Genomic DNA, 576,716 nt, shown 5'->3' with positions numbered 1-576,716 from the left:
CTGCTGCACACACACATACACACACCCCCCCCACACACTGGGGATGTGCCCACAACCAAGGTACATGCCCTTGACAGGAATCGAACCTGGGACCTTTCAGTCTGCAGGCTGACGCTCTATCCACTGAGCCAAACCAGTTAGGGCCTGCTTCATTTTCTTAATTAATTAAAGAAACTTTAAGATATACAGTAATTACATTACTGAGTAACAATGATATAAGGCATACCTCCAAAAGGCTTTCTGGGACCAGGAAAGGACAACAAAGGCCACTGTGGCTCAGTGGTTGAGTTTTGACCCATGCACCAAGAGGTTGCCAGTTCAATTCCCCATCAAGGCACATGTCTGGGTTGCAAGCTCAATCCCAGGGCAGGGGATGAGTGTTAGGCAGCTAATAGATCTTTCTCTCTCTCCCTATCCCTTCCTTTCTCTTAACAAAATAAATAAATAAATAAACAAACAAACAAACAAACAAATAAAATCATTTAAAAAACAACAACAATCCCCACTCTGTGTCCCAAATTTCATCTCATTAAAAAAAAGGGGAGGGGGGCGCTAAATAACTAGCTTGTGATCTACACACAATAATGGCCTGCCTGAGAGAGGATCCTCTCAACGCATCTTTGAAAACTAGTTCCTATAATGACAAGAGAACAATGATCTCAAGGAGCCTTTAAAGCTGGGCTTTCTAGGGTCTCATAGGGCTGTAATTTGGGGACATGACATTCAAGTTCTACTGGTTTTAAAATATTTCATTTTATGCCTTCTTATTCAATAGGCTGGATTAATACACCCTTAAAACATGGGCTTATATTTAACATTTGCAGGCTTTATTTGTGTCTTTAAATCAATAGAAATTCTGAACTCCATAAATCCAACAGTATCTTATATAATAAAAGGCTAATATGCAAATCGACCGAAAGGGGGAAGAACCGTTCACTATGATGCACACTGATCACTAGGGGTCAGACGCTCAATGCAGGAGCTGCCACCTAGTGGTCAGTGCACTCCCACAGAGGGAAGGCTGCTCAGTCAGAAGCCTGAGCCAGGCTCATGGCTAGAAAGCACAGCCTCTCCCGCCTCCATGGCAGTGCTAAGGACGTCCAACTGGGAGCCTAAGCCATCAGTTGGACATCTGCTGAGGGCTCCCGAAATACAAGAGGGTGCAGGTGGACTGGGGGACCCCCTGAGTGAACGAATTTTGTACACCAGGCATCTAGTTACCTATAATGATGGTACTTCAATGAATGGGCCAACTGGTACTGAGTATCCATGTAGAGCACTATTGGTAATTGCCAATGAACAATATTGCTTGCTTCTTTCTTTTAAGAAGAAATATGAGTAGCCTCCTGGGTAGATGGTGATGATCAGCACCCTCACCATGTCTACAACAACTCCCATTTATTAAGTGCTTACTCTATGGCAGATCCCAAGTACAGGATTTAATCATTACAGTCTCACTTAAGTCACCTAATAAATCTGAGGGATGCTTACAAATGAGAACGTTTGCTCACTTCTTGTCATTCAAGAACTATATTCTATATATATAGTTCTTGAATGACAGGACTATATATAAGTTCTTCAGGCACATTTCCATGCTCTAGAAAGGCAAATCACAGAGGTTTTTGTAAAGTGCTGGAGGCTACCCTCAGCAAGAAGTTAACTCAGGATTTGAACCCACTATCTTCTCTACCATGCTTTTATTCTCTCACTGTTAATGACAGTTAATCTTCAAAGCTTTAATGATATCTCACTTTTAATTCACCTCTGAGTTGCAAAGTTGAGAGCTAAAGGGAGGAAAAGGGTCTGCAGTTGTTCCCATCACATTTCTAACAGCTAAGAAGAAGCACACCTACTGCACTGGCCTAATCGCCTGCTGCACTGAGCAGGTCCCATAAAAGTTTTCTGTTGTTTTACTTTAATTTGAAAAGGACTATTAAAGTGGCTAAATATTAAAAGTCAGATTAAGCCAAAACCAGTTTGGCTCAGTGGTAGAGTGTCCATCTGCGGACTGAACTGTCCTAGGTTCGATTCCAATCAAGGGCATGTACATTGGTTGTGGGCACATCCCCGGTAGGGGGTGTGCAAGAGGCAGCTGGTCGATGTTTCTCTCTCATCGACGTTTCTAGCTCTCTATCTCTCTCCCTTCCTCTCTGTAAAAAATCAATAAAATATATTTTTTTAAAAGTCATTTAAAAGTCATATTAAGAAGTTTATGTTCCATTCATCTCATTCAATGAACATTTATTGATATCCCGATGTTGTATCTCATCTGTGTTGCTTTCTTAGTTTCCTTTGTTCTATCCGTTGTTGGTCCCAAAATTGGCAAGTTAAATCAGCAAGAACTTCCAGTCTATGGGTGCAAGGATGACGTGCCAGGGTTAAAGTTAGTTGACTTCAACTTAAGATACCAGAAATGAACAAAAACAAAATCATGCTATCTGTCCATATTTACTCACCTAATGAAGGAAAAGATATTATCTGGATGATCCAGTAGAGTGTACTAGTGACTAATCTGATTTTTAGTTGCTATCATATGGATAGGTACAGAATCACATCCTTTCTCCTTTTCTTTATTTTTGCACAATGTTCAAATAAATCAGTTCTTTATTCATGGAAAACTTTTTCCACATCTCTGAAATTGAGGGGGGAAAATTTTCTAACCTCTATATCAGGGGCCACATGCAGCCCCCAGGGGAGTCTGATCCTGCCCGCCAGGTTTTTTGGGCAGTGAGCGCAGCCAAGGTGTTACAGTAGGAATTAGTAGTTCATATAGTCCGGCCCTCCAGCTCTCTGAGGTACCGTGATCTGGCCCCCACTTTAAAAAGTTTGAGTTCTTGGTTGCCATTTTAAATATACCTACACTTTTTCATTTGGAAATCATGTGGAATTCTGGACTGAAGCCTCTGAGGATATTTGGCCAATTATGCCAAACTCTCAAGACAAATGAGACCCCTCTGAGTCATCAAGTTTTGCACACAATGGAGAGAAAATAATTGATCATAAAATAGATCATTATCTAAGTCTTATTTTTAACAATAAGACTGTTGAGTTTTTTTCAACTGCATGAAAAATGTACTACTGTGACAGTCTGAAAATTACTTTTACAATTTCAAGTAGGGCAAGGTCACCTGAAAACTTCTTGTGATGATTCCCAGACTATCAGTTTAGCTAAGGTTAAAAGTAAACAATGCAGGTTATTTTTATGTCTATTCAAGTGCCGCCTTTTTTACGCTTGAATTGATACAATTTACTTCACTTTATTTACCTGTTTTAGTTTTTTTTAATTGTTTTTTATTTCAAATCCAGAAATGCTTTCCTCCCCATCCTCCTTTTCTTTGCTTATTTCCAGTTTTGGGGAAGCTTACAGGTGGTATGACACCGAAATGGATGCAATTGCTGCTGTTAACAACACTCATTGTCAATTGTGTGCATAAGTATCAGATTGCATTAGGTTAGTGGTCGGCAAACTGTGGCTCATGAGCCATATGCAGCTCTTTGGCCCCTTGAGTCTGGCTCTTCCACAAAATACCACATGCGGGCGTGCACATACAGTGTGATTGAAACTTCATGGCCCATGCGCAGAAGTCGGTTTTTGGCTCTTCAAAGAAATTTCAATTGTTGTACTGTTGATATTTGGCTCTATTGACTAATGAGTTTGCCAACCATTGCATTAGTTCCTGTGGAAAGTTCTAAGGAGATGGTTACTTTGCTCTTGTTCTTCATGAAGGTGTAATGGAAGTTCATATAACACACTTCTAGAAGCATAAGAGAGACTAGAAAATACATTACAAATACGTATTGTTCTTGGGGATTCCATTGCTAAGAACGGTGAGAAAAATAAAAAAAAGGGGGGGGGGGCAGAAAAAGAGCCAATCATCTAACGATAACTTGGTAGTTACATTTCACCAAATGCCTAAAAGTACCAAGCCCTAGAGAGCTTCACACACATTATTTCACTTAATCCTCAGGTCAACTCTGCCTACAGGGTTTATCCCCATTTTATACATGATGTAACTGAGGCTTAGAGAGGTCCTATAGCTCATAATGGCCGAGTTGTGATTGAACACAAATTATTCTAAACACAAAGTCCAAGCATTCCCCATTTCTTCACACGGCTTCTCAAGCTTCTTCATCTGCCCAATTCAGTTTTCTCAACCATTTCCCCCTGCTCTGTTGCCTATATCTAGGCTCTGACTTCAGTTATTATTATCTTCTCCCCTTTCCTTGCACCTTTCTCCCTGCACTGAACTGTGTGTTGTCAATGAACTGGATGACACCACCACTGCCACCAGATTCTCCGCAGCTTCCTGACTTCTGACGGGCCCCACTCTCTTCACCCATGCTGCAGTCCTCGGGGGCTGGCTGCCCAATCCTCAGGCCTCCCCTTCCTCAACTCCTTCCTCATCCTGTAAGCCGTAAAACCCTTGATGTTTCCAAAAACGCATTTTGAATCTGAGACTGATACACTCCCCAATCTACAAAGCTCCCATTTCCACCTTCATTCACATCATTGCAATCCATTTTTTAAGGGACAATTCTAGGGAAAAGGTACTAGCAATAATTGAGCAGCTTCTGTGCCTGACATACGATCTCTGCTGGGTCTTTTGCTTCTTATCTGGTTTTACTGCCAGTATGTCTTTACACCTAAGGTAATTGCTCACTCTCCTGAGCATCTGTGGTTCTTATTGACTCAATTCAACAAATGCCTACTAAGTGCTCATTACTTATCAGACACTACCTGGGGTGCTGATGAGAAAATGATAAGAGGACAAGACTCTAACCTCCAGAACCTTACAGCCTATGAAAAGAAAGTTAATAGACAAACATATCACTATGTGATAAAAAAAAAAGTCAGCTATGGATAGGGCCATATACACATATGGGAGGGCCACAACTCAGGATGGGAGTAGAAAGGGGGAAGTGAGAATGAAACTGTCCCTAAGGAGGGTTATGGAGGCAGTCTCTCAGTCTCTCAATTATGAATACAGGTAAGCAAAAAAGAAATTTATATATATATATATATATATATATATATATATATATATATATATATATATATATATCGGGACAGAACACACCAGGCACAAGGGCTCTCACTATCTTCAGAGTGTCTGTGTGTCGGGGACGCAGTATGGTAAATGCCAGATAGAGATGCGGCTGGATTCAGGAGGAGTGAAATCTTAAAGTGCTCTCTGTGTTATACTATGTTGTTTAGATTTTAATCGAATGGCAATATAAAGGCATCAAGGGTTTATTTTTTTAGATAAAGAGAGTCTAATTTTTTAAGGTTTGTTTTTTTGTTTGTTTGTTTTTGTTTTGCTTTTGTTTTTTTCATGTATCTGAGGTATGGAGACAAAAGATGGAAGGAGAGTTAAGCATTGCAGTATATCCAGGTGAAAGATGAGGAGGGTCTAGATTAGTGGTGGCATAAAGTATTTCAGCTTATAATAGATTGTAAAATTTTTAATGCAAGGAGTCTTTAAATGAAGAAAAAGAGGGGAACAGTGGAAAAGTGGGATCCAGGTTGATGCCCTGGTGTCTGTTGTGGAAGGTGGGACAAGTGGAAGAGCAGCCTTGGTGGAATGGAGGAGATGAGGGTGCATTTGATTATATGCATAGCAAACTTTCAAATGGGAATGCCCAGTACAAATGTCTATATGAATCAGTTGGGATGTACTGCATATTTTCCTTTATTAGTCTTTTACCTTTTTGTGTGTATTTTCCTTTCTTTCTCTTTCTTTCTTTCTTTCTTTCTTTCTTTCTTTCTTTCTTTCTTTCTTTCTTTCTTTCTTTCTTTCTCCTTTCTTTCTTTCTTTTTAATTTCTGTATTGATTAAGGTGTTACATATGTGTCCTTATTTCCCCATTACCCCTCCATCCCCCCAATCATGACCTCACCCTCTGCTGTCTGTGTCCATTGATTAGGCTTATATGCACTTATACAAGTTCTTTGATTGATCTCTTCCTCTTACCCCCACCCTATCCTACCTTCCCTCTGAGGTTTGATGGTCTGATTGATGTTTCTCTGTCTCTGGATCTATTTTTGTTTGACCAATTTTTTTTTTAAATTCCTGTGCAAAGATGGAGTATTGCATTATAATTCTTTGCATTGATCACAGGTCAAGCATATATATTGCATATAGTAGGAACTCAGTAAAGATTTATGTGACAAAAGAATTAATCCATTGTTATGGGCTGACTATAATACAAACTAAGTAAAATTGGATAACATTTTCCTTTGAAGACTTCATAAAGGTTTTATGTGTGAAGATTAGAAGACAAGAATCATAGGAGATTTCTGAAAATCTTCTGCCATAAGTATTTTTATATGTTCTATAAATACTTAGTATCCTAGAATACATACTATACAATATACTAATAAAAGGGTAATATAATAGACTGGACATCTTCCAGTCATCCTTCTGGACAAAGCCAAGGTGGCGGGGGCAGAGGTGATTAGGGACAATCAGGTTGGCAGGGGACAGCAGTTAGGGGCGATCAGGCAGGCAGGCAGACAGGTGAGCAGTTAGAAGCCAGCAGTTCCGGATTGCCAGAGGGATGTCCGACTGCCAGTTTAGGACCAAACTGGCATCAGACATCCCTCTAGGGGTCCCACATTGGAGAGCGTGCAGGCCGGGCTGAGGAACCCCCTCCCTTGCACGAATTTCTTGCCCTGGGTACGAAATTATATATATTATATATATATTTGAGAACAAAGATAGTCTTATTTTTCCCTCTATTTTATTCAAAGCTACTTTAATGGCACATAATAAGTATTCAACAAACATTTAAAAAAATAAATATATGAACCATAATCACAAGATCATAGTTTAAGTACCAAATTATGTTCTACAATTACTAGGTCACAGTTTATGGAAACAGTTATATGTACAGCTTATACACTACAATGACAAAATGTGAAAGCCCAATTTTAATAACGATCACACTAAATAATAGATGGGCTTTATGTAATTTTTACTGTCCAATAATCACATAGTATCTTTGGTTGCTATCTTTGTGATATATTTGTAGTTGAAGTCTGTTCCTTTACATCTGAGCAGTTCTGTCTCCATCTGCTAGTGATGCCAGATGGAGAAGAGGCAGGGAGACCAAGAGATTAATGAAGCAACTCATCAAGTTGTTCGAAAGGCAAAAATATATAAGAAAATCAAATCTGTTGAAATGCCCTTTCCAAAGAGTAATGGTTGCATATTTATATAAGTTTAAAGTTTCTGAGGGGGAAAGGGAAAAAAAAAAAAAAAAAGGGAAAACTTCTGGGAGATAAAGTTGCTAATGATTTGTAAATAAGTCCATCTTGGAAAAACACATAATATGGTCTTCTCCCTGGTCTCTATATTGCACCGTGGTAGCAGAGGGCATTAACTCTTTGTGACCACAAGGGTCGGAGTACAGAGTCCATTAGTGGAAATGGCTCCCCAAGGCTCTTCATTGGTGATGGACTCAGACACGATGAAATAAGGGTATAAGCTAGTCTTTTCAAAGAAAAGTCAGTACTTCAGAACAGGGATATTGCCTGTTATTTATAGGAGGTAGGGAAAAGCAAAATCGGGTGAACTCTGCTGGATCTTGCAATACTTTAGAAAGCAAGAGTGAATTGGAGGGGAAAACACACACATATCATATTTTCAGACAGAACCAGACTTCAGCCAGTGGGAGGTAAAATAAAATGTTCCTCAAACATTACTGTGAGCCGAGGCCAGTTTGGCTCAGTGGAAAAGCGTCGGTCTGTGGACTGGGGGGTCCCAGGTTCGATTCCAGTCAGGGGCATGTGCATTGGTTGCAGGCGCATCCCCAGTGGGGGGTGTGCAAGAGGCAGCTGGCCGATGTTTCTCTCTCATCGACGTTTCTAGCTTTCTCTCTCTCTCTTCCTTTCTGTTAAAAATCAATAAAATATATATTTTTTAAAAACATTACTGTGATGCAATCAGTTAGGTTGTACAACTCACCTTACAAAATATATTCTGATAGAAATAAATTAATTGTAAATGGTGGCAACGTAAAATTGTGTGACAAAAAAAAATGATATTGGTAATATTACAAAGAAAAAATAAGGAATGAGAAAATATGTTTAAATAGCAATCATAAGAAGTGAATAAATGTATGTACAATCCAAAAATAAATATTATTAATAAGGGAATCATGGAAACTTATTCATTAGAATTAGATTCCCCTCACTAAATAAAACTCCTATTTGCTCAAAGTTCCTTATCAGCTGCTTCTGAGGCAAGTGTCATGTGGATCTGTAGTTGACAGTAAAATTCTCCCTGGGCTTAACTTTACTTTTCTCTAAATTTAATTTCTCAAGGTCAATTTTTTGTTTGTTTGTTTAAAAAATATTGATCCAAGTAAAAAGTCTGAAATCAAATTTTTGCTAAGCTTGGAATACTTGACAAAACATACAGTTCTTAAAATGTCAATATTTTCATTTAGTAAAAGCAACAATCGGGACAGATCTAAAAAAAAAAAAAAAAGATACACATAATTTAAAAAACAGAGATAAGAAATAGTGTTAAGGTTTCTTGTTGTATAATTTAGCTTGCTTTTTGCTTCATACAGGAATTAGAATTGTTGTGAATGGTCTATATTTATTCATTAAGCCCTTCCCTCACTCATTCAGTAAACATTTATAAGGGTTCAATATATGCCAATCACTATTATAATTATTAAACATACTAGAGGCCCAGTGCATGAAATTCGTGCACAGGGGTGTGTGTCCCTCTGCCCAAACTGGTCCTCCCCAACTGCCCTTCCCTGCAGGCCTGGTCACCCCAACTTCCCTCCTCTGTCAGTCAATTGCATATAACTCTTTTATTAGATAGGATAGAAACCTGGTGCATGGGTGGGGGCCAGCTGGTTTGCCCTGAAGGGTGTCCCGGATCAGTGTGGGGGTTCCCTTGAGGCATGGGGTGGCCTGGTTGTGGAGCCTTTGGTAGTTTGCAGACTGGCCATGTCCTCCAACAACCCAAGCAGAGGGCCTGGTATCTGGAATTTATTTACCTTCTACAATTGAAACTTTGTAGCCTTGAGCAGAGGCCAAGGCAGACCAGGGCTGCGGAAGTTTGGCTTTCTCCATCGCAGGGGGGGGCAGCTCAAGCCTCCTGCTCTCTCCAGCTATGTGGCTGCTGCCATTTTTGTTGGGACTTATTTATCTTCTTTAATTGAAACTTTGTATCCTTGAATGGAGGCCTGGCTGGACAGGGTGTGTGGAAAGCTTAGCTTCCTCCATTGTCGGGGAAACCCAAGCCTCCTGCTCTCTCCGTGGCTGCAGCCATCTTGGTTGGGTTAATTTGCATACTTTTTCCTGATCGGCTGGTGGGTGTAGTTTGTGGGTATAACAGAGTGATGATTAATTTGCATATCACCCTTTTATTAGATAGAATACTAGAAGCCCAGTGCACAAAATTTGTACACAGGAGGAGGTATCCCTCAGCCCAACCTGCACCCTCTCCAATCTGGGACCCCCCCAGGGGACATCCAATTGCTGGTTTAGGCCCAATTCCTCAACCAGCAGTTGGACATCCCTCTCACAATCTGGGACTGCTAGTTCCTAACCAATTGCCTGCCTGGCTGTCTGATTGCCCCTTACCACTCTGTCTGCCAGCCTGATATCCCTGACTGCCTGATTGACACCTAACCACACCCTGCCAGTATGATTGACACCTAACTGCTTCCCTGCCGGCCTGGTTGCCCCCAACTGTCCTCCTCTGCAGGCCTGGTCCCTCCCAACTGCCCTACCCTGAAGGCGCAATCATCCCCAACTGCCTTCCCCTGTAGGTCTGATTGCTCCCAACTGCCTTCCCCTGCAGGCCTGATTTCTCCCAACTGCCTTCCCCTGAAAGCCTGGTTGCCCCCAACTGCCCTCCCCTGCCAGCATCTTGTGACAATGTGGTGGCCACCTTGTGATCACATGGGGGTGGTCATCTTCTGACAACATGGGATGGCCATCTTGTGACAATGTGGGGGTGGCCATCTTGTGATGTGAGGGCATGAGGGTGAATTTGAATATTACCTCTTTATTATACAGGATATGACATTGACCTTAAGTTTCCAAGCATATATAAAGATCAGAAATGTAGTTTCCTTGTGATGATTAGTTAAAGAGACTGCCCAGCCCAGCCAGTATGGCCAGTGGGTAAGTGTCCATCCATAAACCTCTTACCTGCCACTCAGCATTATCTTTTTGTTTTCTTTAGTTATTTAGCTCACTCTCTAAAAGTAAACTAGATAAAAACACCTCTCTCCCGGGCTTGGGAAATTATCATGTGTATTTTCCCTATTTAGGCAATTGAACCCAAGAGATGCTTCCTTTGGCTGAATGTCTTGAACCACTGCTTTTCATAGCTTCAGTAATTTCCAGTAGCTTTCATTTTCACATACACACTGTTACCTGTGTATTTATACATCCATGGAAACACATTCATATCCCCACAGACAATGGACACACCCAATATGTACATTTCATGATGTGTTATGAGTTTTTCCCCCATATAGTAAGATGAATAGAATAGACACCTTTACCACATGACAAAGTAAGATGTACAAGGTGATTGTCTACAGATTTCTGAAACACAAATCAGCCATATTGTTGAGATCCAACTCATCTCAGAGGCCATGTGTTGTATTCTGAAGCAAATTAGCTGAATAATTAAAAACGTGTGCTGATGGATTTTCTGGAGTTAGCATTCTTTGGCCCTTTAAATAGAAGAAAACTGATGTCTGCAGGATTAGCAGGTGGTTTTTCTCTTTTTCAAAGCACTGTATTTTGTACATCTTAGGGTTGTGGCATGATTGTGGCTGACATTTTTACAGGGAGCCTGACTGAAATCTTCATTCTAGCAGCAGAATGCCAGCAGGAGGGGCGAGGCCAGGCCAGGAAAAGTGCAGTTAACAATTATGCATGCAGGTAGTGTTAGAGACTCTTTCCAAATCTGTGATGAAGTACTGCATTCTTTATTTAAACTCTCATAATCACTCTTCTTCTTTATCTAAAGAACCACATTTTGAGAAGAAGCAAGATTCTTTAAAAAACATCATCTCTCAAGTTTGTTTGTTTCCCTTTAAATATGTGAGAGAAGGAAAAGTAGGAGGTTTTTGAAATTACTATAAAGGGGCCTTTAACCTAAAAGTTGATTTCTCAGCAGAACAGTTAAGATAGTTAATTCAAAATATAAGGCAGAAAAGAGTGTGGTTTTTTTTTTTCCTTAATATTTTTGTGCTACTGAATGCCTGTATCTAATTTTATCAGTCTATATAATATATTCATCAATCTACTGTCCCTACAAAGGTCACAGAAATGTAATAAAAACACATATCTTAAGGGGCAATCATTTGTTCCTGTAACATCCAAAAATTAAATAGAGAACATTTAAAAATATTCTTTTTATTTTTAACACTATAATACAAAAAAAAATAATATATAGAGAATCTACAGTCACATGAGTGGAGCAGTATGTAATCAATTTGTCATAATGCCATGAAACAAGTGTTATCATGGAACAGTTGGAAAAAACTCTTACAGAGCATGCCCCTTGATTCTGGAACAATCAGCAATTCTCCAAGTAAACAAGGAATTTGTATGGGTACTCAAAGCAAAAGAACTTGAGAATTATAAATAGTTCAACAGCTGGAATATTGGAATTGTGAGTTCTGCTGGCAGAAGAGAGCTAGAAAGGCAGGGCTGGCAAGATCATGAAGAAGGTTTTTTTCCTGCTAAGTAAAAATGGTTTTGACTTTATCCTATAGCAAAGAAGTCATTACCAAAGAGTAAATTTGTCTTTTAGATGGATATGCAAGACAGATTTGAGAAAAGAAATAGTAAAAACTAAACTAAACATTGCCATTGGAGATTCAGAGAAGAGTTGCAAATGCAGAGATAAAAAATGGCCAAGATCTGATTATATAAGTTGTGAAGTAAACAGGAATGTTAGGGATGACCCACAATCTGTACTAATAAAAGGGTAATATGCTAATTATACTGGATGTCCTTCTGGACAAAGCCATGGGAGCAGGGCCTGAGGCAGAGGTGGTTAGGGGGTGATCAGATTGGCAGCAGAAGAGCAGTTAGGGACAATCAGGCCATCAATGGGAGAGAGACCAGGCTAGCAGGGGAGCAATTAGGGGCATCAGGCAGGCAGAGATGGTTAGGGGTGATCAGGCTGGCAGGGGAGAGCAGTTAGGGGCATTAGGCAGGCAGGCAGAGTGGTTAGGAGCAATCAGGGAGGCAGACAGATGAACGGTTAGGAGCCAGCAGTTCTGGATTGTGAGAGGGATTTTGGATTGGAGAGGGTGCAGGCCTACCTGAAGGACCCCGTCCCATGCATGAATTTCATGCATCAAGCTTCTACAATAGTAGGTTATGAAAGGAAAAGTAGTGATTTTATTTTTCAGCATGTTGACTTGGGTGCTATCGGGAACACCCAAGTAAACATGTGCAGTGATGGTTAGAAATATATTTGGAGCACAGGAGGCACTGTTAGGATGTGTTAGAATATTGATGGTGTCATAAACTGTGGTCCTGTGTACTGTCAGCCAGAAAACATATGAATCAAATAAATATACATGGAAGTATGAATAACTCCAACATTTCTGGAAAAAGCAATACGAGTTCCACAGACGATCAGAGGGTAAGAAAGGATATGAAGAAGAGCAGCATGCAGTGTAATGAAAGATATGGTGGAAGAAGATATGTCAAAGAGGGGGAAAAATAGTAGCCAGTGCTTCCATATTCAAGGACAAAATTTGATTTAACCGATAGGAGATTATTAGTGATTTTACTAAAGGTGTTTTCACTGGAGTGTCATAGAAGGGAATGCATGTTGAGTTTATAGGATTGATATGTAAAAAATATGACAGGATATTTGTGCATTTAAATAAAACTTGAATTGCCTAAGATAAATATTTAGCATATAAGAATTCAATAAATGTGATAAATGGGACAGATAGAAAACTGCAACACAAAGGGAATAACGATTCAAGTATTTAGAAATACACATTTGTAATAAAATATATAAGCAGTTTTTATGTTATTTATTTATTTATTTTTTTGGATGTAAGCTTAAGAAAGGTATTTTAAGGCAGTTCCCCCAAGGGAAGACTTAACTAAATTACACCTGAGGAAAACATCAGTGAATGTCTACCGTGCCTTTGGAAATACAGGAAACATACTAAAATTAAAGATATAATCTAGAGATACTTACTTTTGATTCTTCAAAATAGAATTAGTAAGTGGCACTGAAGATCATGAGATTGACCTGTAACAGCACATAAATAAGAAAACAGAGCTAAAAAAAAAAAAAAGCACTGTGTGTAATATACAAAGTAATAGAAACACAGAGATGAGTAAAATAGTCTTTGGCTTCAAGAAGCTCATAGTTGTGCAGTAGGCATGGCTCAAATGACTGAGCATTGACCTATGAACCAGGAGGTCATGGTTCAATTCCCAGTAAGGGTACATGCCTAAGTTGTGGACTCTATCCCTACTGGGTGGCATTAGTATGTATTCAATAAATTATTATCTCTCTCATCATTGATCTTTCTCTTTCCTTTCCTCTCTGAAATCAATAAAAGGTCACACATATATATTTATTTATGAGGTATGGTGCATGAAAATATGTGCACTAGGCAGGGGGGGGGGGGATCCCTCAGTCCGGTCTGTGGCATCTTGAAGTCCAGGACTCCTCAGAGGATGTCTGCCTGCTGGCTTCAGATGTCCTTAGCACAGCCATCAACAGGTTTGTGGCTGAGCAGAGACCCCCCTGTAGAAGCACACTGACCACCAGGGGGCAGCTCCAGTGTTGTGTCTGCCCCTGGTAACCAGTGCATGTCATAGCGACCATTCATTCCCAGTCATTCCACCATTAGGGTCAATTTACATATTATTATTTTATTATATAGGATATATAGGCTCATAGTTGGATGGATATAATCAAGAAGGAAATTATTGATTACCTGCTGTGTGTAAAGACTATAAAAATTCCATATGGAATGGGAGCAAAAGAGAGATGAAGGGCAACAGTCAATAAATATATTGATTGAATGAATTAATTAATTCAGATCTATCAGACTAAAAGTTCTAGTATTCCTTGATGATGTCCCATAAAGCTTACATAGATAGTTGATAAATCCTCTGATAATTTCATAGAGAAGACTTCTGTCTCTACTTCTACACATGTACCTTTATTAAGTGCTTACTCTTTGGAAGGCACTGTATTACTTTATGTTTTCCTTATTTAAATTTTGTAATAATATTACATGATATGAATTATTATTTTCATTAAATTCCAAAAAGATATGTATTATTTCCAAATTCCAAAAAGAAAATTGGGAAAACAGAGAAATTATCTAATTTGTTATGGGAACCTACATTTGTCACACTTTTTACCACCTCACAGAATCTCCCTTTGTTCTTTTTAAGAATAATCTGAAATAACAAAATGGCCAAAACCGGTTTGGCTCAGTGGTAGACGTCAGTCTGCGGACTGAAAGGACCCGGGTTCGATTCTGGTCAAGGGCATGTACCTTGGTTGCGGGCACATCCCCAGTAGGGGGTGTGCAAGAGGCAGCTGATCATGATTCTCTCTCATTGATGTTTCTAACTCTCTATCTCTCTCCCTTCCTCTCTGTAAAAAATCAATAAAATATATTTTTTTAAAAAAATAACAAAATGGTTCATTAGTTATCTTCAAATTAACAGGAATGTGGAAGCAGGAACCCCCACTCTAAAGGGGGTGTGGCCAGCCTGAAAACAGCCCTCAGCACCTTACCCAACCTGGCCACACACCCCAGTGGGACCCTTAACCTAATCCAGGTCTCCCTTCAGGCCAGACCAGCCAGCCCCCACCTGTGCACCAGGCCGCTATCTATACTAACAAAAGGGTAATATGCTAATTAGACCATGGGACCTTCTGGGAGACCTTCTGGATGTCCTTCCAGACAAAGTCATGGTAGCAGAGCCGAGGCAGAAGTGGTTAGGGGCAATCAGGCCAGGATGGGAAGGCAGCTGGGAGTGATCAGGCCAGCAAGAACAGGCAGTTGGGGGCAATCAGCCTGGCAAGGGGGAGGGGCAATTGGGGTGAGCAGGACAGCAGGAAGAGTGGTTAGGAACAATAAGGCAGGCAGGCAGGTGAGTGGTTAGGAGTCAGCAGTTCCAGATTGTGAGAGGAATGTCCACCAAGGGGTCCCAGATTGGAGAAGGTTGTAGGCTAGGGTAAGGGACACCTTCACCCCCTGCATGAATTTCATTCACTGGGCCAGTAGTCCTACATAATAAAAGAGTAATATGCAAATTGACCATACCGCTGCTACACTCACAAGCCACACCCACCAGCCATGCCCACCAGCCAATCAGAGCGAGTATGCAAATAAACCCAACCAAGATGGCTACAGCCACAGAGAGCAGGAGGGAGGCTTGGGTTTCCGAGGCAATGGAGGAAGCCAAGCTTCCTGCTTGCCCTTACCAGCGTAGGCTGCCACTCCAGGCTACAAGTTTTAATTATAGAAGGTAAACAAATCCAAACTGAAATGGTGGCAGCCTCGGAGCCGGAAAGAGTGGGAGGCAAGGGTTACTCTTGGTAATGGAAGAAGCAAAGCTTTCTGCACACCCTGGCCGGCCAAGGTTAAGGCTACAAAGTTTCAATTATAGAAGATACATAAGTCCCAATAGAAATGGCTACCAGCCATGAAGTGCCCAGGAGGCTTGGCTCTGCTCCAGGCTACAAAGTTTCAATTGTAGAAGGTAAATAAATTCCAGATACCAGGGCCTCTGCTTGGGTCGTTGGGGAGGGAAGAGGAAGGAAGGGGCATGACTGGACTGCAAACCACCACAGGCCCCTCACTCAGGCAGCCTCACACCCAAAGGGAACCCCCACCCTGATCCGGGACATCCTTCAGAGCAAACCAGCTGGCCCCCACCCATGCACCAAGCTTCTATACTATCTAATAAGGGAGTAATTTGCAGATTGACCATCACTCCAACACATAATATGGCTGCCCCTATGTGGTCAAAGATCCTGCCCCTATATGGACACAAGATGGCCACCACAAGATGGCCAGCATGGGAGGGCAGTTGGAGGCACCAGGCCTGCAAGGGAGGGCAGTTGAGAGGGACCAGGCCTGCAAGGGAGGGCAGTTGAAGGTGATCAACCCTGCAGGGGAGGGCAGTTAGGGGTGACCAGGCCAGCAAAGGAGGAAAGTTGGGGGCAAACAGGCTGGCACGGGAGCAGTTAGACATCAATTAGGCTGGCATGGGAGTGGTTAAGGGGTGATCAGGCTGGCAGGCAGAAGTGGTTAGGTGCAATCAGAAAGGCAGGTAGGACCCAGCAGTCCTGGATTGTGAGAGGGATGTCAGACTGCCTGTTTAGGCCTGATCCCAACGAGCATTCGAACATCCCTCAAGGGTTCCTAGATTGGAGATTGTGTAGGCATGGCTGAGGGACACCCCCCTACCCCTGTGCACGAATTTCGTGCACCAGGCCTCTAGTCTATATAATAAAAGACTAAGTGACCATTACAGCAGGATGACCAGACATCCAATCACTATAATGTGCACTGACCACCAGGGGGCAGACATTCAATGCAGGAGCTGCCCCCTGGTAGTCATTACGCTCCCACAGGGGGAGCACCATTCAGTCAGAAGCTGGGCTCATGGCTGGCAAGCGCAGTGGCAGTGGCAAGAGCCTCTCCTGCCTCCAAGGCAATGCTAAAAAGCAGGGAGCCGAGCAGTAAGGAGCAGGGAGCAGGCAGGCAGTGAGGAGGGGGGTTCTGGACTGTGAAAGGGATGTCTGACTGCCAGCTTAGGCCCGCTCAATGGGAAGTGGGACTATGGTGACAGGCAGACATCCCATGAGGGCTCCTAGACTGTGAGAGGGCACAGGCTGGGCTAAGGGGAGCCCCCTGCCCCCCAGTGCACAAATTTTATGCACTGGGCCTCTAGTATAATTATATGTGTCCTCTCCCATTATATGTTTTCATCCCATATGTGCAAAGGAAAATATCTAAAAATACATATACAAAATCATATAATATCTGTGAAAGTTAATAGCAATGTTTTTCTCTTTTATATTTTTAATTTCCTGAATTTTCATAAAAAACATGAGTCACTGATACAGTGGTGAGAACTTTATTTAAATTCAGATATTGTTTTTATAAAATGAACAGAAAATATAATTAAATATATGAAAGCAGGGTAATGAAACTAATCAAAGTACACAGTGTCTTATTAAAAGTCAGCAGTTAGAATGGAAATAACCAGGGTAAGATTTTCAGAGAAACTGAAAATAGCTTTGTTATACTAGGATATGAAACAATATAAGCAACACCTTTTGCAATATTTCCTGCTATAAAAAAATCAGTTTTAATTGTTCCTTGGACATCTGGATATACAAGAAACATTTGAGGTGTCAGGTCAACTTAAGTTATGATCAAGTTAAATTATGATCAATAAGATAAACATTTTAATTACTCTTTATATTTTTAAGAAGATTTATATACAAATCCATCTTGTATTTCTTTTATAGTATTATTTTAAAGTCCTTTAATTGAAAATAATAGCTATAATTCAAAATGACCATTGGATATGCTCTGGTATTGGTTCATTTTGTCATTCCACTGGGAATTTTAATACTTTTTTTTCATACTTTCAATTCTTGCTCTAGCTTCTTGTAATCTTTCACAAGCTTTCTGAAAGACAATCATATCATAAACAAATTTTTCTTCAGAGTGTCTTTTATACCTTTCTTGAGCCCTAAAGAGAAAAGGAAAGATAATGGAGGTATTTTAAATTACTAAAATCACAATATTTAGTTTGATAGTTAATGATAATTAGATATATTAAAAATAGACATATACAAATAGGGAAAAAAAGACCAAACTTCACTTATTGCATATAATTTTATTGTAACATTTACTAATATTCATTTTAGGCTATTATTTTAATAGTTCTATTGTCTATAACAGAATCTATACAAACCATGGCTTAGATTCCTAAACAGGCATCTAAACCAGATTATGACATGATTTGCAGAACTTTTACTTAAGCCTCATTAAATCCAAACTTCTAGGAGTCCAGTTTTTTTTGTTTGTTTGTTTTTTCATTTTCTTTTTGCTTAATTCCTTCACTTATTTCATCCACCCCTGAAATCCTCTTCACTCTGATAGCTGTCAGCCTGATCTCTATGATTCTGATTCTATTTTATTTGTTAGTTCATTTTGTTCATTAGATTCCACATATAAGTAAAATCATATGGTACTTGTTTCTCTGACTGACTTATTTCACTTAGCATAATGCTTCTTTCGCAAAAGATAAGAGCTCCTTTTTTTTTACATCAGAATAGTATTCCTTGGTGTAAGACTGTTATTGGCTGAACTATGTCCCCTCCAAATATATATGTTTAAGTCCTAACTCCCAGTACCTTAGAATGCAGCTGTATTTGTAGAATAAGTCCTTTAAGAGGTAATTAAATTTAAATGAGATCATATGGGTGAGCCCTAATCCAATATGAGAAGATGAAGATACAACAAGGATGGGCACACACAGGATAAAGGCCATGTGAGGACACAGGAAGAGGCAGCCACCTACAAGCCAAGAAGAGAGGCCTGAGGAGTACCCAAACCTGTCAACACCTTGATCTTGGACACCCGGCCTCTAAAATTATGAAAAAATAAACTTATGTTTAAACCACACAGTCTGTACAATATTTTGTTTTGTAGCCCTAGCAGACCAATACAGACTCTCAATTAGAGAAAGATGAAGAAGGTTACACTGTCAAACCTGGAAATGTCATGGACCTTAGCTTAACTCATTCACTCCTCCTCATTCATTCAAGAGTTATGAATTATAATCTTTGTCATATTCCCTAGATTCTATAAATATAAAGATACATATAACATGATATGACTATGAAAAATGTATAAAAAGTAAAGAGAAATAAAGGTATTTAAATCTATACTAATAAAAGATAAATATGCAAATTGGCCATCACTTTGCAATACCCACCAGCCAATCAGAATTGAGTATGCAAATTAACCCAATAAAGATGGCGACAGCCCTGCCCCTCAGCTGTTCTGGGCCTCTGGACAGCACACATGCAGGCGTGGAGCAGCCAGGTGGGGTGGGACACCTGCTATGAGAGGAAGGGTGAGGGGCAGAGGAAGCTATAGGAGCAGCATTTTGATCGGAGCAAAGACTGAAGGCTCTGGCCACAATGAAGACTGAAGACTGGCTGGAGTGAAGATGGAAGGCAGCAATCAGAACAAAGGCCTGGGTCCCTGGTGCCAGAGGGATATCAGTGCTGGCAGCCAGGGGAATCTTTGTGCAACGGGCCTTTAGTATATAAATAAAATGCTGCAGTACCATAATGAAAGCACTATGCAAGGAGACTGAGTGAAACATGGTGAAAACAGGCAGAGGGAAGACAAGACAGATTTCTGTGCTAAAATAAAAGCACAGAGGGTAGCACAGCTTGGCATCCCTGAGAAGTGGCAGCACTCTATTTGTAAGGGTCAGACAGTTCTAGTAGGAACAGTAGAACAGATAAGCCCAGAAAAACAGACTTATATATATGATAGATCATCATGTTCTTTATATATGTTTAAGGGAACTCAAAATCTAGACTTGGGAAATAAAAAAGAAGCCTAAGTCTAAAAAGTCTAAAAATTAATTACCAAGTGACTTTGGACAAGTTCTTTGCATTTCCTCTACCTCATTTTCTTCATCTTCAAATGGGGAGAAGGGGGGGAAATAATCCAACTCAGAATTTGGTAAAGGACTAAATGAATTAACACATTTAAAATCCTTAGAGGAGTGCCTAAAATTTAATCATTCCTTCTACAGGGTAGAGAACAGTGGCATTCATCAGGACAGAAAATATAGGAAGAACAACTAGATAAGAAAAATATTAGGGTTCTGTTTTTGTAAAATTGCATTTAAAAAGCTTGGCTATCCATATGGCGATGAGAAGAGAGTTGAATAGAGAGAAGCAATGGCTTATGGTTAAGAGTACAGGAAGTGAAGCCATTCTGCTTGGGTTAGAATCCCAGATCTACAACTTATTGTTTGTGTGATTTTTGAGAAGTTATTTTAAGCTCTGTCTGAACCATTGTCTTCATCCTTAAGAAGGGACAATTCATCTCAATGGATTTAGTAAGGAGTAAATGACAATACATTGGAAATCTTTAGAGGAATTCCTAGACTTTAACAACCACACATTAAAAATCAGCAACAACTATTGTGTCTGGAACTCTGGATAATAGTCTTGTCTGATCATATAGCAAAGTAAAAGTCATGGCAAAAGGGACTTTGCACCTGTAATTAAGTCTAAAAAATGTACTGAAATAGCCGTTCTACAGATAATAATTATAAACTGTGCAAAAAATGTTTTTTAAAAAACCCAACTATTTAAAAAGAACTGAAGAGAAACACAATGACTAATTATAATTAATAATATGCCAGGATCAAATAATTGGAAAATAAAATTATGAAATTAATTCCATTTCACAATACCATAAAAATCCTATAAAATACTTGCATGCAAACTTAATAAAAATATGAAAAGCCTATCTTTGAAGAATATATGTGGTGAAAGTAAAGGAAAAGTTAAAAAAGATAAACGATCTTAGACATAAATAAGTATGACAGAGTTTCAAATTTAAGAAGTAAAGCAGTTCCAAATGAGAGGAGTTTTGTTATATCTTTGGAAATGAGTTTAAAGGTTTTTGGGGTACAGGTTAAACAATTGAGAGAGTTGTTCTTATGAATTTGGAAGTGAACTGTAATAACACAATCAAGGAAAATTTTATAAGTCAAGATAAGACCACAGTTAATGATGAAGGTAGTGGAGGAGGTCAATTGATTACCAAAATAAAAACAAGCGGAGATTATACAATTGGATAACTGCCTTCTGTGCCACAGCTTCCTGCTAGTTGATACTCAACTTCATAGTGGATACCCTACTATTCTGCCCTGAGTGATGTCAGCAGGTTTTCAAAGTATGGACAAGAATATTTTGGAAAACTTATGACCAGCTTTTACCTGATATGTAAGTGTTTTTAATTTTAAAAGTCTCTTTTTAATTTATTCTTAAGTGTCCCTGTGGGTATTTTATAAATTTTCTAAACTAGAGATTTATAGTTCACCTTTCTTCTTTCATGCTCCCTCACTCAATAGCAAAAACAGGGAGGTACTGTCTCAGTTATGACTTCACAGGTTATTGAGATTTATCAGAATGCTTTTAGGTCAAGTATCTGAACCAGAAAGAAAATGAACAAGAACGGAAAACTGAAGTCTTTAGACAGACACCTTTTTTTAAGTCACAACTCTTTTCTTCATGTTGATACTCCAGCTTTATTTGAAAATGTTTATAAATAAAATTCAATAAAACCTTTCGGGAGAATACTATATTGCCTTATTCTTGTGTGCTTTGGAAGATAATATCGTTGTAAGAATTTATAAGAGAAGATAATTCAGTTAAGATACATTAAGCTCTTAACTCTGTATTCTCTACAAATTAGTGATGGCCAGACATTCAATTTGCTGTGATAAAGTAAGTTGATTTCATCCTTCTAATACTGATTTGTATTTTGATATAACACAAAATCTGAAGATAGAGTTGTTTTATTGCCTCATCTTTGGTAATATATTTGTAATTTTTGGTTGTTTCTGTTTTCCAAAGTAGAATATATCATGTTGTAAAGTACTGTTTATTAGATCTCAACATTTAGTATGCAATATTTAAATGAAATTGACTTAAACACTTATATCAAAACTGTACCTACCTATATTCCTTAATGTATTTACATATATCCTTTTGAAGTTTTCCTGTTTCTCGTTTTTGCTGAACTATCAGATGTTTCTCTTTTAAGAGATCATTTTTCTTCTTCAATTGCTTCATTTTATTTATATTTTTGTCCCAAATAACGAGCTCATTATTTAAGTTTTGAATTAATAAACGGTCTGTAGTTTTTTTGTGTTTTTCTTCTAGAAACAAAGCTCTCCTCTGTCTAACTTTGTCAAGGTATTTGGATCTGACCTGCCAAAATTGGTGCAAACCATCCCGAATTGCCATGTTACCTTCTGCCATTTGTTTTTGTACAGCCCTTTTTTTCCTATGTAACATTTCTTGAACATTTAAGCTGACATTTTCTTGGGCAGTTTTTGCCATGGCTAAAGCCATTCCTCTTTTCTTCTGGCTTTCCTGATTCTTTTGTTCTAAGTGATATTCATCAATATCATAAAGTGTTTTGAGCTTTATACCGGTTCTGTGTATCATAAAAAACTCTCTTGCATTCTTCTCCAATAGCAGGTGTGGTTGTGTAATTACTGGTTTTTGATGAGTAGTAGAAAATGGCTGTGTATATGAAGGAAAAGAAGCTAGTTCTTTTTTTTTCAATACTGCATACTTCAATGAATCTGAAGAATGTATGGGTAGTTTGAATACTGATATTCTAAAACTGGCATGTAATTCTTCATCCTCAATTTCATCTTCAGACTTCCGACCTACATCAGAAAGCAGACAAATACAATGCATGATATAAGTGTTAACCACAGTTTATTTTCTGTCTCAATTGTCTTGAAAGATACATTAATAAAATTCACAAGAACCTATTATTTTTTTATATTAAGAAGCATTTTTCTAAACTAATGTTCCTTTTCAATTTGTGAATCAATAGTGATTTTAAAAAGAAAATCACTGTCAAACATTTTAACACAGAAATGCAATGATTCCTATATTATCTTTTTCAATTATTTAACTTGCACTGACTCAATAGCAGTATCTTACACTTAATCATACATATTATTTTTACATATAGCTATCTCCATTTGCAAAGAACTCTGTATCTGTTTTATCTTGTTTTTCTTAACTCTGGTGGAGACTAATAGCTGCCAACAATGTTGTTTCTCTTCATGGGACACACAAAGGAAATAAATATCTCAGCTTCCTTTGCTATTATTGTGACTATGAGACTAAGTGCTTTCCAATAGAGTGTGGCAGGAGTAATATATATCATTTCTGGTATTTAGAAACAGACGTGCCTCCTCCTTCTTTATTATTCTGATCCACCACACGCCTCGAAGATGGTAGTTACACAAGGTAGGAGGACCCTATCTCCCTGAATCTTTGCTTGAAAAACTACTCACTGATAAGAATTATCTAATTCACACTTTATGGAAATCAGAAATAAATGGCAAATCAATAAAAAATTTCTGAGTCTATTTGTATCATAGAAATCCTAACTGATGTAATATTTTCTGACAATCCTACTGATGAATTCAGTGGCAAATACTGGTTAAAAAGTTATACTGATTAACCACAGAAACAGATGTTTTCATGTTTGACTTTATTAAAATTACATCCTGCTAATTGTACTCTAATTATTTTATCTTTTCTAATATAAGATTCTTCTAAAGTCTTTATATATCATATCTGATGGTGGAGGTTTTATGAAAGTTAAGGTCTCCATAAAGAATGGCAGGACCTGTGGTCTGGGCAGGAAGTGGGAAAAAAGAGAACAGGTAAGATTTTCAATAGAGGCCACAGGAATGTCAGCATTAAAAAAGGAAGCAGTGTTTAGAGTTAGAGAACCAAGTCTTATCAAGTAAAAAAGGATATAAGGCTAAAGTATCCATAAATAAGTGTTAAGAGTTTGGGCCCAAGCCAGGCTGGTATGGCTCAGTGGTTGAGCATTGACTCATGAACCAAGAGGTCACCAGTTTGATTCCTGATCAAGGCACATGCTTGAGTTTCGGGCTCAATCCCTAATAGAGGGTGTGCAGGAGGCAGCCAAATGATGATCATTGATGTTTTTATCTCTCTCCCCCTCTCCCTTCTTCTCTCTCTAAAATCAATAAAAACACATTAAAAAGAGTTTGGACCCAAAGCAAATTACTAGAGACACAGAGGAACAAAGCCAGAGTTTCAGGTCTATAGTAAATAGGGTATGGGCTGGGGAAATTATATAGAAATAGCACTGTTTAGTGTAATTTGATTTTATATGTGAATTTCTGCATAGAAAAACTAAGAGGAAAAGATCAGGTATAGAAAATACAATTGAAATAAATTACTAAAGGTTCTGGTCACCAAATCCAATTTGTGTAGGGGTGGGAGGGTTTTCCCACACAACCATGCAGTGCACTGAAACCAGCTGGGTATATTATAATTCAACTCAATTCTGACACTATCTACTTGGAGATATGGTCAGACACTAGAGGTTAAAGGATTCAGTCCTACAAGACTGTGCACCCCTGCTTTAGGTATCAATTGCAAGTCCAGATCAATCAACTATAGATTGGCAGTTCTACTGACACCCTCCTTGGGTTCACTTAATTTGTTAGAGTGGCTCAGAAAATTCAAACATTTTACTTATCGATACTATAATATATATATATATATATATATATATATATACACACACACACACACACACACACACATCAGGAACATCACATAGAAAAGGCACATAGGGCATGGTATGAAGAAAGAGTGTGGAGCTTCCATGCTCTCTATAAGTATATTATTCTTCCTGAAATCTTCACATGTTCACCAACTTTGAAACTCTCTGAGCCCTTTGGGTTTTTATGGAGGTTTCATTACATAGTCATAATTGATTAAATCAATGAATATTGGCAAACTAAACTCAATCTCTAGCCCCTCTCTCCTCCTCAGGGGTCAGGGGTGAGACTAAAGTTCCAATCCTCTAATCATATCTTCAATCTCTTGGCAACTAGCCCCATTCTTAGGCATAGTCCAAAATTAATCTAGCAAAAAAAAGACATCTTTGTTGTTCTGCTCTTATCACTTAAAAAAATTCCAGGAGTTTTAGGAGCTCATCATGTTCTTTCAATAAACTTATGAGGTAAGTATAAATAACTGTTATCTCCGTTTTCAGATGAAGAAATTAAAACTTAAAGAAGTAGTCAATTTGCTGGATTAGATCCTAACATCTGGCTAACATTTTGCTGGATATATATATATATATATATATATATATATAACATATATATATATTACATATATATATATACATGAATGAACAAAAGTAAGTAAATTTTAATAGCCTGTTAAAACAGAAATATCAACATTCATAAAAGAATCCAGGGAATTGTAACACAACCTTGCAAAGCCACATATAAATCTGAAACATGCCATGTGAATAAAAATTATATCACTAAGGGTATCACTTCACATAAAATACAGAAGCCATATAACCATATAGGCCACTTAAGCTCTTTTCTTCCTGTATTTTATTTTAGTGTTACAATAGTAAGAAGATTTATATTATAATTCCTAGAGAAACTAAAGATAACTCAAATAGAGTCACCTAAAAATCCAACAAGTAAATTAAAATGGACTATAAAATAAAATAAAGTGGACTATAAAAAAATGTTTGAACAGTTCTAAAGACAAGAAAAAAAAACCAGAGGAACAAAAAAACTGAGGATGTAAAAATAAAGAAACCAACAAACAAAAAAATAGAAAAATAAATTGGTCCTGATCTAAGAGAATTAGTTTCCTTATACAAAGAAAAGAAACATAAGAGAGTTCACTTACTCAGTCTTTCCATGCACACATACTAAAAAAAAAAAAAAAAAAAAAAAAAAAAAAAAAAAAAAAAAGACCATGTGAGCCCACATCGAAATGTTATCATCTACAAGCCAGAAAGAGTGGCCTCAATAGAAATCATTCATGCTGGCACTCCGATCTCAGATTCCCAGTCTCCAGAACTGTGAGAAAATAAATCTGTTGTTTAAGCTACTCAATCTGTGTTATTTGAATATGGAAGCCTGAACAGACAAATACAAAAGGAGTACCTTGTCTTCTGAAGTTCTGAGTACATGTCCCCACCTGATATGCAGTACACACTAGTGTGCTGTTGAATAATGGGAGTGCCCAGAGACATTGGCTACCCTGATGGGGATGGAGTTGCTACAACCTCTGGGCTTCCTTTTGCCATAAATTTCATCTGGAGTCTTTGAGGATCAAGTGTGGTCTGACATACTATTCTACAACCATGGGAGTAGAGCGGGGCTCAGGAGGTAGTCTATTACTTAATTTTTAAAATATTTTTAATAAGTTTTTATTGTTCATATTATTACAAATGTTCCTTTCCCCCCCCCTCCCACCATTGCTCTCCTCCACCAGGTTCCCACCCCACCCTCTGCCCTTTCCCCACTCCCCATTGTCCTCATCCATAGGTGCACAGTTTATGTTCAGTCTCTTCCCACATCCCCTTCTCCCCTTTTCCCCAAGAATCGTCAGTTCACTCCCCTTCCATACCTCTGATTCTATTATATTCAACAGTTAATATTGTTCATCAGATTTTTTTAATTTCCTTGGTTTTTAGATTCACTTGTTGATAGTTACATATTTGTTGTTCATAATTTTTATCTTTATTTACTTTCTCTTCTGAAAGAACCCCCTTCAGCAATTCATATAATTCTGGTTTGGTGTTGATGGACTCCTTTAGCTTTTTTTTATTAGTGAAGCTCTTTATCTGACCTTCGATTCTGAGTGATAGCTTTGCTGGATAGATTATCTTTGGCTGTAGGTTCTTACTATTCATCACCTTGAATATTTCTTGCCATTCCCATCTGGCCTGCATGGTTTCTGTTGAGAAGTCAGCTGACAATCATATAGGTGCTCCTTTATAGGTAACTACCTTCTTTGCTCTTGCTTCTTTTAATATTCTCTCTTTGTATTTTGCTCTTGGAATTTTAATTATGATGTGTATTGGTGTGGTCCTCTTTGGATTCCTTTTGTTTGGAGTTCTGTGCGCTTCCTGGACTTGTAAGTCTAATTCTTTCACCAGGTGGGGGAAGTTTTCTGTCACTATTTTTTTCAGTATGTTTTCGATATCTTGCTCTCTCTCATCTTCTGAGACCCCCATAATTCTGATGTTGGTTCGCTTGAAGTTGTCCCAGAGGTTTCTTACATTATCTTCAATTTTCTGGATTCTCTTGCCTTCTAGCTTCTGTGGAGGAGTGTCTTCTGGTTCTTTATGTTCCAAATCTTTGACTTGATTCTTGCGATCTTCCATTGTGTTTTTAGGACTCTGTATAATATTTTTTATTTCAGACAATGTATTCTTTATTTCTTGTTGGTCCCTTATCATTTCTTGTTGATCCCTTATTTCTTGTTGACTCCTTATTAATTCTAGTTGATCTCTTTTCATATCCTCATAGGTCTTATTCATCTTTTCTAGGAAATTCTTGAAAAACCTTATAAGCGTAGATTTGAACTCTATATCCAGTCGCTTTTTGTCCTCCATTTGTTTCGTTTGTGATCTATTTCGTTGTCACATTTCGCAGTTACAGATGGGACAGGATTTCAGGGTGGAGCCTACAGCCTTGGCTTCCGTCAGCCCCGCCCTATGCAGCTCCTGTGTCTCAGGGTCCTTCAGTACTAGCTGCAAAGCGCCTCTGAGAGATAGGTGCCTTCGATTTTCGCCTGCTGCCAAACAGTCTATGCTCTCCCCCAATGAGCCCGGTATTGGGGTTCAGTTCAGTTGGAAGTGGAGTTGGAGGTGGCGTTCAGAGCCCCAGTCTCCTTCCGGCCAGGGCAATCCCACGGCACAGCCGACAGTCCCTTCTCTGTGCGCAATGTGCGTGCCACCGGGACCTCCTTTCGCCGCTTCCCCGGGGTTCCACTTTACAGCCCAGCTCCCTATGGATGAGCCTGGGTCCCTGGGGTCTGGCCTAGAACTGGGGTTCAGAGCAGTCAGAACTGGGGCCCAACACAGTCGGAGTTTTATCTCCTTCCCGCTAGGGAACGCCAGCCAGGCACTCGGCCTCCCTCCTCTCCGGCTCCGTCCTCTCCGCGCGCCACGTGTCTCCATACCTTGGGCTTTTACAGCTCCTCCACGATTCCTTCTGGTTTTCTCCTTGCTTCTTGTTGTAGAATTTCCAGTCAGTCGACTTTCCTGTAGTTCTGGGTAATGTCCATTTTATATTTTAGTTGTATTTTATTGAAATTGTTGTGTGCAGCTGCGGCTAGGTGTTTACCTGGGCGCAGCCATCTTGGATCCCTCAGGAGTCTTCGAGGTAGTCTATCACTTAACCATTAGTTATTGTATGTGGTACTGTTTACTACTAAAAAAGATTTGAGAAATAGATGTTTTAAAGTGAAGAGATTAAGGAAAAACATACACACAAAACAAAACTCATAGATACAGACAACAGAGGGAAAAGGGGATGGGGCAGTAGAAGAAGGTAACAGATGAATGGTGATGGAAAGACACTTGAGTTGAAGTGGGGGACAGACACTACAATATACAGATGATGTATATTTTAGAATTGTACACCTAAAACCTACATAATTATATTAACTAGTTACCCCAATAAATTCAATTAATAAACACACAAAACATGTCACATAGCCCATGGTGTAGCCAATCTTGGGTAGGGCTCCCTCAATTCAGACTATAAATATATCAGAAACTTCAATCGATTTTTGGGTTGATATACATTTTTAATAACATTCTGCCTAGCAGCAGTGTGGCTGCTCTTCTGTAAATTAGAGTTTCATTACATTGAAATATAGAATGATATAAAAATTCAATTAAATTTAAAGTCCATTCACATTTTCACATAAACACACACACACACACACACACACACACAGAGAAATGCACATTTTCACCTACACACACAAAGACTCAATGTTACATTTGTCAATAAAAGAAATGAATAAATATTGCATAGAGTATTTCAGTTATTTAAAATGTCTGAATTACTATAAAATTGTATTATATTTGTAACAGTTATTCAGATTTGTCACTGAACACTATGAAGATTATAAATGATTATTATTAAAAACTGGTATATTAGTTACATATTGCTACTTAACAAAACACAAAGGCTCTGAAATAAGGAAATAAATATTTATTATTTCACAGTTTCTTAGGGTTAAAAATTAAAGTATAACTTTGGAGGGTGGTTGTGACTCAGAGTTTCCCAATGATGTTACAGTCAAGATACCAACCAGAGTTGCAGTCATCCAAAGGCTTGACTGGTGTTGATTTATTCTATGACTGGACAATTTGGATATACTGTCTTATAGCAGTGAGATCAAATCAACTAATTCATTTATAGAGAATTAGCTTGTGCTACCACAGGAGCCAATTTCAACTCTTAGGGCAAATTTTGGAGAATAGAGAATATGATTTATATATTTTTGTATCCTCTACAAAGCTAGCATATATATATATATATATATATATATATATATATTTGTATCCTCTATTTTTTGGTATCCAATTTTAAAAACAACTATTAATTGGATATGGATATTTACACTCAAAACTATAATTTTTAAAATATAGGTTATACTTTTAAATATATTACTTTTTTTCAAAGGCTATATTTTATAAGAAAGTCAAGAGACCCACTATAAGACTGAGGTATAGCAGAAGAATGAACAATTGGAAATAACTGTTATGTACTTCTTTCCTCATCACATTAACTTATTCTTTTTCCCTTTCTCCTCTCTGGCATCTTTTATCTGCTTATTTTTCCTATAGACTTTTTGTTTCACCTGTCCTTTGCATCAAGAGTTCTTGTTAGCCCTGACCAGAGAGATCAGTTAGTTAGTATTGTCCCCAGATGCCAAGATTGTGGGGTTCAATCCCCATTCAGAGCACATCAGGAAGTAACTAAGGAATGCATAAATAAGTGGAAAAAGAAATCAATATTTCTCTCTCTCTTTTCCTCTTTTCTTTCCTTCCCACACCTGCCTCTCATCTATCTCCCTTCTTCTTGCTCTTTATTAAAAAAAAAATTAAAAGAGGGAAGTTCATAGGATTACAGTCCTATGGAGAAAATTTTTAAATGAAAAATCTAACCCTATACCTAAAAGAACATTAAAGAGAACAAGAAACAAAATCCAGAGTAAGTAGAAGGAAGGGAACAATAAAGATCAGTGTGAAAATATGATGTAGAGACTAATAAAGTAATACAAAATACTAATAAAACTGATAGCTGGTTCTCTGAAAAAATAAACAAGATTGATGAATCTCAACCAGACTCATCAAGAAAAAAAGAGAGAGGATTCAAATAAATAAAATAAGAAATGAAATAGGAGAAGTAACAACTGAATCCACAGAAATACAAAGGATTATAAGAAAATATCATGAACATACTGGACAACCTGGGTGAGGTGAACAAATTCCTAGAAACACAGTCTTCCAAAACTGACTCAGGAATAAACATAACACCTGAATCTATAATAATAAATGCATAATATGCTAATCAGACCTGACAGTTGAATGACCTTCTTTCTGGATGTCCTTCCGGATGACCTTCCAGACAAAGCCAGGACTGCTAGGGCTAAGGCAAGCTGCCACAGCTGGGAAGGCCAAGCCCCTTGCATGAATTTCATGCATCAGGCCTCTAGTAGATTAATAAGAACTAATGAAATATAAGCAGTAAACAAAAAATTCCCAGCAAACAAATGTCCTGGACCAAATAGCTTGACAGTCAAATTTTACCAAACATTCAAAGAAGAACTAACACCTATCTTCCTTAAACTATTTCCAAAAAAATTCAAGAGAAGCATAGACTTCCAAGATTTTTATGAGGCCAGCATTATCCTAACTCCAAAACCAGATAAAGACACTACAAAGAAAGTAAGTTATCCCGTGGTCGGCAAACTGTGGCTTGTGAGCCATATGTGGCTCTTTGGCCCCTTGAATGTGGCTCTCCCACAAAATACCACAGCCTGGATGAATCTATTTTGAAGAAGTGGCATTAGAAGAAGTTTAAATTAAAAAAATTTGGCTCTCAAAAGAAATTTCAATCATTGTATATTTTTCATATTTGGCTCTGTTGATTAATGAGTTTGCCAACCACTGTATATAGGCCAATATCCCTGATGAATATTGATGTTAAAATGCTCAATAAAATATTAGCAAACCAGATCAAGAATATATTAAAAAGATCATACACTACAGTTAACTGGGATTTATTCTAGCGAGGCAAGGTTGGTGCAATATTTACAAATCAATAAATGTGATAATCACATAAATAAAAATGAAAAATGAAAAATCACACGATCATATCAATAGATGCAAAAAAAAGTATATGATAAAATCCAGCACCCATTTATAATAAAAACTCTCAGCAAAGTGGGACTAGAAGGACCATACCTCACTTAACAAAGGCCACATATGAAAAATCTTCATCCAACACCATACTCAATGGGCAAAAACTAAAAGTGTTTCTCTTAAGGTCAAGGAACGAGACAGGGATGTCTGCTTTCACCACTCTTATTTAGCTGGAAATCCTAGCCAGAGTGGTCAGACAAGAAGACAAAATAAAAGGCTCCCAAATAGGAAAGGAGGAAGTAAAACTGTCATTATTCACACATTACATGTTAGAAAACCCTAAAGACGCCATAAAAAACTACTAGATCTAATAAATTAATTTTGCAAAGTAGAAGGATATGAAATTAATATTCAGAAATTGGTGGCATTTTTACACATCAATAATGTATAATCAAAAAAAGAAACTAAAAATCCCATTTATTATTATAATAACAACAACAAAAAAAGAGGTACCTAGGAATAAATTTAACCAAGGAGGAAAAAGAACTGTACTCAGAAAACTACAGGGACATTAAAGAAAGAAGTCGAGGAAGATACAAAATAAGTGGAAGCATATACTGTGTTCATAGGTTGGAAGAAGTAACATCACTAACAATGTCCAACTACACAAAGCAATATATAGATTCAATGCAATTCCTATTAAAATACCAATGGTATATTTCACAGATCTAGAACAAATATTCCAAAAACTTATATAGAACCAAAGAAGATCCCTTAGTAGCCTTATCAATCTTGAGAAAGAACAACAGTGTAAGATGCATCATAGTATCATATGTGAAACTATACTACAAGGCCATTGTAATCAAAACACCCTTGTACTGGCTGAGAGGCCAGAAATAAACCCACAATTATATGGTCAATTAATATTTGACAAAGGAAGCAAGAGCATACAATGGAGTCGCTTTGAAAAATGGCTCTGGGAAAACTGGACTGGGATCATGCCTATCAGAGTTCCTCATTTTGTGTTTCTATAAAAGTACCCTACACATAGCAAATGCTCAGTGTTAAATGCATATATTTCACATATATTATATTTAGCTGACTGCTGTGTTTAGCGAAGAAAACATTTTTCTATTAAAGAGAGATGCCAATACCCACAGAAACCAAATAATTCTCAGAAGCTTTTTGTTTTCTTTTTTCTGTTTCTTAAATAGAAGGCTGAAAAGAATATACTTAAACCCAAAATGATGCAATTCCATTGAATTTGGTAAATAATAAAGGGACATAAAATAACATTTTGATAGGTCTCTGTCTCAGTGCCTTAAAATGTCTAACCCAGAATGACTAAAGAAACTGTGATATATATATATATATATATATATATATATATATATATATATATATATATATACAAGGAAATATATTTAGCTTTTAAAAAGAAGTAATTCTGCAATATGCAACAAATTACATGAGCCTTCAGGACATTATGCTAAGCACAATAATTAAATCACAGAAAGGCAAATACTGCACAATTCCATTTATGTGAGATGTCTAAAGTATATATTTAGAATTTTTAATTGCTACTTGTAATCATATTAGAGTTCATTTTTCTGGTTTTCTCATTCCTAAATTATTAATCTCCATCTTATTTCAATTGTAATTCATCCTGATATGTTAATAATTCTTCTATTTTAATTTCTTTTTGGATAATATACCTAGTATGTCTAAGACTCTGTGAGCATTTATTGAATCTTAGACCTCAAATCTCAATTCCAGTGTTTTAGTAATGTAATAGACACCAATTTTCCCCAATGGCAGCTACTTAAAATTACATATGGTCTCAATGAGAAATTTTATAGCTTCTAGCTTCCTAGAGTCATTTTGATTTATCTATCTATTAATTCATCTATGTACCCATCTTTCCATCTATCCATTTATGTTTTAGTTGCTTGGAAATTCAACTGAAATTCAGTAATTACAACTATAAAATTTCTAATTCAAACTCCCTCCATTTCTTAATTTTTCCTCTAAATTTTTTGTTCAATTTTTAATTGTTTGAGAATTATGTTGTTTCTGTGGATATTAGCCATCTCTCTTTAGTAGAAAAATGTTTATTTTGCTAAACACAGCAATCAGATAAATATAATATATGTGAAAAATGTATATGTAACACTGAGCATTTGCTATGTGTAAGGTACTTTTATAGAAACAGAAGATGAGGCACTCTGATAGGCATGATCTCAGATCTCATGAAATTTCTAGTGACAGAAAGCAGATAACAAACTCCTAAACAAAAAAATATCATACAGGAATGAGGGTTCTGATGAGAATAAATAGGGTAATATTACAGTGAGTCTAGTAATTTTACTGGTACACAAGAAAGATTTTTAATAAGGAACTCAATTGAATCTCAAATATGAAACACAAGAAGGAATAAGCAATGGGAAAATTTGGGAGAAAGAATGTACCAAGAGAAATGAGAAGTTACTGTAAGGACACTAGGTAGGAGCACATTTGGCCTATTATGGATACAAAGAGAAAGCAATTTTTTGTTGGAAACCAGTGAATAAGATACATACAGGTGGTTTTGAGATGTAATGAGAGAGAGGTAAGATAGATTATCTGGAGTATTGTAGGCAACTGAAAAAAGTTGGGATTTTATTATGAGATTTCAAGATAGAGGAAGGAAGATTTGGGATTTTTTAAAAGGCAAAGCCAATAGGGCTGCTGATAAATTAAATCACAGAGGAGACCAAAACAAATAAACAAACAAACAAACAAAAACACAAAAACAACAACCCACAATCAAGAGTGAATGCTCCTAGCATTTTGTCTCAACAAACCTAGTTCATTAAGTTTTACTTCCCCCCAATGTTTCCTATCTCAACAAATGGTGATGCCATTTGTTAAATATTCTATGTATCACTATTTATGAAGTTCATAGTTTTCATATTCAGATACAAGCTACCATTTCATTAATATGTCATATTTAAATTCTTTATCTTTAAAAATATTACTTCCCACTTACATGATTACTAATAATGATATGGGAAAAATTGAGGAAAATAACACCTTTGTATATTTTTTCTTAATTATACCAGATTACTTTTGAGGTACATTCATTAATTTCATGAACTGCACAATTCAATGCAGGTTAACTATTTTTCAAATATAGTTTACCCTATGAAAAATAAATGTTTGCTAAAAAATTATCCTTATATTTTTACAGCATATAAAATTCCCTATTTAAGAGCAAAACACTGGACCACATTGTAATCAGTTTATTTTCAACTGCCTCAACAGATAGTTTTAACTGTCACATGAAACTTTCAGAACTCACAGGAACACAGAAGCCAGACCCATTTCTGGTCAACAGAACTTATTTGGTTCTTCTAAACGTATTACAGATTTATAAGCCATCTGTGAAGAAACAAATGATCTAAGACTATTTAAAATCAGTGCAGGAATGATCTGAATGTTCACAAATGGGTCTGAAGCAGTTGCTCTCTTCAGCAAAACTGCCTGACATCTTAGCACAAGCAGATGGCTTTGTGTGGTAAACAGGCTTTGAGGCAGCTTTGAGTTCAGGTGAAGCAAAGACAAATAGGAGGGAAAGAAGTAAATATAAACAAAACAATGTGACATCAACTTCTGCCATGCATAGAGTTTTCCCTGATTTGTTAGGCACATATAATAAATATCATTAAAATTATCCTGACACAATGGCTATTTTCTTCCTTTGAGGTTTTCTTAGTAACAATACAAAAGGGTCTGAGGTTTTACTCCACCCATTACTTACACACACACACACACACACACACACACACATATGTAATCCTATATAATAAAAGGCTAATATGCAAATAGACCGAACTACAGAACAACCAAACTGTCACTATAACATGCGCTGACCACCAGGGGGCGTGCGTGGAACATGACAGAAATCGGCTGTGGTGGGATGGTGGAGCAGGTGAGCAGGAGCACCAGACCAAGGTGGGGCGCCGGTGGCTGTCATCTGGTGGTTACTAGAAATTCTTTGCTCCTGCTGAAACCGGTTTGGCTCAGTGGTTAGAGCGTCGGTCTGCGAACCGAAAGGTTCCGGGTTCGATTCCGGTCAAGGGCATATACCTTGGTTGCGGGCACATCCCCGGTGGGGGGTGTGCAGGGGGCAGCTGGCCAATGTTTCTCTCTCATCGACGTTTCTAGCTCTCTCTCTCTCTCTCCCTTCCTCTCTGTAAAAAATCAATAAAAATATATTTTAAAAAAAATTCCTGCTGGGATCTTGCACCTGCTGCTGGCACCAGCTCCACTTGCACCCACTTCTGGTGCCAGAGGCACCACTGGCACCCACTGCTAGCACCTATGCTGGCCCCAATTACTATGCACCATCAGCAGATGTGAGCAGCGACTGTCAGCCTTAATCACCCCTCAGGACTTCTCCACCCCCCCTCCCTGCTCCTGAGGGGAGATCGAGGCAGCAGCTGCCGCTCACACCCACAGCTAGCGCTGGCCCCAGTGGCTTCACACCTTTAGTGGGTGTGAGCAGGGATGGTGCCATCAGCTTGTGGGAGCAGTGACAGAAGGAGCAGAGCTGTTGGCAGACAGGGGACCAGGGAGCCACAGCAGGAGGGGCTGGGCAGAGGCATGGAGGATGCACCAAGATCCACCCCTGTGCCTACAACAGCCTCCAGGCCCACAGTTCCTTTCAAGGTTCACGAATTCATGCACTGGGCCCCTAGTGTGGTATAAATAGCCTAAGATGTACCAATCCAAGATCATCATAATACACAAAGTTTATAAAAACTGTATATGTCACATGTAACAGAATTATATGGGGACTGATTGCAGTAGAGTAGAAAGTTAGAGATGTTTAGAAATTTTCCCTCTTAATACCATTATACATTTTTGAAAATTAGATATATTGTGTGAAAATGCTGTACAGAAGTCTACTTCTCTACAGTCTATAAGGGAAAAAAAGTGTAATGAATTCCATGCTAACCACAAAATCTTATACTTAAAAAAACACACACACACAAAAAAAAACCAAACAATAAAACAAAACAAACAAACAAAAAAAACATGGCAAACATGAAAGCAGTAAACATACTTATAAGATGTATATTAATATGTAAGATACTTAAAATATTATTATTTGAACATTAACAAATGAGGTTTCTTACAAATAATTATTTTAATTGCAAGGATATGGTTGCTGTTGGTGACAACATCTCAAATAAATATCCCCATTTTTGGACATCCAACATCCTTTACATATGATTTTTTTCAAGATCTTTATTGAGATATATTTAATACTAGAGGCCTGATGCATGAAATTCATGCAAGGGGCTTGACCTCATAGCCACAGCAGCTTGCCTTAGGCCTCACAGCCCTGGAGGATCTAAAAGCCGTCCAGAAGGATGTCCAGAAGGTTGTTCAGCTGTCTGGTCTAATTAGCATATTATACTTTTATTATTATCCTATCCAGTAAAAGAGAAACATGAAAATTGACAGTACCTCTGCTATGCGCACAAGCCACGCCCACCAGCCAATGAGGAATGAGTATGCAAATTAACCCAAACAAGATGTTGGTGGTCACAAAGCTGGAGTGAGCAGGAGGCTTGGGTTGCCCCCGGAGATAGAGAAGCCCAAGTTTCCTGCCTGCCCTGTCCAGCCCTGGCCTCTGCTGAAGGCTACAAAGTTTTAATTATAGAAGATAAATAAATCCCAGATACCTGCTTCCAAGCTGGCGCTGGCCTCTGCTTAAAGAGGCGCTGAAAAAATAAAAAGCAAAAAGGAGGGGCTGGGAGCTTGGGTCCTCAGAGCCCTGGCAAATAGCCGGGACCGGTTTGGCTCAGTGGATAGAGCGTTGGCCTGTGGACTGAAAGGTCCCGGGTTTGATTCTGGTCAAGGGCATGTACCTTGGTTGCGGGTACATCCCCAGTGGGGGGTGTGCAAGAGGCAGCTGGTCGATGTTTCTCTCTCATCGACGTTTCTAACTTTCTGTCCCTCTCAATTCCTCTCTGTGTAAAATCAATAAAATATATTTAAAAAAAAGAAAAGCAAACAAACCTATCTAATAAAAGAGTAATATGCAAATTAACCATTACTCCACAACACCCACCAACCATGCCCACAAGACACAGCCACCAGCCAATCAGAGAGAGTATACAAATTAACCCCAAACAAGATGGCTGTGGCCACAGAGAGCAGGAGGGAGGCTTGGGTTTCCCTGGCAATGGAGGAAGCCAAGCTTTCCACAAACCCTGGCTAGCCCAAGCCTCCACTCAAGGATACAAAGTTTCAATTATAGTAGGTAAATAAATTGCAACAGAAATGGCTGCCACCATGGAGCAAGCAGGAGGCTTGGCTTTGCTTCAGGCTACAAAGTTTCAATTTAGAAGATAAATAAATAAATTTCAGATACCAGGGCCTCCATTTGAGTCACAGAGGGGCATGGCCAGCCTTCAAACCACACCACACCCAGGCCACCCCATGCCCCAGGGGAACCGCCACCCTGATTTGGGACACCCTTCAGGCAAAACCAGCTGGCCCCTACCCATACACCAGGCCTCTATCCTATCTAATAAAAGAATAATATGAAGATTGACCAGAACTTCAACACACAAGATGGATGCCCCCATGTGGTCAAAGATCCTGCCCCCATGTGGACACAAGATGGCCACCACAAGATGGCCAGCAGGGGAGAGCAGTTGGGAGGGACTAGGCCTGCAAGAGAGGGCAGTTGTGGGTGATCAGGCAAGCAGGGGAGGGCAGTTAGGGGAACCAGGACAGCAGAGGAGGGAAGTTGGGGGCAAAACGGGCTGGCAAAGGAGCAATTAGACATCAATCAGGCTGTCATGGGTGTGGTTAGGAGGTGATCAGGCTGGCAGGCAGAAGCAGTTAGGGGAAATCAAAAAGGCAGGCAGGTGAGCAGTTGGGAGTAGCAGTCCTGGATTGTGAGAGGAATGTCCAGTGGGATCGGGCGTAAATGGGCAGTCGGACATCCCTCTAGGGGTCCCAGATTGGAGAGAGTGCAAGCTGAGCTGAGGGATATCTCCCACCACCCCCGTGCATGAATTTTGTGCACTGGGCCACTAGTCTATTTAATAAAATAGGCAAAAACAGACACCCCACAGGAGATTATATATGGATGGTAGATAAATATATGAAAAGATGCTCAAAAGCTATGTCAATAAGGAATTTCAAATTAAAGTAACAAAGACGTAACACTACACAGCTATTAGAATAGAGAAAAATCTAAAACACCGAGAGTAGCAACTGCTGGGGAGGGTGTGGAACAGCAGGAACTCATTCATTGCTGGTGTAAGTACACAATGTCACAGCTACAATGGAAGACAGTTCGGTGCTTTCTTATAAAGCTAAACATAATAGTACCAAAGGGTTTCAGAACAACCTCTTCAAGATATAGAATGTTGGTATATTCTTTATTTTGAGCTAAAAGCAAGTAAGATCCTGCAGGCTCAAGATAACTTCTGCCACAGAATCCTCAACTACCTAGAAAATTTTAAATTAGAGACCTGGCCCTTAGTAAGAGTTATTTCCAGAAATAACTTTTCATGACCTATCTATAGGGCAGAACAAACACCTCATTACTGAACACTTGTTTTTCGTATTGATTGAAGATTATCCTCCACCACTTTGAAGCTCCAGTCGTCTTACCATATTCCTTAGCTCAGGATGTCATACATACTTCATTTTACCTTCTGAACCCCTCATGTATGTAGGGTTCCCATACATACATGACTAATTAAACTTGGTTATTTTCTCATTCATCTGCCTCATGTTGATTTAATTATTAAATCAGGATAAAAATAAAATAAAATAAAATAAAAACAAAAATCAGGAGAAGGAACCTGGAAGTATAAAGGTTAATTTCTTCCTCCCCACAATGCTCCTCAGTATTTAACCCAATGAACTAAAAAGTATGCCCACATAAAAACCTACACATGGATGTTTAGAGCTGCTTTATTCATAATGGTCAAAACATGAAAGTAACTAATATGTTCCTCAGTAGATGAATGGAAAAATAAACTGGGTACATATATTCAATAAAATATTATTCAGCACTAGAAAAAAAAAGATTTAGCAAATGATCTACAAGGACATAGAAGGCCACCACATTATGAAACAATCAAATTTAACAGTCCATTCACAACAGCAGAATACATACTCTTCTCAAGTACCCACATTTCCCAGGATAGATCATATAGTAGGTTATGAAATAGTTTTTAATAAATTGAGAATGATTACATCATAAAAAGCATGACCTTTAACCATAAAGCAATTAAACTCAAAAGCAAAAATATAAATTTTTTGAAACTCACAAATATGTAGGAATTAAATAGTGTAGTCCTGAATGGGGATATGGGGTTCTCATACATACATGTGTATAAAATAAGATGAATGAAAACAAAAAGAAATTATGGAATTTAAGTACTGCAGTGCTCAGAAGGAAATTTATAACTATAAAACCCTATGTTCAAAATGAAGGAAGATCTTAGTATAACCTTCCAACCCTTAAGAAACTAGTAAAAAATTATAAACTAAACCCAATACAAACAGGAGAAAAATGATAAAGCAAATATAAGTACATGAGAAAATATAAGTTGGTTTTTGCAAAAGATCAACAAAATTGACAAATCTTTAGATAGATGTCCCCTTTTTAAATCGTTCAGCCAAGTTCAAAACCCCTGCCGTCCATTAAACATAGGCACATTTATTGGTCAAAATGTGTGTTTTATTCCCTTTAGCCAGTGAAGGTTTTCACATTTTACTTTTGGTGTGTGTGTGTGTGTGTGTGTGTGTGTGTGTGTGTGCTTAGAGGTTGCCATCACAGTTCAGATTTTATGTTTTTGCCTTATGTTAAGCCTGAAACTGGTAGAACAATGTTTGAGAGCATGCAGTCTTCTAGACTGCCAGAAATGTGTGTGATTTTATTCTTAAACCGGGCTTGTTAAGAGTTGACCTTGGGTCAAAATAGCTTGTTGTTCAGCCAGCGTTTGGTCAGAGGTTTTCCTTAGACCCTTTGTGCCAGTGAAGCTTGTGACTTATGTTAAAACATCTGTGTGGATGGAAAATACCTTTAAATCTATCCCATTTCCTCTTCTAATTGCTCCCAAGTGGGTAAAACCTAGCACATAGGCACAAACTTCTGGATCCTTAAGGTTGACTGTGATCCCTGGAGGGCTGTTTGCTGTTGCTCCCCCTGGTATCTCTGTTAAACTTCTGGTAGTTCCGTCATTTCACTTATTGCTACCAATACTAGGAAACTATGAGCACCCTCTTAACTGTTCTCCACCAAAACCTCCACTTTTTTTCAACAATGCCTTTAGGCATAGAATCTTCCTTCTGTTTCAGATAAACTCTAACACTTCAGTCAGAGCTGCAGAATTCTTCATCCTTAGTGTCTGTCTCTAATCCTGGGAAGAAATTCTGCTCTACTGCACAGGAGCAGGTGCGGGGTGGGGGGGAGGGGGGGAGAGGAAGGAAGGGGTCCACTCTTCTGCACAGGAACAGGAACAGGGATGGGGGAGTGTTCCACTCCATTGCCCAGGAATAGGGGTGAGGAGAGGGGTCTACACCTGGGTGACAATCCTGCTCTATGAGCAGGCACAGGTAAAGGGGAGTGGTAGCCACAGGTCTTATTTGCTTGCCCTTCCCAGTATGGAAGCTCTACTTTAAGAGCAGCTGGAGTGAGGGTAATCTAGCCCGAGTATTCTCACCCTACCATGCCTGAGATAGAGGCTGGGAGGGGGTATAGGGATCCTTAGGCTTCTGTCTGTGCCTTCTGCAACACAGGCTGGGTGAATGAAAAATGCCAGCAACCTGACCCTCCATGGTAAAACTGTAGTCTTATACTGGGCACAAGAGAAAAGAGAACCTGTCTTTTTGGCATGATAGGTTTAAAGTAGAGTGTTCTTGATAGAGCTTTTGTTTCTTCAACTTGGAACAAGTACGATGAGGACAAAGGAGCAGGTAATGGCTCAAATGTCACAGATTTTCACTCTTCTTACCAAAATTTAATATATTTTCTTAAATAAAGTGTTTCTCTATTTGTTATATGGCCTTAGGCTCATTTCTAGGAATTTTAAATAATTTATTTTTATAATTTTTACAAGCTAAATGGTGATTTTGCTGGGGAAAATATGTGCCAGGCTGCCCCCTCTACTATTCTGGAAGTCCTCTTCTCAATCTGATTTTGATTTTGATGAATTTACAATATGACTTTAGGCTTTGGCCACCTATCATTTGTTTGAAATATATTGAATTATGGGGTTATGAATATATTTTTTTCTTTTATGAATATGGCTGAAAAGGGTTATATTTATAGATAAACAAGGGGCCCAGTGCACGAATCTGTGCACTTTGAAAGGAACTGTGGGCCATGAGGCTGTGGTAGGCCCAGGGACGATTCTCAGACCCTCTTCTGCACCCCCACCCAGGCCCTCCACTGTGGCCCCTGGTCCCCTGTCCACTAGCAGCCCCGCTCACACTGCCACTGCTCTCAAGCACTGATGGCACCAGCCCCGCTTGCACCAGCCCTGCTCGCACCTGCTGATGGTGCGGAGCAATTGGGGCCAGTGTCAGCAGAGGGTGTGAGCAAGGTCAGTGCAGTCAGCAGTTTCAAACAGCAGCTGCCACCCTGATCACCCCTCAGGAACCAAGAGAGGTAGAGAAGCCCTCAGGGTGATCAGGGCCAGAAGCGCTGTTCACACTAGCTGATGGCGTTCAGTGATCAGGACCAGTGCCAGCAGCAGGTGTGAGTGCTAGGCAGGACTGCAGCATGGGGGAGCAAAGCATTTTCAGTAACCACCAGAGGCTTGCCCCAATGACAGCCACTGGTGCCTTGCCTTAGTCTGACACCCCCGCTCACCTGCTCCATCATCCTGCTGTGGGGCAATGCCTGCCATGTTCTGCACACACCTCTGGTGGTTAGCGCACATCATAGAGATTGGTTGTTCGGTTGTTCCACTGTTCAGTCTATTTGCATATTTAGCCTTTTATTATATAGGATATGGAGATTAGTACCACAGGTAAACCTGTTTTGATACTTAGGTTACTTTGGTTTAGAAGGCTCTTCCTGTTTATCCAATCTTACCATTCTTTACTCACTATATATTAGTTCATAAGACTTCATTTTGAGCCTCAAACCTGAAGCTTATTCCCAATTTATGGCTTTTGTTGTTGCCTTTGCTTGACATACTTTTTCCTACAATCTTTACTTGGATTATTTTTATATTCATTGCAGTATTATTCACAATAGCCAAGATATGGAAACAACTTATGTGTCCACAAATGAAAGGATAAAGAACATGTGAAATCCACACAACACAAATACTATTAAGTCATAAAAAAAAGTGAAATTTTGCCATTTGTAACAATATGAATGGATCACGAGGGTATTACGCTAAGTGAAACAGTCAAATACCATATAATCTCATTCTATGTGGAGCATGAAACAAAAACAAAATAAACAAAACCAAAATTAAACTCATGGAGGCAGACAAAATAGGTGAAGGGTGTTAATTATATAATGGCATATAGAAACTAAGCCTTTGGTGGTGAGTACAATGTGGTATATACAGACATCTAATGATAATGTTGCACACCTGAAACATGAAAGTTTATAAGCCAATATTATCTCAATTAAAAAAAAATTCTTTGGAGTCAGATGCAGTGCTTAGAACTGCTATTTCCCCCCTTACTTTCTTCCAATCTCTCTCACTCTAGCAATTTAATGGAAGCTACTATAAAGCTATCTGGGACAACAGGTGGGAATCCCACCTACTTACACTCTATCCTGAGTTATTATTTTCAACTAAGAGGTTTGGGTCTTTGTCCAAAAGTGTTATTAAACTTCATGTTTTATTATTCAGGGTTATCAAAGCAGATCGCTTTCCAAAGATGCAAGGACCTATATTTCAGAACTCTCCATTCTCTTTTATTTTGCCTTGAAAACCATCTAGTTTGGTGAGCACTTTTTCCTTTAGAGTAACTTACCAAACAGAGTGCAGTGCAATTAATACTCTCTTACTTTGATACTACAAAACTTAGATTGCCATTTTTCCAATCTCTGACATCAGTTTTCCCATGTGGTCACTAAGATGAGACCATATTTAAGGTTTTTGTTATGGAACCAAATTCTGTATTTATAGCATAATTAATCCTAACATCTATCTCATATAAACCCTGAAATTTCAATAGCTTAGCACAGTAAGGATTCATCTATCTGTCATCTAAGAACCAATGTGTATCAGTAGGACCTTGAGGATATGTTAATGGAACACATGGCCTCCAGGATCTACATTGCAGGGGAGAGAAGGGTGATCTTAATTGCTTTTACGCTCAAGTGATGTTTCACTTTTGCTCAAAGTCAGATGGACATAAATAGTAACATAATTCCTATATAACTACATGGGAAGCAGGTAATGCAATGTATGGCATTGTTATTTAGAATCAAAATTAAGTCCAAATGTATGAGATTCAAAAGTCTACTTTTTTTCCATCAAATTATATTTACTTTTATTTTAATATAATCTTAACCCTCTTTATTCTTGGTAAGAAGAATATTAAAAACATTTTTAAACTAATTTGAGCTATTATACTGATACAAAAGTATTTTTTTTGCTTTTAATTTTAAATGTAGCAACAAAGATTTCTAGTTTTATATGCATGTGTCTGCTCTAATTGTTTATGTGAAGTGATTTAGTTGATACTATTTTATATTCTGGGCTAAAATTCAGTTATTCCAGCAAACAATTTAGAAGAAAGGAAAAAAAACTGTTAAAATTGCCTAAAGCACAAGTGGAGTGAAATCAGCAAGATATGATAAACTGAATGAATTTGAAAAACAAATGTTGGAGGCAGAAAATGTAAACATAAAATCTCCTCTCAAGTCTTCATATCAGACTCCTAGGTGGATTTAGAGCAAGACAAAGTATGTAATGGGGGCAAAATGAAAGATTATATAAGTCTGACCAGGCACTTTGACATAAAGGCCCTCAAATAACAGACCCCTTGACTTTACATTTTGAATAAGAAAATAGCAGTTTTGTTCTCAGAAATGTGTTTCATAGCAGCAAATACTTTTTGTAAAGGATTTGAATTTACTTCCTCATAACTATATTTAAATATAAATGCTTTTCTGATATAGCTACAGAAGATGGGCTCATTTTTCAGCTAAACTTACTATAAAAGGATTAAAAAACACTAACATAATACACACTTGAAGAGTTACAATGTCTGTCTAGTAGGCCATATCCTTTTAGTAAAAATCAAGGTATTTATATATTTAATTTATTTTTTAAAATATATTTTTATTGATTTCACAGAGAGGAAGGAAGAGGGAGGATGAGAGAGAATCATCCATTGGCTGCCTCCTGCACAGCCCCTATTTGGGAAACCTGGGCATGTGCCCTCACAGGGAATGGAACTATGACCTTCTGATTCACTGGTTGATGCTTAACCATTGAGCAACACTGGCTGGGCTTAATTTCTTTTTTATTTTATTTATTTATTATTTTTTTATAATCCTCACACGAGGATATTTTCCCATTAATTTTTAGAGAGAGGGAAAGACAGAGAGAAATATTGATGTGAGAGAGAAATTGGTTGCCTCCTGCACACGCCTTGACCAGAGCCCTGGCCAGTGAGGAGCCTGCAACCAAGGTGCATGCCCTTGACCAGAATCAAACCTGGGACCCTTCAGTCTGCAAGCTGATGCTCTATCCACTGAGCCAAACTGGCTAAGGCTTAATTTCTTTTAAAAAACAATTTTTAATTGAATTTATTTATTGACATTGGTTATTATAAAATAGAAAAAGCATTCATGAAGTAACATGTCTCTTTAAAAACCAGAACTGCAGTGATATATCATTTTCATAAAGAAAAAAATATTTGATAAGGCAATATAAGATAAAAAGTAGAAGGAATTATAGGTGTAACTTAAATTAAAGAAGATAAACATATAAATTTATTACAAGCAAATAATTAGTAAAACTGGTATTTGGATAATGTTTACAACAAAAGCAATAAACTGTTTTTGCATAATTTGATAATATAAGACAATATAATACTTATCCTTATTCACAAGTTATAGACAGGGTCCCCACATAGCATAGAGACAAATACATTCTCTGAGATTACAGTTGAAGAAATGATAGCCTTTAACATTGCTTTAGTCAATAAGCAGTTTTGAAGAATTCAGCAAAATGAAAGGCTAAAGTAGAAATAACTTGAAGAAATATGTAATGCACTTGGAAACAGCAGTGGCATAAGATTTTCAAGCAAGTTAAATAAACTGTATAAGGAACCAAAATTAACCCTAATATATTATATAGCTCAGCTGTAATATTTATATAGTCATAAAATTAAAATATTAAATATTACTTAACCCCCAAATAGTGATAATATAATTCTATTGGGATAATATAGGAGGAGCACGTAAGCATGTGCATTAGGAATACATTTTTTTTGTAAAATGTTAAATGAGATATGAATATTTTATCTAGAGTGCTCAACTTAAATCTCGTCTTAATTAACATGTCCAATTTCTGAAAAATTTAATTACTCTTCATCAAAATCTATTCTTCAAATATAATTTTAAAATCCATATAACTAACCTTTTTGAATGAGATGTCTTGATTTTTTGCCAATATCTTTTGTCTTTAATTCAGATAAAAGAGAGGAAATATGTTTTCTCTGTTTACTAGAACTTATTAAATCAACAGAAGAAAGTATATGCTGTGGAAACAAAATAAAAGCAATGACACCAATGATAATCTCATATATATTTTAGAGTTATCAAAGACTTCTCACTTGTTAAACATCATCATTGATTTTCATTTTAAAACAACAACAAAACCTGTGAGATAAGCAAGAGTTAGGAAAGGTGAAAAGAATGCCATTGTGTGTTATTTGCATTAATTAGTTTTCTATTAAGAGTTAATGACAATGCTCTAAGAGATATTGAATAAAAGGGGGCATTTCAGGAAGATGGTATAATTAAAGGAACTAAGGGGGAGGAGAAATAAAGAAATAAACCGAGAAGTATTGAGTGTTTAGTGCCGCCCAGAAAGCCTAAAGGAAAATTCGGAGTAAGAAAGGAGATGAAAAATTGCTTCACAGAACACTAAAAGGTAGTAAAAAGAAAGAGAGAGAAATTGGACACGAATCATCACAAGTCAGACATGTGTGGAAGGAATAGATATTGAAAGGAGTTTCCCAGAGAATGGGCCACTTTCAGATATAAACTGGGCACTATCTGTAAAGTGGTTGGAAAGGTTTTAATAACTAATTCTAGTTATCCCTTTTCTCTTCACAGTCCATCCAGGAGTGATTCAGAGGATCCATGAGGTCAAGAACTCAGGCTCTTTAAAAATTTGTCATCTCTACCTTACTGTATCTAACTGGCTTCTACACCCAATGTTGACTCTGGAGTAAAACAGCTAGTTAAGCTCCAAACACAATATATGTATCTCAGTCAGCAATTTGGAGAAAGGGTGAAATGATAAAATACAGGCCATGTGTCTTAAGAAACTTTCCATCCACATGCTTTCAAATAACTTTAGTTTATTTCTCCAAATTGTAGTTTCTCCATAACTACAAAGGAGAGTACAAAAAATACAGCCTTTTGCTACGTAATTTGCTGCCTGACGTAAAATTGAGTATCTCTTATATATATAAAAAAAGACAAAGACATTTTATATGTTATGTTCTCTAATTTATTTGAATGTTCAATCAATAACAGACTGCCACATAAAAAAAAATAAGAATCTTGGGAGGGGATATACATTTGTATTTTGAAAACCCATCCTATTATACTTTCCTTGACTAGAACCACTCGTCTTAATTCTGAAGACTAAATATCTATCTTCAAATAAATCTCCTTTGGGAGATGTTTGCTTCTGTTTATTTGTGTCTGGAATACTTGTATTGTGCTTATCATTTGTCACTGTTTTAAAGCTCTGTATAAATATTAATTTATGTCATATTCATAATGATCATGAGCTATGTATGCTCTTTTACCTAGAAAATATCAGAGACATTTTACACACAAGAAAATTGAAGTCATAACTTTCCTCTAAACCTACTATACTTACTTCTAGTTTTGATGACCAGCACCACCTTCATCCATTGGGAGAAAATTCACATAAACTCTCTAATATGTGATAGCTGGCAGAATTTTAAAATAGGTAACTCATTACCATATCCACCTTGACCTGTCCACTTGTGCAAACATCTTTATTCTATAATTTAACAGAGACACTTGAATATGTGTCTTGGTCCCCTGTATTTACAATTTTCTGCCCAAATCCCTATATCATACAATAGATACATATTTAAATAAATATCCTTGGTTTTTTCTATATTTTTCTATATTTTAAATTTTATATGTTATGTTCTCTAATTTATTTATTGAAAATGATTTGTTTTGATGTGATGACTCACTGTGCAAGAATTTTTGAATGTTCATGACAGATATAAACTGGTCTTAGAATAAATCTCAATATTTGTTTTTCACTAAAAAAATTTTTGCTAATCAATTCTTACATTTACATGACAAGGATATATTTTTTTGATAGAAAAACAAATAAGTAGGTACTTTTGAGCTCCTGTATTCTTTTTATAGTTATATTTTCTTACAGTTGCCAAGAATAATTTTAATATAATACACAATGTCAACACTATCAAAATATAACTTTTAATAATGTTGCTTCTATTTTCATCTGGGTTCACATCTTTCTATTAAACAAAGTAGGACAAAAAATGTAGACAACTGTTTTGCAACCAAATCTGCAACAACCAATTGCAAATGCTTTTCAACCTCAAATTTACCCATTCTTAACTCTTCAACTTATGTGATCATTCTTGTATTTTCTTACTTCTAGACATTTTCCTCTATTTTAGTAATCTCTTTGTCTGTCCCTCCTAACAATATAATTCATCAAAAATCTTTGCCATGCTACCTTCTAAATGTATTTCAAATCTGTTCACTTCTATTTTCATTTCACTTCTAGTCTAAACTATAAGAACTGCCTCCAACCATAAATAGCCTCCTATAGGTCTCAGTCTTCATCTTGGCTTTCACAATACATTTATTAAAGTACAATACATTTATTAAAAGTACATCTGATTATGCTTCTCTTTAGCTTTTTTTCTTCTTCTTCTCCTTAGCTTTAAATACTCTGCTAGACTGCCTAAGGTGCTCAGTCTTTACCATAAGCTAGAAAACAAAACAAAACAACAGCAAATTATGGTCCTTGACCACACAGCCAAACTCATCTCATTGCTACTAGACTTTGTATATTATACTCCTATCACACTGGATTTCATTCAATCCTTGAACCCAACTCAAATTAAACAAGATATTGCATGCCTCAATTCCTTGTGCAAGCTCTTCTCTCTGCCTAGACCACTCCTTCCTATACTCTGTATGGCTAACTTCTTACTGTTCAGATCCTAACTTTAAATATTACCTCCTCAGAAAAACATTCTGTGACAATCTTGTAAAACGTAGGCTTCCTCCTACAGTTCTCTATCTCAATACCCTATTTATGTAGGTTATAATTTCAAATTGAGAGAATACAATGCTAGCTCAAGAATAATAATAACTGATACTAGCTAGATAAAGTAAAGGGCATGAGGAAGTTTCAGAGTGTACAGGTTTGTTTCTTTGAAAATCTCTCCAAAAATTTGTTCATTAATTATTACTTTTATGACAGTGCCATTCTACTCATAATACTCTTTCCTAATACATGTATTACCTTGTATACTAGTTAACAAATTATATGGTGATAATTGAGGATCATTCTGTATTGGATTACCTAAAGATCACTCTTTAAAAATAATATAATGAACACTACATAATAAATATTATTTTGTTCAGAACTGTCAAAGGGCTAGTGTATTCTACCTTATATCATAGTTAAGAACATTTCTCACTCCTAGAAGAAATTATACTGTAAGAGTACTGGGAGTATGTTTACTTATCTCAATATCCCTGCACCACTTTAAATTCTTCAACCTCTGTTGGAAGTACCAACTCACAAAAGCAGCAATAAAAATATTGATTAGTTTGAAAGTTTATTAGTTTATTCAACAAATATGTATTGAGTGCTAATTAGTATATCCATGACTAGGCTAGGCATTGGCACAAAGTTATTATTTTGTGAATATTTAAATTCTATACTTCTCAAAAATACTTCATAATTTAATGACATCCTCTATGTGGATGTGAAAAAGATGAGAAGCAAGAGATAGATATTGAAACTGAGAAAAACACAGTAAAAAGCACAGGCTGAATGCTACACACACTCATGATAAAATTATGTATTTTTATTAAACCACATCTATTAACTCAATTAGTTAAAATAATAGTTTTCAATGCTGCTCAAGTAGTCCCCAAAAGACACAAGTTCACATGATGGCGAAAAATTTAATGATGGGCAATTAAACAGTGATTTTTAAAGGAAAAAAACATACATTTTTGTTAAGAGTAAAATATATACCCCAAGAGTCTATATTTCTAGGCATATTTGAACACTGTCTGGTTTTTATGAACAGAGGAGAAAAGAGCAACAGATAGGGACAGCCAACAGATTACTAATGTTTAGGTTGATCTTTATATCCTAAACACCTTAAACATTCCCAGCATTTTAGAGACTTTATACATTTTAAATTTGGGTTTAGAATCTGAGGAGGGGCTATCTTTACCATAAGGAAAACATTTCAATAAGTTAACATAGAAGCCATATACATAATTATATTTTTAAAGTAAAACATCATAATTAATTTAAATATCCTTAGTAAACATATGTTGACAAACTATCAAATTGACTCAATGTTTTCTAAAATTGAAGTTATAGCCTCCTGCAACTCAGAATAATATACTCATTTTTGAACTTCAGAATATATGTAAGTGCTGCTTTGCATAAGCTTTTGTTGCAATTATAAGGATTAAAATTACTATTTCAAATTTATACAATTATTCTCCCCTCACCCAATGCTAGAGCAAAAGGTGGATTATTTAATGGGTGAGTTATATAATAGATGATGTGATACATAGACTATATACATGTATATATAGTATACATACACATACTCAGGAAATATTTACTAGAAGCCAGTGCACAAAATATGTGCAATGGCAGGGGGAGGGGTGTCCCTCAGCCTAGCCTGCACCCTCTCCAATCTGGGATCCCTTAAGGAATATCCAATTGCCCATTTAAACAGGCAGTCAAACATCCCTTTCACAATCCATGATTGCTGGCTCCCAACCGCTTGCCTGCCTGCCTGATTGCCCCTAATTGCTTCTGCCTGCCAGCCTGATCACCCCCAAACCACACCCCTGCCAGTCTGATTGATGCCTAACTGCTCCCCTGCAGGTCTGATTGCCCCCAACTGCCCTCCCTTGCCAGCCTGGTTACCCCTAACTCCCATCCCCTGCTGGCCCAGTAGCCCCTAACTGCCCTCCCCTGCTGGACATATTGTGACCACATGGGGGTGGCCATCTGTATGATGATGTGATGGTAAATTTACATATTACCTCTTTATTATATAGGATAGGTTTAGTAAAGTACTAGCACTGACCCTGTTAGCCAGCTCACAAATTACTCAGTGCAAATCTCAATTTGTGTGACTTCACTGTGTATTAGCACAGTTTCTTTCACAACCTCAGTTCTACTGTCTTATCGGAAATATTTCAGCCATAATACAAATGCTTATTATTCACATGAAGTCCAATATTTCTATGGCTGGATAAAATGACTCAAAACAGTAGTTTACCAGGACTTCCAAAGATACAAACAGCCTTATATTAGGTTCTTAAACTATTGAAAGAGGAATTGTCTGAATGCTTATATTTTATTAAACAAAGACTTACATATAAGGGCATGTCTGCAATTTACTATGAGTCTCTCTGAGCTTCCTAGGAGAATACCGTCAGCAAAAATCCATGCCTATTTGGAATATCTCTAAAAGCAGCAATGTTATTTTATATTTAATATTTTCTAAGACACAGTACCTAAATTTGTTTTGAGAAAATTCAGTCCTATCAATTTCTAAAACACAAACCTTGTCATTCAAAGCTTAGGCCAATATTGAAATACAATGAAATAGCCATAGCCACTCTCTTTTACCTGGAAGAAATAAAAATTCATTCTAAGTGGTAAAGAATGGTCATTTTATTGTTTTTGTTATCTTTGTTATTAGGGAGGAAAAAAGAGAGCTTAAAGGGTTTTGCATTAGCAGTCTTTGCAAAGCAAATTTTAGATGATACATTTCACTGGATTTAAAAATGGTAATATTAGCTCTCTTGTATGAGCAAGTTAATAATTTCATGATCATTGTTATACAAGTTTCAAATTGTTAAAATACGCTGGCATGGATGAACTAAGTGTATTTCTCTTGTCAACTTTACACTGATCTTGTGTGTACAGCTGATATCCCTAGTGTCCAATCTGAGTACAGGCTTTCATCCTGTTGTCCAGGGAATGATGGGCACAATTCCTTTTGACACTGATGAGAGGTGAATACATACATAAATCCAGCCCACTTCAGTGAAAATGGACCCATAATTTTTTTTACCCTGAATAAAAATACAGTAATCAAGTTTAAAGATGGAAAAAATACAGTCGAACTCTTGAGGTGTACCATTAGTTAATGATAGTCAGCAAACATTACATTTGCCTTGAGGACAGTAAGTTCCAGATTTGCATTTAGGTGCTCATGAATTCTAATGATCATGGATCTCTATATGATAGGAAGAAATCTAAAAACACGTATGATAGGTTTTTCACATTTCACTGAACTCAAAAGTTGAAACTAAAAAGGAAAGGTATGGGTTTTACATATTTTATTCTACCTCTATTCTCCACTAAGATCTTCCTTGCAAAATAAGAAAACGCATTTCCTATAAATATTTAGAAGTTGAGAATACACACTATTTCTAACATAAAGACTTTGCACCAATTTTTAAAAAGTGTGTATCTTTTATAAAACTTTAATGGTGTCTCTGAACTAGTATTTTCAAGACTACATCAGAATTTCTAAAATTGGTGGGGGAAATTACTTGGCATAGTGTGTAAGAACAATTACCTTATATGAGTATCCTACCGCTAATAGTAGCTAAAGAAACATGCTATGAAAAATTAAGGCTATGCAGCACAACATTTTTATTTTCTTAAATAACCCAGTAATTATTTATGATTAATTGACCCACATAATTCATTATTAGTCTGTTTATATCATTAGCCTCTAGAATTTCTGAGATAATAAATTTTATTATAATGGCCACAGTATCTATTAACCCCTTTACTTTCTCTAGTAACCTCTTTACCTTTTCTATTTTTGAGGGTGTTGTTCTGAGTTCTAGTAATACAATACCGGCAAGAAAATCCATTTTATTTACATAGTCATAATGTTTTAAGATCCTGTTACACTCTATGCTTTATTTTTTACTTGCATGTTATTTTTAACCTATGGTCTTTAGATTCTTCTCTTCCCACATATAAAAATCTCAATAATAAGAATTGTGTTAGCTATCTTTTCATAGAATCACAGTAGATTAATATTTTCAGGAAATAACTCCATGAGTTATGAGTAAAAATACAAAATAACCTTAGAGTTTGAACTATATTTATTATAAATGTGATAAATATTATTTTAAATTAATATTTTGTTGAGTGCCTCTTATGTGCATATCACTGTGCTGGGTAAAAGGTGTCAAAAACAAATAAAATACAACCTGCTGTAAAGCAGTATCCATTCCTACAGTAAAAATCATTCACATAAAATAGCCACCTTCAAAGGAAATAGGACACAAATAAATTTAAATAGAAACAGATACCAGAAAACTATTAGCAGCAATATTCTAATTAATTAGAGAAATTAATTTCACTGAATATTAAAAGAAAACAAGTCTTTGTTCCGAGTCTCATCAGCAACTTTATCCTTTTAGTTAATGCTGAAAATTGAAGCAGAGAGGAAAATAGATAATGAGGTATAATGCTGAAATAATCTCATTTATAAACAAAAGGAAGTAAAGATCGGATTCCAGGAAGGATATTTGGGGTTGGGCATTAGGAGAATGAACAAATTTTAGTGCTTACTTTGAGATGGATATTGTCTGATGGCATAATTGTTGAAAGAAGGTAATGTGCTGAAATGCAGGAGCATTGGAGGGAGGACCCATAGCAGGGCTTTTTTTTAATCTTATTATCCCTATCTATGAAAAAGATTCAATGCTCTCAAGTAATAGCTGACTGATTCATAGTAACCAAGATCAAATATAGTTATTTTTACCAAGCTTAATCATACTACTGGAATCTCTCACAATATGCAGGAAGAGCTATTTGTAATATAGAATGCTCTATTTCTGAAATTATCTTTTCCTTCCTCTGGAGCTACTAAATCTCCAACATAAAAACTCTACTCTCCTTCCAATTCTGAGGCCTAAAGTTGGAGACAATAAACCTTTCCAGATCAGTACTTACCCGAAGAGCTCCCTGTTAATTTCCTTTGCTCATAGCCTAACACTTAATCCTGGTAATAAGTTTTTTTTTTCAATCCTCACCCAAGGATATGTCATCATTTATTGATTTTAGAGAGAGAAAAGAAAGAGGAGAGACAGAGGGAGAGAAACACTGATGTGAGAGAGAAGAATTAATAGCTTGCCTTCCACATGTGCCTCAACTGTGGATCGAACCTGCAACCTTTTTGATGTATAGGATGATGTTCCAACCACCTGGGCCACCTGGGCAAGGAAATCCTGGTATTTAAGTTTTGATCTCATTCTTGATCATTCATCACTCTTTTGTGTTTTTGCAATGTTTCCCAGTTTTAACTGGACATCTTCCTTGAGCTATTTCCCAAGCCATCCAGTCTTTAGTATAAGTTTTGTTACTAAAACATAGCTCCTAGGTTTTGATACCCGATGGGAGACAACATTAATCCCAACTTTCAATCTCAACTTGACCAGATTTCAATGTTGGTATACTTTTCATATCCTCTTCCCTAAGTACATATGATTCTACAAATTGTACAAATGGTCAATTGGTGATAGCATATAGACAGAGGATAGAGCTTACAGTACTCCTTGAATTTGAAGGTACTTACCAGACTGGCCACCCTTTGCTAGCTCCTATCACTATAACCACTTAATTTCCAAATTCTTTCTTGTCTAATCAATTTTGCTTCAATTAATATACCATTTCCTATGAATTCCAAGATAAAATATATGTTAAAGTTCCAATTTGAGTGATATTTAAAAAAAACGGTAATGTTATCAGAAGGTTTAGCTCAATGGAAAGCATTTTGAATAAACAGGGCAGATGTAAAAAGGTATATAATACTTTATTTACATAAGAAAAACATGGGGCAAACAGATAATAATAAATAAAGAAATTAAAGAGAAATATAAAAATATTAAACAAGCTGAAGTGTATTATTTATAAAATAATAAGAAAAAAACATTGAAAAGGTAAACTGAAACAAAATTTTAAGAGGCCCATAAATTACTGAAATCTATAGCCTCTATTATTATCATTCATCTAGACTCTGGAAACCTTCCTACATTCTCTTATCAATTATAAAATTTCACTACCTAGAAAACTTTAGGCTTATGGTATAAGATTCCACCCTTTACTCTCTCCTTTATATTATAAATAAAACAATTAAATAATCATCCTAACATCTGGTTAACCACCATCCTTTACAAAACTTTGAATAAAAAAATGTATCTTAATTTTAAATAATGTAATATGCATAAATTCACTAAATTAAATGCATACTTTTTCATATCTATACTAATAAAAGGTCTGTGGCCATGATGCCATAACACTGTCATGACCAAATGAGCAATGGCTCTCATGGCAGGCAGGCAAGGTGCAAGCTACTAGCAGCAGAGGGCTATGAGCCACAGAGGACGGATTGGCCAGGTGAGGCAAGGGAAGCAAGCTACTTGTGCACGATTTCATGTGCACTGGGCCTCTAGTCAAATAATAATCTTAATCCCTCAAGCAAAAATTAGTATGTTCATTAACAGCCCTATCCAACTTCAGTTTCCATAATTCCTCTCACAAATCTCTTAGCATAGTTAGGATGATGTATTTTCCATTCATACATGTACCAAACTAATTCTCACCTTCATAGCTTTGGTCAAGAAGTTGTTTTGTTGTTGTTTGTTTGTGTGGTTTGTGTGTGTGTGTGTGTGTACGTGTGTGTGTGTGTTTTAAATTTTACTTTCGATATTTTATTTTTTAACATTCAATTATTTGTATGTTTGACCACACACATGGTGCTTAAATATAGAAGATATATTGATAATTATTATATTACCTCATCTAAACCAGAAATTCCTAAAGAATAAAAGATTCCACTCACTCTTGATTTGCTCATCGTATGCTGAAGTAAAAAGAGCACTGAAATTAGAGTATATGTATAAACATGTGTGAATATATATCTATTGCCTAAAAGTATACCGGTAAAGCTAATTTTGTGATTATAAAGGCCATGAAATTTACACAATAACACATGGTCTATCAGTGATATAAAACAGTGCTCAGGTTGGGAGCATGTGGGAGGCAGTCAATCAATGTGTCTCTCTCACATGTCTCTATCTCTCTCTCTCCTCCCTCCTGCTGCTTCCCTCCCTCCCTCCCACTTTCTCCAAAAAGAAAATGAAAAAATATCCTTGGGTAAGGATTAACCAAAAAAAGATATTGTGTTTGATTGAGTAGACTCAAGAAGAATATCATATAGAAAGATGTTAAAAAGATAGCAATATAATTAACATATAGCAAAATTTATATCCCCCTTGTAACTCCTAATTTTTATATCTGAGTTTAAGTAATTTAATTTTCCTTTATTCACCTCAATGAACAAAGTATTTGTGGAGTATTATTATGAGCAAATTACACTTCCTAATTCTTTATCTTTTCCAATGTGTTTTGCTATTATGTAAATCCCCTACTCAGTGTTCTTTTTCTAGTGATCTCTCATTTGACCTTGACAACCCCACAGTTTTGTATCTAAGATTATGTATTAATCTACATCTCCCTTCTGCTTTTCAAAACTAATTGTACAATTGCTTGGTTTCAAATCCATCCTAACCACATCTATGGAGCTAAGCAGAATAAATGGTGTCACAGGTTGTTTTTTCCAGAATGAAGATATCAAAACATAGTTAAGTGCACAAAAGGTTTACTGGGAAGTACACAGGTTATAGGAAAATGGAGGAATGAGAGCAAACCAACCACAAACCCTGGAGCAAAGTTTGTCTATCTGCAAGTCCCACACTGAGCAGAAATGGCCAGAGAAATTGCTCTGCCTTACTCAGGAATTGCTGGAGGGTGCCTAGAGAATAGTGTGACCTCAACTTGACACCAGAGGTGGACCCTAAAAGAAAACTAACAGTTGGAGTTGGCAGCTAACTGCATTCCTTGCATCTGAGCATCTATAAATGGTAACTAATACCATCCTTGTTTGCTTCAGTCCGAGTTTCATTCATCTAGCTCCAAGTCTTCTCCATTTAGCCTCAGTAAAATATTTTACTGAGGGGAAAAGACTCTATTTTATTTTTCCTGTCAATGAGGAGCATATGGCCTGAAACCTAAAAAGCACATAATAAATACCTGAAAAACATTATTAAATGGCTAAGTTTAGCTCTTCTTGCATTGCTGAGGTCATTAAGCAACAGCTGTAGTTCTAAGCCATCATTATTGCTTCTAAGGATCACTTTAAAAAGGATGAATTAAACATAAATTAAATTATTCTTAGCTTCTGGTAGCCCTAGTATCTGCCCTTATAAACACTTCTGATAAGTATCTCATACTTCTACCCCACATTAAAAGCCACTACTTCCCAAAAGGCTTAGTATTCAGGACAACTCCAATTTCTTTCATGAACCCCATTAGCGGCAGAAAACAGACTAATCTGAATTTGTATACTCCTCTCAATTCCACACTTTACATAATCAGTCCCTACCCAGTGAATGTTTCCTAGTATTTTCCCTTCCCCTACAAGTTCCCTTTCAGCATAGAACTTGCTTGACTTCAATTATTAAGGCCTTAGAGTTTTTAACAGTGCTAAGAATGGTCTACATATTTAAAACTATACCCATCTGAAATGAACTGCATTGGGGATGGGTCCCCAAAATGACTGTCAGAGAACAACAAATAGCAATTTTTAGAGAAGATATAAGCACACTGTTACAAAGCTTCCTGTTTAGAATTATAAGTTAAAACAAAATCCCAGAAGCTCATTGATAAGAAAGGTCTGTTTCCAGTATAAGGAAGAACTCTCACTTCACAAAACAATACAATTTTAAAAATTTAAAATGTTTACCCATAATTTTCTTTTTTAACACTTCACAATAAAATGAGGTGACTGACTCATTCTACATCTCCTGAGTGTGATATAAGATCAGCGTTCTCAATCAACCTTAGTATCATTTACTGTTAAAGAGGGCAAAAGTAGATTCAATATTTTGTGGTTTGCAAATGGAGCTGATTATACTTTCCTCTTCCTCCATATTTACCTGAACTTAAAGTAGGTACCAAAAAACCCTTCAAATATGATTAGGTACTTGGATTTAGAAAATCAGGGCCACCTGGTCCTCCTATGCAAGCTAAGCTCCACACAACTCCAGGGAATGACTTCCACATAGACTGTGATGTAAACGTACCCGTGCCCTGTGCAACGCAGGGGCCCTGAGGAAGGAGAATCTTTCTCTTTCCACTGCTACTCACATTCACAATGTGATACATCATCTCATTTTTCTATAATCAAAAGAAAACTAAACTTCACCAAAGAAGATACACATATAAAAATAAGCCATTGGGGAATTGCAAATTAAAGCATCAATAAGATACTATTGCACACCTATTAGACTCACCAAAATCCACAACACTAACAACAGCAAATGTCAGCGGGGATATGGAGGAATAGAAACTTTCATCCATTGCTGGGGGAATGCAAAACTATACAGCAACTTTATTTTTTTTTTTAAATATAGTTTATTGATTTTTTACAGAGAGGAAGGGAGAGGGATAGAGAACTAGAAACATCATAGGCCAGCTGCCTCCTGTACACCCCTTACCGGGGATGTGCCCACAACCAAGGTACATGCCCTTGACCGGAATCGAACCTGGGAACTTTCAGTCCACAGGCCTATGTTCTATCCACTGAGCCAAACTGGTTTCGGCGGTACAGCAACTTTAGAAGACATTTTGGCATTTAAACAAACAAACATGCTCTTACCATCTAATTCAGCATTCATGTTCCCTTGTCTTTCTTTGCTCATAATTGCCAAAACTTGGAAGTAACCAAGATATCCTACAATAGGTAGATGAATAAATAACCTGTAGTACTAAGAGGAGTTAGACAGGGTTAGGCAGACTGGGTAAGGGGGGGCGGGGGAGGGGAGAAGAAGAAGAAAGTGTAGACATAACTGCAGGGCTGAGAAAGGCCAAGCTCCAAACTGCAAGGATGTTTACCTTGCAGGAGCAAAATGTTATAGGATTACAGGGCAGGAGGAATAGGGAAACTGAGACAGAAAAGTTAAAACAAGGCCAAACAGTGTGGGCAATTTACAGCCAGCTTGTAATTAACAAAACCTATTATCTTCCTTAGTCAAGGACACAGAGCAAATGGTTAAAAAACCTCCCTAATGAGAGAAAGGAAAAAAAAAAAAATGTCGTTTTACTCCTTAAGCAGAGAATCCAACAATGCCAAGGATGCCAGGTGCTTTTCATGAATTCTGGGAAAGCCACAGCAAAGTAAAAAGGAACCTTGAGGATTAATCTGTACCAAAATAGTCAGCAGAGGAATTTTGAAGTCTATGGACAGGAGGGTGTATGATGCCTTTGACCCCACCCAACTCGCTCTTCAGATTAGCCAAGAACCTGTCCATGCTTCCTGAGCCATGGAAGTTTGCTTGCTTTGCTTTTGCTTTTTCAATAAAGGTGTATGTTTAATTGCTTTGATGAACTGGCTTTTCACAAGGCAGGAAGGGTCTCATCTAAATGCATTTATATGAGAAGACAAGGATAGAGGTTGGGGACAGCCCTCTCCCACTGACTCAGGGGCTGTTCTGTCTGGTAACAACTCTCTGGTGTCAGTGACAGGTGCCTGTAACAGTAGCAATGAAATACAATTTAGTGCTAAAAATATGAGCTATTAAGCCATAAAAGGGCATGGAGGAAATTTAGATACATATTACTAAGTGAAAGATGTCAATCTGAGAAGGATACAAACTAAATATATGATTCCAACTATATGACATTCTGGAAAAGGAAAATCTGTGGAAACAGTAAAAGAATTGTTGTTTGCTAAGAGATAGGGGGAGGGAGGGATGAATATGAAGAGCAACAGAGGACTTTTAAGGCAATAAACCTATTCTATATGATACTCTCTAATGGTAGATACATGTCATTATGTATTTGTCACAACTCATAGACTGTACAAGTCAGGAGTAGACCCTAATGTAAACTCTGGATTTTTGGGAGATAATGATGGATCATAAAGTATAGAAAATGCACCACTGCAGGAAAGGTTGTGCATGTGTGGGGACAGGGAATACTTGAGAACTCTGTACTTTCCACTAATTTTGCTATGAACCTGAAAGGGCTCTAAAAAATAATGTTTATCTATAACAGTAAAAGTGTAATATGCTAATTAGACCAGACATCCTTTTAGATGACCTGCTGGATGAAGCAGTGCAGCGGGAGCCAACCCCCTTGCAAGAATTTTGTGCATCAGGCCTCCAGTTAACTATAAAAAAGAGAACTGATTATGTGAACTATGATACAAAATAGAGGTTCCTGAAAGCAATATTTCCATATTTATATTATAAATAACTCAGGTATAATCTTTTTATCCACAATGAATTTTTTTTTTATGTAAGTAAATATGATTTCTGATAGTTTCTTTTTATCAGAAAAAAAAGGAATAATTACCTAACATTCTGACACTTAAATAGCACTATAAAAATCTTGACAATGCTCTCATGTATTTGCCATGCAAAAGTATTATAATTAAAGAAACTAGAAATACCCATCAGAAAGGATATATGCACCCCCATGTTCATAGCAGTACATTTTACCATAGCTAAGATTTGGAAACACCATAAGTGCCCATGAGCAGATAAGTGGATTAAAAAACTGTGGTAAGTTTACAAAATGGAATACTAAAAGGAAGAATTCTTACTATTTGCAACAGCATGGATAGAACTGGAAAGCATTATGCTAAGTGAAATAAGCCAGTCATACAAAAATAAATGTCACATGATCTCACTCATTTGTGGAATACAATGAACAACATAAACTGATTAACAAAAATAGATTCAGAGACAGAAAAGCATCGATTTGACAGTCAAACCTCATAGGAAAGGTAGTGGAGGGTGGGGGTAAGGAGGAGAGATCAACCAAAGGTCTTGTATGCATGCATATAAGCATAATCAATGGACACAGACAACAGAGGGGTGATGACATGCATGGGGGGAGGGGCAATGGGGGAATAAGTACACATATGTAATACCTTAATCAATAAAGAAAAAAAATTAAAAAGAAAAACATGAATGAATAGCTGATTGGTATATACAAAAAAAAAGCTAGGTTATATTTTTGAGCCTTTAATAAAAAAATTACTGTATATTATAGTGAAATACCAAAAGTTCATTGGGTTTAAAAAATAAATCTATAAACCTTCAGTAAAATATGTTTAGTAATAATTAATGGAAAGGATTCACAGAAGAATTATATTTGAGAAAATCTTATTTTGTTTTATAAAAACATGGCAAAATTTTAGTAATGAGAAAAATGAATCTTTGGAAGGAAAAAAATCAATAAAACATGCTAGAATTAAACCAAATCAACAGTTCTAAAGAAAGTCTTACCTTAGTATAGGCAACTGCCATATTAGATTATATCTGGTATTTCCAGGAACTATGCAATGCCATAAAGGAATACAAGATGTAAACACTCGCTGTTTAAGAAGTGGTGCCAAGTAAGAGATCCCTTCCTCAGAAATTGGACTGGATTGCTCTGTTGATCCCTTTCCTATTTTGCTGATGACTAGGAAGAACATATGCACTCTCTCCAGAAGTATCAAGACAAAGGGCGTAGTGGTTCCTGATCAACACTCCTTCTAACCTCTTTCATTCTTTCTGTTCCTTCCTAACAAAATATGACTAAACCAGCTTAAGTGTCAGATAAGAGAGTGTGGGTGGGTGGAAAGAGAACCACTAAGCTGCCTCAGAGATAAATATATGGCAAATTGCTTCCTCCCACACCCTTCTGAACTTCTTTCCTTTTGGCTCCAATGGGTGTGACTTTTTCTCATACAATATCCCTTCTAAAATTCATGGTTGCAATTTAGGAAATAAGTAAAAAGAGACTATCCAAGCTAACAAAGAACAGATAAAAAAGAAAATCTAAAAGTCTAGCCCAGTCTACTAAAAAATTAGAATGAAATTTTAGGTCAAAGTCCCAGTGAGTAACTGCTTTGTTTGCTATTACTCCTTGTACATATCTTCTCCTCGGTATCCTTTGAGGAAAAGTGTTGATTATGCCAAAGCAGATTTCAAATAATCTTGGATGTCAGCAAAATCAATAATAATCTAGATTTAGCTTCTATATTTCCCTGAAAGCCATTATAATAATACACAAGTTTCCTTAAAATATAGAATTATGGTGGTCATATTACCACCATAATTCTATATTTATGTCAGACTATTCTATAAGAGGTGCAACCATCATTTGACCAATAACTGTAAGTCATATATGAAAATAATATTTCTAGTGATTATTTCAGATCCTTAATTTTTTTTCCATTCTGAACAAGTTTTTCAGAGTCCTTCCTCTTAGCTCCTTCTTTTTGGTTCTATATCTCATTTAAAGTTTATTCTTGCATCATAAACTCTGGTGTTTCTATGAACTCTGGCTTTGATGCACAACATTTATTGAGTGAATGCAACTTGAACTCACTCCTCTGGCTCTTTCCATGAATATAAGAAGTTATAAACCCTTTATACAAAACCCTTCATCCCAAAATAGAAGCAGATTTAACCATTGAACACTTTTACTAAACATTAAAACTTGAATTCTGTTCTTGACTAATCCTTTTTCATTACTTTAATAATGTCATCTTTTTGTAAAATGAGCTCCTAATATTCAATGGCAATCTTTTCTCACCTCCTCCCTTTTACCTACTCCCTAACTCAAAGTTCTTGGATCCTAGGTTCTCTCTTAAGCATTGTAGGGTATCAATTATCTCAGTATAGTTTTTAATAAAGACTGGATATATGAGCAATAAAAACAGTTAAAGAATAAGTGAGCTGAAGAGGGGAGTACTAATAAAACTAGCAGAAGATGAATCAACAATTTTATACAAAGTATTTGGAGATAAATATTATAATTAAAATTCATTTCAATTACTTTAAGAAATTAAGCTGAAGATAACTTCTATAATGTTCTATTAATGATAGATATAAACAATGAAAAAGCATTTATTTATATTTTATAAATATTTATAAAATATAAATAAATAGTTGTTAATAAAAATGACAATAATAATGTTAGCATCAATAACACCAATGAACTTTAGAAATTTCTCAAAATAATTAATATATTTTACCAAAATATTCATAACATTCAAAACACTTCTAAATCCCAATATATAATGATATATTCTATATAACTGCATAGATATTATATAATATCCTATCTAATAAAGATGAAATATGCTAATTAACCCTCAAGCTGTCCAAAGATGGCACCACCCACAGCCAATAAGGAGGAAATATGCTAATTGTCCCGCCATCAAAGATGCTCCTAGCCTAGCCAGTAAAGAGGGAATATGCTAATTGACTGCCACACCCTCAAAGAAGGTGGTATCCACAGCCACAAAATGGCTGAGCCCAGTCCCCTCAGTCCTGCCAGGGCAGCAGGCACACGGCAAGGCCATTCTGTGACCTGCCTCCAGAGTCCCCCATTCCCGCAAGCCCTCCAGCCACCAAGGGCTGGCCTGAGGTGCAGGCAAGCCTTGAATGGTGGCTGCCCAGCTGCCCAGGGCTGCCTGAGGCTCAGGTAACCAGGGCTGGCCGAGGATTGTGCTGCCAGCAGTGGCAGCAGCAGAAGTGTGAATAGGTGTCGCCTTCCCCTGATCACCAATCACCTTCTGCCCCTGTGAGAGGAGGCAGGCCAGATTGAAGGATTCACCTCCAGTGCATAAATTTTTATGCAGCAAGCCTCTAGTAATCTTTATAATATGAATATTTTACTCCTGTTGATGCCCATAATAGTCACTTGCCATAACATAACCTACATTTATGTATATGGATATATGTAATATATGGATATGTGTGTATGTATATATACACATCTTTGTATATGAGTCTTTCTAAATTGGTTATCATCAATATCCAAATTGGTTATAATATTCAGTGAAAGACTCTTCTGTTTAAAGCATATAAAAAGCAAGTGTCATGCCTAAAATAAATAAGTTTATATTCTACATAGAGGGCCAAAAGACACTTCACATGAACTTTATAGTTTAATAAAGCATACTATCATCTGGGTCACATTAATGTAGTTAGCACTGAGTGCTCATGAGGGAAAAGTTTTGAGTAGGATGCATTCGCCTTTTAAAACTATGTTTTTATTAAATGAATAATTTGTGAGATTTAAGGGCTTGAGGATATCTCTCTGCTATATTTAGAACACATGTCCTCAATTACATTAAATCAGACTAATGACAGCCTGGACCTTTTGATAGACCCTCCCAATAATGTTAGTATAATAAAAATATTTGTAGCTCAGGCCATTTAGGAAAAGTTCACATCTAAACAAGTTTATCACACAGTTGCTTTACAAATTATGAAAAGTTCATTTTTGTTAATTATACTACAATATTGTCTTCATTTCTACTATTACCTAATGTCCAATTCAAAACCAAAAGCATAAACTCTGGTGTCAGGAGATCTGAAGATAAGTCCCAGCAATGTTATTTAATTGTGTAGCTTTGGTAAATTAACAAACTCCTCTTAGACTTAATTTTCCTGTTTATAAAAATGAGATAAAAAAATACCAACCTTACAGTATTGTGGAAAATAAATTACATATCACAGGAAATATATCTAGCGCGGTGCCTGGTACACAGCAAGCATTCAATAAATATGTTTCTATTTCCACTGTGTCCTCAAAGCAGTACATAATTTAGAATCAAATAGTGAATTAATATTATGCGGAATTATAAGCCTTTAATAAACTAAATATTTATATTTTAAACTACTAAGAAGTAATTTTATACTACTATTAACATCTACTTATAATTCACAAGAGAAATACATACACAAAGCATACATTATAAAATGGCTGTGTTAAGTATAATTAATATATCACAAAATTACTTTTGTACTACATTATTATATGACTTTTCTCTTATCAAGAAAATCACAAGAAGAATATTAACAATATGATACAATATATTTTCCTTAAAATGTTACAAAAATTATACTATCTTCAATAAAAATATTTAAAAGAAAAGTAATAAATTCATTCAACTTACATGTTTCCTTCGTGCAGGCTTTCTTGTTTTAATTGTTTCAGGCTTAATAAGATCCTTAAAAATCTTATCTTCATAGCTTTTGTGTTTGTCAGCCCATTTTTTTTTACATTCTCTAATAAATTTTTCTTTACGTTTTCTATACAAAGACACAAGGCTGAATAATAAAGGGGGAAAGTAATCATTTAATATTTTAACCAAAATAAAGAGAATGAAAATACATCTTAGAAAACATGGTGGTAAATTTAATGTAATGTTTATTTTAATAATACATTAAACTATTTAGGAACTAAGATTTTCCACCAACATTTATTATGAGATAAATGAGTGATGAGAAATCTGTAGTGATTTGAATCCATAAACAATTATATCCTACTCTGCATTTTATGATCTAACTAGAGGCCCAATACATGAAATTCATACAAGAGTACGCCCTCTCAGCTGCATCTGCCTAGGCCCTCACAGCCCCTAATGCCTTGCAGCCCCATCCCCCACCACTGATCTTTCCAGAAGGTCCTCTGGAAGGTCTTTCTGAAAGTTTGTTCTGCCATCTGATCTAATTAGCATATTAGCTCTTTATTATATAGGATGGCAGAAAGAACATGGCTAAATTATCCAGAAAAATATAAATTAACCTATCTTTATTTTTTCCAATGAAGAAGTTATTTTCATTTCCATTTAGGAGAATTACTGTAGAGTAATAGTATTCTATAGAATATAATGTAAGCCACAAAATAATTTTAAATTTTCTATAAGTCCCACTTTAAAAAGTTGAAAGAAATAAGTGAGGCTAACTTTAATCTTATGGTTTATGTAAATATTACCTGATAAATTGATTAAGCAAACTAATATCATAATAAGTAGTGAAGATTTTTAATGTGATAAACTTCCAGCCTTTTGCAAAAATGTTTTCTCTGATCCTAAAAGAGTTCTTCTTAGCTGTCTTTTCTCCTGGTTCTCTTTGGTCAACTTCAAGATAGTTTACAGTTCTCTTAACTATCCTATCTAATAAAGAGGAAATATGCTAATTGACCATCAAATCCTCACAAAGCTGGCAGGACCCACAGCCAATGAGGAGGGATTATGCTAATTGACTGTCAGACCCTCAAAGGTGGTGGTGCCCATAGCCACAAGATGGTGGCGCCCAGTCCTCTCAGCTCCACCAGGGACTGGGCACCAGGAACTGAGTCCCCTAATCCCCTCAGCTCCCCCAGCTGCCTAGGACCAGCCTGAGGCACAGGCAAGCCTCGGATAATGGCTGCCCAGGCACCCAGGGCCAGCCCGAAGCTCAGGTAACCAGGGCCGGCCAAGGCTTGCAATGCTGGCAGTGACAACAGCAGAGGTGTGATGGGGGCATTGCCTTTTCTGATGGCCAGTTTGCCCCCCACCCCTGAGGGCTCCTAGAGTGTGAGAGGGGGCAGGCCGGGCTGAGGGACCCCCACTCCACTACATGAATTTCCATGCACTGGGCCTCTAGTGTATAATATAATTATACTTGTTCTCTACTTGCTGAGAGCACTGGTGATCAGCACTCTACTATTTTCTACCTTTTGAACTTGGTGAGAGCTTCTACCCTACAAGTAAGGGCTGAGAAGAGGAGGAGAGCCCAAGACCTCTAAGCTACTCTTGCCTACATTAGATTTTCTAAGATATTTTTCAATTTACTTTTTTAAAGGATCGGATATAGAGAAATTTCTCAAAATATTTTTGAAAACCGTAGAGAAATCAGCTGGCAATTAGTGGAGGCTAATAACAGTTGTGATGTCAAAGGTTTCAAAGAGCTTAACAGAGAAATCAGAAAAAAAAAAATAGTCAAAGAGAGCACTGCTACAGCTACTATCACCCCACGGGTGGCTGCACCTGGCCAAGGGTGTGCACGCTAAGAAGCAGTATCACAGGCTGCTCAGTGTGGGGGGAAATAGACTTCACTAAAATAGTCCACCTAGTCATTAAATAAATTAACAAGCAAAAAACGAGTCCTGGGTGAAGAGATCAGTATCCAGAGTTGTTACAATATGCTATCTAAACTGTCCAGTTTTCAACAAAAAAAGATGACAGGCAAAGAAAAAGTGTAAACTAGACAGATAAAAAGAGCAGGCTTTTGGAACTGCTTTTGAAAGGGCACAGATGACAGACAAAACAGATAAAGGCTTCAAAGTAGATATTATAAATATAATTAAAGGAAATAAACCTTAAATAAGTAAAGAGAGGTATAATAATTATGTCTTCTCAAATACAGATTATCCAAGTACACAGAAATTACTAAATAAGAACCAAATGAAAATTCTGCGATTAAAAAGTATATTAACTAAAAATGTTTGAGTAAGTAATTCAACAGCAGATTTTAATTGGTAGAAAGAAATCAGAAATTTTGAAAAGGTTGATAAAAAGTATGCTGACAGAGAGAAAAATATTGAAGACAACTTATTAGACCCACAAGGAAATGTGAAGTATCATTAAGTCCACCAACACAGGAATAATGAAAGTAACAGATAAAATAAGAGAGAAGAAAATAAATATTTTAGAACTAATGTCTAAAACTGACTGAAATCTAAAGAAAACATTAATCTATAAATCTAAGGGCTCAACAAATTATAAAAAGTATAAGTGCAAAGATCCATATCCAGACCTCTCATAGTAAAAACTATTAAAATCCAAAAACAAAGAAAGGAAATTTTGAAAAGAGCAAGAGAAAAATGACTAGTTCTTAGTTATTCTATTAAATATGATAATCAGATCCAATTATTAAAGCTCCAGTTCAGGCATGATCTCCTAAAAGTACTCTCTGACATTTCATAAGTAATGTTAATTACATCTACATCCAGTCTACTCCAAGAAAATGATTCATTATATTGAGACTTTCTGATTTTGTTTAATAAACTGTCCTCTGAAGTAGGCAGTCAAAATTCATAGGTCACAGACACAAAGGTGGCTGTTAGAGTAGCTTAAATGCAAGTGCCACGTGTTGCATGTGATTTGTTTTGAACTATATATTTCAAGGAGACTTGTTTCTGGAATGGTAACAAAGGCTGAAGAGAGTCAGTACTGTCCTCATCTGAAAGAGAAGGCAGAAGGAGTGATCCTGCCATGAGAGCTTAAATCACCAGGGCATGGTCCCCAGGAAACAAGACTATTATTACATTTGCTGAATTCTGTTTATGGATGTTTGTGCTGCTCCTGCCCCAAGTGCAGGAAGAACCACACAAGGTTAGAATGAGTCTATTCACCTCTGTATGCCATTAGTTTGCTAATGAATCTAATGAAGACAAGAAGATGGCACTAAAGCTTGTTTGTGTATCTATGAAGCTCACTCATTTTAAACGAAAACAATCATACGAAATATTCTGCTTCAAAAATGAAAAACTAGTTTCTAAAAAGACTAAGGCATGTCTATTTTTTTTTAATTCTGAGTTTCAAAAAAATCAAAGCGTTCTGTAAAGTGTTAGTAAAATTAAAATTATTCTGTGTAAACTTAAAAAAAATAAATGATTCAGTCTAATTCTGACAAGTAGAGGCATTATTAAACTCAGAAAGGTATTATAAGACCAGATACAATTTATTTTATTTGTTAAATTATTAAATTGCTTACACAATCATAAAATATTTTCAGTCATTTAATAATATTTCAACAAAGATTATATTTTTGTTTAGCAAATAGTAGAGGAAAGCACATCTGTGTTCCAAAAGAGTATTAAACTTAATTTTAAAGCTGCAAATTTTAGATAACACTGGCTTGAATCTGCACCTTATCTTTACAGATTATGATTAACGACCCAAACCATATGCAAAGATAGATTTTATTTTAAATTATTTATATCTGGCAAATTCACCTTACTCAAATATTTTCATAGGAATGTTTATCTAAATATATCATTTAAAATAGATTTACTTTAGCCGAAACCGGTTTGGCTCAGTGGATAGAGCATCGGCCTGCGGTCTGAAAGGTCCCAGGTTCGAATCCGGTCTAGGGCATGTACCTTGGTTGCGGGCACATCCCCAGTACGGGGTGTGGAAGAGGCAACTGATCGATGATTCTCTCTCATCGATGTTTCTAACTCTCTATCCCTCTCTCTTCCTGTCTGTAAAAAAACAATAAAATATATATTTTTTAAAAAGTTTAAAATAGATTTACTTTGAAAGAAATGTGTGCTACTTCTATTTCGATATACTTAATTTCTTAGGTAGGAATTAACTTAATCTTTATTATATATAAATAATGTAGTCACTATTGAACAAGATCAGCATTCAAAATTACATAATTTACTATAAAAATAATAGATATTATAATATCCTTTTCATAATTCCAAAATAAGGACTCAAAATGTACACTGCATGTAACAGTCAATTACCATCCAAATAAAAGATGTATTACTGAAAAGTTGCCTCTAATGCTTTTATATTATAAAATCACATTGGGTACATTATAAAATTCTAATAAAGAAAATCTTTTATGTGAATAATTTGAAATGAGGCTAGTAATATCCTGCATCATATACATTTTGATATTCCTATGTTGAGTATTATTTGATAATTCATATCCATTTAAAAACTAGTAGAGATTTAATAGTATATATATAAAAAAGAATGCATTCATAGATGTTAATGTTCAAAGATTTTGTCTTAGAATCAACTATGACCTATGTATTCTTTACCCTTTCAGGGGACCTTCAAGTTAGTAAATCTTTTATTGATGTATGTATGTATGTATGTATCTTTATTGTTGTTTTTTTTTTAAATGTTGTAAACATCTTTTTTTTTTTTAATATATTTTATTGATTTTGTACAGAGAGGAAGGGAGAGAGATAGAGAGTTAGAAACATCGATGAGAGAGAGTCATTGATCAGCTGCCTCTTGCACACCCCATCTGGGGATATGCCTGCAACCAAGGTACATGCCCTTGACCGGAATCGAACCCGGGTCCCTTCAGTCCCCAAGCCGACGCTCTATCCATTGAGCCAAACCGGTTTCGGCTGTATCTTTATTGTTGAAAATAATACAGATGTACCTTTTGTTCCTCTTTGACATCTTCTAGCCTCCCCACCCTGCCCCAGGCCTTCACTATACTAGTCTATTGTCTGTGTCCATGGGTTATGCATATATGCATATAAGTTCTTTGATTAATCACTCCCCACCCAACTTCCCACCCCCACCTTCCCTCTGAGATTCATCAGTCTGTTCCATGTTTCTATGTATCTGGAACTATTTTGTTCATAAGTTTATTTTTTTTTCTTCAGGTTCCACATATGAGTAAGATCATATGATACTTGTCTTTCTCTTACTGACTTATTTTGCTTAGCACAATAATCTCCAGGTCATAAATCTTGTTTGTTCTCTTTTCCTCCTAGTAAGTTGCCCTTAAATTCGACGAACCAACTGGTAGCTCAGTTGCAACCTAGTCTAATTCCCTAGATTATAATCAACATCTTTTTCTTTCACAGGGAGACTTAGTTGCAAACATTTGTCATGATTCCAGGATATTCATATATCAAATAATTACGGGGCAATTAACAATATGTATAGATTTCAAAGTTAGTTATTATATCGTAAGTTACCTACAACAAATTTCTGTAGTTTTATTTATAATTATCCACTTTTATCCTTCATATAAATTTTATAGTTCAAGAAAATTGACATTTTTCTAGCAACCTAAAAATTAGGAGGAAAAGTTTTTCTTGCTTTCTTGAGCACTGCTCCAAGCAAAGTTTAAATTCTACTCAAAAACTAGTAACATACATAACAAAACCAGCAACAAAATTATCCATCACATCAAAATTCAATTAAAATAGAAATTTTATCCTTGTATTTTGCATAGTCTTCTATGTCACGATCTAAAACTTTTTCCATAAAGAGCCAGAGAGTAAATATTTTAGATTCTTGCAGTATATATTTGGTTGTGTTGCACACTCTTCTATATATTTAAAATTCTTAAAAAATATAAAAAAGCATTCTTCTTTTGTAACAAGCCATGTTGGATTGTGCCCACAAGCATCCTTGATCTATACCATATTCTGAAACATTCGTATGTGAATGACCGTGTGCGCGCACACGTACACACACACACACACACACACACACACAAACATTTTTTTCTCCCATGCTTCCTTATAGACATTTGGAGAAGAATAGAAAACAAGTGCATGTATACATATTTGGATATAGATTTATACATGTACAAACTTAATTGTGAATTAAATTTAAAATAAGAAATTTGTAACTTACAAAAATATTCTAGAGGTCCTAGAAAACATATTAGTCTTGCCTATTATAATTATACAAATGGCCTGCTGCATAGATTTGTGCACCAGAGGGATCCCTCAGTATAGCCTGTGGGGATGGGGCTATCGGCAATCCAAAGCCACCTGCTGCTCCTGCATGCCACTCCTGCTCATCCTGGCCCTGCTGTGACTGCCACTGCTGCTGCTTGGTAGGCTAGCTGCCCTCTGCTGTGGTCTCTGGGCTGCAGCGGCCAGCCATGATCCCTGCATCTGGTGCCTGTAGATCAGCTGAGTGGCACTCCAGCTGGAAGAACACAGTGACCACCAGGGGGCAGTTTCTGCATTGAGCGTCTGCCCCCTGGTGGACAGTGTGCATCACAGCGACTGGTCATTAGGTCACTTAGGCTTTTATATATAGATAGATGGCTATGCAAACCAAAATGAATTTAAAGTGCATTTAGTGAAGCTGCATAGTACCTGAAGACCCTGCCATTCTGCCTGCCTGTATTAATATATTGTTATCTCAAATATATGGCTGACTTAAGGGAACAGATACTTCCTTTTTCATTTCCCTAAGACATTGTCATATAACTTGGCATCAGCCTATTTAATGCTTTCTCCCTGAATTTACACTTTTTTTTTTTTTTTTTTTTAGAAATGACCCAAAAGCCCAAGGACAATTGCAGCAGAATGACAGGTGTCATAAGTTAGTAAATGGATGCTCCCTAAGCAAACTCTTTCTCTGTGGAGTAATGGTTCTGCATTGCCTCTCATTGCTACTTATTTCTCAAGTCCAATTATTGTGGCTTCCTGAATATTCTGTGTGCTTCCAGAATAAACTTCCAACAAACTACATTATTCCCTCAGTCATTTAGATTTAGCTTCTATTGTTTGCAGATAAGAACTCTAGATGCAACATAACCTATAATTTTCCAAATTATTACGCAGGAAAGATAAGAAAAGTACTTGCTTTAATTATTTTATGAAAGGAATTTTAACTAATGAGCTATTCATCAACATGCAACCAGAAAACTACAGCAAGCATATTATAATCTCTCTATCTGACACTGATGCTACCTATTAGGCCTACTATTAGATATATAAATACTAGAGGCACGGTGCACAAAATTTGTGCACGGGGGTGTGTGTGTGTCCCTCAGCCCTACCTGCACCCTCCCCAATCTGGGAATTATCCAGGGATGTTCCAACTGCCCTAAACAGGCAGTCAGACATTCCTCTCACAATCCAGGACTGCTGGCTCCCAACTGCTCGCCTACCTGCATTCCTGATTGCTCCTAACTGCTTCTACATGCCAGCCTGATCAGCCCCTAAACATTCCCCTGCCAGCCTGATTGATGCCTAACTGCTCCCCTACCAGCCTGTTTGCCCCTAACTGCCCTCCCCTACAGTCCTGGCCACCCCCAACTGCCCTCCCTTGCAGGCCTAGTCCCTCCCAACTACCCTCCCCTGCTCACCTGATTGCCCACAACTGTCCTCCCTTGAAGGCCTGCTCCCTCTCAACTGCCCTCCCCTGCTGGCCATCTTGTGGCTGACATCTTGGATCCACATGGGGGCAGCCATCTTATATGTTGGGGTGATGGTCAATCTGCATATTACTCTTTTATTAGATAGGATAGAGGCCTGGTGCATGGGTGGGGGCTAGCTGGTTTGTCCTGAAGGGTGTCCTGGATCAGGGTGGGAGTTCCCTTAAAGCCTGTGGTGGTTTGCAGGCCAGCCAAGCCCCCCAGCGACCCAAGCGGAGGCCCTGGTATCTGGGATTTATTTATCTTCTATAATTGAAACTTTGTAGTTTGAGTAGAGCCAAGCCTCCTGCTTGCTCCATGGCTGCAGCCATTTTTGTTGGGATTTATTTATCTGCTATAATTGAAACTTTGTAGTCTTGAGTGAAGACCTAGGCCAGCCAGGGTGTGTGGAAAGCTTGGCTTCCTCCTTCACCGAGGGCAACTCAAGCCTCCTGCTCTTTCCAGCTCTGTGGCTGCGGCCATTTTTGTTGAAATTTATTTATCTTTTGTAATTGAAACTTTGTGTCCTTGAGTGGAGGCCTAGACTGGCCAGGGTGTGCTGAAAGCTTGGCTTCCTCCATTACCAAGGAAACCTCAGCCTCTTGCTCACTTCATGGCCACAGCCATCTTGGTTGGGTTAATTTGTATACTCACTCCGGGTGTGGCTTGTGGGTGTAGTGGGGTGGTAGTTAATTTGCATATTACTCTTTTATTAGATGGGATAAAGAGTTTGGGGAGATATTCAACTACTAAAATAAATGCCTTAGTTTTCTTCATATTATATTTGTGTTAAATAAGTAAATGTAGTACTTTCTCTTTTTTTCATCTACCTTTTTTTTTATTATTAATCCTCAGTCTGTCTCTTATAGTACCTATGAAATAATTATATCTATCTCACATGAGGATTGAGTGAGCTAATTATATTTAACATTTTAAACATGAAAAAAGTATATTGCAATAAAAATGATTTAGTAACAGTAAAGACATATTATTTTTGTAAAGTCATATACAAAGCTACTGTACCATTATATAAAATGTTATATTATACTAGAGGCCCAGCGCACACAAAATCATGTGCTGGTAGGGTTCCTAGGCCTAGCCTGTGACTGGGCCCTCTTCCACCCTCTTGCCAGTCCCCAGTACTGCCCAACACCTGCAACCCACCCTGTTCGCCATGTGGTGATTGATCGGAGCCCACGGGCTGGGGGGAGGGATCAAGAGGTCTGCCTTCTGCCTGTTTGCCAGTCCCCAGTCCTGCCCCGCCACTACCCATATTGGTTCCCTGTGGTTCCCTGTTCACCATCCAGCAGTGATTGGGGCCTGTGGGCTGGGACGGGGGCAAGAGGCCATTCTGCCTGCTTGCCAGTCCCCAGTTCTGCCCCACCGTCACCCACCCGGGTTCCCTGTTCACTCTCCAGCAGTGAGAGCCTGTAGGCCAGAGGGAGGGACTGAGAGGTGGTCAATGCACCTCACAGTGACTGGTCGAGTGGTTGTTCTGGTCGTTATACCATTATGGTTACTGGGCTTTTATTATATAAGATACTATTATATATAGAAAATAGTAATTCCACTAGGGTGTTTCTGGTTGATAGTAGTTGATGTATAATGATTGTAAAACTACTTTAATCATTAGGATTAACATGTTAATTACCATGTCAATCACCAGTGACTGACACTATTCTTTCTGGAAAGGAAGACAAATCAGACTTGACGCTTAACTTGTTAAGATAATAAGTAAAATTATTTGCAATGTTGGCAATCAGAATTTACATGGTATAAGAAGGGAAATATAACATGGAAATAAGGGTAAGCAGTGAGGAACCCTTGGTGTTGGATTAGCATTGGAGGTATCAGTATGAATTCACAAGGAAGAAAATAATAATCCATTTTCTACTCAGTCTAGTGAAATGACCTATGAATCATGACACCCCATAAGCAAGGAACACATCTAGTTCCATGATTTTGGTTTCCAAATACCATTCCCTAGTATACAGCATAGGGATCTTTGGAAAATAACTGATTCCAGGGCTGTGGAAAAGAGAGAATACAATTTGGGATATGGCAAACCTGACATTTGCATTTTTAACATACACAGTTTCATCTCTTTATGTGTGACTACAAATGTCCTAAACATAAATAAATAGCTGTCTCATATTGGACAAATAACCTACATTCTCAACCAAGTTAAATTCTTAATATTTCATCAACAAAACAGAAAATATAGACAAACTTAAAAGTTCCAAGGTATTAAATAATGTAAAATGTACGAAAGTATCTAATATGGTACTTGGCATATACCACACATTCAATATTTGTTTCCTAAGTTTTTCCATTCTTTTGTATTTTTTATATCACATTGACCCAAACAATAATCCTCCCTATTACCTCAATAGCTGCCCTTACTTACGTTTATAAAGCTGCCAATCTAGCACAACACTTCATTCTAAAAGTAAGAGTACCTTCCTCAGACCCCCATATCAAAATACTATGACTTTAAAAATGATAACAGTAATCATAATAATTTTCTAAAGTCAGGCAGTATATAAAATTTAAAAGCTCTATATAAAATGTCAAGCAGTTTAAGTGAACAAATTTCAAGCAAGGTGCAAAACACTGGGGCATGAGAGACATTTCTCATAGCTAGAAATAGATAGATGAGAACACTGATTGATTGGACCTTTAGGAATCACAGGCACCTTTCAGGGTAGCTTTGTATTTTTCCAAGCTCTTTCTGGTTTTGCTTTCCCAAAGATGAATCCAAAAATGCTTTTCTGGTTCTAGCTTCCATAATCTCTCCAATTATTTATGTATCATCTATTAAGCAAATATTTTTGAGCACCTACCATGTATCAAGCATTATGGTATATGCTAGAGATATGGAGTGTGCAGTACATCTGGAGATGTAATTATACAGACATCTGCAACACAGTATGGTAAGTGCTTGTGATAATAAAAGCATGTGATGACCATTGCATGGGCAAATATCCTAGTCATTTGCCCCTAGCAAACTGGGAGTAATTGAAGGATTTCTAAGTTGATCAGTGCAATTACTCAGTGCATGTTATGGTAAATATAATTGGAAAAGAGAAAGAAATACAAAGAAATATTTTCCATGGATTCTAATAATGCAGAGAGCACAACAAGGCTTGGGGTAGGGTAGGGATTGGGAAGAGGGAGGTAAAGGGGGGCAGAAACTAGAGAACATCTGTAATATTATCAACAATAAAATAAAATATTTTAAAAGACTGAAGAGATCTTACTACTATTATCTTTACAATATCATATGAGGTAAAAAAACATAAATATAAGTATATAACATTAATATAAAAATAATAGCTAATAAGAATGAAATATCCCTATTTGCCAGGTGTTATGTGCTTTATATGCATCTCACTTCCCACAAGCAAACTGCTATTAGCCCCTGCTCTCTACCATTTAACATATCAGGAACTCATACTCTGAGTAGTTAACTAATATGCCTAATGGAACAGCATTTTAAAGTGAGAAATAATTCAAATTTGTCTGTCTTGAACCACTCTGATATATTTTTACTAGTGGCCCAGTGCACAGATTCATGCATGTTGAAAGCAAATTAATCAGACGAAATATTTTAATATCACTATTTATTCTTTCTTTATAATAGAAGTGTCAACCAAATTCAGGATCCACAATGACAGATCAAAACATGTGTGTGCAATTGGTGCCAGCAAGAACTTTATATGCATCACACATGTCAACTTAACCTTTTATAGATATAGAATAAACTTGCTTCATTAGACCTGCTTTCTGATGTAACTAAACTTTTTCAAGCCCAATGAAGCACCCTAACTTCTCTCACAGTGGTAAATATCAACACGAAGCAGATTATTATTGTAGATAATGCAGTTAGAACAAAGGGGAAATATTTAACTGCAGCAGTGTTTGACTATATTCTGTGCAGTGAGAAAAACTAAAGTCATTTTCAGGGTCCACCATTTCTTACTTCTTTTCAGTAGGGTCAAGTTTCTAAGCTTTCTAAATCTAATGAAAAGAAAATAGGATTCCACTGAGTCTCCTTTCTATCTACTCCAGGACTTATGTGAGGACCAAATGAGATGAGGCATGGGAAAAGGCTTCACAGACATTTGGTTAAAGTGTGAAATGTTTACACCTGGCTATAAAGCAAATCGTGTTCCTGGGCTGAAGATACTGCAATGAGGCTAGTCGTCACTAGGGTGAGGAAGCCAAATATTGCTACATGACATCATTACCCATTCCCATAGTGACGTTTCTGGCTGGGCTGGGCTGGGCTGTAGATCTCATTTTGCACTATGGGGACTTGGCAAGATCAGCTGAAATTTGGTAGGCTGTCACTCTGGGATGGTGGTGGGGCCTGTGTCCTACTTAAGGGAAGCCAAGTGTAGGTACTAGGTCCACAGTGCCAGTGCATGTCATGGCATCTCCTGTGTTGAGTGTCTGTCCCTGTTAGTCAGTGCATCATAGTGACCAGTCTAATGGTCAGACACTTAGCATATTAGCCTTTTATATATAGATTACAGATATCTCTCCCCATAAATCTTATTCAAATTCTATTCACGCATGCTGAATTTTAAGATACCATTTCTATGCACCAGGTTTTTCATCTCATATTACATGCATATATAGGAAATCTTGCTTCTAAAAGCAAAAAACTCAATTGTAGGGGCATAAGCTAAAGGTAAGTACCTTTAATTAGATATTTATTTCATAAACTCACACTAAATTTCAAGCAAGATGAGACAGAAAAAATATTTTAAATATATATGCACCTGTCAGCATCTGCCTGTTCCTCTTCCACATCTTTTATTCCATATAATTTTACTTATTTCTACTGTGATTCCAATTTCTCTCACACTTTGACCTTCCTTAGTTTGAAAAGTGTATAGAACCTCTTCTTCAGAAGTTGCAGGCACTGTATTATGGTCAGTTTGGCTCCTTGATCCTCACACTTTTCTCTCTCTAACAGGGCTACTGCTATCTATGATTTAGTCATGCATGCTACCATTCTCTCTGCCTACCACACAATACTGAATATCATCTCAATGAAACTAACTAATCTGGGTTTCTCAGAGACTGTCATTGCCCAATTCTGGATCTATTTTAATCCTACCTATATTTCAGGGGGAAATTTCATTTCTATCTTCTGTATTCTATCATTTAGCATCTGAAAATAAGCTAGACAAAAATATTCATTTACTTCATCATATTGGTGATGTTTGGCATGACTAATATATACATATATATATATATATATATATATATATATATATATAACTTGATTACACACACACACACACACACATATATATATATACATATATATATATATATATACATATATATATATATATATATATATATATATATATATATATAACTTGATTACAGAGTACCCTAGCTTGTCTCCCCAAGTTCAGTGTTCAGAGATTCTGCCAAGAAAGGTGTTTCTCTATTTGCAAATGTCAGCTAGTGGAAACAAATGCAAGGAACAAAGAGAAAGAAAAATACAATTAACCAAAAAGACAATGTAGATTGATATGGTAGCAGATATTTCACCAAAATTATCTTCACATTCAAACAAAATATGAAATCCTCATATATGTTTCATGGTTTATATTTCTATTGTACCTCATTATATAGAACATGGTTTATATTTATATTTCATCCCATTACATAAGGGAATTCAGTATATTTTAGATTGCTATTTTTTAATTTAAGAGAAACACTGTCAGAATTGCTCAATTATTAATTAATAAAAACTTTATCACTTATATACATAGTCATTTCTTTTAAAAAAGGAAAAGTATCAAATTTTTATTTTGCCAAATATTATAAGATATTACTATAGAGTCTGTGTTGTGTTCCTTAAAACTAATTCAAGTAATCAATAAAGTACCATTTTAATAGGAGTGAAAAAATGAGTATTATTGGAAAAATGCATTTTTATCATTGATTTTCTTCACATCTTAGTTTAATATTCAAATAGTAGAGAAAATAAGACATACCTCAATTGTTTTCTAATTAGGAAACCACGTATCCATTTTTGAATAATCAAAACTGGTGAATTGTGAGCCCTGATTACATTTATTCTTGAAATAACAAATTGGATGTTATCAATTTCATCCTCATATGTTGATCCCTGTATAAAGAAAATATGTTTAATAATTATATTTCATAAAATTATTTCCAAACAACACTTTAAACTCAGTACTCTCTTGGTAGAAACTACTAACAATTCACAGGTATCTTAAAGGCACAGCAGTTGAATAATATACATTTTCACATATATTTTATTAGATCAGTGAATCAAGAATTAGTAGCACTGAATAACTGCAATTCTCTAACAAAATGCAAGATCCATGATGATAACTTCCTCTATTCTCTGGATCCCTTCTCCCAATCTGATAGCATAGGTATCAAGTTTGACCAAAGTATATCAACCTCTAAAAAGTAGTTACATGAATAGGTATTCAGTGAAATTCTAAAACTATTCTGTGGATCCCCATCCAGAAAACTATCATTTTGGATTCATAAAATATTATACAGTAGTTCAAAATTTTGTTGCAGCTTCACTACGATGTAGGACACTTTTATTGGAACACAGCATCCCCCTGGGGAAAGATATATTCTCTCTTTCCTTTAAAGAAATTATCTCTAAGATCTCTCATCTGCAAATTGTTTACATTTGGAAATACAGACTCCCTATATCTTATTGATCATTTTACTGGTTAGTAATAAAGATAATTTTGTTATGTTATAAATGTAAGAATTCTGCTTTAAAAAACTAAAATTTGTATTGTTTGAAAATTACCAAACCCATCATGTTATGAGCACACACCTTTTCTGCCTATACCTTCAATCATCTATGTACTGCTAGAATAACAACAAAATCTTGCAGATTAGTGCTACTTTATGGCTCTCCATAACATGATTGTAGGAAATCAAGATATGCCAACCCAAAATATGCTCCTTTGGCATATTCATTATTTTGAGTGGGTGACACTTGAAAAACAGCAAAAACTTGGAGGGGATTTCTCTGAACTTCCCTTATATGCCTAAAGGAAGATCTTCCAAAATGCATTCATAATAAATCCTCTTGTAAATAGTTTCATCAACCAGGAAAGATGGTTTCTTATTGAGGGGAACAAAATGAGAAGATTACAAGGAAAGTTTAAGAGAGACCACCACACCCAGGTGTATTTTGTCACAAACTCCCATCTGTTCTTCTAAGGGTTATTCATCTTTCCTAAAAATCATTTACTTTCTCTCTCCCCATTCTTTAAGAATTAATTCTAAGCCACTTCAGGAGTTACTCATTTTACCCTGACTATCTCTGATGTATTCATGAGGTAGACAGTAACAAACTTCTGTTTGTTTTTCTCTTGTTAATCTATCTTTTATTACAGAAGTCTCAACCAAGAACTCAGAACAGTAGAGGGAAAATTATTTTTCCTCCCCTACAATAGCTTGGGGGCAGGGAATTTGAGAGCATAAGAAAGAAGTGAAAAAGAAGAATATAGTAGGGAAGTTAGGTGGCTAGTCTTAAGTGATCCTAGTCAGATGCTGCAGTTCTCACCAGCAGAGAACCATTAAAGTTCACACTGCAGTTAAAACAGAGTCTAGATTCTCACCAAGACATGAATAACTCCTTCTCTTTATAAACAGAACTAGAGGTCTGGTGCATGAAATTCATGAACTTGGGGTTGGGGGGAGTACCTCAGCCTGGCCTGCACCCTCTTGCAGTCTGGGAGCCCTCAGGGGCTGTCCTACTGATGGATTAGCCCTGCTCTCTGAAGGGAGAAGGCCTAATCTGGCAGTAGGACATCCTTAGTACTGCTGTAGAGGCAGATGAGGTTCCCACCACCTCTGCTGCACTCACCAGCTGTGAGCCCAGCTCAGGGTTCTGGCTGAGCAGCACTACCACTGTGGGAGCACACTGACCACCAGGAAACAAGCTCCGGTGTTGAGCATCTGCCCCCTGGTGGTCAGTGCGCATCATAGTGACTGGTTGTTCCACCGTTCAGTCGCTTTGTATATTAGCCTTTTATTATATAGGATACTCTTCACCTGTGGGCAGAGTTAGTGTCCCTGCCAGAGAATAAGTAACCTCTACACTCAGCTTTCTGATGTCTGAGACAATTATTTTGTAAAATGACAATAAAGCTGCAGTAAATTTGTACAAATGCCATCAACCATTTGAAATCTGAGAATAAATGGAAACATCCTCTTTCTAAAGGGTAAGTAATACATTTCCTTACTAGAGGAATATGGCCTGGATTTAAATTTCAGTTCTACAACTTGCTAGTAATGTGATTTAGGGTAAGTAATTTACCTGCTCCCAGTTCATCATCTGTAGAGATAACAATAGTACCACCTCATGTGTTGGTGTGAGGGAATATCTGTAAAGCACTAGAATAGGGCTAAAACATTTCTAGCATCCAAATAATATTATCTGTAGCAGTTTCATAATATTACTTAAAGGATACTTTTAGAGTTTACAAAGAACCAATATACCTTCATGTATTTGATACTCAAAAAACAATCTAAAGCAATTTATAAAACAATTTATCCAAAATACATAATGTAAAATTATGAAAAAAATTAACTCTAAGGATAAGTAGTACTAGTATCTTCAATTTAATAAAAAGAATTGAATTACTATAGTAAAAGTTTAACAAAGAACTATCAACATTCAACAAAATAGATGGTAGAATAATAAAATATCTATGGTCTACCACTTGCTATTATAACCCTGAAATGAAAATTGGGCTATTGTTAACCCTGGTATAAAACATGACGAGGCATTTCAAAAACATACGAAGGACTTTTGTAATATAACTCATATGAAAGAGAGTACTTTGTGTTCTAATAGGAAGAGTAGTTCTGCCTTACCAGTGTGGCTAAGTAATTGAGCATCGACTGATAAACCAAGAGATCACTGGTTCGAGTACTGGTTAGGGAACATTCTGGGGTTGTGGACTTAATCCTCAGTAGAGGTGTATAGGAAGCAGCTAATCATGATTCTCTCTCACCACTGATGTCCCTATCTCTCTCTCCCTCTCCTTTTCTCTCTCTCTAAAACATCAATCTACACTAATAAAAGGGTAAGAGGCTAATTAAACTGGGTCGACCGAACATCTTCCGGAGACCAGGCAAGCAGGGGCGGGGGGCATTTAGGGGGCAACCAGGCCAGCAGGGGGGGCAGTTAGGGAGCGATCAGGATAAGAGGGGGCAGTTAGGGGACAATCCAGCTGGCAGGGGGACAGTTAGGGGATGGCCAGGCCAACAGGGGGTGGCAGTTACAGAGTGGCCTGGCAGGCAGAAGACCAGTTAGGGCGTAATCAGGCCAGCAAGCAGAGGCAGTTGTAGTTAGGGGGGGATCAGGCAGGCAGACAGGTGAGCGGTTAGGAGCTAGCAGTCTCAGATTGTGAGAGGGATGTCTGACTGCTAATTTAGGCCCCATCCTACAGGAACAAGCCACCCTCCCCCAACTCCATGCACAAATTTCATGCACCAGGCCTCTAATAAAAACATATTTAAACAACAACAACAACAACAAAAAAAAAAAAAAACCACTTATATTCTATTCATATTCTATTTAATTACCCAGATTCCCTATCAATTTTATATTTATTTTTACTTGATTTTAGAAAGGGGAGGGTGGGGGAGAGAAACAACGATATGAGATATATTAATCCATTGTTAAAAGTGGGGTATGGAATTTCCTCTAAAATTACTTATGCTGTATACTTGTCCCTTAAAGTCTGTTAATATTTGATTTATATATTTTGATGCTCTATGTTGGGTGTGTGTGTATGTATATATATATATATATATATATATATATATATATATATATATATATATATATATACACACACACACACACACACAATTATATAGTGACCTTGTTTGTTTCTTATTAAAGTTTTTGGCTTAAAGTCTATATCATCTGATAAATGTATAAGCTATCATTGCTTTTATTTGTTTCCATTTACAAGGGATATTTGTTTCCATTTAAATGGAATATCTATTATTTTTCAGTCTATTTTCTTGCTCATATTGGGCAATTTCTTCTATTCTGTTTTTCCTTTCTCTCATTCTTTCACCTTTCCCTTTCAATATAATGTTAAATTCATTCACTAAGTGTTTTTGTTTGGTTGGTTGGTTATTGCCTTTCTGAGATCTCAAATCTCTATTTATTCTTTATATCTGATATTACTCTGCTAAGGTCTTCTATTTGTACATATTTCAAGCATGTTTATAGTTGCTCATTGAAGCTTTTTTTAAAATCATTGGTGCTTATAATCTTTAACCATTTTATCTTCTCAGTGTTAGCATCTATTAATTGTCTGTTTTTATTTAGTCTAAAATCCTCCAAATTCTTTTCATGTAAATCAATTTTTTATTAAAACCTAAATTTTATTATGTTGTAAAACTTTCAATTGTATTTTAATCTTCTGTTTTAGCTTTCTTTGGGATTGCTCCATCAGGGGAAATGTGTAATTATCTTGTGGCTTCAAGGTGTAGGGATAAGTTCAGGTTTCTCAACACTCAACCTCATATTAATACCCAATTGGTGAGAGGGCTCCTCATTTCTTCTGCGTGAGGATCGAAGTTTCAACTTGTATGTACTCTTCAATGACTCTGCTATGGGGGTGACCTTATTATATCCAGGCAATGGTGTTATTATATCTAGGCAATGGTGAAAATCCTTATCTCCTGTGGTTGCACTTTCATCCATGCCAGTCTAGACTTCCCACTCAATCTTTGCTGGCATGGGTAAAGTTGCAACCACAATTTCTGCTATGGTTTTGACTATAGTAGAGTGGTTATTATCTAAAAGTTATCTGTCTTACTAAACTGAAACTTTCTTGGTCATTTGGAAAGAGAGAGCCAGCTTCTGTCTGTATTATTGGGTATTTTGTTTATTGATTTGCACATTTTGGCTTTTCTGGGTTACTGTTTCTTAAGCTTCAATTTTAAGATATAAAAAAGAAAAGAAAGAAAGACAGGGAATTCACTTCACTACTGTATAATTTCTCAGGATATTTTGTCTTAACCAGACAGTCTCTACTCTTTCTCATTCATAGAAATTTTAGGTTTGTTTTATATATAATGCATTATAAAATAATGCATAATTATTATACAAATAAGTAATAACTATATTATATATTCTTCCAGGAAATTGAGTTGTATGCATTAAGAGGAATATATATTCTATCTTCTCAGTAGTGGAATCCTGTATGCATCCTTCTTAATAAAATGATTTATCGAGATAAAGACTTTATGTTCTCCACTACTGTAATATTTTCTATCCATTCAGTCTCATATTTCCAAATATATTTGTTATATGTTTTTGTATAATACCATTTTGTACAGTAATGCTCAAACAAAAATAAATTTTTTGTAGCAGTTATTTTTATATCACTTGAAAGAGATTCTATTAATGCCATTTGATGATATGTGTGCTCAATTCTACATTAAGACTAATGTTAAAATCCTTTGCTTTATACAACTTAATATTTACTTAGCATTTTACTTTAATTTTTATGATTTATTTTGGTTATTGACTTTATCATCCTAATAAATATGTTGCTTTTTGTTTTCACACCTATTTATAATATATTTACATTTATTTATAATTCAATAACATTCATAAATGTAACTATATAATAAATTTTTATAAATAAGTATTACTTTTAACATTTTATCTTATGTTTTTTATATTTCATATGGGTTACTGGCTTATTAAGCTTCAATTTTAAAATATAAAAAAGAAAAACAGGAAACTCACTTCACCACTGTATAATTTCTCAAGTTATATTGTCTTAGTCAGACAGTCTCTGCTGGGCTATCTTTATTTTTTGGAAAGCACTAATCTATATCACTCTATTTAGTCAAGCATACTTTTTTAAGAATGTATTTGTGATGCAATGTAGATTATAGGACTATGAAACCAAGACAAACTTGAAATCCCCACAACTAAAAAAGAATGTATTTGTTAATTATATTTGATACAGAAGCATTTTTCTCTTCACATTTTCATTGGAATGATAAACAAATGGATGCTAAATGTTTAAACTAAAAACTTCCCCTTGGAATAGCAATGTTGCACTGCATTTTAAATGTATTTTTTACTGTTTAACAGTAAGTATTAACTGCTTTTGAAAAATCTGTCTTCCTTTCTTCCTTATTAACAGAATGTTCTGAGAAGTTAACTGATTTCAACTTCCTTAAGGTCATGTATTTATGAAAGGGCAAGGAAGGGATCAGATCCATAGCTATATATATCTTCCTCCTGGAAGTAATTCAGAGACCCAAGACATATATTTGCAGGATGTCCCTTAAAAAAATGTATCCATAAATTTGTAGAAATTACTTTTTGAAAATGAAATGTATTTTAATAAATGTTGCATTTGTAATAAAAAAGCACATTTACCATTACAACCAAAAAAATTAAGATACCTCAGAATAAACTTAACCAAGGAGGTAAAAGTCCTATACTTGGAAAACTACAGGATGATGAAAAAAAGGGTAAAGATATAAACAAATGGAAGAAAATACTGTGTTCATGGATTGGTAGAATCAACATCATTAAAATGTCTTTACTACCCAAAGCAATCTATAGATTTAATTCAATCCCTATTAAAATGCCAAACGCGGGTAGGGAGATCTGGGGGAGATAAGAGATCAACCGAAGGACTTGTATACATGCATATAAGTACAACCAATGGACACAAAACTCTGGGGAGGGAAGGTATGTATGAGAGGGGGGGACAATGTTAAAATATGTACACAGATAATAATTTAATAAAAAATTAAATTAAATTAAAAATAAAAAAATAAAATGCCATACGCATATTTCTCAGATCTAGAACTCCAAAAAATTTATATGAGACCAAAAAAGACCCCAAATAGCCACAGAAATTTTGAGAAAGAAGAACAAAATTGGAGGAATCACAATACCAGATAACAAGTTATACTACAAAACCACTGGTACTGTCACAAGAACAGGTATATAGATCAATATAACAGAACAGAGACCCCAGAAACTGACCCAAGCTTCAATTAATATTTGACAAACGAGGCAAGATCATACTCCATAGAATGGAGTCTCTTTAATAAATGGTATTGGAAAAACTGGATAGCTACATGCAAAAACTGAAACTAGATCAGGAACTTACACCACGCACCAAAATAAACTCGAAATGGACAAAAGACCTTCTGGATTTTTTATTGTTATAAGGCACAAGTTTTAATCACACTACTAATTTGTTTCTTTTAGAATTTGTTTCTTTAATTTCTGCATCAGTGCCCTCCAGATAAAAGAACAATACTTATTGAAAGTATTGTATGAACTATTATAAGGTTCATAATTATTTTCCGTTTTCATTGTATTCTTATAGTTAATAACAAGTGCAAAAATAAATAAATTATTACCCTCATAGATTATAATTTGTTTCATTCTCAAATGTTAGTTTATATTGCTATAAACTAAATTAAAATACTAAAATATTCAGAAAATATTTTAAGCAGAATTCTATATAATAAAAGGCTAATATACAAATAGACTGAACAACAGAACACCCGAACAACTGGTTGCTATGACGTGTGCTCACCACCATGGAGTCAGCCATGGAGTCGATGGAGCAGGTGAGCAGGGCACCAGACCAAGGCGGAGTGCTGTTCATTGGGGCAAGCCTCTGGTGGTTACTCAAGATTCTTTGCTCCCGCATGCTGTGGTCCAGCCTGGCACTCACACCTGCTGCTGGCCCTGATCGCCCCTGAGGGCTTCTCCACCTCCCCCTGTTCCTGTGGCATGATTGGAGCAGGCAACCTGCTCACACCTACTGACCACACTGGTCCTGCTCAGACCCACTGCTGGTGCCAGCCCCAATAACTCTGCACCATAATCAGGTGGGAGCAGTGGCAGAGGGAGTGGGACTTCTGTCAGACAGGGCCCAGGGGCCACAGAAGGAGGGGCCAGGTGGAGGTGCAGAGGATGGGTCAAGATCCGCTTCTGTGCCCACAGCAGTTTTATAGCCCACAGTTCCTTTCAAGGTGCACAAATTCTTGCATTGGGTCCCCAGTATTGCTTATAAGCAGAAATAATGAATAGAAATGCTTAGAAAAACTGAAAACTCAAATAAATTTCGTTAACTCTCTAGATTCACAAAAATTCTGCTAGAATTTATAGATATAGAGTCAAAGGAACACGGGACAGATATTAGATTATGAGTTTTGGATTTCTATTTTTCCTATTAGAGAGTGAGAGAGCAGACTTTCCCCACTGGGGGGCCCTGCTCTCAGGTGGAGTTTGTATTTGCTTCTAATAAACTTCTACATTTTTATTAAAGGAGTCTTTAGTCCACGAGTTTATTCTTCAAACTTTGTTGACAAGGGCTCACGAGAAGAAATCTGCACCTCACACCCCACGTTTTACTTCCTTTACATTAAATGTTTAGAAAAGGAAATAGATCAGTGTTACCTAGGGCTGGGGGTTGAAGTAGGGATTACCTGCAAATGGGTAAGAAAATTTTGGAATGGTAAAAATTTTCCGACATTGAATTTTGGAGATGGTTATATAGCACTGTTAATTTACTAAAATCATTGAATCACATATGTAAAATAAGGGAATTTTACAGTATGTAAGCTATATATACTAAAAGCTATTAAAATATAATGGAGACATTATATTTGTTTCTCTACAATTTGGAACTTTCTGCTCAACCATTTTTATGCGGTAAACAGACAAGCTTTTTAATAAAGTCACATATAACACATTACTAATGTGTCACTAGTATATGATATTTTATATAAATGTTGCAAAATATTAGTTTTTTATAATTTAGATATGGAGCTTAGAAGCTAAAATTTCATTTTTATAAATTTAAGATAAACCATAAAGAAACTATTTACCTTTTTCAAAGCAGGGCAGAAATTAAAGAAAAGCCGATGGTTATATGTTTTAAATCTTTCAGGAAGATGAAAGTTCTGAAATATTTCTTCATCAGAAATTACATGATGATCCAATGCTTTGAGAGACCATATACTGTTGACAAGAACATTTCTATATCCTTTTTTAAGGCTTACGGGGCAATCAAACATAGTGAGGGCAATGAGGCTTGGACAGGCAGATAACATGCATACATTCTTTAACTTTGCAAACCCGTTGTCATGAAGATAGAGAAGTTTTAATTGTTTTAATCTACTCCAAAAATTGACATCTGGTAGACTCTTTACCTGAAATATTATTAATAATAGTGCTTTAAACACATATATAAAATTTATATCAATTGCTTGGAAAATGAAATATATTAAACATATTCTAAAAATCAATTATTTTCCCAAATTGAAACTTTATCATTAATAAATAAAAACAGAACTTCTAATTATCCAAATGAAGACTAGTTTAAAAACATAATATGCTGGATGTCTTAAGTAACTATCTTTATTAATATAATTGAATTAAGAAGCATACATACCTCATCCAGTAAAAATGCCTTTGTAATAGGCTGACACTTTAAACCTCTCTAAAAATACTTTCTTTACAAAAAGAATTGAAAAGTAAAATCAAACATGTGATAACATTACACTAATTAAAGATAAAAATTATATGATCCTTTCAATAGAGGCAGAAAAAAGCTTTTGACAACTTCTACGTCCACTGATGATACTGACAAACTCACAGGTAGATAGCATGTTGAGATATGTTTGGGGCTAGGGGATAAAGGGATTGAGAAAAAAAGAAGAAGAAACTCATAGAGAGGGACAATAGTGTGATTACTTGGAAGAGGGGAAAAGATGGAGGAGTATATACGGGAGGTAAATGGTGATGGAAAAGGACTTGATTTGCGGAAGTGAACACACAATACAATATACATATGAAGTCTGGTAGAACTGTGCACCTGAAACCTGTATAATTTTATTAAACAGTGTCAACCCAATAAATTCAATAAAAATAAAAAAATTCTGAATATTTGTTTTTTGTATTTTCATACACTAATAACAAACTATCTGAAAGAGGAATTCAGAAAGTTCCATTTGTAATTGCACCTAGGAATATTTTAACCAAGAAGGTCAAATACCTATGTACACTGAAAATTTCAAGACATTATAAACATATCAGAGGCCCAGTGAACAAAATTCATGCACGGGAGCGGGGGTGGGGTATGTCCCTTGGCCCAGTCTGCACCCTCTCCAATCTGGGACCCTTTGAGGGATGTCCGACTACCTGTTTAAGCCTGATCCTGCGATCCTGGTAGGATTGGGCCTAAAGGGGCAAACATCCCTCTCAAAATCCAGGACTGCTGGCTCTCAACTGGTCACCTGCCTGCCTTCCTGATTGCCCCTAACTGCTTCTGCCTGCCAGCCTGATTAACCCTAACCACTCCCCTGCCAGCCTAATTGATGTCTAACTGCTCCCCTGCCAGCCTGTTTGCCCCAACTTCCTTCCTCTGCCGGCCTGGTCACCCCAAACTGCCCTCCTTTGCAGGCCTGGTCTCTCCCAACTATCCTCCCCTGCTGGCCATCTTGTGGTGGCCATCTTGTGTCCACATGAGGGTATCCATCTTTGACCATATGGAGACAGCCATCTTGTGTGTTGGAGTGATGGTCAATCTGCACATTACTCTTTATTAGATAGGATAGAAGCCTGGTGCATGGGTGGGGGACAGCTGGTTTTCCCTGAAGGGTGTCCCACATCAGGGTGGGGGTTCCCTTGGGGCGTGGAGCAGCCTGGGTGAGGGGCCTGTGGTGGTTTACAGGCCAGCCACGCCCCCTGGAGACCCAAGCGAAGGCCTTGGTATCTGGGATTTATTTATCTTCTACAGTTGAAAATTTGTAGCATGTAGTAGAGCCAAGCCTTCTGCTTTCTCCGTGGCAGCAGCCATTTTTGTTGGGATTTATTTATGTTCTATAATTGAAACTTTGTAGCCTTAAGTCGATGCCTGAACTGGCGAGGGTGTGCGGAAAGCTTGGCTTCCTCCATCACTGAGAAAATCCAAGCCTCCCTCCTGCTCTCTCCCTGGATGTAGCCATCTTGGTTGGGTTAATTTGCATAGTCACTCCTGATTGGCTGATGGGCATGGCTTGTGGGTGTAGTTGAGTGATGGTTAATTTGCATATTACTCTTTTATTAAATAGGATTGAAGAAGACACACATAAGTAAAAATATATTTTATGTCCAAGGACTGAGAGAATATTATTAAGAATACCCAAAGTATTATACAGATGCCATGTAATCCCTTTCAAAAATTTCAGTGGCATTGTTCACAGAAATAAAACAAGCAATCCTAAAATCTGAATGGAGCCTGAATAGAGAAGAAGAACAAAGGGGGAGGCAATAGGTTCCCTGCTTTCAAACTACATAATAAAGGATTAGTAATGAAACAATATGCTACTAGTATAAAAACAGGCACACAGTTCAATGGCCTAGAATAAAGAGCTCACAAATAAATGCACACATATAGAGTCAACTGATTTGCAACAAAAATAGAAAAGAAAATACAATGGTCAGGAAAGGACAGTTCTTCAATAAATAATGTTGGAAAAAGTGGATAGACACATGGCAAATAATAAAACTGGATTGCCATTTTATACCATATACAAAAACCAACTGAAAATGTATTAAAGATTTGAAGGTAGACCCTCGAACCATTAAAATCGTAGCAGAAAACATAGACTATGAGCTCTTTAATGTCAGTCTTAGTCATGTTAGTGATACTTTTTTTTTTTAATCTGAAACCAAGACAAAGGCAACAAAAGCAAAAATAAACAAATGAGACTAAATAAAAATTAAAAACTTCTGCATTACAAAGGATACTATCACTGAAATGAAATGGCAATTAACCAAATGGAAGAAAATATTTGCAAATATGATTTGTAACCATGAGATGATGAACATTAAATAGAGTATTATAGTGATCATTTCACAATATGTACAAATTTTGAATCACTATTTTATACCCCTGAAATTAATATAATGTTACACATCAGTTAAATGTCATTTAAAAAAATAAGTAAGGTTCAAGAAGTATTCCCAATCCAGACTATGTTTTTAAGAAGTAAACTAAATCAGTTTATTTTATATGCTTTTAAATTAAAAATTTTGTTTATATTTAAGTTTTTACATTTCTACATTTCATATTTTTATTTATGTCTTATATAAAAGACTACCTGGGAAACATGGTGTGGGTTAATAATGCCTTTTAAATATAATTTCATGTATCTGAAAATAACTGGCTATTGCTTACCTGATTTCCATGGAGATCAAGTTTGACTAATTTTATACAATATTGAAGTGGACTAATATTGGTAATAAAATTGTTTGAGAAGATGCATACTGTAAGAGAGATACAATATTTCAAACCTTCTATAGATTTTAAATGAAGACCAGTGAACTTCACAAAGACAAAATCTTTCTGATCTTCTATTATGTTTTCATGATAGTGACTCCATTCTTCATGACTGATTAGCTCTTTTGAGAAAGTTGCATGAAACATCTAGAAAAAAAGATAAACTCTTTTAAAAATGTTTTTTCACTTTTAAAAAAATCCATTTATAATAATAAAAGAATAATATGCTAATTAGACTGGACATCCTTCCAGATGTCCTACCTTCCAGACAAAGCCACAGCCCAGTGGGCAAGGGCTGAGGCTAAGGTGGCAGAGGCCCCTTGCCGCAGCAGCAGGTGGGGGTCGGGGCCAAGGCCCTTGCATAAATTTCATGCATCGTGCCTCTAGTATGAAAATAAAAAACATTTACTAATAATTATAATAAAAATGGATAGAAACTAAGTTAATTTTTGTAAAAAAAAATCTGATTCCCATAAAATCTATCTTAAAGCATCTTAAATGTCTAACATTTATATAACTACAACTCAAAACTTTTTCCCTCATCAATAAATTAACCAGTGAGAGGAAGAGAAACTTTCTTATTCCTAAAATACTTAAGAGAAAATGAAATTCAGTAAAATAGTTGATATGAAAACATCAACTATTAGGAAGACAACTAAAACAAACAACGGAAACTATATCTTAGCAGACATTGTAGAATAGTTTTTGCTAAAAGGTATTTTAAATAAATAAATTATTTGAATTATGAACTCCTAGTTCAGGAAAGTGGTATTTTTTGTGGGAAGGGCTAAAAAATGAACTTAAGGTGCAATGCAGATTTTCAACTGTTATATTTATTTTCTAAAGAGATAATTAGCAATTACATTATACAGGGTGGAGCAAAAGTAGGCTACAATTGTTCATATGAAAAAGGCAATAAATAATAAATAATAACACAACAAACTCTGGACTTCATGTTCTCACAACTGTAAACCCACTTTTGCCCCACTCTGTATTTATGTTTAATTATATTAGTCAATTAAGATCTATAATTCTAATAGTTTCGAGTCTAAGTTTATCTAAAACTTCTGGATTAGAGCTTTCTTTAAAAAATATGTTTTTATTGACTTATTTTTAGGGAGAGAGAGATAAAACATCAATGTGAGAGAAACAACCATAGGCTACCTCCTGCATGTCCCCTACTGGGGATCAAACCAATATGGAGCATATGCTCTGACCAGGAATTGAACCAGCGACCTCTCGGTGGATAGGTTGATGCTCAAGCACTGAACCACACCACACCATTTGGGTTGGATCAGAGCTTTTTGTGCAATTTTATAAAGTATTTCTCACATATATGAAATTTCTCTTATTATGGGTAATTTCAGCTTTTATAAAAGGCAGGCACAAAGTGATAGCTTAAAAGAGAATATATAGGCTGAAGTGGTCCATATGAAAGTGTTTGGTTGAGAGTAACTCCCTTATTCACTGAAAGCATCTATTTCTACTATATGGAGGTAAACTGGATCAGCATAATTCAAATGAGAGTAAATATGAAAATCCAGACAAACCCTTGCAACTCTAAAAGACTGACTGCTTTTTATATCTTAGCCAAGGCCTAAAACCATAATCCTCAAATTCTAAATATCAATCACCTAAAAAATTAACAAAGAGGCAGATTCCCTGGGCCCCATATAATATCTACATTATCAGAATCTCTGGGCTCTGAGCCAAAACATTTATATTCCCTCATGCCCCACTACACAGTTTCTCCCCTGTTAACATACTGCATTAGTGTAGTACAACTGTTACAAGAAATCCAATTTTAATGCACTATTATTTTTAAAAAATTTAAGTTATTTTAGTTCATATACTCATAATAAAACCTTTGGATGACCAACACACACCAACCAGCATGAACTGAACAAGCCATGACATGTGCTCCATGCTCTGTAATCCTGGACCCTCTTCATCTGGCTTAAGTTTCTTTTTTTAAAAAAGTAAAAGTAAAATGTTAATGTGAAGAAGAAAAAATGTCTTAATGTGCTTCTCTACAACTTCCAAACAAATAGTTATGCAATGAGTAATAAAAACAACCTAACTTCCATTAACTGTAAATGGGCACAAAAAATCTTACTGCAATGACCAAAATGTCCTTAACCTAGATTGTGGTGACTGTTGCACAACTCAGTTAATTTACACACATACACAAACACACACACAGACACACACACACACATTACATTGTTCAATTATAATTGGTGAAGGAAGTTAATGGTATATAGAGTATACTTCAACAATTTGTTCACTATTTTTTTATGGTATTCCTCCCATAGGAAAAAAGCCCAAATGCCTCCCCAAAATATCATTTTTCAACTTACTATAGTTTATTTTGTCCAATGTCCCAATTAAAATGTAGAATATAAAATTAAATGCATAATTTCCATTATGTTTTACTGGTACAGAATAATGGATTTACTAAGCTGTACTGACTTACTTTTATCTAGTTCTTGTAGCTTATGGCTGTTTAAACAATCATATCACACTGTTTGATTATAATAAATATAAACTGAAATAAAAATCCCTAGACTTTTTCACACTCTACAATGAACTGCTGAGGAAATTTAATCCCACTAATGTAGTACACAATATTTTTTATATTTAATTTAAAAACTAATAAATAAAAAAAATTGAGAAAAACAGAAGAGAGGAAAATTCAAAACCATACCTGACAATGTGTATAATTATTTCCAGCACATTTTATTTAATGTAATTACCGTATTTTCTGGCGTATAAGACGACTTTTGAAACGAAAAAAAGCCTGCTCAGATTGGCCAGAGTCAGAGAGGTGATCTATTAAAAAAAAAACTGGTGTTGCCTCGGAAGTAGGGGGTAGTCTTATACAGCGAATATAGGCCTAAACCTATGTTTTAACTGTAAATTTAGGGGGGTCGTCTTATACACCGGAAAATACGGTATGCCAAGAAAAATTAAAATTCATTTTATGGCTATCCTTCCAAGATCTAAGAAATGTTGCATTTAATACTCTGTGACAGACTTCATTACATCACCCCCTTTTAGTTACCTCACAGTTCTTATCACTATCTGAAATTTTCTTTTTTGGTTAATTTTTCATTGTTTACCTCTATTACGTACAGTTCCTGAACATACAGTCTATTGATCTCTCTTCTCTTGAGATCTCATCTAATGCCACAGTTTAAAATTAATTCCATCTATATGCTGACAACTCCCAAAATTATATATCTAACCCAGACCTTTTTCATGAAGTCCATATCCTATGTATAATGCACAAACATACTACACACACACACACACACATTCACACATACACAATAGTTTCATTTGCAATACATCCATTTACATTTGTTTACTCTTTATGTCCAAAACTAAATTCTGGACTCTCCCTACCACCCTAAAACATTCTCCATACATAGGCATTCCCACCTCAATTGATGGCCATTCTATCATTCAGGCATCCTTGACTTCTCTCTCTCTTGCAATCTTCAGCTATTCCATTAGCAAATCATAATGATTTGCCTTCAAAATATAGCTAACCAATTTCTCATCATCCCCACTGTTATCATTCTGACCTAGATTCACCAAGTCTTACCTGTATTATTGCAGTAGCCAAAACAAACAAAAAACAAAAACAAGTCTACTTTCTATCCTTAACTCCACACTCCAATAGCTTATTTTCACATTATATTGGGTCGGCAGCTAAGTAATTGCGGGTTTCACACATATATGGCTTCAGTTGAATTTTTAGTTTGCAGACGTAGTACAAATGTAAAACACATTTTGTTATTTGATAGTTGGCTATTCAGCTGTTAATCAGTAAAAAAAGTTTTTTGATCTGTTTTGTAGTTTTCGTTTGGCGTTCGTTGAAAAATGGAAAATCAAAAGGAACATTTTCGTCATATTTTGCTTTTTTATTTCCGCAAAGGGAAAACGCATCACAAGCTCATAAAAAGTTATGTGCTGTTTATGGTGACGAAGCCTTAAAAGAACGGCAGTGTCAAAATTGGTTTGCCAAATTTCGTTCTGGTGATTTTTCACTCAAAGATGAAAAACGCTCTGGTCGTCCAGTTGAAGTTGATGACGCCCTAATCAAAGCAATAATCAATTCAGACTGTCACAGTACAACACGTGAGATTGCAGAGAAGCTTCATGTATCACATACATGCATTGAAAATCACTTAAAACAACTTAGCTATGTTCAAAAACTCGATACATGGGTTCCTCACGAACTGAAAGAATCACAGTTAACGCAACGCATTAGCAGCTGCGATTTGCTAAAGAAACGTAATGAAAATGATCCATTTTTAAAACGACTGATAACTGGCGATGAAAAATGGGTTGTTTACAACAATATCAAGTGGAAAAGATAGTGGAGCAGGCCAGGTGAACCAACTCAAACAACATCAAAAGCTGATATTCATCAAAAGAAGGTTTTGTTATCAGTTTGGTGGGATTACAAAGGAATTGTCTACTTTGAACTCTTACCACCCAACCGAACGATCAATTCTGATGTCTACATTGAACAACTAACGAAATTAAACAATGCAGTTGAAGAAAAGCGGCCCGAATTGACAAATCGAAAAGGTGTTGTATTCCATCATGACAATGCAAGGCCACACACATCTTTGGTCACTCGGCAAAAATTAATGGAGCTTGGTTGGGATGTTTTGCCACATCCACCATATAGTCCTGACCTTGCACCATCTGATTACTTTTTGTTTCGATCTTTACAAAACTCCTTGAATGGTAAAAATTTCAATAATGATGATGATGTCAAATCGTACCTGATTCAGTTTTTTGCTAATAAAAACCAGAAGTTTTTGAACGTGGGATTATGATGCTGCCTGAAAGATGGCAAAAGGTCATTGATCAAAATGGGCAATACATTACAGAATAAAGTTATTTAGTTCCATGAAAAAATTGTCTTTGATTTTCTTTAAAAAATCCGCAATTACTTAGCTGCCGACCCAATATTTAAATATAAGGCAAGTCACATCAAAACTCTGCAATGCCTTTTTCATTCGGTAAAAAAACAAATCATTCTTTGGGCTTCTGTTGCCCTCTGACCTCCTCTTTTGCTACTTTTCCCCTATTGCTTATTCTCACCTCACCCAAGTCCTCCGTATTTTCTAAATGTTCCTAATAAGAACATATTGTTTTTGATAACAAATAAACAAACAAAAAATCCTATTCATAAGCGATAAAAGTATAAAGGCGTAATCTCCCTTTTTAGTAAAACATTTTCTTTGTAAGAACAGAATTAATTAACAGGGTCAAGTCTTTAGAAGAAAAAACAAGTTCGCGGCAAGAGCTTGAAAGGCCTTAAATGCCTGTGGTCCTGATAAAGACATCAGTGAAGACAGGCCTCTGCAGTAAATCAAACTGCATGGTGTGGCGGAATGATGTCTGCATTCAGCATTGAAACACCTTGCTCAAGCCTCTCACTAACTGTGAGACCTTGACTAAGTCACCATTCTCTCGGATTCATAGCTCCCTGAAGCGTAAAGATGAAGAAATTAACCTACAAAACTCATTTATAGACCCAGCGCTTTGCCAGAGAAATCCTTACCACGTGAGCCCACCAAAAACACATCGAATAAGGTTGATTTGTTCCCAGGAATGCTACTGAAAGTTCTTGATCAATCTGCCTATACAAAAGGATGGCTGAGCATGAACCAAAACAGCACCCATGGTCGGGGCCTGGTGGCAGAATAAGTGACTTAACAACTTCTAAAAAACTATGAACTCTACACGGAGAGGGTGGATCCTGGACCTCGCGAAGGCAAGGAAGCCACACACCTGAAGGGAACACAGGTTGGGGCCGAAGGCTTCCTATGAAGCCCAGAGGGGGGGAATTAACTATCCAGAGGTTCTGGGGAAACTGCTCCCGAAGGAAACAAACCAGGAAAACACCTTTGCCTCCAGAGACACAGCTGGAAGCTTAGGGTGTCCTTTCCTCTTCTTAGCGTGTCGGTGGTGGCAGCAATCTGGCCGCCCAACCTGTCCCACTCACCGGGTCAGCCGGGCTGCGAGGCCCTTTTTATAAGTTTGGGAACTCGTGGCCAGACCCGCCCCAGACTGAGAAATCGCTAGGGGGCCATCAGCTCTGGAGACCGTCGCTAAGGAAACGGGGCCAGGTTCCGGGATCAGCCCGTCGTCCTTTTCCCCTGGGCCCAGCCCCAGACCTCCGGGGGCGTGGCTACGTGAGTGACGCACGGAAGGGGCGGGGCTAGCGAAGCGGGACCAGGCGCGGGTGACCGTCCAGGGCGCATGCGTGCTGTGTGAAGCCGCGGGCTACCTGGAAGGTGAAAGCCGGCGGCGGCCGAGGTGGGGCTATGGCCGGTGCCAGTGACCCTCCCGGCATATCGCTGCGAGAAGCCACCCAGCGAAAGTTGCGGAGGTTTTCGGAGCTGAGAGGTATCGGAGGAGGAAGCCCGGCCCTCCCGGGCAATAGAAAGAAAGCGGGGGGTCCTGGACGCGCTGTGAAACTTGCTGGACGGTCACTTCCGGGATGGTTCTCTCGCACCTGTGGGCCCAGGACGCTGGCCCGCGCATAGCTAATAACACCTTGAATGTTTTATTCTTTTCTTTCACTGTCCTCTCTTTACGTTATGCTTGTCACTTTCTTTAACTTCTAGTGTCTAGGTAGATAGGTAGATACAGATATAGCTAGTGAAGCTATAAATTCAAGTTATGCGTTTGGTTAGTTCACAAACACAAATTACTTACATAAATCTGAAATAGCTAAAACATAGTGCTTTGACCTTTACAAATGTGATTTTTAGCCCTCTCCCACCTCCCTACCCACTTCACCAATTTGTTCCGTGATGTGAACGCTTACTGAGATTATATTTTTTATATATATATATATATATATATATATATATAGGAATTATGGATTATTAAAACGAGTGAGGGTGAATCAAAATGTTTGTGGGTTTTTTTTTTAAAGGCTATGTCACTTGTCATTCCTTTTACAACTGTAATAAAATTCCTTTTTTTTTTTTTATGAAGTTACTGCTTTAAAAATACAGGAAATAATACTAGGATGACAATAAAACATTCAGAACTATTACATTCTAGGTTAGGGGTGTCGAACTCAATCAGAGAAGGGGCCAAAATCTAAAATCCAGCCTAAATCGCTGGCCGAATGGTTTACTGACAATGTCATAAACTGACAGCGGAGTGCAGTGATGACAGCGCGGTGCGGGCCACATTGCAAGGCCTGGCGGGCTGGATTTGGCCCGCGGGCCCTGTGTTTGACACATGTGTTCTAGGTGATAAGTCCTGTTTGTTAACTAATAAGAACAATTTTTATCTTTTTTTTTTTTCAATAAAAAGAAGCTTCCAGCTGTCTACCAAAAGTTCAGTCTGTCTTTTAAAGAGTTCATCTGGGAGTTGGGAACTTTCCTATTATCCAAAATTGTATGTCATACTCCATTAGCCCTTGTAAAATTGCATGGCTCTTTTTAAGGTAGTACAAAATAAAGTACCCACATTTGTAAACAGCCACATTGTAGTAATGGATATTTGGGTTGAATCTTTCTTAGCCAAGGAACACGAGTCCTAATAATATGAAAACTGATTCATTTATTTGTTCCTTTGTCTCGTTATTTAAGAATTGAGATAATCTTTAGAAAATCAGTAATACTCTTAATAGAATATCTAAATAAATGGGTCTGTAGATCATAAAAGAAGAAAGTAATCTAAAAGAGAAAAAACAATTTATGAACAATCCTCAGAATTATTTGAATCACACTACTACTTGCTTAATCTTCAAAAGCAAAAGATACATTTATGGAGATGATGATATTACCTCTTTGTTTTCCCCTCTTTCCAAATAAGTAAACCTGTTACAGAATTCTGATAATATTTATCATTTCCTTGTTGTTTGTTCACATAGGCAAACCTGTGGCTGCTGGCGAGTTCTGGGACATTGTTGCAATAACAGCAGCTGATGAAAAACAAGAACTTGCTTATAAGCAACAGCTGTCAGAAAAGCTGAAAAAAAAGGAGTTACCCCTCGGAGTTCAATATCATGTTTTTGTTGATCCCGCTGGAGCCAAAATTGGTAAGCTTTTATGGTCAGATTTATATCATAGAGTCTAGGTAGAATAATCATTGAAGAAAAGTTTTCCTGTGTCATGCAATTTATAAACTACATATCTTTCCACCATAGTCCTTACTAACTTTAGAGTTTTTATGTGAATTCACTAGTTTTTAAAAAATGATAAAAGTCATAGCAACTTTCGTGTGTGTGTGTGTGTGTGTGTGTGTGTGTGTGTATGTGGGTTGTTTTGTGTTCTTTTTTTTTGTTCGTTTTTTTTTTTTTTAATCAATTTCAGGGAGGAAGGAAGGGGGAGATAGAGATACAACAATTATGAGAGAGAATTATTGATTGGCTGCCTCCTGCTTGTCCCCTACTGGGGATGGAGCCTGCAACCCTGGGCATGTGCCCTAACCAGAAATGACGGGCATAGATTTACACTCAACTACTGAGCCATGCCTGCTGGGCAAAGCTTAGCAACTTTCTTATACATTGTGACTTACCATGAAAACTTCCCAAATGTTATATTATTGAAAAGACAATTGTATTAATTTTATTAAAATTTATACAGATGGTAAATAGTCTATTGGATCTTATCAGTCGGGTTCCTAAGATCCCTGCAAAATTTTCTTCGGAAATTTATGTAAGGAGATCAAAACAAGAAAAATATATACTACTTGAATTCTTGAGTCCACAATTGCAGAATGCAAAAGAGCATAGCCTAATGCAGTGGTTCTCAGCCTTTCTAATGCCTCGACCCTTTAATACAATTCCTCATGTTGTGGTGACTCCCAACCATAAAATTATTTTCTTTGCTACTTTATATCTGTAATTTTTCTTTTTCTTTTTTTTAAATATATTTTATTGATTTTTCACAGAGAGGAGGAGAGAGGGATAGAGAGTTAGAAACGTCGATGAGAGAGAATCATCGACCAGCTGCCTCTTGCACACCCCCCACTGGGAATGTGCCTGCAACCAAGGTACATGCCCTTGACCGGAATCGAACCCGGGACCTTTCAGTCCGCAGGCCGACGCTCTATCCACTGAGCCAAACCGGTGCCGGCTATCTGTAATTTTTCTACTGTTGGTCTTAGGCTCTACAGCAGCGGTTCTCATTGACCCACAGGTTGAGAACCGCTAACAGGGTCGCCTAAAACCATTGGAAAACACAGATATTTACATAACAGTAGCAAAATTACAGTTATGAAGTAGCAACAAAAATAATTTTATGGTTGGGGATCACCACAACATGAACTGTATTAAAGGGTCGCAGCATTAAAAAGGTTGAGAACCACTGGTCTAATGGCTTATGTATCAGAGGTATTTACTTTAAAAATCTAATTTCCATAAAGTTTGCCATTTATCCTTTCATTGCACGCTATTTTTGTGGGGGCAACTTTTCATGTAATGCTAAAACTGAAGCCCCTTGATACCAGAGATAGGGTATCTATATCTGACATAGGTATTGTTCTAATTAGCTGCGTTTTAATCCTCACAGCTAGCAGTCAGTACTATAGTATTCTCATTGTACAGATGAGATTTAGAGGCACAGAAAGTTAAGTAACTTGTCCAAGGTAACTAGTAAGGAAACCAAATTCTAAAAAAAACTTTTTAAAAAGCAAGTTTAATTTACATATTTGATTGTCATAAGGGAGAATTATTTAAATGGTTTTTGCAATTTGTCATTCCAAGTGAATTATATATATAATACTTACAGTATATGTGTGTGTGTTTATAGTTTTCTGTGTTGTGGATTACCTATTTTATAATATCTTTATTGTGTATTATTATTTTTAGGAGAAGATTAGCTCATCATTTATTACTGGGGCTGATCTCTGGTTTTCATTGCTAATTATTTATTTAATTGCTATAAAAGGTGTATTTAAATTGATTTTTTTTGCCAATATTTTTGTTCTCTGCCTAGTTAATTGTAGCCAACAAGCCGTTCTAATACCTAAAAGTTCTAATACCTAAATTTACCATACAAAATTTTAGTAACTTTATATGAAATAAAATGTACACTTTTAATTTTATTTTTAAGGTAATGGAGGATCAACATTTTGTGCTCTTCGATACTTGGAAAAGCTATATGGAGATAAATGGAATTCTTTTACCATCCTATTAATTCACTCTGGTAAAATTATACTTTACTGATTTACTGATTTTACCTTTGATATCTTAGAACAGTGGTTCCTAACCTTTTCTTGGCCATGCCCCACCTAAGCATCTCTAAAATTCTATTACCCCCCTCCTCCCCCCCCACCCCCACCCCCATACCACCCTGTGACATAGAATTCTTACTATTCAAAAAATGAACTCCTATTCAAGTGGAGGAAGCCTAAAAGGCCATTAACTTGGTCTAAACAGGCTTCCAAACAACATGGCATCCATGAAAGAGAAAAATAAAAGAACGAAAGGACAGTTAAAGTACTGAGAAGAAATCACTAAGAAATTGTTTAAAAAATAATAATAATATGAAAAAAAATAGCAAATATAATAGAGAACTGAAATGCATAAATATTTCACTATATATTTATATAAAAGGAGGCCCTTAGAACCATAAGAAATGCAAAAAATTCACTGTTTATAACTCATTCTCAAATTGCCCTCCTTAAAAATCAAATTGTGCCCCATGTTGGGAACCACTGTCTTAGAACTTTCCTTTTTTGTTTTTTTGTCCTTGAAGTTAGTCTGCTTTGAAAACAAATATTTTATGCTTTTTTTTTAATATATATTTTTAGTTTGTAAGTAATATTATGTTTTCCACAATATTTATCTTTAAAAGTGTGGATCACATACATTGACTATTTATGGGCATTATGTTTAATATGTATGTACAAAATTATTTTCCAGAGACAGCTCATCAAAATGTGAACATTTTTCAATAAGTCTTTAGAAGGGATTCTTGCCGTAGGGAAGAAGCTGGTTTAGCACTGTGATCCCCATACTATTGCCAGAAACCTTATATCTTGCTTTTTTTTTTAATATATTTTATTGATTTTTTACAGAGAGGAGGAGAGAGGGATAGAGAGCTAGAAACATCGATGAGAGAGAAACCTCGACCAGCTGCCTCTTGCACACCCCCTACCGGGGATGTGCCCGCAACCAATGTACATGCCCTTGACCGGAATCGAACCTGGGACTTTTCAGTTCGCAGACCGACGCTCTACCACTGAGCCAAACCGGTTTCGGCATATCTTGCATTTTTATTTGATTATTGGTAGACAAAGTCTACAATTCTTGAAGGAGTTACAAGAATAAAAAGGTGGTGACAAAACAAGAAGTCCATGAGAAAATACCTGAGGGAAAATTACATATAAAAGAGTTCATTGTAAAGCAGAAAAGTAGGAAAGAAATAATCTCAGAACAGAGGGTAGGTGTTTGTTTTAATTGGATAAGTTTAGTTGTATGAAAATATTTATTTTATAAAAACCTCTATTATTTCTCTCTATGAATTAGGTCTGATGAAAACTTTGTCATGGACTGGCACTGTGGCTTCCAACGCACTTTCTATTTCTTATGATTGTTATACAGAAAAGTGATTTTAAAATATATATATTTAAAATATATATTTCTTTATTGATTTCAGAGAAAAAGGAAGATGGAGAGATAGAAACATCAATGATGAGAAAGAACCATAGATCAGCTGCCTCTTGCACACCCCCTACTGAGGATCGAGCCTGCAATCTGGTCATGTGTGTCCTTGGCCGGAATCAAACCTGGGACCCTTCAGTCCCTTAGGCTGATGCTTTATCCACTGACCAAACGAGCAAGGGCTGTAATGATGATTTCAAATAAAGCATGCAAGTTATGATTTTATGGCTGGCTGTAAAACATTTTCAAATTTAGCCCAGCTGGCATGGCTTAGTGGTTGAGCAGCCACCTATGAACCGGGAGGTTACTATTTGATTCCTGGTCAGGACACATGCCTGGGTTGTGGGCTCAAACCCCAGTAGGGGGTGTGCAGGAAGCAGATGATTAATGATTCTTCCTTTCCCTTCCTCTCTGAAATCAATTAAAAAAAAAAAAAAAAAAAAAAAGATGTCAAGAACATGTAGCAAAAATTTTAAGTATTACTCAAATAAAACAATTAGTTTTCCTAAGTCATCAAAAAATTTTTCAAAGGGTAGTTTTACTCCAAAACAACTATTATTTAGTAAAAGTTAAATTCGATATCAGAAAATATGTCGTTAAAAATATCTAATTCTCATAATGCCAAGCTTTGATATTGGCTAATCTTTGGAACAGTGTACTACATGCCAAGTGCTTTACATGTATAATTGATCTCATAAAACATGACAAGGCAAGTATTATTCTACATTTGCTTATTTGGAGTATGTCCAAAGATAAAAAACTTAACAGGTGGTAAGCCTGAGTCTGAACCCAATTTTGTCTGACTCTCTCTACTATTGTAATACTGCCTCTCACTGTACTTACTAAACATAAAAATGATGTAAGCTATTTAACTTACTTACAAGAACACACTTCAAGCAATTAAGAAGTCATTAGGCTAATCTTAGTGGGAAAGCCTATTTAAATTAAAAGGAAGTATAAGTTTTAAAGTGCTTTTACATAAATGTACCTTTGCTTCCTTTAAGTCTATGTAATAATTTCAGGAAAGACACTGCATTTGGAAAGTACAATTTAGTAGATAGTGTTGGAATTTGTATGTTATTATTTTTGTGTGTGTGTGGCTTGCTTTTACAAAGTGGATTATTATTATAGGTATTTAAATATGGTGAAATTGTTTAAAAATGTAGATGTGCGGTCATGGTTTAGCCTGTGGTCCATTTTATTAGCTATACAGTGGGTTTAAAACAGTTCACATTCTCTAAAGCTGTGGTCAGCAAACTCATTAGTCAACAGAGCCAAATATCAACAGTACAACGATTGAAATTTCTTTTGAGAGCTAAATTTTTTTAACTTAAACTTCTTCTAATGCCCCTTCTTCAAAATAGACTCGCCCAGGCTGTGGTATTTTGTGGAAGAGGCCAAAAGGGGCCAAAGAGGCCAAACTCGCGAGCCGCAGTTTGCCAATCACAGCTCTAAAGTATATGGGAATTATTTTCTAATCTAGAGTCTTTAAAACTACAGTATTTCCAAAGAATAGGGGAGAATTTTTCTTTGAATTTGTATTCTGGAGTTTATTATTCTTTCCTGAGTTATAGTAATACATTATATATATTGAATATTTTTAGATACATTTTGAGTTACTCCCAGTGCCCCTGGGTTTTTACATTATTGGAAACATTCATATAAACATTTTATAAGAGTAATTTTATTTAATTTTATAGGTGGCTACAGTCAACGTCTTCCAAATGCAAGTGCCCTGGGGAAAATTTTCACTGCTTTACCTTTTGGTAACCCTATTTATCAGATGTTAGAATTAAAACTAGCCATGTACATTGATTTCCCCTCACATATGAATCCTGGGATTCTGGTTACCTGTGCAGATGATATTGAACTTTATAGTATCGGAGAGTCTGAGTTTATCAGATTTGACAAGCCTGGCTTTACTGCGTTAGCTCATCCTTCTAGCTTGACTGTAGGTACCACACATGGAGTATTTGTCTTAGAACCCTCCAATTGTTTAGAATACAGAGACCTCGAATATCGGTGTTGCCATCGTTTCCTTCATAAGCCCAGCGTAGAAAGCATGTGTCAGTGTAATGCTGTGTGTAGATCTGGAAATTTTTCTCAGCAGGACTTACCTGGGGGTGACACTGCCTCTTTTAAATTTGAATCTGAGTATGTCTACACAGACAGCCTATTTTACATGGATCATAAATCAGCAAAAAAGTTACTTGCTTTTTATGAAAAAATAGGCACACTGAACTGTGAAATAGATGCCTATGGAGACTTTCTGCAGGCTTTGGGACCTGGAGCAACCATGGAGTATACCAGAAACACATCAAATGTCACTAAAGAAGAGTCAGAGTTGGTAGACATGAGGCAGAGAATATTTCACCTTCTTAAAGGGACACCACTAAATGTTGTTGTTCTTAATAACTCCAAATTTTATCACATTGGCACAACTGAAGAATATTTGTGTCACTTTACTTCAGCTAGCAGTTTGAAGTCAGAGCTTGGCTTACAGTCCATAGCTTTTAGCATCTCACCAGCAATACCAGAATGCTTTGGTACCACATCCTGTATCATTCAAAGTATATTGGACTCAAGATGTTCTGTGTCACCTGGCTCAGTTGTGGAGTACTCCAGATTGGGGCCTGATGTTTCAGTTGGGGAAAACTGCATTATTAGTGGTTCTTCTATCATAACAACAGCTGTCCTGCCTGCATATTCTTTTGTGTGTTCCTTAAGCTTGAAGATGAATGGACACTTAAAGTATTCAACTATGGCATTTGGAGTGCAAGACAACTTGAAAAGGAATGTTAAAACATTGTCAGATATAAAGTCACTTCAATTCTTTGGTGTCTGTTTCCTGTCATGCTTAGATATTTGGAATCTGAAAGTTACAGAGGAGCTCTTCTCTGGAAACAAGACATGTTTGAGTTTGTGGAATGCTCGAATTTTCCCAGTCTGTACTTCTTTGAATGATTCAGTTACAACATCCATAAAGATGTTAAATGCTGTGCAAAGCAAGTCAGCATTCAGCCTGAATGACTATAAGCTGTTGTCCATTGAAGAAATGCTTGCCTACAAAGATGTACAAGACATGATAACCTATAGGGAGAAAATTTTTCTAGAAATTACTTTGAATAGAAAACTCTGATTTAGAGACATCTTAAATATTGCATACTTTGCCTTTCTTAATTGAGCTAGATTGCAAATATACAAGTTTTTTGTAGATGTTTTTCTTTGTTTTATTTAATGAAAATTATATTAACATAATTGCTGCAGCATAACATCAATAACACAAAAATACCATTTTTGATAAACCATTTTTAAAAAAATATATTTTATTGATTTTGTACAGAGAGGAAGGGAGAGAGATAGAGAGTTAGAAACATCGATGAGAGAGAAACATTGATCAGCTGCCTCTTGCACACCCCCTACTGGGGATGTGCCTGCAACCAAGGTACATGCCCTTGACCGGAATCGAACCTGGGACCCTTCAGTCCCCAAGCCCACGCTCTATCCATTGGGCCAAACCGGTCTCGGCTGATAAACCATATTTTGAAGAAAGAATATTTCAAGGCTGTAAGTTCAAGAAAGGGATTTTTAGATGTTTATTACTATTTTAATATTTTTATTAATATGTTTATTAATATTTTATATTTTTAAGAAGGATTTATGGAGAATTAGTTTGTTCTCATAATAATGTACTAGTTTTAAAGGTAATTTTCTAAACATACCTTTAGGTTTTCCCTTTTCTTTTGGGCTTCAGTTCCAAAAAATTTCTTAGTGCTTATTGGCAGTTCTCATCTCAGATGTAGTCATTCTACTGCTTAATAAAAATAGTATACTATCTGATCATCAGAGCACTGCAGGAATATTGTCAAAATAACATTTGCAGGGGCAGACTTATAACTGGCAAATTCAGATTAAATTAATGCTTAAAATATTGTGATAATCTTAATTAATAAGTAATGAACAACTCTGAAATTGATGCTAAAAATATCATTATTGATTTTACCAAAAGGAAACAAAAAAGGGTATATGTATTATTTTACCCATGTAAACTTGAAAATGTGTTTGTGTATCTTAAAAATGTTCCCTAAATTTTCATCCATAGGAAAGCATACTCAACCACAAAAGTCAAATATCTGTGTGGGGAAGATGGTAGGAATAATTGGGATTCACTGATGATAATAATATGTTTATTTTGAACATTACTTTTATCCTCATACTAATCTCTTTAATAGAACTGTTAAATTACCAGATGGACTAATTTTACTTTTCATTTCTTATTTTCTGCCTATGCATTGGTAATGATGTTGAGAAGTAATAACCAAAAGATAGATAGCAGAAAGGAGCCAAAAGAAAAGAAAGAGTAAAAAAAATGCACAAATGATAAACAGCTTCAAGAACTAAAAACTGGCTGGTATACCAAGTTATGTGTACTTATCTATCTATGTATATATTTAAAAGCCTGATATGCAAAGTGTCCCCTTGGGAGTTTGACCTGGAGTTCAATCACTTGCTATTTTGTGCACTGACCACCAGGGGGACCTTACCTGGGTACAGATTTCCTGCACAGAGCCTCTAGTTTTGATGTAAGTACATAAGTGAAATGTGCTCATACCAGAGTCTAATAAGAATTACAGAAAATACTTATAAGAGTTTTGCATTGTAACATGAGTAAATTGAAATAAGAACTGGTCTGTTTCATTTTTATTAATGTTGCCAATGACAAAATGAAAATAATTATTTGGTAAACCAGAAGTGACTTATCTGTAATTCTCAATTATGATATTTATGTCTTTTTTTCTTTTTTAAAGGTTCTTTCCAAGGACAAAATAAAGATATATAGTAGCTATTGTGTAGCATTTACTGATTTACTTGCACAGTTTACAGAGGATTTTATGTTATCATTTATTAAATGTTCAATATTGTATTTCACAGTATAAACTAAATCTATAATTTTGTACAATATAAAAGGCCATCAATTATTAAGAATCACCATTATTTTATGTTCCACAAAAAAGAGAAAACACTACCAATAAAATGTTACTCAATGCTTTCTTTGTTACTTGACATTTTTATATTTATTGATCGCTTTTAAATGCACTTACAGATTTTTATTATTTTACCTACTTACATATACATATAAAGGATCAAAATACAGTATTGAAATATAGTCAGTTATTTTCTAAAACTTCATATTCGGAGACATTTTCTTTTTCTAAAGCACTCTTCAATTGAATACTTATTGATGTCCTCACATTTCCACCTATGTAGTACCATCCTCTAAATTGTCAAATGCATTTCCTAAGTGCCTCCATTACATTACTGTCTGGGTTTTCCTTCAAGCAGTAGATTCCAGATACCTGTTTTTGCAAGTTTTTGATGCTATTTGACAAAATTAAGTTTCATTTTTGCCTCAATTTAATTATATATCTAGAAGAATGTGGCTTCTACTCAGTCAGTGGGTGGTTTCTTACAAATTGATGGTCACCATTTTAGGCATAATTCTGCACAATGTCTGGATTCCAACTGCTTTGAAATGTTATTTCCCAAGAAATTGTCAGTGCCTCTTGCCTTGAGATACGTTACTTGGTATGTAGTACCATCTACATATCACCAACAGTATTCCTAATTCAGTGAGGTGATAATCCTGAGCACATATAAGTAAGAAATTGGGCATTTTTTTAGATTTGTTATACGGCCCTTAAATCACACACTTTCTAGTTTTGTGAAGGATAGCTACAATGTGCAATTAAATATATTGTATAAACTTATTGATGAGTTAATAATTAATAGTGACCAAAAGGGGCATGAAAAGCAAAATCAATCTTTGGTATTGTCTTCTAACTTAAGCATTTATTTACCAAACTAAGCAAAAAGGATATCATGAATGTGTATCAATGTATATACTAGATTGAAATAAAAACTCAAAAATCTAAATGATATGTTTAGAATCACCAATTTTTAATGGCATTAATGCAGAATTTCAAGAACCTGTGGTGACCTATTCATCTTCTGAGGCTAAGCAATATTTCCTATGTTAGGTAAAGCTAACAAAATTGAGCATAGAGCCTAAATCCAACTTTGCCTGCTGCAAAATGTATGTATGGCTATTGCATACAGCTGGTAACTGATGTACTATGCAATACCAGGGATGCCATTTGCATACACCATGTCCTCTGGATTTGAGCAACTTGGAGACCCATAGTCTAAAAGAATTAAGAAGGAAAGAAAAACCAAAAAAATAAATTTGTTCAAAGTTATCTGAAAGATTTGTAGATGTTATTTTGGTTGTTATTTAGTTAATGAAACAGTTTCCATCTATGTTAAGAACTAAGGAATAGAGAACCAAGATGGCAGCATAAGTAAGCATGGTTCTCTTGCCTCCCACAACCACATCAAAATTACAACTAAAACACAGAGCAACCATATTCAAAACCACCTGAAAGCTGGCTAACTAGAAGTCCTCCAAGTAGAGAAGAAGAAAGTTAATCGAGACTGGTAGAAAGGGCAAGGGGGGGCAGAAGAGTGGAACCAGCTGGTCTGACATTCACATGTGGAATTTTTTTTCATTGGGAGGGATATCTCCACTGCAGAGGCCTCTTGTGAGAAGCAAGGAGTCTCAGCCCCACACTAGACTCCGGGGATAGTGTTCTAGAGCTGTGAAGAGAAGTCCCCATAATTTTGGGTTGCAAAAGCCAGCAGGGGTTATAGCAAAGTGACTGGAGGCTACTGGAGACCCAGGCAGTTCCTCTTAAAGGGCCAGCACATGAATTTACTTGGATTCACTTTCTCTGGGTTCCTGCACTAGGCAATAGCTTTGGAGAATCTCGGGAGATATGAGGAGGAACTGGATTATCAGGAACTCAGGGGCAGCTTCTTCCAGACAAGGGTGCTTGTGGGGGTCATCGTTCCTGTACTGGAGCATCCCTCATTGCAGAGATGACTGGCAGCCATATTTGGGTTTCCATCAGCCTGGTTCACACTGTTTGCTCCATTCGGATGATTCCCTGAGACCTTACTCCATTCAATTTGCAGCCCCATCTAATCTGTTTGCATCTGCTTTTCCATATGAATAGCCTATCCTGAATCAGGCTTCAGGCTTTACTAAGATCTCTTAAATAGGCATCAGCATGCCCATACCTATTAATAACAGGCCCAAGACCTGGCACTAGCACCAGCTTGCCTTGATTCACAGCTTGGCTTTGCCTGAGCACATCTAAGCTCAATACAAGTAGCAGCCATCTGCAGATCCTTCTGTAGCTCCTGGTAGGTGGCCCCAGGCAGTGGCTGACTGCACCTCCTGGGAGACACTGCGCCAGTGAACAGCTTCAGACCACACCAGATTACAACTTGACCACACCCATGAGTGATATGCTCAAGGGACAGAGTCAGCACCAAAGCCCCACTAAAGCAAGTCCTGCTCTGTAGATGCATCTACTGCACAGCATCTCTTCCACTGTAGTTGCAGTTGTTCCTCACAGCCAATTAGCCTGGAGGTCAGTATCTTCCTGTGATGCCAACAACAGTCAAGGCTCAACTACAACAAGACTGTGCACACAGCCCACATGGGTGCACCTAGAGTGTCCTGCTCACATGATTTGGGAGGCTGAGCCACTTGGTCCTACAGGGCACCTACTACACAAGGCCACTACCAATTCCAGGAGACATAGCTACTCTTCCTAATACCTAGAAACAAACACACACAGAGGAACAACCAAAATGAGGAGACAAGGAAACAGGTCACAAATGAAAGAAATGGAAGCAAACTACTGGATACAGAGTTCAAAACAATGGTTATAATGCCACTCAAGGATTCTAATGAGCTTCAAGGAACCTAATGAGAGCTTCATGGGACTTAGTGAAACTTTTAAGATAGTAATGAGAATTTCAAAGACATGAAAAAGGACCAGTCAGAAATTAAGCATACACTGACTGAATAATTTATAGGGACTCAACAATACAGTATTACAAGAATATGAGGAAGCAAAAAACACACAATCAGAAGAGCTAAAAGTAAAATAATAAAAAATATAAAGATAGTATAAGAAGTCTCTGGGACAGGAAATATAATGAACAAAATAAACTAATGAATAAAATAGAACCAAAGGCATGGAAACATGGAACAGATTCACAAATCTCAGAGAGTAGGGAGGAGGAGTGGTGGGAAGAGATTAACCAAAAATCTTATGTGCATATATGCATTACCTAGGGACAGGGACACAGACAATATGGTGCTTAAGGCCTGGTGTGGGGTAGAAACTGAGTAGAGGGAAGTAAGGGGGCGGGGGGGGGAGGAGTGAAGGAGACATCTGTAATACTCTTAACAATAGAGATTTTAAAAAATAAAAAGAACTAAGTTATTAAAGGAAAGACCTTTATAAATTCACATGCAAAATACATTTTAAAATCCACTTAGTGCACGTGAAATAATTGAAGCAACTATTAGTTGCTTGGTTTAATATTTTGTACCTCTAAAATTTTGTTTAGACAAAGCAAATTTCTATAGTGTTTGAGAAACAATTTTTATTGTTTATACTTGGTAGAAGTGTATTATTAATATTACTTCCATTGAACTTTGTCAAAGGTTTATGCACATTCTCATTCCTTTTAATACCAATGTTCTAAGCTCCACATAACATACTAATGTTCTTCATGCCTCTGTTTTTTATATTCACAGAAATTTCTATTTAGATTTTGTAATATAGTATAAGGGACAAATTTCAGCAGTCTCTGATGGGAAAGGACCAGTATCTGTCCCTGACATCTAGTTTCATAAGCCACAACCAAATTGCCACATATTCAAACTTGCCAGTTTTGCTATAGTCCAGTAGAACATATTTTGGTGTCAGGATAAAAACTGGAATAAAGCCCTGACTGGGCAGCTCAGTTGGTTAGAGTATCATTCTGAAACACCAAGGTTGAGGGTTCTCTTCCTGGTCAGGGGACATAAAGAATCAACCAATAAATGCATAAATAAGTGGTAAAACAATGAATGTCTCTCTCTCTCTCTCTCTCTCTCTCTCTCTCTCTCTCTCTCTCTCTCTTTTTCTCTCGCTCTCACTCTCTCTCTTTCTCTCACCTCACTTCTTGCTCTAACATCAATAAATAAAGTTTAAAATTGGAATAAAAGAATAAGAAGCTGTTAATTGCCTACTGCATTGATAATTGCAAGAGGTGAAGGTAGAGGATACCTGTGAATTAGTTACAATTATCATTCATCTGTAAGGCTGTTTGATTATTGACATTCGTGTCTAAAGATGTTCATCCCAAGGGCATTATTGCACATGCATGTAACTGATTGAAACTAACAGACTTAATTTTTCCTTCTGGGCTGGTTTGAGCAAATAGTCTATCTTTTGAAGCCTCTGGGTATAGGAGCCTAGGAGCCTTCCAAAGTATAAAATTCAACCATTCAAACAGAGCAATTTATCTCTGGTTGCTGCAGACTGGTGCAGTCCATCTACTGTCATTTCCCAGCTCTCTGCGCCAGAATTATATTCCCTCAATTGTGCTTCAGTGCATCACAGAAACCATCTAAACTCTGTCTGTATTCTTCGGGCACTGTTCTATGGTGTGTTTTACAGATCAGCATGTTCAATCTCCAGCCTCATTTAACGGCTCTTAAAATCTTTGCTACAACCAACTCTGTGGCCAAGTAATGTAAATGGATTTTTTTTTAATGTCTTTTCTTCACTAGTAACCATTCTTTTCTCTCTGCAGAACAATCAGATGGTTCAAGTTAGTTTTCATTTCAAGAGAGCATCCCACTGCTCAGAAAGGAATTAAAGCATTTACATCTTGAGGCAAGAAAAAAAAAAAGTGTTTTAAAACACAGCTCTGGAAATCAAGTATTCTTTTCGTTTGCAGGTTGAGAAATGTTGCACTACTAAATGAAGTTTTACATGATTGGTTTCTTTCCTATTATTTTTAGCCTTGGGGTTTGAGAAAATAAATTATATTCACCAATATACTGTTCTTCAGAGATGTTTTAAACATTTTTAATGAAATCTAGAACCAGAAAACTTTTAATACACAAAGAAATAGTTATGATTATAAAATCCAAGTGCAGATTTTAAATGTATAGGCACACTGATAAGGTCATAAATTAACTTATAAAATCCACTACTTATATATCACTGGGATCAATTTTTAATGAAATTTAGTAAGAAAGATCATAACTCATCATAATTGCTTAAAGTTGATAGAGTTTCTAATTAACTATTATCCTCTCAAAAGCTGTGGGTAAAATTTAGCCTATGAAAAGGGAGATAGAAAGCATGGAGTTTTAGAGAAATCTTTTTTTTTTACTTTTTAACAACTGCAGATGTTTAAATGCAAAAGAAATATTTGCCTTAAGTTCTCTAGAGAATGAGCAGTTTACAAAATTATCTATGCTTCTGGTATCTGCAATCTATCTTTCTCCATATCTCTAGACTACAAACATGCTGTAATTTCCCAAAAGGTAAAAATAAATAACAAGGAAAGCAAAACTTCTTTTAGCCATATTATATCATCAGGATTCAGTCTCTTTTATCTTGTATTTACAGTGGTTTTGAAGGTTCTTTACTAGTCATCATAATATATTCAACAATGAATTGTAGCTTTGTACATATACCTACCTGCTTCATACCTCTCTCTCAGAGAAAGAAATCCAATAAACATCTCTCTTGAGATAGCTCTCATCAATTCTAATGATCTTTTCATCTGGGTAAATATCCCAATCACCCACCAAATTATTCAAGGCAAGAACAGAACATAGAAGTCATTCATGATATCTCACATTCTTTCCCCTTATCCTTTTCATCCAGTTCTTCAAGTCAGTGCAATCTACACATTGAAACATAACCAAAATCTGCCCACTTCTCTCAACCCTATTCGAATTACCATTCACCACTATATATAACATCTTTTTTTATGTGCAATAATAATAAACTATCATCTAATTCTTATAGTTGTGTGTGAGAGAAAATTTGCAGAGAAACTGCAAAGGAAAGATATTTTAACAGATTGGTATTAAGTTGTATTGAGGGAAAAGGAATATTGTGGCCATCTCAACACAGCGTCACTTATTTGATCTCTATCTTATTTTGCTCCCCTGAAAACTGCCTTTTAGGAAGATGATTCATACTACTTTCTAAAGTGGTACACTTCTTTTTCTGTGAAGTTTTGCTTGGTGATAGTCTGCAGTTTCTTTACCACACACATTGTTGTTGTTTTGTTTGTTTGTTTACCTTTCTTTAATTTAATATATCTAATCAGATGTCAACTGGAATTTTGCTTCCCTTTTATATACTCTATATGCCTCCTTAGCTCAATCTCCATTCTAAACCCCATGAATATTCAAAATGTCTCCCAAGTATCTGAGTATTACTGAATAGCATATAGTGTCTACACTTTCATCTCCAATACCTTTTCTTCGCTTCTCTCTACAATTCAGTTCAATCAGGCTTTAGCCCTCATTCCCCAGTTGGGGGTGGGAGGTGGGAGGCAACCAATCAATGTGAGATACCTCCCTTCCATTCTCTCTAAGGATCAATGGAAAAAATAGAAGTGAAAATCTTTTAAAATGGTTAGACTGGTTAATTTTATGTTATTTATTAAAAATAAAAACATGGAGCCTGAACAGTGTGCCTCAGTGGTTGAGTGTTGACCTATGAACTAGCAGGTCATGGTTCAATTCCTGGTCAGGGCATGTGTCCAGCTTTCAGGCTTGGTCCCCAGGCTGGGACATGCAGGAGGCAGCCAATTAATGATTGTCTCTCATCATTGATGTTTCTATCCCCCTCCCTCCCCTGCTCCCCTGCTTCCTCTCTGAAATCAATAAAAATATTTAAAAATAAAGTAAAAAATAAAAACATGGGATGGAGCTGGGACTGGTTTGGCTCAGTGGATAGAGCGTTGGTCTGCAGACTGAAGGGTCCTGGGTTCGATTCCGGTCAAGGGCATGTACCTTGGTTGTGGGCACATCCCCAGTGTGGGGTGTGCAAGAGGCAGCTGGTCGATGTTTCTCTCTCATCGATGTTTCTATCACTCTGTCCCTCTCAATTCCTCTCTGTGTAAAATCAAAAATATATATTTAAACAAAACAACAACAACAAAAAAAACATGGGATGGAGATTCATATATGGCACCCACCTCAATGCCTCTGTCGGCACTTTTCTCAGAGGAAAGCTGCCCTTCCAGTTCTCTTCCTAAAGCCAGACAATTCTGTCCCTGGCACCTTTCAAGCTGCTGACCCAAGTCTTAAGAGCAAAAACTGAGATTTCCAATAGAAGAAAATGTTTTTCCTTAAGACTGCAGCATCAGATTTCAGATTTGCCCTACAGATTTCAGACTTGCTAGTTGCACAATCATGGTACTAGGTCACACTGAGGAACAGACAAGTAATTGGCTTTATTACTTTTCACAATCTACTTTTCACATTCTCCAGTGTGAAGCAGATCAAAAGACAATATTAAATCAGTCCAATATTCTTCTCTTATCAGTCCTTAATCTGCAAACAAACAAACAAAAAAAAACACTCAAATTTCAGCTGTTTACTTTTTCCAAATAACTTAATTTGAAGAAACTGGAACAGGTAAACAATAAAAAATGGAATATCCCAAATGTATGGCACAGAATCATTGAAGTGTTACACCCAGATATGGTAGGGTTACTGTAGTGGGCATCGTAGTGAGAAAGGTTAGCTTGACATAAGCATACAGGGCAGGGGTCCCGTGGAAAACAAAGGCAGGTGGACCATAGGCAGGGACAGACAAGGCAGTTTGAGCAGCCTCACCACAGGAACCAACCAAACAGAAACAATAAAGTGTTTCTGGACTCAAAGTGGGAGGCGTAGGAAAACAAGAGAGGACCCGCAACAATAAGGTGTACTGACACATAGAAACAAAGGAAGTTCAGCATAGAAACAGAGAAAGAACACATAGAAACAGGGAGAGTTCAGGTTCGATGCTGAGCAAGAACAATTGAGAGAATCAATCAGGTGATGACACGAATAGATATAAAAGCAGGCTTAGAGCAAATATATCAGCTTGGACTACAAGGCTTCACCAGGCAACCCATTGTTGGGCCCCCTTTCCATGTGGTGAGTCTGAACCTGCTTGTAATCAATTTTCCACACTTTTGCTTATTACATCTTCTGGTCTACAGAGCTCATTCTTGGGCATCTCGATACAACCCCAGGAAAAAACCTCAGCTCACTGTCCATTACCAGCAGGCTGGGAGATTCTTTGGACCTGGAACTAGACTTGTCTGCTGTGGTGGGATTGGGATTGGAGCTTCAGCCTCAGCTGCTGCTGATGGGAGGCAGGTGGAACATGGGTTCCAGCAAGTAGAGTATTATTAGGCAACTGGTGGGAGGCCAGGTAAGCAGGGGACCTCAGAGAAGTCCAGAGAGGTGGCAGATGGAGCACAGCTACAAGCTGCAATATTCAGAGATGCAGGCAGGCAGGCCATGTTAGCAGCATCTGTCAGTGGGTAACAGTAGCCTACTCAGATACTGGGTCTGGATCAGATTTAAGACTTCTTATCTTTGTAGAGTCCATGAGAGCAAAATTGCACCCCAGGCCTGAAATGACTGAGCAGAATGCCATCATGAAGTTCCATGTGAAAAAGGAAGGGTGGGGATAACTAAGAAATGATAAGATATCTTAGGTGGAGGGACTAGAAAAGGTCTTTACAATTAGCTACATTGTTGTTTTCTTGTCGGCTTCCTTAGCTCAATGTTAGCATTCAAGAATGAAAGCCAAGCAAAAGTTGCTCAGTGGTTGAGTGTCAACTCATGAACCATGAGGTCACTAGTCCTTGTCGGAGCACATGCCTGGGTTGTGGGCTCGATCCCCAATAGGGGGCATGAAGGAGGCAGCCGATTGATGATGTTTCTCTCATCAATGTTTTTCTCTCTCTATCCCTCTCCTTTCCTCTCTAAAATCAATAAAAACATATTCTTACAAAGCCAAGCAAAATTTTAGAATGAAGAGCATCTCTTTTTAATAGAATGTATTCCTGAGGCCAAGTAATTCAGCTTCCAGAGAGTCCTAATGAAGTACATTCACAGCAGGGTCAGAGGAAAGAGCCCTGATGAGGGGGACAAACGAGGGAAGTGGCCTCCTTGGATTTGGTGCTGAGCACAGGCTGGTATGTGCTTTGTGAGGGGGTTGTACGGCTGTAAAGCCACTGTAATCTGGACTGTGATGTGACCTCTTTGTATGCATAAGCTAGTGAGACCTGCAATGTTCAACACACACGCACACACACACACCCACACACACAAGTGCATGCGCAATTGCATACTTACATTTTTATTTCTGTCCTCTTGATGATACCATTCATGATGTGTGTATCCTGATTTATTTCCTTTTAGTTATGGTGTATGCATTTTTCTACCTATAAAATCACTTTTTCCATTTCTCAAGGCACTTTATTTTTTTCAAGTTTTATTCAGGAATAATTGACATACACCTCTGTATAAGTTTAAGGCAGACAGCATGATGGTTGGATTTGCATATATTGTGAAATGATTACCTCACTGTGTTCAGCTAATATCCATCTAAGATGTGACAAACAAAATTGAAATCTCTAATGGAGCAACTAGAGTTAATTTTCTCTTCAAAGTCAAAACCACAATTCTTACATTCTATTGTGCTTTTTATTTATTTATTTTTTTTTTAAGGTTTAAACTGTTTCTTAAGTTAGATATTAGATTTTGTGTTTGGATCAGATTTCACAGTTTACCCAGTTTTATACACTAGAATAACTCTGTTAATTTCCTAAAAGGAACTACTTTTTAAAAGTAGAAAGTCTACAATGCTTTAGGGTTCATTTAAAAATCAATTCTAAGAATTATGTATTAGGGTTCATTTAAAAATCAACTCTAAGAATTATGTATTTTTTAAAAATTACATGACTGGCAAATTAATTGTAGATTTCAGGTATCTAAATAGTGACATTTTTAATAAGGCTAAACTGTTCCTGAGTGAAACCTATATGTAGTGAGGGATAGGCTGACTTCCAAAACACATCTGTGAGAGTGGAGATTATTTTTCTTTTAATTTGAGGTCACTTTGTCTGGCTGGTCCTATCCCCACAGCCCAGTCATGGTTTCACTCACAGTGACCTAACGCATAGAGTAGGGATCTGGCAGAGGGGGAGCAGAGGCGGGCAAACCTCAGGGAGCTTAAGGCTTCCCTGAGCTGGTTAAATGTGCCATGCTCTCTAAATGCTACCTGCAGTGGAACCTGCCAGAAAGTCCTGCTCTTCACCCTGCAATTTCTCAGTTATTCTGAGCTCCTGGAGGAGGCAGAGAGTTCCCCAATTCTCTCTCTTATTCCTGCCCAGATGTGTGTGTGTGTGTGTGTGTGTGTGTGTGTGTGTGAGAGAGAGAGAGAGAGAGAGAGAGAGAGAGAGAGAGAGAGAGAGAGAAAGCATGTATGAAGATATGTATAAATAGGATATCACTGTGTGTGACTAAATGTTACTGTGTGTTTAAGCATGTGTTACAGTGAATGTGTAGGGGCATGTGAATGTCAACTTGTATGGTTGTTTGTAGATGTGTATGAATATGTGTGTGAATGTATGAATTATGTGACTAAATGTGTGAATATGTATGTAAGCATATATGAAGGGATGTGTGTGCATGTGTGTGAGGCTGTCTGAATGCGAATGTGTATGAATGATTGTGAATTGGTGTATATGAATGTGCGTGTGTGTGTCTGTACCCTGGGAAGGGAGTTCTTTCATTATAACCTCAAGGCCTCAAATGTAGACCTTTGGTCTCCTATTCAGATGAAGTTCAAGTCACAGCGAGACATGGACAGTCTTGAACCACAATACCATCCACTTCTAGCACATGTCCCATAGTGGACATCATTGAAGAAGCCCTGTGAGTCAGTACTTTAGAAAGTAAATTCTACAATTTTCTGTGGTGGCACAATATCAATTATTTGCAGTTAAAATATTTATTAATATAAACATTAAAAAGCCCCCCATTTGAAGCCCTGTTGGCACTTCTCAGCTCTCTCCTCCGAGGGCGTCTCGGTAGCACAGTGGGCAGGTGCCATTGCCATGGGGGGTCCATCGCCAGCTGCAGGCGGCTGTGCGTCAGGTAGGGCTGCTGGGCTCCCTCAGGTGTGAGCATCCCAGGGTTGGCCTGCTGTGTGCCTCTCTGACCTGCACACGATGGCAACACCACGCAGCTGCCCTGCTTCTCTTAACAGGCCTGTGGGGTAGACAGGAAGGAACCAAGGCTTGCCCAGGGTTTCTCAATGGACCTAACACCCCTGGCTCTTCTCATCACTGTGTGTCCAGAGGCCTCCTGGGAGCGGGGATTCAGGTGACCTGAGCACATCCCACCATAGTTCTGTTTTAAGGTCTGGCCTTTTCCTTTCTCTTTTTTGGATCGTTTTATCACAGTGAAATTTACCATTTTCACTGTTTTTCAGTGCTCAGTGCAGTGGCATTAAGCACATTCATGCTGTTATATGGCCCACACCACCATCATCTCCATGACTTTTCCCATCTTCTCCAACCAAAACTCTGCCCCAATAAACAACAACTCTGCATGCCCACCCTCACCCCACCCCCACCAGCACCACCACAGGTACCTTTATCTTTCTTTCCATCTCTGACTTCGATGGCGTTAGGGACCTTATGCGAGTAGAATCACATAGTAGTTGTCTTCTTTAGACTGGCTTTTGCACTGAACATGTCATCAAGGTCCATCCAAGTTATAGATTCTGTCACAATATTCTTCCTGTGTTTTTAATTCAGTCTATTGGGTTGACATTGGTTAATAAAGTCATGTGGACTTCAGGTGTACCATTCTATAACACATCATCTGCATGTTGTATTGTGTGCCGAATACCCCAGTCAAGTCTACTTCCATGACCATTTGTCCCCCTTTACCCTCTTCCACCTCCCCCACCCCCTTTCCCTCTGGTGATCACTATAGTGATGTCTTTGTCTCTGAGTTGTTGTTTTTCTTTGCTATTATAAATCCCTTCACCTTTTTCACCCAGTCCCACAGCCCCTTTCTCACCTGACAAACGTCAGTCTGTTTTCTTTCTATGAGTCTGTTTCTATTTTCTTTGTTGATTTATTTTGTTCATTAGATTCCACATATAAGTGAAATCATATGCCATTAGTCTTTCAATGTATTGCTTAATACAATTAAAATAAGGCTCCCCAGGTCCATCCACGTTGTCACAAATAGAAAGATTCCCCACCTTTTCACAGCCAAGCAGTATTCCATGGAGGTCAATGTTCCAAAGCATTTTTATACACTCATATACTGATGGGCACATGGGCTGCCTCCAGACCTTGGTATTGTAAACAACACTGCAATGAACATAGCAGTGCATATATTCTTTCTAATTAATGTTGCTGATTCCTTGGGATACATTCCCAGAAGTGAAATTGCTGTGCCATGTGGAAGTTCCATTTTTAATTTTTGAGGTAACCCTTTAATACTTTCCAGGGTGGCTGCACAAAATGCATTCCCCATAGAGATGTGTGCCTCTCTGCACATGATGGTGACCCCCACACAGCTTCCATGCTTTTCTTAATGGGCCTATGGGGTAGCCAGGGTGAACCAAGGCTTGCCCATGCTTCTGCAAGGGACCTCACACCCCAGGCTCTTCTCATCACTGTGTGTCCAGAGGACTCCATGGTTCTGTTTTTAGATCTGGACTTCATTTCCTTTCTCTTTTTTTTTGGAGAGTTTCATCACAGTGAAATATTCTATTCTCACTGTTTTTCAATCAACAGTGCACTTGCGTTAAGCACATTCATACTGTTGTGCGAACCACACCACCTTCATCTCCATCAAGTTTCCCATCTCCTCCAATGAAAACGTTGGCCCCATTAAAAAACAACTCTCGCCAAAAATGGTTTGGCTAAGTGGATAGGGAGCTGGCTGTGGACTTTAAGTTCCCAGATTTGATTCCAGTCCAGGGCATGTATCTTGGTTGCAGGCACATCCCTAGTAGGGGGAGTGCAAGAGGTATCTGATCCATGATTCTCTCATTAATGTTTCTAACTCTCTATCCCTCTCTCTTCCTCTCTGTAAAAAATCAATAACATATTTTAAAAATAATAACAATAATGATAAATAAATAAATAACAACCGTGCATCTCACCCTTTTACACCTATTCCCGCCCACCACCACCACCACCATCACCACCACCACCACCATCACCACTAGTACCGTAGTTTCCGGCGTATAAGACGACCCCCTAATTTTACAGTTAAAACATAGGTTTAGGCCTATATTCGCTGTATAAGACTACCCCCCACTTCACAGAAAAGACTTACTTTGCCTTCAAGTTCTGCAGTTAATTTTTGTGCAATTTTGGTCTTTTGCTCCCGATTTTCGGATGACTTTTTTTCATTTCAAAAGTCGTCTTATATGCCAGAAAATGCAGTACCTTCATCTTACCTTCCATCTCTGAATCAGATGCCACTAAGGATCTCATGTGAGTGAATCACACAGTAGTTGTCGTCTTCTGACTGGTTTTTGCAGTAAACATGTCAAGGTCCATCCACGTTATTTCACTTACCATAAGGCTCTGCAGGTCCATCCACAATGGGAGAAATAGTAAGATCCTCTTTCTTTTCCCAGCCAAGCAGTATTCCATGATCTCATTGTAGCAAAGCATTTTTACCCACTCATATACTGATGGGCACATGGGCTGCCTCCAGACCTTGGTATTGTAAACAACACTGCAATGAACATAGCAGTGCATATATTCTTTCTAATTAATGTTGCTGATTCCCTGGGATACATTCCCAGAAGTGGAATTGCTGTGCCATGTGGAAGTTCCATTTTTAATTTTTGAGGTAACCCTTTAATACTTTCCAGGGTGGCTGCACAAAATGCATTCCCCATAGAGATGTGTGGCTCTCTGCACATGATGGTGACCCTCACACTGCTTCCATGCTTTTCTTAATGGGTCTGTGTGGTAGCCAGGTTGAACCAAGGCTTGCCCATGGTTCTGCAAGGGACCTTACACCCCAGGCTCTTCTCATCACTGTGTGTCCAAATGCCTTCTGGGAGCGTGGATTCAGGTGTCCTGAGCAAGTCCGACCTCGGTTTTGTTTGAAGACCTTGTCTTCATTTCCTTTCTCTTTTTTTGGATCGTTGTATCACAGTGAAATTTACCATTTCCATTGTTTTTCAGTGCACAGTGTAGTGGCATTAAGGACATTCATACAGTTGTGCAGCCCACACTACCATCATCTCCATCACTTTTCCCATCTTTACAACCGAAATTCTGTCCCCAGTAAACAATCTGCATTCCACCTTCTCCCTACACCTTTTCTTTTTCACCCGGACTCACAGCCACTTTCCCCTCTGATAACTGTTAGTCTATTCTCTTTCTATAAGTCTGTTTCTATTTTCTATGTTAATCTATTTTGCTAATTAGATTCCACATACAAGTGAAATCATATGGCATTAGTCTTTCTCTGACTAGCTTATTTCACTTACCATAAGGCTCTCCACGCTGTCACAAATTGTAAGATTCCCTTCCTTTTCACAGCCAAGCAGTATTCCATGGTGTCAATATACCAATGCATATTTATCCACTCACCTACTGATGGGCACATGGGCTGCTTCCAGATCTTGGTATTGTAAACAACACTGCAATGAACATAGCAGTGCATATAAGCTTTCCAACCAATGTTGCTGATTCTTTGGGATAGATTCCCAGAAATGGAATTGCTGAGACATAAGGAAGTTCCATTTTTAATTTTTGAGGTAACTCCTTTTTGCTTTCCACAGTGGCTGCACAAAATGCATTCCCCACAGAGATGTGTGCCTCTCTGCACAATATGGTGACCCCCATACAGCTTACCTGCTTCTCTTAACAGGCCTGTGTGGTAGACAGGAGGGAACCAAGGCTTGCCCAGGGTTTCTCAAAGGACTTCACACCCTAGGCTCTTCTCATCACTGTGTGTCCAGAGCCCTGCTGGGAGCGGGGATTCAGGTGGCCTGAGCATGTCCGATCATGGTTCTATTTTAAAATCTGGCCTTCTTTTCCTTTCTCTTTTTTGGATCATTTTATCACAGTAAAATTTTCCATTTTCATTATTTTGTCAATGCACAGTGCGATTGTGTGGCCCACACCACAATCATCTCCATCACTTTTCCCATCTTCTCCAACCAATACTCTGTCCCCAGTAAACAACAACTCTGCATTCCACACCCATTTCCTCCACCCCCACCACCACTGGTACCTTCACTTTCCTTCCATCTCTGACTCTGATGGGGCTAAGGACCTCATGTGAGTGAAATCTCACAGTAGTTGTCTTCTTTTCACTGGCTTTTGCACTAACGTGTTGTCAAGGTCCATTCATGTTATAGCTTCTATTACAATATTCTTCCTGTGATTTAAATTGAATCTATTGGTTAATAACATCATGTGGGATATGCTACTTGTAAAGCTAACTGGATCCTGTTCTGATGTCATCTGAATCTGGCCACTGGGGCCTCCTGGGAGGGACTCTGGTGCCAGCCAATGTCAGATGCTTCCTGTGACTGGCCCTGGGCAACCTCTTTGGAGCTACAAAGCAATTTACAGTGTGTGGCTACCTCTTGCCAGGCCTGAATGAGCACAAGAAGGTCCAAACCAAGGCTGGCTTTTCTTAGCACTGGGCCTAGGGGCCATTCAACAAAGCTCCCAAGGCACCCCAAGATCTGCCTCCACCTGCTGGCTGCCTGTTATGCTCATTCACTGAAAGAGAATCTGCAGGTACTCAGATTTCATGAGGCAGGTTCTTAGTGAGTACTCAAGTAATTCCACTGTAAGAGTGGAATTTAAAAGTCACTACAGGTTGCTTCCCAGGAGCTAAGATGTCTGGGATCCTTGGTTTTGTTTGAAGACCTTGTCTTCATTTCCTTTCTCTTTTTTTGGATCGTTGTATCACAGTGAAATTTACCATTTCACTGAGTCTGAGATCAGCCGTATGAGCTTAAGGGCTTTGTAGAGTGTCAGTGAGTTCTCCGAGGCCAGAAAGCTGCTTGTCATGGTGGGCGATTCTTGGGTCCACTGGAATGTGGTTGGGGAAGGAAAACATGGCAGGGTCATGCGGCTGTGATCCTATTACTGTGTCATGAAAAGTATAGTCTCTACATGCGTGGCTGATACTAACAGATGCTTCCCTCCATTTCCTTCCTAAGGAAACTGCAGTTCTATTCAGATGTCCTCCCAGATGCATGTTCCCTAGCTTCCTGGCCAATACTGTGCCAGCCCTCTGTCCTCAAGATTGGGTGGGCCAGGCTGGCAGGAGTGCAGGGAAGATCAGGTAAAAGTCACTTGTCCTTTGGGAGGATTGAAAATGCTATTAGAACCATTAAGGCTTAAAAATATGTTTTCTCTGTGTCTGCTCCCACACCAGAACTATCTGCCAAAGTGATGCTTATCTTGCTCTCAAGGAAGCACAGTTCTGCCTTGCCCCAGTGCCAGCTGTGGTCGGAACACTGACAGAGGCGACTGGAGGAAGAAGACAGGGCATTCCTCTCCCAGCAGTGTAACACTGTCACAGACATGATTCTGTCTGCACAGCTGACTACTGCTGGAGCCTTTCAAACTTTTAGACATTATCTGATTTATATTTCTTAAAGATTATTTTCTGATTTTTCATTTTATGTTTATTATTTTTAAATTTCATTTTTAATAATTAATTTTTTTCCAATTAGAGTTGGCATTCAATATTTCAAGTTTATAGCATAGACATATATAGAACTTGCAAAGTGATCCCCTGGAATAGTCTAGTATGGGGTTTCTTTTAAAAGGGTATTAATCCTATTCATGAGAGCTCCACCCTCATGATCCAATCACCCTCAAAGGCCCCCACCTTTTGCCAAAACCGGTTTGGTTCAGTGGGTAGAGCATCAGCCTGTGAATTGAAGTGTCCTGGGTTCGATTCCGGTCAAGGACATATACCTTGGTTGCAGGCACATCCCCAGGATGGGGTGTGCAGAAGGCAGCTGATGGATAATTCTTTCTCATCCATGTTTCTAACTCTCTATTTCTTCCCCTTCCTCTCTCTGTAAAAAATCAATAAAGTATTTATTTTTTTTAAAAAGGCCCCTACCTATTTTTAATTGAATTTATTGGGCTGACATTAGTTAATAAAATTATATAGGTTTCAGGTATACATTTATGTAATGCATTATCTGTATACTAGAGCCCTGGTGCAAGAAATTCATGCATGGGGGGAGTGTCCCTCAGCCCAGCCTGCACACTCTCCAATCTGGGATCCCTCCAAGGATGTCCGATTGCCCTGGAATCGGGCCTTAAATGGCAGTCGGTCATCCCTCTCACAATCCAGGACTGCTGGCTCCCAACTGCTCGCCTGCCATCCTTCCTGATTGCCCCTAACCACTTCTGCCTGCCAGCCTGATCACTCCCTAACCACTCCCAGGCCAGCCTGATTGATGTCTAACTGCTCCCTGACAGCCTGTTTGCCCCCAACTTCCCTCCTCTGCTGGCCGGGTCACTCCTAACTGCCCTCCCCTGGAGACCTGGTCCCTCTCAACTTCCCTCCCTTGCAGGCCTGGTCCCTCCCAACTGCCCTCCCCTGCTGGCCATCTTGTGGTGGCCATCTTGTGTCCATATGGAGGCAGGATCTTTGACCACTTGGGGGTGGCCATCTTGTGTGTTGGAGTGACGGTCAATCTGCATATTACTCTTTTATTAGATAGGATAATAGGCCTGGTGCCTGGGTGGGACCAGCTGGTTTGCACTGAAGGGTGTCCCTGATCAGGGTGGGAATTCCTTAGGGTGTGGGTTGGCCTGGGAGATGGGCCTGTGGTGGTTTGCAGGCCAGCCACGCTCCCCGGTGACCCAAGCAGAGGCCCTGGTATCTGGAATTTATTTATCTTCTACAATTGAAACTTTGTAGCCTGGAATGAAGGCCTGAGCCAGCCAAGGTGGCAGAAGCTTGGCTTCCTCCATCACCCTAGCCTCCTGCTCTTTCAGCTCCGTGGCTGCTGCCATTTCTGTTGGAATTTATTTACCTTCTATAATTGAAACTTTGTACCCTTGAGTGGAGGCCTGGGCCCACCGGGAGTGTGTGGAAAGCTTGGCTTCCTCCATTGCCAGGGAAACCCAAGCCTCCCTCCTGTTCTCTGTGGCCGCATCCATCTTGGTTAGGGTTAATTTGTATACTCTCTCTGATTGGCTGGTGGGGGTGGCTGGTGGGTGTTGCAGAGGTTGTTAATTGCATATTACTCCTTTATTAGGTAGGATTACATTTTGTGTTCACCACCCCAAGTCAAGTCTCCTTCCATCACAATCTGTCCTCCCTTTGCCATCTCCTACTTTCCTTCACCCCCATCCCCTGTGGAGATCACTTTATGATTTGACATTTGAAATGACATTTGAGATGTGCCTTGAGAGCACAGGTAGGATTTAGATAGTTGAAGAGGGTGAGAATGTGCTTCAGGTACAGAAAGTGAGCACGTGGCCTGGAGGCAGGAGAGATGAACACCGGAAAGACCAGAGCACATGCCCCTCAGATGCTTGTCAGTGAGGGGACCTGAGAGGGAAACAGAAGACCCTCCATGGAGGGGGCAAGGCTGAGGAGAAAAGGAACCAACCATAGAGTGGTCAGAACAAGGGAGATAATGGGCCCTCCATTGGAAGGCAGGAAGAACAAGGGACCATGGGAAGGTGCAGGGCTGGGGGGAAAAGGAAACCTTCTTGGGGGGAAAGGGGACCCTCCTTGGAGGGGGCAGTGTCCCATGTCATCTCTCCCTCCCCTCCTATCTTCCCTGCTCTGACCCCTCCATGGAGTGTCCCTGTCACCCTGCCCAGTACCCTCCATGGAGGGTCCCTCCCCCCGTCCTATACCCTCACAATGGAGGGTCTTCTGTTTCCCTGCCCTGTCCCTCACTCACCGGCCTCTGAGAGGTGTGTGCTCAGGTCTCCAGTCTTCATCTCTCCTGACTCTGGGCCATTTTCCCACTCTCTGTACCTGAAGCACATCTCACCCTCTTCATCTGTATGGATTCTACCCCCTCAAATATAATTTTAAATGCCAAAAATCACAGAATGACTTTTAAAAAATATAAACCTGATCATGTCATTCCCCACACAAGGGCCCTTTACTCACCCGTTACTCACCCGTCCTCTCCTGCACCCAGCCAGCCTGGTTCTCCCTGCCCCGGGGGCACTGGCTGCCCCTTTGGTGGTGGCTTCCGCATTCTCCATGTGGCCAGCTCTGTCTCAACAGCCGAGTCTGAGTTTAAATATGACAAGATCTTGGGGAGCTCTTCCTGAGCCTGCAGAGGAGCCACCCTGCAGTTGCCCCAGCCCAGCCTTGTGAGGTATCATGTGGCAACAGGTCACAGAACTAAGACAGGTCACAATGGTAAGACAGGTTACAGAGGTAACCTGGCAACTGTCCTGGGTTAGGCAGGTGGTGAAGTTAACCAGGTGTTTCTTTGTTTTTAAATCAGCGATTGGACATTTATTGAGCACCAAATCCCAGACCCTGTACTGAACGTGCAGAAGTTGTGGCCCCACCCTAAGGTCCTGGCCCTCAGTAACCAGGTGTTCTTGAAAGTGGGAAATGGGCAGGAGGGTGGGTCAGGGATGCCATGGGAGGGACTCAAAACGCATTGCTGGCTTTGAGGCTAGAGAAAAGGATCACAGACCAAGGTTTTCTGGAGGCCCCTGGCAGCTGGCAGTGGCTTAGGCAGAGACATGGAACAGAATGGTCCCATAGGAGCAGATTCTTCTGGCACCCATGAGCAGGGGACAGGCTGGGTCTCCCAACCCCTCTCAGCACCTGAAAGGTAACCTGTGAAGGCCCGCCCCCAAGACCCAGGTCCAGGGAGGGCCACAGGAGGAGAACATGTGTTCAATGAGTTTGGGACTGAAGGGCTCTTTTCTGATTTCATAGAATCTGATCTATATACTAGAGGCCTGGGGCACAAAATTCATGCATAAGAGGGGGTGTCCCTCAGCTCAGCCTACACCCTCTCCAATCTGGGATCCTTTGAGAGATGTCCGACTACCTGGGATCAGGTCTAAACAGGCAGTCTGACATCCCTCTCACAATCCAGGACCGCTGTCTCCCAACTACTCACCTGCCTGCCTTCCTGATTGCCCCTAACTGCTTCTGCCTGCCAGCCTGATCACCCCGTAAACAATCCCCTATCCGCCTGATTGATGTCTAACTGCTCTCTGCCAGCCTGTTTGCCCCCAACTTCCCTCCTCTCCTGGCCTGGCCATCCCTAACTGCCCTCCCCTTCAGGCTTGATCACCCCCAACTTCCCTCCCCTGCAGGCCTGGTCCCTCCCAACTGCCCTCCCCTGCTGGTCATCTTGTAGTGGCCATCTTGTGTCCATATGGGGGAAGCCATCTTTGACCACATGGAGGCAGCCATCTTGTGTGTTGGAGTGATGGTCAATCTGTATATTACTCTTTTATTAGATAAGATAGAGGCCTGGTGCAGGGGTGGGGGCTGGCTGGTTTGCCCTGAAGGGTGTCCTGGATCAGGGTGGAGGTCCCCCCCCCCGCCCCGCCCCCCCGCCCTCCTCCCCAGGGAAACCAAGTGGAGGTCCTGGTCTGGGATTGTTTTCCTCTACAATTGAAACTTTGTATCCTGGAGTAGAGCCAGGCCTTCTGATCACTCTGTGGCTGCTGCCATGTCTGTTGGGATTTATGTAACTTCTGTAATTGAAACTTTGTAGCCTTAAGCAGAGGCCCGGGCTGGCCAGGGTATGTGGAAAGTTTGGCTTCCTCTATTGCTGGGGAAACCCATGTCTCCCTCCTGCTTCCTTCATGACCATAGCCATATTGGTTGGATTAATTTGCATAATCACTCCTGATTGGATGGTGGGTGTGGCATGTGGGTGTAGTGGAGTGATGGTTAATTTGCATATTACTCTTTGATTAGATAGGATACTACAGACCCAGCATGAAATCACACGGTCTCGCCCATAGGCATGTGCCTTGCCACGCCTGCCTCACCACACCCACCTCCTCATGACACACCCGCACATGCCCTGCCCACCTGCCCACTGCCCCACCAGGCTCACAGGCTTGCCCATCGTGCATGCTCCAGGTACCCACCCATTACACTTGCAGCCCTTCCCACCCATATGTGCCTCACCTGGCTGTGCTTACCCACCCACTGTACCACCCACCTGCCAGCTGCCAGCCTTGCTGTGATGGGAGCCTATGGGCCACTGGGGAGGGACTGAGAGGTGTTCCATGCCCTTCATGGTGACCAGTCATTTGGTCGGTTTGGTCATGACATTTCTGGCCTTTTATTATTATGACTAGAGGCCCAGTGCACAAAATTCGTGCGTGGGTAAGGTGCCTAGCAGCCTTGGCCTCCTTTCCCTGGCTGCTGGCTACCAGTTGAGGCCTTCCTTCATTCTGCACCAGCCCCTGGTGGTCAGTGCATGTCCTAAACACTAGGTCGAACTTCTAGTTCTGAAGGGACACTGTATACTAGGCTTTTATATATATAAGACTAGAGGCCTGGTGCACTATTGGATCCCTTTGCCTGGCCTATGGATATTGGGCCAAAATCAGCTCTCTGACATCCCCTGAGGGGTCCTAGACACTAGCAGCAAGATAACCTATGGGTTGGAGCATCTGGCCCCTGGTGGTCAGTGGGTGCCAAAGCTACTGGTTGAATGTTTGAATGGTCCAATGGTTGCTTAGGCTTTTATATATAAAGACTAGAGGCATGATGCCTAAAATTCATGCAAGAGTAGGCCTTTCCCCTGGCTTCCCTCCAGCACCCAGGACCTTGGCCTCCCTCTGGCTGTCAGCCCCTGGGACCCGGGCTTCCCTTGCAGAGGGAGGCCCTGCCTACCCACCACAGCCTACAGGTTGGTTGCCTCGGCCTCCCTCTTTGGGGCAATCGTGGAGCCCCATTATTGATTTCCCTGCCAGCCAGTGGCCTAGGCCTCCCTCTGAGCGGTGATTATAGGGTGACATCCAAGCCCTTGATCAATTGCATTGCACCCACATTGGTTGGCCTGGCACCAGTGAGTGACATAGCATGGTCCTGATGGTTGTCTGGATGGTTGTCCAGATGGTCATTCTGCTGTTTTGTCATTCCGCTGTTTGGCTGTTCAGTCGATTTGCATGTTACCCTTTTATTATATATATTGATTTCAGAGAGAAAGGGAGAGAGAGAAAAACATAGAAATATCAGTGATGAGAATGAATCACATTCCTACACAACACACCTCACTGGAGATCGAGCCCACAACCCAGGTATGTTTCATGACCGGATATTGAATCATGACCTCCTGGTTCATAGTTTGACACTCAACCACGGAGCCAAGATGGCTGGGCTAAACACTACCTTTGAAACCTCAATAGACTTAAAAGCAACATTTTTATGATTCTATTTATGAAATAATGCCTTGGTTTAAACCACTAACTTCCCTCAGTATGTTTTTGTCATACTGTACCATGAATTCATATGTAGTTTGCATATTCCTTTCACTGATAGAACACTGGCTTTTGTTACTTCCCAGCTGCTTCTCTTCTCCAATATGTATGTTTTTTGTTTGTTTTTCAGCTTTACTAAGCTATCTTGATTCAACTTTCATTTTTTCTTGTGAAACTCTTACTCCCTTTCCTATTCATATTTCTTCCATTGCATCCACTTAATGTAATTTTTCAGTCACTTAGCATTTATGACTTTGCTTAACTTAATCTCATCAATTATCAGTCTCAAGAAAAAAATTCAAGATGGAGTTTAAATTACTTTGGTCCCATCAGTTTTGTTTAATTTGTTTTACTGTGTAGAGCAATGATAGGGTTTTTAATGAACATCATCATCATAATTTGTCTGAATCCTCTGAAGTGATATAATGATTTAAAATTGTGTCCAAGCTCTCAGTTGATCATATGCTTGAGATTAAATAGTTATTTCTGTTCCCTTTAAGATTTTAAAAACTCCAGAAGTAATAAGACCTATTTCAAGCCTGGTATATTAAAAACTCCCCCTGTAGCCAGCCCAATGAAACACTTTACTCTTCTTAACTTACATAGTATGTGGTTTTTACACAACATTTTTGATTCATCAAAAGCTACTTTGTTGGGTAAGTTGTATTTTCCAATATCATATTAAGTTATAAATTCTTTGCTGGCTAGGATCCTGCCTTTCATTTATGGAAGAGCTATATCCAAATCACTTTTGAAATTTTATTTTGCTTTTTCCTTATTCAAAGTTCTAATCTAGCAGATTCTGATTTAGTTGATCATGAATGAGTCCTAGTAATGTATTTTTTTAAAAGCTCCCTGAAAGTCTGATTTGTAAATTATTGCTAGAGCATCACATCTACACTAGTAATAGCCTAGGTGGTCATCATGCCATAAGACTGCTGTCACAAGATGGCAATCACAAGATGGCCACACACACAGTGGAGATGGGGCTTGGCAGCCACTCTGCACAGTGAGGCCTCAGGGTCCCACAGCTCCATGTGGCATGGAGTAGGCCAGTCTAGGCGTCTCTGCCACCTTGTGCAGAGGAGGCAGGTCATGACAGGGGAAGGCAGTTGTGGGAGATCAGACTGGCAAAGGAGGGCAGTTGTGGGCAATCAGGCCAGCAGGGGAGGCAGTTGTGGGTGAAAAGGATGGCAGAGGAGGGCAGGTGGGGGCCATCAGGATGGCAGGAGAACAGTTAGGCATCAATCAGGCTGTCAGAGGAACAGTTAAGGGGTGATCAGGCTGAGGGACACCCCCCACTCCATGTACAAATTTCATGCACTGGGCCTCTAGTGCTTTTTATAAATGACTAATGCTAATAAAGGTAAGTAATGCAAAAAACTTTTATGATAAAGATAAATTTTTAAATCAAAGATGAGGAAAATAAAGAGATTAAAAATTCTTTAAATTATTCTTCCATGGAATTTCAAAATGTTCCCATGTTTCATCTGCAGAATTGGCAATGACTTCATCTATATTCACTTTACCTCTTTTTAAGACCTTAGCAATATTTTCCTTTCAGAAGGGATTGATTCTATTCAATTCAATTGGTTCAATTCAATTCAGTTTGTTTCAGTTTAGTTCAATTCAATTCAATCCAAAACAATTAAGTTTACACATACATCTGCCAAGTACTATGCTAGGCTTTTGGAAATGCAAATATAAATAAGACAATTTCTGCTCTTAAATTGATCACAGCCTATCAGGAGAGACAAAGACACTAATTCTATCTTTGTAACAGGTGCTTTCATAAAAGTAGGTGTTGCATTCATATAGACTTAACTTAGAGTAGGACTGGTGTGTTATCAGTTTGTTTTATTTTTCTTGCTGCTCTTGAAATCATAGCACTTCCTTTAATTTCTATTCAGGTTATTCAAGATTTTATGTACTTTGAAACTTCAGCTATGAAGAAAACCAGGCTATTCGCACAACTGAAGTATAAAATGGATAGAAAACTATACAATTGAGTCAATGTTGTTTTGATGGGTGGGATACTTAGCTGAACCACATGAACAGAAGGAAGATTATGAACCTTTGACCACTTTTCAAAGGCTGGTGCCATTTCTGACATTGATATGATGCAGGATGGCAGGAGGGGGGTATAAAAGTGTGTGGCATGATAACCATTATCACCATTGTTCCACTGTGATATAGGAGGAGATGTAATAAAAATAATGGTAGCTATGCTTCGACAGATTACCTGCTGAGATTGTTTCTGCTTAGAGGAACTAAGCAAAGAACTAGTAGCATGGAATTACTCAGCAGGCTCATAACAACCACATATTATATAGGCCTACTTTTGAACCTTTAAATAATTTGTCCTACCTACATCAAATCAGTTTTCTTTCCACTTTGAGGAACAGCTACAAGTGGGTAATTGGTAAGTAAAAATAAGACTAACTTAAAGTAAGTAGAACTATTTTTGTTTCCTCCACCTTTTTAATTTGTTTGTTTGCTTTTGTTTTATATAAGTGACACATTTCAGACATGGAAATGTTATTTTCCCAAAGGCAACAATTAGTTATTAACTGGACTATAATTACAACACAATGTTATTTCCTTAGCAAGGCAACTGACTTTTAGAGGGAAGAAGGAAGGATGGAGGATTGGAAGTGGCTCAAGTCATGAAATTTAGATTATTCTGAAGGTTTTAATGCCTCAAATAATTTCTTTGTCATTGGAATCCAGGCTTTATTAGATGCACCATCTCACTATCAATAATCTATATTGCTATTATAGGACAAATGCTTTATTGCAACTGCCTGTTTACTTGTCTATTCCTGGGCCACATAAGATTTTTGGAATGCTTGATATATACAATACATGCTCATTGACTAAATAAATTAATCAAGCCAATGAAAAGCTGAACTGACAATTGAAAGAAATCCTATTATTTTAGAAAAAGAAAGTCTTAGCCATTGACAGAGATATGACTCATCTCTGTTTAATTTAAGTTATTTAATAAAGTTCACTTCATACCCAGAAGCAAAGGAAGGCATAGCAAACATTAAGATTTTTGCATTTGTAATTCTAGTGTATATTGGAAATAAAAATAGCAAGATTGTTTTATTTCTTATTTAACTTAATATACTCTCACAGAGATACTGAGAATACCTATTTTAAATTACTGTGATATTGGTTTTTCATACTTACTTTCATTATTATACCTATATTCTCAAGTCCTATGCATTTTTTAAGATTAATATTGCCTTAACGTGTTGAGATTTATAATGGTGATTTATAGTTTCATTCATCATACTATACATTTAGGTATTTCAGTAAAAAAAGAAAGGAAACTTTTTTGACAAGTAAGAATCTTGCAAATTATGCTGATTAAAATGCACAAATATATTGTTTAAAAAGAAATCAAAGAATTTTAAAAATTGAATAGTAGTAGACATCTTGGCCAATGATCAGTTTTTCTTTTATGAAACTTGGTTTTAATATAAGTAATTTAATGTTTTAAAGAGAAGGATGTATACCAATTAGTAATTCTGGTTAGCTATTAATCATGTTTAAAGCAATGATTATCTTAATTGCTTGTCAACCAAATGCAACCCATCAAACATTCAAACTTCTCTAAAATTCAGAAACATATTAATAAGAACTCATTTACAATGGAAGAATGATCTAAGTTTTAAGTATAAATGTCTCAGGCTTCTAACTGTGATAAGAATTGTTCCAAGTACATCAGTCAGATTCATGGATATATGTCTTTATAATTCCTCTGTTGGAATCATAAAAGTAGAAGAAATATCTAGGTCAATTTTTATCTTTTTTCATCTTGAAAGCATCCTTTTAAATATTTATGAAGAATGTAGTATAAAATATAAATAGCAGATGCACAAGTGTAGACTGGGATAAATAAATCATATGAACCCAAAATAAAGGAATTCAGAAAGAATGTAAATAGGCTGATTGAAAGAGTATTAGCACATGTCTATGTATATGCTAAAGTAGTCTGATAAATCAGTTGAAAAGATGGAGGCATTAATGTTAGATTTAGGCAATTCAATGGAACATGAAGGTTGATCAAAAATGAATAGTTGAAGAAATAACTTATTTACTAAATCTATCCTGACATTCTGAATGAAAAAGAAAAATACCAAGCAAGTATGAAAGAACAAAAATGCTTACTATGAGTTAGCCTCCTTAGAGAAGGCTTTTTCTTATGTTCAATCCCTTGAAACACTCAAATTGTCCTATTAAGGAATTACTAATTTTTTAAATCATATTTATTTATTGTTTTAAAATTTTCCTTAATTTTTAAACATTCCAGGCTTTTCTGTTAAAACAGTTTTATATTTATAGAAAAATTGAGCATAAAGTACATATAGTAGCCATATACTGCTTCCTTCTCTCTCTTCACTTCCCTGTCACAATTTTACCTAATAGGAACATCTTTTATTGGTTTGGTGAACCAATGTTGATACATTATTGTTGACTAAAGTCTTCTTGTTTTACAGTTCTGTGAGGTTTTCCAAATGCATAATGTCATGTATCTTCCATTACAGTTCTTACAGAATAATTTCACTAGCTTAAAGATTTCCAGTGTTCCAACTCTTCATCCCTTCCTTCTCCCCTCCTGGCAACCACTGATCTTTTTACTGAGTCTATAGTTTTGCATTTTCCAAAACGTTATGTAGTTGGTATTATGTAATATGTAGTCTTATCTAACATTCTTCATTTAAGGTTCTTTCATGACTTTTCTTGGTTTGTTAGCTTGTTTTATTTACTTCTGAACAATATTCTACTGTATGGAAATAATACAATTTGTTTATTTATCCTTCCCTAAAAGGGAATGTTGGTTACCTTCATGTTTTTATAAATCACTTAAAATGTGAGACTGTACATGCACAGTCAAATCATATACTGCCCCCGTGATAACCCAGGATAGAACTCTGAAAATCTGAAACAATTATTTTTTCTCTTTACTCCAGTTCTCTTTTCTCTTAAATGGAATTCAAGTAGGCATCTCACTTTAATCAACCTTAAAAGAGTGCCTCGCAAAGTATGCCCCAAATATCATCTACATTAGAATCACTAGGAGCGCCTATTAAAATTAAAATTAAAATTAAAATTCCTGGGCCCAGAACTTTTGAGAATAGAGCTCAGGTTTATGTTTATTTACAAAGTATAATTAGGTGGATTCTATTTTCACTAAAGTTTGAGAAGATGAACACTTTTGTAATTAGGTTTTTTTCTTTCTTTTTTTTTTTTTTTTTTTTTTTTTTTGTGTGTGTGTGTGTGTGTGTGTGTGTGTGTGTGTTTTAATAATATACTAGAGGCTCGGTGCATGAAATTCCTGCACTGAGGGGGGTGTTCTCTTAGTCCAGCCTGTGCCCTCTCAGTACGGGAGCCCTGGCTCCTTACCACCCACCTGCTTGCTGCTCCTTACTGCTTGGCTCACTGCTCCTTAGCATTGCAGGAGAGGCTCCTGCTACTGCTGTTGCACTTGCCAGCTATTGAGAGGGTAGGGTGGAGTGAGGCCAACTCCTGACTCCATTTTGTACTGTGGGGCAGGGTGGAGCTAACCTCCATTTTGTGTAACTGGACCCTAGCCCTCACCCAACCAATCAAGGTCAGCCAAAGCAGTGACATCACCACCTCTATAAAACCCCTTTACCTGTCAAAGATTGGTCTCTCTTTCACCATGCAGTCATAGTGAGTGGGACAGAGCCCATGCTAGTATGGAATTCAGGCTTTCTGCAATTGCATCAGACTCCGCTCCATGGTGGTCCTTGGGGATCACGAAGTCTGGGCATAACACTATGAACCTGGCTTCTGGCTGAGCGGTGCTCCCCCTGTGGGAGCACACTGACCATCAGATGGCAGCTCCTGCATTGAGCATCTGTCCCCTGGTGGTCAGTGTACATCATAGAAACTTGTTGTTCTGGTCCTTCCACTGTAATGATCAGTTAGGCTTTTATTATACAGACTAGTGGCTTGCTGCACAAAATTTTTGCACATTAAAATAGGAATTAATTGGAGGAAATATTTTAATATTGCTATTTGCCCTTTCTCTATAATAGAAGTGTCAGAGATGAAAGAAAATTAATAAAATGTATATGAAAATATCCCTCCTGTTAGAGTCTGGGTCGTGCCATGGAACCCAGAGTCAAGTCCCCGTCCACCACAAGTGCCTTGAAATTGTGAAAAACCCAGACCTGGACAGCCCCACCCCTGTCAAGCCCCACAGGGTGGGGGGGTGCAGCATCTGGACCCCTGGCCCAGCACTGGGCAGGGGGTGCAACCTCAGGTTCCCTGTCAAGTCCCGCCAGGCAAGGGGAATGGCTTCATATCCCCCATCAAGCTCCACCGGGTGGGGTGGATGGCCTCAGGTCCACTGGCCTGGCCTTAGGTCTTTCTCCCAGGGCAGTGAATGGGTATGAGAGATGATGACTATTTGCATATTAGCTCTTTATTATATAAGATAATTTAACATGTCTTTCATACATCTGGAAGTCTGAGTAGATTTCCATTTACAGCATGTGGCCAACTAAGGTAGAGAAAAGTAATTTTTACAGAAATGGACTCAGTAATGGGAAAAATATTTCCTGCTTCCATGTGGATTATGTTCAGCATTCTTTATAAAGAAAAGCAGGAGTGTTATCCTGGATCATTGACTCATTTCAGCTCTTGGTTCATCTCACTAATGACACTCAGGAGGATTAATCCACATTCTTAAAATGGGCTTATACATGTTGTGCTTTTAGAACTAGAAAAGTGTTACATAGTTCAATAATGTTTAATATTTTAGTTATTAATATTATCATTTCCTGCTAGTCTCCCATTTTTTGAATAAAATGTATTGCCTCTGGTTATGGGAAAATTCAGTTGAGATGCTGATTGGATTTTCAAACTCTTAGCAGAAATAAGTAACTTTGAAAATTAAAGCTTTTATTTGTAAGAGCTAACCTTTTAAAGATTTTTTTAAAGTAAAAAGGAAAAATCTTAAAATTTTGTGGATCAACTCTCATGTAATATCCAAAAGAGGAAATTGGAAAAGACAATGCAAAATGTTATGAACTAACTTTTCTTCATCAATAAGAGTAGCACACACATACACACAGTACATGGGTAGAATGTATGAGATGGTGGAGAGAGGATATAAGAAAGGAAATCAGGAAAAACACACAAATGTAAATGTTGTACAGAAGGCCTACAGCCTTGCCTCTCATCCCTGTTCCTCTGGATTTATGATATGAAAACCATGGCTTTTAATTTAATTTTTAAATTTTATCTTTATTCAAAATATTACATATGTCCTCCTTTATCCCCCCTTTGATGCCCTCCATCCCACCCTCCTCCTAGGGCTAATGCACTATTATTGGTGTGAGACATAAGTTATTTATAAGGACATTTGAGAAAAAAGAGTATTTATAAATTACTTTCCAAGACATAGCCCTGGGTAATTGCAAACTTTGCAAAGAATACCATCTGGTAAGATCTTCAGAACAAGGAAGTACTGAAGAAGCCAGGTGCTGAATTCAGTGATCCTGAAGGCAGCATACCTGGGGAAAGCAAAGACTTTCTGACCTGAAAGAAAGCTGGTGCAATTAAGATGTCTGTCCTTCGAACAAAGAAAATTGAATGCATGGATCAAGTAAATTGAGGCCCCCGAAGCATAGCAGACATCAATAACCATGGCATATACTGATGAGGAAAGATAAGGAGAGTTATATCAAAGGGAGGACAGAGATGTCCGTGAAGTCAGATACCTATTTCTCCACTTATATCTGATCAGTATGGAAGCCCTACCTTGGGAACTTCACTCATTTATTCTGAGAAAAAGTTGTGCAGAAACAAATTTATCGAAGTATTTGATTTAAAAAAGAAACAGTTGTTTGAACATCCTATATAAATAAAATGTAGTATGCAAATTGTCCCATTGACCAGCAGTTCTTCTGGGAGTTCTATCAGGGGGTGGGACTGGCCAGGGGAAGGGAGGGAGGCCCTGACCAGTGGCAGGCAACCAGGGGAAGGGAGGAAGTACCCCGCTGGCCACCACCAGCTGCTTATGACCCTACCAGTGCATGAATTTTGTGTACTGGGCCTCTAGTTCAACTATCATAACTACAAAATCTACACCTGTGATATTCAAACTATAGTCTCTGGAGGGGAATCTCAACATTAAAATGTATACTTTATAGGTATAATATAAATTTATATAATTTTATAAATTATATAAAATAAGTATGTAGTTAAAAATCAAATATCTTTTTTTCAGAGTTTTCCATTCTATCTCATTGTACCCTGAGTTCATTTATGTTGATAGACTTATATGAAGATAAATGCCCTCATGAAGTTAGTGGAAAGTGAATGAAAGATAAATTATAGAATGTGTATCACTAATAATGTCTAGCTTGGACTTTAGAATCATAAAGATCAGAAATGATTCCAGACTCTACCACCTACTAGCAAATCTAGATTTTCTTAACCATAATATGGAAATAATATATACTGAATAGAATTGTATGAGTATCTGCTATACAACAGACATTCAGTCTTATTATCTTGTTAATGTAAAAAAACATTCCAACCTGTAAACAATTTTTGTGAGTTTTATTTGAACCAAACTGTCAACAGTTGTCGGAAAGCAGAATCTCAATGTATTGGGACAATTCTGTGGAGAATGGCAGTTTTTTACCTTGTTTTATACATTACAATTAAAGGAGTAGATATAAGAGGGATATACAAAATCCACTGGTGATAGATTAGGGAAGTAGGAGAAAGCAAAGAGGGGGGACCTCTGGAATTGGATAAAAAAGTAAAATGATAGACACATACTTATTTTACTTAGGTGGGTACAGGATTGTTAACAGTCAATAATTAACATGATAACAATGAAGGAGTTCCTGGTCTCAGTCCCCTCCAGCAGGCTCCTTTGGTGTGCCCTGAGGGGTCCAAAAAAAGGGAAGTTACAAGTTACCCAGACATTTCCTCAGGTATGTTATCTTAGATGCAAAAAGACAATAGACTTAGTAAAGTTGATCTTTTCTCAGGGAAGATCCTGGCCTAGGATAGAACAACCCACCATAAACTGCCTTTTAATGAAAGGTTTTTAATTTCAGACCATCCTTGTGGTCACTTCAAGTCTCCAGAGTTTTCAAGGCTGCCACTCAGGGCAGGCCCTCCTTGAGGTAGTCAGGTTACCATGTGGCTCCTTTTCATCCACAATCTGTACTTTTCTTATTGTTCTTGTCATTATTTTGTGAAATGTTATTTGTAAAACTCAGTGTCTTAGATTCTTATCTATGATTCTTAAGGTCAGCATGAAGAATAATTATTATAAATAAATCATGGTCTATGTTGAAAATTTCTTCTTATAAACATAATTTTGTAGCTTTAATATAGGAAAAACTTGCAATCATTTCTATTAGTAACATGACATAATATATGGGTTTTCATTATTTATATGTAGAGGTAAATTCTATTACAGTCACTCTTCTCCAACTGCCATGAGTTTGGCTCAGGAGAAAATGATTCTGAAAGAAACTCCGAGGTAGTTTTTATAGTTCTTTGTGGACCTCATATATAACTGAATCACTTTCTAAATATTGTTAACGGGGGGAAAAAAACCACATTGAAACCTGTAAAGAATTTTTTTGTGAGTTTTTTTGAGCCTTACTGTCGACATATGCCAGGAAGCAGAACCTCAAGGGATTGAGATAATGCTCCGAAAAATGGCAGGTTACATTTCTCTATTTATACACTGAAATCAAAGGAGGGACATAGGTGGGTTACATGAAATTCATTGGTGATGGACTAAGGAGGCGGGAGAAAGCAAAGTGGTGGGAGACTCCTGGGATTGGATAAAAAGTAAAATGATGGACGTGTACTCAGGTGAGTGCAGGAACAATTAAAATGATAACAAAGGAATTTGAGGCATCTGTCCTGGCACTCACTACATTTGGTTGTGCCCCAGGGGTTCTGGAAAAAGGGAAGTTACAAGTTATCCAGACATCTCATAGATATGTTATCTTAGAGGCAAAAAGGCAAATGGGCTCAGTAAAAAGATCAAAGTTGATCTTTGTCTGGGAAAATACCTGGGACATGACTACCTACTATAACCTGTTAGATATTTAATTTTCAAACCATCTTTTTTGGTTATCTTTGGTCTCTGGGTTTGCAAGACTGCCACGCAGGCCTTCCCTGAGCTTGTCAGGTTAGCATGTGGCTCTTTTCTTTCACAATATGCCTATTAAAGAACCGAGTCCCCATAAAAGTATATATCTCAGAGAAAAGGTGGAGGTGGATGGGTGGGTGGGTAGGAAGAGATCAACCAAAGAACTTGATTGCATATGCATAACCCATGGGCACAGACAGTAGAGTGGTGGAGGTCTGGGACTGGGAGCCAGAGCAGGCTATAACGGGTTAATGGGAGAACAAAGGGGACGTGTAATATTTTCAGCAATAAAGATTTAAAAATATGTTTTTAAAGTATACATGGGTAGGTAATCAATTGATGGAGGCAAATAATCCTATTGAAACATTTGCTATTTATTTTTGATACAGCACTTTTAAACAGGCTGATTAATTTCCTTTATGATTTTACCCTTGAAAGTACACACTATTTTGTTCTTTGTCACTATTGGGTGACATTCCATTTGGTAGTCTGCTTATTTTTAGCCAGACTATCAAAGTATTTTTCTACTGGACTGTTACAGCACTTGAACTTGGAATCTTGTAATGCGAGGAACTGCACTGGGGAAAAGAAGAAACATCTAACAAATGGGAAATTATAAATCTAGACCAACCCAAACTTGCACTGGTAAATATTTTATATCTTTAAATGTAATATGGTTCATTAATAGCTGTAGATAATTAACATTTCCTTGGAATGTTTGTTAATTTTTATACAGGTGATAAAATGATATATTATACAAAAGTGTTATGAATATTATCTGAATTCAAATTAATTTTTTGAAATAGAGAAAAACAAATTTATTACAAAAATGTATTATTAGTTCCTAAGTATAATATTATAGGAAAAAAATTGTAATACTGCTGAATATAGGGCTCTTAGAATTATGTCTTAACTACCTAGTATTTAGAACCAAAAAAACTCTTTTCTAGAAACTGGAGATTGCTATAATTAAAAAGCGATTAAATCCAATGAAATAAGTCAAATATATATTTTATGTAAATGTATTATCTAATATCAAATGGGTTCTTAATCACTCCAATTCAATATGATTGCCTTTTAAATATAAACATCTGCATTTCAAGCTCACAGTCAGTAATTTAAATTAAATATATAGAATTAAGAATAAAAAAGTTTTAATTACTTCTTTATTATGATCTGTGTTTACATTTTGCAAGACTATTTAAACTATAAGTTTATCCTTTTTTTTCTAGATGAATGGAAAAAAAAGGTCAGTGAATCTTATGTTATTATAACAGAAAGATTAAAAGATGACCTACAGATCAAAGAAAAAGAATTTACAGAATTAAGGCACATATTTGGGTAAGGTTATTATTTCTTTGTATAAGTGACTTCATAATTTATCTTGTTTAAAATATATCCCTATATACTTAAAAACAAAATCCTATCCAGTCATGTTCTCAGTCTTATAATGTAAAGTTATCCTTTCTTGACCATATAAACAGATTATATCCTTAAAATATGGCTTCTACACTCCCATTACTTTAGTTTAAAAGGGGAGGAACCTAATGTAGGGCTAGCCTTTGAATACTGTTGCTGATGCAAACAGTCTTCTCTGGAATTAGCTCTTTCTTGTAAGTCATGCCAACAAACAAGACATCTTTTCCCAATGATGGCAGAATATTGGCCACGTTGTTTTGTTTGCACGACTAGACTAAGTCTAATTTTAACAAACCCTCTGGTCTCTTGACATTGAAAGGATGTCTCTTAATGGAACCGAGTATTATTCTGCCCCTGAAAAATCATATAACAATGAGTTATATTGGCTTCAGGCTTCCAGTGGGTTTTATTCTAAGGTAATAATAGAAAAATGATCTGGCATAGTGCCACAACCTTGGAACACATAAAGCTTTCAGAAAAGGGGGTCAGACCCTTATACTAGTATATACAAGCATCCTTATGGAGAAATTGAATCTGGCCTTGATAAACTAGATACATTGGGGGTGGGGAGGGCATTAGTTTAAGTTAGCTGCCTGCCTGAGGCACAGTTCCATGCAGGCCAGTTAGCCATGTTCACTTGCAGCTGTGTTAGTCATATAGTACTCTCATGACAAAGAACTTCATATTACTTGGAAAACAAGTATAAAGCAATGACAAAATGACATTATATTTTTAAATTTCAGATATAGTAAACATACTAAACTCACATAGCTGGCAAAAAAAATTATCTAGTTATAATATAGTATATATGAAATTTGTTAGGGGTCCATAAGGCCTTCATAAGTGTTCAATTTATGGTTTGGGAAATATATTCTTCTGTTATTTATTTGGCACAAAATGATTAACTCAGCATTGACACACGTGATGAGATACCCTGGATTGAGTTGACTTTTACAAGTATTATTCCATGCTCAGATATGGGGAAAATTTTAAATTTCCTATAAAGATGTGACTGGTACTTTAATAGTATAATAGCTTTATACATATATATTTGTTTTGTTGAATAAGAAATATGAATATAGAACTTAATCATAAGCCCTCTAGCTTTTATTCACTAAGATAAATATACCTAAATGAAATGTGATTCGATTGAAGAGATTTTCCCCAATTTTATAAAGTCAAAACCTTACTTAGTTATTTTAGTTAAGGAAATATTTAATATTATACAAATATATCAAACCTGATTTAATATATATATATATATATATATATATATATATATATATATATATATTATTGATTTTGTACAGAGAGGAAGGGAGAGAGATAGAGAGTTAGAAACATCGATGAGAGAGTCATCGATCAGCTGCCTCTTGCACACCCCCTACTGGGGACATGCCCACAACCAAGGTATGTGCCCTTTACCGGAATCGAACCTGGGACCTTTCTGTCCCCAAGCCGAGGCTCTATCCATTGAGTCAAACCGGTTTCGGCTCACACCTGATTTAAAGAAACAACAACATCCTTTTAAGGATTAAGCAGTGGGCTTGAGATGTAAATTTTTCTTTCACACCGCATCAACACGCAGGTATTTTGAAAGCTCCCACTATAGCTGCCTTTTCCTGCATTGTCACTACATGAAATAAAAGTGACCGCCTTTTTCCTGATTAGTATTGGAGGTGAGAGGCAAGAATCAGCAGCAGGGAGATTATAGTAGAAAATGTATTATGCCAGCTATATTTAAGGTGCTATTCCAGACACATCCTAGCTAATAAAGAGGGAATATGCAAATTGACCATTACTCCCTCACAAAGATGGCTGCACCCACAGCTGAACCCAAGTTCCCATAAGAAGCCTTAAGGAGCAATAAGCAGGGACCTGAGGTTTGCCCTCCCTCACCCTGTAGGGCTTGACAGGGGACCTCAAGCTGCATCCCCCATCCAGCAGGGCTTGATAGGGGACCTCAGGCCATGCCCCCTGCCCAGTGGGGTTTGACAGGGGACCTCAAGGTGTACCCCTAACCCCCAACCTCATAACCAGGTGGGGGACCTCAGACCGCAACTGCCGCCCAGTGGGGTTTGACGGGGAACCCTCAGGCTGCGCCCCCTGCTCCAGCACTAGGCCAGGGGACCTGAGGCTGTGCCTCCCTGCCTGACTGGGTTTGACAGGGCACCTCAGACTGCACCCCTCACCAGTGGGGCTTGACAGGGGACCTCATGCTATGCTCTCAACCCAGCGGGGCTTGATGGGGGACCTAAGCTGCATCCCTCCTGATGTTGGGCAGGGGGACCTGAGGCTGTGCACTCCCCCCCACCCCCCCTCTGCCTGGTGAGGCTTGATGGGGGGACCTCAGGCCATACTCTTCCCCCAACGAGGCTTGACAAGGGATCTCAGGCCATGTTCCACACCTGGTGGGGCTTGATAGGGGACCTCAAGGCATACCCCCCACCCTGGTCTGGCTGAGGAACCTCAGGCCATACCCCCAGTCCTAGTGTCGGGCCAGGGGATGTCCTCTGCCCAGCAGGGCTTGACAAGGGTGGGACTGACCAGGTCTGGATCTAGCCCAGTGAGGGTAGGGGCCAGCTGGATCTGGGTCTCATGTGATTTTGAGGCACATGTGGGAAGGTGGAGACTTGACTCTAGTCCTGTGGTGCACCCAGACTCTGACAGAAGAAAGGTTTTCATATACATTTTACTAATTTTCTTTCATCTTTGACATTTCTATTATAGAGAAAGGGCAAATAGCAATATTTATTAAATTATTTCTTCAAATTAATCCCCTTTTAATGTGCATGAATTTCATCCATTGGGCCACTAGTCAAATATAAGACATTATTTATCCTCACCATGATCATGCATGGAAGATAATATTTCTGGTGGATAATAAATTAAATAACAGAGATGTCATGTTTGTTCAGATCATGTGCCGGCACTGTGATCTGTAGCAAGTTTGTCGTGACTCCATAGAGAGAGCTTTTCTTGTGTGTGTGTGTGTGTGTGTGTGTGTGTGTGTGTGTGTGTTTAATATGAATTTCTTTTTTAATTTAATTTTTTCATCACCTTTTAGCCCATCTATGCCCTCCACTCATCACCCTCCACCACCACCAATCACCACATGTCCATGTCCATTAGCCCACTCTTATTTTTTTTCTTTTTTGTTCAATCTATCCACCCTGCCTAGCATGGCCACTCCCACTCCCCACAACTATCTGTCTGCTCTCTATCTATACATCTGTCTCTATTTTGCTTGGTAGTTCAGTTTTGGTTTTTTTTGAAATTATTATTAAATTCCACATATGAGTGAGATCATATGGTACTTGTCTTTGACTGGTTTATTTCACTGAGCCTAAAGTTAGAGAAAACTTTTCTTACTATAATACCTGCTTCTTATTATAGGACTTGAAAATCTGGTTGAGAGTATAAATATATATATATATATATATATATATAATCACCCTAAGTCACCGGTTGACCCTTCAACCAGTCGACCATTTGACAGGTTGCTATGACACTCACTGATCACCAGGGAACAGATGCTCAATGTAGAAGCTGGCCCCTGGTGGTCAGTACACTCCCATAGCGGGAGCACCGCTCAGCTGACTGATGAGAGCCAGACACCGGACTCACCACTGGCGAGTGCAGTTGTGATGACAGGAGCCTCTCCTGCCTCTATGACAGCATTAGTGATCAGCTGCAGTGGCAGATGCAGAGGGGCCAGGATGAGCAGGAGTGGCATGGTGCCTGGCTCAGGCTCCTCCCCAGCCGCCTGTTGCTTCAGGCACTTCTACATACCTTGGGGGGATCTCAGACTGCCAGGCAGCCTGCAGGGGATCAGGCCAAAATTGTCAGTCTGACATCACTTGAGGGGTCCCAGATTATGAGAGAGCACAGGCCAGGCTGAGGGACCCAACTGGTGCATGAATCTGTGCACTGGGCCTCTAGTATATAAATAATTCATAGAAGCCTGTCTATGACAAGTGCCAAGTAGAAGAAAAATAAATATAAAATAAAGATATAGGGTCTTGATTGATTCATTGATTTTAAAAAGCATTCCAGATAAAAAGCATTCCAGCAAAGATATAAAGGCAAGAATAAATGTGAACCAAGAAAAACTAACATCTTGACCATTTTATGTAAGTTGAGTAAGAAAGCTTTGTTGGTAAGGTTAAGGGTTTTGCAGTCATACAAACAGTTTTAAATCTAGCTTCTTCTATTTACAAACTATCAATATATATCCTTAGATATTTTACTGAATCTCCTGAGCCTTATTTATATTTTTAAGTGAGGTTAATAACCTCACAGGCTATCTGCAAAATGATGTCAATTAAATGCCGAGTACAGGGCCTAATACACAGTAGGCATTGAGTAATTGAAGGTTTTTATTACAATGATTGATTGGACAAATAGGGCAGTTTGAAAGACTGAAGACTTTATTATCAAATGGGAGTAGCAAATGGTTTATTGAAAGTTAGAAGGTGAGAAAGTTAGAATAAAATATTTTTAACTGAAGAGGGTGTTTTCAAAAGTGAAAATGTAAAATGTTAGAGCACTTCAAGATTATGCAAAATTCCAAATACAAATTTTGAAAATTGTGGTCAGAAGAGATTTAATGAGTTTTTAGACACTCTGTTAAAAGGCTCATCAAACTGGATGTCAAATTCCCTGAAAATAATGGTAGGACATTTTGTAGAAAGGAAGACTTGGTAGCCTGGTGCTAAAGCCATTAAGGAAGCCACAGACACATCCAATTAGCCAGAAGTGATAATAATGAAGCCAAGGAGAGGATTACCAGAGCTCAGAATCATGTTTCTCCAAGGGCTAAGCACCTCCTACGTAGAGTAGCCAGCAGTGCTTGCTAAAATTTTAGATTCCATGATTCCACCTCAACTCAAATGAATCAGAATCTCTGGGGATGACTTCCAGAAACCTGAATTTTTAACAAGCTCCCCAGGTAATACTTTTGTAAAAAGGATACTTCTGCTAAAGTTTGAAAACTAGACTTGTAAGAAGATATCCGAGTTACGCTGAGAACTCTGCCTGAGGAGCTATCCATGAAGGAATGCAGAACATGAGAACAGAAAGCTGGCAACTAGTATGATCTCCAGAGAATTAATGGAGCAAGCAAACAAACAAACAGAAAAAAAAAAAAAAAAAAGGAGAACCCTGTTTTGTCTGATCCCATCAAGGCCAAGAGCATCGTCCAGGAACGAAAGTCAATCATGCGTAGGGCAAATTTCACAGAATTTTCTTTCCTCTAGAATAAAATAATGGATGACAAGGAAAGAAAAGAATGGAGTACTGAGAATAGAAATTGTCTCACTCGCTGGCTCACATACAAAAATCTTAAGGGTATTTGGGAAGATAAACTATAATATTGTACAAAATCACATTTAAATGAGTAGGACATTTTAGATGTCAAATATGTGTTAAAATATTTCTCTTTCTCATCTTTATTCATGTCTTATACAATGTGAGGAGTATTCCTGTGATGAGCAGTTGTATTATGCTGCCTGACATCAGGCTTTCTCTAAAATAAGATAGCAGAAAAACTGTAAAAGATACCCTCCCCTTCCCCCCCAAAAAAGTTTTTTTTTGTTTTTTTTTTAACACTAGAGTAACAAGTGGAGCATCATTGAAGTAAAAAGGTTCTTCTGGGGTTTTATTTTGGATTTTGTTGTTTTGTTTTCATTTGCTGACAAGTTCCTTTATAGCATTGACGGTAGATCTTCATTTTGTTCATTAAGAGACCTTTCTCACCATAGAGCACCAAGGCTTCTTCCTGTCAGCTCAAATACACAGTCTCTTGGTTATAGCTTTCACTCATAATATAGTACAGAACAACACAGCATTAAACTTTAAAAAGACAGAAAGACCTAAAACATTATCTTGTTTATGCCAATTTATGGCACCTTTGGAATGAGAACTTGCTATGAGTAAGAAAAGGAATGGAAATGGAATGTTCCTTCATCTTCCACCATAAAGTTGCATTCACTTATAACTTTTGACATTTGTTGACCTAATGGTTGGGTGGTGGGAAGAGATGAGGAAAAATAGAAGACAAAAGAAGGAAGACAGAAGTGTACAGTAGAGGACCATTGTCTGATTATTTCGTCTTCTATGTTCTCTTTGATCTTAGCATTACTCAGTATAATGGCACTTAGTTCATGGTGTTGTTATCCATTTACAGGTCTAACTACTAATATATGTGTTCACTACAGACAGCCTCTTTATCTTGTTTAACTACATTTGTATTTTTTATTGGTTTCTTATACCTATTTCTATAGCAATTGAAAGGAAAACAAACTAAAAATATAGTGTCTACTGTATGCTAGGCATGCTACATGGTATTTTAGTATGTATTAGCTTATATAATCCTAAATGCATACAGGGATGGGCAAAAGTAGATTAATAATAATAAACAACACTGTAATTAATAAATTATAATATTAGAATAAACTGTTTTGCATATTTAGAACTATGAACATACTTTTGCCAACTCCTGCATATATAAAGTGCTTTAGCACAGTGACTGGCACATGGTAAATACTAAAAAATGTTAAGAATTATTCATCATTGTTTATATTAACAACACTCTAAAGTAGATATTGCAATTTACATATTATTCCTAAAGAAATGAGTCTAATCAAATAAAGCTGGATTTAAATAGGTTGCACAATTGGTATGGTTGTGCTGGGATTGCATGCAACTCTACTTAATTCACAATTTTCATTATCTTGGTTTTCAACCTGGGCATGGCAAAGAGGTATAGATCAGAATTATCTTTGAAAACCTTTCATTTTTCCCCTGCTTCTCCATGATTTTGCTATAACCTATGTATCAAAATTATCCCTAGGTGTGGGAGTAGAATATAGAATATATTTATGCCCCCATTACCACTATCTGATGATACATTTACTATTCTAGGATCTTTGAAAAATACTTATGTGGTGGAGAGCCACATGCAATTTTTAAAAGATCCCTAATTAGATTATTTTGTTTCAACATGCTTTTAAGTCATTAGCAATTTTAGAACACCATTTTTCTAATTTCACTGTAAATCTTTTTTTTTCTGATTAATCTATATCATAAAATTTGGATCTCTATCACCGTACTCCAAAGAAGTTATAATTTTCCAAAGCCATGCTTGTCCACATAATCAAAAGAACCCTATTTGTTTATTTTCTTCTTAGTTTCCATTGCCCTAAGAGCTGTGTCTGTAAAGATATTGCTATGACATATGTCTGCTATTTTGCTGCCTATGGAGTCTTGTAGGATTTTTATGGTTTCCCATCTTTAAGTTCTTTAGCCATTTAGGTTTTAATTTTGTATATGGTGTAATTTGGTGATCTAGTTTAATTATTTTGCATGTATTTGACTAAATTTTCCAGCATCATTTATTGAAGAGACTCCATTGTATGCTCTTGCCTCCTTTGCCAAATATTAATTGAACATAATGGCCTGAGCGGATTTCTGGGTTCTCTGTTTGGTTCCATTGTTCTATATGTCTGTTCTTGTACCAGTACCAGGCAGTTTTGAGAACCATGGCTTGATAATATAGCTTGATATCTGGTATTGTGATCCCTCCAACTTTGTTCTTCTTTCTCAGGATTGCTGTGGCTATTCGGGGTCTTTTTTTTTTATTCCAGATAAATTTTTGGAGAGTTTATTCCAGATATTTGAGATATGCTGTTGGTATTTTAATGGGGATTGCATTGAATCTATAGATTGCTTTGGGTAGTATGGACATTTTAACAATGTTGATTCTTACGACTCCATGAACATGGTATGTTCTGCCGTTTGTTTATGTCTTCTTCTATCTCTTTTTTTAATGTCCTATAGTTTTCCAAGAATAGGTCTTTTTAACTCCTTAGTTATGTTTATCATAGGTATCTTATTTATTTATTTATTTTTGGTGCAATGGTAAATGGAATTTTTTTTTTTCATTTCTCTTTCTGTGAGTACATTATTGTTATATAAAAAGGCCATAGATTTTTGGGTGTTAATTTTTTATCCTGCTACATAAAATCAAAATCAAAATCTTCTTCACAGCAAAAGAAACCATCAACAAAACAACAAGAAAGCCCACTGCATGGGAGAACATATTTGCCAATGATATTTCAGAAAAGGGTTTAATCTCCAAAATTTACAGAGAGCTCATACAATTTAACAAAAAGAAGGTAAATGATCCAATAAAAAATGGGCAGGGTGAGGGGAAAGGAGAGAGATCAAAGGACTTGTAGGCATTCTTGCATATTAGCATAACCAATGGATACAGACACTAGGGCTCTGGGGGCAAGGTATTGGGGGAAAGGAAAGGAGAGGAGTGGTCACTTGAGGTAAAAGGATACCTATGTAAAACTTTTGGCAATAATAATTAAAAAGAAAAAAATAGAACACTATTTTTTCTCATTTTAATAAATATTGACATTGAGTAGCTATATTTTGGCCAATAATGACAATGTATCACTTTGAATTGATTAAGTTTAATAAATAAACAAAACTAGTCAGAAAATGCTGTTCTAAATGTTGCAAACATTTAGAGAAAGTTTTAAAACAGAAAAAAATTAAGACGTTTTCTGAGATGTACCTTACTTCTTATTTTCTCCCTGAAAAGTTCTTCTGGGCACCTACAGATCACGATACTTATCCTCCAAATAAGACATCTACTTTTTCAGAACTATAGCCAATTATGAAGTTTAGCTATTATAAAGTGAATAAGTATTGCAGATGGAGCTTATCTAAGAAGAGTAAAATGTCCCTATCAAGTTGCTAATAGAGTATTGAGGGGAGAATGTCATCTTTTGTAAAGTAAGCTAGAGTAACAGTATTATTTGGCTTGTTTGGTTAATACATTGTGCTAATTTGCCCATCAGCAGCAGAGTGGATTAAACTCAAAACAAACAAACAAAAAATAGCAGCACCAACAGAAAGACCTCAAATCAAAAAAAGTTAACTCACATTGCCCCAAGACTGCCTACCTTCCTACTTTATATTTTCTTCTTTGCCTAGTTAAAATTAGTTATGGCCCAGGCAGCGTTTCTCAGTGATTTAGCATGGATCTGTGAACCAGGAGGTCACAGTTCAATTCCCAGTCAGGGCACATACCTGGGCTGCAGGCTTGATCCCCAGTAGGGGATGTGCAGGAGGTGGCCAATCAGTGATTCTCTCTCATCACTGATGCTTCTATCTCTCTCCCTCTCATTTCCTCTCTGCTATCAATAAATCAGTTATGAATGAAATTTTAAAGGAATATTGTGTAAAAAATCTTATGAAGCAGCTTGATCTCCATCTCTTGCTCTCTATCTCCCACTCACCATCTGTCTCTTTCTCTCTCTGTGTTTCTCTAACTTGCCCTCTTTTATCTTTCCTCTATTTTTCTTTTCTAGCCCACATTACCTCCATGTTTTCTTTCTTTTTCCCTTTCCCCTTCTTAAATGCAAAGCAAAACAATAAAAAGAGATAAAATAATTAATATTAATGCTTCAGTAAAAATAATTATTATAGCAGCTAATATTTACAAAAGCCTTTTGAGGTCTTAACCACATAAACCTCAAGATCCTGAGGTAAGAATTATTGTTGTCCCAATGTTATCATCCTTAGCTATTCTTGCTCTGTCTTCCACCATATCTTAATAATTGTTTATTGTATGTATAAATGAATAAATGAATGAATAAATTTCATATTGTTAGTTTGCATATTTGATCTGGAAGATATCAGACAAACAAGATATATTCCTAGAGATATATCTTGGGAAAAGATCTTATTGATGATTGTTTTCTATTTCTGTTGTTTTTTGGGGAAAACAGCATCATCCACAGAGAACTACACAGGAACTTACAGCCAGCCATTTGAAACCTAAATTACCAATTTGGGAACTAGATGATCCATGACAAATTCTTACCTACTTCTACCCCCTTGGTCTTTCCTTAAATTTCAGACAATGAGTTAATTTTAAAAATGAGTCTACCTCTCTGAATATTTTGGACAGTAATGTATTATTTTTTGGCCAAATGTTGAAATGTTATATTTTTGAAAGTTTCCACTGGTGGTCATGTCAGATATTGTGTTGAAAGGATGAGTTCATGAGAAATAAGTTTAATTGGATCACAGGACTGCCTACTTTCCTGGAAAAAAGGTAAAGACGAAGAAAAGAGTTCATTATGCTACAAGAAAGAAAGTAACCTTTGGATATAGAACTACAATTTTTTAATGATTAAGGAGAGACTTAGAAGTGTATTCATAATAGTGATTTCATTTTAATTAGGAACTTCATTTATGCCCCAGCAAGCACTGTGAACTTATTAGGATATGTTAAGTTACAGTATGGCATGGTAGGTGATGAAAAATGTAAGGGGAAATTAAAAAATAAATTGAGTGGAGGATATTAGAATACATAAGTGATGCTCAGTTGGCAGTGAAGTTGACATACACAGTTGCTTTAGAAGAGGCAAAATAAAGTAAAATTAAATATCTCTCCTAGGAATGATTGCTTTAAAATCTTGAACATTTTAATTGCATGTATCAAAACAGAAACATTCAGCTAGAAGTTAATGGGAAGTGAAAATTAGGATTCAAACATAGTTTCAAAGTAACTCTTTTTAAAAATTATGTTCCAGTTATTAAAGTTAAGATAAAAATTGTGCTATTAAAATTGCATTTGACTACCAGATATTGTGAGAGTTTATTCTCTGTTGGTTCATTTTGTTGGCATTAATAGAAGTTGCACGAATTCAAGGAAGATAGAATTCAACAGCAGAACAAAGCAGCAGGCAACAGCTCAGTTTTGAGCGAGGAGCTCTTTAGAACTGTATTATACTGAGTCACTTAAGAATGGCCAAGTCTAGTTTAAGATTCAGTGAGCTGCCCTGGCAAGGTATTTTAGTTGGTTAGTGTGCACACACAGTATGCCAAGATTTTGGTTTTGACCCCCTGGTCAGGGCACATACAAGAAGTGACTAATGAATGCATAAATAAGACAAATAAATTGATGTTTCTCTCTCTCCTTTCCTAATCTCTCTCCCTCCTTCCCCTTCTCTGTAAACCAATCAATCAATTTTTTAAAAAGATTCAGTGAGATAAGGAGCCAATAAGTGATTGTTGAATAAAAACTCAAATATAATTCTTGCTTTCAATTTTATTTATGTAAACAGCAGGCATTCACTTGGTGTTATTTTTTTTTTTTTTAAATAAAGCAGTGGACTTTAGTATCATGTATTTTCAGTTTATTTAGTGTTTACTTTCTTTGCAAAGCTGATAGGAGCAGTAGAGATCAGAAATAATGCTCAGGTCAGTTCCAGGATTCTCTCTAACTTGTATGTTCCCAAGACAGATGCACTAAAAATTGTCCAGGAATTACTAAGTAGTTTATATCAAGTAGACTGTTGAAAACAATCTGAAGGGAGTATAAATGATCAAGGTGGGGCACACAGTTGGTATTCAGTAGGTATTATGCCAGACTGATCCAATGCATTGGCAAAGTTTAGATAATGGATTGAATGATAAAATGATTTTAAGTACAACCTATTTTTCCCCCATTTGGATTTATTGTTCTTTTAATATCTCCATTGTTGAAAATACAGAATGTCCCCAAAACTGTATGCACACTTTAACAGCTGATAATGCACTTAATTTTCACTCTCTTTCAGGTTTAACTGATTTGAAATAATTGGTGAAGCCAGACTAAGCTTTGAACCAAGAAATTTTTCTTAATATATTTTATTGATTTTTTACAGAGAGGAAGAGATAGGGATAGAGAGTTAGAAACATCGATGAGAGAGAATCATTGATCAGCTGCCTCTTGCACACCCCCTACTGGGGATGTGCCCACAACCAAGGTACATGCCCTTGACTGGAATCGAACCCGGGATCCTTCAGTCCGCAAGCCGACGCTCTATCCACTGAGCCAAACTGGTCTCAGCTGAACCAAGAAAATTTAACCTAAAGTACCATTAGACTTTTTGGTTGTTGTTCTTACTTAATTTTATTAGGCTATTATAACTCAATATCTAAACCAGATAAGGACTTTATGATAAATCATAATTAAATGAGATTTTTATATACCATGTTCATAACAGCATTATTTACAATAGCAAAAAGATATAGGCAACTCAAATGTTCATCAGTGGATGAATGGGTAAAAAATGTGATATATAAAAAAATGTGATATATAATGAAATATTTTTCTGCCTTAAAAAGGAAAGAAATTCTGACACATAACAAAATGGATAAACCTATGAACCTTGAGAACAGTATGCTAGATGAAATAAGACAGTCACAAAAGAACAAATAATCTTATATAAGGGATCTGGAAAAATATTCAAAATGCCACTAGACTTTTTTATGGGGATACATAAAAGCTAACATTTACAGAATCAGCAGCAGTAGACGAATTGAGGGTACACAAATACCAAACAAAATGATTCTTGATGTTTGTGATTCCATTGCTTCATGTTATCAGCAGTGCCTGGACCAGAATGGGTCATCAGTTTGAAAACAGACATTGACAAAAAAAAATTATTCATTTCTGTAAATTCTTTTATATTTTGAAAATTAACTGTATGTTAATAAACACTGTATAAATTTTTTGGACGCCCGCTAATTTCCCTATTTTATGATGTCTCTGGACTTCTGTTAGGAAACTGTGATTTAATTAAGGAAAGCTTTGCCTTTTTTGAACAAAGTCTGGTCCCAGAAGAGCCCTAGAGAGCCTTTGAAAAACAAAAGTAAAGCTAAAATTATTGACCTTGTGAGGTCCTTAGTATTCCCAGGATGGTTTTCAATAGGGATGATATCCTTGGTCTCACAGGTCAATTTCAAGGTGCCTCCTGCCTATTTAAATAAATCTCTTGAAGCTTCAGCCTCAATCATTGCCAATCAGCCTCATCAACTACTGGTCATAGGTTATTTCCCCTTTTTATTTAAGGACACTGATGTCCTACAAAGTTTAAGAGAAAAAAATCAATCCACCCAGCTTTAAAAGCAGAGTTCAGCTTTTCAGAAAACCTTTACTATTTGAAATCACATTCACAAAAAAGGCCTTTGTGGATGCATTTCCAAGCATGGGTTGCTGAGAGCTCTTTGATCTGTTACTACCTATTAGTTTAATTTCTCCAAGACATCTCTAATGCAGTTGACTTTGAGAGTTTAAAGGTCAGGCTCAGGAAAAGGCCACACATTTTATAATGTGTACTGCAAACATTATTTTGTAAAGGTACTGCACAAATAAAATAGCTTTATTGTTCATAATTAGGCTCATTTTAGATAGACATTTAAACTAGGGGTATTTTCATCAGAAGTCATTTTTCACCCCACAATGTTCATTGAGCTTGGGGAAAGTACAGACAGAAGTGAGTTCAGTTAAACTATATTTCATGAAATCCTGAGTTCCTTGCTATATTATATTGCCAACGTTAGTAAAATGACTCATTGAAGTTCATTTTATTTCTATAAATGGCAATCTAAAGCAAGTCGAGGTATGAGGTGTATTTGTCAACAGCGTGTCTGTGGACTGTGCTGCTGGAAAGTTGAACGTGGAAACGCAGAAAGTTTGGAGGGTGGAAACGTTCTGGAATATCCCCACATCTATGAAAACAACCACCGGACTTGCCATTGCTTATAAAGTGTTTCACTGAGATCCTCCAATGTACCCAGATTTAGAGACTCTTTTTAGCAGCACCCTGGAGAATAATACCTTTTCTTTTCCTATTTAAAAATTCCAATGGATTTTGAAGTTCTTAATAACATTCTGTATTTACAGTTATCTTTTAAGTGTGAGTACTTTACAAATGGAATGGAAGGCTCACTCAACAAAGACTATGCTATTTCACTGAAGCTTTAAGAGATTTAAATAGGCAGGAGGCACCTTGAAATTGACCTGGGAGGCCAAGGATATGATCCCATCATTTCTACTGAAAACCATCCTGGGAGTACCAAGGACCTCAGGAGGTCAATAATTTTAGCTTTGTATTTATATTTTTTCCCAAAGGCCACCTATAGCTCTCCAAGGCCATTGTGGGGCAATAGTCTTTGTTCAAACAAGGCAAGGCTTTCCTTAATTAAATCACTAACACTAATCCTTTCATCTGAGCCTGTACACTATCCTAGTTTAGTCCTTCTTTATCTGTGAAACTTGACCCAGTCAGAGTACAAGGCAACTTTGCTTCAGGCAGAATTTGTAATACATTGGGAGTGTATTATTTTCCCAGTCTCTTATCAGATGCTGACCTTTTTCTTCTCTTTTTTGGAGTGGATTTCTTGAAATTTTCCATAACTATGGTGTGAAATGTTGAGTGTGAAGGAAATATTTTATTTTCAAATGTCTATACTTTTTATATATACATAAATTTTAATTCATCAAGATGCCCTGAACCATTCAAATTTTGCACAGAACAGACTGTGTGCATGAATCTTTAATATGGTCTCTCAAACTTTCAATATTACTTTATCTTGATTTTACAGTTCTTTATAGAGAGATATATTAAAAATATATTTTCTAGGTACAAAAGAATCCTAGAAAAGATATACTTCTGAATTTATAGTAACACTCGAGGCCTAATGCATGCACTGGAGGGGGGTTCCCTCAGCTCCACCTATCCCCTTCTCACAATCGGGGAACCCTCAGGGGTGAGAGGTGACCTGGCAATCAGGGGAAGGCAATATCCATCAAACCTCTGTTGCTGCCACTGCCGGCAATGCAAGCTTCTGCTGGCCCTGGTTACCTGAGCCTTAGACTCCTCTGGGTGGCTGGGCAGTGCCATCTGAGGCTTGCCTGTGCTTTGGACCAACCCTGGATGTCTGGAGGGCTGAGGGAACGGGGGAACTCTGGAGGCCAGTGTGCATAGTGTCTAGACCTGCCTGGGGTTCGGCCCAGCTGTGCCGCATGCCTGCCGCCCCAGTGGGGCTGAAGGGACTGGGTGCCATCATCTTGTGGCTTTGGGTGCTGCCATCTTTGAGGGTGTGGCAGTCAATTAGCATATTCCCTTTTTACTGGCTATGGGCACCACCATCTTTGTGAGGGTGTGACAGTCAATTAGCATAGTCCTTTATTAGATAGGATGGTTCCCTTCTATAATTTTTCAAATGAAAAATAATAAACTAAAAGATGAAATTTATCATTTGTAAAATATTTTTTTCAGCTCTGATGATGCCTTCAATAAAGTTAATTTAAATTATCGCACAGAAAATGGACTGTCTCTGCTTCATTTATGTTGCATTTGTGGAGGTGAGTGCTTGAAGCTCAATACTTTATAAACTACTTGTAAATATACTAGTATATGGTCAGTGATTTGAGCTGCTTAACCATCTATAAAATAATTCTATTTATACTCAATTTATCTTTTGTTTTGCCCCTGCAACTCTGAAAACCTTCAGTTGAAGCAGTAAATACCAGGCAGATTTACCAATTGGTTTAGCTCTGAGTTTGTTTCATTGTGCTTCTACCCTGAACCAAGTCACTCAGCTAGTTTGCTTGGAAATCCAAAGAGCATTTTGCAGAATTGGGCATGCTAGTGAGGGATTAGGTTAAATTCAGAAGTACTCAAAAAATTATCAAGCAATTGCTTCACAATCTGCAGTAAGATATGTGGAAGGTAATAAATGCCAAGGATAAAATCTCAAAATTAAGACTGATCAAAGGGAAGATTGAGTTAATTGGCTTATATTTTGTTTTGTTCACTAATGCATGTATCACTAACACCTAGGATGGTAACTGGCATATAGTAGGTACTCAATAAATTTACTTAATTAATGAATTAATAATTAATATTCATTTTTGTTAATTAGAACTAGCATTCATTGAACTCAGCTTTTTAAATAGAATACTGATGTAAGTATTGACTTTCATCAGATCTCTTAACCATTTCTGTCAAATCGATTGATTAGACTGCTCTGATCCAAATAAGCTTGACTGCTAATAATGTTCTGAAGATTCCTGTATAACTAGATTTTTATCTAAGCTTTTCCACTAATAGTTTATTAAGATGATTTTTCATGTTTTTATGTTTTAAAACCATTTGATGATGGGAGCACTACTTAAAAAAATGTAACACAAATGCATTGGTACAAAGTTTTATAAGTGTTATAGAAATGTTCACTACTAAGTAAGGCTGCAGAATAACAATCTGACACTGTCATACATCAGTGTGACATTTATCATTAACTCAGAGCGATTTTAAAATCACTTAGTCTATCCCCCCCAACAGTTTAATCTTTTTAAAACTTTTCTCTTTAAGGCAATAAGTCTCACATTAGAACCCTTATGTTAAAAGGGCTCCGCCCATCTCGACTGACAAGAAATGGATTTACAGCCTTGCATTTGGCAGTTTACAAGGTACAGCATTTTTTTCCCAATAAATATTGTATGAGAACCAAGAGTGTGTTTATCTTTAGGCTCCTTTTTTTTTTTTTTTTTTTTTCCAAATTAGTAATAATGGAAAACATTAACAATGACCAGAATATTACAATACTGGATTGATTTCTTGCTCTTTATTGAGTAGGTTTCATCTAAATACCAGACACATACTCTTTTTAATGCTTTCTATAATTAACTCATTTAATTCTCACAAGAACTCCTTGAATGAATATTACCGTCTCCAAGGTTACATGGCTAGGCAGCGGTGAACCAGGAACGAAGACCTGGCAGTCTGGTTCCCTCACCAGAGCTCCTTACCAGGAGACCAAGCTGTCTCTGTGCAGATGGGGATGAGGTTGCATTTGAAAAATTCATGAAAGCCGAAACCGGTTTGGCTCAATGGATAGAGCGTTGGCCTGCAGACTGAAGGGTCCCAGGTTTGATTCCAGTCAAGGGCATGTACCTTGGTTATGGGCACATCACCAGTAGGGTGTGTGCAAGAGTCAGCTGATCGATGCTTCTTATCTATGTTTCTAATTCTCTATCCCTCTCTCTTCCTCTCTGTAAAAAAATCAATAATATATATTTAAAAATGAAAAATTCATGAAAGAAGCACATTGAAGTTGCATTCTTTTTTCTGCATGTTTTCCTTCATAAAAAAAAAAAAAAAAATCTCTCTGGGATTCCCTTTAGTTTCCTTTTTTAAAATTTTCTACTTTTGCTCCCGTTATTTATTTTTTTATATCAGTCCCATGTTCCAACCTAATTTCAGTACCTGATCAGAAAGTAAATGGAAAAATTGATTTGAAAAATTGGGGTACTCAGTGTTGAGATAGATCTTTCAGATTTTTATAAATACATACTTATGTAAGTTAAATATATATAACTTATGCCGAAACCGGTTGGATAGAGCGTCGGTCTGCGGACTGAAAGGTCCCGGGTTTGATTCCGGTCAAGGGCATGTACCTTGGTTGCAGGCATATCCCCAGTGGTGGGTGTGCAAGAGACAGCTGATCAATGATTCTCTCTCATCGATGTTTCTAACTCTCTATTCCTCTCTCTTCCTCTCTGCAAAAAATCAATAAAATATATTATATATATATATATATATATATATATATATATATATAATTTATTCATTCTTTAATTATAATAAGATTCTACTTGCTCTGCATTTATTATGAGCTAAATATCACAATAGGTTTATATACATTATTTCTTTAACCATTAAAATAATCTAGTGAGTTGCATATAGGTTTTATTTTATAGAAAAGGTTAAAGTTTGGTTTTCTAATAGATGCTAGGATAATGATTAAAATCAAGTACAGTGGGTCATACATACTTTCATATACTCCTTGTTATATTGCATATTTTGTTCTTTCTTAATTTCAGTTCTCTATGATATAATTTTATATCAGTTTTGTATGTGCAGGTGCGGGTAGGGGTAACTGTTTGCTTATGTCAAGATCATTTTGCATTCTACCCCTTCCCAGCCTTTAGAGAGTTTACCACTGTGGGGAAAGAGCCATAATCCCCCATGATTCACATTCACCTACTCCTGTGAGTTAGAGTGCAAATGCTCTTATGATCATCCCTTTTCATCCTTGTCAATGCCTAGTCAATTTTTCTGATTCTTTCTGGGAGAAAGCATCAGGTAAGTGCTAAATAGTTTTTAATACTTACTAGTAATTCTGAAAAACTGGAATGGAGCAAGAGTTCAGGGTGTAGGGAAAAGTGTCTGATTCTGATTTTCCTGCTAAATGACAAGAGGTAAAAGTAGGAGAGCTCTGATGACTAGGAAGATGCTGATGCATAGTCATGGCAATATGTGAAACCATGAATGAATTCTGAATCTGTCTGGAAGATTTTTTTCATATTACTTAATTTTCCTAAGATTTACCCTGATACAACCACACAAATGGGTTCTGAATGAGTTAGAGCTACAATCTTTATGAGAATACTAGAGGCTCGGTACACAAAATTCTTGCATGGGGAGTGGGATGTGTCCCTTAGCCCAACCTGCACCCTCTTCAATCTGGGACCCCTTAAGGAATGTCTGACCATCCCTTTAGGCCTGATCCTACCAGGCAGTTGGACATCCCTCTCACAATTCAGAACTGCTGGTTCCCAACCACTTGCCTGCCTGCCAGCCTGATCACCCCTTAACCACCCCCCTGCCAGCCTGATCAATGCTTAACTGCTCTCCAGACAACCTGATTGCCCCTAACTGTCCTCCCCTGCCTGCCTGGTCACTTCTAACTGCCCTCCCCTGCCAGTCTGGTTGCCCCTAACTGCCCTTCCACGCAGGCCTGGGTTCTACCAACTGTTCTCCACTGCATGCCATCTTGTGGTGGCCATCTTGTGTCTATTTATTTATTTTAAATCCTTACCGGAGGACATGCTTTCAGAAACAATTTTTATGCTACTTTCCACTGGATGCTAACTACTAAAAATTATTCATTTCAGATGTAATATTTTCCAGTTCTAGTGTTTTTACTTTGTGTTAAAATATCATTGTAATTTCTCTGCAATGATTACACATATTTTTCTTTATTTTTTCAGATTTTACTTTACATTTTTGCACCTAGCATTAATGGCTGCTTTAATTTTTTTTTTTTTTAACATTTGGATTGCCTCAGTGTTTGTTTTTATTAAATAATTTTTATCTTAAGTATATACTACATTTGTTGTTTCTTTACATAACTATTAATTGATATTTCATGTTAGGCATTATATGTTGCAAGAAATCTCTATCATGTCATCTTCCTTTAATGGGTTTTGAGTTTTTGTTTGTTTTGTTTTTGGTAGGCATTTTCCTATTCTTCCTACATTTGTAATATATATTTGGAATGTGATTACTTCACAGGATTATTTTAAGAATAGTCTATATTTGCCCAGCTGGAGTGGCTGAGTTGGTTGAGCATCTGTGCACCAAAAAGTTGCCAGTTCAATTTCCAGTCAGGGCACATATGGAAGGAAACTGATCAATGTTTCTTTCTCTCTATTTCCTCTCTCCTCCTTCTTCTCTGTAAGCATGTCCTCGGTAAGGATTTAAAATAAATAAATAAACAGGCATACATTAAAAATAATAATAATCTGCCATTTTAAGGGTCAACTCAATTAAAAGTAGATGGTAATATTTACAAACCCACTTATTTTGGCTCACATAATGCATCCTCTTGTACCAAATGCTGAAAAAAGAGTGAGAATCTCTTTCATTTGTAATTCTAAATATTTATTTATTACATATGAACTGACATATGAACTGAGACTACCAATACAAATATTCATGTTGAATATTAACAAAATTTTATTACCTTTTTACATAAAGTTAAGTCAAATTTGTATTTTTTTTGTATGCTAATAAACTCTTTTGCATGATTTCTGTCATATTTGCAACTTACTTTGGGGCATACTTATTTATTTATTATTATTATTTTTTAAATATACTTTTTATTGATTTCAGAAAGGAAGGGAGAGGGAGAGGGAGAGAGGGAGAGAGAGAGAGAGAGAGAGAGAGAGAGAGAGAGAGAGAGAGAGAGAGAGAAACATCGATGAAGAAAGAGAGTCATTGATCAGCTGTCTCCTGCATGCCCCCTACTGGGGATTGAGCCTGTAACCCAGGCATGTGCCCTGACCTGAAATCAAACCATGACCTCCTGGTTCATAGGTCAATGCTCAACTACTGAGCCACACTGGGTGGGCTAGAGCCCATTTCTTTAGATGGTATCTGAATTGTACAGTACTCTTAAAACGAAACACAAGACTTTGTAGGGAAAAATGAGATTTGTAATTTCAAGGATCTTAAGTAAGACTGTTAGTGAACAAAAGCATATTAGAACATCTCATTTGGCCTCACACATACTTCTACTTTAATACACAAACTACTTAATAAAATTGTTTAGTGAATGAACAGTAGCATTTTGATTAGCCAACTCTTTTTTTAACATTTCATATGATAAAAGCAAATGCTAAATGATTATTGATTCCACCCTACAGATAGCTAGCAAGATATTCCCATTTTTCAGAAGAAGTCATTTTCTATGTTATCACAAAGGTAAAAGACATGGAAGGGGAACATGTTTTTATTGATTTCAGAGGGGAGAGGGAGAGAGTGATAGAAACATCAATGATGAGAGAAAATCATTGACCGGTTACCTCCTGTATGCCCCAAACTGGGGACCATTCCCCAACTCAAGTATGTACCCCAATGTGGAATGGAACAATGACCTCCTGGTTCATAGATCAACAATCAGCCATTGAGTAATGCTGGCTGAGCAGAAGGGGGAAATTTTAAATTCAAACCTATGTCTATCTGACTCATATACCTAGAGCCTACTTAACCATGTCTATCAGAAAACTGTATTTTATTCATAGTGATTCATAGCCTGGAAATTGTTGAATTGTTGTATCTGTTTTTCCTAATATATATATATTAGGAAATCAAACCATGACCTCCTGGTTCATAGGTCAATGCTCAACTACTGAGCCACACTGGGTGGGCTAGAGCCCATTTCTTTAGATGGTATCTGAATTGTACAGTACTCTTAAAACGAAACACAAGACTTTGTAGGGAAATATATATATATATATATATATATATATATATATATATATATATATATGTGTGTGTGTGTATATATATATATATATATATATATATATATATATATATTCTTTCTTAGTACCTGTATTTGATTGCAAAGTTGAGATTTTTATTTCAACTATCCTAAAAATCTAGGACTCAAAAGTACATGTTTCATAGTTTCTGAATCCTCCATCTTTAGATCAAGATTTCTCTGTCTTGACATGACTGGCATTTTGGATTGGATAATTTTTTGTTGTGGAGGGCTGTCCTAAGATTGAAAGATGCTTATTAGCATTCATGCCTGGCCTCTCTTATCTAAAAGCCAGTAGCCATTTCTCCCATTTGACGACTTGTTAACACCAAAAGTATCTCCAGACATTGCTCCTGGTGGAGGGGAGGGAGGAGGGCTTACCAATCGAGAAAGACTAATTTAGAAGATAAAGCAAATTGATATTTTTTAAATTCAAGTTGTCTTTCTATTTGAACAGATAGTTTCTTGATTAAAGATTGCATTTCCCCCAAGTGGGAATTTGTTAAGATAATAATAAGAAAGTTCTCAAGGAAAAAAACAAAATTCTGAAGAATAAAAAAGGAATCTCAGTTTTTGCATACTTAACTAAATCTTAGAGTTGATTGCAACTTTAAAATACCATTTAATACCCCTAGCTGGTTTGGTTCAGTGGATATAGCATTGGCCTGCGGACTGAAGGGTCCCAGGTTTGATTCTTATCTAGGGCATGTGCCCGAGTTGTGGGCTCAGTCCGCAGTAGGGGGCATGCAGGAGGCATCTGATTACTGATTATCTCTCATAATTGATGTTTCTATCTCTCTCTCCCTCTCCTTCCCTCTCTAAAATCAATAAGAATATATTTAAATAAATAAGTAAATATCATTTAATACTTAATCATCACTTTAAGGAACTAGAGAACATTTATACCCACAAATTAGAGCATCATTAATATGGATTTCTTTATGCTCCCATTTCTTTTTAATAACTACATATTTCATAATATCTTTCTAAATTAACATGGTCTCAATAAACAGTTAATATGATAACTACAGATGTTAACTTATCCTTCAATTCTTATATTAGACATCACTGTTTCCTGAGGAACCTTCCCTGACCCAAGTCTTGGTTAGGTGCTCCTCCATTGTATTCTCTTTGCACCTGTACTTGCTTTAGAATACTGTGAATGAGTCTAAACTTTATTACCTAGTTACTCCTCTAAATCTTTTTCAAGGTTAGGGGTCACAATCATCTATACCTTCAGGAATGATGCAGGTAACATAAATGAATGCACATATTAGATAATATGTCAAATTTAAGTAGAAATTAACACTTGTACTCAATATTTTTGAGATGCAGGAAGTAGTGGAGACTATGCAAGTTATGTAATTTATACCTCATGTAAAGAAAGCAGTCAGTATTCAGGTCCAGCTAATCATTGCCATATAGGTATGTAAACCCAGTGTTTCCCAAAATTTTAGAGAATCAGAAATTATATTAAGTTCCCATTGTTTCCCAAATTTTCAGAGAATCAGAAATTATATTAAGTTATTTAAATGTTGGCTATTAATTCAAAATTTTAGTCATAAAATACTATGCAGGGCAGTATACATCTGTTCCCCAGTTTGTTATCTCTCATAGAAATTATGAACACTACTGAAGTCAGAGATTAAATCTAAATGCTTATCATTCTAAAAGTATAGTTAAAAAGAAGAAAGCATAAAATGGATCAACAATAAATTGAGTTAGGGAAATGGTGGCTATGAGTATTGATTTCTCTTCCAAAAGGCAAAAGATTGGTCATTATCTTTCTTTAAAATCTTTATTATTTTGAAAGTATTATAAATGTCCTCCGTCGCGCGCGCGGGCGCGCGCCCGTTACCTTCCCCCCCCCCCCCCCCCCATTAACCTCTTCCAGCCTGCTCCTGTCCTCCCCACCCCGCCTCCCAGGCCCTCACCACCCCATTGGATTAGTCATTATCTCCAGGAATGGCAGGGTCACAGAAAATGTGTTACAGCAGTGTTTTTCAGTCTTTTTGGTTTCACTTCTTTAGATAAATAAAATTAATAACATGTTAAAATAAAGAAACAAGAAGGGAAAACAAATAAAAAATATTATAGTATTCAATTTGCTTTTCAAGCAGCATGTGTTTGCGTTCTGCCAAACTCCCTGAGATTCTGATTTGGCCCCTCCGTGTTAAATCATCACTGTATTATTGAATGAGAGGACAAGTATATTCAAAGGCCACTTGGAAGCATCCTATCAGAAGGAAGTGACTACGGGAAACTGGAAAGTAGAAAGTGAAGGTTTAGTGGTGGTGATAAGAAGAAATAGGTCAAAAGCAAATTTAGAGGCTTTAGCCTGGAAAAAATGTCAGCACTTCTTCAAACTTTTAAGCAAAGTCAAGTATCTCCATCACACTAAAACCTTCAATAATTGATATCTTTTGTGAAGAAAAATGCAGAATTATTTAAACAAGAGGCATAGGTAAGTGTGAACTTCATGGACAGTTATTTTTGTACTGATTAATGGATCCTTTCATTGGAAATGTCTGTGACACATGAGGCAGGTCTAGACCATTAAAATTCAATGCCTGGGACTAAATACATTCCATACTGAAGCTCTGCATGCTCCCTTGTCCTAGAAGAGATCTTAATATCCTCTTGACTACAAAACTGCTTTTCTTACTTTTACTCTTACAAACACAAACAGGCTTTGACAATAACTGTAGTGGGTAAATTGGGTCAATGAAGAAAACGACTTAGAAAAGCACATTATTAAAACATTTCTTTGTATATCTCTATTTTTACATGTGGAAACTCAAACTTCTTTCCAAACTAAGTTCAACTCTGCCATGGAGCTTAATGTGACACTTCAGGGAACATCAGATTATTAGAGGTGGTTATAATATTACAGAAAACAATATAGCTCAACTCTGAGATATTATAGAATAAAAATTGAATTATTTTATGATTAAAGATCTTTGGGGACTGAGACATAAGATGAATATTTTAATAGAGGTATGTCAATCTTGGGGGTAATGCATTTACTATCCTAGTTAATAAAGAGGGAATATGCTAACTGACCATCATGTCCTTACAAAGATGGCAGTGCCCACAGACAATAAGGAGGGTATATGCTAATTGACTGCCACACCATAAAGATGGCAGTGCCCATAGCCATGCCCAGTCCCCTCAGCCACACCCTCCCCCACCCCAGCCACCCAGGGCCAGCCCAAGGGATAACCAATCAACTGAACAAGCAGGCTGGGTGAGGCGACCAGGCCAATTGGGGGTGGGAGTAGTTGAGGGTGACCAGGTCAGCAGCAGGGGGCAGTTAGGACCAACCAGGTTGGCAGGGGAGAGAGCAGTTAGGGACAATCAGGCAGGCACATAGAGGCAGTGAGAGGTGATCAGGCTGGCAAGGGGAGGTAGTTCGGGGCAACCAGGCAGGCAGGCAGGTGAGAAGTTAGAAGCCAGCGGTCAGAATTATAAGAGGGATGTCCAACTGCCAGTCTAGACCCATAGTCAGACATCCTCCAAGGGGTCCCAGATTGGAGAGGATGCAGGCTGGGCTGAGGGGGACTAACCCTCTGCCCCCCATGCATGAATTTTGTGCACCTGGCCTCTAGTAAATATATAAACCTATACTCATAAGGGTCTTGAATTTACAACATTTTCACATAAATAATGCCATTTGACCCTTCTCATAGTTCTATACAGCAGGTATTAGATCGCACATTTAAGGTGAACAAAGAGGGCTTTCACATGAAAGGCAATGTATCGGGAGCAGAGGAGTCATTGGGAGTTGAGGCTAACATGTCATTCTGAGAAAAGCATAGGATCCCAAGTCAAAAGGCCTAAGTTTAAATCCAACTTCAATTTCAATTTCAGTGTACATTAAAGAAAAATATTTTATGCTGTGCTATGCTATGCCAGTTGAGTTCTTGTAAGTTCTTAAAGGTACTTGGGAGTTCAAGAGATTTATGTGGAAAAATCCGCTAAAGCACTGAGGAAAGTAAAAAAATGAAGCATGGACTTTGAAGTCAAACAGACCTGACTTTGTATCTAGCTCCAACACTTACAAAATATTTAGGTTTCTACAAGTAATTTAAATTCTTTGATCCAAACTATCAATAGCTATAACATAGACATCATAAGTTGGACCTTATATAACATGAGGTTAGGGGTAGCAAGACAGTTGAAAGTTTGCATATTACTTTTACACACCAAAAACTTTACTGCAGTTGGCTCATTTCATCCACAAACCCGAGCAAGTACAGATTGAAAACAGCATTTTTGATTGAGGATCTCTCTTGTGAAACCATGGTTTGGAATACAAAAAATACTGCTTTCTCGGTTAATCTGAGGATGTGGAACTCTGTGAATCTGAAGGGCCAACTGCATTTGTTTAAGAAAAAAAACATCCACATTAAGTGAACTCATGCAGTTCAAACCATGTTGTTCAAGAGTCAACTGTAATAATTATTTTATGGGTAAGTTTTGTAGTTTGAAAAATGTGATGTGGATAAAGCATTTTACATCTTAATAAGCAATTTGAAAGTAGCAATGATTATTTTGTTATATTCTCTTTAGCATGGCTTGGTAAGACAAAAGTTTTATTTTTATAGTATTTAGTAAACTATTGTTTAGATCAATCAGAGGTCAACCTGAGAAATCCAACCAAGATATGAAAGCATAATTTAGTACCTCTAATTCTTGACCTCACCATTTGACCATGCTAAAGGAATTTTAATTCTTCAGATTTTGGCTAAATAAGGAGAAAATACAAAGATAGTGAAATAAAAGATGAATATGTGTTTACTAGAGTCTGTCTGATAGATAAATATGTCATATGCTTCATGATTTACATATAATTTATTTTAATTTAGTTTAGCACAGTGCTTACCATATGGTATACATTCATTAATAAATATTTGTTGAATTAAAGAGTATCTATCTTTCTACTGATTTATAAGAGTTCTTCATACATTAAATATACAAACAATTTGTCTGTTTTATGTAATGTGACTATTTCTCTAATTTGTCATTTATCTTGTGTGTTTTTAATACTTTTATTTGCTCAAACTTATCACATTTTCCTCTATTTAAAAAACCCCACACACAATTCTTGCTTAAAAAGACCTTCTTCACTTCCCTGAATTTAAATGCCTGCTCATCTGCAGTAAAAAAATGTCTTAAGGTAATGCCTCTCCCATTTATCTCAGAGACTGCTCATGTATTTAGCCCTCACCATTCAGAATTAAAGGTTATTACTGAGGTTAGAGTTAACTCCTATGAATTTTTTTCTGGAGGAAGGAGAACTAGTCAACATTTTCTAATTTCCAGTACTGTTTCAGAGTTTTCCTCTGTTTTATTCATTCAGTGATTTCGGTGGATAACTAAGTAAAGGAAATGAAGTAATGGAGGGGCAGGGGGCGTAAAAAGAAAGGAGAGAGAAGAGCTAAATGGTGGAGTCAAATCACTAACTTGGAACTTTTTAAGTCCCAGACTTCTATGTCCAATGGTAATGAATTTCACTGAATATTGTTTGGCAGGTATCTTTTAAGTGCTTTATCTGTATTGTCACATCAGTTGTGGATACACAACTTTATATGTGTATTACATTAGGTTGAAACAGTTGTTGTTCCCTTTCTTATAACCAAAGATATTAGTGTAAAGGGGTTCTATAACTCACCCCAGTTTGCATAGTCATTAGCAAACTGGGGTGAGTTCTATAACTAGGGAGACTTATTCTAGTATGTACAAACTTAAGCCTGCATCATAATTATCTCAAACTTATTAAAAACAACCCACATTTATATCTACCTAAAAAACTACTATTTTTTAGTCTTCTCTAACTCAATATCATGTCATTCCCCAGCTATCTATTGCAGTTGGAAAAAATCTGAACACCTAATACCATGGCCAGTGAGACCGTATAAGAGCAGAGATTATAAGTCTTTGATTTATATTTGATCTTAGCCAAAAGGCAGAGAAATTATAAATGTCTTTGATTTAATCTTGAATATTACTCTTCTCCCCTCCCGCCTTTTAATATTCTACTGAACACTGGCTTTCAAATTCACTAAGCTTATCTCCATTATAGGATTTTTACACTACTCCCTTCCTTGAATGGCCATCGCTGAAATTGTGGCTTGGATTTCTTCCTTTTGGTATTTAATATTCATCTCAAAGATCACCTCTTAAGTGAAGCTTTTCCTGACTACTCAAATTAAAGTAGCCTATTTTTATCCCTTCTGTTTTATCTCATAGCCCTTGGTACATCACTTACACACAGTAAAAATATAAGCTCCATGAAAGTAGAGATTTAACTGTTGTACTCACTGCAGTGTTTCCACTACTCAGAGCAATGTTTCACACACCACATGGTCTCCATAAATATTTGTTGAGGATCTAAAAAGTTTATTGAAAAGGAAAATGATGAAATCAAAGCTGTGTGTAAGAAAACTTATCTGGTAGCCATGTAGAGGAAGGACAATAATGAGAAAAGGCTTACTCAAGGAGACTAGTTAGAGGACTATATAAAATGGAGTGTGATAATAGAAATAAGGAGAAGAAATGTGATAAGTATTATTGAGTTAAAACCAGCAATAACTAAAATAGATTAAGTTGAAGGGGCTCAGGATCATTTAGAATAAGAAAGTGCTATCAATATAAATAAGAAATGCAAAGAGATTACAGATCACCCTGAGAAAGTTATGAATGGGATTCACAAAAACAGTTTTGAATTTCTAATTTGAGATGCCATTGGTAGGCAGGATACATGAGATTTGAACTTATTAAAGCCTAGTGGCCCAGTGCACAAAATTCATGCACATTAAATGGGAATGAATTAAAGGAAATATTTTAAAATTGCTATCTGCCCTTTCTCTATAATAGAAGTGTCAGAGATGAAAAAAAATTAGTAAAATGTATATGAAAATCTACCTCCTGTCAAAGTCTGGGGTGTGTTGTGAGACCTAGAGTCAAGTCCCTGCCCACCAACTGCATGTGCTTTGAAAATGCAGGTGACCTAGACCCGGATGGCCCCACCCACATTGGATGAGACACAGACCCAGCTGGTCCCACCCTGTCCAGCCCTTCTGGGAGGGGGGTGCAGCCTCAGGTCTCTTGGTCTGGCACCGGGTGGGGGGCGCAGTCTTAGGTCCCCTACTAAGCCCTGCCAGGCGGGGGATGCAACCTGAGGTTCCCCAGCCCAGCTCCGGGGCAGGGGGCATGGCCTGTGGTCCTCTGTCAAGCTCCGTAGGGCAGGTGGTACAGCCTGAGGTCCCTCGCCCCGGCCAGGCACCATGCAGCCTCAGATCCCTCCTGTTTGGTCATGATGTTACAGCATCCTGGATAATTTGCATATTCCTCTATTATTATATAGATGAAGTTATCAGATTTTTGTAAGAATTACCAAAGATGGAATATAGAATGAGAAAGGACTAACTTCCTAAATCACTAACTTTTTGGAGACAGTGACAATGAAGAGGTAAAGAGAAGGAACTCAGAAATATATGGCTTTATGAAACCAAAATAAAGGGATTTTAAGAAGATGATCTAACTACAGAATTGAGGGAGATTATTGACATTTCAATTGGTAATCCAAAAGTTATCTCTTAAAGCTGAGGAGATGGGTTCATAACAGTGATGAGGTCTTGTTGCAAGTGGGAGAAACAGAAATGGTTATTTCTCTTGATTATAGAGGGCAAGAGAAGGGAGTAGTCTGAGAAAAAGCAAAATGCAATGAGTAAGGAGTATGGTGAACTCAGTTGGGATTTATGCAAGATTTGGGTCTATGTAGCTAGGGATTACTAAAGAAATGAGATCAGTGTTGTCAGTAGTGAAGATTTGGAAACTTTTCCCAGAAAACAAAGGAAAGGATAGATATAAAATTACCTTGGCTTCAGTTAAATAAAATAAAATAAAATAAAATAAATAAATAAATAAATGTTTTTTTAATAGAGAAAATAAATGTCTATAGACTGAGCAAAAGGAGCTGATGAAATAATAAAAGAAGATAAAATCTGTATTTAATTTTCTTGGTAGAGTAGATGTGCAGAGTGGAAGATTTGGAAATTGGCAAACCTCATTTCACTGTGCTTTGCTTCTATATTGGTTTGCATATTCTGGGTTTTTTTTGTTGTTTTTTTTTTTGTTTTGTTTTTTTACAAATTGGAGGTTTGTGACAACCCTTCATCTAACACATCTATGGGCACCATTTTCCCAGTAGGGTTTGCTCACTTCCTGACTCTGTGTCACATTTTGGTAATTATAAAATATTTCAAACTTTTTCATTTTTATTATATTTGTTATGATGATTTGTAATCAGTGATCTTTGATATTATTATGGCCATTGCTTTGGGGAATGAACTGTGCCTATTTGTGTAAGACAGTGAACTTAATCGCTAAAAGTTGTGTGTGTTCTGGCTGCTCTACCAACTGGCTGCTCACTACTTTCTCCCTCTCCTCATGTCTTCCTATTCCCTGAGACAAAAACAATATTGAAATTAGGCCAAGTCATAACTCTCAAATGGCTTCTAAGTGAAGCAAGCATTGCAAGTTTTTCACTTTTAATAAAAAAATGGATATGATTAAATTTAGTGAAGGGTGCATATTGAAAGTTAAGATAGGGCAAAAGTTAGGCCTCTTGTGCCAGCAGTTAGCCAAGTTGTGAGTGAAAAGGAAAAGTTCTTGAAGGAAATTAAAAGTGCTAACACACAAATGATAAGAAATTAAAAGAGCCTCATTGTGGATATGGTGAAAGTTTTAGTGGAATATCAGGCCTGGGCAAATAGTGATGGAGACTTGGATATGGCACTCACCTGCAGGCTCTGCAGGGGGAGGGCTCAACAAAGAAACAATGGTCTCTGCCAGCACTCTGTCTGAGAGAAAGCTGCCCCTCCTTCTATTGCCCAATGCCAGGCAACTCAGCTCCTCCCCACCTGCTCCTGGTGCCTCTAGCATTGTATATCAGAGGGACTGAATCTGAGTAAGTCCCTGTGTGGGCCTTTTGAGAGGAATGCCTAGGAGTCCAGCTGCCCTTCTACTCAGCCACAGTTCCTACTGTTTATTACAGATAAAAGTAATAGGGTCTTCTCTTCCCTACACCAGCCCACCCAACATCAGTTGGGTGGGCTGGTGTAGGGCTGGAACCCCTTGCTCCTCAGGAAGGATCTCTGCAGCTGAGATATCCTTCCAGATTTTTTAATCTATCAGATGTGGTGTGGGACCAGTCCATTCAGCATCTCCATCCTCCTGCAAGTTTTTTAAAAAAATATATATTTTATTGATTTTTCACAGAGAGAAAGAGGGAAGGATAGAGAGTTAGAAACATCAATGAGAGAGAATCATCGATCAGCTGCCTCTTGCACACTCCCCACTGGGGATGTGCCCGCAACCAAGGTACATGCCCTTGCCCGGAATCGAACCTGGGACCTTTATTCTGCAGTCCGACGCTCTATCCACTGAGCCAAACCGGTCCCGGCCCTCCTGCAAGTTTTAATGTGGCTTCTTCTTTATATTCTCAATTGTAGGACTTCTGTTAAGCTAGATTCAGGCTGTTCTGAATGAAGGTTTTTTGGTAGGTTAGTTGTAATTTTGATGTGATTGTGGGAGGATTCCAGTACCGCATTTACCTATGTCACCATCTTGACTGGAACCCTACACTTTGTTTTATAATGGAAGAGTTTTCTTAACCAGCAGTGTTTGAAATTATATGTATATGCATAAATGCAGTGTCCAATCCTGTGCCAACTTGACAGTCTCACCACTGAGTATCTTTGAGATAGAAACACAGTGCAAATAATAGTATAAATAATGTAAAAATTACTTTGTCATTTGAATAATTTATTCTCACAAGCACCAATGATACTCCCAACATTTTCACTATTATAATGAGTCAGGTTAAGAAAGACGCTATTGATTAATTATATATAGAGCACAAGACACATACACATTAGAGAAGAAGCAATTACTAAACTACCATGAAATAGTCCACAGCAGTCAGTTCAATACTGCACTCACTAGAGAAAGGACATTTATTGGAATGACCTACATGTAAGTTGGAATTAAATTTGCAAGAGTCTCACTATAGGTAAATGTCCTTTCTGTTTTTCATGGTCAGGTGGTATAGGATTGTAATGGAATGGCCTGTCATTTGTTCCTACATTTTAACCATCTGAGAGCTGCTCCTGCTATGACAGAAATCACTTAGATTTTCTTTGGGTACCTAAACTTTCTGACAGTCATAGAACCAATACATCCTGTTATACAGCATCAGACCTGCTATTAGTCTAAAGTAGGGGTGTCGAACTCAATCAGAGAAGGGGCCAAAATCTAAAATCCAGCCTAAATCGCGGGCCGAATGGTTTACTGAACAGTCATAAACTGACAATGTCATAAACTGACAGCGGAGTGCAGTGATGACAGCGCGGTGCGGGCCACATTGCAAGGCCTGGCGGGCTGGATTTGGCCCGCGGGCCTTGTGTTTGACATATGTGGTCTAAAGGTAACACTGAGGATGTGTTTCCTTGCAGGATAGTGCAGAATTGATCACTTCCCTGCTTCACAGTGGAGCTGACATACAGCAGGTTGGATATGGCGGTCTCACTGCCCTGCATATTGCTACAATAGCTGGTCACCTGGAGGTAAGTTACCCCTTATTAATTACTGGTTAACATAAACCTGCCTCTTTGTATTCTTGTTCATTACTCTTTTCAAATGCCAGCTTCCTGGAAGTTGTCTATTTTTTAGATATTAAACCCACTCATTTATTTTTTGGATCAAATTAAGCTATAACTGTTCTTTTGATAGTCAATTCGATCTACTTTGTAATAGTGTAATAAAACATCAATTAATATAACAATGGCTTGATACACAGAGACTTTACAGAAATAAGTAAGAGCCTCGATTTAGGAGTCAAACAGTTCAGTTCCATCACTTACTATGTTTACCTCAAACAAGTTACTGTACCAGTACATCAAGACATCTATCTATGTTTTCTTCATTTATAAAATAGAAATAGTAAACAACCTATTGTAATGATTAAATTAGATAACCCATATAAAGCACTTTGCTGATTGTTTCATACAGAATAAGGACTCAATGAAATATTACTCATTGTGCACTAGATACTGATCTAGTTGTTGAAGTGACATAACAAGAAAGTCAGGTAAATATTCATTATCTTAGAGTTTAATTATTGGGAATGAGACAGGCTATAAAGAAAGTAAATTATTCAATGTTAGTAGTGAGTACTAGGAAATAATAAAATGATGTAAAATGAAAACAGAGTGATGAAGAAGTAGGCACCATTTTATAAGCTATACTAGAGGCCTGGTGTATGAAATTCATGCACAAGTAGGGTCCTTAGGCCTGGCCGGCAATCAGGGCTGATTGGGGCCTTCCAGCTGCTGGCTGGGGCCTTCCTTTGTTCTGTGCCTCCCCCTGGTTGTCAGTGGACATCAAAACGAATAATAGAACTCCCAGTCTCCCAGTCGAACACTTGAGGGAATTTTGCATATTAGCCTTATAGATAGATAGATAGATAGATAGATAGATAGATAGATAGATAGATAATGATGCTATGTATGATATATATAATAGCACATACAAAAACCCTGAGATAGGAAAGTGCTAGGTGTGTTTGAGGGACATGAGTGAGACAAAGTTATTACTGTAGTATGAGATGGAGATGGAGTGATGGAGATGAGGTTAGGTGTCACACTGAAAGGCTCTTACTTTCAGTAAGTATTAGCATATTAATAGCAAAGTAGTTTTCTTCATGTTGACATTTTCACTCCTTACTATGTCATCTTATTCCCCACAAAATAAATCTTTTTAGTGACATTCAGTGTAAGTATCAGTGAATTTGTGTTAATTAAGAGAGGGGAAATCCATATAGAGTCACTTAAATATAATCTTTTATCAAAAAATAAACCAATTGAGGCCAGTGATAAAGTAAATGAAAGGTAAATATCAAGAAGCCTGAGTGGAATAATTTTTGATGTAGACCTTGAGTGCTAATGAAACACCTTCAAGCTCTGAATGCCAGGAAAATGACAGAAAATTTTTTGTAAAGCAAAATCCTTTTTGCCTGGTGCTAAATTAATTAGATATGCAAGTGCTAGATCTAAAACAGGGTCAAAAGCAAGGTGATTAAGAGCTGTGTTTTTTCATCTTCTACTCAAATAGCTGTTTTCTTGCTTTGCAATCATAGTTCGGAAGGAACAATCATATTGATTCTACAAGCCTTAGGGAAAATTCTACTAATATAATCCCCAATAGTTCTCTACTCTTGTTTTGCAATTCTCCATGGGTTCTCTATCTTCCTTTATGAGCTGTTGTAACATTTAATGACGTTTAATGTCACTCATTGATGGTACATAAAATAGTTGTACATTTATCAGATTTCATTCTCTTCTTGTCTAATGGACTAAATAAGTTATAGACCAGATAATAAAGAATAATGGTATCCAAAAACCTCATATCAAATAATTCAGAATTTTTTCTTTGACTTATTTCAAAATGATTAATTGTAATAAATACTCACTTTCAATATGTTTTAGTTGCCCTCATAGTCATTCATTGATTTAACAGATATTTTTGAGCCCCTACTTTTTTCATAGCATAGTGCTAGAATATGGGAATGATACAAGAAAATATGACATCATATTTCCCCCTAAGCACTGCATAATGTAGTTGGACACACAAAATGAATACCCAGGAAAAATTACATAAGCACTTTAAAAGTAAAATAACAATCTATATATATATAAAAAGGCAGCAAACGGAATGCTGTAATGACCAGAATAACCGATTGCCATGATGCCCACTGTGGCCAGCAAACCGACCCGATTGGGGGGTGGGGCTGGCTGGCCAACCTCCCCATGGCCCCTCCCCCTAGCCAGCCCCTCCCCTTATTGGCCTTTCCCACGCATGTTGAGGGTGAGGCAGATAGCCAACGCCCCTGAGGCCTTTCCCCCTCTGCTGCCCCCATCCCCCAATGCACTCCCACCACCTCGATTGGCCTGTGGCTCCTTCCTTTAGCCAGCTTTGCCCTCAATTGCCACCTCCCCACCCCCACGATCAGGGGCAGGACTGGCTGGCCAACCACTCATGGCCCCTCCTTCAGGCTGCTGGCCTCTGATAAGCCCCCTCAACCCATTTGGGGGCAAGACTGGCCAGCCCACCACCCACAGCTGGCCCCACCCCCAATTACCCCTCACCTCCCAGATTGGCCTGCAGCCCCTCAGCCTAGCCATTTCCACCCCCTATTGGCCTCTCCACACCAATTGGGATTGGGGCTGGCTGGCCAATCTCCCATGGCCTGTCCCCCAACCATTGACCCCTGTTCAGTCCCCCATTTCAATCAGGGTTGGGGTCCACTGGCCAATTGCCTGCAGCCCTTCTCCCCGCTGGCCTGACCCTGATTGGTTCCTGATCAGGGTGGGCTGGCCAGCCAACCTCCCACCATCTTCTCCTCCCAATAGGACTGCCACCAATCTGCCCTGATTGGGGCTGGGCTGGCTGGACCCCAACTGTGCACAAATTCGTTCACTGGTCCTCTAGTATAGTCATAATAAAGGAGGAGGAAAGAGTCAAAGACCAGAGTCAATTTGATAATTAGGAATAATTAGAAAAATGAATGTCAAAGAACACAAAACTAGAAGCTATCAATATGAACTAAAAGATTTAGGAAAGGACTTATGAGAGGGATTTGAAATTGGGCTGAGCTTTGAAGAGTGGTGAGAACTGAACAAAGGAAAAAAGATGAATTATGTCCAAAAAATGGGAAGGAAGAATGATCTGAGCATATTTAGGTGAAAGTGAATAGAACAATAGCATGAAACATATTATGCAGAGTCCCTGTAGGTAAATTTGGATGTTGTAAATGGACCAGACTAAGGAAACTGAGAATGGAAGTCTAAGGAGTATAATTCAATAAGAAATTATTATGGCTTACAATGTATAATACACAAGACTAGATGGTGTGGTAGGTTAATAAAACACAGAAGCTCTCACTCTTTAAAGACACTTATAATCAATAGGATGTTTCCACTAGAAATCAGGGAACCATTGAAACATTTTGAGCAAGAGAATTATTAGAGACTTAATAAATAATATGCTGAAGAAGATTTCATTGACCACATTTTTTTGTATAGATACCAGAGTGACAATATAATGTTTAAGTAGACAGAGAAAAGGGATTGGGCAAAGGATTCAATTTAGAGCAATAGTCAATTTAGTTCCAGACATGTAAATTTACTAATTAAATGTTCATTAACAATTTAGAAATATACAACTGGCATTCAGTGAAGAATTGAGACTATTGAGGTTATATATGGAACCATAACAATAATGAAAGGTATAAATTGGGTCTAATAAATGACCAAGGATCGAGACTAAGAGAATATCCACAGATACCTGAAGAATTAGTGAATAGGCATTGAGGAAACAAAGCAGGATGGGTAAGAGTGGTATGAGGAAAACAAGGATATTGCAGTATCACAATAATTCAGTGTATAGAGAATTTTAATAGATAAAGGATCTTGTGTATCAAATGGTACAGAGAGCTGAGTAATTAAATACTACATATATATATATATATATATATATATATATATATATATGTAGTATTTAATTACTGAATTACTGTACCAAAAATTTAGATGCTTTTTCCACTCCCATTTTTTACTTTATTTAGGAGGGATGGTGACAGTGGAACAGTGGGAGTTTCTTTTCATTAGTAGGCACTTTCTTTTATTGCCTACCTTTCTCTGTGAAGCAATAGCTGATGCCAAGTCTGATAGGCTTCTTTGTCTGCACATATCAAATTCAGACCCTCTATTAGTGTCTCAAGTGTGTTTGTCCTCCCATATCCATGAATTCTATTAAACAATTTTACAATAAAATTTACATTGACTAGGCAGCTGTCTCCTTCAATAATAGAAGAGAAGGTGCTGTGGTTTCCTAGACATGCTGACTGTAATTGCAATTGGAGACGCAGATTTAGATTTACTGTGCTTTGAAAAGCAAGCAAATATTGGTTGTACTGGCTCTCAATACTTCTCCCTGACTGATTTATCCATCATCAATACATATGCATTTGCTGCTTTATGCAAAGACCAACATCCTGTTGGCAAGCCATAAACATGTGTTAAACCCTCTTCTCCCCTTTGAGTTCAGGGGGCATGTGCATTATGTACTGTCTCAATCGTGAAGATTAAAAATATTAGCTGACCCTAGCTGGTTTTGCTCAGTGGATAGAGCTTTGGCCTGCAGACTGAGGGCCCCAAGTTTGATTTAAGCCAAGGGCACATGCATGGGTTGCAGGCTTGATTCCCAGTACAGGGTGTGCAGGAGGCAGCCAATCAATGATTCTCTCTCATCGTTGATGTTTCTATCTTTCTATCCCTCTCCTTTCCTCTCTGAAATCAACAGAAATATATTTTAAAAACTATAAAAATAAAAATATTAGTTGACATTTGGTAGTGTTTTATTATTCACATGCACTTGTGATTTGGTTATCTTGTGGGACAACTACCATTAGACTCAGTTTCTCAGTAAAGAAACTGAGAACTAGAGAAGTTAAATGACTTCCACAAGGCCATTCAGACAATAGATACATGAGATGGATAGGATTCAATCATGGTTATCTGACTTCAAATGTGTATTCTTGTAAATAAAAGAACAGTTCCTCCCTGTGATCTTGTATGTATTGCTAAAACAGAGCTTACATCTGTAGGACACAAAAATATTCAGAAAACAAAACATAAAATCTCTATAATACTATCTAAAGCCAGACATAGCTATAATACATATACAACAACAATATTAATTAATTCAAGAATAACTTAATATGGCACATGTAAATATAATGCATGTTGATGAACATATCACAAACACACCTACACACACATACACATATATACACACACCTTAAGTGTAAACACTTTATACATAGTCAAATAACTCCTTAAAAAGTTGTTATAGTTGAGTGTTTTGTGATATAGTTTTTGCAGTTATCAGAAGACAAATCAATTAGCAAATAGAAAAAGCATGTCAGAAATAATGCAATATATATGCATAGGTGTTGTGGAGTATTTTATTTTTCACAGAAAGGCATAGTTTCATATATACTTTGTGGAGGTCAAAGTATTATTTTAATAGTTGAATTGATTCTATCCTGCCTTATCCCATTTTCAGATTGTAAACACTTATCCAAGCACTGCTTTAGAAATGCTTCCCAGTTATTATATAATTTATTTCTGATTTCAAGAAAATGCAATTGATGTTGTTCCAGTTCATTATTAACTATATAATGTAAATGTTTTAGGAGAGAATTTTCTTTACCAAGAAGCTTCTAACTCTAAGTTATTTCTTTTATGATGGCTTTAGGTTTTCCCCCAAAGGCACAAACAAGCAGATGCTTGGAATTATAAAATGTGGTTTCTCTCTCTCTCTCTCAGGGGTAACTTACTTATGAGTTTTACAATTAAAATGTATCATATCTGTCTCCAATCCTATGAATAAGCAAAAGTCCCTTGTGAACTTCATTTGGAATCAGAATAGTAAAACACACACATGCACACACACACCAGTTATATTTAATAGCTTTGAAATGATAATGGAGTACCAAACATATCAATTGACTTAATCCTCACTTGGAATTTTATCTGCATTTTCCATATGAGAAATCAGAGGCACAGAGCAGTTAAGTAACTTGTGCAAGGTGACAGCTAATAATTTGTAGAGCAGGTGTTCACACGCTGTCAAGTGTCAGAGCCAACTCTTACTCACAGTGATGTGCTGCCCTTCTAACCTAAGTATTTTATCTTTTTATTGCTAACATAAATGACATTGTATTTTCTAACTTTTATAGTTTGTTTATAGAAAATGTATTGGTTATTATTTTTTTAATTTTATAACCATTGAACTATAGATTCATTATTTCTATAGATTTTTAGGTGAGTCTTTTGGATATTTCTGTTTTATATTTAAATTTCTTTTAATTAAGTGCAGTAATAATTTTTACTTCTTTTCCAATAATTAAACATCTTATTTCTCTCTTTACTAATTGCCTTGGCTGATACTTCCAGCACAATTATCATTCTGCAGTTGAATCATCTTGTACTCCCACAATGACACAATAGGTCATGGCACATTATTCTCCTAGCCTGCTATTGAACTTGCTTTGCTAATATTCACAAGCGAGGTTGGTCTATGATTTACTCTTTTGGATCATTATATTGGTTTACTAGGACTTTCAGAACAAAACACCATCAACTGAATGGCTTAAATTGTTTATTTTCTCACAGTTTGGAAGCTAAAAATCTGATATAAAGGGGTAGGCAGGTTGATTTCTTCTGAAGTTCTTTCCTGATCTTGCAGATGACTGCCTTCTTGCTATGTGTTCACATGGTTGCATCTGTGCACATACATGCCTGGTATTCCTCAGTGTCTTAATCTCCTCTTCTTATAAGGACATCAATCATATTTTATTAGGGACCACCCTAATTTTCTCTCTTTCTTTCTTCCCTCCCCCTCTTTCTCTCTCAGATTCAGGAGTGTAACTCTATGTCATTTCACAATATGCACTGCACTGTTAACCTTATATCTGATAAGTCTCCCCAAATTTTGCATACAGTGAAACAAATCCTATATGACCATTGTGGGCTGCCATAATTCAGGTGCAAAACGTATAGCAAGGGCAAAATATACCAACCAATGGACACCATTGTAAATTTTGTTAATGTCACTTCAGTGAATGCCATTAATGATTGATAGGTATCCTAACACTAGTCACTGGCATTAACTTGTTTTAAACTTGTTATGAATAGCCACTTGCAGACCCATGATATTACACTTTGATATACCTTTATGTCAAATGGTTAAGTCCAAAACAAAACCTTTAATGCACATATAGTCTTAAATAACCAATACCTAATTTAAGAATACAACATCTTCTGTGGCATTCAAAAGTGGTTCTCTCAGAATTTGAAACTAGAAACTCTATGCCCTAATTACAGAATGTGTCCTGTCTTGCAGAATACTGTTTATTAAGGCAAGGAGCAGGCTCCTACTGTTTAGCCTTTTGGTCTGGAGATTGAGAGATCATAGATCATGCATTGTAATCAGTAATTTTATGACCTCAGAGCAATGCTTTAGGCATGTATCAATCATAAGAGTGGTGTAAGACGACACTAGCTTGAGTGTCACTTTTATGTTTGGCACTTGCGTCTTTGCTAGAGAATCTATTAACTACTCTTAAACATTAAGTATTGCTCTCAGGGTGAGGTAAAAGAGCACAAGCAGGAAAAGCTTTATAGGCTAATAAAAATGTAAATGCGAGGTTCATCAGCTTGTTATCCTGGAAAATGATGAAATAAACATTACCTGGGAAATTAGAATCAAAGATTATTGCTAATCAAATCAACTTGATGAGAAATTTCTTTGTAACCATTCTGTGTTGTACGTGAATTTTCCTCTTTATGCCAACTCTTCTATGCCCTGAATTTGATTCCAGCATTCTAAGTTCTCTATATATTAAAAAAGAGATGATAGGAATATATATATATATATATATATATATATATATATATATATATATATAATTTATATATTAATCATGTTATATAATTCATCATCTAGGCAGAAAAGTTATGTTAGATATTTGTGGCAAAAAAGAGACAGCTATATATTTTAATGCTATTCTCTCTGCCAGGAATTTGAAGGCTTTGTTTTGAATCAAAGTGTCTGTTGCTTGCTCAAGCCATATCCCCAGAGTTTTAGAGCCTCCAAGCTCCCTATGTCTCAGAAGGGCAGGAAATTATTACTCTTTTCCCCCCTCAATTAGAAATACGTCAAAATATCAACATTTTATACCTGACCTTCTAATATAGTAGTAAAGTACACAGTGAGCACTACTTACTTTTTTCAGGGATGTTTCATTCTGGACTGGTATTTAGGGAGTAGAGGCTCTTAAGTATTTTATCTTCTCTGAACTTTGTGTGAGTTATTCTCCTTGATGGCTCCCTTTGGTGGATCTCCAAAGAACCTTTAAAAACTTGCTGAGGTTGGGGTGGTAGGAGTGAGAGGCTAGAGCCCCCAGGACTGGCTCTCAGCAGCATCCCTTTCTCACAGCATCTCTCTTATGGGGTGTCCTTCAAAGGCACTTAGCACCTCTGCCTCTCATCACTCATTCTTGCACAACTGAATATCAGATCAATTTAACAATTATAAAGCATGGAACCAGTAAGGAAGGCACACAAAGCCTACTAGAGTCACTCTTAGAAGCAATTCAAGTGTAACCCCTTGAAGCATCTTTAACCTTGCTGCCCTCTTACTTTGTTCTGTGCCCTGAAGCAGGCTACTAACCAACTCCCTTAGCTATGCGCTGAGCTGTCTCCTAATTACTGCAGATCTCCACACCTGGGAAGGTCCTGCCAGGACTTGAAGAATCATTCTCAGAATTCTTTCCTGAAGATATATACATTGAGCTAATCAGGAGACTTGGGGAAATTTTCAAATTAAGACAAAGCACAATGGCTGCATATCTTTTCTCTAGAACTGTCAAGGATATTCCGGTTGGTTGCCAATATGTTGCTTCAGTTTTCTTTACATTCATATTGCGCTTACTCTCCTGGACTTAAGGCAGTAGTATTCTGACTTATAAGAACTGTCTCCCAATCTGTTATAGTTCACTTCATTCTAAACATTCCTAAATATTTATCAGCTTCTCTGAAGCATAGTAAAGTCACCCTTCTGACCAAGAAACTTGCTGACCCTACAATATACCCAGCAGGGGATTAAGTCATAATGATCTAGCTCACCTATTTTTTCAACCATGGGTTCTCATGCTCTTCATCTTTCAATCAATGATCTAGATTAAATGAACTGTTCCCAATGTTTATGTCCCTTTCAATATACATTTTTTTTATCACATTATAGTTTCCTTATAGTTTGCCTCCCCCACACATCCTCAAACTTCAGCTGAAAGGACACCTTCGTGAAACAGCTGGATCCCACTAGCCTGAAGTGTTTCCAAGTTCTCAAAAACCAGAGCCCTTTATCTATACATTTTTCATGGCATCAACTCTGCTTGTTTTATAAACATGGTTCTATGTGATTTTTTAGGCATTCTTTTTAGTATTATGTTTTTTCATACAGTAGGTTTTTAATAAATGTTTGCTGAGTGAATAGATTAATGATTATTCAAGAGTTGTTTCAGACAACAATAACTCTTGAATAGAAATTATACACAATGAAGAAAATTATTTCTCCTCTCAATAAAAGCCAAAGAAGAGTTTATAATAATACCAATTATTAGGAAAGTAGCTTACAAAATCACAAGTAATTTTCATGAATAGCTTCATACAAATTATTCTTATAAAATCTATAAAATAATAATCAAGTTTTGTCTTGAAAATTTTCTTTCTGCCTATTCAGTATCTGTTTTGACCTATATAAAAGAGGAATTTGGATATAATCCAATAATGAAGTTTAACCCTTAGCAAAAGAGTTACAGGGCTTAAATGTATTCCACCCCGCAAATAAGAAGTCCAACATGCACAAAAGAGAGCATCATTAGTCTTTTAGACTCATATGCCTCTATCTATGACTTGGCTGCACTGTCCTAATCATTCTGATCAATAATGTTGTCTTTAATCTAACATGAGAATTTTCTCTCTGGCATAAAATCAAGTTACTGACTCAGAGACCTGTGCTATCACTCCGTCTCAACATTGATGGTTTGTGACCCATTTATGAACTGTCAAGATAAATAAGAATCTTCAGATTACTTCTACCTGCTTCCCCGCTCCCTTCTACTAGCCTCACACTTAGAGAAATACTATATGTCTATTCCCTCTCTAATTGATTTTACATATTTTGTCACAATAGGTTGCCAAATTGAATATACAACTTCATACTGATTATACTTAGAAGGATTGAAAATGTGTTGTTTCAATAAAGGATGGTCATTTGGTTTAGATGCTGACAATCTCATGAGCAAATGTGATAACATAAAATTTTGAAAATCTAGTCAACAAGCTCTGTAATTATAATATTTTGTAGTAAAAGCCTTTGAACTTTTTAGCTTGATGTCTTATTGTTTCCATAAGATAGTTGCTCCTAACTTTTCTGGCCATCTCTAGGAAAGAAGAAATCTCCTATGAATCAGGCAAACCTAATTAAGTTCAATTAAGCAAGCACTCTTTGAGCCCCTCCCACATATGATAATACACCACATATGGAGTTACATGAGGTACATTCTTTGCTTAAGATATTGTGCCATTCTACATTCCTTTTCTTTCTGCAAGAGATCAAGTCTGAGCCCTCACTGGGGGCTCAGAATTTTTGAGATTTTGTCTAATTTAGTTAATTAAACATTTTAAATCTCTCCGAACTTATATAACATTTAATTTTGTAATTAAACAAAACCCAGAACCAATATATGAATATTACATTTGCATTTGAGGTCTTCTGTCAAAATTATGATGAAATATTTCTGCATTTCTGGCCTTAAAATTTTGCATGTGACCTAGAAAATCTACTTCTAGGAATTTATTTCTTTTAAATAATAAGAGATTGAATTGCAGAGCTGCCCATGTAAACATCTAAATGTCCAGCCATAAATATTATTTAAATCAAAATGGTGCATGGGTACAATGGGATACCATGAAGTCATTAAACATGTTTTTACAATACTATATGTTGCCATGGGAAAAGGCTCACAAGGACTTTGTTAAACACATATAATTTTATTTAAGCTTTATTACTATATTTATTTCTTTCTTATTACTAGAATAGATATATTTCCTTAAAAATTTAAGTTTTCGCAAATGGCTACAGAGTTAATAGCTACATACCTCTCCTCACTCATTGCTACCTAAAGATGACCACTGTGACATTTCCTTTCAGATATATATGTATTTTTAAGTGGGACCACACTAAATACTTTTATAATATTTTTAATCTATAAATTTTTATTTTTTTAAATTTTGATTCACTTCCTTTTAAAAAATATCTTTATTGATTAAGGTATCACATATTTGTCTTCATCCCCTATTCCCATCCCCAATCCCTTTCCATGCATGCACTCTCTCCCCTGTTGTCCATGATCATTGGTTAGGCTCATAATCATGCACACAAGTCCTTTGGTTGATCTCTCCCACTTATCCCAACCCTCTCCTATCTTCCCTCTGAAGTCCGACAGTCTGATCTATGCTTCCTCGACTCAGGTCTGTTCTTGTTCAGCAGTCTATGTTGTTCATCATTTTCCCTAGATGAGTGAGATCATGTGCTACAAGAAATACACTTATAAGAACCAAAACTGAGACAAGCCATAATGGTTATGCTGAGAGGCAAATGAATCAGTCTGTAGTGAGTTTCTTTCTGGGCCAACAGTTCTTTTGAGTCCTAATTTCAATGTCAAACAATTCCTTATGTGTACATGTCAGCAATGATATTTCAGTTCTGGATGGTGGACAGATGGTGGTATTGCAGGTCCGACCCTCTCTGGTTTGGTCCTGGGCAATCTGCAGTGACTCACAGCTGCTGACTGCTGGTATGGCAAGGCGTCGTCAGCATTTTCTATCTCTGGACTGTTTCTCTTCTGTCTTCATGGCTGGAGTAGTTAGTCCTGTCAATTCCTCTCTGTTGCAGGAATCCACATGATCTTGGAGTTGTTTTCTGAAAATATACAAACATATCCTCTACCAAAAGTTAATAAAGGAATATTTTTTGAGTCTTTATAAATATTATGTGTTAGCATTATCTCTTATAAATAGCACATAATTGGTTATTTTATCTTACTCAGATATTTTTTTAAAATTTTTATTGATTGATTGATTTTAGAGAGAGAAAGGAAGGGAGAAAGAAAAACATTATTTGTTGTTCCAATTATTTATGCTTTCATTGGTTGCTTCTTATGTGTGCCCTGACCAACTAAGCTACCTGGCCAGGACCAGATGTTCATTATTTCACCCTAAAGATTAATCTCTTTGCACTATGTGTTATTTCTTATATGTTTATAGTTAAATCCATCTACATATTTTGTACTTTCATTTTTTTTATCATGTTTTATGTCAACAATTGTCTGTATGTGTAATGGTCTATTTCTGGATTCTTTATTCTGTCCTTGTATTCTATTTTTTTGCATGTCAAAACTACACTGTCTTCATTGCTGAAGTTTTATAATGAGTTTTGGTATCAAGTATAAATGTGCTTTTCTTGTTCTTAAGATTTTCTTTTGCTATTTTGGTCTTTTATTAAATTCCATTATAAATTTTAAAAGCAGATAGTCAATTTTTGTGATGTCTTTTGATACAACTCTGTTTTTAAATATACCTTACTCTCATATTAAAAATACACTCATTCCTTCCAACATCCCTTCAAAGCAACATCCCATAACTACTTTATGCTGAGATTCCAGGATCTCATCAAATAAATCAGGTCTAAGTGTGGATGGAAGCCCTTGAATTCAGTTTCTCTACTATGGTTTATCTCGGTCTGAATGCCTATGAACTAGAGACAAGTGCCCTGCCTCTCACTCACCCATCATACATTGGCAAAATAGACATAGACAATCATGATAGACACACCTGTTTAAAAGTAGAAAATGGAGGCATGTAGGAGACAATCTGATATTGGTGTCACAAAAGCTCAAATACCACAATATGGTCAGGTAGTGCAAATAGTAATGAATGGTTGTAATGATTTGTGAAGGCTTTTGGTTGTTTGTACAATTTGGAGGTGAGCATTTTAAAGTAACCAATTGCTGTGTGTGTAGGTTGCACTTAAATATAACTGCATAACTACAAATTATCAGAATTTTTATAATGCTATATGTTATGTTAAATTTTCTGAGCATTCAACTTTGCAAATTAAATCATCTAAAATTTTAGAAGTATCATAAATCTGGACTAGATCAGGTCCTAGGAATTTAGCTAAATCATCTTCTACTCTAGCTTTCTTACCATTTAAATCTTTAAATCAAATCATAATTTTATACTTAACAAGCAGAGGCCATAAAAACTAAGGCTCTTCTCCCATGTACAATATAGAACATTCTTCCCTTCACTTATGTGGGAGACATGTGAGGGAATAATACCTAGAATAATACCTAAAATCACCTAAATAGTAGACATATCACAGATGATAAAATTCCGTAAAATATTTTAGTTGTTTTCATTTTAATGCTGAAGGAATCAGGAAGTATCCATTTTGGCTTATAAAAGAACATCAGTATTTCTTCTAACACTGTCATAAATAAGACATCAATTGATAGATTTATTGTTGATCTGTGTTTAATATAAACTTGTTTTTAGAATATTGGAAAAGTGGTGAAAGGAAGCTTGACAGCTTTGTAGAGATATATGGTCTGAAACTCTGTAGTATATCACACATTTTAAATTAAGACTTGATATTCTTTCTGAATTATATCAGAGGTGGAAAGAGACAGAGTGGGGTCCTGTTCATCAGAAAAGGAAGAAACAAAAGAAGACTCTCTTGAATCATTGATTTTTGTGAAACATGTTAAATTATTTGCCACCATAAATGTAGCCACCTTTATCTTGATGTATATTGATATGTGGTAACCTCATGTGTTTGGATGCTTATGGTTCCTGTATTTTGCACCTTTATGACAGAACATTGATATTTATTTTTTATTTATATAATTTATCAATGCATTAGTTTGTAATCTGTCTATCTTGATATTTTATGTGAACCCAATATTTTGCAAAGATGAATTAAATAAGTGGACTTTAACAATCTTGAAATACTTTTTTTGATACTTTAGATTTTCATAGTAGCAGTATATCATTGGCTAAAATATTGGGAAGTAATAAAGCCACCTATCTATAAATGTTTTATTGGGTGTTTTCAATAGTTCGGTTATTTTCTAAATACTAAATTGATTACTTTATTGTTTTTCTTCACATTTAAAAATGTTTTCCAAACTTCATAGCAAATTTTGTAACTTAGAGTTATATATATTTGTTCCATTTAAAATTTATTTTTTTGGCTATAGAACTATCTTCTTTGCCTCACCCATTTTGTAGGCAGGATTAAATGGAATCTGTCATAATTTTCAGAAAGCAGAAATGTAATCAACCCATTGGACATCTAGGGACATGGTAAGAAAGAGAAACATTTCTGAGAAGATGAATCAAATCCAAGTTGTGAATCACAAGACTTGTTTTTGTGTGATAAATTAAATATTACCTTTTGCTACAGCATGTGTGGACCTAGAGATTATTATCCTAAGTGAAATAAGCTATTGTAGATAGAGAAACATAAATATCTTATGATTTCACTTATTATGTGGAATCTAATGAATAAAATGAACTGATGAACAAAATACCAATAGAAAAAGAGGCATTGATACATGGAACAGACTGACAGTTATCAGAGGGATGGGGGTTGGGGGTCTAGATGAAAGAAGATGAAGGGGTTTAGCAAAATAAAGCATCCTACCTAATAAAATAGTAATATACAAATTAACCACCACTCAGCTACACTCACAAGCCATGCCCACCAGCTGCACCCACCAGCCAATCAGAGCAAGTATGCAAATAAACCCAACCAAGATGGTTACAGCCACAGAGAGAGGAAGGAGGCTTGGGTTTCCCAGGCAACAGAGGAAACCAAGTTTTTCACCTGCCCTTGCCAGCCTAGGCTCCACTCAAGGCTACAAAGTTTCAATTATAGAAAGTAAACAAATCTAAATAGAAATGGCTTCCAGCCATGGAGCTAGCAGGAGGCTTGGCTCTGCTCCAGGCTGTAAAGTTTCAATTGTAAAAGGTAAATAAATTTCAGATACCAGGGCCTCTGCTTGGGTTGGCCTGCAAACCACCACAGGCTCCTCACTCAGGCTGCCCCACACCCCAAAAGAATCCTCACCCTGATCCGGGACACCCTTCAGGGCAAACCAGCTAGCCCCAACCCATGCACCAGGCCTCTATCCTATCTAATATTATAAAATAGGTTGACCATCACTCCAACACACAATAGCTGCCCCCATGTGGTCAAAGATCCTGCCCCCATGTGGACACAAGATGGCCACCACAGGATGGCCAGCAGGGGAGGGCAGTGGGAGGAGCCAGGCTTGCAAGGGAGGGCAGTTGAGAGGACCAGTGCTTCAAGGAAGGGCAGTTGAAGGAGATCAGCCCTGCAGGGGAGGGCAGTTAGGGGTGACAAGGCCTGCAGAGGAGGGAAGTTGGGGGCAAACAGGCTGGCAGGGAGCAGTTAGACATCAATCAGGCTGGCATGGGAGTGGTTAGGGGGTGATCAGGCTGGCAGGCAAAAGCAGTTAGGTGCAATCAGGAAGACAGGCAGGTGAGTCGTTTGGAGACAGCAGTCCTGGATTGTGAGAGGGATGTAACACTGCCCATTTAGACCCGATCCTAATGGCAGTTGAACATCCATCAGGGGTTCCCAGATTGGAGAGGGTTCAGGTTGGGCTGAGGGACACTCCCCCTGACCCCATGCACAAATTTCGTGCACTGGGCCTCTAGTATGTATATAAAACATAGACATAGACAACAGTGTGGTGAAAGTCAGAGGGAAAGAGCTGTGGGAGAGGGGGAGGTGGGCAAAGAGGGGAATACATTGTGACAAAAAAAGACTTTGCTTTGGGTGACACAATGCAGTGTGCTATTGCTGTTTTGTTGAGTTGTACACTTGAAACCTGTATGGTTTGTGAACCAATGTCATCCCCCCCCAAATTTTATTACAATAATTAAAATAAAATAAATAATGATAACAAAAAATCCTAGCACATTTACAAAGTCATGTATTTCACAATACATTTAAATAGATATATCAGAATCTCAGCTGTCTGTTTTCTTTGAACACAACTTATACCTGACCTCCAGCCAATATTAGTTACTGTACCTGACAGAAATTCCTTGAGTGGAATTACAGGATTAACACTTTAGTATTAGACCTGAAGTTATGAACCACTATGTGCTAAAAATTGAAGCACATATTTGGTAGATTTCTGTAGGGAAAAGTGAAAGTCAGGAGAGTGCCTGGAGAAGAACATAGAGATATAAAATCTGAAAGCCAAAGCTTTGGTGCCCTAACTCTAATAAAGAACATTCTTCCATTAAGATATTGAAATAGAATTGAGCATGTTTATTCATAATTCCTATCTCAGTTTTTAATAGACACCAGTCATGTGTCAGTATATCTATTAATTAAAAGTATAGGGTTGCTCTGGAGGCAAATTTAGATTTAAATATCAGTTTTGCTATTTATACCTTGTTAGCCTTAGCTGTAACCTTAATTTTTTTCCTAATATAAAGATAATATTGCTTTAGCTGTAACCTTAATTTTTTTTCTAACATAAAGATAATAACAGGATTTATTTTGTATGTTTTGTGAGGAATGATTGTGACTAAAGAGGATTATACCATGACTACTATTGATATATGAGCGTTCTGTTTTCTTTATTTAGCATAAATTTGCAAGTGTGATTATGAATTTCTATGGAAATGTATACAGGAGTATTGTTAAAAATATGACTATAAAATTCATGCACATTTACTTTGCTTTTTTGTGTTAAGAACACTTAACATCAGATTGATCCTCTTAATAAATTTTGAGGTGCACACTGTCATATTGTTATCCATAGACACTATAATGTATAACACTTTTGTAGACCTTATTTAGCATAACTGAAACTTTATACCCACTGAACAACTCTCCATTCATCCTACCCAATAGCTTCTGGCAACCACTATACTATTCTGTGCTTATAAAAATTTGACTCCTTTAGCCAAAACCGGTTTGGCTCAGTGGATAGAGCGTCGGCCTGCCGACTGAAAGGTCCTGGGTTCGATTCTGGTCAAGGGCACGTACCTTGGTTGCGGGCACATCTCCAGTGGGGGATGTGCAGGAGGCAGCTGGTCGATGTTTCTCTCTCATCGACGTTTCTAACTCTCTATCCCTCTCAATTCCTCTCTGTGTAAAATCAATAAAATATATATATTTTTTAAAAAAATGACTAGTTTAGATACATCAAAGAAAAGGAATTATATAGTACTTGAACTTCTGTGACTGCCTTATATCACTTAACATATGTCTTCCAGGTTTATTCAAAGTTGTTGCAAATGGCAGGATTTTGGTATTTTCTTAAGGCTGACTGCTATATTCCATTCTACAATATATAACATTCTATTATACTCTAATTAGACACCCTGTGCATGGATTCATGCATGGGTGGGGTCTCTTGGGGTGGCCTCCGGGGATCAGGTGGAAACCCACAGTCCAATACCACTTGCTGTTCCCACTCATCCTGGCCCCACTGGGCCTGCAGTGGGCTCTGCCCAGTCAGTTGTGATTGGGATGTTATCAGCCCACTGGGCAGGCAGTGGGATGCCCTTGCTGGCCCGGGATCTGGATCTGTCCTGCTGATGTTCACACTGGTTGTTGGGAGCCACCTGGAACACCTGGAAGCCACTTTTATATTGTTTCATCCTTGTGGAGTGTCTAGGTAGGGGAGGCAGCCACATGCCCAAAGCCAACTTCCAAGAGGCCATTGGCAATGTTGGGATCATGCCTATGGTACAGGTCTGTCAGTGCCTGGCCCTTTCCCCAGAGTTTGGATCTGCAGGACTACAGAGGGAGTGAGTGGCTGCTGCTCAGTTGGTGGGTCACATGGATAGGTCGGTCAGCTGAGCAGTGCTCCCACTGTGGGGGCACACTGACCACCAGTAGGCATCTCCTGCTTTAAACGTCTGCCCCCTGGTCATTCAGTTGTTCGGTTGCTTAGGGTTTTATATACATAGATATGTAATAATACATCATATTATAATACAATATGGTATTCATTATGAATTATTTATAATTAATATACATACATATTATACTATGTAATAATATAAATATGATATTAAAATATGTATTTCTCTACCTTTCTTTATTCAGTCATCTGTCAGTGGGTATCAGGGTTGTTTCCATATTTTGGCTACTGTGAATAATTGTGCAGTGCAGGTGGGAGCACCGGTAACAATTTGAAATATTGACTTTATTTCCTTTGGATATACCCTGAGGTGAGATTGCTGGATCATATAGTAGTTTTACTTTTAATTTTTTAAGGAACATCTAGACTGTTTGCCATAATTGTTGTACCAATTCACATTTCCACAAACAATGTACAAGGGTTATCTTTTCTTCACACGATTACTATCACCTGTCTTTTGACTTTTGATCATAGCCATACTGTGAGGCATGAGGTAATATAGCACTGTGATTTTGATTTGTGTTTCCATGTTATTAGTGATGTTGAATATCTTTCATATATCTGTTGTCATTTGTGAGCCTTTTTGGAAAAATGTCTATTCACACTCCTTGCCCGTTTTGAATTAATTTATTCTTTTTGCTATTGAGTTGTGTTAGTTCCTTATATATTTTAGATATAAGCCCCCTATCAGATATATAGTTTGTAAATATTATCTCCCATTTGGTAGCTTTTTTTTTTTTTTTTACTTTTGTTGCTTCCATTGCCTCTGCCTTCCTAGTTCATCTCATTGGGCCTGCTAAGCTCTTCTGAGAAGACTCAGGGTTTGTTTTTTTTAGGACCAATCCAAACCCAAAAAGACAGTATTCAACAGCTTCATCCACATTTTACCTGATCCCTTACTATGCAATTGAGAATATTTCAGTGTCCTGGACTCTAGAGCCTGGTATTCCTCTAGTATTTGTATGTTTGGAACGTCTTTCACCTTTACTTTGGATAGCTTCTATGCAATCTTCCAAGCACAATTTAACCCAAGCATTTCTCTTTGGGGAAATTGTCCCCTCACCCCCACCACCCATATAGTACCTCATCCTTGCCCCATAATGCCAGGTTTATCTCTAGCATATCTCTTTTAATATGTTGATACTAGAGGCTTGATGCACAAATTTGTGCAACAGTGGGATCCCTCAACCTAGCCTGCAGGATCAGGCTGAAATTGGCTCTCGGACATCCTCTGAAGGGTCCCGGATTGTTAGAGGGTGCAGGCCAGACCGAGGGACCCCACTGCTGCATGATCGGGGCCCCGGAGGGATGCAGGAGGTTGGCCAGGGACTGTGGGAGGGCTCCAGGGCCTGTGTTGCTCAGACCTGATTGGCTGGACACCAGCAGCAAGCCAACCTACCCATTGGAGCATCTGCTTCCTTGTGGTCAGTACACATCATAGCAAGCTGTTGAGTGGCCCTAGCATACATTACCATATTACACTTTGATTGGTTGAACAGTTGACTGGACAACTGGACATTTAGCATATTAGGCTTTTATTATATAGGATTATATATTAATTTGTCTTTCACTCTGGAAAATAAACTCATTAAACACAGGACCAGGAATCTTTCTTTATTTCCTATGCTTGACACGATTTTCAACCTTTCCCATCTCATGGCACACATAAATTAATTAATAATATTCTGCAGCACACCAAAATATATATTATGTTTCTTGCCAATCTGACAAAAAAAAAAAAAAAAAAGAAAAAGAAAAAAAAGAAAAAGAAAAAGAAAAAAAAAAAAGAGAGAAAAAAAGAAGTATTATTTTGACTCATTCACACTGGATGGTTATTTTTGTATTGGCTGTTTTCATTTTTTTTATTTGACAGTCGGAATAAAGGTCAGTGTTCCTGACTAAATAGTCAGGTATTATATGTTTTAAAAATTCTTGCACTCTGCAGTTGAATATTGCACCATTAGACACTTACAAATGAATGAATGGAAGACTCAATTTGGAGTTATCTGGAGGCACAATTTCCTCACAGCAATTCCCAGGCCTGGCTTTCTGTTTAAACGTTTCCATTCCTATCTTCATCTTGTCAAACTTCTCCCTCAACCCGGAGTCCTGGCTTCTAGAGCTTCATAAGCTTAACTGATTTCTCAGAGGATAGTCATCTGCCTACTGGATTCAAAAAGCAGTGCACTCAAGACTTCAACTACTGTGCTTCCCCAATGGATTCAGACCTTAGGATTGCCCCCTCCACACTAGACTTGCCTTGCTATCAGACATGGGAACAGGCATGATTTGGATCCCTTGTCATCTCTGTACTTGCTCTCTCCTTGTAGGAGTCTTTCTCTCTTTTTATAGGGTAATGTTCTAACCCAAAAGCTGAGGAAATGAACATTTATGAAGGATTTTCTTTGGTCAGCTCTTTTGCTTATTATCATACTATCTCATTTAATCCTCACATAAATGTATTGATAAAGAAATTGAGTCTCTCCCTAACCATTTGGATCAGTGGATAGAGCATCAGGCTGTGGACTGAAAGTTCCTAGGTTTGATTCTTGTCAAGGGAATGTACCTTGGTTGCGGGCACATCCCCAGTAGGGGGTGTGCAGGAGGCAGCGGATCAATATTTCTCTTTCATTGATGTTTCTAACTCTCTATCCCTCTCCCTTCTTCTCTTTAAAAAAAATCAATAAAATATACTTAAAAAATTGAGTCTCATTTAATCATTGTATAAAGTATATTAATGAAGAAATGGAGGAACAAAGAGACTAACTTTTAAGTATCAAATTCTAAACCAGGCTATCTGACCCAAAAGATTGTGGGTGTAAGGGGAGGGAGCCTGCCACCTGGGCATGTGTCCTGACTGGGAATCAAACTGTGACCTTCTGGTTCGTAGTTTGATGTTAAACCACTGAGCACCTTTGGAATGATTACCTCAGTGAAGTTAACAGGAAAAAGCCCATTGCTTATGTTTATTTCCACTTTTAAATTTGGCTTTTTTGTTTTCAAAAAATTACTCCTAAGATTCCTCATGGATAAGATAAATCTCTTGAAAATTATACTTCCTGTTATCTTTTATTTTTCATTTGTCTTTGGTGAAAGGCTAGAATATTAACGGTATATTTCAAAGGAATTTAAAAAGCAATAAAAACTGTTTTCAAAACTGTTCAAAATAAATGTTTTCTTTATTGATTCTGATTAGGACCTCATTTTCTTTGGCACTGAAAATATTATATTTAACTAAGTAACAGAAAATTTTGTTAAAATTTTGCAATAGTCACTTTTTTTGTCATATGTTTCTATCCTATTTGTTGCTATATCATTTGCTTCCACTCCTGTTTTCAAACCTAATCGATTATAGTTCCACCCATTACTTTCTTCTTTGTTCAGAACTTTATTATTATTGGTCTGCTCAATTTACTTTGTACCTGAACTGGCTACATAATTTGCAGATCTCAATGAAAAAAAAAAAATGGAGCTCCTTAATAAAAAAAACCAAAAAACAAAAAACAAAAAAACCAGGGATAATTTCAAGAAAGTAATAGTAGAGCATTAAAACAAACATGGGGCTATTCTTAATATGGGGTACTGTGTGAATGTATATGCTGCACACTGTGATGTTGATTCTACTTCCTATATAATTTCTTAAATATTGTTGAAAATGTTCTTAGCAAGAAAATAATTGAAATAAAAATTAAGTGAAAGATTAAGAATGGAAAATTTATATATATTTATATAATTGTCTGTTTTTCTTAATTTGATTATAATGGAGGTATATCTTTAGTTAAATAATAAGGATGATACTACACAGAGTCTTAAGCTGAATGTTATATTTCGCTGGCTCTTAAGAAAATTATTTGGGTCACTCATAGTTTGTACTTGAGAAATAGAGCAGAGGAAGAGAAAGCAATTTGAAATTTGTGTTTTAAGTCTCTACCTCTTTGCTTATTCACAATCACATTTCCTTTTACTAAACCTCCACTAATTGTGATCAAAACACAAGAATATTAAAGGATATTTCTGAAAAGGAGATACAATTCATTGGAATCTTTATACTATATTAATGCTGCATCTGCTCCATTATTTACATACAAATTATTCATGGAAATAAATTAGGTTTTGTTTTGATTTAGTAATGGGAATGTGGCTCCTAGTGAAAGAGGGCTCATATTGGCAATTTTACAAGTAAAGGTAACTTTAGAGAAGAAAAAGTAATCGGAAACATTGAAGATTCCATTATTGTTCTAGTTTAATTAAATACTTTTCTAAGCCTAATGTTTAAAAACATACATTTTCAGACCAGCAAACATTTAAAAGTTATTTTAAAAATATGATGTAAATAAATAATGTATCTTTGTGTATTTAAAATGTATCAAGTATTTCCAAGCTGAAAAATGTATTATTGTTTCTGGTCAAGGGTATGTACCTTGGTTGTGGGCACATCCCCAGTTGGGGGTGTGCAGGAGGCACATTTTTATATTACACTATTAGTAAACTGGACTGAGACTTGATTTTGTCAATTCTATAGCTTTGGCTCTGTCAATGTATATTTGATAAATATGACTGAGTTTTAGCTTTAAAAAAAAATTAAGTCCAAAAGAAAACAAGATTGCTTGCCCCATTATTATTGTTTTCCTGAGGCAATTTTGCAGCTATGATTATAAATAAACTTCTATTATCAAGTATTATTTCCCAAAAGACAAGGAACAGAAAATTCATCATTGGTTCTCCCTTGTGTGTTTCATAGTTTCTGGCAATATGTAAACTTTAAGAGATCATGTACCCTCTTTAGGTTTAGACTTTTTGAAGCTTATCTTGACTGTCTAGTAGTTTCTACATATTTTTTCTTCAGGGAAATTTAGAGTATAGAAGATGTAAAAAAGTGACTAAGGAAGAGCAAATTAAGTTAATAAATGTTTATTGAGCACATATACAAAAGAACATAGGCTAGCTATGGTAGACATTGAAAATATAAAATATAGCTTTGAATGCCATCTATCAATAGGAGTTTGCAATTTATTTTCAAAAATTATAATATAACAATATACATTCATGTTTTCTTTCATTCAACATTCTGCAAATGAGGAATTAATGGGTTTCCAAGATCTGTGTTCAACAATTGTAGTTTAATGGTGAGTAATATTATATACAATTCCTAGCCTAGTGGAGCTTATGATCTGGTGGTAAAGATAGACAAAAAAATTCCCAAACAAGCAAACCTAAAATTGCCACTGTGATAAAAGCTATGAAGGCCAACATGGTGCTATGTCTAAAAGAGAGTAATTTGTTCTCCATTCTTCTGCCCTTTTCCCTCAGCCTATTCTGACAGGACAGCCAGTGTGAGTCTTTTAAAATAAGTATCAGATCATGCCACTCCTCTGCTTCAAAGGCTTCCTGTATCCTTCAGAGAGAAAAAGTGCTTACTTCCTCTCCAAATGTACTTCTCACTCTTCTTATTCACCCTTTAACCTTAAGTTCCCCAAACATACCAGCCATGCTCCTGCCTCAGGGCCTTAAGACTACTCTTCTATTTAGACAGTTCTTCCTTAATAACTGAATATCTTAGTTCCCTACCTTTCTTGAAGTCCTTGTTCAAATGTAGTTTTCTCAATAAGGTCGTTCCAGATCATCTCAATTAAATTAAAACATCTAATATCTGGAACTCTCTAATCTCTTCCTCCCTTTGTATTTCTCTGGTATTGATCACTGTATAACACAGTTTATCATTTATTTACTTTGTTGTCTACATCCTGAGCTAAGTTATAAGCTCAATAAAACACAGACTTTATTGTTGCTGTTTTCTCTAAATTATCCTGTTTCTAGCAGAGAACCTGCCTGGCATATAGTAGAAATTAAGACTTATTAAATAAATAATCCATATTCATGAATAATCCAGGAGGATCTCTCTAAAATTTGGCTTATAATTCAAGGACCTACCTATGTGTTAATCAGCTAAATGCACCCTGACCAGGTGCATAATGGTTGAAGAAATAATAATGATAGTAGCAATGGTAGTAAGAATTACATTTAGTACTATTACTAAGCCACTTACATATATTAAGTCTTGATCCTTGGCTTTTCCAGACTTGTCCCTGTTACTCCATCGTGGATGCAAGAGGAAGTTGACAAGGAACTTTTTAAAAATACATATTTGTAGTTTCTAGAGATTTGATTCAGTCATTCTAGGGAGGATATCTATAATACATTCTTTTTATAAGCCTCAATGTGACTCTAAAGGATATTAAACCACTTGTTTTAATAATTAGTTCAATGAGCCTAGAGGTCTAAAAAGATTTCATTAGACAAAGTAGTTTTTAAAAAGAGGTAGAACTGCCCTCGCTGGTTTTGCTCAGCAGTTAGGGGCACATACCTTGGTTGTAAACTCAATCCCTGGCCCTGATCAGGGGCATTCAAGAGGCAGGCAATAGATGTGTCTCTCTCACATTCATGTTTCTCTCTCTGTCTCTCCCCTCCCTTCCACTTTCTTTAAAAGTCAATGGAAAAATATCCTCGGGTGAGGATTAACAACAAAAACAGTGGTAGAACTTGGCAAGTATATGTTCTATGCTAGGTACTGTTGGATGATCAAATATATTTGAGGGATCAATGAACTGATTGATCTTTCCTTTCTTCCTACTTCAAATACCAAGTTTATATCCCCCTTATAGTTTTCTGAATCTTCTCCAAACAGAATTTATAATTTATACCTTTTTTATTTCGTTAGCCCTTATGGTATCTCCATTAAATCCATATTTACCTTATATCATAGTTATTTTGTTTTGTTTATTCCATTTCATGTTTCAATGCCTTTTAGCAATTAATGCTTTTGACCCCCAGAACCTAGTACAGTGTTTAGAATGCGTAGGTACTCAAAAATACTTGCTGATGTTGTCTTCTTTTAATATCACAAGAGGGAAGTAGTTAACTATTTTAATGCAGATGTCAGTTCTACATTAGTAGTGAATTGAGAGGTACAATAGTATATTAGCTAACTATTGCTGCATAACAAAAATTTACCCTAGGACACTGTGGCTTAAAACAGTAAACATTTATTGTCTTGCAGTATCATTAAGTCAGGAATGTCAGGGTGTCTTAGCTGGATCCCCTGGCATAAGGTCTCTTATAAAGTGTCATTGAGTAGGGCCAGAGTAATCTCAAGGACCAAGGGAAAGCATCCACTGAGTTCATTCAATAAGTTTGAAAACAAAATACAACGCAAACTACTTGAAATGATTGAAAGCATGGATCTTAGAGCAATGGTTTTGGGCTATAACAGTATATATAGTATGCTTAGTGGTTAGGCATGTGGGTTCTGGAATCTGCTTGCCAGAGATTTTTTTGTATTCAGGTTATACCACTTGCTAGCCAGATGATGGGATTCAGAACTTGAGTCCCATCCAAAATTGTTCCTTGGCTCTTTATTTTTTCTGAAGCCAAAACTGCTTGGGCAAAATTGATGCTGTACTTCTTTTTATTTTTATTGCAGACTTCTACTTTTAGCCACCATAAATATATCTTTGTTTATCACAACCAATGGGATGGTTAGTGCATTTACCACCATTATGTCCACTGTTTTCTGTCCTGATAATAGGTCTCTGATTAGATAATGTGTGTTCTTCATTTTAATAAATGCCTTCTCTAGAAACTGCCAAATGCATAGTGTTTTATAATCAGTTAAAACATTTTTACAACTGTGGATTTACTAATGTATTATGTTACTTATGTTAAGTTCTTGCAGGCCAGCATTTTCAATTACATTTTTAAATAAAGAGCTTATGGGATACAGTTGATTACTCATATTTTTATATTAAAAAATAAATTAAGGTAGTATTTTGCAGTTTACCAAATAGTAAGTTTTCTGGCTTATTTAATGAGGAAGCTCAAAAAAAGGGGATACTACAATATATATTTCATAAATGTGCTTGTAACAGAACTAACCCTTGACCTGAGACTTAACTGCTGATGTATTTTTTGTTTTTAAATTCCAGCTGCTGAAAATTAATTGATCATTGATATAGTTTTTAGGAGAATTATTATTAGTCTCATCTATTGTAAGAGACAAAAATCTATATGTGTTTTTTCTTATGTTCTATAAGTTGACTACAACTCACCTTCAAAGTATTATTTAGAAGTTGATTTTTCATGTGGAGGCAACTCACTTGTTTTCAAAATGCTTTGGCAGAAGGGTTTCTTTGGGAAAATGGAAGTAGTTCAGCAGTGGGAAGTAGTTAACAGGTGACTTGAGTTGGTGAACAGAAGTCCTGAGAAAGCTGTTTGTCAGGTGATAATTGTTCTTCTCCTTGATGATGATATCCAGTTTGGGGAGGAATATCAGTGAGAGGAAGCCTAACTTGTACTCCAATTTTCCAACCTCTACAATCACAATAAAGTGAAAAATGTTAGGGCTCTGGAAAACTATATAAATAAACCTCATAAGAAAAAATGTGACTTTTCAAATGCATAGAACATGATGTTTTCATAACATGGTGAACATTTGAAGCCTGTTTTCTCAGCCAGGGATTTAAAAATAAGACCCTTGCATAAGGAAATGCTGGGAGGGGGGACGGATATATAAAGAAGAAAATAACTCTTCAAGATGATGATTAGCTGGAAGGCTCATAAAATTTCGGCCGTCTTCTCTTAAAAAAATATGTCTTCCGTGGCCTTCCTTAACAGGCATTTCTTAGTTCTCATTTTTCTTCTTAGATGACTCTTCTCTTTCCTTGTTGGCTCCTTTGTTTACCACTTTCTAGCCATAAATATCCCACAAGTAACTTCTCTTACCTTCCAGAAGTAATGCTATCTCCTATCTTCAATTATTATCTCTATAAAATAATACCACATGTATTTCCAGCCTTCTCATCACTATTCTTTATCCATTGGCTTCTACTTATGTTCTCATTATTTCCTAAAAATTGATAAATGTATTTAATTGATGGAAATCTTTTATTATATGTATATGAGTGGCCTGGTGCACAACATTCATGCACATTAAAGGGGGATTAATTAGAGGAACTATTTTAATATTGCTATTTTCTTTTTCTCTATAATAGAAGTGTCAGAGATGAAAGAAAATTAGTAAAATGTGTATGAAAATCTTCCTCCTGTTAGTCTGAGGCGCGCCTCAGGACCCAGAGTCAAGTCCCCACTCACTCCAGGTGCCTCAAAATCATGAGAGACCCAGACCCAGCTGGCCCTACCCCTATTGGGTAAGATCCAGACCTGGCCGGCTCCACCCTTGTCAAGCCCTGTCCCGTGGGAAGGGGGGGAGGGGGAGGCAGCCTTAAGAATGTGAAACTTCCCTTTAATTTCTTTGATAATATTATCTTGTGGAATCTTTTTTCTGAGTAATTTTAAGCCAAATTTAATTTTAACCTGAAATAAAATGAAAAAGATCACAGATGAGAACCTAATTTCTGTGACAGCCTGAAGAAACTATTTTCCAATAGGTTTTTGTATTCAAATATTTAATTAGAGCTATGTCAGATTTTTTTAAAAAGTCATTACAAAAATATTCAACTAATGTTATAAGTGAAAAACTCTGTAACTACAAGGCAGAGTGTTCTCACTTAACATTTGTAATGTGTATCAAGAAGTGAATACATATACATTTAAAAATGGAAAATTCTACTGAAATTAGAGCATAATGTTAGAAGAAGTACTTATTAAATCTAAAAATGCTACCATCTGAAATTCTTTCCAAGTAATATAAACCTTTGATACAAATGGATAAGCAATTATTGGTATCTTTAATTGGCACAGCTTTTGATAGTCATTTAGAAACTTGAAAATTATTTTCACATCTTGATTAAGGGAGTGGCCCCAACTGAAACAGCTTGTGGTGTCTGATAAGAACACGATGAATGGCTAAGGGGAATTGGAAGAAGCTTGCTCTTGCAAGTAATTAATTTGAGAAACAGAAACTTTAGATGATGTTCTTACTTCCTAAATGTATAAAGGAGAGAAAGTTTTATCTTCACACTCATCTCCCTTTATAGGCTTCCTCTTCTATGGTCATCATCTGTTGATAACTTCTCATTTACCCTCCATCATCAGCTCTCCCATATGCTGAGTCACATGATTCTACCATCTTAATAACTCTAAAATCCATTCTCTCTGATCTCCAGGCCACTACCACTATCTTAGCTCATTTTACCTTTATCTTGCTTTTCTTAATTTATTGCAGAACCTGTTACATGATTAGCCTGCTTCCAGTCTTGCTCCCTCCACAACCCATTTGCTATGTTATTACTAGTGGATATTTTCAATATGCAAATCAGAACATACTTTACTCCTACTTAAAATCTCTCTGTGAGTTCCTATAAACTAAAATTTTAGAAAGAATGCTAAATTTTTATAGTATATAAGACTCTTTGAGATCTGTAATGTGCAACTTTTACTTAGAATAAGTTTTAACTTCCTTTTTTTTTTTTTCTTTTCTTCAGTCAACTGGGAACAATTACATAGTCAGGATCATGCTTACTGGTAATGTTGCCTGTGTGGTCATTTTTGAAAATTCTTGAAAAGTAATATTAACCAAGAGCTATATCCTCTATGGGACTATTTGAGATGGTAAGGCAAGGAATTGCTAGTTGGCCTCAAATAATAACACAAGAAGAAAAATAGCATGGAGTAAAATGGTTCTTTGGACTTCCATAGACTTGAGGATAAACTTTAGAATAAAGTTTCAGCTGGGGCCATGCCCTTAATCAAGATGTGAAAATAATTTTCAAGTTTCTAAATGACTATCAAAAGCTGTGCCAATTAAAGATACCAATAATTGCTTATCCATTTGTATCAAAGGTTTATATTACTTGGAAAGAATTTCAGATGGTAGCATTTTTAGATTTAATAAGTACTTCTTTTGACATTATGCTCTAATTTTAGTATATATATATTGGTATCAAGGAATATATATATATATATATATATATATATATATATATATATATATATATATATATTCCTTGATACCAATTACAAATGTTAGGTGAGGATGCTCTATCTTGTAGTTATAGAGTTTTTCACGTAAAACATTAGCTGAATATTTTTAATGACTTTTAAAAAAATCTGACATAGCTCTAATTAAATATCTGAATACAAAGTTTCATAACTTTACAGGCTGAATAATTTGGAACTTTATTGTCCTTATTTTCAAAATTGGGTTATTGATAACAATTCCATAAGATGATTGTGAGTATTAAATGAGATAGATGTGCTTATATAGATACTAGAGGCCTGGTACACAAAATTTGTGCATTGGGGAGGGTGTCCCTCAGCCCAGCCTGAACCTTCTCCAATCTGGGACCCCTCAGGACATCTCTGACTGCGGTTTAGGCCCAATCCCACAGTTGGACATCCCTCTCACAATCTAGGACTGCTGGCTTCTAACTGCTTGCCTGCCTGCCAGCCTGTCTGCCTGATTGCTCCTAACCATTTCTGCCTGCCAGCCTGATCACCCTCTAACCGCTCCCCTGCTGGCCTGATTGGTGCCTAACTGCTCCCTTGACAGCCTTATTGTCCCAACTGCCTTCCCCTGCTGGCCCGATTGCCCCCAACTGCCCTTGCCTGCTGGCCTGATCTCACCCCCAACTGCCCTCCCCTGCTGGTCCGATGTCACCCCAACTGCCCTCCCCTGATCTTGTGAAGACATGGGCATGGCCATCTTGTGATGATGTGAGAAAGAGATGCTACCTAGTAGGCTTTTATTAGTATAGATTATCATAGTACACATTCAAGAAATATTTGTTCCTTTCTAATATCTTATTCATATTTATAGGAATAAAAAGGGCAAGTAATAAAGATGAGATTTATTCAGGGGACTGTAGGGTAGAGGTGGTTGGGAAATAGAGTGAAAATACATAAGAAGATTATTGGTTGCCAAAGAAAGTAGGCCTTGTTTTGGAGGAAATCTGGGAAAACACATGCAACTGGAGAGGCAAATGTGTGCATGTGTATGTGTGTGCACGCATGTGTGTTATCAAAATAGTAATAGCAGTAATAGTCCGATAATGTATAGATCAACATATCTCAGAGCTTCCATTTACTGAAAACTTACTATTATGTACCAAGCACTGTGCTAAGTGCTTTGCAAGAAGTAACTTAAATACAAGGGGATTTGAGCAAACAATAGAGATCAAAAGGAAACACAAGTATCAATGTGGAAAGTGCAACATAAACACTTAAAAGATAAATAGAGAAAGAGGCACCCCATGTGTTGTATTGTAAGTAAGTGAATGAGATACAAGACGCCTTAATAAGCCAGTTAATTAGGAGTCTTTTATTGCATGGCCCAGAGGGAGGTGTCTCTCCCAAACCTCTGAGCAACACATATAGGTAGTTTCCCATACTTATACTTTTTTGGGCTTCTTTGTTTGCAGATATTACAAAGAGCTCTGTTTGAGTTATTGTTACAGACAGTATAACCTTGAATACATAATGAATTAGTACTTGGCATAAGAATATGGGAATTATTATCAGTATTAGTCTACATTAGTCTAATACTTTGGATGACTAGCTTGGAAGGTCAGACAGTTAAGTTTATCTTTTTCTATTATTTGCATAAAAACAAAGTCATTTTATAAAATAAGAGACTGTCTTAAAGTGACAGAGCTTATAATGACAGAATTTATAGGACTAGGGACTATCTTAAAATAGCAGAGAGTTTCAAACAGCAGTGGTTTTTTTTTTGGTTTTTTTTTTGTTTGTTTTTATACAAGATGGAGGTTGCTATGCTTCCTATGGAGGTAGAGAGTAAACTCAAAGAACATGATGTCAATCTAAAAAAAACCCCAAAAAACAAAAAATACAAACCACAGAATATTAAGGAACAGACAAATAGGAACAAAGGCTGGAGAAATACTAAAATAAGGAAAAGACTCAGAAGTGTCCACTGGAATGGGCTATTAGGAGGATTTTGATGTCATTTTTCAGAGACATTTCCCTGAAGTGGTAAGTCTGAAGCCAGGTTGAGATGAGCTGGAGAGGGAATAGTTGGTGAGGAAAAAGGGACAGAAAGTATAGATTACTCTTAAAAGAAAATGGTAAAAATTAAGTGAGACAGCAACAGTTTGAGGGAACATAATGAAAACTGGTTATTGAATGTTAGAACTGGAAATAACTGGAAAATATAAAATCTAAAGCAAGTTGCATATTAATGTCTTTGGGATCATTTTGGATTCATGAGGCATACATTTAAAAAAAACATTTTCCTCTAAAGCTTGGGTAACACAGATTTTCCACTAAAGAAAACAAGGGCATAAGCACAAATATGAGGAAGGACTCCAAAGAAGTCATAGGGCTTGAGATAGTCCTGAAAGCAAAGAAAAATTTAATTTCAAAGTATATATACTTATTTAAGTTAACTAGGCATAAGACACTGTATTTAATTTTAGCAATTTTTACTAAGATTGATTGCCATTTTACTTTATTGATAATTTACTTTATTTTATTTTCTCTGTCTTGGGACATTTAGTTTCTCTTGATATGGTCATTTGTTATCCTTCTTCATCACTTACAATGACTTTCATAAAAAGAAGTATAGAGGGGAAGCTAAATGGGACCAAATAAAAAGAGCTAAAGTCATACTGGAGAAAAAAAAACAAAAACATTCAGCAAAAAGAATAGCGGGTGTCTTTATTCTTATAAGCATTACTTTTTGAAACTCTGAAATTTTAAAATAATAACTTCCAGCTATTTCAGTTAAAAGGATTAAATTTCAGTGCCTCTGATAAAAAAAAATCATTTAATCTGAAGTCAAAACCTCTTATATTTCATTGGGACAATTTTAGAATATGAAAAGAAAAAGGTTTAAATTGTATACAATAGTGATTTACCCACAGTGGAAATTAATGGAATAAATAAGGTGTAAAGATAAGTAATATAAGCATTCAGACAAAGAAATACTCAATATGGTAAAGTATTTGCAGACGGTTCTTATGGAGAACATGGGAACTGAGTGTGGCCTTCAGACTGGGTGAGAAAGAGAAGGGAGGCTTTCCAGGAAGAGGAGCAGGATGTACAATAAGTGTTGAAATTAGAACCTGGAACTCAAAAGGACTCCACTTGGACCTTTTGGGGAGTCAAGTAGTAAATAAAATATCTATAAAGGGTAATTTATATAGTAATTCCCCTATTATCAAAATAAAGAGCTCTGATCCATTTTCTGTGTTCATAAAACAATCACTTCATGGGATATATTTTATGGTGCTTATCTTTCCATCAGTAAAAGGTGCCAAGTTACTAACTTATATTTGAATATTGACTCTTAATTATAATAATATTGATATATGTGTTAGTTATACAAATATAACCATTATACAGTTCATTTCCTTTAAGAGTTTAAACATTATTAAGATAGCCTTTCTGACCCTGCAGGTATTGTTCAGTGGTTCAGCATCGACCAGTAGATCATTGTTTGATTCCTGGTCAGGGCACATACCTAGGTTGTGAGCTCAATCTTTAGTGCAGGGTGTGCATAAGGAAGCTGATCAAGGATTCTCTCTCATCATTGACATTTCTATCTCCGTTCCTCTTCCTTCCTCTCTGAAATATATATATCCTTTCTGTGATAACAATTGTTTCTAGATTACAATTTTTAAAAAAAATAAATTTTATTGATTATTACAGAGGAGAAGGGAGAGAGATAAACAGAAACATTGATGAGAGAGAGTCATCGATCAGCTGCCTCTTGCACACCCCCCATTGGGGATGTGCCTGCAACCAAGGTACATGCCCTTGACCGGAATCAAACCGGGGACCTTTCAGTCCGCAGGCCCACGCTCTATCCACTGAGCCAAACTGGTTCCGGCATAGATTACAATTTTGCTAGTAGTTTTGCTATCAGTGAGGTTCCTTGGTGTCCCCACCTGTTACTGGTGGAAGTGGAGCTCTTGGAGTGCCATGGGAATATGAGAAATTGTGGAAAGCTATATTGATGATGAAACGTTAAGGGAGTTTCCCTCCAAAGTTCCATCTCCCTCCATCTGGCCATGGAAAACGTCCCATTTTGTCTTCACGAGGGCTAAGATCAAGGCCACTATCCAGAGTTTTCACCCCATGTTAAAGTCCAGTCCAGTTCAGCATCTGGCTAGGTTAGCTTGTGATACCAGCTGTAATCTATTGCCTGTGGGGTCCACATGGCCATGGGCTTTGCTACTTCTAGAACTATATGGCAGGTTAGTGTGGATACTGAGCAAGTAAGAAACAAGAGCCTAAACATCAAGAAAAAGACACTACCTTTCATATTGTAATTGGGAGTTTTGCTAATGAATACTTTAGAATTTTATATGTTTGCCTTGTTTCCACCCCTCCAGCCAATCCACGCTTCCCCAGGTTAGACTGACAGTCAAGTAAACATCTTCCTATGTCACCCTGAATTTACTGCACATACATCCATTCCCTTTCCCCAGTGATTTTCAGGGAATGGACTGGTGGTTCCCTGTGGAGCATGAAGGTGCAGCTTCTTGGTGAATCTCCCAGATGACTATGTTTATAATGTCTGGCCTCCCCTTTGCTTTCTTCCTATTAGTAATATTAATAACTAGCTATTTATGATGGTAACAATCTTGTTTTTGAGGAACAAAAATAAAACACTATGTACTTTCTTAAAAATTGTAAGGCAACAGGAATTTTATGCCCTACAGAAATCTTAATGAGACCTTTTATTTTAAGATTCCAATTACAGTTCCTGCCAGTTGGGGTTTGCTAAAGATTAGTGTACAGTAAATGATCAATACGAATTGTTGAATGTATTATTTAAGATTTCTACCAAATAATTAGTTCCTAATTGTTAATGATTAAATTCCATTATGACTAATGGTAGATATATATTCCATTTTTTACTAGAAATGCAGTCCAACTCAATAGTTATTTGAATGTCTATTATATACTTAGCATAATGGCAAAGTAGATTCAGTAACTTCATATGGTTTCATATAGTAGACAGTGAAATTTATTTACCAACTTTTTAAGGTTCTGAAACTTTTTAAGGTAAAGGAAGCATGAATAAAATGATCATATATATATTTTTTCCAACCTAAGTGTTAATATGTATGAATGAATTTATCTTAATAGCATGTTAGGCATATTTGTTCATCACATTATATTATATTCCCATAAGATTTATAGAAGATGCTTTCCCCATAATGATTCCAAAAATTATAAAAATCAATAAATGCATTCTACTCATAAGTAACATGAAATTATTCAAATAACTCCAATATGCATTACTCTCAATGGTTAAACATTTCCTTACATTTTAAAACAAACTCAATAAAGCATACAATAATGACTGTATGGTTTCATTAAAACTTACATTTGACAGTTTCTCAGAAAGCCAGCACTTCATAATTAATAAACACTCAGATAAAGATTAACTTTCTGAATGACTGGATAAGTACAAATTTAGAAAGAAAAAAAAATGCTTTGGACTATTTATTGAAGCCTAAGAGCTGTTATCCATTAGAATGAAAGTTAGTTCTGGAAGCCTGCCTAAGAAATTGGCTCTATAATGTTAACATTAGAGATTCTTTTTTGCAATAAAAAATCATGCTGTCTATTTTATGCTATATTTAAAATAAGAGAAATTATAAAAAGCTTCATTTGCTTTGATCGTTAGTGACCTCTTTTAAAGGTTCCTGAGATTGAATTTACAGACATGTGAAGTCTAAGATACAAGCGCTTGGTACAAAAGGCTCTAGCATTTATTTTCGAGCTGAATCTATAGTGCTTCTAACTGACAGAATGCTTCCTCCTGAGTCAGTTAATTCATTTACTTAAAGGTTAGTGTTAATGAGATCAAGGTCACAGGTGGGGCTTGATGAAAAGGAACTTTGAAGTCAAATAGACGTAGATTTGAATTCCAGTTCTGGCCTTTACTGGCTGTAGAACCTCATAAGTTACCTGGCCTTCCCAAGGCTCAATTTCTTCACTTTAAAATGAAACAGCAGCACCTGTCTTTCTGTGCTTGCAGTAGAACGGTTAAAGGATACTCCAGTTACTATTTATGTACTTAGTTCAGGGTCTGACACATAATATGTCCTCAATAAATGTTAATTGTGGTCTTAATTTTGTAATAGAAAAATAATTCACTTTACACATTGTGTATTCTACTAATCACTAGTCACCAATATCCGAATACCAGCAAAAACATTACCCTGAAAATGTATAGAAGTGTTTACTACACCTGCTTATATTTTGGGACCCACCAGAAATTTTAGATGATCCAACAAGAATTCCTTATCCCTTCTTTGGCAATAGTAATTAGTTCTAATACTATCTCAGGGATTGAATAATCTATGAGGATAATTGTGTGTGGGGAAAAAAACAATTTCAGCTCAATAAATTTTGTTTGATACAGAAATAAGTATATAATTAATGATTGAGCTATTTTTAAAAAAATATATATTTTTTACTAGTTTCAGAGAGGAAGGGAGAGGGAGAGTGATACAAACATCAATGATGAGAGAGAACCATTGATCAGCTGCCCTTGCACTCCCCCCACCAGGGATTGAGCCAACAACCTGGGCATGTGCCCTGGACCAGAGTCAAACCTGGGACCCTATGGTCTGCAGGCCAACCCTCTATCCCTACTTAGCCAAACCAGCTAAAGCATGAATGAGCTATTTAAAACTGTTGAACACTCAGAAACAAAACTTGAGGCAAGTGACTGAAGATTGACTTCCTATTGGCAGTGACTTGCTCTATGACTTGGAGAAATTTCCTAATTCCTTGGGCACTCAATTTCTTCTTCATTAAAACATAGGGGTTTGACATATAATGTCCATGGTCTCTCTCCAGTTCTGTGGGGCTGTGATTCTAACAGGCAAGGAAACTTGACTTAGGAGGCAGTTTGTTTATAGGATCAGAAAACTTGTTAGAGGGTAAGTCCATTGAGTTCTTAGATCCCATCTTCCTGATTTGTCTTTTTAGTCTAGGAGACTTTTAAAATTTCCCAAATGTATATTATTGGGCCAACTGAAGAATAAACAGTGCATTAGGAAAATCCACAATTAAAATGAACACATCTTAAGGAAATTATTCCAGTTATTTTTCCAGAGAAAAGATAGTTATAGTTAGAAATGGGTCTTGGGAATAGAAGAAACCTGAAGGTTTGTTGGTGACCTATGGCTTTTAATAAAGACACCTTGGCAACAGATACTGGTAGTGCTTTTCTCTTGCTCATTCATTCATTCATTCATTTAACAAATGCTTAGTGAATGATTAATATGGCCACATGCTAGGGTAGGATTATAAAGATGAATCTGATATATGCATTACCCCTAAAGCACTTTCTCTTCAGTAAGGGTGATAAGGCATTATATAAATTCTTTAAATTTCCTAAATAGCATGAAAAAAGTTATATGAGATGTGAGAGAAAGGAAGACAACACAGTTGGGAGGAAGCAAGGGCAATCAAAGAAATTTTAGAGGAGATGGTATTTAGCTTGAGTGTAAACATCTGTAGATTGGACAGAAGACAATTCCTCACTGAGGAAGTAATATGAACAAAGACTCGGAAGGGGCAGAAAACAAATGCAATTTGATTATACAATTGGCTTTATGACAGTGAGGAAAATAACTAAATAAGACGCCATCAGATTGAGAGGACCTTGAGTGCCATATAAAGGCTTTGGTCTTTATCATCTAGGCAAAAACAAGCCTTTGGAGGTTTTGGAGAAGGGAGTTAGAAGAAAAATGTGTGTCAAGATCCCTGAAGAAGAATGTATGGTGGTCGTAAAATGAACTTTCATGGGCAGATTCCCCAAATAAAGCATCTGAGGGTCTCTTTCTTTTCCAGGCTGTCGATGTGCTGCTGCAGCATGGAGCTAATGTCAATGTTCAGGATGCTGTTTTTTTCACCCCACTGCACATTGCAGCATACTATGGGCATGAACAGGTAAGTATTTCCATAGGCTGGGGGATCAGCTAAGCCCTTTAGGTTTTTGTTGAACTTTCCTAGCTTCAAAAAATATGTTCAAGCTATCCTTTGAATTATTTTTTCATATTCTTATGAGCTCCATCCTTGAGGAAATTATAGATCATTAGAAGCATTGCAGTTGCTGAGTTATTAATTTTTACTGATTATTTTAGTAAACAGGGGAGGCTGAAGAGAACACTAGAAGGTGTGCAGCCACATTCAGTATGAGTGTTATAAATTTCTAACTTTAATGCCATGTGATCTTCAGTTTCTTCATCTAGAATGGGGAAAATATTAACAGAATCTACATCAGAGGGAGGGTTGCTGTTATGATGAGCTATTAAAGTGTTGCAAATGCTTAATAAATGTCACCGTGTTGATGCCAATGATGATATCAGTAAAACAAATCACAAAATCCTTTCCAGTAGTTATCTGAAAAAAATATTATTCAGAAATTGTGTTTCCTTTTTTCTATTGTCATGGGATATGTTCTAGTTTCTAGAACTTGTGAATATAACCTTCAGAGGCACTTTGCAGGTGTAATCAAGATAAGGACCTTGAGATGAGAGATTATCCTGGACTATATGGATGGTCCTGATATTATATAATCACAAAGTAGGAAGTCAGAGTGACTAATAGGTGATGTGACAATGGAAACAAGAGGTTAAAGTAATGTAGGATGGGAAATCCAAGCAGCCTGCAGAAGCTGAAATGGCAAGGAAATGAAAGCCTCCAAAGAGAATACAACCTTCATTTTAGACAGCTGACCTCTAGAACTATGAGAGAATAAACCTGGGTTGTTTTAATACCGTAAGTGTGGTAATTTGCTATAATGACAATGGGAAATTGACACTGGAATAACCTAGATAAACTGAAAAGCAATCACTAAAGGTGCTTTAAATATATAATTTTCTTTAAACACAATTATATGACAAGCACTTTTGTATAACATTTGATATCATACCTAGTAAAGAGTAATATGCTAATTACCAGTATACTGGACAGCCGAACAACCTTCTGGACGACCTTCTGGATGACCTTCTGGACAACCTTCTGGACAAAGCTGGGACTGCAAGGGCTGAGCCCCTTGCACAAATTTCGTGCATCGGGCTTCTACTTCTATAATAAAGTAATATGTATAGAATAACTTAAAGTTTACAATGTACATTCACTTAATACATAATTTCATTTGACCTTCAGGTCAACCTTATGAACTTAAGTTGTAAGTGAGCTCATACTATAGGACAGCCACTGTGTTGAGACCTTTATGTGGATTTTTTTTTTTTTTTTTAACAATTTAGCCACAACCCTGAACTTTGCTGTCATTTTCCCCTTCTTATGGATGCTACATATGGAGCCTACTCGGGTCAGGGAGCATGCCAGAATTATGCAGCTAATAATAGAAAACCTGGAATATGTATTCAGGCCTGTCTTATCCCAAAGTTTATATTCATTCTAGTGTACCAAAGAGCCTCTTGTTATTCCTCTTATACCAATGTACCAGATCATGAAGTCCAGGCAGTTTGTCTAATGTTAAAGCTAGAATTCAAGGACAAGTGCTCTATGACCAAAGTCCATTGATCTTCAACCTTAGCATATTGAAAATGTGGTGAAGGCCTGGGGAGGAGACTGGGTGCAGACTAAAAGGGATAAGTGTGTGTGTGGGGGAGGTGGTAAGGGGGACATCTATAATACTTTCAACAATAAAGATTTTTTAAAACACAAAAATTTTACACACTGCTTTCAAACACCACCCTTTAGCCATACTCAAAGAACTAAATAGAATCAATAAAATAGAAATACAAGCATCACTGGGAAATCAAAACTTACGTGATCTTTTGACATCCCACTTTCACTCTTCCTCATATTCTAGATCACTAATCTGACTCCATTTTTGAGTAGGGTGATACTTTTTTTTTATCATTGTAAGGGTCATTTCCACTGTACTGCCTGAGGATCCCAAGTTGAAAATCAAACTTGCTTCTGTCCCTGTGCTGTTCTAGTCATTTTGCCTTTATTTCCTATTCTAGCCGGCATATGCTTGGAAACTCTCAGGCCTGTGAAGTGTGACTTATAGCTAGGGAAGACTGCTCAGTTCATTGATGTGCTGCACAAAGTGCACGGAGTGCACTCGAGGGCTGGGCACTGAAAATGCTTTTGAAAGTACAGAGTCCCAAAGCCCAGGTGATGAAAAAAGCCAATACTTTTCTGACTTCAGGCACAGGCAGCACATACACAACACATGTTATCTGTAGAGTAATTCTCTTTGGATATTAACCTCATCACCCAGCAGAACTCTAAAGAGCTTCTATGCATGTTTGGTGTAGAGCTAAATTTGTTTACTTCCCCTGAATATACAGTCACAGACTTATACAATTATGCTAAAATGAGGATGGTCCTTTTACGATAAAGGACTCGCTTTCTGTATGCAACGGCAGCACATAAGTAATTTATGGGTGCTACTGTCATTTGCTAAAATATGCTGACGAGAGAATGGCCCATTTAATATATAAATGTGTCTGATGTGCCATGTTCCTTGCCATTTGTTTATTTACTTATTTTTAAGTAGAAGAGTAGATGTTTTGTACCAAGAGCAATATTTCCTAGGTATATAATAATACTGCTTAATAGACAATCGATTTTGAAGATAGTTTAAATCTGTCTATTATAAAGCCACATAATCAGAATTTATGGAGTCTGTGTAAGTGGAAATATCTGCTTAGGAGTGCAAGGTTCTTGAGATTAAACTTCTACTGCTCTCATTTCTCCTGAATTAAATATTGGTCTATCCAGCAGCCAACAAAGGGACAAAGTATACATGTTTCATACTGGTATTCTCACTTCTGCCAACATTTATTAATAAACACTTTTCTAAGTGCTTTATAAGTAATAAGTCATTTAATTTTCACAAAAAATCTATGAGGTAGAACTATTATTATTCTTATCTTAGCAATGAATAAACTGGTTTCAAAAATTGAATAATTTATTTAAAGTGACATAGCTAATACAAAAAGTCTAAATTTTGCTAGTAGAACCTTTGTTGCTTACCCACTACACTAATAAGAAGTTCCACCACACTCAGTTCGGCTAATATTTTTGCATGGACTTTCTATCAAATATGTATCATATTCCTGAGAGGTTTCTACCCAAGACATATTTATTTGATGCCATATAGAAAATTGAAATAGTTTTAGAACTTAAATTCAATTATACCTCAGTGGTCAGGACAAGTGAGGGGTCCTCCCATAACTGTCATCCTACCTAATAAAAGAGTAATATGTAAATTAACCATCACTCCTCTATACTCACAAGCCATGCCCATAAGCCACGCCCACCTTCCAATCAGAGTGAGTATGCAAATTAACCCCAATCAAGATGTCTGCTACCACAGAGAGCAGGAGAGAGGCTTGGGTTTCTCTGGCAATAGAGGAAGCCAAGCTTCTGCAGCCCTGGACAGCCTAGACCTCCACTCCAGGCTACAAAGTTTCAATTATAGAAGGTAAACAAATCCAAACAGAAATGGTGGCAGCCACAAGCAAGGAGAGGGCTTGGCTCCACTCCAGGCTACAAAGTTTCAATTGTAGAAGGTAAATAAATTCTAGATACCAGGGCCTCCACTTGGGTCGCCAGGGGGCATGGCTGGCCTGAAAACCACCACAGGACCCTTGCCCAGACCACCCCATGCCCCAAGGGAATCCCCACCCTGATCTAAGACATTCTTCAGGGCAAACCTGATGGCCCCCTCCCATGCACCAGGCCTCTATTCTATCTAATAAAAGAGTAATATGTAGATTGACCATCACTCCAACACACAATGGCTGTCCCCATGTGGTCAAAGTTCCTGCCCCCACGTGGACACAAGATGGACATCACAATATGGCCAGCAGGGAAAAGCAGTTGGAAGGGACCAGGCTTGCAAGGGAGGGTAGTTGTGGGTGATCAGGCAAGCAGGGGAGGGCAATTGAGAGGCACCAGGCCTACAAGGGAGGGCAGTTAGGGGTGACCAGGTTGGTAGAGGAGGGAAGTTGGGGACAAACAGGCAGGCAGGGGAGCAGTTAGACATGAATTAGGCTGGCATGGGAGTGGTTAGGGGGTGATCAGGCTGGCAGGCAGAAGCAGTTAGGGGCAATCAGGAAGACAGGCAGGTGAGTAGTTGGGAGCCAGCAGTCCTGGATTGTGAGAGGGATGTCTGACTGTCCATTTAGACCCAGTCCTGGTGGGATCAGGTCTAAACGGGCAATTGAACTTCTCTCGAGGAGTCCCAGATTGGAGAAGGTGTAGGCTGGGCTGAGGGACACCTCCCCATCCCGTGCATGAATTTTATGCACCAGGCCTCTAGTATTAAATAACTTACTTCAGGGGGTCACTGTGATGACTTCTAAAATTCTCAGGGAAGGAGGCAACATCAGGTTTAGAGAAATTATTTGGAAGATTCCTAAGTGAAAATGTAAATAATTAGAATGAATCCAAATTACCTGAAACAACCTCTGGCCGACTCCTAAATTGTTAAATACTTTGTCTCTCTCCATCCCTTTGGATGTGATCTCAGCTTACTGGGGAAGATTCCCAGGGCTAGGGCAGCTATCTCCCATTTACAAAAAAAAAAAAAAAAAAAAAAAAAAAAATTCAGAAAAGGACACAGAAATCCATTAGCAAGATGACTATGAGTGACCTATGAATGGAGGTACTGTGAAAATAAAGAATCAAGGGAACACTGCTAGCTCTAGTCAGAAGGAGACTCCAAAAATTTTTTCAGTAAATTATGGGTGAATTCAGAGAGGATTATTTATATACAATGAAGACCCCACCCTAAACATCTTCTTAGATGATACAATAATAAATTCTTTATTTTTTAGGTCAGCTGAGTTAGAATTTCCTGGTTTTTTTTCAGGTAAAAATAACTTAAGAGAAGGCATTAATAATATGTCTTCTTCCATATTGCCAAAAGTTTTGCATAATTTTTTGACTTTTGATACTAATTTCAAATGAACGGATCTTTAGGTAACCCACCTTCTTTTGAAATTTGGTGCTGATGTAAATGTAAGTGGTGAAGTTGGAGATCGGCCCCTGCATCTAGCAGCTGCAAAAGGATTCTTTAATATTGCAAAGCTCTTAATGGAAGAAGGCAGCAAAACAGATGGTAAGATTATATATTTAGAAGACTTTTGCCCTCTTTTCTTATTTACTAGAAAATAATCATAATGAATATTAATTCTGTCCTTATGTAATAATTTGTTCTATAAGTCATAATTTATTATACTCAATATATTCACTAGATTTATGTGTTCATTCTTCTTTATATATTTTAGCTCAATTCTTAGTATATTAGTGCTACAGTTAACAGTAAAGGGGTTGTCCTAGGTAAATGATTCCTATATGTGGTTATTCATTAATGTTTTTTCTTAAATTGGGATCAAGTTTATATAAAGAAAAAAAATTAAATCTTAAGTGAATATTGACTTAACTGAATATTTACTTATGCATACACCAATGTGAAAACAAGTCATGTCAAGTTATAGAATATTTTCATCTGGAAGGTTGAACTCTGGAAATTTCCCTTGTGCCTCCTTCTTAGTAAATAGCTTTTACCACCATAGGCAATCAATATTTTGACTTCTGTTGCCATAGGTTAGTTATTTTTCTGTTCTGGCAGTTAATAATTTTGTTACCATCTTCCTTTAACCAACACTATGATTTTGACTTTTATCTATATTGTTGCATGAATTATAGTTTGGAATTTTAAAATATTTATTTTTCAATTATAGTTGACATACAATATTATATTAGTTTCAACATGTATACAATATTAAATTAATGTACACACATATATATTTATAAGTGAAATTACTAAATCAGAAGGTATGCACATGTTTAACATTTGAAGAAATTTCAGAGAGTTTTCCAAAGTGTCAGTACCCCTTTTCACTCTCATATCAATATATGAGAGTTTCCCATATCTCCCCTAACATTTGATATTATTATTATTATTTTAATTGGAAATGAAGTTAGAGTATGATAAATTTTTTGGGAAATAGCTTTAGAAAACGACCTAAAGATTTTAGATGTAATTAATAGAATAGAATTTCCTGAAACTTTATATTTTTTAAATTATAAAATGAGTTTTTGGAAAATTGATTGAAAGTAGAGCATGAAAAAAATCTTCCTTTCTCTTCCTTTTTCTCTTTCTCATAAACTTTACTTTGACACAGATTCCCTCAGAGTTACATCTTGTCATTAAATTCTCTCAGGCAAATCCAACATTCTTTCATTGACCCTCAAGAGACCTAATTAAAAGCCCAGCTGTAAGAGCTGCTGGCCTTTGCAGCAGAAACGATGCACATTTATAAAAGGACAAGGTTGTCAAAGCTCTAGAACTTCCAGTTCCTTGGTCCAAAATTGAGACTGATATTCAGTTAATAAAGCTAATCGAAGCTTTCATTTACTTGTAAGGAAAAAACAAAGGTTTCCAGAGGCAACTATGAGGAGAGGCTAAGGCAGTTTCCATTTTCCATGTTGGAAATAGAGCCATTTTATCTTGTAAAATTTAAGAAACCTAGTTTGTGTCATTTTTTATGGGCCATTGTGCAATAACTTAGGCATCTTTATACCATTAGCATAAACAACCTGTGCTGTCAGGATGCAGGGAAGGCTGTCCCTGAACCTTGTTAAGTAGTCCCTGGAATTCTGTCAGCTTAGAAGAGGCAGAGGAACACTTCTGTGAACTGCTGAACACATAATTGTGTTTTTGAAACCACCTCACTCTTCCAAGGAGCCAGGAACTGCTCGCTTTTTCCCTTTTATTGTCAATGCCAAACTGCTTTTTACTCATCTTTGTAACTCCAAAGCTGGGTGGTGTCAAAATGAGTGTCATTTATGATCAGCATGTCTCCAGGATCAAAGGACTCTTCTACAAAAGGTATTGAAATGTGTACTGCACCTGAATTCCCCTTACGCCCCAGCCTCATGTGATATAATTATAAGCATTTTCTTTCTGATTGACACAAGCTCTACATGCCTCCCACTCAATCATTTAAAAACTTGAGAGACAGCATGACTCAGATTTTTTAAGTATATTTTTAGATGATCTTTTAGCACACACTTAATATTTAAGTCCCTTTTGCACTTCAGCCAATTTCAAAGAATAAACCAGAAGATCTGTAATGGTGATGGACATTACACATTTATTATTAGCTAGTTCACTGATTCCAAAATGTAGCTAAGCCTCCAGGTGATCTACTTACTTATATAGGATCTTGCCTATCAAAATGGACCTAGGAGGAAGAATAAATGAATGACCCCAAAAAGAAGCACAATTTGAAATCTGATATTTTCAGTATGTTTCCTTGGTAACAGAATGTGACAAATGAAAATAAATTCAGGTTACAAAATTAGCCAAAATGCAATTCTGAAAGTACCCTCTTCAGTTCAACATGTCTGGGAGACTGACCTACTCAGTCATGTATCTTTTAAGTCTCCATCTTTTCTCTTATATCTCTCAGGGCAATGAAAAGGGATAAATGAAATGCTTATTGAATGAGATTGATAAGGTCAAAATATTGTTGAACTCTTTAAGAAGAAAATGGTGATACATTTGTCACAATCTTTAAAATTCAGGATGTTTAAATTTGTTATCCTCTGACTGTTAAAATCTATAGTTATTTTAACATGAAATTGAATATTGTAGAAAGTCATAAAATTTCTAGGACATGGTCAATAAGAGGAAGTATTTATTTTTTAAAGTATACCTTGTCAGAAATATTACACAAATGTATTATTAAAAATCTGAGACACACTTGGGAATTGCTTTAGAGAGCTAATGATATGTACTGACATTGATGTCAATATGAAATTTTTTGTTTTATCTTTAAGATCAATAAACAGACATAAGCAAGTAATAACATCCATTCACCCACCCCTTTATCTAATCTTTCTTTCAAAAGACATTACGAAATACATACTCTCTTCAAAGTAGAGGAATAGGCACTGAATATTTTTCAAATACCAATGATTCACAAATGTGGCTTTTTTTTGAAATTTTACTTTATTTAAATATTTCAATAAGATGTTAAGTTAGAGAAAACAGAATATCATTCACACATCTAATTTCCTCAGAGAAGCTAAAATAACTAATACTTTTCTTATCCTTGCAAATTGGTCCAAGAGAAAACTAAGCAAATCAAAATGACTGGAGCATAAATATAAGTGTATACACCTAAGCTCTGTACCTGATCCAAATTTCTCCTGACTTGTCCCTTTGGTTGGCATTTACTAATTGAAGGGAAAAATATCTAGGCCATTACAGGTAATTCACCAAGTGAATAATCTTCGTTGAAGTTTCTTGATTCATCTATCTACACTAGGGGTGTCGAACTCAATCAGAGAAGGGGCCAAAATCGAAAATCCAGCCTAAATCGTGGGCCGAATGGTTTACTGAACAGTCATAAACTGACAATGTCATAAACTGACAGTGGAGTGCAGTGATGACAGCGCGGTGCGGGCCACATTGCAAGGCCTGGCGGGCTGGATTTGGCCCACGGGCCTTGTGTTTGACACATGTGATCTACACTAATAAAAGAGACATATGCAAATTGACCATACCTTCACAATGCCCATCAACCAATCAGGAGTGAATATGCAAATTAACCCAACAAAGATGGCCGATTAATTTGCATGCACAGGCATGGATCAGCCAGGCAAAGCAGGGCGCCTGCTATGAGGCAGAATGTGGGGGGTGTAGGGAGCTACGGAAGCGGTGCTCCAGTCATAGTGGAGAAGACTGAAGGCTCTGTCCAGAGTGAAAGCAGAAGGCAGCAGCCAGAACAAAGGACTGGGTCCTGGGTGCTGGAGGAAAACTAGTGCTGGCAGCCAGGGGAAGGAGGCCTATTGCATGAATCTTCATGCAATGGGCCTTTAGTAGAAGAATAATGTTGGATGGGGCCAGGGATGGCCAAAGACAAATTATGAATAAATAGAAGATTGTGCTTCATTCTGCTTTATAATGTCCCCTTTGGACCTCAAGAACTCTTATGTGACCTCCAGATGCTCTGGACTCCCTACTGTCCTCAGGCATCGACTCACAGTATTGACTTTCCCTTGCTTCTAATAGGATGTAAACAAAGGAAAAGTATCATAAAAAGGAAGATAATCAAAACAACTAGAAACACTCTTTTGAAGGAAGGGTGCCCTTCTGAGTCACTCATTAATAGGAAAGAATCAAAGATTTATTTTTCAGTAACAGCTTTGGGAGGAGTTCAGTGATTTTGCTGAAGAATTTACCTGTGGCTTAAGATCTTGCAGGAAAATGAAATGAGAATAATTATCTAAAAATATAGCAACTACAAGGCCTAAATTCATGTTCATTACATATCAAATGATGGTTATAACAACAGTACAGTAGTAATGAATTAGTACTTGCACATTTTTAAATGAACTATTTTCTTCCCCTTTTTTCCCTGTCATTCATCATTAAATTTTTTCCCCTTTGATTCTTTTGGTTCTATGAACAATTTGAAAATATACGTGGATTAATTGGGTTTGTTAAGGATTATTATTTTCTATCTTGAATAAAGCACTCTGTACAGATGGGATAATAAGATATTTTTTAAATGGCTATAGACCAGTTGATTTAGTTATTTTAGTTTTTAAAATTATGCTAAAGCTAATCCAGAATTGGTGTTCAGTTATTATTACTTTAGTCCTGTAATTCTTGACTATCCAACTAGCTTTTAAGTTACATGAAGGTATCGACTCTATGCATTTACAGCTTATTGGTCTTAGCACTTAGCAAATGTCTAGGAGGGAAATTAGTAGAAAGGGAGTCAAGACATTTTTATTAAGTGCCTGATATGTGATAGGCATCTTTCTAGAAGCTTTCCAATTATGCTCTCCTTGAATCCTCTCAGCATCCCTGCAACAATTATGTTATTACATCTATTGCTACTGAGAAGAAATCAATACATTCTCACCTGGCACAGTGCTGGTGCCTAGTGATCATTTCATACTTGTTGAGGAATGAATAGGTACCAGTCAGGTCTTCTCATTTGTAAGCACTGGAAACTAACTTTTGCTAAATTTTAAAAGGAATATGGTAAAGATAGCAAGCAATGTGCAGAACCTTCCCCAAGGCTTGGAAAATCAGTCCTGGAATCCTCATAGTGAAGAACGATATCCAAAATCACACTCCACAACTAGTCCTATGAAGATACAAGGCCACCCTGCTTGGCACACACAGCACCACTTGCAATCTTGGCGCCAGCAATGCAGGGCACTGAGTCTGGGGCTGGATCACTCCTTCTGGAAACTGGCTGGTGCTACTCTGCCAGTGCTGCATTGCCCAGATAGATTAGGCTCTGCTTTTTTCCTGTCATCAGCCCCAATGTCAGGATCTCATATAATGTGTTGGTGGGAAGAGCCTATAGATAAGTGTCCAAGAGCACTATTGAGAGTGAAACGGTCACTATGAGACATTATGCTAGACTAACAGGCCTAAACCAGATGGTCACCCTCTGCCAGTCCTATTTCCTCTCTGCAAAGGAAACTTGGAAATATTTTCAGCTTCTATGATAGAACATGGTTTTCGCCTCTTTTAATACAGGGAATTCACCAAATGTTGGAATAGGTTATAAGGCCAGGTGGGCTGAAGAGAAGGACAAATGCCCACTACTGAGTGAGCAATTGAATGTTCAATACCTGTCTACAGTAATGGGATTAATGAGTTGTCTGTCTCACTCTAAAGCTCATTGGTCTTTATTGTACCTACTCTGTATACCATAATGTGATAATACTCAGTTAAGGTGCATCGGAACCTCCCAAACAGTGTTGTAAACATACAGAGAGCTAGGCCCCTCCCTAACTTGTTAAACCTAAATCTCGGAAATGGTGCTCTGGCCAGGAGCAGTAATTTTTAACATCCTCTAGAGGAGGAGAAAATCAATTTGAAAGGAGATACTTGTGGAATTAAAGCCATGAGCACCTTTTAGGTGCATATTAGTTTCCTGAACTATTCCATTGTGCAAGGTAGATTTGATTAGATGCATTCCATAGAATTTATGGGAACTAGAAGAAAGCCCGCTTAATGTGGTATTAGGCAATAGAATATAATTATAATTTTTTAAATTGGTTGCACTTAATTTTCTTTATTATTATCATTAATTGGCAATTTCTAGGAGTCTCTCAGGCACTTGGGAAAAATCCCTGACACTCCCCATGAGAAGGCTAAGGAACAAGGGCTTCCAGGTGACATACCTTTTTCTTTCTCGCTGATGACAGTGAACGCTCAGGACAATGAAGACCATGTCCCACTTCATTTCTGCTCTCGCTTTGGACACCATGATATAGTGAAGTTCCTGCTTCAGAGTGATTCAGAAGTCCAGCCTCATGTTGTTAATATCTATGGAGACACCCCTTTGCACCTGTGAGTATTATGTATAATTCCAAAGGTCCTCCAAGTATTTGGCATGTACCTATTTACTGTAATCAAAACATGTTCTTTAACTCTAGGGCATGCTACAATGGCAAATTTGAAGTCGCCAAGGAAATCATCCAAACATCAGGAACAGAAAGTCTGACTAAGGAAAACATCTTCAGTGAGACAGCTTTTCACAGGTAAATGAATATTTAAATACAATAGCCACTACACTTAGCGGACACTCTATGGCACCTGCAGTTGTGTACATACAGCAAGAACAAATAGTGGCAGATGTTGTAATCAGAGAGCGAGAGCGGAGAGTGGGCAGGAGACAAGGATCTCAAGCTACAAGCACAGGAGATAAGGTAGAGGCAGATGCTGCTGTTAGTACAACAGATGGGGCCTGTGCCAGATGCTGCATTCCTGGCAGCAGCCCCAAAGACTGGGACTGATGTTGCCAAGGCAACAGGCATATCAACATCTGTAAGCATATTGTTTCCTTTCCACTTCACTCCACAGAAAGCTGCCAAAAGGGGCAGTGCCCATAGTCCTCCTCCTACAAGAATCTCATTACTGGAATTCATTAGCATTAAATGTGACACTTTTTTCCTAAGCACATAAACCTTATGTGCAAATGTATCTACCTATCTAAGACATCCATCTGTCAGCCTATAAAAGCTTAGTCAGGGTGGCCAGTGAGAGACCTAGGAAAGCATTAGCTCCTTTCTAACCATCTATGAGAACTCTTTACAATATGCTTTCTGCTCTAGAAAAGCATTCTGAAGGAGCAGCTGGATTTCGAAAAGTTGCAACAAAGAAGGAAAGGAGGGAGAGGAGGAGAGAGGACAGGGAAAGGTAGCTAATATCTCAGAGCTATAACTTTCTAAATTGTCCCTAAGGGACAGATTTAAAACCTTCATTTTTAACAGGTGACTATCCTACATAACAAAAGTGTAGTATGCAAATTGTCCCCTCAATCAGGAGTTGTCTGGGAATTTGACCAGGGGGAGGGGGAAGGGAGGGAGGCCCTGGCCAGCAGCCACCAGCCACTAGGGACCCTACCAGTGCATGAATTTCATGCACTGGGCCTCTAGTTTGGCTATAAAAATAAAAAGATTAATTTTAATTCAGTAAAACTTGAATATAAGATAATTTAGCTGCACATTTCAGATGTCTTGGCCAGTTTGTAACCTCTAAAAAATAAACGAAATAAGCCTGGGACTCTGTATTTACATAGTGTTCCTAATACAGTGATAAATAATTAAATGAAGAGACCCTTTTTCATGCAGCACTAAAGTTAAGCTTGCACTTCTGCATTAGGTATCAACCTGTCAAATTCCACTTGGATTTCCAGATTTTTCTTAACAACCAAGAGGTCAGCAAAAAGGGAGGCAAAGAAAACTACCACTTATGGAGTGATTATATGCCAGATTACTTGTGTCTATTATCTTATTTAAACCTCATAACCTTTTTACAAAGTTGCATTTATTACCCCTCTTTTACAGATGAGAAAAATTGAGGATTAGAGAAAATAAGTAACTTGCCAGAAATTCTTATGGCTAGAAAACCATGTAATGAATGCCTGTCTAATTCCTACTCTTGTGCTTTTTAAATATGTCTTCTAGTACCAAATATTTTGCCTGCTTTCTATACACTCTATAACAGAACATATTCAAGAACTTTTCAGATCCCACCTTCAGTTGAAATTTATCAGTGGGATCTGTCACTGAAGGGGACAATTAGCAGAACTGACATGTACAGGTTGCTGGTGTTCTCTTTTCCCATAGGTCATGCTTGTTAAGGCTGATACCTCAGGCTAGTTTTCAAATCATTTTGCTATTCAGTGCACATAAATTGGAACCAACTCTAATCAGAAGATGATTGTCACTTCCAGAGGATTGCTTATATGACAAGATTAGTGAAGTTGTGTTAAAAAGCACGTTCAGTTGTTTTATTTTTGTGCTAGCCTGTGGCAATTAGAAATAACATGATGTTTTTATTCTAGTCATTTTAAGTATAAAGTAAACTTCTCTTTTACATGAGAAATTTACTCAATTATTAATTATGTTATGTACTAATCACAGTGCTTTGTATATAGCAAGCACTCAATATATTTACCTGTGTTATTGTTTTCATATGTATATGTATACACAGATATGTCCTATATAATAAAAGCCTAATATGCTAAATGTCCGGTCTACCATTCAACCAACCAATGTGTAATATGCTAATGATATGCTCAGGCTGCTCACCTGCTCACTATGACATGCACTGACCACTAAGGGGCAGACAGTTGACCAGTTGCTATGAAGTGTACTAACTACCAGGAGTAGATGCTCCAACTGGTTGGTTAGCATGCTTCTGGGGTCCGGCCAATTGGGACTGAGTGAGATGGACTGGACACGCCATGGAGCCCTCCCACAGTCCCTCCCTGGCTGGCCAACCTTCCACATTCCTCTCCGGCCCCAATCGTGCACCAGTGGGGTCCCTCATCCTGGCCTGCACCCTCTCACAATCCAGGACCCCTCAGGGGATGTAAGAGAGTGGGTTTCAGCCTGATCCAGCAGGCCAGGCCAAGGGACCCCACTGATGCATGAATTGTGCACTGGGCCTCTAGTGTATATATATATACATATATTTTTTTTTCCAGAGCTCATTATTTTCTATTAATAGTTGCTTTGAAAGAAACAGTCGGGCCATTCAACAATGGAACATTAAAAGTGTAGTATTATGGGGACTATTTATTATGCAACTAATCAATGCCGGTAAAGTCTGTTGCAGTGAGATGGTAGCTTTTTATTCACTCAATGAATTATTCAAGAAAGTTTAATTAAGAACCAGCCTTGTGTTGGTGCAGTAGGAACATTAAAATGACAAGATTCCTTCTCGTCTTAAAAGAATTCTGTTGTAACATATCAAGGTAAGCAGAGTCACTCCTATAAACACCCCATCATCTAGAGTACCCTGGGTAAATCAGGGCTGTATTTATTTTCTAGGGCGGCCATAACAAAATGTCACAGACTCTGTTGCTTGAAAACGAGATGTTTATTTTCTCACAGTTCTAGAAGCTGGAAGTCCAGATCAAGGCATCAGAGGATCTGGAATCTTCTGAAGTCTCTCTCCTTGCCTTGCAGATGGCCACTTTTCTGCTGTACCATCACATGGTTGTCTTCTGTTTCTATAACTGTGTATGAATCTTCTCTTCCTATTCGAATACCAGTCATATTAGGTTAGGACCCACTCTAATGGTTCAATTTTTAATTTAATTACCTATTTAAATTGTATCTCTTTAGATATGGTCACATTTTGAAGTTTTTTTTATGTTGGGGTGTCAGCATATTAACTTGAGGAGCATGCAATTCAGCCTATAACAAGGGCCTTCTATTTTCTTTATGGTATATTTTTTTGCAGTGCTTGTACCTATGGCAAGAACATTGACCTGGTAAAATTTCTTCTTGATCAAAATGTTGTAAGCATCAACCACCAAGGAAGAGATGGGCACACGGGTAAGGCTGTGGTGAGATCATCACGAGTTTATGAGGCATATCCAAAACTGTCAAGAAAAGCAGTATGCTCAAGAAGAAAGAGGGCAGTGGGAGTGGTCCACAACAGGGAGAGGGGTATTTTATCAATTACATCATTTAGAATTGATGGTACATGGTGATAGCAATAAGCAACTGACTTTGAGGTAGTTTCACTGTTGTGCTAAAGTATCTCTAGTCAATGAATTCCTTGTGCCCTGCACCAAGAATAGACTAACAATACTGCCCTCCCTTGGTTGGCTGATCAAGAAGAATCCTTGATTGGGTCTTTGTTCTTTGATATGTACAAAGATGGAACTTTTTTCTTGGTAATTACAGTAGGTATAGAAATACTAGGAATTGTGCTAAACAAAAAGGCAATCTATATAGATCAACTAGAATAGTATACTTCTTTTGCCTAAAGTATATCTTGTTTGCTCGATAATGGAATTAATTCATTATCAAAGAAGTAAATCCTTTCTTTGTATCTCTGGCAACAAATCTACTACATGGTGATGACTGTCTTTTTAAAATTGGGATTGTTTTTCTCTTTTTTCCTTTTGCACTTTTATTCTATTCTATTATAGGATTGCACTCTGCTTGCTACCATGGTCACATTCGCCTGGTTCAGTTCTTACTGGATAATGGAGCTGATATGAATCTAGTAGCCTGTGATCCCAGCAGGTCTAGTGGTGAAAAAGATGAGCAGACGTGTTTGATGTGGGCTTATGAAAAAGGTATATTTGTCATCATTGCATCTCTCTAGTAATACATGGAATAGTGTGCATAGATTATGGCATCAATAATTTTTTTTTCTTGAATGATTTATATACTCTAATTTCTCTGTAAATTACATTTGAGTCACTGGAGACTTGCACCAAAGAGTCCAGTAGACCATCAGTAGGGAAGGCAACCCCTGAGCTGCAGATGAACTGAAGGAATGCTTGGTATTGGCACTTGTAAAGAGAATGAGCTCACATTCCTAGATACTAGAGAAACAAAATTGTGATGGATAATGACGGTTACTTTCTTAGAGTAGACATAAAGCGAGTCTTTATCTCTTATATGGTGGAAATTTTTATATGAATTCAACTTTTTAAAAAGGAAATAAATACAAAGAAAGAAAGGGAATGTTTGTCAGATCTGCTGACAATGCCTCTACTTTAAAAAGTAAGGGAGCTAATGATTAGTGTTTAAGTATAAACTTACTGGTGCAAGCTTGGGCTAGGATGGGAGAATACTTGGGTTTAAATCAAGACATGTTCATTTATCTTAGGCAAGTTATTTATTATTGATGAACTTCAGTTTCTTCATCTGGAAAATGAGGACAACTCCTCTTTTACAAGATTGTAAAGAGTAAATGAGATAGTATGTACAAATTGCTTACAACTGTGTCTGGTATAAATAAGTACCTAATAATTGTATTTTAGTAATGATAACATTGGAAATAGCAATAGTATAGAAATAAAGATGATTAATAACAAAATTTTTATTTTAAGGGAAAGGAAACTAGAGACAATTAGAAGGTGAACTAGCATCTTTGTCATTGTTATTAAGATATATTGTGTCTTAGAAGCAAGCTGTACACAAGCGAGCTTTATATGCATGAGGCCCTATGGAGTTTAAATTTCTAGAGGACATGGAACAATAGACATTGTAATTGAAATCAGGGAGCTACAACTAAATGCTGTAAAATATGTCAGACTTTGATGTCTGCATTACTTTATTAGGAAGTTTAAAATATGTAAAGAAGTGTCTTCATCTTTTTAAATGCTAGAATCTTAGCAGTCCATACTAAAGGAGAACAATTACTAAACTGGAAGATTTATCAGGCTACCTGAAGTAAAACATGAAAGTCCATTATTGAATGGAGAAATGGAGTTTGATGGATAGAAATAGGCAGCTATTATAGAACATAGACAACAAGAAAAAAAAACATACAGGTTTGAAGATTTCTAGTAAAAAAGAAGACATCGTAGTTACTTTAATAGAAACAAGTGAACAAATGTGGAATAGTAGGGAATTTGTAGATATACTAGTAGGCCTGCTATTTTTATTTGTTTTGTATAAATACACACACACACAACACACACGCATCTGTTTACACATTGTAGTTCAATGAATTTTCACAAACTGAACCCACTCTAGCATACAGATGAAGAAATGGGTCATGGCTAGTACTCCAAATCCCTACTTACATTCTCTTCCAGTCAATCTTCAAAAAGGTTACCTCTGACTTCATGGGGCATATATTAACTTTTCCACTTTATGTATTTTATATAAATGGAATGGCATGCTATATATGTCTTTGATTTGACCCACAATTTGTAAGATTCATCTATATCGTTGCAGATAGTTGTAGATCATTCATTCTCATTGTATAGTATAATGATTTGCAACTATATCACAATGAACTGATTCATTCTATAGTTTAGGGGCATTTAAATAATTTTCAATTATGAATTATAAAAAATGCTGTTGCTGTGAACACTCATGTACATGTCTTTTGATAAGTATCTGTAAACATTTCTATTAGGTGTAATAACCTGTTGCTTTGTATAAAAGAAATTTCAGATAGTTTTATATTTTATATTTTAGTATCAGTTGGAAAATCTTACATATCCTGAGACTTCCAAAGGCCTTACTAATTTCTAGTTACTCAATATGTGGCCTTTATTTAGATGATTATCAGTGCCTCTTAATAAATTTTAGTTTCAGAGAAAAGATTATTTACAAAGCACCAGTCTTCTGGAAGACAGCTCAGAAATAGCTGCTGCAGCTAGCTCTTCACAGGCACTGGTTTTGTTTGTGTTTAGTTGATTGAGAATGATAGTTGAAAACTGGTTTTATTTCATGTTTTTGTGTATCCTCACACTTTATAAAACAATAAATCATGGTATAAGCTCCTAAGAGTTCCTAATAAATGACAACAAAATTCCTTTAGCTTAGAGGATTTAGCCACTGGTCTCTGCAACATATGCCATGCTTGTCACTCTTATTTGTTCAACTAATGTGCCAGGCACCAGTGTTGCATTTCATTATTATCATGAATTTTAACAAATTGAATGTTAGTACTCAGGAGACAGATGGATGGGTTGGGTATGTTCTTAGGATAGAAGAAATCAAACCAACAAAATAAAATTTTTGCTTTTTTTTTTTTTCTGGAGAAATGTTGCATCATTTTCATTTGTTCAAGAAGGATTGAAATGGCCTTCTTAAAATATTGTCAACAGTACATTGTCCCTGTTTTATTTAGATGAAGAAATGCTTTTCTCACTGATTTGGCTCAGTGGACAGAGGCATCGGCCTGAGGATTGAGGGGTCCCAAGTTGAATTTCTATTGGGAGCACATGCCTGGGTTGTGGGTTCGATCTCCACTGGGGAGTAGGGTGTATGCAAGAGGCAACCAGTTGATGATTCTTTCATCATTGTTATTTCTATCTCTCTTTCCCTCTCCCCGCCTCTCTGAAATAAATTTTAAAAAAAGAAAAAGAAATGCTTTCCTTTCTTGTTCAGAGAGGGACTCAATAAATTAATGGATGTGGCATACTAAGGACTTCCCTGGGCAAGTTTGAGATGGAGAAGAAGAAGCACTAAAGCTTCACTTGGAGTTTCTTCTTTATGCAAAATAAATTATGTATAAATGGCCCCATCCAGGACAGATGAACCTGAACTGATAAGCCAGAAGGGACCTCATAACCAAGGTCTATCTATTGAAGAGGTGTAATTTTGGATGGGTCCAATATGAATAGCTCATCCTACTTTAACCTCTCAATAGAAATTTGAGAATGTTTTTTTTAAAAACATTAACCTCTGTATGGATTATTCTAAGACAAATTTTCACCTGACCCAAACCAAACTTTCAGTTGATATCTCTGATAGTCTGATATAGCAGTGGTCAACAAACTGTGGCTCTCAAGCCACATGTGGCTCTCAAGCCACAGTTTGCCACTCTGTTGATTAATGACTTTGCCAACTACTGTGATATAGCATGTTGAGGGGTGCTTTGAACAGTTGGAAGAGTTATCTTTTTTTTTAGGTACTTTCAGAAAAGACCTGAAAGTAGGATCAGATATGAAAAATACTTGCTATTTACATATCCCTTGTATTTTTATTTAATTATAGTTGGCATACTATATTGTATTAGTTATATTAGTTTCAGGTCTACAGTTTAGTGATTTGACATTTTTACACCCAATTTGATCACCCCACTAATTCTAATAATCATCTGTCACCTTGCAACATTATCAACATATTATTCACTCTATTCCTCTTCAGCTTTTTCACAGATTCTTTCACCCCCTCTGGTAACCATCCCTTTGGTTTCTGTTTCATATGAATCTGTTTTTGTTTTGATGTTTCTTTATTTACATAGCCCTTTTAACCTAAAGATATGAAAATAAATCCTGGAAATAATTTTTCTTGTGACCTTGATTCTACACAGAAGCCTACTGGTTAAGTTTCAGTATTTCTCTACCATTCTGCTCAGAGCTCCAATTTTACAATATTTAGAGTGTTTCCCATCCTTAAGTCTGCCTCCCCCCCGCGCCCCCCCCCCCCCCCCCCCCCCCGCCAACCTTTTTTTTCTACACCATCTGAAAGTAGCGATAGCTGTCTCACTCACTTGGATTTGTTCTGCCCTTTCCCTGAGGTACAAAAGACTTGTATGAATCAATTTAAATTGGCCAGAAGAAATAGCCAGAAGCCTGCTTATGTTCAAATCCTCTGCCCTAATCACCAGTATGGAAAAACCATTGAAAAGACCTACACATAATCTTATATCCATTGCATTAAAGATGAAACTGCCAAATTGAAAAGATCTCAGCCAATTAGAATTGAACACATAGCTCAATAGTGTGTCTGGCAGTTAGATTTGAAAAGGCTGCCTTTGACAAAGAAAAGCACTCCTTTATGGAAGGCTGTTTAGGGCCAGAAAATCACCCAAACTAGAAATAGAACTGAAACTCTGTTTTGCTAAAACATCTTATTTGCTTCAGCACTGACACCAGTTAAAATAATTTGCAGAGGGTCCTATCCCAATATCTAATTGCCCAGAATACAATATTTGTATACAGCAGTCCCACTCTAATTCACAGTGACAGGGAGCTACAATTGGAGAATCAGCGAGTAAGGGAGCAAAAACAATAAAAATCAAGGCTCCTATTGCATGATGTATACTTCATTCATTTGTTTTGACAAGTGTAGTATGGTGTGAATTATTTATAGTAAACATACTATAGTGTATTCTCAAAAAGTAATAGTCTTACTTTCAGTGGTGAATTTCTATAGTTTTCAACCAGTTAAAAATAACTAAGAGATAAGAGTGTCAGAGGAGTAGAAGGAAGATGTGGTGGATTCATTAAATGTTTTGATAAATTTTCATCAGTGAAATTATAAATATTCAAGTTTCTTCTATATTAAATTCTATATTTAGAGTTTAGTGAACCTACTTAATTTTGTGAATCTAGTTTAGTGTGCTTGCATGGACTAGGCTAAGGTAGAGGAAGGAATATACAAAGGATTCAAGTGGTATTTAAAAATCTATGTGTGATTTTGTGTATACTGGTTACCTTTCTACATGTTTAGTTACTCTCTTCTTTAAAAATAAATAAAACAATACAAATTCTCATTAGAAGGGGAAAAACTGCCATTCTTTTAGGGAGTTACTATGAAAATACTTTTGAAACATAATATGTAAGAAACAACATATATTCAAATGGATAATGGAAGAGAAAGTACATTCATTAAGCACCTATTATATATGCATTTATCAAAGTAATCCTTTAAATTGGTAGTTTCTTTCTATTGGATAGCTTGAGACTTAGAGCCGGTAAGTCACACTTGCCCAAACCATACAGCTCTTAAGTGGAGAGCTGGTACCGAACAGAGGTCTATCTTATTACAGAAGTCAGTCTCTTTCCATCTGACTCTAGAATCAGATAGATCCAAGTCCCAATTTTATCCTTAATAGTTAATTATCTTGGAAAAGTTATTTAACCTCTCTAAGCTTTAATCTTTAAACTTAAAATGAGCAAATTAATAACAACTATAGAATTCTGCTGAAGATTAGGGATAAGATGTAAATATCTGGAATATAAATTCTCAATAAAAATGGTGGTGTCTGTTACTAAGTGTGTAGCAGAGGTTCAGTCAAGTTCCACATAACTCCCAAACCTCGTGGTCTTTCCTAATTTACAACATGCTTTAGTGTCTAGAAAGAAATATGACATAATGATGCATTTGGATGAGGGGCATCCGCTACAAACCTGCTCCTGAAGTGTTTATATCCCTGTCAAACACCGCTGACAAATGGGATATATGAAAACATGTATTGTTTTGGTTTATTGATATCTCTTATTTATGACTCAAGTAATAATATTCATTTTAAAATGGACCTCAGGACCAAAGCAAATTCAAGGAGATTTTGAAAATCACTAATCAAAATATTACGAAAGAAATTTAAAACAATTATTCTAATATGCATACTAGCATGCAAAAAATAAAACACAAATTTGCAGATCTCTTTACTACAACAGTCAAGGAAAAGTGTCAAAAAAACAAAAACAAGAAACGTGCAGCCATGTTTTAAAACCATACCAACTGACATACCCGATCCCTTTATTTGGGGATCTGAGGAGCATGTGTAATTCAATATGCCTACAATTGAACTTAACACTTTAAAAAAATATTTTATTGTTTAAAAATAGTAATACATATATCTCTTTTTTTCCCCCATTGACCTTCCCCCAGCCTCCTCTACCCCCTGTCCCATACCTTCACCCTCCCCCCCCCCCACAGTGTCTTGTGTCCACGGGTTGCACTTATATGCACGCATGCAAGTCCTTTGGTTGATCTCTTTCCCCTCTCCCCAACACTCACCAGCCTTCCCTCTGTAATTTGACAGTCTATTTGATGCTTTACTGCCTCTGTATCTTTTTGTTTATCGGGTTATAATGTTCTTTATTTTCCATAAATGAGTGATAACATGTGGTATTTTTCTTTCATTGCCTGGCTCATTTCACTTAGCATAATGCTCTCCAATTCCATCCATGCTGCTGCAAATGGTAAGAATTCCTTCTTTTTTATAGCAGCATAGTGTTTCATTGTGCAGACGTACTGTATTTTTCTAATTTACTTATCTGCTGATGGGCATTTAGGCTGTTTACAAATCTTAGCTATGGTGAAGTGTGCTGCTATGAACATAGGGGTGCATGTATTCTTTCTAATCGATGTTTCTAGTTTCTTGGGATATATTGCTAGATGTGGGATCACTGGGTCAAATAGGAGTTCCATTTTTAGTTTTTTGAGGAAACTCCAACTGTTCTTCACAGTGACTGCACCAGTCTTCACTCCCATCAGCAGTGCATGAGGGTTCCTTTTTCTCTGCATCCTTGCCAGCACTTGTCATTTGTTGATTTGTTGATTATAGCAATTCTGAGAGGTGTGAGATGGTACCTCATTGTCATTTGGGCTTGCATCTCTCAGATGATTAGTGACTTTGAGCATGTTTTCATATGTCTCTTGGCCTTTCTTCTGTGTTCTTTTGCGAAGTATCTATTTAGGTCCTTTGCCCATTTTGGGGGGGGGGATCATTTATCTTCCTTTTATAAAGTTGTGTGAGTTCCTTGTAAATGTTGGAGATTAAACCTTTATTGGTGATAACATTGGCAAATATGTCCTCCCATACAGTGGGCTTTCTTGTTGTTTTGTTGATGGTTTCTTTTGCTGTGCAAAAGTGTTTTATTTTGATGTAGTCGCATTTATTTATTTTCTCTTTAGTTTCCATTGCCCTAGGAGCAATATTGGTGAATAAATTGCTTTGTCATATGTTTGATATTTTGCTGCCTATGGATTCCTCTAGTATTTTTATGGTTTCCAGTCTTATGTTTAAGTCCTTTATCCATTTTGATTTTATTTTTGTGTATGATATAAGTTGATAATCTAGTTTCATTTTTTTTGCATGTATCTGTCCAATTTTTCCAACACCATTTATTGAAGAGACTGTCTTGACTCCATTGCATGTCCATGCCTCCTTTGTCAAATATTAATTGAGCATAGTGGTTTGGGTCAATTTCTGGAATCTCTATTCTATGCCATTGGTCTGTATGTCTGTTCTTGTGCCAGTACTAGTTTTGAGAACAGTGGCTTTGTAATACAGCTTGAAATCTGGTATTGAGATCACAACTACTTTGTTCTTTTTTCTCAGGAATGCTGTAGCTATTTGTGGTCTTTTTTTATTCCATATGAATTTTTGGAGAGTTCTTTCTAGGTATGTGAAATGTGCCATTGGTATTTTAATGGGAGTACATTGAATCAAGATTGCTTTGGGTAGTTGATCTTACCAAACCATGAACATGGTATGTTCTTCCATCTGTTTATGTCTTCCTCTATCTATGTTTTCAGTGTCCTGCAGTTTTGCACATATAAGTCTTTTACCTCCTCAGTTAAGTTTATTCCTAGGTATCTTAATTTTTTTGGTGCGATGGTAAATGGGATTGAATTTTTAGTCTCTGTTTCTGTAAGTTCACTATTGGTGTATAGAAATGCCATAGATTTTTTGGCATTAGTTTTGTATCCTGCTACATTAACAAATTTATTTATTAAGTCTATTAGTTTTTTTATGGAGTCTTTAGGGTTTTTTATGTACAATATCATGTCATCTGTGAATAAGGACAGTTTTACTTCTTCTTTTCCAATTTGAATGCCTTTTATTTCTTCTTGTCTAATTGCAATGGTTAATACTTCCAGTACTATGCCAAACAGGAGTAGTGAGAGTGGGCATCCCTCTCTTGTTCCTGTTCTTAGGTGAAATGGTTTTAGTTTTTGCCCATTGAGTCTGATGTTGGCTGTGAGTTTGTCATATATGGCTTTTATTATGCTGAAGTATGGTCCTTCTATTCCCACCTTGCTGAGAGTTTTTGTCAAGAAAGGATGTTGGATTTTGTTAAATGCTTTTTCTGCATCAATTGATATAACTGTGTGTTGTTTTTTTTCTCTCAATTTGTTTATGTGATGTATTACATTTATTGATTTGCAGATATTATACTATCCTTGCAGTCTGGGATAAATCCTACTTGGTCATGGTGCATGATCTTTCTGATGTACTGCTGGATCTGATTTGCAAGAATTTTTTGAGAATTTTGGCATCTATGTTCATGAGGAATATTGTCCTATAATTCTTTTTCATTGTGTTGTCTTTATCTGGTTTGGTTATTGGGTGATGCTGGCTTCATAGAAGGAGCTTGGAAGTGTTCCTTCCTCTTGAATTTTTTGGAATAGTTTAAGGAGGATAGGTTTTAGTTCTTCCTTGAATGTTTGGTTAAACTCCCTTGTGAAGCCATATAGCCCTGGGCTTTTTTTTTTCTTTCTTTCTTTTTTCTGGAAGCTTTTTGATGACTGCTTCAAATTTTTTCCATAGTTATTGGCCTACTGAGATTTTTAGATTCTTCCTAATTGAGTTTTGGAAGGTCGTTGGAAGAATATGTCCAACAAGGTATTTGGAAGGTATTTGGAAGGATGTGTCCATTTCCTCCAGGTTGTCAAGTTTGTTGGAATAAAGTTGTTCATAGTATTTTTTAACAACCCTTTGTATTTTGTTGGGTCTGTTGTTATTTCACCTCTTTCATTTCTGATTTTGTTTATTTGGGTACTTTCTCTTTGCTTCTTGGTGAGGCTGGCTAGAGGTTCATCAATCTTGTTTATCCTTTCAAAGAACCAGCTCTTGGTTTCATTGATCTTTTGGTTTTTTTCCTGTTTTTTGTTTTTGTTTTTGGTCTCTATGTTATTTATCTCCACTCTGATCTTTATTATTTTCTTCTTTCTGCTTAAACTGGACTTTTCTTATTGCTCTCTTTCTAAGTCTTTGAGTTGTAGGGTTAGGTAATTTAATACCATTGTTTCTTATTTTTTTTTTGCAGTAGGCTTGTAAAGCTATGAACTTCCCTCTCAAGACTGCTTTTGTTATGTCCCATAGATTTTGGATTGTGGTGTTTTCATTGTTGTTTGTTGCCATGATGTATTTATTTATTTATTTATTTATTTATTTATTTATTTATTCTTTGATCACTCTTGTAACCCAGTCATTGTTTAATAGCATGTTATTTAGTCTCCATGTGTTTTATTTTTTTTGGATTGTTTTTTATTGTAGTTGATTTCCTGTTTTATGCCATTGTGATCTGAGAAGATGCTTGATATGATTTCTATCTTCTTGAATTTGAAGAGACTTTTTCTGTGACCCAATATATAGTCCATCTTTGAAAATGACACATGTGCATTTGAGAAGAATGTATATTCTGTGGCTTTGGGGTGAAATGTTCTAAAGATGTCAATTATTCCATCTGGTCTAGTGAGTCATTTAGGATTGATGTTTCTTTGCTGATTTTTTGTTTAGATGATCTGTCCAATGTGATAGGGGGGTATTAAAGTCCCCTACTATGATTGTTTTGCTGTCGATATCTCCCTTGATATCCTCCAGGAATTTTTTTAATGTATTTGGGTGCTCCTGTATTGGGTGCGTAGATGTTTACCAGAGTTATTTCTTCTTGTTGGATTGGTGCCTTTAGTATTATGAAGTGGCCTTCCTTATCTCTTTTTATGCCCTTCACTTTGAGATTTAATTTGTCAGATATAACTATTCCTACCCAAGCTTTTTTTTTTTTTTTTTTTTTTTTTCCATTCACCAGAAAAACCTTTTTCATCCCTTTACCATTACTCTGTGTACATCTTTTTTTCTGAGGTGGGTTCCCTGTGTACAGAAGATATATGAGTCATGTTTTCTTATCCACTCAGTTACTCTAAGTCTTTTGATGGGGGCATTTCATCCATTTACATTTAAAGTTATTATTGATAGGTATTTGTTTGTCACCATTTTTATTCTTTTCCCCTATGTTCCTTCTTCACTTCCTATTTCTTTTTTTACAGCAGACCCTTTAGCATTTCTTGCATTGTTGGTTTGGTGGTAATAAACTCCCTTAGCCCTTTTTTGTCTCTGAAGCTCCTGATTTCACCCTCAATTTTGATTGATAGCCTTGCTGAGTACAGTATTCTTGGATTCAGACCCTTCATTTGCATGACTTTGTATATTTCATTCCATTCCCTTCTGGCCTGATGGGTTTCTGTTGAGAAATCAGCTGAGAAATCTGTCGCTAGTCTGATGGGGGATCCTTTGTAGGTAACTTCCTGTCTCTCTCTGGCCACTTTTAAGATTCTTACTTTGGTGTTTGCCAATTTAATTATAATGTGGCTTGGCATAGTTCTTTTGGGGTTCATTTTGCTTGGGACTCTGTGAGCTTCTTGGCTTTGTGTGAGTTTTTTCTGTCATTATTTCTTCAAACAGGTTTACTATTCCTTGTTTAGTTTCCTCTCCTTCTGGCATCCCTTTTATGAGGATATTGTTTTGTTTTGTGTTGTCCCAAAATTCCTTTAGACTCTCCTCCTACTTTTCAATTTTTTTTTTCTTCCTAGAATCTGCTCTGCTTGGGTATTTTTTCCTACCTTGTCTTCTAGCTCACTGATGCAGTCCTCTGCTTCTTCTAGTCTACTGTTAACACTTTCTATTGAGTTCTTCAGTGATGTCATTTTTCATTTCTCCTTGGTTCTTCATTTCATCTCTGTTCTTACACATATTGTTGAATTTGTCTTCCATTCTTTTCATCCACCTTATCACCATTTCTCTGACAGTTTGCTTGCCTCCAATTCATTTACTTCCTTTTCTGGTGATGCCATCTTTTCTTTCATATGCAGGCTGTTTCTTTGTCTCTGCATGATCTCTCTTCTCCGATGTCTGGTTATGTAGTTCTCTCTCTCCTTCGTGGTGTTGGGACCTTAGTCTGAGACATTCAGAGGGACTCACAAGTCCTAAACCAGAGATGGGCAGAAGGGAGAGGTGGGTGCTGGGAAGACATCCCTCTGCTAGAAGTGAACTTAACACTTTTTTTAAAGTATATTTCTTACTGATTTCCAAGAGGAAGGGAGACAGAGAGAGATGGAAACATCAATGATGAGAGAGAATCACTGATTGGCTGCCTCCTGCATGCCCCCTACTGGGATTCAGCCCACAACCCAGGCATGTGCCCTTACTGTTAGGGCTGATCAAGCAATTTAATTGATATCCTGTCCCCCAGCAACTGACTTTTCAGGCTATTCACTATGGATATTCCCTTGCTGATACCACATTTCACTTGCTGTGACCACATTCCATTATCTCCCCTTCGGGTATGCATAAAAAAAATCCGCCTAGGAAAAAGCCCTGCAAAACTTCTTTAAAAGCCACTGACTCCCGTCACTGGGTTCTGGAGCCATACAGGCTCTGCCACCTGGTATACAGATGATCAAATAAATTTGTAATCACTCACCATTCTGGCCTCGTGTGTTCCTCCTTTGGTGACCTAACATTGACCAGGAATTGAACCTTGATCTGGTTCATAGGTCAACACTCAAACACGGAGCCATGCCAGGTGGGTGAACTTAACACTTTTTTGTCTTCATCAATCAGTTTCTCCTACAGTGTCCCTTATTCACTCTGTCATTTTAAAGCAGTGTCACCCACTTAGTCACCTAAGTCAGAAATCTGGATTATACTTGACTACTTTTTCTTCTTCAGTGCCCACTACCCCATAATCATTCAATGAAGAAGTCTTATTCATTTTACTTCATAAATATATTTGAATCCATTCTTTATTTTTGCTACCATGATTTTAGTCCATACCATGATCCATTTTATAGCCTCATTAGTAGACTTTTAAAAAATATCTTCAGCATCTTTTGAATCCATTTCCTAACTATAGTCAGAGATATATTCAAGGTACAAATAGGACCACATTGTTTCCCAGTTTACAATCCTTCACTGACCCACAGTCACCTATAGGCTGTTGTTCTTTGTGTCCTAATATTTCCTCTGATTGGTCACTATAGTAGCATCAAGACTCAAACCCCAAGTGGAGACTTCCTCTTTTTTTCACTACTCTCTGTGACTTTCCACTTTATTCTGTGAATGAATGACTTTCTTTCCCTTTATTTTGTGAATAAGTGGCTTCCTTCTCCTCTATTCAGTGAATGAGTGGCTTCCTCTTTCTTTATTAAGTAAATGTATACCTTTTGGCAGCTTCCAGCCTCCTTATTCTGTGAATGTATCCCTTTTGGCAGCTCCCAGTCTCCCAGATTTGCAGCCCTGCAGTTATTTCCCATGGACCCCCTAATTCCTAAAATTCCCTTAACCTGCCTAATTTACCCCTAAAAATTCCTTTCAACTGTATCTATTCACATGATGGCAATACAAAAGTATTGGTTGTCCCTACACATATTACGTTATTCTATGTTTCCAAGCCTTTTATCATGTTTTTCTACACCCTTCCATTCTCTTCACCCGACTTCACTCTTCACATCTGATTTCTACTTAGCCTTCAAGATTCAGTTTATGGATTTCCTCTTCCAGAAAGTCTTCTCTGACAGTCTAGCCTGTACACGTCTTTTCTTTATGTTTTATTGTACCATATGCACATCTCAATCTCTGTACTTATCATTTCAGATTAAAATATTCTCTCTCTTGCTAAATTATAAACATCTTGTGAGCAAGCATCTGAGCTATTAAATTTTGCTTTTCAAAAACTTAATTCAATGGCTGATTCCCAATAGATGCTCAATACATGTTTGTTGAGGTGAAATTAAGTATGAGCACATATTTCAGTTATAACATTCTATTCCCTGTGTCACTAGATGACATCTGGTCAGTTGTAGTTGTAATGCCCAAGTATCATAAACCTCAAAGACTACCAGGGAGCCGAATCCGATGCAATTGCAGAAAGCCTGTATTTATTTCGGACTAGTCCAAGCTCAGTCCCACTTACACCAGCAAGGGCATGGTGAGAAAGAGCAAGAACTTAACATATCAATGGGTTTTATAGGGAGGGTGGTGCCACTACGTTGGCTGACTTGATTGGTTGGGTTAGGGCTAGGATCCAGTTACCAGGAGCTGGCCCCGCCCCACACTGCCCTCTCACCCCGCCCTGCCCCCTCACCCCGCCCTGCCCTCTCAGTAGTATAGTTAATGTTCTCAAGAATACTAATTACCATTATTCCATTGTCTCTGTTGATATTTCTTTAAATATAACAGGTTTCTAATCAACTGCACTATCCTCATACTCAAATTAATAGGAAGAAATATTTAAAAAATGCCCCAAATAAAGTGTTGCAGAATTTACCAGGTGACTGGAAAATACAAAATGACTATTAGAAATTCAGGAAAAACCTTTTATTTAAAGCAGTGCTGCTGGCTCAGGGGATTCAAAGATCCAAAGCCTGAACAACCAATACAATGATAATACCCCCTTTATATATTTCTAAATTCTTTGTTTCTTTACTTCCTGGCTTTTGTGGCAGGCTTTCACAGCCCCTCCTAAGTCAGTTAGAATATGGGAGTTAGATTATATCTGAATGCCTGGCCTGGGTGGCACCAGTGACACCCCCTCACCTCTGGACAAGCTGCTAAATTCCCAACCTGTGGCCCCTGCAAACTAGAAATACCCAGGGAAACAGACTATTGCCTAAGAAAGGGGCAGTGACTTAATTATAGGCAAACAAGAATGTGCACTAGGACACTGGTCACTGGCACACATTCAGATTGCTACCCCTTCCCCCAGGTTGCTCCCTATATTCCTCCTCAAAAGCTCTTCTTTCTGTGCATTGGAACTACAAACATTTTCCCTCTTGCTGGGATGCTTTTCCCCACTCTTTTTGCTTAATCAACTCACACTGATCTCTCAAGTCAATTCAGAAAACAATTTCTCAAGAAGCTCTTCCATAACCCCTTAGCCTATTGTAAAATAAGCACATGCACAGCAAACTTCACCTTTCCTTCCTAGAGCTTGGCTAAATAAAATCTGAATGAACATTTACATAATTAGTTTTTCTTTTCTAATAGAATTCTTTACAAGAGTCAAGAGCATTTCAACATTATCTTGTACCAATCAATCATTTAAACAAAAACTGTATTACACACCTACTGTATGATAGTAATTGTTCTGGGAACTGAAGTAAAACAGTGAGTTAGAGAGAAATATCTCCCTGCTATTAGGAAGTCTGCTTTTCTAGCGGGAAGATGTAGGCTGCAAGCAAGAAAACAAATAGAAACTGTCAGATAATGATAAGTTCTATGACTAAAATACGAAATGCAACGGTGAGTAAAAAGTTCAAGGACACAATTTAAAATTGAGAAGCCATGGAGGGCTTCCTTGGGAAGATGTCATTTGAGTGGCTTCCTAATGGGCGCTCAATAAATATGTGTGGAAGGAAAGGAAAGGTGAAGGAATGGCCAATGGAAAGCAGAGGATAAAAATGAAAAAGGAAAACTAAAGTGACTTAATTTGAATATAATGTTCTTTTATAAAAGCATTCATGCTCATGCATTCTTATCTCAAGGTGAAGGGCTGGTGGCATTCTTCTTTGGGCCTGGTGACTAAGGGACAAAGACAATGGAGGGAAAGGGATGCGGGCTTTCTCTCTGTGATAATATTAACCACTTTACAGATTCAAGTCATGAGAATATGTAGCAAGTTTGGAATTTTCGTTGCCTCTGATTTAATTGACAGTGTGTGGGACCAGGACTGACAGGAGGAAGGTGAGTCATAAGGGCAACCATCAGGAGACATGGCACCCTCTGATCCAACCTTTCAACACTTCTGGAAAGTTAGTTTTTAAAATGATGAGAAGATAGTGGAAAATGGAGCAAAATCTTATCCAATCATTGCTGTGAACATTTTATTCTTTGAGGCAGAATGCTCCTTTGATGACCCAGACATGTGGGATCTATGAGGTCAAATAGAAATTCCTTGGTTTCTCTAATCAAGACCAAGTCTCCAAGTTCTCTGCTAAACCTTGGACCTAACAGGCCTCAGAGTTACAAAATTAGGCAGAAGGTTTTCAATACTGGTATCATTTACCATTAATATTCAGGTTTGGTTCTTAAAAATAATTTTTATAACTAAGGTTTCTTCTATGTTCTTAACATAATTTCTCATAGCAATAAATTACATTCATTGTTTCTAAGATGAAATAGTGGGACAGAGAAGCAACCTTACAGGGAAATAATACAATTTATACATTTTCTTCTTGAATAATGTATGAATCCTCTGTTGAGTACATGACCATGAGGTAGATACTAAATTGTTTTTGTAATAGCCCTTTGGGTGGACTTGTAGCTTTAAACAACAAAGTAGGTTTTAAAATAAAGAGCTATTCAGAAAGTTGAAAGCAAAGAGCCTTGAAAGAGATGGGGGAGATTTCTCCAGGTAAAAGGAGTAAAGAGATAAAAGAAGAAAACAAATGAAAGGAAAAGCATAAAATGTGGGGAATACAGACAGGACTAGAAGAGTGGGGAGCAAGCAACAAAAGAGACTTCAAGCTAGCAGTAGAGTCTCATTTGCCAAAAACCCTCAGGGGCGTCAATAAATAATACTCTGAAAGTTCAAATAATTATTGTAACTGCATTAGGCTAATAGCCTAGCAATTTCCTATTTGGGTAAAATGCTTGGATGTAGATAGTAAATTCTGAGATATAGGAAAACATTTTATTTAATTAGTGGAAGTTTGATTATCTCTGGATGTGTTCCATTAGTGTACCTTGGTTATCAGGGTGAATCCATTATCAGGAGTTTGGCTTAACATGTCTATTTAGTGAGTTCCATCAGAGCATTTTTTTTTTTTCTACTTAACTGTTTGTGGCCACATTTCAGGGATCTAGGCGCTAGGAGTCTTCAGGTTTCCTTGCATGCTAGTACACATCAGTAGTTTGTCAGAGCAGAGAGAGCTGTGGAGAATTTCCCATACATGTATGCCTTTGCCCACTGTTAACAGGCGGTGGGAAATCAGGCAGAGATGCCTTCCAGAACTGAGAGGGCCTCTTGGCATTTCTCTGGCAGCCTCATGCTTATCATCAGCCAGAACTCAGGCATTCATTAGGCTCTTGATGAAAAGCATCCCAAAGAAAATGCCAGCAAATCGTGCCACTGTGCTGGCAGGAAATTAAAACGGCTCAGAGCAAGTGGCGCCAAGAGAGCTGTTGAAATGAAAGGTAACGTCGAGGGTGTGATCACCGACTTACGCGGGCGTTCAGGATTCAAGATGTGGATTTCTGCTTCGCTAGGGAGAGCGGGCGTCCTCTCTTGGCTTGTCAGCTGCAGTCAGTCCAACAGAGGAGCTGAGACAGGCAGGGCGAGGAGTGGGCTCAGTGAATTAAGCTCTGTTGTGCTTGAGTAAATGCTTGGGATTTGGGTTGTTTTCTTTCCCCAAAGATGCCTCTCCTAGGAAAAACAGAAATAAGAAAAACATTTTTGAGTGTGTTTTGTTTTCATTCCTGGTCCCAAATCCTTGAAGACCAAATTAAGTAGAAGAACACCTCCAAAAGCACCACAGGTCCTATTGAAGTGGGGGAAGAAGGTATGGAAAAGAGCAGAAAAGAATTTCAGAATCTAGGAATCCAGCAACGGGATAAATGAGGGGGTATTTTAATCCCAGATTTTTTAATTTTTAATTTATTTATTTTTTATGGTATTACTTTTGTCCTGAGGCTAAATAGCTTTCAAAGATGGGGAAGAAAGGGAGATGGTCAACAGGAGGCAGCATCAACACACAAAGGGCACTAAAATTGTCATCCCATTGGGTGTGGTAAGCAGAGCAATGGGCCCCATAGATGCCCAGATCCTAATACCTGGAACCTGTGACTATGCTGCCTTACAAGGCAAAGGGGATTTAAGGCTGCAGGTGGAATTAAGGCTGCTAATTATCTGATGAGAGAGAGAGAGAGAGAGAGAGAGAGAGAGAGAGAGAGAGAGAGAGAGAGAGAGAGAGAGAGAGAGATTACCCTGAATCATCCCAGTGGGCCCAATGTAAGAAGAGGGGTCCTCAAGTGTGAAAGAGGGAGGCATAAGCAAGGTCAGAGTGACATGCTGTGAGGAGGACTCAGACATTGAGCACTTTGAAGAAAGATGTAGAAAGAGGGCCCAGAGCCAAGGAATGTTGGTGCCTCTGACAGTTGGAGAAGGCAAGGAAACCATTTCCCCCTAGACCTCTAGAAAGGAAAGCAGCCCTGCCAATGCTTTGATTTTAACCCACTGAGAACTGTGTTTGACTTCTGACCACCAGAACTATAACAGGATAAAACTGTCTTGTTTAAGCCACTAAGTTTGTGGTAATTAACAGGAGCGGTAATAGAAATTAAATATATTGGTATTTATAAAATGTATCTGAAGTTCCATAAAGGAGTTACCAAGTTCCTTTACAATGCTTAAGGCAAAGTAGTAAGACGTGAAAAGATCCAAAGGGCATATTTATGTGTTAGAACTATTAGGCATATTACAAATATTATCTTACCTAATCTTTACAACAGCCTAATGAAGATGCATCATCAGTTCTAATCTGTGAATGGGAAGTTTTAAATATATATTTTTATTGATTTCAGAGAGGAAGAGAGAGAGAGAGTTACATAGAAACATCAGTGATGAGAAAGAATCATTGATTAGCTGCCTCCTGCACACCCCACACCAGGGATCAAGTCACAACCTGGGCATGTGTCCTGACCGGGAATCAAACCGTGACCTCCTGGTTCATAGGTCAATGCTCAACCATTGAGTGATGTCATATGGGAGAGTGGGAATTTTTTTTTTAAAGAAAAATAATTAAAATTAAACCAATTAAACTTAAACTAATCAAAATCGTTAGTGGCTTTCCATTTCCTTTACATTGAAATCCAAACTCCTTATCCTATCTAATATATCTCCACATCAATAGTATAAAGGTTAAACACCTGATCAACATAGCTGGGACTTTGCTAGAAAAGTAATACTGGGGACAGACCTTGTAAATCAGAATGTCTATAGGAGTTGCACTCAAAAATCTCCAGGTGATTTTTATATACACTAAGACACTGACGAGGCACTGTTCCACATGATGTGTGCTTACCTACTTCTCCAAGCAAGTCCGGGACCACTCTCATCCTTGCTTGCAGGATACCAGACACACTGGCCTTCCTTCATTTCCTGAACATGATGTGTCTGTTTACATTTTGGGACCTTCACAGTATCTGTTCCTTCTGCCTCGTAGGCTCTTTCTTTATAGGTTTGCCTGTTGGGTAATGGCATTTGGGTCTTGTAGTCTCACTAATTGTGAGCACAGGAGAGTTCAGAGAAAGAGTGTTAATAAGACTGGCTCCCCATTATTTCATTACTAGGTGCCTGGTGCACAAAATGTTCAATCACAGCAAATGCATCTCTCCTTTCTGATTACCATATGTGCAATTCACCAGTATAATGGTCCCCTTAATATATACTCCTGTAGTTCTTGATTTATCCCCAGTTAGAAATTCTCATTATTATTATTATTTGTTCAACTCCAGTAGGCCTCTTAAGGGTAGAACCATAGTTGCCTTGTTCATTGTGTCCCCAGTAGTAAACATAGTGCCTTATCTAGTAGAATCTTAATGAGTAATTTTGAATGAATGAATGAATGAATGAATGAGTGAACAAAATTTCTATTGCAATATATTGTCTCTTAAAATACATCCTATGTTTCAAGCTACCTTTGGTCATTTTTGTATTGGTTGGTAAGCTGAATAAATAAAGCAAAAATTAAGACTCTGTCCCTTTTCTCTTTTCATGAAGGACATGATGCAATTGTCACACTACTGAAGCATTATAAGAGACCACAGGATGAACTGCCCTGTAATGAATATTCTCAGCCTGGAGGAGGTACCCTGTCCTTATTCAGTTTTTGTTGTTAGTGCAATATTGTCCTGAAGGTAAAACCATGTTTCTATTACTATCATTCTGGGATGAGGGAGGAGAGCATGTCAGATTAGCTTTATTTTAAGAAAATTTATGGCTGGGTGAGGCTGAAAATAAATAAGCCCTCTACTTTCTAACTCACCAATCTATAATTCCTTCAAGTTTAACATTCCCTGGATAGGATGTTTACGAGGCTTGTTCATGACTAGGAAGGCCTGGGAAGGCTGAGAGCAGTCATTTTCCCTGTCAGTTACCTATTAAGGCATCGGGGAATGCTCATATCCAGACACAAGTTAAATCTGCTGGAATCTGCTAGACCTTGGATTTCTAATATTTCAATGTGCTTTCTAAATAAATATTTGCTGTATAGTTTTAGTTCCAGTCTACAGTTTAAGCTATAGTCTGACTTGGTTTTCCTAGCAAATATGTCACCTACTTTTTTTATAATGTTTAACTTCCACGTAGAAAAGAACAAACACCTGATTGCTACTTTCAACACTGCAATGTAATTTGATTTCTAGATGGCTCCTATGTGTCTGTTCCATCTCCCTTGGGGAAGATCAAAAGCATGACAAAAGGTATTTTAATATGGTACAATTGCTGTATTTTATTACTAAGGATAACTATTGCCTCAATTATGATAACTTTCTATTTTGCTTTACATAGTATAAATGATGACTATTTTGTAAGTATAAACAATACTATCAATATACCATTCTTTCTGTAACATCACTTGCTGTTCTATTTTGTGTATGACTCTGTTCATTAGGGTATAACAGTGAAAATTTTAATTCAATGTAAAAAAATAGAGTTCCAACTTAGTTAAACAGTTAAATTACCTAGAATTTGAAGTCTTTAAAATTTTTTTTTGGTTTTGTATGTTTCCTCTGAATGATTCATGTGCTTATTTCTTATTTCCTGATATCTAATTGGTATGTATCCCTTGGAGGTTCAGTCTATGGATCTTTGGCTAAGCTTATTGTGATGGGTTTCAGGGCTTGACCAGATAAGACTCTTTATCATGATGTGGTACAGACTGTGCTCCAGGATTGCCATGGTACGCAGACAAGCTAGTTGTTGATCAGATCAGGAATAAACTCTTGGTCCTGATAACAAAGGTTAGGTAACACAGAGAAAACTAACATCCTTTTAATTCAGAGATCATTTGTAATCAGGTTTTCATATCTCCTAGTAGTCAATGATAGCTGAAAAAGTAAATGTTACTAAGGAGTGATAATTTTGGTTCTGTAATTTGTATTTCTACATGCACTTGTGCACATCCACATGTGTGCTTTCTATCTTAAAAAATGCAACAATTTGTTTGCAGAGAAGGCAGATGTTCTCCTCCTAAGGGCTGGATTACCTTCACATTTCCATCTTCAACTCTCAGAAATTGAGTTCCATGAGATTATCGGCTCAGGTAACCCAAGAAATTCCTAGTCGGCTTTAGTGTAATGAGCTCAGGATAATGTCTTTATTTATTTCTCTTAAACAATTTTAGGTTCTTTTGGGAAAGTATATAAAGGACGATGCAGAAATAAAATAGTGGCAATAAAGCGGTAAGCAAACAAATGAGAAAATGAAACATCCGAGTGGAACTGTCAACTCTGAGAAGCGTGTGAATGGTGAGCCCCTTGTTTTGATTCATCTGTTTTCTGAGGATTTCCTGTCGCTACCGTCTCCAGGTATCGTGCCAACACCTACTGCTCCAAGTCAGACGTGGATATGTTTTGCCGAGAGGTGTCCATTCTCTGTCGGCTCAACCATCCCTGTGTCATTCAGTTTGTGGGAGCTTGTTTGAATGATCCAAGCCAGTTTGCCATCGTCACTCAGTACATATCAGGGGGTTCTCTATTCTCCCTCCTTCATGAACAGAAGAGGTATGGGGCTCTTGTTCTGAGCTATTATTTTACATATTATTGGAATTAAATACCCCGCCAACAAATACCCCAGAGGCTTTCTGCTGGGGGTAAGACTTTGCCTTCTGAAATCTCTGAGTGCTAGGAAATGTGGCATTTTAAAGATGGCCAATAATTTATACCCAATAATTAGAGAATATAAATACTTCAGCACTTTCTTAAATGGAATTCAGTTGGAGATAACAAATTCAAGGAGTTTAAATTGGTAACTGAAGATTGTAATCTTTAGATTAAATTTGACATGCCAATAAAGTAGATATATGTAAACGCAGATAAAATAATTGCCAGGGGTCATTATTTTCAGTTGTTTATTTTTTTTTAAAAAGTTTTAAAAAAGAATGGTCTTGCACAAGTCTAATTTGAATTCACTTTCTCTATCTATGCATATAATAATTGGAATGTGGTTTCCACTCAGTGATTATAGTAGATTTAATTTTTATAATACTAGAAAGAAATTTAGTATAATATTATAAAATCAAGTAGAATATTTTAAGTAAAAGAGTGTGGTATTTGGATTGATTTGTAATTGAACAGTATCTGATGTAGAAAAGCTGGTTTTTAAAAATTTGTTGAATTTTTAGCTTATTCTGTAATAGAGCAAAACAGGCTGAAATTATACAGAAGAACAAACCATATATACCATTGATTTATTTTAAAAATATATGGCATTGGCTTTGACCATTTTATCCTCATTAAATATTATTTTTAAATTCTAGGATTCTTGATTTGCAGTCTAAATTAGTTATTGCAGTAGATGTTGCCAAAGGTATGGAATACCTTCACAACCTGACACAGCCAATTATCCATCGTGACTTGAACAGGTATTTCCCCCCGCCCTGAATAATGAATTTAGAATTGTGTAACTGACTAGAAGTCCAAAATGTATTTCAGTGAAGATACATTTTAGATTTATTACAGATCAGGGGTTTCTGCTCTGCAGGTAAGGGGACAGACTACTGTAAGCCTGGGCAATATAGTTGTGTCATTGTGTTTTACAGAAATAGAAAGCTATATAACAACCTCTCAGGGATCTTCTGAATACATTAAAAATTTCCAGCAAGGAAGTGATATCTGTGAGATTCACCAGATAACTAGTTCTTATGTCAGTAAATTCAGATTAAGGTTTGAAATCAATCACTGTTATATGGTAGAATGTCATGCCTTGAACAAAGTTAGGTATTATATATAGGAGAAACTGGTATAAAATGATCTGAAACACTACTTTTGTGCTACTCTTTTGGTATTTCTTTAACTGTAAATTCAACTAAATAACAGCAGCTCATTTTCCTGGTTTTTATATGAACATGTTTTCATATGAAATAGAAACTTGAAATAAATATAGAATCAAAGGGTTCCAGAGGTGGAATGTCAAGGGATTTCAAAAATAATTTTTTTAAACAGTGAAAGTTTTCTCTAAAATGTACTTTAGAAGAAGGGCTGTATTCAACATGGATCTGTTTTAGTTGAAGGCAGAGTTCAGGGTAGATATTTGTTTACTTACCTTTTTCTCTCCCAAGGAGAGAAATTCCTGGGCTGCTTCTGTGGAACTCCAAAGATTCTGTGGAGAACAGCTGGATAACCACTCATATAGTTATGGAACTTATCAGAATATCAAAACCAATGGCTTTCATTTCATGATTATCAGTAGGTTCATATAGATCCCACTTGTAGACTTTTGTAAAACTACTAAATATTAACTAATTAAATTAAGTACTCCACTTTGTCATTTCTTCCTCAAGTATTTGGTAACTGCTATGTTTGGAGCCTTTATTTACACTTGGCACGGTAGAATTTGCAAAGTGAAACTGCCATAGACTCTATTCTCAAGGAACTTTCATACTTTGGCAGAGGAGAAAGATATTTGCGTAAATATATTTTTAGTTATAAAATAACAAGTTCTGTAAAAGAGATAGTGAAAAATTTCTATACACTTTCAGAAAGAAAAATATTCAGTACTTCTGAGAACTTAGAAACCACTGCATGGAAGAAATGCCATCCCTGGAGGGTGGATAGGATTTGGAGGAGTGTTTTAGGCTTAGGGAAGACATAAAGGAAATAGAGATTAGAAGATTAAAGGCATATAAAGGAACAATATATAGTTTCATTTTAGTGGATGAAGTGTATAAATATATACAGTGTATGTAATGTATGAGGCAGACTATGGGGGAAATTTTCAGAAAAATAAATTGGAACAAGAGCACAGAAATTAGAAGTTGCTAGCCTGTGGTAAATTTGACTTTGTTTTGTAAGCAAGAAGAAGGCACTGAGAATATCTGAGCTAGGAATCATAAATCTGGAACTGTATGTTGGAAAGATCAATTGAGCATCTTTGTAAAACATCAACTTGAAGGGGAAGTCAAGAAAATAGTAAAGCCATAGTAACAATAGCTAGATGAGAAGTAATGCAAAGCAAAATTTCACATGTGACAGTAGAAATGAAAGGAAGAGACAAATCTGAAAGATAGAAGAAATAAAATAAATTAGATATGAGCGTGGTGGAATCTTAGTTCTTGGAAGTAAACATATGGGGACTCTATTTATAGTTATTTACTAGTTTTCAAATAAAATTAATTTCCTTACTATTAGACATTATTTCTTTCCTTTATTTATCTTTTAAAAACATTAATGTTCATAAACATAATTTTCTTTTCATTTCAGTAACAATACTTAGGAAACAGATAATAAAATAGCATAATGCAAACTGGTAACCTGTGAGTTTTAGGAGTATTACCTTGTAATCCCAACCATTTTTGCATGTGGTTTTAAAATAAATGAGTAACCATAGAAATATTTTTTTTTCTAGCTATAACTCTTCATTTGTGGGGCAATTGAATGTGTGTTCTGTTGCCCTGTTAGTAAGTACAAGTTGTTACCACCAGGTTATAAAGCAGGACCAAAAGTAATGTTGATTAAAAGTGAAAATAAAACATTATTAAATGACAGGTAAAGGTTTATATTTGCCTTTTTTTCTGTCTCTAATCTAACCCAAAGTCTTAAATTATATCAAAAAGTCTTCAAATTTTATGAAACATTGTTTTATATGTGTCTTCAATATAAGAAAGCCCCAAATTATTGCATTTACTATTTGTGGATTATTATTTTTTTATTAATCTCTAATCTGGCAACACTAAAACAGTTGTTTAGATTAATTCAGATGAAGTATTGCCCAGAAGAGTATAAGTTCTTTGCCTCAGAGGGCTTACTACAGTCTGGTTGGGTGCGTAAAACATATGCCCAGGAAGCAATTTAATTGCTATTTAAGGTAGCAAAATGCTAAAGGACCAAAATGATTAAACAGCAATTTTCAAAGGATTTCAAGTAAGTCAAAGATCAAAGTAGAGTGGAAAGCTTCTTGGAGGATGTAGAGCTAAAACTAGACTTTGGAGAATAGGCATGTACATGTCCTGAGTCTTTTTACAGCATACTAATCTTTGCATTTCTAAAATGCTTAGAAAGCATGACTGAAAGAGGAGGAGGGAAAGGTGCCCATCAAAGCTTGAGGAACTCAGACACATGTTTGTATTTGTAGTGAAATGACCTATTTACATTTTTCTCTCTGCTCACCATCTGGGGATGTCAGGATTCCCAAGGAAGAAATCCAGTGCTCCTAATCTCATCAATGCATTTTTAACAGAACCAAATTCTTCGAGAGTTTCTATGAATATCATTTTAGGAAGTGCTGGCCTACTTAGTGCTAGAGAGAGCCGGATTAACTTGTCCAATGCCTTGCATAGTTCTAAAGGAAAGGGGCTATTCAAGTTAATTGACCATCCTGCTGAAGGATGCCCAGGACCAAACCAGAGACAGGCAGACCTGCATTACCACCATTTGTCCACCAACCAGATCTGAAATATCATAGCTGGCATGTGCACATAAGGAACTATCTGGCATTGAAATTGGGACGCAAAAGAACTGTTGGCCCAGAAAGGAACTCACTACAGACTGATTCATTTACCTCTCAGCATAACCATTATGGCTTGTTGCAGTTTAGGTTCTTATAAGGGTATTTCTTGGATCACATGATCTCACACATCTAGAGGAAATAATGAACAACACAAATAGATCCAGAGAAAGAGAACCAGCAATCAGACTCTCAAACCTCAGAGGGAAAGTAAGGGGGGATGGGGGTAAGGGGAAGAGATCAACCAAAGGACTTGTGTGCATACATATGGGCCTAGCCAGTGGCCATGAACAACGTCGCGAGGGGCATATCTAGGGAGGGGTTTGGGATGGGAATGGGGGGATAAGGACAATTACATGAGACCATAATCAATAATATATATATATATATATATATATATATATATATATATATATATATATATATATATATTTTTTTTTTTTTTTTTTTAAATGTTAATTCACCAGCCCAGAGACAGAGGATACTTTTATCTTTGATTTTGTGGTTGGTGATATGTTTGATGAAAGGAAAGAACTCTGCCTTTCTTCTGGCAAGCATCTTACAATTAACTTACATACAGGTCTAAAAGTTAATTGTCATCTTTAGTATATTCTAAGAAGTTGTTCAAGGAATGAGTAAGAAAATGTGTTTTTTTTCCAATGATAGTGAGAATGAGGATAATACCTACCATTTATTTAGCACTTAAATTGTGAAAGGACCTCTGCTAATCCCTTCTCATGTTCGTTCTCTCATTTAGTCTTGCAACAAGCTATAATATAGTTATTATCTTCGTTTTACTAGTAAGGAAACTGACTAAAAAGTGCAGGGTCACATCACTATAGCATTCTTAACATTGTGTTATGCTGGCCCAACAATGACAGCAAAACCAAGTCAGAATGGGAAGATCGAAGGAGGAAGGTGCTATTGAAGGAGCATCAGCCATGTTTATCAACCTTGCACTTTGTAGTTCAGTCCTTAACAAGTTTAACTCCTACAATCCAAGCCATATTTTCTATCCTCTCCTTGTGCTTGTGTTCCTACTTTGTTTCCTTTTCTACACCTCATGTTCTGTTAGTATGGAGCAGAGGCTGCTTATGAGTAACACTAGTATGTTTTCTTTGGTCATCATGTTTAAATATTTTTAAATGCATACAGCTGTATGCAGAAACATATGTTCCAATTTGTTGTAGGCCCCACTGCCTATCAACTTACCCACTGACACCTGGCCCAATTTATTCATTCATTTTGTGGCATTGGAGCTCACAAAGCAAAGCATGGTTTATAGCTAAAGGCTTTAAAGATTTTTACTTACTACTAGCAACTATGTGTTTTCTTGCAAAAGTGCATTTCGCAAATTGTTTGACCTTAAATCAAACCATCATTGCAAATACATATGGATTAAATGAATGATCTTTTTTCCTGTATAAAGTCTATAGTACAGCATCCCTGTCAAAAATGGAATAGAAACACTTCCATCACAATGACCAGGACACTCCCATGGGATGTGCATATGAAAGCATTTTGTAAACTATAAAGCACCATAAAATGCCATTTGTTATTGCTATTAATGCCTCACTTGTTCTCTGATATGCTAAGAATGGAAAAACACTCTACAATATTCTCATACATACAGATATTTTTTATATAACACAACTAATTAATTGGAGGTCTAGGTCTAGATCTGAGAAAGACTCACTGTTGGCTTTTGAGTGTCAGCTCATTTGGGTGACTATAAAGGAAAATAATTAATGATAGTTTAAAAATAGCCAACTTACTGATGACAAATGACAGCTAATTTAAAATGACAAAGATGTAGGGCTAAAAGAATTTTAATTTTGAAGATGACATTTAACTAAATTAGTGAAGATTTCAGAAAATATCAAAGAAAAAAACTATTGGTAAAAAGTTTAATAATTATTTTTAAGTTGAAATGTGCACTTGCCTTTAAACGGAATACAAAATATAAGTCCTGCATTTCAGAAAACAATCAAGTACAACTAAATGAATGATTAATTGTCTTTCTAATTAACTCTTAATACAGTTGTTTCCCTCAATTATCATAGAGTCCACTCTCACCTATTCTTCTTACTTGTGACTTTTCTTGTAAGCAGTTATACAGAAAGCATTTAGCATTCACTGGCAAATATCATCTAGCAGAGAATTCTGAAGAGCAAATCCAGGCCACTCAATTTATTACATTACAATGCTTACTAGAGGCCCAGTGCACAAAATTAGTGCACAGGGGCAGGGGTGTGTGTCTCTCAGCCCAGCTTGCAACCTATCCAATCTGAGTCCTCTCAAAGGATGTCCAACTACCCATTTAGGCCCAATCGCCCTGGGCCTAAACGGGTAGTTGGACATCCCTCTTCCATTTCAAGACTGCTGGCTCCCAACTACTCACCTGCCTGATTGCCCCTAACTGCTTCTGCCTGACAGCCTGATCACCCCCTAACCACTCTGCTGCCAGCCTGATTGATGCCTAACTGCTCCCCTGAAGGCCTGGTTGCCCCAATTGCTCTTCCCTGCAGGCCTGGGTTCCCCCCAGCTGTCCTCCCCTGCAGTCCTGTTCCCTCCCCCCCAACTTCCCTCCCCTGCCGGCCATCTGGTGGAGGCAATCTTGTGTCCACATGGGGGTGGCCATATTTGACCACCACATGGGGTGGGCAATCTTGTGTTGGAGTGATGGTCAATTTGCATATTACCTCTTTATTATATAGGATAGTAAGTCTTGAAAGAGAAGCCCATCAAAGTTTGTGAAAAACTTTACAACTCTACTTCTGTAATTCTCTAATACAAAATCGATCACAGGCATTTTAAATTTTGTCAATTTTTAAAATTTATTTCCACTTTAAAAATAAATTAATTAAGTTATTAATTAATTAAAATATCGGAATACTTGATATGAACCAAGGTCTATGCTATGCCTGGTAATATAGCTGAGAATGACAGACTAGCACTTTTTCCATCTTAGAGCCCAATGAAGTCTTTCTCAAAATTTTCCAATTATGAGAACCATCTGGAGGCCCTAATTTAAAAGAAAAATTCAAAGACTCTTCACTTGAAAGCACAGATTGAGAATGTCCTGAACTGGGTCTGATAACTTATACTTTTAAACAAAATGCCAGCTAATTCTTCTGATCAAACAAGTGGAAGAAATACTGTTTCAGTGCAGTGGTTCTCAACTTTGGCCACATGGTGGAATCTGTGGGAGAACTTTAAGAAAATTCTTTTGCTACTTAATTTAGAATCTCCAGGAGTGGAGCCCAAGTATCATATTTTTAGAGAGACATCCAGGTGATTCCAGTATGCAGGCAGTATTGATAATTGCATTTTAGTCTAAGGCTGATTACATCTCTTCACCATTTGCCATACAACCTCATGTGCTGCTGGAATGGAATGGGAATATTGTGGAATCAAGTCACAATGTAATCTCAAATGCTTTGAGAATTATTGCCTTAGTACAGTATAATAATTTATTCACTCAGTCATTCATTAAGTTAATAACAAATGTAAAAGACAGAAATCCACATGCCCAGGGTACCTATGGCATAAAGTGGAACCAAGATCCAATCATTTACCGGGGAGTTGTGCTATGCATAAGGCATTCTGGAGCTATTTTATAGCACATGGTTGATACTAGAATGTTTCCAGCAGTATGGAATCTTCATAGGCAGCCAAAATAAGAATAGAAGTTTTAATATTGGACAATTATAGAACACACAGTTCATATAGATATTCAAGGCTGAAAATTTTTGGAAAATTACAAAATGATCTATACTAATAATAGGGAAATGTGAAAATTGGTCAGGATGCCCTCACACATAATGACCAATCAGCAGGCTGCGTGTGCTGCAGGTGAGGGTGGGCGGGGACTTGCATCGTCAGGAACTTGCACCACTCTGTCATAATCCATCACCAGGAGGGCCTCTGTATGGCCTGGCCCGAGGGCAGCCCCCAGAGGAGGCACGTGGAAGCCTGCCCAACGCTAATATGACGCTGCCTGCATGTGTCCCTAGACAGGGACGTGACACTGCCTGCGGGTGTCCCCAGCCTGGGATACGGTGGGAGGGCAGTTGGGGGCGAGCAGGACAGCAGTGTGGTTAGGGGTGATCAAGCAGACAGGCAGGTGAGCGGTTAGGAGCCAGCAGTCCCAGATTGTGAGAGGGATGTCTGACTGCTGGCTTATGGGATTGGGCCTAAATTGGCAGTCAAACATCTCCCAAGGGGCCCCAGATTGGAGAGGGTGCAGGCCAGGCTGAGAGACACCCCCTTTACATGAATTTCATGCACCAGGCCTCTAGTATATTCTATATAATAAAAGGCTAATATGCAAATTGTCCCCTCACCAGGAATTGCACCAGGGGCGGGCTAGCCTGCCAACCTCCTGCATCCCCTCCCCCCTGCCAGCCCAGCTTGATGGGGCCCAATCAGGTGGGCTGGCTGGACCCCACATATGCCCGAATTCTTGCACTGGGCCTCTAGTATATAATAAATTAATATATATTATATTTAAAGGCATATATAAATGTTTGTATGATTATAATAAACCAATGGACTTATAAGCATCACATTTCCATGTTGTTGTAATGCTTCCAGCCATTCTGAACTGGAGTTCTGAAGGAATTAAGCTCTATGAAAAATGATGTGAAGGACAGTTTTATCAATTCTCTCAGGGATGAGACATAGCTATTACCATTTGGAATGAGTAGAAATTAATTTGTTATATGCAATGTGTGTTTCAATAAACCTGGCCTGATTATATACAGGCAATAAGAATAGCAATTGATTATGTAAGCTTTTTAAAATCTGCTTTGCTAGAAGTTTTTATAAGGAATCTCCAGATTGAACTTTTAATAATATTCCAAATCTAAGAAGCCAAGAAAGCCGAGACCGGTTTGGCTTAATGGATAGAGCGTCAGCTTGGGGACTGAAGGGTCCCGGGTTTGATTCCGGTCAAGGGCATGTACCTTGGTTGCGGGCATATCCCCAGTAGAGGGTGTGCAGGAGGCAGCTGATCAATGACTCTCTCTCATCGATGTTTCTAACTCTCTATCTCTCTCCTTTCCTCTCTGTACAAAATCAATAAAAAATATATTTTAAAAAAAAGAAACCAAGAAAAATATTTGTCATCAGACTTCATTTGTTAACACCTTTAGATTAAGGTTCCAAAAATATCCTGAACTTCTTGTATCTGCCAGGGAGTGGCCTTCTTTACCCCCCGGTAAAGTTGCTGGGAACACTGTAAGCAAAGTACCAGGTTGCTGGGAACACTGTAAGCAAAGTACCAGGTTTCCAAGGCCTTTATTCTATTCTATAAAGTCAATCTTAGTCCCTTAGAGCTGTCTGTCTGGCCACATCTGATTTTTGTAGATCTCTCACAAACATGATATTCTAATCAAAGCCTTGGTAAAAATAACCAAGTTTCTAATTGAGTTCTGTTACAAGCAGAACAGATTCTTAATGAGCTTATGTGAATAACTATATTGCCATGAAAATAAGAGTGCTTGCTCACTGAGAGTCTTTGAATTTTGGAGGGATCATACTGTGAGATAAAAGTTTCAGTTCTGTTTACAAAGGCATAATTTAACAAATTTCTGTAAGCCATTGGTAGTTTAAGAGAAAGATTAAAGTACCAGTAATATTTCAAATAAAAAATTATAGAAATTAAAGTCACACTCAATTAATGCAACCCCAAGAATTCATTTATGTTACTCTCTATCTTTTGTTAGCAGTTTTATGAATTCCATTTTGTTTCTTTAGTATTCTGTAAATGCTTATCTAGTTCAATGGTATAACCTGAAAATCACCAGAAGCCCATGTTCAAGCATACTTTGAACCTCTTTGGAGAAGAAGCATGTTTGTAATCAGAGTAAAATAATTGTCTGTAAATATCACAGGACTTAAAATGGCATAGTTAAATATCTGATTACAATGCAGTTGACAAAAAAAAATTGTTTTTTTCTATAACACACATTTTAAGATAGTGACTAGAACTAGAATTAAGATAGTGATAACATTATATAAAGATGTTTCAGGTTTTTAGGAATTTCATATAATTTTTAGAACACTCATATTAATAACTTTCACCCATCCAATGTAAGTTAAGAAAGTTTATCACTCTTTATTTGACTACACTCCCAATGTAATTTAACATACTAAGCAAGTATAATTAGTTTTATATCTTACTTTTTATAAAAAGAGAACAAATTATTTAAAATGTTCCAGGGACATTGCAAAAAAATATTTCATATAGATGAGGTCAGAAAGACTTCATTTAGAATCTTATTAGGATAAGTTTTTTAAAAATAATGAAAGATTTTTAAATAGTCCAATAGGATCATAGGTCACTGTGAAACACCACTTAGTTACCCATTTAATCATGGTGACAATTAAAGACTTCTCAGGCAAATACAAAGAGTTAAGTAGTTGTAAGCAAAATTGAGCTCTTTCACTATTAAGACCTAATCAACACAGTGTGAAGCACAGTTGCTAAGACAAAAATCTTTGCTTTCTGAGAGGACTACTTTAACAGGTCAAGAAAAACCTTTTAGTATCCATATCAAAAGTGGAGCATAGTCCAAGAAAGCTTTGTCCTCTAAGCAGATTAAAGAAAATTACATTTTAGTTTTGCATAAGTAGGCCATTGGTATTGAAGCTTATTTTTAAAGCGCTTATAATAAATTCATTTACTCATATCCAGTTTGATCACATATAAAAGTTCCCTTCTCAAGATTCTTTTTTCACAAAACTTGTACAGATTTTTCTATTTCCATTTTAGTTTGTCCCTTGTTCTCTACCCATTAAGAAATGCCAGCTTCATTTTAGGACAAAATTACTTTTTATAATTTCCTCAAAAATGCATCTCCATACCTTAGACCTTCTTCTATAAAAATGTATATTATTTTCCTTCCCCATAGAGTTGTTTCTTTATCATTTGTAGTAGTCTTAATTATTTATGTTAATTATAATTTTTAATCCTTAGAAAACTTTAATTTCTAGTGAAAACTAATGAGTAAGCCATTGTTAACTGTCTTTTATGTTAGCATTCTATGGACTGACAGACTTGATACTTTTTATAATTTCTAGAAATGTGAGATTTATCATGGAAAGTTTCTCAGTGTGGCATAAAGCAAGTTTACTATTAGATCCAAACTAATGTTTTAGTTTCTCTATAATTAGAAGCCAAAAATAGACAAAACCTATTATTAATATTGATGTTCAATATTTTGCCTTATTTGGAAATGATCTAGATACTTAATGAATTCTTATCATTGAATTAATTTAATAAAACTCTAAAGTTTCAAACTACAGAAAACATTTGGGAAGCAACCTTTAAGTATTCTTATTATAAGCATAATTATTATACCTAAAAACTCTTATCTCATTTAAATTGATTTGATTTATTTATTTTCAACAATTATGTTTTGGTAATTTATGAAAATTTTATTAAACCAAGTTACCTTTTTTTCCTGACAATCTTTGTACTAGAGATATCATAAACATATTTGACTTTTAGTAAACCTAGGTATAATATAAGCATTATATTATTTGTGCATAACTCTAAAGACATGCCTATTTTAAGGAAGCCAATAAACCCAAACCAGCCATAGATTGAAGACTTTCCCAGATCATGTGAGCCTGACATTTATTTGAGTTAGTTTTTATAGGTCTCTACTTATATACGTGCTTAATTCTTAAGATAATAAATAGAGCTCTTTTTAAAAATATATTTTTATTGATTTTTTATAGAGAGGAAGGTAGCAGGGGTCTTCAAACTACGGCCCACGGGCCACATGCGGCCCGCAGAGGAGTCTGATCCGGCCCACCAGGTTTTTTGGGCAGTGAGCGCAGCCGAGGTGTTACAGTAGGAATTAGTAGTTCATATAGTCCGGCCCTCCAGCTCTCTGAGGGACCGTGATCTGGCCCCCACTTTAAAAAGTTTGAGGACCCCTGGTAGAGAGTTAGAAACATCGTTGAGAGAGAGACATCGATCAGCAGCCTCCTGCACAGCCCCTACTGGGGATGTGCCTGCAACCAAGGTACATGCCCTTTACCGGAATCAAACCTGGGACCTTTCAGTCCACAGGCTGACACTCTATCCACTGAGCCAAACCAGTTTCAGCAAATAGAGCTCTTTACAGATTAATTTTGATAATACCATGCAGAGTAGAAAACTATCATATATCTATACCATACAAACAGGCTTATAGTTGTTTGTATGGCAATAATACAATAATTATTAATAATAAAATGAACTGTGTTTTGTGTACTCACAACTTTAAACCTACTTTTGCCCCACCATGTATGTAGGCACACAAAGACGCAGAGATTTTATAGTTACTAATAGTATTTTTGGAGGAGATTTTTTATTTTTAAATTTCTCCTTTTTAAAATGTTCTTAATTGTGGGGCAGTTATACTTCCAATGTCTTGATTTTTCTTATTACAATATCATCAGATGTCTGAAGGCAAATAGGAAGGGGTTTGAATGGACTCTGATTTTTGTTCTAATTTTGGTCTTTTCATTTTATTAAGGGAATCACAATGGCTAGCTGTCATGTCAATTTGAGAGCTCTCTAAAGTCTTTGTTGAATTTAGAAGTTTTTCCAACTCAATAGATCCATCTGGCCAATGATGAGTAGCATCTGTTAATCTTACTAGCGACTCTAATCTTTTTATGTTCAAGAGGCATTTCCTAAGGTAGTGCAAAAAGCAAAAAGCAAAAACCAGTCTTCACAAGTTCCAGATAATTCATTTCCAGACTTAACCTAAGAAAAAAATCCCGTGGAGCCCTGTCTCCAAATAGCCATTCTAAAAGGTGAATCAGTCCTATTTCCTCCCTTTGAACAGAGTAGGGTTTTTGATTCTCTAAACTGGACCCACTGCCCATTTGACTACCAGCCAGGTGTGTATGCATCCTCTGGCTGGTGGGACCAGAGCGAAGAGTCTTATTGGTCATTAAGAAAAGGAAAAAAAAGAAAAAAAGAAGAAGGAGAAGAAAAAAGATCATTTCTGGAGGAATGGAATCAACAGAAAGCAAGAGGACTCATCCCAAGTTTTTACCAAAGTCACTTAAGCTTAAGCAACTAGCTCTGCAAACATTTTCGGCTGCTAATCTAAATTTAGAGAACGCAAAGGGACTCTCACCATTATTCCTTTCCACTGGGCCTTGCAGACAGAGACTGTGGAGGCTGACATGGTAAGAAATCTTACATTTTGCTGACACTTGTCAGATCTCTTTCTGTGTGGTAGTTCTGGGGAGAAAAGCAGTTTTCCAGCCAGTGAAGTCTCCTGACTGGTTCACTAAAACTGTTGCAGGGAGAAATCACCCCATTTACCTCTCTCAGTACTTTGGACTGTACTAACAATAACGTTGACACAGACCAGATTTACAGAGGAAAACCCATTTTAATGCATGCACATGGGAGATTATAAATGTCTAGTGGCCCGGTGTGCAAAATTCGTCAACATTAAAAGGAGATTAATTAGAGGAAATATTTTAATATTGCTATTTGCCCTTTCTCTATAATAGAAGTGTCAGAGATGAAAGAAAATTAGTAAAATGTATGTGAAAATCTTCCTCCTGTCAGAGTCTGGAGAGCACCATGGAACCCAGAGTTAAGTTCCTGCCCACCCACACATGCGAGACCCAGACCTGGCTGGCCCCACCCCTGTTAAGCCCTGCTGGGTGATGGTTGCAGCCTCAGGTCCCCCAGCACACCCTCGGGTGCCCTGGTCCAGTGCTCGGGCATGGGGCGCAGCGTCAGGTCCTCCATCAAGCCCCGCTGTGTGGGGGTGAACCCTCAGGTCTCCCAGTGCACCCTCAGGTTCCCAGGCCCGGCGCTGGAGTGGGAGCATGGCCTGAGTTCCTCTGTCAAGCTGCGCTGGGTGGGGTGTGCAGCCTGAGATTTCCCTGTCAAACCCCAGTGGGAAGAGGCACAGTCTGAGGTCTCCTGCCCAGCCCTGCCAGGCGGGGGCTGCAGCCTGATTCTTCCCAGCTCAGGCCAGGGCAGGGGGCATGACTTGAGGTTCCTTTTCAAGCCCCATCAGGCAGGGGGCACAACCTGAGGTCCCCTGTCAGGCCCTGCCGGGCAGGGGGTGCAGCCTCAGGTGCCCCACCCCAACCCGGTGCCACGCAGCAGCCTCAGGTCCCTGCTGATCACTCGTTCTGGGAACCCCACCTCTGCTGTGGGCACAGCCATCTTGTGATGGCATGAGGGTTATTTTGCATATTACCTCTTTATTATATAGGATGCTCAGAATGATGACTGAAGCAGGCAGCTTTTCATACTCTTTAGACAAAGAAACAGTAAATGGGTGAGGATTTGACAGGTCAAAGATAGTTAGGTTTGGATGCTCATTTAGTAAGGACTCTAAACAGAAAGAGGGGTTAGGGTAATAACTAGTGAAGAAGTAAAAAGGGTTGTTTATATACACCCTTTGGCCCTGAATTGCTTAACTCTGGTGTGGAGGGTGTCTATCTTAGCCCCCTCAAACCTCCCCCCTGAGCAAGGAGGGCACTTTTCACAGGAGAGATCTATTTCTTAGATTTTCAGGAGGCAAAGGAGGGTCAAGTACCCTTCTTGCATTGGCTGCTTTTCAAGTAACTTTCATTCAAAATAATCAAGGTGACATTGTGGGGTATTTGGAGCTGCTTACCTTGGGTTCCAACAGCTCCTGGAATCTCCAAACAAGCAGAGTTCCTTTTAACTTTCAAGCTCCTACTTATTATTTATTTACTATTTTAAAAATATATATTTTTATTGATTTCAGAGAAGAAGGTCTAGGAGAAAGAGAGAAACATCAATGATGAGAAGGAATCACTGATCAGCTGCCTCCTGTACGCCCCACACTGGGGATCAAGTCTGCAACCCGGGCGGGCACATGCCCTGACTGGGAACCAAACGGTGAGCTCCTGGTTCATAGGTTGACATTCAACCACTGAGCAACACCATTATTTAAATAGAACTTTGCCATCTAACTCATGATCATCTTCTCTCTTAATGTAGATTTACTCCTGTCCTCTTACCTGATTCTCATGGTTCAGAGGGAATCTGCAAACATTTTCAACACATTTTATTTAGGTTTTCATCCTAAACCAAAATAGTAGGTCCCTTCCCCTCTGTTCCAATACTAGAGTGTCCTTTAGTCCTCATCGTCCTCTCTGTGTCCAATGGAAATAGCTAAAGTTTATTCCCAGGCCCAGGTATGTGTTCTTAATGTTCTTCCTCTTTCAGCTGCCTCCTGAAAAATCTCATTTAATTTTGGCTACATCCACTAATTCTAAAAATAGTGCTCTTACTTAACACCTCATTAAGTTAAATTCCCTTAGGCACATACTCCCTTTAAACTAAAACAGGTATATTTAAATCAGAGGAAAACTCATTTATTCTGCCCACACTATTATATTGCTCACATAAACCTGGTCAAACCTGCCATCTCTCACTGTAACTTCCACTAGAATCTGCTTCTCCATCTATGAGTCTGTCTGCATTTTGCTTGTTAGTTCACATATGAGTGAAATGATGTGGTACTTGTCTTTCTCTAAGTAGGGTGACAGTTGTATGGGCTAGGGTGGGCTGGACTGGGGGGTGAAGGGATTAAGGAAAAAGAGAAAGAGAGAGAGAGAGAGAGAGAGAGAGAGAGAGAGAGAGAGAGAGAGAGAGAGAGAGAGAGAGAAAGGGAATTCATGGACAGATACAAGATTGGGAGGGAGGTGGAGAAGGTGAAAGAGTATAGGAGAGATAAATGCTGATGGAAAAAATTAAATTAAGAATTTTTTTAAAAGAGTAGTTGGGGTAGGGGGGATAATGGCGGGATAAGGACACATATGTAATACCTTAATCAATAAAAAAGGAGTATTTGCTTCAGTCATCCCAGTCAGACAAACTCCTTAATCTCACATTTTAGGGGTGGGTTCTAAGCCATCATAGCTATTTGAACAATACACAGGTTTATATGTGTGTGTGCAAAACAAATACACGTGTGAGTATATTAAAACATAGGAAGTCAGGGTTTGGTAGTGAAAAATGGGAATTCTGTCATGTCCAAATCCACTTTTGATTTTACATAAAAATTTTACTGCTTCATCCTGGAACCTGGTCTCAGGATTTCCTATCCCAGTGCTTATTGTGGTGATGTGGTTCACTCTGCTATCTCCTTCCTTCATAGGACACAGCCACACCCTGAGAGTCCCAAAAACCGGGGGGCAGGAGTGTTTTTCCTGTGACACTGTCACCCTCTCCCACCCAAGGGCTGAGCAGACGCTTGTAGAAGTGATGCTCTTCTTGAGCCTTTGAAACCTTTCAAATGCTTCCTTGTGACAGGTGGTGTGAACTTACTGGCCTGCAATGTTCTAGTGTTACTGCTTCCCTGCATTGCCATTTTCCATTCTTTGGGGAATGGCCTATTTAAAGTCAGCTTTTGAAAATGTCAACAAAAGCTTTTCTCTGTTTGGCCTCATTTCTCCTCTGCTCTCATTTCTTGGGAGATACCATGAGTGCCCCTCTTGGTACCTTGCCAATTTCCTGAGTGGCTAACCTTTCAATAATGGTATTAACGCTGCCTCGTGGCTATCTCTGCATTTCTCAGTTCATCATTTTCAGCCCTTGCTTGCTGCGATTCATTTATGTTGTGTTCTGAAGGTCCTGGAGTTTAATTGACTGCAACCTGACTAGGAACCCAAGGCCAGAATTTCTAGCTAATAAATGAGGAACATTCTTAATAGGCTGATATTTCTTTGCCCATTGATTGAATTTCAAATAGCTATACCTTGAATTTGGCCTAGAAAAAGAGATCCATATAATTGTAAACTTTCTTGGCTTGCTTAATATTTTTTAGTGCAAATTTCTTCCTAACAGCCTTGAGAGGAAGCAGCTTTTTAAATACTGTTAGTCTTCTCTTGAGATTGTAGAATGGACCGCTCTAGACATCTGTGTGGTGCGTGCGGGCTACCACTCTACTGGAGGGCCACAGGATGAACCGACTGAGAGCGGGAATTATGGAGCCAGACCATGGAGGTTCCAATAGTTCCAATACCAGCTCCTGTGACCTTGAAAAATTTATTTAAGAAACAGTTTGTTAATTTCTATGGCGCCAATAATAATACCTATCTTACTGAATGTAAATGGGAAAATACATTATCTCTTAGTGTCATTGTTTTTCATATTTATTCTTCTAAAAGAATGAATGAGCAAGTTTCCTACTGAATTAAATGTATCTAGGGCCTTGTCTCTCCTTGGATTGTATTACCACACACTTTGCTTGTAATATCTCAGGTAGCTGATTTCTTCCTGTCATGAATATCCAGTAGGAAACTGGAATGTTTATAAAGAGAGACCAGGGAATTCTCTTCCTATATGGAGACCTCTCTATTCCTTCATAGTTCAAAGTTGCATCAAGGATTCAGCCTTGACCCTCCCATTAATTAAACAGATGCAGATCTGGAACAGAATTTGTATTAAAAAACACATGTGAGGGTTCACAGGGTTATTTCATTATTCAAGATCCCTTTTCTCCGGCATTCTTTTTCCTAGGACTCATTAGCAAAACTTAAGCGTACAATTTAAACACCAGCCATTCAATTACTCAACAGTCATCTGTTGGTGAATATAATGGCACAGAAGGGAAGCCTCTTCAGAAGCACAACTCACAGGTCATGCCAGGCAAAAAAGGCCAAGTAGCAGAAGCCCTGGTTTTGCAGCGAGTGTACGGAGCCCCGAGTGGGGAGGCAGCTTTCCTTCCCTGTGCCCAATTAGCACCCCCAGGGATTCCACTCAGCAATTGTCCTTGTCCTTCTCTCTATAAAGAACAGAGGATGATGTTTTCATAGTTAACATGGAGAAGGTTGTCCCCTGCCCTTTTTTCTCCAATAGTCAAAGAAAAGGAAGACTTCATCCCATGACATCTTCTCAATTCCTAAGAGAAAAATCATTTTTCTCATTACTATTCCTGTACTTCCTGTGTCATTGTGGTTATGTCACTTGACTTCTTTCTGCCTCAGGTTCCTCATTTGTCGATGAGATGATATCTAAGTCCACCTGTCCATGGACATCCTTGCAACTAGTGGGAGTGTCAGGATGGTGCATGGGCACTTTAGAGGGAAGATTTGACCAGAGATGTCAGCATATCACTTATATGAGCTGCGTGGAAACTGATTTGCCAAAAAGTCTCCAAACAGATGTATTTTCTATCCAGCTGCTAGATCTGGACTCTTTGTTGAGTAGTCTGGATTGTTTTCCTCCCACTGGCGGTGAAAGGAGTTGTGGTTACTAAATGGTGTGGGAAACAGCATGATCCTTTTCCAAAAGGCTTAATGTCACCGTGAGCAGTGTGGAGAAAAGGGCAGGCGAGCCTCAGAAAATGATTAGAACTCTTTAATCCCAGAGGGATGGTCTTTGTATCAATTACATTTTAAGCCTCGTATGTGGAGAACTGTATTCTCGGTCACTAAACCCTCATTTAATGGTTTTCAAAACCTACAGAACATTGGTGCAAAGCATGCCTGCTGCCACAGATGAAACAGTATTAGAGCGCTGATGATGTCGGGCTTCTTTTCTTTGGGGAGGGAAATCTCTTCTAAACTCTTAAAATAGCAGTTGGTTTTCATTAAATCTATTTGGAGTTAAGGGTCTAAGGATCTCGAGTGACCCCTTTCCTTGGGAACAGAGCACATTTTAATGGGCTTTTTCCTGTATGTGGTCCCCGAAAGGTTTAGCTGCTGGCAGACCTCCTGAATGGCTGGGATTTGTAAAGGAAAGAATTGATTACATGCTTCTCCTAATTCTTTCTCTTTCTTTAATTTATTTTTCCCATTTCATACAAAGAATGAGAAAGATACTTTGAGTCTCCTTCTGTTGAGATATGGTTGGCCTCAGGGCACACATTTTAGCATTGAACTTTTATTAACCTCTTCTGGGTTTGACGAAGTTTCTCCTTTTTTGCTTCCTAAATATGAGGCTAAAGAGTTGTTATTTGCCAAGCTTTTTCCTCAGCACCATAAGCAACAGAGAGAAAAAAAGATTTTTTCTTTTGTTTTGTTTGGCTTTTCAGTTGAATTCCATTTGCAGTCTCTATCTAAAAAGGTAAATTATAGGTCTTAACACATGCTATTCACACTGATGGAACATTCCACCCCTGCACTACCTCCCCATCTCATTCCCCTCAGTGCCCCTCTGCACCATTTTTCTCCTGGCCAATCCCTGTCGCTTCCTCCAGGGAGCCCTCCTATGTGTTCCCACCATGCACTTGCTTATCTCAGGATAGCAGTCTATTAACCTTATTCATGTCTTTGAGTCTATTTCCTTTAACACAGTAAGCTTAATCAGGACAGAGGCTGTGGATTTTGTTCCATGTTATTCCTAAATGCTTAACACAGTGACTGGGTCCTAGTAAAAATTCAATTAATATTTGTCAAATGGATGAATGAATTATTAATGTTTCAAGGACTATCAGAGTATTATATATCAAACTTCCTTTGCACCACCTATTCCTCTTAGTGTTTCACAGGCATTAGCTTTCTGAATACTCATAATTCTGAAAATGGCTTTTTTCAAACAAGTAAAGACAGAAAGGCTTAAGTAAATTAAACAAATTACAGCTGGTAAGTTAAAGTCATCTAGTCCAAAACATAGAGATATATAGTCAATTAAGTCATTTAGTCCCACAAACCAGGAGCAGCTCTGACTGAATAGCAAAGCAATAATTGCCAGATTGCTTTACCAAGGAAGGCATAGTTTATAGAATTCCTAGCATAAACGAGAAGGTAGTTTTCATTTAATATTGAACAATTCAGTGACATTTAATAGCATGAAAGTTATTATTTTTTCTCAGTAAAGACTGCAATTCCACAAGTGACTTGCATGGCTGTTTTGTGCTGCAGATAATTATCCGCATGCTGGTCTCTAAAGCCTGTCCATAAAAACAGTGAAGACATTGAGAAGAGGAAGTTTAATCAGTTGTTTGACTGCTAATTTACTCAGGTGCAAAGTTTGCCAAATAAACTGCATTTGCAATAACAGACATCGCCCAAGACTATCTGATTATTTTTAAGAAAAACACAATCCCCTGAGATTCTAGTGATTTCTAGTCACTACTGACCATGTAGATTTGAACCAATGCCTGCTTCTTCTGAACCAATTGATTTTCTTTCTCACAGGCAACATTTTAATTTTTTTAACCTGCAGCCTTTCTGTGCCTGACTGGAATATTTTTGCATTTGATTAATATTTTCATTTGACTTTCAATGAGGTCTCAAAACAGTTTGGCTTGTCACAGTCACATTATCTAAATATCCTCTGAAAAGAGTATGTAGAAACTAAAATCAGATTCATGTGAACCTGAAAAACCAGTGGTGACATTTCCTGAACTTGTTATATTTTTATGTCTGAATTAATCATTTCACAATTTTGTTTTATACTGATCCTCAGCTTCTTAAATACAGTGATTATTAGATACCTTAATGGAAAAGTTTTAATTTTAACTGACCTAAAAGTTATTCTCTAGCAAGAATTTGTGTTCCTTTTTTTAAAAAAAATATTTCTTATGGTTTCAACAGAAAAATACTATATTATGATTTCTATTTGTATTAAAAATATTTTGGTTCTTTATTATTATTATTACTAGAGGCCCGGTGCACGAAATTCATGCATGGGGGTGAGTCCCTAAGCATGGCCTGCAATGACACCAGTGTCCTGTAGCCTGGCTGGCCTCTAGCCAGAGGTCCCCCACCCACCCTCGGCTGCTATGGGCACCACCATTTTTGTGATGTAGTGATGGTTAATTTATATATTACCTTCTTATTAGGTAGGATTATATTAGAGAGGGAGGTAAGGGGAGAGAGAGCAAGAAATGTTGGTTGCCTCCCATACTCTGGGGATAGGACGCAACCCATGATGTTCTAATGCTCCAAACCAACTGAGACTTAAAAGTCAGGGCCCCAAATATAGAGTCATTATTTTCATTTCTCAGGTACTCTTCACTCCTAATTGGTCAGTATTATCCTAACTACAGATTTAACTATATTCAGCTTTCTGTCTACATTCAACTTTGTGAAGGAAAACACACTAAACAGTACATACCATATGGTTTCATTTATATTTGATTTTAGAGAATGCAAACTAATTTCTAGGTTCAGAAAACAGATCAGCGGTTCCCAGGGCTGCACTAAAAGAGGGGTACACTGCAGGGGGAGCAAGGAATTCTGTTAGGGCAACAGAATGTTCTGTATCTTGATTAAGGCAGTAGTTTCACAGAAGTATGTCTGTTTAAACTCATTGAATTACAGTCTTCAAAAGGATGGATTCTTCCTTGTCATGGGGACACAAGTAAATTGTCTAATATAAGTGGCAAATATAAAAAGTAAAATTCTTTAAAAGAGATATGCACAGTACTACAAGTTTGCATCTTTAAAATCATGAACAAAAGATATTTCATCCTTTTTAAAACCTTTAAAAAAGAGAAATGATCACACTGAGGATTTCAGAACCAATTCTAGCTAAAGGGGAAGAATTAACATAACTGAATTGGAGGAAAAAAGGTTTACTCAGATGCCATCACTGAGTACAAATCTGTATCGCACTAAGGTTGAGTTAGCTGTCTGCAAATGTTAGCATTCTGTCAAAGGACCACAGACATTGACAGGAAGGGAGATGAGAGGGCGTCTTTGAAAATACGCACTTACCCTCCATTCACTCTTGCTGGTTCTGGGCTGACGCAAAAGATTTTTCAGTGCAAGAATATAATCCTCAGCCAAATGTGAAAGTGCATATATTGAATGACTAAGGAAAAGGAGAGAGAGAGAGAGAGAGAGAGAGAGAGAGAGAGAGAGAGAGAGAGAGAGAGAGGAGAGAGGAGAGAGAGAGGGAGAGGGAGAGAGGGAAGGAGAGAGAGGAAGGAAGGAGAGAGAGGAAGGAAGGAAGGAAGGAAGGAAGGAAGGAAGGAAGGAAGGAAGGAAGGAAGGAAGGAAGGAAGGAAGGAGCCCAGAGTGTTTATATATAATTTAAAAACTGGTGGGTTGAGGACATTAGACCTCAAAAATTGCAAAGTGGGCAATATAACGTCTGTAAAGGAAAACAAAGCCCAATACTGCCCTCATACCCTAAGTTGGCTAAAAGCCATATGCTTCTTCCTAGATGTGCAGCATGAAACAATGGATTATGGGGATGCAGACAGAATCTCTTTTTTCATTTTCAAAATATCACTTAAAAGAGAAGACATCTATGGGATCTAATGAAAACTGATGCTGTGACTCATAGACAAATACAATACATTAATTTACAATAAAAATCATGGAAGTGAGATTGCATAAACAATAATACTCATGGGCAAGAAATATAAAATCAGACTTCCTCTTCAAAATTAGAACTGGAGAGCATTTCTACCTCAGTCTCAAGAAGTGAAAAAGTGTGTCACATTACTGGTCTGTGAAAATGTTCTCATGTGCACTCTAATCTAAGATAAATTTAGCCCAAACTCAGAGAATTGGATTGGATAATTGAAAGTTAGTTGGGAAAAGAAAATGAGCAATGTGAATGTTCATGCTTCAACAATATACACAATGAAGGTATTTGTGATACACTAAATCTTCTCTTGATGAGTATGAATGACTTAAAAGGAAAAGAGCTCAGATAGTTCTTATTTAAGCAGTGGTTTATTTCACTAAAGTTAGCTGGGTACTAAGCACCTATTCACATTGTCAGAGCAAGACAGGTTAGCCATTGCAGAGAGTCATTTTACTTATAAATGTTAAAATGTCTATAGATAAGCTACACAGTATGAATCATCAATATTTATACTTCAAATTTAGCAAATACACTTAATGAAGAATGTTTGCTACAAAAACCACAGCACTAAAAGAAACTGAAATTGCCTAGCTTCAAAATGCTACCTTCTTTGCTCAAATGTCTCAATAATAAGAGACTACACAGACTTAATTATATATATATTTTTCTATATTGCTCTATATTTTTAGACTATTTTAAGGAAAAGTATGGTGCTTTTGGTAAATAAAACTTACATTAGTGATAATTAAGGAGAATATAATCTAGGAGAAAGAATAAAAAAAGCAATAAGTAAATTAAGGAACTTAAAAATTTTTATTTTGAACATATCAATAAAATGATGTTAAAAATCATAGGTTGGCCAAAACCGGTTTGGCTCAGTGGATAGAGCATTGGCCTGCGGACTGAAAGGTCCCAGGTTCGATTCTGGTCAAAGGCATGTACCTTGGTTGCGGGCACATCCCCAGAAGGGATTGTGCAAGAGACAGCTAATCGATGTTCCTCTCTCATCGATGTTTCTAACTCTCTATCCCTCTCTCTCCCTCTCTGTAAAAAATCAATAAAATATATTTTAAAAATAAAAAAATAAAAATAATAGATTGGTCAAATGCTTATATAACCAGGAGGTTACACAACTTTACACACAGGAAGTTTTTGCCCTGGAGGCTAATGCCCATGTGTTACAAAGAGTGATGTCTTACAGAAGGGATTTATTACAAAAAAAGAACTTTGAAACTTCTCAAATTGAAGCTCTTCTTCCAAAAGTTGGGCTTGACTTGCCTACAGTAGCTTTCAGTATTATTTCTTACAAAAGAAGTTCTGTAGGTTTTGGCCAACTATGCAGAGAAGGAAGTCTGAGATGTCAGTGTTAGGATCAGTGGGAGCATCAAAGAGAACCTGTAGCCCAGGTGTGGCCGAAAGATTGTGTGCTTCCAAGTCAGAAATATCCAGACTTTAGCCAAATTCTGCCACTTCCCAGTGCTGCAGTGGTTGACAAATTATTTGTAAACATCAGCTTCTTCACTGATGAATAGGGGAAGTATCTACTTTGTAACAGTGTAGACTATCTCTAGAGAAAAATACTTAATTATTTCTCTTTCTTCCCATCCTCCCACTTAAAAAAGAGAGAATAGGATGAGGAAGAAAAGGAAGAGGAGAGGAGGATGAAGAAGAGGGGGAAGGAGGAGAAAGCATGCAATGTCAGTGTACAGGAAGTAATAGTTCAAAGGTCATTATTAAAATTACTAGAGGCCTGATGCATTAAATTCATGCACGGGTGGAATCCCTAGGCCTGACTAGCAATCAGGGTCAATTGGGGCCTTCTGGCTGCCAACTGGGGCCTTTCTTTGTTCCGCACCACCCCCTGGTGGTCAGCGCACATCATAGCGAGCCATTGAACTCCCTGTCTCCCAGTTGAACTCCTGAGGGGACACTTTGCATATTAGCTATATATATATATATATATATATATATATATATATATATATATATATATATATATATATATATATATATATATATTTCTAACAGTCAAACCATAAATAATCAGTCTCCCTCTCTTTCCCTCTCCTGCAATGTCAGACCTTATCTTAAGAAGAAAATATTAGCTCACCATAAATAATTCATAGATGGATAATTAAGAATTGACACTATTCTGCTTTTTAAAATATATTTCTAAAGCATAGCTTAGATATTCTGACTTACTTGAAAACACACACACACACACACACACACGGAAATAGTTCTCCAATTTGGACATTTTGAGGGTATTTTATTAATTAATTTTATTAATTTGACTCTTGGAGAATCTACCTGCAAATTATAGAGACAGAGCCTCTCCTAAACTTCCACACTGCCCTGAATAGCATCTCTTGGGGAAGTCTCCTCACTTTCAGCCTTTCAAATTGAGCAACAGCTGCAAAGGCCAGGGCATTGCAGGAGCTACCATTCTTGCTAAGTATTCTGTTCCCCATTACGACATTTGCACCTAATGCAAAACTTTTATCATCGTCAAAGCACTCATGTCACTGTGACTTCATTGTTGGGTCATACCCTAACTCATTGTTAGCTAATAGACAAGGGTATGCACAACAGATCCAGGACATCATAAGATAAATTTCAAAAAAAAAAAACACAAAAAACTCTGGAAATATTATGAAGAGTGCTTAGTACAGGAACACTTGCCATAGGTTAGGAAAAAATTAAAATAACCCAGAAGCAATAAGGGTCTGGATTAAGATACTAACAATGAGAAAGCAAAATAATATAAGAATTATTGATCTATGGTAGAGGTGAAATTGACTGGACATGGTAATTTGAAGTGAAAGTGATGAGAAAAAAGGATTGAAAGATAAGATTTCAGTCTAGGTGGTTAGATAGATGGTTATCACACATTAAGTTGCAAAATTATTAAAACTGACTTTGGCCCTAGTCATTTTGGCTCAGTGGATAGAGAGTTGGTCTGTGGACTGAAGGGTCCCCATGTTCAATTCCAGTCAAGGACACAACCTCAGTTGCAGCCCCTCTCCCCCCTGGTCAGGAGTGTGCCAGAGGAATGAATCAGTGTGTCTCTCTCACATCAGTGTTTCTCTCTGTCCCTCTCTCTTCCACTTTCTCTTAAAATATCAATAAAAAAAATTTCCTTGGGTGAGGATTAAAAAACAAAATTGATTTCAGCCATGTAAGATTGAAATTCTAGTAAAATAATCATATGTACTTTATGGAAAATTGTGATAAATATGATAAAAAGCATTTGGGAATTGCTTGGATTTTATTTCCCTTTTGAGGCCTATTCTGATCTACCTGTCCTCCTAGATCATGTTAGCTGCTTCCATTCTGTACTCTAATGATACTTGATTCTTTCCCTATTTTAATACTTACTTCCCTTTATTGAAATTGCCTTTTTCACTCTGTCACCTCAATTAATCTGTAGGCTTTGTGAGGGCAGGGACCATGGCCATTTTTCTTATCTGAGTGCCATTATACCATGTGAAGAGAATAATAAATAATTGATGCTCAAAGCTGTTTGTGAGTGATTAGTGGTGCCTTAGAACCTTTGGAATTTGTAAAGGGCTAATTGTACATTTCAAAGAGGTTGTAGCTATAGCTATGGGGTTAATTGACTTTAGGTAGATAATCCTATATAATAAAAGGTTAATATGCAAATTGTCCCCTCGACCAGGAGTTCAACCCGGAGTTTGACCAGGGGCGGGGCTGACAGGCCAACCTCCCACATCACCTCCCCCTGGCTGACCCGGCCCAATAGGCCTTGATCAGGGCCTGCTGGCCAGACTCCACCAGTGCATGAATTTGGGCACGGGGCTTCTAGTCCAAATATAATAGCAGTGGGGGTAAGAGGTAACGCAGGATGAGGAGCAATATATTAGAGAAGAGAGAAGGAAACAGTCAGAGGAACAAGGGGTAAAGGAAAGGGGAGGTATTTTAGCAAAAAAAAGATGTCAGAAATATTAGGTACCTCAAAAAAATCCATCAGGGTGTCTAGGGAGAGGACGATGATACTGGAGACCTGTGAAAGGTAGAGGACAAAGGGGAGCACCGGCAGAGCAAAAACACAGGATGTACATTATTACTTCAAAACTAAAAATAACACATTTAAGAAGAATGTAGAAGGCACCAGAATGATCTCTACAACCACTGGGTACTTTAGTTCAGTGTTTGAATTCTAGCCAAGTGCAATATGCCACGGAAAAACACACCTCTTTGATAAAAGAAGTTTGGGTAAGGTTGAATATTCCCTCTCACTTTTAGATATGCAGAAAATACATGAGAAGTTCTGTAGCAATTATTCAATTTCAACAAAGCATTTCACCAACTTCTTGGACAATTTACAACTTATCAACATTCCAAAGGAAGTCATATTCCCTGGAATGAGGTTTGAGATATTCTGCTTTGATTGCATGACTGCCAACAGGCTTGTGTTCTCTCATTTTAAAAGGTATTATAGTGGATACTGTCAGTGTTCAAGTCATAAATCTTACTGGTTCGGATGACTCTCTGAATATGATGAAGTCTTTGCATTCCATTGAAGTGCACTTTGTAGTAGTGATAACATTGTCCCTTAACATTCTTTTATTCAATCGACATTTACAGGATGCCTACTATGTACCAGGCACTGTGCTCAATGTTGAAGATACAGGATTAAACAAGATGGCAAACCCTGTTTTCATGAAACATACAGATTAGAGATGGGCCAGGGGATGGGTGGGTGTAAGGAGAAAAACAAAAAGAAAAATAAGCAAGATAAGTTTCAGATAATGGTATGTGCTATAAAATGCATAGAAGAGATAGAAACTTTGGGGGAGGGGCAGGGGGACAGAGGGACTGATTTTAATTGTTGTTCATGGAAGACCTTTATGAGAAGGTTACATTGAGCTGAGATCTGAATAATACAAAGGAGCCAGCATGGTAAATATATGAGTGGAATATGACTCCAGAGAAACAACAAGTATACAGTGTAGGAGTAGGAGCTACCAAATGAGACCAAGAATGCCTGCCCAAGAGTTAAAGGAAAGCTGTAGTGTCATGGAGTCCAAGAGAATGGTATATTATAAATAGTTAATAAAGAGTTACCAGCCGTGTTAAATGCAACTGAGAATTTAGGTAAGAGGGGGAAAATTAGTGATCACTGGGCTTGTCAGGATTGGAGTTGCCTGACACCACGACTAACAGTTTTAATTGAGTCGTGGGGACCTATAAGAATAAATGTTCCTGATTACTCAGTGTTTACTATGTATCAGGTTCCATCTAAAGGCGTTTACATGTTTTGCACTTACTAATAACCACTATGAGTTAGACACAATTTTTATTCCATTTTACTTTCAAGGAAACTGAGGCAGAGAGACATCAAATAACTTATCTCATAGTTACTAAGTGACAGTGCTGGGATTTGAACCTAGAGAGGCTGGCTCCAGCATCTGAGTCTTCACTATTTCACTGTACTACTTCTCTAAAACCGGGTGATAATGGAAGGCAGGGCTGTGTAGATAACAAACACATCTTGCAAGAAGTTTTGAAGTGGGAAACTGAGAAATTGGTTTATAACTGGAGGGGTCTCTGGGACAGGGAGGGCTTTTAAAAATGAGAGCTACTAGAGCATGTGTGTATGCTGATGGAATAATCTGGAAAGAGGAGAATTTGATGTTGAGGGATAGAAGCATTTCATTGTGTGAACCAAGACCTCGAACTTAGCTGGAAGCCTAACAGAAGTAGGGGCTCGTAGGAGTCTGCTGAATTCCAATAAGTTACTTAACCCTGCCAAGTAATGGAACTTGGGTTTATCCCCAATCTGGATGCCTGGTTCAGTTCTCAAGCCACTAGACCATGCTGTCTCATAGCCCTTAGTCTAGTCTACTTCTCATCTAAAAAGTCATTTTCTGCTGGTTCTGTCAATAGCCCTCACCCCCACCCACCCCCCTTTTCTTAGATGCAGAAGCTCTGATTCAATTTCCTGCTGGAATGGATTCTCTACAAATAAGGATAATCCTCCATTTCATGTTTACTCACTTGGTTGACTTTCTGTATTCCACACTCTTCCCACAACAGGCTTTGCAGTTTTTGTATTTTGAGACATTTAAATAATGTGAGTTGGCATTGTGACCAACTACCTCCTAAAATGCATAATTTCCCTCCTTTATCATTTTTTTTAAGCAAGTGGATGAGTTGCAAAAAAAGCTACATTAATGAGATGTTTAATCTGAAGTTTTAATTTTGCGAATGTTGGGAAGCATAATTAAGGTTCAGGCAGTACATAAGTGTCTTCAGGAATATAAAAACTATATTTTGCATCTAGAATTTTGGGAACACCTTCTGATTAAACACAAACCTCTTACACCTGTGTTCTTTTTTTCTCAAACTCCCTGGACATTGCGAGAAATCAGAACCTATAATCCTAACAGAGGTGCCCAATAAATAACCAACATAGCTGTTATTGTGACAATTAGCAGAAAACAATGTACTGGAAGCGGTGGGCTGGAGGTGAAAGGGAATGGACACTGGTTTTATATTTCTTTAGTCTCTAAATTGTAGGGTTGTTTTCTTCCATTTTGTTCTAGATGATATCTCAGATCATTAAAAGAGTGGAGAGAGAAAGAAATAATGAATTAGAGGGATACAGATATGATGGTAAAGGCTTCTAAAGGCTTTTGGGGGAAAAGGTGAGCACAAAAGGACTTCAAAGCTTAAGAAAAAAATAATTTATGAAGCATATTTCTGGGTCAGTGTACCACATAATTATAAAATAAATTCTTACACAAATGTGGTGTATCCAACAAGATGGATGAGGAAAAGAAAGCAAGCTTACTTCACTTTAGATGATGAAGAACTACTGGTGTTCAAGCATCTGAAATGGCTATTTCTGACCTAGATATGAAAATGGAAATTAATCTCCCAGGCAATTTCTCTTTCTTAGGCTGTATCTACACACACAAGTCAGTTTGAACAACAACAACAACAACAACAACAAAAAGGCAAGTCAAGTAACAAATATTAAAATTGATATTTCTATCCTTTTTTAGCTGTAGGATAAAAACAGTAAAATGTATTGATTTATTCATTGGTTTATGCATTCATACAATAAATACTTATTGGGCTTATGTTAAGTTAAACCATATGAAATTGTTCTCTCTTGGTCAAAATGGTTGCAAATCAATAATAGCTAGTGGAGAAAATTTCTCTAATGATTGAAGTCAATCAATACATATTTGCTGAACATAGATTATAGATACAGGATATCCCAGATGTTTCAAATCAGCGGTAACAATGTTTTAAGTATGATAATTTTTTAAGCAGTTCTTAAGGGAAGCTATTGAACCTTTAGGATAAATCAAGTGAGAGGATGAATAACCAAACTACAATAGAACAAAGTCAATGACACTTACAATTTTCTGTATTTTATTTATCACAGTAGTGTTGCATATATTAAAAAATAATATCATGCACACACACATTTGTATGTATGTTTACATTTATAGTTGATTTCTTGACTTGCAAGACAGAAAATTATTTTCATTTACATAACATGCTTAGAGCTAGGGTTTTAAATGATATTATCAAAACTTGTTCTTTTCCCCTATATAGGCCTTAGTTACTATTGGTTTTATTATTATTGGTTTTATTCTTAATCTCCCCTGGGGTCCTTTCTTGCAATGTAAAGAGAGCTTCTAGATCCATATTACTAATATACATTGAATACCCAGATTATTGTGATCTCAGAACACTTAATAATCTGGCCACTCAGTGTATATCCTATATAATAAAAGGTTAATATGAAAATTGTCCCCTCGTCCAAGAGTTCAACAGGCAGGCAGTCCGGCCAACTACCCATGTCCCCTCCCCCTGGCCAGAGTGGCCAGACCCCACCCATGCACAAATTCATGCACCGGGCCTCTAATATATATATAATAGATAGATATAGATATAGATATAGATATAGATATAGATGTAGATATAGATATAGATATAGATATAGATATAGATACCTGATATATATACCTATATCTATATCTATACCTACATCTATATCGTATATATGTCTGTGTGCATATATATGCACACACACACACACACACACATACACACACACACACACACACAGATTATTATACATTTAGAGATCATAATAATCTGGCCACTCAGTGTATGTCCTAAAACTGTATATCATTGGCTCTAACTGGTCTTGCTTTGGCCTCATACTTATCCCTGAGCCAATCACTGTACATTTAAAGATGTGATGTTCTTATTGGCCACATTATTCATATACTGCTCCTAGAATCCTAGAGCAACAAGGACCTCATGACCTAAATGTGAGGAAAGGGACTCCCCTAGAAAAATAAAGAAGTGTGAATACATGCTGATCAAGCAAAAATAGCAGTTTGCCTCTGTGTCACCCCACTGAAATAATTCCATTGCCACCCTAGGGACCATGGCACATGGTTGGACATCACTGCTGTATAAGACTATACAGTGAAAGATCTGTATCCTTGCCTTGTTCTCATATGTAATTGGCTTGTTCATTTAATCAGCAAGAATTGAGAGTCTACTGTATATTATGTTTTATGTTAGGAGATTCAGATTTGGTCAGGACATCATTTTTATCCTCAAGGAACTCTAGACATAGTAGTAGAAAGACAGTATTCTCGAGTAATAAACCAAGTGTTGTGAGAGTGCAGAAAAAAAATGTAACCAACTCTGTGCAAAGAATGTGAAAGGGCTCACAGTGATGCTTGAGCAGGAATAGGAATTTTCAGTTAGAACAAAAGTAATAAAGTGAAATAAGCCAGGGTAATTTGGAGACCCAGGCTATCATGGTTGTATGAATTGAGAGAGCAAGGGAGGGTCATGAGGAAGAACTGTGTGTTCACACATACTGGGGTGAGGAGAGTTGGGAGCAGCTTAAATCATTATGGGGATTTAGAGAAAAGTCCTATAACACTTCAGACCTCTTAGATAGTGCAACTTTCCTCCAGAGCTATGGAGCGAGAGAAGCCAACTAACAAGGGAAAAAAGCATCCACCAATCCCTTTTGGTGCGAGAAAGAGGAATGGGGAGCAATGCATATTATTGAAGTGATATCTTTTGGAGCAGGGTACTGAACCATTTCAATCGTTTGACTTATAAGGAAGAGAAAAGTTTTATGTGATTTTTACAATTTAAAAGAGAGCCAACCTTGGTAGCACTTAGAAATAGAATGTCAAAAATATTGAAAAGTTTTAAAGCTTAAAATTCAAGAGTCACTTTCTTACTTTTCTGAAAATGAGCCTCATACTAAAAGGAATTTTTAAAGTGCTTATTCTGTACTGGCAAAGGGATTGAGCGAGCAGAGACTCTATGGGATTTTTTCTTCAGTGTAGATATAACTTTGATAGAGACATATTTATTTCTATAACTCATTCAAATTCATATACATACATACATAGTACACATTGAATGCTATATTTGGTTGATTTACCAGGTCAGAGCAATTCTGTTACTTTATACATTGCTTTGTGATGAGCTAACGAAAATATTTTTAATGCATTCACACCAGGCTGAAATACTTAAAGTTTTTTTCTTCATTTATTGGTTTTTATACTTAACTATATAATTTAGTCCTTTGTTATTCACAAATGTTGTTGAATCTTTAATATCACTATCAATGAGAAGACATGTACCTGTCTGCATTTGATAACAAAAAGGAAAATATATAAATAGCTTGCCATTGTTTGGTAAATTCCACTGCTCAATTATGGGAAAGCTAAATAATCTATACTCCATATGAACAAGGTAGAAAAGAACATTTAATGGGCTATAGAGGGAAGTATTTCCAGAGTACTACACTCATTTTCATAAATGTTGCTGGAGAGGCAATTGCTCAAATATAATTGTCCCATTAGGAGGTTAAGAGAGATAATAACAGCTTAACACAGAAGGAAATGACAAAAGAAATAAGATGTCAAATATGATCAGATCTGTCTTTGGCTTATAAATTCAAACAATAAAATTGCTAAGTAATAATTTAAAAACTCAGTTTATTTTATTTTTCAATCTTAAATTCTTCAAGCAATAGTCTGCTAGTACATCTGGGCTTTGGATCACCCGTAGTAGTATTTGCATCTGGAGGGGAGTTTGTTATTTTTACATTAAAGAATGCAATTTTGGATCAATGCTTTTGACAGTCATTCTAAATAATATTCATGGAAATGATACAAAGTTTAAATTGGTATATATTGAACATTGAGTGATAAACTCAATGTGGAATAAACCATGTCATTCATCCTTTATATTTTTTAGTTTCTTTGTTTTTTTTAGTAGCTAACTTTTGTTTCATCATAAAGACTTATTCAAGTGTAGATAAATGAAAATAGCACTGGGTCAAAAGACCTGACTTCTTATATCAGCTCTGACAGTTGTTTTGTGGATCTTGGAAGTGAAAGAATAGGGTAGTGTTAAGATGGTATGTCAGCAGGCAACCCTAAGGCCTGCTTTGATGGTGATTGGTGATTGTTCTGCTCTTCTTTTAGAAATCCTTAAGGAAAATTTATGTACAGAGAACAATGACAAAGCAGGGGATAGTAAGGGATTAATAGCTCAGAATTTGGCCCTTAAACCTACAAAAAAACACACACTTATTTCTGATCTGAATAATATGGAAAATTAATATTTCCCCTACTCTAGAGATAGAGTTGAACCATGACGGGTCAAATCTAAACTCCAATCTTTAATCATTACCCTTTTCCCTCTTCTGACAGAGATTAGTTTGCATGCTTTTTTCAGCTTTATTTAAATACATTTATAGATAATTTTTTTTTTACTTCTGGCTTCTTTTCTAACATTATTTTTGTGAATTCTTCCATTTAAAACACTCTTTAGTATTCCATTATACAAATATACTTTTCTCTTCTAGTGTTGATGGATAGCTGGGCTACTTCATAATAAGAATGTGTTACCCTTGCCAAAACCGGTTTGGCTCAGTGGTAGAGCATCAGTCTGCGGACTGAAAGGTTCCAGGTTCTATTCCGGTCAAGGGCAGGTACATTGGTTGTGGGCACATCCCCGGTAGGGGGTGTGCAAGAGGCAGCTGGTTGATGTTTCTCCCTCATCGACGTTTCTAGCTCTCTATCTCTCTCCCTTCCTCTCTGTAAAATATCAATAAAATATATATTACCAAAAAAAAGAATGTGTTACTCTGAACATTCTTTACATGTCTTTCAGTGGTCAGATGCAGGTGCTACTGTTGGAATTTATATAGGAATGGAAGAGGACGATTCCCAAAAGGGAAAATTGACTCCCCCACTTTTGCATTTACATCTCTGTTTCCTTCTCCAGATTTTAGATGCATAATTTTGCATTTTTAGCTGTTTTGCGTTTTTAAATAGATTTTTTTGAAAAGTATTTTGTATAGCTCCTCTCAGAATGATGCTTAATCTGCTATTACCTGAAGTGGAACTCTTATGTTCCACTTTTAACTGATTTTAACTTGTCAACATTAAGCTTCAGGTTCAATTCCATATAGCAAATCAGATTATATTTTGTTCTGAATTTTCTTTAACTTTTGTATCACTGCCAAACTTTGGGTATCTCATTGCTAATTTAATTGGGCATTGCTGAACTTACAGTAGGATTAAATAGACATTTGATCAATAGATTCAGAAAAATAGCAAGTTAACAGAAGGAAAAGAGAACATTGGACTGCCTGTAAATACTAAAACACCTACATGAACAGTGAAAATAAATCAGTGGTGTTGTTTATACAATGATAAATACTTAGAATTGGAGAAATTCTTAAATAATCTACTAATTAATGAATGCGTTGTTGTTGTTTTTTTTATGAATCTTTGGCAACATGTATACAACCACATGAAAATTGTGTTTTTTGTTAGAATTCTTTTACACAGGTCATGAGGAATATAGTTGAAAGACTTGGCTGAAATCCACACCAATTACATTACCATGGATAATGAAACATAAACTGAGTATTTGTTTATTAAAGTTTTACTTTCTGTGCTTCATTTTGCCTACATTATTGTTATCATTGCCATCCTGGGAATAAGGAACTGAAGCTTCTTAGCAATGTCATCTACGTAGAATGGGTGTCAGCTAAGAACCTGATTCCTACTCCAATAATTAACTATTTGAGCTAGATTGGCTGTATCCTACCTATGCTTAAACCTCGTTTTTGTCTCTAAGTCAGGGTAGTTGGATAGGGATTCTAAAAAATAAGCATCTCACCAAGGAACAAGAGGTAATACATATCTGAATCACTTGAAAAGACTTCATTAAATATGACTTTGTACCCCATCTCTTTTATCACAACCAAGAATGTATCAGAATCCACACCTCTCGTTACTCCCTAGCCTTTTGAGACCTACCACCTTAGGAAATACTGGATCAATATTACAGTCTTATTTGCTTTTGTTTCTCTATAACTAGTGCTCTATCACTCTGTTCTTGTTTAATTCCCGTGAGGATTGTTGTTAGCTTAACTTTTTATATCCAGTGTCTTTTAACTTTGTCCCTTCTTCAGGTAAGTCCCTTAGATATTTGACACTGCTTGCTGAAATCTAAGTCCCCATCTAATTCTCTTGGCGTATGCCTGTGGTTCTAAGACTACCATATGGAGGACTTATTAAAGCACTGGTTTCTAGACTCTATTCTTAGAGTTTACAGTAGTTTTGGGTCAGGTATAAAACTTGGCATCTCAAAACAGTTCCCAGGCGAGACTGATCCTGCTGGTTTGGGAACCACACTTTGAGAACAACTAAACTATGCTGATTGCCCCAGACTTTGGACTCATTTTTCCTAAATTCTGTTCCCTGTGGTTCATCTCTTACATGAATCTCCTATGTTTTGGACTCTAATTCTTATCTGTATTTATAGTATATGATTCCCTACTAACTAACCTCCTGGATCTTACATTCCCAGGACCTGAAGAGCAACTAGAGCTATTAGCTGATTTGATTGATTGATTATTGGTTCATTTATTCATTTAATCATTCAACACATATTATTTAATGCTTATTATATGACAGTCATTGTCTATACAAAAGTAAGGAAAATATATTTTTTTATTATTAAGAAGTTTATACTTTAAAAAGGAGGATCATTGAGTACCCTGATATTGTGACTAAGATACAGGTCTTATAATATTGGTTAAGCATTGGGTTCTACAAAAAGACAGAGGTGAAAGATCTAACCCTAACTACAGAGGAGCAGAGAAGACTTCTAGGAAGAGAGGGGTGCCTAGATTGACCTCTGATGGACCATTTGGAGTTGTCCAGTTGATGAATAAAACAAGGCACCCAGAGAGGGTGGGGCATATATAAATAGCTGTAAAGAAGTTAACAATCTCAGTGTGGTGGATCAAAGGGTAATATATATGACTCTAAAAAGAACATGAGGATGAAAAATTAAGCAAGGGCCAAAATATACTGGGTGGTTTAGGCCAAACAAATGAGTATGGAGCTGTGCAGAGTCATTGAAGGAGTTTAAGCAGGTAAATGATCTCATCCTCTTTACATTTTTAGAATTAGAAAATGTGAATACTACTGCTCAAAGGGAAACATTCCGTGCCATAAGTGAATGATACTTTAAAAAAGTGATATGCAGCTAACTAAAGAGGTATTTAAAGCCTATTTATGATATAGCATTATACAACTTCATGACATAGAAAAGTGCCAAGGAATATTTCACTATCTTGTAGCAGAACCAATTGGCACACCAGGGTGAAAAACTGCAGAGGCTAAACCAAAGAAGGAGGTGTTAAAGAAGAAATTTTCTAGGAATGGAGAGAAAAAAACATTTCTTGTGAGCTACTGAGTTCCCTGTAAACATCCTTGAGTAAGGTTAAAATGTGCCAACTGAGGTAGTATTATTTCCTCATGATTTTCAAAAAGTCATTTGAGTGCTAAACTAAAATTTTTACATCTAAACATTGATTTTTTTGCTTTTATGTGCATCCTCACATTTAGTTATACCTTGTATTGGTTTCTGCTAATTACTTGCTGGCTTCTATACCAGTAACCACAAATTTAACCATTAAAAACAATATAAATTTATTTTCTTACAGTTCTATAGGTAAAATCTGGGTTGGCAGTTGAGATATCCACCAACCAGGCTCTTACTGGAAGGCTCTGGGAAAAACCTACTTCCATAGTCCTTCAGGTGATTGGTGGATCCAGTTCCTGTGGTTGTGGGTCTGAAGTTCCTGTTTACTTGCTGGCTATTAGTTGCAAGCGTCCCTTCGTCCCTAGAGACAGACTTCTCTCCAAGCCTCGCATGTTGAGCATCTCAGAGCCTGAAAGCCATGTTGAATCCTTCTCATGCTTGGCCTCTCTCTCTGACTTCTGCCACATCTCTGTGCCTCTAGGCCAAGAAAGTGCTGTGCTTTTTAAGGGCCCAAGGGATTAAACAGAGCCCTCCTAGATAATTTAGTATAATCTCCCTATTTTAAGTGTCTGTAGCCTCAAGTACATCTGCAAAGTTCTTTTTGTTACATATACTAACATATTCACAGTTTTCAGGGATTAATATGTAGACTTCAAGGGTGACCATTCTACCTACCATAATTCATATTAGGGCTTTCCATTTACTAAGATAAACAGAAATTATAGCCCAGTGTGAAAGGCCTGTGTTATTTACTGTTGTCATGGAAGTGTTTTTTTGCTTCTCCCCTAGTTACCACAAAGAACCTCCATAAATAGCCCTCATTAGGCTAACTTCTTAAAGATTTGCTCTTTGCTTCTTCTTTTTAAAAAATATATCTTTGTTGATTACAACGGAGAATGGAGAGAGATATAGAAACATCAATAATGAGAGAGAATCATTGATCAGCTGCCTCCTCGACCCCCCTACGGGGGATCAAGGCCACAACCCCAGGCATGTGTTCTTAACAGGAATTAAACCCTGACCATTGGGCAACACCGGCTGGACGCTCTTTGCTTCTTTTCTCTTTAGTTACTCCATTTGTCAAAGATGGAGTATCCATGAAAATGTATTTGTGTCAAAGCTGTCCAGAATAAATCAGTTGTTGATTTGAGCTCTTCTTAAGCTAATGAACACACAGGTTTAGCATATATAGTTGAAATCACAGTGTTCAGTAAAAGGTGAAGTTAATGGGAGAAGAGTGAAGATTATTTTGCTCACATTTTTGCCATCCCCTCCCCACCTAAAGTCAATATAGAATGAAAACTAATTCATCTAGTGATGATGTGGTTAATATACACTAGAAAGTCTATCAAGGGCTTCCAACTCAGAATTCCTCAGGAGATGTAATTGAATAATATTATTTATTGCAATTATTATGCTGCTTTGCCTTCCAGCAGGGATTTCTGCCATATCAGATACGTACATGGAAATGTGATTCTGATACATAATGTGAAAAGGAAATATGATAGCAGGTATCAATAGGAAATTAAATTAGTATTAAGTTTAATAACAATTTTTTAAGGGAACCATTTTATTTTTTTTAATTATTTTTTTAGGTCTTATGATTACAGATTTTTGCATTTGGAACAATCATAAGTTTTATTTTCTTTATCTAAAAATACACGTTGGAGTAGAACTTAGCTTGGATCCTTATGTCTTCTCCCGACTTGCACACTTTCTTAATTTTGAAATACTTGGACTGTCATGTGTTATCTTTTAGTTATTCTTTTAGTGTTATAGAAAAAAATAGGAACACAAACCACAATTCTTGATTAGCAAATGTCTATAAGAATATTTTTCCTGCCTTTGTTGGCCTTTTTCTTCTTTCTTTTATTTTTTAATTTTAATTTCTAGAGAAAAAAGAAGAAATCATTCTTTATAAACCTAAATCCTGTGGTGTCTGAGCCTGAGAGGAAAATTTAAGTTTTTGGATTTTTGGTGTCTCTATATTTGCTATACGCTAATGTAAGGAGACACCACTTATGATGCCTAAATAAGAATAAAGGTATAATTGTAGTATTATAATGGTTGTCTACTTTTTTGGAAACCATGTAGGCATGTGCCCATGATTATCACCAAGCATTTCTCAGTTCTATAATGTCACTCATTCTCCTAGATCTCACTTATGAATGTGAAATACTTTAGTCTCTGCTTTAGTCACTCCTGGTAGCAGCAGTACTACCCCATGGCCAATAATAACCATCCTTCTCCAAGAAATCTCCAGATTTTTAGAAAACTCTCCCTCATCATTTGAAGAACAAGATGTTTTCTCTCAACCTTATCACAATGCAATTGCTAGGTCTAAGCGATTTATACCTCAAAATAATCAGTCAACCTTCCTTCCTACCACAAAATTCTATAGGTATGTGGGTGGAGCTTTGGATACTAAGCTGATGACAACTTTCAAGTATGGCTAGTCCTTCTTATGAAGTACTAGAGGCCTGGTGCGTGAAATTTGTACACAGGGAAGCAGGGAGATGTCTCTCAGCCCAGCCTGCACTTTCTCCAATCTGGGACCCCTCAAGGGATGTCTGACTGCCCGTTTAGGCCCAATCTTAGGATCGGGCAGTCGGGCAACCCTCTCATGATCTAGGACTGCTGGCTCCCAAATGCTCACCAGCCTGCCTTCCAAATTGCCCCTAACTGCTTCTGCCTGCAGCCTGATCACCTTCTAACCACACCCCTGCCAGCCTGATTGATGCCTAACTGCTCCTTGGCCAGCCTGATTGCCCCTAACTGTCCTCCCCTGCAGTCCTGGTCACCCCCAACTGCTCTTCCCTGCAGGCCTGGTCATCCCCAATTGTTCTCCTTTGCAGGCCTGGTACCTCCCAACAGCCCTTCCCTGCTGGCCATCTTGTGGTGGCCATCTTGTATCCACATGGGAACAGCCATCTTTGACCACATGGGGGCATCCATCTAGTGTGTTGGAGTGGTGGTCAACTTATATATTACTCTTTTATTAGATTGAGTATGGGTGGAGGCTGACTGGTTTGACCTGAAGGGTGTCCCGAATCAGGGTTGCGTTTTCCTTGGGGCATGGAGCAGTCCGGGCAAAGGGTCTGTGGTGGTTTGCAGGCTGGCCACACACCCTAGCAACCTAAGCGGAGGCCCTGGTATCTGGGATTTATTTATCTTCTACAATTGAAAGTTTGTAGCCTTGAGTGGAGGCCTTGGCCAGCCAGGGTGTGCGGAAAGCTTGCTTCCTACATTTCTGGGGAAATCCAAGCCTCCTGTTTGCTATATATCTGCTGCCATATTGGTTGGGTTAATTTGCATACTCACTCCTGAGTGGCTGGTAGGTGTAGTGGGGTGATTGTTAATTTACATATTACTCTTTTATTAAATAGGATTTGCTTTAGAAAAGAGATTAGATTACTGAAATTCCTTTACCTCTGTTAATAAGTAGCTTATGGACTTGATCAAGTATTACCATTTTATTCATGCTCACTTTCTTCTATAAAGAATGAAGTTAATATTGCCATCTGGACAAAACCATTTTGGCTCAGTGGATAGAGCGTCAGCCTGCGGACTGAAAGGTCCCAGGTTTGATTCCGGTCAAGGGCATGTACCTTGCTTGCGGGCACATCCCCAGTAGCGAGTGTGCAAGAGGCAGCTAACTGATGTTTCTTTCTCACTGATGTTTCTAACTCTCTATCCCTCTCTCTTTCTCTCTGTAAAAGAATCAATTATATATATATAAGATTGGCATTCTTTAGAAAAAATATTGCCATCTGTACAGTGTTCCTATGGAGAATAAATGAAGATATGTTTATAAATATCTTCCACACTGCCAGGTATGCAGCAGATATGTAAAAAAGTATTAGTTTCCTTCCTCAGTTTTAATTTGCTTATTTTTGTCAGATTTCCCTTCCTATTTTCCCAGTCATTCTCTCTAGGCAATCTACACTCATGTGATACATTTTATCCTCCCACGAATCAAGTTCAGAAAAGATAGATACCCTAATTTTGTGTTCCTTATTAATCAAGTTAACTCAAGTTAGTCACAAGTCATGGGCCTAGAATGTTAAGTCCTTCTTCATTTAATGTGTCTTGATAGACAAATCAAAAGTTCCTTCTTTAAATCCAAATACAACATGATGTTATATTTTTTAAGTTCATCAGGCTAAGGTTATATTTTGACATATAACTTGACAGTTTCATAACCGAGATCTGTTTAAGACATTTTGTAGTATGGTGCTTTATGTAGAAATCTATTTCAACTGATTATACATACCCTTTAATTAGGAAAATATCCTCATTATATATAAATGTAGAAGACTTAACGAAAGATAACACTCAAAGAGTGTCTCCATGTAGCAGGAGAACAAAGGGTCTTCTTAGTACCCATATTTGCTACTATTCCATCAATTAAGATTACACTGGCATTGCAATTTATAAGTACTTTTCCAACTATTGCTCATGTGATCTTCTCAATAGTCTGTAAGATAGTCAAGAAAGACACATTTATCAACGATTTGTATAAGAAAATGGAGGCTAAGAGGGGTTCTGTTGCTTGTCCAAGGTCATATACCTAATAAGTCCAGGAACAGTATTCAAACCCAAGTTTGCCTGAGGATAGAATCTAAGGTCCTAACCATTGTGATAAGGAGACATCCAAATCTCTTACTCAAATTGAAGTGTTGTTTGCTTTATTCCATGTTGACACTTTTTAAAATCATTATTTTAATGATTTAATATTTATTCATAGTATGACAATGACATCTTTACCATTTTCAAGGGAAGTGTGGGGTTTCTGTACATTTCAATTCTTTAAAAGTGGTTATTCTAAGTAGACCTCTGAAATAGGCTGAATCATAGATATTATGAAGATAGTTATATTCATTAATGGTACTTCTGTATATTGTTTCTAAGTGTAATTCTTTTTTTTTTTATACACTAAACATCTAGGTCATATTTTAGAAAAAACAACATTTTGATGAGATTATTCTAAGAATCGAGAAATTGAAAGCTGGGGTAATATCATTGGATTGCCTGTTTTTAAGATTCTTTAGGGGACCAGGTCCATGTGGCTCAGTGGTTCAGCATGGACCCATGCACCAAGGGGTTGCCAGTTCAATTCCCCACAGGGAGCATGGCCGGGTTGTAAGCTTATTAACCCCAGTACAGGGTATCCAGGAGGCAACCAATTGATATTTCTATCTCTCCCTCTCATCTCCACATTCTAAAATCAATAAAAACATGTTTTCATACCACTGGCATGGTTCAGTGGTTGAGGGCTGACCCATGAACCAGGAGGTCACAGTTAGATTCTGGGTCAGAGGTTATGCCTGGTTGTGGGATTAATTCTGAGTGTGGGGCTTGCAGAGGCAGCCAATCAATGATTCTCTTTTATCATTGATGTTTCTCTCTCAATTCTCCTTCTCCCTTTCTCTCTGAAATAACTAAAAAAAAAAATTTTAAATCCTATATAATAAAAGCCTAATGTGCAAATTGACTGAACGGCAAAACAGCTGGTGGAATAACTGGTCACTATGATGTGCACTGACCACCAGGGGGAAGACCCTCAATTCAGGAGCTGCCCCCAACCTGCAAGCCCCAGGCCAGCCAAGGTGGGTGCCAGTGGACTCTCCCATATGCCCCAGTGGTTGCCCAACAGATTGGTCCTGATTGTTGGCCATGCCTAGGGACCCACCCAGGCATGAATTTTGTGCACTGGTCCTCTAGTAAATATATAAAAATATTTTTTTTTTAAATACTCACTTAAGAGACATTGCTTTCTTATGTCAATGTGCCTCACCTGAGTCATCCTATTATAAAATCATTATTTTTAAATATAAGAAAGAGTTCATTTTTTAGAGCTTTGGTGTTTGTGTGAGGTTCCATGCATATACTTTAAACTCTGTATTCTGTTATATGTAAACTATTTTATTTAATACTTCAGATTACATCTTTATATATATTAAGTTTGAATGTAAAATTTTATGTAGATATTTTTTAAATAAGGTTTTTCTCTTTCTTTTATAATCAGTGCTTAGATAGCCTTTTATTGGGAAAGCCAGTGAGTGAAGTTGTACCAACATTCTGACTGATTCAGTAATTATCCTATATAATAAAAGGGTAATATGCAAATTGACCCTAAAACCCTAACAGTGGAACAACCAGGAATGACCGGTCGCTATGACACACACTGACCACCAGGGGGCAGATGCTTAACGCAGGAGCTCCCCCTTGTGGTCAGTGTGCTCTTACAGGGGGAGCTCCACTCAGCTACAAGCTGGTTGATGACTGTGAGCACAGCACTAGTGGCAGAAGCCTGCCTTCTTGGCAGTGCTAAGGATGTCTGACTGCAACTTAGGCCTGCTCCCCAGAAGGAGTGGGCCTAAGCTGGCAGGTGAGCATCCTTCAAGGGTTCCCAGGCTGCCAGAGGGATGTTTGACTGCCAGCTTATGCCCGATACCTTGAGTAGGTCTAAATTGGCAGGTGGACATCCCCCAAGGGATCCTGTGAGAGGGTGCAGGCTGAGCTGAGGGACCCCCCTGAGTGCATGAAGTTTTGTGCAGCAGGCCTCTAGTTTCTAGATAATCTAAGAAACAGGTTCTATGGAAATGCCTCAACCCTTGACTTCTGCTAAAGATGCTGAGGCAAAAAATTAGTTGACTAGGAGTGATTTAAACCACAAATGAAAGAGCAATTTTGTTTTAAAATAACTCTTGATTGCTGAATATAGTAATGGGTTTCTACGTGATGAATTACTGCTGATAAAATGTATTAGAGGACCCAGGCTCTAATCACATCAATAAAGGCAGTTTCTACTTTTTAATTGTATATTTCTACTTACAGAATTTCACCTCAGAATATAAAATTAAGGTAACTATTAACTCCCAATTTCTTATCTTAAAACTACAGAATTTAAGGCTTCCCAGAAAGATTATATTAACTTCCCCCAAAGTCATACAGCTAGTTAATGGTAAACACAGGTTAGAACTCATGTGACTGATGATTCTTAATCTAGTTATCATTCCACTTCTCCAGGATCCCTCAATATATTAATCTCCAAAATTCCATGTGAAAATAAATTTTGTAGCTCTTAAGCAATAGAAAAGTATATTTAATTTCTAACAAAATAGGAAATTTATATTTTTATCTGCATTTCACACTTTACCTCAAGTTATACTACAGTTTTCTCATCACCCTGATTTCAAACCTTGTCCTGTATTTCTTTGAAAAGTTCACAAGCTACAAAACTAAGCCATGAAAGATCAGAAATAAACTTGACATCTAAGATGGAAATGGAAAATAAAAACTACCATTCTTCTAAGACACAGTAGCATAATAGCCATGATGATGAGATAACTGTCAGAAGCCAATAGGGATCTTGAATTGAGATTTATTCTTTGAAGGCTTAACTATGCTCTTATAGTGCTCTCAAAATCAGTAGTGTCTTATGACTGATCACAGCCTGAGACTGGCTTTGAACGATCTCACCAAGAGTTTCAAACGGACTGATTTCTTTCAGTGCTCACTCATACCCTGTGGGGATTAAGAAATTGTTGAAAAGAAAGGTTTCTCTCCTTGACAAATGGTGGGTTATTGTAGAAGGCATTTTTTTTTTTTTTGTCTTTATGTAGTTGTACCTTGGAGCATACATTGCATGCTAAGTTTCAGGGCTAGAAAGTACTAACAGTCTTCCACATTTTGATTTTATAGTAAAATTGAACTTGCTAGTGAAATGCATAGCATCACTAACTCTATAGGCTTCTAGGCTTTTATGACATCTACATACTATAGGTTTTTATATTGGAAGATTTCTCAATAAAGGACATTAGTGTGACTGTTCTATTAAATAATAAGCATGGCTGTAAGGCCCCTGACAGGTAAGGTTCTATTTAAATGCTAATTATCATCTTTATAATGCATTTGGGATGCAACTAAGTGTGGCTACCCTGAGATAAAATCTTTTTATCTAAAAGAGAAGATAATAACCATGGGTAAAACTTTCTGACTCTTGTAGGTATCAACCAGAGACAATCCTCAATTAGAATTTTTCTTAGTACAAAAGTGACAAAAAGGGGTCTATTGAGTATGTCAGATAGGTGAAAAACCATATAGTGTGGCCCTGGCTAGTTTCTCAGTGGTTAGAGCTTCAGCCCACAGACCAGAGGGTCCAGGTTTGATTCACAGTCAAGGGCACATGGGCACATACCTTGGTACCTTGGTTGCAGGTTTGATCCCCAGCTCTGATTGCCCTGTGTGCATCTTTCACCCCCCCCTTCTCTTTTCCCTCCCCCATTTTCACTCTTTCTAAAAAGTTGATGAAACAAATATCCTTGGGTGATATTTTTAAAAAAACACACCCAAACTATATATTGTGCATTGAAGAAGGAGCTCCGCTAGCGCACACACACACACACACGCGCACGTGCGTGTACACACAACACACACCTCTTGTCCAGAAATGATGGCCTTAGAAAAATCTGAGGCTGAAATTCACTAAAACTTTCTTGATTGCCTATTATGTATTTTGCATTGAGGAGATTAAAAAACAATTAAGAAGCCATCACTGCTTTCTAGAGGAAAGGGTCAGTAAAGAAAGGACATTCGAAAGAAACAAGGGAAAACCATATGGGATATAGGTAAAGTGGAGAGATATTTACATCTAATCCTAGGGAGGAGTAGACCTGAAGGAAGAAGAAATAGAGAAGGTGTATTTGAATATGCTCTTGAAGGATAGACAGAATTTAGACACAGAAAAACATGAAGAATGGGCACTACAGATATTAAGATATAAGGTAAATTAGAGAGTTGTTTCCTATTAACATCCAAATACCTATTGAATGTACTCCATCAGTTGATAGCAAGTAACTGAAATTAATTTACTAGATTCAACAATAAGATGACTAGATGAGTCCAAGGGGCCTATAACTGCAACGTGTTTCTCACTTCAAATTTCTACCTATGAATATTTTAATGTTTAATTATTTATTGTCTTTAGAAAATTAATAAACAAAAGAAAAATAAGTTCACTGATTCCATGTTTTCTTGCAGATATTGCAATAGATCTATCCCCATCATAGGCAAACTTCTGGCAAAAATTGGAGACATTGAAATATCTCTATTTCTGCTCCCATTCAAATGCTATATTTACTAATCTGAATTTCTAATGATTACCCCTTTGCAATGTTGTTTTCAAGGTGACTTCATGGCTTTAATGATGATCTTTAATTTTTATATTTGGCTTCAGACCTCTCTCTCTGCTCTAGATCTAAATATCCAACTACCTATTTGGCATTCTCACTTGGATAACTAAAAGGAGTCCCTGGCTAGAAATATCCAGCATTGGATTATAGCATTGTTTTTATCCAATGTTTCTTATCTCAGGAATAGTACCACCCTTTATCCAGGTGCACATACAAGAAATTTTAGTCATCTTGTGTACCACCTCTCTTTCACATCTGTGTTTAATCATACCAAGGCCTTTTATTTTAACTCATAAATAACTTTCAAATTCATCCACCACCCTCTCTACCTATTGCCAGTCTCTTAGTTCAAGCTACTACAGACATCTCTACCTTGGTGAATGAAATAGGCTCTGAACCAGCCTCTTCAGATTTTCACTTACTGGCATTTTCTACTTTGTATCTGGGGCAACTGTTGTAGTAAATGTAATCCATTGTGTTACTCTTTGGTATTTTTTTATATCAACCCCCAACCCCAATGAATCATTTTCTCTAGGATTTATATCCCCATTGGACTGCCCTTACTCAACTCAAGGCTTGAACAAGTGACTACATTTGGCCAAAAGGAAATAAACAAACACGATACAAACAGAGGTTTGCTAAGTACTTGTTCATGGAGACTTGTTGTATGGAACTTTGCCATTACCACATGAAAAAGTTTAAGCTAAGAGCAGGGAGGAGGTGGTAGATGCAGCCAGGGTATGTGGTTGCTAAATATTTTGGATATTCTATACACTAAATATGTTCTCACCTTGGCTCAATAGCAGCAGACCACATAATTTTGTACTTTTTCTTGGTATGCTCCATCTCAATCCCTATTTCTTAAATATAGGTAATGAGTTCTGAGTGACCCAGATATAGAAAATGTAGATAATTCAGAAACAAAAAGTCATTATGGCTAAAAAGTCAATTCAATACAAATGTATGACAGTGATATAAGATTGACAATGCCAACTTGATTAATTAATTAGTTGGTTAATTCATTCATCTATTCATCTATTTGTTTTTTCATTTCTATAGTAACCACTTATTTAACCACTTATTAAATGTTTATGATGTGTCAAACATTGTCAGAGCAGAAAAAAGAAATAAGACAGGCTCTTCTACAAAGCATATACATAACAAGTGTGTAAATATATTGATTACATTCACAATTTGTTGAATACATGGGAAAGTCCTACATTCCTACATTTTAGTGCAAATCACTAGAAGATGAGATTTATTTAACTTCTCTAGCCTCTTCTCAATATAGTCATACAATACATTTCAGTATATAAAATATATTTAATACCTAATCCTAAATAATTCCAAGCTATATAAAGGAAACTATAGTTTCTAAAATAATGTTAATCAATTACAAAAAGATGGTCTCAGGAAAGCCCATATTCTTTTTTTTTTAATTATTTTAAAATATATTTTTATTATCAATAGTATTAACGATATTTCCCATTTTACCTCTACCTTGCTCCTCCCAGGTCCTACCCACCCACTGAGGTCTTCACTACCCTATTTCCCTTGTCCATGGGCTATGTGTATCTATATATATATAACAGCCTAAGCAGCATTATGACCGAATGACTGGAACAACAGGAGCCACTGGTTGACCAGTCACTATGATGCACACTGACCACGAGGGGGCAGATGCTCAACACAGGAGCTGCCCCTTGGTGGTCAGTGCACTCCCACAGCCAACCTCCCACAGCCTGTCAGCAGCATTAGCATTTGGCTTCCATTACTTTGGAGTGTGGCCCAACAACCATCACCTCCTCTCCTGACCCCTCCAGGGCATTTTGCCCTGGAGTTTGGACGGGGAACCAGGGGTGAGTGATGGTAGATATGGCCCCTTTCCCAAGGGGGCCAAGGACTGGCTCCCTCCTTGAGGCCAGCGTCCAACCTCCTATGCCCTGTTCCTCCCCTCAGTTGGCAAACCCTAATCAGCCTGACCCCGATCGACCCTGATGGCTGGTGACACCTAAGGACCCTACCAACCAGTGCATGAATTCATGCACCAGTCTTCTAATAAGTATATAAGTTCTTTAGTTTATCTCTTCTCATTCTCCCAATCCCACATAATCTTAAATTTCAAGAGTATTATAAAGTTCAATTTGTTAATATTTAAGAAATTAACTGATGTCCTCTGATGAAATGTCTTTAATGCAAACCATGTATTTTGTTACATTTAATATAACCAAAAAAATAAAAAAATAAAAAAATAAATTCAATTTTCATGAAAGTTAACTGGAGGCTCTTTAAATTCTATATGAAGAATGTTAAGAGTTCTGTCTAATTTGAATGCAAGCAAGTGCCAAGAAAATGTATGTTTATAGCGGGGTACTACATTACACTTGGTGTTTTAGTGTGCATCCAATGATGTTACTTTTTAGTGTTATTACTAAAAATGCTCAAGATATCTTGCAAAGGGAATGGAAAAGACTATATAAAATTAGAGCAACATATAGATATGAGTAAAACCAGTTGTAATCAGCTCTTTCAGCTGCATGATGGCAGGAGACTTAAGATGGGTACATTTTATTTTGCATTTAGAATGCTTTCCAATGAATATCACATATTGAATTTCATAGCAAGGAGCACATTCTTTTAGATGGCTATTTGTTATTTGTAATAGTGTAGGAGCATTCTACAGTTTTAACCTCATAAAAACATACTGTAACATTTTTGAATTAGTGAATCATTGATTTCATTGAGATGAACAATTTTATAGGTGAGTCATTGTGCTTACTATTATTGTACTGGAAGCATCTGAATTAAAAGTCCTTTGAAGATTTTACTTGAAATGTTCTAACCATATATAACAATCTGTCCTGGATATTTTACAACAACTTTGATTATATAGTACCAAATGTATTGTACCTTTTCTCTAGTATTTATATTTTGACATTACGATGTAAGAGTCTAATAGCATTTTATTTTAAAGAATAATATATATGCATGGAGTTTTGTATGAAAAAATTATAGCAATGAAAGAAACATACTCCCATTTGGTCTAGCATACTAATCTTAGCCTTTCTTCCAGCTATACTTTAGATTACTATTCTGCTCATGAACTTAATGGACCGATAATTTTTAAACAATGTTGAATGATTTACATTGTTCTGCTTCTATTACTATTCCACAATGCCCATTTTTAAAGATATGTATGTAGAAATTAAACTTAGCTGAAGAATGTATGCTATGGAGAAAATGTTGTTAGTACAAGGGATCTAAACTCAGTAATACACTTTTCCTGTCATCAAGGAATTTAGAGTCTTATAAGGAAAACAAGCAAGCAAATTAGTAGTTTCAATGGCATCTGACCAATCATGAAAGACTGTCAACTCTCTTTTGAAAATAGGTCCAGAATTGGACCATTTCTCACTACCATCCTCATCCAAACCTCTGTTATCTCTCAGCTGGATTATCACAGTAAATCTTTAATTCTCTTTTCCCTCAATTTTGCTCCCCTCAATTCTTTATTCTATTTTCAACAAACAACAAAAGTCATTTTTTAAAAGCTATCTCATGTCATTCATGTGCTCAAAATGTTCCAGTAGCTCCCCAGACCACTTGCAATAAAAGTCAAAATCCAATCACCTAAAAGGTCCTCCGTCATCTGGTCCCTCCTTACGCTCTGACATGAACTCTTATTACTCTCCTCGTGGTTTTCCAATCACACGGGCCTTCTTGCTATTCCCCAATCACTCCCAATGTGCTCAGTTGCAGACTTTTGCACTGGCTGCTTCACCTGTAATAACATTCTTTCCTCCATCTTTCTACATGGCTATCCTCCTCACTTCCTTCCACACTCAAATATCACTCACCAGTGAGGCCTTCCCTGACCATCACAGGTCAGTTAGCAACTCCCATCCTGCAGCTTCTTCTGCTTTCCTTACTCTCAATTTTTTCCACCCAGCCCTCTCACTTTCTGACAAACCATTTATTATTTTGTTAAATGGTGGGTGTGTCGTGTTTGTTTTTTTTAAGTAAGCAATTAGCATCTTTAATTTTTGTGTTGTTTTTAATAAGTTTTTATTGCTTTCAGAGAAAGAAAGGGAGAGGGAGAGAGGAAATATAGATGAGAGAGAAACATTGGTTGTCTGCCTCCTGCATGTCCCCTACTGGGGATCGAGCCTGCAAACCAGGCATGTGCCCTGAATGAGAATCCTGACCTAGAAAAGAAACAGCGACCTCTTGGTGCATAGGATGATACTCAATCAACTGAGTCACAGAGGCCAGGTACATTTGTTAAGTGTTAGTTGTCTTGTCCCACTGAATCTAAATTTGTGAGTGCAGGTTCTTATCTGTTTTGTTCACTGGAAGTTATTGCCTAAAGCAGTGTCTATTTTTAACTTCACCATTCCTTCTTTCATTGTTTTGCTTGTTATGTTTATCTGTTAAACCTTTCCTTACTTAAAAAAAACTTCCTGTACAAATTTTTATCTTATAATACTGATCTAAAACACAGTTACATTTTTCATCATAATTATTATTCTGTTTTACTACTTTCTAGTTGCTATACTTTTTCTACTTTGCTGATTTTTTTTTTATATTCCCTTGCTGTTTCCTTATATCTTTTGGGTATAGAGTAAGCTTTTTAAATTTTTTCCTCCAGAGATTTGGACGATATGCAATCTCTTCTTAGTTCTGTGGTCATCTTATATTTTTATAAGCCATTATTAAACCTTTTATATCTGCTTATTATGAAGGTGGAATCCTAGATTTTGGCCAAGCTGTGACTACTCCTGATGTACAGCTATGTCCAGTGTTACTTTCAGGAGAAACTATGCTTTAGATGGTTGGCATGAGGAGTTCACTGGACAGAAGGAGCATGAAGGATTACTAGTGTGGAAAGAGGAAACTTCCAACATAGCCCAGACTCATTCCGGTCCCAGACTCTTTCTCAACGTCTCAGTTCTGAAACTTTTGGCAGAGTATCAGTTCCTCTTTTCAGAGCAGCATGCCTGGTGTTCAAGTGTCCAAATATGGCACATGATTGGGGAGAGGGAACTTTTTCTGCTTTGATATGAAGCATATGACACAGTATTGAAATTCAAAGGCCAATTCGTGGTTGTGCAGTGACCTCCGGTGAGAATCACCTTGTATGTCATGGTGGGTGCTAGCAGAAGAGACCGGTGCAGAGACTAATGATAGAGACTAATGCACAGAGCTGATGCAGGGTCTATGAAACGGACCTAGAGCCACTGAAAGGAGATGTTTGTTGGCAATGTGACATAACTCTGAGCATCCTAGAGATTGTTTGAGTAGACTTTCCCAGGAGTTAGAGGTTTAAATTAGTAGGTGCAGTTGTGGAAAGATACCTTATATAGTTAAATCCAAGAACCATATTATAGCTTTGGACTTCCCTCATTGAAAGCAAATACTTTAATATACTTTTATTTCCCACTCCATAATATTTTCTGCTCTCTCTCTTATTCCTTAATATTTCTAATGTGATCTGAAATTAGATTCATGGATTTTTATTAATACATTTTTATTCTTATTCAATATCTTTCCTTTGCAATTTTATTTTGTTATATTCATCATTCTCATTTGAAAAAAAACACAAAAAACTATTTTGCTGGTAATAATGTTCTCTGTTACTACATTTTTTCCCATTTTTGTCTTTTTATTTTTTTATTCATTTATTCTAGAGTGAGAACCATAATCTATAATAATAAAAGTGTAATATGCTAATTAGACCAGACGACCTTTCGGATGAAGTCAGGGCTGCAAGGGAAGCCCGGGTCCCGGGTATCAGATGGAAGCCAGTGCTATCAGCTGGGGGAAGAAAGGCTTACTCTTGCATGAATTTAATGCATCGGACCTCTAGTGTGTGTATAACGTGAGCTTTTGAATATGTGATAATTTCCTACCATTATTTTTAGATATTAATAAAAGTTTAACTATGTTGTCTCTACCTTTTTACTCTGCACTAAACTCCAGAAGCTTAAAGGAAGCCTTCTGGTTATCTCCTCTTGAATGTTCAAAATATATCTCAGAATATATTGGATAATATAATTGTGTCAGCATGAAATTTCAGGGCAGAATAATGGCATTGTAGTTATGTAGGTGAATATTCCTGTTCTCAGATGATACATAATAAAGTATTAGATGTTGTAGCAACTATGAAAGTGTGTCACTTAGATCTCCTATTTGTGGAGAGCATGATTGACTGCTCCAGGAGCTGCTCTCCATGCCATTTCTTGTTCCATGTATCTCAAAGGTTTTATCTCTCCTCTCTCTCTCCCTCTCTCTCTCTCTCTCTCTCTCTCTCTCTCTCTCTCTCTCTCTCATCTCTATCTCTTTCTCTATCTCTATCTCTATTTCTATCTCTATCTCTATCTATCATCTATATCTGGAGAGAGGGAGAGAGTAGGAGAGGATAGGGAAAACAAAGCTGCCAACATATTAACAACTAAAAAGTCTTAAGAGAATCATATGTGGGCATTCATTGTGCTATTCTTTTGAAGATTTGAAATTTCCTCTAAGCAAAAATTTGGTAAAAATGTAAAAAAAAAAAAAAAAAAACTACCAAGAAATATATCTTAAGTTCAGCATGTCTATTAAAGAGACAACTCTTTGTCTATTTTAATATTACCTTTTTCTATTCTTTTCAGTAACAGATCCTTGATTTTATTTGGGATGTAATACATCCAGCTCAAATTTTTATTTCAATTAAAGCATTATATAATCTCTAAGTACTAGCCATTGAAATACAGGCACATATGTTATGTAGGACTTGTCGGGCATCTTCCTAAAAGGGATGATGAACGCCCTCTTTTTCCTCCTCCTTCAGGGCTTCTTGACCTATGAATATGATGACTAGAACTCAAGAAGTGATCTTAGACCATGAGACAACACATCAGAGAGAACAAAGCAGCAAAAAGGAGTTTGAATTTCTTATGCCTGGAGTTAGCACCAGAGTTCTATATTTTATCTCTCCAGAATTCTTTAACATGAGAGAGAAACAAACTCCTGTCTGGTTAACGACATTGTTATTTGTTATTGAATTTATTTCAACAGCTAATATAATCTTAAACTAATATAGCATCTGAACTAACGACTCAATTTCCATTCCTACTCCCAAGACAACTTTCTCACCAAATCATTCTTCTAGATGCTTACAAGCAAAACCTTACAAAATTCAGTTTTCATTTTCTTTTGTTGCCATACCAAATGACCACAAACTTAGCACCCTAAAATAACACCCATTGATTATGTCAACAGTTCTCTGGGCATTCTAGGCATGATTTAATTGGGTCTTCTGCTGAGACTTTAAAAGCTAAGACTCTCAAGTCTGAAATCAAGGTCAACAGAGCAATATTACCTACTGGAGACTCTAGGGCACAGTCCACGTCCAGGTTCATTCAGGTTGTGGACCAAATACAGATGCTTGCAGTTGTAGGACTGAGGTCCTGTTTCCCTGATGGCTGTCTGCCAACAGAAGGTCTTTGCCTCTATAGACCGCCCATATTTCTTCTCATTCAGTCCATGTGGCCCACCAGCAAGGATGAGTCAGGCCCTATAAAGATTTGAATTACTCACCAATTTCCTCTTTTTCTTTTAAATTCAGGTGATGGAATTGGAAGTTTCTGTTGTCAAATATCATAACATAACCATGGGAGTAACACCAGGGATTGGAACATAAGGGAATAAATTCTGCTCACCATACATCCTTGACTCCTCTCTTTCTCTCACATCCCACATCCAGTCCATCAACAAATCCTATCAGATCTAATGTCAAATGTATCCATCATCTGACCACATTGAATTCCCTGTACTTCTTTCACCATAGCCTATCCATCATCTCTAACGTGGATTATTGCAGTAGGCTACTAGATATTCTCCATGCTTCTGCCTTTGTTCTGATTATTTACTTGCTAGAATGGTCCTTTAAAAATATGGGTGAGGTCACGGCACTTGTAATTCAAAAATCTCCAATGTTCCCCGTTTCACTAATAGTAAAATCTCAACTTTTTACAATGAATTAAAATATCTTGCAAGCTCTACCCATCACTTCTTCTTAACTTCAACTTATACCATGCTCCCCTTAGCTCAGTGCCCTCCAGCTGGCCTCTGGGCAGCTGCTTAAAGTGCTCAAGCATGCTTCTTCCTCAGAGCCCTGTAACTGGCACGCCTTCTGTCTGGAACACGGCATCAGCTATCATTCTGCCTCACTCCTTGACTTTCTTCAAACCTCTACTCAAGATCGCCTTTTCAGAGAGGGCCTCCTGAGCCACCTATAAAAACCAAAACCTCCATTTCCATATGTCCTTTGGGCCTTATTCTGTTTTGTTTCTTTTCATGATGCTTAACACTGTATAAATTATATAAGTATTTGTTTGTTTGCTGTCTATCTTTTCTTCCTTGCACTTAAGTCTCATGAAAGGAACGTTTTTATTTGTTTTCATTTGCTTACTGCTGCATCCTCAGCGACTCTAACAGTGCTTAGCATATAGTAGCCTCTCAATAATAATTGTTTAATAAAAGAGTGGGAATTGAATGTTTTAGTTAAAATCCTATTCACCCAAACTGCTATTTTTTTGTCATTCAGCATGCAAAGTTGCCTCGATAAAACCTAAAGTAAACATAATTTGTATCCCTTTTGTTTAACTTAGTTTCTTTCTTAGATGGTTATGGAATATCTCCAACCATTGACATGTTTTTATAATTTACCAGGATAGTAGATGTGACTAAACTGTCTCACATAATAAGTGATAATCATAAAGGGGAATTGGGATACCTTCTTCTAGTTCCTTATTTGCTTCTGGTGCTATTCAGCTTCAAAGTTTTATATTAAATTAGCAGTGAAATATTTTTTTCTATATTAGTTTCTTATGCCTGTCATAGAAAATTATCACAAACTTGTTGATTGCACATAACAGAAATTTATTCCCTCGGTGCTAGAGGCTAGACATCCAATATCAAAATGTCAGCAGGGTTTCATTCTCTCCATAGGCTCCTGGGGACACTGTGCCTGGTGCCTTGGCTTCTGATATTCTCAGCCACACCATCCCAACTTCAGCCTCCGTCTTCATATAACCTTCTCCTTTTTGTGTCTGTTTCTCCTCTTCTTTCTCTTATAAAGACATTGTCATTGTTTTAGAGCCCAGCCAGATCATTCAGAATGATATATTGAGATCATTAACTTAATTACATCTGCAAACACCCTATTTCCAAATAAGATAAAATTCACAGGATCTGGGGATTAAAGGATAGACCTATCTTTTTGAGGCCACCTTTCAATCCGCTACACTATCCCTGCTACAATTAAGGGTGTTCCCTTAAGCAGATTAGCAGATCACTGATTTGTGCTATTGTATATTATGTATATTATTTGTATACCACAGCGCTATTGTGAATGTGTGTGTGTGTGTGTATAAGTAAATAAATATATAGATAGATATAAATATATAGATATAGATATATAGATAGATATAGATATATAGATAGATAGAGATATGGATATGGATATGGATATGGATATGGATATGGATATAGATATAGATATAGATATAGATATAGATATAGATATAGATATAGATATAGATATAGATATAGATATAGATATATAATAAAATAAAAGCATAATATTCTAATTAGACTGGACATCCTTCCAGACAACCTTCTGGATGAAGTCAGGGCTGTGAGGGAAGCCCAGGTCACGGGTGTCAGAAGGAAGCTGGTGCTGAGGGAAGGAAGGCCTAATCTTGCACAAATTTTGTGCATGGGCCTCTAGTAAGCTAATATGCTAAGTGTCCCTCCAACTGTCCAATTGGTTGCTATGATGTGCACTGACCACCAGGGGGCAGACATTCAATGCAGGAGATGCTGTGATGCTCAAAGGCCATTTAACAACAAACAGCACTATGGACCTGGCAACTCACAAAGCAACACTCAGCTTCTCCCATTGGGACACAAGCCCCATCGCCCTCCTGGAGTGACACCTCACCAAATTGTAGCCAACACTGCCAAAATCCCATGGTGAAAAATGCGGCCTACAGACCAGACCAGCCTGGAAATAGTTGCTGTGGGTGCCAGGTAATGATATCATATAGCACTAGGAAGAGGAAGCCCAGCTTCCTCTCCCTAGTGACTAGCTTCTTAGAGTTTCTTCAGCTCAGGAACATGACTTGCTTTATAGCCAGGTGCAAATATTTTACACTTTAACCAAATGTCTGTGAAGCATTTTCCCATGCTTCATCTCATTTGATCCTCAGAGAAGTCCTGGAGTAGGTAAATAGGAGACTCAGGAGACTCGGTAGAATGCTATTTTCTTTTTATTTGCCGGGAAATGAAGATTTAGAAAGTTTAGAAACTTGACCAGACTGAAAAGAAGTAAGAAATGGTGGAACTTGAAAATGACTTCAGGTTTTTTCACTGTGCAGAATATAGTCAAACACTGCTATAGTTAAATATTTCACCCTTTGTTTCTCCCTGCATGATCTACAATAATAATCTGATATTTATTGCTGTGTTGCTGACAATTACCTGAAATTAATTTATTTTTTAAATTATCTTTATTGTTGAAAGTATTACAGATGTCTCCTTTGTTTGTTTGTGTATTTTTTCTTCATTGATCCCCTCCACTCCTTACCACCCATCCCAGGCTTTCACCACTGTATTGCCTGTGTTTGTTGGTTATTCATCTAGGCATATAAGTTCCCTGTTAATCACTCCTCTCCTACCCTCCCACCCCACCTTTCCCTCTGAGATTCAACAGTCTATTCTAGGCTTCTATGTCTCTGAATCTATTTTGTTCATCAGTTTATTTTGTTCATAAGAGTTAAATCATGTGATTCTTTTCTTTCTCTGACTGGCTTATTTTGCTTAGCATAATATTCTCCATGCTGTTGCAAATGGTAAGAGTTTTTTATTTTTTTATTTTTTCCAGCTGTTTAGTATTCCATTGTAAATACACATTTATTAAATGACTGATATATGTCAGGCACCATGTTAAGTATAGAAGTCATTAAGACATATGCTGGGGTTCTTGTCCCAGTGTTACAAAGGATTCAGCAATCTTGAGAAAGGGGCTGATGCCTAGATGATTATGAAGGAGTCCAAGGACAAAAGATAATTTTGAAAGGCATTGGGGGTCAGAGGTTCTTCAGCTAAAGGAGCTAGAAGACTACCCCTTGTCTAAAGACCCTGTGCTATTTATTAACACAATTTGTCCTAAAGCAAGGTGGAGATATACACTTTAAAGGGTAAGGTATCAAAAAGTAGAGTTTACAGAAGCATTGTCAGTTTGGGGAATGTACTACAGCTATTCAGATGTTTGGCCAACAGGAGGCAATAAAATGCCCTGAACTGTCTGGCAATCCTATTCAGGTTTGGGGGAAGTGCCTTTTAGCCTTTCCAACAGGTAATTACATTTGACTCAATACTTGTTGAGCTCCCAAGTTTTACCAACCTTTTGATGAAACTCTTGTAATTATATGACATGTTGGAATTGATTCCAGGCAGACATATATATTATACTAAAAGATGTTATAATATCTTAGAAGGGTATGACATAATATAAATGACTGTACACCAAATAGAAAATAATAAGTATCCTAGAAAAGAATGAAATTAAATAGCATGGGAGCCAGAAAAAGAGACAAAAGACAAAAATTTTAGAAGAGGAAAAAAATTAATAGACCACCTTTTAAAGTAGTTTTAGGTTCATAAAAGTTTTGAAAATTTGAGAAGATACATGCGTAGACCCCAACATTGTCAACATTCCAGATCAATGTAGCATACTTATTATACTTGGTGAATATGGCTATATTGTACATTATTACCACCCAGAATCCATAGTTGATATTATAGTTCACTCTTAGTGTTGTATATTTTATAGATTTGAGCAATGTGTTATAGTATCAAGCAGAGTTATTTCCAATACCCAGAAAACTGTCTGGGCTCTCATCCTGCTCTCCCCGTTACCCTGACAACAAATGACCTTTTTACTGTCTCCATAGTTTTTCTTATTAATATGCATTTACGTTTCCATCATGTCTTTTTATAGATTGATAGCTCTTTTTTTAGTACTGAAATTATTCCATTGTCTGCATGCAGCACAGTCTGTTACCCATGAATCTATTGAAGGGCACCTTGGTTGCTTCTAAATTTTGGAAATTGTGAATAAAGATTTATAAACTTCCAGGTTATTGTGTGGACATAAGTTTTCAGTTCCTTTTGGTGAATACTAAGGAGTTTGATTGCTGGATCTTTAGGTAAGGTTATATTTCATTTTGTCAGAAACTGTCAAATCATCCTCCAAAGTGGCTATATCATTTTGCATTTCCAACAGTAGTGAATGAGAATTTCTGTTGCTCCACCTTCTCACCAGTATTTGGTGTTCAAGTTTGCATTTTGATCCTTTATCACATATGTATTAAGTGCTTAAATAAATACATTTGCATGAATTTTATGCAAGTATAACTATCAGAGAAGTAGGAATCTGTGTAAGTGCAAGCCACAAATTATGTGGAAGAAATCCTAACATATTTGGAAAAATAAAGCTGCAAATGAACATTTGCTAGACATTTTCTATGTTTAAATATATCCATGTAAAAACTGCCATTTGAAAATAAACATCTGGAATTTCCCAAGATCCATGCTATGTACCTAATTGTTCAAACAAAAGGAGGAAAAGAACAATGAAGGATTCAGGCAAGCCCGCCAGAGGCAGGAGCTGGGATTTGCTTCCATGGAGTGTTTTCCTTACTTTGCCTTTGGAGAGAGGCACAGGGCTTGAGAAGTGCTTCAAAGAGATTTTTTGGACAGCTGCTTTTGCCAAGCCATTTTAGCTTTCTCAACGTTTTCAAAATTATCAAATAATAGCATGCATGTCCCCACTCTTAACGTTATCTGGAAAAAAACACTGCAAACAGTACCACAACTTTCAGAATTCTTAATCATGTCATAAAGCAGCTGCAGTCAAACTGTACATTCAAGCTACAACAGGCAATGTTGGCATTAAGATGTAATGTTTCACAGATGTCATTCTATCAAGAGCAGTAATAAGTGTCAGAGGAAACATTATCACACTAGAGGCTGGGTGCATGAAATTCATGCATGGGGGTGGGAGGGTGTCCATCAGCCCAGCCTGCACCCTCTCCAATCTGGGACCCCTCCAGGGATGCTAGCTCCCAATTGCTCGCCTGCCTGCCTTCCTGATTGTCCCTAATTGCTTCTGCCTGCCAGCCTGATCACTCCCTAACCACTCTCTGCCTGCCTGATTGATGTCTAACTGCTCCCCTGCCAGCCTGATTGCCCCTAGCTGCCCTCCCCTGCAGACCTGCTCATCCCTAACTGTCTTCCCCTGCAGGCCTGTTTCCTCCCAACTACCCTCCCCTGCAGACCTTGTCCCTCCAACTTCTCTCCCCTGCAGGCCTGGGGCCCCCCCAACTGCCCTTCCCTGCTGGCTCAGTCACCCCCAACTTCCCTCCTCTGCTGACCTGGTCACCCCTAACTGCCCTCCCCTGTAGACTTGATTGCCCACAACTGCCCTTCCTTGCAGGCCTGGTCTCTCCCAACTGCCCTCCACTGCTGGCCATCTTGTGGTGGCCATCTTGTGTCCATATGGGGGTAGCAAGCTTTGACCACATGTTGGAAGCCATCTTGGGTGTTGGAGTGACAGTCAATTTGCATATTACTCTTTTATTAGATAGGACCGTAGCTCTTTCAAGTTGAAAATGGGACTTTCACCAATCTTTGAAAGTAATAGTTTGGCTTCAGATTTACATGCCACCTTAAAAGGGGAAAAATGGTTTGTTCTTAACTTGTACTGTTCATAATTTGTATTATTTTTTCTCATATTGAATATATTTTATCTCCACTCATAATCATCATCAGTTACTTAATTTTTTAAAAGACATTTAGCAGAGTTCAACTATAATCTAAGTCCTGTTTTCCAAAATCCAATTTCCTTTCTACTACACTATACTCATAAGAATTTAAACTAGAAAAAAAGAAGTGATGGTAAAATGAGAAAATTGATAGAAACTTCATGAGGAGAAGTGACTGATTACTAAGGAAAAGAGTACTGACATCACCTAAAAAGATGGCAGGAGTATATAAACATGCATGCATACACACACACAGACACTTCTCCAAAGAGGACATTCAGATGTCCAATAGACATATGAAAAGATGCTCAACATCAATAATCATCTGAGAACTTTATGTCATTAAAACTACAATGACATATCACCTCACACTTATAAGAATGGCTAACATGAATAAATCAACAAACATCTGCTGTGAAGAAAAGGGAACCCTGTTGCAGCAGTTTGGAAAGCAGTATGGAGTTACCTCAAAAAATTAAAAATGGAACTGCCTTTGTCCCAGCAATTCCAATTCGGGAAATTTATCTCAGGAAACCCAAAACACTAATTTGAAAGAATTATGCACTGCTATGCTTCTAAATCAATAGCCAAGATTTAGAAGCAGCCAAAGTGCCCATCAGTAGGTAAGTGGATAAAACAGTTGTAGTACATTTACATAATAGAATACTACTATTTGGCCATAAAAGGAAGACAATTTTACTTTTTGCCACAGCATTGATAGACCTGGAAAACATTATTCTCAGTGAAATAAGCCAGTCAGAGAAGGACAAGAACCATATGATTTCACTAATATGTGGAATCTAATGAATAAACTGAATTAACAAGCAAAATAGAGACAAAACTCATAGGTAGAGAGCAGGCAGACAGCTCTGGTAAGGGGTTGGGGAGGCTGAGCAAAAAAGAAAAACTGCAAAAGAACTTGTGGACACATGAGCGTGGTGATTGTGGGGGTGGGGATAGCAGGAGATAGAAGAGGGTTTGGGGGAATAAATGGTGATGAAAAAAATAATTTTAAACAGAAGCTGACAGGAGTAAATATAAGTCATGTCATAGAGGTTGGCCTTGACTGGGCCTTGTCAGACCCGCTGTGTGGATTACCACCCTAAGCCCTCTTCCACTGAATGTCCTCCTCATCACCAAACTCTATTGAGCAATTTTCCAAAAGCCTCTTTCCCAGCGCAACAAAGTCAGAAAGACCAAGAGGAACATGCAAGTCAGGGAAGAAACAAGAGCTCTAGGTTTCTTTGCTTTTTTATTTATTCAGTTAAACCACTTCTTAAGAACCTGCTCCTCCTAAGAAAGGACTTTTTTTAAATTTGGGACTAACTAAAGCCTTTTGAGATGTGATCACTAATAATCTTTGGAACCATAAAACATTAGCATATCTTCTAGAAGACCTAAGGTAATTTCTACCTCTTTACTTGTCTTTTTGCTCTATTTAAGATTGTTCACACATCTTTATTTACATGTCATAAAGTGAAAATATATGTGTGTTTTGTTATTATTATGTAAGGAATATATCATTTTTTTGAATCCTCACTTATTTGGTGTTATAAGAAATTAACTAATTAATTATCTGATGCTAACATTTCATTTTCTTTATTTCTTTATTGAGGAAACACTATTTGTCAGGCTTATACTCATAAACGTTTTCACATGTATTATTTTATTTTATCTTTGTTTTTTAAAAGCCCTCAAAATGCAAAAGAGAAATTTGAAGCTCAATAATTAACCACCCCCAAGATAATTTAGCTGGTTAAGTGGCAGAGCTGATATTTTAAAAAAAAACACTTTGATTCCCCACCCCTTGCTTGTTCCACTGTTTACAATGCTCTCCAGCAGCCTACAAGGGCCTGAATTTGGGGTCACTCTGAGACATCATCTGGAAGCCAGACACTCAAACTTGCATGTGTTTCCTTGACTATATAAGGTGTGTGGGTAACCTATATAAGACTTGTTAACTCCATCATCATTGAGTTAAATAAAAGCTGTACACAAATCAAAAACAAAACTACCAAAACTTTTAGTACTAAAATGTTCTGCAGTGCTGGGTAAGTGCAGAATATAAAGTGTCTACAGCATACTAGATAGTTTGTAGATGTCATTAGCATACTGAGCATTTGTCACTTCCATGCTGAATGCAAAGTCTTGGTAGCTGTTGGTAAACCTGAGTAAAATCACTGGGTATCTTTTGTTTTGTTTCAACTGGTAGATTCATGGATAACTCAATCACATATAGCCAACATCTTGAAATATGCATGTTGTTGAACTATTGAATCAGATATCACAAATTCTATTAACACGTTCTCATTAGATTCTCTGAATGCTAGCAGGGCAGTTCATCCTTTCATGCTTCAGCTTAGCTCCTCCTTCAGATCCCATAGGTCCCCTCCAAGACCATTACACTTACCCCCAATTCCCTTCTTCCCACACCTTACTTCTCTCCATCATTTGGTCCCTTTTCTTTTCTTTTCTTTTCTTTTCTTTTCTTTTCTTTTCTTTTCTTTTCTTTTTCTTTCCTTTTTAGAATTTATGTTTTTTTTTTCCTTTTAATATATTTTATTGATCTTTTACAGAGAGGAAGGGAGAGATAGCAAGCCAGAAACATCGATGAGAGAGAAACATCCATTAACTGCCTTCTCCACACTCCCTACTGGTGATGTGGCCGCAACCAAGGTATATGCCCTTGACCAGAATCGAACCTGGGGCCCTTTAGTCCACATCCTGACACTCTACCCACTGAGCCAAACCAGTTAGGGCATGGTCTCTTTCCTGCTCTGTTTTTGTCTAGCCTTTATTCCTTAAACATTATTTTTGTCCTTTGTTGAACTTACTTTTTTTAACTTATAGACTTCACTATTTTAATACTCATTCTCTTTGCTTCCATTAAAAACAATATTCAAAATCAATGTTTCTAAACTATTGTGGCCGATTATAAATTTTAGGCCATAATTTTTAATTTCATTTTTCTTAACCATTCTGTGTGACCTGCTAAACCATCTGTGGAGGAAAGTAAATGAATTCAAAGCCAACTAGATGTGGATTCTAATCTTAATTCTGACACTTTTAACAAATGTCTTAGGAAAATCATTTTAAGCTTCTCAGCCTCAATTCCTCAGCTGTAAGATGAAATATTAATACCACCATGTAAGGCCACTGCAGAGACTAAGTGAGAGGAGGGATTCAAAATACATAACTGCATAATCTTTGGAAGTTATTTAACTTCAATTTATTCATGTTTAAAATGATATAGTAATTACATCTAGCTCATTGGGTTGTGTAACTATTAAAATGGTTAACATATATCTCTTAGAACTATGCTTATCACATTGTGATATATGTGTTACTATTATTATTTTGTATCATTTTGTATATTTCATTCCCTTCCCTTCTGGCTTGATGTGTTTCTGCTGTGAAATCATTTGATGATCTAATGGGAGATCCCTTATAGGTAACTTTCTGTCTCTCTCTCTTGCAGCTCTCAAGATTCTTTTTTTATCATTAACTAGAGGGAAGTTGTGGGCAATCAGGCCAGCCTACATGAAATTCATGCAGGGGGGGAGGGATGTCCCTCAGTCCAGCCTGCACCCTCTCCAATCTGGGACCCCTCGAGGGATGTCCAGTTGCCCATTTAAGCCTGACCCCAGTAGAATCAGGCCTAAAAGGGCAGTTGGACATCCATCCCACAATCCAGGACTGCTGGCTCCCAACTGCTCACCTGCCTGCCAGCCTGATCACCCTCTAACAACTCCCCCACCAGCCTGATTGATGCCTAACTGCTCCCCTGCCAGCCTGTTTGCCCCTAAATGCCCTCCTCTAGAGGCCTGGTCACCACTAACTGCCCTCCCCTGCAGGCCTGGTCACCCCTAACTGCCCTCCTCTGCAGGTCTAATCCCCCCAACTGCCCTCCCTTGCAGGCCTGGTCCCTTCCAATTGCCCTCCCCTGCTGGCCATCTTATGGTGGGCATCTTGCGTCCACATGGGGGCAGCCATCTTGTGTGTTGGAGTGATGGTCAATTTGTATATTACTCTTTTATTAGATAGGATGTTTGCCATTGTAATTACCAGGCCTAGCATTGAAAGGAGATCTCCTATAAGTAGTTCTTTTCTACAAATGATATACAATAAATAAATTCTTAGTTTATTGACTTGCCTAAAAGGAATAAATGCTCAATTTGCAGAAAGCACAACTGGGCAGAGGTAGACATATTAGAAAAGCTGACCAATTGGACATGGTGACTGATTTTATTAGGGAGTTGAAGAACAGGAAGGAATAAAGAATGATTCTCTGGTTTAGATTTGGGTAACTTGATTCATGGTGATATCTTACACTAAGAGAAGAGAATCAAGCTTTGGTCAAGAAAAAATAAAAAAGGAGGAGGATTCACAATATTAAATGGTACAAAGGCTGCAGGTAACAATATAGAAAGTCACATTAGAAAGGTTTATTGAAGTGGTAGAGAGAAAATGAGACCAGTGGATTGAAGAAGGGGTGGTCAATAAAGAAGTAGAAATAGTAAAAGTAAGAAAGCCGTTCAAATATATCGACTATAAACAGTAGTAGAGACATGGAATGTTGTCCAGAGGGCCTCTTTGAAAACTGCCAGATGTTGTATCAGTAACTATATTGATTATTCACTACCAAAATGTCTCTTGAGCTGCTATAATTTTCCATGTCCTATATGACAAATGATAAAAAGTGGTTTAAGATTGACTTTAATCTACCTGAGAAAATAGATACATAGGAACAAGAAAAAGGAGCATATACAAAGTACTGAATGTATGAAGCTGAAAAGAGTGTTATGAGCAGTCAGTCTCATGGTCATTGGTATGGGCTAGAATATCTGGGTAAGGTTTCAGAAAGGTGGCAAGACTTAAGCTTATTTTTTAAAACAATTTTGTTTTCTGAAAATATACAAACATATTCTAGACCAAAAGTTAATAAAGGGATATTTTCTATAAATTTGACTTGGTATCCTTTTTCTTTTTTTTTTCTTTCTTCCCCCCTCCCCCCAAATGATTTTCCTCTGGCTTGTTTTGACACAATGTGTGTATTTTCACAATTTTGTTTATTGATTTCACAGAGGAAGGGAGAGATAGAAGCATCAATAATGATACACACCCCTTGGTAGGGATTGAGGCAGCAACCAGGGCATGTGCCTTGACCAGGAATCAAACCGTGATTATCTGGTTCATAGGTTCACTGAGCCACACTGGCCAGGAAACTTAAGCTTGTTCTTGAGGCAGAGCTAGGGTTTCCTCAGAGGTGTGTGTAAATGGGTGAGTGGAGCTCCAGGCAGAGGCTTATTGGTGTCAGTCAGGGATTAGCGGGGTAGAGTGAGGAGTGTTTGTTCAGCTCAGTTCCTTATCTTTACTGGAAAGTTGGTTTTGTTCTAAAGCTTTCTCTGTGTCCTGCACAATAGCCAGGAGTGCAAGTAAATATTAACCAAATATATGCTGGTAAAGTGTTTGGTTATATAGGAAGCTGGCATAAAAGCATTTGCTGGGAATAAGACTAGAAAGGGAAAATTAAGATCTTCAGACTCAGAGAGTTTATTATGAGTTGAAAATTTGGATCTATATAAAAAATGTGAAATAACAATCAAGTCTGAGTAAATACAGAATTCAATTCTATGGAATTTAGGAAAAGTTGCCACTAGAGATAAGCACCCTATAAAATCCCCTCATCATTCCCATTCTTTCTTGCCCTTTACTCCTTTGGTATCAAGAAGTTTTGTGGGGTTTTTATTTGTTTTGTTTTGTTTTGTTTTTTTCTTTATTGATTAAGAAATTACAAATGTGTCCTATCTCCTCATTGCCCTCCAGCACCTCCCCACTCATGCCCTCAATCCCTGGTGTATGTGTCCATTGGTTAGGCTTATAGCATGCATACAAGTCCTTTGGTTGATCACTTTCTCTTATCCCCACCCTCCCCTACCTTCCCTATGAGATTATCTGATTGATGCTTCTCTGTCTCTGGATCTGTTTTTGTTCATCAATTTATGTTGTTCATTATATTCCACAAATGAGTGAGATCATGTGATATTTGCCTTTCTCTGACTGGCTTAATTCTCTTAGCATAATGCTCTCCAGTTCCATTCATGCTGTTGAAAATGGTAAGAATTCCTTCTTTTTTATAGTAGCATAGTATTCCATTGTGTAGATGTATCACAATTTTTTAATCCATTCACCTGTTGATGGGTACTTAGGCTGTTTTCAAATATTAGCTATTGTAAATTGTGCTGTTATGAACATAGAGGTGCATATAACCTTTCTGATTGGTGTTTCTAGTTTCTTGGGATATATTCCTAGAAGTGAGTCAAATGGGAGTCCCATTTTTAGTTTTTTTAGCAAACTCCATACTGTTCTCCACAGTGGCTGCACCAGTCTGCATTCCCACCAGCAAAAAAGAATTTTTTAAAATAAATCTTTATTGTTCAGATTATTATAGTTGCTCCTCCCCCCCCCCTCCTCATAGCTATCCTCCACCCAGTTTCCAACCCACCCTATGCCCTCACCCCCCTGCATTGTCCTTGACTATAGGTGTAAATTTTTGTCCAATCTCTTCCCGAACCTTTCACACCCCCTAACACCCAAGAATTGTCAGTCCACTCCCTTTCTATGCCCCTGATTCTATTATATTTACCAGTTTATTATGTTCTTCAGATGTTTTATTCACTTGATTTTTAGATTCACCTGTTGATAGATATGTATTTGTTGTCACTTTATTGTTCATAATTTTTATCTTTACCTTTTCCTTCCTCTTTTTAGAGAATACCCTTCAGCATTTCATATAATACTGGCTTGGGGGTGATGAAATCCTTCAGCTTTTTCTTATCTGTGAAGTTCTTTATCTGACCTTCAATTCTCTATGATAGCTTTGCTGGTTAGAGTAATCTTGATTGTAGGTTCTTGCTATTCATCACTTTGTATATATCTTGCCACTCCCTTCTGGCCTGCATAGTTTCTGTTGACAAATCAGCTGACAGTCAGATGGATACTCCCTCGTAGGTAACTGTTTTTCTCTTGCTGCTTTTAAGATTTTTTTTTTTCTTTATCTTTTGCCCTTGGCATTTTAATTATGGTGTGTCTTGGTGTGGTCCTGTTTAGATTCCTCTTGTTTAGTGTTCTCTGCACTTCCTGGACTTGTAAGTCTATTTCTTTCACCAGGTAGGGGAAGTTTTCTGTCATTATTTCTTCAAATAGTTTTTCAGCAACTTGCTCTCTCTCTTCTTCTGGCACCCCCATAATTTGGATGTTGGTATGCTTGAAGTAGTCCCAGAGGCTCCTTACACATTCTTTATATTTTTGGATTCTTTTTTTTTTCTTTTTGCTTTTTCTGTTGGGTATTTTTTGCTTCTTCATATTTCAAAGCTTTGACTTGATTCTTAGGACCCTCTAGTCTCTGTATTTCACTTGGCATATGCTTGATTTCTGATTGATCCTTTTTCATCTTCCTGAGGGTCTCACTAAATTTCTCGGAGGTTTCTAGAAGATTCTTGAGTAACCTTATAACCGTGGTTTTGAACACTATATCCAGTATTTTGTTTTCATCCATTTCTTTCTTTTATTACTTGTTTCTTTGTCTCAAATGAAAGAAATGGATGCTTTCTTTTATTTTGGCTGTTTCCCTGTGTTTGTTTCTATATACATGGTAGCTGCTAAGTCTCTTTGAGTTGACAGAGTGGTTTTGTGTAGTTTGTGTCCTATAGGGCCCAGTGGCTCAGTCTCCCCAGTCACCTGAGGTGGACACTCTAGGTGCACCCCTTTGTGGGCTGTTTTCACAGTCTTGTTGTAGTTAACCCTTAATTGCTGTTGGTATCACTGGGAGGAATTGACCTCCTGGTATCACAGTGATGACCAGCTGTGTCTATACTAGAAGATCTGTTGCATAGGAGACACCCTTATGAGACAGGACTTACTTCAGTATGGCTTTGGTGCTCACTCAGTCTGCCCCTTGAGTGTGTCTCTTATGGTTGCAAATAGTTGTAATCGGCTATGGTCTCATTCTAACCACTGGGTAAACTGGTTCTTGGATCTCCAATGAGATGCAAGGTCAGCCATAGGAACTACAGAGATATCTCTAGAGTCCTCCTCTTTGTATGGGGTTTGGAAATGCCCAGATAAGACCCATCTGTGAAGCAAGGCCACTGCTGCTGCCAGGCAGTGGGGCTAGTTTTGGAATCTCTGGGGCTCTCTGACCCAGCTGCAGCTTCTTTTAGGGGAAACCACAGTCTATTCATATGCAAAAGCCAATGTACACAGCTTGGGTGGGACTGTAAATTGGGACAGGCACAGTATATGGGAATCACCAGGGCAGAGCAAACAGCGATGGCTGCGCTAAACCAGAGAAGTCCCAGGTTCTCCACATCCCACACCCCTTGAAGGAACAATGATCACTGTGAGCACCTCTAAAAGCAAGCCACCTTCGCATATCTGTCCTGATGCCAGACAGTCCAGGTTCTCCCCATATGTGCCTGGGTCCCCCAGCATCTCGCCTGGAACTGGAGTTCAGAGCAATCTGAAGCTTGTATCTCCCTCCCAGTTTAAAGAGGAGCACATCCGGGTGCCAGCACTTTCTGTGGCTCTGCACCTCCTACCAGTCTCAATGCACTTTCTTCACCTCTCTAGTTGTGGAATTTCCACTTAGCCAGCTTTCCCACGGTTCTGGGTGGTAGTTCTGAAATTTAATTGTAGTTTTGATGTGGTTGTGAGAGGTAGTAAGTATAAGTGATTACCTATGCCACCATCTTGGTTTCTGAAGAAGTTTTAATTCAGTAAAAGTTTCAATAATGTACCTAGCTCCCAGGTCTTGCTCCTGTGGAGTTTTATAATCTCATTAGAGAGCAGCACTGTGAAAACCAGGATAAGAAGAACTCACTGGATGGCAGGTGAAAAATGGGAATATTTATTCAGAGGAAACAAAGTGAATTCAAACTTGGAGGAGACCACATGAACCAAGGGAAAAGAGAGGGAGGAAGGGACCAGGGGGGTATTGTGGGGACAGTCACAGAGCATGGACAAAGGATTGGAACTAAAATAGCCCTAACCCATCATAGCTGGTACCTTACATTTCTGTGACTAATACTTCTATCTCACAGGGATAGACTCTCTAGTGTCTTGAAAAAAACCAACAGCTCCTCTTCTTAGCAACTGAAGAAATGCTGACTAGTTCGGCGAGTTTTTAAAAAAATAGACTCCTCATCTATCAAGTGTCCTTGATGAAAGGCATGTGGGGCTAAGTACATTTTTAACCTGTCCTTTTGCAGAGACATGGGGCTGTTTAGTCCCTCTGTGTCCATTGAGAGGTGTATGTGTGTGAGGAGAGGGGTAGGGCAGGGGGTGTGATGGAGAAACCACGGTGAAAGCTGCAGCCTCATAGTTCAGCAGGGGAGCAAGTTCCTTTCCCAAGTTACCTACAAATCCCTGCTTCCCAAAGGACTGCACACAGATTCCCCTAGAGCCCTGCTTTTTTAAACACTCATTCCTGAGAGGTTCAAAGGGGACAGCACTCAGAGATGGAGCTCTGCAGCAGCGCAGCCTCTGCTTGTCAGAGATAGAGCCGCCTCGCTGGCTTGCCTGGAGTCACGCAAGTCTGAGGCTGCTCGACTTCATGCGGAAAACCTTCGTTTTGATAAAGCTCTTCTCTCCACTGTTATTTTTAAGCTCAGCTCTCCTCTATGTGATGCACATCCATCTACTTCTGGGTCTTCTCAGAGGAAGCTTGGCACATGATGTATCAATGGTGTCTGTTATGCTGAACCCACACAATTTCTTAACTTGTTTTTTGTAGGTATATGTCTATTCTCCCCTCTTTCTGTCCCTGTTCCTGTATTCCCTGTCAGTGTCTAGAATTTAATACAATTATGCAGAGATGGGAGGTTATCACAGACCTTTTGTGTCCCACTGTTAAATAGACGCTCAGAAGGACCATAGCACATTGCCAGAGAGTGAGTGTTGGAAATGAGAAGTGCCCAAGGACACTTTTTGGTACAAGTGATTGACACCTTTAGCATCTATATCTCCATACTTAACAGGGCTGGAGGCAGGCTTGGGACCACAGAAATCAGAGAAAAGCAAGTACGTGATGCAGGAAGGAAAGGACTGCTATTTGTCAGGAGATCCATAAGGTGACCTTGACAAAAAACAGAGCTCTTAAAACTCTTCATAAAAAAAGATCATTTAATGACTTCTAATATCCCTTGGAATTCTAAAATATGACTTGCTATATCTCATGTTTGTCTTGGTCCCCATGTTTCTGCTTCATGGACATTCATGTTATTTTCCTTTCGGTGTTTGATTTTAGAAGACTTGTGTTCTTTTGTCAAATGTAAATGTCCAATAAATTTCAGGGTTTATGTACAGCATGGGATTTGCATAGTTTTCTTATTTGTAAACATCAGGGTTCAGAAGCATCACTAGAAAGCAGTATTTTGGTGATTGCTGAGCAATAAAAGCTGTATGTGTCTTTGATGCTTTGAGTTTTGTGACTTTTTTAGTAATCAGACTAGTTAATTATTCTTTTCCACACATTGGTAACAGATTTTTTTTCATTTTCTTCATTTCTCAAAGTTTTGAGCATGTGCTTTGTGGGAGAAAATTTCCTCACGCTGTCATCCTGTGATTCACCCAAATAGAGGTGTCACAGCCAATAGTGTGAAGAGAAAACCCTCTGCTCACCCATGGTCCCAACATTTTATGAAAATGTTAGACTCTGTGAAGAAAATATAGTCAACATGATGTTTTTCAATATCCTCCCTTTTTCAATTTCAAATTAATATAAAACAAATGATGTACCATGAATCGTAGCTGTGTATCCTGTGACATTCTTTTTTTCTTCTTCTTTTTTTTTTTTTTTTTTTTTTTTTTTACTATATTTTCATTTATTTCAGAGAGGAATGGAGAGGGAGAGAGAGAGAGATAGAAACATAAATGATGAGAATCATTGGTCAGCTGCCTCATGCATGCCCCCTACTGGGGATCAAGCCCACAACCCAGGCATGTGTCCTTGACCAAAATCAAACTCAGGACCTTTCAGTCTGAAAGTTGATATTCTATCCACTGAGTCAACCTGGCTAGGGCTCCTGTGATATTCTTGATCATCTCTTCACACTCAAAAATGTTCCATTTTGAAGTTTGCATACCTAAGAAGAATAAGCAATAACTGTAGCCATACTTAGAAAGGACAATTATACTTGCATGTTGATTCTAGGGCATTAACTCCTGGAAAACTCACAATCAATAGTGTGTGTGTGTGGTTCAGTCATTTTCACTCTTCAGGTTGCATTTCATGGTGCTGAGCAAGTAGTATGTGGAGAGGAATTTTTTTTTTCACATTACCTTCAATAAATGAGTTTAACTGCAATACAAATCTTATAATCCACCTCTTCAATCCCACTGGCAGTGGGACAAATCCTGTAGCTTTAGAGGTAAGCCTTCAAATATACTTCAACTGACAGACTGAAGTTTGTTTTAGGAAAAGTCAAGGTTCTGCAATCCTTTGCATTTATTGGAGTTTTCTGTTTCCGTGGCTTCCAAGACTTGACTCAAATTAGGCTTTCAATGTTAAGAGGTTCATGATGTGGAGCTTTTGTCAATTCCTTCTCTCTTACCTAAATTATGTTCAAAATCTGTATACTACTGTTCTAGAATGAATCCGGGGACTACTGCATGGTTTGCATGGCTGTGCCCTTGAATGCCTTTTTTAAAGAGATAGGGCTGTTGTCACAAGTCAGTCTGCATGCAGCCAAAACCAGAGCTGCTTTCTGGAAGCATGCAGAATGAAAACTACAGATCTTAGTGTTGGTGAAGAACTGCTTTCAAAGGGATTCAAAGGGAAAACTAGGCTCGGGCTCCGCTGGCTTCTGCCCTTCACATAATGCATTCCTCTCCCATGGACCCTCTTTATTCCCTAAATCTGCCTTGTTTTGTCTCTAAAACTCCTTTCATCATGATAGATAAGAAGGAGAGATAGAAAGATACCAAAAAAGAGAGACTACAAAACTATATCTGTGTGAACAAGTTGCTGATCTAGATAACTTGAAAGCATTTTTTTTTTTTTTTTAGGAAATAGGCACTAATCTCTAAGGCAAGTAAATGTGAGTTGCACTGCTTTTCAAGGGTCTGGTTACATTCCACTTGAAAAAAAAATTGGAAGCAGTGCAAGGAATGGGGCGTCCCATACTCAGAAGTAAAGAGACCCCAATGAGTGTGGCAGTGGCAGGTGTTAGGAGGGGCTCAAGGGTAGCTCAAGAGGAGAGAGCAGTGTGGTTGCCATGCTGAAGGTCAAGAAGGCGGTACTCCCAAGAGAAGCCTGAAGCAGGAGTGGAGTTCTGGATCATCTCGCAGCAACATGGGCAAAGCTGTGGCAGCAGGCAGATCCGGGACTCCTCAGCATTAGGTCAAAATGATTGCTTGTCAGGCAGATGTGTTTGTAAACTAATGACTTTCACAGTGTGATGAGATTGAAAATGAAGCCTAATTGCTTCCACTGACTTAACCCTTGGAATGCTTCCAGGCATGCCGACAGCCATGTGTCTTTAATCATGTAAGTTAATCACCTTCAGGCACATATCAGAAAACAGTGGCTTGTGGGAAATCTGGGAAGCACCAGTGTTCTGTTAATCGGTTGCACTTCTAGCACCGTCTATCCATTCAAATAAGAAAACTGAGAAGTTGGCCACAGTGCCCTGGAACCAGTGTTTGTTAGTAGCAACTGACACAGGCAGTTACATGGCTCTATAATTCAGAAAAGAAATGAATTAATATTATGCAGGGTTTTTTAAATATATATTTTATTGATTTTTACAGAGAGGAAGGGAGAGGGATAGAGAGTTAGAAACATCAATGAGAGAGAAACATCATTCAGCACCTCCTAGAGTACACCTCCTACTGGGGATGTGCCCTCAACCAAGGTGCATGCCCTTGACCTAAATCGAACCTGGGACCCTTCAGTCCGCAGGTGGACTTTCTATCCACTGAGCCAAACCGGTTAGGGCTGCAGGTGTTTTTTTTTGTTTGTTTGTTTGTTTTTAAGTGACTTTAACAACAACAACAACAACAACCTCTTAGTGGTATCAGAGTGACAGGAGCAAGTCACCTTGATCCTCCTAAGGCCACAGTGAACCTCAGTCCAGCTCTGGGAGAACATCAGAATTGGAAAATGGTCTAATAATCAGGCCAACCTGATTAATGGTGACAATTAGTATTGGACTATAGTGCATAACCAACTGATTATGAATCATTTGAGCACTTTAGGTAAATTTTCAATACAGGCAATTAAAATGAAAAGACTCATGATGCTTACATAATGACTTCATTAAATTAATTCAGTTCTGAAGTTGGAGAAAATTTTCTTTTGTTGCAAGGAACCAACAGAATCTAACTTCCATTCCCTTTTGTTTAAAAGAGAACTGGAGAAAACACTGAAAACACACACACACACACACACACACACACACACACACTGAAAATGGCTTATTCTTTTCTGAAAGTGAACTGTGTTGCTGTGGGAGAAAGAACTGAAGGTCAGAGCATGGACTGAGTCCCCTTCCTTATTTGGATAAAGTTAATCTTGTTCTCAGTTATATTTTGTACTCTGCTAAGTGCATGCATTGTTAAGGTTTAAAAAAAAATGTATTGTGGAGTGATCTGGAAGGGGCAGACACTTCAGAGAGATAAATACTCTATTCTGTTACATAAACAATTGACTCAAATCACGTGCTTCATGATAAAAGACAAAGCTGGAGCCAAGTCCAAATGCTGCGTATCAGTGCAGTCAGGGGAACAAAGATTCCTTCAGGTGAAATGTGGTCATTCAGTCAAAGCTGTAATGGTTTTGTGAAGGGAAAGGAAGAAGCTCTGTAGGTCTAAGCACGAGCTTTATAATTTACACAGTGCACTTGCCTTTAAATCATTCAAAACACTCTGTAAAGTAGATCCCATATGTATTAATAATAACCAATGCCTACTTAGCAGGTCACCATTTACAAAGCTCCAAGCATTATCTCTTCATTCCTCTGATAATTTTTAAAGACTCAGAAAGTTAAAGTATTATAATTTGTCCAAATCGCAGGACTAGTAACAGCAAAAACAAACAAATAAACAAAAAACCCACACAGGTATTTTAATTCTAATTTTTTTGTCCTACACACTATCTCCTGTCTCTCCTATTTCTTAAGACCCTTTATTTTACTTCATCAAGTACCTTTTTCAGGGCTAGCTCTTCTAGTCATTGTGTTCTTTTCTAGGTCCCTCACAGTGAAAACCACTTTAAATTCCAGCTTATGTGTGGTGATGATGTCCCTTCCTTTCCCTTTGTAGTTCATTCCCAATGAGACTGTGGTTTCTTGGAAGGCACACACTGCCGTTTCTAGCACAGGATTGGGCTTTCACAGCAGGAAGGATAAGCCGGTGCATATCCCCACATAAGTGAACATCGTCCTAGCACATCTCCTAAAAGGCAGGATGGCCAGAGGCAGCACTAAAGCCCTTGGAGCTGCTGTTGCTGCGAGGTTGACTTGGCACATTCTGCTCAGCCACTTGCTTCTGAGTTCAAGCCTCACTTGATACAACAAAACTACAAATTACCGAATAGCATGGACATTCAAAATTCTAGGCATGTAGAGGAAATCAAATGTTAAATTCAGAAACGATGAAAATTGCTGTAAGAATTAAGGACTCGTTGACCTTTACTACTTCACTTTCTATAATGCTTTTACCACTACTTCCTGCTATTTGGAGAGCTTTCATTGGTGGCATTCACCCTTTACAATGTCCCCTGAGAGTTGAGAAAGCAGGCTTGTGTGCCTATGTGTATGGCTATAGCTTATGTGTACACATTTGTATATTGCAGTATCTGTTCACCAGTGTTCTCCTTTCCTCCGTGTAACCTAGCTCCTCTCATCTCCTGCCCCTTACCTCTCCTGGAGTCTTTCCTCTCAGGTGGTAAGACTTGGGCTAAGGAGCTAACTCAATTGATCAGTGACAGGTTTGCTAATCTATCGAATTCTAATCCAAAAGGTCTCATAGGACTGTTTCCCACCAAATGTTATAAGCCTGAAGATATTCTGTAACATTCTCTTTCCATAGTTTTATACAAAAGCAAACATAAAAATGGTCTGCTCAGGGAGAAAAAGTCTTAGAATACCTACCACCTTTCTTTTATTTCTCTCTTCTGTTCCTAATGATAGTCTCCATGGCCCTGACCCTCTTCATGTGTCTGGTGTCCTTCCCAGGTTAGTTAGCAAGTTCTCTGTTCCTAGTGACTATGCCTGATTCACCTAGAAACGGCATACCAGCCATGCTCTGTAAGGGTGGAAGCGTAGTCCTGATGTGCTGTGTCTTGGTGGGCTAGAGGTATTAGATTTATTTCCATGCAGCTTATCAGCTTCTTTCTCATGACCTTACAGTTGTACTTTGAACACAGGTGTTTGGGGCACTTGCCAGTAGGCCTCTTTTCACTCAAGAGGAATTTCTGGAATTTCTCTCTCTATATCTAGTTGCAACAGACCTCAGGGACCAAAGTCTCCTAAAAAGAGCAGACTTTGGAGAATGGAATTTGAATGCTGCCTTCGCCTCTCACCAGCTGTGATACTAGCCATCTGATGTAACCACTCTTATCCATCCGTAGACTAGATATACTAATACCAACCACAGAGTGAGCTCATGAGGAATGGAAAAGTATCAAAAGTACTGGTACCTGCCCACAGGAAGCTATCATGAGATATTTATTCCCTTCTGTCTTCACGGCCACTCTCTCTGTTACTGCCCCACCACTCCCACAATTATTCTCACTCTTCTCAAAAAACTTGTAGTTTTCATAGCTCCTGAGTACCATCAACCCTGATGCCAACAACCCAATGATGTCGCTGATTGGTATGATAAAAAAGAATAGTTAGCGGAAACTGGTTTGGCTCAGTGGATAGAGCTTTGGCCTGTGGACTGAAGGGTCCCGAGTTTGATTCCGGTCAAGGGCATGTACCTTGGTTGCAGGCACCTCCCCAGTGGGGGGTGTGCAAGAGGCAGCTGACCAATGATTCTCTCTCATCGATGTTTCTAACTCTCTATCCCTCTCTCTTCCTCTCTGTAAAAAATCAATTATATATATATATATTTTTTTTTTTAAAGAATATTTATCTGGTGAAGCCAATCTTGACAAGCACAACATTGACGTTAATCAAACACCTCAGCCTCCCTAGGTAGCCACTGTCCTTTTCATAAAAACTCACAGGATTCTTGGCATGACAACCTTTTCTAATTGGATATTTATTGCTTCGGGCTTAAGAATTCTAAACCAGAGACCTTGAAGGCAATCCTTGTTTTTTGTTCTCTTTCTCCTCCACCCCCCATTAAATCTAAGGTGCCCCAAGATTTAGACACTTCTTTCAGATGTCTTCATGAATTCACCCTATTGTTTTTATGTTTGTTTGTTTTTCACTGTACCTTCTTACTTTCAAGCATGGGAAGCATGCTCCTAGATTTATTGAATGTTGAGTCCCACCTGCAACTGCCTTGGCAGGACCAGACCAAATGATACTACCTAAGGTCCAGACATTCTCCCCTTGCTTTCCTCCTTTGGTACCTAGAACCCAAAGTAGTCTCTACTCTCAAAGCATTACACCCTCTGTCTAAAAACTTGCAATCTCCTTGTATCAAGTCAGGAATTCCTTCCCTGGCTTTCAAATTCCCTTGTAATCCAAAACCTCATCTATTCAATTTACCCCCATTATTCTCTAGCATGTCCTCTCCAATTTAGTAAGAGTATTCTTATTATTCTGATTACAGACTATACACATTCCCATCCCTTGGCCTTTACCAAGAGAGTCCCCTAATCTGCATTTCTTTTCCCCCTTGTCTCTGCCTCATTTCTTATCCAATACAACATACTACTGATAGTAAGCTCACAAGCTCTTTGCCTGTTCACAACAATATCTCAGTATAAAGAAAATTTTCTGGCACATGATCAACTCTCAGCCAGCATTTGTGACTGTCCCTCAAGGCTCACTTCAAAGCCAGTTCGTTTTTACATCTACAATGTTTTATTAAATTCTTGTACTACCCTCATTCATCTTCATTTTCATTCGCTGATTATATGCTCTTAAAGATGGAATCTATGACTTGCATCATTTGCTTCTCACAGAGTGTCTTGATAATGTGAGAAAGTAAATATGCTTTGGGAAAAGGTCTGTAATGACACAAGGATGATTCATAAAACTAATTGATCACTTATTATTTCCCAGGCACTATTCTAAGGTCTGAGACAGTGGCCTAGATGAGCTGGGCTCTGTATCTTTGCTGCTACTGGCTACTTATATGATCTCGCATAGACAAATTCTCTGAGCTTTGGACAACTCCTTTGTAAACTAAAAGGGTTTAACTAGGTTAGTTGTGATGTCTCTTCCAATTGTAAGATTATCTGATTTTTAAATATGTATTTATAGATTCCTGAGTGGTGGTCCATAAATACTTTGCTGACTAATGCACACTATAACCTTTACCCTTCCAAACTCATGATTGTGTATTTTCAGTTTCTTTTCATCTATTTGTTCTTATTGAATGTCTTTCTTCAATAGAGCAGAGGGAATATAATCAATTCACTAGTTTGTGGGACAAATGGGCTCTCTTTGGATTGTCCCAGCCTTTGTTTCATTCTTCAAAAGGATACTCTTTATTTAGCTTGAATTCTGGGTTGCAAAGGAGAACATGATGACCTTTAAACACTTTTCTTCCATAAGACCTTCAAAAGCAACTTAGCTAGTTTTATCTCACAGTCCTTAAAAACACTCCTTTGTCTTGAGATTGTAGCAAAAACGTGTTGGCCAAGACATTGTTCATAGAGTTCTTCTCATGGCAGGCCTTGCCTTGAGCTGTCCTTGTGCTTAGGGTGCCTGCAAGCTGGCTCCCCGGCTCTGACCGCAGTATGCTCACAAATGCCTTTACTCTTTGCCTACAATCAGATTATATTACCAAATGAGCTTTAAAGAGCTAATAATCTGATTTTATTCTAATTAGTCTTTTGGACAACTTTAGAAAGTTTATCTAAAGTAGGACATTTTGTATACTTTCAAAATCAGATATAAGACAATCGCAAATTTTAAAATATTCCTTTTGAATTAGAAAACTAAAAAAAGTCAGAGCCACTGAGATCTCTGTTAGCTTCTGGGGCTTGTTTAGATTCTGGGATAAACAAATGATCACTGTTGTCTTCTTGCTTGAGGAGCCAATCAGATTAGGAAATAAAGTTTTCTCAAAGTCTGTTGTGTGTGTGTTTTTTTTACAGTCACAATATTCTTCTCTATGAAGATGGGCATGCTGTGGTGGCAGATTTTGGAGGTAAGATTTTCATGTATAATTCCTCAAATGATACCAGTTTGTTTCTTCCTTGCATTGATTGTGCCTCGTATTGTGTGACAGACATTAGATTCCACCCTGACAACTGCACTTCTCTAAGTCATTCCAAGTTCAATGACCCTACTTTTTGTTAAGTATATAATTTATTTTCCCCCCTGGATATCCTCAGCTAAAATAAAGGAACTGAGAAATTAAAGAAGATAGAGGTTTCTTAGGGTTTCAACATGTTAGCTATAATCTTTGACCCTGGTTTTAAGGTATGTCCTTTGACCTGGATTTGTTTTGTTTCCTTCAGAATCAAGATTTCTACAGTCTCTGGATGAAGACAACTTGACAAAACAACCTGGGGTTTGCTACTGCTTGTGTTCCCTAAAATTGTGAAACAATTAAAATGTGTGCACTCAGCATGAGAGGAAGTGAGATGAGAGCAGCTTTAAGTGGAAGAAATGCCATTGTCCCAGGGGCAGGATAATGTTTTGTGCTTTTATTTTCAGTAAGCCCTCAAAAAACCCACTTCAAGGCAGCCCCAGAGGAAAATAGATTATATATATTTTATATATATACAATATATATATAGGAAATATGAATAAGATAATACAGAATTTATTTCAAATGTAACTGAAAAGTACATGGCAGGCATGCATAATTGGCTTTCATATTCAGATCTTCTTTTTAAGTAATATAGTTAAAACTTAATAGATAATTCACTATAAATTTTGTAGCTCATCAGCGTCTATGGACAACTTGTATTCCACTGTAACATTATAAGGAAATAGGTGGCATAGCCAAGGATTAATGTTTAAGTAAAATAGTATAAACTTTAATATCTGAAGCAAGCATCATGGTACTCAAACATGTCTGCAATTAAATTCATCACCTGCCCCCTCCATACCTCTACACCCCAAAAAATGTACACTTCTTTTTTTTGGATTATCTGTGTTATTTAATTACCCAAAGTGGGGTTAATTTTTCATTCCTTCCTTTTCCTGCTTCCATTGACACATTACTCAATAATTTTTCTGATTGTTTCTTTTCTTTTTTTAAGTTCATCCCAGTTTCTCATTTTCCACTGCCTCGGTTTAGGCCTTCAGCCCCTCTTTCTTGAATTATGGCAATAGGCTTCTAACTCAGTCCTCTCTTTCAGCTCATTCTTTGCAAAATCAGCCAAGTTTTGCATTTTGACAGTTTACCTCCTCCTGTAAAAACCATCAACAATGCCCACTTCCCACAGACCAACATCCCAATTCATCAACTGCCCCCTCCATACCTCTATACCCTTCCTGGAAGGCTCCTGCCCTTCCCAATCTGGCCCCAGACCTCTCTGTGACCTCCTGTCCCATGACAAGGTCTCTCAAATTCCCTGTGCTCCAGCACACACCGCATTTGACCATCTTGCAGACATACCATTCACTTTCACGTCCCTGTGACTCTGAAGTGCTCCAGGCACCCGTCCTGGAGGAAGTCTTTTCTTGCCAGGCCCAGGAAGTCACATTCATTTTAAGTACCTTTTCTTCCATAACATGCCCACCTTTCCACCTCCTCCCAGTACACTTTTCTCTCTGTGCCTTTGTGACAATTTGCAATGCTGCTTTGTACTCTTATTCAACAAACACTTATTGAGGGCCTACCAGGTGTCAGGAATTGGGCAAAGGACCAAGAATGCAAAATGTGGACAAAAGCCTAATCCTTAATCTCAAGAAGCTCACTTTCTAGTGAGGAGAATGGGAATTTAAAGCAATGTGGAGGTTCAGTGATATCAATGATATGGTGTAACATGGTGTTGGGAGCTCAGATGGGATAGGTAGATATAAATCAGATGTGTAAGAAACAGAAGGGGGCCCTAACTGGCTTGGCTCAGTGGACAGAGCATCAGCCTGTAGACTGAAGGGTCCCAGGTTCCATTCCTGTCAAGGGCATGTACCTTGGTTGCAGGCACATCCCAAATAGTGGGTGTGCAGGAGGCAGTTGATTGATGTTTCTGACTCTCTATCCCTCTCTCTTCCTCTCTGTAAAAAATTCAATAATATATATATATATATATATATATATATATATATATATATATATATATAATTTTTAATAAATATATATATTAAAAGAAACAGATGTCAGGCAGAATCAACACTGTGTGAGCAAATACATAAGGGAGGATGAGAAATACCAGACTTCCTGGGAGAACTTCATAAGCTTTGCATTGTTGGCATGTACTGTGTGAGGAAGAAAAAATGAGAGATGTGTTAGAGAGGAGGGCAGGAAAAACATCATGGACCATGTTGTATCCAAGTAGGATTATACATGTTGGTTTCCCCAGTTAGGTTTCATTCATCCATTCAGTAAATATTTATGAAGCACCTTCTAGGTGCCAGACATTCTATTTGGAACTGGGGATATTAGAGCAGACAAAATAAAGTACTTGTTCCTACTAGAAAAAGATAGATATCTGAACAAGTTAACAAAATATAAAGCAAAGCAGATGTATGAATGGAAAGTGATGGGGGTGCCATTTAGATAGGATGAGAAGGAAAGACAACATTCCATAAGAAACCTGACGTGCGAGTTATCCATGTAAGGGAAAGAGAAGTGTAGACAGGGGAAACAGTAAGTGCAAAGGCCCTGAGGCAGGAGAGTTCTTTGTGTTCAAGGCCAGAGTGACTGGAGTGAAGTAACCAAGGAAAAGGGTAGGATATCAGGGTGGTGTGAAAAGTGTGACCTCTTTTGATAGGACACAGAGACCTCATCTGGTACCTGGAACATAGAGATAGCTAAACCGTGGCTCTCAACCCAGGTTGCACATTTATTGTAAATCACTTTGGAAACTTTTTTAAAGCATACTATTTAAACTCAATTCCCAGAAATTCTGATTTTATTGGCCTAGTGTTGAGTTTGTGTACCTGTATCATTTGAAAATTCCCTCAGGTGAGTCTAAAATGAGGCCAGTTTAGATTTTCCGACTAAACAAACTTTTATTGAATGGAACTGAATTGCATTTCACCAACAGTGAGTTACATCCTTTTATCATGGCAGCAGCGTGTAGTCTTTAAGCACAGCACTACTCTAAGTTTATTCTGAAGACTATTTTGTTTCTTACCAGTTATATGGCCTTATGTAAATTTGCTAATTACTCTATTACCCGCCTGCGAAAAATCGGGCATACTGTATGCCTACTCCCACTTATGCAATGTTGTGACACAACACATAAACTCCTGTATGAATGGAGGCTATTTTGAATGTGAAAGCTCATGTGGAGGAATAGCATGCGAGCACCATAATCAGAATAAAGATGTTCTTGGAAAGCTATAATTATGCATGATTTCAAAATAAGGTAGACACTTCAAAAGAATTACCAGCAGCCAGCACTATACACAGAATTTCAGTAAAAATGCTGGTTTCCTTCCATGGAAATACAAAGAAAGAGGGTGTTTGGCAAAGTTCATTGCTATGATTGTGGAGCCAAGGAGTTTTAGAGCTGAAGGGCTTTCCTCCTATTATGCCCCTGAGGAATCTTAAATTCCAGAAAGCAGGAGAGAATTGCCCAGAGCTCCCCAAATAGTGGCAGAGCCAGATCTTGAAGTTGGATCTTCTGACTCAAAGCCTAGAGCTGTCGCCTAAACCACAAATAAACCAAATTTATGGATTTGCATTTCAGAATGGAAAGATACCTACAAGTTAAAAATACATAATTGCAAGAGAAAAGAGTATAAATGATGCCATCCAACCATGAGGAAAGAACTCTGCGCAGAGAAACTGACCTGTACCATTTCATGGGCTTTCTTTCCAGGCTACTGCACAAGCAGCATTCAGCAATAACATGTCTGGGCAAACAAAGGAGATAAGGCAGACCCGATCCTGCCGTGAGAAACCTACTTCATAGTGTACTCTGGGCACTCCCCAGAGGCCCTTCTCTCCTCAGTCATCGGGGTACTACCTCTGGGCCTCATTTAGTGATTTCCTAAATTGTAACCTGCATATCTAAAAGAGGGAAGGTGCCTCCCAGAGTGTGTAGATTCACTCTGAGGGAAATATAGATTTCCTAGGTGAATATCAAGGCTAGCCACTCAGAAACTTAACGGCTTCTTGGGGAAAGATGATCAAAGATAAACAAAAACAACAAAAGCTCTTCTGTTGTGATCATCACTTAATAAGAGAAAGGGGAACTCGATGATTAATACCGTTGCAATATTTTTGGAACAATTATGGATTTTATAATCTTCCGATAATTAAAAAAAAAAAGTTTTTTGAAAAACTGAACAACAGTAAACACATTATTTATTGGCCAAGTTGAGTGTGGCAGAGTGTCAATGTTATTTTACATTTTTGTCTCTTGAGAATATTGGGAAAATACTTAACAAGTAAGTCCTCATTAAGAAGAACACTGCTCTGCAGAGGAAGAACTGAACGCATGGTGGATACCTGACCTGTGGCTGTTTCTCCACACACAGAACCTCCGCTGGATGGCTCCTGAGGTCTTCACGCAGTGCACACGCTACACCATCAAAGCGGATGTCTTTAGCTACGCTCTGTGTCTGTGGGAACTTCTCACTGGCGAAATTCCATTTGCTCATCTCAAGCCAGGTGAGCCAGACTGCAATTAAAGTTTCTCTTGTTTTATTTAGTTCCGTACACTTTTACAACTTCAGGAAACACTTCCCCCGCACCCCCCCCCCAAAAAAAAATGAGTATTTTTTATGGGTTGGCAAGGTGAGAGGTAAATAAACAATCTCAATTTGTTTTAAGATGTATGCCAAATCCAAGAAAACATAATGACCTAATTCTGTGATTTTAGACATAGGCACAGAAAAGTGTAGGTATATTTTATTAAAGTTCAGTGCTTCGATTTGCCTGTTGTTAATAAAACAAGCAAATGACTATTACCATGTGAAATGTAGGTACAAATAAGTGGACAGTGCAATACTTATCTTTTGTATTAGATTTCAAAAGTGCCGCTTTAGAGTGTAAAGAGGGGTGAGCTGAAAGTAGCAACACATAAAAATAACCTGTCAAGAAGAGAATAACTTTTCCTAACAATTTTGTATTACATATATGGATACATTCCAAAAATGGAGTTTTGTAGGTGAGCCTAATATTGTTGATAATATACTATGTTCATGTAAATGGTGGAGTAGGAAATTTAATTACAGGGATTTGAGGTTTAAAGTAAATTTTATTTGCATCTGTCTCATCACTATGTCTGGATACCTTTTATGCCTTATCACAGTGTTTACTTACTTGTGTCCACTATTAGGCTGGAAAGTACCTAAGGACTTTGCATCCCCCAAACCAAGCATGTATGAAAAGTTGTTTTCAAATTGAATCATAAATACATTTTAAATAAATTAAATTGTAAGCACCTAGTGGCCAGCCTATCACCATATACCAGAAGAATAAAGTCAAAAGTGTTCTTAGGGAAAGACAAATCTTACAAACATGTATATTCATAATGTAAAGCCTTAACCAGAATCACAGTAATATTTTATATTGTCTTTTCAAGGTATCATTCCCCTTAGTACCATATGTTCTTTCATTACATTCTGCATAGTGTCTAATGGAGAGCTTTTCACAAATTATGTGGTCTGTCCATAGTTATTGAGGACAATAATTATTTGTCATTTCTCTCTATATATTTTTACATGCTTCCCAATGAAGATATTTACCATTATATAGTGTGTAGAGCTCTATTTTGAATTAAACCAACATTGCCATTTGTAATGTCTTGCTCTGACCCTCTGCTATCTCTTTACCCCTTAAAATTTTCATTCTGATCAAGATCAGTGACTCTAGTAAAAAATGTACTTATTCTAAAGAATCCAGAAATGCTAGACATACTGTAGCATTTTTCATAAGAAAGAGATACATCTTTCCTCTCTCTCATCTTTTCATCTTCTTTGGCATTTCATTCATATATTCATATTGATTTTATATCCTAATTACATCTGAATTTATCCACCCATCCACCACCATCTTAGCTCAAGCCACCATCTTTATCATTTATACTGTGATAATCATTTTAAAAATAAAGTTTATTAAAATATAATTTATATACAGTAAGCATCATTTTAAGATGACAGTTAAATGAATTTTAATAAATATATACAGTTGTATATCCACAAATGTGATCACAAGATTGTGCATTTCTATCACTTCTAATAGTACCCTGATGCCTCCTTGCCTCTTAATCCACTTTTCCCACTTCCAGCCCCTGGCAGCCACTAAACTCATTGCTGTGCCTATAGGTTTACATTTTTCAGAATTCATAAATAGAATTATGTGGTTGCATTTGTCAGTAATTAATTCTTTTTTTTATTCCGGTGTGATATTCTATTGTGCTTATGCATTGACAAATTGATGATCATTTGAGTTATTCTCTCTTTGGGGCTATCCCATCTAATAAAGAGGGAATATGCTGATTGACCCTCATGCCCTTGCAAAGATGGTGGCACCCGCAGCCAATAAGGAGGGAATATGCTAATTGACTGTCCTACCCTCAAAGATGGTGCACCCACAGACACAAAATGGCAAAACCCAGTCCCCTCATCCCCGCCTGCCTCTAGAGTCCCCCAGTCTCCTCAATCCCCCAGCCACCCAGAGCCAGCCCCAAGATGCAGGTAAGTCTCAGATGTCAGTTGCCCAGCTTCCCAGGGTTGCCCAAAGTTCAGATGAGCAGGGCTAGCCAAGACTTGTGCTGCTGGCAGTGGCAGCAGCAGAGGTGTGATGGAGCATCACCTTCTCCTGATTGCTGGGTCGCCTCCTGCTCCTGAGGGTTCCTGGGGCCTGGTGCATGAAAATTCATGCACTGGAGTGGGGGGTCCCTCAGCCCAGCCTGCCCCCTCTCACAGTCCAGGAACTCTTGGGGGATGGTCCGACTGCTGCAGAGGCAGGAGAGGCTCCCATCACCGCCATTGCATTCACCAGCCTTGAGCCCAGCTTCTGACTGAGTAGCACTACCCCTGTGGAAGCACACTGACCAATAGGGGGAAGCTCCTGCATTGAGTGTCTACCCCTAATGTTGAGTGCGTGTCATAGCGACTGGTAATTCCACTGTTTAGTGTATTTGCATATTAGCCTTTTATTATATAAAATTGCTAATACTACTCAAGTCTTTGTATGGATGTTTCATTACTCTTAGGTAAATATATGAGATGGAATACTAGATCTTATGGTAAGAGTTTTTCCAAGGTATTTATGCCATTATGGTTTCCCACCAGCAGTATATGAGAATTTCAGCTGCTCCATATACTTGCTAGCACTTTTTAATTATTTATTTAAGATAAAATATTTGTCACTAGAGTAAGTGTATAATACTATTGGGTCGGCAGCTAAGTAATTGCGGGTTTCACACATATATGGCTTCAGTTGAATTTTTAGGTTTGCAGACGTAGTACAAATGTAAAACACATTTTGTTATTTGATAGTTGGCTATTCAGCTGTTAATCAGTAAAAAAAGTTTTTTGATCTGTTTTGTAGTTTTCGTTTGGCGTTCGTTGAAAAATGGAAAATCAAAAGGAACATTTTTGTCATATTTTGTTTTTTTATTTCTGCAAAGGGAAAAACGCATCGCAAGCTCATAAAAAGTTATGTGCTGTTTATGGTGACGAAGCCTTAAAAGAATGGCAGTGTCAAAATTGGTTTGCCAAATTTCGTTCTGGTGATTTTTCACTCAAAGATGAAAAACGCTCTGGTCGTCCAGTTGAAGATGATGACGCCCTAATCAAAGCAATAATCAATTCGGACTGTCACAGTACAACACATGAGATTGCAGAGAAGCTTCATGTATCACATACATGCATTGAAAATCACTTAAAACAACTTGGCTATGTTCAAAAACTCGATACATGGGTTCCTCACGAACTGAAAGAATCACAGTTAACGCAACGCATTAGCAGCTGCGATTTGCTAAAGAAACGTAATGAAAATGATCCATTTTTAAAACGACTGATAACTGGCGATGAAAAATGGGTTGTTTACAACAATATCAAGCGGAAAAGATCGTGGAGCAGGCCAGGTGAACCAACTCAAACAACATCAAAAGCTGATATTCATCAAAAGAAGGTTTTGTTATCAGTTTGGTGGGATTACAAAGGAATTGTCTACTTTGAACTCTTACCACCCAACCGAACGATCAATTCTGATGTCTACATTGAACAACTAACGAAATTAAACAATGCAGTTGAAGAAAAGCGGCCCGAATTGACAAATCGAAAAGGTGTTGTATTCCATCATGACAATGCAAGGCCACACACATCTTTGGTCACTCGGCAAAAATTAATGGAGCTTGGTTGGGATGTTTTGCGACATCCACCATATAGTCCTGACCTTGCACCATCTGATTACTTTTTGTTTCGATCTTTACAAAACTCCTTGAATGGTAAAAATTTCAATAATGATGATGATGTCAAATCGTACCTGATTCAGTTTTTTGCTAATAAAAACCAGAAGTTTTTTGAACGTGGGATTATGATGCTGCCTGAAAGATGGCAAAAGGTCATTGATCAAAATGGGCAATACATTACAGAATAAAGTTATTTAGTTCCATGAAAAAATTGTCTTTGATTTTCTTTAAAAAATCCGCAATTACTTAGTTGCCGACCCAATATATCATTGTGTTATTGTTTTATATTTCTCTAATAACTCATGATGTTGATAATATTTTCATGTGTTTATTTGCTGTTCACATCTCTTTATTCAGGAAAGAGTTTCTTCAATTTGTCTTATTATTTAGCTGTAAGGGTTCTTAGGTTCTAGGTAGAAGTCTTTCATCTGCTGTTTTGTTTTTTTTTGTTTTTTTTCCTGCAAGTATTTTTCATTAGTCTATGGCTTACCTTCCCATTTTCTTAGCAATATCTTTTAAATAGCGTAAGTTTTTAATTTCAATAAAATCTACTTAACCAACAATTAAGTCAACTTTTTTTGTGTATCCTAAGTAAAATATTCCTGTCTTACCCCTGGGTACAAAGTTTTCTTCTTATGTTTTGTTATAGAAAACTTATAAGTTTAAGTTTCATATTTGTAAGATTGAGTTCCTTTTTAAAAATTTGTACAAGGTATTGGCTGAATTTATTATTCTTTTTTAAAAATATTTTTATTGATTTTTTTTTACAGAGAGGAAGGAAGAGGCATAGAGAGCCAGAAACATCAATGAGAGAGAAACATCGGCCAGCTGCCTCTTGCATACCCCCTACTGGGGATGTGCCCACATCTAGGCTACATGCCCTGGACTAGAATTGAACTTTGGACCCTTCAATCCACAGGCCAATGCTCTATCCACTGAGCCAAACCGGTTATGGCTGTTAATCTTTTGTTAATTTACTGGTTTGTTTTTTATATACATTTCCAATTTTTCAGCATGATTAGTTGAAAAAAATGTCTCCATCCATTGAGTATGTTTGGTACCTTTTTTGAAAATCAATTGACCAGATCTATGTGTATCTACTTCTGGACTCCATTGATATGTTTACCTTTATACCACTACCAGACCTTTGATATATTATAATAAGTCTTAAAATTCAATATGAACCCTCCAACTTTGTTCTTCTTTGTTAAAATTGCTTTGGGTAAGTCTAGGTTTTCTGTTTATTTATGTAAATGTTAGAATCAACTTTCTATTTCTACCAAACCACACACACACACACACACACACACACACATAACCATGCTGGAATTTTAATTGTATTGCATTGAATTTATAGGTCAATGTGGGTAAAATTGACAACTTAAACATATCGACTCTTCCAAATGATAAACATAGTCTATCTCTCCATTCATTAGGTCTCAATTTCTGTCATCAGTGTGATTTAGTTTTTATCATACAGACCTTGCACATATTTTAGACCTATTTCTAAGTATTTTGTTTCTAGATTATGTCACTATTTTTTAAAGTTATCCTATTATTAGGATTAAATTTCAAAATTCTTAATATGGTCTGCAAGAGCCTAACCTTGCTTGTATCATTTAACTTCCCCAGCTCCAGTGACTCTTGCCTTCTCTTGTTGCCTTCAATACATTGCCCTTTTGCAGTTTCCTTAATAATTCAGTTAATGATGACACCACAAAGATTGCTCTGAGGATTAAATGAGATGATGTTTGTGACTGAACTCTGTCAATTGAATACTCTGCAAATGTAAGAAGAAAGATAAGGGCAAAGGGTTATGCAGGGCTAAGGCTGCCTAGGATTCTATACTTGACTGGAACTCATTCTCCAAGAAGCCCATATAGACACTAAAAGTCATTTTGGCTCTTCCCTTATTTTTTTCCTTCCCTCCTCTCTCCCTCTCTTCTTTCCTTTCTTCATTTGCCCCCCACTTTGCTTATTTTTAGTCTCACTTTCTAAATATTTCAAGTCTATACACTTACCGCCCTTTTTACTGCTACTTTCTATTTCATATGCAGAATTCTGCATAGTATATGATACATGGTATCCTTGTCTCCAGTTTTGCTCAGCATTTTTTCCCCCACCAACTGCCATTTTATAACTAGATTTAGCTTTCTAAAAACTCAAATTTGATCATCTGACTTCCCTTCTTAAAATTTCTAATGTTTTTTTTCTTTGCTCTTAAGATAAAAACAAAACTCCTAAAAAACAATCCACATAATTAAGCCCCTGCTTTCCTTCCCCCATCTCCCTGCTGCCACTTGCAGCCTCTCTGGCCACATTTCTATTTCATTTCCCCAACATGGCCCATTTCCGCTGACGTCCATGTCATTTGTCAGAGATACTCTTCCCATTTTTTTATCATCCAATTTACTTTAGGTCTTCAATATTACTTCTTCCAAAGACATCTTTCTTCATTCTTCAATATTGACTTAAGCTCAGTCTCCTCCCTGCCCTAAGTCATCATTTATCATAGTATTTACATTTCACTCATATGGTTTTGTTGTTTTCTCTACTCTTTATTATACTTTGCAAATTTTAAAAAAAGGAATATTTCAAAGAGATGGAGATTTCCTCTCTCATGTACCCACAGAAACATTTATTGTTTTTGGAGGAGAATATTACATAATGGAACAGTTAAAAGTCTTGCCTAAGAATAACCAGATTCCAATATCCCAGATATTAGAATTTATAGTACGTTATTAGAAAGAGAGTGCGCCTATGATAGATGCTGCATTTTTAAAAGTGGGACAGTGGCCATGCATCAAGAAACGAGACTGTTAATATCATTGCAGTGGTTAGGCAATCTAGCATATGTTTAGCAATAAATCATGTGAAGCATCACATTCAGTATAAGCTGCATATTAGCCATTTACCATGAGGAACAAATCCATGACTACAATGTGGGACAGCATTATCAATTACAGTAATAGCAACATTACACATGGCTCACCCTCCTGGATATGGCAGAATCCTATCTCCTGGGAGAAATATAAAAGCGGGGCACAAATATTAGCATTGACTCTTCTGCAAGTAACGGATATGCATTCAGAAAGCCTTCTATTAGGAGTCTCTTTTACATAGTGTATCTTTAATGTAACCTTATAATTCCAGGTTTAGAAAGAACTATGCCTACAGGGCCAGCAGAAGCAGGCAAATGTTCTACACAGCACAGTGTGATGAACAGGAAATCACATGCTCTCACACAGTGGGGCAGGGGCTCACAGCTCCAGCCAAATAGCACCATGAAGGAACATAGAGTGCCTGCTCACTGTTGCCATATCAACTAATTTCTGTGTATTTGTTTAAAAATTTAAAGATGTTAGAATGTTGGTGATTAACTCAATTCTTAAGGAAGCATTCTCTAGGTTAGCAGTGTATAGGCTCAAGAACATTTGCATAATGTGTAAGAGTATGCATCTTGTGACTTCATGTAGGCTACTTACACAAGCTGCAGTTCAGTACTTCAGTTTCTTTATAAAGTGGTGATAATAATGGGATCTACCTCAAAGGGTTTGAATGGTGGCTAGCACTAGTAAACACTCTATAAATAAGTATTAGCTAGTATTATTATTATTGTTGTTGTTGTTGTTGTTGTCTTTAGGTGATCATTAAGTACTCCTCTAGCCAAGAACAGTGCTAGAATAAAAAAGAAACAAAAAGGAATAGGGTATTGCCAGGCCTTCATAGTACAGAGAAAGCCCAACTATATTGAAGCACAGTGTGCTTACAATGCTCCCTGGAGGGTCTTCTGCCCAGACTCGTGGTGGCAAAAGGATATCAGGGAAGGATTCTGAAAGCAGCTGATATCTGAACTCCATCTTTAAAAGATGAGTACTAATTCAACAAGTAAATAGTGGGGAGATAGAGAAAATGTCCCAGTAGAAAACAGCATGGGTGAGGTGCACAGGTAGGGGAGAGTCTCAAATACAGTCAAACCTCGGTTCTCCAATGTCTCTCATCTTGAACAATTCAGTTCTTGAGTCAGTTGTTCACAGGAAAAAATGTCTTGGTTGTGGAACAAAATGTAGGTTCTCTTTCTGACAACCCTTTCATGCTGATACATCAGCTTGACAAAAAGCACCCCTCAGGCAACAAAGGACAGAATGTGAGTCATTTTACCACTAAACCTCCTGTTTTTAATATCACAGGAAATGGTGCTGTGAATATTTTTGTGAGTTTGTTTGTTTTGGTGTTTTTGTTGTTGTTGTTGTGCTTTAGTTGCTGGTGAAATGGATGAGTAGCACAATTTTAAAACATAAAGAGGCCAGCAAGAGTGCTACTGTTGCTAAGGTTGTGAAAGAAACAATGATCACAAGCAATTAGAGTTTTGTTTTTTGTTGTTTTTTTTAAAAAAAACAAACACAAAACTGTTGTTGCTTTGGAAAAGGAAAAGCAATTAGCTGGTGATAGCATTCCTGAGACAGTGATATGTGAACAAGCCGGGTGCTGCACACTGACCTCCTGAAAGACACTCCTCAACCCATGCTGAAAGTGATTCCTTTAAGGATAATAGGGGGTAGTTCAGAAATTTAAGAAAAGAAGTACTTGCTTACAGATTAAATAGTACAGTAAACATCTACTCTATACAAGAAAGTGAAAACATGGAATCATTAGGGATTCTAGAACATTCATTCCATTTACAGTATCTCTAATGGGGGGGAAATAATTTGGTTTTTTAGTAAATCGCTTCTCGAATGGCCTTCCAGAATGAATTCAGTTTGAGAAAAAAGGTTCCACTGTAATACAACAGGGATGAATCAGAGAATAAAAGGGAATCAGTAGCAAGACATGCTATAAATGTAAAATGAGAGCCAGATGGTGGAAGGGCTTTGTGTGTCAAGATGAAAGACACTGTAGGACTTTAGGTAGGGTAATAGTACGATTATGGTATTATTTTTTAAAATGCTGCAAAGTAAAAGCTGGATTGGAGAGATGCAAAGCATAGGCAAGGAAGTCAAGTAATAAAGAAGAGGATGTATAAAGCCTTAACTAGAGTAGTGGCTTTGGAAGAGAAAGGAGAGGTTGACCTCAGGAGGTGGGAGCTGATGGATTGAGGTAGGAGCACCTTGGGGGAGGGGAGGTGGAAGAAGTGGAAGATGACTTACAGACTTCTGGCTTAGCCAGCAGCAGCATGACAAATACAGAAGAGAGCAAATTTGTGAGAGAAATGATTGGATTAGAAGGAGAAGAAGCCAACATCTGAAGCCAAGCAGACATGAAGAACCAGGCAAAATAAAAAAAAGAACTAGTATGACTTGGCAAACAAGAGCTATCCTGGATACTCATCGGAGAAAGAAACCAACAGCTGCCTCTCCAATTTGATTTCTCTCCTGGGCCTGTCACTCCTGATATGTCATGAAAAACTAAAGAAGAAATCTGGGATGAATTAATCCATCAATGTAAATTTTATCCAATCCATTTTCTTCTAACCAGGTAACCAATTTTGCAGATCATTTTCAGATTAGAGCTTGGGGCCAAAGAAGAGAGCCTCTGTTTTCCTTTTGTTTTCCTGTGTGGTGCCAGCTGGTTCACAAGGAGACTCAACTCTGTGCCCTGGGACTCCTTAATGCCAGGCTCTAAGTCTGCGATGTGACAGCAAATTAAGAACATCTGCCAATTTATTCTAGCCAGATTTGGGTGAGACTTCATATTGAGACTTTACCTCAGATTTTCAAACTGTAGTCCGGGAACCAAATATGGCTTGCAAATGTTTTTATGTCTCACATATGGCTTTTAAAAATATGAATTGAAGTACATTTAGAGATGCAGTTATGTCATAGGTCTCATATTTATAGCCATTTGCTACCTCTGCTCAAATATTTGATGATTATGTTCTTCTCCGTATGTGATTAGAATCCTAAAATACCCTACATATAATCACCTCAAAAGGCATAAGCACACTGATGATGTGGACTGTGTGCTGTCAAGTTATAGGAAAAGAGGAGTGAGCTAAAGTTCTGAAATCTTATGTTTGCTACGCTAACCCTTATCAGTTTTTCACTGAGAAGAGTGGAGCCAGCCAATAACTGCGCAGATCAAATCGGTCCAATGGATGGTGATATTTCTGTGAATATAGCTGATATTAACATCCCAATACTTCATTACACTGACAAAGATTGCAATGAGAACAGACAATGGTGCAAATTAATCTATTCTTCTGACAGCCTGTAATGAGAATGGGATGTGGTTTAAAAAATTAAGCCATTCTTAGTACAATCTCAAGATTGCAATCTCATGGTCTCTCTCAGATGCTCTACGCTCTGGTGATACATCATTGAAAAGTGTCAGTTTAACAAAGAATGTCTTTGCTCTTGCTGAGACAGTAGAATGCATGTGCTTTGTTTCACCACACCCTGCCCATTAAAAACAATGAAGTTGAATCAATTGTGTTTTTTTATAACACACGTACCCACAATCCAAATTGGAAAAAACAACATTTCTGGCAATTTTATCTTAGTCAAAACTTGGAAACAAAACATGGTACTTTATTGCTCTCCTTTTTAAAATGTAAATGCCTAGATTTCCTTTTATATAACATATGAGAATAAGAGATCGATTACTTGCCCTAACCGGTTTGGCTCAGTGGACAGAGCATCGGCCTGCGGACTCAAGCGTCCCAGGTTCGATTCCAGTCAAGGGCATGTACCTTGGTTGCGGGCACATCCCCAGTAGGAGGTGAGCAGGAGGCAGCTAATTGATGTTTCTCTCATCAATGTGTTTAACTCTCTATTCCTTTCCCTTCCTCTCTGTAAAAAATCAATAAAATTTATATTTTATAAAGGAAATCAATTACTTTAGGAATTCAAAATCTAGTACCAATTTATCCATAAGCAACATATAGCTAATTAAGTTCATCATGAACTGCATAGTCATCCTCCCCACAATGGCTGTCTTTGTAGCCTTGTAACTCACAGTAACACAATGCAATGTTTTACTTGGTGTTCAGGCCTCAAGAAAGCCCCAAAAGGAACTAAGATTTCTGGTCTAGACAGGACAGAAAACATACAACAGTTCTCTAGGCTCAGGATAAAAAGAATCAGAAAGACCCTTAGAGATGTAGGTAATAATTATAGCAACAACAACAGCTAACACTTTTTGGGAACCAACAAAGTGTCAGATGCTTTATGTACTCTGTCTCTTCTAATTCTAAGGGTACCCTGTGGTTTGGATCCTATATGCTCGGTGTCACATGCTAGTAAGAGGTACAGCCAAGACTTAAGTGCATGGCTCCCTGTCCCCAAAGCCCATGCTTGTCACCATTACATTATGCCCTTTCATCTTTAAATATCTAGAAATTAATACTCACATAGGTAAATTAGTTTAATTAGATCTCCCAGAAAGTTAAAAGTAATGCCAGACTGGAAATTAGGCCTCCACATTTTCTTGTTAAAGGCATTTCTTAATAGTCATACTGCTTCAGTTTATGGAAGCCCCTCCTCCCCAAAGGCTTTAAACTAAAGATTATGTATTAAATATGCTGCCAAATCTCAACAACTGACCTGATTATATTGTAAGTTGATATTAAACTAAACATTATATTCATTCTGCAATGTTTCTTGGTGAATAGGAATTATTCTCGGTCCTAAAAACATAATAATGAGCAAGATATTAATTGGCATCGATCCTTCATCTTCACTTGTTTGTACAAATTCTGCTTCCTGACTTCTATTTACCATGATCTATATTATTTCCAGTGAGCCCTTATGTTGAACTATCTCATTTATTGATTCATTCGGTGCATATCTATTGAATGTCTTCTAATTGCCTGTCACTGTGCTGATCATAGGAGATACAATGGTGAAAACCCACCATCACTCACCTCAAGAAACTTGTGATTTGCAGAGGCAAACAAGTGAAGAGGTAATGAAGAGTAAAGCATTATGTGCCACTGTGGCACAGGATGCGGTGGCAGAACATAGGCAGGGTACCCAGGAGAGATCATCTAAACTATGACCTAAGTGACAGTAGATGTAATGCAAGGAAAGAGGGAAAGGAAGAGGACTCCAGGGAAAAGAAATTACATTTCACAAGCGAACCATGAAAGGCAGAGGAAAAATCCAGCAACTCGTTTCTTCATTAATTAAGCATCTATTCACCATATTTTATTGAAAAGTGTAACACTTTGTTTATTTTTCTTAGCCTACTGTCCTTCAGATAGAATGTTCAATACACTTTGTCACATGAATAAATGAATGAAGGTTATCACATGTTATGCCTAATGCCTGGTCTCTTCTTCACTGGCCTCTTTTGAGAGAGAACACTGGCAATCTCTATTCATAGCTTTGATTTTCTTGATAACATTTTGATACAAAAACAAAACAAAACAAAACAAACAAATAAAATAAAATAAAATAAAATAAAATAAAATAAAATAAAATAAAAAACACTGAAGCACTGGAATCCACAGATTGACAGCAGTGCTGTGTAAACCCTTGAGGCTGACTCACAAAATTGTGTTTTAATTCAACCTCTTTGGGGATAATGGGAGTGGGAAACAATGATGCTCTAGAATTGTGCTGTCTGATATGGACGTCATCAGACACACATGGCTATTTAAATTCATATTAATCAAAATTAAATTAAAATGTCAGCTTCTCAGTTACATTTAGCCATATTTTTATGTGCCTAGTAGCCACATTCTACCATCATAAATGGCACAGAATAGCATTTTCATCATTGCAAAACATTCTATCCAACAACCCTACTATAGAAGCTAGATTGTACTTTACTAAGCCATTGATAATTATTTCAGGGTAGTGCTGATGAAAGAATAGCTGCTCAATACAAAGTTATTGATATTTTTAATGTGGCTTTATTCCCTTTTAATAGCAAAGTTTTCTTTGTGAAAGTAGAAACCAACATTTACATAAATCATGTAACATATTTCATGTAGCAATCAAGATATGATTAATGGCCTTACAGTAACTTTTCTTAATCTGGAATACCAGAAAATTTCCCAGCTGTTAGTGTAGCATGGCCACTTAGGCAAGACTGACAGAGCAATCTCAAAGGTGACAAATTTCAATCCCATGACCCCTCATGTAGCGTTGCCCGCTTTATGGCAGAGGGGCTAATGAGTAGCACCACTGCCAAGAGTGTGTAAAGCAAAAGGGAGAAGGAGATGGCAAGGCGTTGCAGAATCTACTTTGAATAATGAAGAATTAAATATCATTCATCTTAAACCGATTTTCCAGACGCACTGCCAAGAAGCAAACAAGTAACTTTATATACTTGATATCAGAGACTAAAAGAGTTTCAGAGGAGACGTTTGGCACCTGCATCTGAGTTTAACACACTTTATGAATAGTCCCTCCCCACCCATTAGGATGTGTATAATTAGTTTAAATATGCGCACTACACTGGTTTATGTGCTTATAGCTGCTCCAGCTCAACAATATCCAAATGGTCATCAGTTTGTTTGCTTATTTATTTACCACATTCCAAAAATAATGAGAAATAGTCGAGTAGCCGATGGAAGAAGCCTCACATGCCTAGTTTTTTGTAACACAAAAGACACATTTTATGTCATATTAAGTTTGCTACATATGATCTGATTGGCCTTTCTTTTTCCCATCAGTGTTAGCAACCATAACACTATCTGATAGTGCTAGAAATCGTGGGCAAATGTGACAGTGCAACTATTCTACCAAGGAATTGGGGGAAAAAGAGAAAATGAAATTTTTGACTGCCCTCTATCTGAAACCATTGTATGATTAGAACAGCTGTTGCAATGAAATATTAAAATGGTAGGCAGGTAAAGGGCATGAACTAAGATTTCAAAGACAAAAAATAAATGTTTGGAAACATATTAAGCCTTATATTTATCAAAGAATAAAATTTAAACAACAGCAAATGAGCTGACATATTTACCTCTCATGTTAGCAGAATCTATCATAAAGTGAGGAAACCTAATTCTGGTGCACGTATAATAAAAACCTTCTTATACACTTGGTATTGAATTTATAAAGTAGCACAATTATTCAGGAAAATAATTTAACAGGATATATTTAAAGTCTTTAGTTATCCTCTCAGGTATATCAATTTCACCTCTCAAAATATCATAAGTAATCTCTGAAATCAAGAACGTCATATTGAAAAGACACTCTTTGAAGTGTTTGCAGCCAAATTTAAGCAACCTAAAATTGAGGAATGATTAAGCAAATCACACTAAATGTAGAGTCATTAAAAATATGTTAACATGGAGTTTTAATAACATTGGAAATGCTTATATTTAATTTAAGGGGAAAAGTATTACATAATTGTATATAAGACATAAACTCAATTACATAAATATTATATAAGATGTATTCAAAATATTTTAGCACTTGTTTCCTCTGAATAAAATTTTATCCTTTCTAATTCTCTTAATTATCTAAAATTCTACAAAAAAATAAGTATAAATTTTACATTTGGCAAAATTAGATACCAATTCTTACTGACCCATAAATAGTAAGTTACATTGCATATAATTTCACTAGATCAAATCTGTAAGCAAAATTTAATTGGAGAAAACTGAGGTGGAGAAGTAGTGGGTGAGGTCAGACCTCAAGATACTAAGATATAGACAGATGCTTATAACATCACAATCTAGAAGACAGGAAGCAGCAATGCCCTGGATCTTGAGCCTCTCACTGGTGCAGAGCAGTTTTTCTAGGGAATAAAGAGAGCTTCATGTGTTGTTCACAGTGTTTTCAATGTGAACTAAAGAGAGCATGGAATCTGGAACTATGGGCTACAGCAACTACTAGTTATATTTAATTTTTTTCTAAATTAAAAACTTATTACATACACATACACACCATACATAACAGTAACACACACCCTACCTTGCACAGTTTTTAGGGGGATTGGAAGAGTTTATGTCTATAAATACCATGATGCCTGATACAAAATGTATTTAATAAAAGTAGCTATAAGCTTGGTTTCCAAGGGAGTAGAGAAATCACCGGTTGCAGAACAGAAAAATAATTAGCAATCAGTAATCTGCAGCAAAGTCCCAAGAATCATAACACAGTAATGGGGACTTCGAGATGAGCAATATTCAGAAATACAAACAGGCAGGCAGCACTAGGGACTTCAATCAATGAGTGGTATTAGCTAAAAAAAAATGAATCTGAAGTCTCTGATATTTTTAATATCTATAAATATTAAAAAAATAAAACCCTAACATTCTTGTAACCAGTTATGGGATTTGAGCTTAAAAAAATAACCTATACTGCCCAAGTAATTCAAAGGGCAAAGTTCAGTGGCACTTCATATTTTGCTATATAGAGAGTAAGCTTGTTAGCCTGAGATTTATGGCATTGTACAGTCTGGTCTAATCTGCCTTTCAGTCGTTATTTCCTATAACATCATGTATGTACCCTATCCTTCAGACACACACACTCAATCACTTTCTATCTACATGTTCCTTTGTATGCTCCTTTGCTCCTGTTCATATTCCCTCTGCCTACTATTTGTTGACTAAACAGCTAAATGAATGAATTTATAAAGATACACTGTTAGTATCAAATTACCCAATGTTTTGTTTACCCTTTTAAAAAACTATAGAATTCTTTTTTATTCTCTCCTGACGATGTACAGATTGATCCTTGATCGTTGTTGCCTGTTCATGTTTCTTGAAATGAATAAGTGAGCTTCAAAACTGACGTGATCCTTTGGTTCGCAGCGGCGGCGGCGGCAGACATGGCTTACCACCACATCAGACCTCCCATTGGCTATTCGATTCCCAAGCCCATCTCATCTCTGCTGATGCGAGGGTGGAATGCATGTCCTGAAGTGATTCATTTCTATTTCCTCCTAGAAAAATGTGTTATGGTCAAAATCTGTCACAAATAGTGTAACACCAAAGTCTTCTTTCAGGGTGTATTTTAAGGCTGTCGAGGCAGGAAGACTGATCTGCCTTCTGCTCTTTCATCACTAATTGCCTCAAGAAGTCTGAGTAGCTCATTTTTTTTACCGCTGCTCTCTGATTTTGAAATGTTTCTCACAACTGATTAGTAAAAGAAAAGCCAGGGGATGACAGATGACTCACACTCTCATCTCAGCTGCAATTTTATTAACTATACTTCAGCCACAGTTAGTCATTTTCTGAAAAAAACAAGTTTAGCCCGAGACACAGGCCTTGGGACGGAGGCCCCGGGGACAAGAGGGCCTTACAGCATTGGGTCCAGGAGGAGGCAGCAGACTGGCCCTAGTCCTTCTCTAACTGAGTGGCTGTGATAAAGTGGTTGGCTGTGATAAAGTGGTTAAGAGCACAGATTTAGAGTTCAAATGAAAGGATTTATATTATGGAAGGAATAAGTAAAATATGGTATGTAACCATTTTAAAATATGATCATTGATCTAAGAAAAGAAGGAAATAGTCACATAACCCCAGAATGAATTCGCAGACCATCTGTCTGAAGGAAAGGATTCTTATTTGTACCAGGCAGACTGATGTCTACTTTGTCCTCAGAGACTGACAAAGGAGGAGATCCCACAACTCCTCTCCTGAGAGCAGTTTAGTACAGTGTCTAAGAGTCCCCCTGACAGTCGGTTTTGTTGTCGATTGAAATCCTTGTGTCTAGACGTCAGTCCACATTGATTCTTCTGAGTGGAGAGAATTAGTTCACATTCTTCACACTGGAGCTCCTTATACAGAAAGGCCTAGCAGCTCTTATGCATCCTGCTCCAACCACCCTAGTTATCACTCTTTTTTTGTAGGTCTTTGTTTCTGATCCTTTCCAGGCATTTTATCTCTCTTTGGCAACGAAAGAAGTAGAAAAAGAGAGGGAGACTATTGTTATCTCAGAAAACATCTCACTGTAGGAGAAATAGAAGAAGCCCTAGTCCAGATGTTAGGAAGGAAAAAGCAACTTCCCTGTTCATTTTCAAAAGGCAAAACCCAGACCAAGTCCACACTCAATCCCACAAGTACACAGAGAGCTCTTATGAAGAAAAATGAGGATTATTATGGGACATGAATTGAGTATCTCAGAAGAAATAACTTCTACTCCTGACCACTCAATCTGACAGATTACATACTTATTTGTGTAGAATCTTTTCTCACTACCAGAATGTTAGTTTCATAAAATCATGGTCTTGTTTTGTTTGTTCATTTTGTTTTGTTTGCTGTTATAATCTCAGCTCCCAGAACCATACCTAGTAGATGCTCAAAAACATTTGTTGAGTAAATGAATGAACATTACTACTGGTTATCAGTGCCTCCAATCATCTCACCTGGACTTTGATGTCCAGAAAAACATGTCTTAAAAATTGCAAGACTTAAGATAATTTGGGATAAGCTTTCATTGTCTCTCCATATGAACTTTAGGTATATTTTCTTGAAATAAATATGCCAAGTACCTAATCCAGAATTTTCTTCTCTATGTGGGATGTGAGCTCTTCCAAGGTATACCATAAAATAATAGTCCAGATGATCCCTTTTGCTTTATGAATTGACTTTTTTCATGATTACAGGTAAGGGGCATGTGGAAGTTTTAATTTGGAGATAAAAGCCAGTCATTAGAGGCTTCTAAAAGTATTTTGGGGGATAGAATGAATGCCTAAGATTGGGGAATGATAAAGAGAATCAGAATGGGGCCAAAAGAGGGAATATACTACAGTGGCGCCTCACACAACGAACTTAATTCGTTCCAGGAGCAAGTTTGTTATGCGAAAAGTTCGTTATGTGAAACGCGTTTTCCCATAACAATACATGTTAAAAAAAATAATTCGTTCTGTAGCATAAAATATGCTAAGATGACTTTTTAAACCTCAATCTATTAAGTCCTGCTTTTTTTAGAAGCCATGATATAAAAAAAATATTGAGTTTAACTTAAAAGGACGACTGCCGTGATACATGCGTGATTTAATTCATAATGAAGAACGATTGCCGCGATACGTGCTTAAGTTAAGCGCAGTGACTAACGACTGCCTGCAGTGCCTGCGCGGAAGGATGCAATACATCGGCAGCGATCGTGGAAGCTCTGGCGAAGCAGTCGTGGAAGCTCAGGCAAAGCGGTCGTGGAAGCTCGGGCGACTTCGTTCTGTAAAACGAAGTTCGTTGTATGAATCATGAAATAAAGTTCGTTGTGTGCAGCGTTCGCTGTGCGAGGCGTTCTTTATGCGAGGCACCACTGTATATTATATGCACTAACACACACACACATTCACACTAAGAGACCAAAAATCAAGTACTTAGTGGAAATGTTTTATTGATCAGCAGTGAAGACTTTTAAGCATACGTCTGGGCTCTGGGAATGAGGTTCAGGGAAGGAATAAGGAGAAAGCAGAGTAGGCAAAGTCACTGATTGGCAACATCTGGGCTTGTCACTCAGGTGGACTCTGGCTTGGTTGTGGTATCCACCTCAGCATTATGCAATTGACCGTCTTCTGTATGTGACGTGCCTGAGTCATCATTACATGGCCCAGTATGGTCTTCACCATGTCAGTGGGCAGATAGTGAGGAACAATGGGCTAGTTTTCATTCTTTCCTCCAACAATTATTTATTGAATCTCTGTTGTACGCAGCCCCAGGAATAGGTGCTAGGGTTCCATGCAGATGTGCTCTCAATGGAGTTCAAGGCTTAGTGGTCAAAAGGACATTAACCAGATAAGCATATTAACATTTTTTAAAGTACAAGCTAAGATAGAGGAAAAAAAGATTAGAAGAGAATATACACTAAGGAATACTAAGTAGGGAGCACAGAGCTAGTGCAGGTCAGATAAGGCCCCCTGGAAGAAACACATTTGAGCTGAGATCATAAACATAAATAGGAGTTTGCTCAATAAAGTAGTTGGTGAAAGATAAAAAAAACAAAAAAACAACAACAAACAAACAAAAAAAACAGTCCCCAAAAAGAGAACAGTGCAAATTTGTTGTGAGAATACACAGGGGACACTCAGTTATTGAAACATTGTAGCCACTGAGGGGTTAGGTCTTATACCAGGCACCATATGAAACCATTCATCTTTAGATCTAAGACACTAACATCATGCTGTCCTGGTCATTATTTTTTAGATCACCAACTTCACCACTCATTTTTTTCTCATATGTCCACTTTTGCTTCAATTCTTGAATTCGAAGCACCTTATTGTTTTCATACGTGTGTCTTCTTAAGTGAAGACCCAGAAAGATAAAACATAATCAAGGTCCATAAAGTTAAAAGAAAATGAGAATGCCAGCTACTGGAGATGGGAAATGCTTATTGAAAAACAGTGAGAGGTGGGAGAAAGTCCTCATAGTAAAATGGGATCAGATTTTAGAAAGCCTTGGAAACCCGAATAGGAAATATGGACATGGAATTATCGGCACGTATATTTTTGTCTCGAAAGCAGTGAAGAAATAGGATTTTAAAAAAGTCTTTTTTTTTAAAAAAAAAAATTGAGTTTGGTGTGAAAGATTTATTCATTTGAAGAAGTGTATGTAGTTCCATAGCGGGGCAGGCACTGCATTACCTGCTAGTGTGCTTTGGAAGAGCTAAGCATTGTTTCTTCCCGTGTGGGTTGCATATTACCTGCTCCAGAGTACCCTGGCATGTTTGTTAAAATGAAGATTCTGGGGCCCTATTCTAAATCTACTGAATCAAAACCTCTGCCATGGAGTGGGAGCTCGCGTTTTAACAAGCACCCCAGGTAATTTGTGCCACATAAAGACAAAGAATGAGTGGGCTGAACGGAAGCAAAAGAAGTCAGAGCATCCAGCAGGCTGCTAGTGCAGTAATCCAGTTGATTACAACACAAAGACTACAATGGTTACCATGGGGATTCAGAAGCAGGGGGAAACCTGAGAACTGCTTCAAAGGAGACATAACATCATAAGGAGGTGAAAGACTGGACTTAGGAAATGGGAGAGAGAAAAGAGTTCCAAGCACTGTGAGTCCGGGACTTCTGAGAGGCTGCCAGGGACCAGAGCACTCATTAGGCCCATCCATACCAGGGATATTGTCAGCAGAGAGAGGAGAACAAAACCAAGGGCTCTGCATTAAGGTGAAGGTGCTTAAAACCAAGCAAAGGAAAAAGAAAAGATAGCTAACAAGGAAGAAAATAACCTGTTCTGCACAACCGAGGGAGCTGCCAATTAGAATAAAGTTATCGGGCAAGAAGTCAGCAGAGACGCTCCTCTCACCTTCAAGGTGGTTAACAAAATGAGGTGGGAACAGGGGAGGCAGACAGATGGCCCAGGGTGGAAGCTCCAGCAGAGAGTCGGAACAAAAATAGAGGGGAGAGGAGTTGGAAGCTAAAACCAAGAAAATTTTGGATCCCGGGAGAAAAGAGAAAGAAGAGAGAGCATAAGGTTAGGGGCTTTCAAAATAAGAAAATTGTCATTTGCTGGCAGTTTTGAATAGGAAAGAAAATAGAAGAAAAACGGGACATGTAAACATTATTTCCATTGTTCTAATGATCTTGTAAGCTTTTTAATATTGCCAACTGTTAGACATAGAGACCTAGACAGATGTAGAGGTGAAAAGGAAGTTAGTTGCCTTTGCAACCTTCTCTCCCCCCACCCCATATGAAATGGAAAATAGTCTATGCCTTGATATGCTTTCAACAGTTTACTGGGATATTTGAGTACCCCTCTATCTTTTAAATAAATGTGGCATTGAATGAGAAATGCTTATTCTGCCATTACTTTTAAATCTAATATTTAAAAGCACATTTAATTTCTGTGCATAAGAAGGAGTACTCACACCAAACAATAGTGGCATGAGAAATTAAAGAAATCAAACCTTGAAAGCTTATATATTAATGGGTTATTTAGTTTTCAAACCCTTAATAACAATTGACAATAAAGCCCCTTAAAATTCCTTTTGTTCAGGCCCCATTGTGTTGGTCTTGAAGCTCCATTTGTTCTTCTAAAACGATTGAAGCCAAGATCTCCACCTAGTGGATTTATAGGATTTTACAGAAATCCTTAAGGTTTTTTGTTTTTTGTTGTTTTTTTTGTTTGTTTGTTTGTTTTTAGAGAATTAACAAGTTTTAAAGACTTCTACTTAAGACCTACCATAATTGTCAACAGAACAGTCACCAATAGCTGAAATATACCAATATGCATATCAATGAGACTACAGTTAATAAGCAAAGCTCAATTTTTATTTTCATACCACAATTAGGAAAGCAGATCAGGCACAAATATGAATATATAATCATCTCTGTAGAAAGCAATATTGTAATACCACTAATTGAGATGTGTATAGTAATTTCCATAAAATAAACATCAAGGGTAAATCTGCTTGAGTACTTTAATCTTTCATTTGCTTAAGCTTTTTTTTTTTTTTTTTTTTTTTTTTTTATCTCTTTTCCAGGACTAGGCTATACTTTTCCTTCCCATTTTTTCCATTCCTTAGAGAAGAAAACTCAATTAATTGTGTCAAACACATCTTCTGGCTCCATCTTTGATTTTAGCATTCTATTCAACCATTTACTTTTATTTCATTGATAACAGAGTCACTGAGGATTTTTTTTTCCTCCAAAATAATGTATTTGAAATGCATGCAAAGGCTGGGGATGTTTGCGTGTCCTTTTGAAGAAAGCTAAGGTAGAACATGATTATTATTTGAGTTATTTTGTTCACTTTGTTCTGCCTCCAAAGGTGATGCAGTCGCATATTCTGCAGATGGTGGATTCAGTGTGTGTTTTGGAGCAGAGTTTTCAGCTTCATTTCTTCTTCTAGGAATTAGAGGCACCTCATTTTCTGCCTCAAAACTAAATGTCTTTTCACTGTGGTAAGAGGAACGTGCTCCACGTGTCTCCCCTGTCACTGCGCCTTCTCTGGGTGCACTGTTATCTTTATCTGGATGAATTTTCTGAGCCTGTGTCAAACCGTGCATGTTACTATTTATTTGAAGATCTGTTTCACTAGGAGGTAGTCTATTTTTGGTTTCATGGGAACTCGTGATCCTCAAATCCTCAGCTATAATTGTCATCCCAACAGAACTTGAACCATGTAATGTAAGAGTTTGACTTTTTCCATTTTCCCAAGTTTGCTACTTTTCTTTTGTGGTGCTTTTTAAGGTATTCTGTCTGGTCTGAATTAACAAACTAGAATTCGCCTTGCTTTTATCATGCATTTCCCCCTCCTCTTTCCCTCCTATTTTTATCTCTGGCGCTTCGGTGCCATCATCTCTGGGCAATGCATGAGTGCAGTCAGTGTCTTTTTTGCCACTACTGGGTAGATGCCAAATGCCTTGAGTCCTAAGAGACGTGCCGACATCCTTGGGGAGTTCTAGTCTATTTTGGTACCACACTGAATTTGTCTTCATAAATGTTAGGTTGTCCTTGGATTGCATTTGGGGAATGAGAGCAGAATCATACGTTCCTGTTTTAGGAAGTACTTTTTCTATATCAGTCCCCTCATCCATAACATAACTCTCCATCATCTGATGTGATGTTTGGGGGTTAGTCGGTAACGTTTTTTCTTCGTTTCCCAGTTGTTCATTACTCGAGCGTTGCACAGCATGTTGTAACATTTGATTTTCATCAGAAGTATGTTCCGTGTAAGTGTCAGTCTTGTGGACACAGACAAGTTGTGCTTGATGCTCTGAGGACAAAGAAATCTGGTTTAACTCCCTGGTCACAGATGTGTCCTGCTCTGTGTGCTCCAAGGGCTCTGCTGCCCCTTGTTGGGCAGCCCCCCTAGGATGGCCAGATGCTAAAAGATCACTTCCTGTGTTTTCCAGAGGAGCTGGTAAATAACCAGAAGCTACCGATGTGAGGTGAGTGGCACCCTCCATTTGCTTAGATGAGGATGGAGAGTGTGCGTGCCTACGTTCAGCTGCTTGGGGTGTGAGCCCAGGCACTGTTACAGGGCTTCCTTCAGGAATGGGACCAGGAGGCTGACAGTCACCATCCATGGAGCTCTGGGGGACTGCAGAGAAGCTGTTAGCGTAAAGCAGAGGAGCCTTTTTGGTGTGTTTATTGTAACAGGGGGTCTGATCCGGGGCCTGTTGGAGAGGCAGCCTCTTTGAGTTGACTGCAACATAATTACTCTGGTGGGGGAAATCTGCAGAGGACAGAAGGCTTATTTTGGCTCCTTTCTCAGAAGCTTTGGATAGTGTATTAGGAGGTGATAGTACTTGATTGCATTTCTTTGGGAGTTCCAGCAAGGACTTTTCTGGATGGACTCTGACTTTTCTAAAAGGGTGTAAATTTAATTTGATCCTTAAATTTTGCTTTTTAATTTTCCCTCTAGGTACGGATTGATCCCTTCTCTTTTTTTTCAGAATCTGGGCATCAGTAAAGCCTCCACTTCCTCCCATTCTCTCTCTGGGACTGCTAGATTTTTTGAGATTCAAGTTGGTTAGGTGGTTACTTTGAATTTCCTTCTGTTTCGAATGGGTTGGTGCTTCGGTTGACGTAACCAACCTATCTTTTTCAACTAAATCAGGATCTTGGGAGCTAACATTCTTAGGGGAATACATTTTCTTGGTATTTGTCCATAACCCTGATAACTCCATGTTATCTTCACTCCTAAGGAATTTTTCTATGGCTCTATAAATTTGGATTTTCTCTTTCTCAGACTTGGAATGTTCTCGATGATTTGGCTTCCTTTCTTTTGCATAATCATTAAATTGGTCATAGGGCACATATTTGCAGATAAGAGAATTGTTTGGCTGAAAATGCTTAGGCCTGCTCCGTTTTAACAGTTCATAAGGACCATCGTATGTTGACCTATGTTTTTGAAAGATCTTCTGTGCATAGTGTCCCTCGGGCTCACAAGGCTTGGATGATGAGCTTGTAATAAAACGTCGCTGCCTATGAGGTTTTACACCATTGTCTCCTGTTTCCATTGGTGGCTGCCATGACTCATTTGTTAAATGCTTTTCAAGACTTCCTCTTGCCAAGGCTGAAGCGGATGTTGCATATCTTCTACTAAATATGTCACGGCTGATATCTGCGGAACAATAAATACAGTAATATAACACCGAGCAGAGTTTTATGAACCAACTAAACAGATGCTTAGAAACCTTATCTGAGGTGTGAAAAGTATTCCTCTGATTATGGCAATTCTTGAATATGTTCTAATCTTTAACCAAACCCACAAAGGACATATGGCAATTTGGTGTGTTTGCAATGGCATTCTCTGTGGCCACATTTTAATCAGTTGGGGTGCTGACTTAAAAGCTGTGGAATTAGAAATAAAAATGTTCATAGTTGTATATCTTTTCATTAGTTGTTAAGTTAGTTTTAAATATGAATACTGAAATCTTAAATCCTTTTCAAATAGCCATAGTAAGGTTTTTTTCTGCATTCATTTCTCAGTTGGAACAAAATATTAGAAAGAATGTAATAGAATATTGAGTAGTGTTGAAGTTTTAAGTTTCAACAACAAAAGAAAAATACTTGTGATACTCTTGGACTTATCAAAAACTGATTAATATTCCAACACTTAATGCAGTATTCACTAAATATTTGTTACGGGAATAATAATTTGAGAATGTGGCCTGATCTGTGTTACAGAAATCCCTGCCTGGGACTTCTATATGGTGCAGGTTAATGACACATGTTAAATAATATTAATGACAAAAACATTACTAAGAGTCAGGCATTGTGCTAAATATTGGACATTCATTATCTCATGTCATAATCAAGAGAATCTTAATCCATTGGACAAATTCTATTAACCTATCACTTTTACAAATGAAGAAAAAAGAAAAGCTAAGGGAGGTTGAATGTTTTCTGCCAGTCACATGTCAACTTAATGATATGGGCACAACTGGACTACAATCTGTCTGACACTAAGCCCTATCCTCTTAATCACAGGGCATATTAAGTTTAAAATTACATCTTAGCAGTATACTTTTTCAATTTTGTGAAGTTGTTTGCTTTACACAAAGGAAAAAAGAAGTATTTGTTCACTGATAGAAAGAGGAGGTACACTAGACCTCAGACTAGCACCTAATATTATCAAAGGTCTGCCTTCCGCCTCCTGGGTGACCTTGGAAAAGCCACTTACTGTCTGGATATCAGAAGAGGAGATGAGATGGGAACTTTATGTGAATATAACTTTACGCAGTGTAAAATTTATGTGGGTATAAAATTATTCCGGAGAAAGAGTTTGTAGCCTTTATCAGATTCTAACAAGAGTTCAACGACTCAGAGATAAATATGAAGAACTATCTAACTAGATCCTCTCTAAAGGCTCCTCTACCCCTGAGGTATTATCATTCTCTGCTTCCAGATGAGAAGGCACCATCAGAGTGATGCTGCCTCTTCCTGAGGTCTGCTCTGGGGCAGGGATGGCCTTGGTTGTTTTCTCCTCAAATAGCCGACCTCTCCAGCTTTTGTTCAAGGCCTGGCATTGTAACAGGATTTCAAATCTTTCTGAAAAGTAATCATATTGGTTTGCCCAACCATTGTTCTCTGTGTGAAACAGGGGACTGGGTGTTAAATGGTTAAGGGACCATATTCCCTTTGAGATGTGATTTTTCCCACAGAGAAGTTAAGGCCTTGGGCAAAGCTAAAATGAAACATATGGCTAAGGTATGATTCTATCAAAAGGCTAAGAGCTTATTTTCTTTATAAAATAAACCAATCTGATCTGATTTTTATGGCAGATGTTTTCTTTCCTCAGCCATTCCTCTTTTGACTCAAATCATCAGTCCCCAGAAACTAGTAAAAACTAGATTCTGGGAATGCGATGGAATAAATTCACACCCTGCCTTATGCTGCACGTGAAATAACATCCAGTTTTATTTCCTTTCCCATTGTCCCCAAACCCATCCTGAGGCCCAGATCCCCGTGGCAGGAATTTCTTGGTACACTGAGTACCTTGTCATTCAGATTCTGAGAGAAAGCTCTGCTTGTTGTAAACCAATTCAGATAAATGATAGGAGCCTCTTTACAGAGCAGCTGTCAAAGTTTTCACTGCTGAGCCTGAAAGCATCGCCTTACTATTTGGGAAGAAAAAGGAAGACATTTAATTCATTGCCTCCACCTAAATATTGACATCGCCCATGTACAGTGGGGAGATGTCACGGCCAGATTCACTTGGCTCCCAACATGGGACAATGAATTAAGTCCTGACTTTGCCTGGACTGGGAAGTTATCATCGCTGACAGCTCAGCAAGCAAAGTATGTGTCTTGACATCATTCCTGAAATGAATCACTAGCATGAGAAAGCCCATTCTTCTAACATGTCATGCTCTGGGAAGGTTGCTTACTGCAGAATTGGCATTACAGCTCGAAGGATGTTGGAATGGAAGCCAATATTCAGCCTCCCATAAATCTTAACAGCACTATTGCTATTTAAAAGGGTTCTTTTATTTTTTTTTTCAACATCATTAAGTGTTGGATCAAAAAGTTCTCTTTACAACAGGCACAGGAAGTACTCTCAGCTGCTGAGAGGGTGGAGAGTTTTCTGACCCCAAACACACACACACACACACACACACACACACACACACATGCACAAACCCATGCACATGCAGGCACACACACATGCACATATGCATGCACAAACACATACATGCATGCACCCATGTACAGACATGCAGTTTTTTTTTAGAAAAGGAATAGATTGGCACTACATTGGCTTTTATTATCCTGTTACGGAAATTCAAAGAGCCTACCTGCTTCAGAGGAATTTAAATGGAGTGAGATTTTCTCAAACAAGACAACTCACCTATTGTTCTTGTTACGTGCCGTGGGAGAGTTTGAGCTTGGACTTCCCCAGGCTCCAGGTCCCTTAGATGTTCAGCTCTCTCTGGACAATATCTTGTAAGCAAGCCTCCTTCATTAAAAACCGCGGTGCTCCCAGGAGGCCCTGAACATCCTGACCGCAGCAATCTGCCACTGAGGCCAACGACAGTGCTGTTGGCCTCCTGGTCCTTCCCTTTCAGGTTTCTAAATGGTTCATCAAGGGCTGTGGACTCAGAGGTCAGTGATGCTTGGTGGCTGCTTCCCTGTAAAGGTGGCATTTCCCTTCTGGACCCCACAATGGACATGACCTTTATCTTGCTTTCCTGAGTTAAGTGGCAGTTACAGTATCCCTTAGCGTGGTAATTTCTTGCCTCGTGAGCACACAGGGATTCACCAAAGGTTCTGCAGTAAAGCTTTTCTGAAGTGGATTCATTTGCTTTGCCTTGTTGGAGTTTCCAGTTAAATACAACTAAGCCTAGGCAAGTGAGACCAACAGCCCCTGCGACAAATAGAAAGACCATTAAAAGATAACATCATAGGAAGAAGCACAGAAATCACCAAATGTGAAATCCACAGATTTCAAGGTCGATGGCCTAAAGGGCATCTGAGTGGATGGGAGATCTATCACCATGTAGAAAAATGTCAATTCAGACAAAGGTGATCCTACCTAATAAAAGAGTAATATGCAAATTAACCATCACTCCACTACACCCACAAGCCATACCCACCAGCCAATCAGAGTGAGTATGCAAATAAACCCAACCAAGATAGCTACAGCTATAGAGAACCGGAGGGACGCTTGGGTTTCCCCAGCAACAGAGAAAGCCAAGCTTTCCGCCTGCCCTTGCTGGCCTAGGCCGCCACTCAAGGCTACAAAGTTTCAATTATAGAAGGTAAACAAATCCAAAAAGAAATAGCTCCATGGAGCTAGCAGGAGGCTTGACTCCTCTCCAGGCTACAAAGTTTCAATTGTAGAAGGTAAATTAATTCCAGATACCAGGGCCTCCGCTTGGGTTGCCATGGGGCATGGCTGACCTGCAAACCACCACAGGCCCCTTGTCCAGGCTGCCCCACACCCCAAGGGAACCCCCACCCTGATCTGGGACAACCTTCAGGGAAAACCAGCTGGTCCCCACCCATGCACCAGGCCTCTATCCTATCTAATAAAAGAGTAATATGCAGATTGACCATCACTCCAACACACAATAGCTTCCCCCATGTGGTCAAATATCCTGCCCCCATGTGGATACAAGATGGCCACTACAAGATGGCCAGCAGGGGAGGGCAGTTGGGAGGCACCAGGCCTGCAAGGGAGGGCAGTTGAGAGGGACCAGGCCTGCAAGGAAGAGCAGTTGGAGCCAATCAACCCTGCAGGGAGGGGGCAGTTATGAGTGACCAGGCTGGCAAAGGAGGGAAGTTGGGGGCAAACAGGCTGGCAGGGGAGCAGTTAGACATGAATCAGGCTGGCATGGGAGTGGTTAGGGGGTGATCAAGCTGGCAGGCAGAAGCAGTTAGGGGCAATCAGGAAGGCAGGCAAGTGAGCAGTTGGGAGCCAGCAGTCCTGGATATGGGAGGGATGTCCAACTGCCGGTTTAAATGGGCAGTCAGACATCCCTCCAGGGGTCCCAGATTGGAGAAGGTGCAGGCTGGGCTGAGGGACACACCCCTGCAACGAATTTTGTGCACCTGGTTTCTAGTATTATTGATAAGTTCTCTTTTCTCATTTGGATCTTTACTTTGTCTCTATTTAAAATGATAAAAAAAAAAAAAAAAAAAAAAAAAAAAAAAAAAAAAAAAAAAAAAAAACAATACCATCTGGAATGCCTTTGGTAGAACAAAAGGCTTTTTAAAATATAAATATTTTTTATTGATTTCAAAGAGGAAAGGAGAGAGAGGGAGAGAGAGAATCGTTGATCAACTGCCTCCTGCATGGCCCACACTGGGGAATCAAGCTCACAACCCAGGCATGTGCCCTGACCTGGAATTAAACTGTGACCTCCTGGTTCATAGTTTGATGTTCAACCACTGAGCAATGTCAGCAGGGCAAAAAAATAAAAAGTCTTTTTACATGGACTGAAATAAACTTGATTTAAATAATTCCTGCATTATAATTATTTTCCTGCCTGTGGCAACCAGTTTAATTCCAAATTTCCCATTTCTCAATCCCTCAGCCAATCTCTAAAGTAATCCACATTAAGGATATACCCTGAAGTGATTATATACCATGATCTCCTCCTCAAAAAGAAAACTTGAGTCCACGTGGTATTATTGTATTTTGAGCATCCCTAAAGACTCACCCCTAGTTCAGAATACCTTCATTGGCTTCCAATTACAAAAGGCCAGACTCCTTATATTCAAGGCTTGGTGCAACAGGCTATGGCCTCCCTTCCTAGCCTTGTGTCTCATTATTTTTCACATTCAAACTCTTCTATTTATTATTTTTCAAACTCTTCAGTTTATTAATCTTAAAATGTACTTCTAAGCCTTTGTGTATGCTCTTGGTGATGCTTGTGATACTTTCTCCTACCTCTGTTTATTTGAATTTTAGTTACCCTTTAGAATCTAAATCAATACCTCCAAATGTATTGATATATTTTCTACTTTTTAATCTTGCAAAAATCCCTCCCTCCTATGAATGTCCACAACAAAATGATTAACATCTGAGTTAGAAACCCTGGAATTGTCGTTTCTTGACTTATGTAGATATAGTTTATCCTCTGAATAAAATTTTAAAGTTGATGTTTTAACATCATTAGGTGTTGGATCACAAACCTAATCCCAAGTGTGGAGTCTAACCTGCTTCTCCCTTACCGTTTCCCGTCTCAGCAAATGGCATCATCAACCACCTAGATGCTCAAACCAAAGCCTATGAGTTATACCTCAGCTCCCTCTGTATCACAATGATTTCTTTTAATCTTAGCATTATGAAAAAATGTATCATAAAATTACTCTGCTCACTTATTTTCTTGTTCACTGTCTGTCTTTCCCTGCTAGAATTAAGCACTATGAGAAGATAAACATTTTATTTTATTCAACATTGTATCTCCAGTGTTCATAACTCTGGCACAGTTGAGGTACTCTGGAAACGTTTATTGAATATTCTTAAATAAACAGAGGAATTCTGTTTATGAATTCTAATAATGAAAAGTGCTGAGTGCTCTAATCTTACAAATCCCCAAAATGGTGATCAGGAGGACATGGTGTCAGTATTGATTGATTTAGGAGCAACATATCCTAAATCTAGCTCTGATTATAACTTGCTGTGTGACCTTGGGCAAGTCGGTTTCCCCAGAGGATCCCATTTTCTGTAAATGACATTTCCAGATGAATGGATGATAAGAGATGTGAATGAGATGATAACATTCTAGGCTCAGAGAGTTCTAGTTCTCTTCCATGGAAGATAACTTTAATAAAGAGATGATGATATTTTCTGAACTGAAAAGGGAATGTGTCAGACATGTTTGTTTTTTGGGTTTTTTTTTTCCTTTTTTTCTCTGTTAAAGGTAAAGATTAGCCAAAAAGAATGGCAATTTCTGGTAAAACTCTCCAAACTTTGTGTAGTTTATTAGACCTTGAGGTCTTATAAGACGCATTTTAATTTATTTGACAACAATACACTCTCAGAGAGTGCTATAACATATTGAAATAATTTAATTTCTATTAAAGACACAAATTTTTGGAAAGTAGTAGCAGAAGTTATATCAGAATAATTTTATTGCCAAGTCCTGGAGTTTGATTTATTCCAAAGGCGGGCTTTGGTTTTCAGATGTTAAAAATGCATGAAAATAATATAATTTCTGTTACACTGTCCCTCTCACATGGAGTAAGAAAACTCAGGATTCAAAGCTTTGTTCTGACACTTTTCTTGGGCAACTTTTCTTACCGCTCCGAGCCTTATTTTCCATCTCTGCCAAATAGGGATAACTAATACCATCCAGAGATTAAATGACAAAACATATGTGACATGTTTCTTCCAGTGTTTTAATATAGTAAAGTTCAATGACTAGTCTCTTTGGTTTATGCTTATGATTGCTGCTCTGTTATTTGAGTTTTGTATTATCCTACATGTCCTACAACAGTCAGCTGTTAGGTAAAAGCATTCCAAAAAACAAATCATAAAGAGAGTATGACTGATGCAGGTATGAAACCAAACAACAAAGAAAATAAATACCTAAATTGTCTTAAATATAGACATCAGACATTGAAATGGAACAGCCATAATCTGATTATAGGGTAAAATTTCCCCTCTAATTGTGTCTGATTGGCAAAGGAAACACTGCTAATGTTAGAGCTACGTCTGTGCTGCATCACTGGACCAATATGGTTATTTTCAGTTTGTGCAGAGAGCAAGAGCAACCAATGGAGCTTGTAGGCAGACTGAACATGATATTAAGAAGACGGTTGATTTTTCATTGCCATGGGCATTGTTGCTATTTTTAAAAAGTGTTCTGACAGTCTTTCTGAGTTGGAAAAATGAAACAAAATAAGAAGCAAAATTAATGTTAAGTTCTTACTGAAGTATTAAAACCACCCTACAGCTTCATGAAAACTTTCTCTGTTTATTCATCAGGAAATAGAATAAGAAGTATCCAGATGTCAGAGTTTGGTGCCAAATAATCATCTATTAGTTTTAAATTAACTAATCTTATTATTTATATTATTATTAATTAATAGAGGCCTGGTGCAGGAAATTCATGCACAGGGATGGGAGTGTCCTTCAGCCCAGCCTGCACTCTCTCCAACCTGGGACCCCTCGAGTGATGTTTGACTGCCATCTCACAATCCAGGCTCCCAACTGCTCATGTGCCTGCCTGCCTGATTGCCCCTAACCCCTTCTGCTTGCCAGCCTGATCACTCCTTAACTACTCCCCTGCCAGACTGATTGACATCTAACTGGTCCCCTACCTGCCTGGTTATCCCTAAGTCCTCCCCCCTGCTGGCCCGGTCCCCCCTAACTCCCCTCCCTTGCCAGTCTGGTTGCCCCCAACTTCCCACCCCTGCAGACTTGGTTGCCCCTAACTGCCCTCCCCTGTAGGCATGGTCCCCCACAACTGCCTCCCCTGCAAGACTGGTCCCCCAAACTGCTCTCCCCTGCATACCTGGTCCCCCACAAACTGCCCTCCCCTGAAGGCCTGGTCCCCCCAACTGTCCTCTACTGCAGCCTTTTCCCGCCCAACTGCTCTCCCCTACTAGCCTGGTCTCCCCCCAACCCCTCCTGCAAGAGACCTGGTCCCCACCCCTACTGCTCTCCTCTGCTGGCCATATTGTGTCCACATGGGACAGCCATCTTTGATCACATGGGGGTGGCCATCTTGTGTGTTGGAGTGATGGTCAATTTGCATATAACTCTTTTAATAGATAGGTTGATGATTTATCTATAACTGAGGAAGAAAATGGAATCAGAGGCCAAATTAGCATTCTAAGTCTTTTTTGCCACAATCTAGAGGCATAGATATGTGATCATCCTTTTTACCTCAGAAGGACTATGATCTTAATGGAATAAACTGATATCAAAAGTCAATTTTGGCCAAAACCAGTTTGGTTCAGTGGATAGAGTGTCAGCCTGCGGACTGAAAGGTCCCAAGTTCGATTCCGGTCAAGGGCATGTACTTTGGTTGCTGGCACATCCCCAATAGGGGGTGTGCAGAAGGCAGCTGATCAATGATTCTCTCTCATCGACGTTTCTAACTCTCTATCCCTCTCTCTTCCTCTCTGTAAAAAATCAATAAAATATATATATTTTTTAAAGTCAATTTTGTAATAGAAGAGTCTCTTTTCAATACAGTATCTTTAACAATTACTCAATGGAAAATACATTATTATAATTTCACACTAAAACACAAGATGCATGTAGCTATGTTTATAATTTATCAGAATTTATTCATGCAAATTAAGCTTCCTATCATTTTGACAAAATCTTGGAATCCTTAGAATCTGTATCTTTCTCTACACTTCTACAGAGTTGTTAACTTTTAGCAAAATCCTCTCTGAAAACAGATACTCCAAAGATATTTAAAATTACCCTTGTTATAATATTTCCAAAACGATGTCTTATAAAACATAATTCAGTGAAATCCTCTGTGACAAAAAGTGTTTATGGTCAATAAGTTTGAGCAATGCTCTGCATTACATCTTCCTGTTAGATTCCTGGTGCTGGTTTGCAGAGGAAAGCCCATGGGAAACACTGCAGAAAAGAAGCCCATTGCACTGTGCTTAATCTGTTGTTGCCCAAACCTATTTAAACCCACAACATATGTGCTCATCTGTGCATCTGAGTTTGTTTTTATTGCAATATCTATTAATTATCTTCTAGAAATGGTATTCTAAGAAGCACATTTAAGGAAAAACTATCCACTGTCCTATTGTTCAATCTTTTATAGTAAATTATTTCTTAGCACACATAATTACTGACGTGGCTGCATCTTTTTTAAAACAATTTATCTTTCTTAGAGAATTTAAATTGACTTCTGAGTGAGTTTGATTGTGGCTTAGTGGTACTTCCTCTGTCTAGATCTGATGCTGGTCTCCATCTTTCCTGATTATAAGTGTAACTTAGAAGTTAAAAACCTGATGTTCAATTAATTTGCTGGAAATCTGCTATGGAATGATTATTTAAAGTTCATATTCAAAATACATCATTCCAGCCCTGGATGCAAGTCCCTAGTATTCCAGATTTGGAGAGCCTTCCTCTCCTCCTCCCAACACGCATGCACACACACACACACACACACACACTTCTCATCACCATAGTTACCACAGGTGCAGAGGATTTTACCATGCACTGGGAAAATAGGGGGAGACCGCACAATGAGAGAGATAACTCCAGAAATCTCACGCAGATTTGGTCTTTCACTAATGACACCAAGAATCACTTAATATCCTTCATTCAGTGAGATGTAATGACAGCTGATACATGATTTAATTTTTTTAAAAATTACTATAAAAACTTAAAGGGTTGAATATTTTCCTCTCCATCCGTCTGTGAAGGTATGGGCCAAGTTTTAGAAAGAGACAAACAGAAATCTTGTATTTTAAAACCACAAACATGAGAAATCCAAGGTACAGAGAGGTCAATGACTTGCCCAAAACTACACAGCAGGTTAGGGTTAGGGTTAGGGTTAGGGTTAGGGTTAGTAAGAGCAAAGCCAGGAGTCAAACCTGGGCAATCCAACTGCAGAGCTCATGTGCTTCATCGCTGTGCTGTATGACCCCTGAAGAGGAGGGTGCAATGATTGCCATAAGAGCTTCTCCTCATGCACTTGGTAAGGCCCACTGACTCTTACCACAACAAGAGGGGCACACATATGTGAGTGCCTTGAAGAAACTATCTATGTCTCATAATTTTACTAATTCCTCTTTTCCAGCCTCTTCATGGATACACCAGTCTTCTTTGGCATATGGACTATGGATAAACTCTAGATACTATTCCCTCATTACAAACAAAAATACTGACGTCTACAAAGCAAGTTAACTTAGGATCACAGTGCTAGTTATACCGGGACTAGAGCTCTTGAATTCTGGGGCAAGGTTGTTTCCTTTATGGTAGAGAGTTTTTCTGCAACAGGGCATTCTTATAACCTGTGCCAAATCAGCTAGCTTCCTCCTACGTCTGTTGATACACTCGCCCTTCAAAAGCCCTGCTTTTCCTGATTGCCTGAGCGAGGCATCATTTAGTGTTCATTAAGAATATGAACATATGAACAAGAGAGCCCTGATTGGTTTAGCTCAGTGGATAGAGCGTCAGCCTGTGAACTGGAAGGTCCCGGGTTCAATACTGGTCAAGGGCATGTACCTTGGTTCCGGGCACATCCCCAGTGAGGGGTGTGCAAGAGGCAGCTGATAGATGATTCTCTCTCATCTATGTTTCTAATTCTCTACCCCTCTCCCTTCCTCTCTGTAAAAAATCAATAAAATATATTTTAACAAGAATATGGACAAGAGGAGGGAGAAGAACGGGTATACTTCTTCCTGGTCTACCTGCAAAGACAAGGACAGTCAGCAGGGCCACATCCTGCCCCGGGAGGAGGGGGCTCCTGTCCTTCAGAACCACAGTGAGGTTGGAAGCCTTGGCATCACAGTTGGTGTCAGACAGCCTCAGCACACTGTTGGCACCGGCCACAGCGGCGGGTGATGGCTGGCAGTTGAGGTCCTTGGCATTCCTAAGCTTTCGAGAAGAAGACTTCATGTAGCTTCTTAAAAACCGGGCCAGGGGGTAGAGATCACAAGTACAGCTCCACTGGTTCTTATCTAAGCTCAGGAGGATTAAGTGCTTCAGTGGAGTGAACACATCGGGCATCTGAGCCAACCTGTTTCGGGAAAGGTCCACTTCCCGCAGCTGGGGCAGGGGTCGGAAGGCCTCCCTCCCGACGTAGGAAATGAAATTGTTAGATAAATCCAGATGCCTGAGCCTGCGGAGATTTGTGCCTGCAAAAGCACTGTCTGTCAGATTAGTGATCTGATTGCCATCCAGCTGGAGCCGCGTCAGGTCCCGGGTGTTTCGGAACCAGGCCCCGCGCAGGGTGCGCAGGACATTGCTGCTCAGCGCCAGCACCTGCAGGCTGCGCAGCTCGCTGAAGGCCTGGTCCGGCAGGGAGGCGCTGGATATCTGGTTGTGCTCCAGCAGCAGCGTCCGCAGCATCGAAAGGCCTTGCAAGGCATCCTCCTGAACGTCCTGGATGCCGTTTCTGCTCAGGGAGAGCAGGGCCAGATTGAACAGGAAGGACAGATTGGTGCTCCCTACAGAGGAGAGGGACCCATCCGTGCTGATCAAAACTCTGGTGGTCACAGGGGCTGCTGTGGGGGAAGAAAAATCACAGGTTAAAGAGGCAAGATACACCCAAGTGGGAGGGGAGGACAGTGGAGAGCGAAGATCATCAATACACCCTGTGCACAAGCTTATCACCTGGGTAGGAACAATACACAACACGGAAAGGATGCCCTGATTTCTCAGTTAAAGGGGAAGCTGGGCTCTTTATCAGAATGATGGATTTTTTTATATTCTTTGTTACGGCGACATGTTTATTTGAGAAACAGAAACCCATCTGTTCCTTTACATGTCAAAGTTAATTCATTGTCTGGGATTATCATCGTTGATGGTTTTTTTTGAAGGTGGCTTTTCAGGCTTCCTCCCTGTGAGTACTGACCGCTGCAGCCGGCTGGCCCAAGACCGATTCACCCATAGCCCAGGCCATGTCTGAGCTTGCTGGCCAGTTTCCCCGGAGGAAAGCATGTCTATGTGTGCTGTGAAGTCAGTCTCTTTTCTGTCAAACACAAAGGTGTGCTTTGGGGGTGGGGGCGGGGGTGGGGAGTGAGAAGGAGCCCTGGTGTCTGCTTTTTTAGCTCCAGGCTAAACGTTGGCAACTCGGTAGAGGATCTATATTCTCTCCACACAAACCCGAGGGTGTGTCAGTGGGGTTCTCATTATAGTCTGGGCCATCTTGGCCTCCTGTCTAATATCTGTTCCCTCCAATAAAGTCCGTCATGTGATGACAGGTGGTACTCAGGGCTTCCAACTGTTAAATCCCTTCACCATAATCACCTCTGAGCCATCACAGCTCTGTCATTAGAAATCAAAGCTTTTTAACTCAATAAAGATATATTATAATCAGGAGTTATTGTAACACATCTTTATCATGCTAAAATTGTTTTGACTGCAACTGACAGTGTCAGAAGGAAGGAAGGGCCCATTGTCCCTGGGAGGTCTACAGGTGATATTAGAACAATCAACCACAAGGGAAGCAAGTCACAATTCCCCGAGGAAATTCAGACTGTATCCCTGACACAAAGAGATTAAAAATGTAAAAGACAAAGGATTTTCACAGTGCCTCCTTTGTAAGAATTTCTCCCATCTTTGCAGCACAAACAACCTTAAGTCATGGTATTTTATTTTTAGCATGTATTACTGGTTATTTGAATTCTAATTAATTCTGGCCAGTGTGACATTTTGTTTCATCATTGTTTTTGATACGGTTTGAAGGAGTTTAGTTTCTATGGATCCTCAGTCCTCTAGAGATTTGTGGACTCTGAGGGAACAGACTATGGCTTCTGTCAATTACTTCTTTTCTAGGACTAGCTGGATGCTCCACTCACAAGTCATCCATTTACTTCTCTGTTTATGAAATTTTACTTCACAGTGCTGGCATTCTGTAAATGAAAAGGATGATACCGAGGTGCAGTAATGTAAATGAGCACTATTTGTTTCTTATAGACAGCAGCTATCTCTGGTTAATATATTATATATATATATATATATATATATATATATATATATATATACACACACACACACACAAATGTAGTGAAGTCAGGAAATATAATTGAGAGGGCAGGAATGCATTCAATACTGATTGAAAACAGTGTCCAACCAACTAGCCTTGAAACTGTCTCTCTCCTGTCAGGAATGGCAATAACAGCTACTGCTTAATTTCCATTTTAGAAATGAAAGAAATCATTTTCTTCCACTCCATCTTAACTCAGACTTATTCCTGAAAATTTTACGTTGGCGGAATTTATAACTTGTTTATCTCTTCTTGGATATCAGGATGTAAATCACATTCTCCTCAAATTTGTTAATAAGGTGTCTTATTAAATTGTTGACTTAAGCAAGCAATATATAATGAATACAGGCAGCACATCTTGTTAGCATTTCTACAGCTCATTTACCACCAATAAAAAAAGACCAGACTTTCAAAATTAGATGCACTTTGATAATAATCTATTTTGCTGGTATATCACTTAATCTCACTAATGCTGAACAATTGCACTTCAGGTTTCTGATTTATTGATATTTCTTTCAGCTAGTGGTAGAGTTCAAATCTGTACAAAGTGTGGACAAAAATATAATTAAAGTGATCTATTTTTTTTTTCTTTTAGAAAAAAAAAGTGTAGCTATATGAAATGGTGGTATATATATATATATATATATATATATATATATATATATATATATATTTAGAACTTATTTGCCATAAGTTCAGCCAACCTCCTGTGGTCCCTCCCCCATCCACCCAACTGCTGGCAGGCCCTGGTCGTCTCAGCCTCAATCTGCCTAGCCCCAATCAGCCCTGATGGCCAGCTAGGCCTAGGACCCTATGGGTGCATGAATTTTGTGCACCAGGCCTCTAGTTCTCATATGATAGCAAAATATCTCAATTACCTCTGGAAGCCTTTAGCTTGGTTGAGACCACCAGGAACAGGAAAACAAAATAATGTTATCAGTCTTTAGTCACTGTGAATGGCTTCTCTTTAAAAGTTTATCTCTTTAAGCTGAGCCAAGAAAGCAGTCAGTACATTGAAAAGCATAGCAATGAATTTGCCAGGTGCTCTGACCACTGCTTTTTAGTCATTGGTGTAATTACCTACTATATAGGTAAGCTGGTGACAGAGGGTTACGTCTTTGGTGCACACTGAACATGATGCAGGGCAAGCCGCCACCAACCGCAGCATGATGGCAAAGAGTATGAACCATCCACCTGAAAGCAAAGGATAATGTACATCATAATGTTGGCATTTATTATCCATCATTTCAATATATTTAGCTCATGAAGCATTTTTAAAATTTTTTGAAGCTTTGTTTCATTTATTTTTCCCTTTCAAAGAGCATCTTGGGTTTTCACAAGATACCAGATAAGTGGCTAGAATCCCTAATTTATATAGAATTTAAACCAAACTAGTAAAGCATTTGACCATAATTTGAGCTCATATCCAGGATACACTCAGTAGTATAGATTATTATAAGATTGTTACTTTGTAAAATACTTTACAGTTTTGAGAAGCTTCAGACATATTTAATTCTTTTTATGCCACAACTCAATATGAGGCTTAGAAAACTGAAACTCAGAATGGTTAATAACTATCCAAAGTCACATAGTATTAGATATTTAACCTCAAGTCTTTCAACTCTCAAAACAGTGTTCCTTCTAGTATGCAGAAGCTAATCTCAGGCACTGAATCTTATGTAATCACAACTGAATTATCTCTGATGGATTTGGATGCCACATTTAGAAAGGGTGTATGCTGGTCACAAGCTCTCCTAAGGTTTGAATCTAACTCTGCTATTTACTGCCTAGACTACCTTAGATAAACAATTTATTTTTCTTATTTTCTGCCTTTTTGTGTTTAAAATGGAAGTAATATATGCCTACATTACAAAATATTATAACAGAAAAATGAAATGCTCTAAATATTTAGTAAATGTTAAATCTCTCCATTATTTTGATGCCCTTTTAATCCTCTAATGAAATATTAACACATTGTAATTTGATGTTTAAAAAAAGGCTATTCACATATAACTCTGTCACTGATTACTTAAAAAAAAAAAAACTTGAAGCAGATTATAATAAAAATCCTCTACCCATATGATAAGATGGTTTGAAATAAAATATAAATAAAACACAAAATCATTCATTTTTTGTCATTCATTCAATAAGTATTTATTGGAAAACTTCTGTAGAACAGGGAGTGATCAAGGCACTGGAGACAGAGCAGTGGAATATAATAAATCCCTGCCCTTATGGGGTCAACATTCTATGAGGGGATATAAACAATAAACAATGTGAAAATATGTATTAAGTCACTAGTGATAAGTTATATGGAATAAAGCAAAAAAGAGAATAGACAGAATTGGCTTGGGGACTCTAAATATGGTGGACAAGGTGAAGGTGAACACGCTGGTCAATCCATGTGGAGAGAATGTCAAGTGTCAAGTCCCTGAGGGGATGGTGTGCTGGGCCTGAGGAAGTTAGCTGGTCAAGTACAGAAGGGGAGAGAAGGTCAGGGAATCTGCATGCCTTAGAGATAAATACAAGAGCTTTGTTTTTTTCCCCTAGTTAAGATGAGAATAATTGGAGGCTTCTGTGAGCATTACTTGATATGTAGTACATTTAAAAATGATATTTTGGCTCCTGTGTTGTTTACTATAGCTTCATAATATACAGTGTGTTCCCCCAAAATGTAACAGCTCATGGCTCAATTTTAAAAATGAAATTCATTTTAATAAACACTGCCTCTATAATTATTCCAATTAATTTGGGGGTTACCCTAGACTTTGAAATCAGAAAGTGTGGTGCCTCTAGCTTTGTTCTTTTTCAACATTGCTTTGGCTATTTGGAGTCTTTTGTTATTTTATACACATTTTAGAATTATTTGTCCTATTTCTATAAAAAATACCATTGGAATTTTGATAGAGAATGCATTGAATCCATAGACTGATTTGAGCAATAGGGACATTTTAATAGTTTTAGTTCCATGAGCATGAAATATCTTTCCACTTGTTTGTGTCTTCTTCAATTTCCTTTTTTGATGTCTTATAGTTTTTAGGGTACAGATGTTTAAACTTCTTGTTTAAAATTATTCCTAGGTATTTTATTCTTTTTAATGCAATCGTAAATGGGCTTGTCTTTTAAATTTCTCTTTCTGATAGCTTATTATTAGTATATAGAAACACAATGTATTTTTCTATATTGGTTTTGTATTCTGAAACTTTACTGAATTTCTTTATTAGTTATAACAGTTTGGGGTGGCATTTTTATGGTTTTCTATATATAATATCATGTCACTCACAAATAGTGATAGTTTTACTTCTTCCTTTCCAATTTGGATACATTTAATTTATTTTTCTTGTCTAGTTGTTATGCCTAGGACTTCCAATATCATCTTGAATAAAAGTGTAAAAAATTGGCATCCTTATCTTTTCCTGATTTTAGAAGAAAAGCTTTCTTTCAGCTTTTTATCATTGAGTGTAATGTTAGCTGTGGGTTGGGAGCAAATTTAATAGGCAAAGAACAGAAGCAGCAAAATTTGTCATTCAATTATAATATAAGCAAGAGATTCTGGTGGTTTAGACAAGGGGTAGTCAGATTCTGGATAATTTTTTTTATCATGATGCAATTTGGAAAACAAATTTGAGCTCTACTAAGCTTATATAGGTATGCTGGAGTAAATTAACCATGGCTTACTCTCAAAACACTTTCTAGCTGGTGATATAGATGTGTAAATATTTAGTTATACAAGGATGAATAAAGTAAATCCATATATAGGGGGAAATTATTTTATGGAATCACGTGGACATTTTAAGAAGGATATGTCTTATGAATTGGGCCTGAAGAGAGCAGAGATTTCCCACAGGCAGAGAATAAAAATTAGATAATTCTAGTATGAAAAAAATAGCAAGAAAAATACTTTGTATTGGACAAGGGATCTAATATCAGTTCATGTCTTTTAGCCTCTGTGGGCTGCTTAGAGCCTGCCCCATGTCAATGTAGTTCAGAGATTTAGGCGGAGTTTTTATGCAGATCCTAGAACTAGCATTTCCAGGCTCTCTTCTTCCAGGATCTCTGTTCACTGCTTTGGATGACCCCAAAATTCCTGTCCCCTGGTATGCATGCCAAGGATAGTTCCCCCCCATCCTGGATAAGAGCAGAACATGTGAACATGATGAGGTATTACTCCCATAATCATGCTTCCTCATATTGGCAGATTATCCTGGGCAGACCTATCGAATGAGCCTAGAAAAGCAGAGCAGTTTTCTCCAGTTGGTCACAGAGGAGGAAGCTAGAGAAGCTTGCTGGACAGGAAAAGGCAAATGGCTATATTATGAACTGCTTATTGGGGCCAGTGGCAAGGAAAACAATGAACATCCTCTAAAAGCTTGAGAGTCATCCCTGAGCAATAGTAAGAAAACAGAAACATGAGTCATCAATCCACAAGGAAATGAATTCTAATAACCATTGAGCATGAAAGAGGCCCCTGAGCCTCAGAGAATCACAATGCTAGATGACACCTGAATTTTAGTCTGATGAGACCCTGAGCAAAGGACCCCATAGATCTATAATGGACTTCTGACTCATGGAAGCTGTGAGACAATAAGTGGGTATTGTTTTAAACCATTACAGTTGTGATCATTTGTTATAAAACCATAGCTAGTACACTCTGCTTGCCCTGAATCCTGTCTCCTGGTTCTTTAAGAAAGCAAACCTGTTGCAGATGTTTCATCAGAATTCTAGTCTCTCCCTAAGATGCAGATGGGTGTGCTCCCAGGGTAAATGTTGCAAGAATAATAGTAATAAAAATAATATTAATGTGGAAACTTATTTCATGCCCTTCCTTTCTTCCAACTGATATTCTTCCAGATTCTACCTGTGTGTGTTCACTCTACTGACTTCAGGTAGCTATCTTTTGAATTTTGTCCAGAGTTTATACTTGTATGGAACAAGGTTGATTCAATATATATATACTACTTGTCTACTCAAATTCTGCATACAATTGCTGGTAGATTAGAGGCAAAAGTATAACATAGAGAATTCAGAGATTATCTTATGGTTTGGAGCCTCTGTAAGTGAAAGGATGGATTTGCCATTTGCTGAAGAAGGGAAGACTGTGAATACAAGAAAATCACATGTATATGTTTAGAGTTGAAGGGAGAATACTGGGCTAGATATAAAGATTTGGGAGTTGTTTCATAAAGCTAACAGACTGAATTAAATCTTCAACAAATTAACTCTAAATAGAGGGAGGAAAAATAGACCTCTAAACTGAGTCCTGGTACAATCCAAAATTTAACGATAAAGGGAAGTGAAACCAAAAGAGAAGACTGAGAAATAGCAAGTGAGAGAGGAGAAATATGATAAGAAAGTAATGATCTCAAAATCAAATGAAGATATTTCAGGGACAAATGAATGAGTGATTTGTATTTACTGCTGTTTCAAGTAAGATGAGCATTGAGACTTAACCATTAAATTTAGTGATAAGGAGGTAGGTCTTTGAGTCTTTGACAAGAGCAGTTTCAGCAGTGTGTAATAGAAGAAAGGCTGATTGGGGTAGAGAACAAATAGGAGGAGGTGAATAGGCAACTAAATTTAGGCAAGACTTTAGAGCAATTTTGGTAAACAGAAAAATGGAGTAATAGCTTGAGGAAGAAATGGAGTCAAGAGTTTTATTATTGTTTATTTGTTTTTAACTGGGGTGAGTTTATAGTATGTCTGTGTGTTGGATGGGATTAAATAATAGAAAGGGAACATCAATGATGCAAAAAAATAAAAGGGAGAATTATTGTTAGAGCAATTTCCTTAGTAGAGATAAAAACCAGTACACAGTAAAGGAGTTGGAGAGAAGTAGACAAAGTACATTAATTGAAATAGAAGTGGAAGTACATTATGTGGGTTTAGACATTGGTGGGTGGTCAATATAGGAGTGGGAACTAAAGGTTTGAGGAAAGAGGGGAAGGAACAAAATAGCCATGTGGAGCATAAGAGAATAAACTAGAAATATGTAGAAGGCTCTCTAGGCTGTACATATGATGGTCCACGAGGGTTGTGATTTTGAAGTAAGACCAATCAAGATGTATTTAATTAACATGGAGATTTTTCCAATAGTGTACAAAATAAATGATAAGGCAAGGGAGTTGAGGCTGTGTGGAAGAGACTGATTATGATTGCAAAGTAAGGGAGAAAATGAGGTGAGTGACAAGATAGCAGAATGAACAACAACATCAAAACAGGAAATATAGATTAGACCACAGATAGCTAGATGGAACAATATTAACAGAAACATAGTTTTTAAGTTTGAATAACATATATATATGGGGGGTGGGGTATTGTACTCTTCTTTTCTACTTTAGGGTATATTTGAAAATTGACATAATAAAAAGTTGTGTTTGTTGTTGTTTTTTTAACTGATAAAATGGTTTGTGTGGTCAAAGATTTTTGGCACCGTTGTTCCAGAAGAAGTGAGTTAGAAAGAAAGGACATAGAGTCCAGAGAGTGATCTGAGGGAGCTTGAGAGGGCAGAGTTCAAGGAGGGGAATCCGGCATTGTTACATAGTAACAGGGCCCAGGGGTATTACCAGGGGAACTAAGGGACTAAGAGAAGGTGGAAGATCATATCATTGCCAAAGAAGAGACCAAGGAACCCAGAAGTCAGGCCATTGTAATAATTATCTACCTGGATAATAAAACACTAAGAGCATGCTGGTGAGCAGTGACATTAAAACCTTCAAAGAATGCGGGAGAGTGACTCAACAGTATAACTGAAAAAGCTGGTATTTTTTAGAGGAGAAAGCACTTGAAAGTGAGTAAGACAGAGACCCAACCACATTGGCCCCATCACGACCCCCCACCAACCTAGAGGTACAAGGAATATGCAAGAGAAAAGGGCTCCCACTTGTGAGGGTTATGGAGAAGCAGTATCCTCAGGGGAGAGTTAGATATTAAGGGAGAAATTGTTCTACTAAAAATCTAAATTAGTTGGTTATTGCACCTGAATGTTAAATTGGGCTATCTACCTCCCAGCAGTGAAAGTTTCATAAAAGGAGAAATGATAGGTTATGTAGTCCTTAGGATCTGACAAAGGAGGTATATAATTTCTTCAGAAGAGACCAACATTTTCAAAAATTCCCCTAGCAACTAGAACAAAGTATGAAATACAATCAGATTATGATAAATGTTTGTTTAACCAAACTCATCAGACATGGAGGTTCATAGTGGACAATGCCCTTAATGGCACTTTTTTGAAGATAAAAAGTTTATCTTAAACCCATAAAATAGGACGTGGTCATGAGTTTTCTATTGATCTTAGCTTTGAACCTGAGATGGTATTTTCAAAAGTGAAGCTAATTATAAAATTAGCTTTAGCAATTCCTTTCCCACAGAGACTTGGACAGTATAAGGCACAGAAATAGTTAATAGTTTTTAGTATTCACTTTATTCTTTCCTTTTGAAAAGGAAAACCTGCCATTTAAAAACATGCAAAGCTAATTAAAGCTTTCCCACTATTTTATTATCTGAATGTAGTTGCAAATTCTGACTTAAAGCTCTTTATCAGGAGACTCAACATCCCTCCCTGAACAGCAAAGGAACATTCAATTAACACTTCAATACAAGTGTATTTTAAATAAAAATATACATTTTTGTTTATCTCATTCTTTACAAATGCAAATACCCTATTTTAAAATCCAAGCAGCATTACCTCTCTTTTATTCTTTGGGGAGACAAGTCCTGTCTTTATTTTACAGGGAAGACCTGAATTTTCTGAAGTTGTTACCAAGTTAGAAGAGTGCCTCTGCAACATTGAGGTAAGAAATTTAGCTTCTGAAATGTGTTCATTAAAAAAGCCCTGACTGTCCAAGGATGTTGGGGAATGTAGGTAAGATGTTGCTTATGGAAAAGAGTGTGAGGGTCCATAACTCTGTTCTCTTTCACCCTATTAATTAGGATCCTAGGGTGGAGCAGAACTGACTGCATCTAGGGGTCAAAGCAAATCCAAGGTGAATTGGGGGCCATTTCAACAACAATCAGGCAGGCAAGTGGACACAGGCATACCCAGGTTAAAAAAAAAATTGAAATGTAGAAATTTGAAAATAATAAAAAATATGTTAGAAGGTAATTATTTAAACTAATTTTTCTGTATACATGTTCCTAAATATAGTGATACTTAAGCTAAAATATTAAGCCATTGTTCATTTATGTTCAATGAGAAAAGGAAAAATTATCACTATAATTAGTGCATACATTAATTGGGAGGCATTGCTTTTATGCTACACATATATTGCAGCAAGTGAAATATGTTGGTAATCAGGTTAATGGAATTTTCTTCCCTTAATATCAAGGAGCTGCTTGGTTTAATTTTCTCTATAATTGCCTCAATTTTCTATACACCTGGTAAGGAGATAGCATTTGAAAATAGGCAAGGAAGTAAAACATGAGCATTAATTCAAAAATAATATATTCCCAAATGCAAATGAGAGTTATAGAAGAGGGGAATGAGCATCACATATACAGGCCTGCATATAGATGCACATATGGAGAGAAGGGGCATGAGGTGGGAGGAAACAGCATCAACCTGAGATTGCGCAACTAAATCTCAAATGGAACTAGTCAAAGACTGTTTTCTTCCCCTTCACCCCCCCCCAAAATAATCTCAACATAGTCACGGGAATCTCCTCTTGTGGAAAAGGCTTTCTGGTCTACAATTGCTGCCTGCTGTGACATGCAGTGATGACTCTTGCTCATGACTCTTTCCTGGATTCTCTAAAGAGGATGTAGAAGGAAACTTCAGTCTTTGGCCATAAAACAACGTCCTTTCCCTTCTCCTCAGTCCTGAAACATAGCATGTGGGAAGAAGTCATATATTTGGTGGGGCTGCAGATGCCCCACCAACAAAAGCGTCAGCCAGAAGCCTTGGCTGCTGAGAGACGCCTTTAAGACTTGATTTCCAAGTAGTCTCTCACTTTTAACCTTTATGTTTGAAATATGGTTGCTTCAAGCCTGGGAATATATCCAATTAGATCATAGGGTAGATTCCAGAAACAGGGACAATACTAGATCTGCTAAATTAGCTTGTCTTGTTATATTGACCAAGCCTCTTAGCACAATCTCCTCTGGTAGAGAAGATGAATAATTATGGACAATATGCAAAGAGAATTGGCTGGCCTGGGTTACACTAACTAATGGACCATAATCAGCATTAAGGGGATTGACGTATAGAAGTTTCATCGGGTTTTATCCTCTCTACTCTTCAACATTCTGGTCAGTGGTTTAGACCAAGGGCAGGAAGACACTGCTCATCAGCTCTTCACTTAAAATAAAGTTGAGAGAGACATCTCTGTTTTGAAATGGCCAAAGGAAAAAGACCCAGTTATGTCCTTTTAAAAGGATAATTAGCCAAAACCGGTTTGGCTCAGTGGATAAAGCGTCGGTCTGTGGACTGAAAGGTCTCTGGTTCGATTCTGGTCAAGGGCAGGTACCTTGGTTGCGGGCACATCCCCAGTGGCAGGTGTGCAAGAGGCAGCTGATCTATGATTCTCTCTCATTCATGTTTCTAACTCTCTATCTTCTCTCTCTTCCTCTCTGTAAAAAAAATCAATAAAAAATATATATTTTAAAAGGATAATTAAAACTGGGACAAAAACTTTAGAAAAGAGAGATCAAAGTGGTGAACAGATTGAAAATCATGTATTTGAGAACCAATTAAAGGAACCAGGGATGCTTGTCCCAGAGTAGAAAGAATTAGGATGAGCCCAACAGCTGTCTTTAAATATCCGAAGAACTATCATATGGAAAAGGGATTGGCCTTGTTTTCCTTGGGCCAAATATGGATATGAAGTGCAAAAGTAGACTTGGTTTATTTTGAGAAAGAGCTTTCTTAATGGTCAGAGCTGTCCTAAGATAAATAAAGAAATCTGAAGGCAGTGAGTTACTCATCACTGGAGGTTCCCATCAGCCTACCAAGCTGACTTCAAAATGATACACAGAAGAAATTTGATCACTGAAGTGTTTGAAGGTTTGTTTCAACACCGACATCACATGATTCTCAGAGCTATATTTAGAAATGTCTTGGCTACTATGAAGAACCCTAGAATTTATATATGTTTTTTTTAAACCAAAGTCAACCATCTACATGTCTTATGAAATTATTATGTCAATAGTACTAATGTTCTCAGCTGGGTTAGGTATAATGAAAAAACAGCAAGGTTGTAAAAAACTCAAGAAAACTACTATTTTTCCTCTTATCTTTTTCTTTCCTCATACTTTTCTATTTTCTAATTATGCTTAACTATTTGTAACTATTTTTATAAAGTCTTTCACAACTCTACTTAGTCCTCATACTTACCAGACATTATTCTTTGTTTTATAAAATGGACACATTCTTGGAAAAGTATAAATCCATTTTATGCAAAGGGGATAATTTTATGTGAAAGTAATAATTTTAAGGACTCTGCCATGAGTCTTATCACCATTGAAAAAAATGTAGAACATCTTTTAACCATTAAATAATAACTTCTTAAATATCTATTTCATAAATCTGATTTGAGCCTACTCTGTTTTCTGAAAAAATGAGCATACATTTAATGGGCCAGCTCTCAATATAGAACTAGGTCACAAAAGTAAAGTAAGCTAGCCAGATGTTGCCATCAGAGGCCGAAAGGAAAAGCCAGAAGCAAGCTGAGAGGAATATAAATTAAAATATGAGAAATCCTAGAATAGAAGGTTAAAATAAAGTCATACGGTATTCTATCCTATGCCTTTAAGCCTGTTGGATTTATTAAATAATTGAAACTGCTTCTCCTTCACTCAGCTAATGTCTCCTGCATCAAGTAACAGCAGTGGATCTCTCTCACCTTCCTCTTCTTCTGATTGCCTGGTGAGCAAAGGAGGACCTGGCCGGAGCCATGTGGCAGCTTTAAGGAGTCGTTTTGAATTGGAATATGCACTAAATGCAAGGTCTTATGCTGCCTGGTCCCAAAGGTAAGGGGTAACCTAAGCAACAGTCTGAGAGGCAAGTCGGATTCTGGGGTTTCATCAGGGTAGTCACCCAATTTGGTTAGTATCACGGGGGATTCATCACCCTTGTGGCAAACTTTGAAAGAGAAATATTTGAGCCCATTTCTTTAATAATATTATGGCCACAAAAAAATTACCAGTTTAGGTTCTTTAAGTTTAAAGTAACAGCAATTAACTCTAGCTTAAGCAAGAATTGTCTAGCTATAGCAACAAAGGAAAATTACTGAAAATATTCTAGGGTTATTTTACAGAATCCAATAAGGAATTCTTTATGCAGGAACTAAGAAACAGTTTTTGCAGATCTGAGCACTGAAAGGTCAGCATTCTAGAATTGCCTCATGGCCCAGCAATTCCACTCCTAGGTATATACCCATTAGAAATGAAGACAAATGCTTGTATTCAAATGTTTATAGCAGCACTAGACCCAATAGCCAAAAGATGTAAACAACACATCCATCCATCACTAGAGGGATAAATAAACAAAATGTGGTATCCATACTATAGAATTTTATTCAGCCAAAACTCAAGGATATAGAACCATAGCATTTATTTCTTGCTCATGTGTCTGTGGGCTGGTTTTAGATGGGCTTGACTATGAGCTAGAGGTTGAATTCAGGTCTGCTCCTCTACCTCTCCTCCTCTTTGGACCAGCTCATACCTGAGGCATGTTCTTTACATGGCCACACACTAGGAACTCAAGGGGACCCAAATTCACATACACATTTAAAGCCTTTGTTCAGTTTGCATCCTATGACTTTTCATTGACAAGTCACATGACTGAGTCCAGCATCAACAGGGAGATAAAATATACTCAACCTCTAGTCAAACTAGAGTCTAGTGGTTAGAACTGCAAAGGCATGTGGCCAAAGGGCATAGATACAAAAAGCAAAATAAATTGGGAACAAATGCAGTCTGCCATAAGAGAGAATGTGATTGGCCATTTTTGGATATAATGGCCACCTCTGGTCTAAGCAAATGTGGTTGAAGTGGAGGTATGGTCATATTTCACGAATATAAACATGGTGGCCAGGGACCCTTGTTCTGAATGGGGAGCAGAAGAGGCAATCACTGTGAGCCCAACAAATACCCTAGAAAGTGTGCACTACAACCTGTGGAAAATCAGAAAAGACTGGCTTAAAATCTCTGTTCTTTCACATGAACTCCAGAGCATTTACACATGATCTGTTACCTATATGCACTCACACACACCATCAAGAGTACAAATAGTTATCATTAAGGTGGAGAAAGACCAGCAAGGACCTGACACCATCTACAAAGAGCTACTGTTGCCTTTTTAACCGCAGTTGTTATATTCCTGGTCTAACGAAAGGGTTGTAGCTGCAGCTTTGAAGAGATGAGAATCTGAATCATGAAGCTTTAATCTAGGAATGTCATGAGATTAAGTATCAGCAAGTTTGATTGAAAACTGGGCAAACTGAGCACAAGGCTTTATTGGATTCCAGTCTCTCACATAATTTCATAAGGGGCTCACAGGCCAAGATTAGATTAGTTTCAGTCACAATATCATCTTCTAGTTCCATCTGATCTTCTTATTCTTTGCTTGCGGTTTTAAAATTAATCCTCTGAACAGTCAGATTTTGATATTTCCAAAGCACAGTCAGCTGAGGTCTGTCTAGTTAAGAGGATGGGCAGTGGAATCAGACACATCCGAAGTTCAGGCTTAACCTTACCATTTACCAGCTCAGTGACCTTGGCCAAAGTTACCTACCAGCTCTTAGGATTGTTATTGGGAGAGGCAGTGCTGTCACAGGAGTCAGTGATTGATGGAAAGATACCAGAAGATGTAAGCAAAGGATACAAGTTCCTATAATACAAGCAAGTCAAACAACTTATAGTTCATAGACAGCTATACAGCATGGGAGACACAGTAACACTCCCAATTGGGTGAGTTTGGGATGGAGGGAACACAGCTTCTCTGACCGGCAAGAACCCAGAGAGGTCTACCACTCCTTATAAAACTGCTTGAATGGGGTGGGGAAAACCCATTACATTTTTTAAAAATATATATTTTATTGATTTTTTACAGAGGGGGATAGAGAGTTAGAAACATCGATGAGAGAGAATCATCGATCAGCTGCTTCTTGCACATCCCCCACTGGGGATATGCCTGCAACCAAGGTACATGCTTTTGACTGGAATCGAACCTGGGACCTTTCAGTCCGCAGGCCGAAGTTCTATCCACTGAGTCAAACCGGTTTTGGCCCATTACATTTTTTAAGTTGCAGCTTTTGATAGTCTCATAGGTATTTTATACCCTTCTTCATGACTTATGGAACTCAAAGTGTTTGTCTGTCTACTTGATTCAAATTTCTCTTAACAACCTGGTATACTCTAAGCATTTGCTATGAGTGTGCATGGAAGATCAGTTTGCTAGTTGTACCTACCCTATAGCTTGCTCTGTCTTCAGACTGTTTGCAATTAACTCCAGAATAGGTAAAGCATTTACTAATAGCTAAGATGTAAGATTCACCAGGATAAGAATATCTATTTTATTCATAACTACATCCTCCGCACCTTGCAGTGTGATTGGCATAAAGCCAATATGTAATAAATGTTGAATTTTATTAAAAAAATGGAGAAATTGTCTCCATAAATCATAATTATTACTAATTTGGGGTATAATCAGTGAACAAGCTTTAATTGTTTTCTCTATTGTTTCATTTAAGTGGGTGTCACTATTGAGCATCTACTGCATGCTAAGTACTATTTTAAGGTAAACACTTTGAATAATCATCTAAGTGAGCCCTAGGGAATAAAGTATCCCCATTTTTATAGATGAGGAAGTTGAGGCTTAGAAAGGGTAAGCAACTTTCCTAAGGTTATGGAGGCAGAGTGGGAATTCTCACCCAGGACTCTCCTATGCTTTCAGCATTTCTCTGGAACAGGAAGTGGCACTTTGCAGATACTTGATATATTTTACCAGTACTTATATCTGCTAGACTTCTTCCAGTTTCTTCTGGAAATGGGTCAGAGAAAGAATTCAGCTACTCCTCCCACGCCTGCCTTTTCAGCTTGTGTATATGAAAGACAGAGCAAGTGAGACAAAAGATAGGTTCTTAAATAGGTTCTTAAAGTCAAAGAGCCTGAGGATGCACAAACTGATGAACTAACTCCAGCAGAGCCGGGAGTTTAACAGCCTGGAAGACAGTGGCTCTCAGCTTTGACTTTCCATTAGAATCCCTGGGGAGCTTTTACAGGCGCCAATGCCCATGACCAATTAAACCAGAACCCACGGGGGTGACACCCAGGCACCAGAATCTTTTAAATTTCCCAGGTGATTCCAATATACATCTGAGTATGAGACGCATGGGAGGAGGGAATGCTGCTACACTGCTAGCCTGCCAGTCACTCAGTGGGAAGGGGATGCAACTGATGGAATAAATGGAAGAGGAAAGTGGGAGCCCAGGTGAAACAGCAGCTGGGACCAAAGGAGAACATTGTGAAGGCTGATTACCTGGTGGTCTCTCCCAAGAGTCCTTGCAATGCACTAGTAACCTCTGATCTAAGAGGCATTCTAACTATTCATTAAAATCACACAAAGCGTAATTTTTAGCCTGGCATCATGCTTTTAAAAAAATGAGGACAAGATATGGCCTGGAGTTCTCACTAATGTATGTTCCCAGTTTCGGGTCTCAGAGCCTTCAACACTTATCTTTAAAATGGTACATTTATGTGTTACAAGTTTGGTTATGAAGTTTGCAGCCTGTAATTTTATAATTCTTTATTGGATGGGGGTTTTGGTTGTTTGCATATTTGTTTTTAGTGATGATTATTTTCCTTTATAAATTAAATGTCAAGATGGGAAATGTATCAGATATTTGCTCCACAGGTAACAGGAATTCAGTAATTCTGCTCTAGCAAGTCTGGCTCAGTAGATAGAGCATCAGCCTGTGGACTGAGGGTCCCAGGTTTGATTCCACTCAAGGGCATTTACCTCAGTTGCAGGTTCCTGGCCCTGGCCAGAGGCATGCAAGAGGCAACCAATCCATGTGTCTCTCACATCAGTGTTTCTCTCTGTCTTTTCCTCTCCCTTCCACTCTCTCTAACAATCTATGGAAAAAATATCCTCAGGTGAGGGGGGGAAAAAAAAAAGAGGAATTCAGTCATTCTTACTGAAATGACAAATTGGTGAAATCTGAGATTGAGGAAGGCATGTCTGAAGTTCTGCCTCTTTTAAAATATTTTGTGTCTCTAGATATATTTGGAAAACTAAGCATGTGGCACTTGCTCCTCCCAAAGGGTCTGAAATCTCTCATCTTGTAGATGGATTATATCATGTAAATTTAGAAATGGCAAAGTGATGCACAACCTTTCAGATGCGAAAACCAATTAGTGTTTGTGTGGGGCTGGGGCTCTGAGAATAGAATGCTATGACCTAGTTAGCTGTCCAGGAGAAGAAAACCAGAGATGCGGAGTCGGGAACTGTAAAACACATACATTTGGAATTAATTTCTTACATTACAAAGGGGCCCATCAAAGGGTTCCTTTAAATAGAAACCTTGCATAGTGCACTTAAAATCCAATTCAACTTACAAAAGTTGAATATAAGTTATAAAATCTTAATGTACACACAGTGTTTCTGGAACACAGCAAATGAGTAAGATGATAGCATCATGAAACTGATGTTCCTAGAAGGAATGATAAAAAGAAAAAAAAAAAAACAGTCATGAGAGGATCGGGCCCATTTGCTGTTGTGGAGCAGATATTTATCAAATAAAAACCAGTAGTGTCTCCTCCTTATCGCTGAAGGTCAGATACTCCTCTTTTTAATGCCGCCTCTCCTATGTGCTATGTTGTACTGAAACTTTTCTCTGCCTCCTTAAATGTTCTCTTTTCTTCCAACCTCTCCTTCACCTCTAATTTATTTCTCTTGCCAGCTCATCACAGTCAAGTTTCAGCACAATGTTCATGATCTCTGTAAACTCTTCCCATCTTGTTTCTCTCTTCTTGAGTTTTCTTGTGATTTCATGGCTTCAACACTGTTCTATTTTTCTGTCACTCTCTCCCACCTCCCTCCCTCTAACACACATGCACACACACACACACACACACACACACACACACACTATACCCCACCCATGCACACACAGTTGACTCCCAGATATGTCCAACCGTGACTGATCTGCTTCCTTTGTAAAGTCTCTAATTCCTCTCCCCTTCCAACTACCCCATGTTCTAATCTACTTACCCCTCTACTGCCACCATATTCTTACTTCTATAGAACTAAAGTATGCCATTGCCCTACTTTAAAACCATCAATAATTCTCCATTGCCTCTAAAACTTAAGTGCCAGTGTCTCTTCCTGGAAGCCAAAAGGGTCAATGATACACATTTCCATTTTAACTCCCACGGACAATCATATATTCCACTGGTGCTAGACAGAGAAGGGTACTGCCACTCCTCAAATGCATTCTAAGGTTTGGGAACCATGTGAGACATTTTTGGTAGTCCCAATGACTAGGAAGGTGCTAGTGATGTTTAGTGACCCTGGAGACAGTGTTGAACTTCTACAGTGTTTTGGACAATTCTACAAAATAAAGAATTTCCTGCACAAAATAACAATAGAATCCCTGATAACATACATTTTAGGCAAACTAAAAGTTCTACCATTTTTCATTCAGGCCCAATGTTTTACCTACTGTCAGCCTATTCCTTTATTCTAATTTTAAATCTCAATCCCCACTCTACCTTGCCAAAAGTAAATTATTAATCAGCCTTCAGTATTAGCTCAATCAGCTTAATGAGGGAGCTTTTTCTGGGGCTACCTAATCCACAGCCAGGCCTTTCCAAGGACCACGGCGCTTTGTGCCACTTTATGCACTTACATTATTTGTTTTATATTGTAATTATTTTTAATTTCTCATTAACTCAAATAATTTAAGGACAGAAATTTTCTTCTTTTCTGTTTTATTCAGTTGCCTACAATATCTACTTTATAATTTAACTGTATTTAGAAATTTTACATTTTAATTTATAATAAACTAGGAGAATCATTAGTTGGGCTATGAAAGTATTTGACCCCTATAGTATTGTCAATTTCAAATCTCTTTTTGTCCAAAAATAATGAACCACCAGCTAACTAAACCTTCTTTCCATGCCACTTCCTCATCATTAGGGCATATTGTCCACCTATTTCTTTTTAATAAAGAACAGTATAGAATGTGTGAGAAGGGAAGTGACTGACATTCATTCCCAGTGGAGTTACACAAGGAGAGGTTGCTTTGAGTTGAGATAGTTAAAAAGAGGCAGATAATGGTGATGTAGTTCAAATCTAAAGAGAACAGGATGAAGAACAAACATGAAGTAATGACTATGAATATTTTTTTTCCTTTCTTCTTAAAAAGAATAGGCATTCCTTTCCCAACTGATCTGTAGTAGTAGTTCTTTCCTATATCAAGGGTCCACATTTCGGTACGTCCGTTTTCAGTTTTCTATTCTATTGCATTGGGATATTTATTTACCCCTGTGCCAATAGTGCACAATTTAAATTGCAAGTCCTATATCTGGTAGAATAGGTCTCATCCTGACTATTCTTGACCATTCTTGGTGTGTTTCTTTTTTAATCTTCCATGTAAATTTTGTAATTAGCTTGCATTTTACACACACACACACACACACACACACACACACACATACACACACGGTTTTGATTAGATATTTTAAAATTATAGATCAATACAGGAAGATTTGACATTTTTATTTTATTGAATTTCCCTTTTCATGAACACAGCATATTTAGACATTTATTTAGAAGTTCATTAACATATTTTAGTTAGATTTTATAATCTCTGTGAGGTTCTTATACACCTTTTGTCATATTGATTGTTATATTCATTGTGATTGCTGAAATAATTTGAATTCATTGTTACCATATTATTATATTCTCTGTATTTTCTTCTCTCCTTGTCTTTTTTTGTTTGTATTCTTTTTGGTTACTTGAATATGCACTTCATTTTTCTATTCTTTAATGGGTACCCTAGAAACTTTAACACATTATTTAACACATTATTCTATATTCAGTATATTGGTTCTACTCCCAAACAAAAATGATACCTTAGAACATTTTAGTTGCACATCATGCCCTCCTGAATTTTATATTTCTGTCCTTACTTTAATCATGATTTTTAAAAATTCCACATCACAGATATTTACTTATATTATACAGTTATGGCTTATTTAGACTGACCCATATTTACTATGTAATTAATAATTATGCTTACACTTCACACCTTCCTCCTAGATAATTTTCATTTTCTTCAAATGTATCTTTTAAAATGTATTTAACACAACTCTGTTAGAAGTAAACATCGGAGCCCTGGCACGGTGGCTCAGTTGGTTGGAGCATCGTCCATCCCATACACCAAAAAGGTTAGGAATTCGATTCATGATCAGGGCACATACCTAGGTTGCAGGTTCTATGCCTGTGTGGGGTATGTACAGGAGGCAACCAATGAATCAATGGATATTTTTCTCTCACATTGATGTTTCTCTCTCCCTCTCTCTCTCTCTCTCTCTCTCTCTCTCTCTCTCTCTCTCTCTTTCTCTTCCCTCTTTAAAAAAAATACGTAAAAACATACCCTCTGTGAGGAGGATTTAAAAAAGTAAACATATTTTTCCTCCTGTCATGAAATATATTTTAGTTGATATAGGATTTGAGGTGTTTAATTACTTCTGACTTGCACCTTCAAGATACATTCCACATGTTTCTGAATTGTTCTTATTAATATTTTACTTGTGATTCTATTTGTTTTCAATCTGCCCTTTCTAACTGCTTTTTAGAACTTCTTATTGTTTTTGATATCCTACAGTTTAACTATATTGTGAATAATTATAGATTTAATTTACTTTTCTTGCTTTGAATTTGTTGGGTGCATAGAATCAGACAATTGGCATCTTTCATACATCCTGAATAATATTCAGCCACTATCTCTTCTATTTATTTACCCCATGTTCTCTCTTCTATATTTCTAGAAATCTCGAAGTATTTTTGGTTTTCTTACTCTATTTTTCAAATTTATCAATTTCTTTTCTTTTACATTTATTTTCTACCCTGTACTTTCTGTATGCTGTTGCTGGTAATTTCTTCAAATCTATCTTTCAGTTCACATATACTCTCTGTAGCTATATGAAATTTAATATGATTTCAAATTTCTATTTTTGGTAGAAGTTTAATTTTTTTTACAACCTTACTGGACAGTTTTGAAAATGTCTTATTCTTTCCATGTGCTTTTAATTGTCTTTTTATTCACATATATTTTATAGTCTATATTTGAATATCTGATATTTCTAACCACTGCAGTCTTTATAAATTTAATTATTTAGTTTGTTGCTTCTGCTCATTCTTGCTCCTCATTTCATAATGTATTTAGATATTTTTGTTTGTATTTTGAGTTCATGTCCCTTCAAACTTTATTTCTGGCAACCCTTCCTCCCCATGCTTATTTGGTGTACCCCATTTCACAAATAATTTTTCTTTGCTGATTATCTAGGGAAACTATCCCCTCAGAAACACTTTAAAACTTCAACATGGAGTCTTTTATGAAACATGTGTAGCAATGTTTTTGTTCTAAAACTTGTATCGGTGTGGGCTTATGGATGAAACTTCTTAGGATAAATATATTATTTCTAATTCTCTCACCTTTTCTGGATCCAAAGATGAAGTAGATCACTTATCCTTTGCATCTCTGTGTTTAGAGTGGATTTAATTTGTCCTGGTTCACCCTGGGATTGTGCTTTGAGAACTTTTGCTTTTTACTGGTATTTCTTATCTGACCTCCCAGTTTATTTGGGCCCACGCTATGTTTCCCCATGTGGTCCAATAAAATTCATGCCTTAGACCAACAAGACTCAGTAGGAGAGCAACTTCAGAGCACTTACACCCATCTGGAATTATCGTTTTAGCCAACCATTTTATTGGTATCTACTCTGAACTATAAACATCAGGAAGGCATGAACTTCTCTCCTTTTTGATGCTGTATCTCCAATACTAAGAACACTGTTTGGCACATGATAGGTGCTAAATACCTATTTGAAAGAAATGAATGATCATGATAAATCTTTACAGACATGATGGCCACTCAATTTTCACAACTATCTTATTAAGTAAGCATTATGGTTTTCATCTTTCAGGTTAAAAAAAACTAAAACTCAAATAATTTAAGTCATTTGTATAAAATCATACAGTGGAAAATGGTAGTTAATAGTTGCTTCAGGGCCTTCCAGGTAGTGTTTTAATTATACCATACTGTTTCTGGAGAATAAGCTTGACCAACACGTTTGAAGCATCTATATAAGAAGCGGAATTTATAGCCTCTGGTTTTGGCTTTGAGGAGAATTGGCTGGGAACTATCCAGAGTGCTGAAGAACCTCACTCTAAAGCTGGGCCCCAACTAATGGAACACAATGTACTCTCAGTCTATGCAGGGAGTATTTCCCCTCTAACTCTGATACTAGCCACTTTACCTCAGCTTATGCCTGTCCGTAACAGCTACGGTATTTATAATCAGCTGCCAGCACTGACATAGACCTGAGCACAACAAACCACATCAGCTGCCTCATTCACCAGCATGCCATGGCCTAACCTTGCCCTCTCTATCTTCTTTAATCATGTCTCTGGAAGCTGGCCTGAATCCCTGACCATATTTCCAAAACAGCAAAAAAAAAAAAAAAAAAAAAAAAAAAAAAAAAAAAAAATTAGAATATATAAAAGGACAAACTCTTTCCCTCTAGACACTTGGGAACCAGTTTTAAGGCTAACTCTATTTCAGTATGATTTCTTTATGAAGCACATAGTAAAACTAGACTATTTTCCATTTGCTCATAAATATATTCTCTATTACAGTAGTCAATTGCATTCACTGTGTTTTTAAAAAATCTTTTAGCTTATGTTTTGGGCAATAAATAGTCTAATAATGAGGATGTCATGTGTTTTTTTTTTAATCCTAGAAATAAAGAAAAATATCTCAATTTTTAACTTGTAAATAGAAGGAAAGCTCAGAATCTTTCAGCTGATTCTGCAAATGAATAATTTTAATATTTCTAAATTTAAGGAAACAAAAAAAAACATAACATCTTTGGCTTTTAAAACTGTCTCTCTCTTTTAAAAAAAAATATATATTTTTTTAATTGATTTTCCACAGAGAGGAAAGAGAGAGGAAGAGAGAGTTAAAAAAATCAAATAGAGAGAAACATCGATCAGCTGCCTCCTGCACACCACCTACTGGAGATGTGCCCACAACTAAGGTACATGCCCTTGACCAGAATCGAGCCTGGGACCTTTCAGTCCACAGGCTGACATTCTATCCACTGAGCCAAATCGGTTTTGGCTTAAACTGTCTCTTTGCTTATTAAATACTTATTAAAAATATGACATCTGTAAGATTTTGTTAAAGACCCTAGTGTGTACCAACGCATCACATTAGTATCAAACTCTTACTTCAACAATGTCTTCTGAGCCAGTAGAACATGTTGCCTTACTAACTCACTTAAGTTATATAGGCTTTACTCAAGTTGTTTATATAATGAGAAGGGCTTAGACATAGCTGCCTAATCTAGGAACAAGTCAACTCTTTTCCTGGGATAGTTATCACCTCTGGAATGTAAAATGTTTTTGCGAGACTCACTTGCTGAAGGTCAGATATCAAACTCATTAAGGGTCTACTCTGGAAAAATATAAAAGCAAAAGGGAAGCAGTGAGAATCTAAGTTAAGTGCCATAATGCCTGCCAGTTGCTTTTTATCTCTTTCTTTCTTAAGCTCAAATTTTCTTGAGGTGTTTATATTTTTTTTCTAATGAACAAAAGCAGAAAAATTCTCAATGCCAGAGGTATGGGGTTGAGACAGAAAATAGCTATTCATGTTGACGAGGGTGTGGAAGAACTTCATACACCTTCTCATTATGTCCCTTAAGGTCATCTAATAAAGACGATAAATTAAGGAAAGTGGAAAGAGATCTTGTAGGAAGTTAAAACTATTTGCATGGAGGTCCAAAAAATAAGCATAGTTATCTATTTACATTTACATAAAATCTCTTCATCACAGACCCGGATGCACTACAGTGAAATAAGCAAAAAATTCCTGTATGCACACACAAAAATAATAATAAAAAGAAGGCTATAAATTGATAGTGCCCTCTGATTTTCCTGCTGCTAATATCCCAAACATCGTCAGAATTATAAATAATGTGTGCTGAATTGCTGCAGGGCGCTATGTAAGAACTCCCTTTCAGTTGATGTAGTCCTAAGGCAATATCCTGGCTATTTTCTGGTTGCTTTGCTCTCTAGCGCCACCTAGCAATCAGTTGACAAACCTCGTGTGGGCCCTCCAGCCATTCTGACTGCTCTAGAAAGGAGAAAGGTTTGGAGATTTCACACGGAACAAAGGCTTTCAACCTTAAAGTTAGGAGCATGTGGAAAATGTCAGTCCTTTCTTTCAGTTCCTTGACTTTTAAAACCACCCTTAGTTTGAAACAGATTTCCTCCATGAAAAAAAAAAAAGAAGCAAAAAAATAGAAGAACATCAAATAAACTTCTGTTCAGAAGAGAAAGTGATGAAAAGTGGGAAATTAATAAAAGTGAAGATATGAGAAGAGCCCTCTGTGTGTAAAAGTGGCACTTTTTTATAAGCTTTTAAGGGCCTGCATTTATTGTAGCATAAAGCTTTGCATGCAAAGAGTGTGTGAATGACACATCTAGGTTACAACATATGCACTTGAGAGAGAATGAGATGCAGCTCTTGCCACAGCTATTCAGATGCTATAATTTCCTGTTCCTTTCTATCCTTCAGTAGTGCTTGTTAGCAACCTGAAATGGGCTCGCCCATAACCCAAAGGGCCAGCCCGAGTATTCTTCCCTCTTCAAGAATTTTGTAATACTAATTAACGAATTCCCAGCCACAAGAACGAAACCTGCAAAGATTCGCCAGAGGCAAACGACTAAATCAATGGTGACAGTTCTCAGTTTCCAATTAGATGAAATGACATTGGGACAGCGAGTAGCCTGACTGTCTAATGATGAGAGTTTTATGAGTTTTTCATTCCCGGAAATGAAGAGAGACCCTGTCCCTTTCTCCATTCACAACCCAAACGAGGGCCTACACCCACTCTTAGGTACATCAAAGCACACAGATCCCGCCTTTGGCAGTGAGTTACTGTGTAGACTGAAAGTAACATTTGGTCCGAAAGCACTGCTTTTGAGACTGCTTCTCTTTTACTGAAATGTCTGACAGGACCCAACATGGGGACCAAGAGAACAGCCGGCCTAATTAAATCTGTGCAGACAGCAGCACCAGCGCTGTTCCACAGCCTGACTCCAGCTCGCCCAGCCCAGCTCCCTCCTCACTCCAGTGTTTGTGCTGTGAATCTCTCGCCAGCATGGCAACTGTTGCTATGTTTGCAGTAATAAGAAGTAGGTGATGCTGTGTCTCTGTAATGATTCAGATACAAAAGCAATGATTTCTAAATAGATTTCTGAAGCAGCTCTTACAATGGCGCTGCACAGTTTAACGGGTTTAATTCCTCGTTGATTTTTTTTCTTTTCTTTTCTTTTCTCCTTTGGTAGCTCCCACGTGGACTCAGTCCAATCCTCGTATAATGCAAAAAATGGCAGCATCCTTCCTTTTGCTTGCTAGCGTTTGAAACAGGAAGCTTCCTGTTAGAGAAGACATTCCACAAGTCATAGTTTCTTATTCTTTCCTTGGAAACTAACAGAGGGAAGCATTTTTTGTTTGTTTGTTTGACATTTAGGTAAGAAGCTAATACAGCCTGGAAAAAAAAAATGTAGGCCCAAGAAAAAAACATAATTCCTGTATTAGCCAAAGTGGAATGTAAACCATCCACCATTAATATGCATGATATTAGCTGAGCATTTTCTATTAATGAGCAGATGTTTAAAAGGCCTCAGTTGCAAAGAAGTAGGAATTCACTAGTGAAGATATGTTTACCTTCCTGCATCCTCTTCCAAAAAGATATTGAAAAAAGAGAAACTATTTTTTTTTTTTTTTGCCTTAGTTGGGCACCTATGTTCACTGCCCCATACATATCCCCGAATGCCAACACAGGCTAGCCCTAGAGGAGACATGATTGCAGTAAGACCTGCACTAATGCAATATTAACCTCACCGAAAAGAAAACCTATGACATGTTAAGATGCTACTCTACATTTCTTGTATGCAGTTTTATTATTGACTTACCATGTCTTCTACAAGGTAAGATTTATTTATCAGCATTCCACAAATGAGGAAACTGGAGCACAAAAAGGATTTGCAACTAGCAAGCAGCAAGGCCACGGCTGAGCCTGGATCAGCCTGACTCCAAAGCCCACCATCTTTTCGCTGCTTTCTGAGCTGCTGTAGCGTGAGAGAGCTGCTCTCATGCTAATCAGCCATGTGGCATGGGCCCGGCCCTTCCTGCCTTGGGTTTCAGATTCTCATCTGCCGTGAAGCATGTGAGCCAGATCCTTGGTGCTCAAGCTGCAGCTCATGGGCCAGCAGCTTCGGCTTCACCCAGGACCTTGTTAAAAACTCTGACTCTCGGGCCCCACAGGCACCTACTGAATCACAGCCCACATTTTAACTGATGTGAATGTACATTAAAATTTAAGAAGCACAGGACTGGCCAGTCTTTACGGACCCTACCCCTCCAGCTCAAATATGTTTAGAATGTTGTCCCTCTTATTTCTATATTTCTAGATTCAGCCTCTCCTCCAATGTCGCATCACTGCTCCCCATAAGCATTCCTAATCTCATCCTCCCACCTGATAAAATATTTTTTCTCTCTTCTAAGAAAAGTTTTACTCATTTTAATTGACTTACCACTTTTGACTTAGTATTATGTCTATGTTGCATATGTTCCTTGAGGGGGAGACCCATCCATGTAAAATAATTTTATACCTCTACACCAGCTGGCATAGTACATTATACTAAAGAAAATCTGTTGAAGGAAATGTTGAACAAGACATTATCTTAATAACTGCAGATGTCATCTAGGGCTCTGATTGCAAGGTCCCCTATCACCCATTATGAACTTTTCAAAGCAAGCACTCTCCAGGAATTCTTTAAATGTGAATCCAAAGAAACTTACAGAAGCACATATGACAAGAGTGGTTTTCAGACTTTTTCACCACCCCCATCTTTTTAATACACAAATACATGAAAGATTCAATAAAGACCAAACTCAACTTCAAAATCTCCTCCTCTAGGAAGCCTTCCTAGATATCCACACCTGGTTATACACCCATCATGCTTTTGTTGTTGTTTTGTTTGTTTGTTTGTTTGTTTGTTTTTGCTGTCTTATCCTGTGCACATCACATCAGGGCATAGAAACTGTTATGATCATTAAAATTATGTCACCTGCCCCCTTACACACATACACACATGCTTTAGATTGCTTGAAGTCTTCTGTCTTTCATCTTTGCAGTCTTAATATTTATCACAATGCGTGGCACACAGTAAGTTGGTAGATATATGTATATTGAATGAATGAATGGCTTAATCAATGCAAACTTTATAAATGTAAAGTCTTATGTTGCTGTTGTTTTTGTTTTTTGTGTGTGTGTGTGTTTTTTCTCCATGTTAGGTTGCATTGACACCAAGGACATGGAGAAACACAGTTCTATGGTGAAATTTAAGAAATACTTGTTTAGCTATGTTGGCATTCCCTACCAATATGGTACTTTAATTTAGTGTCACATGAGCTAGATATCTAGGCACATGGACTCTGAGACTTAGAAACTCGAGTGCCTTTGGGATGCCCAAGGTGGTAAAATTGAAACAGTGTTTGCTTTTTTCCTCTCTCACTAAGTCAGACAACCATTCATTCAACAAATATCTACAGTGCCAGGAGTTCACTAGAGACTGGAGGTGTCAAGTAAAATACATAGTATAACCTTTCCTCTTTTTAAGTCATCTAGAATGAATGACAGACCCCAACTGTGTTTATAACACAATTTGATACATACAATAATTGGCATGTGACTCTTAGGTCATGTAAACACAGAAAGAGGCCTTACTGATTATGGCCAGATAGTCCATTGGCCCACTGTCTGTGGATGTAGGTCCAGAAGTCACCCATTTGTCCTTATCTGGAAAGAACAGTAAAATTAGGGAGGAAGAAGAAGACTGGCTATGGACTGCCTGGCAATGAATCCATTCAGAAGAGAAAAGACACTGGCAACAGAATGAATGATAAGGAAAGCTAGTTGGGCATGGACTCATTAACAGCACATGGTGTAAATTTAACAGGGTTTGTGGGAGAAAGTTATAAACAGGGAATTATCCAATTGCACATAATTTTCTGAGCTCCTGTTATCCCTCTGAATGATCTACTCTATAGAAGAAGTCTATTATTTTATTCTCTATATAGTTAAAAGGAAAATGGAACATCTAGGAAACTATTTTATGATAAAACTCCCTAATTGGATTGTTAGGAAGGAAAAGACTCTTAAGTTGACTTTTCGGTATCTTGAACCCTGGGAGCCAGCCCTTTCCTATCCTTCTGAAAGGGGAAGGAGAAATGCTTTCAGGGCCATCAGATTTGTCAAGATAAGGAATAGGAACTGGGAAGGGGAGAGCTCATATTCTTCCTTGCCTACTCAATACATTATTAGTTATCTAATACTTAATCAGCTTTCAGCTAACACTAATGTATCCTATAGGAAAGTTTCCAGCAGAAAGTAACAGAAAACTCAATGAATAGTTTTTAATAAAACAGTGGCTTGTTTTTCACACATAATAAGAACTTTGGAAGGAGATAGTCAAGGGCAAGTGTTCTGCTGCTTGTCAGACATTAGAAGACAGGCTCATTTTCTTCCCTTCACCATCTTCAGCACTTGGGTCTGTTTCTGTCATGTTTGAAGCTACATGGTTACAAAATGACTGCTCAGTGGTTGAGTATTGACCTATGAACCAGGAGGTCACAGTTCAATCCCCAGTCAGGACAAATGCCTGATTTGCAGGCTTCATCCCCAGTCTGGGGCATGCAGGAGGCAGTCAATCAATGTTTTCTCTCATCATTGAAGTTTCTCTCTCTTCCTCTCCTTTCCTCTCTGAAATCAATTATCCTACCTAATAAAAAAGTAATATGCAAATTGACTATCACTCCAACACACAAGATGGCTGCCCTCATGTGGTCAAAGATGGCCACCAGAAGATGGCCAGCAGGAGAGGGCAGTTGAGAGAGATCAGGCTAGCAGGGGAGTGCAGACGAGAGGGACCAGGCCTGCAAGGGAGAGCAATTGGAGCTGAACAAGCCTGCAGGAGAGGGAAGTTAGGGATGACCAGGCTGGCAGGGAAGGGCAGTTGGGGGCAAATAGGCTGGTAGGGTAGCAGTTAGGCATCAATCAGGCTGGCAGGGAAGTGGTTAGGGGTGATCAGGCTGGCAAGCAGAAGTGGTTAGGGGCAATCAGGAAAGCAGACAGGTGAGCAATTAGAAACCAGCAGTCCTGGATTGTGAGAGGGATGTCTGACGGCTTGTTTAGGCCCAATCCTAGTAGGATCCTAGTAGGATCAGGCCTAAATGGGCAGTTGGACATTCCTTGAAGGGTCACAGATTGGAGAGGGTGCAGGCTGGCCTAAGGGGCACTCCCCTCATGCACAAATTTCATGCACGGGGCCTCTAATACATATATTGTATATAAAGATGACTGCAACAGCTCAGTCATCATATCTCCATTTAAAGAAGGCAAAGGGGGCTAGTTTATACCAACATGTTTTTCTGTCTTATATCTTTTTAGCAGGAAATCAAAAGCCTTCTGACAGTGACTTAATTTGTCAGAACCTGAATCAGGGAAAGCATCCCTTAGAAGAGAGGCTGAGAAGGAACAGGATGATTTTTCTGGTCACAGAAGAGAGAATTGGTGAGCTACACTGGACAGGGATATGTACCTTGAAGCCAGAGATATTTGTGTTCAAATCCCAGTTCTGCCTCCTAGGAACAGTGTGAACTTGGGCCTGTCTGACCTTACTAAAAGAGGTATCATAATATTACCTGATAGGTTTTTGCAAGGATTGGAGAAAATACATATAAAAGACTTAATATCATCCTGTGAAAGTTTATGTTGTCCTGTTTTAAACTGGAGATAGTCCACTATTTCATAGTTCCACCTAGAGAGAGATAAATACTTTCCTGAGGCTGAGAAGAGAAAGCCTATGCCTGCCTGGATTTCAGGATCCTAATTCAGGCACTCTCTTTTCCTTTTTATCACGTACTCTCTTTGAGATACAAACACTCCTTCTTTTCTTAAATAACTGCCTTACCCAGGTGTTTCTTGTAGTTTTTCCTCACCTATCTACACAACTTGTTTGGAAAATTTAACAATGTTGACCATTCCCCTGAAAGCTACCATTTGAATTAGAGAAATGGTTGCTGCATGTTTTCTACCAAGAAGCTATTTACATGAAAATGACAGAAATCAGGAGAAATGACTTTCGAGGATTCAATTTTTCTCCCTTTATAATCCTTGAAAAGCAAACTATAATTAATTGTGAATGTGCCTACTAAAAGCTAGCATACTACATGAGAATAAAAAGGGTTGAAATTGCCTGAGAAACAACTAATTTAAATACATTTTTTCTAAATAATAATAATAGTAGTACATTGGTTTTACCCAAGTGAACATTTTTTCATGTATATTTTTTTTTAAAAAACAACAACAACCCTTTATTGCTCAGGCAAGATTAATCTTTTACGCTTTTCTTCAATACTATTTTTATCAGATCAACATAGAGTAAAAACTATTGAATCATAAAAGTAATATAATTGATAACAAAACATCATGTTAAGATGTTGGTTGTTGTTTTCCACATATGGTATCTGTGAAGAAATACAAAGAAGAGGAGCGCCAGGGGCAAAGGCAGAGAGATGGAAACCTGTGTGGCACATCTAGAGAATAGCGAAGAGTTTGGAGTAACTAGAACAGAAATTTAATATGCATAGCAATCTAAAGTAGGAAGAAGTAGAAATAAGAGAAGAACGAAGACAAGTGAGTTCAATATCCAAGGGGAGTTGGAAGGAAGCGAACAGCCTTCCTTTATGCAGCTTTCTTTCCAAGTCACTAAAACCTCAGACTCTTCACCCAGGTGGTAAGCATGCAAGGCTCTGGTGGAAATAGATATAGCAACCAGTCATCTTTGTTGAAAGTGCGCTGGGCATGACTAAATCTTGATGAGCCATAAATGAGCATGATTTCTGCAGCTGTGTTTAGAATGGGTCACTGGAAAGACTCAAGTGGGTGGACAAACTGTGGTGATACAGATGAGACCTGAATGGCACACAGTAAAGCTCTGCCTTGAATCCAAGATTGGGCAGCATTGAAATGTGGCTCTTGTACAGCTAACGCAGTACAACTAATACTGTATTGATGACACCGCTCACATGGTCATCTGTTTATGGGGCTGTCTCTTCCAATAGTGAGGAAAGGGAAGTAAACATATAAAGAAGCTGACCTCATGATTTAAAAAGAAGGATTTAACTTACCCAAAGTTTTCACAGCTTCTAGTCTAATCTCCACATTGAAAGGTGGGTGATGTACCCAAGACCTACTGAGCTAACTGCCCAGTGTCTCAGCCATATGCCTTATTCATATATATAAAATTGATTTTTTACAGAGAGGAAGGGAGAGAGATAAAGAGTTAAAAACATCGATGAGAGAGAAACATTGATCAGCTGCCTCCTGCACCCCCCCCACTGGTGTGCCCTTGACCAGAATCGAACCTGGGACCTTTCGGTCCGCATGTCAATGCCCTATCCACTGAGCCAAACCGGTTTTGGCCTTATTCCTCTTTATATGCATCTCCACTCCCATCTGCCTTCATTCTTTCATGCCTGGAATACATTTGGCACATGATAGTTCCTCATCAACAGTTCATTGAGAGAAAAAACCAACACCTACCATTGACAGAATGCTATTTATTCTGTTCTATCTTCCCTGCTGGGTGTTTCATACTGTGTTCTTCAAAATGGGCATTTCACTGCAGCATGCCTCCCTCCATATGAAAAACTTCTCTCATGACAAGCCTTATGACTGGGCAGACTGGGGGAGCACCTGCAGTTGGCCTTTGCTGCCTCTCATCCAGAGAAATGGCTCAACGTGGAAAACCACAGATGACTTTTGCCATCTCAGGAGCATTACCCATGACAAGATATTTGAAGGGGAAAACAGATTATTGGCTCCTTTAGGTTGATGCTAGTTTTTGATTGTTAACAAAGGCCTTATCTGAATAATTTGTTGTTAGATCCATTGAGTATGCAGTTAGTGCTGCTTGCCTGGCCCAAGACAATAGCAGAGATGCCTGGGGTAAGGGACTGGTAGTAGAGAAAGAGCTGGCATGACCTAGCAGGCCACTAGTGCTTTTCTAGTTCATTCACTCAGATTAAGTTTTTTTGAGCACTCATAGTGAGATTTGGGCATGTGCTTGACTAAAGCCCCATCCTTTCCCTTAAAGAACAAGTAATTATAATCCGGTCCATATAATCCGGTAAGTGCTCTTAGCAAAGTGAATCTATGAGTAGGTGGAGAAATGCAGGCACTGCTAGGGGTTGACAACCTGATGGTGACTCTTGTAATATCCCCTCAGGAGAAAATGTTTGTTTAGCAGGCACATATCTGCAAGAGTAGTTTCTTTTCCTTCTTTCTTCTTTTTTTTCTCCTCCTCCCTTTTTCTCTAAACCAAACCTAAGCAAGTCTGCATTACCCAGAGGCAGCTGGTGCTCCAATGTGGGCGTATTAAATGTTTAACATCTTGTCACTTGCAAAACTGATGGAGTCATCCTTTTTGTTTCAGAGTTTCATGTTTAGGGGCTGAACAGCTAGACTGATGAGCATTGCCAGAGAGAAATATTTTTTGAGAAGTAAGTGAAGCTGATGACACGTTACTTTACAGTTTAGTGAAATTCAGCAAATTTAATTCTATTATGCTGTCAAAATTTCACAAAAGGGAGACCGGGAGCATATTTAAGATGAATCTTTCAAGATTTCAGGAGCCACACCACATCTGCAAAAATCCGACGCACCTGGTCCTGACAGTCCTTTGTTTTTTATACATGAAGGGGAATAAATAACCTTCCAAGAACTAATTAAGTTTAAATAAAGTTATCTTGGTGATGTGGTGCCTGCCTCTTCTCCCTTGAAAAGATTGTCAATCAGTAAACCATAACCATGTTTTTGGTTTTGTTTTTTTAATCAAAAGCTTTTCAAAGTTTCCATAGCCAGATTTACCCAGGCACACCAAAATAGAAGCTTTCTTTACAAATCATAGAATAAAGAACTAAAAGACAGATTTTATAGAGAATTCAAATCCAGATCATTTAAGCCTTTGTTTATTTTCACAATCACCTAGGAGATATGGTCTAATAAATTCATTCTTACCAAAAAGTTGGGAGCAATTGTTTTAAAGCATTAACCTACAATTTTATATTTTTGTTTGAGATTCACAAGCTGACAAACTGAAAGGGCTTTCTGATGCTTTACAATTGGTGGGGCTAAAATGTTTATTATTAACTCCAAGAGAAATATTGATGTTTATTTCCATAGAATTTTTTCTCTGTTTAATAATCATGCACTGAAGAATCAAATTCTCACCAGAATGTGTTAAAAACTTAACATTTACTGTACATTAATTTAATATTCTTAACTGGTAGAAATTGAATATTCCTGCAAGGTAGATATTCTCTCCATTTTAAAGGTAGCAAAACTGGTCAAAACAATTAGGAAATGTGCCCTGAGATAGTATGTAGGGGTGCTTGGGTTAACGCCAGTCTTACTGACCCAAAAGCCCACATATACTCTTTCCAGAAAGCCTAAAAGATTCCATTTGGAACTCATGATGAAAACAAAGGCAAGGCTATGATGAAAATGTAAGGGGATTTTATGGACTGAATTGTGTCCCTAAAAAAATCTGTTGAAGTTCTACCCACCCCCCTCCACTACATCAGACTATGACCTTATTTGGATATAGGTTTGTTGCAGCTGCTAAGATGAGGTCATACTGAAGAAGGGTGGGCCCTTAATTCCATATGACTTGTGTTTTAATAAGAAGAGGGGTGAGACATCCTGGAGAAAGCCATTTGAAGACTATGAGACAGAGATAATGCATATACAAGCCAGACTGTGCGGAAGCCAGAGATAGGCACAGAACAGATTCTGCCTCAGATCCCTCAGAAGGCACCAACCCTGCCAACACTTGGACTTTGGACTTTTAGCCTCAAGAACTGTGCGAAAATAAATCTCTGATGTTTTAAGCTTCTCTGTTACAGCAGCCCTAGAAAGAACACTAACATAGGGAAAAAAGCAGGGCTTCCTAGAGCCCAGGAAGGAAACAAGCCCAAGACTTTATTTGAGTCCAGTGCCATGCATGAGGAGCCAGAGTCACTTGTTATTTTTCTTTCTTCATCATTTGTGGTTATTCAGAAAACCCACACTTACCCCAATATGAGATTTGAAGGACATATTATTGGTACCTTCTCAAAAAAATATATACCGGTATGTATGATTAACCAAAGTTAGAGTTGTAAATTCTAACACTTTATAATGCCCATGTGTGTCACAAGGACACTGGGAGAGGATGTTTTAGTTGAGGTTTCATTGGGGTCTCTCTGATGGTTGCTGTTGGCAACCAGTCCTATAACAGAAGCAGCGAAGGCCTAAATGAGGTCGGGAGTCAGGAAGAGATTGCAGGTAATGGAGGTCAAACACAACTGATGTCAGGCAGGTGACTGACATCTGATGCAGTCAAACTAAGGGGATCAAGGTTAGAGTCATACAGAGACCACAGGTGAAGGCTGGAGACAGAACACTGATGGAAATAATTAAAAGCTGCATTTGACAAGGACATTTGAACAAGGTCAAAAAAATATGGCAAAATCCAAGGCGAATCTGAGGTTTTCATCTTCAGAAACTTAGTCTTCTTCAATTAGCTCTTTCTTTAGAGTGGAGATCTTCAAGTTGCGAAAAGGACTATACTTACCCTTGCCATCCTAATACTCTGTGGAGCCAGTTGACCTCCCTTATTCCTCGAGATGCTGATATCTGTCTCAGCTGAGAAAGAGGAGCTTTCTTTTAACAGGATGTGAATGGGGAGCAGCACTGATGTCTTTAGGAGCCTCAGAGGGAGGGGTGGAGAAATGGTCCCACTTACTGACTGATGAAGTCATCATCTGGGGATCTTGGAGTTAGAACTAGGATGAGGATGTGAATCTGAAACTGCAAATCATTCTTATCTTTTATTGATGATAGCCTTGGTATTTCAAAATTTTAAAAATCTTGTTGTTCTGAAATTTTCCACTAGCCAGAAAAAATTAGCTAATGCTGAGACTAGTCAGTGAATGCTGATAGCCAATCCATTCGTTTGTTTGTTTGTTTTTATCAATTATTATTTACTAGACTAGGGAGAGGGCCCAAATTTACAGGTATTTTGCTGAACGATAAAAATAAAGACAAAAATAAAATATGATACTTGATTTAAGAGGGTAGCAATCTAGTCAGGAAGGACTTATCAAATCCCTACAGTTCAGTGCATTCAGTGCCTATAAGTGAGAGAGCAGGTCTTTCTACATTGAGGCTTGATAGGTGAGGGAAACTGTAAGGAAGTTCGTTGGGAGTGGAGCCTATATATAGAGGAGATTGGAGGTGTAGACCTAGAGCTGATGCTAGGGGTCTTGGCCATTGGATTTCAGCAGTAGGAGGCATGGTCTCCTTGTTTTATAAGAAATCAATTCTACCGCTTTGCTGTGGCCTAGAAAGGAAAGGAGGATTCCCAGTGGAAGAAGAAATCAGTTATAATATTGTCAGAACCAGGCTTTAGTTAATCTTGCTAGGTTTAAAAGAGGAATGACAAGTCATGGGGAGTATCACAGGTGACAAATGATAACATGGTACCTGCTTCATATATAAAGGTGGTACTACATATTTCCCAACACTAATTCAAAACATTTCTGCAGGTATTTTTATAATATTTTCTACTATAAATATTATCCTATCTAATAAAAGAGTGATATGCAAATTGACCAGATCTCTGCTACACCCACAGGCCATGCCCACCAACCAATCAGGAGTAAATATGCAAATTAACCCAATCAAGATGGCTGGGGCCACCGAGCAAGCAGGAGGCTTGGGTTTCTCTGGCAATGGAGGAAGCCAAGATTTCCACACACCCTGGCTGGCCCTGGACTCCACTCAAGGCTTCAAAATTTCAATTATAGAAGACAAATAAATCCCAACAAAACTGGCAGCAGTCTCAGAGCTGGAGAGAGCAGGAGGCTTGAGCTACACACACACACACACACACACACACACACACACCGCCCCTGGTCTGCCTTGGCCTCTGTTCAAGGCTACAAAGTTTCAATTATAGAAGACAAATAAATCCTAGATACCAGGGCCTCCACTTGCGTTACCATGGGGCGTGGCCAGCCTGCAAACCACCACAGGCCTCTCACCCAGGCTGCCCCACGCCCCAAGGGAACACCCACCCTTATCCAGGACACTCTTCAGGGCAAACCAGCTGGCCCCACCCATGCACCAGTCCTCTATCCCATCTAATAAAAGAGTAATATGCAAATTGACTCCAACACACAAGATGGCTGCCTCCATGTGTTCAAAGATGGCTGCCACCATCTGGACACAAGATGGCCACCACAAGATGGTCATCAGGGGAGGGCAGTTGGGAAGGACCAGACCTGCAAAGGAGGTCAGTTAATGGCAATCAAGCCTGCAGAGAAGGGCAGTTAGGGGTGACCAGACTTGCAGGGGAGGGCAGTTAAGGGTGACTAGGCATGCAGGGGAGGGCAGTGAGAGGAAACAGGCTGCCAGAGGAGCAGTTAGGCATCAATCAGGCTGGCAGGGTGGTTAGGGGGTGATCAGGCTGGCAGGCAGAAGCGGTTAGGGGCAATCAGGAAGGCAGGCAGGCAAGCAGTTGGGAATCAGCAGTCCTGGATTGTGAGAGGGGTTCCAGATTGGAAAGGGTGCACCAGGCTTCTAATTAAAATATATTTATTACTATAAATATTGTATATCAGACTATAATCTACAAATATAGTAATAATCTTTATTATCACTCTAATGGGCATGCCCTCATACACCCTCACTCTTTCCCCAACTTCTATTATAAAAGGATAAGGCAGCTTATTGTTGGGATTTTTCAATCTTAGAATAGTCTGTAGATGACATGTCCTTATAGACAGTTCTTACAAATGATCTCAGTAATTGTTAACCACATGATAGAAAATATTTTCCCTAGCAACCTCTACCCAAATATGACAGAAGTCTACAAGAAATATTTACAGTGTATGTTCCCATGAGCAGAATTATGAGTGAACACTGATAATAATTTTAAACAAAACAGAAACATCATTGTCCCCAGCTTGGTTGATGTTGATTATTCAAAGCTTGTCCCATTTTTGCAGATGTGTCTCATTATTATGTATCTCAGGAGTTATTCTCAACACCTGTGGGCACTTTCCATGTGCAAAGAATCTGTGGGAGTAATTCTTTTAAAGGAGGTTAATAATATTAATCCCATTTCACAGATGGGAATACAATCAACTGGCTTATCCTATTTTCTGAAGTCAGATAGTAAATCAGCGCCTCATTAACATTCATTAAAAATGTTATTCCATTCAATTTCAAACTAAGCTCCTTCCCTAAGGCATGTAATTAGTATCAAGAATTTCATGGCGTTCACTGCTCACTGATTCATAAGTCAGTTGAGCCCAAATATTGTACCACTATGTTAGTGGTACAAGAATGAAGAGTGGGTCATCTGAGGCAGCATGTTGAAAGTAGTTCAGAAAGTGTAGGACTAGCCTTTAATAATCATAGTTAACAATAGTGATATTTATGAAGGGCTCCACATGGATACATCCCTGTAGTTCATATGATCTGCTGTTTATAACTCATAGTGGCAACCTCAACTGGAGCTGATTTTTTAAATGAGGAAGCTAAGGATTAGAGAGTGACTTGTAAGAAAGGCAGCCAGTAAGCCGAAAGAGGATTTGGGACTAAACCATCTGAAGCCAGGAGTTCATGGTCTCAATCACTAAGCCAGTGGTTCTCAAAATTTAGTGTGCATCAGAATCATCTGCAAAACTTCTTAAAGCACAGCTGGCTGGGCCCACTCCCAGATTTGCTAATTGGGTAGGTGTTTGATGAGGAATCAAACATCTGCATTTTTAACCTGTTCCCAGGGGATGCTGAGGCTGATAGTCCAGCTACCACATATTGAGGACCGCTGCTCTAAGTGATGCTTCATGTAATCATCTTTGACTGTGTTCAACACACGGTAGGAAGCCCTTCAAAGTTTTTGAGCCAGTGGTGACCTGGCCAGAGTTCTGCTTTTGAAAGATTAATCTGGCAGCTTTGTAAAGGGTACTAGAGGACAGATGGCAGTGCAGGAGGTTCCCAGCTAAGACAAGTAGAAACAGAGACAGGAATAGATGTTGAGAAATATTGGCTCAGTGGAGTGGAGTGAGAGGATTTGCTGATCGATTGAGGAGAAAGGGGTCATTGCAGGTGACTGTCTACTTTTTGGTCCAGGTGACTAGAAGAATTGTTAAGCCATTAATAGAAATTGAGAGGACAGGAGGGAGATCTACCTTCTTATGTATTGCATCTCCGATTTCCACATAACTTCCTACCATTTGCTCCCTTTATTTATTGCTTTTATTTGTGAGAGTTTTACAGCATTTTCCTTCTTCTTCTTTACCTATGGGACTGAGGCATCCAAAAGGCAACCACAGACTTTTGTTTTCTGCTGAGAAGCTGTCCTTATCCTAGAGCAATGGTTCTCTACTTTTTTTAATGCCACAACCCTTTAATACAACTCCAGCAGCGATCCACAGGTTGAGAACCGCTAGCAGGGTGGCCTAAGACCATTGGAAAACACAGATATTTGCATTACAATTCAAAACAGTAGCAAAATTACAGTTATGAAGTAGCAAAAAATAATTTTATGGTTGGGGGTCAACACAACATGAGGAACTGTATTAAAGAGTTGCAGCATTAAAAAGGTTGAGAACCGAGCCGAGGCCAGTTTAGCTCAATGGATAGAGCGTCGGCTTGGGGACTGAAAGGTCCCGGGTTCGATTCCGATCAAGGGCATGTACCTTGGTTGTGGGCATATTCCCAGTAGGGGGTGTGCAAGAGGCAGCTGATCGATGACTCTCTCTCATCGATGTTTCTAACTCTCTATCTCTCTCCCTTCCTCTCTGTACAAAATCAATCAAAAATATATATTAAAAAAAAATTTATTTGCCGAAACCGGTTTGGCTCAGTGGTAGAGCATCGGTCTGCAGACTGAAAGGTCCCAGGTTCGATTCCGGTCAGGGGCATGTACGTTGGTTGCGGGCACATCCCTGATAGGGGGTGTGTAAGAGGCAGCTGGTCGATGTTTCTCTCTCATCGATGTTTCTAGCTCTCTATCTCTCTCCCTTCCTCTCTGTGGAAAATCAATAAAATATATATTTTTAAAAAATGAAAAAATAAAAATAAAAATAAAAAGGTTGAGAACCACTGCTCTAGAGGATAAGTCTTCAGCATTCCCCATCAACTACTCCTTTTGAGTATGGCAAGTGGAGTTCAGTCTCTGCTCAAGGATCTTAGTGGACTCTACTAATCACGACTAAGTTTATGGTTTCTGAAACGTATCTGGGGAGTATAGTGTTGGAAGCCTCATAATCCATCATCAACAGTGTTCAAAATAATATATTTTTTTAAGTTTAAAATTATTGTATTTTTTAATCTTATGTTTAGCTTTTGTGAAATTTCATTTTCATAAGTAAAGTATGGATTTCAAAACACCATTTACCAATATGCATCTTTGAAGAAATATGTAGTCTTCAATCTAAAACAAATTACTTTACCTTACCAGTACAATATTTAAAAGTCCTTAAATTGATTTTTCTAAACTAAAATAATAGGGAAGAAAACTTCTGAAAATATTTTTGTAAAACAAATGGTTCTACAAAACAATACTGCAGAATGTATCTTTAAAAGAAAATTTGATGTAATACATGAATTTTTTCCTTAATAAAGGCAGAGATCGAGAAAGGGGATATATTATGGCTGGAAATAAGCCAAAGACTAACATTTATAATGTTCAGCATTCTATTGTGAAATGTTTGTTAACTCTACCTGGATTATGAATGACAATTTGTTTTGTCCCCAAAATATACTGAACTAGGATCTCTAGTGTGAAAATATAACAGCATGACATTTAAATATACTTACAGAATTCACTTGCCTCATACTTTGCTGAAAAACTTGAGACCACCTCCCATGTTTGCCACCGTCTTTCTAGGTCCCTTTGAACCCCCTAAAACTTCATGAATCCTCTTCTCTTTGGCTTCAAGTAGAGAAATAGCACCTCTCTTTTCTGAGGCTGCCCCCTCCCTTTCTTCCAGATCATGCTCTACCCATCCAGGTCACAGTCATCACCTCCTCTGATTCTTGTTTTGTTCTCTCTCAGACTCTGCTTGTCTCCTACCTCCTCTCTCCCTTTTGTCTTCTGACACAAAATTTGTCTCACAATTTTAAGAAAGCAACAAGCTCATTGTTTTGCCTCCATTTTTAATATACTAATAGCAAAGGAGAGCAAGGAAGGGAAGGGAGCCTTGAAACATAAAAGGTGTTTAAGTCTTGGTCCACTTAGTAGAGAAGAATGCTAAGGTCCTCTTCCCTAGAAACTGTGTTCAAGACAAGTCGGACCTGCATGTCATGTCAAGAGGCCACACCTCTGATCAACCATAGCCTTGGCCTCAGCTACTGCCCACTTTTGTCCTTTCAGTCACCATGAACAATTTCTGAAGAACCACATTAAATCACTGACTTCAAGACTTAAACTTTCCAAATGTTCTCTATTTGTTATTTGTTATTTGTTATTCTCTTTAAAAAATACAAAGGAACCCTCCTCTTTCTGGCGCTGGTGCTGCAGTTGATGCTGGAACTATGGACTGGAGAGAGTGCAGGTTCAGTCCCCTCCAAGGTGGAACATGTCTACGCAGTGGAGTGAGGACTTGAAGCCAGGCTAACGACAGGCAGGGAAGCCCCTCACTAAACTTAGACCTGAAGTTTCATGTGGCACTGAATCTTCTTGAGATGTTTGAGGTTTTAATTTGCTCAGTTATGAAGGGTAGTGACATGGGAGCAGAGGGAAAGAAAGACCTTGAATAGTCTCCAGTGGTCCCCTTGGTATCAGGATCTTGCATATCAGAGCACAGATCTAGTTTCTCTTTGTTCTCGGTTCCCTGGATTGACAGTGTTCTTGTAGGCATTTTTCCTTTAGGTGACAGCTCAACCCCAAGCTTCAACTTCAGAACATTTTAATAAAATGTCCTTTCTCCCTCAGCACAGGGATGTGCAAAGGCTGAAATTATGATAGACAGGGAGGCTGTGCATAGGACTGGTGAGGAGTATACTCTCCCAGGTGGATTTGCTGAGTTCATATTCTGGACCTGCCATGTCTTACGTGTGATGTTAGCCAAGCTAATTAACCTCTTTGTATTTGCTTCCTCATTTGTAAAATGGGGAAATAATAGTACTGATTTTAGGATTATTGTGAGGATTAAATGAATTAAACTATGTAAAAAAAACCCTATGTAATCACTTAAAAGAAAATTTGGCCCAGAGTTATACTGCTCAATGAAATACGTGTTTTACTACAGCAATTTTCAATCTTTTTCATCTCATGGCACACATACACTAATTACCAAAATTCTGCAGTACACCAAAAATTACATATTTTTGCAATCTGACAAAAATGTATAATTTTGATTTATTCACACCAGATGGCCATTGTTGTGTTGGCTGTTGTTATTTTTTTTATTTGACAATCTAAGGGAAAAAGAGGTGCCCCTTAATAAATAGTAAGGTACTACGAGTTTTAAAAATTCTTGTGGCACACTGGTTGAAAATCACTGTTCTAATATAATAAATTTCTACATTATTATACCCACAAGCAAATACATATAGAGCTAGATATTCTGCAGAGATATAGATACAGATAATATTAAATGCTAGTTCCATAAAGCCTTTTTCTTTTTCTTTTTCTTTTTCTTTTTCTTTTTCTTTATCTTTTTCTTTTTTTCTTCCTTCTTTGGATTAGCAAATTTCTTGATAAGGACTCTCACTGTATTTCAGCCTGGGGGGGGGGGGGGGGGCAGGATATAGTGATCAGATGGACCCACAGAGTTGGTAAATAGGCCATTTCAGCAAAACATGATACATTTTGTATGAGGGGCACAAGATCAAATAATAAATGAGTGAATGAATGAATACAGAAGTGAGTGAAGGGTTCTATGCATTTCTATTTAAATATCAAGTGTTTAGATCCTTGAGGGTAAGTAAAAGTTTCTTTCAAAACCTGTGCTCCTCCATACATAATGCCATTTCTGCTATGAATCATAACTACTCCAAAGTCCAGAGTGAGTATAAGTCTGCATCCACCTGTTGTTAATCTTCCAAACGGGTACCTGGGTTCCAGACAGAGCCAAGCATCCAGGTGAGGGAGATACATCAAGATCCTTCCAAACATAGGCGGCAGAAAGTAATTACCATCTGCCTCAGCTCCTACCCTTCTCCCTCCCTGACTCTCCTGCTGAGAGTTACTGGCCAGGGGTTGTTCTTTTTTTTATTCTTTCTTCTTCTTTTTTTAATCTAGTGTAGCTGTATTGGAAACTTAGAGCAGGTGAAGCATTCAGGTCCAGGATGAATCGAGGCCAGACACAAATAGAAGGCTGTAGACTCAAGGGCTTCAAAGAGAGACATTTAGGGCAGTTCTGTGCTTGGAGCTGCTGCTTGCACTTGCTAACAGCCAGAATCCAAAGGAGGCAGCTGCTGCAAAAGCACATAAATAGAAGAAACGTGCTCCCAGCGTTCCTATGGGAACCCACGGCAGCTCTGATTCCCCGTTCCCCAGACACGGCTTCCTTTCAGCTGGGTGTCTTATATTAAAAGGGAGGCCAAGGGGTACACTTCCAGAGTGTGCTGGGGGATATTTGTAGTTGAGGTTGCATGACTAATTCTCACAACACAGTATGGAAGGATTTCTCCTGAGGATATTATATATTTTAAGAGTAGCATGAAAACGAGGGAAATCTGTCTTTCTGTCTTTTTCCTTCATGTTCCAAAAATGTAAGTGGTTTATTCTTTTTTGTCCCTAAAGTAGGTGTGTGTGTGTGTATGTGTGTGTGTGTGTGTGTGTGTGTGTGTGTTAGAGAGACAGACAGAGTCAGAGAGAGAAATGTCTAAGGAGGCAATCCAAGAATAACATATTTATTTTATTCAAATACAGTATTCAAATAATATTGGAATCTCAATCGTGTGGTTCAAATCTCGATTTAAACTGGTGTTTTTACAGGTTCAAAATGTGTTGTCTTCTTACCTTAGTTCCTGAACTCAGTGGAAACTTTGCCTGTAAAGGGAATTCAAGATTAGACTGGGAACAGATAAAACTCAGCACTGCATGATACAAAGCTTCAAGAGGTTCATGACCAGCAGCACGAATTTCTAACATCAAGTCCAGTTGTCCACTGGAGATTGAAAAATACAAATTCCCAAAGAGAGGGAAGAGCCCCATGTGTCTCCATCACTCCAGCGGATCACAGGGCTTTCTTTAGCACAGGGACACTGCAGAGCAAGAAACAATGTGCCCCTGTGGGCTCCAGTCCTTCTCCTCCCTCAGGCAAATCACCTGATCTTTGTGCCCTTGGATTTCTTCATAATAACAATAATGCATGGTCATAATAATACCCATTTCACATGCTGGGAAGATTAAATGTTAAATGTATATGTGAAATAGATATTCCAACACCTATTATTTTAAAAAATACTTTTATGGACATTATCCTAACTGATACTGCTGTGAAGCATATGGCTTTGTAAAGACAAGTATTACAGAATTGTGATAAAAACAAGCCATACTTATGGCTTGCTATATTCTTTGGGTTATGTATCTAAGAGGACAAGGCATTTCTCTCAAGTCATGGCTCCAAAGGCATGGGTGAATTTGGAATTCTTGCTTCCACTAGAGAAGGGTTTTTGCAGAAGTTTGACATATGGCAAGAGCCCACTGTGGCCAAGCCACAATTACAATCAAGTAATTTTTGCTGCAGTGTCCACAGAAGCTCCAGTGGATTCTTCTCTTTAAAACATCTTTAAAACACACAGTAACTATGTAGAAATTGTCCCTGGATAGTACTTGGAAGCACTAGGAAGAGCCTGTTGGGTATGTTAACAGCCTGATCTCTGCCCCTTCAGCTGGTTATGGGAACCTGCAGAGGGGATGTCCCTGTGGACCTTCCTCTCATTCAATTATTGAATAGGTATTATATTTAACATGGGCTGTGGGGTGAGCACTGCAGGAGACAGCAAGTAAACAAAGCGATGATCAACAATTTCTGGCTCTTCCTACAGGAGGGGCAAAGCCTCTACCCCTGGCACTGTGTGGACGCCAGGGCTGCTGCCCGGTTCCACCGGCTGTGGCCAGACCTGTGGTCGGACTAACTGATGACTCACTGAGGGGCCTCCACAAAGCCATTCCTATTCAAAAATTGTACAAGGCAATCCATTATCAAAAAGCCACAATCTCTCTAGAAAGAAGCTCATAAAAGATTTCCCATTTTGATTAAGGTATCACATATTTGTCCTCATCCTCCCATTCCAATCTCCCACCCCACCCCCACTCATGCCTCCACCCCCCTATTGTCCTTGACCTCTATCTGAAGGCTATGGGCATTCTTTAATTTAATAAATTCATTTGTTTAGCAAATGCTTATCCAGATCTTACACTTCAAGGCTCTGTCATTCAGCAGCAAATGCACAAATAATCTCTCCCCTCACAGAGCTATTGTTCTAGTGGAGGAGAAGCATGATACGACTTTTTTAAAGTAAATTATGCAGCATATTAAAGCAAGGGTGTGGGGTACAGGAGCGCAGAAAGAGATGTGATTTGCAATTTTAAACAACATGGTCAGAAAAGGCCTCTCCCAGAAGTAACATTTAAGCAAAGATGTAAACACAGTGAAGGAGAAAACCACAGGCCCCTGGGGGAGAACAGTCCAGTTTGTGGGAACAGTGAGCACAGATTTCCCGAGGCGAGATGGAGTCTGTGAACTCAGGGGAAAATCCAGGGAGACCAGAAGGAACACAGTGACCATCGGGGAGGGGAATAGGAGGTAAAGAAGAGAAGCCATGGGCGTGAGGCAGATCATGAAGGAGCTGCAGGCCATGGGGAGGACCTGGGCATTTACTGAGGCCCAGATGCTGCCCCTGTGGGAACTGAGCAAGTAGTGACAGGATTAGGCTGCTTTTATGGCACTGAGAGGAATGCTCTTTAACCTACTTTCCTCTCACTCAATTATTTAATAATTATTTTATTTAGGATGGGCTGTGGGCTGAGCACTGGGGAGAGACAGTAAGAAAACAAAGCAGTGATCAACAATGCAATCAAGAACACACTAAACAGGGCAGCTAACCAAGTGTTGGGAAGAAGGAAGCCTACAAAATGCATAAATTATTCAATGGAAAAAGAAAAAGGAAGAATGCTTTAGGCAGAAATGGTAATGAGAATGAGAGCAATATGTCTTGGGATTCTTTCACATCATTTTCATGTACATCATTGCATACTCCACCCAAAAATCCTACATATGTGATAGGTACTATTACTATTCCCCACTGTACAGAAAGGGAAAATGAGGCACAGGAAAGTTAAGTAACTTGGTCAAAAGCTACAAGTAGGCTGTGCAGGTGCCAGTACTGGAAACCTGACTCTGTCTGACTCAGACCTTGTGCTCCTAACCACTTGGCAAAACTGCCCAGGGACCGGGGCTGAGAGAGGAAGCTGGAGAAATGACCAGGACTTCAGTTCTACCAAATTCGTTATTTAAATCTATGGAGAATGTATCCTGTGCCAGGCCTCAAATGCCAGGGCTACAGAGATCAATAACAAAGCATAGCTCCCATTCTGAAGGAATGTGCAGTCTGGTGTGCCACATATAAAAGCTTAATAAATACCAAAGCAAAACTGACCACAGCGGTGGGGAGGTTCAGAGCACTTCTTACAGAACCCAGTCATGTTCCTGCCAACAGAGAAGCAGGAGCACTGGCCTGCTCAGCAGGAAATGCCCACCCCTGGCTGGCCCCAAGATTCAAAGAAGCACACAGCACCTCACAACTGAGTGGGGTGGAATGTATCCCCCAGCCCTTCATTGGCAGGAGAAGAGTTTCTCCATGAGAACAAGGCACCTTAGCAACATAATACCATTTTGCTATTCAGGGTCTGACAGCAAAGAATACACAGAGGAGGAGGGGAAAGCTTTGGTGGTGTGTGATGAGGCAAAAGGTCCCAGAGGTTTGGCATACATGCACTTGTAACAGTACAACAAACATCGCTTGTAATTTGTAACCTCCTTAGGGCTTTTCAAATGGTTTGTGAAGATCAATGTTCTGCATGTTCAAAGAGTTTAGGGAGTTTTCAACCTTCCCATCCGGACTGGCCTGTCATAAAGAACAAAGGAACATGGAATTTCTTGCAGGGATCTGAATTCACACAATGGAGCCTAGAGATGTAACATCATCAAAGATGGACTTTGAACTTTCATCAAATCGAAAGGAGAAACGAATATGTACTCCTTTATAGGTGCCTATCTAGTTGCTGCTTTTATTTTTAATCAATAAAATTGGACTTTTAATTTTCATTTATGTACCCACACAGTGGCCATTATTATAAAGTAGTGGTTAAAAGCTTGGGGCTCAGATAGATCTGAGTTCTAATTCAGTTCTACCATGGATAAGCCATGTTACCTTGGGCAAGTGAGTTGGGCTCTCCAAGCTTCAAATATCTCATCTATAGGATGAAAATGAGAATATATAGTGTTGCAGTAAGGATTAAGTAAGAATACAATTTGTGCATGTCTGATATATAGTAAACATTAAATAAATGTAAAGTATGTATTTTTTTTCCTTTGCTATTAGCACATTCATTTTGGTCTTTATTATTCAACTTTTAGGGAAAACTAATTGAAAGGTGAGTGGCGACTCTACTTCTATTAAGCTAGAATTGTTTGTCCCCAACGTGGAAGGCCCCTTAGGGGAGAACCCCATATTGGGTTTACCTGTTGCTCTACAGGAAAGGTTGATAAACTATGGCCCATGGGCCAAGTCCAACTCCCACCCTGCTTTCTATTTTTTATTTTATTTTAGTGGAACACAGCTTCACTCGTTTGTCTGCACATTGTCTATGTCTGCTTTTGTGCTACAACAGCAGAGATGAATACTTACAACAGAGACCATATGATCTGCAAAGCCTAAAATATTCACTGTCTGACCCTTTACTGGAAAATTGTTCTGACCCCTGCTCTAGAAGCATAAAACATCCATTCTTTCCAAATCACATAGCTCTAAAACTGCACTTTGGAAACTCATCTCCCCATGGAAAAATATAAAGGCTACCTTCCAGGAGTCAACACATTTATCTGACTAGTCAGTGCCAGAGGCTGTGTGAGGTCCCAGAGGACACAAGGACTGATAAGGATCCCTCCCCATGAACAATCCAGAGCCCAGTTGTGGATCAGATGAATATACATCATGAGACAAGTTCGGTGCCAATGATGAGAGCAGTTGTTAGGTCAGCACTGAGAGCACTGTAGTTGCTTCTCCTTTTTTATAGGGCCATCACTCTGTCACAAGAGAGGTGAAGTTTGAATAGAGACTTTCTCCCCAGTGCTGGGTTTCACTTTCATATCCGTAAGACTGCACGGAGAACCACTGGATGGATGCTGAAGGCTATCACAGAGAATCATTCTCAGATTTCCCTGGCAATGATGTGGAAGGTGATATGGGCTGGACAGGGAATAGGAACTGGGAGACTTCTGCAGAGATCACTGTCTAATGCATTCCATAGTCAGGGGAATACAGTTTGTCCCTGAGAGTGGCTAAAGAAATGGAAAGAGGTTGCTCTAGCCGGTTGTTCAGTGGTTAGAGCATCGGTCCACACACCAAAGGGTCTCAGGTTTGATTCTTGATCAAGCGCATATACCTGGTTGCAGGCTCTATCCCTGGCGGTTGGGGTGCATGCAGAAGGCAACCAATCAATGTGTCTCCTTCACATTGATGTTTCTCTCTCTCCTCCTCCCTTTCTTCTCCTTTCTATTCTCTCTAAAAAATAAATGGGAAAAAAGTCCTTGTGTGAAGATTACAAAAACAGACAAAACAAAAGAAATGGAAGGAGTTTGACCAATAAATTACATGTAAATAAACAAAGATAAACATGAAGAAAGTTTCATCATTCATTTATTCAATAGTTTATTTAATACAATAATTTATTTAAGGCACTAGGAATCAAGGCACATTGATAAACAAGATAGACAAATTCCAGCTCTTATGCAACTGACATTCTAGTCAGGAGAGGAAGGTCATCTTAATTGGAGTTCCTCCAAAAATACCATGACACAAGGATTTGAGCGTAAATTGCTTTTTTGGAACATGAGTTCAAGAAGCACAGGGAAGGAAAAAGAAGGAAGAAAAGTAAATAAGGGGTATGTTAATAAATAAGCTACTGCTATGGGTAATCCAGGCTTAATCTCATTTTGCAAATTTAGAAGAACATGCCTTCGAATTGTCAAAGGAACACTAACTCCCTCTGCCCTCCTTTAAGAATAAAGACACAGGAAACAATGAGGGTGTATAGAAACCTCTGCAGGTGACTTTCCAAGTAGGTCAAGTCTATAAACAATACTGTATCTGCCTACACAGGTGACAAATGATGAATAAATATATAAGAAAACTGAGATGGTGATAAATGCTATCAGACAAGGCAAACAGCTTGGTGGGATAAACAGTGACTGAAAGGTAAGCTTAGGTGAGGTGGGTAGAATAACAAAAACAAAGAAGATCATGGTAAAAAAGCATTCAGGAGAACTAAAAAAAAAATGTAGAGTTCACATGGCAGGAACAAAGAGAAGAAATAGAGGAGAAGAAATAGAAGGTGAACAGAGAGTAGGAGGTAGGGGCAAAGTGATACAGAATAAAGTCCCAGGTAGACAAGTAAGAGCCAGACCACAATTACATTACCAACCCAGACAAAGCATTGGGATATTGTTCTATACATGTTGACTGGTCACAGGGATTGTGAGCAGGGACATAACATGTTGTGATTAACATTTTTGTTGTTGTTGTTAATACGCATCTGATGATATTTTTTTCCCATTGATTCTTAGAGAGAGTGGAAGAGATAGGGAGAGACAGAGAGAAACATCCATGTGAGAGAATCACATCAATTGGTTGCTTCCCTGCAGGAGCCCTGATCAGGGCCCGGACCAGAGAGGCACCTGCAACCAAGGTACGTGCCTTGTCCCGAATCGAACCCAGGACCCTTTAGTCTACAGGCAGACATTCTATCCACTGAGCCAAACCGGATAGGACTGATTAACATTTTTAAAAGTTCATCCTTATTGCTCTTCTCTCTTTCCTTCTCTTCCATTCCTAAACAGTTTAGTTCACAAGCCATTAGACAGGACTGGGCAAAGACAGCTTCCCCACGGGGGACAGAGCAGGATATCTGACTCTGAGGCAGGTGCAGAGACTATCCAGGAGGATGGTGAGGACGGTGGGTGGCAGCTACATGGCATGACATGTTGGAGCCAGAACTGGAGGAGGAAAGGGTGTCCACATGGGCTTGGGGTTGCCCATCCAAGGTTTTAGAATCCAGGCACAGCACAGAACCTGAGTAGAATGAGAAACATCACTCAGTGCTGAGTTCTGGAGCCCAAAAGAAATGAGGAGGGCAGGCAAGTGAGGAATAGACCAAAGAAGAGTGTTAGAACACAAAGGGGCAAGGAGGGCATCCACATATTGGAAACAATGGGTATGGGATGTTGGAGCCCAGCTGGGATAAAGGAGATATCCGTGTGTGTGTGTGTTGAGGGATGGGGTTGTGACAGCAATGGGAGATTTGTACATTCAGAGACATTGATTAAATAAGTAAATGTATTAAGGAGTGTGGGAACCAGGTTTTTCACCATCAGAGAAGAGCAGTATAAATATGAAAAGGGAGAAAACTGAAATGGACCCTGTGATGTTGATTGGAATTGGAGTTATGGGTATGGATTTATAATTTGAGAGCAGCCAGAGATCTAAAAATGTTTACACATGGGTGTATATCCATGCTACTTGATTTCCTAGGTCTTTATACATACCTCTATGTTTGCCCCTGTCCCCAGGAACCCTTTTCCCTGGGGACTCTTGCTTGTCCTTTTCCTATGTGTGGAAAGGTCCCTCTTAGAGAAGGTATCATGTTCCCAGGCATTGAAATCGATCTGTACATGTTTACATCACTATCTACCCTAGAGAGTGGAATCCATGCCCATATATCCATGCATGTTGTCCAGCTTTGCCTACTTGATGAGAAGGCCTGGGAACAGTAACATTTCAAATGGCAAAGAGCACACCAAGCACCTAGATTATGATTTCTAAATTCTCCACCCAAAGGAAACAGTGTTTTGAAGAAATGGCAGATTCCAAGGTTGGGATAAGGAATGTACAAAACAAGCCAGGAACATCTTATGTGGGAAAATAAAGAGGTACTCAGAGAAAGATGGTTGTATTTTAACTGGAGAGCTACTCTATTTCCTAAGTCTTTACACATACCTCTATGCCTACCCTTGTTCCCAGGAACTCTTTTCCCTGGGGACTCTTGTTTGTCCTTTTCCTATGTGTGGGAAGGTCCCTCTTAGAGCAGGTATCATGTTCCCAGGCATTGAAATCGATCTGTACATGTTTACATCACTATATACCGCAGAGAGTGGAATCCATGCCCATCACGCTCATATCTGTACCCTTAGCACTTAGCATAGCACCTGGCATTGTGCTTGATAAACATTGGAGAGAGAAAGACAGATGATGTTATAGATGTAAATTTAGAAATCATTTATAGAGTCAACAGAGGTAAGTGGGGAAAGCAGGAGATTTGGATGCTGCTTGGCCTAAGTTTGAATTACAGCTGCGTGACCCTGGATAGGACATAAACTCTCTGACTCTGGTTTCCTTCACATGTAAAATGGGTTGTCAGGGGAGCCAATGTAATAAAGTTTGTAAGGCACTTAGCAGATACACAGCAGATTCTTGTTTCTTTTCTCCCCTTACAAATAAGAATAAAAGCCCTCAAAGAAGACTAGAAGTTCAGGACGCTAAGTTATACTCCTGACTTCACTTTAACCTTGATATATGAACCCGGATAAGTGATTTCACTTCACAAGGCTTCTTGGTAAAGTGAGATGTCAAAAAATGAGGGAGTGAGGAGTGGACTTTATGACATCCTGCTACCAAGATCTCAGAGCTCTAAAATTGTAAATGCTTTCCCTTTTTTGGATGATGAGTACAAAAGGTAAAGGTTAAGAAAGATCTTGCTATACTTAAAGCATGTTCCTCAGTTTTAGCAGTTAAGGCATGAGAAGTGCATCTTATGCTGGATCCTAGAATTGATTCATTTATACCTGCTTAAAGTATAGGTAACTTGAGAAGCGTGGCGGTGTCACGCTACTGTTGAGCATATTAATAATTTATGAGCCATCAAGGAATTAACACACATTTTCAATTCTCACTGCATTTTTTCTTATTCATAATTCTTTGCCTAATTGCTTTTTCCTTTAAAAATGGGGGAGCTGAGACCTTGGATGTTTGCCTAATGGCTCAAACACAGCCATGACCCATTGCCAAGTCTTTTAGTCCTTTTATAGCCTGGGGACATTTGCCATTGAACGAAAGCTGATGGGTTTGATTTTCCTGAAAGAGATATTTTGTACTGAACTCTGACCCCATTAAATACTTTGGCCATTGCCCATTCACTGTAATGAGAGCAATAAATTTGTTTTAATTTAGGACATTATCAAGTAGGGAATATTGACAAAAACAAAATGTTTTGAAAACAGCCAGAATGAAATCATGAATAAATAAACATATTGAGCTTAGCTGATAAATTAACAAATGCTTATTCATCGGAGTCTGACTGGACTATTTCAAAGTTAGGCCAAAGGTGATCCCATTTCTAATGGAGTCTCTTTAGGCCAGAGAAAAGGTGTGCTGCACAGAAAAACATTGCAAAGCCTCAGAAGACATTTATCCCTCTGACAGATCTGTTTTAAATAGATCTATTTATTTTCAGCTGAATGCCAAAGGGAACAGTCAGATGACTCTAGTAGCCTTTTCTATGACAAGGCATTTATTTTCCTTGTGTAAACACCTTTATTAGGGATCTCAGAGGGCTGTTTCCTCCACCTTTCTTTGTATTAGTCGTGTAGATATTAGTGTCAAAAGAACTGAAATTCTGGTTAGATGTTACTTGTATATGTTTCCTTTTGAGTGAGAGAAATGACTCCTAACTTAGATATATTCCTTGTGAGGAGGGGGGAGGAAGGAGATAGGGAGCATTGATCCTCTTGTTAATATTCTCATGTAGGTAACATCATTATGACAGATGGCCAAAGGAAACAACAAACCACCCAGCACATTTACAAGGCTGTGAGGCCTTGGATATGTTGCCTTATACAAAGTCCAAATGGCTAAATCTTCCAGGTTACAGGTAGCCTGGGGCATTTTCAGCTGCATACAAACTACCGGTAATTGTACCAACTTGAGTGAAGGAAGAATTTGCCTGAAGTCTTTAATCATATGGTAACCTAATGGTTTTCTGTTCAACATAGCCCAGGGCCGTGTTTAGGAGGAGGGATCCATGCAAGATCAGCTTAGGAAAGCTTACCCAAGATCAAACACACACACACACACACTGAACTTTCTAAAGGGCAGTATCTCATGTTTTGGCACCACTGCCTGGGGAACAGGCAAGCTGATGTTGGGCAGGGGAAAAGTAACATCCTAATATAAAAAAGCCAGGTGCCATTATGACCAAAACCGACAGATAACCAAACAGCAGACTAGGGAGCTGAGGGAGCGGGGAGCTGTGGGCCCTAGCCACCAGAGACATGGTGGCAGGAGGAGGGAGCTGAGGGCCAAAAGACCAAAGGACTGTCTAGTCCAGCTCTCACAGCATGGTGGGGCGGGGCCATGGAGGCTGAGGAGCCTCATGGGGCTGGGGGCTGTGAGCATGGAGCTTCCCTGGGTGGCTGAGGCAGAAGAGCATTGCGAAGTGGGCGTGGCGATCGTGGTGCATGGCAGGGCAGGGGCTGTGAGTGTGGAGCTTCGTGGGATGGCTAAGGTGTTGGAGCATCGCAAGGTGGGGACTATTAGCATGGAGCTTCGTAGGGTGGCTGAGGCGGAGGAGCATCGTGGGGCATGGGCGGCTGAGTCCGAAGAGCCTTGCAGAGCGGGAGACTGTGAGCGAGGAACTTCGTGGGTCAGGGACCACGGAGGTGGAGAAGCAGGTGGCAGACATGGTCCTGATTGCAGCTGGGCCTAGGGACCCTAACTGTGCATGATTTAATTGTGTGCTGAGCCTCTAGTGTTTTATAAGATCTAGCAAAACACACACAAAAAAAGCTGATCTGCTTTCTGATATGATGAGGAATATTTCTCAATGAGAAATTGAATGTTCATCTTTATATGCAAAAGGCCCAAAACTCTAACTTGTCACTAAGTCAGTGAGCTTCCCTTATGGTAACAGACCAGTAGTTTGACATATATATATATGCTATGATTAAATGTAGTGTGTTTCAACAAAATAAACTGATGAACAAAAAAGATCCAGAGACATAAAAGCATGGAACAGACCGTCCAATCTCAAGGGAAGGCAGGGGTGGGTGGGTGAGTGGGAAGAGATTAAGCAAAGACCTTGTACCCATCTATGCTTAACCCATGGACACAGACAGTGTGGGGAAGGCCTGTGGCGGGAGGTGAGGGCAGGCTAGAAAGGGTTAATTGTGGGTAAAAGGAAAACATATGTAATACTTAAAGATAAAGATTTCTTTTTTAAATGTAATGTGTTTTAGAAGAAAGAGAATGGACTAGAAATTTAAAGATCATTTGTTCACATTCTTGTTCTGCCTCTGTTATGCACATTATTCAAACTTTCTGAGCCTAACTTTCCACCTGTATAGAATGGAGGTAAAATTAATGCCTTCCCAGACACCTCCTTTTTACCTCATAAAGTGAAAATGTTTTAAGCTAATCAATAGAAAAGTATGTGCAAGCTATAAAGCCCTCTGCAAATCTAAGGAATTATTATTATTATATCATTATGATAGAAGTTAATGCTCCAGGTCTTTACTTTTTATGTGGTTGTTGTAATTTCCCTCTTGCTTTCAAGTCACGTGGATTGTACTTATATATTCACTGCAATTCACCAAATCTAAGTCCCTAGCTTGGACAAATGTGATAAAAACCACACTTGGACAAATGTGATAAAAATGGACTGTATGCCCATCTAAAGTCTTCCCTGTAATGCAATTCAGTCAGAGGCCATCATGGCACTAGCAAATATTCTGAGATTTCATGAAATCCCACAGCCAACATCGTGATTCATTGTTCCAATGCCAAAAGCATTTGGCAGGCTATATTTGGAAGACACAATACTGGCCACTTTTGAGGTTTGAAATGGGTCCATGAGGACTCACGGTGGTACTGCCTGCTTCCACCTTCTGGAGAGATGGCACCAGAAGTCCTCCGAGTCTCTTCCGACAGAATTTTCCTTCTTCCTCTTGGGCCTTGGTTAACAACATACCTTTCTGGATTAATAGATATCATCGTGTTTTAGGGTTTTTTTCCCCACCCCTCGGGCATTGCAACATATATATTCTACATGTATCTTATATAAAACACTTTGTGAAGCAGTTGGATTTTCTGAAACCTAGGATGCCATTTAAACCTCTAATGATGGGTTTAAGTGAAAGTGACTTCCTCACACTTTTCTTTTGCTTCATCTTCGACGCTGGTGTGGTTCTTCCTTTGAAACTGAGCATTAAAGGAGATCGTTCTTTCAAGCAAATAGCACAGTTCAGTTACAGTGTTTTCCCTCCTTTTTTTAGTTTTTGTGATTTCAATCTGATTTGCAGGAGGAAGTTAAGGACAGAATGATCACCTATGATCACTCTACATTTCCTGTAAGTCAAATGGAATACATATACACAAAAAGCTACAAACACTACGTGAGCTGCAATGGTAATGTGTGGCCAGGTGTGCTGTGGCATGTGAGTGGGAATCAGGCATTCAGACCTGGCCAAATGTCAGACACTTCAAGATAAGGAAGATAAAAATCTTCTGCCTCAGACGGAACTGTGAAATCTCACTCTGCCTTTCCAAAGCATCAAAGCCGGTTTCACAAGTCTACAGGGTTCATGGAAACCTTTAAAGAACCACGGAATGTAAGAGATAGAGGGACCTGGGGTGTCAGGTCATCCAGGTGACTGCGTACATCCTTCTTACAGCACCCAGGGTCATCAGATGCTCAAACACGGTTTGAACTCTTCCAGGGATGGGAAGTACGCCCTTCTAGAACAGCTCAATCTATGTCTGGACAATTCTATTTTTAGAAAATGAGCTATTTTGTTTTAACTGTACCCAGTGTCTAAGGCTCAGCTTAACCCTGTGGGTAATGTCACCTACCTGGAGTGTGTACCAGTCCTGCATGTCAGCCCGTGAGTCCAGTCTAACCATTTGTTGGCCTGGCACAACTCCCCCCTTCTTAGTTACAAAGTAATCAGTGGAAACTCTGTCCAGGGTCTGTGAAATCCAGGTGCAAGTTGTAGCCTATGGATTTCCCCCTTTAAATGTATCCCCACCCAAAGGAAATAAAGCAAATCTAGCATGACATCTTTATTCTTACTAAACCCATGATAGCATCTAATAATCAGTCATTTGTTTAAGTGTACAGAAAAACTCTGTTTTAATATTTAATTTTTTTCTGGAGTTTTGTCTGCAATGTATATTAACCCACTAATTTAGATTATAGACTCTGCCTTACTCCTGCTTTGAAGAATTTAAAAGAATTTGGGGTATATTCTATCTTCTAGCATTTTTTCCATACTTCATAGCTCTTCTGGAATTTGCATTTACTTCTCTTTGGATGCTTTTTGCCTAATGTGCTTGCCATGAGCATCATTTTCTCTGCATTCATTTCAGCCAAAATAGCCTCACAATTTTGTTTTGAACACCCTCCTTGTCTTTGGTTAGGGTGCAAAGTTTATTCACAGACCATGGGACTATTTGCAAACATGCTAGTTTGTGCTGACAAGCCATGGCCTAAATGGCATGCACACACAAAAGTACAAATCACATATGTGAATTTGCATGAGAACTATCCTAAGTAACAGACAGCCTGCTGTATAGTCTACACCTATAAAGCATGGATTGAGAAGCAAGAAATATGTTTTCAATTTAGGTTCTGTTCTTCACTCTAGATAAATTATTCATTTCCTAGTGCAACTTTGCAGGAGACAATGGCTGATGATTATGCTGATCTTTACAAATACATCACAGAGCTTATATGAACTGGTTAGCCTAAAATGATTGAAACATTTTTAGCACTAAAATAAGATATATCAATATGATGCCAAAGTATGCAAAAGGTAACCTAAAGACCATATTATTCTCTTTGAGAGAGAAAATTTCATTTCATTCTCACAAAAAGTATACATGAAATGACCCATATAATATTATATATTATTCACATATATGTCTCTATATGATATACAGTATCCTTTTAGCATAACGAAGCCTACCTAGTTGAATAGTAATATTGAAACACTGCAAAATTGAGTGCCTTTCTTACCTGCCATTACTTCACATTTACTTTCATTGAATTCATGGTGCAGCTGCATATCTGGAAATGCTTATTTTCACTGACCACAACTTCAGCAAAGAGAGGGCCCTCCGTTTCTGTTTAAACTCTGGGTTTCTGTGAAACTTCTGCTGAGGTCGGGATGCACATGGGTTGAGGACAACCAGTTTCATTGATCAGAGTCTGGTTTCTCCTGCTTTGTTTGACTTGGGCATGCTTAGCTTCCATCTGTCTGTCATCCTGTAACAGCATCCAGAGCCAGAGTATGTGGTATCTCTTGGGCAGGAAAGTTAAGTCCCCTGGCACAAATTGCATTCAGCAACTGAATAAATAAGGCAGCTTGAAGATGGGCTTTTTATTCATAGGAAACCAGATAGCCTTTTTGATGATAAAATATTTATTCTCTATTATCTTGTTGTTGCTGAGACTACTGTGCATAGCACATTTCTTAAAAGGAACGAGGGTGCTCAAGAGGTTATGGGTATTAGTAGAATATATTTTATTTTGAAAAATATCCTGAATGACATTCTATTGCCCAGAACTGAGCGTGGTTTGCCATTTAATGTGGACTGAGATCACAACATGTCCCACTTTAAGTTAATACTTTTTCTTCTTCCTTTTAATCATTGCTTTCCTCTAAGAAACAGCATCTTTCCTTTATAGCTTAAGAAAGTGAGGCCAGCCCAGCCAGTGTGGCTTAGCAGTTGAGTGTCAACCCAGGAACCAAAAGGTCACCAGTCAGGGCACATGCTTGGATTATAGGCTCAATCCTCAGTAGGGGTGCATGAAAGAGACAGCTGATTTATGATGTCCCTCTCTCATTGGTATTTGTATCTCTCCATCTATCTCCCTTCCTTTTTCTCTAAAGATTAATAAAAACATATTTTAAAAAATTTTAAAAAAGTTAGGCCAACCCTGGCTGGTGTGGCTCAGTTGTCCCGTGCACTGAGAGGTTGCTGGTTCAACTCCCAGTCAGGGCACATGCCCAGGTTTCAGGCTCAATCCTCAGTAGGGTGTGTGCAGGAGATAGGAGACATGAGGAAATAGACAACTGATGTTTCGATGTTCTACTCTTACATCAATGTTTCTCTCCCTCCTCCCTTCCTCTCTCTCTAAATATCAATTTTAAAAATCTTTAAAAAAAAGAAAAAAAAAAAGTGAGGCCAAACATGGAGTTATTTGTATGCAAATTAATTAATTGTGGAAATTCAGAGAACTCTAACTTCTCCAAGTGAACGTTTGTCAATAATGCTATTGAATATACTTGTATTATTTTAACTATTTAAAAGAACCAGCTAAGTCCTGTGGGAGATCCAAAGATCCTAGCTAGGACCTCTGCCCCTCAAGAGTATCTGTTTAGTGGGGTTCACTAGCACACCCATGCAGATCATTCTTCACCACGGCCGGCTCTGATAAGCACTGTGAAAGGAATGTGAAGTGCCAGGATATGGGGTTCAGACTGGGAGCTTCCAAGAGGACGTGGAGGACATGTTGTCTTTGAGTTAGACCTTGATGAATAATTAAAGCAGATAACATTAATTGAGTGCTTACTAAATGCCAGCACTGTTCAAAGGACTTCAATCTTATTAACTCTTTTCATTCTCATGATTAACCTTATAAGTCTTGTATTCCCATCTTAGAGTGGCTTACACAGAGGTATAGAGCAGTTAAATGAATTTGTCAAAGGTAGTAGAGCTAGTAAGTGATGGAGTCAAAATTCAAATTCAAGGAGTCTGGCACCAGAATGCTCATTCCTCACCACAACACCACGCTGCTCCCTGTTGGGGATAAAAAAGACATCAGCAGGAAGAGTCAAGTATGGGAGCAGCTCAGCTATCGCCATGGAGGAGGGAAAATTCAGGAGTGTTTGCAAAGTCCATTAGTGTGGCTTGAACTTGGGGAAAGGCAGGGGGTGGGTGTGCGGGGTGGGGGGAGAAGGTGCTGTATAATGCAAGATACACACAAAATACAAGGAGGATTCGATTTCATAGGAATTTGAACATCAGCCTGAAGAACTAGAGTGGGGGAAGGTGTGTGCATGGTAAGATTTTTATCACAGGAAGACTTTATGAAGGGGAGGATTGAGTGAATGGAGAGAAGGACATCATTTAGGGATCTATTAGTTTAATGGAATCATTCAAAAACTAATTTTTTTTCTTTTAGTGTCTTCTATGTTCCAGTCACTGTTCAGAGTGTTTAGTATGCACCAGGAAATAGACAAGATAGAGAAAGCTTCCAGCCTCATTTTGTAAAAGAATATGGACAATATGTAAATAAATGGATAAATAAGCAAGATAATTTTATGGAATTCTGAAAGAAAGAAATAAGTTGATTTGATGTGATGGACATTGACCATAGGCAGAGGATGACCACTTTGGAATGGTGGCCAGAGAAGACCTCTCTGAGGAGGTGACATTCCAACTGAGGCCTGAATGGCAGAGGACCCAGGCATGGGTGAAAGCAGGACAAGGGTCCAGCCAAACTGGATTTGGGTTCATCTAGCATTCCAAGCAGAGTCAATGCAAAAGCTCTGGATTGGGAAGGAGTTTGGAGAGTTGATGGGACAGAAAGAATGCCCCAAAGAAGTGCTTAGCACAAGCTGGGGAGTGGATGAGGACTTGTGGATGAGGGCAAAGCATTTGCATTGTATTCTAAATGAACTGGGAAGTCAATGGAAGTTTTTCAGTAGGTGAATAGCTTAATCTGTTGTATATTTTACAAAGGTCACTCTGGATAATGCACAGAGATGGATTTTTAGGGGACAGGAGTTAAAGCAAGAAGATCAATTAGGAGTCAAATTGCAGAGGTCCAGACAAGAGAGAGATTACTAGTATATGGCCTAGACCTTGAGGGAAGAGAGAGATGGATAGATTAAGATTACATTTTGGAGACAGAGCTAAAAAGTTTTAAATTAGGTGAGAGATGTGAGAAAAAGAAAGGTACCAAGGATGATTCCAAAAATGTCGACTTAAGTAACTGAAGGATGCAGTGGCAGGAATTGAGATGGAGAGGAGTGGCTTAGGAAGAGGCTATTAAGACATTTGCCATGGACATTGTAAGGGTAGTCCTGGAGATAACTGTGCAACTTATTTGAGGATGCTAAAATGTGGATAAGACAGACGGATACAAGACAGATATCTAAGTAACTGACCGATGTGATGAAATATTAGTGTGAGGGTTTTGATAACTTTAGGTTTTGGGTCTAAAGAAGTAGGAAGGTGGCAATGCCATGAATCAAAATGATAAAAGAGTAGGAGGAGTGTGGGGAAAAGAAGGATTAATGAGGACCAGGAATCTGGAAGAAATTTCCTTTTGAATAGTGGATCAGCACACATGCTTTGGAATATAAAATCTTGGGTTTGAATTCTATATGAGCCATTTATTAAACCTGTGTTTCTCAATTGCTCCATCCTCAGTTTTCTAACCTATAAAAGGAGAGAAATTATTTGATAATGATAAAATAATAATAAAAATTAAATGAGAGTATGAATGTAAATGATTAATACATAGGAAGCATGTGACATACATTATTGTCACTCTCTTTTAATTGCCACCATAACAATAATAATACCTTCTGGGATGTATTTGACTTATATAGGTTATTAGTAAGATAATAATGTTGTGGTTATTAGTTCCTTTAAGTAAGGCTTGAGAGCATATTAACCCAAATTTTAGATTCAGTGCTCCTTTTTGTTATATTTAATTATTAAAACAACCTCAAAATTATTTAGGTACTTGTCCCATCTAAATAAACTGAGGGTTAGAAAGGGTGACATGCCCAAGGTTACAGCTGGGAATTCTAGCCTACCTGAAGGAGCCAGGACTCACACTAAATCTGATTTACTCCACATACAGCAGCCTCCTCCCCTCTTATCCACAGGAGATACATTCCAAGATCCTCAATGGATGCCAGAAATCATAGATAGTACCAAACCCTACATATACTAAGTGTTTCTACTATGTATACATACTTATGATAACGTTTACACTACTCTTACACTTTGGGGATATTTAAGTAAAACAAATACTGAGATACTGTGATAGTAGATCTAATAATCAAGATGGCTACTAAGTGCCTAAGGAGAGGGTAGCAAATATTATATTATTGAAGAATTCTACTTCAAGTTTTATTTCTTGGATAAGTAGTTATGCTGGACAAATGGGTGATTCAATTTAAAATTCATGGATTGTTTATTTCTGGAATTTTCCATTTAATATTTTTATACTGTATTTGACCATGGGTAACTGCAACCATGGGAAGCAAAATCTTGTACAGTATATGGGGGGATCACTGTAACTCTGAATCTTTCCCTGAATTGGTAAAAAAAAAAAAAAAAAAAATTGTTTCAGTTTGCCAGTTCTCTGGGATCTAGGCTGAGTGAAAAAATCTGTTTTATAAAAATGTTCTTAGCACACCACCAGCGTGGTTTTCACAGTGTGAAATGGTGCATCTCCTTGAATTTTCCAGTGCTGGACAACGTTCCCCTCGGGGCCTGTCTTTGGAGGAGATGAAGAGAAACCTCCAGTTCTCACCCGTTGACAAATTTGGTAAGTGTACACATTCTTCACACTAATTAAGGAAACTGCCCAGGAAGGTGATATCTTTTGGATAATGAGGTGGGAAACTTCTATTTTGTAATAACTAGAAATGAAGGTCGCTTTTAAAATATTACAGAAGTGCAAAGTTTGATCTTGAAGTTGTATAATTCTACTTTTACCTTTGAGTTTAATAATATGTGAGTGTGTGTGTGTGTGTGTGTGTGTGTGTGTGTACATACATGTGAAAGTGTGTGTGCTAGTATATGGGAGTATGAGTGCACATGGGAAAATGTACAACCCTTCTTAGGAAAATCATCTCCTGCATCCCGTGCCATTTCAAACACACCGTGTTGCCGCTTTACTGAGCCCATGCCTCTAAGCCCCACATCACAGGGATGTAGGGAGGGAAGGAAAATGCAAGAGATGAGTTTCTATCATATGCTGGGGGAGTGCTTCCCCTTTCACAAGCACCCAAGGGTAAAAGGTACACCCAGCCATTTCCTCAAAAAGGTGGAGAGGAAGTAAGGGCCTCACTGATGAGATCCATTTTGCACAGGACTGCTTTAAAAGGAATTAATAAAGTTCTTTGAAATCGTTAACACAGTTCTGTGCAGGCCCCTGATGCAAGAGGGTGGACAATTGCCCTTATCATCAGCTGCCATATGAATGTCCTGGGCCTGTGACATCTTTTTCCCAACCTCTAAGCCTGAGAAGCTCTACATTATTTGGAATGTTAGCACAACGGGTTCATTTATTCATGGGAACTTCCTCTGACAACATGGAGGACTGGGGAGGTGGGGGAGAGAAAGTATGTCAGTTAAGAGATCAGATCTATTCCAAGCACTGGGTCTGGGGAAGAATAAGTTGGATGATGTGTTCCCAGTGCTGTGATTTAGATGGCAATCGAGCCGGGAAGCCCTCAGCTTTGGGGTTCTCAACAACGCACCTCACTTGCAGAGCATCTCTACCTCAGGCATTGGGAAGCTTTAAGACACAAAGGGGAGAATTATTCTGGGTAGATGCAGACAAACCACGTGGGAACACACCCAAGGAAGGAAACGCTGTGCTTCTGCTCCCAACACATGCACAGAATGACACTGAGTGATTTTTGTCATCCATTTTACTACACAATTGGCCAGTGCAGTAAAGGGAGATGTTCTCTGAGTGTTACATGTTTGATAGATATAATATCATTTTCTCAAACCTTTACAGATGGGATTGCACAACCACAAAATATAGGGCACCCTAGAAATGGGCGCTTTAATCAGAAATCTTACCTTTCATGATAGAGTTTCAAGATGAAGCATTTCTTTGATTCAACAATCTGTTTCTTAAAGGAATAAGACTTGGAGTAGGATTCCTCAAGATGGAGAAATAAGACAAAGGGATGCAATAACACGAAAGTTGCATTTTTCTACGCCTATCTGTGCCAAGGGCAAAAGAAAACGGCATTTGGAGCCCCAGTAGATAAAGAAGATATATTTACTGCCCTCCCCTATAACCATCAAATTGTGCAGGGAAGAACCCTTTAATTGTCCTCCATTTCCACTTCATAAACCCATGGTGGTTTAACAGCAACTTTATGAACTGTTTCTTCTCCCCAACCCCACACCTCAAATAGCAGGGCTAGAGTTCACTCTAAAGTAACAACAGAGCATGTGAAGACATGGTTCAGTCTTTTCCCTAAAGCCTGTGGTCAGATTTCACTTGGGTGCCCCTTACACTGAGTGGCTACCCAAGAGCAACATATTTGTCCTTCAACTCTGGCAATGACAGCTTCAGTAATAAACTGAGACATCCGTGCCCTGCTGGTTTCGCTACCCCTCCCTGAAGGACAGCCTGCCCACGCTGGAGGGATGTGCGCTCACAATCAGATTTCCATTGGAGTGATGTGGGGAGAGAGGCATGGAGCATTGCAAGGCAGTAAAATCCCTTGTGGTACATCAGCAGGTTGATTACAGTAATAAAAGGATTACGACCTTACTAAAGCATCTATCCGTGCCTGAATGAAGTCACCGTTTCAGGCTGGACAAAAGGAATATTTTTGCTCTAGGGTGTCGATTTTATTTGAGTCCACCCAGAATAAGGACCCAGGAGCGTGTGTCCTGCTTCCCTTCATCTCAGCCGGGGCCAGCCCCGCTGAAGGCCGGTCTGCAGCAGCAGCAGCAGCAGCAGCAGCTACACAGGAGAGTTTATGTGCTGCCTAAGAGATTCTGACAGAAATCTTTCTTATGAAAATAAATACGGCTATTCAGCTGCAAATTGCTAGAAGTCTTGATGCAAATGTAGATGGCTGAGTCCTGAAAACTCTGCTATCAAAGGGGAGCGAAAGCAGCAATGGGTATTGACAAATGTGCCCATTTTCCCCAAAAGCAATGAATAGCTTCCTCTCTAGGAATGCAAAGGAAACTGCTTTCCTGCCTTGCCCTGAGTTCTCTAACATAGAGGCCAGATCCTGAGCCACTGGCTCATGTTCTGGATGCACCCAGGTATATTGCTTCCAACAGCATCAAATGCCAATGGATTAGACCTAAGCATTAACATGCACTAAAAAATTGGGCTCTTAGCCCTGCTGGTTTAGCTCGTGGTGGAGCATCAACTATGAACCAGGAGGTCATGGTTTGATTCTGGTCTGGTCAGGGCACATGCCTGGGTTACAGGCTCCATCCCCAGTAGGGGGCATGCAGAAGGCAAGCAATCAATTATTCTCTCTCATCATTGATATTTTTATCTTTCTCTCTCTCTTCCTCTTTCAAATCAATAAAAACATATATATTTTTAAAAATTAAAAAAAATGGGCTCTTAGTTAGGAAAAAACAAAGCAGAGCCAACCTACTCCAGAGAATGGCTCTTTACTTTATCCCTACTGCCATCTCCACCTTCTCTTTTTAGCCATAGTTGTTTGTTTGTTTGTTTGTTTGTTTGTTTTGTGTTTTTAATATATGTTTACTGATATCAGAGAGAAAGGGAGAGGGGGAGAGAGATAGAAACATCAATGATAAGAGAGAATCATTGATCAGCTGCCTCCTGCACAACCCCCACTGGGAATCAAGCCCACAACCTGGGCATGTGCCCTCTACTGGAATTGAACATGGGACCCTTCAGGCTGACGCTCCATCCACTAAGCCAAACCAGCTTTAGCCATAGTTTTTTAGTGCTCACTCTCTGTCAGACCCTGTACTGATTGACTTAAATGCCTTACCAACCTTATGAGTAAGTACTACTGTTTCTCCCATTTACAGACAAAGACATGGAGACTTAAGACAGGTTAAGTTGGCAAACATCCCAGAACCAGTAAGTAGGGAAGCCATTGTTTAAACCCAGACTTGCCTGCCATGGAAACCCATGTTTTTAGCCACCATCTTTCTGAACTGTACCCTTCTTTATTCCAAACTCAGCATGCCACCTTGCCAGCTGGGATCCAAAGCAGACAGCTAGCCTGTATGTTCCTCTGTTTTTACTTTAAAATTTGCTTTTGTTTTACAACTGCTTTACAACTGTTTGCCAGCGACCCTTGTCTGGACTCCGTTTCCACGAACCAGGAGAAGATGCCTGGCAGCTGTGCATGGCACTGGGTGAGGCTGGTGGAGAATAATGGGGAGATAGACTTAAAGGCCAAGTAACAGCTTAACTTCTTTTCTCTCGCAGGCTATGTGTCCGATCCCATGAGCCCGATGCATTTGTATTCTTGCCAGAATAGTGGCAGCTTTGAGGACAGCAGCTGACAACATTCTGCACAGACCTAAGGCGAGTGTTCCCCCCGACAGACACAGCAGTTTCAACCATTGCAGACTTGCTTCCAAATAGAATAGTTTACCCTCTTAAAATCTCCTTAAATTTGCTTGTTTACACCAGTCCTATTTAATTCCCTACCACAAGTTGGGCTTTGGATCCATAGCCAAGGAATGAAATGCAAAAGAACCAAGACAGAATGTATTTGAAGAATTGGTTTTAATCTTGCAAGTGAAAAAACAAATTTATGTTGTTACTTGGAGATAGGGCCTACATCTGTGGTGGGCACAATTATGTTTTCCTAGACTGAGTATGTACACTTGTGCTTGAGAGGCATGGGTTTGCTTTCTTAGACTACTGTTTATTTTCTTATCTTGTGATGTTACTTTTAGTGTCCAGCTTAGTGATTAAAGATTTTTTGGTGGCATATAAAATTGATTCAAAAGTGTGTTTCATTCCAACAAGACTGCTGCTAAGTATACCTTCTTTTAGACATATTGGTAGGAAAAAAAGCCCTGGCCTTCAGATCAAGAAACTTGCATAAATATAACACTTAATAATTTAGCCTTCTTTTCTACACCTCCCCAAGTTCTCTGTGCTCTGCATGGTCAATATGCTGCCTTCAGGAGCAAGGTGTCATAAATGCAATTGGTACAATTATGAAACTGGCCCACAAATGCAAACCTGCCATTCACACCAGAGTCTGACATAGTGCATGGGGAGGGTATCCAAAGTACCTGTTGCCTTCAGAAAATGACAACTCTGCACTCCAGGAAGACAGAACTTCTTCCACCGAACAAAATTGTTTTGCCATTGCAATTCCCACTTGGAAAAATAACAGGCAGGAAACCTTAAAAATTCAGTGTGTTGAGTACTGCTTTTAATATACATTTGCCAATGTCACATCTAATAAGATTAGTGAAGGAAGACTGGGTGTCCCCTAAACCAAGGTTTCTAGATCTCCGCATGAGTGACATTGTGGAGGGGATCCTTCTTTGTGGGGTTCTTCTATGCACTGTGGGATGTCTAATAGTTTTCTGGCCTCTACCCCACTGGGGAGCAGGTCCCAATAGCCGCTCCCTTAAATTGCAGCAATCAAAACTGTCTCCGGATGATTCTAAATGTGCCCTGTGGGACAAAATTGTCCCAGGTTGGGAACACCTGCTAGAAATCCCAAGAGGACAACTAGGGGCCCGAAAAGCAAAAGGGAGCCTGACTCTGACTGGCTGCACCTAGGCAAATCTGCCTTTTCCTCCTCCTGACTAATGTAGATTCATTTACAAATGGAACTGAATAGCAGTGCTTATGATCTCCTTCCTGGTGTGTGGCAAGCTCCTTCATCCTCCTCTCCACCAATTAGAAAACCAGCTGGTGTGGTTCAGTGGTTGAGTGTTGACCTATGAACCAGGTGGTCATGGTTTTATTCCTGATCAAGGCACCTGCCCAGGTTGTGGGCTCAATCCCCAGTAGGGGGCGTGCAAGAAGCAGCTGACCAATGATTCCCTTTCATCACTGATGCTTCTCTCTCCTTTCTAGTCTGAAATGAATAAAAATATATTTTTAAAAAATAAAATAGGTTTTTTGAGGGCCATTTCTATCAGAATAGTAACTCTGCCTCATCTCTTATGACCTCTGGATGTGAAGTCAAAAGTCTGCAAATGATCTAGATGGTTTCTGGATAGCCCAATGTGAGTCCAGAGGTAAAGGTTAAAACCATGGGACTTCTAGTTAGATGTATCCATTGGTAGCCCCCAGTCTTTTTATTTCCCTACCCAATTATTATAGTCACAGGTACTCAATCTGCCATGCATTTGCCAAGGGGCTTTAAAATAAGCAGAAATGAGGACCCTGAAGTGGCCAAGCAGGCATAAAGCCTCTGGCAATGACAAAAAAGAGGATGGGCGGGTGGGAGTGTAGTGATAAAGAGCACAGCTTCCCCTCTATTCCTCCACATTCACAGCAACGGAAACAAACAAAAAGTAAACAAAAGGGACTACATCAAACTGGTTTTTGCACAGCAAAGGAAACCATCAACAAAATGAAAAGATAACCTACTGGATGAGAAAATATATTTGCCAATGATATATCTGATAAGGAGTTAATATCCAAAATTTATAATGAACTTATAAAACTCAACACACACACACACACACACACACACACACACACACACACACAAATACCACAATTCAGCTGATACTGGTTTGGCTCAGTGGATAGAGCATTGGCCTGTGGAATGAAGAGTCCCAGGTTCAATTCCGGTCAAGGGCTTATACCTTGGTTGTGGGCACATCCCCTTGTGGGGAGTGTTCAGGAGGCAGCTGATCAATGATTTTCTCTCATCATTGACATTTCTATCTCTCTCTCCCTTTCCCTTACTCTATGTAATCAATAAAAATATATTTTTAAAAAATACCACAATTCAATTAAAATATGAGCAGAGGACCTGAATAGACACATCTTCAAAGAGGACATAAAGATGGCCAATAGACATATAAAAAAATCCTCAATGTCACTAATCATCAGAAAAATGCAAATTAAAATCTCCACCTGTCCGAATGGCTATCATTAATAAATTCACAAGCAACAAGTGTGGACAAGGATGCGGAGTAAAGGGAACCCTTGTGCACTGATGATGGGAATACAAACGGGTGCAGCCACTGTGGAAACCAGTATGGAGTTACCTCAAAAAAGTTAAATATTGAGCTGCCTTATGACCCAGCAATTCCAATTCTGGGAATTTATCTGAAAAAGTTGTAAACACTAATTTGAAAGAATACCTGAACCCCTATGTTCATTGCAGCATTGTTTACAATATAATGCCAAGATTTGGAAGCAGCCCAAGTGTCCATCAGCCTATGAGTATTTGGGGGGAGGGGGGGCAAGGCGGGGAGAAACTATGATACATTTTCCCAATGCAATATTATTCTTCCTAAATTTTACCCTTTGCAACAGCATGAATGGACCTTATTTCATGCTAAGTGAAATAAGCCAGTCAGAGAAAGACAAATACTATATAATTTCATTCATATGTGGAATCTAATGAACAAAGTGAACTATCAAGCAAAATAGAGCACACTCAGAGAATAGGCAGACAGTTTCTGGTGGGGTGAATGTTACTGGAGGTGGAGGGGTGGAACAAAAGAAAAAAAAGGAGAAAACTCGTGGATATGAATAACAGTATGATAACTTCAGGGGAAGGGGGTGGATGGAGGTGGAAGAGGGCATAGAGGTGGTAAATGGTGACAGAAACGATAAAAATATTAAATAATAAATAAGTAAATAAATAAACACTTTTCTGTATACAAAAAAAAATAACCTTTATTCATACTACTTTAACTAAGAGACTTACTGCATGTGGAATGCTGAATGTGTGTATAATCAGGCCAGTGCTGGGGTAAACCAGGTGTCCTCCCGGGGTCTCACTGGATGGAGGTCATATCAGTGGAAGGACTGTTGGCTTCTGAAATACCCCTCTGATGAGGAGAATTTTCTAGAGAAATTTTGTTAGGCTCTATTTCTTTGTTTTCTTTAATTAGCCACCTCCTCTCTCCACACTGTATTTCCTTATGTTGCTGCTTTCCTCTGGCTCTTGTCTTGTCAGGTATCTGCAAATAATGAGACTAATGTGTCCTGATTACTGAGAAACTTTTCACAGACACCAACCAGTAGCTCATAAACCCTTTCATTACTGCCCTGTTAACGGGGCCCAGGGATCATCTTGGAGCTTGTCTCAGAACTATGGGGGAGTTTTTTTGGTGTGTTTTTTCTCCTTGCTGAAAAGTGTCTCACTAATTGCTTTCTTTTTCTGCTGGTAGAATGAACTTCTATGATCATGTTTTTGCATGCTTAGCACATTAAATTTTTTTCCATGTGCATGCAGCACTGAGCTCACTTAGATGTTCAATTAGCTATAATTGTAAGCCAAATTACAGCAGCACCAGGAAAGAGTTATTCCAACAGAGTGATTATTTGGGTTAAATTATTTCCAAAGCAGACATTTCCCTGGGAAAGGCAGAAGAAGCAGGAGAGGGGGAGAAGAATACTAGTGGTATGAAGAAAGGTAAGTACTAGACAATCCATCTCAAAGGAAAGACCTGATATTCTCTTTCTCTCTCTCTCTCTCTCTCTCTCTCTCTCACACACACACACACACACACACACACACACACACATCTGTCTCTCTCTTGCTGTCTTTCTTTCCTTCATTTCCTCCCAACTTCCCTCCCTCTCTCTGTCCTTTTCTCTTCCTCTCTCTCTCCCTCTTCTGCTCCTTCCCTCTCTCTCTCCCTCCTCCCCCCCCCCCCTTTCCTCCTTCCTTCCTCCTCTATCTTGAAAAATAAACATTGGCTTTGGAGTCACCCAGACCTTCTACAATAGTTGTGTGACTTTGGGCACATTCCTTAACCTATCTAAGCTCATTTTTTTATCTGTAATATGGTGATAATGAAATGTAGTTTATAGAGTTGCTGTAAGGATTATAAATACTATAAACTGCTTTGTACAATTTCTGGCATATCAGCAGATATCGTTGCAAATGCTGGTATCATTCATTATTACTATTAAATCATCTCGCAGTCAAAGAGCTGGACATTTTATTTCTCATGAGCAAATAACCATTAACGTGCTTTAAAAAATCCCACATTTGCAAATAACAAGCTGCCAAGCTTATACATCTGAGGCCATTTGAGCCAAGATCCAGCAGCCTTAGGTAGCAATGTCTTATTGACACCTGATACAAAACTAGAACAGACATCTAATCCAGAAAGAATTCCCCAAACAAGGGAGGTGTTTGAGTAAAAATAGAAAGAAAAGATTTATTGAGCACCTACTGTGCGGCAGGAACTGTTTTAGATGATTTCAGGTGAATGATTTCACTTAGTTCTCTGAATATCTCTGGAATGGGAGGATTTTACTTTTCAAGTGAGTGAAGTAATGGATCTGAGTATACAATGGAGTCAGGTTTCAAAACGAGTTTGCCTTCCTCAGCATCCATGGCTCGCTCACCACAAAGGACTGCCTCCATTGTGAAGGAGGAAAGAGAATAAAAATAGCCCTTGTTCACAATCCAGAATTGGGGTAAAAGCAGACAGCCCTGCAGGCCTGAAGAGAATGCGGGAGTTACCTTAGGAGAAGTTTCAGAGACCCAGAAAAACAAACCTTTTCTGATTGCGATGGCTCCTTATTGCCAAGCAAAACCAAGCAAGTAATCATCATCACTTCCTCTGTTTTAATTATGGAAAAGAAGGGGCTGGAATAATCTCAAGGCTCAGAAAACACACATTGTTATTTCCCAGGCAGAAAGAGCCAGAAATGATTGACAGAAGCAAGACTCTCTCCGTGATAAGCAGAAACAAAATAAGCTATGAGGGCAAAGCACAGCAATTAGGGAAGCCAAGGAGCTCCACATTTTCTCTCCTCATTAGCACACTGGGCAGGGAAAACAGGGGAGATGGGGTAGCCATTACCAGTAGCATTTGAATGCCTTATTCCTGCCTCCTTTGTGTTGCTTGCAGTTACTCAAGCTTGGAGCCTGAAGAACTCCCCCTAATCAATTTCCTTCCATATTTCAAGAGTCACAAGGGCAAAGATGAGGCCTTTGACATGTGCAATTCCTTCACTGGGTATACGCTGAAGGCTCAGCTGCGGCAATGACAGACGGTGGCCCAAGACTGTCAGCTCAATTAGCGCCGTATGCAAAACATGATGGAGAAGCCACGTTCCTCTCCCTCCTTGGCCATCCCACCTTCTATGAGGCTAACTAGAAATAAAAAGAGCAGGGGTTGCACATTTCTCCTCAGGCCAGAGATCCCAGGCAGCACAGTGGCTGACCCAGTGGTGGGCACTAATTAAATTTGGCTTCCTGAATTAAAACCCTGCCACGGGTGGGAGACCCTGCTGAGGAGGACATGTCTCCAAAGCACTCCAAGTTTAGCTTATGTTTAATTAGTGAGATGAAAAGAATATCATCTCAAGTATCTGTCTTTTAAGCAATGGGCTCATCAGCGGAAGAAAGATATCTTCAACCATCTTTAAAGAAGGTTCCGAAGCTCAGTAATTTTACTAATCTCCATCTCTTCTTTTATCTCAAATAATCAGGAAAGGGTAAGATTCCAGCAAGACCATAAAACGCAATTAAAATAATCTGAACGTTAGTCTGCTCTTTTGTTTTTTTTTTACCCATAATAATGTATGGTCTGCTTAACGCTGCTTCAAAAATTAATCCAGAGTGAAGAGTATCATCTTCTTAATTCAGGGTTTGTTTGTTTTTCTTTCCCCAAACTCAAATTAGTCTAAGGAAAAAGAATCAATGTCAAGATTGAAGATCATTTGAGGTGAGCAGAATAAAAATGAAGGGGACCCTAGCGGATGTTTGCTTTTCCTATTCCAGGTATGACACTGAAAGGGGCAGAATGGCATAGAGCAATTCTTCAACTCTAGTGTGTGCCTGAGTCCTTAAAGGGTTTATTGAAATGCAGATTGCTGGGCCTTTGCAACTCACCCCAGCAGTTAGCACTTGTAGACCTAAAGAGTTAACCTTTGACCAATGGGAAACCAGAGCCTGGGGGAAAGCTTTCCAAGTAGGGACCCACGAATTTTTATTTCCAACATGTTCCCAGGAGATGCTGATGTTGCCTGTTCTGGGGCCACACTTTGAGCACTGGGATAGTGATTACGAGGGTGAGCTTTAGCATCACGCTTGGGGAAGGTCTGATTCTCTCCTCTTTCCCCCTCATTGTGTGACCTTCCATCAGCAAGTTACAGAGTCACTCTGATTCTCAAATTCCCCGTCTATAAAGTGAGATAATGAATGGTTCTTACCTAACAGAGAGGACTAAGTAAAATAATGCATGAACGTCACACATCACAGTGCCAGGCACATGATAAATGTTTTGTAGCAACTGGCCATTCTTTATATAACAGGACTGAGAGAGGAGTCAACCATGAACGAAGGGCTAATCATTCATCTTCCAGGTCCTAATGAAATGGTTTTGGCTTGAAAAAATGTAAGTGTTATAAGACAAGCCCTAAATTAAGATCCTGTTGAAATAGGAATTTGTAGGGGTGAAATAGGCAGCTTTAGGGAATTTTTAAAATTAAGGGTTCTGTGGAAAAAACACACGGAGCGACAGAGTTGCAAAAGGGTACATTTTCATAAAACAAGGGAGCAGGAAGCCAGCAAAAGTTACATTTCATAAGACAAGGAAGTTGGGAGAGGCAGCAGTTACATTTCCATAAAATAAGGAAACTGGGAGTAGCAAAAGGTCTATATTTACAAAATAAAAAAGGAAGAAAGCCCAAAGGAAAAAGGAGAATAATAAGGGAGGAGGGGAGAAGGGCCTCACTTGTCTCCAGTGAGGTTTGACCTTTGAGGTCAAGAGTTGCTATACTGACCAAATCAGAAGGGGATAGTGATAGTGACCAATCAGAGGGGATATCAGGACATAGCGACTTGCAGCCTTTATAAACCTTGGTAGGCGGAATTCAGTGCGACTCTATCCCCCTCTCCATGTGGGAGTCTGTACTTGTTCTTCAATGAATTTCCACCTTTGCTATACCATCATCTGTCCATGATTTCATTCTTCTACTCCTACTGACAAAGAATCCGGGAAGCCATCTTGCCCAGGGGAATACAGTGTGTTCCAGTCCAAAAATCTCACATCCCTGTGTTTGAGGCTATATAACAAGTATATAGTATATAAGGATAACACAACAAACACAACATGGATAAAGTTGAAATGAGATTTGAAATGCAGTTAAATTAAATATAAACAGTTAATTACTAATATCTCCAAGAAGCATGTATTAGACACTTCATAGGTGTCATCTCAGAGCATCTTGGCCTCACCTATGTCATTGGCCATCACGTCCCTGACCATCACCATAACGAACTTCCTATGGACATAATCTGACCATAGCCTGCCGCTTGTCAGGACAGCACCCTATTGTCCTGAACCTCCCAGATCACTACCATAGAGCTCTTCTGTGGCCTTAGGAGAAATATAGATACCCCAGGATACCCAAGATTCTCTAAGCCTTTGCAACTCAACCCAGCAGTTAACACTGGTAGACCTAAGGAGTAAACCTTTGATCAATGGGAGACCAGAGTCAGGGGGGAAAAAAATTTCTTCCTTCTCTACAACAACCCCAATGGTCCTGAGGCACAGTTCTTAGAGCTTCAGAAGACAATTGATGAGACTGACAATCTGACACCAAACAGCATCCAGCTCAATACCACACTCCAGGGTTGGGTCTCCTATTTCTTCACTGGGACTTTGCTCATTCCTGCTTCTGGGGGATTGCCCTCACTAAAGAAGTAATGGCATATGAGTTTTTGCTCGGACTCTACCTTCTGGTGAGACCTAGTTTGGTCTTTGGATTTTGACCACTAGTTCTGTTAGTATAGGTAGCTAGATATTAATAAAGAAAGGGAATAAGACATTAAGAAACCTAACCTACTAGGAAACTACAGCTTTACATACTCTCCAGGAAATCACAGTTTTTCCCCACAAAAGGGTTTAATACCCCTCCCTCCCCCATATAGGGAGGAAGGACTGGCTTTTCAGTCTCTCCAGGGTACAACTGGTCCATTCATCAGACTACAGGGGAGGTGAGCACATGCCCAGTAGAAGCCAAGATGGCACATAGGGAGGTGTTTCTACTAGGAGGTATGTGCAGTGGGAACCAAGATGGTGACCATAGAGGTCTGTCTATCTGGCCTGGGAAATGGATGGGATTGGATAAGGGACACAGAACTCTAGAAGATTAAGGAAATGGATCGATTTGGGGGAAGATCCAACACAAGCCCAAAAGGATTAGAAAATTGATTGTTAGTTTGAAAAAGCACCTAATCCTTTCCAAGCCCAAGATAATATAACTCAGGCCTCACAAAGTGCTCTCTCTCTTTCACTCTCTCTCTCTCTCACCTATGTTCACCGTGTTTGTTCACATATTCTCTTTCTATAGTAGCTATGTGTCCCTAACAGCCCTGTGGCCTGGGCACAGTGCCAGCCGAAATGCAGCTGGGAACAGACTATGCTAGCTGACTGGGGACAGAATGAACTAAACTGGACTAAGCTTTGAGATTTTGTATTGGATTGATGAAGACAAGACTGAACTTTTTCCATGGCAAGATGGACACAGCTGAGGCACCAGAGCTGAATCCAGGACAATCTTTGGTGTTTGCTCCAGCTTCAATTAACCTTAGCACTATGCCACAATCTCCTATACATGGGTCCCTGGAACATTTTCCTTGTAAGGAGTTCATTTTCACCGGCAACAGTTCTTTTTAGTAAACATTGGTTTGAAGAATAAAGGAATAAGTGATTGCAAATTTAAATGAGAGTATGAGTGATTTAATAAATGAATAAAGGGGTACAATAAGCTGCTAGGCTAAACCTTGTTTCCTTCAGTTCTTGTATAGCTTTGTTTCTTTCAGCTCCTTTTAAGTCTCCTATTGTCTTTGTTAAAAGACAACCTGAGGCATATTAAATATTTTAAGAGTTTTGTTTTGTTTTGTTTTGTTTTGTTTTGTTTTAACAAAAGTCTGTTCTAATCAGGCAGTGATTAGAAGCACACTACTAACAGGAACTAGAGGTGAGATTTTTATAGAGAAAACACAGAAGGAAAGCAAACAAATCATTTGATTGGCTATAGCTTAAGGAGTTACCTTATTTGGGAGATACTGGTTAACTGTTTGTAATTGGTTGAATTTAGGTTTTGATTTCTTCACCTTGAGGCATTGAAAGGCTTAGGTTTCAGTTCGCTTATTGAAGTTACTGAGGTATTAGAACTGCCTCAGTCTAATGGCCTCCTTTGTGTAATTTAACTTTGTTTTAGTCTGATATGTGTGGGATGTCGCACTCAGTACTCTATGCTTGATCATGTTCTTTGTAAATCCCCCTATTCCAAGCAAAATGAATACTGTTACTAGGGCTTTGTTACATTTGCTCTAAATTTCTATAAACTGAGATTTTTCTCTCCCTTTTTGATTATTATTTTTTTTATCCTACTAATCTGCTTACTCATTTTCCTGCTTTATTATTACCCAAGAGGCTCAGTGCATGAAATTCCTGCACTGATAGGGTGCCAAGCAGCTGCTGGCTGCCAGCCGGGTACCTTCTCTTCCTGCCTCTGACCTCCCAGCCGCCTGCCACTGCCACCACTGGCTGGGGCCTCCTGCCACCACTGCTGGCCAGGGCCTTCCTCCCTTCCCTCAGCTAGCCCTGCCCCTTGGTCGAACTCCCAAAGGGACTCCTGGTCTAGGGGACAATTTGCATACTATATAGGATTAGAGGCCCAGTGCTCAATTACATCATGCATGTGTAGGGTCCCATAGGCCTAGCCTGCCATCAGGGCCATGTTCGGCTGCCCCGAGAAGCCTCGAACGGCTCCATGGACGCTGCTGACACCCCACAAAGCTCCCAGCTCCTGCCCTTAACCTTGCACACTGCCTCTCCCCACTGCTGTCCAGGTGCACCCCTGCCCCTCCCCTCCCAAGGCAGAAGCACCTCTGCTCACCCCGCTGTGCTCCCTGCCCTGCCTGCCAGGCACCCATCCCTCTCACCCTCTTCACTATGCGGCCCTGCCCACCCACCACACACTTCCCGCCTTGCTGTGCCCTCTTTGCCTCAACCTCCCCTCCACCCCCCCACCCCCCCCGCCCTTCCCACACACACCCACACTACTCGCCAGCCCTGCCTGAGCCCTGCGCATGAGTTCAGACCCTGGAGAGGTGCTCCATGCACCACAGGCCTTTGATGACATAGATTCCTATTTAGCCTTCTCATCATTACTGGTATTCTATTCCTTCCTAGGTCCAGGTTCACTGTCTCTCTGCAAGTTGGAAATGACTTTTTCTATGTCCTTCAGGAAGTCCTGTCATTTGCATAAAAGTAACTGAATTCCTGGCATGGGCAGGAGGGTAGTAACTCTTAAAGCAAACACTGTCTCTATGGTAGTTCTTGTTCTTTCAGTTTAAGCATCCCTCACACCGTTGGAGGTCTAATGAACAAAACGTGCTTTGATTGCTTTTGCTTTTAGCTCCTCAATGTTCATTAAATATGAGCTGCACGTATTTGTTAGAACCAGTCCCAAAAGAATAAGGAAGCAATCACACAAGTTTTGTTATAAGCAGAGAGGAGCCCCACCTACCACGTCATAGCCCCTCCTAAGGTATAGGTTAATTGGCTGCCCATCCTTCCCCACAGTTCTTCACAAAAAGAACAAGGAAACTGCATGAAAAAAAAAAATCAACAAAGCGCTGCTAGATTGGAAAGGCACCAAGTACAGGTAAAGAAAGATGAGGATGAAATCAATGGAGTAATGGCACAGGGTTGGAATTTTGTTTATTGCTCTGCAGAACCTCAAATGTCTAAAAAGATGTTTTAGTATCCCCATATTCATCAAAAGCATTCCATCTCCTGGAACAGTCAATGCATTTTGAAGGCAAGTTCAACTGTTCAAATCTATGCAAAGCAAGCACATTTTAAAAAATTCTAGTAATTAAAATAATTGGCTAGCTAAGAAAAGACCATCTCAGTTAATTGGTCTCCACTGAAGAAACATTAGGCTTTAGGGAAAATGTGTGTTTAATATAAGTAATAAGTTATTAATACAGATGGAAATTCTGCAAAATGTAAAATAGTGGAAACTTTAAGTTGCTTGCTGAAGCATAATTAGTTTGTTCCTTTTCTCCACCCTATCCATTAAGCTATTAATCGATTTAAAATATTAATGCAGCTCAAGAATCAGACACCACCTTATTTGCTTTTATTTCCATCAAATGCCTTAACTACTATATCAAAAATGATTATTCATAATATAAGCATACATTGCAATTAATCAAAGCCATACTCTTATCAGGAGTGTTTTATAGATGTTTATAAATATTCTTAGTGTTCTTGGCCTGCTTAAAGAAAAAACAAATCTACTTTTATCCCCGTATAATTTTAAGTAATCTACCTTAAAAGTCACATTTCTCCTATTTTTTTATAGACTACAAGTTCATTTTTCCTGTGGTGTTAGTTTATGGTGTTTATTTGTAAATGTGGCAGTAATAACTAACAACTTAACACCGCGCACTTAAAGGGAACTTTTAGTTTTGTCTCCAAAGAGAAGAGGACTGACTGGTTTTCTGCACTTTCAGGCAGCTGCCCATCACCCTGCTGAGTCACTCAGGGATCTCTTCACAGAGTACACCGCAGGCAAATGAATCTTTGTTATCCCTGGCCAGGGAGTTGGCCCACAATCTCTTGCAGAAGTAGGATAAACCACTACTGTGCCTCAGAGTCCTTCTGTCCCACTCTCATAAAGGCCTGCTCAGAGACAGGTACAGCATTCTCCTTCATACCCCTTGCCTAGACCTTATCCTACTTTCCACTCTACTATGTTTTTTTTTTAAGCTTTTTATTTAAATAATAATAATTAATTCATAGGCATTTCCAAGATTGTATACAGAGAGGTCCTGTGTATTTGTTGCCAGAGAAATCAGTGGGTCCAGTTTCCCTTACATTAGTGGGAGTTGTGTGGCTGTTGTGATGTCTTTAGAAAGTGAGTTTTCTAGGACTCTAATGGGAGAATGAATGGGTTTTTCCTGGCATGGAATTACATTTCCCAAGTTTCAAATTTCTAGCCCCTTAACCCAGTCTTGGAAAAGGTGTAGCCTGGGGGCAGTAGAGCTAAAAGTGTCCAAAGTGTCTGCTCCATGGTGGAGCTGGGTCTGATGTAGCATCAGACTAATTAAAGTTATTAGTCCATGGTGTGGGTCCCACAGGGCTGTGGGCCACGTGAGCAAATGCAGGGGAGTGCACACCCTGCAACAGGAGAGCAAGGAGCACAGCAAATGAGAGAGAGAGAGAGAGAGAGAGAGAGAGAGAGAGAGAGAGAGAGAGAGAGAGAGAGAGAGAGAGAGAGAGAGAGAGAGAGAGAGAGAGAGAGAGAGAGAGAGAGAGAGAGAGAGAGAGAGAGAGAGAGAGAGAGAGAGAGAGAGAGAGAGAGAGAGAGAGAGAGAGAGAGAGAGAGAGACTCCTTTGTTCAGGAGCTTAAGTATTAAATTTTCCCTGCTTGTACTGGCCACTGATTTGTTCCCAAGTGTGACTGACAAGAAAGCATCTCCCCACATCACCCAGACCTTATTGGGCATGCATCTATTGTCCAGTCCCTTTCCTCAATGATCTGCAGAGCACAGACTTGGAGAATGCTAACTGTAGCTTCCTGCCAAAGCTGTGCAAACGGTATGCCTATATTACTGGGCTTCCCTTTACTTCTTTCCTGTTAAATAAGATTGTTATAACAGCATCCAGTTTCTCCCAAAGGAACATCTTGCATGACTAACTACAGAGCAATATGGAAACCCAGATATTGGCATTAGTCCATTCCCCATTTTAAAGGGGCCTGTTACTCACCCCTATGCGCTCACCTTATTTTACCAACATCAGTGGACAAGTTACAAGAGAGCGAAATAAGTGAAAAATTAGATACTTGGAAAATCGAATCCTTAAATTCTTTGCTCTGCTACTCTAAAGTTTCATACAACCTAGTTGTTTCCTTGACCCATATGTGAACTCTTCCTTGAAGATGAAATAAGGCAAGAAATATCACTAACCAGAGCATTACAATGTTAAGTGCCACTAAAAAGAGCATTACAGCGTTATGTGCCAATAACAACTACATTGCGATTTTAAAATCTCTTCACAACCATTTTAAGACAGTTGTGTTAAACACCGTCATTTAGGAAGCTGTAGTTGTGGAAAATTTTAGTTTCATTGCTAGTATCTATAGTCAAGACAAACCTTATTCTGGAAACTTGAACTTATGAATATTTGAAAAAAGATATTCTCTTATTTTACTCTTAAATGATATAATTACTTTGAATATTGTGTCAAAAGTCTGCCTTTTTTTCATATTGGGACTTGATACATTGACAGCCTTCTTACTAAAATATGAGTTGGTTGTGCACAAAACTTAACATTTTATTTTATTGCTGAACTTTCAGGGAATAAAGAAAGGTGTTTGTTGTTATTGTTATTTTTGAAGTGGGCTACAGCCATCAATGATCTGGGTAAGCACAAGGGAAAAGCAAGGTTGCCCTGAAGGCAATGGGCTGTTAGTACTACAATTAGAGACTAAGCCGTGAGCCAATACCGATGGATTTATTAAAGATTAGCACATTAACTGGACCCTGAAAAAAATTATTCAGAAATTAAGATTAACTCAGTACTCACAAACATAACCACTGTGAATGAAAGTCAGCAGAAATAACAAACTACAGAGTCAGACCACCAAGGACACCAGCGATGAGAAAAATCAGCTTCAGAATAGGAAACAACTTCATGTAAAATACTTCAATTTAAGGAATGAAATGATACAAAGTAGGAAAAAAAAATTAGAAAGCAGCATGTGGCCATAAAAAACAAAAAACAAAAAACAGGTTTAAATTACAGACTAAATACAACTTTAAGAAATGAAAAATAAAATTGTTGAAAACAAGCTCCATGGATTCATTAAACAGAAGATTAGACTTAGGTCTGAGAAATACACAGAATGCAACATTTAGGAACAAAAACTTGGAAAAATCTCAAAAATCTTTTGTTCTTTTATAAAATAAGAATTTAAATACTTGTCTATCTTCTGTTTGCTACGAGATTCTACTTCATGAGAGCAAGGTATGTATGGTAACCTATTCCAATCAGGTGAAATTCATATTAGTTCTGTCCCTTTCCATCTCTTTCCCTCGGGCTACCCTTATTATTTTTCTCTTCACTGGTTTTCTTCCAACATGTTTGTTTATTGTACCCTGACTTTCCCTGGACATATTTGTTGGGAGGTGAGGTGAATATACACTGATTTGTCCCTTTCCCCATCTCTGAGGACCAGCTGAGGTGTTATCTAGGTGTGGCTTGGATGAGTGTGGAGCTATTTAGCATACTTGTGTTAGAGGAGACCCCTTGACTTGAGGGGCTCAGTGTGCATAACCATTTTACATTAAGCCTTAGGACACACACTGGCGAGAAAGAGCCATGAGCACAGGCTCTCCTACTGAGAAATACACAGTCTGAGTATAGGTCTGAGAAATACACAGAATGCAACAATGCACAGTCTGGTCCAGCACTGAACACGCAGTGGCTGTCCGTAAGCTAAATCCGTCACAAATCTACAAACACTCAGCTGGACAGATCTTATAGTTTGCAAATTGGAGATTAAGATCAAACTCACCTATGGGAAATAATGAAAAACATAAACTGATGAACAAAAACAGATCCAGAGACAGGGAAGCATCGATCAGACTGTCAAATCTCAGAGGGAAGGTAGGGGAGGGGAGGGGTAAGGGGGAGAGATCCACCAAAGTACTTGTATGTATGCATATAAGCCTAACCAGTGGCCACAGACAACAGGGTGTGTGTGTGTGGGGGGGGAGGTAATGGGGGGATGGGGACAGATATGTAATACTTTAATCAATAAGGAAATTTTAAAAAAAGAAAAATATAAAAAAAATACTTGAAAATAGAATATTGAGTGAGAAGCATTGCCTTCTAAAAGAGACCTCAGTGGCGAAGGGAAGGACTTGTATAAGCATCTTATAGGCCAATAGGGTAGGTCTCTAATACTGTCTCTCAGGTGACAACAACGGTCCCAGCATTAATTCTATGATTGGAGAAGTAGCCTGTGCCGGAAGCCCTCATCTCCACAGGAAGGGCAGGGTACACTGTTTCGGAAGCAGGAAGGGGTTCTCTACCCGAGCTGTACAGGAGCTTTAATAAGAAATACTGGCACCTGGTCCTACTCCCTGGAGATTCTAATCGTGTGGGATGCAGCTGGGCATCAGGATTCTTTAAAGCTCTCTCGTGGATGCTAATGTGCAGCCCAGGCTGAGAACATTTGAGAACAGTGGCTCTTACACTTCAGTGTGCATCAGGATCACCTGGTGGGCTTTTAAAAACACAATTTGAACTCTAAGTTCTCAAAGTCTGGTCCAGCAACATCAGTGTCATGGGGGACTTGTTAGAAATACAAATCTCCAGGCATCTCATGGCCCTAATGGATGGGGAAATCTAGGAATGGAGCCCAGCAAATTCCATTTAATATCCCTCCAGGTGATTCTAATGCAAGCTGAACTTTGAGAACTCCTTCTCTGGATGGAGCCAGTTTTTCTGGGTTAAATCCCAGCTGTGATACTTCCAAACTCTGTGACTTAAACATGTCACTTGATCCTTTTGTGTCTTAGTTTCATCATCTATAAAATGAGGCTACCTTCCTCATAGCACTGTGAGGCTTAGTAAGAGAGTAAAATAATAAAACAAGTGAAATACATAGTAAAAGCATAATACCTTAAGCCAGTGGTCCACAAAGTCATTAGTTAACAGAGCCAAATATCAACAGTACAACGATTGAAATTTCTTTTGAGAGCCAATTTTTTAAAACTTAAACTTCTTCTAACGCCACTTCTTCAAAATAGACTCTCCCAGGACATGATATTTTGTGGAAGACCCGCACTCAAGGGGACAAAGAGCCGCATGTGGCTCGCAAGCCACAGTTTGCCAACAACAGCCTTAAGCTATATTTCGCTAGTTTAAATTAGGCTTCTGAAGTCACATTTTCGCCTACCTTTTAAAGTCAGTAGTTATTCAGACTTGAGATCTGTAGTGCAAAACCTCAGCTACATATATTAATAGAATGCACAATTTTTTTTTTAAGTTCCGATGCCCAACACTCACCCCCAGAGATTTAAAATGTTAATGTGCAACCAAAGTTGAGAGTCAGAGATTTAGATTTGAGTTTGTTAAGCCTGTTTGTATATGCTCAGATAGGTTTGTAATTTGTTGAGTACAACTGGAGAGTTCTGTGCTAAGCAGGGAGCTACCAGCATTATGATTAGTTCAGTGGGGAGAGTTTCTGTTCATTCTCAGAGATTTTCTTTTCTCTAAATGACAGGTGTGTGTGCATGTGTGTGTGTGTGTGTGTGTGTGTGTGTGTGTGTGTGTGCTCGCACATGCATAAAATAACTTGACTGTGGGATTTCTGCTGTCTCTAACTATAAGCCTCTGCAGTCGCAGTGGGGATTCCAAACAGGCAATGACAAACCTTGGGGATGTCTATAATCCAGACAGCCAAAAATGTTCCACTCAAGCTGCATTTGAAATCTGGTAGTTCAGTTTTTCTAAAGCAAGAATTGAATTAGCTGTTTGTGGGTTGTTGTTTTTTTTTTTAATCAAGCTTTAGAGAATGAGTTTGATTAGAAATTAGGATTCTATGTCTCTTAAAAGAAAATCTGACTGTGAAGCACCACTGCGAAGAAAAATAAACTCTAAAGATTTTTAGTCTTGTTTTGTCCCTAACCACTGTGTAACCCATTCCTCAGACCCTCTAGGGCTCTTCTCTCTCAGTCTGATATCCAAAAAGGAACTAGTAGAATCTTTGATCTCTAGTGTCCCTATCAACTCTGATATTTTATGGAAACATTTTCTCTTCAATCAACAAATGCATATACTCCCTGCATTCTATTAACATCAATCATAATTAGGCTTAAAAAATTTTAGAGTATCTTACTTCAATCTGCATTGCAGTTCATTTAGTCACTCATTTACCAGACATTGAGCACGTGCCATGTGTCAGACACTGTTCTTGGCACAGGGAATAATAGGACATGGGCCAGAAGAGACCAAGTCTCTTCTTTGTGGAGCTGACACGCTATAGAGCAAGTCAGCCTGTGATACATGAAACGTGATCGACAGCTCCTTTTCCTATTCACAACATCTCACATTGGCATTTTGACAGATGTACCAGAGAGATGGGGAAGGAGGGATTATAAACCTAGCTAAGATTTAATAATAGCCTTAAAAAGAGAGGAAGATTTTAATAATTCCTTGTGCTAGTTGTTTCCAAATTTATCTGTTTAAAGCATTATTTTTGAAAACTAAAATTGCTGTGGCATATTGCAGAGGGTGGGGGCAGTGAGAATTCGTTTACATAGCTACAGACTATTATTATTTTTTCACAGTCTGTAGTCTTGAGGAACTTATGTTTTTATTCATTAATTTCTTTTAAATCTTTATTGTTGAAAATATTATTACATATGTCCCCATTTCCCCCCATTGACCTCTTCTAGTCTGCCCCCATGTCCCCCCCTTGGCCCCAGATCTTCCCCACCGTATTGTCTGTGCATATGTGCATATAAGTTTTAAGTTTGATCTTTTCCCACTCACCCACCTCCCCTGCCTTCCCTCTGAGGTTCCAAATTCTGTTCCATGCTTATATGTCTCTATATTTATTTTGTTCATCAGTTTATTTTGTTCATTAGATTCCACAGATGAGTGTGATCATGGGATAAGCCTCTCTCGGCCTACAGGGGTCCTCAAACTTTTTAAAGTGGGGGCCAGATCACGGTCCCTCAGAGAGCTGGAGGGCCGGACTATATGAACTACTAATTCCTACTGTAACACCTCGGCTGCACTCACTGCCCAAAAAACCTGGCGGGCCGGATCAGACTCCTCTGCGGGCCGCATGTGGCCCGCGGGCCGTAGTTTGAAGACCCCTGGATACTCTCCAGGTCCATCATGCTATAGAACTATTATTTACTTGAATGCTTGTTAGCACAGGTTGGCAAACTATACTCCTTAAGCCAAATCTGGCATTCCACTATTTTTTTTCTTAAATGAAGTAGTATTGGAACACAACCACACTCATCTGTTCAAGTATTGTCTGTGGCTACTTTCACCCTAAAATGGACAAATTGAGTAGTTACAATATGTCCCACAAAACCTAAACTACATACTATATGGTTCTTTTACAGCAAGGCTTTGCTGACCTTGCTCTTTAGCACTTATTTGTTTCTGATTGAATAAAACTGTGGAGTGCCCTGCCTGTGTACTCACACACACTCAAGGGGCATGCTTCCTTCCCTAGAATTAGCCAGCCATTGTACCAGAGCTCTGCCTTCTTCCTTGTAGCAACACCAAGCCGCATGGCCCTCTGATTTACTCTTCTGAGCCACATCACTTTAATACTGTGTAGCCAACACAAACTACACATTAATCAGAATTTCAACATCCACTTGTGGTAGCTGCCATGCCCTGTAGCTTGACAAATGCAGCTCTGTGCTCTTCACCATGTCCATTTCAACATGGCTCTTCAAATATTTCTGCTCACAGTCTGTAGCCTTAAGGAACTTATGTTTTTATTCATTTATTTCTTTTAAATCTTTATTATTGAAATATTAAGTATGTCCCCATTTTCCCCCAATTGACCTCTTCTAATCTGCCCCCATGTTCCCCCCTTGGCCTCAGACCTTCCCCACCCTATTGTCTGTGCATATGTGCATGTAAGTTCTAAGTTTGATCTTTTCCCACTCACCCACCCCTGCCTTCCCTCTAAGATTCCAAATTCTGTTCCATGCTCTCACTGAGAAAGCTTTGAAAAACTGTCAGTACCCCCTCACACAATTTTTACCTTTAGTTGACATCTACAAATGTTCATATAAGTTTAGTCATTACAGGTATGATTTCTAGCATGTTATAAAATGGAATGTTCTAAGATAAAGGTTACATCTCTTCCCTAAATGTGCCCAAAGATGTGCCATCACAATTTGATATCACTTTTATTCATGTGTTGGATGTGGTTGGGTGCCATCCAGACAACTCCTTCATAGTCAGTACCTTCCTTCTTCAGCTGCCCACAGTGAGGTCGGCTGCTGGCTCATGTCCGAGTCTCTCCACAGGAAGTGCTTTGGACTGAAAGGAGCTACCTGGTTAAAGGCTATGTTCCCTTCTGGGGAAGCAGCCAACATCGGTGACTGGTCTATTGTGGGGACACAGAGACCTAGCCCTCTACCTCATTCTGTCATCTGAGCTCCAAAGCTCCCACAGGATGCACTGCAGCCTCTGGGGTAGCTACACCACAGCCCATCTTTCTCTCAACTCAGTTCCAAGTCCTTCACTCCTGACAGTGTTATTGCCAAGAGAAGTCCCCAACAAACCTGCACACAAACCTCTGTTCCAGACTATTTCCCAGGGAACTTGACATAAGACAGTTGTTTTCAAAAATACATGACTAAGTTCTTCTTTTTTAAAAATATATTTTATTGATTTTTTACAGAGAGGAAGGGAGAGGGATAGAGAGTTAGAAACATTAATCAGCTGCTTCCTGCACATGCCCTACTGGGGATGTGCCCACAACCAAGGTACATGCCCTTCACTAGAATCGAACCTGAGACCCTTAAGTCTGCAGGCCAATACTTTATCTACTGAGCCAAACCAGCCAGGGCTAAGCTCTTCTTTTGCATTAGGAAAAATCTCACATTGTTTTTTTCCTAATTAAAACTTACATTTTTATTCCAGTTTTTTCCCCTATTTGTATCCTATTATATTTTGATGGTTGAAAGTCTTTTCTTGATCACCGCTTGTCATACTTTTCTGTAACTATATTATATAAATTAAAATTTAAAATTTAATTCAATTATGAACATAGGGTTTTATGTGTTAAATTCTTCAAGGCTGGGCTATCATTGCACTAATTCTTAACATGCATTTAATCAAAACAACATATTCATGTATTATAAATTTTGATAAACTCATTAAACAGAAATAATAAAAGTAGAAATGCATCTGTTAAGGTAGATATTTCTATTTTTAATTAGTTTTTGCATCTGTGTACAAATATAATTTACTGCTAAAAGAGAGTGTTCAACATCAGTTGTATTCCATTTTATTTGTGGAAATGCACTAATACAGTATTTGCATGTCACATAAGTAACAGATGGGCATGGAAGTGATTTCATTGTGTTGTGCTGCAGTACCTTCTTTGAACACCTTCTGAGTGATTTACCAAAAATCACAGGCTGATAAAATTCCAAAAAGTATTTTAATGACTTATAACTGACAATGTAATTAGGTCTGCATGTAGCTTTCTTTTTAAAAATAAATATTTTATTGAATTTTTACAGAGAGGAAGGGAGAGGAATAGAGTTAGAAACATCAATAAGAGAGAAACATTGATCAGCCACCTCCTGCACATTCCCTACTGGGGATGTGCCCCCAAACAAGGTACATGTTCTTGACCGGAATCAAACCTGGACCCTTTAGTCTGTAGGCTGATGCACTCTCCACTGAGCCAAAAACAGTTAGGGCATGTTTTCTTGAAAACAAAAAATTGAAAGCCACTTAACTTGCAGAAGATTTGTTAACCAGGCATAAAGTTCATTCCTTTTCTCAATATGGACACTATTCCAAATTGTTCCTTTGTCTCTTGTGACATTCCAGAGACAACACAGGAAAATTGGAAATGAATGAAGAGTCTGCATCTATTGTAAAGAGAGAGTGGGGAACTGGCAAAAGGGAAGACTGCGGGTACCAGCCACTCCTCAGGTCCATTTTATGACAAAAGTGCACATGGAGCTTGAACATATGCAAAGGAGCCTGGCCAGTGGATTCCCTGAGCACCTTCATCTCCTGTCAGAGGCGCATCCACACCAGCTGGAAGGTCTCTGTGGCACATTAGTACCAAGGTCCTGAAAAACTGCGAGATACCGCCTATAACTTTGTCTTTAACAAAACCTTTCATACTAAGTAGATATTTAATAAAGACCGGACACATTTCACAAAGGAGACAGAGAGCCGGTTCTCAAGTAGATTTTGGTGCCAGCTTCTCTATCCCACATGTTTTCTGTGTACCTTATTTTTCCTCAGAACGAATGGAGGTATTGCTTCATTCCAAAATACAGTGAAAGTTGCAAAGATTGTTAGACAATCGAGACTTCCAGAAGGAATTTCAAAAGCGATGTGCGTTCTCAAATATCCAGCATTTTATCTTACAGTGTTTTGCTTCCTATTAGTTTGAAGAGCATACTGTTCCTGTCATAGGGCATGTTAGGGGGGCGCGGAGAGAAACAGGAAAGAAAACAAAAGGGAGAGTTTAAGAGCGACTTTTAAAGAAGTCTAACTGTTTTTATTTCCTGTTCTCTTGTACCTCTTGCTGCTGGCCATGATGACAGGGAACTTCTTTGAAGTGTCACAATCAGGTGCTGTAGAAAACTGGAAGGAAATATTATCCAAGGTCACAAATGGCCTCTCCTCGCTGTCCTTGAAGCTGTTGGAATATTTCATTTACTATATAAATTTTTGTGAAGCTTTCTTTTCTTTTATTAATCATTTTCTAAGAGCAATAACGGTGGCAAAACTATTAATCTTTAGAAATGTTAAGTAATTCAACTATACTTTAAATTTATAATGCAAGAGTGTATAAAGTTACAGAAAAGGCTTAACTAAAGAAATTTAAGTAGCCTAATTTTGTCTGCCTTTACTTTGATTGCCTTATTTTCCTCTTGAATTATTTAAATAATTTACTGTACTCTTTGATTGACAGTGACTGGAAATATAACTCTCTTCTTGTTGATATGGGATATATTAATGAGATTTAATCTTTCCCCTTATATAACAACCCACTTTGTCACGTAAAGAAAAGTTCCCTGCCCTAGCTTGGAGGCTCAGTTGGTTAGAGCATCATCCGATGACAAAAAAGCGTTGTGGGTTCAATGCCTGGTCAGGGGACATACCTAGGTTTCCAAACCCCGGTGGGAGCACATATATATAGGATGCAACTGATGTATGTTTCTTTCTCACATTGATGTTTTTCTCTCACCTCTCTCTCTCTCTCTCTCTCTCTCTCTCTCTCTCTCTCTCTCTCTCTCTTTCTCTTTCTTTTTTGTCTCTCTCTCAAATAAAAAACTAAAATTAAAAACAGTTCCCCATCACCATGGCCAGCAGCAAGAGGTTTAAGAGAACAGGAAATAAACATAGCTACATTTCTTTAAAGTCATTCTCAGACTCACTCTTCTTTCTCTTCTTTGCTAATTTTTCCCCTTTCTTCTACAAGTAAATAAAAATACGTACAGTGCTAGTAGAAGTTCACCTATAGTATCTTAGTATATTCCTAGAAGGTAGTGTATGTGTTAAAATAGAGTTGGAGGAAGAAGACCTGAGGTTGACCATGACTTTAAACAAGTCACTTAACTTTATTGAGTTTCTACTTATCTGTGAAACACTGACCATAATTTTCCTCTGAATGATTGCATGTATGTGAAAGACATGTATGAATGCAGATAATCAAAATAAACACATATACTCAAAAATACAGTCCTATGAAACTAATTTTCTCTGCTCCACTCTTTGGAGTTTAAATTTTGTAAGAAAAAGGCATACAATTTAAAAAATTAAGTCTTATTTATAAAGAATCATTCACAGATCTTATCTGTAAACATATATATAGTTTATTTATGATTTTAATAATGAAACTAGAAAAAAATCAATTCAATAGAACATACAAATAATTTTATCAACATAGTATTTGCTGAGAAAGAACCCATTTAGTCAAACTATCACAACACTGAATTTCATAGTTAAACCCACATGCAGATTATAGAATTATGTTCAGAATGTTTCAATGAAATGTATTAAATATAAAAATAATCCAATGCAATTTTCATCTAACACATTGTACCAAACACCTTCTTAAGAAAATTAACAAGTTTACAACTTTCCCATAAAGTGCTATGCATTCAAAGTGCTCTGCAGCATTGAGGTTGAGGTCAAGGAACAAATACCGTAGAATTCCATTGTAATTCAGCTCAGTAATCAATGAAATTAGATATAATGTAGATGAAATTCCCTCAGAGGACAGAGATCTATGATGTGCCATCAGTGACACATCCTCAATAGGGGGTGGGGCTGAAGGACTTCATATACATGTCATCACAACCATAATAAAAATGAGTTTGAAGTTGAATTTGTCACTTTTATAGTGAGTACTCTTTCCTAGAGAAAGAAAAATAGAAAGCGACAAAAAAAGTGATAGACATAAACAAAGAAAAAGTTCACAATATTTCTACAATCCATTTTTTGACTGACACAAAATCCTCAATTCAATCAATTGTCCACGACAGCATATTTCCGACATTAAAGCACATCAGAATTACCTAAAAGGCTTATTGAAACCACCCATTGCTAGACCCCACCCACAGAGTTTCTAATTTAATAGGAATAACATGATGACAGGAATTAGTATTTGGGATAGTTCCAAATGATGCTGATATCTTGATCACATTTTGAGAATCACTGTAGGCAGCCAGCATGGATTATAAAATGATTTAGGGCAGCAGCTCTCAATTCTGACTACATAGTTGAATCAACCAGATTAAAACAAAACAAAACAAAACAAAACAAACAAACAAAACACACACACACAAAATAAAATAAAATAAAAAAACAACTGATGCCTACACCTATCTAAAGCTAATTAAATCTGAATCTTTGGGGTGGAAGCAGGGGTGGAATCATTCATGCATTCAGGAAAATGTCTCATGAAAGTCTAATTTGTAATCCAGCTTGAAAATCACTGTTTTAGGAAATTTTCTTTTACCTCAGGTGGAGAAGAAAAGATAGCCAGACATATGTGCCCTTTGGGGTATCAGTATATGAACAAAGACATCTTCAAGGAAATAAAAATCTTCAGTAGGCATACTGATACACAGCTATTGCTAGTTATATCAGGGAGTAATTCAGAGAATGACTGTGACTGTTGATTTACAATGCACTCCAAGGTTACTTCACAGGTTTGAAATAACAGAATTTGGGAAGGTAAGCAGCACTCTAATTTAATTCAACTTTTTTTCTATGGTCCCTGTGGATGCTTTGGCACCTCATCTGCCATAAATGACATAAATAGTTGAGAGTCTAGAATGTTGGTATATGTGTTGATGTGCAAGGTTTACCTGCTATAATTATTGTTATTCATTTTACTCAGCTCAATTATTTACTACTATGATTAAAATTTGAGTAACCCCACAAAGAAGGCCCCAAGGACAAAATCTCACAAGCATTTTTCAGTTTACCTCAAGAAGCAAAACTACAGAAACACACACAAAAAACAAAGGGCATTCTGAAATAATATTTCCATTTTGTATCACCCTTCTGGCATAAATAGAAGGAATGAATATTTGTAAGTGATTATACATGGCATGGGATCATTTTACAGGTTCGGGGCAATCTTTAGTATTGAGTATACATAGAAGGATCTTTAGAACTCATTTTCACAGATGGAGTCATAAAAGCCCCAAGCCACAGTTTTTAAATAAAACTCTCAGGTATGAAACTGAGAGTAATATTTGATCATAAATAAAAAGGAATTACACAAACCCTAGATGTCAGAATTGGGCCTTTCAGATGATCTTTGGTAAAAGTCAGGCATTAGAATACTATGAATTTGACTTGCATATAGACGCCTCAGTTATGTTGAATGTGTGACTTCCTCAGAGTCCTTTATTAGAAATCACTGCCCATAAGAAGGGTGCTTACTGTGATTCCGAGCAGAATGACACACTAGAAACCAGCTAAGATAAGCACAGTCAGTTTACTTAATAAAGATAAAATCAAAAATAAAGATGCTTGGGTGAATCTTTCTCCATTCTTGAAGTCTTCCAGAAGACATCTTTAAAATATCTTAAAAAAAACACAAAACAATAAAAGAGATAGTAGAACTATGAATATAATCACTCAGGATAGTAGAAGCTGGATACTACAGATAAGAAGGCATCAAGGAAATAGCAGGCAAACAAATGTTAAAAATAATTTTGGTCTTTTGTTACCATCTTTACTATTTTACATATATTTTATATATATATATATATATTTCATATTTTAGTATTTTAATTTCTCTTATATATCTATGGCTCTTAATATTATTTTATTTTATATATGTATGGCTCTTAATAATATATACTTATATATTAAATTTCATAAAGCTGCAGAAATTAAGGAATAGAGCCCATTTAAGGGCAAATAATCGGAGCCATTCCTTTCAACACTAAAAGGGGAATGAATTCTGGAGCAGTTTGCTTTCTTTCCTTCTGTGGTATATCCCTGGGGCACCTTCACCTCTGTATTGCACCTGTGGGGCCCCTTAAGGGAGATAAGAATCTCACTGTTTCAGAGAGCTATGCTTGCAAAGGCAAAGTTTGTGATTTAAAGTTTCAAAGGGAACAGAGTGGGTCCCTGTGGATGCTTTGGCACCTCCTCCATCTTACCCAGCCCAGTCCTGATAGGCTGGGTGCTAAGCAGCACAGAACTGAAACCTGTGTGATGTATGTATACAAGGACTGATAAAGGGTGAGCCAGCCCAAAAGAGAGGGGACCCAAGGTGGGGTATCTGCTTAATCTTGCAAACAGATCGGGTCTAAACTCACCATCTGCCATGCAGTCTCTTAGGCCTCCTTGCTGTTCAGGGAAACATCTGTGTTTTCACTTTCTCTTTGCACTGTGTGCTCTTGTTTCTCTTGGATTTCCAGGCAATTGGCTTTTCCAGGGAGTATTTCCACATCCTGTAGATTCTCTCTACTCAGCTCTGACTCTGTCTGTTGGGATAATCCCAGTCTGACATCTTCAGCCTTGCCTGACTCCTGTCCCCCACCATGGCTCCCCATCTCTGCTTCCCCTCCTTTTTGTTCTGGCCCTAGCTTAGGGGTCTTCTCTTCCAGGTCTGAAGATTCTCCTAGAGCCCCCACCTCAGCCTCTGATGCCCCAATCACTGTCACCTCCTCCACTGTTGGCACCTGCTCCCTGCTCAGCGCTATTTCCTCTCCTGCCACCTTCTCTACAGATGTTGTTTTTTCTAGTAACTCATCCACTTTGTGCCAAGTTTTCTCATCAGCAACATCTGAAAAGGGGAAGACTGTATTTCCTTCTGTTTTTCCCTCAGCTATCTTCAAATCTGCCAACACCTCTCTCTTCTCGTCTGCCATTCCTATCACTACTCCTTCCTGGAGATCTCCGTTAGCCACAATCATTCTTTCTTGTAAGCTTCCAACCCCCTCTTTGTGCCCATTCTTCATCACTCCTGTCCCCAGAGAGCCCTCTTGATCCACCTCTTTCTCTGGGTTTTCATCCATCACTTCCTCACTTAACTTTTCTGCCATCATGGACTTGCCTTCAAAAATATCTTCTTGGGTCATCGCTGTGGCCCCTACACCTTGTCGCCCTTGTAAAGACCCTTCCTTTTCCCTTCTTTCCAGTCCTGCAAGGCCATCTTGATCTTCGGCTGTTTGTTCCTGGGCATGTCCTGCTGGGTCACTTTCAGGAGCTCCTAACACACCTTCTCCCTCAGGGCCTGGCCCCTCGTCCTGATCTGAGGGAGCCGCCTTCTCACCATTCTCCCTGCAGAGCAGCTCTGCTCTGCCTTTATGCCCTGTGTCTCCAGCTTCTCTTAGTCTTTCTCCTCCTCCCTCTTTCCTCCCACCTACTGTATTTTCCAGTGACTTTTCAAATTCAGGTGTTGCTTCAAGCATGGCCCTCTCTCTCGGTGAATCATCCCCTTGCGGGCCTGTGTCTTCATTCCATTCAGGACCCTCCACGGGTGCTGCATTCTCAACATCACACTCTGTTTCATCTGGGGGTCCCGGTGTCTCTTCCACGGGTCTTACTTCATTCACAATTTCCCCCTCTTCCCCTTTAAACTTTTGCTCTTCTGCTAAAATATCTTCATCCTGAAGAGCATTTGCCCTTATAACCTCTTCTCTCTCAGATTCAGTTTCACCCAGAGGTGTTGGCCTCTCAGCTTTCCTCCTCTGTCTTGCTGCATCTAATTCCTCTGGTAATCTTTCTTTCCTATCATCTTTCTTATTAGATTCTACCTCAGTCTCAACATCCTTCCTTTTCTCAGCTTTCTCACAAAGTTCTTTGAAGCTTTCCTCAGAAATCCTCATCCTGGTTGTTTCGGTCTTCTCACAAGTGGAGGAGCTCAAAGGTGTTTCGGTTCTCACAACTGTCTTCCTCACTTTGTCTGGTTCCTCACCCCCATATACTGCCTCTTTTGAACCATCCTCTCTCTCACATGCAGAGTCATCCTCTGGTGCCATGCCCCCTAGGTCTATGGATGCTTCCTCTTCACTGTCCTCCATGCCTGGCTTTTCAGAGCCTGCCTCACTCACAGACACCCCTCTCTCAGACTCTCCCTTCTCTGGTGTCACAGCCAGAAGGGCTGCTACCTCCTGAACACATTCTGAGATCTGAGCTGCAGCCTTATTGACAAACACTGCCTTCTCTGAACTCTGCTCCTCTTCAGAAGCTGCCTTCTCTGTCTCCAGCAATGTCTGCATCAAGGCCTGCTGTTCAGGAGCCTCTTCTTCATTCAGACTTCCAGAGGCTCTTGCTGCTTCTTTCCCCATTTGGTTTAACCCCTCTTCATCCAGCTCTCTAGCCCCTTCTGCCTCTGCCCCACTTGCTATGCCCTGACGGGTCTCCCTTTCCCCAGTAGACAGTGCTACTAGAGCTGGCTGCTCTGCTGTTGGCTTCCACTCCCCCAAGAGAACCTCATTAATCCCTGCTTTACTCCCCAGTGTTACACCACCCTTTTCTTCTGGTGTGTCAGCATCCCTGTGTTGGGGAACCTCATCTTCTTCCATTGCTGCTTCTTTCTCCAGTGTGTACATTTCTGATGCAACTGGCTTGGATTCCCCCTTTGAGGTGAGGGCTGTGCTTTCTTCCACCATTAAAATCCTGTTCGGTACTATAAAATAAGGTTAGAAAACAAGGTGGCTTTAATCAAAGTTCACAGAGAGGAGATATTATATGTAATATTATGTACTATAAGAGGTATTATATATAATATCAATGGACCATTGATATTATATATAAAGCATTTCTCTATTCTATGATGATATCAACTATAACATGCATCAAAATGGCTTTTCATGATGAAAAGAAATGCTACCAAATTTAATGGATACCTTGATATTAAAGAAAAATTGAGCATCAGAAATGTTGAATACAAACAAAACTCCATGTCTTAGAATAATAAAATCTCTCTCTCTTTCATACACACACACACACACACACACACACACACACACACACACATTTACCCATCCTACTTTCATTTGAAATATTAGGAACTGCAAAAATTATGCAATAAAAAAGTCTTCAAAGGGATTTCTTATTATTTAACAAGAACATTTATTTCTGTTGAAATGATCTACTCAAAATAAAGGCATGTCATGCCACTCATCCAAAGCATTTTAATTTTCACACCATAAAACAATACTTTGAAAGGTAAGAGCTTGCTTCTAAATTGGTTAATAGTTTTTATCAATTTGCCGAAACCGGTTTGGCTCAGTGGTAGAGCGTCGGTCTGCGGACTGAAAGGTCCCAGGTTCGATTCCGGTCAGGGGCATGTACATTGGTTGCGGGCACATCCCCGGTAGAGGTTGTGCAGGAGGCAGCTGGTCGATGTTTCTCTCTCATCAATGTTTCTAACTCTCTCTCCCTCTCCCTTCCTCTCTGTAAAAAATCAATAAAATATATATTTTTTAAAAAATAGTTTTTATCAATTTAAATTTTTTCACTTATAGATGACACTGTACTAGATGTTATAAAATAAGTTATACTAGGGTGTCAACCTCCAAATTATGTCTATCTATAAAAAGGCAAATGTGTCTTCCTCATTTATTTATTTGCTTGATTTTTTGAGTAGCCATTTTACCTCCTATCCCATTACCAATAGTCTACCAGAAACCTAAAGCCCTGATCTTATTCACATTTTCTGTAGTCTGATACCCCATCCAAGACAGTCTTATCACTCCATTTCCTGTCCTAATACAAAACATGGATGTCCTTTCTTGCATTCCCTCTGTCTCTTGTCAGCTATTACTAGAAACCAATTTGAAGAAAGGTAATACTAACTGACATTACATTTTCCTTAAAAATGCATTTAGAAGGTATTTTTTTCATGTCTTCTTTCAAAGTAATAACACAGAAATTTCAGGCCTATCAACAGAGTTAGTGTTGACTTTTATAGACTGTCTTCAGCATATCATAGTGGTTATTTACAAAATTGTACATAGAAGGTCCCAGAGGAAACTGTTGGACCAAATGTTCACTCAAGAGAACATGCAGCCAATTCACCTAAAATAATATTGTCCATTTTATTTCATTACAGACTATTTTCTGATTTAAAACAGTGAGAAACTACAAAGCATGCCAAGTTTCTTTAATAATATATCTGCTGTTATTCAAATTCCTAAATGAAATATATTAAAATTCAGTTATGAATTACATTTAAATAAAGTCCTCTGTTTTGCTAAACTGCCCTCTAAAATTATGGATTATTTAAAGAACATTCAGAAAAACAGGGGAATAAAATTGCCTACCCACCAAGAAATAATATACTATGCCTACATTTAAAAAGAGGAAGTACTAATGGGATCCAGCTGACCTATTACATGAGCACACACTGTTGGGGAGTCAGACATGACATTCCCAAAGCAAGGGAGAAGGAGTAATTGAAGCCCTTCTAAGAAATATCAGTACAAAAATATGACATTTTTTTAATGGTTACCCCACAGGCTTTTGAAAGAATGACTATAAGAGAGCAAGCAATATTCACAAAGAGGGGGAATTTGGTTTAGTGGAATGAGTACATACTTGGGAGTCAGACAGACCTGGGTGAGAATGCCCCCCCCCCCACCCCCGACTAGTTGTATGAAGTTGGGAAATAATGCCTTGCTAAGCCTTCATTCTCTAATCATAACATAGAAATAGAAAAGAATTTCACAGAATTCTTATGACAGTAAACCATAAGATGATTAGCACAGTGCCTGGCGCACACAGAGCCCTACAGAATCTTCCTCCCATGTTTCCCTCCCACTGCTTACAATGTATTATATGTTCTTGCTTTAACTGGATTTGATCTAACAACAAAGTGTAGAACTGTAGAATGTTTTGGGGAACTCCTCAGGTTTAATGCCTAGTACAAAAGATTTAGATTCTCCAAGCACAGGGCCCTCGTCATACAACTCACCCCACTGCATGTTCACATGTCACCTGGCCTTCTTCACATTGCCTGGGGGGAATGGGAGCTCAGGAAACCAACATAAGTGCAAATATTCTAGCTACCGGCTATCTTTTTGTGAATAATAAAGTTTTTTTCCCCCTCTGACCTGGAAGTCTTGGGTCTTCTGTTAGCATTCATGAAACTATGGCTGGCTAACTTATTTGCATAAAAATAGGGTAAAATCTCAAATACCTCAAAGAGCTTGATGACTACCATTAAAATTTTGAGGTGGGGGTAATGTGACCATACAATGAATAAAAAGAATTCCCCTCCCCCCCATAATAATATATTCAAATCAGGGTTTTTTAAAAGTCACCCACTAACACATGGAAATCCTGATTTCAGGGACAGAGGATGATTGAGCAGATATGCATGAGTCACGTCTGTTGGGTCACTAATTGGCAGCTGGAACGCTCAGCATCAAGAGCCAGGTCATATGCTGATGGCAATAAATTATTTCCTAAATTTTTAAAATATAGAGAGTTCAAATAAGTCATTCTGAAGTGTGCTTTGGCTATCCATGTCTTCAACCCTCCTATTCAGTCAACAAACTGGGAGGCAGTCTATAAAAAGAAGAGTGAATCTGAAAATCCCTATCAATGTTTTTTATAATCCAAAATTCCTTATAATCCAAAAATTTTTATAATCAAAAATTCCAATTTTTTTTTTCATTCTATACACCAACATATTCATAAATTAACATTTACATCTGTTATCAGCTTGAAAACTCCCCTTGAGACCTCTCAGCCCTTCTTGCCATCACACTTATCAGTTAAAAAGAAAATAGACCTGGAAAAGGAGGAACAAGGATGAAAAGATGAAAAATGGAAATGGGGCTGACTTTGGCCAAGGATTTCTGAAGGTTTGTTTTGTTTTAAGTACTGATGTGCCCTTACCTGGACCTGTGTCAATCTCCAGTTTGGTCAAGAGCTTCTCCCCCTCACCAGACTCAGCATCATAGGGGTAGTGGCAGCCAAGTTCCACAGCTCCACCTAATATCTGTCCAACTGATTGCAGATTATATAAAATATCAAGATGTATAAAAACAGGTCATGGGAACATTGCTATTTCACATCATTTCAGCATATGGGATTGATTTTAAAGCATTCACATGAATATGTAACCTTGTTTTAAAAATCTATTAATTAAATAGTTCCAATCTATGGTTTTAAAAAGAAAAGATAATAGATTATGAAGTATAGATACCCATGCAAAGAAATGCTTGCATTAAAAAAATGACAACAGCCAGAAGCAGTGACAGATATGCAAGTGCACATGCAATAGAATGATTGGGAAAGAAGTTTGGTTGCCTTTTACTTTCCAGAAAGTTGTGTTATGGCTTTTAGAACACAAATCACCACTGCTATTTTAAATTGTTAAAACTACCAGAGCTGACTATACTATTTTATTCATTAGTAGATTTTAGTGATTTGACCTCAATACTCATTCCATGTGGACAGAGGAAAAAAGCTATTACAAGATTCCTATAAATTTGACATCAAAAGCTGTTATAGAAATTCCTGTTATCTGCAGGTGGTTACTAGCACAAAAATCTCAAGAACACAAAAACCAAAGTTCAAGTCCCATACTCCATACTAATCGTGTCATCATGGGAAAGTTTTTAGCCTAAATCTAAACCTCAGTTTACCCATCTGTCAAATAGAGGTATATCTACTCAATGATTATTGGGAGAATTAAATACATGGGTTGGCAAAAATAGGTTTAAAGTTTTGAGTACATGAAACACAGTTTATTCTTGTATTATTATTTATTATTATATTATTTTCTACACAAATAACTGTAAATCTACTCCCCAATCCCGCCATTAAGAAAAATATATATGGAGCATACTTATCTTTCACTATTAGCAAGTGCTTAAGCACTTAGTAAATAATAGTTATGATCATGATGATGATGAGCATGGGTATTATATGTAGCATCACCCAATGTGGTATGATTCTAGACAACACTGTAATATCAATTAAGTCTTTAGTTTCTGACATGTCCCTGTCTCCATTCCTTGCCTATCATCTGATGAGCTGTGTCCCTAATTCCCTGACATCTAGCATTATACTACTTTATGGTTAACAAAGCTAACTCAAGTAACACTCCATCTAGACCTGCCCTCCTAGATCAGACATGATCTCTCCAAAATATCCTTGCCTGCCTGCCTGCCTTCGTTCCTTCCTTCCTTCCTTCCTTCTTCCTTCCTTCCTTCCTTCCTTCCTTCCTTCCTTCCTTCCTTCCTTCCTTCTTTCCTTCTTCCCTCTCACACTTCCTCCTTTCTTTCCTCTTAGATATTCTGATTCAGTTGAGGGACTTTGAAAAAAATATAACTAGAATGGGGTCTCTTGCTTGGTTTAAGATTAATTCTAAGTTAGCTACTTACTGATTTCTCTTGTTTAGAAGCAGAGTGTAATGTCTGTCTTATTAGCTTTGGGGAAGGAGGCAATAGAATGACTTTACATTAATCTTAAAGGAACAAGAATGGAAAAAAGAAGAGGCACATTATATAGTTCAAATGTATTCCCTTTAAAAGTTTTTTTTAACATCTATTTTCCTCATTCATATAATATGCCAAATAAAAATGTTTTTAATAGTTTAGAGATGACATCAACTTATGAAAATTAGGTTATAGTTGGGTTTGTTATCAAGTCAACCTTTATTTTAGGAACTTTAGAAACATGTAAGTTAAAGATCATCTTCCTCATTCCAATAATGTTAACACTGCATAACTAAAGAGTTTAAACAAGCAGTGTTTTAGGTTTTTGCATATAAATCTGCTTGGCTGACTGAGCATTAGAAATCCCAAGGATGGTAGAAGAGGGCAAAGGGAGGAAGTCTGATTGTGTAGCAATTACTCGGAGCTTTGTTTCATTAGAGCCAACAAGACATCTAAGGTTTATTTCCAAGTAGACCATAGGCTGTAAAGAAATATGGCTTATTATACAAATATCAAATCATTATGTTGTATATCTAAAATTGTATTATACCTCAATAAAAATTTTTAAGAAATAAGTTTACACTAATAATAAGCAATAATGAAAATAATTAGCAGCTATTGAACCAAAAAAATTATTCTAAGAAGCAAAACAGCACTAGTATAATCTGAACATTACAACTCACTCAGGATTGACAGTGTAGCATGAAGTCCCTCTGTCTCAGGACTGTAACCACCACTTGCCCATGTCTGCTGGCTTGCCCTTGGAGGGTTACGCTTTGGAAGTAGATGAAAACCTGTACAGTTAGCTGTTGCCTGCTTCTGATTCAGCAAGAATGAGACCCTAGCCTGAGCATCAAGGGCTTATTAAGTGTGAGATCAGAAAATGCCTAACTTGGTCATTTTCCCCCCAGTTCTTGTGAAACTGAATCTTAAAAGCAAGAATTTGGCCAGTGTCCAACCTTAACCATTTTTGACCTGTATTAAGGGAGGACTGCATGCTGAGACTCCCAGTCCAGCAGTCACTTTGTTCTCTCTAGTTAGCCCTTCATCCCTCAAGGTTCCTCTCTTTTACCTCTCCATAAAGATGACCATGAAAAGCAAAGGTCATTGTCAGATCTCATAGCTTTGTAGCAAAATGGAAGAGAGTCATATAGCGAATTTCTTAGAAAAGCCTTTTTGTCAACTCAAATGATATAGGCTATTTTAAGATGTTTTTAAACACTAACATATTCTTGTGTTTTTATTATAAAAGTGTGTATTTAAAAATAATATGTACTGTATTTTCCCTAAATATAAAAGTAGTACATATTCATTATCTAAAGCTTAAAACGATAAAAAGTACAAAAGAGAAAATAAAAATTGCCCTAACTCAGAAAGAATTATTAGTTAACATTTTTATATATTTTTGAGTATTTTTTACTCTACCGAATATAGATAGCATTTTGTATCCCATTTTATTCATGTAGCAATATATTGTGACCAATTCACTAACCATTAAATAAAACATTTCTTAAATAACTGCATAAAATTTTCTAATATTTACTAAAATTTGGTTAACAAATTGCCTATTTGATATTGAGCTATATTCTTTTGTGTGTGCATGATTATAAAGCTATATTAAATACCACTTAAAATCATTTTTTATTTATTTTTTACTATTCCCTTAAGATAAATTTCTGAAGTTGCAATTGTTGGGCCAAAGAACATGATGTTTTTAAATGCTTTTGATAAATTTTTATCATTCTTTAGAAAAGGAGGTATCAATGAGCAATTTTACTGATAATGATAAATGGCCTTATGTCTCTGTACTATTGGTAACAATGTCACAATTTCCAACAATTCTTTCTATATTTGATAATTTAGTAATTAGAAGTGGTGTCAAGAATATGATTTTAATATTAGTAGGCAAGCTTTCTAAATTAATTCCCTTTCCTCTGCTTGTTTTGAAACAAAACAAATTTCATCTTAGAGCATGCTAAGAATTCTGAGCAATTCAATAACAGAAGAAAGTTTTACCAAGGACTTTTCATCTGAATTTTAAGAATGTAAAAAGGCCATAAAAGCAGAAAAACTATATATCCAAATCTGATTCAAGTTTCTGGTCACCTTGAAAACTATTCCTGTGCTTTGATCATTCTTTGTGTAGCCAATCAATTATCTTCCCAACAACTCACCATGACAAAATGCATGATTAACATCATCCACCTACACAGTAAAGATGCTTCTGCATTGCCTTTGGCATTGACACATAGCTCATAAACACCCAAGATTAATTACAAACTCATGACCACAGCTGTTCAAAGGTAGCTGCTGCAGAAAGCTAACGTCTATCCTCCTCACTATCCAGCTACAGTGATCTTTTCACAACTTTGGATTATGTCATTTCTACACTTAAATTTTTCAAATAGCTTCCTGTCTCAGAATAAAATCCTCCACATGGCACAAAGTGTCTCATCTTTGACCACTCCCTGGATTGTCCATTCTTCTCTTATTACATTGGCCTACTTTTCAATCCTTCATTCAGCAACTGTGCCCCCAACTTAGAGTCTTTGCATTTGTTGGTCCCTCTCTTTCTTCTTACTTCAGATGACAGAGTGGCTTACCTCTGCATTTCATTCAGGTCTCTGCTCAAATGTCCCCTCCTCAGAGAGCCCATCCTTAAAATACTAACCCTTCCTCAAACCATCACTCTTTTTCCCTCACCCAGATTTATTTTTCCTCCAGTAATTTGCCTAGATACTGCAGGACTTTTTTATTTTCACTTATTTATTTTCACAGATATACATCTCCCCCTAGAATATAAATTTCAATATAATTTCAATATAATATAATGGACTTTGTTATGTTCACATGAATAACTGTATGGATTAGGCAAATACCCAACAAATATTTATTGATAAAAAGTCTATTGGAACAAACAACTACATGCTTTCAGATTTCACTCAAAAGTGTACTTATTTATTTATGTATTTTCAAATTTGGAGGAATTTCTTTTTAAAAATTAATTTGCTATTAATTTATTGGGGTGATATTGGTGATGATGAGTGGGGTGATGAAATTATATAGGTTTCAGCTATATGATTCTATATTACATTTGTATATTGTTTTGTGTGTTTACTTTAGACTGCAACACATAACACATGGCATTCTTTCCCTTTTATCAGAACTATTCTATCTTGCTTGCATTGTAATAAAATTGCATTTTTCTTTAGTCTCACAACATTATTTAGGTTTGAATTACCTGGCCAAGCATCACGCCTTCTCCTGATTCACATACAAAAGTATAAAATTCCTACTTCTGTACACATTTTACATTATACTTTACACTACAATGCTTTATTCTTAATATTTTATTTATATTCATAATGTATAACATATTAGCTTCACAAATTAATACTTCTGAATTGTTTCACCATTAAGACATATTGCAAAGATTGTGTCATCATGTATTGAGGCAACTTAAGCTAAATATAAGAGAAAAATAAGCACACTAAAATAACACTATGTCCTATAATACTAAATTGACTTCCAAAGACACTCTCATAGAAGCCAGCAATTATAATATTTTACATTTTCTATTGCGTTGCATTCAACTCATATTTTATATCAGTTTACCTGATTTTTTTGTGCACTGAATAAAGCCTAATAGAGATATATTATAAAATAATTAGAAGGAAAAGATCATTTTATATTTTCAACCTTATAGTAAAAGGTATTGACTGTAGTACTTACTAATTTAGCCACTGCTATGATTTTAGGTGAAAGATTAAGTTATGTTAGTTTATATACTATAAAACATAATTAATTGTATGTAATATTTTTGCCTATAGACCTATTTTAATATATTCACAATTTTTATTCTCTCTAGTTTTAAAATGATTAATTCAGCACCAGACAAGTATGATAATCTTTTATATATTATCTCAGCCCCCATTGCATTTTAACCTAAGGGTTTAACCAGGAATCTAAATAAAATATACACATTTCAATCTGCAACAACCTTCTAGTCTAATTCATGTAAGGTGTGTTTTGCAGCCTAGTCATCTAAATGATCTTCATTTCAAGCATGTAACTTTTGTTCCATCTCTCTCTCCTTGAGCCATCTAACTGAAGATTCAAGAAAGAACAACTAGCCATCATCTCTTTATTTGGCATCAAAATCAGTATAACACATGATGCAATCACTTCTTAGATGATTTATCTCTAATTTTCTTAGAAATGTTTATAAAGATCTTTGGGAATTTTTATCACTTCTTTATTTTGTTATTTTAAATATTTACATATTTATTGCATCATTTCTTTTAGTATATCTTAAAAATATACTAAAAATGTACTTTATAATATCAGAACCCAACTGTTATAATCTACTCATTCTTAGATTTTAATAGCATTAATCCTTCTGTATCACTCTCAATGTTTTATATAGTCTGTTTTGTTTTACCTACTACTTATTTTTCCACTGTACTTTATAATATCTGCCTCTTGGACTTCATAACACAAAAATTTTATTATTTTGTGGAAAGTGGGCCATATAACAAATATATCAGTTTTTGCACAGAAAGCAAAATATTTTTCAGAAAATTTTCAAAGTTATAAAAAAGGCAATACAAATAATTAGCATGTTTAGTAAATAAGAATAAAGTACAATTATGTGTGTTGATATAAAAAAATACCCAAGAAACAGTTTAAGTGAAAAAATCAAGCTATAAAACAAAATATATCATGTTTTTATCTGTATATAAAAATAACATATATGTATATGTAATATGAATACATTTATTCATGTGTATATAAAGAAAATTTTCTGGAATCCTTTATAAAATCTGTTATCTACCATTAAATCTAACTCTTGGTAAAGAGAAGAGGCTGGGCAAGTAAGACTTCAGCTTTCATTTTATTCTCATCTGTTCCATATTTTTTAAACTTTCCAAGCAATCTTTTGCAAAAAAAAAAAAATTTTATTTAGCTAAAACCATAAAATCTTTATAAACTTAAATCCAAAAATTATACTTCTTGCTACCTACCCTAAGAAAATAATTAAAAATTAAAAATTTGAAATTACCATAAGTAGTAGTATTCTAGAATTCTATTAATAGTAATGAAAATAGAAAAAAAGTATAAATATCTAACAATAAAGAAATGATTAAATTATGAGAAAACCTTATTACAGGATGTAATAAGCAGCAGACATTAATCATATTCAGAAAGATTACATAAAAACATAAAAATTCTTAGGATATAAAGTTAAGAATAAAAATATATATTTTTTATAAAAATACTAGAGGCCCGGTGCACAAAATGTATGCATGGCTAGGGTCCCTAGGCCTGGCTGGTGATCAGGGGCAATTGATCTGTGGGGCAATTGGCAGGGTGATTGGGGGGGTGGTCCCCCCCCTGGCACCCATGGTGGCTGGCCTGGAGCCTGCTGGCTGGGGGAATTCCTGCATTGAGCATGTCACCCTGGTGGTCAGTGTGCATCACAGTGACTGGTTGTTCTGCCAGTCATTCTGCCATTCGGTTGATTGAATATTAGAATTTTATTATATAGGATGACAACATAACTTTGTAACCCTACGTTTAGAAATAAAAAGCCTGACCAAATGTTAAAAGTGAGTATTTGTGTGATAAGTTTGTGGGTAGTAATTTTTTTAAAACTATCTTTCCTTATTTTCTAAATGTTATGAAACTACCTTTCCCTATTTTCTAAGTGTTTCTGGGATGCTCATGAAAAATAGATACTGATAAAGGGACTTAGTACATATATTAGAGTTTAAGAAAGATAGTCACAAAACTTACAATCTAGTCTGAACCTTAATAAAAAGATAGTAAAATGTTTTAAATTATAGATGTTATCAAGTCAAGAACACAGAGTTCCCATCACATTTGAGAAAAATAATAAGTGTACACAAGTACACTTCACAAATCCAGAAAAAAGGAAACCTGCTCTCTTCCACGTGACATAATCCTGTCAGTATTTCTGCTATTCGATCCATTGCCAAAATACAGCCTACATATGTGCATCTTACTTCACAGGAAAAATGTCTACTTTTATCAATCCAGGTAAACTATCTAGTTAACTGAAGTCAACTAAAGTAAAAATAATAATGTCAATGTTACTACTTGAATTGTATTATCTCTACATTTTTTGATCAGCAGCTTGTCAAACTGTACACATTTCCTAGATTCTATATTATACATACCTGAACTGAACAATGAAATCCAAGATCAAAGATTTGAATTATTTTATAAAAGAGTTTTAAATATCTATAATAATAAAAGCATAATATGCCAATTAGACTGGACAGCTGAACGACTTTCCAGAAGAAGCCAGGGTTGTGAAGGCCAAGCCCCTTGCATGAATTTTGTACATCAGGACTCTAGTATTTTAATAAGACTCCTAGCTCATCTATGGCAAAATCCTCTTGACAATGTTGGAGATACCTGTGTTATAATCATAGGGCAGAGGTTGGCAAACTTTTCCTGTAAGAATCCAGAGAGTGAATTCTTAGGGCTTTGTAGGCCACAGGGTCTCTGTTGCAACGATTTCACTTTGCCCTTGTAGTGCAACAGCTGCCATGGAGAATATGCAAATGAATGAGCATGGCTCTTTTCCAATAAGACTTATTTTGTAACACTGACATTTAAATTTAATATAATTTTCACATTACGACGTATTTTTCTTCTTTTGAATTTTTCCCCAACCATTAAAAAAAAAAAAAAAAAAAAAAAAAAAAAAAAAAAAAGCTCAGTGGTAATGCAAAAAGAAAGGTACTAGGCCAGATTTGGCTCATGGGCTGAAGGTTGCAAACTGTTCATTCTAGAGTTTATTTTTTTAACCTCCTCGAAGGTTCTATCTTTTGCTGTATCCCACTGTCTTGGATGCTTTTATCCTCCTGTAGTTCACCTTCAAAATAATATTTAACCTTTAAAGCCTTCCTCAACAGGTCCTTCCCAAAAACTTAGAAGGTGTCTTTAACCGAATGGGACTTCTCTTCCTTTGAAATTCCATAGCATTTGTACCTTCTCTGGTTTTACCTATGGCTACTGAACTTTGTCCCGTTACTGGTGTGCCAAGCCTTCCTTTCAACATTTTCTGGGAGGCATCCTCTCTTACACATTTCTTACTGACCATGGTGCCCTGTACGTAGCAGAAGGTCAGTAATAACGGTTGAAGTGAAAAATGACCTTGTCAATTCCTAGATGTAGGCCACCATGGTTTGATAACAGCTTTTAAGGTTCTAAAAAAAATATGCACACGAAAAGCATGTATAACTTTTAAGACACAGATGGGTTTTTAGTAATATTTAAATGTGAAAACAAATTCTATCTTGGAATCAAGTAGAATGCCTGCCAGGTTGGCCAAGGAGAGAGATGAGCGAGAGCAGGGAAAGGATGGAGATGCGAGTTACAGGGCACAGGGTGCAGCTACAGGAGAGCCTGATGTCTGGCAGGCAGAATCAGACTGTTCACAGAACATAACCCAGTTTTTTCACTGTCCTTCAAAGCAGATCTTTCATGTGTCTAAGGTACCCGGACCTGGTTATTCTGGGACACTCCCCCTCTTCCCTGTCAAATGGAACTGTCCTACACACCCAGGAACCCCCTGGGCCAGGAAGTTACTAAGCTTCATAGAAGCACTCAAAGTGAAGTTTGGAGATTTCTATAAAATTTTTGTATTTTTATCTAAATCTAAATCTGTTTATTGCACAGGTACAATAGGACATTTTTTTGAAACTGCAACAGCTCTGCTTAAATTAAAATGCTAGGAATGTTTATTCACTGTACGATCCTTAGAAACTTACTTCCTCTAGCTACGATTTTGTCATCTGTAAAAAAATAAAAAAAAATGATAATGGGACCTAACTTATGGCGACTGAGCTTAGATGAGTTAATATATGTAAGTGCTTAGAACTGATACATAGTAAGCACCTATCATTGTTAGCTATGGACGTCTATGAGTCCATATATAGCTAAAGACACATGGCATTGCTGGCATTAACCTCTAAAAAGCCACACACACCCTTGTCTACAAGACACCTGCTGGGTTTTATTTGATTATTGAGACAGAATTACCATAGGAAGACATTTACAGAAAATAGGAAACAGGCCATATAAGACTTATCAAGTTATTTTTTAAATGCAATAGAAGGAAAACAGCAAGCTGAAAATACATGTATGATTATGTGACAAAGAGAGAAATAGAACACAGTTGAATCCCTCTGGCATTATCACAGTAGTATTTCCCAAGCGTTGGCAGAATGCAGTGACCAAAATCAACTTCCATGCATGGGGACAACGGCAGGCCAACTCAATGGTCATACTTACCACCTTTCTCCACCCTATAGAGACCTGCCTTTTTGTCCTTCCCCTTAGCAGTGCTTCCTTTCCAAAGCTTATTCCTGTAATTTTCCTTTTCTTCCTTGGAAACATGTTCCCGGGACTCCTCAGATAAGCCATCTGCAGTCATTTGGGTTCCATTCTCTGTTTCTTCAAGAACATTCTCCAAGCTTTCCTCTCTCGGCAGAGGCTTGATCCCCACATCTGCCTTTATGATTTTTTGACCTTCAATTTCTAAGGAATCCTCAATGGGAAGGTGTGATTTTCCTGGCTCATCATTTTCACTCAACTCCTGAGAAGATGGAGTTCTGTCACTTTCATCTGCACTATCTTCAGCGCGCATTTCCCCGTCCTCCGGTACAGATTCGTCTTCACTGCTGCTTGAGTAGGGGTGACTTCTGCCTGAGGAGGATGATGCAGTTTTTATATCTACAAATAATTAAAATGGTGTGGTGTCATTGTTTTTATAAAGCAACTGGTTTAACTGTGGGAATTATGTTAATAACTAATCTAAGATTAGTTAATATAGTTTAGTAGATTTGATCCCCTTTCCCTATATGTTCTGCATAGTTGTCATGATAAAAAAACAAAACACCTATGTAATCTATGAATCTATAGAAGTTTTCAATAGGAAATCACATTTAACTAAAAATTAACTGTATTTTGAGAGTGTCACTTTATTGGAAAACCTTTGTAAGTATATTTTGTTATAAAAGAAACACAGTAAATTTTTTAGATGATGCCCGTGTGTGTGTGTGTGTGTGTGTGTGTGTGTGTGTGTGTGTCCTAGTATGTAGAAGAAGGTGTATTATTTCAGGTTCCTCAGAAGCAAATGCTGAGATGAGGATTCATGGATAAGTGATATATCAAGGATATATCGTAAATGCTCCAGGAAAAGCTCTTACACGTGTGAGGGAACAGGAAAGGGAATGAAAGAAGTCAATCAAAGGAGCTATTTCAAGAAACATTAAAACAGTCTTATCTCACAGGGACTTCCAGAGTCTAAATTATATTAGCATTTTTCCTCCCTCAAAGGAGGAGCTGGCTTGCATACTCTGGTCTAGTTCACTCTAGGGGTGTGTAAGTTCCATGGCTCTCCTAGGTTCTTCGCCTCAAGATGAAATTGAGTTGTCCATGGCTATCCTCTGAAGAGGGCAGAGGGTGAGAAGCTGGGAATAGGCACACTGAATCTTTAAGAGAGATTCTAGGAGATCCAGGCAGCACATTTATGTGCTACTACAGATGTGCAATATAAAGACTTAACACAGCCAAACAATAGGTTAGTAATTACTACCCAAAAAAACTTTTTAAAAAATCTCCAGGAAAGTGACATACACACTGAATCTTAGCCAGGATGATGCACAGCCTACAAGTCATGGCAATTGCTGCTGAGGACCAGAGAAGTACAAAATTGTTTTTAACTTTTTAACCAACATATGTGTTTATAATTGTTTTTAATAGAATATATTTTCAAATGTAGTATCCTACGCTTGCATGTTGCCCAGTTTTCTTATTTTCTCTTTTCTGTGTGCTCCTGGCTCTTTTTTTTTTTTCCTTCTGTTTCTTTTATTTTTGTTTGGCAGCTGCACAGATGGCTGTAGCAGTTGACTCAGAGTTTAAGGGAAGAATTACCTGTCTTCACACTTATCCTTTTCCCTCACTCCCACTATCCCCAACAGCTCTCCATGACAGGCCTTAGCATTTTAAGTATAGTCTCAGAGACATATCAGAGTTTCCACAAAGATTTGAGAGCTGCTGCACAGCAGTAAATAACAAACTCTGGAAAGCCTTTAAGCAACCCCTTAAGTGCAGGTCCATTTATTCTTATCTCCCAACCACCTTGACAGGTACCAGATGACCACAGTTTGTCAAAGGAATCACACACTTCAGCTCTTATTCTTTATCTCCACTTTATGAAATCAGGATATGCTGTTTTGCGTATTAGTTCAAAAACTTTTGATGATGCCGTCCCCTCCTCTCAAGCATCTCACATTTGTTTCATTTTCAATTAAAAACAACTCCAGTTGGCTAGTGGTTTGATCAATGGCCTTCATTAATTGCACAATTAGCTAGGGCACAAGGTCATACTTGTTTCAAACTTCCAAAAATATTCGTGTCTACCATCTCAATAGTGTCCTGTCGAGTCCCACTTTGGCTCTGAGAGTTGTTCACCAATAAATAAATAAAAAGAGTGCTTCTCTATATTTCTTTAGTAGCTTCTATTAATTGTTTGATTCCCAAAGGCTAACTCACACTCTGGTTCAATTTTGAGTCAGTCCTTTGGAGAATGAATAGCCTCAAACAGGTGAGGGTAGCTGACTTCATATAAACTCATTTCAGTTTTTGAATTTCTATCCAACCTCACCATATAATTTTGCTTCAATCTCATTCTTTACTCTTATTTTCATACAGACACTGGGGCAAGACTTGGCATATAAAAAAATGCTCAAAATGTGTTAGGGCCGTGAGATTGGATTTTCAACACTAATTTAACACTAATTTTATTTATTTTCTTAGAAATAAAGCAAGTTTTATATAAAGAAACTTTGAGGGTATATTTGTGAATATTTTTGTCATTAAGAGGGAACAAGTAATCTCAGAGGCATGTTGGAAATCAACTCTGCCTCCCACCCAATTCCATTTGTCTCTCCAGTGTTCCCTCTAGGTACTGATGCTGAAAGCATCTGCTCTTAGTCTTCCCGGTTTAAAAAAATGTGCATGAGACCTTGGCTAAAGCCAGACAAGTGCGGTGCCCCATTCTATGACCTAAGCAGAATCTCTGACTTTTCTTTCTCTACATTCAGTCAGTCACTAAATCCTTCACTGTCCTCTCTTTTCATGTCATTGATAACTATTCATTGATAACTTCCTTCTTCTGCATCACCACTATTTTACACAGCATAAGACAGAAAAATTTAGATCACCAATGACATACCATATATCCCAACTCAGTGGGCTCAATACTCTTTGGAACTCATTATGTATCTCTTTCCCGTTCCTTAGTCTAAGGGAGTGACTAAGCAAAACCTACATAAATTCTGATACTATTTTCTTCAAATTAACTATGACACATCAATTTAGATTTATACTATTACTTGTATTAGCACTTCTATGTTGATTATATTTATATCCATAAAAATCTGTTTATATTAGATACTGCGGTTCAGTCAATATTTTCATGTACAATAATGCTAATTATATAAGCAATTGCATTCAATAAATATTGTCAAATGAATATATACTTAATGAGTATATAAATAGAAATAATGAAATTCCATTTATGAATAGTAACTAGTTATTAGTATTATGGGACAGTATGTAGCTTCTTACTGGTCATTCATTACTCGATTTATCAATGAGATAAATATATACATTACTTTGTAAGAATAAATATTTACAGGTAAATGTAGACATAGCAGGAAGGAAAGTAAAAGAAAAAAAAAAGCCTAAAAGTTCCTTTATCTTTACCTCTAATTTTACTTTATAAACATTAAAACACTTAAAATACTGAGAATATAATAAAATCATGTGTCACAATATGCTATTGCCTACGTCTTTTTATATCTATCCATTAATCTAGCCAACCAGCCCGGCATTCTATAAGATTTTTTTGGGTGCCTGGACAGTGCCTTTGCTTTGAATCTCAAAGCTATAAAAAAAAAAATACTTCATGGAAAGTATTTTATGTGAATTAAAAGATGCTGCTTCATTTAAATATTTACTATCACTTCCTACTTCAACAACGGTAAAGTAAACATAGATTAAGTGTGGAGAAATAGGGGACTTGGTGGGAAAGTCTGTAAGGAGGAGTGTCTGACAGGTTGGAGGCCTCTGGGGGACCTTTCGTAGTAAGGCAGCAGCCCCTGACTTGATTTTTCCAAACAAGTCCGAGCCCTGGGATCTTTATGTTTACACTTCAAAAGATCCTTGCTTAAGGGACGAATATGTTTTCTCAAGGTTACTTACCTTGCTGATAGTATCTACTAGTTAATTTTAGTTCAAGCTGTTGTTACAGTAAAAGCCTAAGGAGGCAGGCAAATGAAGCTACTTGGTGGCTACACCCCAGTAGTCCCTTAGCCTCTCTTTCACAGAAACATGTGTCAGAGTAATCATTCATCCGTTGTTCTGGGTCTGTTGCTAGTCCCGGCAATTAATGATTTCTTGCCATTAAGAAAAATTAAAGTTTGCCTAATCATGCAAAAATCACACATATAGACGTTGATCAAAAGGCCCCCTACAATCTTCCCTTAATATTTTCTGGCCCAACCAGCACACAAGTTACACTGAAGTCCACGAAGGGTGGTTTCATAGCACGTATAATATCAGATGGAAGGATCAGCCTTTCTTCATATGTGTCTCTTCCAGCCCATAGGCCAAGAAATGAAGAGAGAGATCCTTGCAATCATAAGTCAAGTAAACAGAATATGTTTGTGACTCTGAGATTTTAAAATTCTATATGGCCCATTTCTTCAACAGACTGGAAAATAGCACAAGGGAGATGTCATCTTTTTTTTTCTTTTCTTTTTTAGTAAAAAATATTTGCTTTAATTTTTAAGTTCTTCTCTTTGCATTCTAGGAATGAACACTGTCTCCCCACTCCCCACACTCTTCTCACATCTTTCTCATAAGGAGCTACTTAGCAGTTAGCTGTTACTCAGGCACTATCATCCAAACTGTCCATAAAAGGTTGAAAGTATATTCTCAGTATCATGACACTGTCCCCTCAACCTTACAACATTCATTTACGACGATGACAATACGTTTTCATTTGGCGAATTAGCAGCTGGGGTTGCCAACAGATGCAGAGAAAAGGAAGCTGTCCTTTATAAACGATGGGAAGTCTCACACATCATTCCTAAAGCAGGGTCTTCTCTGAGTCAGCTCTCAGTCCCTAGCACTCTATCACTCACACCCTGTCCAGCAAGGTGTATTCATCAAGGCCGGCGGCGCAATTGTTAGCTGGCAGTTTAAATGGGACCAACTTGTCACAAGAGTGACAGCCTGGGCAATTGTTTGCCCTCTGGGAACAGGTGCAGGCAGGTTCAAATGAAACACATCCAAATACTAAGAGCAGGATTCTTAATCATGTCAATAAAAGGGATGTGCTGGTGTCTGGGATTCAGTGGTCACAATATGCCTCTTACACTTTTGAAGATGAAGTGATGTCTGGCTTTTCAGTAGAGTGTGCCAAGGAATCTATCATGACATTATCATTTTTAATACATGCTACTTGTTTGCTGGATGAAATCTGTAATTCTGATATTCCACACACTAAAAGGCATGCTTTTAAATAACATAGGGTCAGGTAATCAAAACAAAGGGATGGCCAAGACCCAAGACCGGTTTGGCTCAGTGGATAGAGCGTCGATCTGCGGACTCAAGGGTCCCAGGTTCGATTCCGGTCAAGGGTATGTACCTTGGTTGCACATCCCCAGTAGGGGGTATGCAGGAGGCGGCTGTTTGATGTTTCTCTCTCATTCCCTCTATCCCTCTCCCTTCCTCTCTGTAAAAAATCAATAAAATATATTTAAAACAAACAAACAAAGGGATGGAAAAATAAACAAGCCTGATGGTGGAAGAAAGAAAGATTAACTAACTTTTTATTTCAAAATAATGCCAAAGTTTTTATATAAATATATATATACTAAAGATACAAAGGAGCTCCAAAAGTATAGCTTAAAAACATCATTATTGAAAATTAAAACAAAATTATTGGCCAATTTAATTATTGGCTCTTAAATTCCTCAACACTTATGGACTAGATTTTATACATTCTGATAGCTTTCACTACATATCTATTTAAAATATTCTATAGTCTATATCTATATAATGCAGCAAAGTTTGTACAAATTTTTTCAATAAAATTCCAATAATAATCATAAAGCATAAATGTAAGTAGATTTTATGACACTAACAAAAGTACTTTAGTGTTCTTGGTGTTAAAAAAATTAATTGTACTTGCTTAATATTTACAAAAGATCTTTTAGGAAATCACCTTTGTGTGAGCAATAACAAAGATAACATCTTAGCTTTCATTGGGTAATTATTATAACTTAGATGTTAACAATTTCTATTAATTTGTGTGTTCTGAACTGGCATAGTTACCTTGAGCAAAATTTAACACACACACACAAAAAAAAAAAAAACCCAACATATAAATATAAACCAAACTACTGAATGATAGAGTCTTATAAAATGAAAGAGTCTCAGTGAAAGCTGATGGAGTAGAAATGTGTCAAAGGAGAAGGGGTATGAGCTGGAAATGAGCAAAAGATCTGGGAATAGTTTGGGAAGAGAGTAGAAACATGAACTTGGGTAAAATTTTAAAAACCTCCATTTCTATTTACTCTGTTTAAAAATAAAACAAAACTAACAAAGGAACAAAAACAGAGACTAGAGAACAGGATTTTAAAAAGCTCAAGATAAATGCCTCTAAAATGTTTATTTTTAAGGAAATATAATCCCTTTATTGAGGGGATTTGCTTTAATTTTGTGTAAGGGGAGATTTTCTTATTTAGAGAAATGTTATATTTGTATTTTCTAGAATTCAGGCTCTGCAGTTGGTAATGTGAGTTCTGACTGTGAGGGTTACTTAATCTCACCATTTCCAAGTTTATTTGTAAAATAGAGATAAAAAGAAAGTTCCTGCTTATTGTTTGAGGTAAATCAGATGATTCATTGAAAATATTTAGCACAATGCATAAGCACAAAATATAATCTTAATAAACAATAACTATAGAATGCCTTTCTAAACACAGAATTCCAATTATTTACAAGCAGTATTCAGTGTTAAAGCTTACATATCATTGTCAGTTATTCCATAATTACATGTCTAAATGGCTTAAGTTTTCCAAAGATCCAAGTATTGCCTACACCCTCTGATAGAACATTAAAAAAAAAAATTATCTTAGAAAAAAAATCTGTCTGGTCCAAGAAATCAAGCTAATAATGTAGCACAAAAATAATATCAGATGACCATATATTAAATGAATGTACTGAATCTTTATGAAAGCAACACTTGCTAATTTCCTACCATTATTGAAAAAATTAAAAAATTGAGTCCTGTATTTTGAACCAGTTATACCTATATGCAAACATAGTTTCAATCCTTTTCCAGGTTCAAGTCATTTGTATAGTTTATTTAAAATTTGATTCAGATGACTCCACTTTTCCATAGAATTCTTTAACTTCCTCTATTTCAGATATACTTACCCAATATTGAGAAAACAACTTATATTAGGCACATGTAGAAACTTAAAATGTAAGTAGAAAGAGAATTTATGCAAAAGGCATACTTTAAGACTTTATAAAAACACTTTCAATGTTTGACCATTAATCTTGACTGGTTCTTTAAATTGTAATAAAAATATAGTAAATTTTGTTTTCAAGTTTAGTGATAGGTAACACCATTCTAAATATTTACATTATGTCTTACTCTTTTCTTTGACTGTCAGAAAGTTTAGGATTAAATTTTTGGTACAAGTATACTCATAATTTCATCTGTTGTTCCTAGTAAAATTATTTTCTTTTTAACTCTAACTTCTGTCCTTTATCATCTTGTATATGTGTGCATAGAATTTTAGAATAGGCTTACTTGAATTTTTTCTTGAAGAGAGCAGAACTATAAATATTTGCTTGGGTGAATACTTGATTAGTTAGTTTACCCTTATTTTATATTATCCTAATATAGTCCTTAAATTCAAACTTTTAAGATTTTATTAGAACAAATTTTGAGAGGTGAAAACAATGAGGAAAGTGAAGAGTAACTCAAAAATTCTTCATTGCCAAAACCGGTTTGGCTCAGTGGATAGAGAGTCTGCCTGCAGACTAAAGGGTCCCAGGTTCGATTCTGGTCAACGGCATGTACCTTGATTGCGGGCACATCCCCAGTAAGGGGTGTGCAAGAGGCAGCTGATTTATGCTTCTCTCTCATCAATGTTTCTAACTCTCTGTCCCTCTCTTTTCCTCTCTGTAAAAAAAAATCAATAAAATATATTTTTTTAAAATTCATCATATGACCTCATTCTCCAGTCTAACATAAATGGGTTCCTTCTTTGATTGGACATACCTTCAGTGAATTAAAATCTTTAAAAAGGTTTAAAATTTAAGATAGTCTCAAATGATGAGGGTTTCTTTCTCTAATTGAAAAGATCTGTGTTTTCCCTGAGACCATTCAGAGTTATTTTAGGCTTGAAGATTGTGTGGAGGCCACTTTTGCCAAGAGAAATAATCCTTTCATGAAACTAATAGGCCATTATCATGTGTTCAAGGTAAATTGAGAAAAACAAAAAACAAAAAACAAAAAAAAACATGAACCTAAGACAGGAATCTTCAACTTTTCCTTTAATTGAGTATAGGCTACTGTTCATTTTTCTAGAGCCACAAAATGGCATATGTGTATGTTGTATAAGGGGGGATAGTTTAGGATAAAAAAAATTTTTTTCTAAGTAAACAGCAGGTAAAACACTATAAGTTTTACCTGACATCCAGCTGAAAAATCTTAGCAAACTAAGGAAAGAAGGATTAATGAGTTGCTCCATAATTTGGATATCTACAGAAGACTGATTGATCGGCACCCTCAGGTAGGGGAACCATGCTCTAAATATTCCCTTAAAAGAAGATTATCTCATCTATAATAATAAAAGCATAATATGCTAATTAGACTGGACAACCTTCCGGACAAAGCTGGGGCTGTGAGGGAAGACTGAGTCCCGGGTGCCAGAAGGAAGCCAGTGCTGGCAGCCAGGGGAAGGAAGGCCTACTCTTGCACGAATTTCATGCATTGGGTCTCTAGTTAAACATAAAGAAGAAAATTGGGATGCACACTTGTTCAACAGTCCATGACATATGATAAAATAAATGACTTACCTTGCTTATCTTCTTCCAATTCACTATCAGAGCATCCATCACTCTCATCTTTCACACTGTCATCAACATCTGGTGCCTTCTGTGACAAGATGTCACTCTCTTTTTCAGGGTCTAAATTATCTTTTTCATCATCTGATGGTGACTTTAACATTTCATTCATTTGATCATCAGACTGTCCTTTTTTATTAGCTTTCTCATCTTGTTTCTCCTCGTCTACTTCAAAATCTTCTTCATATTCTGAGAAAAAAAATACTCCACCATTAAAATGAAAATAGAATCCCTAATACTTAACCAAATTCACTTTTAATATGTTTTATTGATTTTTACAGAGATGAAGGGAGAAGGCTAGAGAGTTAGAAACATCAATGGGAGAGAAACATCGATAAGCTGCCTCCTGCACACCCTGTCCTGGGCATGTACCAGCAACCAAGGTATATGCCTTTGACTGGAATTGAACCTGGGACCTTGGTCCATCCACTGAGCCCAACCAGTTAGGGCTTAACCGAATTCACTTTAATGAGAACTTTGACTGGCTTATCCTCTTTTCTTAGAGTCTTTCTTCACTTCTATTTCACACAATTAGTGAACATGGAATACTAACAGTGAATGATCAAGATTGCAATCAGTTATATATAGAAGAGCACAAAAGAAATGAGGCTCCAAATGACAAGTCTGAAACCTAATAAGAGTTCATTTACAAAAGGACATCATCTAACAATAACCAAAATGGATAAGAGAACTTGATAGAAAACAATAAATTAGAAATAAATTAAAAATGAAAAGAATAGGATCATAATAATGAAAGTTAATTTGCAGATCCAGTGAGGTCATATTTCATATAAAAATGTTCAAAATATTTGGATATCAAGTTAATGAATAGTGAAGTGGAAAAATGTAATTAATCAAGTCCAAAGGCCCTGAGAAGTAACACTGTGAAAAGCACATTTTTTTTTTTTTTTTGAGAACCAAATGGACCTCAAGAAAAGGCATTATGAAGAATTCTATACCTAAGTCAGGACTGCAATCATATGCATTATTCATCCCTACAATCAATTAAATAATTATATTTCAAGGGTAAAAATTCATATAGAATGGGATATTACTTTTTCCAGCCACTAATTTGCTTCATTCCCTGTAGTGCACAACAAGTTTGCAGCAGAAAAAAATTGTCACATCATATGAACTCCAGCTGTCCCTTGTGGTTAGAAATTTTCACCTTTCTTATTTAATTGTTCCCCTTTTCTTTCACTAAAAACTAACAATCTTGGAGTAACAACATGCTGAGAATAGAGAGTAAAAGGATTTCATGCAGAATCAATTAGGCAAATAAACAATTATCTTTAAGATGAAAATTACAAGGAAAGTAAGTTTCCCTATTTTGAATGTTTTAGTTATTAGGTCTTCTGATTTATTTTCCAGTGGTGGGGGCCTCTCAGGTAATTACATGAGAGTTATCCACACTGTACAATGAAAGAAACTTAATTTAGAAATGCCCTATATGTGTATATATATATATATATATATATATATATATATATATTAAAAAAACAATACCTTGTTAATGCAGAGACTGTATGAAGGAGATGTAAGAGGAAAAGTGAAATCAGAAACTTAAATAAAAGCAAAGAGAATTCATCACAAGATTATTTTCATGAAAGAGATTTAATATGAAGAACATTAAGTGAAAATTATTATCAGTAAGAATTATAAAGTAATGCAAGAAGATGAAGAATTTGGTTAATATTGCACGAACTAAACAGGAAATAAAATAAAAACAAATGAATCTTGTGATTTAAATTTTCAGGCCACATAATAGAATAATTCTTCACTTAGCCCAGTTAGCTATCAATCAATAAGCCTTTATGTGGAAGAGGAAAACACTGGAAGATAAAACTTATTACAGTAACACAACACTTACCATCAAGGAATCTCCACTTTTTGTTGAGAAAATAAGACATATTTACTGAAGAGCTACTGCACTCACAGAAGTTTGTATACATAGTCCTCAGTACTGTTTGTTTCAATATTACTGTCTCCATTGCAATGGATTTTTATATAGGATTTGAGTAATGATATGAAATAGTACAAAATGAGTGGAATGGAATCAAAGAAGAGCAGAAAGGCATTTGGAGATTGTGGAAAACTTTGTTAAAAAAAAAAAAAGTTTAGGCTAGCCACAGAATGCACACATGGGGAGAAACACACACACATATTACTTTTCAGATATTTGCTCCTGGCCACAGGATAAGCAGGGGGCCAGAGAGCACATGAGTGAATTCCACCAGCAATACTAGGTAGATTAATTCCAGCAATGGGGAAAGATGAGAGTTTTTGAGTCAGGCAGTCACCTGTCCAACTCCCAGTTCAAACACTCACTAGCTGTGTGACTTGGGCAATCTGCCTCAAAAAGCTGTGGTATTAAAAGCAATCAGTCCTGGAACATGCTTAGGACAGTGCCACAGCCAGTAGGTGCCTACTCAATATTAGGCATTTAGTAGTAATAGGGATTGTGATTGTGATTGTGATTGTGATTGTGATTGGGAATGGAGGGAGTTGGTTGTAGAACAAGAGAAATTACACACACAGTGTGTGCTCTATACTTTGATGGAAGCACCTGATTAAAACCAGCAATGTACAAATGCCCACAATTAGAACACAATTACAGTTATGTTATTGAAGCAGAGCAGAAAATTGAAGGAGCATGTAGTGACCACACAAATAGTCCCTGCCTTCTATTTTGCAGGAGCGTCTGAATTTTCTCCCAAAGTATGAAATGCAAGGCTGCCTTGGTTTTATTTTACCCACCACTATCTTTGCATCTAATTATCAGCCTTCTATGAACCACATTCTCTTAGCATTACAGCTCAAAGCATGCCTCCTCTGTGTCATCCACTCCCGTGTTTTCAATATGAATGAACTGGTGGCATGCTTTCTGGATTCCTTTTTATGATTTCGTTTTCTCCCCTGTCTCATCTTCCTGCTTCCTGAGAATTTAATTAGCTTGTTGTTTACCATCCTCACTAATGAGGAAGAGAGTCAGCACGAGGTCAACATCAATCCAGCTGCAACCCTCCCTCGCTGACCTCCTCAAGCTTCTCGTGCCCTTCCCATCAGCCACTGTTCTGCAGAGAGCTGAAGCCTTGCTGCTGCTGCTTTTTTCTTTTCTTTTCTTTCCTTTTTTAATGGAAATGGGCAATTAAAGTCCATTAACTAGCCAACCCAGAAGAAAAAATCTTGGAAAAAGCTGAATTTTAGGCATCAACTATGCTACTCACAGCACTGGCCATGTTGGTTTGAGAGAGAATAAATGAAGAAAATGAAAAGCCTCTACTGACCATGGCTTTAATAAACATACAGGTCTTGAGATTTAAAAACAAATGGAAAAGCATCCCATTTGTGAATCTGTCTGTTATTGGTGTTGCTATAGATATTTCTGAATTCTCAGTCTAAGATAACAATCAAGACTAGAAGGGATCGTGGAGAGAGAGAGGGGGGGTAACTGGGTCAAAGTGTTAGAAGGAAAATCTTTTTGAAAGTAGTCACACGATTTCGGTAACAAACAACCATAGAATACAGTGTCCTGCCAGCCCTGGGATTACTGCCTTGGATCACTCAAACCTTTGGGCAGCAACTAGAAGCAGTGAGGAAGATACAGAGGATGTACCTTTTCCTGATGCAGCCTCTTCACAGGCCATCCTTGGCCCAAGGCCTTAGCTCCTGCAATCCAGGCTTTGTCTTCTGTGTATAAGGGGAATTCTCAGGCAGCTCCAGTTCTTTCTTTCTTTCTTTCTTTCTTTCTTTCTTTCTTTCTTTCTTTCTTTCTTTCTTTCTTTCTTTCTTTCTTTCTTTCTTTCTTTTTCTTTCTTTCCTTTCCTTTCCTTCCTTCCTTCCTTCCTTCCTTCCTTCCTTCCTTCCTTCCTTCCTTCCTTCCTTCCTTCCTTCCTTCCTTCCTTTGTTTCAATAGTTCTTTATTGTTAAAAGTATTATATATGTCCCACTTCTTCCCCCATTGACCCCCTCCAACCCACCTGTGCCCACCTCCCCAGGCTGTCAGCACCCTATTATCTGTGTCCATGGGTTATGCATATGTGCATACAAGGTCTTTGGTTGATCTCTTCTCACCCACCCTCCCAACCTCCCCACCTTCCCTCTGAGGTTCCTCACTTGTTCCATGCTTCCATGTCTCTGAGTCCACTGCATTCATCAGTTTATTTTGTTACTTAGATGCCACATATGAGTGAGAACATGTGATATTTGTCTTTCTTTGACTGACTTATTTCACTTAGCAGGATACTCTCCAGGTTACTCTATGCTGTCTCAAAGGTTAAGAGATTCTTCTTTTTTACTGCTGCATAGTATTCCACGGTGTAAATGTTCCACTGCTTTTTTATCCACTCATCTACTGATGGGTATTTGGGCTGTTTCCTTGTCTTAGCTATTGCTTCTATGAATATAGGGGTGCATACATCTTTCTGATTGGTGTTTCAGGTTTCTTAGGATATAGTCCTGGAAGTGGGATCACTGGTTCAAATGGCAGTTCCATATTTAATTTTTTGAGGAAACTCCATAATGTGGTTTTAATTTGCATCTCTTTTATAATCAATGACTTTGAGAATTTTTTCATATATCTCTTGACCATCTGTATATCCACTTTGGAGAAGTGTCTATTTAGGTCCTTTGTCCATTTTTAATTGGATTGCTTGTCTTCCTTTTGTTAAGTTGTATAAATTCCTTATATATTTTGGATATTAACCCTTTATCAGATGTATCATTGCCAATATGTTCTCCCATACAGTAGGCTCCCTTTTCCTTTTGTTGATGGTTTCTTTTGCTGTGCAAAAGCTTTTTATTTTTATGTAGTCCCATTTGTTTTTCTCCTTAGTTTCCTTTGCCCTAGGACCATGGTCAGCAAACTGCGGCCTTTGAGCCACATGCGGCTCTATAACCCCTTGAATGTGGCTCTTCCACAAAATATCACAGCCTGGGCAAGTCTATTTTGAAGAAGTGGCGCTAGAAGAAGTTTTAAAAATTTGGCTTTAAAAAGAAATTTCAATTGTTGTACTGTTGCTATTTGGCTCAGTTGACTAATAAGTTTGCTGACCATTGCCCTGCCCTAGGAGATGTATCAGTAAACATATTGCTATGAGAGATGTCTGAGATTTTGAGGCAACTCCATTTCTGATGTATCACCCACAATCAGGTCCCATCAAGCATAGCTTGTACAGAATAGGTTGGACAGTGTTTGAAAGCCTGGGGTTTGGAATTAGACAAACCTGGGTGTTGAAGAGTAGCAGAGTATGCCACCCTGAAATACACAATTTTGGCGTAGGCTGAAGGCAGCTGGGATGAAGTAGATACAATAAAGTCCTCTACCCGCCCCCTCCCCCCCCCCACACACACACACATTTGCCTAAAAGCCAGACATACATTTGTGAAGGTGTTATCCTTCCCTTTCTAGCAGGAAGTATGGAATTTAATCACAGAAGACAACTTCTAGACCTTATCCCAGATATACACCAAAGGAGTCAACCTAACGAACATCCGTAAAACTAGACCTTATCTATATTTAGTTCCCCATATAATTGCCTTTCCACAATTTGCCTTCCCTGGACGCTCACAGTCCTTTTCCTTTGTCCTGTCACTTCACTAAAAATATATTGTTTGTTTTGTTAACATGTCATATAGACTCAATGTCTAACCACTCCTTTGAGTTACTCAGCTGCAAGTGCTCCCACATGTTTGTGTGATGTGTATGCTAATAAATTTCTGTGTTTTCTCCTTGTTAGTCTCTTCTGTCAGTCTAACTTTTAAGGACCCAGCCAATGATGGGTAAAGGAAAAAAGTTTTTTTTCTCCAAGGGTTTGAGTCCTAGTTCTGCTACTTTTTCTCACTGAATCTCTGTTTCCCAACTTGTAAAATGAAAGCAATAATAATAATAATGATAATATCTACCACATGAAATGATGAAGATAAAATGACACAGTGTGTAAAGTGCCTGGCTTAGTGCTCACTGCCTGGCCCTTTTAGTGTTCCCGTTACTACTACTATAGTTATGTATGTGGAGAGAGAGAAGAAAAAGAAGAGGAAGAAGGAAGAGGAGAAAGAAGTGAAGAAGGAGAAGAAAAAGAGGGAAGAATGATGAAGGAGAGGAGAGAATAGGAAAGGGCAGGGAGGGAAGGAGAGGAGAAGATAAAAAAAGAGGAGAGGAGAAGAATAAGAAAACAAAAAGGTGAACAGTTGCCGGGATACTTTACCTCCATATAATCATATAGATTGTGCCTACCTGATTCCATCAATAATCACCATTATCACCAAAGCAAGTACTGTGCATTCAAATACTCAACAACAACAAAATAGCTATGGTCAGTGTTCTCAATGGTTAGAGCATCAGCCTGTGGACTGAAGGTTCACAGGTTTGATTCCCAGTCAAAGGCATGTACTTGGTTTGCAGGTTCATTCCCCAGCCTGGTCAGGGTGGGTGCAGGAGGCAACCAATGAATGTGTCTCTCACATCAATTTCTCTCTCTCTCTCTCTCTCTCTCTCTCTCTCTCTCTCTCTCCCCCCTTCCTTTACCCCTTCCTCCCTTTCACTCTCTCTAAAAAATAGTCAATGGAAAAACATCCTTGGGTGAGGATTAACAAACAAACAAAATCCCAAATACTAAAAAAAAAAAAAACTAATAGGCAAAATCCTATTTGGTTAGAATGTCTTTCTCTCTCTCTCTCTCTCTCTCTCTCTCTCTCTCTCTCTCTCTCTCTCTGCAGAATTGAATAGACTAGAGCCTCTGCCTCCTGTATGCCACAGCCCTAAACTCCCCTTCCTCTCCTCTCTCCCACAGGCCCCTGCAGCCCCTGCGGAGTTAGGCCTGCCCGTCTCTAAGGTAGGTGACATGGGGCTCCACACGAAACAGTGGAGGAAGGTGGTCAAGAAGTCCTCACGTGTCATAGGCTCACCTACATGCCAGAACAGTGACAACATTTGATGGAAAGTTTTGCAAATTTCAATAATCACATTTTAAAGACTGAGGCAAAAGAACAACTGCAGTAACAAGAGAACCCTGTGTCACCCGTTACCTTACCGTATTTAAAAGTATTTTCCTGGTCATCTTCCCAAACATGTTCTTTTCCTTTACATTCCATTTCTTCTACAGCAGTTCTTATATCTTCAACCCCCGGTTTTTCTTCATCGGCTGAAAAAAAGACTGCAGAAGAGGTTTTGGTCCCCTCCATCTCATTCCTTCTTGGGACCATGTATGCTCTATCCTTCCTCAGTATCCCCTCGCCCGTTGGTTCCTCTCTTTTCTCAAGACTGTTTTGTTTCCTAAATTTTGGCGAAGTTGGTTTTTTGTCAAGGCCCATTGCAATAATGCACCTATGAAAAATATTAACATAGGATGATTATTAACTTTTATACATAGCAGAGTGGAACTGCAAAGCTTTTAAATCACGTACCTCTTATTCTTGTAAAAAATATTATAAGAAATATTTTAGTAAAGTATATACCAGTAGTTAACTAAAGTAAATTCTTCTTTTTATTAATATTAAAATCTCATAAAGAGCACAACAAATTCTTAATAACTTTACCCATAATAATAAACAAGAAAACAACTACTAAGAACTTTAGTCCCAAACTAAAATTAGTGCCTTAAAACATATTTTGGCCTTATAACAGAGTCATACTGTATATAATTCTAGTCCTTAAATGAGAATTATGTGACAAAAGAACATGCAGGTTTGCAAGCACAGGAAAGCTGAGATAAAAATATTCAGGAAAAAGAAAGATGCCATTTAGTCCACAATAATTTATTATTCCAACAACACAACAACAAAAGACTTACATACCAGGTCGACTCTGAATAAATATGATTGATATTTTAAGAAACATACAGTCATGTGTTGTTGTGCCCTTTAAATAAACACCTCAGGAACCTTCATGCTTATTTTAATAGAATTGTCATTATTGCATTTAGAATGGCCTTTTGAAACCTGTACCACAGTCCTTGGTGACTTTCACTGGGTATAAGCTTTGTTCTTTAAAGATGGCAATAGTTTGTAGAGGTCATAAAGTCATTCAAAGTCAAATTTGGTGAGTCAAGCAGATAATCTGCATGAATTAAGACATTAAAAGTAATTTTTAAATCAGTTACAACAAGTCACATGAGTAAATTCTCCCATAGTTTTTTTTCCCTATCTCTCAAGATAATGTCAAAATAAAAATTCTAGTAATGATAACAAATACATTAATAAAATTTATGGTTATCATAATATGATTACAGAGCCCTCACTCTGTGCTAAGCTCTTTACTGTGTACCCTAGATATGCATTATTTTACCAAGTTTGTTATACCACAGACCAAAAAATTGAGAACTATCATCACTACTTTTCAATGAGGAGTTTGAGGCGTCAAAGGTTCCATGGCACGCCCACGCTCACCCTGCAGGTGAGTGAGGGAGCTGGATTCCTGCTCAGGACTGTTAAACCCCAGGACCTCACCCTGAAGTACAAAACTATGCTAGTTACAGGCATAGTCCTCTCAGATGACTAGCCACACAGGTAAATATTACGCTGCTGGGTTTACATCAAGGAAAGTATTCCCACTCCCCACCAGAAATTAACAGAATTTGGAGTTTTCACCAAACTCTAAAGACAATCCATGACCTGGGAAAGGGGGCTGGCACTTATCAGTCCTTCTTTAGAAATACACACGCCCCTTTATCTACATAAAGGTTTCATGGCTATTGGGGAACTGAATCAAATAGAGAGGGTAGGTAAAAAATGATCAGAATGCAGTCAAGGCTTGTCAGTCCAGGAAGACTAGAAATAAAAATAAAATTTGAAAATTGCCTCAAGGTGAATCATATCCAATGACAATTTCTTAAACTCAAAATTCACTGAATTCCAGCCATCTCCAGTCTAGGAATAGCATAAAAATTAATTCACCCAACAAGCAAATATGAAAACTTAGTTATGTTACTTATCTTTTGAATATCTCTCCATAAAATAAAACTAAAAGGCTCAGTACTCAAAGTAACTATCCGGCTATAAAAAAAAAAAAAAAAAAAAAAAAAAAAAAAAAAAAAAAAAAAAAAAAAAAAAGAGATAAGAATACACTTACCTCACCCATAGTAAGCATGATAAATACTTGACTTCTATGATGATGTACTTAGAACATTACTTTCCTTAAAATAAATGTGTCATGAATCTTCACAGAATATGATTACCTGCATTGCCTTCTGTTCAAGCTGTTCTTCCCTTATCCGTGGCAACACCAAATCCATTGATTTGGAGCCTCTGCTATGCTATTACTTTAAGTTTATGTTGTGACGCTGTGGATGCTTTTTTGCCTCCCTACCACATGCACAGACTTTTTATCGCCCATCTGCTTAAGGGAATTGGACAAAGTGAGTAACATCTGTGCTTTCCTCGTCACTGACTACCTAGTTGACTTCTGAGTATACTTTGAGGTGCTGATTACTAAACTCAAAGCTGCCTGCCTTCTATTTGGGTAGGCAATCCTTCTTCCTGTGTTTTGCTCTAGTAACTGAAAATAACTACCACGTCTTTTTGAACAGTTCCTATGGTTGTGGGATAAATACAACTGTTTAAGCTCCATGCATTGTAAGTATCCACTGCTGAGCTTTTCTTGCTTCCTGCGAACCGTAAGCCGGTAATTCCTAATCCATTTGATATTCGAATCACCTACTGTTTTATTGTATCATAGTAAAAGTCCCAGCAACCATTACTTTAAAAATGAACTAAAATTAATTTCATTTTTAAGAAATTGGACAGCCCTTAAAATAACTAAAATTATTATTATGAACGTGACAATAAAAAAAAGATTATTCAATATAAAAGTGAGTCAGTCTCCTTAGGGGTAGTTCTCGATTTTCACTGGAAGTCTGCAGTATCTATACTCTCTGGCTTTAGCTCTTTTCCAATTATGTCTTCAACTCACTCCAATCAAACTTGCATTCCTACCCTCCACTGTAACTTGTCCCAAGATCCAAAATAACCAACAGTTTACCAGATCATGCTCATCCTCATTCTCCATTTACTTCTTCTATCCACACATTCAGCACTGTTGGTCATGCCTTTCTTTTCAAACATTTTGTTCATTTCTAGGACACCACTCTAAGTTCCTTTCTAATCCCTGGCTAACCTTCTTAGGCCTTTTGCTCTCCCTTATTTTTGAACTGGGGTGACCTGGAGCTCATTACTCAGGTATCTTCTCTATTTGCATTCCATTTTTGAGCGATCTCATCTCATCTTATGATTTAAATGTCATTTATATGCAAACCATTCTCAAATTCATAGCTTGGACCTCTTATTGGAACCAATAAATGTCCTAAACTTAATTTGCCTCAAACCAAAATCCCTTCATTCCACTTTCAAACGTGTCCCCATTCCCCCTGCCCCAAGGTCTTCTCCATCATAGTATAGTTAACTGGATGTTTAAGCCAAACATCCAGTTGTTTAAGCCAAAACCTTTTCAATCCTCATTTACTTTGCTCTTTAATCTCATGTCCTATATTCAATCCATCTGTAAACTTTATCTTCAAAATATATTTAGGATTCAATCACTTATCTTTCTACCATTCTCCTCTAGATTAAGTAGCTTCCACCTTTTCATCAACCTCCTAGGAGGAGCTACTGTCAAATCCTGACAGGTCATTGCCCAAAACTTACCACAGAAGCTTTACATCATTCTCAGAATGAAAGTCAAAGCTGTTGTTTTTATCTTGGCCCCACTGTCTCTCTGGCCCCTTCAAAGAGGCCTTTTTGACCATCATATATAAAATAATCCTACCCCTGACCTTTAAACCCCCCCCACACTTATTGCCATATGGTATATATTAACTTATTTATTGGGATGTTATTGCCCCTTCCCCATTAGAATGGGCTCCATGTGGGGGAGGGGTACTTTGCTTGGTTCACTGCTGCTTTTTAAGCTTGGCCTAAGACTCAGTTCTCCATGAGTACTTTCAGAAAAAAATAGGTATAAAGGTTGAAGCAAGTCTCACAATTTCAAACAAAATATTCAATTCAAACATGGACAAACAGCAATCAAAGCTGACCTTTTATGATGCATTTTCTGAGATTAAAACTAGGGGCATAAGAACGATACTTGGGCCACACTCAATAACGCAGTCACAGCTCTAAAATGCATAACCTACAATAATCGACCTTAGAAGCCAGATGCTTGCACATGCTTTGGGGCTCAGCCCAAAACCAGCTACTAAGAGGAATGAGAAAAAGAAGGAAGAAAGAAAAAAGAAAAAGCCTCTCTGTTTCACTTCAGAAACAGAGCTGGATGCATGGTAAGGAAAGGATCAGTTAGAGAGGGCTACGGGATTTAAAACGCCACCTGCTTTTATCCCCGTTTTACATCTGGAAGTCTAATTTATATCCTATGATGTCTGGTACAACACACAGTCAAACCACCTTTAACTTAGGTATTTTAGGCTCATTTACACTGATATATTTCTCAACAAGTTGTGCAGAGAAATGTGTCGGTAAAAGCGTAAGAAAATGTAACAAAACGTGCCCTCTCCCAAAGGACATTTGTTTCCGTACTTGTAGCAAGGCGATGATTTCTCCACACACACAAACCCAAAGTAGCTTCCTTTGCCTCCGAGCCTGGAACCTTTCCGATGCTTATATTCACAGCAGGAGCTCAACCTGTTCACCTGCATCCCGTTCAGGAAAAAGGTGAGACTGAAGGGGAAACCGTGGTGCCTTTTGGAAATAAACTGAAAGGTCTCTGGAATGGAAAAGGAAAGACATTAGTGAAAGCAACTGATTTTGGACTAACATGTTCTAAACCTTATTTTTCTATTATATAAATACCATATCATGGTCTAGATCACTTTTTAACTTAGGGTCAGTCTTTTATCATGAAAAAATACATTCTATTTACCTATTAAAAAGTACCCCATACCTAAAAAAAAAAAAAAAAAAAAGTGCCCCATGCCTTTATAAAACTGATTTTTAACCACATCATACATAATACCTATCATTGTATGGCACTTACTATGCCCAGGCATTATCCTGATTTTCTTGAGTGTGCTAATTCTCACCAACCACATTGAAATATGGTAGCAACCATATTCAGGTAAAAACTGCTGTTTGAATTTTAACCCTTCTAGTCTGGCTCCTGCACCTGATTGAACACAGGATAATTACCTCAGCTTCCAGGTGGAGACCTGGAGGCTAAGGCAATTTTCCCACACCTGGGACTAGAACTATGGGAGATTGATTCCCACTGACTCAGTAGCTTCAGGGGTAGAAACTATAGATAACCTTTAGAGACTAACCGCTGAGCTCTGCTTCTGTGTTATTGGCTATCGCAAGACAGGACCACATTCCAATGTCCAGCAGAATGTGACTGGGAACAGCCCTGTGGGCTGTTTGCAGTCTTTAGAATTTAGTCTTTAGAATTTAGAATTTAGAACAGAGGAAAATTCTTGTGGTTTAGGCCTTTAAAAGGACTGCCTACACCTGCAACAGCATGGTCATGTGGAGTCCACCTGCGTGTGGTGCTCTTGCGGCCATCCTGGCCAGTTTTTCAATAAATCCTTGCCTGCTTTTTTTAATCAATCATCAGCCTCCAATGGTCTTATTTTATTCATACATATGAGGCAGACTTATTCTATCTCGAGTCCCTTTCAATTCTATCTAAATTTGAGACCCCTTTTGCTCCCCCCGAACCACTCCAAAGTTCCACCAATAAATTGAGAAACACTGCTTGCAATTAATCAGTTTTACCAGTAATTTCCCCCAAATCTTTATAAGGCTCTTAGGAAAGGTCTCACCCTAAAGTTACTGAGCCCTACATCAGAGACACCATATTCTACAGAGTGGCTTAGAATCCTGCTACTCCTGACGCTTCTGTTTCCTACAAAAGAAGCCTCTCTGGGCCCTTCACTTCTACTAATAATAGAGTTAAGATTTTATTTTAATTTTTATTTTATTTTTGCATCTCTGCTATGTACACATTTTCTATTATTGCATTTTCTGTAATATATTAAAATATATCCACACCAGCAGTTCTCAAACTTCCATATACATCAGAATCACCCGGAAATCACAGTTTCTGATTCAGTAGGGCTCAAGAATGTGCATGTCTATCAAGTTGCCAGGTGAGGCTTATGCTGTTGGTCCAGAGATCACTTTGAGAACCCTGCTCTAGTGGTTTGCTGCCCTACCTGTTTATGAAATCCATGAGAGCTGAAATTGGTCATACTCATCTTTGTTTCCCCTAATCCCAGGACTGTGGCAGAGGAGGCCCCCAATAAGTAATTAGTGAGTTCTTATTTTAACTCAATTATTTCACAATCACCTAGAGAGAGACTACATATATACCACATCATGCCTGTAAAAGGAAATATGAATCAGATGCTAAATAAATCTAGTAAAGAACTGAGTTATTGAGAAAGTAATTTTGTCACTTGTGCATTAGTATTTGTGATGTGAAATTAGATAAACTAGGAAAGAGAAAGTTGAAGTGATAGTGTCTGAAGAAACTAAGCTGCAATAGATTTATTGATTTCAGAGAGGAAGAAGAGAGAGAGAGAGAGAGAGAGAGAGAGAGAGAGAGAGAGAGAGAGAGAGAGAGAAACATCAATGATGATAGAGAATCACTGATTGGCTACCTCCTTTACACGCCCCACTGGGGATTGAGCCCACAACCAGGGCATGTGCCCTTGACTGGAACCGAACCCAGGATCCTTTAGTCTGCAGGCCGACGCTCTACCCATTGAGCCTGACCAGTTAAGGAAAATTTTAAAATCCAATTGTCTTTATGGTTTTTGGTCTCCTTAGTGGTGACCAAAAATATTTCATTACAAAAACTTGAATGGGGCATTTACATGATTCATGTGATTCATGACACCGCAGTTCCCAGCCCGGGAGGAAGTGCTGGGCACAGGGCATCAACTTCTGGATGTGACTGCTCTGCCATTTGGTACTTGTGTGACTGGAGAGCACATCCACTTATTATTCCATTCCTTTTTTTTTCCCCCCAAGCACACTGAACAAGAATTGACACCCTCTGCCTTTATTCCCTTGTTAATTATTTTATAACTAGAGGCCTCTGCACAAAATATTGTGCACTCGGCAGGAGGGGGAGGGTCCCTCAGCCTGACCTTCACCCTCTCACAATCCAGGACTCCTCAGGTAGGATCCCAAAGCCTGGTCTGAGATCAGAGCCTATTGGGGCTTTCCTTTCCCTGGCTGTAGGAAGCTGGCCCCACTCCCACTGCTGCCACTGACTGCCATCTGTGCAGCACTGTCCCCCCTCTCCTGCCACTGCTGGCCTCCCTCTGCAGATGATAGGCATGGGGTGCGATGGCCTGGCTGGCCTGGGTCTCTCTCTGTGGTGCGATCACCTGCCACAGAGTCACCGAAGGTGACCTGGGCCCCCCTCTTTCTTTGCTGGGGGGCAGGGTCAGCTCTGCAAAGGGCCATCTGCCTACTTGATCACCCCTAACCTCTGGCCTGCCTACCTGATTGCCCCTAACCACTTGCCTGCATACTGATCACCCCTAACCACTGGTATGCCTACCTGATCGCCCTAACTGCTTGCTTGGGGGTGGGGCCAGCCCAGCGAGGGGCTGTGGTGGTTCTGGTCTCTGGCTGTTCTGATGATTTCACTTATGGTGCCTGGCCTTTTATTATATAGGATTTTATATTTTAAATTTTAGTGTCATTTCCCAACCCTGACTTGATGGTTTCTACCTAGAGTAGTGGAAAGAAGACTGACAATTTCAGAATCCTCATCTATGAAATAGAGAAGACAGGAGGAGTGGTGAGGGAGTGAAGTGGAGGGGGGGACCCAGTCTACCCACTTCACAGAGAAGTCTTAAAGGTTATATGCAGTGCAATATTGGAAAGCATTCTGTAATATTTACAAAATGTAGTTATTCATTTAAAAATACAATTAAAAATTCATGGCCTCCTAGACCTCAGATTAATAGGGGTGTCGAACTCAATCAGAGAAGGGGCCAAAATCTAAAATCCAGCCTAAATCGCGGGCCGAATGGTTTACTGAACAGTCATAAACTGACAATGTCATAAACTGACAGCAGAGTGCAGTGATGACAGCACGGTGCGGGCCACATTGCAAGGGCTGGCGGGCTGGATTTGGCCCGAGGGCCTTGTGTTTGACACCTGTGCCTCAGAACATGAACCGATTTGGAAACCAGGGTCTTTGCAGATATAATGAGTGAAGGATCAAGATGGGCAGCACTATTTAGGCACTAAGGAGAAACAAAAATACTGGGGGGGGGAAACATCAATTGTGGTCTCCTCCTTCAACAAATTATAATTTGGCAGGAGAGACAAAATGAATATATCAGACTTCTAGAGTGAGGTCACCAAATCCGCTCTTCTTAAAATGGTGTCTCTGAAAATATACCAAAGGCTTAAACTGAGCAGCAGTTATTCATGAAAACTTACTGAACTTTTGGTAAGAGGAGTGGAGATCTGCGGCATCCTTGCCTGGAGCTGCTCGCATCCCTCTCACCTGCCACTATTTCATCACTGCAGTTCTAACAGGGTAGGGCAGGCCATAAATAACCAGCAGCTTCAGTGTCAGCGGGAGCTGACTTGATTTGGAGCAGAAGGCAAAATAACCTTGGCCAGTGGCTCTTCCACTAATAAGTAGCAAGCTCAGAGGCAAGCTAACATAGAAACACCTGGGTTTTGCCAGCCTGAAACTGTAGCTCTGATTAGGGCAAGCATCAGGCCAGTGGGCTAGCTGAAAATTCAACCATGGGATATAGGTAATGAAGCAATCATAGATGCACTTGTAAGGAAGCAAAATTTGCCACCCCAAAATGTGTCTCTGTGGCATAAGGATTATTTTACGGGGGAAAAAAGACTCAGAAAGAATTTTCACATTCCTCCTAAAAGATGTTAGAGGACCTGCTCAGTAAGAAAACTATCATCATACATAACTATAGTTGAATATGAACTAGATATAACAGACAGGGATGAAGCTAACAAGGTCCATTTTGATTAAAGTCTTCTTTCTGTCCCATTGTTTCTGCATGGCCCACAAACATTTATTTACCCAAAATTAACTCTTTTCATCTACCTGTTGAATTGCCTTACTTCCCTTAGTCCAGAATGATATATATACCTTATCTTGCCTAACTATCTTTGGAATCTCCTATGTTTGTGCAGATTCCCTGAATGTATGTGTTAGATTTAATCCTTTTAACCTATCTTGTGTTATTTTAATTATTTGACCAGCCCAAAGAACCAAAGAAGGCAAGAGAGAAATTGTCCCTTTTCTTCACACATTCAGTAAACTTTATACACATCCTCGGCTAACTGAAAGTGGCACGGTTTGGAATAGGTGCAACCTATTCACACATCCCTAGCCAACTGGGAGTTTGCATCCATGAATAAAGGAAACATAAGATGGCTGGTGGAAAATCAGAGTTGGAGCAGACCTGAAATGGCCTGAACTTTGAATGTACTCTTTCTTTGTTATTGTTTGGAATGTCAACTTATATCTCTTTATTCTTTTTTTTTTAATTCTTTATTGTTTACAGTATTACATATAGTATTACATATGTCCCTTTTTTCATCCATTGACCTCTTCCTGGCCATCCCACACATGCCCTCACCCTCCCCCCACACACACACACATAGTGTCTGTGTCCATTAGTTATGCTCATATGCATGCATACAAGTCTTTTGGTTGATCGCTTACCCCCCCTCCCTCCCCTGCCTATACTCTTGAATCCACTATAGCAGGATGGACATTGCCCTCTAAAAATTCATGACCTCCTAGACCTCAGAATGTGAGCCAATTTGGAAACTAGGGTCTTTGCAGATATAATTAGTGAAGGATCAAGATGAGATCATCCTGAATTTTGCCCTCATTCCAATGACCTATGTCCTTAAAAGAAGAGTGGCCACACACAAAAACATACAGAGAAGCATGACAGGTGAAGATAGGGCAAGGAGTGGAGTAATAGAGCTACAAGCCAAAGCATACCAAGTATTACAGGAATCAACAAAAGTTAGAAGAGACAAGGAAGGATTTTCCCATAGGGCCTAGAGCTTTTAGAGGGAACAGGAACCTACTAACACCTTAGTGTTAGACTCCGGCCTCCAAAACTGTGAGAGAATACATTTCTATTGTTTTAAGCCACCAATTTAGGGACATTTTTTTTTTTACACCAGTTCAGGAAACTAATAAACCTGCAAACATCCACTTACACAAGGTGGAGATTTTATTGGCTCAAAGTTTTGAACATGGCCTTTGATAAATCATTGGATGATCAATAAACTATGAAGACACCAAGACTACCCTAAAAAACTAGCCTAAAAACTAAAAAATATAATTTAAAAAACTATGAGTACAGACATCACCAGTGTATACCAAGGAGAGAGGAAATGAATTTCACAGAATTGGTCCAGATAAGTTACTAAACATACAGCAACAACAATAATCTTCAAGAGAGAAATGTCAAAATCCAGCAACCACAGTTGCTCTAATACGTAATTTTAAATGTTCTGTTTTCATCAGGAAATCCAAAGACACATAAAGAAAAAGAAAGTATGACCCATACTCAGGGGGGAAAAGCTATCAATCCCACTCCTAGGATCTACTCAAGAGAAATGAAAACAGACGTCTATATAAAAACTTGCATATTCGTAACAGCATGATTTATAATAGTCCTAAAAGAGGAAACAATGCAAATATCCATCACCTGGGGATAGATAACTACATATTCAGTGACATAAGATCAGAGAAGCTATTGATAGATGCTACAAATGGATGACTCTCAAAAGCATTATGCTAAGTGAAAGAAGCAAGACACAAAACACTACCTATTATATAATTTCATTTATAAGAAATGCCCAGAAAAGGCAAATCTTCAGAGGTTGCCTGAGACTGGCTATGAAATTGGGAATTAACTGCCAGTGGGCACAAGGAAGCTTTTAGAACTAATGGAAATATTCTAAAGCTGGTTTGTGATAGATAATGGTTGCACAATGCTTCAAAATTCCAAAGTACTAGTAAATTGTACACTTAGAATGAGTGAATGTTACAGAATGTAAATTACAACTCAATAAAGCTCTTTTTTAAACAAAAAAACCCTCAATATATGACAATGGAAAAGGAGGGGAAAAATAATATAAGTCTCAGTACAATGAAATGCTTTGGTTTTAAGTATAGAATAAGAGCTGTCGCCATCAAGAGAGATGGATAACAGAGTCAACTGAGAAAGCTTCACAGCTCTATTCTGAATCTTAAAAGATGGAGAAGATTTAAATTTCAAATCCTATTTTGAATTTCAAATCCATTGTTCTATTGCAGACAAAGGAAATATCACACAAAAAGACGAGAGAATGGATTGGGGGGCAGGGGGAGTACTTGGGAATGCACAAATAGTTACAACAGAACCCAGTTTGGAAATGAGAGATAATGGGGCCAAAAGGAAGAGATTATAAGAGGGTCAGGAAACAGTTCTTTGTATCCACAGGAACCCAGGAGGCCAAGGTTTGCCTTGTTTATTACGGTGCACGTGGCAAATCAAAAGGCCTGTAAAGAGCTGCATTATCCACAAGTTGTAGAAATGTTCGGCGGCTTCATCGGTGGACAACATAAACAATCAGTGTGCGGCTTGGTGTCTAAAATCAAACCGCACGACATCATGCAGTACTATGGGAATAAAAGATGCACTTGCCACACTATTAAATAATTAATTTTATTGTTATTTCTCATCCAAAAGCGAGACAAGTTAATGAATGCCACATTTTTTTAATGAGTTTTCTGCTCCAAGCATAACATTAAATGTCTTCTTTCCCTAACAGAAATCTTCTCAAAACCTATTCACATTTCATTGAATCTTACTCAGCTTTGATTTTTAAAAAGGGCAGATTCTTTTCAGTTCAGCTAAATTGCTAAGATTGCTGAACCACAAGTCAACTCTGAGTCACCACACTTTTCAATTTTGAATAATTACTTTCCTGGCAATCAAGAACAAGCTGAGACAAAATTATTGTGTGGATGGGATTCAATTACTTGTGTCCCCATTGCATCCTATAATTCAAGACTGTCCAATGACATAACAAAAAGACAGTCCCAGGACCAGTATGTATGCAAAGTAACACGTAGCAAGGGAACACTCTCTCGTAACCTTTGACTTGGCATGTTAATCATAGAGTGTATCGTCTCCTAGAAATCCATTCAGCTGAGTCTTACTGTGGTGTTGTTGCTTTTGTATTTGTATGTACCATGCTTTCCAGCAGTCAAACAGACATTATATATGCATTTTGTTTTTACAATAGTGATCTAAGACCCAGGAAGAGTTTTATTATGTTAATTCCAATTTTAGACCACAGCTAATTCCAGCAATTCTTCTAAATTAATAGTTGAAAGTTACACTTTTAAAAAATGAATGCATGTATCTATGCCAACTGTCATTATACCCATCTTATGCGAATGTAGGAAGCTCTTTGCTACTGAGAATAGCTAACTGGAGCTAGATAGTACTAATCAAAGGCCCTGCACCTGGTCAGAAGCTGCATCTGCTCTTGACCCTGCCAACAGCTGATGTGTGACCTTGAGAAGCCTCTACCTCTGGCCTCTGCTCATTGTCCTCATCTACAGAATGGAAGGAACTCTCATATGCTACAAAAATAAGGCAAAAGTAAATTCTATCTCAGCCAAGTATATAAAATGGGGGAAATATTTCCAGCATTCTTAAGCATTATTTTTATAAATTATACACATTTTTATAAAGTAAAATACAAAATAAAATTGCCATTCAAGTGTTTGTCCTTTCTTATGTTGGAAAGTTTTAATATTTAATCCCTAAGTATGTATAGTTTCTCTTTAAGTACTTAAATTTTTTAAATTAATATTACTGTTTTCTTGATGAGGGAAAACAGAAAAGCCAAAAGCAACAACTCCATGCTTGCCTCCAACTCCTCCCTGAACCCCTAAGTCTGTATCAAAATTACTCACATATAAATATTTCTCTTAATTAGTGAAAACTCCATTACCTTCTAAAAAGAGTTTCTCAAGCAAGGAAATCACCAATAGCATAACCCTGTAACAACTCTTCCTTTGAACTGCTGTCCCACAGATTAAGTAGACAAAAACGACTTCAAGTAAAATATGTGAAACTCTATATGCAATATAAAAATTATTTTATCCCACCAAAATATGTCATTTGGGAATATCGATTATTTTTAAAGTATTTTTAAATATGTTTTTATTGACTTTAGAGAGAGAGGAAGAAAGAGGGAGAGAGGGAGAGAAACATGGGTTGGATCCCTGAGGATGTACCCTGACTGGGAATCAAACTGGCCATCTTTCCATACATGGGACGGCACTCAATCAAACCACACTGGCCAGAGTGGGATATTGATTATTTTAAGTTGATTCTTTTTAAGAAAGGAAGCATTCAGGAAGAACCTTAGACCTTCTCCCTCGCTGCCTGAAACAATTCAGGTAGAGGGTCAGTTCCAGAGATGGAGCTGTTGCCAAAGGTCACTCTAATATAATACGTACTACTGGTAGGTGGGGTTGGGAGACTCAGCAGAGCCTCAAGATCAAAATTGATTGTTTCCTCTTGTCTTTGCACGGCCTAGCAAACATTTCTTACTTTGTTTACTGAACTTTTGCTTTTCCAACTCCTTGTGAATTGCCTTCGTACCCTTTGAAGTCCTAGACTCATAGTCCTTCTTCTTCGTTCAGAAAGACACATAAGCCTCAATTGCCCACTTTGACTCTGGGCCCCACATTCTTATAGAAACCCCTCCACCCTCTATGTATGTAATTGAATTTGGTTACTTTCTCCTATTAACCTAGCTCACATCAATTTAATTCTTATTCCAGCTAGAACTTAAAAGCGTAGAAGAAAATGTTTTCCTTCCCAACACTAAGAAACATGGATTTATTATCAAATGAAAGTGAAAATGTATTAAATGCATTTGGCTGAATTCTGCACCATGTGATTTAGGTGTGATGCCCCCTAAAGTTTATTGGGTTTGTGATTTTATCTCAACATACTTATAAAGAACAAATTGCCAATTTTATATATTTTCTCTTGGAGTAACGTATGATGTAGTTCACTGTGGCAAGCCAAATAATTAACTTGTAATTTGGGGACAGTTTATTTGTGCAACATTTTAATGATCATATATCTCTATCCCCCAAATTAATCTGTTACTGGGTTAAATCACTTCAAGTTCTTTCTTTCACAATCTGTCGGAGTAATTGCTGCTCCAGTTTTAATCACGGAGCAGTAAATCCAGATTCACTTTGAGGCAGCTGTTTATAAGTCCCTGGCTATACATAATCGCATAGAGAAATTGAAGTCATTCTGATATCAACAATAGTTTACCTATGACATTAACTTCAAGTACTTAAAAAGAATTCACATTGTATGTGTACCTTTTTCAAGTAGTTTGCCTCTGTAGACACAAAGGTTTTCTCCACCACAGTGCTGTTGACAAACTTTTATTTCATCTCGGAAGTCTGGGTAATCAAAACTTAGGTGCGTAGTCTTCCCTAAATAGATCATTGTAATGACTGCATTACTATGCAGTGGTGTTTTATTAATCCTTCTTGAATCCTAAAATAAATAAAAAAGGGGGTTTGTTAACTACTTAACCTCTAACAGAGTGTGATGACATTGTAATATAAAGAATAGAAAAGTCTATTTTTAGGTACCCAGCAACAAAACCTTTATAAAATGTCAATCTTCACAGGGCTCAAAAAGTGAAGCCCATTACATCTCTCTAGCAGTTATAACATATACATTTTGGCTTTGTATTTTTAATTAAATGCTAAGACTTATGCAAAATTTGTCACCTTTATTTTAGGTGCACGCGTGTGTGTGTTTTACATATACCATAATGTCAAGGATGATAATGGGAAACTGCTCGTTGCTCTTTGAGCTGGTTCTCAAAAAAATAAACAAAAAACAACCACAACAAATCAAATTAATTAAATTTTGGTGACATAATTTTGTTCTATTTTGAACTGACTTAACAATTGTGATTGTGATTTAACAATTGGTTTTATAATTGAGCGCTTAACACTCCAGCAATGACACCTGAGTTTATTCTGATGCCCACATTTTAATCCTTCTGTGGTCACTCAGAGGATTACGATAATGTATGTTATGTGCCTGGGATTATCCAGTTTCACAGGAGGCATTTAATTAAATGACAATCAACATTATTAATATTATTTTAAATATCAAATATACCCAACAACAAAAGACCACCTCATAAACATCATATCTGATATTCTCTGTCCTTGACCAATTTGAATAATTTATAAGATAAAACAACTTAAATGCTAGAAGTTAAAAGAAATGTCCTATTCCTTAACTTCCCTAAATATTCTAAAGTATTTTTTTACAATAGTGAATGAGCATAGTGTTTGCCTAATCTGCAAGAGGAAGATGAGGAAAGACAATTAGAAAGAGGAAGAAGAGGAGGAGGCAGAGAATTAGGAATGGCTCACTGAAAGACTCTAAAAGGACCTAGAATATTTTGGGCTTCTGGCAGGCATCACACAGAGACCAAACATTACTTTAAACCTACTTCATTTTTCTAAAAATCAATTCTTAGCTAAATGGAAAATGAGACCAACTTTTAATGAATCCATGGCAATTATTTGAGTTTGATTTCATTGAATTACGGATGCCTTGGAAGCATGCTTTTTTTTTTTTTTTTAAGAATAGCAAAACTGTAACAAAAATTTCTGAAGTAACTACTAAAATAGTTCCATCTTCAAACCCATCCCCTTCTACCTCAGATGACTTTTCTACTTCAATTCTATTTCTCTGAAGCAAAAACCAGAGGAAGTAAATCTGATAAATGGAATTCTATAAATAATAGTGTGAAAAGTATAGAGCAGGGCTGTGAGGTTTAAAATTTAAGCAACTTGTCTTGCCTGTGGACACACAGAACTTCCCAACAGAAATATTTCAGGAACATCAAGCGCCATGAAGGTAAACGGAAACAGGTCCCCGAGTCACAGTCAAAAGCAAAGGGATGACAGCAGGGCTAGCTCCTCATTGCAAAATGATGGCACGTGTCCTCTTGCCTGGGCGTGTGGAGTGTGACATCCATGTGTGCAGCCCAACGCAAAACCACCAGCCTAAGGCAAATCCGGCTCCAAGCTCCCACTGGAACATTTCATGACATGACGGATGAAATAAGAACATCCCCCTTTTGTTAAGCAATACTTTCTAGAGGGACACGGCTTCGGAGGCTGCCCTGTGAGCCTCTGGTAGATGAGCACTATATAAATACAAGGTAAGGGTGGGATTGGAGTGAGGCAAAGCCTGCCTCTGTATGCAAAATGAGAACTAGAAGAACATTTAAAATAAAACAACTTAACACCTCTTCTCCCTTTTCATTTACTCTTATTCATATTCTTGTCTCTGCTAAAATGTATTCCTGATAGCAACATCTTTTTTTTCCCCCTGGGTCTAGTTGAAATCCCCAATTATTGTCACCAAATAACCTTTCTGGGTTCTAATGAGAGGCCCAAATGACAGCTCATGATTAAATATGTGTACAAGGAAACAACTGTTTCTTTCAGCTGACTAAATTGCCTCTGTACTTACTGTCTTCCAAGGTTAGAATGACCGCAGACTGATGAAATTTTGACAAGCTTTCGTGGCCCTCTCTGCTATCCTCAAGCAAGAGGCAAAACCCTCCATCCCTAGCTAATTTTGCTCAGTGGTTAGAGTGTTGGACTTCAGACTGAAGGGTGGCAGGTTTGATTTCGGTCAAGGGCATGTGTCTCAGTCACAGGCTTGATTCCCAGCCCTGATCAGGGCTCATTGGGAGGCAAGCAATCCATGTGCCTCTCTCACGTTGACGTTTACCTCTGTATTTTTCTCCGTCTCCCTTCTACCCCTTTCACTCTCTTTAAAATACATGAGGGAGGGGGAAGGGAAGAAATATCATCAGGTGAGGATTAACAACAACAACAAAAATGTCCATAAAAATTCAGCTCCACGTTAAGAAGAGCAGCAAGGCCTCATGGACCTGATCAGCTAAGCGTTATCTTTCTGACTTCCTCTTCAGTTGCTTATGATTTTCCTTCGCATTTCTTTTCTGAAATCTCAGGCAATTACAATCTGTGCTGGCAAACAGCAAGACCCTTGAATGGTTAAGGAGTTAGCCTTTATGTATTTGTAATATTTAGCACTTAATTGATAAAACAAACCCCCACTGGGATCTCCTGACTCTCTGCCCAGGCCTGTGTGGGGTGGATATAAAAGATTTCTATAGATGTCGAAGAGCGTGTACTTGTTGGCAGTGTTGGGCAGCAATTCCTTTCCAGCCACTTAGCCAAGCCCTGATGAACTCTGGACATCCTAAAATCTTACCTGGACCACTGCAATAAACTTCTAGTTAGTAGGGTGACCATAAAATGTATTTATTTATTTATTTATTTATTTATTTATTTATTTATGTAAATATATATATTTTATCTGTTTTATCTTCTTATTATCTTTTAATTGTCACCCAAGGATATTTTTCCATTGACTTTTAGAGAGAATGGAAGAGAGAAGGAAAGACAGAGAAACATCGATGTGAGAGAAACACATTGATTGGTTGCTTCTTGCACGCACCCTCACCAGGGATCAAGCAGGGGAGGAGCCCTTGACTGGAATCAAACCTGGGACCCTTCAGTCCACAGGCTGACATTCTATCCACTGAGCCAAACCGACTAGGGCACTGTAGAATTTATAATCCAATCTAGGACACATGCTGGAAAAAAAATGAGCATTAATTTGAATTGTTCCAGGTAGACTCTATCTGGCTCTCAAACTCCAGGCCAATATTCCCCAACCCTAATCACCCAGGATCAGGCACCAGACAACTCAGGACAGCCCTTAGACCTCAGAGTCTGCCAAAAGTATTCATGCTACCCAATCCTAAGGCTGCTTACCCTGCCATCTGGTTCCATTTCTCAGAAACATAACCAAGGCTCTTGCCTATATATTCCTCACACTCCCTCAGCCTCCCAACTGACCCTGGTGCTGTCCTCTGTTGCCCTGTGTGACATGGTGTGATGGTTACCTTTGTCACCTTAGCTGGGCCACGATGCCCAGATATGTAGTCAAATGTTCTGGATAGAACCCTAACTAATCCATGGCATGTCCCCTTCTCTTTGGGACTCAAGTGACAACTTGTCTCTTCAAAAGCAATCATTTCCTGATCTATGGATCTCAATATACCGGAATCACAATAAAACCTACATTTTAAAACAACCAAGCAAAAAAAAATATATACTTGCTCTCATTAAGGAAGAGAAGTAATGAGGGGTTTAAGCAGGAAAGAAGCATGCTGAGAGGCACTTCACAGAGTTGACGTTAACATCATTATGTAGAATCTGCTAATACTGAGATGGACTTCCCTTACTTTTTCCCCTTTCTGCTTTTTCAGACGCTGCTCCCTCATTCTATATGCTAGCTTCCTACTCATCTTTCAAAGCCCATTCCAAATGCCACCTTCTTTCTGAAGCACTCTCCAATCTCCTCATTCAGAATGACTATTTTCTTCCTGTGTTCCCATTGTGCTTTATTTATACTGCTATGCTTGTTCTCATCACAATGTATCATGGTTAATTGCAGATATTTCTGTCTCTCTTGTTAAACTGCAATGTTTCCAAGAACAAGGATTTGATCTTATTTATGTTGGTAGCCTCGGCACCTAGTATAGGGCTTGTCATTATCAATAAAAGCTAAATTGAGCTATTTGTTGATTTAGAGCCAGGATATAAGTATGTTGATGATTGCAATAGCCTGGTTAAGAGTTAGGTAGCCAGCATCTGAACTGAAGACATAGTAGTGAGGATGAAAAAGGATTACCATATATATGAGCCATTGCTAAGGTATAGAGCTATGTTGTCTGAGATGCAGCCACTTGCCATATTTGGTTGCTGGGCTCTTGAAAGGTAGCTCATTCAAATGAGAAGTGCTGTAAGTATAAAAAACTTATTGAATTTAAAGACACGGTATTTTAAAAATATACAAATCAGTTCTTGCCAGGAGAAGTTCTTTGCCCTCTTTTTCACAAATCATATAAAATTTAAAAAAGACTTCTTTAAATTGATAAAGATGATGATTAAACAGGTCTTATCTGAAAGCCTGTATTTTCACACTTACAAACACTATTTATGTGACCATCCACCTCTTCAGTAGTCTGCTGTATAGTGTAGGTGAACCAGCAATCCTGAGTGAGAACACAAGAATCTTCAAAAGGGTGAAAGAAGCCTCAAAGGAAATTCTAACTAGTCTCATAGATTCTGTAAAAGCAAGTTCTAAAACAAAGCAACAGGACATAGAAGCAATGTGCTGTGCTGTGAGATCTACCACACCTCATCGATTGGCTCCATGCATCAGCCCCCAGGGACACAGATCACAGAATCCAGGGACCATGTTCTACACATTCATAGAGGAACCAATGATGGGCCACCAGCAAGCTGTGTTTCTTTGCCTTCTACCTTTTTTCGCCCCCTTTTAAAGGATATTTTCCCTTTAAAGAGCATTTAAAGGATGCTGGGGTCCCAGCCAGAGTGGTTCAGCGGTTGACTGTTGACCTATGAATCAGGAGGTCATAGTTTGATTCCCAGTCAGGGCACATGCCTAGGTTGCAGGCTTGATCCCCACTATAGGGCATGGAAGAGGCAGCCAATCAATGATCTTTTCTGATCATTGATGTTTCTATCTCTGTCTTCCTTTTCCTTCCTCTCTAAAATCAATACAAATACATTTTTTTTAAAAAAATAAAGAATGCTTTGGGGTGGTAGTCATAAAATAAAAGAGTGAATTTAATGTGTAAATTAATCATGACAGTCACCTCCCCTTTAAAAACCAGTTCTACACCAAAATAAAATATATCCAAGTACTAAAAGTAAAAGTACATGAGAGTCACCCCATTATGCCAACTTTATTCTATACTCCAGGAACCAAGAGCTAATGAAAAATCCAAGAGACACCTAGACAGCTTTCAAAGCCATTTGGGAAGAGGAATACATATTTAATAATAATAATAATTTGTCAAGACCTAAGCCATGCTGATGGCTAGATTAAGAGGTGAGGCAGAGAGACACAAAGGAGAAAGAGATAAAAGCAGATGGCAAAGCAGCATTAAAATAGAATGGCATGGAAGGCAAGAGAGGGAAGTTTCAAGGAAGAATCAATGAAAGCATCTAATGCTACTATCTAAAAAAATAGAATAAATAGGAAATAAAAACTAAGATGACAGAAGTAAGTCTAAATACACTACCAAATAAAATAAATGTAATTGGACTAAATTTACTTATTAAAGGGACAGAGATTCTCAGCCTAAAATAAACATAGAGCACCCATATGTTGCAAAGATACATGTAACAAGCCTAAAGTTTAAATGTACAGAAAGTAAAAGTAATATATATTAAATACAATACTTATCTAAAGAAAATAAGGAAAAGAATTATTAGCCAAAATAGGTTTTAAGGCCAAAAGTAGTAAGTAATAAAGATCTTTTTTTAATGACAAAAAAAAAAAAATCACATCACCAATAAATTAGAGTAACCCTAATTCCCTAATTCTGAGAGCACATAAGATGTTTTGAACATTTACAAAACAGAACTTTACATTTACCAAACAAAACAAGGAGAAAGCGATAAATCTAAATTACAGAGAGTGATCATTAGAATTCAGAAACTGGGGGACCACACAGATTTCTTTTTAAATGCTAATAACATAAAATAATAATATGAATGACAATTTACATTTCTTATTATTGGGCATTTATAGAATGCTGATCCCAACATTTAGAGAAGCACATTCTTTACAAAATTTGAACATATATTAGCCTATAAAGCAAGTCTCCACAAATAGCAAAGAATCAAAATCATACAGAACAAGAATAAGAAGCTTTTTAAAGTAACATTCAAGGAACACAAAAGGAGTACTTAGAATTAAAATAAGGCAGTAGAAGGAAAAACTCAGCAGTATGTGTGGAAGATTAAATTGAAGAAATCTCCTAGCGAGTAGAACAAAAAGACAAAAGACAGAAAATTAAAGAGAAAAGCTAAGAATATTAGAGCATCAGTTTAGTAGTTCCCACATTCCCAAGCTAGGGATTTTGAAAAGAGAGAACACAAGGTGTCATATTTTTTAAGTTTTCTTGTTGTTTGTTGTTTTGTTTTTTAAGACCAGGGCAAACTGAAGCCTTGTGACTCAAGAGAAAGACATGCTAAGGTCTCTCAAAGCAAGGCTGGTGTGGATGCCATACTGCTGCATTTCCAACTTCAGGGCAGAATGTCCAAGAGAAGTTGCCTCAGTTGCCACTGTCACCTCTGTTTCAGTTTACAGCTCATTCACTTGACCACATCCTATGTATGTCTACTAGCTGGCTCCAGGAGGACTTCTCTAGATGGCCTGTCTCTGGTGAGCCCCATTTTATTAAGACACACTCATGACCTGGCTTTGAATTCCGCAGAAGTTCTTAAAACTATTATAAAAATGTACACCAATCCCAGACTGTGACTCAAAAACTCTATTTAGCCTGTTTTCTCCAGGAATATTATCATTTTGTTACAATGCTAGGTTTGAGCTTATTTCTGAAGATTACTGAATATAAGTGATAGAACTCCAAAGAAAAGCAGGGACTTGGTTAACACAGATGTCAGTATGGGAGTTGCTCTGGGAAGCAATAAGGGATGTGATAGCTCAGGACCAAGGGGTTGAGAACATGACAGTAACATTCTACTTTGTTCAGAAGTCATTGTGTGAACATGAGTGTTTGCTTGATTATTGTTGTTTTACTTATACATATAAATTTTATATATTCTTATGGTTTATGAGACATTTAAACTTTCTTTAAAGGATGAACAGTAGAGTTTATCTCAGAAATATACTTTAACATTAAAAAATCAAATGCTGCCACCAAGTGAGGATGATAAGGAAGCCACTATATTTGCTAAGTGGGAACCACATCCTAAAGACAGTATGTTTGTTGGCCTGGGGGACCAGCAGGTAATGGGTTCACAATAAGTTGGTAGATGTGGAAGATTTTATTATTGCTCCAATATCTAACCATAATCTGTGTGAGAGGATGATACTTCTGACTATTAATGTCATTTGGTACTAGAGCTCAAGTGCAAGTGACACGTGTCAGTTATGAGTGGAATCTTCAAAGAATTCCATGGTTCTGCTGTCCATGAGACCACATACCCCATGAAGGGACAACCCCTTGAGTCTAGGTCCCAGAATTACAGTTGACCAACAACAGATAATAATGAGAATAAGAAATAAACTTTGTTGTTAGAAGCTGAGTTGCCTGGGGTTGTTTGTTAGACTCAACTATACTACTCTTCGAGAACTTTCAGAAGGAAAGGAGAAAACAGAAGTCTAAGGCTACAGAATGTGAGGAAAGGATTTGGTAACTTCATATAAGGCCCGGGGTTGTTGATTGACAGAGATGAATATTAAAGAGAGAACAAAAATACCATTTAGGAAGGAGAATGACAGACAACGTTAGGTGCTATGGACAATGGAAAAGGATAAGGTCAAGGAGACAGGGTGGAGCCTGTGCCTCAAAGACTGGACCAAGGGAAGAGAATTGGGAAGAAATAGAAAGGAGGAAATTTGAACAAGCATGAGGAACATAGTCCCGAGTTTTGGAGAAAGTCACTGGTGAGTATAGATGACAAGAATAAGATGTAGACAAAGAATAAATAAAGCATTTAAGAATGAGTTTGGTTATAGTGGCATTTTTCACAAAACTAAAACAAATACTTTTAAAATTTGTGTGGAAATACAAAAGATCCAAAACAACAAAAGCAATTTTAAGAACAAAACTAAAGGTATCATGGTTTCTAGCTTCAAACTATATTACAAAGCTATAGAAATCAACACAGTATGATATTAACATAAAAACAGAAACACAGATCAATGGAACAGAATAGAGAGCCCAGAAATAAATTAGCACAAATATAAAGAATTAATTTATAACAAAGGAGTAAAAATATAATGGGCAAAGGACAATCTCTTCAATAAATGGTGCTAGAAAAACTGGATGGTCAAATGCAAAAGATACCCTGTTTCCCCAAAAATAAGACAGTGTCTTATATTAATTTCTTCTCCCAAAGTTGCGCTAGGTCTTATTTTCAGGGGATGTCTTATCTTTCCATGCACTAGGTCTTATTTTCAGAGGATATCTTATTTTCGGGGAAACACGGTACTAGACTACTATCTCACATTGTATACAAAAATTAATCTAAAATGGATTAAGGATTTAAAATGTAAGAACTGAAAATATAAAATTCCTAGAAAAAAACACATAGGTGTTAAGGTCCTTGATAAGTTCCTTGTTTTAATACTTAGATATGACTCCAAAGGCAAGAAAAACAAAAGCAAAAATAAACAAATGGGTTTATTCCAAACTAAAAAGCTTTTGTACAGAAAGGGAAACCATCAACAAAACTAAAGGGGAACCTATTGAATGGGAGAAGATATTTGCAAATCATCTATACTAATAAAAGGGTAATATGTTAATTAGACTGGACATCTTCCAAATGAAGCCAATATGGTGGTGGCTGAGGCAGAGGTGGTTAGGGGCAACAGACTGGCAAGGGAGAGCAGTTAGGGGGCCACCAGGCCAGCAGGACAGAGCAGTTAGGGGGCAAACAGGTTGGCAAGCAGAGGCAGTTAGTGCCAATCAGGCCTGCAGGCAGAGGCAACTAGAGACTATCAGACAGGCAGACAGGTGAGCAGTTAGGAGCCAGCAGTCCTGGATTGTGAGAGGGATGTCTCATATTGGAGAGGCTAGGCTGAGGGACCCCCCCCCCCCCACCCCTGTGCATGAATTTTGTGCACTGGGCCTCTAGTTTATTTGATAAAAGGTTAATATCTGAAATTAAAAGTTCACATAACCCAACAACATAAAAACAAATGACCCAATTATAAAATGGGCAGACTATTTGAACAGACATTTTTCCCATGAATACTATAAATTGCCAACAGGCACAAGAGAAGATGTTCAACATCACTAATTATCAGGGAAATGCAAATAAACACCACAATTAAACATCACCTCACATCTGTAAACATCAAATAACAAGTATTGGAAATAATGTGAAAAGAAGAAAATCCGCATACACTCTTGGTGAGAATGTAAACTATTGTGGCCACTATAAAAAAACTGTATGGAGATTCCTCAAAAAGTTAAGGTTAGAACCAGCTAATCAACTTCTGGATATTTATCTGAAGAATAAAAAAAATAAAAAATAAAAAAAAACTAGTTTAAAAGGAGATATGCAGCATGATTTATAATAGTCAAGACAATAAGGGCCCACCAACAGATGAATAATTAAAGAAAATGTGATACATACATTCACACACACACACACACTGGAATAGTACTCAGCCGTAAAAAAGAAGGAAAATTGCCATTTGCAACAATGCAGATAGATCTTGAAAAAAGTTAGACAGATAAAGATAAATATAATATGATTTAATTTATATGTAGAATCTAAAAAGAACTGAATAAAACAAAAACAAATTTATAGATACAGAAAACATATTGGTGGTTACTAGTAGGGATGAGTCTTGGAAGAAAGATGAAATGGTTGAAGGGGATCAATTGTATGGTGATGGATGATAACTAGACTTATAGTAGTGAACACTATGCAATGTATACAAATATAAAATTATAATGTGCTCCTGAAGTATAATATATATGATCTTGTACACCAATTTTACCACCATAATAATTTAAAAAACAAGAGTGATGTTGGTTTTAAAGAGATAACATGAAGTCTATGTGCATGTTGGTACTACATTCCCTGATTCTCTTTCAGTAAATGTTGACCCAGCTACCTGCTAATCACAAAAGTTACATATAATTACAATTAGTTGTATATCTATACAATAAAAATTAAGAGATATCTTGCCTTCATAATAGCCTGTATATACAATACATAAAGGCTTACTGGTCTTAGGACTATTCATCAGTATTTTGAGGAAATGAGTACATCAAAGTACAATGTTTTTGAAGAAAATTGAAATGAATTTTTTTCTAAGTGTTATAAAATAATTTGCCATCACTAGAAGTGATTATTAAAAGCTTACTAAAAGTCATTTTATATAGTATATTGATTTTATGTTTAAGTTGCTGAATTTTTTAAAATTAAATGTTAAAATGTTTCTGACGTGTGATTGAATGAGCAAATTTAAGGAAACAAATAAGTAATAAATTAAATTTCCAAAATAATAAAAAATTTGGAAATGGGTTATAGTACAAACTAAATTTGATCTCAAGATTCACTAGATTTTTTTTATTCAATTGTGCAATTAGTTTCTGAATTGCACTTCTCAAACATTTGATTGCAGATTCATTCAAGCTTACAATTACATTAATAAAGTATTATATTTCTTTGTTCAAGTCATTTAGCCTTTGATTTCTTTAAATTCTTTTACTGCAAATCTAGAAATTTAACAATGCAATGCTAAATTAATAAACAAAAACTTGATTCCATAATCACCCCGGCAGAGGCTGGTACTAAGCCATTTGGAGCAGTGGTTGGCCGAAATCTTCTCCTTCTCCATGTTTCAGATCTATTTTCCCTTGTGATTTTTCCATTCGGGGAAGGAGGCCGAGGAGGAACAGGCATCATGTAACTGTTAAACTTCAGAGGTTGATACTGTTTCATTCCCTGTGAATTGTCCATGGAGTTCCTGAGCTTCATCATTGTCTTTTTGCCCTGTAATCACATTCCATGCCATAAGAACCAGTGAAAGAGAATTAAGTGGTGATTCAATGTCACCCTAAATTAGAGAAGAGTGTATGATTGACATTGCAATGCAACACAACTGATATAAATAGGCAAACTCAAAACAATCCATTTTGTTTGAAGCAGCCATAGCAAATTAAGTTTTTATGAATTTCTAACATTATTTAAGTGTATTTTTAAACCAAATATACAATGATGGCATCTTTAGAGTATTTTGGGGATTTTTCCTCAACAACCCCTAAACATAAGTATAGTTAAACAATTTGGAATCAAGAAATTTAAAGTGTTTACTTTGAAGCAGGGTTGAAGAGTCTACTTAACAAGGGAGTCTTGACACTTTTTTCATATTCATTTCACCCATTCAGGTATTATTGTAGTTCTGGAAAATACAATATCAAGGTACCAAGTACAGAGGCTAACCCAAGACTCCATTCAGCTTATTTTCCCCTAGAAACTCAACCCATAAGAATAAATGCTACCCAAGACAACTACACAAGTACACTGATGGAAATGTAAGCATACTTACTAGTACACACACACAAATACACATTATGTATAGCAAACTTAGCTGAACATCAAGTCCATCAATAGGAAAATGTTCAACTAAATTTTCTTTGTTCTTATAATGGAATTTCAGCAGGCTTCAAAAAGAATTGTGTACATCTATTCATAAAAAGATCTATGTGATATAATCCTACATTTCTTTTAAATAATTTATATGTGAACTTTGATAAAATTAGGGATATCTAGAAGAATTAAACATAACGTTTTCATGGAGATTTGGATATTTGGGGAGGACATCATTTCGTATTTTATATATGTACTAGAGGCCCGCTGCACGAAATTTGTGCATGGCAGGGTCCCTGGGCCTGGCCGGTGATCAGGGCCTTCCTTCTGGTTGCTGGCTGGGGCCTGCCTTCCCTGGCTGCCAGCTGGGGCCTTCCTTCATTCAGTGTCACCCCCTGGTTGTCAGAGCATATCATAACGAGTGATCGAACTCCTGAGGGGTCACTTTACATATTAGTCTTTTATATAGAGAGATATTTATATTATTTGAAAGTTTGATCAACATGTATTACCTCAACAATTATAAAGCACTAAAGTTATAATCAATAATTATGTCACTTTGTTCAGGTATATTTGAATCTTTAGATTTTCAAAAATTGATTATTTTTGTGCCTATGAATAGTTTTCTGAACTTTCAGTCACCTTTAATCATTTTTATCCAATTTATTTGGCATGGTTTTAAAATCATTTTTCAGTCAATTTATTCTTAATTTTGAGGTGCTTAAATAGTGAAGTTTTTTTTTTTAAGAAAGTAAAATCATTCTCCAAATATTTCTCATTACAAATTCATAAAATCAGGTCAAATAAAGATATATGTCATAAATATTTTGATTGAAGACGACATTTATGTGAACAGAGAGGGATTTAAACAGAATTATCCAAGAAGTTTAGAATTATTGGAATGGTTCATACTGCAGGTTGTATGTTCTCATTTTACTTTTTCTACATTTTTCCTTTTTCTTTAATGGTATGCATTGATATTTTAATAACAAATATAAATTAGATAAGTAAAAATAATAACAATAAAATATATAAATAGAAAACTTTGAGAGGTTGGGAGATTTTAATTTCTAAGTAGTTATCAGTCAATTACATATCTTATTTAGAAATGGTCTGATCATTTTTTAAAAATTATCATGCTGTTTCTTACCTCACATATTTAGCCCAAAACATCTTGAACATCTTTTCATGACAATACAAAAATTCTACCTTATTATTTTAAATATACTTTAATATATTATAACATTTTAAAACAATATCCTATTATATTTGTAGATATTTTTATAATTGTTCACTATTATATTACTAAATATTCTTGAATTTATTTTTTTCACACGTGTTTATTCCTGGGGAAAATTGCCTATATGTTAAAATGCTTGACCATGTTCATTTAAAATGTTGACAGATATTTCCATATTGCTTTCACAAGAGTTGTACCAATTTCTATTTCTATCAATAGTGCATGAGAAACTCTCATCCTAAGGATAATCATTTTCAATCAAGTCATTATTTTTACTCAATTGGATTTCAACCAGCATGTTTTTTACCAAATTGTTTTTACCTAAATCAAAAACCCTCACTCCTGACATTTAGAAAGATCAACCTGCTTAAATCTGTTACACATTTGAACAATTCCCATAAGCATACCACATCCTTCTTTAATCTTTAAGAAAGCAATACAAATTTAGTGGTTGCTCACTAAATATTCATCAGTCATGCAGAGCATTATTTTTTAGGAATTTCTTGTCTGATTTTATATTAAATCATTTTTATCATCAATACCACTGAAAAAAATTAGATGAATTATCTTTTTCCCATGTACATTATAATATAAAATCTAGTAAGTTAGAGACTTTTGCCTGCCTTGATAATTGATATATCACCAATGCTTAGAGCAGTAAGTATCCAATAAATATTTATTGAATGAAAAGTGTAAGTTTAGCTAGTTTAAATTAATATGGATTGATCTCAATCTTGTTAGCCATGTAAGTTACCATTAAATGCCTGTCCCTCAATCATTCACATCCCCCAACTTAAAAACAGAAAAATAAAAATCTCTATGTAAATTTAATTAATAAATCCATTCAGTGGTTAAGAGCAGATATGGAAAATCACCTGAAAGAAAAACAAATCCCTCCCTAGCCAACAGAACTTGAATATTACCTGATAGATAGTATCCACATATCTTACAGGAAAATGTGCCTATCAAAGTAGAATAGTAAAATAATACTTATAGGAGCATAGAAAAGAATATAGTCACCTTGGAAAACATGGAAAGTGCGCAACCAAGTACTATCTAGGGTAGAGGATGTATCACCCATTGGACTTTGAATATTTCTAGTCCTATTGGCAAAGTTATTCTTGGAGCATACAGGGGGTTTGAGCCAAAGACCTTTGAGTTTTCTGGAACCTTTGGCATCCCATTCCTAAAATGAGCTAGGTGCATCATGCCATCTAAGCCTGATGCAGTAACATTCCATTCCACATCTGCTCATTCTGACTCCATGATCTCATTGTGACACGGCTTCCCATGTAAGTCTGCCTACAGGGGGAGGCATGCTGCTTCTACAAACTGTGATTATTTGATATCTTGTGGATTAATGGTCCCTGATTATGATTTTGCTTCTCATTCCAGTTTACTATATAGAGAAAAACTAGGTCATTATGAGTAATTTTAGTTAGCCGAGACAGCTCTCAGGACCTGACCATTCCTGAACACTAGCTGAAACAGGAAATGTCTAGGTCTCTAAGTAGAGACCAGATTCTGGAAAGCATCAACCTAATTGACTTATGACCCAATAAGTTCCTAACTCTATGAAGTCTTCCCTAGAAAATGTGCCACCACTTTTGGTTTAATTTCCCCTGCTGTTTTCTGATAAACTACTATTAAATTATAATGAGGCTTGTAAAAAGTGATATGTAATCTGAAAACCACAGTAAATAGATTAAAATATTAGTTTTCATTTTTAGAGTTATATTTATACTCTTACTATGAGACAATCATTTGTATGAATTAATTCCTTAGTGTCAAGATAGTCTTTGTCAGTGTTAAATAAAAATACCTTAATTTCATGTATATTATGTTTCCTAAAAAAGGAATGGAACTAAATTCACCCATTTGAACATAATGACTATTGTATTATGACACAGGTTCTTAAGCTGCCAATGTTTCTTCTTTGTGCTAGAAATACAAACAATCCCCTCCCCACCCCCCAAAAAATACCCTCCCTAATTACTGAATGTCTTAGTTATATCTCCCTGTTTAAGGAACTCGTTTTTATGATTATTATGCCTCCTTCTGTGCTCTATTAAAATAACTGAAATTACCTGAGTCACATATAACCTTGAAAGAGAAGCAGAGTCAAGCTCCTGTGTGTGATTAATTCAGCGTTTTAAAAAAGATGGACATTCTTTTCCTTCTATACCCAACGTTCTCCAGAGTCAAACTTGAAGCAATTTCATACACTGATGGTAAAATAAGTCAGCATGCAAATGCAAACCTATTCTTAGAAAGTTTCATTTTCTAGGTTTCATGCATTTAAAATGTAAAAGCAGTCAACACTGGGTTTTATTCTCACAGAAGTCATATCTCTCTATAAAAAGGTCCTCTTTGTTTTTCATACAACCCTTCAAATTAATGAGATCACTTTACCTTATTACACCTATTCCTTACTCTTTTTGCTCACTCAGGTGGAAATTATAGTCCTTCCCATTTGAGTAAGATAATTAAATAGAACATCATAAGTGCTTAATAAGTACACAATACAAATGTCATTGAGTAGATTAATTAAATCTAGCATCTTAAATACTGTGATAATCTAATATTCTAATCAAGAATAAAAGATATTCCTTGAAGGAATAATGTTTACCCTAAGGGGAAAAGGAGCTTCAGTTTCCAGCCGTGAGGTTTTGGATCTGGACCCTGGAGTGATCTTTGGAACAGTTCCTGCTGTACGATGCCTGGGAAGAGGCTGTAATCGAAGTGGAGGCTGCATAATTCCTGGGGCGGTGTGTGGTCGAGGGGCCGTCTAGACAATTAGGGAAAAAAAATCCATTTAAATTAGTACCTTGACATGTTTCCAGAACCAATTAATAACCCTACAAATTGACTAGAGTAACTAATGGTGCCTTTTTACCGAACAGATTAAACTTTAATTATGTCCTTCCATTATACATGCCCTTATGACCTGAAGTATTTGTTAAAACATATGGCGTGGAAGTTCTCCACATAACTAAATGCCACAATTATGGAGGACTCTAGACAAAGGAGATGTTCTCTGTCAGGTTCCTGTATTTTATTCATACTGTAAACTTGCTGACAATACCTAATTTATGCTGTGTGCACAGATTAGCTTTGCTCAATTAAATGTTAAGTTGGATAATGTTCCTATTTTAGAGATTTAAAGGAATATGATTGGAATGGACTCATTTCATTTAAATGTTTGCAACATGAATTCTACTGTGAGTCCTCTAAGTCTTAAGATTAGTGCCGAAGTATAAGCAATATGATTCAAAACAGAGGAAAGGTAAATGCTTAACTGTAATGTATGACTATTATTAGGTAAACCTCTTCCTTGAAATATTAGGAAAACAAAAATGAAAAGTAGTAACTGGCAACTTTGGAAAACATTGTGAACAAAACTGAGATTTTTTTTGCAGGCTGGAAGTTTTCCATTTGCCCCTCTTTTGTCCCTTCTCTCTCCTGCTGCAGCCTCTGGGAGTCATTTCTCCATGGACTATACCAACTGACCTCAGATTCCAGTTAGATTTGGCCAAAGGCACTGGCAGGAGATCAAAAGATAGCAGGAAATGAGATGGGTGATTTATTTCTTCTGGACCCTTCCCGCCAAGGTTGCGATGGGCCAGCTGGGGCCCTCCACCAAGTGCACGGCTCTATCAGGAAGCTCTCTCCCAGCTTACAAGTAGGACAGGCTCTCTGTCCAAACCCTTCTTCCCCCCCACAGGCCAAGGTGGTGTGCCTCCCCATTGGGCTGACCCCAGCAGGCTAAACATCCCTAGCAGTTTTTCCTTACCCTGTCTGCTCTTTGTAAATAGTTTCTTTATTAAACCCTTCCTAATTACCCTATTTGTGTGAGCCATCTGTTTCCTGATGAGACCCTGACTGATACACTTTCTAATCCAGAAAATACTGCCGAGAGAACCAGTCATGCCAGTATGGAACATGGCGGCCGTCTTTTGTGGCACTGACAGAACATTATGGGTTTACTATAAAGAGCAGCGATGTTTCAAAAGTGAGGGGGAAAAAACAAGGCTTTTGGCCCAATTGTTCTAATATAATAAAATAATAAAAAACTTGTTAAGAAAAATACATGCACTTTTAGACCCGAGGGTGTGAGGATAGTATACAAATGACTCATAATGAGGTTTAATACATTGACTCTAAAGAGTGGTGAACAAAATACTCAACTACATAAAAGTGTAAATACATTTTTAAAAAATGATAGGGCAGCTTCTACCACCAAAAGTTGGTCTCCATGCCATCCTGACAAGCATGTCATATGTGATAAATATCCGATTTTATTAAGTCAATATATATTGAATTCCAATTATAGACACTATGAAGAGATTAAAAAGTAATTTTTGACATCTAAGAGTGACACAAGACAATTAGTACCAAATGACCCATACAAATACTACTAAAGGGACAATATAACAAGCATACCTGGGAACTCACAGCAGTTAGAACTAAAGTTATCTGGAATAAGCCAATGAGATGAGAAAATTAAAGGTCCCGGAAGCAGTTATATTTTATTCAAATGGATGAGCAACAGAAGAAAATGGAGGAGAAAAGCAAAAAACTGGTGAACATCTGAGTAAGAAGAGAAGCAGTTGTAAGCCAGTCACAGGAAGGGGACAAAGATAACAGTCCCCAATTTCTGTTTTCCTTTCTTCACAAGTAATAGAATTTTAATCAGGAAGCACGGCTATTACAAATAAAGACTGCATTTCCTAGCATCTCATGTAATTCCGTATAGATATATGCTCAGTTTTGAGTAATAAGATGTGAGCAGAAGTGACATATGAAACTTCCATATCATGCACTTGGAGGAGCATCTGATTGGTTGATGACTTTATAGAGTAGAGCTGAGATCCATGCATGCGCATTATCTATGCACAAGCTTATATCCTGACCAAGACACAAAACCCAATGAACTGACAAGAATTGGATTTCAGGAAACAGAACATAAGCCTATTTGAGTCCAAAAGTGCCAGGTCATAATACCCACCTACAAAAAACAAAAAACAAAAAACAAAAAACAAAAAACAACAACAAAAACAAAACAAAACAAGCTAGAGATTTCTGAACAAGGGAATCAGATCACCAAAAGAATTCCTTTGAACTCCGTGAAACCCATATGCCTTAAGACTCCTGTCATATAATCCAACTGAACACAAGAACATTGAAAATCGAATGTAGGAATTCAAAAAAGAAGGTTCCTATAAACTAGGACATGATCAATGGGCTGTTGTGCTCTAAATTTTACTCCTCTGCATTTGCATACAGATATCACTCAGTTAGATGAGTGTGGCAATCAAATGTTTAACTGATTACATTTATCTCTAAAAACAAATCTGCACCATTCAACCAACAGCTGTGAGCTACAAACTGTTGTAGTTCACATCAAAAGCCACGTTAAATTGGCTATATTTTAAATTGTTCATAATATATTTTCTTGGAATAAACATGACACTGTAGCTTAACATTTTCAAATCTGTACCAGAATGTGAATCGAAATTGACTACCTGGTGATTATTCAGCTTAGCTGAGCATTTCTAATTCTTAGTGGAACATCTCAGGGGGTGCATTTTCCAAGCCTGTGCAGAATTAGTTGAATGACTTTCCAGAGTTTTAATGGGAGCAATACAGCTAAACGCTTATATGTTATTTTGAAAGTTTAGGTGCAATTAGTGACCAAATGCAATAACTATTCACTGGATGCTTTCCTTATTTGCTCAAGAAAGTTAAAAGCGAAAAATCGATGGCAGTATCCCCAAAGGATTTTTTTTTTTCTTTGTCTCGATGGCACTTGGAGGTCAGGTCAGGAGTCAGATTTAAAGGATATGTATCCAGGTTGGGAAAACAAAGAGGAGGACTTGAATTTCTGTGGAATGGAAACTACAATGCCAAGATGACAATAGGTATCCCTTACAGTGCAGACTCGCCACAGGGGGTGACCAAGTGAAGAATTGTGGCTTACCAGATAGAAAGGCTTCTGAAGTGCTGGTGTCAGTGTTTCCTGTAATTTTTAAATTACTTTCTCATTCCTGCCACATTAAGATCTCCTGGATGTATCATAAACTACTTATTGAGGGTGTTCAGCTGGAAAATTGAAAAGAAAGCCTTTCAAGGGTTTTTCCACTCGGAAACAGGTGGGAAGATAGAAAACAGCACTTGATTGTTTCTTTTGTTTCACCCAGTTTAAGCTTTTGAGAGTCTAGTGAGTTTGCCACCTAATAAGAGAATTATTTGTGTATGTATGCATTTAAATGAAGCTTGGAAATATGGTAGCAACAAAGGGAAGGCGGTTGCTTTTCATAACTTGAGCTGTTCACCCGGAAATGTCAAAACATATTTACCTTCTGAAAAATGTCAGAGCTTAACACTATATGTGATGAACAATGAACCTGCTTTAGCAATCTGTGAAAGCACGGCAATGTCTCCATAAACATTGTGCAATCTAAAAAAAAAAAATTGTTCATGCTAACAAGGAAATACATTAGGCTACACAAAGCAAGAATAAAGACGTAATCAAGCAATTCATTTACAGCTTAAACCATCAAGCCCCAGCAAATGTTTTGCAAATCTTTTCCTGTATCTATATTGTTTCAAGCTACCTTACCTTCCTCCAAGCAAATACCACCTCTACTGTATAAATGAATCAAACTAGAAGAAAAGGTCAGTGTGCAATTTCTTTAAATAAAATTCCTGCACATTTAATTATTTTTATCTTAGAGTATGTGCACATACTTTTGATAAATGAAATCCAAATATAAGTACTGGCCCCAAATGCTACAGAGTACCATTGAATTTGTGTGCATAAGTAAGCGCTACAGTAAGGTGAGAGTCAAAGGAACAGCAAGAACAAAATGCAGAGGTCAGAAAATATAGTACAAGTATGGAACAACTAGTAGTTCAATTTGCTGCATTGCAGGACGCTAAAGGGTAATTGTGGGGATAGCTAAATTGAGGTCATATGGTTCAGGGTCTTAAATGTCAAGTGAAAGAGCCTGTGGTTTTCTATAGGTGACACAAAGTAAGTGAAGGTATTTGGGCATGTAAATAACATAAGTAATCTCTTCCTAAAGCAAATTGACCTAGCAGTAACAGGCAAAATGAATTCAACAGGGGTGATGTTGATTAGAGGTGGGCCATTCAGTAGAGACAGAGTTGAATAGATATAAGACTATGACTTTATTCAGTAGAAGTCTCAGGCTTATATAGACATCTAACCAGAGAGCATTCTTTCTGAGAGTAAGAAATTATAAATGGCTCTGTTGGGACGGTGCATGACAGAGAGTTTAATATAACTCACCACTGTTATTGGACTGGAATGTCCTTCATCAACCAGAACACTACAACCACGGTTAGTCTTTGGGCCCACTGGTGGGTGGGGAGAGAGCACTGGCATGTTTTTTTCTATAGACCATCTTGTGGGCTCTCCCTAGAATAAGAAAGTAATTTAACAGATCAATGCATAATTAGAAAACCAGGTTAGGTTAGTGCCTACCAGGTAAAAAATTCTGTATGACTAAAGAAGTCCATTGTCATTACTTTCAAAATGTTCCTTCTGAGGTCTATCAGGATAGGCAGAAAAGGTTTCTACAGCTGTACTGGGGAAGTGGGCATGGTAGTGATAAGCAGGAAACCGAGTCTGCTTTATTCAAAGAAATAGCTACAAGAGCAGTGTATTCTCAGTTTTAGCAAACACATACATTAATCGGCTTTAAGCAGATCACTATAAGAAGCATAATGCTCCTCACTACTCTGATCAGTAGAGAATACTAGAAAGTATTAATTTTCTACCTTAAAAAATTATTAAATAGCTGGGTGGGCATGGCTCAATGATTGGGCATCAACCTATGAACTAGGAGCTCATGGTTTGATTCCCAGTCAGGGTACATGTCTGGGTTGAGTGGACTTGATCCCCAGTGTGGGGTGTGCAGGAGGCAGCCAATCAATGGTTCTCTCATCATTGATGTTTCTACCTCTCCCTCCCGCTTCTTCTCTAAAATCAATTTAAAAAATCTATATTTCAAATTATTACATAATACTCTAAGAAAACGTTGTTTCCATGTTACATAAAAGAAGCCAAAACATACTAGTAGGTCTTTCACTAAGTGCAGCTGTAAAGTGAAGATTGTTACAAGTGAAAAGCATACAAGGAGGAACTGGAGTGTCTATCACAAATCTTCCAATGCTGTAGGCTCACTGGGTGAGAGTGGATCACACACCTCTTCAGGCAGCACCAGTCACTCTTTATTTCCAGTGACCATTTTTCTCCATCAACAGGTCAGCAGTAAATTATAGAATCTATAACTCAGTCCTTGATATAGGACAGATTTGGCAAAGTTGAATTAATCACAAATCTCTACACCCTAACGCTTCTGATCTTGAAAAACTGACCTGTCTTCTGTTATTTAACAGCAGTTTTGTAACAAGATTATCTTTTGGCCATGATAAAATACAAAGGTTTGAGTCTATCAGGCAAGAGGGAAACATTACTATCTTAGATAGCAAGTCACTCTACAGAGGCTTTACAAATATTCATCAGTTTGTGAAATGTCTTAGGCCTCACATTTGTAATACAACACAGAAAATGAATAACAACATGTAAGTTTGAACAGCTCAAGAAATTGAGTAAAACTGCTAACCTACATTGAAACCTTTCAAACATGCCTAATTGAATATCTGGTCTCTTGGTTCAAATTTATATATTTCCTAAGTTTACTTCAAAGAAGAATATAAAATACAAGAATAGAAAACAAACGGGAAATTTTGAATATTTTATACAAAATATCTAAATCTTATGCTCTAAGGTAGATTTTTCCTACCAGGTATTCTCTAGGGTCACATTTGGATAAAAATGTGCCATTGAATAATTCTTAGAATGCCCTGTATTCAATACATCAAAAACATTTCCATTTATTTTTACCTTCTTAAGACAAAAAAAAAAAAAAAACACAAAAAAAACCAACAACAACAACAAAAAAAAATCCTTAGGCCTCTATCACATATCAGCCAAGAAAATACAAAAACTTAATTCCAGGTCTGAAAATAATGTTTTCAAGTTTTTCTTTGAAAGTTTTCAAATTTTCTTTGTGCTTCATAAAACATTTTGCACGGGCAGCTCCTATTTTGTCATGATCTTTTGTAATAATGGTGGCCAAGATTTAGGCTTGGAGAAACCATCATTTGACCTCAGCTATAAGTTATCCCAAAGTGCCCCAAGAAACTTGAATAATAGCATCATTGGCTTCCAAAATCGTAAAATAATATTATGAGATGAAAGAGAGTTATGGGTCTTCTTACCTTAAATCTCTGAATTCGCTCCTTTCTGGCTAAGGTCTCCAGTTTCTTTGTAATTTCAAGCTGATGGTAACGCTAAGCATACAGGAAAAATGGAGTGGAGATTCATATCAATTACAGCAACAATTTTTTTAAAGGAAAATAAGCCTACCAGCTAACTGAGTCTCAATTACCCCTCCTGTCATTGAGATGGAGAAGAATCACCTGCTTTAGTGTGCAAGTGGGAATATATATTGGTACAACCCTTTAGAAAGCCAATATCATATATCTCAGAAAGCCAATATAATATACCTCAGATAGGTAAAAGTGTCCCTTCCTTTTACCAATAAATTTCACTTCTAAAACGTAGGAGGAAATCTGGATTTTTTTTTAATGTACATATAATACTATCTAAATGGCCCAAAGATACTATATAAAAGGTTTTTGTTGCCTGGCCAGCATGGCTCAATGGTTGAGCACCGACCTATGAACTAGGAGGTTGAGGTTTAATTTCCTGTCAGGGCACATGCCCAGATTGCAGGCTGGATCCGCATTGTGGGTTGTTCAGGAGGCAACAGTTCAATGATTCTTTCTCATCCTTGATGATTCTATCTTCCTCTCCCTTTCCCTTCCTCTCTGAAATCAATAAAAATATATTTGAATATATATATGAAAAGGCTTTTGTTTTGGTTGTTAGTAGTATTGATCTCTTCAAAGCAAAAATTCAAAAGCACTATTAACTTTAAAGAGAATGGTTAAGTTTTTGGCATATCTTAACCAAAAAGTTTTTGGCATATCCATATAATAGAATCATAAAAATTAAGTTATAAATATTTTGTTTTTAAAAAATGGAAAATATATGTAATACACAAAGAAAGGAAGATACAGAATTGCACAGAATTGCAATTTAATTTATCAAGTTCATATTATGTGCCTGTCCCCATGCTTGGGGGGGGGGGGGGCATTTTTTGTACATCATCTCTTCCTGAACAACTCTAATTGCTAAGCAGTCTTATTTTACAAAAGAAGGCTGAGGACCATGAATTTTTCCTCAAATCACACAGTGGTTGAATTTTTAGTTGTTGTTGGGTTTTTGTTTTATTTTGTTATTGGTTTTTATTTTCCACAAAACCATGGTCTTCTCAAAAATATCATGCTTTTATTAATGTATAAATATGAATAGAGACTAAAAGAGAAGCAATTATCTCTGAGAGGAGGTGTTAATGTGGTTATTTTCCTTTTTCATACTTTCTTATGTTTTCCAATTTTTCTATAATATGTTAGTCATGTAATCTGTATATAATTTGAGTTGAAATTATTCATACACATCTGAGAGCACTGTGAAGTGTTTTTCCTGTTCTTGAGCCTCTCCGGCTGCCCTGAGACTGTGCAGACTCAGTCATTCCCTACCTCAGCATCACACTTCCCTTTTCAGTCTCCCCTTCTGTTCTCTCTCCCACTTCTCACCAAACTTGATTAGATTCTATGTCAACCACTTTCCATCTTCCATTTATTCCCAATCACCAAAATCTCCCACTCCCACCACCCTTCATCACCACCACCCCTGGACCTGCTTTTATCAGGGCCACCACTGTCTTTGTCCTCTGGGTCAAAACTGGATTTCTCCTGTCCCAGTACCCATCTTACATAACCATTCTGACACTTGTGAGACTCTCCTGGCTCGCAGGCATGTTTTTCACCACTGGAAGGTTCGTTTCCAGCCTGTGTTGTTGTTGTTCTTGATCTCCCGCAATGCACACACCCCCACCCCCTGCCAAGCTAGAAACCTCATTATTTCTCTGGACTCCTTCTTCACCCCTCCTCACTCAGCCAGTGTCTGTCTTCCTCCCTCTTCCCTGTCTCTGCAGACAGCTGCATCTCCCCAGTGTTTCAGCTCCTGCTGTTAGCTCACACCCTTTGGCAACAGCTTCCTAATTGACCTCCCACCTCCAATCTTTTCCAGCTCATTAATCCATCTCCCACATTTTTAGCAACATCATCTTTCTAAAACAGCTCTGCTCATTTGTTTCAGTCTTCTGCTAAAAAATGTTTCATTGCCTCATGACCTATACTCCAAACCTAGGCTTTTGTTTTGGTTGTTAGTAGTATTGATCTCTTCAAAGCAAAAATTCAAAAGCACTGGAATTGAAGGCTCTCCAGAAACTGGGCCCCAGCTTATTGGAGAGTGTCTCTTCCTTCCATCCGTTCAACCAACCCACTGTGCAGTCTGGCCTCAGTGAGCTTTCCTTCCCATCCGCAATGTCCTGTCATATCTCTGTAACCTCACTCCCTGAAATGCCTTTTTCATGGTTTCATGTGAGGGCTCATTGTTTTCAAGGTCCAGTTCAAATAGCAGGATCTCTGTGCAGCTTCCTCTGACTCTCACAGAGGGAAGCCACCAATCCCTACTTTCCTGAGCTCAGTCTGCCCATTCCTTTCTTTTGGAATTTGATCACTTTCTACAGTGTGTTGTGTGTTTTGTTTTGTTTTTTTAATTATATCTTGCAGCTATACATCACATAGCCTCATAATGATACATAGGTGAGCCTGATACATATTAATGTTTGTTGCATGAATGAATACATGAATATTAACAGAACTAATTAGTAATAGCATCATCCTAAACTAAATGTGGCAATTTAGAGAGAAATAGTCTATTTGTTAATAAATCGATATATTATATTTTGTAATTATATATTATACTAGAGGCCCGGTGCATGAAATTCGTGCAGGAGGGGTGTCCTTCAGCCCAGCCTGTATGCTCTGCAATCCAGGATTGCTGGCTCCCAACTGCTTGCCTGCCTGTCTTCCTGATTGTCCCTAACTGCTTCTGCTTGCCAGCCTGATTGATGCCTAACTGCCCTCCCCTGCCAGCCTATTTGCCCCTAACTTCCCTTCCCTGCAAGCTTGATCACCCTCAAATGCCCTCCCTTGCAGGCCTGGTCCCTCCCAACTGCCCTCCCCTGCTGGCCTAATCGCCCATAACTGCCCTCCCTTGCAGGCCTGGTCACCCTAACTTTCCTCCCCTGCAGGCTTGATGGCCCCCAAATGCCCTCCCTTGCAGGCCTGGTCCCTCCCAACTGCACCACCCCCACCAGCCTGGTCGTCCCTAACTGCCAACCTCACCAGCTGGTCACCTCTTACTGCCCCTCTTTCTGGCCTGGTTGCCCCCAACTGCCCTCCCCCCCCACACCATCCTGGTTGCTCCACGCAGCCTGCTTGTTGAGTTGTTTGGTTGTCCCTCACTAACCCCTGGCCAGCCTGGTCATAGACAGCCATCTTGTGAGGGTGTGAGGGTTAATTTGAGTACTACCTCTTTATTATATAGGATATTACATTTTTACCATTTATTTCAGATATTTTTTCCAAACTTTAAGAATATAAAAAGATGCTTAAATAATAGCATATTTGCCAGTTATGTGCCAGTTATATGAAAGTTTGGAAAACCTCCAGGATCAAGGCTAATATAGAACTTTGTGCCTACTGATTAAATTTGAAACTAGGTATAGGTTGATTTTACACTTTATTATTTTTTTAACATTAGTTATAGAATTGCAACTAATACTTTCATAAACAAGTGGATTTAGGGACCATAAACAGTGATTCTACATAATTCATGCACATGATATAAACTCAAAATGGATTCCTAAATTAACAGATCACATACATCCTAACTAAACACAACACTTGCTCAATATAATGGTTGCATAATTTTCAGTGGCACTAAACTTAGTAGTGGTTTACTGATGATTCTACAGTTGTTCATGAATGTTTACTGCGCCCACAGGTCAATGGTTTTATGAGCCAAGTTTTCTGATTTATTGCTCTATGTTCAAGCCAAGAAGTGACTTGCTTTTTTACAGAGATTAAAATGGTATTGATGCTTGAAACTACAAATTTCATGGTGCAAGGCTAAAATAATTTATCAAGTTAGCTAGATATCCTACTAAAAATGCCATGTCAGATTAAAAAGAAATGTTGTTGATTGTAAGTCCATGCTGACCAATGTGGCCTAAAGTAGGAGGGAGAGCAGATGTTTCAATGCCTATTCCTTGAAATTTAGCATACGGCTGAGCTTCGGAGCCTTAAAAAAATAACAATCTGAAATAATTCATGGCAGTGGAATTACTGATATTTAAACAGATGTCACTTTTTTTTTTAGCGAGTGGAAATTGAGGTACAGATGGTGAGGGTGGTTTTGTTTTAGAGTAGCCATTATGGATTAGAAATCTACATTTGTTAAATTAAATATCACAAAGTATTATATATAATCGTGTCCATATTTTTCTCCAACTGAGATGGAGAAAAGCTTACTTTAGTCTGTTGGCTCCTTGCTACCTAGAGAGATATAGAGCATTTCTCAGGTCACCTTATTCCATTCGTTTTTAATGAAATACAAGAAGAATGTCTCTGCCTCGGGATACAGAAGTATTATTAATTATCATATTAGAAAATACCAGTTATAAAGAAAAGCGTAAATACTTGTACCTCCATATCAAGGACCTTATGAAAAATAGCCTGGGCTAAGCACTCCCGGATATATTTTTGGTGATCCCTCTTCATGATATTTAGTCTGTATTCTTTTTCAGACAGTATTCTTCCATTTCTTGTGATCTGTCATGAATAAATAAGACACACATAGAACTACAAAGCAGAAAATGTACTGTTAGTCACCAAACAGGGAGAGATAGAGAGGCAGTGTTTCCTAAGCCTAAAGAAGTACACTATTGTGGTTGATAAAATTTCACTTTTAATAAATATTTCATAAGGCAAAAAAAAAAAAAAAAAGAGAAAGGCAGTCCTATATACCCATCACCATGAAAACACACACAGATGGTGCACTTGTTGTTTAAAGCAAGGTTTTCATTAGAGTAGCAATTTTCCCTTGATGGAACCCAGGTGTTCTTTTCATTTCTTTTTTTTGCACACATTGGGGAGGAAGTGGCAGGGTGCTACCATGATACAATGAATAGGAGCGGTGATCACAGGACTGATGATCTCATAGGAAATTTGCTTTGAAAGGCAAAACAGGTAAACTACAGAGGCTCTCATCACTTTGTTTTTAAAATAATTGGCTTCATTACTTTGTCTTCACTCTGCTTTTTTGTCTTCCACTCTCCAGCTCAGAATGTAATAGAATTTGTTGTGATTCAGATTTTTTTTTTTTTTAGAGTATGGAGTACTGCAGATATAAAGTTATTCCAGATTGGTATCTATTGGCACCATTGCAAGTCCCAGGAATGGTAGTTTGTGTTTTTGTTTGTTTTGTTTTTTTAAAAAAATAAATATTTATATATTTTATTGATTTTTCACAGAGAGGAAGAGAGAGGGATATAGAGTTAGAAACAACAATGAAAGAGAAACATCGATCAGCTGCCTCTTGCACACCCCCTACTGGGACGTGCCTGCAACCAAGGTACATGACCTTGACTAGAATCGAACCTGGGATCCTTCAGTCCACAGGCCAATGCTCTATCCACTGAGTCAAACCGGTTTTTGGTGGTAGTTTCTGTGTTGTTGTTTTTTTGTTTTTTTGTTTTGTTTTGTTTTGTTTTGTTTTAAAGGTAAAGAAGCTTGTTTTAATCTGCACAAACTTTTTGTTTTCAGACAATAAAATGAGGTGTCAGTGGAGAAATTACTAATCAGCATAATTTTGAAAATGAGAGTGATTAGATAAAGCTCTACATGCCAAAATTGTACTAATGTTTTTCTTCTCCTGTCTTTCTAAACCCCTATTTTGTGGGGGGTTTTCTAATTTTTTTAATTAAATTATTATCTGTGTACATATTTTACCATTATCCCCCTCTCATACATACCCTTCCTCCCCAGAGTTTTGTGTCCATTGGTTGTACTTATATGCATGTATACAAGTCCTTTGGTTGATCTCTTATCTCCCCCAGATCTCCCTACCCTCCCTGCTGTAATTTGACAGTCTGCTTGTTGCTTTACTGTCTCTGTATCTATCTTTTGGTTCATCAGTTTATAATGTTCTTTATTATCCATAAATGAGTGAGGTCATGTGGTGTTTCTCTTTCATTGACTGGCTTATTTCACTCAGCATGATGTTCTCCAATTCCATCCAGGTTGCTGCAAATGATGAGAATTCCTTCTTTTTTATGGCAGCATAGTATTCCATTGTGTAGATATAGCATAGTTTTTTGATCCAATCATCTGCTGACGGGCACCTAGGCTGTTTCCAAATCCTAGCTATTGTAGATTGTGCTGATATGAACATAGGGGTGCATATATCCTTTCTGATTGGTGTTTCTAGTTTCTTGGGATATAATCCTAGAAGTGGGATTACTGGGTCAAATGGGAGTTCCATTTTCAGTTTTTTGAGGAAACTCCTGGAGAAAAAGGAACCCTCGTGCACTGCTGGTGGGAATGCAGACTGGTGCAACCACTGTGGAGAACAGTATGGAGTTTCTGTTTTTTATTTACAGTTGACCCTTGAGCAACACAGGGTTTGGGGAGTACCCACCCTCACATAGTCAAAAATCTGCATGTAACTTTTGAACCCTCAAAAATATATTTGTCCTTCAGTATCTAAGGGGAATTGGTTCCAGAAACCCTGATAATACCAAAATCTGGGGATGCTCAAGTTCTTTATGTAAAATGCAGTATATGAATGCATATAGTCAGCCTTCAGCATTCATAGATCAAAAACAATACAGGAATTTATTGAAAAAATCCACATGTAAGTGGACCCCTGCAACTCAAACCTGTGTTACGTGTTATTCAAGAGTCAACTATACTTGTTTTTCTTTTATTTTAATCCTTCCTATGGCAACATTTTTTAAATTATTTTTTTATTTTTCTGTATGTTCTCTAAAGGTTGTTATTTTTTTTTTCTGGATTGTTTATCTTCTTCCTTTCCACTTGATTAAGGCTGCTCTTCTTTTCAGGTCTAATGTGTGCCCACGTTTCTCAATTTTGATAACTGTAGGGTTTTTTGTTTTGTTTTTTAGCAATGTTGTTATAACATATTGGGGTGCCGTGATTAAGTTGTGTTACAAGTGATTGACTACTGATAATCTTTTTTTATGAATGCATTTTCCAAGGAAAGAAAGGTGTGTGGCTATAGAAAGTACACTTGGGATTACAGTCACAGTCTTTGAAATGTGCCGTCCACAGGATATCATGTCATGTGCTCCCATTGGAAAAATAGGTTGAGAACGTGCTGCACTGCCTCTTCCCCTGCAGTTAACATGTGTTCTTGTTATCTTTCCCCCAGGAGTTGTCTGATCTCTCCAACTAGACTGGAAGTTCCTACAGGGAAAATGCTCTTAAACTTAAACCTGTCTCAGATTACATAGAAGACAATTGAAAAAACAGATTAGAAATTTTGATGGGGATTACATTTAATCTGTATATTGCTTTGGGTAACGTGGCCATTTTAATTTGGTACACCCACAGTGGAAAAGAATATGGAAGTTCCTCAAAAATTAAGACCAGTGTTATCATATCAACAATCCCTCTTCTGGGTATTTGCCTAAAACATTTGAAACATACATGCACTCCTATGTTCATTGCAGCATTATTTATCATGGCTAAGACATGAAACAACCAAAGTGTCCTTCAATAGATAATTGGTATAGAGAAGATATGGTACATATATACAATGGAATACTACTCAGTCATAAGAAAATATGAAATATTGCCACTTGTGACAACCTGGATGGATCTTGAGAATGTTATGCTCAAGTGAAATAGTCAGATGGAAAAAGTCACGAACCATATGATTTCACTCCTATGAAGGATATAAAACTGAAAGCAACAAATGAACAAACAAGAAAAGCAAACAAACACTCATAGACACAGACAACAGTATGGTGGTTACCAGAAGGAAAGTGGGGTGAGGGCAGATAGAAGAGGGTAAATAAATGGTGATAGAAGGAGACTTGACTTTGGGTAGTGAACACACAATTCACATGATGGATTATAGAATTGTACACTTGAAACCTACATAACTTTATTAACCAATGTCACCCCCAATAAATTTAATTAAAAAAAACTAATTGATTGGCCTCACTCCATTAACTTTTGACTCAATGGGTCTGGGGTGGGGCTCTAAAATTTGCATTTTTTAACAAGTTCCCAGGTGGTTGCTGAGTCAGGGACTATATTTGAAAGACTACTCTGGAGAAAGAGCTGTACCTTATTTGAGCTGTCATGTACATAACACATAACCAATGTTCAATTAAGTGCTTGTTAATGATGTCGATAAGTAAATACCAAGTCCTTCCTGTTTACACATAAAGCTCACATATTGTTATCCAAAGAAGTAATGTTAATAGTAACCACAATATTTACAACCATTTATTACACATCTCTAATTGACACAACAGTCCTGAGGACTGGGTATCATCATCTTTATTTATAATTGAGAAAGCTGGAACTGACAGAGTTAAGTGATTTGCTAAAGTCTATGTCTTATAAATGACAGCCAACTTCCAGCCAGATCTGTCTGATAACAAAGCCACAGAAGGCACAAAGCAAGCTCTCTGGGACCTCCCAGCCAGAGTGCTAAGCACACAAACAATTAGAACCGCAATGCATATGCTTTCAATAGCATAGCAACAATAGTTAAGGAAAACCACTGTGTTTTAAGAAGGTAAACTGCAAAACCCTTTAGTCATCCTTTCTATACCCACACCCACTTCTTTCCATGGAAACCTATAGCACTTTTTAATGGCTTTACAGTACATTTAGAGAAATAGGATTTTTTGTTTGTTTGTTTGTTTTGGAAATGATAGTTTTGGAGCTAGCAAAATATATTAATGTGTCAATAAACCACCTTAGAAAATGAAACTGTTTTAAAAGATTCTGTGAAGATTGAAAACAATGCACTTTTTTCCAAAGACAGTCAAGTCCTCTCTACCCTTAATCCTTAACAGTTCTTGGCCCATAGACCGTAAGTGTGTTAAATAAATGAATGGACAAAGAAGTGAAATATGCTGTGGAAAACTCAGGGGTTTTCCTCAGTGATTTATAAGTTCCCTTAGCAGTCTTTGTGACCTCCTTTCCTATCTTTTGAAAAACAACCTCAACAAGTTAAATCAGAGCTTTGCAAAGGAAGCAATTCTTCTGAAATGGGGGTCAGGGGAGATGTCCCTAATTAGTTCAAAGAGAAAACCAGGAAAGGGAGAGAATTATTGGACTTAATGAAACAAAAGGGCAGGAAGAACAGAAACCAAATCTTACCAGCCCTGATCTTAAGAGATGCCGCCTTATCCTTGTATTGTTAAAATATCCCACCAGGTGTTTGTCGGTAAGACTATTATATGCTGCAAGTAATCTGAAACAGAAAAAAAAATGAAACCATTAATCTTTTACAAAATGCTGCTTGATAACCAAGGCACTTCTTGACTTTCTCATTACCAAACTGTGCATTTTCTCACTCAGCCAGCCAGCCAGCCACGTGTGCACTTAATAAACTGGTACTATTGAGCACCTACTGTTTTTCTAGGTTTTATGACAAGAACTGGGAGACAGTCCTGATGTTTATCCTAAAGACAAGTATGAAAATCAGACATGAACAGTTAGATTGGTGTAAACAATCCAACAACAGAAATATGTTAAAAAGTCACGGAGACACAGAGCACCATCTCCAGTTGTCAGGGATGTCCTCAAGAAGGAAGCCTAGTGGAGAAGACGGGTTCCTTCAGAGGATGCTTCATTCTCCTGTTATACCCTAAACCCTAACTCACACTTACCTGCACTTCCTCAACATGTCCTCTCCTGTCTTCTGGACCCAGTGCACAGTCCCGCCCCTGCAAAGGGCTTCCACTCACCTGTTGGCTAGTGGCCACCACCTGTGATGCATAAGCATCTTTTCTCCCAGGAACAGTTCCTGACGCACACAGGGTGTGCTACCCTACCTTCCTCTCCACTCCCCTAGACCCCTGAGTTGCATTACCCATCACACAGTAAGTTATAGTTTATTTCTTAGTTTCTTCTGCTAGGTTTCAAGGCCAGGAGGGTGTGTTATTCTTGGTATTCCTGTGGGTGTTATTTACTGTGTACTTAATAATGATGTGCTCAATAAATGAAGGCAAAATTTTGTGTGGGACTTATTCTTACTGCTATAAATTTCTATCTAAGTTTAAGCTCAGCAGTTTAAACTTAATTACTTCATATATTCCCAGACAATTTCATTAATTCCAGAACCTGCCAAAAAAATATTGATCATTTTTTAATTTTAGAGTCTTACATGTTAAGAGTTAAAAGAGGACAAACTGGCTCCTTGATTCCATGCTCTACCTCAGTACATGGTCAACTTAAGACTGTAAGGAAAAGTTTAAAGCTATTTTTTCCTAAATTTTAACCTATATTTTATTAAATATTACTACCTAACAAAAGCACATACACACACATATATATACAGGTATGTACACATGTATGCAGATATATGCATCTATATATACATACATATATAAAAATGAGTATATGTGTATATATATATATATATACCAAGACAGAGAGAGATAGGCAGAGAAAGGGAGAACACAAGCCTAAATACAGCCAAACCTAAAGCTGTCTTTAAAAATATATATATCCTATTACCTGTAAGAGAGATTAAGAATTTGTACATTTTACAAGCAGCTGATCCTTAAGTTATTCCAATACCGGAACAAGGACTCATATAGAGAGTTGAGGAGATGTCATTAGCAACCCTTTTATTTAGCTGTTTGCCCTGCCTTAATTACATGGAGATGGCGCTGTGACCTTTTCCTATCTCTTCAGCACTCATCTGGGGAAAGTCCCATGCTGTCAAATGGTAAGGAGATTTTAATTTTGTGCACAAGGGAGACCGAAAGACAGTTACAAAGCCCAGAAACTAAGGTGCCACGTGAGGGTTGCAGACATAGGACAAGTGTGGAAGCCATTTTTCGCTGGGTTTATGTAAAAAGACAACCCAGGGGCTTTGGTAAAGCATATACAAAACGAGCGCCAATAAGGCTTTGAAACCATCTTTTAAATGAACTGTCTTGGTCTCCTATAGTTCATCAAAGGTTTCCTGTCTCCAAAAGGTCAGCATCGTAGCCCTTACCCTTTCCGAGTCTCAGAATATCTCTTCAGCAGCTCATTTCAGAAAGGTGAGCAGGTGTCTCTCAGTCCTAACAATCACGATTCCACAGGTCACAGATTCTTCAGATAAATCATTAGGCTGATATCACGTACAGCCTTTTGTCTGCTTTCTCAGCTCCAGGTGTGTGTGTGTGTGTGTGTGTTTCTTTTAATAGATGGTTCTGAAATAGCTGTGAGTGCTAAAACCCTGATTAAATAAAGTAGTGTCAAAAAGATGGGATAACATGCACTTGAATTTCCCTACTGACTGGGAAAATATGCTCTTCTTTTAAACCTCCCTTTGCAACTTTTTAAAAGATTTAGGTGCTAATAAAAGTGCTTAGCCAGCTTTGGCACCCACCTCATTTCAATTCTGCTCTCTCAGGCTCTTACTAAATAAATATGTATGCATAGTGCCCCTCCACTCTTACAGGTCAAATGGATCCATTTCAACTGAACCCTTGACATACACCTCCTTTCATACCTTTCCCTGTTTAGGAACGATTAAGGGTTCAGGTTGGGATACCATTTGCAAAGCAACTCTTTCCATGACTATCATCACAGGATTCGAGGAATAACTTAACTAGATCTACCTATGCATCATTCTTTTATCACACAATGCCTGAATTATTATTTTTTAAAAATATTTCTATTGATTTCAGAGAGAAAGGGAAGGAAAGAGAGATAGAAACATCAACGATGAGAAAGAATCATCAATTGGCTGATTCCTGCATATCTCCTACTAGGGATCGAGCCTACAACCCAGGCTTATGCCCTGACTGGGAATCAAACCATGACCTCCTGGTCGATGCTCAACCACTAAGCCATGCTGGCAGGGCAATGCCTGAATTATTTTTAACTGAAACTTTAAATGAATGCATTGTTTAATAAGAAGAGTGAGTTATATCCAGATTTAGTAAAAACGGTTGTTACAGACTGTTTGTCCTCACTCCCCCATCCCCAAACTTATATGTCGAAATTCTAACCATAGTGTGGTGGTATTAGGAGGTGGGGCCTTTGGGAGATGATTAGGTCTTGAGATCAGAGCCTTGTGACTGGGATTATCGCCCTTTTCAACGAGACCCTATAGCAGTGTTTTTCAACCTTTTTTGGGCAAAGGCACACTTGTTTCATGAAAAAAATCACGAGGCACACCACCATTAGAAAATGTTAAAAAATTTAACTCTGTGCCTATATTGACTATATATAAAGTAATTCTCTTGAATAGGAATCAAACACAAAGAAAGTATTTTATAATTACTTTATTATGAAATATTAAGTAAACAAAATAGTGAAAAATTATAAAATTCTTGTCTTGTCTGCACCTACAGCACACCAGGCAACATCTCGCGGCACACTAATGTGCTGCGGAACAGCGGTTGAAAAATGCTGCCCTATAGAGCCCCCTTGTTCCTTCCACCATGAGAAATGGCCATCAAGAAAAGGGCTATCTATGAACCAGTTGGTGGGTCCTCACCAGACACCGAGTCTTATGGCACCTTAACCTTAAACTTGCCAGCTGCGAGAACTGTGAGAAACAGGTTGGCTAGGCCACCCAGTCTACGGCATACTGTTATAGCAGCCGAGACAGACTAGGACAGTAGTCCACACAAACATCTCCCCCGTGTCCATGTAAATGTCATGCTTGCCCTGACCCTCAAATCTCCTTCGCAGGCGATGGTGGTACTTCACAGTACCTGGTCTGCCTCACCCTTTCCAGTTGCTCTGCTTCGTGTGTCCGGGTCCAGGTTTGAAGCTTCCCTTGCTTTTATTCAGTGTCAAGAGCTTCCCTGGCCCAGTCACAAACTTAGAGCTGCTTCTGCCTTTGTCCTCTCCATTCACTGCCACCGTTTCTGACATTCCTCCCACCCTCCACTCTTTTTTCTTTCTTGCCCTCAGTGGCCCCCTGAAGTTACCTCGCCCTGGGCTTGGTGATTGTGCTGCTCCTGGGGCTCTCCATTTCCTCTCTAAGTCACTTTCGAATCTGTTGTCAAAGCTGGACTTCTTGGTCACCCTGCCTCAGTCCTGAGATCCTCTCTTGCTCCCCTCCCTAGGATCAAGGGCTGTGCTGGTTACTCAAAGGCCATGCTATTCATACCAAGTCCCACAGCGGGCTGGTCAGACCAGTATAACTGGTCAATAGGATGGACAAGATTGTTTACTCACCCCCTCCCTCTCACCTCCACCCCTTACTCCCCTACCCCCCTCACCATTATCCCCAAAACCCCCACCCCCCACCTCCACCCTCGTTTGCTGGGTGGAGAATGACCCACTTTCTGGCTCAATGCCTAGAGAAAAGTCCTCCCAGAAACAAATGCACACCCACCCCCTGTGGTGCCTGAGGGTTAGAGTTGGTGCTGAGTCACTGGGGGTGCTGCCTTCCCAGCTGCAGCCTCTCAATGCTCAGTCCTGAAAACCCTGCCCCCCACCATGTTGAATGTCTAAATGGGGCTCTGAAGTAATGAAGTCAAGATTCCTATCAGACCCTCCATCTGCCCGCACAGAGAGCATCTATCCCATAAAAGCCCCAGCGACTAGGGGAGGCACTGCAATATTACTCATCAAACGTTTTTGAGTACCATTTTCACGGCTTGGGATGAGGCACAGGACTGCGAGACAGCACAGATCCTTCACTAAAAACCCCAGTCCACTAGGGAGGTGTGCATGTGCAGACAGAGAGAGTATGTGTGCACTTGATTTCTTCCTGTGTTATAGGCCAATTCATTCATAGATGGTTACTGAGAGTCTGAGTGTCCCAATACCAGTCGCCATCCCACTCTGCACATCACAAACCACTTTCCCACACAAACTCTTACTTGTTTTCTTCTAAGTCCATATCTTCTATCTTTCTAAAATGAAAAAGCTCCACAACAAGATTATTGCCTAATGTTAAATCGGTCCTAGGAAAACCTAAGGTAAGGTGTTGTGGGCACACTGATAGAGGAATTCTGCAGCCTGTTCTCCCAGCACTGCCTGGCCCCACAGTCTACCCTTGTGAAAGGCAAGGCCTGCAGTGTTCAGACTCCAGCTCCAGTTTGTTAACATAAAAAATCATTAAAACCTGTAAAGAATTTTTGTGAGTTTATTTGAGCCAAACTGTCGACCTATGCTGGGAAGCAGAACCTCAATGAATTGAGATAATGCTCCGGAGAGTGGCAGGTTGCATTTGCATTTATACATTGCAATAAAAGGAAAGTGACTTAGGTGAGTTACATGAAATCCAATGGTGATAGACTAGAGAGGTCAGAGAAAGCAAAGCAGGGAAACTTCTGGGATTGGTTAAAAAGTATAATGATACACACATACTTAGGTGAATGCAGAAACAATTAACATAACAATGAAGGAATCTGTGGTATATGTCCTGGAGCCTAGGCATTGTAGGTTGTGCCCTAAGGGGTCCAGAAAAAGAAAGGGAAGTTGCAAGTTACCCAGACATTTCAAATGTATGCTATTATAGATGCAAAAAATAGATAGATTCAGTTAACCTAAAGGTTGGCCCTGTCAGTGAAAATACCAGCCTAGGATGTAACTGCCCACCATAACTGCTTTTAGTTAAAGTTTAATTTCAGACCATCCTTTGTGGTTACTTTAGGTCTCTGAGTTTGCAAGACCACCATGCAGGCCTCCCCTGAGCTTGTCAGGTCAGCATGTGGCCCCTTTCGTCCACAAGTTCAATCCTGTCTCCACCATTTGCTGCATCTGCAATGGGAGCAACTGACTTACCCTGCCTCCACCTCGATGCTTCTACTTGCCACAAAACATCCTGCAAGTGGTTATTGATGCATTCTCTAGGAAGAGAAAGGTTTCTCTCCACTCTCTTTGCTCCGTGAGCCATCACCAGAATCACCTCCAAAAGTCCCTTTGCAAACCATGTATTTGATGAGGAGTTAATATGCAAAATATATAAGAAATTCATATTGTGGAAAAATATGAATCATGAAATATTCATGGAGAAATGTTAATCTACCTAGTAAAGAGAAAAATTTTAAATGAAGTTTCTTATAAACAAAGATTAAAAAATATATAACTTCCATTTATAAGTTGCTATAATATTAACATAAAATCAATGTACTGATTTTTTAAAATCGTCTTACTCTTAAATATATTATACTTAGTGGCCTGGGATCCACAGGGATCAGGCCTAACCTGGCAGTCAGACATCCTTCTTGCAATCCAGGATGGCTGGCTCCTAACCAGTCACCTGCCTGCCTGTCTGATTGCCCCTAACCACTCTGTCTGTTGGCCTGCTCACCCCCAAATGCCCCTCCCACTAGCCTGATCACCCCCAACCGACCCCTGCCAGCCTGATCACCTCCAAACCCCCCATCCCCCAACAGCCTGATCACTCACAACTGCCTTCCCTCTTGGTCCCTAACCACCTCTACCTCAGCCCTATCACCATGGCTTTGTCCAGAAGAATGTCCAGAAGGTCTCCAAGAAGGTCTCCCTGTCTAATTAGCATATTACCCTTTTATTAGTATAGATAAAGGCTTGGTGCACCGGTAGGGGCCAGCTGGTTTGCCCTGAAGGGTGTCCCGGATAATGGTGAAAGGTCCCTTGGTGGGCAGGGTGGCCTGGGCAAGGGGCCTGTGGTGGTTTGGAGGCCATCCACATCCCCATTAGGGACCCTCACTCCATGGGGGCCTGGCCAACCTGGGTAAAGGACTGAGGGCCATTTTCAGGCTGGCCAAACCCCCTTAAGAGTGGGGGTCCCTGCTGGGGTGCCTGTCCAGCCTGGGTAAGGGGCTGAGGGCTATTTGCAGGCCTCTCTCTTGGTGGCCGGCCTAGGCAATCCAAGCCTTCCTCACTCAGGCCAGCTCCATGGCCACCACCCACAAGCCCCTCCTTCAGCGGTCAGCCCAGGTGGGTGGGAAGCTTGGCTACTTCCATCGCCAGGGGCAACCCAAACCTCCTGCCCATTCTGGCTGTCTCTGTGGCCGACATATTTGTCCTGCTAATATGCATACTCACTCCTGATTGGCTGGTGGGATGTTGTGCAGTGATGGTCAATTTACATATTTCTCTTTTATTAGTGTACATGTATGTATTTCTACAACCTGTTTTATTCTGCAGGTTCCCTTAAATTTGTTCAGGGAGAATATAAAAATCATTTTGGACATAACCAGGCTTATTTAGCTCAAATTGTGACTCAGACTGTTTAAATTAATGAAGTTTGTGTAGTTTCTATTGCTGCTATACAAAAGGATTATATCATAGCAGCTGAAAACACAACGTTATTGCCCCATAGTTCTGGAGGACAAAAAGTCCAAATGGGTCTCGCTGGGCTGAAACCCAGGTGCCAATCAAGCTGCATTCCCTCTGGAGGCTCTAAGGAAGAATTGTTTCTCTTTCCTTTCCCACATTCCAGAGGCTATGTGATCCCTTGGTGACTGGCCCCCTTCCATTGCTAATGCCACCAATGGCAGGTCGACTTTCTCACGTGTCATCTCTCTGCGTTTGGCTCTTCTGTTTCCTTTTTCCTCATTGAAAGGCCACTGTGATTACTTCCCTCGGGTCCATCCAGACTGACCCAGGGCAATCTTATTTTAAGTTCAGCTAATTAGCAAGGTTAATTTCCATCTGCAATCCTAATCCCCCTGCTATGTAAAGTAGCCTAGTCACCTGTTCTGAAGATTACAACATGGGCATATTTCAGGGACCATTATTCTATCTACCATGGATTTTTCTTATATGCCAGATGAGAGGGAGCAGAAACCCTGGGCACTCAATGCAATGGTTAGTTGGCTGTAACACACTTTGTCTAGTGATCAATCATGCAGGTGACCCCCACTTTCCAAAAAGACACTTTCCGGACAGAGAGAGACAGTTTTAAAACCACACCAAGATGTACAAAGCAAGTTAGAGCCTACCCACCCTGCTGATCTAATCTCGATGTGCCAAATGTGAGCCCTAAAACCAATGAACAAGAGGTAGCCTAGGAGCATTTTATTTTTTCTCCCAAGGTTAAGAATACATAGGTAACTTACTTTATCTAATATGCAAAAAGACACATTAGTCCTTAGTATGTAGTTATATTCATGTGAAATGCTATTTATTCAGCACTTACCATGTTTCATTAAATTCACATATTATAGGAAACACTAAGCAAAAGAACATTTTGCTAGTTACACTGTGGCATGCCATTAATGGTAAGCTGCAAATTATTTTAATAATGTTAAAGTGTGAAGACAATCACCTTAGTACTGATGAAATAGGTTAGCATGCATGCTTGCTACTGCATGTATATAGATATGTCTGGGGAAGAAAAAAGGCATATACAAGAATATGGCAGGGTCCCTAACATTAAGAACCTGAAAATAAGATTAGAGAGAAAGATTTTATGCATAAAACAATTAGAAAGCATACAAAAAGTATATTTACAAAGCACTAACAATGGTGCTTTGGAACTGGCTCATACTGGCTCCTATAAGATAATTGTTTAAATTTTCAGGAATTTTGCAAGCCATTGTTAGCTTAAAATCGGTCATGATGGGAGTATTTACACCCTAGAAACTGGCAAACATTACAAGTCAGGGCTCTATTTTTTCTTTCTGAGAAGCTAGTTTACCAGCACATTACTGACAAATTTAAAAAGTATGTGTCAAGATATAGCTGGGGAGGGGGGGGAAATAAGATAATTTATTACATGAGTCAACATATAAAAGTATATTTTACATACTTTTTAATCCAGAAATTAATTTTCGGATACAATATTTGACCCAAAGGGGCTTATGTACACATTCAACCATTTCCTATCCCTAACAGACAGAACACAAGGACTCCTGCAGATACACTGACATTTCCCAGTGGCATTTCAATCAAAAAATGTTATGCAAGGTATCTCTTTACATCGCCACAAAGGGAAAATTTCAACTCACCTACCAATCTGGAAAAAACTGATTACACTGTTTTATATTTAACAGAATCAAGTGAGACTTAGGTGAATGAGCCCAGTTTTATTACTAAAGATGAAAAACCCAATTGAGAGGTGCTTTGCCATTTCAGCGGTCACTAAATCTGTGATTTGTAGAGAGTGTGACTGTGTTCAAGAAGGGCTCACGCCAGTCCTCCACGGCCACGGCAGGCTTCCAGCATCGGCAGGCAGGTGCAATGTTTCTGCCACAGGCACTTGTACTGGGAAGGCAAGTTAAACAAATCACAGGCTGCTGTGGCTTGATTGCCTTTATGTTGCAGTTCACAAGGAATGGAGCTCCATCCCTCAACCCAAAGACTGCTCTCATTGTCCATCAGAAAAGATTTGCAAGTACCCGCTGAATTACGGCTCTCAGAAGGAACTCATCACACTCAAGCCACCCAAACAAGCCTAAGATTTTGAATCTCAGCAAGATTCTAAGCTAGGAAGTTCATAACATCTAAATTGAAATAAATTCCCCAAATAAAATATCTGGAAACTGCACAGAAAAATGAAGAAAAATTTAGCTTCTTAGCTTTCTATCACTAAAACTGCCTGTCTAGTATTGATGAGAAACAAAATTTATAAACTATTTGACCAGATACTTTAATTCTTAAGAGGTACAATTTCCCGTAATTAAAGGCAAATAAATCTATATCAACCATGCCTTTCCCAAAGTCAACTTGATGAAATAAAAAAGATGGGAATTACCCGAAACCAGTTTGGCTCAGTGGATAGAGCGTCAGTCTGCAAACTGAAAGGTCCCAGGTTCGATTCCAGTCAAAGGCACATGCTTTGATTGTGGGCACATCCCCAGTGGGAAGTGTGCAGGAGGCTGCTCATGGATGTTTCTCATCTATGTTTCTGGCTCTCTATGTCTCTCCCTTCCTCTTTGTAAAAAATAAATTAAAAATATATTTTTTAAAAAGGATGGGAATTGAATTCAGAAGTCTTGAGGTCAGATTCTAATTCCACCCCTTCTGAATGGATAATGCTGAAGACTTCCATCTTCTTCCCCTTACAATGATCACCATGACCTAAAATGTTGTGACTACTTCCTGAAATGACCGATCTAAGTTTACTGGTGTGGAGATGCATTTTCTTGGAGCTACTGGGTTATAGAAATTATGTGGAAATGACCATATAAAATCTAGCCAACTCCTTCAGTTTATATTCAGGAAACTGAGTTTCATCAGTAAACTCAGATCAAAGACCTCAAAAACAATGCCACAGTAATTCCCACAGAACTCTACCTATCCCTTTCTGAGGGACCTGGTCTCACTACCTGCCACCAGAATTTATTTCCTCCATGTTTAATCACCCCCTTTAATTTCATATGAGATTCCTTCCCGTGTCCCTCCCAAAAGGTACAGTATGGAGCCATGTCCATAGCAAACACTCAGCCAATATTTGTGAATTAATTAATAAATCAATTAATGGGAAACAACATATATTAGTCCAATTCCTTGACACATATCCTTAAAAAAAATCCATGTGTAAAGATCATATCCTTTCTTCTGCTTCAGGAAATACCTGAAAACAGTCTATAACAAAAGAAACTTAAAAGCATGCTTTAAATATTTTGTCTTTTTAAAATGCAGAATGCTTAGTATGGATGAGCATGCTGACAATGTTAGTTTTGTTTTTGTCACATAAGTGCCTTTACAGTTACTATGAAGTTTCATTAGAAGAAAAAGTTTCCATGGAGACAGGGGGGGAAAAAAAACACCCCAAAACACAGCCTTTTGTGGAAACTTGAAAAAAGAACAATACAAAAGAGCAATTGACACAAGGGTCAATTATTTACCAACCCTTTATAAGAAAACTCTGCCAAGGAAAATTAGACCATGAATCTTTGCTGTCTGCCACTTTATGAAGGGTGACTGAACTGATATCGTATAAATGATTTTATATTCCATTCTTCATTCTTTTTTATTTGCATCCAAACCAGCCAGATCTCAGCAATTATGCTAAATATTGATTTACAATTTCATCTATTCTAATGATGCAGACAGATGAGAACCATGATATTATTTTATTTATAGCCTTAATATGATGGTTTGAAGTGACCAGTAAAAACAAAACTAATCTCCAACGGTGCTGACTGCTGGCAAGATGGTTTTGCATTGTTCACAGATGCGTCCATAGGAAAGGGAGTAGGTGGGCTCATGCGCACTAAGATGGGCCATTTCCCTATAATATGCTCTTCTTTGGATACTTGAGAATCTTGCATCTTTGAATGGAAAATAAAAACTGTGGCCACTTAAAAATGTGCATTAATAGAAAAGTAGTATCCAGATTAAGAAAGATAATAAGGCTATCTGGAGCAAAGGGGACAAAAAGAAAAGTTCTGGAAATCAATCATTTTCATTAGAAGCATTTACTGATCACATAAATTTCTGTAGGGCACACAGTAAACACTTTTGTGACATTCACTGTATTTTTTAATTCTCAAAACAAATCTGCAAGGTACTATTATCCTCCCTTGTCATAGATGAGTAAACTGAGCTATAGCTCACAACTGGTTCAAGACAGATCCAGGATTCAAATCAGGGACTGTTCTGCTTTAACTACTAACTGAATTGTGTCCTATGAAGTACAGTCAAATACCCCGGAAAGGTCAGCCTGGAGAAGGAAAGACATGTAGGGAGTCAGAGAAGTGGATGGTTGCCATGTGAAAGGTGCTAAGAAGGCAGGATCATCACAATGAAACTACAGGGATGGTATTTTCACTCAATAAAAGGAAATTGTTTAAAGGTCAAAGGGATGACCTGGAGTATTGTATGCCCAAAGGTCCTGGAATTGTATGGTTTTATGACAGCAACGGAGGGTTTTAAGCAGGGAAATGAGATGAGGTAACTGTTCTCTCTTTTTGACACCTGTATCCTCCTGCTGTGTCTTTAGAAGGCAGAGTATGGTAGTTAGGAGTTTGACCTCTCAAGTCCAATATCCTGAGTTTGAATCTTCACATTAAGTAGATTAGTAACCAGGGGAAAGGTACTTAACTAGGATGTACTTTATATCTTCCTCTGAAAATGGAAATGATAGCAGGTTACTTTAGAAAATTATTTTTAGAACATTAAATGTGTCCATACGTATAAAGCACTCAAGAATTTACGCAGCACACAGTAAATGCTCAAAGAATTTTAGGAAGTTATCATTGAGTATACACCTCCTTCCCAATCATCAATTTAAACCCAAACTGAAATAATTTTATGCAGGTAAAAGTAACTATTTTTAAAGGCTTCTACCATAAGTAATTTCTTTCCATATTTAACTTTCCCCATTGGCAGAAAGCCTTCCTTGAAAAAGACAACACTTAAAATATATTTATCCCCATTTATTCCTCAAAGATGATTAATTATTATGTCAATATCCATTGTGAGTTAACAATTAGAAAAGTGCAGAATTTTAGAGGAGGTCTGAAAAATTTCCATGTTATTCTATGTATTCCCATATTGAGAACTGATTTAAGCAAAATTAATAAGTAGGTGTAGTTTGCCTTGCATACACCCAATCTTCCTTCCCTGTGCCTTGTCTCATGCCTAACGGACAATTCTTCTTTACATAGTAATCCTTGGTGTTGTCAGGTTCTTCCTCCTCCTCCCCTACCTTCTTCTGTTGCTTTTCCATATACGTCTACTCCCAGGAAACCAAATGTCTGAATTGTTCAGCACACATACTGAAATTCAGTGTAGGAGAAAGATGTTTATTAGGGCCAATATTTGTGAAAGGAAGAAAGTGGGAGCAGGATTGCTCAGAGGGAGAAGGCAAGATGCACATAAACCAAGCACAGCCTTGGCCTACCTGAAGTGGCCAAGCCTCTATCCATATCCCTCCATGCTCAGGCACCCAGGAAGGATGTGACCTTGGACAAGGTGGTACTCTGGAGCTATGGAAGGCCTGAAGATGCTGACAGCTGGATAATCTACAGGCCACTATCTACACATGGGAAGCAAGTCCTTCACAAAAACAAACAAAACAAAACAACAAAAAGAAACAGCCACCAAAGAAGATCACAACAATAAAATACCACGTGTATTGGGTGAGGAAGGTTAACAAATTAACCTCTTTAGAAATCTTCTCAGTTCTTTAAAATGTATTTTTTTTATGTGTAATATTGAGGTTTAAAATAGTAAGGACATCTGGTCAAAGATTAAAGGGGTTGACTAAGTTTTAAAGGAACAATCATTTTTAAAAGTACCCATAATATTTTCACCAGTTCATCTGCCATTCATCAGTGTCAAAGTAATGATGCAGCTTCCTGAGTCTGTCCAGAATTTCCAGATTAGATAAGAAGAATAAATATATTAGAGAAGTACAAACACTCATGTTTATTAGAATTCTCAATTATCCAGATTATGAGTTCTTAAAAGGGCAACCTCATTCTTGGATTATGCAGAGGTGGGTCAATATTAATTTTCTTTGTAAAAATACACAAATTTAAGTACAGGTTACCATTTAAAATGAATTAGTTTAATTGAACAAGAAAGTGATTTATGGCCCGTAAACTAATTTCCTCATCTTCCCTCCCAATTAGTTTGGGGTATCTCTGTTTATTTTGAGCTATTTATATTTTGTATTTTTGGCTGATGTGCTTCAAAAAACGAATCCTAAAGATTTAAAGATAGGTTAAGTAACTTTATTGTAATAATCATTTTGTAATATAACTGTATATAAAAGTGCCACATTGTACACCTTAAACTTACACAGTGTTATTTGTCATTCATAGATCAAGAAAGCTGGAAAAATAAAACTAGGGGGAAAATTTAAGCAGCATGTTCTTTACACAAAGATAAAAATAAATATACAATGGTTGCCATTTAGCAATTCTCTAGTATGTGCCAATGTTTCTACAAGAAAGCTGTTTTGTTTTTTTGGGTTTTTTTTTTTACCCTCCATTTTTTGAAAGAGTAAAGTGAGGCTCAGAGAAATTAACTTCCCTCAGTTCACCTAGGGCAAAACTGAGATTCAAATCTAAGTCTTTCTGACTCCAAAAATATTACACTTTCCACTAAGGCATGCTTATCTCATATTTTTTTAATGGAACATTGATTTTTTTTCTTTTGGAATTTCATCCCATTTTATTTAGGAAAAAAAAAAAGAAAGAAAGAAAGAAGAGAAAATTGCAGACAGCTCCCATCCTTCAGACACTTCAAGCCCTTCATCATGTCTCCTGTGATATGCTGCCCATCCCCACTCCCCACTGCAGTCTCTACATTCATTCCCTTGGCTCTGTCTCCCCGCTTCCTTTCTTAAGCTCCCCTCCACTCTGACATCAGGCTTTGGGATTTGGTTCCTGCTCCATGCTCTTGCATTTGGCCTTGTAATGTCAGACTTTTCTTTTTTTTATTTCTCTGAGTTAATCTCCTCACCAAGGACTGGAACCTCAAAACCCCTCTTCACAGACTGCAGCCTAAGGTCAGCCTGAACCACTTCCTATTCTGGAATTTCCAGCCTGGGTCAAAGCTCTAAGTCTCAAGTTTGGAGGGGGGAAATGTAGGAACGAAGAATGGTTATAACCTTGTGTAAATCCTTATGAATTGAGAAAAAAATATATATAAAAAATTAGAATCACCCACTTCCACACTACTTGTGGAATAAATAATAAATGCTGTTATCGTTATTGCCACTATTTGTTTGGGTTTCTCTTACTTACAGTTGAACATATTCCTAATTGATACAATCACCCTGTTGCCCCCAAACAGCAAAACTCAAAGAAGGTCAATGTCTTTGAAAAACTTACTTAAAAAACTCACTACTCGTGTTTTGTTTCAAGAACTCAGATGAACTGGAAGCTTGGTGACTAGCACATAATAGGCACTCGGTAGATATTAATTGAATGAATGAGCAAAAATGTGCTCTTGGAACTTTTCAGAAATGATCAGTAAGATAGGAGACATAAATCAGCGATTATTGAGCTAAGTTCAGGTCATTGTTCTGGAGCTACATGAGGAGCAAAATATGTAGAGAGTTGTCTCCTCCCTCAAAGGTTTTGTAGTTTATTAGGGAAATATAAAGATGACTGGAGTGGGAGGCGGATGTGTCTACATGATACCTTTTGGTGTAACTTCAAAACAAAGCATCTTAGAAACACCTTTTCAAACAGTGTTGCTTTATTAGCATAGCTTTAAGAATAAAAATAACCCAGAGGAAAATGGAGAAGAAAGAAAATACAAAAACACTAACTATGATTATTTATGGATGGTAGGATTTCAAACAATTTTTTTCCTCCTTGTATTTTCCTGCTCAAAGCAAAAATTTTTCAAAATACAAATAAGTACAAGTAGGAAAATAGAAAACCACTTGTATCCCTAGTACCAGAGACTTCAGATCCCTTCTAAGTTTATTATCCTAATTTAAAGCAACTTATTTTTATTTGAATCTAAACAACAGAAACAATATTATTGTAAATATCTTGAAGCAAGCCATCAAGAGAAACAACTTCTCAATATGATAGCCACATAATATTCACAAACATAAAATATTACATTATTTTGTATAGAGTGAATACCAAATTAACTGCTACTATAAAACAATGATTCAATTCAATTGAAAATCCGTAGTTTTTAATGCTGTCTCATAACTACTATGTGCAATTTATATTGCCTGTTTAGTTCCCTGCTGTTTTGTCTCTGGCTTCAATATTTTGCCTTAAGAATTCTCATTAATTTATATGTTTATTACTATTATAAGAAAATAGTAAGAGTCACCAAAAAATGGATCACCAGCTTAAAATGTTCCATTTTCTATTGCAACTAGTGTTACCCACTGAGAAGTGGGGAGTAATTTGATTACTAATCAGACTTAACAAAAGAAAAGCTCAATACTTACCAGTAGAGATCATTGACATATTGTCTAAATTATTTCTCCTCACTAGTCCTTTAATCGTATTTTCTATTTGCTTTTATTTTTATCTCCCTTTTGAACTTTTGGCTTCCAATCTCCACACCCCCTGACTTAATATTCTTAAATCATGTATTCTCAATGACTCTGCATTTCCCATAAAGACCATTTTCAGCTTTTGTAGGATCAAGTATTAAAGAACATCAGCAGTTGCAAATAGATGTATTAATGTGCTAGGGCTGCCCTAACAAAGTATCACAGACTGGGTGGCTTAAACAACAGAAATTTATTGTCTCACAATTCTGGTAGGCTATGACACCAAAATCAAGGTGTCAGCAGGATTCATTTTTTCTGGAGGCCACCAGGGAAGGACCTGCTCCAGGCATCTCTCTTTGGCTCACGGATGGCTGTCTTCTCCATGCATCATCATCACAGCGGCCTTCTCTGTGTGTGCATGTGTTTCCTCACCTCCTCTTCTTTTAAGGACACTGATTGTGTTAGATTAGGGCCCAACCCACCAACCTCTTTTAACCTTAATTACCTCATTAAAGTCCTCCAAATACAGTCAGATATGAGGTACTGGGAGTTAGGGCTTTGACATTTGAACTGAGGTGGGAGGCAAAATTCAGCCCATACCACAGGCAGAACCAGAAATGTGGCCAATTTAAGTATGTAACGTGGACTTAGAAGAAAAAAAAAGTACATGTTCACTGAGTACAAAGAAACCCAAGCTGCTGCACTTTGATTCTGAATGATCTGATCTATCAAACAGAAAAGAATCCTTGGTGACCCATCTAAAACGGGGAGCAGATGCCCTCAGGATCTTACCACATTCCTGTAAATGTGCAGATAGCTGGAATGGGTGAATAGAGGTAAACAAGGCTCTCCAATTAAAGTCCCCAGAGCATGGTGAAGAAGAAGAAAAAAAGTTGCAACTCACAATAATCTGCCCATAGACTAGAAAGAGTTAACCATACAAAGGGGATAGGGAAAAGAGAGTGGGAGTGAGAGGAGACCTGAAGAAAACAAGAAGTTGTTAAGGAAACCAGAGTCCTACATCTATATTTTAAAATGTTCTTCACTTTTAAAGTATCTTTCCTGTATGTTTGTGTAGTTTTTGTATGTTCTTATATTTCACTATAAAAACAATGACTCGACAACAATTCTCAATAGACTTTTTTTTTTAATATATTTTATTGATTTTGTACAGAGAGGAAGGGAGAGAGATAGAGAGAAAGAAACATCGATGAGAGATGAGAGAGAGTCATCGGTCAGCTGCCTCTTGCACACCCCCTACTGGGGATATGCCCGCAACCAAGGTACATGCCCTTGACCGGAATCGAACCTGAAACCATTCAGTCCCCAAGCCGACGCTCTATCCATTGAGCCAAACCGGTCTCGGCTCAATAGACTTTTAATCCTAATACCTGAGACAGAGTTTCGGTAAAGCATGATTTTTAAGGTACATCTACTAAACTTGTCACCTCTTTTTCTCTTTTCTCTGGAAAAAAACATTAATCCAGAAAGGTTATTTACTTAAACCCAATGTATTTTCTAATAAAACAAAATGCAATACTGCTGTTGTCAGTGAAGGACATGTTCCCTAATTGGGGCATTTGCAAGAAGAGGGTGATTCAGAGCTTCTGGACAGTGAAAGAACCAAGTAGCTTCTGCTCAGCTGAAGACCAGAGGTATAATGGAGTCCTAACTTACATCTGGGTTGACTTTTTCAGTTAGTATAAGATGCAAATATACTATGTAGTCAAAAATATCCTTAAAATATACAAAAAAGTACAATACACATGGTTTTGTGTATACCACTCTATTCAGTAATTCTTTGCATGCTTAAGTTTGATAATCATGGAGATAGGCCAAAGCAAGCAACTAAACAAAAATCAAAATGTAGTATCTACATACTAAAATAATTAATTCTTTTTTGAGGGCATTGTACAAGTCTTCTCCAAAGCAATCACGACTAGCAGTTGATCATTTAAGCAAAAAAAAATAAGTTAATGAAGTAAATGTATAGAAATACATCCATCTTAAATAGTTTAATTAAAAGCATAAATATATGTCCACTCACTGTTTTTATTTGTAGTGCCAAGGGTTTACTTTAAACAAGATTTAATTAATTGTCCTCTTATTTTATCCTTTTTCCTTTTTTAAATATAAATCATACACATATCATTTGGGATTTCAAGTTTAGGGAAAGGTGAAAAGATATTTGCAAACCATTGTGAATGTTGAATCCTAGATTTTTTTTCCTTTTTACAAATTTTTCTTTCATTTAATTTTATTTTATTTTAAACTTATAGACATAATAAAATTATTCCAAAGTACATACCGTTTTCAACTAATTGTATGGAAAAATGAGTAAGCCATTGGAGGAAAAGAGCCAATAATCCAATCTGCATACAACTTCTCTGGGTCTATACCAAAATTAGTAATTAACATTTAAAATATTATGGCAGCATTATCTTACAGAATCGGAAGTGGTCAATGGAAATTATATCTCTGGAAACATAAAATCTCAAGAATATATAAACTCCAGGTCAATTATTTGAGGCTGAATTTTGAATTGAAAATTGAGTCAGAGAAGTATTATTTTCTTAAACTCTGAAAGAAAAAGTAATATATATATATATATATATATATATATATATATATATATATATATTATAGCTTAGGCTGAACTACAAAATGACTGGTTGACCAGTAGCATGCACTGACCACCAAGGGGCAGACACTCAATGCAGGAGCTGCCCCCTGGTGGTATGTGCGCTCCCACAGCAGGAGTGCTGCTCAGCTGACAGACCTGTCCCTGAGGCCCACCAGCCCAGTGGCAGCCACTCCCTCCCTCAGTAGTCCTACAGGTCCAATCTCCAGAGAATAGGCCAGGCACCAATGGACCAGGACTGCCAGCATGATCCTGACAGTGCCACTGGACTCCTGAAAGTTCACCTTGGGCCCACTTCTGCTTCCCCTCCCTAGACACTCTGCAAAGAAAAAAACAGTATAAAAGTGGCCTCCAGGTGGCTCCCAACAACCAACATGAATGTCAGGGGACAAATCTGGATCCTGGGCCAGCAAGGGCATCCCACCAACTGCCGGGAGGACTGATCACATACATCCTGGCTACCCCCACACCCTCCTTGGGACCCCACCCATGCATGAATTCATGCACCAGGCCTCTGCTTATTAACAACTAGAGTAAGTTGGAGAAGTTTCCACTTCTCTTCCCAGTTAGCAATGCCTTAACAACCTCAGCGAGCATCATGGACCATGAAGAACCAAGATAAGAACATACAGGAGGAAAAATCCTGGGATTCTTTTTCTAAGGATGTTATACATATGTCCAAATGAAATGCCTCAATGGACAAAAAGAAAAAGAAAAAGAAAAAAGACTAGGAGAAAGAAAGAATGCTATAGGAGACTGCATCTGACAGCACCTTTCTCTAAATTGGACATTTGCTAATTGGAATATGCACACTTCTGGGGATACCCAAAGGCTTTCCCAGGCAAGAACAGTTTAAAGGAATCAAGTTTAGAGCCTCAAGTTTCCTCCATTTGCTCCTAAAGCTGATCTACCTGAACAATGCACTTCCAATCATAATAACTCATCCTTCCTTTTTATCTTTTTGTTTTTACAACAGAATGGTACATATTTCACCATCTGGTAATGTCTTATTAGGGTGCACAAAACTTAGAAAAACTTCTACAAAAGGACAACTTGAAGTATTTTATACATGATGATACAACAAATGGCTTTTCATCACTGGGCAACAAGTAGGATTGCAATCCTTTGTTTCCAATCCTTTGCTTTCAACATAACTGAAGGGAGACCTAACTGAGTTGTCATTTGAAAGATCTTTAAAAACAATTTTCAGTGATAGATCCCTATGTGATTTTTGGCATATAATTTTGAAGGAATTCAAGGATCTGAGTGACATTGTATAACAAATCCCTTTTCATTTCCACCTACTTATATGAACAGGTTTGCTAAGCAAAGGACTAAGAGAAGACATCCCATCTATAAAAACAAAAGAGAAGAATCTCTAACAAAATAAGAGAGGAAGTAAAAAAAAAAAAAAAATGAGCACATTCAATTCACTTTATTTAATCAGAAACAATTTACTTCTAGAAGTTAAGTTGCTAATATTTAAAAAATATATTTTATTGATTTTGCACAGAGAAGAAGGGAGAGAGATAGAGAGTTAGAAACATCAATGAGAGAGACTCATCGATCAGCTGTTTCTGGCACATCCCCTACTGGAGATATGCCCACAACCAAGGTACATGCCCTTGACTGAAATTGAACCCGGGACCCTTCAGTCCCCAAGCAGACGCTCCATCCATTGAGCCAAACCTGTCTCAGCAAGTTGCTAATATTTAACAGGAGGTTAATTCGGGACTACCCAATTGGAAATCAAATACATAATGACTTCACACCTGAGATTCTGTGTGATTTACTTTGGTAGTGGGAGTGGGTGATGAGCAACAGACTAGAATGTGACTACAAAATACAAAGCATTGCATTGTTTGCTAATGAAGAAAGTAGAGACAAATTGCAATGGATGCTCCCGCTGAATAACATGGCAGATTTGTGATTTTGGAGGAGTCATTTTTGGATATACATATCTACTATTTAAAAGTGGACAATTTTACTTATAGTGGTTTTTACTTTGCTTTTGATGCAGGGCTGAGTTAGCAGAGAGTGCCAAGGATGTGTTAATTCTACACTTCAGTATATTGTCACTACAGAAGCACTTACTTACATTTTTTAAAAAGTGTGAATTAATAAGTTTAAACAACGAAAATGTTTCCAAGTCTTGGCAGAATCTTTCCAAACACACAACATTTTGTGCATTTTTATCATAACATGGTATATGTTAATATTCCCCATTCTCCCAGTTCCTCAAAGCAAATTTGCATACGAATGTGACTCTTTCTACTTAAAAGATCCAAGGATTCAGAGATGATCCTTTGAAGGAGCCAAGAGAGCATTATCATGTTATTGTCATGAATGAATGAGGGGTATAAAATCCGCCATCCCATCTCTAAGATTAGTGCACAGCCTACAAACAAATGGCAACTCGGGGTGAGATGTAGCAAACCAGAGAGACAACTGAGATTCTCCACTCTAAGACGATTTCACTGGAGATGGCAATGCCAGAAATGGTGCTCCCTACTTGACGTCCCCCAAATCGAAATGCAGCTCAGATTCAGTCTTTATTATAATCTGTGGCAGAAGTTTTTAAGACTACTTTTATTGACTCCAAACTCTATCTGCACCAAGTCAGCACAGGCCCTTTGCAATTTGTACGTCAAGTGTCTCCTGCTGTAATTAAGTAAGCAGCGGAATTCGAAAGGAAGCCCCCAGAGAAAGCATCAGGGCGTCACTTATTGATCTGTGGAATTTTAGGGATTTAAAATTTCTGTTTCATTGTACAACTGCACTTTATTACCACTTTATCCTTCACATGTAATAAGTACAAACTGCTTCAGTAATGATGGAAAAGCTTTCTCGGCTTTAATGAAACCTTTTACTTGCTACTGAAAGTTTTATTATTTTCAAATGGCAGCACAGGCAAGAAAAATAATCACTCCTTATATTGAGTGAGAAACTTCAGCAATCTAAATAATTTTGTTCTTGGGTGGATTGTAAGACATTTAGAGCTGTAATGTTTATTATTTTCATTTATTTTTGATGATCAGAAACCAAAATATGTATGTGTTTATCCACACTATAACAAAATCATCTCCTAATCGTATATTAAAGGACTATAGATATTTGTGTGCAGCTACCACCTGTAAGATGCCAGTCTGATCTGGATAAGAATTGCTATATATTTAGGGTTTCCACAAACTTCAGCTGTTGGCCAGGAGAGGTAATGTAGCATGATGGTGTAAGCCCATGGGCTCTGAGGCTGGACTACATGGCTTTGCATGCCAGCCCTGAATCTGCTTTCCTGTGCAATCTTTAGAAAGTTCCCAGTCCTTGCTTTCCTTACCTGTAAAAATAAGGGTGACTAGAACCTGCCTTATGGAATAGATGCAAAGATTAATAGAGGTATTTCCTGTAAAACATTAGATTAGAGTTTGGTGCATGGTAAGCACTTGATAAATGTTAAGCTCTAATATGGTTTTCCCATGGGAATACATCCACCTCTAGACCGGATGTTCTGTCCAATGATGCCATTCATTCAACAAACATTCGTTGAGCTTTCCTTTATGCAGCCCATTTGTCCTAGGTAAAGGGGGCACAAAGACTGATGAGATATGATGCCTGCACTCCAGGAGCTTCCAATTTTAGTGCAAAATTATTGTTGACATCTTAATATATTTCTTGAAGAGTACTGTGAAGCACACTCTTTTCACTGGATCACAAACTTGTCCTTTTTCCCATGCACTTGAAACTAATAGAACTATGGAAAAATTTCACTTCCATTCCTGAAATCTTAATCATGCACAATTTAATAAGCAGCTACAGGTTTTTCCACATTTTAAGACAGATGATTAAATGGTCTAATCAGATTCTAACTTAGCTAAAAACTTGAAAAACATAGGAAGACAACCATGACTGACACATTCATTTTCCCGAATGTGGACATACTGCAAACAGCCACTGCAGAAAACCAGTTCCATCCACATCCCGCATGGTCCATGGCTAACTGAAACGGCACGGGAGTTCAGCATCAAAGCGCTGAAGCACCTCGACAAAATTCAATTTGAGAAAAGAACTTTGTCTGGTCATAGCTACATTTCACTTTCCAGAAAGTTCTAAAACTGACTTCCAACATGGCACCTTGTGTGTCTTTAGTGTTTTCAAACATTTGTGTTTATGTCATTACACTCAAAAAATTCATTTAAAAAAATTAAATCTTTAAGTTTGACTATAAATCCCAAGCACAAAGACGAACGCGGCATTTTAGACATTACAAACTCCAAATGATCTTCAATATGTTGTCCTCTGCTAATTTGCTGCTCTTGAAAACGTGCAATAAATTCAGTTAAAAAGGAAAACATCTTCACATTAGTTGCAAGATCAACCGGGTTATTACCTACTCACTAGATGTATCATAATAATTTTTTTAAATTATGCATTACAATTGCTTAATTCAGAAATTGCATATTCACTCTTCCACTAAAAGGATCAAGACTGGGGGGGGGGGGGGGGGGGCGGGGGATAGCCAATAATGACCTTGCTAACTTTCTAGAATGGTTTGAATAATTGCCTAAATATGTCTTCGGAGGAGGAGTGCAACAGAAGATCACCTGTAAACATACAGGCACACATCTGTCGTTTCTAGGTCACACCACCTTCCCTGGTCAAAATGCCGGTAAAGGCCCCGATGTTTCTCTGGGGACGGGGCAGATAGAACCCCAGAAAGGAGAGGCCCTCCTTACAATGCAACCATCCTCAACTGCAAGTCTGCTCACACTCCCTGTGTATGCCAGAGGCCACAGAGAGAATGTGTCCATCTCCCTCCGCAGCCTTGCAACGAATGCTACTGTGGGGACCTCTACATTTGCTGTTAAGCACACACGCTCCACGCCACAGGGTCACCTGGACCCCAGCTAAGGCCCCTGCTTAGTGGATGCGTTTCTCACATCCACTTTTTAGATCTTCCAGGGAGAGCATTTCAGAGGAGATGAAGGTGAATGAAGCGAGGAAAGGGGAGGGAGGAGACCTAAGCCTGGGATTTCTGCCTTCCTCACTGCAACCCAGGATCCCTATTATTGTACTCCTCGCCCCATCCCCCTTCGCCCCTTCCCTCCGCAGCAGGAGGGAGAGGAGGGGCCGCTGCCTGAAGCCGCCACCAGCCAGGCATGGAAAAGCTGCATTAAAAAAAGCTGCCGTTGTCACTTACCCAGAGGGGTGAGAATGGCTCATTTTTGCAGGATGGTTTTTTTGGACCCGCGGCAGGTGCGGAGGGTGGCTGCTGACAATCCCGCTCTCGGGGGCTCCGCACTGCGGGCGCCCGTTGTTCTCGTGGCACCTGGGCTGCCACCGCCCTGCGCCCCAGCCACCCGCAGCCTCCGGGGCCCCACCCGCGGGCGGTATCCACAGCCTCCCGGTTGCTAAGGGAGGAGAGAAGGCAAGCGCCCAGGTTGCAGGAAGCCAAGGCTGTGCTGCTGGAAGCCAGCCCGGGGAGGCTCCGCTTCTAGCCCTTCTTCTGGGCCCCTAAGTGAGAGCAGACCCAGCTCCTGGTCTGTTGCAACGGGATGCGGGTTCCCCAGCACCTAGAATCTGAAAACCATACACACACACACACACACACACACACACACACACACAATGTGTTGAGGCTGGTGTGTTTCCTGCTAGGCCCTAGGGATGGCAGGGAGTTGGCTCTGGGCACTCAGAAGAGCAGGGAGCAGCTACAGTGTGTCTGTCGCATTGCTTCTTTTCAAACAGACCCTCAATTGCAAACACAAGAGAAAGAAAGAAGCCTTTCTCAATCTGCTTTGGGTTTTTATGTTGCTTCTGCATCAGCAAGGCGTTGTAATCGGGTCATTTCCTCCTTATAAAATTCCCCTCTTTGCTCCTAGCTAAGTCCCCACTCCTGGGAGGCTGGCTATTCCGATGATGCTCAGAAGGCAGGGAGGCTGCAGTGCATAAACGGTGCTGGAAGCAGTCATTGTATTTGGATCCAATAGGTAGAAAGCAAGGCTTTGAAGCAGAAGCCTACATTTAAGTGAGAGGGCCTTGGTGTGGAGGAATTTTAAAGCATTGGATTCAGATGACCTATCCCTAGTCCTCTCCTTGCTTTGTCAGGGTTTTTGCTGGGTGACTTGACCTCTGGCCCCAGGTTCTTCTTGTACAGGTGACAGGTTGGACACGTGGAGCTCTAGTCTAACTCAGCCGCACCTGCAAGTGGGACGATTGTCACCTCATTAATGTCTTTCTGCTTTCCCAGCCATCCTAAAGGGCCACTGAGCAGGTCAGAGCCCGGTCCTCTTTGTGTGACATTCAAGACCCTTCATCAACTCTCCCCAGCGTCTCTCATCAGCTTCACTGTGACCATTTTCTCCACCCCTACTACCCTAAACTCTCTCACAAAACAAATCTTGTGCTATCCCTCTAACAGGAACATACTTCCACCCTGACTACCTGACAAACTTCTATTCGTTCTTCAACACTACCTTCTTCCATGTGCCCAAGTGTATTGATGACGCCATCTCTGGGCCCCATACTCACTTTTAGACTCACCCTCCTGTGCTGCACCAAATGGCCTACGGCTGCCTTTTCTACTTGAACATGAGCTCCTCTATTTTATTTTTCTGTATTCACAGAAGCGAATAGCAGTTCAATAAATGCTTATATTATAAATGAAGGAAATATTTAAATGTCTTCAAAATAGAAGCATTTTTATTGAGAGCTCATTTTCCATACTATCAGAGTTTTCTGACCTAAAGAACCAGAGCCATCCCAATGTGTGTGGGGGGAGGGGAGCGAGGGGGAGGGGGGGCAGGTCTGGCCAATAGCTTAAGTTCTGAGATTGAGGGCTCAGGCTGATTCAGGGACCAGCTGGCTAGAACTAGAGAGAGGCAGAGGTTGTCAAAGAAGGAAGGTGTGAGAAATGAAAGCAGCGTCTTAAGCTTAAACAAGGAAGCCCTATAAGTACTTAATCATTGTATATGCATAAATAGGACTTGGGCTCCCTCTTCCATAAATGCTCAACCCCACAGCCTCCTGATTCCCATTTCAGGGTGTCCTTCATGCTCACTGTTTCTAGGTTTCACCTGGATAAAGATGGGGATGGAGGGAGGAGGGACTAGGGAGAGACATTACAATTTGTCCAAGTGTTGCCAAACCCCTAAGGATGGTGTAAATAATACAATCTTATATAGGTACCAGTTGTTACATATGAATTCATTTGTGCAAATAGGAAATGGCATTCTCTCACTGGTGGAATGAGGAAGCAAATTAAAACACACTGTTTAGCTGCTCAGGATCCTGCAGAAATGAATTCCTGGCACTAGGAAGCCAGCGAGGTACCCTCAGCAGCATGCATTAATTCATAAATGGGGCTTGAGTTTTTCACCCCTGTGAGCTGCACGATTTCACATCCCTGATGAAAACTGCAAGAAAGCTACTAATTTTCACTTCAGAAAATGTTCACTGTGAAAACGTATTGGGAATTTAGCCAGAAGGAATTTTTATGTTAATTTCTAGTATGGAGAGAGGGAAAGAAAAAAAAAATACTAAATTAAACTGTTTTAGAGACCAAATAGTCATTGGAATCGTTTTCCTTTTCTCACAGGAAAACAAGTCCCCGGATATCCTTGGTAGTATCATGAATTCTGTTTTGTAGAAAGACCTGTGGTGTTGGGATTTGGAGGACAGGAGATTAATAGAGGTAGGAGAGTAGAAAAGACAAGGTTTACTCCTATGATGCTATTTGGACCTTTGCTTTGACTGAAAAAAGTCTGGACTTAGGGAATCACACACACATCTAACCAACCAGTGACCACAGGGCTTGGAAATTATGGCCCAAGCACCAAACTCAGCCCCCTGCCTCTTTTTTGTATGGTGCACAAGCTAAGAAGGGTTGCTACAGTTGTAAATGGTTGGAAAAAATCAAAAGAATAATATTATATGATATATGCAAATTTCATGAAATTTACATTTCACTATCTTAAATACATTGTTATTGGAAGACATCCATACCTATTAGTTTATGAATTATCTATGGCTGCTTTGGTGGCAGAATTGAGTGGTTATCAGTGACCTGATAGTCATAAATAAATAAGTAAAAATCTAAAATATTTACCATCTGGCCCTTTATAGAAATGGTTTGCTAACCCCTGGACTACATTGTCATTGCAATCAGAGAAATAATTTGCCCTCGTGGACTTTTAAAATGGATACCACATCTTTTACCCTTTTAGCCCAGCACCTATCACAGTGCCTTTCACAGGGTGTTCAAACAAGGAATGAGGAATGAATAAATAGATGGGAGAAGTAAGTTTCCCCATTAGGTTTATCTTTCTCCTAGTTAAGGGTTAAGTCATCAGGACTTTCTCCTCAGCTATAACAGACATGCATGAAGATTTGATGTGACCCCAGGGCTACCTTCTTTTATCAACACTACATCAAACCCCAGGAGGAAGTAGACAATGTAAGCATTTCAGAAGAACACAAAATGCAGATGGTTAAGTTTACCAGAGCTTCCTAACACCTGACATCCTCCAACATTAGCTTGTGTCACTCAGTGGTGTGCCACTGAGAAGCTAGAGAATGAAGAGCAAATGCCCAATGATTTAACTTCAAATCTGAATTGTTTTCCAGCCTTCTTTAATAAGCCTCCCAAATTAGCTTAATTCCAGTGAACCATTTAGTGAACTGTGGGATCAGTTATAGGAAAGGCTGAGAGGGCATGTATAGTGGAAAAGTGGCAAACTCAAAGGGTCATCCCTAACATAGAGGTGTGAGTAATCAGGTTAGGCAAAGTTTCTCCAGGTCTTTGTATCCCCATTTCTGAGTTGGATAGAATCTGCAGAAAGATCAGTTGAAATAGAAGAGTCAATGAACTTCTTTAGTGGCCATGGGAAATCAATGGTATTTACTATGCTTGAGGTCTCAAAGATGAACAGAATCTCTGTCTGCCCTCAAGTCTGGAATCTATACAGAGATGCAGACAGAGAATGACAAAATAAAGTGATAAGTGATCTGATGGAAGTAGGTATAAGGTGCAATACAGAAGTACCTTCTGACTAATGTTCCTATACAATCCCATTTCCCACCATTTCCAGCCATGTACCCATTCTTTGTGATGCTGAACATCACTTCTTACTAATGACATTATTATTTCCTCTAGCCTGACAGCCTGATTATTCTTTACCGTCCTCTCCCAGGGATTCTACACCAAGAGAAATAAGAGACTAACCATGATGGAAAAGAGAGAAACATAGAGGCTATTGGGGAGGCATAACCACTAAGAAATCTGAAAACAGAATAAAGAATATTTATGTTTTTATTATTTTCAAATCATTATATTATGTACTAGAGGCCCAGTGCAGGAGGATTTCATGCACAGGCCTGATTGGGAAGAGGGGGGAAGCCAGGGGGAGGGACCCCAGGAGGTTGGCCAACTGCAGGAACTTGGCAGGTCACGGGAGGTTGACTGTAGGAATGCACTGACCACCAGAGATCAGCTCTTGCATTGAGAATCTGCCCCCTGATGGTCAATGCACATCATAGGAACTGGTTGGCCAGTCATTCGGTCATTCAGTTGCTTAGGCTTTTAGATAGATAGATAGATAGATAGATAGATAGATAGATAGATAGATAGATGATAGATAGATAGATAGATAGATAGATAGATAGATAGATAAATACATTCCCCATTTCTACCCCAAAATGATTGCCCAGGGAAGCACTCACAGAGGAGGCAAGGCTTAAGAGAAGCCTTAGAAGGTGTGTAGGAGGTAGCCAGGAAGATGGGGCATGGGAGAAAAGACATTTCCCTAAGCAAAGACCTCCCCACTTAAGCCTTTCAAGCTGAGAGTAGACTCCGCCAGTGTCTGTAAACCCTGGCCTGATTTCTGTAGCCCAAATATTAATGGAAGTTGTGATTTGGAACAGAAAAAAAAGAAAGAGGAGAAAAAAGAGAAGGAGAAGGTAGGAGAAGATGGCTTCATTAAGGAAAGGGGATTTGGACAGAGCTCTGGTGTGTCAAATCACTGCTCTGAGATCACCACCTCTGCTAGATAATTTGCATTGTCTGTGCCTCTCATGTGGAAAATGTGTAGTTTGCATGCATTTCTTACCTTCTCCAACCCCAGGATAAGTTTCTGCTTTCACCTTCAGTGTCAATCCAGTAGCCATGAATTTGGAAAGTATTTAATCAAATAGGTATTCATTGAATAAATGATAATAAGAAATGAAAGCCATATTTTCCTGGATACTCCCATTGGAAGAGACAATGTGAAGAAGTTGTATGAAAGACATAAATTATTATTTCTCTGACTCTGGCCCACTTACATATGAGTACTTTTGTTAACAAGCTGGCCATGTCTATGATTGTCCACCAATAGCCAAAAAAAAAAATGCTTTCTAAACCATAGGCATTGAAACTGGGGAGAGGAACTGAGAAGAGCCATCATGGTGATCTGATGTAATGAGAGACTAGGTTTACTGACTTGATCCAGCGTTTCCTAAGCAGCTACACATGTCTGACTCTATTGGTCACCATGAGAAACAGAGCATACTCGGAGTACTCAGAACTCCATGTAGGCTCCACTCGGCCTAATATCAGACTCTTCTTTGACTTGACTATGTATCAGGCTCTACGCTAAATGCTTCACTCACTGAATCCTCACAACAGTAAGGTGTCTTTTTTATCCCTATTATACAGTTGAAGAAACTGAGGTTCAAATAAGTTAAATACTAGCTGCCAAGTAGCCCAGCTGAGATTAAATCCCATTCTCCATGATTTCAGAACCCTCACTTTTAAACACTTTACTCTCTTCCTTCCTACTTCTCAGAGGTAAGGAAGCATAACCACCAGTGGAGTCAGTAGGAACTGGAAGGCCACTGATTTTGAAAAGATGTTCTCAGTTTCACCAACTCTTTTCCTTCCAACGTTCTACAGGCAAAGTGGCTCAATAGTGTGGCTGGTGAAAAGAAACGGAAGCAGAGGAATTTTATTGATTACCACACCTGTGTTTTCTGACAGAGTAAATGGAATAGTCCACACCCTCGGGCCCTGAAGGGCAACCATTCCTAAAAAGTTTTATAGCTTCATTTGGTTTAAGTGACACTGCACTGGGCTCTTCCCGGAAAACAGAGCAGCCCCGACCTCCCAGCATTTTGGCACCGCAATCAGCTGACTGCATCATCTCGTTCTCTTCCTCTCTACAGCTAGAAGGACGGAGGGAAAGGACTGTGAGCCCTTGGATTTGATTGTGTAGACAAAAACATGGCACTTCTTTAACTTCAGGTTGAAGGAGATGAATGGCTTGGAGCAGAAGATTGGGTTGCTCATATGGGAGGCAGTGATAGTGAACCTCATATAACAACAAACCATCAGAAAGATAGCATCTATTTTTAAATAAAGACAAAGCTTTGCTTCTTACAAATTCATATTATAACTCAAACTCGATTAAAGAAGTGTTACATGATAAAGTCCTTGAGAAATGGATAGTAACTAAAAACATTTTGGGTAATTAACATATTAGTATTATGGAAATAGCACCCCTAAAGGAGCTTGAATATGCTTTCACCAATAATGGTGCTGCCAACCCTTCCTCCCTAGGAGCACAAAGGATAAAGAAGAGTTTTGTTATTGCTGGAGTGATTATAGATTCTGAATTAATGAAATGTTCCTATTTTGATATGTGAAATGGGAATGTGGACCAGGCATCACATAGCATACAAAGGGGAAAAGACAATCTGAAATGGGAGTTGGAGAGATTATCCACAAGCTAACTGTAGGAAAAGTCAAAGTAGTGAAAATAAACCAACGGGACGACAGATTAAAACATCAATACCTTGAGCTCGTGAGCTCTACAAATGTATCTGGAAAAATAAAGAACCTGGTATTATAATTCCTTGAAATATGGAAAGTTTCGTAACTCTTTATAGTAAAGGCTACAACAGATCCCGTATTTTGGTTGAGGAGGACTCATGACTATAGGGTTTATTGTCTGCACCTGTGCAGGGCTGGCATCCCAGGACTTTTTATCCCTAAGTTAAATAGTTAGTCAGGGTGGGGAAACAGGGGAAGTGCACTGATGAGCCAACATTGTGCAGTATTAGAAGCAGAAGCACAAAATTTCTTGGCCTTGTCTCTCGAATGTGTTCCATAGTCACACAAAGCAACTGAGGTTATTTCGTCAGCTGTAAGCCAAAGGGGAAAAGGCAAAGCTATAGCCACTGAAGCATGCTATGGTATGGAGGAAGAAGCATTTAGCCTTCAGGGGAAAGAAGTCAAGAGGAGAAATACAGTTCTACTGACTTAACAGGCAACCAAGTGATAAAAAAAGAAGCACAATCTTAAATGGAAGGTACTTAGTTTCAATTACTCATAAACACAAAAATTAGGAAATCCATGATCCCCCTCATTTTGCTTGACATCATGATTTTGCACTTAGATGTGAACAGTTACACATATGTGTTATTTGATTGTGAGAATTTTCTTCTGACATACCAACAAGGCCAAGTGCTGAAGAACTGGTTTAGGAGGAGGTGACAGGCTCTGGCTCCCCTGTTTTGCCCACATGCAAATCAGAGACCTGGGCTTCTGTCACTGTGGAAAGTGTTACTATTCACCAATATCTGACTCTTCTCTTTAGGATATAGGACAGGCTTGCACGTCTCCATCCCCTTGAACTTAGGCATGGCCATAGAATTTGTTCTGACCAATGAGAAATGAATGGAAAAATGATGGGTCTCCTTTCTGGATAGAACCTTTTAGGAGCAGGATTATCCACCTTGCTTTCCCTGGCCTCAGTGAGCATCAATGTTCCAGATGATGGTGCTCCCCTCAGCCTTTACTCCCAAGTGGGGACAGCACAGACCAGAAATGCCTTGAAACTCACGATGGACAGAGACTCAAATGAGAAGCAAACTTTTGATGTGCGAAGCCACTGAGATCTGAGGGTTATTGGTTATCACAGCAAAACAGTGATTACTACAGCCATGGAATAGCTGTGTGACTTAGGGAAAGCTACTGACAGTGTCCAGTCCTCAGTTTCCTCATCAGAAAATGGTAACTTGTTCATCCTTATAATATGTAACCACATTTTAATCACTACTTATGCTGTTCCCATCACTTTATTCTCTTTACTTACATCATCTCTTATTCTCACTGCAGTCTTAAAGGTAGGTGTAATTTATCTTTATAGATGATACAACCAACCATCAAAGAGGTTTACCAGCTTAATGGTCAACCACCTTGTGAGTAGGAGAAACAGATCAGATCTTTCTGATCAGAAAGAGCTCTTACTTTTTCTACCTGCCTCCTTCCCTAAACACATCTGCTTCAGCTACCTAGTGATTGAATACTTAATTACAACAAATTAGTAATTTTTTTAAAAAAAGGTCTTAACATTAAAACACAAAGAAAAAGAAAACAAATAATAGAGTTTTAAATAATTATTTTCTTCAATATAAATAGCATCTTTCCAACTAAATGATTTGATTTTGATAATTCCAGTTAAAGTCATAGCCAGCAACTCCTAATTCAGGGTCTGTTAAGGTAATAATATTGGTTTTCAAGTTCTTCTCAGGATTTCCACAAGTCTAGAAGAAATGATAAATGTGCCGAGGTCAAGTTGGCCTAAGCTAAATAAAAATGTTTTCCCTTTTTGTTTGTTTTTATCAGAATTGATAATGGGTCATCTCATTATGGTACTTTTGGCTTTCTCATAAGAAGACATTATTAAATATGATCCCAGAATAAAAATAGTCTTGCCCTAACCGGTTTGGCTCAGTGGATAGAGCGTTGGCCTTCGGACTGAAAGGTCCCAGGTTCAATTCCAGGCAAGGGTATGTGCCTTGGTTTCGGGCACATCCCCAGTAGGGAGTGTGCAGGAGGCAGCTGAATCGATGTTTCTCTCTTATAGATGTTTCTAATTCTCCCTTCCCCTCTGTAAAAAAATCAATAAAATATATATTTTTAAAAATAGTCTTTTTTAAAGTATTAGGCTTATAATTATTTTTTAAAGTATACAAGGAGCTCTTTATTATAAAAGGGTTATTGGGTACTATTATAACCCAAGTCTCAAACCTTGCCCAGGACAAGCCTACGCTACGTTTACTTTTTTCCATTTTATTGCTATTTACTCCTTTGCAACTTGGCCCCTACTGTCCAGAGAGATAGCAGGAAGAAGCACAACAGGAAAGCAGATGATATCGGGGAAGATGAACAAACAATGTGGCCTTAGTAGAGAGACAGGCAGGGAGGTGGATTCATAGGAATCCATGATGGAGACAATTCCTCTATAGTTAATTTGATAAAGGGAGGGGTTGATGGAAGAAATGAAAGTGATAGAATCAAAGTAACCTTGTCCCTTTCAGGGACATGGTCAGGACACCTAGAATGTGGAGGAGGATAGGTCTCAAAGGAATTGGCAAGAGATTTTTTTTTTTAGGAAATGTGGGTAAAAATGAATGAGAGCTGGTCAAAATAGCATTCTGTAACCATTCCTCCATCTACCTCCTCCTGCTGGAAACTGGCTACTCATTTTCAGATGTACAACATTAAATGCTCTTCAGTCATTCCCAGAGAAAGCACAGTGGTTAAGCATGTTTCAAAGAGACTCTTTGTCCAGATTTCTGGAGGACAGTTATAGGCCTTGTCATCAAAACAAATTAGGAAATTCTAATATAGCTGCAGCAGCAGTAATGACAATTTTTAAAAAATTACTGAATGCATGCTGTGTGCCAGGTTCTGTGCTAAATTATTTGAATGTCATGTTCATTTTATACACAAATAATATTAGTTCCCCTTTTTTCAGAGAAAGGTGCTGAGTAGCAGAGAAGTGAAGTAATTTGCTCAAGTCACATGCTTATAAGTGGTGACACCTCCTTAGCAAGGGCTCTCAGCGTGGCTGGGGATGAGCAAATCACAAATTGAGAGTGTCATCAAGGAGACAGAATAGTACCAGTATTTATCCAGTGCTTCCAACCCACACACAAATTCTCACATTTGGGATAGGGAAGCTATTATTATTTTGGTGGTACAAATGAGAAAATTGAGGGTCAGAGAGATTAATGGGTTGGCCAACTAAGTAGACAAGACACAAATCAAAGCAGTCTAAATCCATGTTTAGTGACGCTACCTCTGAAACAAGATACTTATGACCTCTGATAGTAAGTGATAGGCTAATGCATACTCTGCATGTGTTTCCAGCATTTCTCTCTAGCATATGTCTAGATTCTGATATATATAAAAGCCTAAGTGACCATCCAACCATTTAACCATTTGATAGTTCAACCAGTAGCTATGATATGCACTGACCACCAGGGAGCAGACACTCAATGCACAGGCATGGAAATATGGAACAGACTGATGAATTTCAGAGGAAAGAGGGAAGGAGGAGGGATGGAAGAGATTAACTAAAGATCTTATATGCATAATAGAGGCCTGGTGCATGGATTCATGCACCAGTGGGGTCCCTCTGCCTGGCCTGCAGGGATCAGGCCAAAACCAGCAGTTCAACATCAACCTGAGGTATCCCAGATAGCAAGAGAGTGCAGGCCAGGTCGAGGGACCCCACCAGTGCACAAATCTGTGCACCGAACCTCTAGAATAAAATATGAAGCTATCTGACCAAATTATAGTTCACCTGAGATATACCTAGATAATTATTTGGAAACTCAATATAAGGCAATTTTGTGACATAGCAACTAAAAGCATCAATGTGATGCTGATTTACATTCTTACATGTACAATTTCTTCTGTGTTCAGATCAAGCTCGTTGATCTGATCACATCTAGAACACTATTCCCATATGATAGAGTTATATTCAGATACATATCAGCCACTGCATTCTCCAAATACAAAGGCAAACACCAAGCTTTAAAAGCCCTCTTCATTTACTGAAAGGTAAAGGAGAAGCATTCCGTTCCCTCTCATCCACAGCAGGTAGATGTGGGAACAGAGAAATCAACACATTTTTAGCTCTCTCTCTCTCTCTCCAATGAAATCCTCACCACCAGTTTCTTCCTCTGTGACTGATAGTAAGTGATAGGCTAATGCATACTCTGCATGTGTTTCCAGCACTTCTCTCTAGCATATGTCTGGGTCGTCCATGTGGGAATCACACAGGCTGTGCACAGCAGGCACAACTCCAGGGCGTCCTGTTCACATAGACCATGATGTGAATGTGCCCCCTGCAGTTATGCAACTGGCAGCCCTTTTGGAACCTATGGTTATAACCTCTGCCTAGGAGATCTTTGCTGAAATTAAAATAAAAGGCCTGTTTCACTTACTTCTAGGTATTACATTCAACATTCTAAAATAAAAAGAATTACATTTAAAATGTACTATTAAGTATATGTTTCTTAAAATGGTGGACATTCTGGAAACCTTTTCATAAAATCAAGCACTGAAATAACTGGTAATGTCTAAACTACTAAAGTACGTATGATAGGACTATGGAAAGTATCAGTGTCATCAAATATTTGAAAAGATTTTATGAGGAAGAGACTGAGAAGTTTCATGGGTGATCATTAGGAGAAGACGTTATAAAAGAGAAGTTATAAAATGATTTTTGGCTCAAAGGAAGAACTTTCTAGAACCAAACAACAATTAGAAGTCCTATTGCAACAATTCTACGAGCATGGACACACTTTACACATATGCTATAGAGGACATGTCTAAAAACAGAATGGGAAAGTATGATGGTAGGGTTCTTTATCCCTAGAAATGATCACATATTCTAGAGGAGATCTTTGTACAGAGTTATATTGAAATAAGTAGATTATAAGGCTTCTTCTAAGAAGCTCTAAATTCTGTGATTATATGAGGTTATAGGTAGAGAGAATGTGACAATCCCCTCTGAATCTCCACCAGTCCTGGCAGAAGGAGATCCTTTCATTTCTCTGGTGGAAGGAAGCTGAGGCCTTGGATTAGGTATTTGATCCAATTTTCATATGTGACAATTCAAAGCATCTGTCAAGTCTTATGTAGCTAAACAAAAGCCACAGAGAGTATATAGTTTAATAAAAAACACATTTTATTTTTATGCCTGGAAGACCCAAGAATCACAATTTGAAAGAGTGAGAATATTGGAGAAAAATAAGAATAAATAACACAGTACTGACCTGAAATGAACGACTTCTGCCAACTCCACTGTGAGAGAGGTGTCTTATGTGGAATATTTTCCCTCCTTCTTATGCTTTTAAACCAGAATTCAAAAACCCAAAAGAGAAAGAAAAGTACAAGATACAGGGGAGTGACAGGCCTGTAGCAGAGAAGATTCCATGGCCTGCCTACAAAGCTGAATTCCTGGGCTCAGCCATTTGTTGCCTTCTGGAAATGCCTTCTAGAACCACCACATCTTTATTTTTTTTCAAAGAACCTAAAAAAAATTTTTAAATAAAAAATTTAAATATACTTTTGAGTAAAATTTTCTAATTTTTAGGACACTATGCAGGCAACACAAAAGTTATCTATGGTTAGAACTTTGCCATCTCCTGGTGAGCTACCATATATCTATTGGGCAACTGAAGATAAATAAAGTATGAACAACTACACTGGTGAGAAGACCTGAAGAAGGCTCCATGTGGGGATTCCCCTTGTGAGATTGCTCTACAGATGTGAACGGCTAGAGGCCACCCTACACTGGAGCTCCTGGATATTCTTCTCTCCATTGAATAACAAATTTGGAAAGGCCACTGGATCTGCTGTAGGTAGGGAGTAGATTTTTCCCAAAGGGTAAGTGAAAGTTCTCAAAGCCAAATTTCGAAGAGAAAGACATTCTTTGGAAGCAGCAGAGATCTTAGAAAGTTCAGCAAAGATAACTGGAGAATGATCCTGGTGAATGCTTTACTGTACTTCCTTGGGTATTTTATGACTGAGATTGGGTGCAAAGTCATATTTCCTACATAATTTTAAGTGTCTTTCCCTAACTAATATATCACCTTCATTGCACAACACATCTAACATCAGCCTGTTTTTAGATGAGGGGTCCAAAAATTTGTTCATATTGATTTTAGCTTTGGTACAAGTTTGATCAAGCACCAGAACACTAGAAGCAAGAAAAAAAAAAAATGTTTTTTAAAGAATAAATGTAGAAAGAATTGAATTTGAGATGTGGTTAGAATGTAAAGATGATAGATACAATAGGCAGATCCTATATAATAAAAGCTTAATATGCTAAGTGTCCAGTCATCCTGTCGGCTGTACAACCAATCAAAGCACCAATGATATACTAAGGCTGCTCATCTGCTCGCTATGACGTGCACTGACCACCAAGGGGCAGTCACTAGAATGTGCACTGACCACCAGGGGGCAGATACTGACCAGTAGGTTAGCTTGCTGCTGGGGTCCAGCAGATTGAGACTGAGCAAGAAGGGCTGAACATGCCCTAGAGCCCTCCTGCATCTCTCTGGCCTTGATTATCCACCTCGATCATCCCTTGGCCTGGCCTGCACCCTCTAGCAATCCAGAACCTCTTGGGGGATGTTGGAGAGCCAGTTTTGGCCTGATGGTGGAATGACCAGGCACTGTGACGCTCACTGACCATTAGGGGAAAGACGCTCAATGCAGGAGCTGCCCCCTGGTGGTCAGTGCACTTCCACAGAGGGAGCACCGCTCAGCCAGAAGCTGAACTCATGGCTGGCAAGCGCAGTGGCATTAGCGGAAGCCTCTCCTGCCTCCACAGCAGCGCTAAGGATGTCCAACTGATGGTTTAGGCTCACTCCCTGCAGGCCTAAGCAGTCAGTCGGACATCCCCCAAGGGTGCAGGCCAAGCTGAGGGGGCCCCCCAGTGCACGATTTTCCTGCACTCAGCCTCTAGTATTATAATAATAACTTTTATAAGTATGAGTGCTCACTGAAATTATAGGCAAGTCACAGGACAGTTTTTATTATTTTCTAGATTGAGAGGATAATGTGATGAGCAATGTCAGAACTTACACATTGTTTTTTACTTACTTAGCTAATGCTTGACCCTCTTGGCTATTCAGAGAAATCCATCATCATGGAAAGGCAGCACATGATGAAATGGCTAGCCAACTCAGGCCAGATGGTGTCCAGCGGGAACCACCCCTGCACACAAATGAGTATCAAACAAGGTCATCCCAAGGCCCTAAGCTGTCCAGCTTTTCCTGTGCAGGGATGGTCAGTGATGCAACAAAAACTGTGAACACCTGGGTGAGAATGTGCTGCTGCTCCTCCCCAGAGCTCTTTGGTCTTATCAGAGAGCTGGCCTCCACTAATGTCTTTGGGGCAGGCCAGCCCTGACTGAGTGCTGGATGCTAATGATTATGAACTAAGGGTCACACATCTGAGTGTATATATACAGTTGTCAATCATTTCTCAAATTTAGCACCACTGCATAGGCTGACAGTTAGCTTGAATTGGCCTAAGGTGATGTTTTTAGTTGCCCCAGGCAAACCAAGCAAGCAACCAAAAAAATTACCATCAATGGTGTGGAGTTAAAAGCCATATCCAATCCCCACTGCCTAAGTAGTCTGCTGTCTAATGACAGGTCCTCTGCTTTGTTTCGTGTGGTTCTTTGAGCCACCACCAGTAGTGGAGCTCATTATCTGAACAAGGGGTAACAACCTATGCTAATAAATCCAGCTTATTTGAGGGAACTTGACAGACAGGATTTGTGGTGATAAAACAACTGATTACAGATGAAGCCCAAGGTGCAAGACTGCCCTGCTGTCCAGTCTTCTTTGTGAATATAAAATTTAGCTCATTACTATTACCTTCTGGAATAAAATTAATTCCATTGTGTAGAAAACATCAAAAAGCTGCACTGGCAATCTTATTCAGGAATAGAACTACTCAACAGCAATGGACATTATATTTGACCTGCTATTACAGTAACTGGCAATAGCCTCCATTCAACAACCATGTAAATAATGAAGTTTTGCAAAAGCGCACAAGAAATCTATGGAAGTTGTAATCCATTGCATTGATTGGCTAATATTCTAATAGTGTTTGTGTGATGCTGATCCAAATGTCTACAAAAGTTTAATTTCTATATAGAAGTTTTAGGATCTATATAAAAGCCAAGGACAAATAAAAATAGAGAATATTAGGATCAAATTGAGGACAAAACACCATTGTGAGATTTGCTTTCTTCACTTTACGCTGAATAAAGCCTTGAAATTTACTTTCCCTTGATAACCATTTTATTTTCTTCTACTTGTTTCTCACCCAGCCCATGTAAAGTTCATTAGAAAAATAACACCGTTGATGCCACTGCATCCGAAAGGGTGTACATGCAAGAAAACATGTTTTTCCTGTTCAAATCCAATGATTTCTGAAATGGAAATTGCAAAGGATTAGAAAACATATAATTCTGTGCATGCACTGACTAATAACCTTAGTAACATAGATAGTTTCTATTGCCAGGTATATGGAGTAAATTTATTTAGTAAGCATTAATGGGGAACACGTCCAGAGCAAGGTTATTCCTCCTGTCTCAAAGTTGCATTTTCCAAAACTGCTTCCATCCTGTAATAAAGAAATCTCATTTTTTTAAAAAAATTATTTTTTTCATTCATTGTTTAAAGTATTACAGATATCCCCTTTGTTTGTTGTTATTTTCCTTTGGCCCCCTCCATCCTGCACCTGCTTCTCCCAGGCCTTCACCACTCTATTGTCTGTTTCCATATATGCATATAACTTCCCCTGTTAATCACTCCCTATGCCCCCTACCCCTACACCCACCTTCCCTCTAAAATCCATCAGCCGGTTCCATGCTTCTATGTCTCTGAATCTATTTTTTTGGAATTAAAAAAAAAGTCTCATCTAACCATCTGAGGAGTCTATGAGGTATATGTGGTCCTAATCTGATGACAAATTATTTTACATCTTTTTCCTTCAAAAGAAAGCTTCCGCCAGGAGTTTGTTGGCAAACCCATCCAGGGCTTCCTCAGAAGCACCAGTTCTACCACTCCACTACCACCAGGCAGAGCTGAAGCTGAAAACGTCCATTTTCAGTAAAGCTCACCTTTCATGAAGACACTTCAATGCTTAGGGATAGATAGTAATGTCCATAATTTCCATATATTGGAGATACTTATTGGAATGTGGTGACAGGGCAAAGAAAGAGAAGGGATGTGTGGAGGAGGAAGTTGTGGTTGCAACTCATTGTCTAGAAGAGAGTCTTTCCTCATTGGAAGAAATAGAATGTGTTTTTATGAAAAATGTCCAGCACCTACCTGCCACAGGGTAGATGCTCAATAAATGTTACTTCATTTTCCTTTTTTTACTACTTCATATTAAGATAGCATTTTAAAGAGCAAGTTTTTTTTTTTTCTTGTATTACCTTATTTGACCCTCATGACTCCATTTGGAGATAGGCTTTATTTTATGTTTGAAAATATGGACCATCTGATAGGTCAGATCTATAAAGCCCTAGGTCTCACAGCTAATATTGATAGATTTTAGAATCCATTACCTGGATTTTTCTGATTCCAAGAGTCTATCTCCTTTACTACACCAAGCTGCAAGAGTTCAGCAATGTGTACCTGGTCTCTTCCTATCTTATTTTAAATATTTCCTCATTGTATGTCTTCATACCTTCAATGATCATTGATCTTGTGTTTCCTTTTTCTGTCCGCATATTCATTTCTCCTCATTCTCAGCTTGTGTTATATGTGTAATGTGCATAGGTCCATGATTAAAAGTTCTTTATACAGGATCTGGAGCTCTTCAAAGTTAGAGACATCCTACAACAAGGCCATTTCATATGGGCCTTATTTTTCCTTTCAGTGCTTTTGTTCAAATATCAGACACAATTTGCATTTTGCTTGTGAGATAGAAACAGTTGTATGGCTATAGCTATTATTGTGCCATTACCATTTTGAAGTGTTGATTTTGTGCTTAACATTCTCCTGTGTTCTTAACTTGTCCTAACTTGAATTTTTATTTTGCTCTAGTCATTTTTTAAGTTTTAAATCTTTCTTTTTACTTTGGCAATTTCAGTTGGAACACTACATTTGAAAAAAAAAAATAACGTTCACAGAAAAACTGAAGGTTAAATCAGTTTTATTCTGTAAACAGTGCCTAAATTATCATCTCCTTCCCATAAGAACCCAATTATATATTAGAGCAAAGCTGAAAAGCCAAAATACACGTAGAAAACATAGAGCTAGGGCGACACCTTCTGGTGTGGAACAAACTGTACTTTTGTCAACAGCAGCAAAAATTAATTCAGACTACGGTCCTCCCAGATATATTTTATTGCAACAAACCAATCTTTTGGGAATACTTGATATGTGACAGGCACTGGGATTACTGTTAGGGCAAGGTATGATCCTTACATTCAAGAATCTAATCTCCTTCTTGGGGAGGCGGGGGGTTGGATCTCAATCTACACACCAATCTATAATACAGAGAGATTACAATCAAGTATGTCAACACTTTTAATTGTGTTGGTTTGAGGAAGTGTTACTGAGGCAACTTACTCTCATGAATCAGGGAGGACCTCATGGAGAAGGTGATGTTGGAGTCTTGAAGGATGAGTATGTGTTGCCAGGTAACAAGATAGGAAGAAGGGTATGAGAGGGGACAGTGCCACACATTGGAAACTAAAGGAACAGCAGATGCACTAGGCTGAGAGCAGAAGGTATTTCATTTCAGTCTATCTGGAGGACAGAGGGCATAAAGAGAGATGTGGAAAGGGCCCCAATCCAAAAAGGGCCCCAATCCAAAAGTGTAGCTTTTATGATCTGGTGTTCAGAGACCCATTGAAAGATGTAAGCATGATAGTAATATGATCAGATTTTCCCATTGAAAAAAATCACTCTGGGTGCAGTGTAGGGCAGTGGTTCCCAACATGGGGCAATTTGACTTTTAAGGGGGGGGGGGGGGCAATTTGAGAATGAGTTATTAACAGTGAATTTTTGGGATTTCTTATGGTTCTAGGGGCCTCATATACAATATATAAATATACATATATTGTGAGATTTATGCATTTCAATTCTTTATCATATGTTTTGAAACTTCATTTACTATTTTTTTCATATCACTTCGTATTGTTATTTTTTAAACAATTTCTTAGTGATTTCTTCCTCAGTACTTCAACTGTCCTTTCATTCTTTTATGTTTCTCTTTCATGGAGGCCATGTTATTTGGAAGCTTGTTTAGACCAAGTTAATGGCCTTTTAGGCTCTCCACATGAATAGGAGTTCACTTTTTGAATAATAAGAATTATATGTCATGGGGAGGGGGGCATCAGGATTTCAGAGATGCTTAGGTGGGGCATGGCCAAAAAAAGGTTGTGAACCACTGGGATAGAAGGAAGGAGGGAGGAAGACTAGTTAAGGTCAGGAAGGTAAAGTAAGAAGCTGCTAAAAGAATTGTGAATGGGGCAAGAATTGTGGGGATGGGCAGAAGGGAGTGTTTCAGGACCAGCATCAGCCAATATTAGAACATGTTTAGAAATGGACTCCCAGGAAGAAAAAAGATTTTAAGGACATTTTATGCTTATATAAATTTATTATAAAAACCAAAGGAATGCCTGGCTAGCATGGCTCAGAGGTTGAGTGTTGACCTATGAACCAGAAGGTCACAGTTTGATTCCTGGTCCAGGTCACATACCCAGATTGCAAGCTCAATTCCCAGTGTGAGGTGTACAGGAGGCAGCTGATCCATGATTCTCTCTTATCATGGATATTTCTATCTCTATCTCTCTCCCTTCCTCTCTGAAATCAATACAATTTATTATTTTTTTTAAATAAAAGAAACATTTATTTTCCTTAAATAGAGAGAGCCTCACTTTTTAATGTAGACATCTTCCTTTTCTTTTTACATACCCTTAGGAAAGAGTTAAAATATCTCTCAGCATATGAAAGCATAATTGCTCCACAATCTAAGCATGCATGTTTACAAATGAAATTTGGAGACTTTCAAAAAATATTGATCACACCTGAAAACATTTAATGATTGAAATTTGGAACAAGGGCCCAGAGACACCAATTTGTTTCAATAGCACTTAAATGCTCCCATAAAACACATCTAAAGTCCTTGGGAAATTTGGATCACTGTAATGTTTCTCAAAGTTGGATGGTGGGACAATCAGATGGTCAAAAGGTCAGCGGATCACTTAGGCTTAGATAGATAGATAGATAGATAGATAGATAGATAGATAGATAGATTAGATAGATACATAAATGGTTGAATGAATAACTGAATGAATGACTATGAATGACATCAGTTCAATGAGTGAGTTGGACTAGATTATAATATTTCTTTTAACACAAGATTTCACAAAACACTATCATCTCTCATTGTTTTATTGCAATGGCCTCCTTAGTGGTTTTCCCTTGTCTATTCTCTACATAGTGGCAAGAGTGGTCTTGTTAAAACTCAGTGTGGATCATGTATTTACTTGATTGTCTCCTGTGGCTGCCAGTGGTAGGTAGTGGGCAAATAGCCAGTGGTTGGATCTCAGCAACTATTGGAGCCTTCTTCTAGTCTGCCTCCCTGCATTATAAACACTAGAAAGCCAAGTTCTGTGATAGAATTAGGTTCTCACATGTACAGGCACCCAGCCAGGTTTAAAGGACAGGAGTTAATGGGCCATCTTCCTGCCAGTTGGCTGTTGCTCTGATGAGCAGCATTGCGGAGACCTTGGATTTTCTGCATGTGCTCTGATGCTAGTCATCAACTCTTTGGATGAGAGAAGTGAATGTGGTATTATTGGTGGTTTTCTAATCCCTAAATTGTAGCCAAGTAGTGCTCTTAACCCCTCACCTCCTTGATAGGAGCGGAGATAGCAACTCCCCTTGGCAGTTCTAGCTTGCTCTAGGAGTCAAACCTGGATGTCATGCAGAGACCCCATCTCTCTGTCCCTTCCAGGGATGTTTGAACACTTATTCTCTGTATAAACCACTCTCTGCTTTATTTCTGTCTCTAAACCCTAATGGATATACTTTTCACCTAACTCTGATCTAAAATCTACATAATTCTGTTCATCTACAAGGCTCCCCCGCTACCTCTCTGAGGTCATCTTTTACTCTCCTCCCTTCAACCCCATCAGAGCTTGATCTTCCTGAAACACTCGTGTTCCTTCCTCAGGGCTGGAAAGCTCTATGTCCAGATATCTATCTGCATAACTAGCTCCCTCATTTCCTTTAGGTGTCTTGTTCAAATACCACCTTTACTGAGAGGCTTCCTTCACCATGCTGCATACAATAGCAACTTCCCTCAACACTCTTTCCCCTTACTCTGCTTTATTTCTCTGTATAGCTCTTGCTAACTCTTAACACACTATACACCTACCTGTTTGTGTTGTCTTTCTCCACTGAAATGAAAATACTATGAAACCAGAGCCTATCACTGATGTATATCATCTGGCTCAAAATAGGTGCTTAACAAATATTTGTTAAGTGAATGATGTGTATCTGAAGTATTTATGTCAGTTTTTACTCAGATAGATAAGACAGAGGTTTTCACAATTTACCAACCACTTACAACATGGCAGGCACTACTCTGTATCTTACATGAGACAAAAGGTCATTGACCCATCCCTGGATAAACAAACAGAGCATTGGAAGTCAGACAAGTCAATAGATAATTGTAGTTAATTATACCTCAATGAAGCTGGGGGAAGATAGGTGATTGTAATCCATTGATTCATTCAGCATATAATTATTGAGTATGTAATAGAAGAGAGCTAAAATTTCCACAGGCTTTCTATATGCTAAGCATTGTGAAAAGGCTTTCCTAATATACTTTCTATAACAACGCAATAAAGTAAGTATTACCCCTGATTTACAACCAAGAAACCGAAGGCCTACGAAAGTCCAAGGTTGCAACACTATCAAAAGATAAAGCATTAGACCCTTGTTCTGTCTGATTCAATTTTATTATTTTTCTTAAAGGAAGATGAAGAAAAGCCACTTCAATTGTTATTGAGATCAGAACAGCCTCCCATGTAGAAGTAACAACTAAGGCAATCTTCAAGGGTACCATCCTGATTTAGGCAAAGAATGGAGGACAGGACATGCCTAGCTAAATGAACAGGATATGTGAGGATAGAGGTGCTGTACTTTCCATAAAGAAAAAAAAACACAAAAAAACAAAAAATGGGTCTTCTGGATCTTTGTTTTCATCGATGAGATAGGTTATAGAAAAAAATTAACTAATAAACAAATAAACAAACAAATAAATAAATAAAATAGGTTACATTTTGGCTCTCTAAATTAGTTACTAAAATAAAATAATAAAATAAAAACACACACCTACACCATACATACACATACACCTATTCCATTATAAACAATGGCAAAATCATTTTAATATAAAACATACTCATGCAATGCAAATAATCAACATGAAGGAATTACATGGAAACATAAGATGGAGGAAGAGCTAGATTCCAGATTTGAACAAAAGAGATGTGATTGCCTTATATAAATAATATTTTCCATTGATAGCATATAGTTGA

At 37.9% G+C, this 576,716-nt stretch overlaps 5 protein-coding genes across 8 annotated transcripts; 2 read left to right on the top strand and 3 right to left on the bottom strand.

The window, feature by feature from the left end:
* Positions 1-17,121: 17,121 nt before the first annotated feature.
* LRRIQ3 (leucine rich repeats and IQ motif containing 3) lies at positions 17,122-96,917 on the bottom strand. Its single transcript, XM_084872820.1, has 9 exons — positions 96,778-96,917; positions 91,008-91,129; positions 90,645-90,893; positions 87,310-87,633; positions 78,393-78,526; positions 64,635-64,788; positions 45,692-45,812; positions 21,789-22,509; positions 17,122-17,760 (listed from the first exon to the last, which is right to left on the bottom strand). Exons 2-9 carry the CDS (start codon positions 91,116-91,118, stop codon positions 17,634-17,636), a joined length of 1,941 nt encoding a protein of 646 aa, XP_084728946.1. The 5' UTR covers positions 91,119-91,129; positions 96,778-96,917; the 3' UTR covers positions 17,122-17,633.
* Positions 96,918-97,011: 94 nt separating this feature from the next.
* FPGT (fucose-1-phosphate guanylyltransferase) lies at positions 97,012-106,511 on the top strand. The gene is given in 5 exon segments (XM_084872814.1): positions 97,012-97,181; positions 98,668-98,835; positions 100,853-100,945; positions 104,106-105,537; positions 105,539-106,511. Coding segments are annotated over 5 exon segments (1,797 nt in total). The 5' UTR covers positions 97,012-97,099; the 3' UTR covers positions 105,561-106,511.
* A 34,024-nt stretch (positions 106,512-140,535) lies between these two features.
* LOC311616878 (serine/threonine-protein kinase TNNI3K) lies at positions 140,536-449,990 on the top strand. 4 transcript variants are annotated; one of them, XM_084872811.1, is made up of 26 exons: positions 140,536-140,641; positions 141,229-141,337; positions 156,550-156,635; positions 157,645-157,742; positions 172,903-173,013; positions 209,910-210,008; positions 215,031-215,169; positions 221,298-221,442; positions 221,529-221,633; positions 224,848-224,942; positions 225,545-225,694; positions 244,607-244,693; positions 245,251-245,307; positions 246,057-246,149; positions 246,231-246,288; positions 246,415-246,609; positions 247,365-247,469; positions 324,059-324,111; positions 324,425-324,477; positions 328,569-328,701; positions 344,166-344,275; positions 373,128-373,187; positions 376,190-376,359; positions 424,590-424,669; positions 428,309-428,407; positions 449,647-449,990. In XM_084872811.1, exons 1-25 carry the CDS (start codon positions 140,602-140,604, stop codon positions 428,383-428,385), a joined length of 2,508 nt encoding a protein of 835 aa, XP_084728937.1. In that variant the 5' UTR covers positions 140,536-140,601; the 3' UTR covers positions 428,386-428,407; positions 449,647-449,990. The 4 variants fall into 4 exon arrangements, with proteins under 4 accessions (XP_084728937.1, XP_084728936.1, XP_084728939.1 ...); XM_084872810.1 differs by lacking the exon at positions 449,647-449,990 and having other exon boundaries at positions 428,309-428,823; XM_084872813.1 differs by lacking the exons at positions 141,229-141,337; positions 449,647-449,990 and having other exon boundaries at positions 428,309-428,823.
* LRRC53 (leucine rich repeat containing 53) lies at positions 350,014-366,565 on the bottom strand (the record flags this gene model as incomplete). Its single annotated transcript, XM_084873813.1, is given in 5 exon segments — positions 350,014-350,466; positions 350,470-352,373; positions 355,104-355,619; positions 363,098-363,913; positions 366,478-366,565. Coding segments are annotated over 5 exon segments (3,777 nt in total).
* Positions 449,991-451,651: 1,661 nt separating the features above from the next.
* Positions 451,652-555,681, bottom strand: ERICH3 (glutamate rich 3). The gene is made up of 15 exons (XM_084873890.1): positions 555,494-555,681; positions 531,998-532,091; positions 527,282-527,407; positions 522,818-522,889; positions 520,821-520,949; positions 516,135-516,293; positions 511,450-511,668; positions 500,335-500,515; positions 490,485-490,671; positions 485,990-486,282; positions 478,911-479,147; positions 470,031-470,471; positions 460,159-460,269; positions 454,623-456,940; positions 451,652-452,196 (listed from the first exon to the last, which is right to left on the bottom strand). The coding sequence occupies exons 1-14, from the start codon at positions 555,514-555,516 to the stop codon at positions 454,641-454,643; spliced, it is 4,572 nt and encodes a 1,523-aa protein (XP_084730016.1). The 5' UTR covers positions 555,517-555,681; the 3' UTR covers positions 451,652-452,196; positions 454,623-454,640.
* Positions 555,682-576,716: the final 21,035 nt, after the last annotated feature.

Source organism: Pipistrellus hanaki, assembly GCF_964339955.1.
Source record: "Pipistrellus hanaki genome assembly, chromosome: 2".
NCBI lineage: Eukaryota > Metazoa > Chordata > Mammalia > Chiroptera > Vespertilionidae > Pipistrellus > Pipistrellus hanaki.
The sequence above is the reverse complement of the archived record's forward strand: the minus strand, read 5'-3'. Positions and strand labels throughout refer to the sequence as shown.

What these genes read in the sequence shown, in the direction of transcription:
- LRRIQ3 (XM_084872820.1), bottom strand. Translation starts at nt 91,118, where the DNA reads ATGAAATTTATGCAAGGGCCTTGGCCCCGACCCCCACCTGCTGCTGCG. An exon ending in GCTGTGGCTTTGTCTGGAAG is followed by an intron (nt 90,894 to 91,007) that starts GTAGGACATCTG and finishes CTTTTTTTCTAG; the next exon opens with ATGTTTCATGCAACTTTCTC. An exon ending in TTGATCTCCATGGAAATCAG is followed by an intron (nt 87,634 to 90,644) that starts GTAAGCAATAGC and finishes ATAATATTTCAG; the next exon opens with GTAAAGAGTCTACCAGATGT.
- LOC311616878 (XM_084872811.1), top strand. Translation starts at nt 140,602, where the DNA reads ATGGGAAATTATAAATCTAGACCAACCCAAACTTGCACTG. An exon ending in CATACTATGGGCATGAACAG is followed by an intron (nt 210,009 to 215,030) that starts GTAAGTATTTCC and finishes ACGGATCTTTAG; the next exon opens with GTAACCCACCTTCTTTTGAA. An exon ending in AGGAAGAGATGGGCACACGG is followed by an intron (nt 224,943 to 225,544) that starts GTAAGGCTGTGG and finishes ATTCTATTATAG; the next exon opens with GATTGCACTCTGCTTGCTAC.
- ERICH3 (XM_084873890.1), bottom strand. Translation starts at nt 555,516, where the DNA reads ATGAGCCATTCTCACCCCTCTGG. An exon ending in AGCGAATTCAGAGATTTAAG is followed by an intron (nt 520,950 to 522,817) that starts GTAAGAAGACCC and finishes TTCTTATTCTAG; the next exon opens with GGAGAGCCCACAAGATGGTC. An exon ending in GGAGATTGACACAGGTCCAG is followed by an intron (nt 456,941 to 460,158) that starts GTAAGGGCACAT and finishes CTTATTTTATAG; the next exon opens with TACCGAACAGGATTTTAATG.